The sequence below is a fragment of the Rhinopithecus roxellana genome, chromosome 17 (assembly GCF_007565055.1).
Source record: "Rhinopithecus roxellana isolate Shanxi Qingling chromosome 17, ASM756505v1, whole genome shotgun sequence".
Taxonomy (NCBI): domain Eukaryota; kingdom Metazoa; phylum Chordata; class Mammalia; order Primates; family Cercopithecidae; genus Rhinopithecus; species Rhinopithecus roxellana.
The window spans coordinates 56831585-57408300 of NC_044565.1; the positions used below are offsets into that span (position 1 = coordinate 56831585).

The 576716-nt window shown below is 39.8% G+C and overlaps 2 protein-coding genes, 2 long non-coding RNA genes and 1 pseudogene across 7 annotated transcripts; 2 read left to right on the forward strand and 3 right to left on the reverse strand.

Moving 5' to 3' along the window:
- Nucleotides 1-2339: 2339 nt before the first annotated feature.
- Nucleotides 2340-462269, reverse strand: NBAS (NBAS subunit of NRZ tethering complex). 2 transcript variants are annotated; one of them, XM_030921163.1, is made up of 52 exons: nt 462129-462258; nt 459548-459602; nt 457765-457801; nt 455041-455118; nt 454652-454699; nt 452720-452763; nt 440943-441076; nt 437807-437940; nt 435996-436094; nt 407949-408087; nt 400902-400970; nt 385515-385643; nt 373001-373064; nt 370398-370591; nt 368791-369048; nt 367942-368067; nt 364005-364156; nt 363290-363430; nt 362957-363035; nt 357328-357432; nt 356841-356977; nt 329568-329651; nt 326148-326301; nt 319591-319776; nt 317573-317746; nt 304163-304296; nt 298382-298444; nt 296211-296333; nt 285253-285355; nt 281501-281730; nt 276523-276635; nt 268489-268602; nt 255439-255552; nt 252698-252855; nt 251144-251233; nt 227658-227825; nt 225262-225375; nt 224494-224617; nt 203567-203643; nt 203054-203191; nt 187191-187420; nt 182023-182133; nt 171944-172194; nt 170570-170904; nt 137908-138126; nt 133874-134076; nt 131757-131846; nt 113206-113401; nt 85570-85709; nt 82067-82205; nt 74323-74451; nt 2340-2513 (listed from the first exon to the last, which is right to left on the reverse strand). In XM_030921163.1, exons 1-52 carry the CDS (start codon nt 462243-462245, stop codon nt 2355-2357), a joined length of 7002 nt encoding a protein of 2333 aa, XP_030777023.1. In that variant the 5' UTR covers nt 462246-462258; the 3' UTR covers nt 2340-2354. The 2 variants fall into 2 exon arrangements, with proteins under 2 accessions (XP_030777023.1, XP_010352970.2); XM_010354668.2 differs by lacking the exon at nt 2340-2513 and adding an exon at nt 61786-62196 and having other exon boundaries at nt 462129-462269.
- On the reverse strand, nt 425029-429209 carry LOC115894293 (annotated as a pseudogene). The gene is made up of 3 exons (XR_004054393.1): nt 429173-429209; nt 427653-427744; nt 425029-425766 (listed from the first exon to the last, which is right to left on the reverse strand). The product of XR_004054393.1 is annotated as a ras-related protein Rab-1A pseudogene (transcript).
- A 16583-nt stretch (nt 462270-478852) lies between the features above and the next one.
- LOC115894242 lies at nt 478853-488964 on the reverse strand. 2 transcript variants are annotated; one of them, XR_004054281.1, is made up of 3 exons: nt 488660-488964; nt 483618-483717; nt 478853-479050 (listed from the first exon to the last, which is right to left on the reverse strand). It is a non-coding gene; the product is annotated as an uncharacterized LOC115894242 (long non-coding RNA). The 2 variants fall into 2 exon arrangements; XR_004054280.1 differs by lacking the exon at nt 478853-479050 and adding an exon at nt 479227-479315 and having other exon boundaries at nt 488660-488960.
- Nucleotides 488675-526890, forward strand: DDX1 (DEAD-box helicase 1). The gene is made up of 26 exons (XM_010354669.2): nt 488675-489139; nt 492353-492404; nt 492703-492766; nt 493945-493974; nt 494586-494682; nt 496870-496917; nt 499740-499823; nt 500391-500474; nt 501017-501093; nt 501627-501699; nt 503166-503242; nt 503364-503478; nt 504411-504549; nt 508545-508605; nt 512906-513004; nt 513865-513954; nt 515850-516038; nt 516711-516762; nt 519111-519257; nt 523043-523134; nt 524421-524493; nt 524614-524686; nt 524772-524814; nt 525575-525670; nt 525773-525893; nt 526555-526890. Exons 1-26 carry the CDS (start codon nt 489124-489126, stop codon nt 526683-526685), a joined length of 2223 nt encoding a protein of 740 aa, XP_010352971.1. The 5' UTR covers nt 488675-489123; the 3' UTR covers nt 526686-526890.
- Nucleotides 526891-526903: 13 nt separating this feature from the next.
- Nucleotides 526904-539254, forward strand: LOC115894243. The gene is made up of 4 exons (XR_004054282.1): nt 526904-527030; nt 528314-528404; nt 536812-538252; nt 538943-539254. It is a non-coding gene; the product is annotated as an uncharacterized LOC115894243 (long non-coding RNA).
- Nucleotides 539255-576716: the final 37462 nt, after the last annotated feature.

Below are 576716 nucleotides of genomic sequence, written 5' to 3' on the forward strand. Positions count from 1 at the left end.
TTATAAAAATAGGGAGAGAATTCTCTCTCTCTCTGCAGGCAAGCACCAGGGAAAGGCCATGTGAGGACACAGTGAGAAAGTGGCTGTCTGAAAGCCAAGAAGAAAGTCCTCCTGAGAACCTAACCATGCTGGTTCCTTGATCATGGGCTTCCAGCTTCCAGACATGAGGAAATAAATGGCTGTTGTGTAAGCTGCCCAGTCTGTGGTATTTTTGCTAGGCAGCCCAAGCTGACTAAGACAGGGTAGCAGATATTGAAAGTTGGAAGCTGGCTGGAGTACACTAAAAGGTAAAATGAATATGAGAGAGTCGTTGAGAAAATATGTTACTGTCCCACTCCCAAGACTGTGGGTTCAAGGGTAGGGACTAAGCAAACTGTCCTCCTTGGGCACAAACCAACAGAAGGAAGCAATATTCATTGACCACCTACTGTGTGTCAGGCACCAAGAGAGACTTCTTTTAAAAATTAACTTTATTAAGCTATCATTCATATACAATAAAATGCACACATTTTAAGTACATGATTTTGTGAATGTTGACCAACATGTATTCTCATATAACTATCACCGCAATTCAAGATACAGAAAAAATATTTCTATTACTCAGAGATTCCTTTGTGCCCCTTCACAATCAACCCCATCACCATTCCTGGCCCCAGGTTATTACTGATCTACTTCTGTCACTGTTGAGTAGATTGGTCATTCCTAGCATTTCACATGGAATCATATAGTATCTGGTCTTTTGTGTCTGGCTTCTTTCTCTCAGCATAATGTTTCTGAGGGTCATCCATGTTGATGCATGTATCAATAGTTCATTCCTTTTTATTGCTAATTAGAGTTCCATTGTATAAATATACCAAATCAGTGTGTTCATTCAGCTGTTGATGCACTTTGGGATTCCTTCCAGTTGGGGCTATCAGCAATTAAGGCTGTTATCAACATTTGCATATAAGATTTTGTGTGAACATATGTTTTCATTTCTCTAAGGAGTGGAATTGCGAGATCATATGGTAAGTTCATGTTTAATTTTATATGAAACTGTGTGCTGGGCACTTTTAATTTACCTAATTTAATCATGTTGACCACTCAACAATGGAGAATATTATTATTCTTGCTTTTTTAGTCCATTGCAACTCATAGAGGGTAAATGACTTATCTAAGATCAATAGTCTATAAGGATGGATATGGGATACAAACCCAAGTCTATCTCACCCCAAAACTTTTGCTCTTTCCAGCATACCATCTTGCTTTCCTTTATTGAGTCAAGCAGGAGAACTTGATGTTAAACCCAAGAAAAGAGATAAAGAGTTACTTATATTCTTCAAATCTCTAAATGTATCTGGTCCAGGAAAGATTGTGACCAAGTTGGAGTGAAGCAGCCCCAGAGAGGAAGGAATGGTGGTTTCAGAGGCAAGGCACCTGGCTGGGCTTACCTAGGCCAGATGACAAAGATATCACTACTTACCACAAAAGCTATGGAAAAGAGGAGTTTATATCTGCCCGTGTGAAGTTCACAGTTTTGAAATCCATAATTGATTGTCTATAGTCTCTCAGTCTGAAAAGGCAACCAAGTAATAATGAGCATTAGGGAGATAGTCTTTTTTCTCAATGTCTGAGAAAGGGTTTTTACGTCTTATCATCCAGGCAGCCAAGTAGTGCTAGGGTAGCAGATAAGATCAACGCAGTTGCTGACCGAGGCAATCCAATCAATTAAAACCTGCTAAATATCACTTCACACAGGCTTCAGAAATCACATACGAGAGAATCAATCCACCGGAACAACGAAATAAAGGAACCAGTCAAGGTTAAGGTCAAATCTTTAGTGGAATTCTTAAGGGAGGAATTGGCCTGTATGGCAAATCAGTTACTGCTAAAGATGCAAACTTTGGCTAATGTCCACAAATAGAGGTTGTTAAAAATGCATTAGAAGGGTCATGTTTATATTTCTATATTTGACTAAAAGTCTTTACTCATAAAAAATAGGGTCCCCGCTGTATATTATAGTCTTTGGTGCCTGTCAATAAGAGATAATATGTTTGAATTTCAGAATTACAGTTCTTGGAAAAGTAAAAACTATTTGTTGAGTCCATGGTTAGTGTACTGCATTAAAGCAGCACCAACCCACAGTCATGAATGTTTGCTTCTAACTCAGTTCCACTGCTGTCTCACGCAACTACTCTCAGTCTTGGCTTTACCACAAGTAACTGAGGATAACAATCTCCCTGCTCCCTACCCCACGGGACACTCAAATGAAGAATTATATCCGAAAGTGCTCTGGAACTAGGGGGTGCTATGTGAACATGAGATTTAAAACAACACTTAAATTGTTTAAATGTTGCCTTAGTCAGTTCTGACTGCTATAACAGAATGCCATAGACTGGGAAGTTTAAACAACAGAATTTATTTCTCACAGTTCTGGAGGCTGGAAGGCTCAGATCAGGTGCCAGCACAGTCAGGGGGTGGTGAGCACCCTCTTCCAGGTTGCAGACTGCTGATTCTCCTTGTCTTCTCACAGGCTAGAAAGAAGACAAGAGAGAGCTCTCTGAGGTCTCTTTATAACGTGACTAATCCCATTCATGAGAGCTGCACCCTCATGACCTAGTCATCTCTCAAAGACTCCAGTCCTGAATGCCATCACTTTGGAGGTTAGAATTTCAACACATGAATTGTGAGTGGGGGCACAAGCATTCGGTCCCAATGTAATTTCAATGTTTTTCTGTTAATGTTAATTATTCAATGTTTATTGTCTATTGTCAAAATATATTTCTGGAAAATGGAACATGTGTATTAATCTCTCTTTTTTTTTTTTTTTTTTTTTTTTTTGAGATAGAGTCTCGCTCTGTTGCCCAAGCTGGAGTGCAGTGGCCGGATCTCTGCTCACTGCAAGCTCCGCCTCCCGGGTTCACACCATTCTCCTGCCTCAGCCTCCCGAGTACCTGGGACTACAGGCGCCCGCCACCTCGCCCGGCTAGTTTTTTTTTTTTTTTTGTACTTTTTAGTAGAGACGGGGTTTCACTGTGTTAGCCAGGATGGTCTCGATCTCCTGACCTTGTGATCCGCCCGCCTTGGCCTCCCAAAGTGCTGGGATTACAGGCTTGAGCCACCGCGACCGGCCTTTTAATCTCTTTACTCCCTCAAAAGGTCATTAAAATGACAGTAAAATAATTTAAAATACATGGAGACAAGAGACTAGTAAAAGCTGCCAATGAAAATAATAGAGGTCAATTAATTTCTGAAGCTGGAGGAGTGGCCAAGGGAAGCTGCATTCCAAGGGCTACAAAGATGAATACCTAAAGGAAGTCACCCGAGAGCTCAGGACATGCAGGCACCAGGTCCACTGAAGACAGGTATGAGACAAAGGCTGATGGCAAGGAAGGAAGGTGAATATCTACACAGTAGGTAATTGTGAGATGCCCAGGCAACTGTCTCACTCTAAGTAACCTTCCCTTTCACAGACATATATTTTGTGGACCAGATGTACAAATCCCAGGAAAGTGATGTGCAAGCTAATTTATTGGGGCATGGGAAGAAAATATTTCAACTTCTATTTATAATTGTTCTAGTAACTTTTAATACACTGATTGGGAGTAGCATATGTAGTGTTCATACATAATGTACAAAGATGAACAGTAAGAACAAAGAACATGTTAGTTCTAAAGAAATTAAACCAGAGAGGTTACAGCCTGTTTGCCAGAGTGATGGAGAGAGGCTGAAAAGGGGCATTATGTGAGGATCTGCATACCTAATAGTGGAATCCTCAGTGCCTTTCTCTGTCAGAGGATATCCCTCTCATGCAGGTGATTAGAGGGTATTTCTCTGGGGAATGTGATCAACATACCTAATTATACTAACATTCAAGGTACCCCAAAGGAAAGGCCAGTCAGTGACACATTCCCTTGTTGACAAGTCCTCTCTCCAACACAAATACACAGAGAAAGCCCCATTCCACTTTTAAGTCTACTCTTAAATATAAGCATAAATTCAGAGATAAACAGAAATTGTGAAAACCTCTACCATGAGAAACAGGAACTAAAATAAAGGGCCTGAAGAAACATAATGCTTGGAGCCAGAGAAAAATATAAGAAACAATAACAATTAATAATGCCAGAATTACTTTGCGGGAGATATATCTATAAGAAAAGAAGCAAACATATTTGATTCAGTGGTACCCAATATATTTACAATAATAAATACTGACTTCGTGAAATAACTAAATTGGAAGAATAAAGGGAGAGAAAGCAGGTGAGTGGGTGTCAGCCTGTAATAAAGCTAAATTCTTTTCTACCATAATGAGAGAAGTTGCTAGGTAATGTCTTAAAATGACAAACCAGAGAATGTAGTATAAGATTTTGGGAAGATGGCCGGGCGTGGTGGCTCAAGCCTGTAATCCCAGCACTTTGGGAGGCCGAGACGGGCGGATCACGAGGTCAGGAGGTCGAGAGCATCCTGGCTAATACGGTGAAACCCCGTCTCTACTAAAAAATACAAAAAACTAGCCGGGCGAGGTGGCGGGCACCTGTAGTCCCAGCTACTCGGGAGGCTGAGGCAGGAGAATGGTGTAAACCTGGGAAGCGGAGCTTGCAGTGAGCTGAGATCCAGCCACTGCACTCCAGCCTGGGCAACAGAGTGAGACTCCATCTCAAAAAAAAAAAAAAAAAAAAAAGATTTTGGGAAGATGGTTGTGAGAAAGGTGTGTCTTTTAATCTCTCCAAATCATCTCCCCAAAGCACAAAGAACTAAGAGAGCAAAAACTAGAACTCATGTAAAAACTTCTACAACAAAACTAGGTGACAAGATACCCCATGAATCCCACATTGTGAGTGAGTGAGAACAAAGCAGGGACAGTTCAAGACCTGCATACTATTAGCATCTGTGCAGAGGAAGCAGGTGGAATCAGTGGGCAATTGGTGGATCTAACAACTATCGAATAATCAACAAGTACTCACTCAAAGGTTCAGGGTACCCATTTCTTGCAAATTTGTTGTGACTGAGGGGTTTAAACACTCTAATAGCAAGTGAGTACATATTGCTCTCTATGTGCCCTCTATATAAAGCAGTCTGCACCCTGTGAATTCTCAGAATTAATGAGCCAAAGTTGCTTTTCAAGAAAAAGCCTCCCTCTAAGGAAAAACTGCTGGGAATAGAACCCAGATCGAAAACAATAAGGATAATAAAGAAAAAGAAAAAACTAAGGCCAATAACATTTGGGGAAGGAGCAAGGAACGCTTAAAAGGTAGTAAGTCTACCTCTCATAAAAATAATAGAAGAGGGACTTTCTAGCCATGAAATTAGAAAAATTCCCCTAAACCAGGCCTCCTTTATTATTATATATTTATATTATATATATATAATGTATAATTATATTAATAGGTTTAATATTGCTATTATTATAGTTTAAGAAAACTAATTTCACGTTAAAAAATAATCATTAGAATAGATGAAGACCAAATGCTCTGCAAAGTTATTGAAAAAATAAAGAGTAGCACAGCATCACTAAGGATAATGAAAGTACACCAGAAAGCCAAATCTGCAAAATGGATAAAAATTATAACTTACTATCACAAAATGGGCTAATGTTAAAAATGATATAAGAGATGAAAGAATATAATTCAGAATTAGAAAAAACAGGAAATGAGAAAATAGAACTCAGAAAAAAGAGACATTTAAAAATTGCTTTTAGAAATGAAGGCAAAGTAAGAGGCAACATAAGAGTAAATAAATACAACAGATAATGCTTTGAGAGAAAAATAAGATTAAACATAAGGGATTGTGAAAAAAATTAATGAAAGGAATTATAGATAAAGAAACAAATTTAGAAAACAGCCAGTGAAAATCCAACATACGTATAATGGGAGACATCAACGACCAAAAGTTCAAATAAATGAGGAAACAGAACAAATACTAAAAATTACAATTCAAGATGTGCTTGAAATTAAATATACACACACCCAAAACTGCACATTGAAAGAGCACAGCATTTACTTGAGAAAGCCCAGAATGGCCATAACCAGGCATGCTTTGGTAATCCAAGAAAAACAAACACACATCAAGTTAATTATAAGGGTAAGAAAATAATGTTGTCATCAAAAATTTTGACAAAAATATTGAGTTCCAAAAGTAAGTGGAGTAACATATTTGAAATTCTCCAGGGAAAAAAAAAATATATATATAAAGCAAAGATTTTATATTCAGCAAAATTAAATTTCAAGTATATAGACTGAAGACAAACTTACTTTCACGTACAATAACAAAAAGAATATCATTCTCTTGAGCTCTTCCTTAAATATTTAAAATTTAATCAAATGAAATCTGAGTAACTAAAATGACTGGCTAGATACTGACATAAAGACTCATCATGAGCATTAAATGTGTTTGCATGGAGAATGAGACTAAATGAGGAAATAAAGAAGAGAACATAGCAAATGTAGTGTTTGCTCTGACAACATAGACATAGTACAATGAAAAAAGGAGAGAATGAGAAGAGCATATGAAATTTAAAAAACCCTGCTTTTAGTAATTATGTTGATGGCGATGTTGGCATTGCTACTTTAAGAATGTTTTGTGTGAATGTAGGATAGAAAAATAAGTAATGATGTGATATTCCAATTCTATTCATCCCTGGGTGGGGTAGGGGAGCCTTGAGAACCAGAATTTTCTGTGTGGAAAAAAGGAGATGCATATATAATATAAATATGGTTACATAAGCACCCTGTAGTTCTACATTTGAGTTAGGGGAGGAGGTATTGGTATGAACTCATGTGTGTGTGTGTGTGTGTGCGTGTGTGTGTGTGTGTCCTAGTTCTATATAGTAAAAAGGCCTAGAAACAATGCCAATCTATTGTTTCTCACTAAAAACAAAAAGAAACCAGGACATCTTTGGGAAATGGATGATTCCAGATCTGCATAAGAAAATGTTCACAATGAGTCTGAAAAATTTTGGTACCAGAGAGAATTTTTCTCTACCAGGTGATATCAAAGACACAGGAGCTAAGTAGAAGAGGTTCTCCCTGGCTAAAGATTGGACAATCTGAGCATCAGTAAGAAAAATAAATGTGGTAAAATGAAACATTCTTAAATCCATAACTTTACCCTGATATCCTCATCTCCCTAAAATTATCTTTAGAGGATTCTTTAGAACCAACTCTTTAATTTGAAAATTACTAAATAAACGGAATGGAGTATTTGTTCCACTCTTTTTTTTTTTTAAATAAACTGCACCTCCAGGAAACTAACTATATGAGACAAAAATTCTCTATATATGAGCGTTTCAACAAACAAAAAGAAAGATGAAATCAAAATATCACCACTTTATAATCTCTAATAAATAGGCATTGAGAATTAATGGCTGCTAACAGGACAAAAAGAGAGACAAGAGAACATTATGTGCCTTTTGGTGAAAGAACACACCACTATCTATGAAATAGTTTTGCCTCCTCCCTCCCAAAATAAACCTACTTAAATATGATTAAGTTCTAGATGCAAATATTAATTTACAGGAATCAATCAGTGAAAACCAGACTGTGAGAAATTCAATGTGACAAATAACCTAGACTCTTCTAAAATAAATTACAATAAAATAAAAAAGATGGAAAATGGTGGTACGAGTTTGCTCAGGCTGCCAAGTACCACAGGCTGGGCGTCTTAAACAATGGAAATGTATTTCCTCACAGCTGTGAATGCTAAAAATTCAAGATCAAAATGTTGGCAGGATTGGTTTCCCCAAAGTCCTCTCTCCCTGGCTCATAGATGGACCTCCTCTCCCTGTGTCCTCAGGTGGTCTTCCTTCTGTACATGTCTGTGGCCTAACCTCCTCTTCTTATGATCCCAGTCATACTGGATTTTAGCCCACTATCTAATAAACTCATTTTAACTTAATTAACTTTTTTAGGACCCTGTTCATATGCAGTCATATTCTGAGGTATTCAAGGTTAGGGCTTCAACATATGAATTTAAGGCGACACAGTTCAGCACATAACAGGAGCCTATGGATTATAAGAGACTTGAAAATATACCACCTTCACAAATAAACAGTTGGGTGATAAACTATAAAGAAAAATAAAGGAGGGAGAACCACAACAGGCTCCTGGATAGTTTGGGGGGAAGTATGTGGCTGTGATTGAGAGGTGCATATGGAAAGCATCTGGGGTGACTTCAGCTTCTACCTCCTGATCAGGGAGGTATGTACAAAGGCAATCCTCTTCTAGTTCATTATGCTGCACATTTTTTTTTGTAGTTTTCTGCATTTGTGTGATACTTAACAATAACATAAATACAAACAAATTTGAAGATAAACATATTATGATAAATATGAAGATAAACATATTATGATAAATACCAGAAGATAGAGCTAAAGGGGTTAGAAATGGTTGCCTTTGGGAGGAATGAGCTTGAAACTATTCACATGTGTTTGTAATGCCCGTCATGTAAGCATGGCAGTACCAGTACCCCTTTCCTTTATCCTGTCTACTACTATGACAAGGAGGAATCTTACATTAAAAAATGTACATTCCTATTGAGGCCTGTCTTCATGAACTCTCTATAGTGCCAGTGTCTAGCTCAGTGGCAGAAACATAGCACATGGCTTCTGATGAATGAATGAGTAAATACTTGAATTCACTCCAGAATCAGAGAGACCCTGTGTCTAAATCCAGTTTTGCCACTGCATGCCATCACAAAATTGTTTCAATCCCTGAGGAAAAACAGTGCCTATAACACGGGAACATTTAACTAGGAAGTCAGATGCTGACATACACAATTATTGAGTGCAAAACTTAGATTTGATTATTTAGGTAAATCTACTTCATAAATGGTATTGCCAGAGAAGGCCTAATTACCTTTAATTAAATGAAATAGAATATTTAAAAGTGTCTAGCACTTTATCAGGCATACAGTAGATGTGCAAAAAATAACTATAGTAACTTTTTTTTGGAGACTAAGTCTCACTCTGTGGCCTCAGCTGAGCACAGTGGTGCGATCATAGCTCATTATAACCACAAACTCCCAGGCTCAGGCAATCTTCCCACTTCAGGCTCTTAAGTAGCTAGGACTACAGGTCCTACAGCTCTCCACCATGCTCGGCTAATTTTTTTTTTTTTTAACTTCTTTATATAGATGAAGTTTTGTTACATTGCCCAGCCTGTTCTTGAACTCCTGGAATCACATGATCCTTCTGCTTCAGCCTCCCAAAGTGCTAGGATTACAGGTGTGAGCAACCAGGTCCAATCATAGTAATTGTTAATAGACCTATCATCCTAGGGCCTCAGCAGATGACCTTAACAATAGCCATTGAGAGGACCTTGGTAAAAACTGTTCTTTAGCTGAGTCACTATTCACATGAAGCTACCTTGGGCCTTACATCTACCCCTTCCTCATTTGTGGGGATGAAAAGCAGGTTACATAATGCCTTAGCTCTGATGCAACATCACATATCTGTGGAAAACAAGTCAAGTGCCTGCAACCAGAGGCTAGGAGGATAATAGCCACAAGACAGTTGAAAGAAGGGGCTGGTGTGTAAGCAACTCAATTCTCCTTGGTATTTAAAACAGCAATCAGCTTCCTCTGGGTTTTTCAGAGTCTGCTGGAATGAAGGTTTGCTCTTCGTTGATGTGGATATTGACCCCAGCAAGGATTCAAAAGGAAATTTTATCTTGAAAAGGTATCTTAGCTTAGACTACCATAAAAAATACAAAAGACTGGGCAGTTTAAAAACCACAGAAATTTATTTCCAACAGTTCCCAAGGCTGGGAAGTCCAAGATCAAGGTGGCAGCTGATTCAGTTCCTAGTGAGGGCTCTCTTCCTGGCTTGCAGACAGCCACCTTCTCACTGTATCCCCACATGGCGGAGAGAGAGAGAGTAACAGAGCTCTGGTGTATCTTCCTCTTCTTATAAGGACATCAACCCTATTGGATTAGGGACCCACCTTATGACCTTATTTGACCTTAATTACCTGTTTGAAGGTACTATCTCCAAATATAGTCACACTGGGAGGCAGGGCCTCAACATGTGAAGTGGTGGAGAGGTAGGGACACAAATATTCAATCCATAACAAGGGCATTAGTAGCAAACATAGGATAATGATATCCTACATGTGTGCAGCACTGTGCAGTTTTCAAAGCACTTTCACACTCAAATTTTTATTTGAACATGTCAGCAAAAGGTAAGCAGTAAAAGCATTATTACATCACATTTGCAGATGTAAACGTCTCAGAATCTTTTAAAAGATGCAATTAAAACAGTGAGTTTTCTTCTTCATTTCAGGAACCTCTTAATTTAATACATATATGGTTAGATTTTTTTAATAAGAAAAGAAAAAATCGCATTAAATATATATGCTAAACTCATTCTAGCAAGAGATTTGGAAAAGTGGAGTAATCATTTTCTCTTTCTCTCTCTCATTAATCCTCTCCTACTTCCTTTTTTCTCTTCCCTATCTGATGCTAACAATACCCAATTTTCAATGCAATGCTTCATAAATTTGACACAGTATAGGCAGTTGTGCCATTTGCAGTATGTATCAGATCTTACCTGGCAAACTGTGGGTCTGTCTGACATACCTGGCAGAGGAAAGAAGGGGGTTATGCACGGCCACTTGAAGATTGGAAGTCAGGGTAAATAAACCCGCCATCCCCAGACCCTTACACAGTGGGGGCAACATAGCCTGCTCAAAATACCTCTGCACTCAAAGCCAGGCTGAACACCCTGGCAGATAGGAAGGTAAGCCATAGGAGTTCCTGGTCAGTTTTTGTAATATATCCTGGTTCTTGTCTCCCACTTTCACCACCTATCCATTCAGGCCTTGCTGCTCACCCATGGCTTAGCTCCTGTTCAGGTCCTGTTCAGAGCCCTGCTCTTCGCTTCTGGGTCAGATGACCACACTTGGTGTCCCTGGCTTTTCCTAAGGGAGCCCTTGCAAAGTGTGCTCCTCAGAATGCTTGTCTTTAATCTTGTCCTAGAGAAAAAAAGTAGGGCCTATCCTTAAGTTTAGAAATACTTGCTTGAACAGTTAGACATGTTCCCTAGCTGCAGGCCTTCTCAGAGCCTTTGGTGGCATGCAGATGAGCTGATACACTCTAAGAAAAGCCTGAGGAAATGTGCTTTTCCTAAGTTTATTGTTCATGGACTCCTTTCTCTGGAGGAGCACATCTTCCCATCCTTTGGAGTTGGTGATTCCAGGAACACAGTCTGGGAACGCTGCACTGGGGACACAGGCTATGCCCAATCTCCTCCCAGTCCTGCTTACAGGTCACACCCTCAGCCTGTCCCACATTTTCCCAAGGCCCCTCCTCCTGCCACTCCTCTCAAAAAGATAGATTACACAGGTGACACAGGCCTTTCATTTGCTGAATCTCAACATTCTGCCATGCATGCAGAAATCCTAAGCAGCTGGACTTGGGCCGCAATGAGGAAAAGCAGGACAGCAGAGCTCTGTTATCAGAGCATCCCCTGTGTTTATCAGGAACGGGCTTTATTAACAGGAAAAAAGAAACGATGTGTTATTGACTTGTCCTGGTAATTCACTGCCCTCCTGCTCTCCAGCTATCCGGAAGGCCTATCTCGACTCTGTCAGGCAGACAGAGGAGGCTCTAACAGGGCTTGAATGGAATCAGAGACTATTGATCATCATGTCTTCCACTGCTGCTGGCTCTCAGCCTGTGACAGTCATTAATCAGGGGTTTCAGGGGCAGCTGGGGCTAGCACAAGTTTATCAATGAAGTTCAATGAGGAAACTCTTGAGAAAGTTTTTGTGTAGATTAGCCATAGGCACAGCAGCTTTGTTCTCAGCTATTGTCATCACTGAAGAACACAGGAAGGTGGTGGCTGGTATCCAAAAGTGGCCTCTATGAGCCACCACGCCCATATTCATGCCCTTGTTTAGACCTTTCCCCTTCTACCTTGTGTCTGAGCTGCCCTGTGACTTGACCTCACCAATAGAATGCAACTGAACAGATGCTCCACCAGTTCCAGGCCTCAGTCTCAAGGGGACCTAAGAGCTTCTGCTCCTGTGATTTGGGAGTCATGAGCCTCTATGCATGAAGTCTGGCCACCTTGCTAGAGAGGCTATAAGAAGAGCCCATGTGGAGTGGCCACAGGAGATTACACAAAGAGACACCGTGTCCTGGCTAAGCTCAGCCTGCCAGCCCTCTCAGCCAAGGTGCAGAAAAGTGAAGAAGCTGTCTGACTTGTCCCAGTCCCAGGAGATGTCACATGGGACAGAGATGAGCCAGCTCCATCCACTCTGCCCTGATTCCTGACCCACAGAACCTTGAGAAATAATAAACACAGTTGTCTTCAGTCACTGTGTTCTGGGGTGGTTTGTTAAGCAGCGATAAACAACTAAATAACTAAACATAACACAGTGTGAGTTAAACAACAAAAACAGAGAGGTAGTGGGGTACCCACGGTTTGGAGTCAGGGGTCCAGAAAAACAAAGAGACAAGGGATGAGGTGTGCTGGCCCCAGGGATCGGTGTTGGACCGACAAGGGGAGGAAGGGTGAGAACCATCCCAGAAAGTAGATCTCCTCATGGGGGTGTTCGGTTTCAGCAAGGAGAATTCCTCTGTGTCTGTGGCCAAGCCCACGGCACTGAACAGGGAGAGAGGGAAGGGAAGGGTCTCATATTTGTTTGGGATCTGCTGTATGCCAGAGTGTGGCCACGGTTTGGCTGAGAGTGAGACCTGGTAGCTTAAAAATAAATAAAAACTAACAATTTTTAGAAATCGTTTTTATTTTTATTTTCTGAGACAGAGTCTTGCTCTGTCGCTCAGGCTGGAGTGCAGTGGCAACATCTCAGCTCACTGCAACCTCCACCTCCTGAGTCCCAGAGATTCTCCTGCCTCAGCCTCCTGAGTAGCTGGGACTACAGGCACCTGCCACCATGCCCGGCTAACTTTTGTATTTGTAGTAGAGATGGGGTTTCACCATGTTTGCCAGGATGGTCTCGATCTCCTGACCTCAAGTGATCCACCCGCCCCAGCCTCCCAAAGTGCTGGGATTACAGGTGTGAACCACCACACCCAGCCAGGAATCCATTTCTAATGGTTGGGCAGAGCTGTGGGTCTCTCTGAATATAAGTGCGGTGGGCTGTGGGAAAGGCAGGATGGAAGGAGAGCTTGGTCCCATGTACACAGGGTCCTACAGAGACCCTCTGAGAATTACTGACAGCTGCAGGATTGAGTGCCTGCTGGGTCCCTGCTGCTTCACCACCTTATGCTATTCATCTGCAAAGTTCATCACCTATGCCACACCTCTGCAAAGTAGGAATTGCTGCCCCTTTTACAGATGAGGAAACTCTCACAAGGTCACCAGCAGGAAGTAGGCCCAGCTGCGACAGGAATGAAGGGAGTCCGTGTCCCCCAAGCCCACTGCAGTCTCTGCTTCTACCAGTGAGCCCGGCAGGTGGATGGGCACACCTGTTTCTAGTTCTGATGGCCCAAAATGTTCCAAACCAAATGTGAGGCACCTGGCAGCACAAGCTGAGCCTTAAAATAGGAAGTGTGGGATGGTGGGCTGTCAGCAGGTGGATCTCCAATCCGTACCTCTTAAAACCTGTCTGGACCTAGTTATAGCAAAGCACAGTAGCTTAGCAGGTGCCTAAACAATAAACACATTTATTCTTTCATTTTAATTCCTGAGTGCCTGTTCCACGTTAGGGTGTTTGTTGGTAAATTCTTTATTGAATTTAAACCCCACAACAAATCTGCAAGATGGATATCATTATCCCCATTCTGCAGCCAAAGAAACTGATGTTCAGAGAGATTAGGTGACAAGCCCACACCTGCCACACTTCAAAACTTGCGTCCTTTCCACTTCAGGTATGTCAGAGGGATAAGAATGGAAAGGTTAATCCTCATATGACACTCTGAAGTAAATGGTTGCTTTATTCTCATCTTTACAGGTAAAAAAAAAAAAAAGTGAGATTCAGCAGGGTTTATGGCTCATTTAAAGTCCCCAGATAAGAAGTGAAGGATTTAGGATTTGAACCCCGATTGTTTCCTTTCCATTACCCTCTTCAAGGGCAAGGTCCCAGCTTATTCTCTTTTGGCATTCTGCCCATCAATGTGCCATAAGTGAAAAAGGATAGAGTGTATAAGCCCCAGGAAGCTCTAAGCCCCAGGAAGGGGAGAAAGGAGAATTGGGCAGGAATATACATAAAAAATGAAAAGATGTGTGGGCGAGAACACAGCCAGACCAACTGCTTCATTTCTCTTTACCACACACATGGGGTTGCTATAGGCATCCTTGGAGATTTATTATGTTTCCATAAATGGTATCTCCGGGACTGCAGGGGTTTCTTTCTGCACATGACCTTTTCCCCTAATAAAATGCCTTTGTCACTCTCTGATGACCTATTCACAGCTTTTGTCCACCTTTTATATTCTTTTTTGGCTTCAAGAACATCTATTTTTCACTCAGCCAATAGTTTCGCTCAATATCGAATTCATCTCCTGTCCTGAAATAAAGCCAAATGGGGATGGGATACAATTATTTGTCGATTTCAAGTCAGCCCATATGTCTACCAGTATGAGAGTTGAGTTTTCCTCATGGGCAATCTTCGTTTTTAGTAGAATTACATTCTAAGACGGTGGCCTGCTTTGACATCCTAAAGAACAAGCATACTACATCTTTTCTCTCTCAGTACATTGTAGTCAAATGCTTAACTCACTTTTGTAGCTACAGGCTGAGGCCAGGCACTGTTGCCAGGACCAAGAACACTACTGGTGAGACCTCAGGGAACAACCCTGCAACCTGCTCAGACAAGCCATGGTTCTGTGGTGCAGCCCAAAGGCAGACTGATGATGGCTCTCATGATGGGTAGCAAAGACGGAAAAAGCAGAGGAATGTTCGAGGTACTGTCAAACACTAGGGCAGACATTTTTACCAAGGGCCCAAGGATAGAATTCAGGCCTTCCAAGAACATGAATGGGAAAAAATTTACAACTTTATTTTCACTCATCACTAACTGAAATTTAACTTTTCCTTCAATGATAAAAGGAAGCAAAAAACCAGAGTAGTATTCATAGTACTGGGTCTTTGTCACCATAGACATGTGGATATTTTTATATCACGTTATAGTTGTTGCGGATAAACAAATTTTTTTTTTCCCATTACTACTTCAAACTTTATGGGAGTAACCCTACCCACACTAAATGTTGTTATTAAATTCATTAATAGGAAGTACATGCAGTACTAGTTCACAAATTGGGGTTTTGAAGTTTTTCATATATCAGTATAATAAAACATTACTGAATTATGTTTTACTTCTGTAATCCCATGTATTTTATTTTCTGCATTAAGAAACATTACCCTGAGAAAGGAAACTCTCACAGGTCCATAGGCTTCATCAGACCACCAGTGGGGTCCATGGCATTACAGTGGTTAAGATCTTTTGCTCTAAGGGAAGGCTGAGGCTCCTAAAACCCCCTGCATATAGGAGATGAAGAAAGAAAAGGAGGAAAGAGGAGGTGGAAGAGGATGGGGTATGATGGATGGAGGAGTACATTGGCCTGTTTTGTTTTGTTTTAAAGAAATAACCTGAGGCTGGATAATTTCTAAAGAAAAGAGGTTTAATTGGCTCATGATTCTTCAGGCTTCACAGAAAGGTGCAGGCTTTATGGATTGGCTCATGATTCTACAGGCTTTACAGATAGCATAGTGTGAGCATCTGCTCCTAGTGAGGCCTCAGGAAACTTCCACTCATGGTAGAACGGGGAGCCCATGCATCGCATGTGAACTAATTGAGCAAAAAATCACTCATCAGCAAGGGGATGGTGCTTCATTCATGAGGGATTCATCCCCATGATCCAGTCACCTCCCACCAGGCCCCATCTCCAACATTGGCGGTCATATTTCAACATGAGATTTAGAGAGGACAGACATCCAAACCTTATCAAGGAGGAGGAATATGAGGACTAGAAATGTTACCAAAGGAACCCAGAGGACAAAGAAAGAAAGAAAGAAAGACAGAAAAAGCAGAGTTTTCCAAACTCAACCCAAGAACACATCCAGTAATACTGGGGAAGTGAAGCAGAAGTTTAAAATAAGGACTCTGAAAACAAATCTTGAAACTCTCTACACTCAAATATCTATTGCAAGGTAAACCCTGACATGCCTAAAGAACAGCCTCCCACCAGAGTAGCCCTGCTTCTGACCCAGAGGCTGATTAGAAAAGCTTCTGCCTGAGCCTGCTGAAGCTGAGGCTGAAGGAGGACTATTGTGGGGTTTGCACTACATCCTAATGTGGAGTGGTAGGATCCAAATGCCCTCTTGCTGGGCGAATACAGCAGAGGATGTATTTTGAATGGTTAGATCCTTGACATGGCACTCCAGCTCAGAACATGGCAGAACTGATGACCACCAGTGACTCCCCCCAGGAACAGCTCAGAGCTGGTGCCCGCTCTGAGGCAGCCTGGGAGCAGCAGGCTTTTATCCTGGTTGCCAGGACACTGAGTAATCATGGCTGTTGAAACAATCCATGCACTCTCAGTTCCTCCTTTGGCTTCTTATGTCAGACTAGATCCAATCGGAACTTTCTCTTTTTTTTTTTTTTTTTTTTTTTTTTTGAGACGGAGTCTTGCTCTGTGGCCCGGGTGGGAGTGCAGTGGCCAGATCTCAGCTCACTGCAAGCTCTGCCTCCCGGGTTCACGCCATTCTCCTGCCTCAGTCTCCCGAGTAGCTGGGACTACAGGCGCCCGCCACCTCGCCCGGCTAGTTTTTTGTATTTTTTAGTAGAGACGGGGTTTCACCATGTTAGCCAGGATGGTCTCAATCTCCTGACCTCGTGATCCGCCCACCTCGGCCTCCCAAAGTGCTGGGATTACAGGCTTGAGCCACCGCACCCGGCCAATCCAATCGGAACTTTCTCATGCCCCTTCCAACTCTGATTTTTCTGAGGTCGCTAGTGAGACCAATACCCCCATTTTCTGCTTTCTAGCATCTTGTCCATCCCTTTCACTAAGGAAAGGAGAAGGGATTGGACCTTGTCATAGGTTGGGTTCTCCTAGAAGCAGACCCTGAGACCAGGTCAAGGGAGCTGATATAGTTTGGATGTTTGTTCACTCCAAATCTCATGTGGAGTAACCCCAACAAGAGTATGAGAATGGAAAATGTTACCAAAGGAACATGTGTGGTTCTCAGTGTTGGAGGTGGGGCCTACTGGGAGGTGTTTGGATCATGGGGGCAGATCCCTCATGAATGGTTTGGCACCATCGCCTTGGTGATGAGTGAGTTCTCAGTTAGTTCACAGGAGATGTGACTGGTTTTAAAAGAGTATAGCACCTCCCTCCTCTCTGTCTTGCTCCCACTCTCACCCTGTGACATGCTGGCTCCCTGTTGCCTTCTACTTTAATTGCAAGCTTCCTGAGGCCCTCACCAGAAGAAGATCTCAGCACCCTGTTTCCTGTACACCTGAAGAACTGTGAGCCAATTTAACCTCTTTTATTTATAAATTATCTAGCCTCAAGTATTTATGTATAGCAACACAAAAACAGACTGATGCAGGACATTAATATTGCAGGGTAGGGCATTGCTGTAAAGACACCTGAAAATGTGGAAGCAGCTTTGGAACTGGGTAATGGGCAGAGGCTGGAAGAGTTTAGAAGGCTTAGAGAAGACAGAAAGACAAGAGAAAGCCTGGAACTTCTTCAAGATCAGTTAAATGATTGTGACCAAAATTCTGGTGAATTCAGTGAATTCCAGGCTGACAAGGTCTCAGATAGAAATGTGGAAGTTATTGGGAACTGGAGGGAAGCTCACCCTAGTTATGCCCTAGCAAAGAGCTTGGCTGCATTGTCTCCACATCCTACAGCTTTGTGGAAGTATGAACTTGAGAGTGATGACTTAGTGTATCCAGTGGAAGAAAGTTCTAGACAGCAATCTGTGCACCCACAGGTTTACCACCACATAGAAGCTGGCAAGGCTTACGGCTTGTGTCCTAAGTATTCAATAAGTGGAATGGTTTCTAACAGCCTACAGTCAGAGGAGGGAGCAAAAGAATAACTTAGAGTTGAAACTTATGTTTAAAAGGGAAAGAGAGCATACAAGTTTGGAAAATTTGCAGCCTGGCCCTATGGTAGAGAAAGAATCCAAGCAGGCTGTAGAGCGATCACTTGATCACTTGCTAGAGAGATTAGCATGACTCAAAGGGAGTCAACTCCTCATATTCAAGACAATGGGAAGAAAGATCTCAAAGATATTTCAGAGATTTTTGACACAGCTCCTCCCATCACAGGCCCAGAGGCTTAGGAGGAAAGAATGGTTTCTGGGGACAGGCCCAGGGCCTGTTCTCCTCCTCAATCTCAGGACACTTGCTGCATCCTGGCTACTCCAGCTCCAGCTGCAGCTCAAAGGGCCCCAGGTACAGCTTGGGATGCCACTCTAGAGGGTGCCAGTCATAAGTCTTAGCATCTTCCATGTAGTGGTTAAGCTTACGGGTGCATAGAACGCAAAGCACAAAGGACACTTGGCAGCTTCCACCTAGACTTCAGAGGATGTATCAGAAAGCCTTAGGGCCAAGCCTGATGCAAGGGTTGAGCTCCCACAGGGATACTCTACTATGGCAGTGCTGAGGGGAAATGTGGGGTTGCAGCCCACACACAGAGTTCCCACTGGAGCACTGCCTAGTGGAGCTATGGGAAGGGGGCTGCCACCTCCCAGACCCAAGAATGGTAGATCTCCCAGCAGCTTTCAACCTCAGCTCGAAAAGCTGCAGGCACTGAACTCCAACCTGTTAGAGCAGCTACATGGGCTATATGCTGCAAAGCCACAGGGTGGAGCTGCCCAAGGCCTTGGGAGCCCACCTGTATTAGTCTGTTCTCACACTGCTATAAAGAAATACCTAATACTGGGTACTTTATAAAGAAAAGAAGTTTAATTGGCTTACAGTTCTGCAGGCTATACCAGAAGCACAGTTCTGGTATCAGCTTCTAGGGAGGCCTCAAGAAGCTTACAATCATGGCAGAAGGTGAAGCAGAAGCAAGCACATCACATGGCAAAAGCAAGAGCAAGGAAGAGAGGGGAGAGGTGTCATACAATTTTAAATGACTAGATCTCACAAGAACTCACTCATTATCACGAGAACAGTACCAAGAGGATGGTACTAAAGCATTCATGAGGGATCCACTCCCATGATCTAGTCATCTTCCACCAGGCCTCATCTAAGACTAGGGATTACAACTGAACATGAGATTTGACCAGGGATAGAGAACCAAACCATATCACTAACCCTTGCTCTGGTGTGCCCTGGATGTGAGACATGGAGTCAAAGGAGATTATTTTGGAGCTTTAAGATTTAATGACTGCCCTGATACATTTCAGACTTGCGTTGGGCCTGTTACCTTTTTCTTTGGGCCAATTTCTCCCTTTTGGAATGGGAATGTTTACCCAATGCCTGTACCACCATTGTATCTTGGAAGTAAGTAATTTGGTTTTGATTTCACAGGCTCATAGGTGGAAAGAACTTATCTCCAGATGAGACTTTGATCTTTGGACTTGGAACTTGGAGCTCTTGATCCAGTTGATGCTGGAACAAGATAAGATTTTGGGAGACTACTGAGAAGGGATGATCATATTTTGCCATGTGAGAAGGACATAAGATTTTGGGGACTGGGGCAGAATAATACGGTTTTGATATTTGTCTTCTTCAAATCTCATGTTGAAATGTAATTTCCAGTGTTGGAGGTGGAGCCTGGTGGGAGGTGTTTTGGATTCTCAAGGCAGATTGCTCATGAATGACTTAGCACCATCCTCTTGGTGATGAGTGAGTTCTCACTCTAAGTTCATGTGAGATCTTGTATAAAAGAGCATGGCACCTCCCCTTTCTGTTTCTCGCTCCTGCTCTCTCCATGTGACATGCTGGCTCCCTGTGGCCTTCCTCCATGATTGTAAGCTTCCTGAGGCCCTCACTCAAAGCAGTTGCCAGTGCCATGCTTGTTGTACAGCTTGCAGAACGTGAGCCAATGAAAGTTCTTTTCTTTAGAAATTACCCAACCTCGGGTATTCCTTTATAGCAGTATGAAAACACACTGATACAGGAGCCCTGGTAGAGGAATGCGAAAGACACGGGGAAGGGAAAGTGGCCATTAAGGAATGTGTTGTCATGCCAGTTACCTCTCAGGGGGACATGAGGCTTAGTACCACTGGGAAAACTCTGAGATCCCTGGTAAGACACACAGATCAGAGGTACCTCACCCAAGGGGCAAGGGAGCTGGGGTACTGACACTCCACACTCTCTCAGCCAGTGGTTGAGGGATGACAAAGGAGAGTGGTGGTGATTATTTCTCTGTCAGTAGCAAGATAAAAGCCATCAGCCTAGCAATGCAGGTGCCAACATTTGGAAGTCAGCTGGTAGGTACTAAGGAGGGACAGGTGGCCATGGCAGGGCACCAGCAACACTGCTATGAAACACTAAGACTTATTGGGCTTTTACTAGATATCATATACTCTGCTAAGCATGCTACAAACTTGATTTCATTTCATCTTTACAATACCACCATAGGACTGGTATTTTTAGCTCCATTTCACAAAGGCGGAAATAGAGGTACCTTCCTCACCTGCCCAAGGTCAAACAACCAGTAACACGCAAAACTGAGAATTGACTGAGGTTTGTCTAGCTCAGCAGACAGCTCCTTGATTTTCCCACTACACCTTGGTCCCTCTAAAGCCTCAGGCCAGCCTCACAGCTATGTGGCCCAGGAAGTCACAGAGGGTCCCATGCTGAGGATCCTGCACTTGGTTTAATATTCTGCAATTTCACCATCTTGAAACTGAACTAATTTTTGAAAGAGGGGCCCGTCGTTTTCATTTTGCACTGGACTGCAAATTACGTAGCAGGTCCTGCCTCAGGGCCTTGCTCACCCAAGTTCTAATCTCCCTAGGAAGCACATCTCAAACTCTTAGGTGCTTAAAATCTACTGACTTAGGTTTAATTGAAAAATCTTTTCCATCTGTATAATAATTTTCCACCCCAAAGTTACACCAAGAATTAACAGGTGATAATGATTTAACAGCATACTCCAAGCAACAAAGACCAGCCAGATTCTTTCTCAACAGCCTTGGCTGTTACTTTAATCTTCTCCCTTCTTCCCCGTGTCGCAGCACAGCAGTTAATGACCTGCAATAAATCCAAGAAGCTGTGATTTGAAAGCTACTGAGGCCTGGCAAGGAAACAGATCTATATTTTCATCGAGAGGTGGTATCTAGGTTACCTGGGCCCAGTTAGGATTCCTCGATATTAAGGCTGTTCTTCTTTTAAGACCTAAACCGACATCTCTACTGTCTCACCCAGGGACTTGTATTTTTTCTTTTAATCACTCACACCTACCCTTTTATCTAACCTTTCCAGACTGCTTGCTCTTTAAAGTATAATGGCTGTATTATCAGACAAAGCTGATCATAAATGTGGTGTTGAAGGGGAATGGCCTAAATAGCTTGAAGATGTGGCCCCCAAGACTGGGTTCAAATCACATGCTAGAGCTGCAGCACTGCCCTGTGCACCTGAGCCCCTGACCCCACCCTCGATGGGCACATGAGCAATGTAGGGTGACTCTATGAGGGATTCTTGGGGTCACTAAGATGTTATATACACCATTACAATTCCAATTCGTCATTCAGCTAAACTCTCTCTACTTATAGTTAGATCTATTTGATGTAAGCTAAGTTTGAAGTACTCTGCAGTCTGCAGGGAAAGTGTATAAACAAGCTCTTTGTTCTCTCCAGCAGCATCCCTGGAGGAAACCCAGGGGAATTCCTAAGGGAACACAGGTCCACAATCCCTTATCCTCAATTTCAAAATTAAAAAAAGCACAACAAATTGAGTTTTTCTCAACTTATTTGGTCAAAACCTGGCCTGAACTAAGTACTGCCTTTAATTATCCCTTTTAATGCTAATATCCTTACTTTTGCAGCAGAATTATTAATGTGATTGACAGTGGGGGACTACCCCAGACCTACTGGGGCTGTTACATGATATGGAACAGATGCATCATAATACCTTTCCAAGATCTGGCAAATTCTAAATTCCAAAGCACATTTGTTCTCCAGGGTTTAGGCTAAGGGATCGGGCCTCTTTCTTAAACAGCCATCACAAGACATTCACAGTTCAGGGTGTGAAGCAGGTACAATCTCGCCAAAGCAACTGGAAATCTGAGAAGAGACAAGACACACACATAAACGAATATCCTACAAAGTAGGCCCCAATCATGTCTAGTCAGGGGAGATCAGGGTGTGCCTTATGGAAAGGGGAATATTATCCAGGGTGTGCAATAGCAGGGAGGCAGGAGGCTGCAGGGGAAATGCTGGATCAGGGAGCTCACTTGTACAGGAGCAAAAGGCCTAGGGCGAATGGGAAATAAAGTTGGAAAAGTCACTGGGGACACATTGGAGAGGACTGTGAAGGCCAGACTGAGGCAAAACTTGATGGGGCAACTGGGGCTGTGTTCCAGGAAGTTAAATTCTTGCAAGGCTGAGGGAGTAAAGTGGGTAACTGGCCGGGAGACAGTCACAGGAATCCCACAGAAAGACGACGAAGTCGCGCACCAGGGCGTGGCCTTTGGAGTCAGGAGGACAGATTCAAAAGTGACTGTGGAGACAGAGGAAACGGGCCCAGGAAATGTGTGCTGCCAAGGTTCCCTGGACACAGGAGCCGCTGGTTTGAGCAGGGGGCTGGGCGGGCCCTGAGCGCTCATGGGCGGGCCCTGCCTCCTCTGCCTCCCTTCCCAGCAGGTGCCTGCGCAGCAGCTCTCAGGCTGCCACAGGTCAGGCCTCAGTGCCATCAGCAACACTCTTCTTCATTTGTATTTCTCCTCTAGCCTACCCAGCGAGGCTTAATTATTTAAATCTCAATTAATCCCCGTAAGGGTGCTTGCATGAGAAGTTTGTTTAATTACCTCCTTTAAACTCCCCTGTTGCACATGGCCTTGTTCGGTTTATTGATCACTCAACCACCAAGCTTCTCTCTCCGAGCTGGCAGCTGAAGTAGCTCAGAGGAAATTCTTCGGGAACAAATTCCAAGGCTCACTGTGCTCCTCCTTTTACTATTCAGGCTGGGCTACAGTCGAGAATGGGGGCTCAGGGCAGTCACCGGAAAGAATGGAGGCATCAGAGTCTTCTCCTCGATCCCCCTGCCTTCCTTATCTGCCAGCATCCCTGCCCTGTCCCAAAGCTACAGGCCAGGCATTTCATATCCTCTCCCCTCAGCCAGATATGGGGCTCCCGTGCCTGCATGCACGCAGTTTGACCCACTCTGTGCCCGTTCAAATCCCTCCCTTCTTTCGGGGTCCAATTCAAGCCCTTCCTTTTCTAAAATGCCTTTCCTGCCCAAACTCTTTTTAACCACCTGGACATTCTCAGAGCCTGGCTCAGTTCCTGGACAGCTGTCTGGGTACATTTCACCAGCGAAACTGACCTCTGCCTCCTTTGAGCTCTCATGAATTCTCCTCTCATCTCAGCAGCTCTTTGAATGCAGGTTACTTTCAGCCTGTATTGCTTCACGCATCGAGACCACACATTTCCTAGGAGTGAAGGCAAGCCGTGTCCTCACAGCACCTCATACAGTAAGTGCTCAGACATTGCTTGTTATTTGTGTGGTAAAATACACGTAACGTAAAATTTGCCATTAGCAGCATTTTATACATTCATGTTGTGCAGCCCTCACTACCATCTGGTTTCAGATCATTTCCATCATCCCAAAAGGAAACCCTCTACCCATTAACAGTCACCCTTCAACCCCTGCCAACCACCTAGCGGTCTTTGTCAGTACAGATTTGCCTATTCTGGACACTTCCTATGAATTCAATTATAGAAGATGTGGCCTTTTGTGGCTGGCTTCTTACACATAGCATAATGTCTTCAGGGTTTATCCATGTTGAACTATGTATCATACTTCATTCATTTTATGGCTGGATAATATTCCATTGTAAGGATATCTCATTTTGCTTATTATTCATTCATATTTTGTTGATTCATGGACATTTGGGTCAAACCTTGCTTTTTTATTATTAATATTTTTCTCTAGAGTATTCACCATTGTCAATGAACATTTACCCTCTACACAGCATATGGTACAGATGGCAGGTACCCAGGTACCAAGGGGCAGGTACCAAACATCTGAAAATAAGAAGACGGCCCTGCAGAGCCCTACACAGTCAATGGGGCACTTTGGCCAAGCCTGTCTCATTTTTGCAACAACTCTTGGAGGCAGGTCTTATTACCTCCAATGAACACTGGAGAATATGAGCTTTAGAAAGGACAGTGACGGTGGGGTGCAGTGGCTCAAGCCTGTAATCCCAGCACTTTGGGAGGCCGAGATGGGTGGATCACAAGGTCAGGAGATCGAGACCATCCTGGCTAACACGGTGAAACCCCATCTCTACTAAAAAATACAAAAAACTAGCCAGGCGAGGTGGCGGGCACCTGTAGTCCCAGCTACTCTGGAGGCTGAGGCAGGAGAATGGCGTGAGGCCGGGAGGCGGAGCTTGCAGTGAGCTGAGATCCAGCCACTGCACTCCAGGCTGGGCAACAGAGCGAGACTCCATCTCAAAAAGAGAGAGAAAGAAAGAAAAAAAGAAAGAAAGGAGGGAGGGAGGGAGGGAGGGAAGGAAGGAAGGAAGGGAGGGAGGGAGGGAGGGAGGGAGGGAAAGAAAAGAAAGAAAAGAAAGAAAGGACAGTGACTTGGGCAGGGCCACAGGGCCCCCAAACTGGAGAGCTGACTCTTATCCTCTGCTTCTCAACTCTTTCCACTATGCCATGCTACCTTTCTGACCCTGGAACATAGATGAGAGTCTTGCTATTCTTCAGTGTGGGGATCATCTCTTCTTGAAGTCTCTGCTAAGCCATTCCCTTGACCCCTCCCATCCTCAGGGGGCCACCCTCTCTCTTCCCATACTGTGTCCTGTGCTGACTTCTGTGTCTTCTTAATTTCTAGATCAGTGGGCTCCACAGTGGTACATGTCTCCATAAGACATCAGAGAGCAAGAAGAAAATACTAGAACCTTCATGTATATTTATTGCCTGTCTCATCTTTCTAAACTTGATAGTTTTTATTATGTTTGATAGTGAACACAATATATAATACAATATTCCATGCATATGAATAAATACATATTATACACAAACCCTTTTTATACTAAAGGGCTTTCAAGTAAGGACTCCACTGCACTCCAATATGAAGTTCTTGAATTCTGACTCTAATTAATCTCTGAATTCACAACTCTGTGGCAGTGCCTGACACATAATCTCCGAGCAGGTGTTCAGCATACATAAATTTTTTAAAAATTTTAAATGAGTGACTTTCAAAGACCTTTCCAACCTCCTCATATGCAATTTCCTGATATCAAGCTGAAATCTAACTTCTTCCCTTTGAGTTTCTGCAGGAGGAGAACCAGACTATATTGCTTTTTTTCCTTCTGCGACCTCTATTACTATGAAGCAGCTCTGACGAAATGGTTTTTGGTGCGTTTAGAACTGAATTTGAGTTGCGTCTCTGCTTCATCCTAGCTCTGTGACTCTGAGTTCTTTACTTCACTCTCTGAGCCTTAATTTCTCCATGTTGTATGCTTCTCAATCTACAATGAAGTTCAAATAGGAGGTATATGAATGTTTTTATAAAATCACAAAACATTAGAGATGGTAAGCATGAATTATTTTCTTCTTTAACTCTTTAACTATGAGGGAAATAAGGCTAATAACAGAAAGTCAGCAACTCCTTTGTATTAAGTAATTCTTGCATTGCCATAAAGAAATACCTGAAACTGGTAATTTATAGAGAAAAGCGGTTTAATTGGCTCACAGTTCTGCAGGATGTACAAGCATGGCCCTGACACGTGCTCAGCTTCTGTGAAGGCCTACAGCGAGCTTTTACTTATTAAGAAAAGTGAAGCGGAAGCAGGCACATCACATGGGGAGAGCAGGAGCAAGGGAGGGGGAGGTGCCACACACTTTTAAATTACAAGATCATGCAAGAACTCACTCACTATCAGGAGGACAGCACCAATGAGGGATCCACCCCATGACCCAAACACCTCCCACTAGGCCCACCTTCAACATCGGGGATCATATTTCAACATGATATTTGGCTGAGACATATATTTAAACTATATCATCTTCCTTGGTATTTACCCAAATGAGTTAAAAACTTAGGTCCACACAAAAACCTGCACATGAATGTTTATACCGGCTTTATTCATAACAGCCAAAACTTGGAGGCAACCGAGGTGTCCTTCACTAGGTCAGTGGATAAATAAAATGTGGTACATCCAGACAATGCAATATTATTCAGTGCTAAATAGAAATGAACTATCAAGCCATGAAGACATGGAGGACATTTATGGACATATTACTAAGTGAAAGAGGCCAATCTGAAAAGCTACATATTGTACAGTCCCAACTATATGACATTCTGGAAAAAATCTATTGAGAAAGTAAAAAGATCAGTGGTTGCCAGGAGGTAAGGGGGAGGAAGAAATGAGTAGGTGGAGGATTTTTAAGGGCAGTGGATTTTGTGGGGGCAGTAAAACTACTCGTGTGCTATCATAATAGTGGATACATGCCATACATTTGCACAAATCCATACAATATACATCAACAAGAATGGCCTGCTAATAAAAACTATGGACTTTGGGATATAAGGATGTGTCGATGTAGGTTCTCAATTGTAACAAATGTACCAAATTGTAGCAAATGTTGTGCAGTGTGTTGCTAGTGGAGGAGTCCATGGGGTGGGGGTAAACAGGTACTGTCTGTTCTTTCTTCTCAATTTTTTTGTGAACGTAAAACTGCTCTAAAAAAAAAATTATTTTTAAAAGTCAGCAACTCAACAGAACTTTTAATGATTAGAGCTTCTTTTTGATAATTTTTTTTAAACAGGAAGACAGGAAACTATATACACATATAAACACACTTAAAAAAAAATACTAGGAGAAAATTGCTAGCCATGGTTGTGTCTGGATAGTGAGGTCACAAATTATTTTTATTTATTTTTATTTTTTATTTTTTTTATTTTTATTTTTTGAGACGGAGTCTCGCTCTGTCGCCCAGGCTGGAGTGCAGTGGCCGGATCTCAGCTCACTGCAAGCTCCGCCTCCCGGGTCCACGCCATTCTCCTGCCTCAGCCTCCCGAGTAGCTGGGACTACAGGCGCCCGCCATCTCGCCCGGCTAATTTTTTGTATTTTTTAAGTGGAGACGGGGTTTCACTGTGTTAGCCAGGATGGTCTCGACCTCCTGACCTTGTGATCCGCCCGCCTTGGCCTCCCAAAGTGCTGGGATTATAGGCTTGAGCCACCGTGCCCGGCCCACAAATTATTTTTAAATAACACTTTACAGTTTGTGCTATTTTCTAAATCATGTACAATAAGAAAACACAATTCACAATGAGAAATAAGTTATCAAAAATATTCCACCATCTTTTCTCAAGAAATATAGTGCATCTTGTGTTTTAAATTGCGATCTATTTAAATTCAAGTGTGTCTGCTCCGTCAGTTCAGTGATTAAGGCCTACTGTATGCACCAGTTCTTGTGCTGGTGCTTATGTGTTTAAAGATACAAACAAGAAACATATCCTGCCCTGGGGAAGTTCACAGCCTCATGGAGGAACCAGAAAAGGGAGAAACTTGTTGGTCTGTTGACTCCTGGACGTATACATGAGGTTTTCAAGAAGAGGGAAGAAGATCCATTTGGAAGGACATAGCAGGGTGGGGGCAGGAAAGTGAAATAAGAAAGGCTTCCTGCAGCAAGTGGCAGGTGAGATAGTCTTAGAGATGAAATATATCTGAATATTTGGAGTTGGGAGGAAGCTATTTAGGTAGATACAACAGCATTAGCAAAGGTGACAAGCTGGGAAACTGTCTTGTGTCTAAGAAATTTAGCAATCTAGTCACTTGGCTGGACCACAGCATATAGGTACAGTAGCTTTGGAAGATAAAATGGGAAATTGAGTCTGACCTACCAATGAAGGTAGTTGATGCTACAATGGGCAGTTGTGTTTGACTTCTTAGGCAATGGGGAACTACTGGAGGATTCGAAGGAATAGGAAACTCCAGTTGCATTTAGCAGGTTACAAAACAATGTGGCTAGTAGGTCCCCATTTTTTGGTAGATATAATGTGTGTGTGTGTATTTTTAATTACATATGGACTAAATTTTAAAAAAAGTATATATTACCTTCTCAACTGAGCCATGGTTATTTCTGTTTCAGGAAGGAAAAGATCTTCCTGTTTGATCACTCTTTATGAATGTAGAGGATGAATTGGAAGGGATCAGCCTTTAGACTTTTCAGACAACATCTGTCTGTGATTTCAACAATCCCTTGGGGACTGGGAGACATTCTCACCTCCATGCCCCACCGCCTGCTACTCTCTCCTTACTATGCACATACATGAACATTTCTCTCTCTCTCTCTTTCTCTCTGCAATGAAATGGAAGTTTATGTCCCTCCCCAAGTTCACATGTTGAAATGTAACCTCCAGTGTGACAGAATAAGGAGGTGGGGATTTGGTGGGGGGGGGGGGGTGATAAGATGATGAGGCTGAAGCACTCACTATGGGATTAGGCTCTTACAAAAGACACCCCAAAGAGCTCCCTCACCTCCTTTCTTCCCTGTGAGGAAACAGTGAGAACTCAGCAGTATGCAACCTGGAGAAAGGCTCTCACAGCACACAAACATGCTGGCAGCCTGAGACTTCAGATTTCCAGCTTTCAGAACCACCAGAAACAAAATTCTGACGTTTTTAAGCCACCTAGTCTATGGTACTTTTGTTACAGCAGCCTAAACAAACTAAGACTCTCTCTCTCTCTCTCTCTCTCTCTCTCTCTCTCTCTCTCTCTCTCTCTCTCTGTTACACACACACACCACACACACACACACACCCCCCTCCAAAGTTCAAGAAGAGAACCTCCCAGGAGGCAAGATGATCCAGATGATCTCAGAAATAAAAGTGCCCAGAAAGGAAAGATGTTCACTGTTGATGAAAGCTGACCTCTTTGTACAGCAGACAGTCTGAAATGCAACTTGTCACCTGTTGGATTCTATTTTAACATAGTGCTCAGAATTGAGGGGTGTTCACTCTTTCATTCAAGGTCTCCCTTGATTTAAGCTACTTAAATCATTTGCTTCCTTATGGCTTGTATATCTACCCTTTTCTTAATAGTCTATTTAAAGCTAGAAGATGAACCTCATTTTTTCCAAATGTAATTTGAGATAATTTGCATGATACACACAGTAACAAGTGGCTCCTGCATTATGTATGATACCCTCTAATGGGTCGGAGCTTGTTTGGAAAGTGTGGTCTTATAAACTACCAGGTTTGCTTTTTATGGCAAATGGAATGCTATTCCCCCCTCTTGCTTTACATATTCTCCTAATTAGGGGAGATAAAATAGATTTTAGACCTGAAAAAAGAAATTTCTTTCCAAGAGCCCACATTTGTATGGAGAATTAAGCTCATTCCAGTCAGCTGCACCCTCTAATTTAGAGCTGTTGTCAGCATAAAGTATAATCATAAAAGATTTCTCCATCAGGGGCTCTTACGTAATAGATTTCCTAAGGTGACTTTTTCAAGTTAAGGAGGGGACGGTGACGTTTGCTTCTTCAAGGTGGCCTGGGTGAGGCTGCAATGAGACTTGGGTTTCACCAAGGATGACTTAAAGTTGTTCTGCATTTTGCTTATCTATTCCTGGGAAGCAGAGTGAGTTTGAAATGAATCATTGCTACCACTTACTGAACTCTGACAGTACCCCAGGCAGATGAGCCAGCTGCTTCTGTGATGCAGTCTTGGCATGAGGTGGCTCACTGGTGGCACTCAGTCATCAGGCAGTGAGTGGGCACCCGTGCTTGGGGCACAGTGGAAGCTCAAGGTGCAGTAGCCAACAAAGAGGCCTTTCCCGTCCTGCTGCTCGGTACACAGAGGAGTGAGCAGTGGGGTGGGGTTGGGGTGGGGGCTGTGAAGAGGAGTGAGCTGAGCATGGAGGGAAGGTTGGCGGGTTTCTCACAGTTATCCAGGAACCACTGAAGCTTTGTGATTCCGGGTAGTGGAGTTGCTGCTTTCTGTTCTCACTCTAAGTGGGAAGAGACTCTTCTTTCAAAGAGACCGTAACTCCCCCCTCCCACCACTGCAGGCCATAGAAATACACCATCTGCGTAGAGCAGGGCTGTCCAATCTTTTGGCTTCCCTGGGAAACACTGGGAAAAGAAGAATTGTCTTGGGCCACACATAAAATGTACTAACACTAACGATAGCTGATGAGCTCAAAAAACAATCACACACACACAAATCTCATATTTTAAGACCGTTGACGAATTTGTTTTGGGTCACCTTCAAAGCTGTCCTAGGCTGCATGCAGCCTGTGGGCTGCAGGTTGGAGAAGCTTGCTGTGCAGCAAGGGCACACACAGACGCAAGAGGGAAAGTGCCAACACCAAACACCATTCTCAGGTCAAGGGGCAACACCTCTATCCTCTGTGGGCTCCACAAACCTGAAGGAAGAGCCAGACGGTCCAAAAGCCGTGTATTTTAGGACCAGAGAGAGCAGGAAGATTCCCGTCTCTCCCTAGAGCCTATCTTTCCACCCTCATTTCCAGCTCAGCCAAATCCTCTTATTGGCTCAGCTGTTCATGAGAGTGTATTCTTTTATTAGGGTGACGCCTTTGCCACCCACAGACTATAACTCCCAATGGGACGGTCATATCAAAGCCTATATGGTCCTTACGAAATGGCAAATTTCCCCTGGAAAGGGCCATATAGTAAATACGCTGTAGGCCACACAGTCTCTGTTGCAACTTTTCAAGTGTTCTGTTGTAGCCTGAAAATGGCGATAGACAATAGGTCAATGGATGAATGTGGCTGGGCTCTAATAAAACTTTATTTATAAGAAGTTTGGCAGAGAGCTGGATTTGGTCCAAGCCATAACTTGTCAACCACTGGTGTTTTGGTGTGAATGTTTGTGTCCCCTGCCAAATTAATATGTTGAAGTCCTCACCCCTATCACCACGGGTGATGGTGGGCCCTTTGGCAGCTGATCAGGTCAGGGAGACATGGGTTTAGTGCCTGATATGGCAGCTGATCAGGTCAGGGAGACATGGGTTTAGTGCCTGATATGGTTTGGCTCTGTGTCCCCACCCAAATCTCATCCTGAATTGTAATCCCCACATGTCAAAGGAGGGACCTGGTGGGAGGTGATTGGATCATGGGGTTGGTTTCCCCATGCTGTTCTCTTGATAATGAATGAATTATCACGAAATCTAATGGTTTAAAAGTGTGCGGCAGTTCCTCCTTCACTCCCTCTCTCCTGCTGCCATATAAGACGTGCCTTGCTTCCCCTTCACCTTCTGCCATGATTGTAAGCTTCCTGACTCCTCCCCAGCCATGTGAAACTGTGAGTCAATTAAACTTCTTCTCTTCATAAATTACCTAGTCTCAGGTAGTTCTTGATATGAGTATGAGAACCGATTAATACAGTGCCCTTGCCAAAGAGGCCTGAGAGACACTCCTTGTCCCCTCCACCATGGGAGGACAGAGCAAGGAGGCACGGTCCCTGAGTCAGAAAACAGATCCTCATACAAGTATCAAACCTGCCTTCACCTTGGACTTTCCAAGTCTCAGAATTTGAGAAAGAAATTTGTTTTTTTTTTTTTTTTTTTTTTTTTTTTTTTTTTTTAATAAACTAACCAGTTTCAGCAGCCTGGGTCTAGATATCCTACATGTCAGTGTTAAAATCATATTTAGTATATTAATAATATAGTCAAATTGTTTCCAGCCTCTTCTCTAGCAATAGATGGAGATAATTCCTGCCTGTCTTAGTCTTCATTGTCTGCTGAAAACTGCTGTGAATAAGAACATTCACCTTTCCCAGGTCAAGCAACTGTTGCACTTCAGTCCATTCTATAATCAAACAGAGCCACAAAACATCATGCCAGGTGAGAAAAATGTGTCTTATCAGAACATAGCTCGGACTCAACGGGACCCTGCAATTTACAAGTCCAGGCAGAACAACTTTTCCAAGAAAACATCTGCATTCAAGTTAATGGTACCGTCAGTTTTTCCCCCCAAAAAAATGATGAAAGGAGGATCTTAACTTTATGTTTTTATAACAAAAGAGCCTCTCAAGAGAGGTCTCTTCAAAATACAAGCATTGTCTTTGCCCAGGGAAATTTTACTTCTCTACCCCTAGAGGTAGAAGTATGCTTACAGCTTTGAAAAGGGGGGTTGGAGGTTTTCGTTTTTTGTTTTAAGAAACAGGCTTTCACTGTCACCTAAGCTGGAGTGCAGTGGAGCGATCATAGCTCACTGCAGTCTCAAACTCTTGGACTCAAGCAACTCTCTTGTCTCAGCACACTGAGTAGCTGGGACTACAGGCACAGGCCAACACGTCCAGCTAAAACGGCAGGACTTTTTGCTTCTCCTCATCAAGAGCCCGAAATCAGTCTCAGGGCCCAGTTTCTGCCACCACCACCAACAGCACTCTCCATTTTCCAACACACAATACACGAGACTCACAGAATGGTCCAGCAAGTCCCTGTGGCAGCTCCTGTGTAGACAGACCTAACCTAGATCTGAGATTGGATAAGGTTTTCATGGCAGAGGTCATCAGAGCTAAGAGCAGAGGATGGGAAACACTCGGGTGGAGAGCTAGCAAAAGTAAGAAAAATCCAGGGGAAACAGCATGGCCTGCTTCTCTCCTGGGGCGGGGGCGGGGGGGGGGGGGGGGAAGCCCAGAAACTGCTAGAATCAGAGAGAGGTTTAGTGAGGCTGCAGCAGGGAGCACAAGGATGTCCTGGAAAGGTAAGCAGAGGCCAAGTGGTGCAGAGTCCAGGTGGTGCAGGATGGGTTATGATGTTTGGAAGGGAGCCCATGAAGCATTTTAAGCAGAGAGGTGATGTCCTCAGATCAGCCTCATGGAAAAAAATCACAATGGTTATGACTCACAGAGCATTTTATTCTGCACTAGGACCTGAGCTCTGTGCTGTCCACATACAACCCTTTTATCTGGGGAGCAGCCTGGCACGGCGACAAAGAGCCCAGGACCGTGAGGCTGACTCCTGGGTCACACACCTGCGAATGAACACCACTCTCCTTGTTCTCCTCTAAATTCAGACCTCAGAATGGAGTCCACAGACCTTTGAGTCTTCAAACAAATGATTAAGTAACTGGGCAAAAAAAAAAAAAAAAAAAAAAAGCAATAACCAATATTCAAGAGACGCTCATATCATGGCTAATTTCTTCAGACTCTGAATGTATCACTTTTGTGCAGTGGCTGAACTGGACCCGTTCAAACAATAAAGAGAGCTTAGGCACTGTAAAGAATGAAGAGTGGGATAATTAAGAAACATTCGTGGGCTCCGTGTGAAACGAAGACGTCAGCTCCAAGAAGTCACCTTTTTCTTGGGAGAAAAAGAGAAAGAGAGGGTCGTCTTTTGTTTTCTCTCATTTGCCTTTGGGGTGTCACACACCTTTTATTTTACATCTTAAGTTTTCTGCTGATTTTTTGTTTGTTCTCGGAAGGTAGGAGGTGGGAAGGGTTCTGCTCCAGTGCCCTCGCGTGGATTTTGTAAAAGGGTCCAGTGGAGCTGCAAGATAATGAAGAATATTTTGCCTCTCACAGGGAGGCTCCAACCCCAGACTGACAGTGACCCCAAGTGTGCATCTCCAATTTACTTCTTTCCTTCGAAATGTCACTAACACAGCCCATTATCATCTTTTTTTTATAAAAAGTAAGAAGCCTTTAAAAACTACAAGGAAGAAAGGAATGGTCTGCTGCCTTCAGTGCTTAGAGAAATCACAGGGAATAGAAAAGCGCTTAAGACCCCCTGATTTCACAAATAGTCTTGGCCCTTTTTGCCTTGTCTTCCAGGAAGCTCAGAGTTTAACCTGGTATTCAGTTGCTGTTTAAGTGTGATTTTAGGATAGTAAATATGATTTTAATATGAGTTACTGCTTTTTACTTTCTGCCTCTATCTTCTGTGGTTTTAGTGTATGGTGTGTGTGTGTCTGTGTATGCGTGTGTGTGTGCATGTATGTACACACTATATAAAAACCACCTCAAATCCTTTATGAAATTAACAAGAATAATGTATTTTAGAAGCCAGAAAATCCTGCTTCCTGCTGTAATCACCATTTACTGGTCTCAGTTATGGAGTTAGAACATAAGAGAAACCATGCCCTAGCAATCTGAACAAGGGTCCCTCACCTCCCCTAGTAGTCCTTCATCTGAGAATAGAAGATACGAGAGAGGCACCAAGGACATTGGTTGCATTTTTCCTCCCAGAAAACCTCTCCTAAAGTAGTCCCCTGAAATCAATAAGGCAGGCCTGTTTCCTTCAGTAGAGTGTACAGTAGTTGGTAACAGGTTGTATTCTCAAATACGGCCACAGTAACATCTTTCATCCCATCTGCTCTTCTAATGTGACTTTGACATTCTTCCCACAGAAAGGTGAAATCTATTTCCCTCCCCATAAATGTGGGTAGGCTGGTGACTATGGTGGAAGTCATGCTAGATGCCTTCCAAGGCTAGGTTGTAAAGGTGACACAACTTCTGCCTACGTCAATTTAGGACACTTGCTCTTGGCACCCAACCACCATGTTGTGAGGAAGCCCAAGTAGCCACATCGAGAGGCCACGGGTAAGTGCCCTGACCAACAGTCCTCACGGAAGTTCCAGTGAATAGCCCTCCTCAACCATGAGACAAGTGAGTGACAAGCTTTCAGATAATTCTAGCTTCCAGTTGCCAAGTCACCCCATCCTTTCAGTCTTCCCAGAAGAGGCTCCAGATAACATGGAGCAGACACAGATGGCACCACGACCTTTCCAAATTCCTGACCCACAGGGTCTGTGAGCATAATATACGGGTTGTTGTTTGACAACCCTAAGTTTGGGGTGGTTTGTAGGAAAAGTGGACACCAAATCAGATAACTGTGGTTCAAATTGTAGTGTTACCACTTGGTGACCTTAAACAAGTCATTTAACTCCTACGGTCCTCATGCTTCTCATTTGCAAATGAGATTAATATCCACTTCACAGGGTTTTGTTCGGGGTTATATAAAATTTTGTACAGGAAAGCATTTGATAAACATAAAGCAACACTATTCAAAAAGGAAGGACTATTATTTTTTAATTGCAGAAGAGTCTGCAGTAGGCCGGGCGCGGTGGCTCAAGCCTGTAATCCCAGCACTTTGGGAGGCCGAGACGGGTGGATTACGAGGTCAGGAGATCAAGACCATCCTGGCTAACACGGTGAAACCCCGTCTCTACTAAAAATACAAAAAAATAAACTAGCTGGGCAAGGTGGCGGGCGCCTGTAGTCCCAGCTACTCGGGAGGCTGAGGCAGGAGAATGGCGTAAACCCGGGAGGCGGAGCTTGCAGTGAGCTGAGATCCGGCTACTGCACTCCAGACCTCCAGACCGGGCGACCGAGCAAGACTCCGTCTCAAAAAAAAAAAAAAAAAAAAAAAAAAAGAGTCTGCAGTAATCCAAAGGCAAATTCAGCAGGAATCCTACATGACCCTGGTGGATATGCTAGATGGGGTCCTTGGGGCAGATGCTTCTACCTTAACCTTGATTGTGACCTAAAAAGTAGTCACGAGTAATCCAGAAAGGAACTGAAAAAGTATGTGAAATACATTTAATATTATACTTGTACTAAATAGGATTGCTTTGAGCATTAAATGGTATAATATATTCATAATAAGGTTGAACATACATTTCTCAGAAATTCTTTGAGTCTTACTTGCAAGTTAGGCTTATCACCATGCCATGTAGAGAACTAGGAGATTCTTCTTTAAAGGAAATGTATAGGATACAGTATTTAGTAAGCGTTCAGTAAATGTACACTATTATTCTTGTGTGATCTGAAATGGTCTTATTTCTGTGTAAAGTATTTCTTTTGGAGGAAATATCTTTCTTCGGATTTTTTAGGAAAAATCCGGTGTCTCTCTCTCTCTGTCTCTGTCTCTCTCCTATCCCCTTTTCCCTTCTCTTTTTCCCCCTCTCTCTCCCTCCCTCCTTCACTCTTTTCCTTCCTCTCCTGCTCCCTCTGCAGGGCTCTACAATTTTGAATTGGCCTAGACCGCAATGGTGAGATTTCCTCTGTTTAAACCCAACATGTGTTTATGGAGCAAATCCTATGAGCTCAGTGATTTCACACACACACTAGCTCATTTAGTCCCGGGGACTGCCCAGTGAGCTGGCAATCACAGCACCCATTTTATAGACGACTACAGTGAGGCTCAGGCAGATTCATGGTTTTATCCAGGATGTAGCATCAGCAAATGGCAGAGCTTGGACTGGGGAGAGACCTTTTCTCTTCATCTGTTTCTAACTCCATACTCTAGCGGCCTGAGATGATGTCATTCTGTTTTTAAAAATTACAATTAACCCCTAAACTGAAGCTGAGGAAAGAGTTAGCATGCTGGTTTATAAAGGCTAGACTCATTTCGATACTAAACTAAGATATTTGATGCACAATGTTAACATATTGCTCATTTTCAGGAAAATCACTTTTTTTTTTTTTTTTTTTTTTAACCATAGGAGCCACTCATGTGCTCAGGCAAAGTGGGGAGACTAGAACTCAAAACTTGTGCTTTCTTTAGCAGATCATACCCCTCCCCCCTTTTTTATTGGGGGAATAAATGCTAGAGAAGAGTTCAAATCCAACATCACTGATGTCACGCACCAAATAAACCCAGCAGATGTTATTATGTCTGTATGGGTTTTGTTTTCGCCTTCCTGGAAAGAGAAATAACGAGCTCTTGAAATTCAAATTCCCATTGACTCTGAAGTCATAAACATATTTAAAAACAGTGTGAGTCTGTGACATTTACAATCACAAAATTCATGTCATAGAATAAATCCAGCATTACCTCCAATCACTGAATATGGAATACCCATTCATCTCCACCCATGTGTTGTGGGGCACACACTTCAGAATGGTGATATTCAGAAAATGCCAGGAGGAGTGCATGTCAGAGGTAAGCACCCTCAGCAACCCAGCCTGTCAACATTTGCAAATGCACAAAAAATGAGGGGAACCCGAAGACACAGCAGCAGGAAGGAGATAACAGAGCAACTGAGAGCAGCCAGCCTTGCCGTTTGTCAACCTCTGCCTGAGACAGCGCATGTGGCTTTGCCGAGAGGCACAGGTGTGTGGGCTGAGCTCAGCAGATGAATGTCACATCCGGGAGGAGGCATGTGCATTTCTCAGCTTGAAATGCTTCCCCATCAAAACCAAATAAGGTTCCTGCAGATGACGTCAGAAGGCTTAGCTGCTACTGCTACAAAGGGACAATTTATTGAAGAGCTAAAAATGGTCGCCTTTGCAAGGCTGACAGGCAAATATTTGAGAGAACGCTCCCCTTGTTTTGAAGAGACATCTGCCAGCTCCCTGACTGGCACCTTCCTGCGTTAGTCATCCTGCCGGGCCTTGCTAAAAACTCCAAATACAGGTTTATCCGCGCTGCCGCATCGCTTTCCCCAGAGGGGCTATTTCCACGGTGCCGGCTGTAAAGGCTTCCCGTCGTGTTCCTCTCAAGCGCTCTCTGTCTCTCTCTGCAGAGGATGATGAAGAGGGGAGGTGAGGAACGTTCCATGGATGGAAACACACATCCCCTCAAGAGATATCTTAACAGCACCTTTGCTTTACTTTTGAACCTACATCTAGCATACAGATGAGGGCAAGGAAGATGTTGAAACGTTAAAAGAAACATCTCTCCATTTTGCTAACAGTTTTTATAATTAAAGGTTGAGCAAAAGATGCCCAAATAGTCATCCCGGCCTCCTGCAACAAGTCGTTTTGGAACACTGGCTCTGCAAAAGAAACAAACTGATCTGGCAGTATTCTCTAGACTACTTATTAATCAGCCTGTTGAAATATGTACAAGGTTATTTTCTGCTTTCAGTGTGTCTTGAAATAGATCAGAGGCTCTGGAAGCCTACTGTTATCATTTACCCCTTTTTGCCACCTACAGGGCTTGACCAGGTACTCAGCCCCTTTCTACAGTTCTTTATCTCACTTAAGGCTCACAAACAACCCTGTGAAATCGATTATTATCCTTGTTTACAAACAAGAATTAGAGACACACGGAGCCCGTGGTCCTGCAGCAAGTCTGCGTCTGCAGAGCTGTGATCCACGTGGAGTTTGTCTGACTCTGAAGCCCATACCCTCAGCACTTTCATGTTGCAGGGGCCGCTGCAAATCCAACACTGGTTGACGGAGCAGTTTTGATCCTGAGGCCCTTGTGGTTTCACTGAAGAGTCAGTCGAACATGAAACTCAGAACAAACACAAACAACTTAGAAACAAGGGCAGGTCTGTGAGATGGGTCTCTGAACGGACTGGATGAATTCTCTACCCACGGGCTTCGTCCTGCCCTTGGGGCCAAACAGAGCATATGTGTCCCTCTGCAGCCCTTTGGAGGTTTGCAAGTGGTGGTTACACAATCTCCACACACCCCTTGTGTGATGGTTAATACTGAGTGTCAACTTGATTGGATTGAAAGATACAAAGTATTCATCCTGGGTGTGTCTGTGAGGGTGTTGCCAAAGGGGATTAACATATGAGTCAGTGGGCTGGGAAAAGTAGACCTACCCTTAATCTGAGTGGACAACATCTAATCAGCTGCCAGCATGGCTAGAATATATGCAGGAAGAAAAATGTGAAAAGGGAGACTGGTCTAGCCTCCCAGCCTACATCTTTCTCCTGTGCTGGATGCTTCCTGCCGTCAAACATCCGACTCCAAGTTCTTCAGTTTTGGAACTCGGACTGGCTCTCCTTGCTCCTCAGACCACAGATGGCGAGATATATATATATATCTCTCTCCCATTAGTTCTATCCCTCTAGAGAACCCTGACTAATACACCTTGTCACATTGTTGTGACTTCCACAGCCTGGCCCCCAGGGCCCGCCCACAGTCCCTCCCCAACACATATGCACAGGCAGTGTCAAAACAGAATATGCATTCCACAAATTGTGTAGCATGGCTGTGTCCCAGCTCCTATAGCCCGAGTGTGGCTGACTTGGCAAACCTTCCTGAACTATACGCACCAAGGTGATTTCCAGGCTCAACCTGGGAAAGCCTGACACAGACTAAAGTGTCAAATATGTTCTCCATCCCCATCAACCTCCCAACCTATTAAATAAAATATAACGTTTGTTTCCTAAAAGAATGACTTTTATGTTTGGCTTGTGTTTATTACTATTAATTCAAATACAATTCCATTCATAAAATGTGTATTGAGCAACTTCTCTGTGTGAGGCATTTTTTAGGTCCTTTGGTGAAGACAGGAGTTGCTATACAATCCTGGCCCTCAAGCAGCTCCCATCCAAGGCAGAGGCACTTCTGAGTGGCCACATTGCTGGCCACTTTTTATCGAACACACCACTACAGCACACGTCCACTGGCTTTGTTTTTGCATATCTATCCTCTAAAAAAAGGCAGCAGAATAGAGGAGAAAGTGCATGGGCTTTGCAGTCAGCTCTGGGTTCAAATCTGAGCTTTGCCAACTCAGAAATAGTCCCATCTGTTATGATACAGGAGGTTGCGTTGGTTCATGAGATTTGGGTTTAGCACGTGAATGTTTTGAAGGAATGGCGGGGAGGGCAACTTTCTCACAATTACAGAGACGGCCACAGCAATATATAAAGGCCTTAAGATGAAAGCTGACAATTTGCAGAAGTGCCTTTCTTTACTGCAAAGTGGCTGGCTTAGAGGCTACTAGAACTACTAAGCTTTCCATGAGGTTGAGCTATTTGGTGTAGCTGTGAGTGGAGATAATCCTCCTGTAGTAAAACAGTGGGCTAATGAAGACGGCTACACCCTCAATCCAATTTTTTAATTTAGATAAAAAGCAGTCTCCACAACCTAATCTCAAAAGAGGGCGTACACATTCCATGGCTTAAGGTGGCAAAGAACAGACTGCTTGTGTTGCTGGTACACATACCAGTGACATTCTACATACTCTGCTGGTGTTTTCATTACTCATTTTTTGTCGGTTTTGTCAGCTTTGTGGTTACTAGATTTTGAGTGGCTTGCTTTAACTATTTTCCTCTAAGTCCTGTGTTTTTTTACTTGCAATCTTAAAGAACCCAAGGATGTTTAGGGTCACACATATGCCATTACAGCAAAAATGCATTGAGATGTGTGTGTGTGTGTGTGTGTGTGTGTATGTGTGTCTTCATGCCTAGTATATGGTTGGTGATTTATAAAGGAAAGTTTTTATTAGGGTTTATTCTTCACTCTGTACCTGGAGTTCCAGTTGAGACCTGGTCACTGTGAGACTCAGACCGGCACTGGCTGCTGGTCCTGGAGGCTGCAGGAAGAGGAGCATCTGAGTCCCAGGCTTGTCTCTGCCTGGACTGTACAGACCACTGGTCACTGAGTCACTGGCTCCTGCCCTCTTACTGCAGCTCCCACTCCTGCTGCAAAAATATGATGGAATTTTACCCCAAACAGGAGCTTCTCAAAATGAGGTACACCAACCAGTAGCCTCGGCAGCACCTGGCAACTTTTAGAAATGAGAATTCTCAGACTTGACCTAGTGGATCAGAAATTCTGGGGTTGGGGACCCAGAATATGAGTTATAAAAAGCTGTATGAGGGATTCTCATGCATGCTTGAAGTTGAGAACCACCTATCTAAACATTAGGTGAATGCTTTCTTTGAGACTCCCCGAGTTGGAGAAGACACTCGTTCATTCACTCATTTTTCCATTTCTCATGGGAAAAATACCTACTGAGTATCTAGGATGAACTTGATACTGTTCTAAGTGTTGAGAATGAGTGAAACAGAGAACCATCTCTGCCACCTTGGAACAACAGAAAGTAATGGTTAAGATCTCAAACTCAGGGGCTGGCTGGCCTGGTTTGAATCTCAACTGTGCCACTCACTAGCTGTGTGACTCAAGGCAAGTTATTTAAATGCTTGTGCTTCATTGTCCCCATCTGTGCAATGGGATGACAGTGGTCCCTATTTCATAGAGTTGTGGTAAGGCTTCAGTGGGCTATGGTGTCTAAAGCTCTGTTTAGTACATAGTAAGCACTTAAAATGTCAGTTAAACATGATACATATTTAAGGATAGCAATAGTGGTTATTTTGAGTTAAATCTGATTTCAGAATAAAATGTGATGCATATCTTCTATGAGACCAGAAAAAACCTTTGTGATGACTGATGGCAGAAGGCTGATAAAGGCAATTTTAAAAGAAAACTCAATAACCCCCAGTCAGAAGCGGATGGGTAGGAGCAGTCTGGGAGCTGCTCATCACGAGGGGCTGAGAGGGGCTGTGGCACAAATGAAGAGGAAGGATGAGCAGGACTGCCGTGTCCAGAGAGAATGACCTGCCAGAAGAACATCCCAGGCATTCACTAAGTGAACCAGAACCCAGGATGCAGTGAGTCTGGGACAGGGAGCAACAGGGAGTACCTCTCAGAGAGCAGAACACATGGCAGAGCAGATAGATGGTATAGGTCTGGCCCCTATCCCCGTGGGCCAGGCTCAGCAGGGAGCCCCACATGGCAGGCATCACCGGGGCTGTCAGTGGACAACAGGGCGAGCACTACCCACATGTAATGGGTACAAGTGCAGAGTAGGTTGTGTGCCACCTGCCACGGGCAGGGGACATGACTCTTGGACCTGCATTAGATAAAAAGCCTACATCCTGCTAACCAGTAGTTGAGCCAGTTACCTGCTGTGTCTCTCTGAGGACAGGGTTGGTCTGTGTGTCCCTTCGGAAGGACCCTGCCAGAGGTTCTCAGTAACATCCCTTGTTATTGTGTGCATTTAGGAAATGTGAGCTGTCTTCAAGCATCTAAAAACCAGTTGCATGCTTAAGGAAACCAACTGTTCTGGGTAGCCCTAGAGGGCAGACCTGAGAGGGGTGGGAAAATCTCCCTGGGAGGCAGGATTGTATTCAAGAAAAGGAGAACATTTCTAGGAATGGAGGCTGTGCAGCTAGCACCCTGCACAGCTGCCCCAGGGGTCTGACCAGGCTGTTATCTAGGAAACTTCTATTCCGAGAGGACTGATGAGAAGAGATGTTCTAGTCTGGGCGTGGTGGCTCATACCTGTAATCCCAGAACTTTGGGAGGCTGAAGCAGGCAGATCACCTGAGGTAAGGAGTTCCAGACCAGCCTGACCAACATGCAGAAACCCCGTCTCTACTAAAAATACAAAATTAGCAGGGCATGGTAGCACATGTCTGTAATCCCAGCTACTCCGGAGGCTGAAGCAGGAGAATCGCTTGAATCCAGGAGGCAGAGGTTGCGGTGAGCCGAGATTGCACCATTGCATTGCACTCCAGCCTGGGCAACAAGAGCGAAACTCCATCTCAAAAAAAAAAAAAAAAAAAAAAAAAGAGAGAGACATTCCAGGCCCCTTCAACCCTAATTTGTAGCTAATTGATTCCTTGGACTAAACATATTAAGGCAATTGCCCCCTTTCTACTCAGCAAATGTGGCTCTAAGGACCGCCTTTACTCATCACCTCTCATTTATGTAGCCTGCAAAATGCGTTGCTGGGAATGCTGAGAGGCATAATTATCACATCAGTTCATGACTGAATTAGGAGTAAACAATTCATTTCCTGGGTCTTCTGTCGAGTTTGAGACAGCAGGCTCAGATCAAGAAAACTCGGCAGACTTCACCCCAGGGCCTGAAGATAGGCTAAATGTGTTTTCAGACTGTAAACATTCAACTGGAGAACTGAGAACCTTCTGGTGCCTTGCTCTGTGCTGGGGACAAAAAGGATGCAGAGATCCCCAAACATGCTTCTTGCACCCCTGGGAACCAGGTTGGAAAGAGGGGTACAGAGAACCCCCAAACATGCTCCCTGAGCCCCTGGCAACCAGACTGGGGAGAGTAGATTAACATATGAGACAGTCAGAAAGCAATTAAATATTCACTTGCACACCCCAATCATAGGTTCAACCCAAAATGACTTTGATTTGCTAGTAAACCCTTACTGCACAGTGTCATTCCCTACACAGTGCCATGTGCTGAAGACCCAAAGGTAGTCAGACCCAGGCCCTGCCACCAAAGAGGCCAGATCTAGGAGAGGAGAAAGACAGTTAATCAATGATCACTGTGGTCCTCTGCAACAAAAACTTAAATTGAGGGTAGGCAATGAGCAGGGCCTGAAACTCAGTCTGGGATGTCTAGAAAAGCTTCCAGGAGGAGGCAAGGAATGACCCAAATTTTGGAGAACAAGATAGAGAAACAAAGAGGTAAAGGGAGGGCATTCCAGGTGCAGAGTGGTACCTGTGTGAAGTCTAGGAATGGGAATATGCTCAGGTGAAGGTTGGCCGTCCTAACAAAACAAAAACTGAATGGACAGGAATGTGATCGGAAGTTTACGGAAGATTAAACTTGTGAAAGAAATTTTATGTGTAAATAAGCTGGCTAAGAATAGAAGGAAATTATTTATAAATTTTTCTAAAAATTGAGCATTAATTAATATCACAAAGTACACTGATGCAAAACTAGAATTTGGTGCCCTGTGTTAAAACAATAAGGTTTTCTTGGAGTATTGTTCTGCTCTTAATAGGAAATGATGAAAGGTTTGTCTTTACTTTCTAGGTAATTGGCCTAGGAAACAAAGATTTTGTGTTTGCCAAAATACTTTCCTATGCTTCACGTTGTCTTTATTACCCTTTTAACATTTAAGAAAACTGAGTCCTCTCAGTTTAAGAGTTAAGGTTTTTAATAGAGTGTACTTTAAAAAAACTGTTTGGTATTTGCCTTTGAAGCCTTCTAATTATCACTCCAGTTAAATGGTTAAATGAATGGCTATTGCTATGGTTTGAATGTATCCCCCAAAGTCCATATGTTAGAAACTTGCATCCTCAATGCAACGGTGTTGAGAGGTGGAATGCTTTAAAGGTGACTCGTTCATGAAGGCTTTGCCCTCATGCATGATTAATGCTGTTATCACAGGAGTGGGCTTCTGATAAAAGGATGAGGTTGTCCCGGCTCCCCCCACTCCATATGCGCTCTTGCCCTTCTGCTTTCCAACATAAAATGACACAGCAAGAGGGCTCTTGCCAGATGTGGGCCTCTGACCTTGGATCTCCCGGCCTCCAGAAATACAAGAAATAAATCTCTGTTCTTTATAAATTACCCAATCTCAGGTATTCTGTTACAGCAGCACAAAACAGACTAAGACAACTATAATTTTACAGTAACCTCTGATCCTATTTTGGTTTATGTTTTTGTTGTTTTATTTTTATTTCTTTTTTTGAGACAGGGTCTCACAATGTCGCTCAGGCTGGAGTGCAGTGGCATGATCACAACTCACTGCCACCTCCACTTCCCAGGCTCAGGTGATCCTCCCATCTCAGCCTCTTGAGTAGCTGGGACTATAGGCATGTGCCACCACGCCTGGCTAATTTTTCGTATTTTTGGTAGAAACACAGTTTTGCCCTGTTGCTCAGGCAATCCTCCTACCTCAGCCTTCTAAAGCGCTGGAATTACAGGTGTGAGCCACCACATGCAGCCTTGATCCTGTTTTGATCAAGGGTTTTAAACTCTTGATTTTTGACAAACTTCCCAAAATCAAATTCTAAATTAAATATTTTTCTTGATCTTGAATTAGCTTTGGTATTTTGCACATGGGCTCTTGGAACATCTCAAAAGACTCTCTGTTTATACAAAGGGAATCTCTCTCTAGGTGCAGGGGCTCACATCTGTAGTTCCAGCACTTTGAGAGGCCAAGGTGGGAGCATTGCTTGATCCCAGGAAGTTGAGGCTGCAGTGAGCCATGACAGCGCCACTGTGCTCCAGAGCCTGGGCAACAGAATGAGACCCTGTCTCAGAAAAAAAAAAAAAAAAAAAAAGACATTAAACTAATTGGGCTTATTTAAGATATTAAATTATATGGGAAGCATTGTGAAATAATAAGTAATCCTAAACCTCCTTGAGGTTACATTTGCATGAATGTGTTAGTAATATGTGTTCCAGAAATTGTATGAAATTCCTAGAAACTTGATCATACCATTCGACTATGGAAAAATTCTCAGAACACTAATGAAGAAATTGATTGGCTCATAAAATTGCTAACCTAACATCAAGGGGAACAATAATTAATTGAATACCATAGAAATGCCTTGGTGGATTTTCATGCTAAGTCATCCAGTACTGAAACTGTTAAGATATGCAACTTGAGAACTCCATAAGATTAATCCAAGTCAGATTACCTATGATAGCCTATTTAATAAACAATGTTGTGCATCTGAGTTGGAGAAAAAAACTGATATTTAGGAGCATGTAAATTCAGTGTTAAATTTGGACTCACGGAGAGTCTGGACAGATACCTGGCCCTTCCTGAGTCCTTAAAGCTTCCAGTATTATTATCAAGACTTCTCTGCTGTCATGAAAACTTTGTCCCTTTTGTTGTATTTTCTGTGTTTCTTTTCTATTTATACATTATATGATAATGAGATAATTAAGATTTCATAATCAATAGCTTCCACAGGGAGCTTAAGTGAATATTGGATATGTCATGTTAAACCTTACATGATTTTAGAGATTCTCTAAGGTCACTGTAAAGTTCACTCTGTGACAAATTTCACTGATATTCCAACTGTGACTATTGCTCAAGGTGTACAACTGCTCCTTTAGGTTCTTAAAGTCTTACATTCAGATTTCTTGTTTAAATCTAAGAGTAGGCAAAACCTATAGTGAGGAAGTTTTGCAGTGAAATTAGACTAGAAATTGAATAAGAAAACAAACAAAAAAAATTCAACAGTGTGTAGACAAATTTATAACCCTAATTCTGTACTTGTCAATATCCTCCAATCATGCAATAATTCAATAATGGAACCTTAGACAAATATTACTAGTGCTTCTCTACTGATAACGCCTAACAAATAAGACATTCCACAGGGAACTGTCTGCTGTGCCCTTCCAGGATATATTTTATCTGTGGAGGATTTAATGACCAATCAAAAGTGTGAGCAACTCCGTGTCTCAATAAGTGAAAAATAAGGGGCCAATTTGGATTAAGAATTCTAATCACAGCACCGTCACTCCATAACCAACTGGAAGCCACACCTTGGTCTACACCCCTTAGTTTTTATTATGGAGTAAAGAGGAATTCGCAAGCAGGTACAAACCCTTCTAAATGGGAATCTTTTGGTAGAATGCTCCTTCTGTGGCTTGGCAAAATTCAATAAATGAATTTATGATTAGAAATCTGCCCAAATATTAGCTACAATAGCTAACTCAACTGCAAAGGCTATCACTTCCCAGCAAACTTCTTCCAGTTCTCTTACTAGAGTTGTTTTAGATCACATAATGGCTTTGGACTACCTGTTGGCTGAACCAAGGGGAATGTGTACAATAGTTAACACCTGTGTGTGATAGCTAACTTATAATAGATAAATAGGTCTGGTATTGTAGAAATACAGTTGTAAGAAATTAATAGATAAGGTACTTGGCTAAAATAAGTAGACTCTTCTTCTGGCTCATTTTGGATATATTTGACTTTGATCAGTTTGATTCATGGGGGCTCCTGTTAAAGAGGTTTCTTCAGTCTCCTAGTATTATCCTCCTGACAGCCATCACAATAGTCTCCTTGGTGCGCCGTATCCACTCAAGAGTCTTTTTTATTTTTTATTTTTTTGAGACAGAGTCTCCCTCTGTCACCCAAGCTGGAGTGCAGTGGCGCGATCTTGGCTCACTGCAACCTCCGCCTCCTGGGCTCAAGTGATTCTTGGGCCTTGGCCTCCTGAGTAGCTGGGACTACAGGCAAGTGCGACCATGCCCACCTAATTTTTGCATTTTTTTAGTAGAGGGGGGTTTCACCATGGTGGCCAGGCTGGTTCTGAACTCCTGACCTCAAGTGATCTGCCTGCCTCGGCCTCCCAAAGTGCTGGGATTACAGGCGTGAGCCACCGCGCCCGGCCACTGAAGAGTCTTAAATGCTCTCAGGTAGCTTCGCTATGATTAGAATAACAAAAACATAAAGAGAACATAAGGAAAAGTCAGCTGACTGATGTTGAGAATTGTAAATTCCACACTGAGACTAACCAAGTCCATTATGATGGTGACAGAGAGCGGCATCTGTGCCCAAGATTTTGGTCAATCTCTCAAAACTGAGATCCTGACCAAAATGGGGGAATTGTTAAATTAAATTAAATTTGGCCTAAAGCTGCTGCCTCTACACTTTGAATTCCTAAGTGGTAAACTGCAACCTAACTTAGGATGTAGACAAACTGCAATCTAGCTGAGAGTATATTCTTGTAGCAAGTAGCTGAGTCTCAGCCAATTGCAGCAGCCGAGTTTCATTCAGCCAATCACAGGGTGCTAAGTGATCAGACCATGTCCATATAAGGTAAATGCCAAGCTCTCACCAATCAGCCTGTGTCGGCATCCCACTTCCTTTTTCTGTGGAGCACTGAACCTCTCCTGTTTATGAATCGTTTGTTGCTCAAACAAATTCTGGTAAATTTGTTTATAGTTTTTCTTTTGACATAACCATACACTGCCTGCTTTAGACAATAACAAAGGGGCCTGTTGGTTATATTTGCAGCAAGAGGTGGAGTTCCTTCTAAGCAGGGAGCCAATATGTATACAGTTGATATATAGTCAGTAGACAACTGAGGGTGTCACAAAGAATGGAGCACTGCTCCCTTCACTTTCAACTTCTCCTCCAATAAGAATAGTTTTTACAGAAGTAAAGGCAGACAAGAGAACAGAGATTCAGGATTGAGATCTACAATAAGGCAGGAGAGAAATTAGAGATATAATTGGTGAAAGAACATTTTTCTAGGCTCATAGAGGTTGTCCACCAAGATGCTGAAGGAAATTGCCAAGGTTTTCAGAATCCCTCCAAGTCAGAAAAATCGAGAATAATTTCCAAAAGTGGACACAGACAAAAATTCAGACACTTCATCCCAGTTAGCTTGATGTCAAAGCTTGATGTCAAAAATGTACCCATGGTGATTAGCCACATGGTCCATGAGTATGGTCAGTGATGCGGATGTTACCCAACTCATCTTAGAAATGCACTATAGGCAGATACAATACTTCTTTTAGCAAGATGGGGGAGAATGAACAGCACAACGTGCTTTGAGGTGGACATTTTGAATGTGGTGCCATCCCCTGAGAAAGCTATTTGTGGAAGAGTAGATACACTCTGTGGACTCCTGCAGAGAGAACTATGCCTCATGAGAGGGCATTGCATGGAGGTGGATTTTGTCTCAATTTTCAAACAATCAGAGCTGGTTAACAATGCAATGACATTCTCTGAGAGTGAGCTCCCCATCACTAGAAGTATTCAACGAACATTAGCATTAGCATCTACCAACATGGCTCTAGGAGTGAGCACAATGTTGAGAAGTTGGACCAGTTTCTTCCAGCTTAAAAATTTTAAATCATGTTATTCCCATAAAGAGGTGTAGGCTCTAAAATCAGGCTTCTTACTCTTGGTCATGGGACACATCGTAGAAAGGTCTGGAGTCAGAATCTACTTGACCACTTATCACCTACATGACCTTGAAAAATTCACTTATCTCTCTAAATTTTGGCCTCCTTCTATGTAAAATGAAGGTAATTCTTTATAGGGAGGTTGCGAGTTACAGGAACCTTGTAAGTAATAAATTAAATGAGATAATTTCCATAAAAGCGTTTTATAAACTAAAAAGTGCTGTACTAATGTGTGTTATCATTAAGATTTTAGGAGCTTGGAAACAAAGGGCTCTTGAGGCTAGTAGCATTTTGTACAGATTGCATTATCTGATGCTGGCACTGTGAAGCCTGGATAGAAATAAAGTGCTGTGAAGCATATCATGCCAGCTCTGGCATGTAGGACACAGATTATTACTCAAACTCCTCGTTCAGTCATAATGATTATTTTAATGTATCGAGGCTGGGCTAATGTATCCACTTGGAAGTTGGCTTATTTTTATTTTGGTTTATTCCACGTTTGAAAAATTATATATTGGGTACTCTCTAGGTCCAGAGACAGTCAATGAAATTCCCCACCTAATTAAAGAAGTTGACAGATGGAAATGAGTTTCATTAGATTCTATCCCCAACTCACTGCTGGACTTGGAGCAAGGTTGCTGGGGCTCTTCATCGGGGGCCTCTGTGGGGAGAATGACGCTGTAGCAGGACAGGGTTGTTTTCCTCTTGGTTTCTCTGGGGGGTTACATAGACATCGGTGGTTTGTGGTCTGCTTCTTAGCTGTGACTTCTAGCTCCATTGCCTCATTGTTCTGTAGAGAGCTCTGGCTGGAAAATGTTGATTCTGGGTATCTGGGGGCATGAATTCATTTCATTCGCATTTACTGTGTACCTTCTACTTTCTAGCATGATTCAACTCAGCAAGAATTTGTTGAACAACTACGCTAGGCAGTAAGCCTTTCGTCTCCCTTGCAAACAAGAGGTGGGCCCAGCCCTGCTCTGATATAGGAGCGGTAGATCCTTCCGCCCCAAAAGCCAACAGAACCCTGGTCATTAAGCTGACCCTGCACTGATTACTGTCAGCCCCTCAGGGTCCAGCACCACACCCCTGGACAATGTGAGAGTGGGGGGTTCAAGAGCAGTATCAGACGTGAGGCTATAGGTGAGTGTTCCAGCATCCCAACCTCTCCAGCCATGGAGCAGCACCATCACCACAGCAGAGGCAGCTCCCTCCAGCCTCAGGGCTCCTTACAGGAAGAGGCTGGTGGAAGCCGGTGATTCTTAAGGACTTTTCCAGTCCTCTAAGAGTTTACAAATTTGTTGCTGATAGGTAATTAAACTGATAAAATACTAGAGAACCACCTAGCCAAAAAGCACCAGATTTTGGGCTCTGTCACCTAACTAGCTGAATGTTAAGCTAGTTAGGAATGTTAAGCTGAAAGACAGCATCATTTGGCAATCCTTAGTATCTCTAAAGGACAGAGAAAGTCCTTAGCATCTCTGGGCAAGTCTTTGGTATCTCTGATCCATCTTCTATCTATACATAAGGGTGGAAATCTTTACCTCCTATAATTAAGTTCTGGAGAAAAATATGTATGTCAAGCCCCTAACAGCTTGAGCGGCACATAGTAGGGATTTGATAAATATTTGCTAGCTCGGTTGCCCTACATCTCTGACAAGAGCTTCTTCGTATTTTTTTCAAGAGAGTGGAGACTCATTTATTGGAAGACCCAATAGGCAATGTGTTGGGGAAGGGGAGAGTGCAAAGCACATAAGCAAAGTGAGAATGATTCTGTTTCCCATCTAAGGCAACTTGGTAGAAGTTTCCAAGACCACCACCCTTGCAGCTGAAGACACCTCTCTTCCCCCGCTCTGCTCTGTTTCCCTCCTGGGAGCTTGGGTCATCTCCCCAAGGCTTCCAGGGAATCAGGTCACCCTTCTTTTGAATTCAGGAACAGATGGTGTCCTGCTGGGGCTCCAGAAAGCAGCACCACCCAGTTCCAAGCTGGATTGTGTTCCGGATGCTGCATTTTATAGCACAGTATTCACAGGGCTCTGTACTTCTAGACATAGTAAATATTCCTTCGTTTTCCTGCAGAAGTAATTGCCACACATGCATAAAACTGCCTGTTGAAAGTTTCAGCCTGTTTCCTTGTTCCCTTTCCACTGTGTAAGCATTCCTACAGAGCCCGGCACCGTCGCCCAGATGGTCTATGAGAAGACATCAACAACAACTCATCACCGGGTGTTATTCGGTGCCAAGACTCACAGAAGGTTTATGTTTCACAATGGAAAGGTAAGTATTTCGAACAAGGCAGAACCCAGAGTCATAAAAGCTCCTTTTATTGCATACTCTCTTTCACAATGGTGGGTTTTATTCGGAATCTCACTAGAGACTTGACAGACATAAAAAGCAACCATTTCCTGCCCCAAAAATGTTGCCTTCTGAATTTTTTTTCATTGTTCCTTTGAACTCAGCTAGCCTAGGTAAGAGAAGGGTGTTCTCCACGGGAGGGTAAAGATGCTGAGAAAGATGGCATTGTTTGTGCTGCGACCAGGAATAGTAGCTCTGTACAAGCCATGGGCCCTGGTCTTCCTCAACCAAGGCTTCTTCCTAGAAGCAGGTGGGGAGATGGGAGTGTTCCTACAGGGCAGGGGGATAGGTTGTCAGGCACAGGAGTGTGGGGTTGGCTTCACAAAGTTTGTTTCTCTTCTCCCGTGTCTGTGTGGAAAGCTGTCTTTGTTCAGGCTGCCGTAACAAAATACATGAGGCTAGGTATTTACTGATAACAGTTTCTAGAAGCTGGGAAGTCCCAGATTAAGGTGCCAGCAGATTTGGCATCTGGTGAGGGCCTGTTCCTCATAGATGGTGGCTTCTTGCTGCATCCTCACATGGTGGGAGGGGTGAACACCCTCCTTCAAGCCCCTTCTATATGGGCACTGATCCCATTCATGAAGGCTCCATTCACGTGACCTAACCACCTCCCAAAGGCCCCGCCTCTGAATACCATCATCTTTGGAGTCAGATTTCAACATATGAGTTTTTAGAGGAAGGGGGACAAAATCCTCCAGACCAAAGCAAAAACTAACCTGGACTGTGAAACTGAGTTCAAGTCCATAAACGCTATGGCTGTCTTTCCATGCACAGACTCTGTACCTGGCACAAACTCTATTGGACATAATTTCCGCTGCCTCTATGTATTAAATAGCCACTTATAACACCCTCAAAAAGGTTCTTACTCAGTGTTTCTTAACCTTTTTGGATTTTTGGAAATCCAGAGAAAGCCAGAGAAAGCCATGGGCATTCTCCCTCCCTCTGACCCACCCCCCTCTCACACACACACACTCCATATACACTGAATAATTTTGCATGCAATTTCACAGATTTCTTGGGATTCCCTGAAACCTGTCTATGCAAACCAAGAGGTCAACAGATCCCATAGTTAAGAACGTTGCTCTAATTTGCACCCCACTTAGGAAATCGCTCTGAAGGTGTCTTTCCCGCCCGAGTGTCAACTGTCTGATGGCGAGGTTGCATCATGCTCACCTCCCGTTCCTCACAGCCATCAACCCAGGACTGAGTGATCATGAGGGACGGATTCCAAGTCCAAGTCAGTGTGTTCCCTAGGACCCACAAGGTGATTTGTGTAATTTATTAACTGTAGAAGATTCTACCCATTGAATGAAGAATGTAGAATTATCGTGCATCTTAAGAGGAAGACTCCTTCTCACCCTCCAGACCAGAAGAATTCTCACAAATACAGATCGAGTGCTGGCACCGCTTATCTGGGAAACTTCCGCAGCTCCCAGTGTGTGTTCAGGGCCGTCTTCACAGCATGACCCCCTCACCTGGGCTCTGCTTATTGGACTGCTCCCCACCACCCAGAATTCCCCTCCTCTGGGTCTTAAGATACTAACCAGGCACCAAGTTTAACTGGTTCCTTTTTTTCCATCAGACGCAAAATATTTCCATATTTCATCACAAGCTACGTCAAGCCTATTTTTGCCCCAGAGAGAAGAGGTGGTCTTGAAATGTCACTTGGATAAGACGAAGCCCTGTCATGACAACTGGGAGCAGGGAGAACTGAGGAACATCATGGAAAGAGGACGGGGTCTGCACTGGAAATGTCCGGTTTGCATTCTCAGCATTGTTGTTTATGACAAGGTGACCCTGCACGTGTCACGTAGCCTCCCTTGCCTCTGTGTCCTCCTCTGTAAAATGAACATAAGAGTATCACATTATTGTTTTGAGAATCCAGGGCCAAGCATGCACCTTGTAAACTGTGTTTGCAGGAAGAATATGAATAGTCCTGCTCCTAGTCCCAGGCTCTGGCCACTCTGCACGCTAGGGGAGAGTGGGGACAGTACCCAAGGGAACCGGGGCGACTCTCTGGACCTGGCGGCTCCCCTGCCCTGCAAGGTCATCCTGTGCACTGATTCCAATGACCTTATTCCCTTAGGATGGACCAGCTCAAGGCCTCCTCCAGGACCAGGAGCCCCGAATGAAACAGCAATTGCCCTTTTCTGATAAACTCTTTGGCCTCTACAACTCATAGCTCCATGGTGAACAGACAGCAGGAGAGCTGGCTGTGGGATCCTGTTGCCATGGCAACTCCTGCAGGTGTTCCTGAAAGGAATGACAAGGCCACGGGGTTGGAGTTGCTTTCCTCTCCCTTTCAGCAAGCCTGGAAGTGAGAAAGGTCACAGGGTGAGAGAGGCCTCCTGATGCCAGCAGACACAAAGGCCCCTGCCTGGGGTTACACAGCCAGTAAATGACAGAGCTGAGGCTGCCATGGAATCTGCTCTTCCTCCAGACAGCAGAACTGGGGAAGATGGTGGCTTTGCTGCATAAGCCTTCCGTTCCTCCTTCGCTGGGTTTCCAGTTACCTGTTCTCTAAAGGAAAGTCAATCAGGGCAGCCGCGAAGCCCTAGATCCCCAACTCCTCTCCCGCTCCTTCTGGTAGCAGAGCCTTCCTCCCTCAGGGCTGCAGCCCCAGCCAGAGTCGGGGCCCAGGATTTAGCAGTGAAGGTGGGGCTTGCCTTTCCTCACCTTTCCTCTTTCCTCTTTGGTGGCTGAGTCATGACGATGTGGCCCCAGGGCTCCAGGTGGTCCTGTGCCCTCCACGTGGAAAAGGACCTTCTGAAGGGGGAGACTGAAACCAGCAGGCATAGAAATCGGGGCAGTTGGTCAGAGAGAATCTTGGGTAGATGTCTCAGTCCCCTAATCCAGTGTTCCCAGAGGCCCCCTGCACCCTGCTGTCTGTGGCTGGTTATGAGAGTAAACAGTTGTGCCTTCCAGAGTCCCCCCATTGTTGTCCTCTGTCAACAGGACCCACATTTCTCCACCTCCCACGCCACCTAAGGCTTGGTGTAGGTGGCCGCCACTACCCTTCTCTTGGGGAATCTTCCACCCTTTGCTCTGGGGGCTTGAAAGCCTCTGCCCTTCGGAAGAGAAGAGGCATCAGAAACAAGTAGGGAGGAATCTGGGCATGGCGGTAGGGACAGGGGGCCTTAGGTTTGCACTCCCAGGACCTCCATTGAAGGTGGGAACTCTGGCTACTAAGGCCCTGCGCATTCACCAGCTCAGATATCTTTCCTAAATTTCATCACAGCTCAGGCCTCTGCTGTCCAGAGCCCAGAATATTACCCCTGGGAGAGCTTGTCATAGAACAATCCTACATTTGGGATAGATGAAGATTATGAACGAGGTGTTATGATGCTGACTACTGCTCAAAAACTGCACGCCTAGTATATACATACAATGGAATAGCATTCAACCTTCAAAGGGAGGGACCATCACCTGTTACGACATGGATGAACCTTGAGAGCACCGCTAAGTGAAAGAAGCCACACATAAAAGGAGAAATACTATATGATTCCAGTGGTTCTACTTAGGTGAAATACCTAGAGTAGTCCAATTCATAGACATGGTAGCATGGTGGTTGCTAGGGGCTGGGGGGAGGAAAGAATGGGGGAGATGTTTAATGAGTGTAGAATTTCAGTTTTGCAAGATAAAGTTCTAGAGATTGATTGCACAGCAATGTGAATATTAATACTTAATAGTACTGAACTGTACACTAAGGAAGGGTTAAGCTGGCAAATTGTGTATTATGCATTTTATTTTTTTTTTTTTTACCAGTTATACACACACACACACACACACACACACACACACACACACACACACACTGCTTGGAACAATGGAAACAGTAGGGATTTTAGTCAGAGAAACCGTGGCTTCAAGTCTCAGTTCTGCCACCTACTGGCTATGTGATTTGGGATATTGTTTCATCTCCGTGAGCCTCAACAATGCTCTGTAAGGGGCATTTTCAAAAATCTAGCAATAAGATTATTGTGAAGATTACCTATGTTGCATGTAATGTACAAAGCAGCCACCAATCCAGACAGGATGTAAAAGGCTTTGATTATCATGCTAAGGAGCTTATTCTGTGGATCATGGAGAGCTGCTCAAGGGCTTTAAGTTGGGGATGACAAGGTTAGAGATCTGCTTTAAAAAGATGGCTCTGGTTGCAGGGAGGAGATCCTGGAGTGGAGACACTAGAGGTAAGGAGGCCAGGTAGAAAATGCCAGGTTCTTCACAGCATGACTCCTTCGCCTGGGCTCTGCTTATTGGACTGCTCCCCACCACCCAGAATTGCCCTCCCCTGGATCTTAAGATACTAACCAGGCACCAAGTTTAACTGGTTCCTTTTTTTCCTATCAGATGCAAAACACTGGGGTCTCAGGGACTGTTTCCACAGTACTAGACAGGGTAGCTTAAGAAGGCGTTCACACAGAGAGGACTTGGCCGACATACTGGGGTGGCAGGCAATGAGAGAGAGAGGCTCAAAGGTGCTTGAGCAAGATCCCTACGCATGGACACAACTGTGGACGCAGCAGGGAGGCTTAAGGGACACCCCAGGGCTGGGAGGAGCCACATCTTGGCTCACAGAAGGCAATTTCAGACAACTAAAGCTGCTGCCCCAGGAACAAGCTGCTTTGTGAGACAACCTTCAGGCAGAGAATGCAAGACCTGCCAGGAAACTGAGCAAGGAATCCCATTGTGGGGTGTGCAGAAGGCTGGACCAGGTGATCCCCCAGGGCCCCTTTAATCCACAATCTCTGATTGCCTGCACCCCCACAAGGGAATCCCCCATTGACCAGTCTCTTCCCATTTTCTATCCAGGGAGAGTTTGCAAGGATTAAACTGTGGCACACAGATTGAGCTCAGACAGATGTTTGTTTAAGTATGGGGGAAACTGGAATTTCTACCAACTGTGTGAGGTCAACTGGGATAAGTAAGTCTTTTTCTAAGTAGGAACATCCATTCTCAGAGTGAGGATGATAAAAGTTCTATTTTAGTAAGAAGGTAACATGAAAGGGTTCAGAGAACTCTTTTGCCTAACAGATCTGGATACATGGGGTGGATTATCCATTCTATACAAGGAGATAACGTGATGCTGCCTCTCTGGCTGTGGTCAATGCTTTATCCAAGTGTGTGGTCACGGGGACTATTAGCATAGTCGAAGAAAGCCTGAATTCTCAAGGAGTGTGGAGTTGAGCAAAAGTTGGGCTTTGGAATCAGAATGATGTGAATTCAAATCTTAACAGGAAGACCTTAAGCAAGTTTATTAACCCCTGTCAATTGGTTTTCTCATATATAAGTGGGGGATACTGTCTGATTCCCTTGCTGGAGTGGTTCGTGGCTAACTGCTAAAGTCTATGGGAGACTTTGAACACACATAGGCGCTCGGTATTGTGTACCTTATCTTATTGCTAGTGCTGACGAAGAGCAAAATGTTTTCTGGTTAAAGCAAAGGAGCTGTGAACAATGAGCTACAAATTGACCAAATGTCAGGAGGATGCCTTTTCCTGTCTCCTGGGAGAAAGTAAGTTGTAAGTAACAGGACTAACTTGGGCAAAGAGAGATGAAGGAAGCAAGCATGGCCTGGAGAACGCTAAGTAACCAGTACTGCTGAGGAGAACTTCAAGTGCCCAGAAGAGAAAGTTCATCCCTTTTCGAAGGGAGAAGCAGGCCGAGTTTGTAAGGCACTTCCGTCCTGGCTACAGGTAGCTTCCACGCCTGAGCCTGGGCTGTTTCACCACGGGCCTGCAGCTCTGCGTCCAGATGGGGGAACTTGCAATGGCTTGAGCTCCACTCAGCCAGGGCAGCTTTTCCCAGGCATTGGAAGATTCACCTAAGTCTCCCGATTTGCAAACCAAGTGGCTGCTGTCCTCCCAGAAAGTCAGAACTCTAAGCGTCCTGATCTCTTAAGCAGCTCAGGCGTAGTAAAGAGTCCTTGAAAATTCAAGTGTCAAAAGAGATAAATGGAGCAAAGAGGGAGATTAGGTACGTCGCCCTAGGATTTTAGAGTCTACTTCCTGACCACACCACGTGCACATGGTCAACGCCTGTAGTCTGCCTTCCCCCAGCGTTCCTCTCCTCCAGCCATTCCCCTTATCTTCAAGTTCCCTTTCTCTCCTCCTGACACTGGAGGAAGCGACCCCTACTGTTGTTTGAGCCTAACAACAGTAGAGAGGTGTGGACAGAAAACAGATACAGAGAAAGCCAAATAAAGTTGCTTAAAGTCATACATTGGCCAGGTCAGCTCTCAAACCCAGATCCCTGACTCCAGTCCAGTGTTTTCTTCCAAACAGCCTCCGCAACAGGTACATTGTTTGTCAAAACAACATGAATCCCATCTGCCTGCCTAAGATTTACCCATGGCAGAGTAGAAATTCCAGTCTGGCTCCCTCGCCTTTCACTAGTGAAGCATCAGGATACCTCCAGCTTCAGAACCCCCCACCGCCCCAGGTCATCTGAACCACACATCCTAGCTCCCTCATCACCTGACCATTGCTGAAGGCTGGTTTTGGAAATCTTCGTCTTGTGCCTGGAGGCAGCTTTCCAGAACTCTGACAGCCACCGGGGAGGAGAAACTCACACTCCAATAGTCTAACACCGGCATCAAAGTCAGAGTTATTTTTCATTTTCCTAGCAATAGTTTGATGTGCCTGATTCCTGTCTCACAGCTGTGAGCAGGTTGCAACACCAAAGCTCTCCAGTTTGCAGCGGTAGTCTCAAGTCTAAGAACTCTGGATTCATTAGAACAAAAGGAACCCAAGCGTTCCTTCTCATGTCTACCGCCGCTGGTGGAGAGAAAACCCACAATATGGGTACTCAAACAAGAAGGCTCTTTTTCTGCCTTTCAAGCTCTGGAACACCCATTGGTTCATTTTCGTATTTTCTCATCGTCTGTGCCATCTTCAGTTTATAATGAGTTTGAAGTTATTAAGAAGAAACACTGAATTCCCAGCTGTTGGAGCTAAATTAGACTACTGAGCTGCTGCATTTGTAGCTAACTGGAGAAAAATGCAGGCTCTCTCCAAAGAATAGGGCAAACTTGCATTTGAATAGTCTTCTGCTACATTTATCATAATGAGTTTTCTTTCCAAAAAGATAAGACCCAGTTTTCAAGGTGAGGGAAAACAACAGATCTCATGCCACGGGCCTGCTGCTATTCAGACCCAGGGAGCTGTGCTGACTGGGAAAGCGACCTCCACTCCAGATCTAAATTTAGCTGCGGGTTAAAGAAGCAATGGGACTTCTCATTTCTTGTAAAAATTGGGTCCCTTCTTTTGAAAGCCAGCTCCTGCACACCCTCGCATGTGAGAACAGGGCAAAAAGAAGTGGAGTTGAGAGATCCATCACTTTCCAAGCCAAGTCCAGCATCCCCCCTTCCCAGCAGGCCTTTCCAGAGTGGGACTGGCAGGGAGAAGGGGGTCCGATTTGGATCCTTTCATTTTCCCTGTGTTTCTGAGGGAAAGGCAAGTGGGCGGAGACATGGCCAAGGAGAGATAAGAAGCCAGTGACGTAAACCCTGCTCTCCTGACTGGCTCTGGTTCAGCAGCTCTTGGGGACCACCCCTCAACATTCTGACTTAATTGGTCAGACTGGGAGGGACTCAGGGACTTGGGCTTCAATCTGGGTTTGATTTTCCTTGGGTGATTCTGATATGCAGTCATGACTGGTAACCACTGGGCCAGATGAACTTCAAAGTGAATCCTAACACTTTGGAAGTGTTAGGAAGTCTCTGACGCAATCTTATTTTAGTAACCTCAGTGATGCCATAATAATAATTGTCCACAGAGAACGTTAATGGTGATCAAATCTGCATACACCTTCTGGAAAATCTGGGGTATGAGGGGAGGTTTGGATGAAGGGCCCTACGTCTTATTCTGTGAGAAACGGGGAGTTCAGACACTTCGGTACTACAACTTTTTTGTTTGTTTGTTTTTTTGAGACAGAGTCTCGCTCTGTTGCCCAGGCTGGAGTGCAGTGGTGCAATCAGCTCACTGCAACCTCTGCCTCCCTGGTTCAAGTGATTCTTGTACCTCAGCCTCCCGAGTAGCTGGGATTATAGGTGTGCACCACCACGCCTGGCTAATTTTTGTGTTTTCAGGAGAGATGAGGTTTCGCCATGTTGGCCAGGCTGGTCTTGAACTCCTGACCTCAAGTGATCTGCCCTCCTTGGCCTCCCAAAGTGTTGGGATTAGAGGTGTGAGCCTCTATGCCCAGCCCAGTATTAAAACTCTTGAACAGAACAAAGATAGAGGGTGCCCCAGCTTTGGGAAGGCAGGGACATCAGCTGACAATTAGAAAAAGTCACAGACATTTCATGGCCTCCCTCTGCCATGATATTATCGGTCCCCGAACAGAAGAGAGAAATGGGAAATAGAGCCGAGTGTGTCATTCAAATGACCTCCAGGATGTTCACCAGGTTCCTCAGCAGAGGGACCTAGAAGCGCTCTGGTGACGTAAGTTAACACAGCATTGGGCCAAGGGTTACATACCTGGGTTTGCATTGTGGTTCCATTACTTACTAGCTTTGTGACCTTGAGAAAAATACTTACTAATTAGTAACTTAGGCATTATTAGCCCTAGTTATGGGTGAGAAAACTGAGGCTCAGAGAGAGAGGCCTCCCAGTGCTCAGAGCTTGGTGGTCTGACTCCAGAGGCTCTCACCCTGCACTGGTGCACCCTGGGGGCCACGTCCCAGGAAGCAAAGCTATCGAATCTGAGTGTGAGTGAGGGCCAGGGCAGCCCTTGCTTATTCGGATTTGTTTTCAAACAGAAAGGTTTGGGATAACTGACAGGAACTTTTAACTGTAAGCAAGACAACGTATCACCTTACTCCTTCATCTAACATTTATGGTTAACATTCTAAATACAGCACAAAGAGGAACTCAGCGTTCTGGAGTATTTTTCCAACTGGTGTGATTCTTGAGTGAATTCTTTATTTGTTGTTCCTTCTTTTTCTCTTTTTCTCCCCCCGCAGAAACTGCTCAAACCTTTTAAATTTGGTTTCTAGTAAACGAGGATGTGAGTCAAAGCCATGCGGTTTCCAGGAGGGAATGCCTTCCTTATAAGCATTGGGCTAGGGGACTGGAATGTGGAGCCCCACAAGGGGGACTGGAGCCCCACAATCCTCTGCTGTCCTTTGTACAAATCACTTCAGCCCTCTGGGCCTCAGTCTACTAATCCATAAAGTCAGGGTGTCATACTAAATGACTTCTGAGATCTGTTAATACTGCAATTGGAAGAAAAAGATCTCAGGAGAGATTCGGTTGAAACAGACTGTTTCTCAGAATATTGCTCACTCAATGTTTCCATGTACCTGAAATGATGCAGGCTTGCTGCAAGGTTGGAGAACACCAATTACTGGTAGGCATGCTGCCTGGGAGTGGCTTGACCCGCACCATGGGACACAGGTGATGCCATCAGAGTTCTAGGAGGCTTTTTTGGCTGCGTGAGTCTGTCTGGACAGGCGTTACCTAATTTGGGAGAAATATGGCGTCCTCTTTCCTGTGAAGTATGCTAGAGGCTTGTGCAAGCCATTCCCAAATTCTAGGTGCTACTGAATTGGGAAAGGAATTCAATCTTGGGGTAGACAGTTGGTGGGAGGTCAGGGGAGTGAGCAAATACACAATAAGCCTCCTCCAAAGATGACCAAAACTTTCATCAGAGGACTCTGCAGCTCTGCAGCTACATCTAGAGGAGCAGAAATGAGGTGAAGCCGATGACGATGGTGAGGATAAGCTGTAAGGGGAGGCGATGTTATTCTTAAATAGATGGGGAACCCAATCAGGTGTGTGTAGGGCACCGGTGGGAGTGGGGTGGACAGGGGGAGGTGTGGAGATCAGGCTGTCCAGTACACCATATGTTAAAGACCACCAGGAAGCCCCGTTACATTCAGCCTGCTGGCTTTGACAGAGCAATGCAGAAATTGATCAGAGGTAGCCTTTTCACATGACTTTAACTTGTGCAAATTATTCCCTATAACAATGATGTAATATCATCTAATCTACCTAAACTTTCTTATTAATACACAGCCACTCTCTCTCCCTCCAAATTATTTCTTTGGGGCAGAGGTAAAAGACCAGCATGGCTTAGTGTAGATGGATGCCTCCAACGGTCCCCTGGTCACCGTGTAGGTGTGGATGGTCTCCCCCAGGCTGTGCCTCGGCTGCCGCTGTGTCTTGGATTGGGTGTGAGTCTCAGGGGCGTGAAGTCTAGAGCCTCCACTATCAAGCACATACCTCTGTGGTGGGGGCAGGTGCCAGCAAGCTATGCCCTGGGACCCTTATCCTCCATCACAGGGAACACCCCTTGTGTGGGGGGTTTTCCTAAGGGTGTTGCTTTTCACACCCTTGCTATGATTGATTGGCTGTATGCAAATCATGATGCCAATCCCACCTGTGATAAGTGTGCATGCTAGCTCTGTTCCCCCACCCACCTCCCTGTGTAGGTTTATGGACATGAAATGTGTCAACCTGAACATGTTGATGCCGATAAATTGTGAAGGCCTCTCATCAGACAGCAATCATGTATTGGTCCTGATCATCTGGCTATGCCCTGAAGGTCATAATTCATATACTGTGACACTAGTGAGCGGGACAGAGAGTTACTATTTCTTCAGCTCCAGCTGTGTATCTGATAGAGCCTCACACACACAACCTCACATAATACTCATCAACTTTATGAGGCAGATACTACTACCCTTATTTTTATACATCATAGACTGAGGTTCAAAGAGGTGGAAGAATTAGCCTGAGGTCATTTAACTAATCTGAGACTTGAGTCCAGATCCACTCTCCCTCCACCCATGGCACCTGCCCCAAACACCAGGCATTCTGCACACTCACCCCCTTCCTAACGCCACCCTATCCACCACCACATCCAACTTGCTGAACCACAGTTGTGAGAACATTATTAACTGAATTCTATCCAGAAACGGCAGATTGAAAAAAAAAAAAAAAAAAAGGAGGCTGGGAAGGGAAGAGTCTCTTAGTCAATAAGAAAGTATCTTCATCAGTCGGTACAAGACAGAAAAAAAAGTTTAAAAAAGCGGCAGCTTGCTCATCGTTTCCATACAGTTTTATTTGCAATTTGTTGGAACCACGGAGAACAATCGGCAGGTACACATGTTGATTCTGGGAACAGCATTCAACTCCAGATGCTTTTTCCACTAAGGAGCAGAGCCACAGGCGGCCCTCACACCCAGTGCTGTGCCGCGCGGAGGGCTGTGCTGAAGGTTCTCAAGGCCCGGTGAGTACCCCTCACGGCCAGAAGGAGAGACCCGGCTTCGGCTTTATGGCCGGCTTCTCGCAGGTGTCTGCCCAGCTCCTCTGCATCCCAGCGCCCTTGCTGGAGGCCGGCCAAAAGGTGGTCAACGATATGCGGATAGAAGGGCGTGGAGACACACTTCACCAGCAGCTTAGCATCCAGGAGCAGGGAAAGGAGTTCCTGGTCACAATTGGAATCATTCACCTTCAAGAAATAAGACAGGCACAGCGTGAGGGGGTGTCTGCTTTGTCCGCCTCCCCATTGGATCCCTCGATCTCCACTGGGCTGCCTTCATCATCATTCATGCCCTGGCCTGGGTTTAAAAGCGTGTGTGGGTCATGAGCACCTCTGAGGTAGGTCACAGATTGGGATGACAGACGGGGCTCCTCTTAATATGAGAAGACACAAGAACCCCACCCCAATCATCGCCACAGCTTCCAGATACTGGGCACCAGAAACTGTATTCAACACTGTACCAGCATTTCTCCACCGGGGCCTTCTGACTCAACCCTGTGACTGGCACTTTTACCTCCCAATTGACAGATAAGGAAACTGAGGTGTAGGAATTTAGCTTAACATCGTAGCCAGTGTTGTAGAGCCAGATTGTAAATTTGGGTCAGTCTTGACATCACAGTGCGCTCTGAACAACCACATTTACTGTTTCATTTGTACTTTCACCGTGATCCACATTCTTTAACGCTGTATCTTTCTTGAATATAAATACACATGAAAATAGCTTTTTTTAGAACAAGAAAACATTTTTTGTACTCCATTGAGAAAAGAATATGTCTCTCAAGTCCACTGATACAAGTAAGATAACCAACAGTGGGGTTTTAAGCTGTTCTTGCTTGAGCCTCTAGGAAGCTCAGTACTAACATTACTTTTTAAAAAATGGTTTCATTGGTTCTTTCAGTTTGCATATTCTATTTCTCCCTGGTCTTATCTTCTAAATATATGTATTATTTTCAATATTTTTGTAAAGAATCAAGTCCACACTGATCACATTATCAAAATTCGGAGCTTCTCACTTACATTGGGGTATCATAAAACAGATTCTTGACAGGCTTCTCTTAATGTTACTGTGCATTTTTTATAATTTGGATTGCAAGACTCTCAGAAATAATGTCAAAGCCAATTAACTAACGTTTAGACCAACTATATTATGCAATTATACACAACATACTCTTCCTGAATGTTATGTGACAAGGAAGAAAGGCTACTGAAGATGCGAAGGTCAACTGTGTCTACTGACTGCAAGAATTAACGTGAGAGAAGTACTGAGAATAAAAGCCTGCCTGCTATCGGATAGTGTGAATCTTTCCTACTACCCATAGGGGTCATTCAAAACCCAATGTAAACGTCACATCCAATGCCATCTTCTTGCTGACATTTTCTTTAACTTTCTTGCCAACACTTGGGAGTATGGTCAAGGATTCCTCCTTCTTCCATACTCTCAAGATACCTGAGATTTGCCTCTTCTTGCTGTATGATAAGTAATTTTATTTTATTTTATTTTATTTATTTTTTGAGATGGAGTTTTACTCTTGTTGCCCAGGGTAGAGTACAGTGGTGCAATCTCGACTCACTGCAACCTCTGCCTCCTGGGTTCAAGCAGTTCTCCTGCCTCAGCCTCCCAAGTAACTGGGATTATGGGTGCATGGCACCACGCCTAATTTTTTGTGTTTATTAGAGACGGGGTTTCACCATGTTGGTCAGGCTGGTCTCGAACACATGACCTCAGGTGTCCACCCGCTTCAGCCTCCCAAAGTGCTGGGATTACAGGCGTGAGCCACCATGCCCGGTCTGTATGACAGTAATTTGTATGTCTGTCTCCCTTACCGACTAGGAAATTCTTGAAGGCACAGAAGTTTTATCACTTTTCTATTTCGGCACCCCATTTCATTAACATTTGTTAAATGGTTGAGTGAACCTACATTATTAAACTTTGTCACATTTTTGTAAACTGCACAAGTACACGATAAAGACCCTGTCTCTCAGAGAGACTGATTAGAACTAGACTCCAGAACAGAAGGCCCTCTCGGCAAACCCTCAGTGTCTTTTCTCCGGCCCCTCATTTCATGAACACTTGTACAGCCCACCTTTGACCCAAAACACTTAGGTTGAACTCCATTTACCTTTGTTTTTGTTTTTAGGAGCTAGATGACAGAAAAGGCCACTGGTTCAAAGGCCTCGCTTTTGTGCTGGAAGGGGCACGGAGCTTGGACTTCTCCTTGCTGGGGCTGCCTGTGAGTTCTGAATGCCTTCTTTCCATCCCACTTCTCTTCTCTCCCTGTCTCTTCATGCCTAGCAAACAAGCGTCTCCATGCCACAGGGCTCCTGCCCTCAGCAGCACAGTGCCTGTGTGCCAGAACCCTGAGTCTTCAGACATTCCTTGAAGCCAGTTCTCGCCTCCTCTGACAGAGGCAGGCTCAGTGAGGTCAAGTGTAGTACAGCTGCTCCATGGTGGAGCAGCCTAGAAGCCCAAGTCTCAGATTAGTTGACTTGTTGATTGTTTGTTTCCCTCCAGAACACGAGTTCCTATGGAGCAGAGATCTTGTCTCTTCTGTTCACCCCTGAACCCCAGTGTCCAGAATGGGTGGCCACATGCTAGGAGCTGAGCAAGATTTGTGGAATGAATACCCAAGTGAATGAATCACTCCAGAGCGCACATTCTTTTAGTCTATGTGGCTGCCTCCACCCACGTGCGTGCACATGCTAATGCGTGCACACACACAGGCCATCTGAGTTACTGTATGTGTTATCTTGGTTCATCCTTCAAAACAAAGAATTCCCCTGCCTAACCCTGCAGGAGAGAACAGAGTGTGTGCCAGGATGCTACAGGCACATGTTTGATAAGATGCACAGATAAAAGGCTCAGAATCCGAACACTGCAGGGCAATACTTTCTTTGTTGCCCTGAATACGTTTTCCAGGCTGGGACACCTTGATTATTCTTTCAGTTTACTCACTAACCCTCCCTCTGGAAGCCTGACAGTCTCCTAGAGAAGGAGTGATGGATTCTTCCAGCCTGAGGAAGAGACAGGGGTTCTATTAACGCCTGCAGCCACTGCTGCTCTCATTCTCTTCGCAGTCTGTGTTTCTATCCAGTGCAACCAAATCCTTCCCGTGTTTCTGGCTGGATATACCCAGCTTTTCAGAAGCTGCTCACATCCTGGCATGGAGGGTAAGGGGTGGGGAAGGGCAGGGTAGGCTGTCTTCTCTCCAAAAGCCTGCTGCTTGCTGTCTTGGCTGAGAATGACCAAGGTTAAAGACACGGCAATGAAACACCTGCTCCCCCTTGGCCCGGCCCACTCAGAGGTTCCCTTAAGAGATAAAGGTCTGGGTTTGCTGACCTGCATTGAGCTTGGGCAGTGAGCAGGGAAAGACTGGGAGGAATTTGGGGTTTGGCTTCTTATAAAACCGAGTGCTGGAAACACAGGGTGGGTGACTTTTATCTTATTTTCTTTCTCCGACTCTTTGCAGAGTCAGAGAAAGAAAATTTCTCTACCTGGGCCTGGCTCTTTGCAAGAAATATAGAATGGCCAGAGTATACTTCAAAATTGTCAGCTGCAAGGAAAATACTGCATAGGTAATTTTTCTGTGCGTATCTGGGAACAAAATAGAGAATGAAAGAAGGAAGAGAGAGATGGCCTTTGTAATGACCCATTCCAACAAGTACATTTTAAAGAAGAGTCTGAGGTTCAGAGAAGGAACAGGTCATAGACAGCCAAGATGTTCCTTCCCACATCCCAGGCCCCCTAGCAGGGCGCCAAGGCCAGCACAGCTGAGGGCCGGGTGTCCAGTCCCAAAGCACTCTCCAGCACTGTGACATTAGCACCACACTGCTGACTTGCTAGGTTAATTTGTTAAGCCTCAAGTTGTCTTTGTTTTTTCTTGTTTTTGACTAAAATTCGTCCTAACATACTAAAACTTCAGTACTATCTGCCACAGAAGCTGGTACTCTCTGACCACGCATTATTTATTCTAACCTACTTTTTATTTTTAAGATAAAAATAAAAAAGTGGAAATAGTTGGAGAAAACCATGCCACCTTCTTGCTGACATTTTGTTTAACTCTCTTGGCCAAGCTGATTTCACCTTCCTCCATACTCCCAAGACACCTGAGGTCTGGCTCTTCAGGCTGTATGACAGTAATTTGTATGTCATCCATATTTGGGCCACCACAAGAGAATTATTTCACCCTCCTTTCATCTCCAGTAACTGTCCACGTGCATAGATATTTTTTTTTCCACAATTAATAGTATGATATTTGTATTCTGCTTTTCTCATTATATGCTAAGAATTTTTAAGTTGTTTTTCACATAGTTTTCAGTCTTAAAAATTTTAATGGCTGCAAAATAGTTGTCATAAGTTATTTAACTTTTATAAGTATTTCAGCCATTTTAAATTGTTTGATATTACTGAAACACTACCATGAATGTTTTTATGCACATACTTTCTTCTTCATTGAAATGACCTGCATAGGACAAGTTACCAGGTGAGGTATTACTGGCATGTTACAGGCTGAACTGTGTCCCCGCACAAATTCATATGTCGAAGGCCTTACCCCCAGTATCTCACAATGTGACTTTATTTACAGACAGGGACTTTAATGAGGCAATGAAGGTAAAATGAGATCATTAGGATGGACTCTGATATAACTGGTGTCCTTACAAGAAGAGAAAACAGGACACACACATGAAGCGAGGGTCAGTCACCTGAGGACAGTGAGAAGGCAGCCGTGACACACCAAGGAGAGAGGCCTGGGAAGAAACCAACCTTACACCTTGACATCAGACTTCTGGTCTCCAAAACTGTAGGAAAATAAATTTCTCTTGTTTAAGTCACTTAGTCTGTGGTACTTTGTTAGGTAAATTCATTCATCAGGCAAATTAATACATCAGGCAAAGTATCTGAAACGTTTTTCTGGTTCTAAATATGAATGTAAGCACAACCACATAGTGATGTCAACTGTGCCAGCTTACAGCAGTGACATCAGTGTGGGAATGCATCAGCGTCACATCATGAACTTCTCAGCTTTAGGTGTTAACATTTAGAAAAGAAAAAATCATTTGCTAATATAGGAGATATGTAATGGTACCTCAAGGTTGCTTTCATTCGAATTTGTTTATTTGCAAGAATGGCTTTTTCCATAAATTTCCTATCATTTTTATTTTTTGTTGTGGGAAGAATCAATCATTCACTCATTTACGAGAGTTATAACAGCTTTCCACTCTTTCACATGTGAAGGATTCTCTGTATAACTGATATCTTAACCCTGGTTTTCGTTATCATGAACATTCTAACCTATTGTTTACAATTCTGTTTCAGTTGTTTTTTGTAGTATAGAAGTTTTACACTTTTATATTGTCAGGATCTACTCCTTTATTCTATTGCTTTAAAACTCAGAAGTTACAATTCCTCAAAGGAACTGATATGTTCTTTTTATATTTTCTGACTTTCAACAATATTTGACTTTTAAATTGATCAGAAATTGACTTTGGCATATGGTCTGTGGAAAAATCACACAGCCCGGCCAGTGGGTTGACTGGTGCTTACAGGGCATGAGGAAGAAAACATATTCTGTCATTTTTGGATGAGGTTTGGATGTGAGAAATAAATATGAGACAAGTCCAGAGGATTGGTTGACTTAATTCCGCTGATCAAATAACTCTGAATTACAGCGAGAGAGAGTCTGGTGCTATGAAAAGAAGACAGGCTTTTGGGTTAGAGACAAATTTCCAGTCCTGGTTCTGTCACTAAACAACTGAGTGACCTTGCTAAGGACGATCTCTCTGAGCTCCAGTTTCCACATCAGAAATACAGACTGTCTGTAAGGGTTGAGAATAATAGAAGCTTTTAAGTGCCCAGCACAATGCCAAGTGCAGAGTCCAGGTTCAGTAAACAGCTGATGTTAATATAGCCAAACAAATCATGAAAAAAGGATTTTCTAGAAAGGGAAGGGCTTATATATATCAGAAGATGAGTAAAATGCTTGCTATCTCAGTCAGAGATTATTTTTGTGTGTCAGCAATTAATTTTTCAGAATAAATGATACTTTACAGATCTTGGGAAAGAAATCTATTACAGCACAAAGCACTGATGTCTTCCAAGCCATTAAAATGTTATCTGCTTAATTCCTCTTTCAACAATAGGTAATGAACCTTCTCTGATTTAAAATCTTTGATTTTATGGATCTATATCAAGCTAAGAGTAAATACAATAATGAGGAAAGCTGAAATTCCAGAAGCAAAATGTATGCAGGCCCTCGTTTCATTTACTTTAAAGAAGATTATTTAATATTATTTCACTGTTTACTTTAGGGAACCATGTTTGCCTTGTTCTCATATATACTATTACTAATAAAAGTTATCGAAAATATCAACCACAAGGGTAGACAAATAAAAGGACAACATAAGTATATACTTGGGAAAAATGCCTACAGATAATTTTTGTGTTCTGTATTTACTTGAATATGATGTGCAGTTTCCATTTTCTCAGCATACCGTCAGTTTCACTCCCGGCGTGGCACTCAATGGAATACTGCTTCTGAAACCAAAACTACGACAAATCACCTGCTCACAATCTAACAACGAGATGGAGAAAATCTTTGAAAATCCAAGCTTGATCACCTCTGTGACCAAACTGAAACGCTGGATTTGAGGGCCCTGATCTGGTTAGTTCCACACGTTGCACCTACCTCCTTGCTACCTTGGTTAATTCCTTGTGTTATTATTTCACATGTCAATCTCTCCATGAGATAATTCATTTAAGCACAGGGATAACAATATTTTATCTCATCTTTACAAACATCTTACCTATTCCTCACTTTATACGCAGTGCCAGGCTGTGCACAATGGGTGCTTGATATGTTTGTTCATACCAAGTAAATTAACCAACCACTAGTGCTGTTTAGGAATCTCAGGCTGACCTAGAGGGTGAGCTGTCTATCGCTGGACGCATCCAGCTGAGACCTCTGGGAGATGCTGCTGCAGAGCTTCCTTTATCAAGGAGACCCAGCACAGGCTAAGGATGACTGATAGGAGGTGCAGGTCAGATCTCTGTATGTTCAGGTTAAAATAATAGGAATAAGTAGACATACCCACAATTTTGAGAAAAGAGCCTGGTACTCAAACAGCCCAAAGCAGAGTGATTGTCAAAGAGGCCAGTTTACCACCAACTGGTGTCTGGAAGAGCAAAGGCTAGTTCTTGCTCGATTCCTTGAATCGTTTGGCTCACTTCAGCTTAACTTGGTGTGGATACACTTAGAAGAAAACCAACTGACATTAGTGTTAATTTCAGTTAATCTTCAGTTAATACCGAAGACGGACTCTGCAGACATCAAGCGAGGTTGTTAGGACCCCAACCCAATGTGCCTGCTATCATGTCACGCTGAGGCAAGAGGGAGAGTGTGTAAACCCGGGCTGGGCAAGGAGAAGGCAATATTGAGGGAGCACTCCAGGGTGGAAGAGACTCTTGCCAGGGAGGTCCTGGCTGGAAACCTGGATAGAGTTACAGGGGAACAAAGACAGAAAGGTTTCCTGGTTTTGTATAAATATGTCGATTCACATATGCTTTTCCGAACATCTTTATGGTTCTCCCCCCAGCCTGGACACTGGCCACTGTAAAAAATGCTAGAAGCTTCTGGTGCCTTCATGGCTAGGTTACAGGGGATAGGAATCACATTTATCAAATATGTGAAGGGCTGTCACTGGAAGAAGGACCTTAGTAACCTGAGAAAATCCCCAGGGCAGGACTAAGGTCAATGTGATCAAGATAAAGGGGTGCAGGTTTCTTTTAGGAGGTGCTCTCATGTCATAATCTCACCCAAAATGGCACATAGCCCCCTGCAGTGTTCAGCTGGAGCCAGGGAGAGTGAGTGCGCTTAAAAAGGAAGCATAGCTAGGCAGGTTGTTGGGCTAGGTCTGCTCTAGTCTTTTGCAGAGCTAATATTATATGCCTCAAGGTGCTTTCAACAACTTCATTCCTCTGTAGAAATAACCCTTTTCCAGTGTAATAAAGCCTTCCTACTTACGTTCTTACGTTAAAAGCAGAAGCATGGTAGAGTATAGACTTTGAATGTTAGGTCTGGGGTTTACATTTCAGCTTTGGCTGCTTACTAGCTCTGTGACCCCTGAGCCTCAGTGTTTTCATCTGTGAAACCAAAATAATAATATCTTCTCATACGATCATTAGGATAAAGAGACAATGTGCCTATTATAGCACTTGGCAAAGAGGTGGGATTTGAAAGATGGTAATTATTGGCATCAAGGAGAAGCCCTTAATTAGGTGCTAGAGGTCCTAAACACTTTTATAACCCCATGCATTACTATTTTAATAGACAGCAGAGTCCAGGACAATCCCTGGGATAAGGGGTCGCATAGAGGCATTGAGCAATACCAAAGAGGAGGAAGCAATGAAGAGCAGGAGCTGTTATAAATCGGGAATTACAAAACGGGAATTTTCAGTATACAAAACCCTTATAAATACATATCTGCATATTTTAATGAAATAAGTCAAGACGCTGCCATCCAAAGAGAAAATATTCCAGAGATGCAAGTCAAACACATCAGCAGCACTGCCCTTCTTAGAGAGAATAAGGTTTTGAAAGTGAGCTCTCAATCTCACTGGGAGTGATGGAGAAGGTAATACAGAAGTCTACACCATGCAAGGTTTTAATTGTTCATCATCAATACAATGCCAAGGAAGGACTTCCCATTTCTGGCCCAAGAAAGAGGCTGTTGGCCATTTATAAAAGGTTACATGCACGAGAGGTCTGCAATTTCGGAAAAGCTTAGAGAAAGAAATGAGTACTACTACTAGAGGAAAAGTCAGTACAGTCTCTGGCATCAGCACTTAAGCATCATCCTTTTAACTGTAAACACCTATAAAGCTGTCAGTATCTTATAATGAATAGCAAAATAATACATGCTATCAGCAAACAAGTGGGGGTGTTTTTCCACTTGGATCTGCACACCCTGCAGGAGAGATTGCTATCAGCGGAGTGCCTCTGCCAGATGTTTTTTTTTGTTTGTTTTTTTTTAAGGCGGAGTCTCGCTCTGTCGCCCGGACTGGAGTGCAGTGGCCAGATCTCAGCTCACTGCAAGCTCTGCCTCCCGGGTTTACGCCATTCTCCTGCCTCAGCCTCCCGAGTAGCTGGGACTACAGGCGCCCGCCACTTCGCCCGGCTAGTTTTTGTATTTTTAGTAGAGACGGGGTTTCACCGTGTTAGCCAGGATGGTCTCGATCTCCTGACCTCGTGATCCGCCCGTCTCGGCCTCCCAAAGTGCTGGGATTACAGGCTTGAGCCACCGCGCCCGGCCCAGATGTTTTTCTTTTAATGTCAATAAGAACTACTGTCAACAACAAATAAGGGGAAAACTAAAGTTATTGATGAACTCAAGCACCCTGCTAATGGACATGGTGAATAGCAAAATAAAAGCAACAACAAAAAAAAAGCCAAAGTTTTCTATTTTTCATTGCAATACCAAGGATGACTTAAAAACAGCTAGACATGAGTCCTGCCAAAATGCCCATTGAAACTCTTCCCTTAGAAAAGTGTAACATAACCCTTCAATGGTGTTGGAACAATGATGAATTATAGTGATTTCATATTTTATCTATGTAGCATTTTAAAATGATACAATTATAGAGAACAGATTTGCAGTTGCCAGGGGTTATTCAGGAGGTGGGGAGGAAGAAGGTGGACAGTAAGAGAGATCCTCGTGTCTCGTACCTTGACTGCAGTTAGTGGTCATACGAAGTTACAGGTGACAATGTCACCTGGAAACACACACACACACACACACACACACACACACACACACACACACACACTCGGGAGTGTCTGCAAAACTCATAAAATCTATACAGTGTCGACAGATTGAATCAATGTCAGCAACCGGGTCATAATACTACAGGTGAGAGTATCCCTTCCAAAAAGCTGGAGATCAGAAGTGTCCGTTTTTCCAGATTTTGGAATATTTGCTTTATACTTACTTGTTGAGTATTCCTAATCTGAAAATCTGAAGTCTGGAATCTGAAATGTTTTAATGAGCATTTCCTTTGAACGTCATGTTGGTGTTCAAAAGTGTTGAATTTGGGGCCATTTTGGATTTCTGGATGAGAGGTGTTCAACCTGTATACTCTAGTTATGAAAGATAACTAGTTTCCCATTGGGGGAAACTGGGTGAAGAATGCCAGAGGCCTTGCTATATTATTTCTTACAACTGAGCATGAATTTAAAATTATCTCAAAAAGTTAAAAAATGTTTTTTAAATGGAAACTCTGTAAAACCTTAGCTCTCTGGGGACTGCAAAAGGTCCAAACACACTTAGCATTTTGTGGGACACATTTTTAGGGCACAGATGGGCTAGCCTAATGTGAGCATTCAACTTAGTACAGAGAAGTTACGGTTCAGTCTCATTACTGAATTTCTAAAAGGAAGGATCTGAATGGTAGGCAAGTGACTCATCTTAGCAATTTATACCTGTGGCTTTGATTCCTGGATCTGAAAGGCACAGACGTTTCGTATGCTATCATCACAACCACAGGCAAACTACTCACAGTCTGCAGAGCAGTTTCAAAACCACAGGCTTAGCACCATGCAGCACATCTAATGTGCAGATCAAAGTGTTACGGAAGTAAATCAGTGCCATATTAAAGGGACTGGGGCACTGCAGTGTTACCATTTAGTTTCTTATTTTGATAGTTACTGTGTAGGTATGTGGGAGGAAGTGCTGTTGTGTGGGTAGTAAGATTAGGTAGCAGTTAGGGGCCGCCTGTGCTAGTTGCAGTTCTGACAGAAGCATTTGAGATAAAGAATCTTTAAAATGAAAACCAATACACTCTGCCCATGGAATCCGGGACTACATCAAGAGAGCTCCATGTACGACGAATATGGAATGGCAATGTATAATACATCACTGTTTTATTCTCAAAGAGGCCCATGGCAAATTTTTGTGAGAATGCCTAACACAGTGTATGAGGGTGGGGAGGGAAAAAAATGCACTGAGAATATGCAGAAGTTTTTTCTCTTCTTCCCAATTTCTTGAATTTATAAGAAAAAACTGGCTAAGAAAAAAACCTCATTATAATTCTGTTTCATATAAATTCTCAAAGTTATACAACTTTCATTTTAGCATAGATAGGTGGGAGGGCTACCGAAAGACACGTCCTCTTGATTCCCTGCTTCAGTCAAGGTCCCAAAGAGGCCTCTGTTCTGATTAATTATTGGTGATAAGGTAGGGTATTCACAAAACCCTTGCGGGAGCTTTTACATTATTTTAAAAACACATCTAAATGAATAAAGGCATTTGATTTTCTCATTGTGTTCATAATGATTATTTCCAAATACAATTATATTCTGCTTTCTGTAACTATTTACATAATTTTCTGTATCCTTTGTCATTAAGAAAACTTTGTATCAGTGATGTGTTTTCATCAACCTCTTCACTGTCTTGAGTAGCAAGCATGTATCTCTGCTCTAGATTCGCCTTCCTTCTCTGGTCCCTAGAAGATATCCTGACACATTTTTGTTTGCCACATTTTGTTACATACATATATATGTATATATACAATGTAAAATGACATATGTGTGAACATATGTGTATGTGTATAGTGTAGATACTCAGACACACACACACTTCAAATGAAGAATGATCTCCACACAAAAGGGCTTCAGTAAGGATCATACAGTATGAGTTCATTAAAACACAACCCTAAGCTATCTAATCCTAAAGTGAAAAATTTTAAATAAGAAGAGAAAGTTTCTTTCTAATCATAATAACAAGGCAACAGGCCTTGAGGGAGAAATCTCAACCTGACGCCAGTACATTAGGCTTCAAGACAAGAAGGTTGCCAGAGGAAATCAGAGTTTGAGATTTCAGATGGTGCCAGTATCCACTACTTAAAACCACTGTCTTACCTTTAATTAGTGGATAACCTAACACACACATCCACAGATGGAAAACCTGTACAATGATGGGAGTTCCCTAGACCCAAATTTCAAGTAGCTAGAGGACTGCTAGTTCATGGCTGCTTTGATCTTCTTAAGGAGACTAACATCCTGTTTCTCTAGAAAACTGTCTTATTTGGATTTGTATTCTGGACACCAAAACACTGAATCTGGTTCATGGGAAGAGCTTAGTAAATGTTTGTAAAATAATTATACACTGCTGGGACAAAACTGGAACAGCTATTGTGGTCAGAGAAGACTGTAGATATAGTAGTCTTCAATTAACCATGGTGTTATTTATGGGAATGAAAGTGCTAATTCATTCCTTTGAAACATTAAAAAAAAGAAAAAAGAAAGTAAATTCAACTGGGCATACCGTAGTGACTGCCGTGATTTGCTCCAGTGCCATCTCGCACAGATGCTCATCTCGGCTCTCGAGGAGAAGTTTCAAAGATGGAAGCAGGAGGGACTGGTTGAGCAGCAGCAGACAAAGCTCCTTCACAGCCTGAAAGCACAGAGCAGTGGTGAGCTCCAGGACGCACTTCTCACCAGCGCGGTTCTGGCTGGATCATTCCACCCCTTTTTCTATGGTAGCGTGTGTGTGTGTGTGTTTAAAGCCACACATGGGACCACATTGAATATACTGAATATGGGAGTTGGCACCCACTTGACTTGGTTCACAGTAAACTGTGTACCGATTTCCAAGCTATCAGATATTCACCTACGATACTGCTTTTTAATGGCTTTGTAATACTCCTTGTACAGATATAGTGGTATAATTTATTTTCCTAAACTCTCACAGCCCTAGTTTCCTCGTAAGTAAAATGTATGTATTTATAGCTCCTTTGCAGGTTTTGTGTTGTGTGTGTGTGTGTGTGTGTGTGTGTGTGTGTGACAGAGAGAGAGAGTTTGTGTTGATGAATACAGCATACAATGCTCAGCATATAGTGGAGGCTTAATAATAATAAAAAGAATTATCAATTGTTAATCTTGTTAACAACTTCTAGTTGTCATTCACTGAAACAAAGGAAATGTGCAAATAAAATATTTTAAAATGTGTCTATCATTTTAATGTCAAAAGGAATTGACTCCTTAATATATTTAAGACAGTCTATCTTCATGAAAACTGTGTTGCAGAAAAATGAAAATGTGTTTGGATCTCCACAGGCATATCTGAATTTTATTCTCAGCCCTTTATTTTACTAACTGAACCTGTGGTCACACAGCAGGCTTTCATATAAGATAGCAAATGATAATCCTTTACAACAAAAGCATAAAACAATAAGAATAAGATTTGCAAACTGTTTTGCCCTGCTGAGCTGTGTTGCCATTTGGGTCCTGACTTTAGCTGTAACACAAAGAAGAGAACACTTTGGACCAAAAACCAGACAATGAGTGACTCCACTACACTAAAGCAAGGGTTGCTCTAAAGAACTGACAATCATTGGCATTCACGGGATTGATTTTTCTCTTGTGCCATTCAGACAGCAGATCAGAGAAGAAAAACTCAAATTTACTCTATTTTCAAAGTTGCTTTACATTATTATAGAGCATCGATAAAATAAGAATGGCACAAGTAAGCTCCCATTTAAAGCTCAGGATCAAGTTCTCTTTGGAATTCTGCTCATTTTAGTTTTCGCTTTCACCCAGCACGTCTCTTCTTGACATCGGCAAGGCCCTCACATTTCAGAGTAGAAGGCTGTGCTACACAAACCTGTGTGGCAATGATCAATACCAGCAGGGTGGCAGTTTGTAAAACACATTCTTCACACATTGGGAATTCTAATGCAAAAAAGTATGGTGTGTGCCTTCAAGAACATGTGACACAGAGCAGTCTCACCAAGCATCTGGGGCAAAGAAACAGGCAGACTTTTCATCCGGGATGCCGAAACCTGCAGAAGAGTATCTGGGAGCATGAAACAAGCTCCTGAGCATGGCACTCCGGCCTGGCTGGCCGCATCCTGGGGCCACCTCCTCCTCCTCTCGGTCATGGCAGCACTCCCCACCCGTGCATGCCACACCAAGTGCTGTGCGGGGCCCCTTCTGACACAACCCACATATTCTGTATCTGCACTGTTCAATACCGTAGCCACCAGGCAAAAGCTACATTTGAGGGGGGCTAGTGCAACCGAGGAACTGCATTTTAAATTTTACTTAAAGGTTTTGATAAGCCACATGGGGGCAGTGGCTACCATATTAGGCAGGGTGGCTGCTGGGCGCTGGACTCTCTCACACCTCCAGGTGTTTACACATAGTGTAACCCCTTTGCTCTTTCTCTGATTAACCATCTACTTGCTCTTTAAGTCTCAGTTTTAAAATGCACAGAAAAACTGTACTTCCTCTGCAAAAGCACCCTTGAATGTCCCAGGTTAGCACTCAATGTGCTAAATGTACTGTCTAAATATTTCCCACCTTATCTTTTATCTTGTATTATGATAGTCATTCATTGGTCGACCTGCCTTGCTTGCAGGCAAGAATATTGTTCCTTCTCTGTATTCTAAACTTGCTTGGCACATGCCATGCCTAAAACTTCTTGTATATAATTCCCTCTCTGAACAAACATTTGCTCACTCAATAAGTTATCAGTGATGAGTAAACAAGTATTTCTCAATGACTTACGATATTTAGACATAGCATAACATTTGGCTGACCTTGGCTTTCAGGACAAATTTTATGGAATAACCTGTGTGCCCCTCTGAGCAAGCATAAAGGATAGATGGCACATAGCGAGGCAAGGACATCCAAGAATGGAGGAACCCACTTTAGGTGAGCCACTGACTACTTTTCATCTCTTAGCTACCAGTTATTGGCCAAATACTTACTCTACCTTTAAGTGCTAAATCCTCTACTATGTTTGTTCGCTATTTTCCCCATGTTGCAAAAGAACGTTTATTAAGAGATTTACAAAGGGATTTGGGGAATTGCAAGAAAGGTCAAAGCAGCAGAGAAAAACCACAAAATACCGCATTTGACAGGCCTTTGCAGTTCAAACCTGTCAGACCATGAGGACAGAGAACAAGAGAGTCCTTGGATGGAGAGGATTAGGTGGGCCCAGGCTTAGAGCCAGGCCACAAACCCGGGTGTTTGTTCTCCCTGTGGACTATGGTTTACGAAGATGCGCTGGGGCACTGTTCCCATGGCCTGACAGTCATGAGAGAAGCAGGACCAATTCGCCAATATGCCTTCTGTCCTTACACAACTCTCCCACTGTCCCTGGAGTATCTAGCATTGAAAGGTGCTGCAGGGCCTACAGCAGGAACTAGGGGCACAAGGTGTGCAGGGATTGGTGATGCAGAGACCGAGGGGCTTATCACAAGCCCCGGGCATTGCACGGGTGCTGCAACGCAGCTTGCGGTCCTTGCCCTCCAGCAGGCCTAGAATGGGCTGAGCTCCCACTGCTGTTGCCTGGACATCCAGAAGCCCCTGGCACTGCTGGTTCTGCAGCCCCAGGTTGATCACGATCTTGGCCAGCTGGGCCTCCACACTGGCCACCAGGCACTGTACCTGGGCTTTGGTTTTGCGTTCTCCAGAGCCTCTCAGGTTGTGCTGGGCCTGCTGCTCAACCTCCAGGGCACTAACCGTGCCTCTTGGACTGTGATCTCTACCAGCAAGGCAGCTGCTCTGAGCTGAACATCAAGTGTTTGTTACATACTTTGTTTTAATATGCATCATCTCATTTAATTTCTCCTCAAATCCTTTGACAAAGGTGTGATCTCAGCCCTACTAATCAGATGGGGAAAGCAGAGGTAAAATGGTTAAATAACTTGAATGCTATTGCATAACTTGTCTGATTCTAAAAATCAAGCTCTTGACATTAGCAAAAGTGGCTCAACCCTGATAGAGAACAATCACATTGAGATTTAGAAGCTGGGAATTACTAAGGCTCTCTCACCAGCTGGGTAACTTAATCCCGTGCAACAGACCCAGAGCATTGGTGACTAACTCATGTTGTGTCTCAGCGAAATCATGGACCTTCAGGGTCCGTCACAAATAGCTGGACCTTGGAATTTTAAATCTATAAATGCCAACAAACTGCTTTATGCCAATTTCTTATTCTACCTATCCCTGACTCTTGAGAGTGCTTTATATACTGCCATGGATACAAGCTGATTAGAAGGATACAGAACTTTTGAGACTGTGGGACACAGGACCTGTGAGAAAGTCACTCATCCTGCTGGTAATATTTTTCATCAGGAAAACCATCATGGCCCTAAGTAAGCAAGTCCCAGGAGCAACAGCAAGAGTCACGAAGGCATTCTAAGGAGTCATGAATTTTTTTTTTAAATTCTGTAAGTATAGGAGCTTAGTGAAAAACGGGAAATGGAGATGAAGAAAATGGTGAGTACTCTTAAGTACTCTGATATAAACAATTAGGCACATGCGTTTCCTAAATCATGGAGTAGGACAACCAAAGGTATTGAATTTAGGAAAAAAAGTCATAAGTAACAGATAATTGTACCACCACAGTGATATAAAACATTGTGGAACTCTGAAATTAAACTCTTCAACTTCCAAATGTAGTAAAATAAACTTAACAAGATACTGCCACTTTTTAATAGAAATGTTCCTTCCTCTGTAACACTTTTAATTTACATTTGAGCATATTTAGCCATCAGTAAAAACAGTACATACCATTTGCAAATAGCCTCTAATCACAGCAGCCTCAGGGAAAAAAACCTATAAATGTGTCCAATTGAGAGACAGAAACTGAGTCAGCTTAAGCAAAATGAAGGAAAGTCACTGTGACAACAGAACTCCTTGAACAATTATCTTTTGTTTCATCAAATTAGAGACATGATAATGACCTACTTTGCAATGGAGTTTAACCCAGTACCTCCTCTCTCATCCTGAGAGAGTTACAAATTTATGAAAGGTAGTGAATTCTGTACTATGGATGAAGCAGTACACATACAGCCTCAGCTCATTCTCCTTAGAGAATAGACAGAACTAGCATTTTCTCATCCAGCTTAACCTCTTCTTTCACAGCCCAGAAAACAAAGATCCAGAGAGTTTGGTGCTTTTCTCATGTTCACATAGATGTGGCCCAGTCTGGAAGAGAAACAGTACAGCTTCAAGCATTACTAGAGCTCCTTCTGTTCTATTACATATGATGTTCCCTGCCCTTAAGGTGCTCTCAGTCCTAATAAAGAACAGAGGCAGTAAATCCCTTCCCATGGTGTGTGTGAGGAGTACTCTAATAGATGTGTGCTTTAGGTGCTGCGCTATCTTTTCTGACTTCTTAAAAACACTTATGTTTTTAAGATGATTCTGAGATCAAATGAGACCCCTACAAATAAACTTAATGTATTACTCTCTTTGTCAAAGTACCTCCCTCTGGCTGTAGACACTTATTAGGGAGTTGAATCATCACAGCTAAATCAGAACTTTTCATTTAACCAACAAGTCATTTTCCGATAGGAAACAGAAAGCACAGCTTCTTATACATTCATCATTAAAAATAACACGCTTTTCTTCTATGTATGTAAAATGTAAATGGAGTGCTGACGAGAATATTACTGCTATGGACACAGATATGTCTAGGACCTATTCCCAGGTGGCTAAAAGATAACACACATCAAGTGGTCCCTATAGGCCTTTTGGCTCCAGGGACTGGTTTTGTGGGGGAAAATCATTCCATGGACTTGGGGAGGGGTTGGTTTGGGGATGATTCAAGCACATTACATTTATTGTGCACTTTATTTCTATTAGTATAACACTGTAATATCTAATGAAATAATTATACAACTCACCATAATGTAGAATCAATGGGAGCCCTGAGCTTATTTTCCTGCAACTAGATGGTCCCATTGAGGGCTGATGGGAGACAGTGACGGATCATCATAAGGAATAAGGAGTGCACAACCCAGATCCCTCGCATATGCGGTTCACAATATGGCTTGTGTTCCTGTGAGAATCTTGTGCCACCACTGATATGACCAGAGGTGGAACTGAGACGGTAGTAAGTGATGGGAGCGGCTGTAAATACAGATGAAGCTTCGCTCATCGCCAGCCACTCACCTCCTGCAGTGCGGTCTGGTACCTAAGAGGCCATGGACTGATACTGGTCCTCGGCCTAGGGTTTGGGGAAAGCTGACATACATAACTGTTACTGAGCCTTGATTAGCCAGCTGGTGAGATGATGTCAGGGTCAAGCATGCAGTGGCCATGTCATGGCCAACTTACATTCCTTGCCTTGCAAAAGTTATAGTAAAACCAAACCAATAAGGGTATTTTAAAGAACAAATAAACTTCTTTAGACAATGACAGAGATTCTAACAACCTTATATTTTAAACACTGATCATCTAGATGCTAAATTCTATAGGCCATTCTTGAAGGAAGTATTGAAAAGGGAAAACTGACAGTATCACTTATATGATTGCATAAGAGACATTCAAAATTCATATATCTCCCAAATGTAGTAGGAATGGCTTTTCTGGAAGAATTCCTTTTTCAAGCTTTCAAGCACAGAGACTTGATTTAAAGATCAGACCCACCATTCACTGCCTGAAGAAGCAGGAGCAAGACCCTTGACCTCAAACCCTCCAATCCATCAGCTGTCAAGTGGAGATAAGTGAATCTCCTTACAGAAGGTGCTGAAGGTTAAAGCAGGCAATATAGATGAAAGCCCAAGAGTGTTAGCAAATGTTAGTTATCACCATTACTACCTGCCTGTTAGGCAGTAACATGAGACCTTAAACAATGCTTTCCTAACCTAGATTCGACAGAACTGACAATAGAACACTGCTGGTCTTTGGTCCCGATCTAATAATGCTTGATCTTAGCTTATATTCAAGTGAAGGCGAATCTCATGTTATTTACATGTTGCTTACTTTGGTGGGGATAATGAAGTGCACCGAGTCCCCACACTATGCAATGGGCTGGACCTGGCCCTGGGTGACACAGACATGATATAGCCATGGTTCCCCTCTCCAGGTGCCCACAGTATAGCAGAGCAGGTCACAGGTTCATAAGTGGCTGATACAAGCAGACCTTGGTCCACAGCCCAAATCACACTTCACTAGAGTAAGGGGAGGTAATTTTCGGTGTTGGTACTTTATTTTGTAGAATAATTGTGTCATTCTGTTAGTTGGAAGACTTCTTTAAATGGATAAAATATTTTAAAATTCAATAAAAAAACTCCAAGCCCTCATTCAGAAAACAATTCATTAAATGTGCATTCACGAGAATATTTTTCTTGAGTGATTACAATAAGGATTCAAAGGATCATATTTACAAATTTATTTTCAAGTTTATCTCCTACAGAGTAGGAATGCAAAATCAATTTAATGCCATTATCCAAATGCTTAAATTTAAGACAGGTAAATTATTCAAATAATATACTGCTGAGGTGGGATCCATAGCAGTGAGCAGAAATTAGTATGTGCTTACTTTAGAACATTCTCCCTCTTTCTCTCCATACATACATATATATATATATACACACACACATCTATACATATATGTGTCTCTGTGTGTGTATATATATATACACATATGTGTTTCTCTGTGTGTGTGTGTATATATATATACACATATGTGTTTCTCTGTGTGTGTGTATATATGTGTGTGTATATATATATATATATAAAATGTCTCTGTGACGGTCAAACCATGGGATCAAACAAGAGAACAAAGGTCAAAAAGGAGGTGCCTGAGTTTTGACCACACTTTGCAGAGAAAAAATTGTGGTTATGCAATCTTGTTACAATGATGTTAAAAAGCACGTAAAATTCAAAGTGGTTGGTTACCTACTGAGAAGAGTGCTAAAGTTTACTACTACTATGCCAGCTGGCCTAGTTCAGACAGATAATGCACGAGCTACCATGGCCACTTGGAACAGAAACTTCCGTTTGACAAAAAAGGGTGTCTAGAAGAAACTGAAAACTGGGTTATACTCTGGGACTTGTACAGAAAACGCTGGCTCCCACAAAAAGACAGCAGCCTCAGAGGATCCTTTCAGCATTGCTTTTCTTCATCTGATCCATCAGAAATTATGGCCTTTAGCAGTAATTACTTAAGCGAAATGTTCCTCAAGTCCAGTCACTGGGATTGCTTACAATAAAGAGTTCTGATAAGCAAAGGGCTACTCCTTAGGAAAGCACTCAAAATATCCACTCACCTCTACCGGCAGCATCTGCTTGGTGTTATACAAAGAGCGACACATTTTCAGAACTTCATTCCCCAATTCTTCCTTGTTCTCCATCGTACATCTGGTAAGCATCACTGTAGCTAGTCTCACCCATGGATTATTGGTTATGCTGGTGTTTATGGAGAAAAATACAAGGCATTGGAAATGACTAAAGCTATCATAATTGTGATAAATTTTAAAACAAGTGAAATGCTTATGGTAAATTACAATCAGAATCTAGGTTACACGCTGCTTCAAGTCAACCTTGTAGAAAAGATAACACCTTAAGGAGAAAAAGCAGCTTCCTGTGGTATCACCAAGCAGCCCAGCAACACAGAGGTAGTAAGTGGCATTGAAACAGCACAGGCTTTGTGAAGCCTGACAGACTCGGGCTCAGATTCTGGCTACTTGGATCCTCAGAGAAGTTATTTAATACTTTTGCCTAATTGTATGGTTCTGGGGAAGCCACACCCTTCTGGGCCTCAGTTTTTTCATTGTGAAAAGCTATTTAATGTCTTTTTTCCTTGAAGAGTTGCTTTAATGAATGATCTATGTAGCTGTGAAGAATCAGTGTTAATAGCAAGCACACATTACTATTTACTACATAAATACTGCCTCTTGCTGATATTATTATTATTATCATTGTTATTGTTATTGTAATGGGGTCAGGGCAGGACTAAGTTACAATCAGGGTACTGCATAGCAGAGGTCAGCTGGGGAGCATAGGTTCAGGAAGCCACAGACAAGCAGTAGGAAGACCATCTTTGGGCTTCACATTGTTTCCTTGTATTGGAAACATGAAAGCATACAAAAGTTTGCCTTGTCTTTCCCTTGTCTTGACTGACACTACCCTGTGTTTCATAGAAACATCACAATTTACATTTCCATTGACAAGTGAATGGTAAATTCATTTCATGGCCCCAGGAGCAGGGTACTGATTTAGTTACATTAAGAAAAAATTACTATTTATGAAGAGTCTGTTGGTTTATTAGCACAGCACTACATTCTAGACATTGAACAACCAGGGATGGCCTTGCCCTTGAAAGAATTTTATTCCTCAGGCCCTGAAAAGAATTTCAAGTGCAACAGTAACAAGGGGACGAGCCCTTGGCAAAGCCTTTGTGTCTCAGCTCAAACTGAAAATCTGTGAGAACAAAGAACGCTGCTTACTTCAAGGTACACACAGTTCTGTGAGAGTGTCTGGTGTGCTGAGGAATCTTCCTACACTCAAGGACTTCCCCTCTTTTCTCCTCTTGCAAAGTCTGAACTCAGCTCTCCTGGGTTCTTCTTTACAGTTTTTCTCATTGTAGAAGAGATGCTGCTTGCCCAGCATGGTGAACCAATGGGCAACAAGGCTTTGGTAACAAATTATCAAGATACGTTTTCACCAGCCAGCAGTGATACACTGGATGAAAACAATGAATCTTCCTTAAGTACAAACCTAGTATTTTTCCATGCATTTTCCTACAAGGAACTAAAGCTAAAAAACCAAAGTTGGTACTAGTAAATTACCGTCATGTGGATCAAATGAATTTCTTAAGTTGTAACCTTTCTGTGTTGATGGGCAACATGCCATCATTGTCATACTATCCTCCCTCTCTTCCACCCGACTCCTTTTTTGGTGATTTATTTATTCAATTGGATTGTCTAAAAGAAAAAAAATATTCAAAAGTACTTCTGAGAACCTGTTTGTAAAGCATCCCATCACACATTCTCCAGAATATTTGACTTCTGCCCTTGTTATCTCTTAGGCAGAGGAGACATGAATGATAGGAGGGGAGGGGGTAAGCAGACTGGGAAACGCTTTGTTCTGATTCTAATGATTTAATAAAGCAGTTTTATAAAACTCAGGTTAGCAATTTACAAATTCCATTTCATATGTGGCTACAAAAGAATATAACTTTAAAAGTTAAGACTTTTGGTTTACAAACGCACTAAATGTTTTAAATGCAATAAATGTTTTAAGTCAAGCTGATTTTGATTCTTGTGAATAAATGAATGATTTTAAACGGTCAGTGTTCTAAAAGTAAAAGAAACTGTAAACTAAAGTTAATCTCCCAGAGGTGTCATATTTTGAATTGGGAAATGAGGGTATGACGAAGTCTACAATTCGATTCTAATAATTCATTTCCTTACAAAAGTATGGCGTTAGTGGCAATCTCATCAGTGGGCTCCACACCTGTGTCACATAAGTCTCACCCAGGAGTTTGTTCAGAACAGATTCCCAGGTCCCAGTACGGAGAGCTGGACTCCGCAAGTTGAGCACAGGACCCAGGACCCTGCTCTGAACAAGCACCCCGAGCTCTGAAGGCACGCACACAAAGACCACTGGTGGCTAACACAAGTGCACTGTGAACTAACGGTGTCATGATGTGAGAGCCTGCACTGTGGATTTCAAACAGTGAAGGTAAGAACCTGTTCTTAAAAACAAGTCAGTATGTCATCGCTGCCACAAAGGTAAGAGATCTAAGAAACATTTCTTTTTTTGCTGAAAACACTAGGTTAAAAAAATACCACAAAATGAAAGCACCATTCTCCTTGGTTTGCTTTGGAAATTCCTAACAGTCTCGTGGAACCTTTTCCAGAGATTTGCTGGCAGTCCTAACTGCTCACAGGTTATAGGACTTCATTTTCAGAAAAGCATCCTTCTTTAACCTCAGACACGTGGAGATGTTCACTGGCCTGGGGGAGAGTATGTCAGCTGAGCGTGGGGAGAGCAAGATCAGTCCTGGGCCAAACAGGCGCTTGCGGCAAGGGCATTGGTGCTCATACCATTTGCCAATGAGAAGCCACAGCTCATGAGAGCCAGCCCATGCACTCAGAGGAAATCTGGCCACTTCCTCCAAAGGAAAGGGGTACATTCCGTGGCTAATACCACAAGGACTGAATAAGTACAGGTATGGATGGCAGCTGCAACTCAGCGTGACAGAGGAAACAACACGGGCTGTGAAGGTAGCCAGCAGTTGGTTAGAATTCTGTCTCCTCCACTTATTAGCCATGTGAAGCCTGAAGTTGTTTAACTTCTAAGCCTCAATTTCCTTCATGTATAAAATCAGATAACATCACCTTCCCTTGTAGGTGTGTTGTGTGAGTGACTGATAATATATGTAAATTGCACATAACATTGTGTTCTCAATAAGTAGGAATTATTCATTTATTCCTTTTGGATTCTCAAGCTGGCACTGTAAGCTGTGTGAAGACAGTCAAGAAATTTCCTGGTGAAAATACTGAAACTACATTGTTTTTGTTGACCTCATAAATCAGATATTATCAAGCACTGTCTGCTACTTTTGAATAAAATATTAGGGTTTAGGGGCAAGGAGAAACGGAAAGACATTGTGATATTTCAAAAACAATTTTAAATTCCTCTAAAGGCAAATACTGACTACGCACACACATATAATTATTATTTCATTGGCTCTTTTGAAGGTGCGACATTTTTAGGGCTAAAGTCCAAACAACTCTAATTAGGCTAATTTTATGTTAATACTTACACATATTCACTTTTCATAGGTGGCCAAGCTTGCAAAAGTAAAACCAAGTGCTGAAATTCAGCCTCATGGTGACTAGATTCCAGGAGTTCCACGAATAGACGGTAGCGGTTCTCTTCATTCTCAATGTCAGCTATGTCCACCTGGAAGAAGAAATACACACTTAAAGCTGGTGGCAAAGGCTACTGAATTGGTTTATAGAGGAATTCTACTTTATTTTAATTAAACTTTTTTTTGAAAATTTTTTACAATGTGTTAAGATTCAACAACATCAGAAAAACAACCATCTCAAAAGCTCTAAGCCTTACTCAATTTCAGATAATTATGTTAGAAATTGTTTAGCACTACAATCAGAGGAAGGTTCTAATTAACTTGTTTACAAAATAAATTCAAACAACCAGACTTCCACAGAACTGGCTTGTTGGCATTTAACATATGTTAAGAGACTGAATTGCTTTATTTGAAATTGTAATATTTCACCATCCTCAACATTAGGTGAATTTTTTAAAGTTTAAGTTATCCCAAATGAAATCCTAATTTTCATTAGCAATAAAATCCTAATTTTCATGTTGTCTAGAAAATGTCTCTAATTTGAAATGAAAGATTTTACTAAAGTGTATCTGTCATTGAACTTTTTTGCTATAAATCAAAATAGAATAAAATATCCTTTATTTATACCTCCATTTCTAATGCAAAAGTAGTTTCTGCCAAATACAAAACACCCATTTTTCCTTTCACTGAATAACTAAATGGTTTTTCTTTTACATTGAGGCAGTCCTAAAACAAATCACATCTCCAATATCTCTGTGGTTGAAAATGTACGCTATTTTAGGTTAAAAACAGTTTTAAGCATAAAAATAAGCCAAAGTCTGGTTCTCTCATTTTCTAGCCTCAGCATAGATTATTTATATTTAGGTACACAGACATTCATGATGATGAGTTCATAATGATTTGGGTACACAGGCATTCAGATGATGATACATTGAAAGGACAATGAGAAGGAATGGTTACCTGTATATATATGCTAAATTGTCTGCACTAACGCATATTTCCAAAACATTTACTTTAATGGTCATTCTGGCTCTGATCCCAAGAAGCCATCTGACAAAGTCACGCCATGAATTCTGCATTTTACAAAAGTTGCTGTGTACTATGAAATTATCTCTAATTGCTATGGGAAGCCTTGTTCACACAGTGATCCATCAGATCCTTCAAAACCTGCCTTAAAAGCCCATGTCATTTTTCTATGGAAGAATAGCCCACAGCCATTTTATAGTTTTTTTGAAATAATTTCATAATACAGTCAGTCAGTTTACCCTTACAGCAGTTTTGTGTGGAGGACAGCACAAGTATTAGCAATCTCACTTTACAGATGAGGAAATAGGCCAACTATCCTGGTGGCACGACTAGCAAGTGACAGAGCCCAAATATAACTATAATCAGATCAGGATGTTCTGAAACTAGAGGATTCAATAAGCTAGATAAGCTTTTGATAATAGGGTTGGACCTCGAGTTGGGAGTTTGGCAATGCTGCCTTGCCTATTTATAAAGAAACTTAAAAAACCAAAAACAAAAACCCAAGACATCCATCCATCTGCAACTCTCCAACCTCACCACCTTCAACCTGTCTCCAGCCTCAGGGTCTCTTTGAGGTTCCTTGCATACATAAAATCATGCACACTCCCATCTCAGGCACTCTGATCTGTTTCCTCTGCCAGATACCCTCTTCTGCCAGATATCCTCTTCTGCCAGATATCTGAGTGACTCACTCCCTCTTTTCAAGTTTCTCAAATGTCACCTGTCAGTCAAGGCCTTGTTTAACTGCCTTACCTACAGGAGCATTGCTGCATACCTGTCCATCTCCTTCACTCTGTTTCATTTTTCTTCTTAGCACTCACAACTATGTGACATGCTATATATTTACTTATTGCCTTTCTTCTTCCATAAGAAATGTCAGCTCCTTGAAAGAAGAAGCTTTTTTTGTTGTTTTTCACTGGTCTATCCCAACTCCTTAAATAATACCTGCTATAGAGTATATGCACAGTAAGTACTTATTGAGTGAATTAACTAGTGAATGGACATACATATGAATGGAGTGAATGAAGACAATTTGTCACTTATAAAATAATTTAGTATAAATTATATTAAAAACAAATGGAGTTGCCATAAATTTGTGGCTGGTTTCATTATTAGGGTTAATGTAAGATTTAAAAAGAAAATAATATTGCCAAAAGAAAACTATTAAATTAAAAAACAGGACAAAAGATGGCAGGTTTGTTAACATCACATCTATATAAATGATACTTTGTGACTGTTAAGTGATTTCACTAAAGTCCCTCTGTTTGAGCATCCTATCTGAAGAACGGGTTCCAAAAATGTTGAAATCTCATAAGTTTTGATAGCCTTTTCTTCCTGCAGGATAATCTCAGTGTCTGCATGAGAGGAAAGGTTTGTGCTTAAGAAGTATTTAAAATCCATTGTATGAAATGTTTCCAATGTTCCTAGCAGTGTCAGTATTCCAACTACTATAATTAAATACAGTATAACTAATAACAAGTAGTTTCTCCTTTTTATGAAATACACACTTTATATGGTTTATTTTCTGTATGTGATGCGCTATATGAAAAGGAAGAGATTAACAATAAAAGAATCATGTTTTCAATACTGTCTAAATTTATTCCTTTTCAGAAACTGTAATCTACATTTTGAGGAAATAAACTGTATCATCAGGGAAGAAAAGAGAACAGAAACTATAAGTTAAACCTTAATATTTGTTTTTATAATAGTGTGCAAATAATAGTTTCCATGTTTAAAATGCATTTGATAAATTTTTTTTGTATAGCACCTTTCTCACACGTACATGGTCTTTTTAAGAGTATGTCTTTGTCAGAAAATGTTTTCTTCTAATGTCCATTAATCATTTCAATTTTTAGTAACTTACTTTTCAGAGCCTTAACCCCCACATTTTAACTAAAAATGTGAAAAATACAGTAACTTACATAATTATCCATTGTGTGCGTGCATGCTTACATACTCCATCATATCAAAAAGCATTTCAAGTCAAGCTACTCAGCTCTTAAGAAAGCAATTTTAAATTTGCTACCACTGTAGCTGCAAGTTTTACCTTCTACGAGAGAAGAAAATTGGCCTAAAAATGGACTTCAGCACGTATTTTAAAAACATGATAAAGAATATACTTGGTTTGATAATTGGTATATACCTTAAAATATAACAAGTGCTAATCTAAGATTGTGCCCACATATTAAAATATTTAAAAAACAAATGTTAATATTATCTTCTTTATTACGTCCTTTAAGACTTTTGGAAATAAATTCTGGTGAATTTTGAATTTTTGAGAAGAAAATGGGCCTAAAAATAGACTTGAGCATATATTTTTAAAAACATAATAAAGAATATACTTGGTTGGATAATCATGATATACTTTAATATATAACAAGTGCGAATCTAAGATTTGTGTCCACAAATTCAAAAATTCAAAATGAATTTTGTGTAAAGAAAAATTAAAGGTAAACATATGTCAAGGGCTCCCAGTCTGAACAACATGGCTTATCCATTTCTCTCTGCTCCTCTGCAAAGCACAACTATAAACTGTAGGAGTCATAAGAGACACTGAAGGGAAAATTCTGAGGAGTGGTTAAAAGAAAGTACACTAGCCTGGAGTTGCAAGCCTGAAGAACATGGTATTCGGACGTCTTCTGTCTCCCCAGCCAAAACAAAGAAATGAATAAATAAATAAAAAATAAGAAGCCCACCCAGACCTAGTATTTCGCAATTCTGGAGCTAGAAACAGAACAGAGCTCAAATAGGCTCATTTGCACTTAGAATCCCAGAAGAAAAGGAGAAAGAGGGTGAAGCTAAAAGACATGATAAGACATATCTAAAAACTTCCAAAATTTGATAGAAGACACAAACCTACAGATTCAAGAAGCTAAATTATTCCCAAATAGGACAAACACAAAGAAATTCATGTCAAGTTACACCATAATTTGAAACTTGAAAAGCAGGTAGAAAAGGAAAAATTTTGAAAGCAGATAGAACAACATTACTTGTAGGAGAATATTAATGTGAATAACAATGGATTTATTATCTGAAACCATGGAGGCCAGAAGGAAGTGTCCCATTTTTTTCAAATGTTGAAAGAAAAGAACTGTTAACTACAAATTCTTTATCTGGCAAAGCTATTCTTCAGGAAAAAAAATAAATGAAAACATTCTCAGACAAAGACAAATTAAAAGAACCTGCCACACTAATAGCCCTCATCTTAAATACTGGCTAAAGAAAGTTCTTCAAACAGAAAACGATAAAAGAAGGAGCTATGAAGTATCAGAAGGAAGAACTAAAAGGGCAAAAATAAGGGTAAATACAACAGACTATTCTTTTCCATGTACATGTTCTAAATCATACTTGATGATCAGAACAAAAATTGTACACCATAGGATATTCAAGATGATAATATTTAAAAGTGGGGAAGGTAAAGGGCCTGACCCAAATATGGAGGTGAGATTTCCATATTACATGTCCAGGATAGGATGTCCACTCCTACCATCTTGTTCAGCACCATACTGAACGATCTAGCCACTACAATGATGCAAGAAAAAGAAATAACAGACACATAAATTAGAAAGAAAAAATAAAACTCTATCTGCAGATTAATTGTCTATATAGAAAATTCCAAGAAATCACACACAATAAAACAAACCCTAAAACTAAGAAATGAGTCAGGAATGTCACAGGATACAAGATCAACGTACAAAAATCAATCACATTGTTATATACTAACAATAAATATGTGAAAACCAAAAATAAACATGTATTATTTATAATAGCTCCAAAGAAAATAAATGATTTACATGTATTCAATCTGCTATGGCTTGAATGTCCCTTCCAAAATTCATGTTGAAATTTAATTGCCACTGTGATAGGATTAAGAGGTGAGATATTTAAGAGGTGATTAGGTCACAAGAGTGATGCTCTGAATGAATTAAGGCTCAGCTAGGACCTGCGTTAGTTTTACTGGGAATGGGTCCCTGATAAAAAGGAAGAGTTCCACCCTGACCTCTCTTGCTGGGTAAACAAAGTCATTCACAAAAGGTTACATGCATACTGTCTGATTCCATTTATGTAAAATTTTTGATATGACATTTTAGAAATGAAGGAAAGATTAATGGTTGTCAGGGGTTAGGAATGGGGTGGATGTGATTATAAAAGGGATCCTTGGGCTGTTGGAACTACTCAGTATCTTTGTTAGAGTGGGTAGCTAGGCAGACATGAGCAGAGTAGGAGAGGAAACAGACACCGCTCCCCAGGAACGTTAGGTGACCATCGGGTGATGGTCAAGTGGTTGTTAAACTGTCTCTCTAAAATAATAACTGGTTGCAGCAGAGATCAGGGAAAGGCAGTCTCCCAAAAGAAAACTCCTGAAGCTGGTGATCCCTAGCTTCCTGATTGGATCTCACGAGTTGAGTGAGTGGGCTCAATCAAGCATGCACACTAAGAGGCAAAATGGTGGAGTTTAACTGGTATATGAACATCCTCTAGGAACACTACACTGGTAAGAAAAGAATGGCTCAAGTGAGGATGCGTACAACTCTAGTAAACACGCTGTGCACACAGCCCCTTCTAAAGGCTGGCATGCCATGGAGCATGTGGACAGCTCGTGCCAAAGAAAAATCAAAGGAGGGGAGACACAAAACCCCAGAAGCATGCCAACGTGTAAATCCCCAAGTCAAAGGTCAAACAGGGCACTTGAATCTCTCGAGTTGCCTGCTTGGCCTTCTTCCAAGTGTACTTTACTTCCTTTCATTCTTGCTCTAAAACTTGTTAATAAGCTCTCATGCTCAAAAATTTGCCTCAGGCTCTCTCTGCCGTATGCCCTTTGGATGAGTTCTTTACTTCAAGAAGGCAAGAACTGAGTTGCTGCAAAGCCATATGGATTTGCTACATCTTGACTGTGGTGGTGGATATATGAACCTATACAGGTATAAAACTGTATAGCACTAAATACACACAAACAAACACAAATGAGTATAAGTAAAACTCGAAAATTCTGAATAAAACCAGCAAATTGTATCGATGTCAATATCCTGGTTGGATATTATACTGTAGTTTTGCAAAATGTTACCATTAGGGGAAACTAGGCAAAGTGCACAAGAAATCTCTCTGTATTATTTCTTACAACTGGATATGAATCTATAATTATCTCAATAAAAACCTAAAATTTGAAAAGGAGGATGAAAATGAATGCAATCAGAATAAACTTCACAGAGGAAAATGCTTATACAAACAAAATGCAGAAAACAAACTAAATCATGATGTAAAAATAAAGATGAATAAGGAGGATACAATTTGAGGGGAAAAAACCCCGTACGTGATGTGACATAATTTATATAAAGCATTCAGCAGAAAAATGGCTACATATATATTTAATAAAATGTTTACATTTGGATGACAGATCTGTTGGTGATGATCACTTCTGTCTGCCTTTTGGTACTTTTCTTGGTTTAACATGCATTGTTTTCATAATTGGAGGTTTCTGTTTGTTTATTTAAAGAAAGAAACATACACAAGAACCACAGGAAACTGGCATGTCTGTTCAACAGATGAGTCTGTATTTGGTGACTTATCCTTCCTTTATTAAACCATAAAATTGCTTTATAAATGATCAATTATAGCAAAAACAAAACAAAGATACAACACCAAACAAAATGAAACAAAAAATATGGCTTTTTCAAATCTACTAACCGCTAAGGATACATTCCCTGACCGTAACTTAAAAGATAAAAATAAGAAAGCTTGCTGATATCTTAGGAGTGAGTAGAAAGCAAATTAAGTTTGAATTGCTGTCAACAGTGTTATAAACGGGTCTCAATGCTGTATAAAGAGCCCTCACAATTTAATGGCTATTAAGTAGGACCGTACAGAGGTTTCCTCAGTAACAAAGTAAAGTATAAACATATATTTTGCAGAGCAAAAGTCATACAATCCTAGTTTTTCATTCCAACCCTCATCTGCTCCCTACCCCTTGCCACTTATATAATACCTATGTAACCTGGTGCAAACAGCCTAGCCTAGGTCTGAGTTTCTTTATCTGTAAGATGTGCTGATAACATCTACTTCACAGGGTTATATTCATTCAATTCCACAAATACTAACTGAGAATCTACTTTTTGTAGCAGAGATACAGTGATCGGAAAGATGACCATTCAATTTGTGAGAATTAAGCAAGACAAAGCCTGAGAAATTAGATAGAGAGATGATCCTCAACTAATGATAAGGTTATGTCTTCCAGTCCAGAGAACTCCTACGAGGAGTTCTCTGTCTCATGCCACACACCACGGAAAGGGAAATTCTAGCCCTCTCTTGTTACTCTCAGCTTCAGTTCTAAACATCTTGCCCTAATCTATTCCTTGTAATGGTACTTCCTCCCATGACCATGTTCCTAACCTGTAACTTGTCCATTTGCCTATGTTGGCCTACTCTGATATTAAGGACTTAATGTGTTCCTCTGACTACAACCATTGAATTACCCCTATCTCAAACATCCTTCTCAATTCAACTCAGCTTCTGGAATCAAAAAGTCAAATGCTCTCCATGTTCCCTTTTAGTTTTGCTGAACTGCAAACTGTTTTGCATATGATTATGCAAATGCAGATATGATTCAAAGGGAGGGTCCTTTTCCATGAGAAGTAGATTATGGACATTGGCAGTCTGCGCAAATCAGTTGTCTTCCTATATTGTGAGACATATAAAATTGAACATACAGAAAGTAGACATTTTTATTCTCTTCATTTAGATGGTCACATAAAACCCATAGGAAGAAAATGTTACTTAGTTGCTCTGCAAGCACAGTTAACTTGGATATTTAAGAAAAGGCCTTAGCTTTACAGTAAATATTTGGCAAATGAATGCTCATTTATATATTTAGTTTCACACAAATATTTAAGGTATGCATATATATTTTATGATCTCCACTTGAATATACGAGTACCTGACTCAGGTGGTAGTTAGAAGGCTTTTATTGTAACACATTCAATTTGATAAAGGTCTTAAGAGACATATAGTTTATAGTGCTATAAGAAGAGAGAAGTTAACCTGAGATCAGGAAGGGGACAAGGTGGCACACGAGAAAGGATCTGAGGGAAGAGTAACATTTGGACATGTAGAGGTAAGGGAAAAAAGAGAAGACTGGGTAGAGACGAGGGGAGTCAACAGAGGGATGCTGAGTAGTAGTCTGTGGCTCATGAAGGTGAACTGTGGTTGAAATGGTAGATGAAGTGTATTGGGGCCAGAACATGAGGACAACTACACGCTTGGGAACACTGTGTATGATCCAAACGTTGAAAATATTGACGCCAGTTCCTCTGAGTTTTAGCTATAATTAAATCCTAGTGGTCAGCAGGGAATATGGAGCAAAACAAATGATCAATATACATTTCTTGCAAAATAGTACAATACAAATGATAATGTTATCTACTTATTTTCTCAAAGATATCTTTGGCTGAATGTATGTGCATACTATAGCTAATATTGCTCATTAAGAGTTAGAAAAGTTAACCTTAAGTGGAAGAAACAACTATGTCATAAATCTAACAAATTATCTGAAAAAAATTAGAGAAGGAAGTATTGCCCTAACATCACAGATCACAAAAGGTGAAAGAAATGGGTCTCAGGGGCTTACTGAAGTTGTGAGAACATCTGATGAGTATGAATATTACGGAAATTTGAATTCTCCAAAATACTTGAAAATAAGGTACCTGACTTACCATGGATGTGGACCTAGAAAAGAATCAAATTCTCTTTGCTAGAAAGTAGGATAGTACCTATAAACTATATATGTTCCCAGCATCTAAATACATTTCATAAAAGTATGAAGAGTACAGAGAACTCACGTAAGTCTCCAGATAGTTACAATGGGAAATTACTATAGAATACATTTTAATGTGAAAATTATAGGTAGTTATCAAATGCTTCAACATATCTCACTACAGGAATTATAAACAATAATAGGTAAATTTGATTAATACATGGCTTTCAAAAAGTGATGATAAACTCAAAATAATACAGAAAAATGTTTATTTTGGAGACTTTACTGACCTTTCTGAGGGTTGATTTTTCCTCTTCCGTAGGAGAGAGATAATAAATACTTGTATGATGATTGTGAATATTAAATAAGATAATGGGAATAAAGTAGCTGGCAAAGATTGGTGCATAGTAGGCACACAAGAAAGGATAGGTATTACTTATATTATCGTCCACATAATGTACCAAATAGTAAAAACAGAAAGCTGGATTTTTTTTTGTTTTTCGAGACAGGGTCTCACTCCGTTACTCAAGCTGGAGTGCTGTGGCATGAATCAGGGCTCACTGCAGCCTAAACCTCCTGGGCTCAAGTGACCCTCCCGCCTCAGCCTCCTAAGTAATTGAGACCACAGGCACACGCTACCATGCCCAGCTTATTTATTTATTTATTTTTGAGATGGAATCTTGCTCTGTCGTCCAGGCTGGAGTGCATGTGGGGAGATCTCAGTTCACTGCAAGCTCTGCCTCACGGGTTCAAGCAATCCTCTGACACAGCCTCCCGAGTAGCTGGGATTACAAGCGCCCACCACCATGCCCGGCTAATTTTTGTATTTTTAGTAGTGGTGGGATTTCACCATCTTGGCCAGGCTGGTCTTGAACTCCTGACCTCATGATCTATCTGCCTTGGCCTCCCAAAGTGCTGGGATTACAGGCGTGAGCCGCCACACCCGGCCTTTATGTTTTTATTGTAGAGATGGTGTCTCCTTATACAGGTCAGGCTGGTCTTGAACTCCTGGGCTCAAGTAATCCTCCTGCCTTGGCCTCCCAGAGTTCTGGGATTATAAGCATAAGCCACTGTGCCTGGCCAAAAGCTGGTTATTTGCTGATTCCGTCTACTAAGAATTATGTCTATAGACTAGACAGGACAGGACAGGAAAACAGGGAAATATGTCTGTTTTAGGAAAATAAAATTGTAGGTTGATTTTCATCTCTTTTTAAAATCTCATTTACTTGTGCAATAAATATGGTATTTCAAATGACTCTTAAGCATGCCTTCCACAGATTAGTGAAAATAAACAAAATAAATTGCTATTTTTTTAACTACATTTTCTTTTTCTTTGTCCTTTTCCCCAGTGAAGAAAAAAGTAACATATACCTCTTTTAACATCCCCACCCCTTCCACAGTGAGTGTCAAACAAAATCCTGGAGGTGAAAATGTCCAACAGTTTACACCTATAATAGTGATTATTTTACACCTGTAATAGTTTACGCCTATAATAGTGATTATTTCATATCGACACCACTGACAAAACATTCTAGGATTTTAAAGAACAAAATTCAAATGTGACTCAAACATAAGAATATTTTTTTTTCCCTTTTGTCTCTGAAAGCACTGTTTCTCTCCTCATTGAATCAGGTGACTTTAGCCCTTGCTGTGTAGGTCAATTTGCCAAGTAGCTGCAGCCTTCTTATCAGACAGAGTCACTGTCCTTGAAAAAGTGAACTAAGTCACCTATTATCAGTAGAAGACAGTCTTAACCTCAAATTTCTCTATGGCTCCTGGAAGTGAACACAAATATCTTAAATTAAGGTACTTTTGAAATATGCATCTTCCTATAGGTATTGATAGTTGCTTACTTTATCTTTAGAAATTTACAAATATGATGTAGTTATTAATACACTTAAAAGTACTTTATAAATAGAAAAGATTTACAAACATGAGGATTATTCCTGGCAGTAGTGACAGTAACCACCATATTCTTTTTAAAAATGTTTTTTACTACTATTTTATTACGCTGGGTAACTCACAGAACAGTAACCACCGTACTCTTATCTTCCGTAAGAATTCGTAAGCTGTTAGCCTGCTCCTAAGAGACTCATATAACGACACTTGATTTGAAGTTGCAAAACAACTGTGCAGTACCTTTCATGAACACAATAAAGTCACACTGAGATGTTGTTGTAGGCAGGGCTTCAAAAAACAGAACGAACAAAAATCCTCAGCTTCAACAAATATACAGAAATATCAAAAGGTGACAGAATTAACCAGACCTCTGCCTGTTAAAGCCACTCCTTTGATAAGGTTTCAGGTGGCCAATACTGCCTGTTGTGTCTAATGGATTGAACTAATATCTCTGCGGAAGGGAATTTTGAGAAGACCAAAACCAGTCATAAGCTGTTGACTACCAACATTCCCCACCAATCCAAGCAGTTCTTAGACCAGTGCCTGGCACACAGCAAGTATTTAATAAACAATATTATGACTGTTAGTTATTTTTATTAAATATAGTCTGAATTATTGCTATTAGATAGGAAAATATAAATATAATATATTCTATTTTTGTCCATTTCTGGATATTTATGGATTTTATTAAATAGAAAATATCAAAGTATGGAAAATAACTAAAATTTAAACATTAAAAGTAAGGGTGCTATTTTCTGCTTATTTTCCCTTTTCTATAGAACTAAAAAACAGATGCAGATCTGGCAACAATTTTCTAAATACTTGACCTTGCACAGCTCATATAAGGCAAAATGTGATCATGGTATCTCCCCTGCCAGGTAAGGAGTAGGAAAATGAGTGCCTGTTTATAAACTGCTTAAGAATAAATGGTTTTCAATTGCCACAGAAAGTCTCTCCTAGGGCACTGCAAACGCACCCTTGGGATGGGGAGAAATCCAATTAAAGAACAGGAATGTAGGCTCCCAAGGAGTTTCTACACATCTGTGAGTATGGAAACATACCTAAACACATAGAGGCTAACAACTACAATTCTGAACCATGCTTTACAGCACCCTACTTATTTTACTATACCTGTAAACATAGAAATTACACAATACAACATGCTGTAATCACTCTCCATAAGTGCTGCTGTCACTTCAATATGTAATACATATTTTTACATAAATATATTTTATGAAACACTTAAAAACATATAAGGGGAAATATTTTGTGTTAAAATAAGAAGAAAGATTTTGCCTTATAAATTTTTTCTCTAGGACAAATAATCAATCATATAGTACCATGTGACCCCCTATAAATATATGTGTGTCTGTTTGTTTGTTTGTTTATTTATTTATTTATTTATTTATTTACTTATTTTGAGATGGAGTTTCGCTCTTGTTGCCCAGGCTGGAGTGCAGTGGCACGATCTCAGCTCACTGCAAGCTCTGCCTCCCGGGTTCAAGTGATCCTCCTGCCTCAGCCTCCTGAGTAGCTGGGATTACAGCCACCTGTTACCACGCTGGGCTAATTTTGCATTTTTAGTGGAGATGTGTTTCTCCATGTTGGTCAGGCTGCTCTCACACTCCCAACCTCAGGTGATCCGCTTGCCTCAGCCTCCCAAAGTACTGGGATTATAGGCGTGAGCCACTGCACCCAGCCATATGTTTTCATTTTAAACAGCTGCTATTGAAGCTAAGGCCATACTTTGGTTTGAGTTAAATTTGATGAAGTTTTAATCGAATAATTTACACAGCTGAAAATTTTTTCACTGTAGTGTATTATTCTGACTCAGATCTGAATATTGGCCCTGCCACTTAATAGCTGTGTAATCACATAAAAATACCTCTCTTAGCCTCAGTGCTTTCATATGTAAAAATAAGGTAATAATACCTAACGAGCAATATCAGATTACTTTGAGAATAATATAGCATAACATATGACATAATATACAGACATACACATACAGCTTTCTATGTATCTAAAACTGAGTTAACACTGAGCCTTTATGGTAGCTACTAGTATGGATAGTTCAGAGTTATATATAATTCTGCCATATTTTAGCATTGAGGTATTACACAAATTTCTTAATCACTTTGAGCCTATTTCCTTATGTGATAAATGGAGTGATGAGATTCCCTATATTACAGGGTTATTACAATGTTTAGATGAAATGATACACATATGAAGGCTAATGTGAAGTCCATGGAAGGCCCTCAAAACATGCAGCACGTAGCATCTTCACAGCTTAAGGAAAAGAGATTTCTGTTGTTACTTCTAGAGTTTTAATTTTGACTCTAAGTTTTATTCCAGTTAGAAATTATTCAGAGAGACTTTAGGGTAACAGAAGAAACTGGCAACCAATGAATTATATCTACCTATATATCCTCCAAATATAAAACAGAATGACAAGAACAAATAAAACTACACAAAACCCACACATTCAGCACAATTATAGACCAAGCATGTCCAAATTTCAAAATACCACAAGGAATATGGAAAAAAGCACTAAATCCCAGAGAATGAGCTCACATTCCATGTTAATATTTCACATATTCAAAAAAAAGAATACCTGAAACCTAACTGTACTAATAAGTGAATAAGATAATCATACTAAAGGTGGCATGTCTCTGTGTGTGTGTTTGTGTGTGTGTGTGTGAGCGGGGAGGAGGAAGGAATTAAGTGACTTTGAAAAATATAAACCAGATAAGCCAGGTGCAGTGGCTCATGTCTATAACACATCCAGCACTTTGGGAGGTTGGGGCAGCAGGACTGCTTAAACCCAGGAGTTTGAGTCCAGCCTGGGTAACATAGTGAGACCCCATCTCTACAAAAACCAGACAATTAGCCAGGCATCGTAGTGCATGCCTGTGGTCCCAGTGACTTAGAAGGCTGAGGGAAGAGGATCCTTGAGTCAGGAGGATGAGGCTGCAGTGAGCCACAATTGGTCAACTGCACTCCAGCCTGGGCAACAGGGTGAGGCACTTTCAAAAAAGAAAAAGAAAAAGAAAAGAAAAGAAAAGAATTATTAGTACTCTTACTTGAAGTCTAAAGATAAAAAGAGCTCTACAAAAATATTGTATTCTACCCAGTAATTTCAAAATTTATATGTACTCCAGGATTGAGCAAATATATAAATATATTATGGATAATGACACCCAAGTTTCTTGTTGACAGAGAGAGGAGTTTACAAATAAGAAAAGGGAGAAGGTTAGAATAAACTCTGTGGGACTGGGTTGGCATTAGAAGTAGCAATATGAAATTACAGAATAAGATATAAATAGAATAAAACAATAAGTTAAAAAGCCGGGGAATGAAGTTAAGCTGTAGAGTTTTTATTAATTTTCATTTTGCTTGTTTGTTTATGCACACAATATTGACTTACTATAAGCTTAAAACAATGAGTTATAACACAGTATTTGTAAGACACACAGATAACCTCAAAGCAAAAAACATACAACAGACACACAAAAATAAAATGTAAGAAATTAAATCATACCACAAGAGAAAATCACCTTCACTAAAAGGAAGACAGGAAAGAAGAAAGGAAGGAAGAGAAGACAGCAGCAACAACAAAACAGCAGGAGTAAGTCCTTACTTATCGATAATAACCTTGAATGGAAATGGACTAAATTCTCCAATCAAAAGACAGAGTGGTCGATAAAAAAAACAAGACCCAATGATCTTTTGCCAGAAACATGCTTCACCGATAAAGACAACATACGCTCAGAATAAAGGGGGAAAAAAGAGATATTCCATGCCAATGGAAACCAGAGAAGAGCAAGAGTTGGATTGGCTATGTGTCCCCACTCAAATTGCATCTCAAATTATAATCCCCACATTTTGGGGGAATGGCTTGGTGGGAGGTGACTGAGTCATGGGGGCGGACTTCCCCTTTGCTGTTTTTGTCACAGAGTTCTCACGAGATCTGGTTGTTTGATAAGTGTCTGGCACCTTCCACTCCCTCTCTCTCCTGCTGCCTTCTGAAGATCCTGCTTCTCCCTTACCTTCTGTCATGATTAGAAGTTTCCGCCATGTGGAACTGTGAATCAATTAAACTTCTTTTCTTTATAAATTACCCAGTCTCAGGTAGGTTTTTATAGCGGTGTGAAAAAGGACTAATATAGAAAATCAGTACTGAGATAGTGGGGCACTGATATAAAGACACCTGAAAATGTAGAAGCAACATTGGAACTGGGTAATGGGTAGAGGCTGGAACAGTTTGGGTTCAGAAGAAAACAGGAAGATGTGGGAAGTATGAAACTTCCTAGAGACTTTAATGGTTTTGACCAAAATGCTGATAGTGATATGGACAATGAAATCCAGGCTGAGGTGGTCTCAGATGGAGATGAGGAAGTTATTGGGAACTGGAATAAAGGTCACTCTTGCTATGCTTTAGAGATGTGTGGAACTCTGAACTTGAAAAACATAATTATGGGAATCTGGCAGAAATTTATAAGCAGTAAGTGTCCAAGATGTGACCTTGTTTTTTCTAAAAGTATACACTCATATGCACAAAGACAGAGATGGAACTTACGTTTAAAAGGGAAACAGAGCATAAAAGTTTGGAAAATTTGCAGCCTAACCATGTGGTAGAAAAACAAAAACAGAAACAGAGCAAAATGTTATCTGAGGAGAAATTCAAGCCAGCTGCAGAAACTTGCAGAAGTAAAGAGAAGTCAAATATTAATAGCCAAGACAATGGCAAAATGTCTCCAGGGCATGTCAGAGATCTTCATGGGAGCCCCTCCAATCAAAGGCCCAGAGGCCCTAGGAGGGAAAAATGGTTCCACCGGCCAGGCCCAGGGCCTCCTGCTCCTTGGACATGGTACCCTGCATTCCAGCCACTCCAGCTCCAGCTGTGGCTAAAAGGGGCCAATGCAGAGCTCAGGCCATTGCTTCAGAGAGTGCAAGCCAAGCCTGAAGCCTTGGTGGCTTCTACATGATGCTGGGCCTGCAGGTGTACAGAAGACACAAGTTGAGTTTTGGGAGCCTTTACCTAGATTTCAGAGGATGTACGGAAATGCCTGGAGGTCCAGGCAAAAGTGTGCTACAGGGGTGCAGCCCTCATGGAGAACCTCTACTAGGGTGATGCAGAGGGGAAATGTGGGGTTGGAGCCCCCCCACAGAGTCCCCACTGGGGCACTGCCTCTAGTAGAGCTTTGAGAAGAGGGACACCATCCTCCAGACCTCAGAATGGTAGATTCACCTACAGCTTGCACTGTGCACCTGAAAAAGTCACAGGCAATCAACGCCAGCCCGTGAAAGCAGTCATGGAGACTGTACCCTGCAGAGCCACAGGAGCAGAGCTGCCCATGGCTTGGGAGCCCACATCTTGCATGACTGAGCCCTGGATATAAGACATGGTGTCAAAGAAGATTATTTTGGAGCTTTAAAATTTAATGACTGCCCTGTTGGGTTTCGAACTTGCATGGGGCCTGTAGCTCCTTTGTTTTGGTCAATTTCTCCCATTTGGAATGAGAGCACTTACCCAATGTCTGTACTCCCACTGCATCTTCAAAGTAACTAATTTGTTTTTGATTTTACAGGCTCGTAAGTGAAAAGGACTTGTCTCAGTCTCATTGAGACTCTGAGCTTGTGCTTTTCAGTTAAGGCTGGAATGAGTTAAGACTTTGGGGGACTACTGGGAAGGCATATTGGTTTTGAAAAGTGAAAGATGTAAGAGATTTGGGAGGGGCTGGGATGGAATTACATGGTTTGGCTCTGTGTCCTCACCCAAATTGTAATCCTCATCTGTTGGAGGAGTGGCTTGGTGGGAGGGGATTGAATCATGGGGGTGAACTTCCCCCTTTCTGTTCTTGTGATAGAGTTCTCGTGAGATTTGGTTGTTTGATAAGTGTCTGGTGCTTCCCTCCCTCTCTCTCCCGCCACCTTTTGAAGAAGGTGCTTGCTCTTCATTTGCTGTCATCATTGTAAGTTTCCTGGGGCCTCCCCAGCCATGCAGAACTGTGAGTTAATTAAACCTCTTTTCTTTATAAATTACCCAGTCTCAGGTAGTTCTTTACAGCAGTGTGAAAATGGACTAATATAGTAACTAAGACAAAATTGATTTCAAGACAAAAACTATAAGAAGAAACGAAGATCACTAATGATAAAGAGGTCAATTCAGCAAGAGGATATAACCGTTGTAAATATATATGCACTCAATGCTGGAGCACCCGGATACATAAAGCAAATATTATTAGAGCTAAAGAAAGACATAGGCCCCGTATTAGTTCATGTTCACTCTGCTAATAAAGACATACCCATGACTGAATAATTTATAATGAAAAAGAGGTTTAATGGACTCAGTTCCACGTGACTGGGAAGGCCTCACAATCATAGTGGAAGGTGAAAGGCATGTCTTACATGGCAGCAGGCAAGAAAGAAGGAAAAACTAAGTGGAAGGGGAAACACCTTATAAAAAGACCAGATCTTGTGAGATTTATTCACTACCACGAGAACAGTATGGGGGAAAGTGCCCCCGTGATTCAATTATCTCCCACTGGGTCCCTCCCACAACAAGATCAGATTTGGTTGGGGACACAGCCAAACCATATCAGGCCCCAAAACAATAATAGCTGGAGACTTCAACACCCAACTTTCAGCATCGGACAGATTGCCCAGACAGAAAATCAACAAAGAAACATTGGACCTAATCTGTACTATAGATCAAATGGGTTGAATATAGATATTTACAGAATATTTTCCCCAACAGCTGGAGAATATACTTCTTTTCCTCAGCACATAGATCATTCTCAAGGACAGAGTATATGATAGGTCACAAAACAAGTCTTATAACATTTAAATAATGGAAATATTATCAAGCAGTAGCCCAATGAAGAAATGAAGAAGGAAACTGAAAAATTTCTTGAAACAAATGATAATGGAAACATAACAAAACCTATAGGTCACTGTAAAAGCAGAACTAAGAAGGAAGTTTATAGCTATAAGTGGCTACATCAAAAAGGAAAAAAAAAACTTCAAATAACCTAACAGTGCATCTTAAAGAGCTAGAAAAGCAAGAACAAATCAAATCTATCTAAAATTAATAGGAAAAAAGATACAATAAAGATTAGAGCAGAAATAAATGAATTGGAAATGAAGAAAACAATATAAAAGATCACTAAAACAAATCATTGGTTTTTTTTTTTTTTTTTTTTTTTTAAAGATAAAACTGACAAATATTTGGACAGATTAACTTGAAAACAAAAAGTGAGAGAAAACCCAAATAAAACCAAAGATGAAAAAGGAGACATTTCAATCAATACTGCAGAAACTCAAAGGACCATTAGTGGCTACTATAAGCAACTATATGCCAGTAAGTTGGAAAATCTAGAGGAAACGGATAAATTCCTAGACACATGCAACCTACCAAGAGTGAACCATGAAGAAATCTAAAATCTGAACAGATCAATAACAAGTAATGAGACAGAAGCCATAATAAGTCTCCCAGTAAAGAAAAACCTGGGACCAGATAGGATTGGCATTATAATTCTACCAAACATTTAAAGAAGAATAATACCAATCCTATTCCAACTATTCCAAACAATAGAGGAGGAGGAAATTCTTCCAAACTAGTTCTACAAGGCCAGTATTATCCTGAGACTAAACCCAGACAAAGACACACAAAAAAAGAAAACTAAGGCAAATATTGATAAATAAATACTGTTAAAATATTCCTACTACCCAACTCCTCTCAAAAGGAATTCCTCTGAAAATATCAATGACATTTTTTAAATAAATAGAAAAAACAATCCTAAACTTTATATGAAGGTGCAAAGACCCAGAAAAGCCAAAGCTCTGATGAGCAAAAATAACAAAACTGGAGGAGTCATATTACCTGACTTTATATTATACTACGGAGCTATAGTAACCAAAATAGCAGGGTAGTAGCATCAAAAGAGACACAAACATCAGTGGAACAGAATAGAGAACCCAGAGATAAATCCAGGGATCTACAGTAAACCCATTTTTGACAAAGGTGCCAAGAACATACACTGGGGAAAGGACAGCCTCTTCAATAAATGGTGCTAGGAAAACCAGATATCCATATGCAAAAGAATAAAACTAGACCCCATCTCTCACCATATATAAAAATCAAATCAAAATGGATTAAAGACTTAACTCTAAGACCTCAAACTATGAAATTAGTAAAAGGAAACATTGAGGAAACTCTCCAGGACGCTGGATGACTGGGCAAAGATTTCTTGAGTAAGCACAGGCAACCAAATCAAAAAATGGACAAATGGAATCACATCAAGTTAAAAGCTTCTGCACAGCAAAGCAAACAATCAACAAAGTGAAGAGACAACCCACAGAACGGGAAAAAATATTTGCAAACTACCCATCTGACCAGAATATATAAGGAGTTCAAACAACTATAGAAAACAATTAATTATCTGGTTAAAAAATGGGCAAAAATGTGAATAGATATTTCTCAAAAGAAGACATATAAATGGCAAACGGGTACATGAAAAGGTGCTCAACAACACTGATTAACAAAGAAATGCAAATCAAAGCTACAATGAGATATCATCTCACCCCAGTTAAAATGGCTTATATCCAAAAGACAGGCAAAAACCAATGCGGGCAAGAATATGGAGACAAAGGAACCCTCATGCACTATTGGTTGGAATATAAATTAGTACAAAAACTATGGAGAAGAGTTTAGAAGTTCCTTACAAAACTAAAAATAGAGCTACCATATGATCCAGCAATCTCTTTGTTGGGTTTGTACCCCAAAGAAAAGAAATCAGTATATCAAAGAGATAGCTGCACTCCCATGTCTATTGCAACACTGTTCACAACAGCTAAAATTTGGAAGCTATGTAAGTGTCCATTAACAGATGAACGGATAAAGAAAGTGTGGTATAAAAAGAATGAGATCCTAAGATTTGCAACAACACAGATGGAACTGGAGGTCATAATGGTAAGTGAAATAAGCTAGGCACAGAAAGACAAACTTCACATGTTTTCACTTATTTGTGGGAGCTAAATATTAAAATTATTGAACTCATGCAGATAGAGAATAGAAGGATGGTAATCAGAGGCTGAGGGGGTTGCAGGGGAAGTGGATGATTAATAGGTAAAAAAAAGAGTTACAAAGAATAAATAAGACTTAGTATGTGCTAGCACAACAGGATGACTATAGTAAAAAATAACTTAATTGTACATATAAAAATTACTTAAAGTATAACTTAGATTGTTTATAACTCAAAGGATAAATGCTTGAGGTGATACATGCCCCATTTATCTTGATGTGATTTTTATGCACTGCATGGCTGTATCAAGATATCTCATGTAACCCAAAAATATATACACCTACCATGTACCCACAAAAATAAAAAAAAAAGATTAAAAAATAAAGACATGCAACATGCTACCTATATTAGATGTGGACCAGAAAAAAGACACTAGTGGGACAATGAATAGTATTTGAATTATGTGTAAATTAGATGATAGTATTGAAACAATGTAGCTTTGTTATCTGAGATATTAATATTTAATGAATCTGAGTAAAAAGTATACAGAATACTTTGCATAATTTATGCAACTTTTTTGTAAACCTCAAATTTCCAAATAAAACGTTATCCCCAGTTATTCTATTTCCTCTACCAGTGCCCAACATTCACATACTTTCATTTTTCCTGACAATGTTTTTTCCTTTTCCTTCGATGTTTTTCTCACTTATCCATAGGAGGATTGAAGAGAAGATATTGTTGTGCAACATGTTAACTAAAGATCATCACTGCTGAGATCATTACACCTCTAAGCAGAAGGCACTCGGACATGATTAGCCCATTACAAAGCAAAACTGAGACTTGACCTGAGCCTAGTAAAAGGGTACCCAGAGATAGTGTTAGAGCAGACCTCATCCAGTGACATTTGCTAAACTCAAGTTTACTTCCTAGGAAGTGGTCACTGTTAACTAGGACACACTAAAGCTATGAAGAAAGGATGCTTGTTTGAAGGGGATAAACAGAGCCTCCCTATATCTCCACTTCCATCTGCCAAAAAGCGTTGTTCAGAATTAAAACATACTAATGATTTCCCTGAAATTAGTGTCATTTGCCACAAAACTGGATTCTCCTCCTGCATGTGCTAATAAGTTGAGCAGCACCACTTCTTCCTGGTAACTTAAGCAAAAATCAGAGGCAAAATAAGCTCTTTTCTAAGCCCCCATATCTAAGCAGACACCAAGTCCATGGATACTAACGCTTTAAACTTTCTTTTCTAGCCTCTTGTTTGTTTGCAGCTAGTACCAAGTTCAGGGCCAGACCAGGCAATAAGACCACTGATTTTGTCTTCCAGCTGGCATCCCTCCAGCCAGACCTCTCCAGTCCATTGTTCATGCAGAGGTCAGAGGGTTTCTCCCTAAACATAGATCTGATCATGTTGCTTCCCTGGCCACACCCTTCTGTGTTGCCTGAGCAGCACAGAAGTCAAACCTGAGCATGATACTTGCGCCCCGCCCTGGATCTGGTCTGCTTCCTTCCACTTTCTTTTCTTGGTGGCTGTTGTCTTCACACCATACACCAGCTGGGCTGAACTCAGTTTAAGTATCACCCCTTCAGAGCAGTGAGCCTTTCCTCACTGCTTCCAGACAGTGGCTGCGTGCCCTCCTTTGACGCCTGTGTACTGTGCAGACTTTTACCACAGTGTCTGATATGGTTTGGCTGTGTCCCCACCTAAATCTCATCTTGAATTGTAGTTCCCATAATCCCCATGTGTGGTGGGAGGGACCTGGTGGGAAGTAACTGAAGCATATGGGGAGTTTCCCCTATGCTATTCTCGTGATAGTAAGTTCCCACGAGATTTGATGGTTTCATAGGGACTTCCTCCTTTGCTCAGCTCTCATTCTTCTCTTTCCTACTGCCATGTGAAGAAGGACCTGTTTGCTTCCCCTTCTGCCATGATTGTAAGTTTCCTGAGGCCTCCCCAGCCCTACAGAATTGTGAGTCAATCAAACTCTTTCCTTTATAAACTACCCAGTTGTAGGCAGCTCTTTATAGCAGCATGAGAACAAATCAATACAGTATCTAAACCCTTTAGGGTATCTACTTCTTTGTTGATAGATCTATGTTCTCCACTGGTGTAGAGGTCCTTCACCAATTAGGTCCATTTACTGGGACCAGAATTAGAGCTTTATAGGTATTAGCCTATTTAATTCTTACAACAATTGTATTGTATTGTTATTTCCATTTTTTAGACAAGGAAATTGAGGTTATGAGAGATTTACTAACTTTTCCAAGCTCACAGAGCTAGTGACTGGTGGCCAGAAAGCCCAAACATTTTACTACCAATTGCCTTGTGTATTTTTCTGTCCCTAGAGTTAGCACAGTGCATGTCAAATGACATATGCTTGAAGAATATTTGGTGAATATTCCACATATATTGCCCTGTTCAAACAACAGTTATTAGGCACAGCATTTTTCAATATTTGAATTAAGCAGCAGTTAACATATACAGTACTATGTATTGAGATAGTGACAAATGTAAAAGATAAAGCAATGTTTTGTATTCTCTTTCAAACCCCTGATTTCTCATCTCTAATCAAATTTAATCTATGTAAAGTCACAGTGGGAAGGGAAAAAGGCTATGCTTTGTCTAGTCCAAGGCTATTCATATATTAGTGCTGCATATTTCCCTGGCAAATAGGAAGAAGTGTAGTACACGGCCAAGAATATAGGTTTTAGAATCAGATAGAACTGGGTTTGAGTTCCATGTATCACCTTAAATTTGTCATGTGACCTCATTTAAAACAGAAAGGCTGGTTAACCACTTTGCAAGACAGTTTTAAAGATTAGCATGCACACAGTACACAATCCAGGGTTCCTTCTTTTGCCCCCAATGATGCCAATGGCCAGAGGGCAAATATTGAAAGGAAAGAACCCATTGTTCCTAAGGAGAAACTCTCAACATCTCCAAGTATTTGCAGGACCAATTAAAATGGATGCTCTGTCAACTTTAATTATTTTAGGAAAAAGGACACGGGGAGCTATATCCTAACATTTCAAATCTCTTGCTTATATTGGGACAAACGTGCTGTGACATGAGAAGCAACTGGCTGGTCAGAAATCACTGTCAGCAAATTATGGCAAGCTAATAAAAATCAAACAAAAGTGCTTGGCCACTCTGTAAGGAGATCTTTTCATTATTCCAAGGAAATCATTTTGCTTGCATATCAGGGGGAAGCGGCATGGTCTAATCCTTCATCATTAATGGCAAGAACATCAGACTGAAAGTCAGGAGTCCTGGCCCTGCCATTTTAAGGGTGACCTTGGACAGGTTTCTAAAGATTTGATATTCATTTATTCAACAAATATTTATTGAGTGTTTGTGAGATCCCTGTTCTCATGGAATTTATATTCTAATGGAAGAAGAAAGAGTTCATATAATAAACAGACAAACATAAGGACAGGCAGGAAAGAGTCAGCAGACACTGGTGAGTGATTTGTGGAGAATTAAGACAGCAATAAAACAGACCGTGACTGAGGTGGTTAACTTAGGCTGTATAGTCATTGTAGAACAGGAAATATTTAAGCTAAAATATGCGAAAGGCAGTTCTCCTTTCTGGACTTCTGTATCTTTTTCTGTAAAATATGACTGCTGAACTGGGATGCTTCTGAAAGTCTTTTCTAGTTCTAGGAATCTGTGATTTCATGGCTATTGGGGATATATGATATGGATGTGTGCACATATATTTTTAACTTCAAATATTATCCTATATTTGGTTAAGTAAATCATGACAGTGAGTCTTAGCTTTGAAGACATTTAAGGTAACAGTAAATTATTTGTAAGGATCTAAATGTAGCTTGGCATACTGGACTTTTGTTGCTGTTCTCTGCGCTCTGAGAGGGGAGGGCATATTTTACTAAAAATTTGGAAATATAGTCAAACTGATTTCCGAAAAGAAGGGTTAATATGTCCTTGCACATTTCAAAGTAGGCAAAATACCTGCATTTGTAATGAGGTTAGAAATTGTCTCAAACTAATTCTTTTGGTGATCACTTACAACCACAAATTCAGACATATTGAAATTTTAAAAGGTAAACCTAAGCCACATGTTCTTTTTTACATAAAAATGGGAAAAAAGTTTGAGGTGATAAGGTATGGGATTTTTTAAAAGGAAATAACCGTATTTTGCCCCATATTTTTCACGCGCCAGTTAGCTAGAAAATTACAAAAGCTGAAAAACTCAGATAAGCCATACCACGAGGATTAACACAACACATTCATCCCCTTCCCCCTGCCCCCATGTCCTTCTCTTTTTCCCTCCCACCCCAAGCTGGGGCATATTTCTGGAATGGAAATAAAAGCCTCTCAAACTGTTGAAAAATGAGGGTCTCTGAATTTTTAATTCTGTTAACTAATCATTAGAAAACTAGAAATTACTGTCTCTCCGAGAACCAGTGAGGTAGCAAGATCCAGAGACTGTGTGTAATTTTGCAGAAGCTGGCTGGTTTCCCAGCAACACACTGATTTGTGGGGCCACTACTTTGGGCACCTCAAGGATAATTAAATATCAAGTCTCTCTGAGGTATGCAAAGTCTGCCTAAGAGAGCTAGCAGCCACACTGAAGGTACCAGTCCCACATTTTTTGGCAATTGAACACTGCAATATCATTATCTATTCTTATCCTTATGCTGTAAGAACTCGTCTCTATCCTTAATATCACCCAAAGTATCTCTGAGAATGACAAAGGGGATAGAGAGAAAATGGAAAAAATGAGAGCGTACATAGTCAACCCTTGGGGATCTTCTAGGTGTTTGGGATATGGAGACGAAGAGTGGAGTTTAATGTATGTGAGAGAAATGATGAGGGGAGCACAATATCCTCTGTCTCCTCTAGTTCAAGCTTCCATTTTATATACTGAGCAGCCAAGCACATAGATGAAGAATCTTCTCCCAAATTATAAAACTAGTGGTAGAGGGAGGATGGACACACATACAAGTATCTGTCCACTAGTGCCCTGATCTTTCTACTACTCTAGTGAAAGGTAACACAATTTTTGAAAAACAATCATTGAAGAGACAATTTAAACTATGGGCATAGTTTCGTAACATTCCAGAAGTCGCTGGTGTTTCCATTCTAAACGCAATTTTTCTGCATTCATTCACCCAGTAACGAGAGGTTATTTACAATTATAAGTCATATTCCGCCATCAAAAGCACCTGTCCTTCAAAATAGCTTTCCATCAGTAATGCCAGACAGACACCTTTAATTTCTAAAGGAGGAGAGGGACACTCACTGATTTACTTCTTGGAGAAGACTCTAGATGAGTAGCATCATTAAGCCAGTGTGACTTTCTTATTTGTACTACCAAATATTTAACAAATCCATATCATTACCTACCAAGAACAGGGAAAATGCTCTTACATAAGGGTAAAGCAGAGAGGAGAGAAAATAAAAAGAATGAGGGGGATATGAGATGACTTGTATTAGAGTCATTCAGAGACTCTTGGGAGAGATTTCCTAGAGGGCCTGAAAAAGATTGCACCACCACAGAAGAAATATTGGTGAAGTGCAGTTACACATGGATTTGGCAGACGAGACAAAATAGTTCGCACTCATAACAATAAAGTCAAGTCAGTTTAGAAAAGTGTTTGAGAAAAAAATCTTAATTACAAGCCAAATTGCCTTAAGTTCTGCTTTTGAAAAAAGTTAAGCTATCAAGGAACTAAAATCTCAAAAAAATTCAGAAATCCTTGAACTCATATAAAAGTTACAGCTTGTTTCTTGAGTAATTAGAACATTGAGAAAAGCTTAAAGAAGAAATAGCAATGATACTTATATTATTTATGAAGAGCTCGGGTTCAAATATCAAAGTGTACATTCTAGTGTTTCAACATGTCAGATAATATGGACATTTTCCCCTTTTCCCAACTTCTACACTGTTTCCTAGTATCTTTAGAATATTAGGAATCTGACATAACATAAAGTGAGGCTCTAACCAGAGAAATCAGCCTCATTATCCTGACAGGAAGGTGAAACTGACTGAAGTTGAGAACTTGAAAAGTGAAGGTGTGAGGAAAGTACATAACTGTAGTCACGTTCATTTGCTTCAGGACCAGAATCAGAACCTAAAGTTCCACATAGCAAAACTTATGTGACCTATTTTAGGGTTTACCCCAGGGATGCCACATGAACCTTCATGTTTGCTGAAAACAAGTACATCTCTAACTTCTGTGCCCCGTACCTGGAATAGAGCTCACGGCCTATTGCCTTCATGCTCCTAGCCTGCTCTTTAAAAAAAACTGCAAGTGGCTTCCTCAAGTAATACAAGGCAAAATGTTGAGACTGAACATGTTAAGGTAACAGTGCTTCAGAGAGAGTATGATTCCGACATTCATGACTTTTTAACTACAATCCACTTCAGTGATTTGACAAGAGTAGAGAATCTTTGATAGGTCTATCTTTTTTGAATCTCAGTTTCTCTAACTCTGAAGAGCAAACAATAGTATTGACCTTTTCATCTCACAGAGGGAAATAAGACTATATCTGATAATGATTACAAAGATATTCTGTGATGAGCCCCAAGATATTCTTAAAATCTGATTCATTTTTTCAAAGAAATTTATTGTTCTTTAGATGTAGTAATAACCATATAAATTATAAACCTGCTTTATAATTAGACAGTAGAATGAGTTGGAGTTAGACCTCTAGGAAACTCTTTTGCAATGGGGATTATCTGGGAAGTCCTAGTTGCTAACACTTATTGACATGATGGCCTAACCCTGCTTGCTAAAGCACATGATTAAGGTTACTTACTCCCGGACCCTATGGCCTCAGGGTGCATCAGTTTCGAATTGAAGCCAGACTTCAACAGCCACCATATTTCTTTGATTTAGGAATTAGCATTCTTCTTTATTCAATCAATAAGGATTCAAACTCTGAGTATGTGCATAGGATACCTACAGTCAAAAGATGGTAAATACATCCTCTAGGGCTTCAGTTTTCATGGGTGGGAAAACAAAACTTTTAACAGTAATTAATAATGATAATAATTATAAATAATTAAGGCTCAAATATATGGAATTCAAGGTTCCATTAAGCTTGCAATGGTTAGAGAAGGTTCTAGAGAGATGATGGATTGAGTGAGTCTTGAAGTACAGTATGGAGAAACTAAGATCTTGTGTTGCTGCTACATTATGTCCTTCTAAATATAGGGAGAAGGGATAGCATTTTAGTACCTGGGCAAAGCACGAAGGAAATGAATTAGCTAAACTGTTCACCATATTTCCATTCAGATCTGCATTTTTTCCTGGGCAAGAGTAAGCCACCATAATTAACTGACACTGTGAACCATCCTATTCGCCTATGAAGAGAAAAATAATGAACACGTGTTTCTACATGTAACCTACCATGCATATGCATGTTCAAGCATATGGAAAAATAATAATAAACTTTGTTGCACACATCCAACTACTAAATAGCTGACTGATAAATATATTGGAAAGTCTGCATTACCAAGATGATTATCCAGTTGACAGTTGTTTAAAGAAATGAAGAACTGACCTCCAATTATTGTTTGTTTTTTTCCTTTTGAGATGGAGTCTCGCTCTGTTGCCCAGGCTGGAGTGCAGTGGTGCGATCTTGCCCATTGCAATCTCTGCCTCCCAGGTTTAAGTGATTCTCCTGCCTCAGCCTCCTGAGTAGCTAGGACTACAGGTGTGTGCCACCACGCCTGGCTAATTTTTGTAGTTTTTAGTAGAGATGGGGTTTCGTCATGTGGGCCAGGCTGGTCTTGAACTCCTGGCCTCAGGTGATCCTCCCACCTTGGCCTCCCAAAATGCTGGGATTATAGGCGTGAGCAACCGCGTCCGGCCTAATTATTGTTAGTAAGAAAAATAATCATTCAGACACTCCCTTACCTGTTTCTGGGGCCAGGAGGCTTTGAGAATGGCTTCAGTTCTAAAGAAGACGAGGAGCTTGCTGTCCTCATCAGTCAGGTGAAATGATTGCCCCAAAATCTGCAGCACATGAATGCGGGGCCGCACCGGCCAGGCGTCATCAGCACAGAAAGGCCGCAGCCACTCCAGCAGGTCCTCAGGTGAAACCAGCTCCTCACTGCAGGGCAAAATCCAGAGGTATCTGTAAACTCCTAAGCCTTTTATTATCCCCCTTCCAGTAATCAAATGTGGTCACTGACCTAACACTTGTTTGTTGGATGACTTCGTTTTTTTCCTCTTGAGAGGAAAAATTTTGGTTTTTAAATGGCTTACAGCAGGTATTGAAAACCCATGTAAAATGAATGTAATTTTTAAACAGTATCATATTAAAATGAGTTATATAAAGCAGATAAATATCCTTAGCTAGTTTATTTCAAAATTTAGTAAGTAGTAAGGCTTATTTCTGTTAATGATACCAGTAGTGCAAGGCTGCATTGTAGTAATTTTAGATATCTGATTACTTGTTGACAATAGTTAAGCAAAGTAGGTATCATAAGTTACTCTTTACAGCTGAACCAACGAACTTCAGGGAAGTGATATAACATGCCCACACAAATGTGTAATAGTGCTGTATGACCCCAAAGCTCCAGTTCTTTCTACCATTTTCCCCAGATGATTAGAATTTCAATATGCCAGTAGAGGATCAAATTTTATACTACTCTAAAAGTGAAGTATGAATGCTTGGTTATTATAGGACTGTGAAGTTTAAAATGATTCAGAAAAGGGGACAACAAAGTTTGTATAACATTCCATCTACTACTGGAATCTCTTTTCTTGTAACCCCAAATGAATATCTTATTTGATTATGTCAATGGATTATTTATCCATAACTCTTAAGGGGTTATCCATACAGAAGACTCACTCCCACATGGGCCTGGAGATCCCATGCTAAAGCACTGAATTATACAGGTTTTGTTGTAGCCAGATCCTTGTAAGGCTTTTAGCTATAAATCACCTAGACTGAGTCCCGGTCTAACTTACCTTAAATCAAATTCCATGCCCTAATAAGATTACAAGCCTTTTTTTTTTTTTTTTTTTTAACTTCTGAGAAGAATAAAATTCTGCAGTGCCACTGAGTATGTCTTTCAGTATGTATTATTTCATATACTTGTCAAATACGATCTTATGGCAATTTAAAAGGATTATTTGTATTTAAGAATAAATGAAACTATAAAATTTTGTGGATAATTGGTTTAAGAATTTCGTAAATTTAGCAACTCAGTTATTAATTTTATGTATAAGACTTCTAAATATTTATCAGAAATGGAAACAATTCAGGTGCAAAAATAGAATACTACACCTATTTCTGGTGAACTTTTTGCAAAGTGAACAGACAGTACAGTGTAATGGGTGGAATGGAAAGACCATTTAAAAAAAAAAATCTGATGGACCTAACTGAATCCTGGCTGCAGACTTTCCTAAGAACTCTAGATAAAATCATGAATATTATCCTTCCCAGGTTATAGTGACACAGATAAAGGTCCCAAGAGTGTGTCACCCAGTGTCTGTGAAACCAAGATAACATATACAAAGCACCTAGCAAATTATATGGCACAGAGGAAGTACTTAATAAATAGTAACCATCATTGTCATAATAACATTCATCACCATAATTATCAGCATCATCAAAGCACTATAGTTTGTGGTTAATGATACAGAGATAAAAATTATATGGTCTCTGCCTTCAAAGAACTAATAATACCATGGAACAGCAAGACTTTATAAGTGACTATTATCCAAATTACTAATATAAATGTGAACAACTCTTCTGGATGAAGAGTGAATAGAACCAGGAAAGGCATCATAGAGGACATGGCATCTGAACAGGATCACAAAGGATAATTAGAATGTATATAAATGGAAATGTGGGAAAATATAATCCAGACAGAGAACAGCAAGAAAAAAACAGCAAAAGATTTCAAAGGACAAAGAATGTTCAGGGAGAGATTAAAGCACAGATGTGTGGGTGGTAAATTAGAGGGGAGAGAGCTAAGGAAGGATAGGCTTTCTCACCTAGGTAACCAAGAGACTGAAAACAAAGCTGAAAAGGCGGTGCAGTTTAACTCTTTGACAGCACAGGCTCTGGAGGTGTTAGGCCCAGACTCAGTGCCCACATTTGCCACTTCCTGACAATGTTACTTTGACCAAGAAGTCACTCAACAGATCAGAGCCTCAGTTTCCTTATTTGTATATTGGAGATGGATAACAACACCTTCCTCATGGGGTTGTTGAGAAATTAAACAGAAACATAAAATAATAAATGCAAGGCATGTAATACAATGTCTGGCATATAACTAAGTGCTTCAATTAAAAGCAACCATTATTATTAAGTATATCTGATCTTTTTTGCATGAAATGGGAATGATAGACGATTTGTGAGCAGTGAAAAACATCAAAATCATGTTATTGATTAGAAAAATGTATGGGCTGGGGCAGACTAAGGCACTTGTGATGAAGACTTGAAGCTGTCTAATTCAGGAAGAAAGTAATTTAAAGTCCATTTCTGACTATAAGTCCTAACAGTTTCACATAAAATGAAGTTGATTTTTTTTGCCCTCTCACCCAAGTGCCAAGAAGAGATAAGTAGGAAAAGCTAGAATGTGAGGAAGCTGTTGTCATGAAGACAAGCTGGAAGTTATAATAATAACCAAAGCCCCCAATATGGTTAAGAATGAAAACAGTATTAATAATAACTTCTGGCCGGGCGCGGTGGCTCAAGCCTGTAATCCCAGCACTTTGGGAGGCCGAGATGGGCGGATCACGAGGTCAGGAGATCGAGACCATCCTGGCTAACACGGTGAAACCCCGTCTCTACTAAAAATACAAAAACTAGCCGGGCGAGGTGGCGGACGCCTGTAGTCCCAGCTACTCCGGAGGCTGAGGCAGGAGAATGGCGTAAACCCGGGAGGCGGAGCTTGCAGTGAGCTGAGATCTGGCCACTGCACTCCAGACCGGGCGACAGAGCGAGACTCCGCCTAAAAAAAAAAAAAAAAAAAAATAATAATAATAATAATAATAATAACTTCTGAAGGTTTACCATGTACCATCAATTATATCACTCATCCTAACTATCCTTTTCTTGTATACTGTTATCATCTCCAATTTGTAGATGAGGTAACAATCTCAGATTTAAGAATCTGACTACGGCATTTTGAACTGAATGATATTAAAAATTTTAAAAAGATCAAAATAATTTGTCCAAGGTCACACAGTAAGTAGTGGCACGAATATTTGAACTTGGATTATCTGACTGCCTTGTCAATTACTACACAATGCTACTGCACCAAACGGGCATATTCCAGAACAGTGTGGCAGTGGATTAAAATTACTCAGCTATGACGAGATATAGAAGGATTATTACTCTAATATTTGTCAAGTTATTAAATCAAATTAGTTCCTTTTACATTAGAACTTACTGTGCAGCTAATAACATTTGACAGTTTAGAGGAACATGCTCTCATTTTGTGTTGATAGTTCAAACATATAATAAAATTAGGAGAAGTCCTTCCTAAAATAGAAGCATTGTGTTCTAGAAGAACCATGTCATAGATGTGCTTCACTATTACTGGTGCTCAACAAAACTACACAGAAATGAAAGGCAGCTCTTTAGAAAAAGCTTCCAAGGACATTGACTAGACACTATCTCCTGAAGATGTTAGCTTCAAAATTGCTTACATTTTGATTTCAAATTGAGTTCTTAAAATTCATAGTCACGCTTATGGTTCAGCAAATATAAAAACACATACACACAAACATATACATAGGGAAACAGAGAGGAAGAACCATGATAAAATGTTAACAACTGGCAAATCAAGAGGAAGAGCATGTTGGTATTTTTTTTAATCTGTGCAATTTTTCTGAGGGTTTTAAATTTTTCAAGATAAACAGGTAAAAAATAGCAATTATAACTTTCATAATGTGAAAACTAGAATAGGAAGAAGGAAAGTGATTCTATTTCTCATCTTTTATGAAAGCAAGGAGAGGATTTAATGAGCTTAAAAATTAAAAAAGAACATTATTTCAAAACATATTTACTTTATTATAAAGGTAATACAAATGATTTTAAAAAGTCATAAAATATGGTTTGGGAGGCTGAGGCTGGCAGAACACGAGGTCTGGAGATCGAGACCATCCTGGCCAACATGGTGAAACCCCATCTCTACTAAAAATACAAAAATTAGCTGGGTGTGGTGGCACATGCCCGTAATCCCAGCTACCCGGGAGGCTGAGGCAGGAGAATTGCTTGAACCAGGGAGTCAGAGGTTGCAGTGAGCTGGGATCGCGCCACTGCACTCCAGCCTGGTGACAGAGCAAGACTCCGTCTCAAAAACAAACAAACAAAAAGTCATAAAATAGATAAAAAAGAGAAAATCTCTCATAGTTTCACTACAAACACGTAGGGAATTGTTTCCACCTTTTTCCCTATAATGAGGATTGGGGAGGGGATATTATACTGCAAACAATAATTTAGTACACTATTTTTAAAAATTAGTTGATAAAGGAAACACAGAATCAGTTTTGGTCCAAAGAAGTCATGTGCAATACATACACAGCTCTTTTTTTTTTTTTTTTTTTGAGATGGAGTCTTGCTCTGTCGCCCAAACTGGAGTGCAGTGGCCAGATCTCAGCTCACTGCAAGCTCCGCCTTTCGGGTTCACACCATTCTCCTGCCTCAGCCTCCCGAGTAGCTGGGACTATAGGCACCTGCCACCTCACCCAGCTAGTTTTTTGTATTTTTTAGTAGAGACAGGGTTTCACCAGGTTAGCCAGGATGGTCTCAATCTCCTGATCTTGTGATCCGCCCATCGTCTCAGCCTCCCAAAGTGCTGGGATTACAGGCTTGAGCCACCGCGCCCAGCCCATACACAGCTCTATTAACAGAAAAGAACAACAGCAGCAACAGTGACAACAAAAATATGTTCACTGAATAACTAATTTGAGACTGTGTTACTCTGAGGTGGAATGAGTGTTCACCTGGCATTTCCCTATTACGTAACGCAGCATGGAAGGACATTCACAAATGTATAAAGGAATGGACGGGAAATGTCAAGCAAACAAAGGAAATTATTGAATCAAAGCAAGAAGACAAATTTTTAAGCATATAAATAAGCGAATCCTCAGTAAGAGAGTTTTCAGGTTCTGCACGGCACACACATACAAAGATAACCCAAACTTAAATGCAAATAGTTAAGGTACATTAAAGGAGATGGTAACTATAAAAGCATTTTATAAATCTTGATGCACTAATCAAAATAAAATATTCTTATATGAGAATGCAAGAAAGCAAGACTACATTCAAGCAAGCAAAACACACACATTTGAGATTTCTTTTAAATATAAATGTCATAGAATTTGAATACCTGAAGGAACATTAGGTCTCTTCCATACTGAAAGTAAACTGGCAACCAGATTTTGTGACTGGTTTGCATAGCAGATGCCAATGTTTCAAAATTAAGGAATTTCACAGACACATACACAGAGTCAGGATGTTCCAGCTCCTGTTTAAAAACTGGATGATAGGAAAACAGTAGCAAAAACAGGCTGTGGCCAAGGCAGCAGCTGCCTCCTTTAGACGAGGAGCTCTCTAGTTCATCCCAGGCTCTCCCACTGCCTACCTTGTCTGAAGCCCAGTAGAAGGAGGGAGGGGTATATACAAGTGAGTTAACAGTGAGGGACATAAACATTCATTCCATGTAGGTCCCGTGCCTCCATTAATGAACTGACCCACATACTATGCACACTTTCCTCACTAAATATGGAGTGGGTGGGGCAGACATTTCCCAGGATGATGTCTTCTATTTACCAGCTCCCATGAAACAATCGGGGAACTGGCAAGGAATAAGAAATAACTGCAAATAAATGAATGCATAAATGGTACTGGAGTAATATAAAAAGGATGACTTTAGGAAAATCATAATCATGTTATATTAAAAGAAAAATGCCTGGAGAGGTTAGTATGCACACAATTCCAATCTCAAAGCTTGACTCCTGATAAATACAAATGATCTCCTTGTGGCTGCTCTCAAACATACGCCAACCCAGAATATCTTCCTGGGTTCTTGGAGAACTGTAAGCATAATTAAAAAATAAAACAGAGTATCTTCCTGGGCTTCACTTATCAGTGAAAGGGGGGGCACACCTTGCTGTAACATGGCAGAGTGGATACTCATAAATATGGCCCGAAGTGATCCAGAAATACTGCGGTAACAGAGTGGATCCACCACCCTGGGTTGTGACCACGGCTTTCAGGAGGGCTCAACCTCACAGGACATAAGGCCTCACGAACTGCAGGTGCTCAGAGAACACTGGGTGATTCACTTTGCCCCACAGAGCGGGAAGAGGAAAAAAACATCAGATGCAATTTGCTCTAGGTGGGCCGTTCTTTCTTCTTCTTTTTTTTTTTCTTTGTTTTCACTTTAAAAATAATGTGAAACCTCTAGATAACAGCAAAGAGTTTAATAAAGTCTGAATTATGTGACATTGTTCAATATTTATATGAAACTTTAAGGCAGCTGAAGCCGCGACTGTGAAGTAGCAATTTAAATAATCAACACCCCTCCCCGCCCGCCCCGCCAAACTCAATAGTTTTGAAGCAAATCTTTCTTCTTTTTTTGAATATTGCACAGAGGAATTTTGCATTAATTACCTGTTATCTTAGTGAATTTAATGCTATAAATCCTTTTGAGAATGACAAATATACTGGCTCATGCTTGTGAGACATTCTTGTTAGGAAGTTGTTTAAAGCTAGATGAAGGCGAGAAGTAGAAAGGGAAATAAGGCAAAGGCAGAGAGAAGCATGTCAAAGAGACAAGAAAGGTAAGACCTTGCTACTCAAAGTTCTTCCATGGACTGGGTATCACTTGGGAGTTGGTTACAAATGGAGAATTTCAGGCCCCACCCAGACCTTCTCAATCAAAATCTATATTTTAATAAGATCTCCAGGCAATTCTTATGCAGAATTAAGTGTGAGAAGCACTGCTTTACTTTCCTGTGCTGGCTCTTTAATGTCAAAAGGAGGTGATATGGTGAGAGAAATGCATACCTCTCTGAGCTTCATTTCCTAATCTGTAAAACGCACATGACAATTTCTGTATGATAAGGTTGTTCTGAGGACTAAGTGAATAGCAACTTTCCAAAGTCTTGGCATAGAGGAATTAGATGTTCATTAGTATTTTTTTGTTTCCTTGGTTTTAAAATATTTGACAGCAGTATTTTCTTATTTCCAGGTGTAAGAGATATATGGATATATGCTCTTAGAACACTCTTAGTATTGAAATTTTTTTTTAAAACTTACTTTTCTTAAGCAAACAAATTCTTAACACAAACTAGAAATTGATATTTTATTCCTGAAATACGATGTTACAAATAAACATAAATAACAAGAGACAGCATACATATTTATGAATTTCTTTTATGAAAGAAATTTCATATGCACAAATAATTAATTCCTTTGTCCTATCTTTAACTGTAGATGTTATGAAAGGTCTTTGGCATGATTTAAAATCTTTAAGACACTCAACTCTCATATCTAGAGGCAAGAACGTGGTTAAATTGAAAAGAAAGCCATCTATACAGGTGGCCTGTCTAGGTGTTATAATTTTAAGTTACTTAAAATTAGCACAGATAAAAGAAGAGGAAAAGAGAGCTTTCTGGGTGAGGTAGGAGCTGCAGTGAAAGAGCAAATGATTCTAACACCTCTTGTGGAATCTTCAGGATTTTCTACATAGATGATCATGCTGTGTGCAAACAGGGATAATCTGACTTCCTCCTTTCCCATTTGGATGCCTTTTACTTCTTTCTCTTGTCTTATTGCTCTGAATAGAACTTCTAGTGTGATGTGTTGAATAAAGTGGTGAAAATGGGCATCCATGTCTTGTTCCAAACCTTGGAGGAAAAACTTTCAATTTTTTCTCATTAAGTATGATGTTAGCTATGGGTTTGACGCAGGGAAAACAGAATGGAAGTTCCCCTAAAAATGGAAAATAGGACTACCATTTGATGCAGCAATCCCATTACTGAGTATATATCCAAAGGGATGACATCAGTATGTGGAAGAAACTTCTGCACACCCATGTTTATTGCAGTGCTATTCATAATCACCAAGATATGAAATCAACCTAAATGCCCATCTAAAGATTAACGGATGAAGAAAATGTGGTATATATAAATACCATTCAGCCACAACACAGTGAAATCCTGTCATCTGCAGTAACATGGATGAACCTGGAGGACATTATGTTAAGTGAGATGAGCCAGGCACAGAGACAAATACCACATGATCTCACTCATATGTGGAATCTAAAAAAGTTGATTTCATGGAAGTGAGAGTAGATTGGTGGTTTCTGGGGAGCAGAGTGTGGGATACTAGAAGATGGTCAATAGGCACAAACTTACAGTTGGGCAGGAAGAATAAGTTTTGGTGTCTTATTTATATAGTAGGATGAATCAGAGCAAATACTAATGTATTAAATATTTCAAGATTGCTAGAAGAATTTGAATGTTGTCACCACAAAGAAATGATAAATGTTTAAAGTGATGGATATGGTAATTATACTGATTTTATCATTATGCTATGTACACATTCATTGAAACATTACAAGTCGGGTGTGGTGGCTCACACCTATAACCCCAGCACTTTGTGAGGCCAAGGCGGGCAGAACACCTGAAGTCAGGAGTTCAAGATCAGCCTAGCCAACATGGTGAAACCCTCCCATCTCTACTAAAAATACAAAAATTATCCAGGCATGGTGGTGGGCACCTGTAATCCCAGCTACTCAGGAGGCTGAGGCAGGAGAATCACTTGAACCTGGGGGGCAGAGGTTGCAGTGAGCTGAGATACCACCACTGCATTCCAGCCTGGGCAATACTGCAAGACCCTGTCTCAAAAAAAAAAAAAAAAAAAAAAAAGAACATTACATCGTACCACATAAACGTGTACAATTATTACATGTCAATTATACAATATAAAAATTTAAATTTAAAAGAAGCAAATAATATTTGCGCCAACGTAAAAAGATAAAAGAGGACATGTGGGCCGGGCGTGGTGGCTCACTCCTGTAATCCCAACACTTTCGGAGGCCGAGGCAGGTGGATAACCTGAGGTCAGGAGTTTGAGACCAGCCTTCCCAACATGGCAAAACCCCATCTCTACTAAGAAGACAATAATTAGCTGGACACGGTAGCAGGCACCTGTAATTCCAGCTACTCAGGAGGCTGAGGCAGGAGAATTGTTTGAACCAGGGAGGTGGAGGTTGCAGTGAGCCGAGATTGTGCCACTGCACTCTAGCCTGGGCAACAAGAGCAAAACTCCATGTAAAAAAAAAAAAAAAAAAGAGGACATGTGAATAATGCCATAAATTGCTTAAAAATTAACCACAAAACCAAATATTTGGTGGTAGCCGTCAACACACATACTCAAATTCTTACTTTTTTATGCAGTCTCCCTGCCGGGGATATTGTGGGATAGCGTATACCTAACCCAAGAGCGTGTAATGCGCCTTTGTGTGTGACATCTGAAGATGTGTATGAGTGGGGCTACTGTCAAAACAGACACTATGGAGGGTAGTGGATGTCCAGGTTATGAGTTTGAGACTGAGGGAGGCTTGGTATGTCAACAAGATAAAGGCCTGGCACGGGCTCCTGGAGGTTAGGCTGTCATGTCAGGTCAAGGAATGAATAACTTGAGAGCATCACTTTCAAAACCCAGAATAACCATATCACTGCGAAGACCCTCCTTGGAACTACCTGGAAAACATAAACCGTCTCCCTTACATGATTCTGCCAGGCACATTACTGGGAAGGGAAACCCAAACAAAGGGTGTCAGGTTTAACTGTGCAGATTCAAAATATACTTGCCAAAATAAAAGTTATGGCTTTGTCTTTCTTCTTTTTATTTTTTAGGCCAAAAAAAAAAAAAAAAAATTCCCTGAGGTTTTTTTTTTTAAGAAGGCTTTGTTATTCTGTGTCCCTAGAATAAAAAGTAAGATCTTTTTCTATTCCTCCACTCCCTAATGTCTTCTTCAAACCTTAAAAAATAGTCTATATTAGAGTGAGTCTCAAATTGGATTCTTCTGTATACGTGGCTAGAAATTCACTAAGAAGAAACACTGCCTTTTAATATTCTTGAGATGTCCCAGTGGGACAAGACTAAGAAGCCCCATTGAAAGGGGCCTAAAACAGTACCTGTTGAGACCCTTTCATCTTGGGAGGCCAGGATCCAGAGTCAGCCTAGCCTGAAAGAAGCTGCGCTGCTGACAGCAGCTCCCTGGGAGCTGATGGCTGAAAACTCACTGACAAGCTGGGAATGAGACAGCAGCAGTGAGATGGGCCCTGGAAGGAGGGTAAGTGTTTCCCATGTAGCGTCTCTGCCTGCTCTGCTCCCTGCTACATGTGCAGTTGCTCAGGCAGCTTCCTCAGCCTGGAATACCATCATCTATCTCCTCCAAACAGACTCTTCTTTCACTGACCAGCTCTGTGTCACCCTTTGTGTATCCTGCCCTAACTACTCCCTCCACTCTGCCTTCCGTACAGCACTTCCCATTCTATAGCACAGTGACTATGGCTACAGGCCAGATTGTCTCCCCCGCAGGACTGTGAGTTCCCTGGGGTTAGAGGTTATTTCTTATCCACATGACTCCTTTGTGACTTCACACAGAGCACGGCACACAGTACACCCCATGAATCATTAATTTCTTTTTAAAATGGGGGGCCTAAATTAGCCACTGCTATAGCGACTTTCCTATCTGAAGAACTGTAAGCAAAGGGGTTCAGAAACACTGTGCAAAGTAAAAAGCACAGCAAGTAGAAGCCCCTGCTTGCAGTGTTTTTCCATCTTCACCTACATAGCTCATTCTATATTCTGTCACTCAAACCTTGTGCACAAAGCAATGCAGGGAAATAGACTATGAAGGCTTCGGCATCTGAGTACTTCATTATCATTTAGAGCCAGGGTGGAATCCTGGTTCTACTTCCCAGCTCTATAACTCTGGGCAAGTCAACTCCTCTCTCTGAGCTTTTCTTTTAGGTTCTCCTCTGAAAATGGCAACAACATATCCAGCCATTAGAAATAATAATCACGGCCAGGCGCGGTGGCTCAAGCCTGTAATCCCAGCACTTTGGGAGGCTGAGACGGGTAGATCACGAGGTCAGGAGATCGAGACCATCCCGGCTAACGTGGTGAAACCCCGTCTCTACTAAAAAAAAAAAAATACAGAAAAAACTAGCTGGGCGAGGTGGTGGGCGCCTGTAGTCCCAGCTACTCGGGAGGCTGAGGCAGGAGAATGGCGTAAACCCGGGAGGCGGAGCTTGCAGTGAGCTGAGATCCGGCCACTGCACTCCAGCCCGGGCGACAGAGCGAGACTCCATCTCAAAAAAAAAAAAAAAAAAAAAAAAAAGAAATAATAATCACAATAATCATTAAATCTACAAAGATCAATGGAAAGTCTTACAATAGCAAATAACTAAGAGAATACAAAAGTTTATACATTTAAATTGAAACTATATAGAAAGATATCTGTACCTGAACAATAACTGGTAGGTAACATGCAAATAAAAATGTTACCAAATGAAACTATGGGGAGTTTTCTGAAACCCATCTTCATTATATTCTATCATATTTTCAATTAAAGAAAGAAAAGTGGGGAGAGGTCTTATATGGCTGACATGGATATTAGGCATTGTAAAGACCTTTGTGAATTTCAAGGACATGCATAACCGTTCATTTGTGGCTGCTCTTTTTCTTATCAATATCATTGTATCTGAATGAAAAATTCTTTCTAAAAATAGCATCAGAGATATATACATCTTTCTAGGCTTATAAAGCCTGTATACTCTGAGTCCTAAAACAAGGCAGACTTTAATTTATGCAAAAAAAAATATATATATATATATATATTTTTTTTTTTGTTATACTTTAAGTTCTAGGGTACATGTGCATAACGTGCAGGTTTGTTACATATGTATACTTATGCCATGTTGGTGTGCTGCACCCATCAACTCGTCAGCACCCATCAATTCATCATTTATATCATGTATAACTCCCCAATGCAATCCCTCCCTCCTCCCCCCTCCCCCATCCCCATGATAGGCCCCAGTGCGTGATGTTCCCCTTCCCGAGTCCAAGTGATCTCATTGTTCAGTTCCCACCTATGAGTGAGAACATGCGGTGTTTGGTTTTCTCTTCTTGTGATAGTTTGCTAAGAATGATGGTTTCCAGCTGCATCCATGTCCCTACAAAGGATGCAAACTCATCCTTTTTTATGGCTGCATAGTATTCCATGGTGTATATGTGCCACATTTTCTTAATCCAGTCTGTCACAGATGGACATTTGGGTTGATTCCAAGTCTTTGCTATTGTGAATAGTGCCGCAATAAACATACGTGTGCATGTGTCTTTGTAGTAGAATAATTTATAATCCTTTGGGTATATACCCAGTAGTGGGATGGCTGGGTCATATGGTACATCTAGTTCTAGATCCTTGAGGAATTGCCATCCTGTTTTCCATAATGGTTGAACTAGTTTACAATCCCACCAACAGTGTAAAAGTGTTCCTATTTCTCCACATCCTCTCCAACACCTGTTGTTTCCTGACTTCTTAATGATTGCCATTCTAACTGGTGTGAGATGGTATCTCATTGTGGTTTTGATTTGCATTTCTCTGATGGCGAGTGACGATGAGCATTTTTTCATGTGTCTGTTGGCTGTATGAATATCTTCTTTTGAGAAATGTCTGTTCATATCCTTTCCCCACTTTTTGATGGGGTTGTTTGTTTTTTTCTCGTATATTTGTTTGAGTTCTTTGTAGATTCTGGATATTAGCCCTTTGTCAGATGAGTAGGTTGCAAAAATTTTCTCCCATTCTGTAGGTTGCCTATTCACTCTGATGGTAGTTGCTTTTGCTGTGCAAAAGCTCTTTAGTTTAATTAGATCCCATTTGTCAATTTTTGCTTTTGCTGCCGTTGCTTTTGGTGTTTTAGACATGAAGTCCTTGCCCATGCCTATGTCCTGAATGGTACTACCTAGATTTTCTTCTAGGGTTTTTATGGTATTAGGTCTAACATTTAAGTCTCTAATCCATCTTGAATTAATCTTCGTATAAGGGGTAAGGAAAGGATCCAGTTTCAGCCTTCTACTTATGGCTAGCCAATTTTCCCAGCACCATTTATTAAATAGGGAATCCTTTCCCCATTTCTTGTTTCTCTCAGGTTTGTCAAAGATCAGATGGCTGTAGATGTGCGGTATTATTTCTGAGGACTCTGTTCTGTTCCATTGGTCTATAGCTCTGTTTTGGTACCAGTACCATGCTGTTTTGGTTACTGTAGCCCTGTAGTATAGTTTGAAGTCAGGTAGCGTGACGCCTCCAGCTTTGTCCTTTTGACTTAGGATTGTCTTGGCAATGCGGGCTCTTTTTTGGTTCCATATGAACTTTAAAGCAGTTTTTTCCAATTCTGTGAAGAAACTCATTGGTAGCTTGATGGGGATGGCATTGAATCTATAAATAACCTTGGGGAGTATGGCCATTTTCACGATATTGATTCTTCCTATCCATGAGCATGGTATGTTCTTCCATTTGTTTGTGTCCTCTTTGATTTCACTGAGCAGTGGTTTGTAGTTCTCCTTGAAGAGGTCCTTTACATCCCTTGTAAGCTGGATTCCTAGGTATTTTATTCTCTTTGAAGCAATTGTGAATGGAAGTTCATTCCTGATTTGGCTCTCTGCTTGTCTGTTACTGGTGTATAAGAATGCTTGTGATTTTTGCACATTAATTTTGTATCCTGAGACTTTGCTAAAGTTGCTTATCAGCTTAAGGAGATTTTGGGCTGAGACGATGGGGTTTTCTAAATATACAATCATGTCATCTGCAAACAGGGACAATTTGACTTCTTCTTTTCCTAACTGGATACCCTTGATTTCTTTCTCTTGCCTGATTGCCCTAGCCAGAACTTCCAACACTATGTTGAATAGGAGTGGTGAGAGAGGGCATCCCTGTCTTGTGCCAGTTTTCAAAGGGAATTTTTCCAGTTTTTGCCCATTCAGTATGATATTAGCTGTGGGTTTGTCATAAATGGCTCTTATTATTTTGAGATACGTTCCATCAATACCGAATTTATTGAGCGTTTTTAGCATGAAGGGCTGTTGAATTTTGTCAAAAGCCTTTTCTGCATCTATTGAGACAATCATGTGGTTCTTGTCTTTGGTTCTGTTTATATGCTGGATTATGTTTATTGATTTGCGAATGTTGAACCAGCCTTGCATCCCAGGGATGAAGCCCACTTGATCATGGTGGATAAGCTTTTTGATGTGCTGCTGAATCCGGTTTGCCAGTATTTTATTGAGAATTTTTGCATCAATGTTCATCAGGGATATTGGTCTAAAATTCTCTTTTTTTGTTGTGTCTCTGCCAGGCTTTGGTATCAGGATGATGTTGGCCTCATAAAATGAGTTAGGGAGGATTCCCTCTTTTTCTATTGATTGGAATAGTTTCAGAAGGAATGGTACCAGCTCCTCCTTGTACCTCTGGTAGAATTCAGCTGTGAATCCATCTGGTCCTGGCCTTTTTTTGGTGGGTAGGCTATTAATTGTTGCCTCAATTTCAGAGCCTGCTATTGGTCTATTCAGGGATTCAACTTCTTCCTGGTTTAGCCTTGGGAGAGTGTAAGTGTCCAGGAAATTATCCATTTCTTCTAGATTTTCTAGTTGATTTGCGTAGAGGCGTTTATAGTATTCTCTGATGGTAGTTTGTATTTCTGTGGGGTCAGTGGTGATATCCCCTTTATCATTTTTTATTGCATCTATTTGATTCCTCTCTCTTTTCTTCTTTATTAGCCTTGCTAGCAGTCTGTCAATTTTGTTGATCTTTTCAAAAAACCAACTCCTGGATTCATTGATTTTTTGGAGGGTTTTTTGTGTCTCTATCTCCTTCAGTTCGGCTCTGATCTTAGTTATTTCTTGCCTTCTGCTAGCTTTTGAATGTGTTTGCTCTTGCCTCTCTAGTTCTTTTAATTGTGATGTTAGAGTGTCAATTTTAGATCTTTCCTGCTTTCTCTTGTGGGCATTTAGTGCTATAAATTTCCCTCTACACACTGCTTTAAATGTGTCCCAGAGATTCTGGTATGTTGTATCTTTGTTCTCATTGGTTTCAAAGAACATATTTATTTCCGCTTTCATTTCGTCATGTACCCAGTAGTCATTCAGGAGCAGGTTGTTCAGTTTCCATGTAGTTGAGCGGTTTTGATTGATTTTCTTAGTCCTGAGTTCTAGTTTGATTGCACTGTGGTCTGAGAGACAGTTTGTTATAATTTCTGTTCTTTTACATTTGCTGAGGAGTGCTTTACTTCCAATTATGTGGTCAATTTTGGAATAAGTGCGATGTGGTGCTGAGAAGAATGTATATTCTGTTGATTTGGGGTGGAGAGTTCTATAGATGTCTATTAGGTCCGCTTGGTGCAGAGATGAGTTCAATTCCTGGATATCCTTGTTAACTTTCTGTCTCGTTGATCTGTCTAATGTTGACAGCGGAGTGTTGAAGTCTCCCATTATTATTGTATGGGAGTCTAAGTCTCTTTGTAAGTCCCTAAGAACTTGCTTTATGAATCTGGGTGCTCCTGTATTTGGTGCATATATATTTAGGAGAGTTAGCTCTTCCTGTTGAATTGATCCCTTTACCATTATGTAATGGCCTTCTTTGTCTCTTTTGATCTTTGATGGTTTAAAGTCTGTTTTATCAGAGACAAGGATTGCAACCCCTGCTTTTTTTTGTTCTCCATTTGCTTGGTAGATCTTCCTCCATCCCTTTATTTTGAGCCTATGTATGTCTCTGCATGTGAGATGGGTCTCCTGAATACAGCAGACTGATGGGTCTTGACTCTTTATCCAGTTTGCCAGTCTGTGTCTTTTAATTGGAGCATTTAGTCCATTAACATTTAAGGTTAATATTGTTATGTGTGAACTTGATCCTGCCATTATGATATTAACTGGTTATTTTGCTCGTTAGTTGATGCAGTTTCTTCCTAGCCTCGATGGTCTTTACATTTTGGCATGTTTTTGCAATGGCTGGTACTGGTTGTTCCTTTCCATGTTTAGGGCTTCCTTCAGGGTCTCTTGTAAGGCAGGCCTGGTGGTGACAAAATCTCTAAGCATTTGCTTATCTGTAAAGGATTTTATTTCTCCTTCACTTATGAAACTTAGTTTGGCTGGATATGAAATTCTGGGTTTAAAATTCTTTTCTTTAAGAACGTTGAATATTGGCCCCCACTCTCTTCTGGCTTGTAGAGTTTCTGCCGAGAGATCTGCTGTTAGTCTGATGGGCTTCCCTTTGTGGGTAACCCGACCTTTCTCTCTGGCTGCCCTTAAGATTTTTTCCTTCATTTCAACTTTGGTGAATCTGGCAATTATGTGTCTTGGAGTTGCTCTTCTGGAGGAGTATCTTTGTGGCGTTCTCTGTATTTCCTGAATTTGAATGTTGGCCTGCCCTACTAGGTTGGGGAAGTTCTCCTGGATGATTTCCTGAAGAGTGTTTTCCAACTTGGTTCCATTTTCCCCCTCACTTTCAGGCACCCCAATCAGGCATAGATTTGGTCTTTTTACGTAATCCCATACTTCTTGCAGGCTTTGCTCATTTCTTTTTCTTCTTTTTTCTTTTGGTTTCTCTTCTCGCTTCATTTCATTCATCTGATCCTCAATCGCTGATACTCTTTCTTCCAGTTGATCGAGTCGGTTACTGAAGCTTGTGCATTTGTCACGTATTTCTCGTGTCATGGTTTTCATCTCTGTCATTTCGTTTATGATCTTCTCTGCATTAATTAGTCTAGCTGTCAATTCTTCCACTCTTTTTTCAAGATTTTTAGTTTCTTTGCGCTGGGTACGTAATTCCTCCTTTAGCTCTGATAAGTTTGATGGACTGAAGCCTTCTTCTCTCCTCTCGTCCAAGTCATTCTCTGACCAGCTTTGATCCGTTGCTGGCGATGGGCTGCGCTCCTTTGCAGGGGGAGATGCGCTCTTATTTTTTGAATTTCCAGCTTTTCTGCCCTGCTTCTTCCCCATCTTTGTGGTTTTATCTGTCTCTGGTCTTTGATGGTGGTGACGTACTGATGGGGTTTTGGTATAGGTGTCCTTCCTGTTTGATAGTTTTCCTTCTGACAGTCAGAAGGACTGTCTGTTGGTCTGTTGGAGATTGCTTGAGGTCCACTCCAGACCCTGTTTGCCTGGGTATCAGCAGCAGAGGTTGCCGAAGATAGAATATTGCTGAACAGCGAGTGTACCTGTCTGATTCTTCCTTTGGAAGTTTCCTCTCAGGGGTGTACTCCACCCTGTGAGGTGTGGGGTGTCAGACTGCCCCTAGTGGGGGATTTCTCCCAGCTAGGCTACTCAGGGGTCAGGGACACACCTGAGCAGGCAGTCTGTCCGTTCTCAGATCTCAACCTCCGCGTTGGGAGATCCAGGGCTCTCCCCAAAGCTGTCAGACAGAGTCGTTCGCGTCTGCACTGGCTCCCGCTACTTCCCCTGTTGGTCTTCAGCTGTGCGCTGTCCCCAGATGTGGAGACCACAGAGACAGGCAGGCTTCCTTGAGCTGCTGTGAGCTCCACCCAGTTCGAGCTTCCCAGAGGCTTTGTTTACCTACTTAAGCCTCAGGAATGGCGGGCGCCCCTCCCCCAGCCTCGCTGCTGCCTTGCGGATAGATCGCGGCAGACTGCTGTGTTAGCAGTGAGGGAGGCTTCGTGGGCGTGGGACCCTCCCGGCCAGGTGTGGGATATATTCTGGTGTGCCTGTATGCTTACAGCGCAGTATTGGGGTGGGAGTTACCCGATTTTCCAGGTGTTGTGTGTCTCAGTTCCCCTGGCTAGGAAAACGGATCCCCTTCCCCCTTGCGCTTCCAGGTGAGGCGATGCCTCGCCCTGCTTCAGCTCTCGCTGGTCAGGCTGCAGCAGCTGACCAGCACCGATTGTCCGGCACTCCCTAGTGAGATGACCCCAGTACCTCAGTTGAAAATGCAGAAATCACCGGTCTTCTGTGTCGCTCGCGCTGGGAGTTGGAGACTGGAGCTGTTCCTATTTGGCCATCTTGCTCCAAAATATATATATTTTTTAAAGAACATATATACTCACCCTAGGAATTTCCATACTTAATCAATACAGTTAACGTGTTGGAGATGAGAATCCTCTATCTTGTAGGAAGCTCAGAGCAGTTTCTGCCCTAACAGAATGATTATGATGATTATTATCTCTAATGGCTGTGAAGGAGGCAAGAGAAAACAACGTTCTCCATGGCGAGCAGGACCTGGAGATGGTGGGGTCAGCACAGAGCTAAGAACACCACGTCTCCAGGTGCAGAGCCACTCCTTTCCCAGTTCTTCTTTCAGAAAACACCTAAATATGTGGCTTAGTCTTGGAAGCCTCATACACATGGATACTAAGAGCGATTCTAATACTCTGAGGAAAGCCAGTTAATGAAGATGCACATACTGTTCTAGTCTTACCCCTTGTCCACACTGGCGTGGACGGCTGCAACAACACCTTCCAGGACCTTCAGTGGGTCCCTTGGCCCACCAAGGTCAGCACTGCCACCACTGTGAAAAGAGAGAGAAACTGATTTAGAAAAGGATCACTCCAGTCTCAGAAATAAACTTGGTATTCACACGCTTAAATGAACCTGGTTGAATTTTGGCATGGCATACTGCCTGCCCATAGTCATTGGTGCTATGTGATATCTACAAATGTACCAAGCCGTACACTAGGTGCTAATGAAACATTTTCTGCCCTTAAGGGGCTCAGTCTAATATATGCATGTTTTACTATCAAGAGAGTAACACAATCTACTTGCACTGTGTCATTCAAAAAACATTCATTGAACATCAACTGTATGAGCTACTTTTAGCATTAAATGTAATAATGATTTACATCCTCCAGTTGAAGTTTTTTTTTTAAAGAAAGCACTAATATTTACTTGCTACTAATAAGTACCAGGCCACGCTAAACAGTTCACATATATTCTGCCACTATTAAACGCAACATCCTATGAGACAAGTACTATTATTATGCCCATTTTACAGATGTTATGTGTAGAACTCTAGTGAATCCTGAAAATGCAACAGAGGAAAAATATATTTTCAATGAGTTTTTCTAATAATTTAATGATATAAATCAACTGTTAGATTCGGTTCCTTTCATGTCTTTGTTATTTTGTGCCTACTACATTTTATTAACTTCCTAAAAGGTAAATGTTATGAACATTGTCAATAAAAATTTATTTTCCTTAGAAACAGAGGTAGCTGAATTCCTTAAGTTCTCTTTTCCTTCCATTGCTGGAAGATTTAATTCACATTTATTGAATGTCTTCTGTGTGCCAAGTATACCATTTATTGGATCAGAACCAAATCTGTAGTGGTAGAATTGGATGCAGAAAAAGAGAAGTAAAATTTATGTCAAAAATTTATAAACATAAAACTATTCTATCATATTTTAATTATTCAAGAAAATGGACAATTTTAAGAAATAAACTAAATTCATCAAAACACTCATTTTTCAAAATGCATATTTTTGTGAGCTTCATCTAAAACTTGGTTTAAGAAATAATAAAAAGATAACCATAAACCAAAAGGTACAAAATGTGGCCAACAAATATCTGTCATCATTTGAAAGAGGACACTGGTTCATACAACCAACATCAAGAAATCCTAATAAGCAAACAATAAAACTAAGCTTTATTAATTTGAAATTTGTTCTTCTAAAAAAAAGTTATGAAATTCTATATATCTCCCTATATATAAAATTAATGGATACCTCAGAGCATTAAGGTAAAAACTGTATGAGGCGGGGGTAATTAAACTGATAAAGGCTCATTTGATTTCAGTTCAGCTGCAGAAAACTGACACACATTTAATCAAAAAGTTCCTCAAGAGCAATACAGAATTAAAAAGAATGCTTAAAAGGAGAATAAATTAAACATAACTAAATCTTTTAGCCTAATTGCATTATTCACAGAAAGTACTTGATGCCTCATTATTTTCTTAGCTTCACTTTTGCCTCTTTTCTAATCCTCTTGGATGCATTCCTACAAAGGCACCCGCATGTCGACACAAAGCAAGAATTTCTCAATTGTTGTTTTTGTGCCATTAATTGCAGGTAAATAATGTCTAAAGACACTTTACAGATGTCTAACTTCATCAGTTTATGATTAACCTTGTCTTGTATTTTTCAAAAGAACCTTCTGGGAACCATTTTCCCACTACTACAAAGAATGAGAATTAGAAATGGTAAGATCTGAAAAACCATATTGAAGTCACAGGACAGCCTGAAACTTACTTACCTGTGTCAGATGCCATTTTGGCCTTTCCCTTATTTCAAGAAAACATTGTAAAAGGCGGTCCAACCAGAAATTATGTAGCTTAAGATGTTATACACAGTACCAACAATAAAACATTTTCATGGTCTCCATTCTGAAGACACAAGACTATGAGAACCCTAAAAATAATCTCTCACTTTTGTAAAGTCCTTCAAAACTTATAAAATGCTTTTACATACAGGATGATAGCTTAGCACCATCATTGACAAAGTGTCACCCCAGTTTTTCCACAATGATCACTTTGTAGCTTACCTCAATGCAGAAATTATTTTCATGATTGCACTCTGCACTATATCCTTGGGTGAGAGGTCAAGAGGGCCAACTGCCACCTCTAGCAGCTGCTGAATCATTGCTAGAGGCTGACCATCTAAACAAATAGCCACGGCTTCATCATGAAGTTTCTCTTTTTCTGATCGGGACAGATCATAGAGGTGACTGTATTTTTGCAGTGTTTCCTGTAAAGACATGGTAATCAACACTTAAACAGAAATTAAATGTATCTACATGCACAAAGTGAAACATATTTAGATCCTGGAACCAAATACATGACAAGCAGCAACACCATACCAAAGCGCATATATTAGTTATTAAGAGCTTCGGCTCAAGGATCACCCACATAATGAGTGCAAATTCTGGCTTTACCATTTATTAGTCAGTGGGCCGTTGTGATCTCAAATTTCAACATCTGTAAAATGAGGATGAGGAAAATAGGGTCGTGTGAATAGAGGGTGTTGTGAACATTAACTGAGATAATATAAAAATCAGTTCTTTAGTACTTCGGGAATAAAGTAATGCTCAATAAGTAGGAGCTTTTCTATTATTATTATCACTAATGCACTACAACCACATAATAAAATAACTACTGAGCTACAACTATGTAATCCCAGGTATTATACATATGGTATCTAAATTAATACTTGTAGTAACCCTGCAAGTATTTTTAAATTAGCTCCATGTTATAAAAAAGGAAACTAAAGACCAAGGAGATTGAGTAACATGACCAAAGTCACATGGCTACCAATTAGCAGAGCTAAGATTAGAACCCAAGTCTACTCCCCTGCCCTAGGCCACACTGGCTGCCTGCCTCTCTTTGATAGTATCTGTAAAAACAAAAGTTGTAACAAATAATTTAAGAAATAACAGGCAAGCTATTGTTTTTTGGCATACCAAATACAGTCACTTAATGATAATAAACGCTTCCACATTCTTTATAGTTTCCCTTGTAATCCTGAATATACTGTTTAGTCTTTGAAACCAACCATGAGAAAAATCTGAATATTAACTGAATATTTGATGATATTAAAGAATGTCTATTCATTTCTTTTTTTTTTTTTTTTTTGAGACGGAGTCTCGCTCTGTCGCCCAGGCTGGAGTGCAGTGGCCGGATCTCAGCTCACTGCAAGCTCCGCCTCCCGGGTTCACGCCATTCTCCTGCCTCAGCCTCCCGAGTAGCTGGGACTACAGGCGCCCGCCAGGTCGCCCGGCTAGTTTTTTGTATTTTTAGTAGAGACGGGGTTTCACCATGTTAGCCAGGATGGTCTCGATCTCCTGACCTCGTGATCCGCCCGTCTCGGCCTCCCAAAGTGCTGGGATTACAGGCTTGAGCCACCGCGCCCGGCTATTCATTTCTTTGCTAGTCATCATGTTATAGTGGTTATTTTAAAGTATCTTTTAGAGATAGATAGGGAGGTATTTATGAATAAAATGAAAAGATGACTGAGATTTGCTTCACAATCCACAAGAGCAAGGGAAGGGACGGCAGCAGTATGCATTAAGATAGGGCACGTTTTGATAATTGTTGAAGCTGGAAGTTGGGCACATGAAGTTTCATTTTACTGTTCCACTCATTGTGAAATTCTCTATTTCAGAAAAATCCCTATGAGTTAAGCAGGACAATTCCTAGTATCCTCACCTAAGAGGGAACTGAGACTCTGTAGGATGAAAGCCTTTAACTTTGGTTACATTAACCTTCATGAGAATATAAGATTTTTTTGTACTGGGTATATAATTAAGGATGTTAAATGAAGGTCTGAACTATAAAAGGGATAAATGCATGGGGTTGAAGGTTATTTCCAGCTTTTGCTATACATGGTGCCTTAATAAAATTAACTAATATCTAATTTAGGAACCTCAAGAGTTTCCTATTATGGACCATCCATAGTCTGACTGAATGGCACTCACAAGTAGCTATATGGTACGTTTACATCACATCTTAGATGAAACAAACATTTTTTTTTTTAATCAATAATCCCCTTAAATCCCCCCATAAACTATTCTAGGTATTGGAAGACAATACTTGTGGCTGGGTGAAGAGGCTCAGACCTGGAAGGCCAAGGGGGACAAACAGCTTGAGCCCAGGACTTTGAGACCAGCCTGGGCAACATGGCGAAACTCTGTCCCTACAAAAAATACAAAAAATTAGTTGGGTGTGGTAGCACACACCTGTAGTCCCAGCTACTCAGGAGGCTGAGGTGGGAGGACTGCTTGAGTCCAAGAGGTAGAGGCTGCAGTGAGTGGGCCTGAGCAATAGAGTGAGACCTTGTCAAAAAAAAAAAAAAAAGACAATACTTGTTCCAAAGAGAGTAATGCCAATTCTCTGGGTTTTAATATAGTATATTAAAAAATAATATAAATTTAAAAATAATTTTAAATGTGTTTATTTAAAAATGAGTACTTTAAAAATTTATAGTAAGTATAAACCACTTTCCCCTGAAGATTGTAATTTTACTCTAGTTCTCATAATTATGAACCGTAGTACTGTAAATGTCAGTAGGATAAAATCAAGATTGGTAAAGCCAATTTGTTCCCTGCAAAGGCTTCTATGTTGTTCATACCATTATTTAACATTATTCATTAGACAGAAAAATAGGCACTCCAAAACACAAAATGGAATAAAATTTCTTTCAAACTTTTAAGTTCTTCCCATTATCTTTTCAATGAAGGCTTTGCATTTATGTCTTGTACAAATTTTGAAGTCTCCCATTTGCTCATTATCTGAATTTTCCACTGACTGATCTTTCTAGTCATTCTACAAGGCAAGAATACAATTCAATAAATGTGTAAGGTTTAAGAAAAATGAAAGAGGAGGTTAGTGGCCACTTATAAGGTTCATTTACCATAGTATTAAAGGGCAAATGGAATATTGTTCATATATATAATCACTGTTTTCACTTATATGGAAACCATTTATTTATTGATTTATCAACTTTCCAGTTATAGAAAAAATTATCTCAATTCCCACAAGTGTTAAAATACAGAACAAAATCTCTAAGGCCTCAGAGAGCTTCGGGTTTCATTGTATAGTCCTGACACCTGGGTCTTCAAACCTCATCACAGGTAGAGGACCCCAACTTCATGATGTTGTTTTTGAGACACCAAGAAACTAGAAGCCAACTAGAAACAATTTTAGTAGTCAAAAAATTCCTCTCAATAATGAAATTATATTTTATGTTGGAAACATGCAACATAAAAACAGGATAAGGGTATACATTTAACAAAAAAAAAAAAACAGGGTAAACATAAGAAGCTATTTCTGATTTTTTTCTGAAAATTAGAAGGGAAAAAAATCAAAATTTTTATTTATGTATTTATATATATATATATTTATTTATTTGAGACAGAGTCTCACTCTGTCGCCCAGGCTAGAGTGCAGCGGGGCAATCTCGGCTCACCGCAACCTCCGCCTCCCAGGTTCAAGCGATTCTCCTGCCTCAGCCTCCTGAGCAGCTGAGATTACAGGTGCGTGCCACCACGCCTGGCTAATGTTTGTGTTTTTAGTAGAGATGGGGTTTCACCATGTTGGTCAGGATGGTCTCAAACTCCTGGACCTTGTGATCCGCCTGCCTTGGCCTCCCAAAGTGCTGGGATTACAGGCATGAGCCACTGCGCCCAGCCTATTTTAATCTTTTTTTTTAATTCTAACAGGTAGAAGTAAAGTCTGAGCACCACTGTCTTCTCATTTCTTAATTTTAGAGACCACTCCCCCGACCCCAGGCTGCTATCCAGTGTTCAACTCCTGCTACTGTCTCCACTTCCACCCTTCTCACCCACTTCCTCTATTGCTCCATATCAACTGTGCCAAGTGGCTCAACATCATTTTGAAAGAAGTGGAAACTGAATTGTCAATCAAGTGATAATGAAGAGGTCAACCAATAAAGGCTTGAGGATCATTTTCAAGGATATCTGCAAGTCTGAAAACCCTGTCAAAACAACTAATGTAACTTTAAAGGAAAAAAGAAATAATATACTGATAGAGAGTGAGCATATAGAAGTTCCCATTTCTTTACCTGCTCACTATTCTTCAGAGAAAGGATGAAGCTGTGGCTCAGGGTTTCCAGGTGGGCAAGTGATTTCTCCAGATGATTCAAAGCATCTGCATAGGTAACTTTAGAATCTTTAGCTTCTTGAGTTTCATCTTCTGAGTTTCTTTTCCTTGGCTTCTCAATAAAATGTTTGACTGTCTTAATAGCCTTTCTAGTCATCTCTTTACGGGCTTCCACAGACAGCTTAAAAAAAGAATTAAATAATAGTGAGACAAAAGAACCCTGCATTATTGCATCTTGCATGTTCAGCAAATGTTAATGAGTTAAAACAATAGTGAAATTTTTGTATATATGATTTTAACCAATAAATAGCACTTGTTATACTAGTTTTTATTCTGTGAAGACAACAAAAAGCGAGGTGCCATTTGCATTATCAAATAGTAATTAAGATTTTTTAAAATGTTAATATCCAAAGCAGGTAAAGTGATGAAACTAGTATTCACACTGACTGCTGGTTACAGTGCAAAAATGAGAAGCCATTTCTACAACCACATTCCCAGTTCTGATCACTTATTATAAGAAAAAAATTCAAAAGAAGAAAATAAATACAGGCATAAAGATTTTAACTGGAATATTAACAACCTCAAAAGTAATCTAATTGATAGAAGAAATGATAACTAGCTTATAATAAATAACGGGCTGGAATGTTATGTAGTCATTAAAATTAGAATTATAAAAACATTATCCAAACATTTTGGAATATGTTTGTCATAGAACGTTAAATCTTAGAAATCAGAATATAAAACTTTCTAGATAATGTTTACATTAAACTTCAAACTATATCTGCATATACAATATATATGTATTTTATATATTTTCTATTTTACATATATATACACACACACACACACACACATATACAGGTTGAGTACCCCTTATCCAAAATGTTTGGAACCAGAAGTATTTTAGATTTCAGATTTTTTTCTTTTGATTTTGGAATACTTGCTAATTTAGCATCCCTAATTCAAAAGGCTGAAATCCAAAATGCTCCAGTGAGCATTTCCTTTGAGCATCATGTTGGCACTTAAAAAGTTTCAGATATTGGAGCATTTCAGATTCCTAGATTCAGGAAATTCAACCTGTACATGCATATAAAGTATATGCATGTATAAAAATATATTAAATATGTATTCAGACATATGCATATACATATTATTAAGGTGTTGGGATTATGAGCTATTTTTTTTCTTTCCTTCTTTCCAAAGTTTCTATAGCATTGTTTTCACCTATTTATTCAGTGACATGCATCAGACTCCTGTATACTGTGTTAGATATATGGGAGTTATATGTTTCTAATTAATAAAATACTAAGCTCATTTATCCTCAAGAATGTGCAGGAGTTATATTTTTCTAATATTAAAATATTAAGCTCTGACCCTCAAAAATACAAAACTAAGTCTAAACTTTGTGCTTTGTTGATGGAGGAAGCAGATGCCTCTGAGATATACTGGTGCCTCCTCAGGCCTCAATGATTTGTGCTGCTTTGGATCCTGGACTGTAGTCTTCTGTCAGCTACTCAAGTACATTTTTACTATATCCTCAAAAGGATGTGTTTTTTTTTTTGTTTGTTTTTTTTTTTTTTGTTTTGTTTTTTTTTAATGAAAAGAGATAAAGACTCCTATGACAGAATCTCATTTTTTTTTTTTCTATTTCCTAAAAGCAGTCATTGTAAACGTCTGGTCATTCTAAAAAGTAGGACTAGGCTGAAATACATGGCATGAGTGACCACAACAGGAGGTAAGCTGCCCCCAGACCCTTCCTTTCCTGCTAACTCCCTCCAAGTTACTCCAAGTTACTCAACAGAGTTATTACTTTAAAATGCTGACAGGGGACATTTTCCTAATCCTATACAAATATTGATAAAAGGGATCTTTAGGAAAGTACTATTTCCAATGAAATTGGAAATGCATTGCAAATGCAGCTTTCAAACAAGTTCCGTAGTCTCTACTTCTTACCAAATTTCTGGCTCTAAGCCATTAAAAAAATCAGAGCCCACCATTGACACAAGTATTAATTATGTTACTGTGTTATCCCACAAATAAACTGTGAACTCCTCCCTGTGATTTAGAAATACAAAATACTAGATCTGTGTTTTGTTCAACAAACCATGCCTCCCTTCATATATGTAGATGAAGAGACCGAGCTCCAGGAGGCTCAGTGGTATGTTAGGGGTCCATTGTGTGAATGAGAAGAGTAAAAACTAGAATCCAGATCACTTGTACCAAGTCGGTGCTCCCTGCACCTTGCATCACACAGCGTCCACTCAACGATTTCTGCATCCTCACAGGCTCTGAGTTTATTAGAGAGTGCATATGCTGGTTGAATGCTGAATGACAAAATCAAGGCCGAGTAAGAGTTAAAATTTATAGTAGAGTAAATCTTTTTTATATTCATATTTGTTTCTCCAAGAAATCTACATTTCAGAAATTACTTGACTATATCAGCTAGTCAAATGTATACACTCTTCCTAGCCTACTGTGTGACATAGAAGAGTTTCAGAAACAGACTGGCTATACAACAGGGACAGGCAGCTAATTCACATGTGCAGGAAGTAGGGTCCTGGATGAAACGATGGGTCCCTATCCCCTTAAAGAGGTCCAGATGAGATCACGTTGTCCAAGTCTTGACTCGCCTTTGTCAACCAACCCTGGAATGAACATATGGTAAGCAGGAAGAACAATACATTCAGAAAACGTGTGTTTAATATTTACTACTGGTATGACTTTAGGAAACTTGACAAAGTGCTTGAAGCCTTAGTTTCCTTATCTACAAAATGAAAAAAATGACCCCTGCTGCACAATTTTAAGAACTTAAGACAATATACAAAACAGTCAGCACAGTGCCTTGCCCATAGTAAGTACTCAGTAAACAGATGCTGACATTTAATTTGACCAATGGATGAAATACATACGCCATCCTCCCCACTGTTAGTTTGTCATCTTCCTAATAAATCTGTCATATAATTCCCCGTTAGAAAAACCTTTTTTTAAATAAGTTCCTCAAATTTCTTAGCACGGAATTCAAGAACTTTCACAAACTGGTCCCTAGCTAAGCCTCTGGCTTCATGGTATAATTGTAACCCGAACCCAAAGCTACAGCCACACTGACTCTTTGTCATTACCTGGTGCTCTTACTTGCCGTCTTGTCTCAATAAAATGTTCCTTTCCCTCTTTTTCGCAAGGCAAATTTCTAGTTATGTTTCATTACTGAGACATCCAGGGTCAACCTAGCCTCTACAAGCATTCCACTGGCAAGTCCTCTGCTCCAACATCCAATAACCCACCTACTTTGTATGTATAAATTGTCTCCTCAGCATTACTGAGTCTAGCCCTCACACGGAAGTCTATGCTTTCAGAAAACTTGCCGTAGGCTATCAGAGACAGGTGCAACTTTTTCAAGAGTTTAAATTGTTTGACTTCATCACTACAGTGTCATTAGAAAATTTTCTTTTTCTATTTAAAATAATCCTTCAAGAGAACTAAACATTTCAAAATAACTACATAACCTGACACTGAGCAAGGCAGAGTGCAAATAAACGCAATCCTAAGTTAATTTTCCTGAGCTAGCTAGAACCTCTAAGAAGCAGAATGATATTATGATTAAAAATATGTAAGGTGTTTTATTTGACTAGGCGTTTTACTTAATTCAAGCTTTTTATTACTATACTTTGTAAAAACAGGTTCATTGCTGAAAGACTCCAGGGTATGATTAAAAAATATATGTTTAACGCTGAATTTACATCTAGTAGATTTATTTTCTTTAAACTGTTCTATAATGGAAGGAACAGAAGTAAAAGAAAGAAATGATTGAAAAAAAAAATGTACCAGAGTAAAAAAATGGCAATTTCTTTATTGTATCTAGTGGCCCCACGGTACCATTATTCTTAACTCTCTTTTCTCAAGCCCACAGCATTAACATGTCATTCATGTATATCATTACTATAATATCCAACCAAGATTATACTTTTAACTGTTCCCTGCAGCAATTGTAATTGCTATGAAAAATAATAATGGATTTTGTGAAATAAAGATAAGCGGCTAAACTGTTTTATCTCTTAATAAATAGGTACTAAACATCTACTTTCCAAGACCTATAAAAAATGAGACAAAAACATGAAGCAAGTTTACAAAGAAACCACATATATAATGGAAGATAATATAGTGAGAAGAGGGTGGAGGGACTGAGGAATCATCAATGGCATCAGCAAATCTTACTGGTCAAGCTTCAAAATATATCTGGGCTCTAACCACTTCCTACTACCTTCACTGCCACCACTCAGTTCCCAGGCACCATCATCTCTCATAAAGAGCACTGCAACGGTTCTACCTTGTCTCCCAGTGTGCAAACACAAGCGTTCCATCTCTTCCACTGCATTTGTCAATTCCCTTGTAATTAGGATGAGCTGTGTTCCAGCCAATGAAATCTGAGCAGAAGTGACATATACCATTACTGAGCCAGGCAATTAAAAACCCACATGGATCATTATCCAGTTTCCAGTTTCCCGTGTTTTTTTTTGAGATGGAATCTTGCTTGCCCAGGCTGGAGTGCAGTGGGGCAATCTCGACTCACTGCAAGCTCCACCTCCCAGGTTCACACCATTCTGCTGCCTCAGCCTCCTGAGTAGCTGGCACTACAGGCGCCGCCACCACGCCCGGCTAATTTTTTGTATTTTTAGTAGAGACGGGGTTTCACCAAGTTAGCCAGGATGGTCTCCATCTCCTGACCTCATGATCTGCCCGTCTCGTCTCCCAAAGAGCTGGGATTACAGGCGTGAGCCACCGTGCTCAGCCCAGTTTCCCTTTTTTAGCCATAACAATTGAGAACGTGGGGCCCAGATGGTGCCAATACAAAATGATGGGGCTTCCATCAGCCGGGATCCTTAAGTGACCTTGTGGTAGTGGCCCCTTTGTAGTCTTTTATTGGATTAGGTGCATTAGGGACTATCTACCAAAAGCCACGACACACCTTAGCTTTTTCTGACATACATCAGGTACCAAGAGTGAGGCAATATGTGGCTTTGGTTTTTAGATATCAGGCATTGAAAAAAAAAATAAAAAAGATTAGAAAAACACTATAATCTATGACATGCTATAAAAAATACTTAATAAAACTATTATCTGTGGTAGCTTGGGGAGCAGATCATACCCCTAATGAACTTAGGGATCTAAAGAGGCTGGGAAATGGAACACCAGAAACTTGTTGGATGTTATATGATGCTGTGGGTATTAAAAGAAGTACTGTCCAGATCGGAAGCAGGAGTGAAACAGAATAAACAGCCCAGAAGTTCAGGGCCATGCTGGGTTAAAAAAAAAAAAAACAAAAAAAACAAAAAACAACTTACTAATTCTAGACCCCATGAGTTAGAGATAAGATGGAGAAATCCTTATATAACAAATGCCAAGGAAAACCTTTAGAAGATTAAAATGCTTCAGGGAAGAGATAAACCAAGGGCGTGACACTCCGTACATTCTTTCAATTGGACAAAATGACTCAGGGCAGACATCCAATTAATGATGTTGTTCTTAAACAGAAACCTGATAGCTTTAAGCTAGCCCCCTTCAAGTGGAGAGAGAATATACGGGGGTGATACATCAAAGATATATAGAACAATATTTCAAAATAAACAAAAAGACTCTGTAGATGTGGCTATGGGCACATGACACTAAGAGAAATCAAATAAGTAAGAAGCCTATTAAATTTCTGAGATAGTGATGCTGCCCAAGAAACCACAAACCTGGGCTGAAAATGCCTGTAGTCACAGGCATTTAAAACTTAACACTTGCACCTTCAACCTTGAGGATATAGACCTCCAACATCCACTCCTCCTGTAGCCCAGGAAGGAAGTGGAGAGGTCTTCCCTGGAGGGAAGAAACTGGGTCATGGAGAACAAAGGACAACACGGTTGCTCCTAGAAAGCAGAATTAAGGCCTAATTAAGGCCCCTTACCTACTCCACAATAGGGAAGCCCTCATAACGTCTGTATAGCAGATTTTTTAAGCTGCCTCATAGTAGTGTCTGCCAAGTATCTCTTATTGTCTCCCTTTCCAAGGTGAGTGCTTAATGCAATTATCTTGTCGCTGTTTCACCACGTAAGTTGGTGTCGAGGTGGGTGTGGGGGAAGCAGGGCAGAGGATTTGTCCCATTGGTTCATAGTCTGGATCACAACTGGACCTGATGCGCAGCCTACTGTGAATTATGCCGACTTAGGGCTCCCCGGAGTGACTAGGACCCTGGGTGGTTTCCTCTAGTGGAGAAGCAGAGTGCGTTCTGTGGTGGAAAGAAGGCTTGGTGAATAAAAGGGTGGGCGGTAGCAGACAGTGGTTCCTATCACACATCTCATCTGCTTCTCTATGCTTCTCAACCTCCTTGTAGTAAGACAGGGTTGTAGGGCTAGGTGGGCCCATGAAAAGTGTGGCAAGTGTCATGTATAACTCTGGCTAAGGCAATCACACCCGATTTTCCAGTCCCACTCCTTCTCCTGACAAGGTACTTGAGGAGACCCCAAGTGGGTACGGACTCTGAGGGAGGTGTCTGTTGTGCCAGGCTACTGTGACTCTGGGGTTGCTTTGTGACTCCAGCACTACACAGCAGCATGGTGGTATCTTAAAAATACACATCTGCTCCAGTCACGCCTCTGCTCACATCTGTCTAATGGCTTCCCAACTTACTAAGAATAAAAGCCAGTCTTTCATACCCTATCAGGCCCCATGTGATCGGCTCTTCCCCTCACCCTGCCTCTCTCATCCTGTCCCTTCCCTGCCTTCACACTCTCAGGCCACTTAAAACACCCTGGCACCCTTGCAGCCCCCACAGAGTCTTCACAATCGTCAGTCTCTAGTTGGAATATTCTCCCAGGCACTCTCATGACTCAACCTACTTCTCTTGGGACCTGACAAAAATGTCACCTTATCAGAGAGGCCTTCCCTGACCACTGCATGAAACCTGGCACTCTCTCCACCTCTTTCTCCTGGCCCTGTAGTATTTTTCCTCCTAACCAACACACTGGGCTTCTATTGCTTATTGCTTGTCACTGCTACATTCCCAAAGGCCAGAATTGTGGCTCATATATAACAAATGCCTCTCTGTTGAATGGAAGGATGGAAGGATGGAAGGATGGATGGATGGATGGATGGATGGATGGATGGATGGATGGATGGATGGATGGATGGATGATAGTGTTTAAAAAGAGAATACTAAAAGTGCACTTGAGGAAGCCCGTAAGCAGGAGGGTTCATGATACATCTCTAAGCACCAGAGCACTTTAGTTTAGACATGGTGTGGCATAAACAGCTAGACAGTAAATATGTTAGGCTTTGCAGGCCACATAGAGTCAAAACCACATGATTATCTCAACAGAAGCAGAAAAGGCTTTAGACAAAATTCAACAGTCCTTCAAGCTAAAAACTCTCAATAAACAGGTACTGATGGAACGCATCTCAAAATAATAAGAGCTATTTATGACAAACCCACAGCCAATATCATACTGAATGGGCAAAAACTGGAAGCATTCCCTTTGAAAACTAGCACAAGACAAGGATGCCATCTCTCACCACTCCTATTCGATCTAGTGTTGGAAGTTCTGGCCAGGGCAATTAGACAAGAGAAAGAAATAAAGGGTATTCAATTAGGATAAAAGGAAGTGAAATTGTCTCTGTTTGCAGATGACATGATTGTATATTTAGAAAACCCAATCGTCTCAGCCCAAAATCTCCTTAAGCTGATAAGCAACTTCAGCAAAGTCTCAGGATACAAAATCAATGTGCAAAAATCACAAGCATTCCTATACACCAATACCAAAAAGAGAGCCAAATCATGAGTGAACTCCCATTCACAATTGCTACAAAGAGAATAAAATACCTAGGAATACAACTTACAAGAGATGTGAAGGGCCTCTTCAAGGAGAACTACAAACCACTGCTCAAGGAAATAAGAGACGACACAAACAAATGGAAGAACAATCCACGCTCATGGATAGGAAGAATCAACATTGTGAAAATGGTCATCCTGCAGCCCAAAGTAATTTACAGTTTCAATGCTGTCCCCATCAAGCTACCATTGACTTACTTCACAGAACTGGAAATAAAGTACTTTAAATTTCATATGGAACCAAAAAAGAGCCCACATTGCCAAGTCAATCCTAAGCAAAGCAAACAAAGCTGGACGCATCATGCTACCTGACTTCAAACTAGACTACAAGGCTACAGTAACCAAAACAGCATGGTATTGGTACCAAAACAGAGATATAGACCAATGGAACAAAACAGAGGCCTCAGAAATAACACCACACATCTACAACCATCTGATCTTTGACAAATCTGACAGAAACAAGCAATGGGGGAAGGATTCCCTATTTAATAAATGATGTTGGGAAAACTGGCTAGCCATATGTAGAAAGCTGAAACTGGATCCCTTCCTTATACCTTATACAAAAATGAACTCAAGATGGATTAAAGACTTAAACATAAGACCTAAAACCATAAAAACCCTAGAAGAAAACCTAGGCAATACCATTCAGGACATAGGCACGGGCAAAGATTTAATGGCTAAAACATCAAAAGCAATGGCAACAAAAGCCAAAATAGACAAATGGGATCTAATTAAACTAAAGAGCTCCTGCACAGCAAAAGAAACTATCATCAGAGTGAAGAGGCAAGCTACAGAATGGGAGAAAATTTTTGCTATCTATCCATCTGACAAAGGGCTAATATCCAGAATCTACAAAAAACTTAAACGAATTTACAAGAAAAAAACAACCTCATCAAAAAGTGGACAAAGGATATGAACAGACACATCTCAAAAGAAGACATTTATGCGTCCAACAAGCATATGAAAAAAAGCTCATCATCACTGTTCATTAGAGAAATGCAAATCAAAACCACAACGAGATACCATCTCATGCCAGTTAGAATGGCAGTCATTAAAACGTCAGGAAACAACAGGTACTGGGGAGGATGTGGAGAAATAGGAATGCTTTTACACTGTTGGTGGGAGTGTAAATTAGTTCAATCACTGTGGAAGACAGTGTGGCGATTCCTCAAGGATCTAGAACTAGAAATACCATTTGACCCAGCAATCCCATTATTGAATATATACCCAAAGGATTATAAATCATGCTACTATAAAGACACATGCATACATATGTTTATTGAAGCACTGTTCACAATAGCAGAGACTTGGAACCAACCCAAATGCCCATCAGTGATAAACTGGATAAAGAAAATGTGGCACATATATACCATGGAATACTACGCAGCCATAAAAAAGGATGAGTCATGTCCTTTGCAGGGACATGGATGAAGCTGAAAAACATCATCTCAGCAAAGTAACACAAGAACAGAAAACCAAACACCGCATGTTCTCACTCATAAGTGGGAGTTGAACAATGAGAACACATGGACACACGGAGGGGAACATCACACACCGGGCCTGTTGGGGGGTGGGGAGCTAGCGGAGGGATAGCATTAGGGGAAACAGCTAATGTAGATGACGGGTTGATGAGTGCAGCAAACCACCATGGCACGTGTATACCTATGAAACAAACCTGCACGTTCTGCACATGTACCTGAGAACTTAAAGTATAATAATAAAAAAGAGACAAACAAACAAAAGTCCATAGAGTGGAAGCAAATTTATTAAGAAAGCAAAAGAATAAAGAATTGCTACTCCATAGCCCCTTGGGGCTGCTGATTGCCCATTTTAATGGTTATTTCTTGATGATATGCTAAATTAGGGGTGTATTATTCATGTCTCCCCTTTTTAGACTATATAGGGTAACCTCCTGACATCACCATGGCATTTGTAAACTGTCATGACACTGGTGGGCATGTAGCAGTCAGGATGACCAGAGCTCACTCTCGTCACCATCTTGGTTTTGGTAGCTTTTAGCTGGCTTCTTTACTGCAAGCTGTTTTATTAGCAAGGTCTTTATGATGTGTGTCTTGTGCCGATCTCCTATCTCATCCTGTGACTTAGAATGCCTTAACCCCCTGGGTATGCAGCCCGGTAGGTTTCAGCCTTATTTCACCCAGCTCCTATTCAAGATGGAGTTGCTCTGGTTCAAACGTCTCTGACATAAGTAATGGTCTATCAGAGAATGAGGAAGAATGAAGCAGAAATGACAACATGAGGAAGGCCCCTGCATCCTGAGCTGATGATGGTGTATCATCACATCACGCCTTGGGAGGCATAAAAGGATCTTTAGCAGGAGAGCAACATAATCAGCACCAGAGGTTTTAGCTAATGGCTTGATTCATAATTCACCAAGATGACATACATCATCTGTACATACTTCACGGCTGTGAAATCTTGCTAAGCAGACTTGTTTTCTTTTAAAAATGAACATAGTGCCGGGCACAGTAGCTCATGCCTATAATCCCAACACTTTGGGAGGCCGAGGCAGGTGGATCACCTGGGGTCGGGAGTTCGAGACCAGCCTGACCAACATGGAGAAACCCCTTTTCTACTAAAAATACAAAATTAGTTGGGCCTGGTGGCACATGCCTGTAATCCCAGGTACTCAGGAAGCTGAGGCAGGAGAATCGCTTGAATCTGGGAGGCGGAGGTTGCAGTGAGCCAAGACCGCACCATTGAATTCCATCCTGGGCAACAAGAGCGAAAATCCGTCTCAAAAAAAAAAAAAAAAAAGAAAAAAAAAAAAAAGAACATAGCATGACTTTGAACATAAGGCTGTTATTTAGAAAACGGCAGGTGACTGAAGAAAAACCCAGGTGCTACCTACAGAGTGAGGTGAAAAAAAAAATCAGGGTTTACAAACAGTTTATTATTTAACTAATAAAAAAATACACAGATGTCCTCTCTTTATAGGTTTCCATTTACAAACTCACCCTATTTTTCACCCATCTTCCCCTCCTCCTTCTCATGTTCGGACACTTTCATACTTGCCATGTGCTAGGCCTGGCCTTGGCACAGAGGATACAAAGGTAAATTAAGACAGAATCACTATCCTGGAAAGAACATACATCCTAATGGAAAAGTCAACACAGAAATAAAAATTTATAAAATGTGACAGAAATATGAATTAAGTATGTGGGCACATCAAGAAAAGAATTATTTTAGAAAGGCAAGAAAGTCTTTAAAAAGGAGGTGACACCTGAAGCAGGACTTGAGGCATCAGCAAGAGCTCATGCGGAAAAAGGAGGGAGAGTGGATTGCTGGCAAAGAGGACAGAACAAGGAGTTAATTAAATAAAGGTTTTTATAAAAGAAGAATGTTCTATGGCTGTAACTCTCAACCTTTTACTGCGCTCCAAAAAACCTACAGGATATAATATATTCTCACCAAAAACAGTAGTTCAGGACTTCAAGATGTCTCATGGGGTAGAGGAGCGGGTGCACAGCAGCAGCTGCAGTATATTCGGGAAAGGAGGGGGAATCAATTCTGAAAAAGATTAAACTATCCCAGGAATTCAATCTCCAAGGCTAGACATCGTTCCTCCTCCAGTCTCACTCCCAAGCTGTACTTGGAAAAGCTCTTGGTGGTGCAAATGTGCGTGCTTAGGCAAATGTGCGTGCTTAGGCAAATGTGCGTGCTTAGGTGCTTGGTGTGTGCTTAGGCAAGGGATTGTCCAGCAGGAGAAGAGATGCAAAGGGCACTGGGGCCACTGGGGGTGCCATGCTGGGAAACTTACACATTATCCTTGGGCCAATGGTCTCCACACTGGGGTGTGTGTGCCACTAGCACACAAAGCCTTCCAACAGGGACACAGGCACAGACAGTTTAAAGGGAATCCGTCTCTAAATTAATTTCCACATTCTCTAAGTATTCTTTCCTAAAACCGATTAAGGTGTGAAGTCTATGCGCTTTCCCAACTCCCCACTCACAACATCCTTCAACTAACATAAGCAAGGCATGTCTGACACTCTTCCTGAGTCTGACTGATATATTGTTCTGATTTCTAAAAAGCTCCAGAACACCAAAGGGACAATTCAGAATGCTGGCGTATAACAGACTCCAGTGGAGAGACCACCTTTGCAAAAATTTCCACAGTGGGAAAATTACGGCAGTGGGTGAGATCTAATTTAACCAACCCCCATCTTGCCTTTAGCCTTCAAGCTGTCAGACATTTAGTTTATAGTTTAAATGATAACAGCCCTTGCCCCAAAACTCATCTGCCTTTGTAAAGTGAGTGAGAGACGACCAGGCTAAGAGGAGAGAGAAAGCTGAATTCTGCTAAGAAGCAGACATAAGCAATTGCCAGCCATTATTGCATTCTGGAGATCACAAGATACGCAACTTCTCCAATTACTCCTGCAGATAACGTCACTATTGTAGACTGACCTTCTGAGATAGCTATTCATATGTTTTGCATGTCTGAGATCCATGGCTCCACCTGGACCCACCTAGAAGCAATTCGGCACCCAGGAGGCTCACTTCCCACACCCCTGTGATTGTACCCCAATCAATCAACAGCAAGCACCCAGTTTGTAGCCACCCGCACCCCTTCCCCCAAACTGCCTTTTAAAAAACCTTAACCTAGAAGGCTTCAAGTGAATTAAGTGATAACTCCATTTCCAGCATGGCACGGCCAGCCATGAGTCAATTAAACTCTTTACTGCAAAGCTGGGGTCTCTGTTTGTGCAGTGGCAGACAGAACCCATCAGGTGATTACACAGTGACTGGATACCAAACTTCTTGCATGTCACAAGGTTCCCAGTGCTTTGTTTTTTTTTCTTCTAAGTTACTTTTTAAAAAATATTTCAGTAGTTTTGGGAGAAAAGGTGGTGTTTGCATGGAAAAGTTCTTTAGTGGTGATTTCTGATATTTTGGTGTACCCATCACAGGGTAGTATTTTCTCTCTCATTCCCTTCCAACCCTTTCCCACGAAGTCCCCAAAGTCTAATACATCATTCTCATGTCTCTGAGTCCTCATAGCTTAGCTCCCCCTTATAAAGTGAGAACATAAGATGTTTGGTTTTCCACTCCTGAGTTAATTAGAGCAATGGTCTCCAACTCCATCCAGGTTGCTGTGAATGTCATTATTTCATTTATTTTTATGGCTGAGTAGTGTCCCATGGTGTGTGTGCGCGGGTGCGTGTGTGTGCGCACGTGCGTGTGTGTGTGCCTGCATGTATCTCACACGTTCTTTATCCACTTGTTGGCTGATGGGCATTTTAGGCTGGTTCCATATTTTTGTAATTGTGAATTGTGCTGCTATAAATATGTGTGTGTGAGTGGTTTTTTCATATAATGACTTCTTTTCTTCTGGGTTAAATACCCACCAGTGGGTTGCCAGATCAAATGATGGTTCTACTTTTAGTTCTTTAAGGAATCTCCAATAGTGTTTTGCATAGTGGTTGTACTAATTTACATCCCCACCAGCAGTGTAAAGATGTTCCCTTTTCATCATATCCACACCAACATGTACTTTTTTTTTTTTTTTTAATTATAGCCATTCTTGCAGGAATAAGGTGGTATCTCATTGCAGTTTTGATTTGCATTTCCTTGATAATTAGTGATGTTGAACACTTTTTTCCTGTTTTTTGGCCATTTGTGTATCTCCTTTTGAGAAGTATCTACTCATGTCCCTTGCTTACTTTTTGATGGGATTGTTTGCTTGTTTCTGGCCGATTTGTTTGAGTTCCTTGTAGGTTCTGGATTAGTCCTTTATCAGATACTTAAGTTTGTGAATATTTTCTCCCACTTTTTAGGTTGTCGAGTAGCTGATCATTTCTTTTGCAGTGTAGACACTTTTTCGTTTAATTAGGTACCATCTATTTTTGTTTTTGTTACATTTGCTTTTGGGTTCTTAGTCATAAACCCTTTGCCTAAGCCAATGTCGAGAAGAGTTTTTCCAATGTTATCCTCTAGAATTTTTATGATTCAGGTCTTAGATTTAAGTCCTTGAACCAGCTTGAGTTAATTTTTGTATCAGGTTAGAGATGAGGATTCAGCTTCATTCTTGTACAGGTGGCTTTCCAATTAAGTATCCCAGCACCATTTGCTGAATAGAGTGACCTTTCCCCACTTTGCTTTTGTTTGCTTTGTCAAAGATCAGTTGGCTGCAAGTATTTGGCTTTATTTCGGGGTTCTCTATTCTGCTCCATTGGTCTATATGCATATTTTCATACCAGTACCATGCTGTTTTGGTAACTATTAATACAGCCTTATAGTATAGTTTGAAGTTGGGTAATGTGATGCCTCCAGATTTGTTCTTTTTGTTTAGTCTTGCTTTGGCTACGAAGACTCTTTCTGGGTTTCATATGATTTTTAGGATTGTTTTTTCTAGTTCGGTCAAGAATGATGATGGATTTTGGTGGCAATTACATTAAATTTGTAGACTGCTTTTGGCAATGCAGTCATTTTCACAATATTGATTCTATCCATCCTTGAGCATGGGATGTATTTCCATTTGTTTCTGTCATTTATGATTTCTTTCAGCTGTGTTTTGTAGTTTTCTATGTAGAAATCATTCACCTCCTTGCTTATATTCCTAAGTATTTTATTATTATATTTCTGCATTTGTTGTAAAAAAGGTTGAGTTCTTGATTTGATTCTCAGCTTGGTCATTGTTGTTGCATAGCAATGCCACTGATTTGTGTATACTGAGACTTTACTGAATTAATTTATAAGACCTAGAAGCTTTTTGGATGAGTTGTTAGGGTTTTCTAGGTATACAATCATATCACTTGGCGAACAGTGGCTGTTTGATTCCTCTTTACCAATCTGGACGCTCTTTCTTTTTTTCTCCTATCTGACTGCTCTGGCTAGGACTTCTAGCATGATGCTGAATAGCATCAACATTATAGTGAAAGTGGGCACCCTTGTCTTATTCCAGTTCTTGGAGAAAATGCTTTCAACATTTCCCTGTTCAGTATAACATTGGCTGTGGGTCTGTCAGAGATGGCTTTTATTATCTTGAGGTATGTCCCTTATATGCCAATTTTGCTGAGGGTCTTAATCATAAAGGGATGCTGGATTTTGTCAAATACTTTTTCTGCATCTATTGAAGTGACCATATGATTTTTGTTTTTAATTCTGTTTATGTGATATATCACATTTATTTACTTGCACATGTTAATTCATCCCTGCATCGCTGGTATAAAACCCACTTGATTATGCAATATTGATACACTGTTGGATTTGATCATTCTGTTGAGGATTTTTGCATCTATGATCATCAGGGATATTGGTCCATAGCTTTCCTTTTTTTGTTACATCTTTCCTGGTTTTGGTATTAGGTGATACTGGCTTCCCAGAATAATTTAGGAAGGATTTCCTCTTTATCTTCTGGAATAGTTTCAGTAAGATTGGTACCAATTCTTCTTTGAATGCCTGATAAAATTCAGCTGTGAATCCATTTGGTCTTGGACTTCTTTGGTTGGCAATTTTAAAAATTACTGTTTCAGTCTTGCTACTTGTTGTCTGTTCAGAGTTTCTATTTCTTCCTGATTTAATCTAGGATATTTCCAGGAATTTATCCACCTCCTCGGGGTTTTCTAGTTTGCGTGTGAAAAGGTGTTCATAGTAGCTCTGAATGATCTTTTGTGTTTCTGTGGTATCAGCTGTAATATCCCCTGTTTAATTTCTTTTCTTTTCTTTTTTTTGAGTCTCTCTCTGTCGCTCAGGCTGGAGTGCAGTGGCACAATCCTGGTTCACTGTAACCTCTGCCTCCTGGGTTCAAGAGATTCTCCTGTCTCAGCCTCCCAAGTAGCTGGGATTACAAGAGCCTGCCACCACACCCAGCTAATCTTTGTAGTTTTAGTTGAGACGGGGTTTCACCATGTTGGCCTGGCTGGTCTCAAACTGCTGCCCTCAGGTGATCCACCCACCTCAGCCTCCCAAAGTGCTGGGATTACAGGCCCAATGCTGTGCTTTCAATACAATTTATGAAGGATCTAAATGAGGCGTCTGCTGATAAATTATTAAAAATTAATTTTTAACAAAAGTTTGCTATATGATTTTTGGTCTGTAACTTATAAGAAATTCAAATAATTAAGTGACTCTGCTATGGTAAAACTTCTCCATCCACTTACTTATGTGAACAAGGTATTTAAGTTCTCATATCTATACAAATATAAAATAGAATACTGACACTGAACTCAATCTCAATCTAACAATAGTCATCCAAGAGCACATAAACCAATTAAAAACAGTATTTAAATCTCTGCCTCATTAAGATGTGCATTTTGAATATACTTTTATTTTTATATTTAATAGTTATTTATCAAAAAATACATCAATGCTGCTCTGATCAAATATATGCTGCAATAATTGAAAAAAATAACTGAATATAGAATTTTAAAAAATCTTGAAACCCTAGAGTCACAAGAAATTTTTTAAATGTCACTTTCTATTTAATTATTTCTGATGCAGAGAAACATGACTTTTAAGCACAAAGACATTGAATTGCATTACAATAACATTATATGAAAGTAAGAACTACACAAACTCTCCGCACAAAATGACTCCACCCAAACTCCTGCACTAATACACTTGACCAAACTTTAGCAGGGCTTCTAGCAAGGCCATGCCCCTAGGATGACTCCAGTCCCCCTTAAAATGCCAAGAAAGTTCAAAGCTGTCAGTAGAATGTATTGTTCGTTCCAGCCAACACCTGGTAATAAGCCAATAGGCTCCTCAACCCCTCTTTACAGCAGTTACTTTAGAAAGCTTGCAATTATAATCCTTTCTCTGTCCCTTTGGGATGTAAACCTTCTACTACCTAGTGTGTTTCCTGAAGGACCTGGGATCAATCTCTTTGAAACATAAACACTCAAGGATCCAACTCTCTGTGGGAGGGTAAGGGCCTCACTTCCATGGGCGCCTTGTTCCAACTTGCACAACTACCTGCTGTCATAAAGACATGAGCAGTTGGTTTCTTCTCCAGATAAGTGCCAATTTGCAAACCCAGATGGTTCAGTTAGATGGACCAAACCTCCCTTAACGCCCCTTGTGCCTTTCCTTTCACACACTCCAATGTTGAAAAAGTATTCTGCCCTTTTCGTTTTGGCAAAGTTGAGCTTGGTTTACGCTGGGCTCTCTTCCCTCTGCAGTAGTTAGTACTTAAGAAAATCTGTCTTTACTGCCTTTAAAAAGTATCTGGCTTTATTTCTCTTTGACAAAAGAAGCAGAAATAGTTTGAGGAAAAGGAAAGATGTAACCTTTCTGACAGCTGTAGATGTGTTCTTGTATGTTTTTAAGTGATAGCAGTAGACATCAAATCGCATATGTTGTATACAAACAAAGCTACGTTACAGTTTTACTTTAAATGTGAACATTTAAAATGTGCTGGAAACTATGCCCTCCTTTGTAATCATTTAAAATTATAAAATTTTTAGATATCAAGTGTGTGAGAGGTAATCAGGTTATTTTAAGTTAGCTACATGAGTAAAAGGTTCAAGTTCACGGCTTTGGAGCACTGTTTTCCTAAAGTGTGATTTTCAGACCACCTGTATTGAAATTACCTAAGTGTAACCTCAAAAACGCAAATTCCCTGGCTCTTATCAGGCTTACTGGCTCAATCTATGGGTTTGGGAAAGTCATCAGCATTGATGGAAAGAAACCAGTATCTTGCATGAGCATTTCCTAGTTAATTCTAATAGCAAAGAAAGTTTGTGACCCACCATTGCAGCTCTGGAGCCTTTAAATTTCTGAGTGACCCAACCAACTGACCAATGGTGAGTTTAGGAGGTGGCTGGAGGTGGGTCCTGGGACTTGAAACAAAGGGACAGTGAGGTGGTCACTGCAAGAGTCTGGACAGAGTGGATGGGGTTGAAGGAGACAGGCAGTTTTGGTTGTAAATGACATTATGTTAAAGGACTAAAAAATACTACTATGCTGTCTTATGCCAGCTCCTGGAGCAGGCACTCCTCTGATGTACGTCGTCAGCTGCCAGTCAGTTGACACAGTAGCTTTCAAACTTTTTTGTCCAAGACCAACAATAAGAAATAATATTATGCATCAAAAGTCAATTATGATACATATATACACAGACATATCTGCACATATTGAAAGCAAACAAAAATGTCATGAAACGATATGACCCCCTACTAAGGGGAGATACGTTCTGATGTTTCCAATCCTAATCCACAGTCTGGTGTTCTGTTTTGCTGTGTGTCTTTAATGCTGACCACAATGCCCAAACTAATTACAGGACCCACAAGTGAGTTATAACTCAGCGTTTTTAAAGCACCTGTAAATCTGCCCTGATGATAACAGGATGGCTTGCAGGAGCCAGCAATCATTGGAGCTACAAAAGAGACATCAAATTATCTCAGCTATATTTAACTAACTTCATTAAAACAATAAATCACTTTATGTTTTGCTAATAGCCTAGCAGTCATCTCTCTGTGTGCTGACGCCAAATGCTGTGTGTGCTTTTACGGTGTGCACTCTCCTCACCAGGCCGTGAACACCCCCTTAGTCATTCTTTTCTTCTCAGTGCTTAGTGGAGCATGTTAAGCGCTGTTTATAAATCGTAACTATAGGAATATTATGAAACGGTATTTTAAATATTATGCAAATGAAAGTGAAAGTTAAGTTTAAAAATTTTTGCTTTACTAAAGCTAATAAAATATTCAAAGACAAAAATAACCATACTTGTCTTGTCACATTCATTTATATACTTAACATCATCATTATAATTATTCTTTTTTGCTTAATTATCAATTGCTCATATAATAAAAGTGAGTAATGCAGGGTAGAGGCCACTTTACCTCAAGCTTTACCCTTTGCCTTGTACAACAACCACAGAAATAATATTACTCTTCAGCAAAGTGTAGATGGCCCTCTCTTTTTATAGCTCACTTCCAGCAATGATATAAGCTATTACATTCCTAAGTTTTTCAATAGCTTGAAGGTCACCTTTATCTTCATGGAGAGGGGCATGAAAAATGTTAGAAATGAGATGAAATATTACTGCAATCAGTAATAAATACAACTATCTATTGTTATTGAGCACATACAGGCCTTAACAAAATTTGAAAGCATTCATTCACATTTTCCATTTAGAAATCTTTTATTACATGCATGTATATGGTATATACCACAAATGGTTATTATTAAGATCATTGAAAGTAGGTCCACTGTATTTAGAGCAAAATCAAATGTTGATATGAAAATCTAGGTCTTATCCCAACACTTCAAACTAGTCAGGATCATGTAAAACCAAGAGTCAGATCATCCAGGGCAATCTCATCCCTCTCACCAGAGTGACAGGTAATCCAGGCTGGTGCTAATTAGCACTTGCCATACCAGGGGCCACAGGGTTGATTCAGGAGTGCTCTAACCAGCACAAAACTTAGAACTTTCTGTTTGGTGCTTGTGGGAGGCTCTGTCACTCCATCTGGATGGATGTGAATCAGGAAGCAACATAGCCCCAATTATTGCCAGGTATCGTGCTGCAACTACTACAACAAAGTGCTTTATGGTGAAACTAACATGACAGACAGCAGAGAAAAGAAATAGAAAGAAACTGGCTCTGCGATGATGCCTGCTGCTTGCGCAGCCAGCCCTGAAGTTAGCCCCACCTCTGGATCTTTCACTTATAGGAGCCAGTAAATTTTCTGGTAAGTTAAGCCAATTTTAATTGTCTTTTTACTTGTGTCTAAAAATACTCTAAAACTAATCTATATTTATACAGTAGTGATTATAGTTCCTCATTATACCAAGGCAAAAACTTAACTCCAAATATAGAGTAATTTTCCCAAGGTCAAAACTGGATAAAAACTCAGGAAGGTCTGACTACAAACCTGTCTTTTTCTACATTACTGCGCTACTATTAAAATAGCTTATGATGTGTCTAAGATCTATCAAGATTCAATTCAGTTCAACACATTGAAAACCTACAACATTAAAGAATAAAATTTCCCAGATTTTCTTGTGTCTGTGTTGATTTAAAATTGTTTTCTCTGTTCTACTCATGAGAATTTTTAATACCTGGTGATCAAATGGCGTCAATTTCTCCTAGTCTTTTCACGCATAGGGTGGCACAAAAAAGCCCTCATCAGATGAGATATATCGGACAAAAAAATGATTCTATAATGATTAAGGAACTCTGTGAGGTGATTCAGTGAATAAAATGTTAAATCGCTGGTGGAATTTCCTCAAGGCACATTCAGGAAAATACAATATGAAAACAAATACAGGTAGCACACTTGCCTACACTACAGTAATGAGCCCAAATCCAGGTGTTTGCCACTCATGCCTCAGCTTGGCCAACCATCACCTCTCCTGCACCAGGCTGCAAGAGCCTTCACAATGAAATTTCCAGCCCTACACTTCTGTTCCTTTCTCCAATCATCTACAATCATCACAAAAGTGGTGGGATATATATCTTTTCTTGAGACAGGGTCTCACTCTGTTGCTCAGGCCGGAGTGCAGGGGCATGATTTTGGCTCACTGCAACTTCATCTCCTGAACTCAAGAGATCCTCCCGCCTCAGCCTTTTAAATAGCTGGGACTCCAGTGTTTTTACCACATTGCCCAGGCTGGTCATGAACTCCTGGCTTCAAGCAATCTGCCCGCCTCAGTCTCCCAGAGTGTTGGGATTATGGGTGTGAGCCACTGCACCCATCCTAAAAGTAATCTTTATAAAACAAAAATCTGACAATGTCACGACCTGGTTGAAAACGTATGTCTTACTGATCCATTCCCAAGATAAGGTCTATCCTTTAGCCACATATAGAAGAGTTTTCATTCCCAGCCCCCTTCCTATCTTTCTGGCCTTATCCTATGCTCTCATTTATACCGTATTATTCAAATTAACTAAGGGTACTAGGTTATTTCATGTTTTTATCAAAACTGCTAAATCTGTCTTGAATGTTCCCATCTTTCTTATATTTCCTTCTGTGATGCTCATGACAAATACCCTCATCAGTTAAGACTCAGCTCAAAGACCTTTTATACTACAGGGCCTTTCCTGGCTATATCACTAGCTCCACTGACTCTATTATTAACCATTTCTACCTTTCTGCCTCCACATCTTTCATTGAGTTATTTGTTTACCATCCTCATTTATGAAGAGATCTCCCTGGCTGTCAAGTCAGCATCCTGCGATAGCTACAATTTTACGTCCTATGGGTGCCAATACTTGATGAAGCAGTAGGCACTAGCTGTGAGGAAAGGGCATGGTTGTTTATTATACATTCCTTCACTGCAGAGGCTAGAGAGTGTATTTATGAAATAGCAATTAGGAGATAAATCTGTTTGTAAGTTTGAAAGGTACTTAAATGAGAGGAGGGAGCTTATACGATCAACAAAGAATGGAAGAGCAAAGGGAGTCCAAGTCACTAAAGATTTACGGTTGAGTAATAAACAGCTGCAGAACCATGAAGTTTGCCAGAAAGAGGAGAGTACTGTAGTAGGAAGGTTATTTTCAGATTCCTTTCCCTCACTGCTTTTATCATGTTAAAATATGCTTTGGCATTTGCTGCACATAATTCTGAGATCGTTTATTTATTCCTCTGTCTTTCCCAAGACTTACATCCCCTGTGAATTTAGAATCTACATGCTTTGCAGGAAGGAGAGTGTACTCCTTTCAGCTTATTAATGAAGAGGCCTGGGAGGGCTGCAGAATGCACCAACAGCTCAGCATCCCACCAGAGTCCTCTCCAGGAGCAGAATGCGTTATTATTTATGATGGTACTGTGTACATGGTCCTTCGGCCAATTTTCAATCTCTCCTACTAAATGATTACCTTTGCCAATGTGAAATAATTTCCCAAGCACAGAGAAGGAGTTTTCAGCTTGCCAGTCAGGCGGGTAATCACAATCACCCCGGATGGGCTTCTGTAGTCAAATTTCTCAGGCAAGGGAGGTAAGGGAAAGCAAGACTTGAGGAGCGTGCCCGTTTGTGATTCCTGACTTTGTGAATTCTAGCTCATAAAACACAGGAGCAGTTATCTAACTTCCCTGGGACTTAAATTCTGTGTCTGTTAAAATGGTGACGAATCTACTTCATGGGGCTGGTGTGACAATTCGGTCGTGTTACAACATTCTCTTCCTCCTCTTATATAATAGTATCTGGTGGGAAGGCTGGATGTGACGAGGGAGATGGATGAAAATAGTTTCCCTGCTCCACTATGCGAGTGTAGCCTGAGTGCCTAGGATAGACTTCTGGAGGCATTAGTTCGCCTTGTTATTATTATGTGGTGACACATCTTTAAATCATCTTTTCTCCAATTCATGCCACTATTCACATTCATTGGCTTCGTGTTTCCTTTCCACATCATATGCAAACTTCTTTACTTGTCTTTTGAGGGACTCTTCATAGTATATGGTCCATTTGGGCCAAACTAACTTTCCAGCTTACTAAAGGTAAGACTTTGTATGGGCTGATAGGCATGCAAAATACTTATGTCTTGGCTTTGCCTACATGGGTATATCAGGCTACAATGACTCTTCTCTTTTCAGTTCCTAAAGCAGAAAAGTGTCATGCAATCTTATGCAATCAACATCAAATTCGGAATCAGGAGACCTGTGTTTGAAAAAGGAATTGGATATCTCCTGCTTGTTGAACTTCGGCCAATCACCCTCTAGTAATCTGACCTTCAGACTGGAGATGACAATACTTGCTTAATAATCACCCTCATAAATGTGTGTGAATATCAAATGAGCTAGGGTATGGGAAAACTATAATCCTCAAATTCAGAATTCACTATCATGCTATCTTGTATTCCTTGCTGTGTTTTTATGAATGACTACACTGTTTTCCTAGGTTGCAAGCCCACTAGAATTAGGGACCATATCTCAAACTTCCTTCGGGTTCTCACTACAGGAGCAGCATAGGGTTTAGTAACAACAAAGCAGCAGCAACTACAGTATTAATTTTAAAAAGTAGCAAATATGTATTTTAATACTTACTACGGCCCACGCATGGTTCAAATCACCACTACTACGAAGTTATGTAGGTAAGGAAACCTCATATTTGTACTTTATAGTACAGAACTGTCTGAATTGGAAAGAGAAGATTCTAAATGTTTTAATCAACACGTAAATCTGCATACAGATAAAAGCAGGCACCAGGCAAGAGGAGAGCAAAAAGTAATGAATAAACAGTAGGGTAAGTCCAAGAAAAGCCAAAGAACTGGAGGGTGTGTCCAAACCATGGAAATTCTAAGGACAGCAGATAATATGGTTTGGTTCTATGTTACCACCCAAATCTCACCTTGAATTGTAATAGTCTCCACGTGTCAAGAGCAGGACCAGGTGGAGATAATTGACCCATGGGGGCGGTTTCCCCCATGCTGTTCTTGTGACAGTGAGTGAGTTCTCACAAGAGCTGATGGTTTTAGAAGGGGCTTCCCCCTTGGCTGGGCACTCATTCTCTCTCCTGCCACCCTGTGAAAAGGTGTCTTCCTCTATGATTGTAAGTTTTCTGAGGCCTCCCCAGCCATGCAGAACTATGAGTCAATTAAATCTCTTTTCTTTATAAATTACCCAGTCTCAGATATTTCTTCATAGCAGCATGAGAACTGATGAATACAGCAGACATTGTTAACATTTTGAGAGCTCCTAAGTAGGGCTACAATTAAAAACTGAAAGAGGCACTCATTAGGATGCCCGTAAGGGGCACCAGCAATCTTACTACATTTTTCTTGTCTGTCTGCTTTCCCAGTCTCCTAAAACACTACTCTGTACCTTACCCTCTCTTCAACTCTCCAACTCTACCTCCTTTCTACTCACATTAAGCTGATTCCTTTCATTGCAATCAGAAGAGAATGTCCTCCATCTCTTACCACTACATCTCCCCACCTACGTGCATCTGTGCCCATCAGCTTCCCATCTCTCCTGCTACTGGGGGAAACTGACAGGATCCTATCCAAGGCGAATTGTTCCATCTGGATTTCAGGTCTCATCCACTCTCACCCATTAAGACAGAAACTCTTAATATTTAAAAAATATATTTATTAAAGGAAAATATGTAATAGTGAAAAAAATGGTGATCTATGAAGGAGAGGGTAGAGTTTCTTGATTTCAAGATTGCTTGTCAGTGCTTGTTGGTTTCCCCTCATCCTCAATTCTTAATATTGTAGTGTCCTGGGGCTTCATCCTCTCTCCTCCTTTCTTCTCTACCTACTTACTTTCTTGAGAATTTTACTGAGCCTCCTAGTTGTGACTCCTCTTTATGCACTGAGAATTCCCAAATGTATTTCTAGTCTCTATTTCTCTAATACACTCTAAACTCATATAGACAGCTGTCAACAGGTCAACTTGGATGTTCAAAAGCCATATCAGTCTTTTAAAAAACTATTCTGAAATAATTATAGATGCACAAGAAGTTGCAAAATAGTACAGAGAGGTCCCGTGTAACTATCACCCAGCTTCCCCCACAATGACATCTTATGAAAAGCCATACCAATTTTAATATATCCCAAATCAAACTATCCCCAAAAGCTATTTCTTGACATTCAACAAATATTTACTATCTCTTCTTTGTACACATGGCATTTATTAATACACTTAAATAGTACTTCTTATAGTTCATTCAATATGCACGTATGCATGTACACATACGCTTCAATAAACTATGAGCTTCTCAAAGGTAAGGGTCATGGCAACCTTTTACTTGTCTATAGCACGCAGAATAGTGACTAAACATTTCCTGAAAGTGTTTGGAATAAATAAAGCTTATTCAGGTCAGAATCAAAGGAGTCAAACAACTAGACCAAAGCCAGAGATCAATGGGCAAAATACTTATTTAAAGATCAAAAAAAATTTGAATCAACAATTAGTGTTCTTTAACCCTGAGAAAACATTATATAACACTTTTATAGTTGAGTTCAGTATGATTATAGTTTAGCAACAACAATAACTATACAATTGAGTGGGGGAGAAGGCTAAAAAAATGAGTGTACCGTTTTCTACTTAGGAATAGAAGCTTCACAAATGCAGTGTCTTTAAGACAAATGTGCATTAGATATATATCTTTCCTATTTAAAAAATTACAAAAAAGATCACAAGATCTTCATTTAAAGATGTATATACCAAAAATTATAAAGATCAATATAATTTAATACAAATATATAAACCTCTAGACAGTGGAAAAGGCAAATAATTACACATACATGTATTTTATTTGGCTTTAAAGGTATTATATCTTGAATAAAGTAAAATCCACTTACGTATAAACAAAAATGTGTATGTACATATGACAGTACACTTACTTTGACAAATATTTTTCAATAATTGCTTCCCATTTTTCCACTTTGACTTTAATGACAGTCCTTTCGTAAAGTATTATTAAGCCTATAAAGTCTCTAAAATCTTATGGAGGTTTGGCTCCAGAAGATGTACTATTATAGTGCAGAAAATGTATAGTGATTTCGGCAAAAGACAGATCACCTCGAAGGTTTTCTAATTTATTGTTAGCTGGACATTCGGTTGGATATGTGTAGAAGGAACAATTTTCTCCATCTTTCGAGTTCCTACTTTAACGCATAAAGCAGGAAGCTCCCCCTATGAGTCCCAAGACGTCAAGTACTCTTCACCCCCACTCCCCATTTCTGAGAGGAGGAGTGGCATCTGGTAAGCAAAATGGGGAGAAACAATTGATGATGGGTGGCGAGCTCTTTCCCTACCTTTCTCATATCTGCCAGACTTGAAGAAGCGCATACACTCTTCTGGTGGTGGTGCCCTCCCAGTGGGAAACATGTGCGGGTCAGGCCCAGACTTTTGCTGCAGAGAAGTACATCTGTCCAACACGTTTATGTGGCTACTGAGCCCCTGAGAGTGACCAGCCTGAGTTGATGTGTGCTGAAATACACACTGCATTTCAAAGGCGTTTTTTTAAAAAAACGCAAAACATCTCACTGTCATTTTTATATCGATCACATGATAAAATAGTAATACTTCGGACAATTTCACCTATTTTGTTTGATTTTTTTAAATGTGGCTATTAGAAAATTTCAGCCTCCACATGAGGCACACATGATAGTTCTGCTGGACAGCACTTATTTGGGGGCCAGCTCTCTGGAGCTCACGAATAGGAGGCAGCCCTTCTGACAAAGCATGTATGCTCTGCAGAACTGACTGTCCTCGGCAGGGCTGTCTGAAGATTGAGTGCAGGGTGTAGGATAGGAGGACAAAAATAGCAGAAAACTGACATGGAAAACAAAGCCACAGTCTCCAGGCCAATTCTACCAACAATAAAGCTGCCATTTTCTTGTCTGGGTACCTGATTCCTCTATCTCGTAAGTGATTACAACTTGGTAATGGAAAAATGACAATTATTTATTACTTTTTCCTGATGAAAACCCAAAGATACGATAGAAATATTTCTGCTCTCTTGGAAGTAGCACAAGCACAAAATTCAGGGATGAGCATGCAGCAAAGAAAGTGGTCTTTTCCAGGTCCTTAGGGGTTTACGTTTCAAAAGCTTCTAAGATTTCAGTGGAGAGTTCTGCCCTGGGTGGTTCTCAGCTGAAACAAAAGTGGCACATGAGTGGGAAACCGGCCTGGGAAGCAGGTTTCTAAGTGAGATTCCCCAGCAAAATGACAGTGACAGCCACTGGAACACTTAACTGACAGGAACACGGGGCTTCAGTGGGGAAATGGAAATCAGGAAGGTAGAGTGACCACGGCCAGGGATATGTGAAACAGGTCAGTCTCTGCCAGAGGAGGCAGTATGGATGGACGGAAACATCGTCTTTCCTCCATGGTAGACATATGCCGCAGTTAACATCCTGATTGGAGACTTTAAACAATTTTTATTTTATTTTATTTATTTATTTATTTATTTATTTATTTATTTATTTATTTATTTGTTTATTTATTTTTGAGACAGCGTTGCCTATTTGAATTGTGAACTGAAGTTACTGCTTTTTGCAGGCAAGGCTACTTTTGCTTACATTTTCTTCCAAGTGAGCAAAGTGAGACAGTGACTTCAAGAAAAACAACACAGAATTTGTTGTCATGATGATAAAATTGGAACTTTCAAGCAAAAATTCAAATTTTGGAAAACTTGGATCCATCACTGTAAAGCTGACAGCTTCCCAATACTGACAGACTTACTGGCTGAGATAAGAGCTCATATTAATGAATGCATTTTTTTCATATTCTCTGATGCAATCTATCAACATCTGGATGATCTATATAACTCAGTGAACTCAAACTTCTAAATGTCTTCATGCAATTATATTACAAAATCATACCTGGGAAATGAATCCATTCAAGTGCAACCTAGACCAACAGTTTTAATGCGACAGGGTACAAAAAGTTCAATAATATGGCTTCATATGTCACACTGCAACTAGTCTTTAAGACTTTATCACATGTTGAGTTTCAGTGTAGTATCAAAGAAGAATACTCCAAATTATAGGCTATTAAAATACCTCTCCCTTTTTCAACCTCTTATCTATGTAAGGCTGGGTTTTCTTTCAACCTAAACAACAACAGACTGAATGCAGAAACTAACATGAGAATCCAGCTGTGTTCTATTAAGCCAGACAAGAAAATGTAACACAGTGCTGTTATTTCATTATTTTCTGTCTTGGAGATACCGTTGTTTTTCATTAAATATGCTATTCATGTCAACCTATAATGGCTCTATTATTGGTATTTTTAAATAAATAAGTTTAAAATTTTGTCTTTAACTTCTTCTACTTCTTCTTCTTTCTTCTTTTTTTTTTTTTTTTTTTTTTTTTTTTGAGACAGAGTCTCTCTCTGCCACCAGGATGGAGTGCAGTGGCACGATCTCAACTCAGTGCAACCTCCGACTCCCTGGTTCAAGCGATTTTCCTGCCTTAGCCTCTTGAGTAGCTGGGATTACAGGCATGTGCCACCACGCCCAGCTAATTTTTGTATTTTTAGTAGAGACAGGGTTTCACCATGTTAGCCAGGATGGTCTCGATCTCTTGCCTCGAGATCCACCCACCTTGGCCTCCCAAAGCTGGGATTATAGGCATGAGCCATGGTGCTCAGCCTGTCTTTAACTTCTAATATGATAAATATTATTAGATACAACCTTCATAAACAAAAACTCTTCAGAATCCTCACTAATTCTTAAGAATATTAAAGCATCCTGAGATCAAAGTTTTGAGAATGACCAATCTATGATAATTATTTAATCAACCACTTAAGTATAAAGTACCTATTTTATACTGTGCTAGGACATAGGAAATAAGAGATAAAAGGCACCATCCCTGTCCTCAAAAATTTCCAATTTCATGGGCAAGGTAATTCTCAATTAACATAACCTAAAAATTGTTTTACTGTATAATTTTTAAAAACCTTCATTTCACATTTCTTATAAACATGACTTTTATAGCTTAATGTCTCCCATGGAAACTAATACTGTATATAGCACATAGCAAATGCCTAAATACTTCATGATTCACTCTGAATCTGACATATGGCATCAGAAAGTCACAATATACATTAAATAAACATTTTTCTGTAAGTTTCAGACACTGATTACTCATGGTGAAAGATGTACTGCCAACCTTAGTTAAAAGATAGTATTGGCAATGCAGAGACCCTGAAGTTACAGCTACAATGCAACCTTTTGATCAAGACTTAAACTTTTACAATAGATTTCATATTTAGGTCAAGTTGTACTTTTTAAGATTAATTTATTCTACCAGATGTTCATGCCAACAGGTTGAATAATAGGATAAGGAAGGAAATGGTAGCTTATTTCAAGAATCTGAACAGTAAACAAAGATGCTCTTATGCTATTTCCATAACTCCAGGAGGCAGAACCAAACAGTGGAGATTAAAATTAGGCAAAAGATACCTTTAATTAAATAAATAAAGCAAGTAAGCAGGGATACTGGCTTAATTATCAATAGAAATGAGTTTGAAGGTTAAAAAATAGACTAGATAAGAGGTTCTCAACAATGTTTCTGCTCCAATCCAAAGGAGACAACCTGTTTCCCATTAGAAGCAGAGGTTTACAATGGCAATGAATCACAAACGGTATGAGTTGGAAAGGTAGCACATGCAAGGTGGGGGAAAAGGCAGTGGGTAAATACCTATTCAATTCCAGGTTGAGAAACACCAGTCAAGGTACCAGAAGGACTTTTTAAATTGTATGATTACCTGGGAGTTTTTAAAGAAGGATCCTGGCAAACTTCTTGACAGCATTTCATAAGAGAGAGAAGTATTTTCAACGCATTTATCTATGGATGTAGCAGTACTAGCTATTGAAAGCAAGTGGAAAGTATAAAACACAAAGGCTAACATTACACATATGCTCCCCATTGCTAACCACCTAATACCAAGCAAATCATGTTCTGACCTGCCTTTCAGCCTCTTTTACAACCATTTTCCTGGATTTCTAACCCATTCACTTGTTCCCTGTTCCTTCTATAAAAATGCTTGTAATAGTTGAATTGACAAGCAATAGAGGAGCAACTGTAATCTGATTCAACCAAAAAAAAAAAAAAAAAGTAATTTAGATTTGGTACAAATGCACTTTAAACATTTGCATCCTTTTTCCTTCTGCATATTAATCATCTCAAATGGCACACAAATTCACTCTCTGACTACATGACATAATACTATTTGTGAATATCTTCCCCAGAGATTCTAGGAATTCTGCAAATGTAAATCGCAACGGAATAGCTGTTACCATGAAAGCAAAGAGCCTTCTCTGGTATGTTTTACCAGTGATTGGGCACTCAATTCAGGCCCTGGGAATATTCCTTTCTGAATTCTAATATCTGAACAATTGCTTATTGTTTTTGTTATGCACTTGAGAATTAGCTTACCAGTTCCTTCCAAAAATTTCTTTCTAAATTAAATGTGGGTACACATTTGAAAACTGCACACTATGTATGAATAGTATACACTTATTTTACATTTTTAACATCATGTACAAGCTGTTGGGAACATCTGGTGTTTTGCAAATTTGGGCAAATCCAGCTGCATTTCCTCTTCCAAATGTGTTCTCTGACATCTGCAGGTTGTGTTTCATTTTGATTTTTATACTCTCTCTCTTTCTATCTAAATAGGGCAGCATTATGTACTTTCAGACATGCATTTTTTCCAACTTTATACTTTTCCTCTCTGAACAAAAAATTAAAAACTTGCCAATTAATAAAATGAGAAAAAATGTTGTGGTTAGACTAAAGATGTAAAGTTAATTTTAAATGTATCTGTCTCACCTCTCTATAATTTACTTGAATCAGTAGAAAATTGCCTCCTGAGAACAGTTTACAATAAAGAAATATCTATGCTTGGATTATACCATCTGAGCTAAGAGAAAACAACACAGTAATTAACAGATTGAATCTTTACTGGGTCAGGTGCACCTCTAACCCAACAAAATACACATATGTGCACCAAACAACTGTGCCACACATTTTCAGGGGCTGGCAGACATCTTGAAAGAAGTATAAGGTTAAGAAACTAAAGTGATGACAATATGAATAATCCAAAATCACCTAACTTAAAGCATCGTTAATAACAACTAAAATGCCAGTGGACTTTACATCTTACTCTTACATTTAATCATACATAAAAGATTGCTGTTGCCAAGTCTAAAACTCTGTGTCCCCTCCACCTGCACGCTCACAATTAGCATACAGTTCCAGCTGACCCTACTGGCTTCCCTTCCTGCCCTCACATAAAATATTTAAAACAACCTCCAGCCTGAGGGTGGGGTGGAAAACTGCCTGGGAGCAAAGGCACCTCCACCTTCCTGGATGACCTGCTGGCCTGTTAGCCCCGAAGGCTAGTTCACAAGTCTCAAATCTGAGCTGGTTCCTTGGATCTTAAACTCCCAACTTGGCTCGGTTCCTTCCCATATATAACCAGGTTCCTGCCTGGACTTTCTCATTTATATTCAGCTCTGCTCTGGACACATCCCAGGACATGCTGCTCCTACTGGGCTAAAAATGCTCAGGGCTCTCTGGTTCCACTGCTCTCCCGCAGTTTTTGGAATGGTTCCAGGTCCCCCGACTCTAGTTGCTTGTTCTATGACATCTTAAAGATAGCAGAGTTCAGTGGTTAAGAGAAAAGGCCATGGAATAAATCTCCATGAGTTCAAATTCACTTCTCTATTACCAACTTAACTTTGGTAAGCCTCAGTTTGCTCATTTATAAAATTGGGATAATAACATTATCTCCCTCACAGATTACTGAGCCACAACCTCTGCCTCAAGGAAGCAGAAGTCTAAGAGAGATTCCTGAAGCTAAACCACACAGCTGATAAGTGATGGGTTCAGAGTTCGAAGCCAGGTTTATATGTCTCTAAACATATTCTTTTCAAATACATGATGCTCTTGTCTTTTAAAATCATCCTTATTTTTCTCTTCAAAACCAACAAAAACGATTATCTCCTTTTCATAGCAGTGGTTGTGAAATTTAAAACCAAGATACATTACTAGGGTTGCAATAACAAGAAAATAAAGAAGTACTTGGTTATCCACAACTATTAATCTAGTGATTTGGTTAAAACTAGCATTCTTCACAGAAGTTGGAACCTCTGCCTGTGCCAACCTCCAAATGAATGATTTGCAATTCTTGGCCTTTACAGTCTATTTCCAGGATAACACTAATTAAAATAACAATCTTTGGGATAGGGTACTGGGCAGACTTGGTGACTTGCAGGGAAGGAGAAGGCAACAGCAAAAACGGCAAGAGAGAAAATCAAATAGGAGCTCCAAAGGCAACAGAGTTCAGCAGTTGAGTCCAAAGGCTAAGATTTTCCAGGAGAGAGATATGCCCAGAGTTCAAATAGTGAAAAATGTCCATTTGTTTAGCAGCGGTGTCTGGGTGTGGGGACAGGAAAGGGGAGGAGGAAAATCCACATTATCTATTCTGAGTGAGGCTACACATTGCTGAGGGACTGAGTGCAGGTATTAAGATCCAGTCAAAGCGCACCACACTGAGCATGGGGGAGACATCAGAAAATGCAATACGCACTTTCTTTGATAATTCTATCATCAAGTTACATACTGCGTGATATGAATAATAACTTTTATATTTTTAATTTTTTATGTTTTTATTTTTTTGAGACAGAGTCTTGCTCTGTCGCCCAGGCTGGAGTGTAGTGGCATGATCTCAGCTCACTGCAACCTCCGTTTCCTGGGTTCCAGAGATTCTCCTGCCTCAGCCTCCTGAGTAGCTGGGACTACAGCTGCATGCCACCATGCCCAGGTAATTTTTCTTTTTTTTGGTGTTTTTTTGTTTTTGTTTTTTTCAGTAGAGACGGGGTTTTGCCATGTTGGCCAAGCTGGTCTCAAACTCCTGACCTCAGGTAATCCGCTTGCCTTGGCCTCCCAAAGTGCTGGGATTACAGGCTTGAGCCACTACGTCCAGCCAATAACTTTTTTAAAGACTCAGGTTAACCCAAGCTAAGTTATTAGCCTGGTTTCCAATGCAGGTAATCTGGGCTGGGCACTGGAGCTCCTTTACATTTGTCAACTGGAAAGAACAGAATGGCATATTTACTATAAAGTGACATGAGAACTGTAGCATGTATTAAGTATACATGTAAATGAGAAGAGTCATCTCTATTTTAGCATATTTTTACATCTGTAATAGAGAAAAACAACTTCCCAATTAAAATGCCTCCTTCACAGCAAATAAAAACTTTTTTAAAAGCCAACATGTAATTATTTTCCATTTCAAGAAAGGAAATAAAAATAAAATCTACAGAACATAGGAGCAATTTTCATTTCTTCTAATGTGCTCAAACCACTTTCAAATATCTTTTTGTTTACCTTGGTCACAGCTTTTGGAGAAAACGTAACTGCATCTACCACAGTGATGAGGTCACCTGGGTGGAGACGATCAAAGTACTTCACGCAGACATCATAGGAATGAAGCCACTCTGGTGAAGAGCCTGGGACTTGTTTAATGAGATGAGGATCTCCAGTCCAAAACAACTTCTGTAACCAGATGGTGTACAGAGAGCTTGGGGAAAGCATCTGTCCATCCTTTTCAGGGATTTTGGGAACAAGTTTGGAAATAGATAAAATATTTTGACTTGAAAGAACTGGCTCCAATGCTTCAAGAGGACTCATGTTTTCATCTGTCAGCTTTTTGTAATTAAGACCTAGCAGAAAAAAAAGAAAGTAGGTAAGCGGTTCACTCCAATGTAAATATATAGGCACTTTCAAACACACACACATAGCCCTCTGTATGTCTGAATGCAAAGATTTATCAACTTAGCTATAGTAGCTAGTTGAGGTTTTCTATTAGAAAGATCAGGAGATCTGAGTTCCAGTCACAGCCCGAAACTTATTTGGCTGTGCGATCCCCCAGATTGGCCATTCATCTTCTGTGTGCCTCCATTTCCTTGTTTATACACTAGAGATGACAATATCTCCATGCCTTTGGAATCCCCTGCAGCACCTATGCTTCCTTCTATCAGTGCATTCACCAAACTGCATTACATTCCTTTGTTATTTATCTGGCATTTCACTAGTTATTTGAAGGCAAGGATTGAATCTTATTCCCTTATCCTCTGTGTCTAGGCCAATGTCTCATTTGATTATTCAGAAAACAACTGATAAACTGAAGGGAACTCTTCCGATTATTATGAATATCAAACAAACATAGATTTGAATGTGCCTTGCAAATTAAAGTATAAAAGTTTAAGAGGTTTTAAGGGGTTTAATTTCTTAGTTATGAGCATAAAGACCATTCTAAAGATTTCCACAATTTAACAAAAATTCGAAGGCTCTTATTTTAAGTGTTCCGTGCATATTTTAATCATATAGGCTCCAGTGGAATGAAATTCTGCTGAACTGCCTATTATAAGGTGTCTTGGCCTTGCCTTTTATATACATAAAATATAACCAATGGGAGTAGTGAAAAATCCTGGAGCGGAAGTCCAAAACTTTGGATTTTAGTACCAGGTCTACCATAAGTCACTGTGCAACTTTCAATAGGTTTCTTACTTTTTCTGGTATTTAATTCCCTCAACCATAAGTGAAAGAGTTGGAAAGATAATAACTAAAGTCAATTAGCTTCAAAATTCTGTGGTTTCAGAGCTCTGCCAACCACAATGCATGAACAGGATTGTGTACAGAAAATTAATCCCCAGATTTAATTTAAAAGAATGAATTCAAGCAGGGAAACAATCATCCTACCTGATGCAACAACCTTAAACTTCTTCAGCAGCCGAATGTGGGTTTCTGGTTTAATGGCGTAGTTCCCCAAATCTGCACAACCACAGTTTTCCAGAAGACTGAAATAATACAGCAGCCTTTCGTGATCAAAGCCACCAAGAGTGGGGTAAATATACTTGACCATGTGCTGGTGAAAGGCTTCCGGATCAGTCTTCAAAGTCTCAAAGAGATGAAGGTCTTGGGCTCTATTTTCAATTTCTGGTGTGGACAAACTGAAATTAAGAGCCAAAGGAACTGTGTTAAGATTTTTTTCCTTTATTAAAGTGATTTTTTTTTTAACCAAGGAAGAAACACTACTTCTTATAGCTCCCTTCTTCCTGCCTACTCAAAGACAGTGAACCATCATCAGAACCCAATCAGCCTGAATAAAGGGAAACAAATGTGTTAGATGCCTACTAACATTTAACTGACTACACATTCATCACGTTATCTCATAGGGGTCTACAGCAACCCTGTGAAGTAGGCTTTACACTTCAAGTTCCAGAAGTTGGGAAAGTTGTCTGATGTTTCCCAGCTAGGAAATAAACTAACATCTGTCAGCGTCCACTCTTAATCATGTATTCATGTCATAAAAAGGGTTTAAAATCTATGCTTCTTCACAGAAACAGAAACAGGCTTATTGTTTCAGGAATTTAGGAAATGATACAGAAAAAACCCTAAACTTTCAGGCTTAAGATTTACATGCAAGAGTCTTGAATGAATATTCAATAAACCCAAATTTTATGCTGTGTTCAGATAAAAGAAAAATAGAAAAAAAGGGATAATTAAACTTTCACTTGGGTTATCTGCAGTAATATTACTTAAATAAAACACATATCTTAATATTTTCATCCTAACTTAGATGTCTTTGTAATCTAATTTTAAAAAGTCGTTTAAGGTTAAACTCTTGGGAAAAGAAAACTTAAGGTATTTTTGCTTGGTTGATTGGTTTGTACTTTTATAAGGGGAAAGGAGGGGGTTAATTTTGGTCTTGCGCTTCTCCCTGGACAGAATCTGGAAAGAACCTCTGGGCTAGTATAATCTCAACGCCCCTTACATGATGAGTTTCACACTCCCTAATTTAAGAGTCCTTCAGGCAGTCCTGCACTCACAGAAATGCGCAGGTTCTAGGGTTCTTGGAAGCAGCAATGGAAGCATCTGAGGGCAGTAAGTGAGACCTTGGGCAGCAACAAAGTTAGGCTTCAAAAAGTTCTAAAGCAGCTCCTCTGAAATATGACAATTTGTTTATTGAAAGTGCAAAAGACATGTTTTTGGTTTATGTAGATAAAGTTAGTATAAATCATGCTTTAAAACTTTCAGGAGAATGTGACAACACTTGGGATAAAAAGGGTAATCTATGAAGTCAAAGCATCAAGTAATTTTTAAAAACTGGTCTTTTTACTTTTGCTTCAAGAAAAACCTTATTTTTCCATTCAGACATAGTGCAAACATTTACAAGAATATCTCTATCTATAAATATGTCCCCAGTCTATAAAAATTTCTCTCACTGCCTCCTCTGAGCTACTGCATGTGCTGAATATCCTTCTATTCTATTATTTATAACGTATTTTAACTACTTATTACCTTGTCTATCTCCCTTACTAGACTGTGCTGCTTGATGGCATAGACCTTATTACATCATCTGAATCTCTAGTTTCTCAATACTAAGAACCAGTGTGTGGCACAAGGGAAACATTCAATATATGTCTTGTGAATGCCAAATAGATGAGTGGATGAGCAAAAGCTTTGGTGTCCTCTAAGTAGAAGGCACTGTGCTCAGCACTGGGGAGGACATAGACTTACAGCATAGAGCTCCCATCCAAGTTTGAAAATCCAGTTGAGTTATAAATACTTACAGTTAAATAATGATGCAAAACAACAGTATCACCTGACAAAGGGCACACAATTATAGTCCAATTAAGAGAAGATCACTAAAAGCTGTGACTGCAGAGGATGTAGAAATCAATGATAATGGAAGGCTTAGTGAAAGAAGCACTTGAATTTGGCATTGTAGGAAGAAATTAAGCAGAAATAATGTGAACAAAAGTATCAAGAAAGCAAAAGGGCCTGTACACGGAACAGTGAATATAAATAGCCGGGTGGTCGAAAATATTCTTGATACTATGACTATTCAAAGAATACCATCATCTCTGAAAGGTAGTGTACACACAGTAGTATGGGACAGTGAATCACAGAATTTCTGACGTTCCTTCATAATTTGCAAAATGAAGTCTGAAAACAATGTAGTAAGGAAATAAATAAGAAACTGTGTAGTCACAATAAAAGGAATCTTATTGACAAAGATTTGCAGGCAGAACAACATGCCAAACGGAGGAGAGAAAACAAATTTGTATTTATCATGCTGATTACTTTCTTGCTAAGTTAAAGTTGGGTAATTATCAACTTACAGATGAGAAACTGTCATTTAGAGAGGTTATATGACTTGTCTAAGACAAAGAGTCCAGATTTGTCTGAACTCAAAATACACAACTGCTCAGGACATCACAAAGCAACCATCAAGGTCAAGCACCCGTGTCAACAACTGCTTCAAAACCAGGATTCTTTCTGCAACACAGATATGAGTTCTCTCTCCCAGCAGCAATAACCAAAAAGAGTTCTCCCGTCATACTTCATTCGTAACACCTTGATAAACCAAGTATTCAAGACAGACTCATCTACAAAATGGACAATGACTATATCATAACAGCTTTAGTTCATCTGTGTTTGACTTGATCATGAATATAGTCTCTCTCCATCCACACTACTTTCCCTCTTGCCCACTCACTTATTCTTCTGTGCCTACAATTTAGTTTGCCTGCTGTGCAATTTTACCTAATTATCTTGTCAAGACAGATACTGGAATACCTTTACTGACACATGATAAATACCCAAACGTCCCTTTTCAGTAAATTACAAGGTGCCAAGATCTTTTATAGATGCCAGTAATAAATAACTCATTTTAATCATTTCCATTGAAAGAAGCTGTTATCTTCCCTTTGGAACCAGAAAAGGGAAATCTTTCTTTGAAATCTTTGTTTAGAAAAAAATTCCAAAGAACCCATATTTAAAAGAGTAGAAAGAAACACCATGAAACCACTGTGGTCTTTTCACTAGTCAAATTAATGATTACCCTTCAAACCTGCTTAAGTGATTTTTCCTGAACCAAGTTTTAGTTAAAAAGCAGCTTATATACATAGTGCATATTTAACTTTCAGCGATTAACAGAAGAAGCCAGCATTAGTTGTACTCAATGCACAGAAATAAATTAGTAGTACTAATCTCATGAATAAGGTGTTCTGTAATGGCTTCCAGATGTCAGTCACCCAAAAATGTGATTCAAGAACATCATGTATTGAAAGGACTTTTATTTGTATAAGAAAAACAAATTTATTTAAACACATTTTTCTTTACTCAGCTGAGACTGAGTGATTACAAAAATTCATTAGCTCACTGAAGGGAGTACTTAGAAGGAAAGAGGAAAGAGGAGGCAAGAAGGAAGAAGGTGAATGGGAGAAGGGAGAAGGCTGCTGGGAAAGGAGGAAGAGAGAATAAAGAGGATGAGAAAGGGCTGGAAGTGAAAATGTACAGATAACCTACCAGCACTCTTGTTTCTATTACCTCATTAACACTCATAATAACCCTCTGCAAAAGATCTAAATATTCCTATTCTCTCAAGGAAGCTGAGGCTCAGACAAAAATCACACAACTAGTAAGAGATGGAGACTGATTCCGAGTTGGGTCTTTCAAGTTCGGCTTTCTGCTTCTACTCAATAAAGCAATGAAGCTGATATTTTCACACTGAAATTTTATGTTGGGCACAGTTCAGCTGCAGTGGCTTGTAAGCATTTTCCCCAAAGACTAACCCTAAAAGCATGAAGATCTATGAATCCAGGTGAATAACCATCACTGCTGGTGAACAGTGGCCTCACCACTGACTACTGAGCAACAAGACATTCTGCCCTCCAAATCACAACTGCTCCTGCCTGAGGAAGTCAATCCAATAACTTAGCACACAAATGCCTCAGGATGATCTTGATGTACCAGACTTGATCCATAATGCTGCCTGACAGCTGAATATGTGATTACTCAAAGAAAATGTGGTCAAGACAATCATGGCATTTTTTAGTTTTGCCAACATTTTGGCCAAGTGTCTGCAAACTGAAGAACGGAATTTAACTAACTTTTCAAGAATACCCAGGGAGTCAATGAAAGAATCAATAAAGAGTATCTTAGAGTCTATTTCTCATCATGCTGATATTCAGTAGTTCCTTTATGAAATGTTTTACGACAGCAACAGAGTGAGAATGTTGAAGGTCATACGAATAGGCTTTGTCTCTTCTGTAAGGACAACCTGGTATCCCTAAAGCCTTTTAATTTCTCATAGAATGTCAATTCTAACTTGTCTATATATATACTTCACATTGTGTCTGGAATTGGTGGGTTCTTGGTCTCGCTGACTTCAAGAATGAAGCCACGGACCCTCGCGGTGAGTGTTACAGTTCTTAAAGATGGGGTGTCCGGAGTTTGTTCCTTCAGACGTTCAGATGTGTCTGGAGCTTCTTCCTTCTGGTGGGTTTGGGTCTCGCTAACAGAAGTGAACCTGCAGACCTTCCCAGTAAGTGTTACAGCTCATAAAGGCAGCGTGGACCCAAAGAGTGAGCAGCAGCAAGAGTTATTGCAAAGAGTGAAAATACAAACCATCCACACTACTGAAGGGGACCCCAAAGGACAGTCGCCAGCCGGCTGGGCAAGCCTGCTTTTATTCCCTTATCTGGCCCCACCCACATCCTGCTGATCGGTCCATTTTCCAGAGGGCTGATTGGTCCATTTTACAGAGAACTGATTGGTTCCTTTTGACCGAGTGCTGATTGGTGCATTTACAATCCTCTAGCTAGACATAGAAGTTCTCCAAGTCCCCTCTAGGTTAGCTAGATACAGAATACTGATTGGCGTATTTACAAACCCTGAGCTAGATAGACCCAGAGTGCTGATTGGTGAGTTTACAATCCTTTAGCTAGACACAGAGAGCTAGACATAAAAGTTCTCTAAGTCCCCACTAGGTTAGCTGGATACAGAGTACTGATTGGTGGATTTACAAACCCTGAGCTAGACACAGAGTGCTGATTGGTGCGTTTATGATCCCTTTCCTAGACATAAAAATTCCCCAAGTCCCCACCAGACTCAGGAGCCCAGGTGCCTTCACCTAGTGGATCCTGCACCAGGGCTGCAGGTGGAGCTGCCTGCCAGTCCCGAGCGGCGCCTGCACTCCTCAGCCCTTGGCAGTTGATGGGACCGGGTGCCATGGGACATAAAGGCCAGAATTTAGAATTCTTTACAGGGTAGCAACCTGGACACAAACCCACATGAACAACAGTAACCTTCAGGCAGAAATTCTATCTTCTGTTTCAATTCAGAAAAAGGTAAGGCAGATGCATTATAGTTTACTCATCTCTACTCAGACAGACCTTGTTCTTACCCATTGTTGCATCTGGGACCAATAATCGTACCAGAGAATATGAAATCACCTCTGGTAAGGAGCACAACACATTCAGAGTCCCGATGACCTGGGACCCCTCCCATGTGTCTGAAGGAAACAATAGTAAGCTAACCAACATTGAAGAAGGTGGTATTATGACCTCTGGCAACCAAGATAAATCACTTGTACAACCACTTGAGTGACCAAAAAGTAGATATTAGAGTGAAACCAAAGCATAGGATGTTTGGCCTTGAAATCTGCTGTCTAAATAAGAAGGGAAAAGATGAAAGGTGTTACCAAGTCTGGCAGTATAAAGACATATTCTGTCCTCAATTTAGTTCTCCCTTGCTTACTCTATCCCAGCCACAATGATCTTTCTTTAGTTACTCAAAAACACAAGAACTGTCCAGGCCTTCTTTTCTCATGGTCTGGAATGCCCTTTTCTCCATTCCTCTTCAGTAGTCAGCTCCTTCCTCTTCACATCCAAGAGAGGCCTTCCCCTTGGAAGGCCTACTTCGTGTGCATTTCCTTTGTGGTACTTACTACAACATGTAACTTGCTTTTCAGTAGCTTTTGTGGGGGTCAGGGTGATGGAGGAGGGTTCCCTATTAGAATATAAGCTCCATTAGGGCAAGGATGTGTCTGTCTTGTTCAGCACTTAACATTATGCTTGGAATACAAAGATACTAAGTAATAATAACAACATTTGATGAATAAATGTAGTACTATTACATCAGCCAGAAGCAGCCTCTGCATTTCAAAATGACCCTGCGTCCAAAACTGAAAGGTACTAATCAAATCAGCAGAATTAACAAGAATAACACAAAAAAATCATAATAGCCTTGATAGAGTTTGGTTGCGTCCCCACCCAAATCTCATCTTAAATTATAGTTCCCATAATCCCCACATGTTGTGGGAGGAAACCGTTGGGAGGTAACTGAATCATAAGGATGGTTACCCCCATGCTGTTCTCATGACAGTGAGTTCTCATGAGATCTGATGGTTGTATAAGGGGCTTTTCTCCATTTGCTTGGCACTTCTCCTTCCTGCCTCCCTGCCCCTTCATCTTTCACCATGATTGTAAGTTTTCTGAGGCCTTCCCAGCCATGTGGAACTGAGTCAATGAAACCTCTTTTCTTTATAAATTACCCAATCTCAGGTATTTCTTCATAGCAGCATGAGAATGGACTAATACAAATTTAAAAGAGCTACTCGGTTATACACTTTCCACAGATTTTCTCTAATCTTCACAACCCTCTAAGGGGAGGATAATGATCCTTGTAACCTAGAAAACAGCGACTCAAGAGGATTAAGAAACATGGTCTAGGCTACATGGTTGGTGGCTATGGGCAGTAGACTTGGATCTGGAAACTTGATCTGACTACAAAACCCACGCTGTTATCAATAGGCCACAGGTACTCTGGTAGTTACTATTGTCTATAAAAATCCACCGACATGTCTGGAATAGCCCAGAGATGAAGATGGCTACTAAGTCTGTAATGAGTGACAAAGCAGCCTTGAGTCTGGGGGGCTCAACATGCCCCAGTGGAACCAAGAGGCTGAGAGAGCCAGTGTCTGCTAGTTGGAAGTGATTCTAGGCATTCGTGGCTACCCAAAGCCATCACTGCTATTTAAAACTAGCAGGACATTCAAACAAAACAAAACAAAACGGCAGGAAATGGGGGAAAAAAAAGTCCGGCAACTCAAAAACATATGTGTTTATGAGAATTCTCTCTGACAAGAGTGAAATTCCAGGAAAAACTTCCATTAATGAAGTTGTGATCATGTGTCAGGTACTACAGGTTATTTTACCATAAAATAATTTAATTTGTATTACTCCTTGCTTAAAGTGGAGGAAAATGAGCTTCAGAGAAGCGAATTATCTTGCCCATGGACACACACCTAGAAGTGACACCAATAGGATTTGTTTGATCTAGCTATTTTGATTTTAAGGCTTACCATTCATCTGCTGTATAATGGTATTTCACCCAACCCTCTCTGTGTACACGTATCCGCAAATGTGCTGATGCAGGTGATACCTCCAAAATCAACCAGGATGAAGGGGAACGTACAATTATGAGAAAAAGAACTTTACAGGGGAAAAAAATTACTTTTTAAAGGAACAGTAAAACAAAACCCTAAAACAAACAACATTATTTCTCTTGTAACTTCCCAGTGACATTCACTCAATAAATAAATGTTGGGCGATTTCTATTGTATTAACAAGGCTGATTTCTATGTTACCAAGTTAGATTAAATAGTAAGGCAAACAGCTGCCTTTTAAGTAAAGAACAGGCAGCACCTAACACCAATTACTAAATCAATATTAAGGGCTTTGCCACTCACAAGTGATGATGCCAGGAAGTAATGATTTCCTGCTTTTGTAATTGCTGTGCATCTGCATAATCACAGTGCTATCAGGTATAATGATATGCCAGGAACAGTCTTGCACATCACTCGATTGCCTGATAATGTATAATATATTCAGAGACCAAGGAAGCATCCTGTTTATACAGATACAACACCCTTTTACATAACATTCAATGAAAGAAAAAAGATATTTAATAAAATGCCAGGATATTTTTAAATGTCAATCATAAGAAATATGTATTTGAACATATTACTGTGCCTCAAAAATGATGACATCCATGGAATATTTATCATAGATAACATTATCTCCCATGTAGCAATTTAATACTTAAAAAGGAAATGTTAAAATTTTTAAGTGTTTAATAAAAACTAAAGGTGCTAAAAACAGCATTTCTTGGCCATTCAGCAGGATTTCACCCCACTCAATACTCATTCCCCTTCTTTAAACTCTTTCTTCCCATGGCTTCCCTAAAATAAGATTCCTGTTTTCCCTCTTATCTACCTTTCCTGCTGCTCTCTTTCTGACCCTTTTGTTAGCAGCTCTTCCTCTACCATTTCAAATGTGGAAGAGTTCAAGCACTGCCGCAAGCTTTCTCCTTTCCTCATTCTTTGTTCCTTCCCCAAGCACATCTACAACATCACTTATTTCTCATCTATGTGCTTATGACTCCCCAGTTAGTATTTCTAGCTCCATTTGAACCCCAGGTCTGTAAGATCCAACTGCTGACTTGGCCTTTTCTCTTGACTGTTTCAGTGTGTTTAATTTCCTCATTCCCTTGTCTATTTTTTCTTTCCTTTTTTTTTTTTTTTCCTTGGAGACAGAGTCTTGTGCTCTGTGGCCTAGGTTGGAGTGCAATGGCATGATCTCTGCTCACTGCAACCTCCACCTCCCAGGTTCAAGCTATTCTCTTGCCTCAACCTCCCGAGTAGCTGGGATTAAAGAGCAGCCTGCCACCATGCCCAGCTAATTTTTGTATTTTTAGTAGAGACACGGTTTCTCCATGTTGGCCAGGCTGGTCTCAAACTCCTGACCTTAAGTGATCTACCTGTTATGGCCTCTCAAAGAGTTGGGATTACAGGCGTGAGCCATGGTGCCCGACCTCTCTTGCCTTTTCCTCACACTCCCCTCAAAATACCTTACCTCACTGGGTGCTTCCTATCTCACTGAGTAATGCCACCATCTAGCAGGTGAACAAGAAAGAACCTAGAGGTGCATCGCGACACCTCCCCTTTTACTCACCCTCATATCTAGTTTATCCTTATTAACCAATATATTAAGTATTATCTATTTCACCTTGTAAGTATCTCTAAAACCCATTCCGGCCTCCCTTTCTGTACCTCAAATCCCTACTCCAAGCAATGGTCACTTGTCATGCCGTCTGTTACCATAATAGCTCCCTAACTGGTCTACATATGTCCACCCTAACTTTCCTAAAATCTTTCAACACAGTAGCCAAAGTGATCTTATAGAAATGCAAAATCTGGTCATATTACGTCCTTGTTCACCAGAATCCTTAACTAACCTTCTATTATCCTAGCCTTCTATTTATTATTCTCAGGAAGAAGTCAAAAGCCCTTGCTAGGGCCTCCATAATCTTGCCGTACAGCCTGGCTCCTATGCCTTGCCCCAGTCTCATCTCACACCATGTTCTACACGAATCCTTGCACCTCACCAACACTGTCCGTCTGTTCCTAATCAAAGGGCCTTTGAACTTACTGTATTGTCTACCTAGAAAACGGTTCCCTTCGACTTGTGTAGTTAACTCCAACCCAATATTTAAGTCCTGCTTAAGTGTTACTTCCTGGGAAAAGCCTTTGCTAACTATGCCAAACCCTCTAATTGAGCTCTATTATACAGTACTTTTCAGAGTTTTAATTTCACATTTGCTTATGTCATTATTCAATTACCATCTGTCTCCCACTGTAGGCTCTAAGTTCCAAGACAGCTAGGATGTCTGCTTTTGCTCATCCTTGTAACCCTAGTGACTAATACTTAGTCCAGTACACAAAAAATTTTCAGTAAAAACATTTGAATGAATACATCAATGAATGGTAAAGATGTATCAAAGATGTATAAGGAAAGAACTTACCAAGAGAGTAGTCCACTGTAGATGAAAGGAAAACCAAAATTGTACTTTACAACTTCTTCAAGATTCTTCAAAAATAGACTAAATAAAGACATGGAAATAAACGTATATATGAACTGTGTGCTTACCCACTGTCCGTGAAGAGAAACTCCAAATGGGTCATAAAAACTTCCCAGCGGGAGACATTGTAACGTTGTGCCAGAGACACAGCAATGTTGTAGACGCTTTCCTCTAGGGTTCTGCAGAAATGTCCATCAGGCCCAGGAAGGGAGAGAGGAGAAACACATGACTTCAATCAGCAACGAAAATGCTCATTAGGACTGCTCTCCAGTGAGAGGGGTGCAAGCAGTATGGTCCTTAATAAGACAGTTCACAGTGGTCCAGGAAAAGTACTTCCAAGGAATTGTCATGCTCTTTTTCACTGTGGTACATTACAATTTACTAAGGACTTGTCTAGACCAGTAGTTCTCAACTGTGCATGATGTTGTTCCCCAGGGGACATTTGACAATGTCTGGAAACATTTTGAGCATAAAAAGTGGGGCAAGGGGCAGATGCACTACTGGCATCTCATGGGTGCTGCTGAGCATTCTGCATCGATAGTCCCACACAGGCATCCCCCAGTAGGGATCCCGAGCACCCACGTGGGCATCCCCCTGTAGGCACCCCAAGCACCATGTGTAGGCAGTCCTGTGGAGGCATCCCGAGCACCCCGCAGACACCCACATAGGCATCCCAGGAATCCCCGGGTAGTATCCCTGCATAAACATCCGGAGCACCCCTGTAGGCATCCCCGCACGGGCATTCCGAGCACTCCACGGAGGTAGCCCGAGCACCGCACATGGGCAGCCCCGCATGGCATCCTGGGCACCCAGTGTAGGCATCCCAAGCATTCTGCATAGGCAGCCCCCCGCAGCCAAGACCTGTCCAGTCAGAACGTCACAGTGCTGCAGTTGAACAGATACGAACTAGAATCCAGAGCCCACAATCAAAAGACAGTGCATCCCTGGTCTAGGGGTAGAGATTTGAGAAAGCGCAATGAGTCACTTAACAAACTTCTATGTTTTCTACCCTATGCCAGGTATTGTGCTAGCTCCTTAGGAAATAAAAACAAACAAGCATCTTTCTTGAGGAATTCACAGCCTAGTGGAAGACAGGAGATGTGAACCAGCAATTAAACACAGCGGTGGTAGAGCTAAAAGAGAAGACCATGAAGTTCCACAAGAACGGAAAGTGACCAATGTGAACTGCAACTAGGAGGATAATTGTACACACACCCAGCCGAAGGTGGGAGGGAGAAGAGCCTTCTGAGAGAATGAGGGCTTCTCAGAGACGAGAGATAAAGTGAGGGTCAAAGCGAGGAACGTACTGGGTCCTCAGGCCTGCTAGGGGACCTGCGTCTCATTCTCCAGACAATGAAGAGTCCGTGAAAAGTTTAAACCAGGGAATGACATCACCAGATTTGAGAATCTCTAGGCATATAAAGAATTCAAGAAAGCAGTCCCGAGCACCCACATAAAGGCCCTTTTAGAAAGACTACTGCAAGACTGACTCCTATTTTCCAGCAGAGAAACGTAGGATGGAATTTTTAGTTGGAAGAATGGTGTGGGTGAAAACACAGAGACAGAAAAGAAATCTGTTACTATTAAGTCACTCTGCTAAGACTGTATTTCCCCAAGCTAAGGAAACCATGGCATTTATATGCTTGCATAGCCAGGGGCTGGCAAACGTTTTCTGGGAAAGGTAATATAGTAAATATTTCAGGCTTTACTGCCAGTCTCTCTGGCATAGTCTTCTTTTTATGGCTTTTGTTTTTGTTTTACTATAAAACCTTAAAAAAATGCTAAAATCATTCTTTGTTCATGAGCTATAAAAGAGACGAAGGCTGGGATTAACTTTGTCAACCCATGGATTAGGTCATTGTCAATTAGAAATTCTTTTTTTTCTTTTTCTTTTTTTTTTTCTTTGGTGAAGACAGGGTCTTTCTCTGCCTTCCAGGCTGGAGTGCAGTACTACAATCAAGGCTCATTGTAGTCTTCACCTCCCAGGATCAAGCCACCCACCCACCCACCTCAGCCTCCAGAGTAGCTGGGACTACAGGAACATACTACCACACCTAGTTTTTTGTTTGTTTGTTTCTGTTTCTTTGGTAGAGACAAGACCTTGCTATGTTGCCATGGATAGTCTTGAACTCCTGGTCTCAAGCATTCCTCTCGCCCTGGCCTCCCAAAGTGCTGGGATTACAGGCGTGAGCCACCATACCTGGCCTAGAAATTGTTTCTTGAAGTATTTATTTGACTACCTACCTCCACATCATAGAATGAGAATTCCTTGAGAACAGGGGACGATCACTAATTAATTCTTTCTATTATGGGGTATGGCACATCGCCAGGCATAAGACATTTTCAATAAGGGCTGATATCTTTATCTCTTGGTAAAGGTGGGAAGGACCCAAATTATGTTATACCCTCTTCACAGTTACCCTGCCTGACCCCTGAGAATGTATTCCCTAAGACATACAGATAGTAAAGGACAGGTACAATGCACTTACAGAAAACTAATGGCATGAAAATGGACATGCAGCTGGGTGCAGTGACTCACGCCTGTAACCCCAGCACTTTGAGAGGCCAAGGTGGGTGGATCACGAGGTCAGGAGATTGAGACCATCCTGGCTAACACGGTGAAACCCTGTCTCTATTAAAAATAAAGAAAATTAGCCGGGCATGGTGGCATGCACCTGTAGTCCCAGCTACTCGAGAGGCTGAGGCAGGATAATCACTTCAACCCAGGAGGCAGAGGTTGTGGTGAGCTGAGATCCTGCCATAGCCCTATAGCCTGGCGCCAAAGCGAGACTCCGTCTCAAGAAAAAAGAAAGAAAAAGAAAAAAGAAAAGAGAAGAGAAGAGAAGAGAAAAAAAAAGGGACATGCAGTGAGAAAGACGAGGAAGAATGGTCATACTGTGTACAAGTGAAGGTGATGCTGCAAATGGAAGGATGTGAATCCTTCAAGAATTCTTGTGTGCGAGACATTGACATCCCAACTCCATAGTAGAAGAAGAAAGCAGCAAGCTGGTGGAAACTCTGAGGCATCTTAAAGAAGCCATTCAAACACTGCTGTATATTTTTCTAAGTAACAGATTGTACAGAAGATTCTATTATATATTTATCAAAAGCATATATTTGTTCTCTAGGACATACTTCAAATAGCATATACTAGCTGCATGCTTAACAAAGAAAATAAAGGCCAAAAACTCTAGCAAAATGTAACTGATGATATAAGGCATGCCTTGCCTTGTAAGTTTTTATTCTGCATGATAATCATCTTCTAAGAAACCGTGAACATGGCACCAAGGATTACCAAATGTCCCCAGCAAAAGCATACTGGACTTAAGCAACCCAAGCTCAACTCCTGGCTGTGTGACCTTGAGCAACTCTTTAAAGCTCTCTAGTTCTGATTCCTTTTCTTAAAAGTCAGAAGGTTGGACTCTCAGGTCACTTTCAAATTGGACACTAAATGACGTTATGAAATTATGAACCTCCGGAAGGACAGAGGAGAAGAGAAAAACAATTCCATATTTCTCTTCTTAACTGAGACCAGCTATAGGTTGTTCCTGCTATTTTTCTTTTGATCTCTCTATGCCATGCCTTATTCTAAAGAGAATTTTGGGTGTCTTCTAATAAGAAAGAAGTCCAGGCTAATATAAAAGTATTACAGAGAACCAAGATGAGTTTGCCACCTTCTCAAGGATTTAAATGATAATGATAAAAAATAACATACTCCACTCCCACAATCAAGATTATTTTTGCTATTTTAAAGTAAGTTGTCAGGAGAGAAAAATAACCATCAAATGTAGGTACAATTTAACCTTAGTTTCAAAGGCTGGAAGCCTAGAGACTGAATCACATCCACTGCTTCCTTGAGAATGCAATGGGTAGTAGGGGAGGCATACGGTGCTGTGGTGAAGATGTGAGGCTTTGCGATGGATCCAGGTTAAAATCATAGCTGTGATTCTCATCATCTATGGAAACTCAGGCAGTTACTTGATATCCCTAAGCACCATTTTTCTCAACTATAAACTAGGGATAACAACATTTTATCTCATTGGGTTATCCTTGAGGATTAAAAGACATTTACACAAAGTTTATAGAGCACTTTGCATAGTGCCTTGCCCATGATAAGCACTCAATAAATTATGGTCTTAAAAACAAAACATCGCTACTTAATAACTGTTGTGGGTGAACACAGTTTCCCAACTTCTAACATGTAAGTGCTTCTCATTTGACCTGAACAACTAAAACAAAAAGCAAACACCAGCACTAAAACCAAAGGGAATTCCACATTGAGAAAGCAAGGTCTCCACCTGGACCTTGAACTGAGCGATCATCTCACAACAGGCCTGCTCTTCTCTTGACAGGGGGAAGGGACTAAAGGGAAAACAGCTGGCTTCTCTTTCTCTAGAAGACCAGGACAGATAGTTACCCTGAAGGACAAGTCAATTGTATCTAGTTGACCATACTGAAGAAGAAATCAAAGTGCCATGTGCTTTGAAAAGTGAGATTTCTAGCCAGACACAAAGGACAATCTTATTTTTAAATTTCCATCCTGAGCTTCCCATTTCTTGCCCCGACCACGTTATTACCTCTAACGTGGTCATAATGTTAGAACTGGGCTATCAAAACTACAGGAAATTTTTTTTTAAAAATAGAAACTTAAAAAAATAAGCTTAAAAAAATCATTATTTGGTATTTTTGAGACAGAGTCTTGCTGTGTTGCCCAAGCTGGAGTGGAGTGCAGTGGCATGATCTTGGCTCACTGCAGCCTCCACCTTCTGGGTTCAAGTGATTCTCATGCCTCAGCTTCCCGAGTTGCTGGGATTACAGGCATATGCTACCATGCCTGGCTAATTTTTGTATTTTTAGTAGAGATGGGGTTTTGCCATGTTGGCCAGGCTGGTCTCAAACTCCTGGCCTCAAGGGATCTTGAGATCTTGGGCCACCTCAGCCTCCCAAAGTACTGGGATTACAGGCATGAGCCACCACACCCAGCCAAAAATCACTATTTTAACTAATAATTTAAACATCATGGGAAACTTTTTTAGCTGGGAATGCTGTCTGCATTTACTGATTGGTTTGGAGAAGGCACACAGCCCACGTAAGACTAGAAGAAGTTGGGGAAAGCCCTATTCATAGCAACCATGAATGTAAAACTTCAAAGGACTGAAATTAATAGTCCTGGTAGCTGAACTTCTTCTTTTGCAGTTTAAATCCATCCTCTTATGAGACAAAGGGTATCACTTACTCTGCCAGACCAAGGATAGTCTCCCTTTTATACTGGTCATCTGCAGTAAACCGCTGCACGTCCACACCCTTCCGAAGGCCCTGAAGGATCTGCGCCTGAGTGAAATCCAGGAGACGTTCATTGTAGTAGTGTAACTGCTTGGTCAGTGAAACAAGGTCTTCAGGCCAGGCTTCATGCCCATGTCGAGTCACATGCCTGGTGACCATCTTGATTAGTTCTTTGGGATCAGCCTAGGAAAGACATGGAAAAGAAGACATTTGACAAACATCATACAAACATGAGCAAGTGAGTAACAAAAGGAAGAAGACCATGTCTGCAAGGAACTGTTTGGCTCTGTACACTATCGCCATTTCATAAGGCTCACAACGGCCCTGAAAAGTCAGTTTGCAGAAGTGGCACTTTCCCCATGTAGCAGACCACAAAGATAGGACACAGAACTAGGCCTAAAAACAGCTTATTGAACTCTTGCTCTGTTCTTCTTCAACCTTAAAACCTCCAAACACTTAAAAAACAATACATTCTTGCTCTTTCAACTACTATAAACCTCCATCAGATTTGTCTCCCAACCATCTGATCACTCACAGTAACTCACTCTGGAAGTAATTTTCATCATCATTGCCTCTGGATAAATTTGCTGTAGACTACAATAAGTGTTCTCAATAACAAAGTTGCAGTTCAATAACCTCACTATAAATGGCTAGACCGCTGAGGAGAAAAGTATTTTCTCCAGGGATAAGTTCGGGAAAAAACCTCCACCCTGTTCCTGAAATCATAAATAGTGCAAGTTGCATAAAAAAAGGCTTCCAACCAATTTTTACTCTTCTAATTTGGGGCTCAATGGGATATTATTCTATGATTCCTAGCAGCTTCTCTAATAACAAGAAATTCATTCAATTAGAACACAACCTAGAATCCAACAGCTGACAGGAAAAGAGAGTAAGTGATTAACTGGCCACATTTATTTGTATTAAAGTTGGTCTGGGTGTTAATGAAGTTACAGAGCTGAGCCATGATTTTGGAATTACTTAACAGGGAGCTTAATACTTGAACAGCACTAACTCGATCAATCCCAATTCCTGGGAAGACATGCCACATATTTAATATCAGCAAATTAGAGGAAAAAACCAAGAATCTACTTTTGGTTCTCGGAAACACACAGCTAATTATAGTAAGCTGTCAGCATTTCCAGTGTGTAAGCCATTATTCTGAGCTGCATAGGAGATTTGTCAATGTCTAGATTACCAAACCTAGCCTGAAATTCTTTCTCTTGATCCTATTAAGGAACAATCTGGGAGTGCCGATAAAAAACAATTAAAGAAATCTTCTTAGATTCTGGCACATGGATTTGAGTAAAAGTCAATCTTACTATATTTAATTTTTTCCCCTACCTCTATGCATACACTGAGTCCTACTCTCAAAACCACAAATATGTGCCTCAAGTTAAAAGAACTGGGTTTGAATACAAACTATTCCATAGTAAGCTACAAGGCCATCTTTCATTCATTCAATAAATATTTCTTGTGCACCTGTTAAGTAACAAGTCATTCAGTAAGAGGACATGGCTCTTCCCTACAGGAATACAATCTATGAGGACAGAGAGTCATGCAAACAACTGTAAAATGGTGTGACACAATTAAGCCTAGGGTGCTCTGGGAATACACAGGAATGGGCAGGTGTTATCAAAGTTTTCTTCAAAGAGTTAATGTCTAGGTTAAATACTCAGGTACCATACCAGTAATAACGAGGGCAGCAAAAAACAGGGAGACAAATTCCAGTAAAAGGTAGAAAATGTGCTAACACCTATATGGCTAAGGCTTGAAGGAAAAATGAAGTGTATAAGCCAAATCTAACTGCAATTAGGGAGTGATTTGGGAACCAGCTGCATATAAACAGTATTCCTGGCAACAGATTTAGGCAAAGGGGATGCCGTGACCCAGCTCTTAGTGCATCTATGGCTGACATTTAACTAAATCCCCTTTCCATCTGTTGGCCAAACCCCTCAGGGCACCACCCTGAACCTCCACATGTGCACATCCACCTCTGCAGTTCTCTGACGCAGGGATGCTGCTCATGGGCCAGCTGGCCCATCTTCACCTGCTTGGCACTCTGGTGTGCACTGCCGTGGCCTGCTGCTCTTATGCCTCATCTGATTTGCACTTTCCTTCCCAGTCGTAGAGAGAGCAAGACCAAATATCCAATGATCACGGTTTTAGGGTGGCAGGAGAGCTCTTTTTGGTTGTTCCTTGAAGGAGTTCCTAGTGCCCCAGATTTATACCCCACAACCAAATCTATGTTCAGCAAAACAATGAAGAAGGCTTTTCTTCATGTATATTCTCACCTGGTGCTTTCAGGCTAAAGTTTTCAGCCTGAACTTGCTGAATACACCTTGAAGGAAAGGCTATAACCATCTAACCTATCTCTCCATATAACTCCACACCCCTCTCTCTAAGAGGCTATTGTTTCTATCCCCTACTCTTAGAACCAACTCCCTTAGTTCTCCCAACGGTTTCTCATAGTTTTGTTCCACGTTCATTTTTGACTTTTTATCTTCTGGTATCTCCAAGATTTAATACATGTACTAGGAGAGTGGCCTACACTTCTCATTAGCCTAAATGGCAGAACCCTGCTGGTTTCTATTCTCCTTGTATTCTAATACAGTCCATGAAATAAATCCCAAGGCCAGGTGAAGAGAAAGGCTCCAAAATATTAGTGTATAGGAAGAACGAGCACAGTTATTGCTACAAACATTTCCACAGGCTCTTATGTAACCTGTAGAAAGTTTTGAGTACCAACATACAACCTTCATATGTGACAAAAATACAGTATTGTCTCCTTTTGCCAATGAATAAAATGACATGGCACAGTGAAATAAGCACAGACACACAGAGCTTACTAGCTCAATGACCTTGTACAAATTACTTAACTATGAACTACACTGTCTCATCTATAAAATAGCAGTGATAATATACAGCGTTCATGGTTGTGAGAAGCCTAAGAGACAACATATATAAAATGTACAAACCAAGACCTGGCAGGAAGGAGGTGCTCCAGAAATAAAAGGAATTCTGGAATTGGCTAAAAGGCACACACAAATCATAGTTTAAGTGTACCTCTACTGTATAATTCATTTTGCATTGCCTTCTCTTAAATTAAAACTTCTGGAGGGCAGAGACCATGTGTATATCATAATCTGCAGAACACAGCACAGTCTCCTGTACATATCAGGTACATGGTCAAAGCAGGAGCAGATTGGACTGGCTTTGAAGTCTGTAGTACTGGTTGATATTGCAGCTTCCCCACTCAGTAGAGACGCAGGCTGGAACAAGTTACCTCCTATCTGTTTCCTCACTTATAAAAGAATGTTAATAGCACATCCTCCTCACAGTTTGTTATGGGGTACTTAAAAAAAAACAAAAAAAAAAAAACAAAGGTATTTTAAAGCTCTCCTTTCTCCATTATTCTATGAAAACAAATTGGACACACAGCTTACTCTAAAAGAATTAAAAACTACTGATTGACAAAGATGTACACATAAACAATTCAGAGAAGGCATCCAAATATAAACAGCCTTACACAATCATAAGCCAAGAGTTTTGGAAACTCCACGGAGAGAGCAGTTGATTCCCTTTCTTGATTACACGGGGACTCAGTTTCTTCAGATATAAAGCAAAGGAGCATCACCAGGTGATCAGCTTTCTAAGACTGAAATCCTAAAAATGTATAAGAATTCTGTCATTAAGAGGCTGGGCATGGTGGCTCACACCTGTAATCCCAGCAATTTGGAAGGCAGAGTGGGAGGTGGAGGCAGGTGGATCCCTTGAGGTCAGGAGTGGGAGACCAACCTGGCCAACGTGGAGAAACCCCGTTTCTACTAAAACTACCAAAAAAATTAGCTGGGCATGGTGGCACTCACCTGTAGTCCCAGCTGCTCAGGAGGCTGAGGTGGGAGAGTCACATGAACCCAGGAGGCGGGGTTGCAGTGAGCTGAGATTGCACCACGGCACTCCAGCCTGGGTGACAGTGTGAGACTTCTGTCATTGAAAAAATTAATTTTTGCAAATCCCTGCAGGTGTAGAAAGAAGGATGTTCTATGAGGCTAGAGGTTCAATTGAGGCCAGAGGTTTAAGACCAGCCTGGGCAACATAGTGAGACCATGTCTCCACAAAAAAACATTAAGAAAATGAAACGTAGCCTAGCATAATGGTGCATGCCTATAGTCCTACCTACTAGGGAGGTTGAAGCACGAGGATCACTTGAACTTAGGAGTTTAAAGTTGCAGTGAGTTATGATCACAACACTGTACTCCAGCCTGTGGGACAGACTGAGATCCTGATCTCAGAAAAAAAAAATTATAATTTCAGGCCACACATTATAGCCAACAGATTTCTACACAGTTTATGCAACTTTAATCTCTTCTCACTAAATACAAATTATCTAGTCCTCTGTGAATCATTTTTATTTCATATTCTTTGTCCAAAAAACTTATTCACTTTTCCCAAGAGATATTTAAGGATAAAAATCTAGCATTTCAGTCTTCAGGATGGAACACGTCTAGTGCTAAAACATGTACTGAGTCTCATTTTGCACTAACAACCCTGTAGGACAGGCATCTCTTACTGTTATCTCTGTTTTACAGATGAATAAAGAATGAACTAGGCCGGGCGCGGTGGCTCAAGCCTGTAATCCCAGCACTTTGGGAGGCCGAGACGGGCGGATCACGAGGTCAGGAGATCGAGACCATCCGGGCTAACACTGGTGAAACCCCGTCTCTACTAAAAAATACAAACAAAAAACTAGCCAGGCGAGGTGGCGGGTGCCTGTAGTCCCAGCTCCTCGGGAGGCTGAGGCAGGAGAATGGCATAAACCCAGGAGGCGGAGCTTGCAATGAGCTGAGATCCAGCCACTGCACTCCAGCCTGGGCGACAGAGCAAGACTCCGTCTCAAAAAAAAAAAGAATGAACTTATCTAAGGCCTTTAAGCTGGTAAGTGACAAAGCAGCGCTATAACTCCCATGCATAATGCTCCATAAGAACCATCCTTTTATATTCGGTATGTAGGAAGGGGCATCTCTTAAAAATACAAGGCTCTTGATTGGACCAATGTAGACACAGCTCCCACTACATGTTAGTAAGACTTGTTGTTATAACCTGGCTTTGTGTCCCCACCCAAATCTCATCTCGAATTGTAATCCCCACATGCTGAAGAAGGCCCTGGTGGGAGGTGATTGAATCATGAGGGCAGACTTTCCCCCCTTGCTGTTCTTGTGATGGAGTTCTCATGAGATCTGGTTGTTTAAAAGTGTGTGGCACTTCCCCCTTTGCTCTCTCTCCCCTGCTCCACCATGGTAAGACGTGCTGGCTTCCCCTTCGCTTTCTGCCATGATTGTAAGTTTCCTGAGGGCTTCCAGCCATGCTTCCTGTAAAGCCTGAGCTATGAGTCAATTAAACCGCTTTTCTTCATAAATTACTGAGTCTCAGATAGTTCTTTATAGCAGTGTGAGAATGAACTAATACACTTGCCATTAGAGTCCTTTTACAAATGATAGATTTTCAATGATAGATTTAATGCTGTCATTCTGTATTGTTCCAGGCAGACATTTTTCCACACATACATTCCCCCTCTCATGCCATATATATGTGCTTTGTGTGTGTGTGTGTGTGTGTGTGTGTAAATATAAATGTCCATTAGGTGTTCAAATGGATATTCTATTTGAGCTGCATTTTCAAGCCGCTTGTTTTTTCTTCTCTAATGATAACAGTGTTTTAGAATCATAAGCAACAATAATATTTTCTGTTAAACTCCCTGATATAAATACACCTCCTTTTAAAATTCTGTCTTAATAAGGTGGTGAGGCTGGGCACGGATGCTTGTGCCTGTAATCCCAGCACTTTGGGAGGCCAAGGTGGGAGGACTGCTTGAGCCCAGGGGTTCAGGACCAGCCTGAGTGACATAGTGAGACCCTATCTATACAAAAAATAAAAAGGTGGTGATTAGGGACATTCTATTGATTTTTTGATAACAGGTTGTACGCATACGAGTTTATAGCTCATCAAATATTTGTTGTGTACAAAAAGATTTTCAGTACTTCAATTTATTGTATAAAGCATGATACTGAGAATAACTCATAAAAAATGAGACGAGACAACTTCTCACAAAAGCTTCCAAGAAAAAATTAGTTATGGGGGAAAAACACATGAGTTGGCATCAACGATCTGGATTACCAGTTCTTCCCTCGTGAGCTTTAAGTTTTCCATTTCTAAAATTGAAGCAATTTCTTCTGAATCCCCATAAAGACGAAATGAGACTGGATGAATGAGCATTTGTAAGTTCTAGCTCCCTATGCAAATTATTTTCTGACCATTGCCACTGGTACTTTCTATGCCTTCCTCAAGAAACTTTACTGGTTACTGGTTATGATTATTTCCAATATTCAAATTAAATTTGAGTAAAAATTTTTCCCCTGAGCTTATCACTACTTTTCCCAAAATATTCCAAAGCATCTCCTACTCATTCCAACACTGCATTTCATACATACATTTATTCACTCCACGAGTGATAACATTAAAGTTTCAAAAGCATTTTCACATGACTTTCATTTGACCCTCCTATCTAGCCAGGGATGTGCATGCGGAACACTGTTTCTTGTTTTATAGACACTCCCATTTGTAGTTGAAGCATCCAGAGCTGTAGTCTTGCAGCTGGAAAGTGACTCAAGCCACCTGGCTTCCCACCCACTTCCCCCACACTGCTGAACAAGTCTCCATGAGTTGTTCTACATCCAGCTTCACACCTAAAATCACTTGGAGGTTTCTGGTTAGTAAACTCAAACTTCTCTCCCTCTTTCCAACATCTAACTTCAGTGACATGATGCATGGGTATGAAAGCTTTTAGTCTCTAAGAAGCTTATGAAGAGCTTTCTGGGCACTTCAAAATCTTCCATATTCAGTATTCAAAGTGATATGGCAAAAGATCACAGGCTGCAAAAACTAACAGCATAAAAAGCCATTCATAATTTAAAAAGGAAATTGTGAAGAGTTAAATTACTTGATTTTCCCCTCAAAACTTGGCAATGCAGTTCTTCAGGGAGGTGAATAAAGTATGATTTCTTTAAAGAATATGGTCAAATCCCTGTAACAACAAACTATGCATAAATATTCATGACAACAACATGCTCAATGACTTAATCTACTGCTTACTAGTAGGGGTAATAAATCCATTCTGGTTTAATAGTCTCTACTTTTCTTGGTAATATTATTTGGAAAGTTTTAAACAGGTGATGTGTTTCCCCTTTAGGGTTGTTATTTTGCTTGAGATAATTTTCTACTTAGTATTTTCAATTAGTAGCTTAAAAAAACGCATTTTAGAAATAGTCTACCATAATGTTCTGAATTTCATCCCCTGCTGAGTTTGCTTCCCTAGTCTATAAAACTAAAGGACATGCTTCCATTTTTAACCGATTTTATCTTCTGAACACTTTTTTAAAAGAATGCTGCAAAGATCAGACTTCAAAATACATTTACAATAATTACAAAGGTAAGATATGAGGGAAAAAAATCAAGTACAGAACAATGTGCACAGCCGACTTACATCTGTCTAAAATATAGTTATATAAGTATGTACAGCCATGAACTATCTCTGGATGGATACAAATGAGAAACACTGACTTTTTATTACATACTATTTTCAACATTGAGTTTTTAGGTCACGTGTGTATTATTTTTTAAACATAAAAGTGAGTTAATTAGAACAAACGCTAGAAGAGAAAATTCTCTCGGACTGACCTTTTGCTAACCATCAGTATATAAAATTAAAAGGAAAAATGCAGGTGAGGAAGGCAGCTCCATGGATCATCTGAGAGAGCTGCTGGGCTCCAGGGGGCCTCTGCTGGCTCAGGACGGTGATGCCCTTCAAGATGCAGAGGCTGTGCATGGGAAATAAGCCCACAAATTCTATCAACACTTTTATTCAAGGCTAGTAATCTACCTAAGCCAGCATTCCTGCAGCGCATATCCAGGAGGTGGGAAGAGAAAATGTGAAAAGACTGTGGAATTAGAAACAAGTTGAACTGACAACTGAGTGATAGCTAAGCTTCACTGGGTGTTATTATGTGTAGGCAACAAATTGAAACCACTTTGATTTCAATTTCCAAGATGATTCATCTAGAGTTTGTCATATTTAATTCCAAACTCAGCAGTGCTGTTTTATGCAGAGGAAGATGCTGAAAACACTCAAATAATGAGCCATTAGGCAGTCAATGAAAAACTCCTATATACTTAAAACATCCAACATCCAACTATCATGTCTACCGGTATTTCCTGCAAATCCATAAGGGTCAGAACTCGCAACTGCAAACCTGAAACCTCAAGCTGTTCTGACACACAGCACTTGACATGACTCCTGAACTCATCTACATACCAATCAACAGTCACTGAATAACTACAGTGGGCTAGGACTGGGGATACAGGGAGCTAGGGAATTCCTGTCTTCAAATAAGGTTGCCACACTGAGCGGAGAGAGATGTGTATCGACTGTCATCCTAAAAAGAACTGCTTCCATGGGTGCACACACAAGGAACAGAGAGAGATGGAAGGAGGCCAAGTAAGTTTCAGAGGAGGTGCCTCTGAGCTCAGACTTGCCTGCCCACAGAGGGGAGAAGGAAGAAGTATTTCAGATGGGGAACTCGATCCGCATGCACACAGAGGCACAATAAAGGATGTTAAATTCAGAGAAAGCTAAGTTCTGAGCAGCCAGAACATAAACTTCAAAAGAAGCAGTGTCAGGAAACATGGCTAGAGGGGTAAGGAAGAGCCAGCCAGTTCACTGAGGGTCTTATCTGTTACATGCAGGATGTTACCTGGTAGACATGGAGGGGCACAGGAAAATATCCTGCTGGGAATTACCCGTTAGGTTTGTGTGCCGCCAAGATCACTCACGTCTGAAAAACAGTGACACTGCTTCTTTGGAAACAAAGCTTGAGCGGCCGCTGTCCAAGTAAAAAGCAGGTAAAGCTTGGCATCCGGGGCTTTAAATGACAGGATATCACTTTCTACCAGAGTAACCCTGAGGAAGTAACCACACTTCTGAGTTGTATCTTCTATAAAGAAGATTCCTTTTCTGCAAAATGAGGTTGCTCAAAGGATCAAACAGCAGAATGAACGTGAAAGGTACTTTAGGACGGCTGTTTACAAAACTCCCACACCGGGTTCTCCTCTGCTCTCACACCACAACGATCATCAATGCAGAAGATGTCTGTGACCAGAAGTGGGGAGAGTCTCTCCCCACCAAGTGAGCAATCAGTTTGGGAACAGACAGGAACTGGGTGTCCTCCAATTCAATTCCTGGAGACAGCGCCAGATCTGATGTCCAAGAACAGAACACATCCAGCACAGGAGAAAGATGAAAGCCAGAAGGCTCAGCAAGGCAGCTTATCCCACCTTCTTCCAGTAAGATGAAAAGTATTTACGTTCAAAACAATAGAACGCATGTGCTCTGACAGTGGTAAGTACAGGGGAATACAAAAGCACACAGGGGAGGACCCAACCCAGCTTGGAGGACTAGAGAAAGGTTCCTGAGAGAGGTGACACCCGAACCAAGTAGCTAAGCAAAGAAATGGTGGCAAAAAGCATTAAAGGCAGAGTTTTTGGTATGGCTGCAGCACAGAAGGATGAAGTTGGAAAAACAGAGGCCGATTGTGGGATGTGCAGAACATGCTGGGGCAATGGGAGATCCTGAAGGATTTTGGGTGGAGAGGAGGATGTCTACACCTCCATTTTAGAATGACTACTCGGGCAGTTGTTCAGGGGAAAATATAAAAGTAAAAACATGAAGACAAGGTGATGTTCATGAGGCTGTCGCAGGACGTGTAGGTGAAGAACTATGGAAGACTGAATTAAGGCGAGGACATGAGGTGGAGAGATGGAAACAAATGGAAAGGTGGTAACTCTCACCCACTCACTGGTGACACATCCGTCTGTCTAGAAGACATTCAGAAAGCCTTTGCATCTTGATGGGAAAAACATCCTGGATTCTCTCTAATTCTTCATTTTTCCTTTTAGACCAACAATCGGATGCTTTCCAGAGATTGCCAAGAAGCCCCTGGAGAACTAGCTGACTCATGCCCATGTGCTATCTCAGGCTACCAGAGGGCACCTCTTTCTGTCTGGACCAGCTGAAAGGTTAGAAATCAGGTGTTCAGGCATCATCACTGGGCCCCGTGGACTTTACTGGCTTCTGTTCCCACAGGATTAATGCTGCTTCCTCAAGCAATGACTCTGAACAGCGGCTACCCTATGTTGTTGCACCCAGAAAGGGAATGGTGGTGGGTAGCTGGAACTATGCCACAGGGTGGGTGGGTAGTGTGACAACCAGGAATTAGAGGCCAAGAGCTAGCATGAGGGCAGGACAGCTCCAAGGAACACTTTAAAAGGAAAAGACAATTTGATAGACGTGATGGTTAATATCAAGTGTCAACTTGATTGGATTGAGGAATGCAAAGTATTGTTGCTGATTTTGTCTGTGAGGGTGTTGCCAAAGGAGATTAACATTTGAATCACCGGACTGGGAGAGGCAGACCCACCCTCAGTGTGGGTGAGCACTGTCTAATCAGCTGCCAGTGTGCCTAGAATAAAGCAGGCAGAAGAAGGTGGAAGAAGCCAACTGGCCAAGTATTCCAGCCTTCATCTTTGTCCTGTGCTGGATGCTTCCTGCGCTTGAACATGAGGCTCCAAGGTCTTCAGCTTTTGGACTCTTGGACTTACATCACTGGTTTGCTAGTGGTTCTTGGGCTTTCAGCCGCAGACTGAAGACTGTACTGTCGGATTGCCTTCTTTCAAGGTTTTGGGACTCGGACTGGCTTCCTTGCTCCTCAGCTTGCAGACTGCCTATTGTGGGAATTCATCATTGTGGGTGGTGTGAGTCAATACTGCTTAATAAACTCTCCTTCATACATAGCTATATCCTATTCCTTCTGCCGCTCTAGTCTAGAGAACCCTGACTAATACAATAGAAAAATGGTGATAGAAATAAGAACGAGAGTTAATGGGCAGAGATGGTGGGTTGATAGAAGCTGGATGGAAGAAACAGAAATTGGGGTAAGAGGCAGAAAGGAATAAAAACCCAGACGTATTCTTTATACTACAATGCCAAGCTCTATGTCCTTTAGAGTAGGTACTCTAACGCTGAATTGATAAAAGGTACACAAAATATAAGACCTGGAAATAAAACACTTTCCACCAAGTGGAAAGAACTGTAGGAACACAGAAGCAGAAACCAAGATAAACACACCTTCACTTTGAACCCTTATCCTTCAGTATTTTGCTTTATTTCTTGGCAAGCTTTAGTTGTTTCCTGCAGAGTGACTGCAGTATGTGGATTTGGAAAGAGTAGTGGCCAGATACGAAAGGTGGGATGGAATGAAACGGTGTTCTCCTAACTCATCTGTGTCACAAACAATACATGCATTAGGACCTTTTCTTTTTATTTTGGTATAAAGTAATTTACTATCAGGGAAAACAAGAAAAATATAAGTTGTACTACAACTTTCATCCAAGAAAACTACTTTAATGAAAGAAATGAAACTGAAGATTATAGCCCAAAATGTGGCTGTGCAGCCAGTTTTTCGGCTTTCTTAAAAGCTGTAACTTGTTGTCTATCCCACATCCATCTTCAGTTCTCTAGTTTGCTGCCAATCTAATCCACATTTACTTAACTGTCTCATATGGATTTAGAGCAAGCGGCAAGGTCTTGAGGTCCGGCACCATGCCACAGTCATCTTCCAACCCCAAGGCTCAGCAGCAGGTGTGGCACATGAGGGATGCTTAATGACTGACAGCTGACTGATGGAGTGGCTGATACACTTAGGTTTGTGTCCCTACCCAACTCTCATCTTGAATTATAATCCCCATAATCCCTATGTGTCAAAGGAAAGAGCAGGTGGAGATAATTGAATCATGAGGGCGGTTTCCCCCACGCCGTTCTCGTGGCAATGGGTGAGTTCTCACAAGATCTGATGGTTTTATAAAGGGGATTTTACTGCTTTGTTCAGCACTTCTCCTTCCTGCCGCCTTGTGAAGAAACTGCCTTGCTTCACTTCTGCCTTCTGTCATGACTGAAAGTTTCCTGAGGCCTCCCTAGCCATGCTGAACTGTGAGTCAATTAAAACTCTTTCCAGTCTCAGTTAGTTCTTTACAGCAGTATAGAAACAGACTAAAACAGTAAATTAATACTGCAGAAAGCAGGGTGCTGCTATAAAGATACCCAAAATGTGAAAGCAACTTTGGAACTAGGCAACAGGCAGAGATTGGAACAGTTTGGAGGGCTCAGAAGAAGACAGAAAGATGCGGAAGGGTTTAGAAGTTCCTAGAGACTTGTTGAATGACATTGACCAAAATGCTGACAGCGATATGGACAATGAAGTCCAGGTTGACGTAGTCTCAGATGGAGATTAGGAACTTGCTGGGGACAAAGGTGACTCTTGCTATTCTTTAGCAAAGAGACCGGTGGCATTTTGCCCCTGCCCTAGAGACCTGTAGAACTTTGCTTGAGAGAGATGATTTAGGGTATCTGGTGGAAGAAATTTCTAAGAAGCAAATCATTCAAAAGGTGACTTGGATGCTCTTAAAAGCAATCAGTTTTATGCATTCACAAAAAGAGATGGTTTGGAATTGGAACTCATGTTTAAAAGGGAAGCAGAGCATAGTTACTTCTAGGAAGTAACTAACTTGCTTTTGATTTTACAGGCTCATAGGCAGAAGGGACTTGCCTGGTCTCAGATAAGCCTTTGGACTTGGACTTTTGGGTTAATGCTGGAATGAATTAAGATTCTGGGGAACTGTTGGGAAGGCATGACTGGTCTTGAAATGTGAAAGGGACATGAGATTTGGGAGAGGCCAGAGGCAGAATGATATGGTTAGGCTTTGTGTCTCCACCCAAATTTCATCTTGAATTATAACCCCCATAATCCCCATGTGTCAAGGGAGAGGCCAGGTGGAGGTAACTGGATCATGAGGGTGGTTTACCCCAAGCTGCTCTCATGAGATCTGATGGTTTTATAAGGGGCTCTTCCCCCTTTGCTTGGCATTTCTCTTTCCTGCCATTTTGTGAAGAAGGTGCCTTGATTCCCCCTCACCTTCCTCCATGACTGTAAGTTTCCTGAGGCCTCCCCAGCCACGCTGAACTGTGAGTCAATTAAATCTCTTTCCTTTATAAATTACTCAGCCTCGAGTGAATTTTATTTGTTTATTTTCTTTTTATTTATTTATTTATTTATTTTTGAGATGGAATTCCAGTCTTGTCACCCAGGCTAGAATGCAATGGCGCAACCTTGGCTCACTGCAACCTCTGCCTCCCAGATTCAAGCGATTCTCCTGCCTCAGCCTCCCCCTTAGTTGGGATTACAGGTGCCCACCACCATGCCCAGCTAATTTTTGTATTTTTAGTAGAGACGAGGTTTCACCATGTTGGCCAGGCTGGTCTCGAACTCCTGACCTCAAGTGATCAACCTGCCTCGGCCTCCCGAAGTGCTGTGATTACAGGAATAAGCCACTGTGCCTGGCCTGGGAAGTTCTTTATAGCAGTATGAAAATGGACAAATATAGTGGCCTTCCAATCTTACATAATCAGGAAAGGTACAGCATGGGGTAGGCAAACAGTAGGACCTTAATATAAATGATATAGTTGGAATGGAAGAGTGAGATCTAATTTCAGCACCGGCATCCCAGTTCAATGACATCCACTTAGAGACCTCAGTCAAATATATTTGATAACTCAACTGACTTTTAGGGGGAAAAAATTCAAGTTTACCATATGCATTTGGTCGAAGTAAAGCTTCACTGTGTTTCAACGTACTTAGAGTTTTAGAGGAAATTATTTAGTACTTGTGTACGCACATAGCGCTAATGAAAAGATAAGAATAAAACAAATTTGCCAAATTTCCACTTAATCACTTCAGTCCCTTAATTTATAACACATATTAATGCATGTTTCTTATTTCACATAAAACCATACCTGAGATGTAAAAAAAAAAAAACAAAATTACTAGAGTAAAGTTACATAAAATAAGCATCTGTATAAAGCAGCAGTAGCTACCAAAGAACAACAAAAAAAAAACCACGATTCCCAAAACAAAGTAACACCTTAGGTGAGCTGGTTAAAAGAATAAAGCATTCCTGTTTCTTGTCCAAATGCTGACATGAGAATAAAACTATGCCCATAACCAATACACACCCAATAGTGATGGTGTCCGGGGAGAGTCACCTGTTATGGATGGCCTTTCCACGTGTCTTGTTGTAAATAAACACTGATGGATGAAAGCCTATCTATCACCACAAACAGAAGGTTTTCACATCCTTCTAGTTCTTAGATATGATTTGGAAGGTTGAGGCAGCTAGAACTTTGACAGACACATGAAATTATTTCCTTACATAAAACGTAAGACCTGGAAATAGAGTAAGCTTTCTACAATGTGGAAGAACTATAAGAACACAGAAACCAAGCTAAACACATCTTTACTTTAACCCTTATCTTTTAGTATTCTGCTTTATTTCTTTGCCAGTTTTAACTGTGGAAATCTTAAATAGACTTTTTTTTTTTTTTTTTTTTTTTTTTTTTTTTTTTTTTTGAGGCAGAGTCTCACTCTGTTGCCCAGGCTGGAGTACAGTGGCACAATCTCGGCTCACTGCGAGCTCTGCCTCCTGGGTTCATGCTATTTTCCTGCCTCCCGAGCAGCTGGGACTACAGGCGCCCGCACCACGCCTGGCTAATTTTTTTGTATTTTTAGAAGAAACGGGTTTTCACCGTGTTAGCCAGGATGGTCTTGATTTCCTGACCTCATGATCTGCCTGCTTCAGCCTCCTAAAGTGCCAGGATTACAGGCATGAGCCACCACACCTGGCTAAACAGACTTTCTTATAGAGTGACTGCACTATCTGAGTTTGGAAAGAGTGACGGCGAGATACGAAAGGTGGGATAGAATTGAACGATTTTCTCCTAACTTACCCAGTCAAAAATAGTACATGCTTTGGGACTTTTCATTTTGGTATAAAGTAATTTACTATCAGGCAAAACAGGAAAAATATAAGTTGTATTAGAATTTGTTTGGGGTTGGGAAAGGAGGACTCTTGCCTCGATAAAATCTGAACCTTGGATTTATGCACACAGTGGATTATAAAGTCTAATCAATTTAATTATCTACTCTTAAAATGATCCAATACAAAAATTAGATAATTTCACAATGCTGATAATTAAAACTGGTCTGTCTATACAAGTACTTGGAAGGATTTTCCAGTGGCATCTGCAATACTTTTGTCTCCACAAAAGAAGACACATGTAACGTGAGGCCATGTTTACCTGCTTTCACTTGGAAATTAACAACAAAGTTACATAAAAGCTGTCTGAGGCTTATGGCAAGTAGGAATAATATGTTTCAACATTCTGTCTGTACAACTGACTACTCTCATACCTCTGGCTTAAAAAAATAGAGTGCAGTATTGCTCAAAGAATTATGTTGCCTACTTTCCTAAGTTAGGCACAGCCATCTTCCTTTTAGAAAGTCAATTAAACCAACAGTTGTCCGTTTTGCCTTTCCTACTGCTTTAGCCATTCCTAACTAAGAACTTAGTAAAATTAAGTAAATGAAAGAAGAGTTAGAGGGAGGAATCAATATTCACAATAAATATTAAACTCCACTTCCTGATGCCTGGAAAAGCAACTTGGTTGAATACAGAAAAGCCGAGGGCTGCCTGCCACTTGGAATACATTCTCGATACAAACATGATCAGTTCCTCCAAAAATTAAACACGTGTTTTGAGCATTTTAGAAAAGGCTTAACTCTGCTCATTAATAAGATGGAAATCATGAAGACTCACTCTGTAAAGAGGATGGCACTTGTCCCTGAAACATGGAGCCAATCGGGCATAGATCTGGAGGCTATAGTAATACGCTGCCAGTTGGAGAGATAATGCAGAGGGGGACTGCTTTTCAAAGCACCGGTTAGCATCTAACACCTAGGAGGGAACATGTTAGAATTAACTCAGCTGAAAGGAAATTAAGAAGATCATTATAAACCATTACATTTCTAGTCATTCCTGCAGATTTTTCATCCAAAGTTCCCATTATATCAACTCAAGCTCAAGATCAATAATAACTACATTAAAAATCATAAGGCACTACAAAGCAGATCCTATGCAATAAAAGTGGATGTAAAGATCGACATTTAAGCTAACTGTAGAACTGACTCTCTAGATACTGACCAGGATCCTTTATTACCTAAGAACTAAGAGGAGGAGACGACATGCAATAAATAATTTTACCGATAAAAATTCACAGTATACATTTTTCATTTATCATTTTTAAGTTCTTCATTGGTAAGGCAAACTTACCTGTGGTAAGGCAAGAAGATAAGCAAGAGCCAAGGTCATGTCATTTGGCAAGGCTTCACTTGCCAGTTGCAAGAGAACTGAATGCAGAAAAAGAAACATTATTTTACTGAGGTTGCATATGATAGTCATTAAGTGCCATGGTTTCAGCCCTATAAGATTTCAACAAATAGTTTGTGGCAGAGACCTTTTATGAAAGTCTGTTCAGCATCATCTAAACACAGATCACATGGAACCGTGTTAAATAGTAACCTTGCCTTAATTCAGAAAAAGCATACTGTTGGTTATTTATACATGAGGAAATTCTGTCAGGGCAGCTGCAAAGGCTAAGTGCAAAGACATGAGAGAGGCTGGTTTCCTAGAGCTGGGTCTTTCGGTTTTAAAGATGCAGACCATGCTACAAAATTGTGTATCAACGTTAGCTAATACGGAGGGTGATAATAGGAGTACTAAAGATCAGAGCAATAAAATAGCGTCAGGAGTGCAAATTTAGGGTAAATCTTTTGATTACTACAATGACGATAATATGATTTTGTTCCTTCCAAAATACCCCTCTTCATGATGCTCCACAAAAAGAAAATCAGTCTTTTGTTTTGCTTGTATATCTTAAAATATCCCAGTCATTAAAAACTTTTCTTTTTCACATAATTTTTTACACAAACCACAACTTGCCAATGTCATAGCTTTAACGTAAGAGCATGCATTGCCAGTACGGTCTGTGTTTGTACACAGTTTGTTTCAGTAAGGATGTATCCTATTCATTTAGGATCTCAGTAGCAAATACTAGGTAGTCATATGTAATCACCATATGAATTCTTTATTTTTAAAAAACACTCTCATGATTGGCACTAATGCCAATCATGGTGGGAGGGTGAGGAGGAACCTACAAATGCCTCAAGTGTCGGAGGCTGACCTAGAACTCAAAATTTCCTGTGGGTGATTCACAAAGAAAATCTGCTATGTCTTCCCCACTGTATATCTACAAAGGGAACATCAGTTCTCCAAATATTCATTTCCTACATGTTATCCAAACCTTATGAACCAAATGGACCACCAGTCAGCCTCAGCCCCTGCAAGGAATCATACAGCTTTAGAGATATTTTGTAATCAAAAGCTATTTACTTCAAGGTCTACTTCCAAATGTATTCCTTCACTCAATATCAGCAAGAACCTTCTTTGAACCAGACACTGCCTTATGAATTAGAATCTTTTCAAGAATAAAAAGACTCTAAAGAAATAATTCAAAATACTATTCAAAGGGCCCAAACCAAATTTTGTACAACCTATTATAATATCAAAGAAAACACAGCTGGGCATGGGGGTTCGTGCCTGTAATCCCAACACTTTAGGAGACCAAAGTGGGAAGATCGGTTGAGTCCAGGAGTTTGAAAACAGCCTGGACAACACCGTGAGACCCCATCTCTACAAAAAATAAAAAAAAAATAGCTGGGCAATGGTGGGATATGCCTATAGTCCCAGCTACTCAGGAGGCTGAGGTGGGAGGATCACTTGAGCCCAGGAGGTTGATGCTGCAGCGAGCTATGATTGTGCACCGCACTGCCTGGATGACAGAACAAGACTCTGTCTAAAAAAGAAAGAAAGAAGAAGGAGAAGGAGAAGGAGAAGGAGAAGGAGAAGGAGAAGGAGAAGACAGAAGAGAGAAGAGAGAAGAAGAAAGAAGAAGAAAAAGAAAGAGGAGGAGGAGGAGGAGGGGCGGGGTGGGAGGCAGGAGGATTAAGAGGAGAAGGAGAAAAAAGAAGAAGAAAAAAGAAGAGGGGGAGGGGGAAGGGGAGGGGGAAGGGGAGGGGGAGGGGGAGGGGGAGGAAGAGGAGGAGGAAGAGGAAGAGGAGGAGGAAAATTGGTAAATACACCCCAAAAGACTAACAAATGAAGAATGAAGGTGTTAAGCTATAAATTTTTGATACTAGAAAGAGAAAGCATGTAGAAACTGCTGAAAGTTCTAAACTAATTGAGAAGGATTTACTTAGATCCTAGAAATAACATACTACACAAATACACAACACACACACACACACACATACACACACACACACACATACACACACACGACTGCCTACTTGACTTAATTGCTACCTTATATATTCTATTATTTGATAGCTGCCTAACAGTCCTTCAGGATCCTTATTTTGAGAGAAAAATAATTCTATTTTATAAACTAATAATTCTTCTCTGTTAATTTTATTTCTTATAGTCATTTAAAAGGTGGACTTCAATTGCAACCTCACCTAGTTTTTTTCCCACTCCATTTTAATTTTCTTCAGATACTCCCTTCTTTAGACACAAAAGAGGCCAATTTTCAAACAAGCATATCTGAACCCACTCATGAAGCTTAGCACTGTCTCTTCAAAGGAGCCCTCAGGAGCCCTTATTTCAGGTGTGTGGTTGTTTCTCCAGGTTGGAGACCTTCTTTCTTGGAGTTGTAGTTGGAACCAATCTCAGGCCCACCTAGGAGATGAAGTCCTATTACAGTCTTCCAGTCACATCTAACTTTTTATCATAACATCAACTCAATCTTTCCCTTCATTTAATATCCATTTGCTCATTTCCAAAACACAAAGCACCCTCAAGGGATAAAAATATGTGACCACTGAAGATATTCCAAATAATATGCTACAGGCTCGAGGAAAATCCCAAAACAAAAACAACCCAACAAAAAACAGCAATGATTATATCGTTGCAATAAATGCATAATCCCCAGGAAATGTCTTTGAAGGAGAGAATTTTCATTTAGATAGGTAAGTTCCAGTAGGTTTATTTTTGAAATAGTTATATCATAGACCAGACTCACAAAATGGTCACTAACATTTTTTGAACATACATAATTGAATATAAGGCTTACAGCAGGCAAAAAAGAAAATACACAGTTAATTTTCATGAGCTCAAAGTAACGACAAAAATCACACTCATAAAGTTGTCTAAAGGGTCATCAATGTTAGTTTTAACTAAGTGGTGAAAATCATCACCCTAAAATACAGATGTTTGTTCCAAGTGAATAATATGGACATAGACTTTACTTCATAAATACAACTATTTATGAATCTTGTTGTTGTTGTTGTTGTTGTTGTTGTCGTCTTTTTTACACTGCTTTGACATGGTGGGGGCCTTGTTAATCCTGGAGAGACTTCCCCTCCCAGGTCTAGCTAGTCCCTACAGAGTAAAATAACTTGCCTGTGAGCACACATCTGACATGCAAACAAACCAATCACAGCCCATACTTTGAACCACCTCCCCTATCTTGGCTTTTCTACTCCAAGAGGCAATAATCCTCTGCTTTAATCACTCCACAGCAAGGTAACTAAACAATCAGAGACCACCCCTACATCCCAGAGCCCACCCAAATTATCCATACAATTCAATCTCCAATTTGCCCAAGCTTGCCTACCCTGCCTCGTCTATTACTTCCCATGAAACCCAGGCCCTCACCCATGCTTTCCCCTGGCTCCTTCTGCCTCTAAACCACCAGGATGCTTCCCCACCTGGGTGTGTCCTGCCTTCCATTTTTAGGGATCTGTGTATATAAACTTCTTCCTTCGTGACAATCATTTCCATATCTGTGTGTCTGACCAATATCCAAATAAAACCAAAATCCCAGGCATGTTTTAGAACAACAACTACAACAAAATCTATAAATATATAATGAATCTCTTGCCTACAAAATCAAACAGAATGATACAGCAGGAAGGAAACCACTGTCAGAACCAGAAAGTCCTGGGATCAAAGCTTAGGTCAACTGATTGACTATGTAATATTGAGTTCTAGAATTCAGAATGTTTTGGACTTTAGGAGGTTGTACTATATACATATCATGTATTACATGACACCCTAAGTATGGTGTGGGAACACCCAATAATCAAAGACATTAATATCTCTGCTGCAAAACATTTGAATACTTATATTAAGTGAGATAAGCAGACTATAAAGTAGCCTCATGTCAGTTTAGTTCAGGTTTTGATGCCAAACAAATTATAAAAATCTTTCTGGTTTTCTTTGCATTTGGGGTCTGAAGCATATTTGCTTCCAATGTAAATGAGGATTAAATGAAGTAAAGTATGCAAAGTGCAGAACATCACTCTAGCACACAGAAAGTACCCAGTAGGTTCCCTCCATCCCTCTATAAATCACAGGCTTGAGTAAACAAATTCTTTTCTTCAGTTATAACATGTTTTCATTTCCCTCTAAAAATGATTGATAAAAGGTTCTTCCAATAACAACCACAGTGCAACAAAGAGTTATTTCCATTTTATATAAATCATAATTATTAATGAATTAACGATTGCATTTAGGCATAAACACTAATTTCACCAAGAAGCAAGAGCAGACTTATATAGTCACACCTGATGAGCTGATACACATCTGTTATCTTATTTCTTGTGGCTTAGCTGCTTCTCAATGAGCACTCAGCAATCGTTTGAATTAGTTCCCCCTCACAACCTCTCTATGGAAGAAGTTAGATGTTTTCCTCAACTTACAAGAGAGGATTTAGAGTCACAGTAACTTTTTTATTTGCCTAGTGCCAATACACAAACAAATCACCACAGTGTTAGAAAAGAATTCTCCCCTTGATAACTCTCCACTCTGACAACCTCCACAGTCCCCTTTCTTTTCACTGCTAACCTTACCAATGAGTGGTCTGCCCCACTGCACCCATTACCTTGACACTCACTTTTTCCTCAAGTACCTCCATCCCTGGGTCCCAACTAATATGATCTCCAAAGGTCACCAAACCCAAGGTCTTTTCTCTCTTAAATCTCACTGTAGCACTAGGCACTCCCAGATAGGCCTGCCTTTGACTTCAAAGACACTGAGTTCTCTTGTACCTGTTCCTCAGATGATCTTCCTCTATGTGGGTCACCAGATCTTCATCCTTGATCATTCAATGTGAGTAATCAGTTAGGTCAGTTCAACACTGTCTCTTTTTTTTTTTTTTTTTTTTTTAATTATACTTTAAGTTCTAGGGTACATGTGCATAACGTGCAGGTTTGTTACATATGTATACAACACTGTCTCTTAATCCCACCTTACATCCCCAACTAGAGAATTCCACTACATTCTTTTTTTTTCTTTCCTTTTTAAAAAGATGGGGTCTCAGTCTATTGCCCAGGCTGCAGTGGAATGGGACAATCTTGGCTCATTAAAGCCTCAAAATCTGGGCTCAAGCGAACCTCCTACCTCAGCCTCCCACGTAGCTAGAATGACAGGCATGTGCCACCACACCAGACTATTTCTTTAAAATTTTTTTGTAGAGACAAAAAAAATGTTCATGTTGCCGAAGCTGGTCTTCAACTGATGGCCTCAAGTGATCCTCCTGCCTCAAATTCTCAAAGTGCTGGGATTACGGGCATGAGCTACCATGCCCAGTCTCAATTCTATTCTTAAATTCAACTGGTACCCTGGTCTATTTTCCCACTATTCAGGTTTGAACCATCCCACAAGAACGGCCTTATCAACTCCTTGTTGGACACTGCCATTCAAATGCTACCTCAAATTAATCATTCTTTACCCAGTATCTTTCATATTTCTAAAATAGTACCTTATTTTCCCAATAAACTGAACTTAACACCACAGAGTCATCTTGGACTTCATCCTCTCCTCCGCTGCCAGCACTTGGTTCCTCATCAAATCCAAATGAGTAATTTTGAAAGAACTCTTTAACACATACTTTCTATTTTCACTGCCACAAACTCTAGGCTTTAATTGTTGAAAAATTAGACCCTTTCAACAGCCCCCCAAAGCTGTTCTACCTGATGCCATCAGTCTTTCTCCTTCCAGCACTTTCTTTTTTTTTTTTTTGAGACGGAGTCTTGCTCTGCCGCCCAGGCTGGAGTGCAGTAGCCGGATCTCAGCTCACTGCAAGCTCCGCCTCCCGGGGTCACGCCATTCTCCTGTCTTAGCCTCCCGAGTAGCTGGGACTACAGGCGCCCGCCACCGCGCCCGGCTAGTTCTTTGTATTTTTTAGTAGAGACGGGGTTTCACCGTATTAGCCAGGATGGTCTCGATCTCCTGACCTCGTGATCCGCCCGTCTCGGCCTCCCAAAGTGCTGGGATTACAGGCTTGAGCCACCGCACCCCGCCAGCACTTTCTTAAAATAGCAGTTTCATATTAATTTTACTCAAGCACTGAGTAATTTGTGTCATTCTCTAGCTTAGAGAAAGAATCTTCCTTAGTTTCCCATTCCCTAAAAAACGAAAGTTAACATTTCCTATCGACCATTTAAAGTCTCCATAAATATGGGCCAACCTTAATCTGTGGTTTTAATTTGCCATTAAATCCACCCTGTATGTCAACCAAATCAGTCTGTTATCCAAACTCTCTGCCTGTGCTCATGCCATTGCTTTGTATAACAAAAATAATATAATTGATCTAAAACACAAATACCTATAATTTAAAAAATATATGCTCTGAGTGAGTCAAACATGAAATAGGTGTTTTACATTACTTAGCTCTAAGTGTCTCAAAAATCCTGCAAGGAGATAGTATTGTTTTTACACAGGCTTGGAAGCTTATGTATCTCTGCCAAACTCAGAAAGGCAGTTCATCTGTAAAGACAGGAAACAGAAGATCCAAAATAAGATCAGTATCTTTCTCAATCAGTACCTATCCGGCTATTGACAAGGTTACGCTATGACAAACAATTAACATACGCCATTTTAAGAATGTGAATGAAGATATTCTTAGGATAAATTACTATAAGTAGAGCTACTAGGTCGAACAATACACACAACTGCAATTTTCATTGCTACTGCCATGTGGTTTTCAAATTCTCACTTTGAGCATCTCCTCATTTCAGCATCTCCTCCAGAAATGCTGCTGAGCTTGCACAGCTCACTCACCCAAACATCCATGAGGTCTAACTCCCTAGGGACTTCTTCACATCTATTTCAACCACCACAGCCAGCTGCAGAATGAGCAAAATTCTCTCGACCAGTTAAAGACTTCATTCATGAGTTGACTCCTCAGAATTAATCCTAAGCAAAAGGCTCTCTGGCTTTCTATTACCCTTTCTGGGAAACTATGACTCAGATTTTAACCACACGTCACCTGGTGAACTCCAGTGAAATCCACAATAGTAATTCTATTTAAATTCTTCAGTGATTGGGTTATATTATCCAGACAACCCTCCTACAGATTAAAACTGTAAACTCAAGTATTAAAAGGCCAGGCCTGGTGGCTCATTCTTGGTGGCTCATTCCTGTAATCCCAGCACTTTGGGAGGCCGAGGTGGGTGGATCACTTGAAGCCAGGAGTTCGAGACCAGCCTGGCCAAGCCAAGATGGTGAAACCCCATCACTATTAAAAATACAAAAAAACCCTATCTGGACATGATGGCATGCACCTGTAGTTCCAGCTACTCGGGAGGGTGAGGCATGAGATTTGCTTGAACCTGGGAGGCAGAGACTGCAGTGCGCCAAGATTACACCACTGCACTCCAGCCCGCGCAACAAAGACAGACTCCAACACAAAACAAACAAACAACAACAACAACAACAACAACCAAGTATTAAAAGTCATTGGATAGGTACCTAAAGCAAATAGAAACTGGAAGATGGCTGCCATTTGAAAGAATGAATGGTGAGTTTCCCATCTTTACAGCTTCAATCCTGAGGGCAAGTTACTGCCCGTGACATGTTGGGCAGGCAAAACTCAGATAGAAAACCTGCAGTCTTGAAAAACTACAGCCCAGAAAATCCACAACAGCTGAAAGTAAGAGATTCTGGTGGTCCCTTATAAAACTAAATAAACCCATAATATTTGACACAGCAATTCTACCATTAAAATTTACCCAAGAGAAATGAAGACACATGTCCACAAAAACACTTGTATGAGAGTTCACAGCAGCTTTTTAAAAAACGACACCATAAGCTGAAAGACCTCAGGTATCCTTTAACAGGAGTGTGGATGAACAGTTTTACATGCGTACAATGAACTATTACTCAATACTTTAAAACAAAAACACAAACCTACTGATGGATGCAACATAGATGAATCTCAAAAACTTTCGCTTTAAGTGCTATACAAAATAATACTTTTTTGCATTTGAGTGCATTTAATGAATTCTAGAACAATCAAAACTAATCTACAGTGGGGGAAAAATCAGAGCATGGGGTACCTTGTAGGAAGTGTGGGTTGGGCGTGTGCTGGGAAGAGGATGAGACTTTCTAGGGTGGCAGTAAGGTTCTGCATCTTGACAGGAGTGAGAGTTACACAGGTGCTGCACTTGTCAGAATCTCTACAATCATACAACTAAGATTTTTGTAATTCACTGTAAATTTTAAAACATACAAAGGTAAAAAATACTCTAGTTAAAGATATGCAGTGTAGTGTCAAGAGGTGAAGTTTACTGATGTCTGTGATTTACTTTGAAATGCATCAAAAAAGAAGTTGGGTTTGGTTGATGAATACAGGGGTGGAGAAATATAGGTACAGTAAATGTGGCAATATTAATTGGAGGGTACATGGGAGTGTACGGGAGTGAACGGAGAATGAACAGGAGTGAACGAGAGTTCACTGTAGAATTATTTCAACTTTACTGTGAATTTTAAATTTTGTCAACAAAAATGCTGGGGAAGAAAAGAGAAAAAAATCCTCCCTGAAAACCGTGTCAAATGCTTAAGCTCCCTGTCCGTTACTTATTCCCCAAAGGGGGTTTCCTAGAAGACGCTTCTGGACAAGTTATATATGCCTGGTCTCCAGCACTGCACTCGGTCAGCTGAGTTTCTGGCCACACTAAACCCATGGCCTCCCAGCTGCTTCAAGACTGGAAGAATCCCAAGCATCAAGTATACCGCTCTCCATATGACTTGAGATGGAAAGCAAAGGAATCTCTCTTCTTGAATCCCTAACACAATTGTTGTTGAAGTTATCTCATGAACTTTTTTCTCCCATACAATAATTCCAGGCATTAATCTCTATAACCCAAGTGCCTAGCCCAGGGCTCTCTTAACTAACATTAATTGTAGGGAACTGATGGGGACAGTGGAGAACATGAGTCTCCACTCTACCCCTGGGCATCAAAACTGTCTCAGCAGCCCTCACCCAGACTCAGAGATTCTAACGAAGTGGAAATCAAAACCCATATTGGAAGCTTCTTAGACTTGGACTCCACAAACCATATGAAGCAATATTTGACAAAATATTTAGAGAAGATGGTAAGTAAGTTTTGCTGGGATGCACAACATGCAATATTGGCTAGAGACTGAATTACAGGGACTTTGCCATTAAACATAAATAAATAAATAAATAAATAAATAAATAAATAATAAATAAATAAAACCTGCTCTACATTTAGCAGTGTGCATGAATTTAACTTGTAATGTCAGTTCTCAAACCTTGAATATAACGCATTGTCTGAGCAAGTTATGTGGCCAAAATCAGATGAACTCTATGCTTAACTCTCCATTCCAAGATGGCCGAATAGGAACAGCTCTGCTCTGCAGCTCCCAGTGTGATGGACGCAGAAGACAGGTGATTTCTGCATTTCCAACTGAGGTACCTGCTTCATCTCACTGGGACTGGTTGGACAGTGGGTGCAGCCCACGGAGGGTGGGATGAAGCAGGGCGGGGCGTCGCCTCACCTGGGAAGTGCAGGGGTGATGGGATTTCCCTTTCCTAGCCAAGGGAAGCCATGACAGATTGTACCTGAAAAAAAAAACGGGACACTCCTGCCGAAAATACTGCGCTTTTCCCAAGGTCACAGCGACCGGCAGACAAGGAGATTCTCTTACCTGACTGGCTGTGGCAGGTCCCATGCCCATGGACCCTTGCTCACTGCTAGCACAGCAGTCTGAGATTGAAATGCCAGGTGGCAGCCTGGCTGAGGGAGGGGCGTCCACCATTGTTGAGGCTTGAGTAGGTAAATAAAGTGGCCCAGAAGCTCGAACTGGGAGGAGCCCCCCACAGCTCAGCAAGGATTACTGCCTCTATAGACTCCACCTCTGTGGGCAGAGTATAGCTGAACAAAAGGCAGCAGACAACTTCTACAGACTTTAATATACCTGTCTGACAGCTTTGAAGAAAGCAGTGGTTCTCCCAGCACAGTGTTTGAGCTCTGAGAATGGATAGACTGCCTCCTCAAGTGGGTCCCTGATCCCGTGTAGCCTAACTGGGAGACACCTCCCAGTAGGGGCCAACAGACACTTCATACAGGCAGGTGCCCCTCTGGGATGAAGCTTCCAGAGGAAGGATCAGGCAGTAATATTTGCTGTTCTGCATTATTTGCTGTTCTGTAGCCTCTGTTGGTGACACCCAGGCAAAGAGGGTCTGGAGTGGACCTCCAGAAAACTCCAACATACCTGCAGCTGAGGGACCTGACTCTTAGAAGGAAAATTAACAAACAGAAAGGAATAGCATGAACATCAACAAAAAGGACATCCACACCAAAATCCCATCTGTAGGTCACCAACATCAAAGACCAAAAGTAGATAAAACCACAAAGATGGGGAGAAACCAGAGCAGAAAAGCTGAAAATTCTAAAAACCAGAGCACTGCTGCTACTCCAAAGGAACGCAGCTCCTTGCCAGCAATGGAACAAAGCTGGATGGAGAATGACTCTGACAAGTGGACAGAAGTAGGCTTCAGAAGGTTGGTAATAACAAACTTCTCCGAACTAAAGGAGCATGTTCTAACCCATCGCAAGGAAGCTAAAAACCTTGAAAAAAGGTTAGACGAATGTCTAACTAGAATGAACAGTGTAGAGAAGACCTTAAATGACCTGATGGAGCTGAAAACCATGGCACAAGAACTTCATCATGCATACACAAGCTTCAATAGCCAATTCGAACAAGTGGAAGACTATCAGTGACTGAAGATCAAATTAATGAAATAAAGCAAGAAGACCAGGTTAGAGAAAAGAGTAAAAAGAAACAAATAAAGCCTACAAGAAATATGGGACTATGTGAAAAGACCAAATCTAAGTTTGATTGGTGTACCTGAAAGTGATGGGGAGAATGGAACCAAATGGGAAAACACTCTTCAGGATATTATCCAGGAGAACTTCCCCAACCTAGCAAGGCAGGCCAACATTCAAATTCAGGAAATGCACAGAACACCACAAAGATACTCCTCAAGAAAAGCAACCCCAAGACAAATAACTGTCAGTTTCACCAAGGTTGAAATAGGCTCAAAATAAAGGGATGGAGGAAGAGCTACCAAGCAAATGGAAAGCAAAACAAAAAAGCAGGGGTTGCAATCCTAGTCTCTGACAAAACAGACTTTAAACCAACAAAGATCAAGAGACAGAGAAGGCCATTACATAATGATCAATTCAACAAGAAGAGCTAAGTATCCTAAATATATATGCGCCCAATACAGGAGCACCCAGATTCATAAAACAAGGCCTAAAAGACCTACAAAGAGACTTAGACTCCCACACAATAATAATGGGAGACTTGAACACCCCACTGTCAATACTAGAGCAGTGAGACAAAAGGTTAACAAGGATATCCAGGACTTGAACTCAGCCCTGGACCAAGCAGACCTAATAGACATCTACAGAACTGTCCACCCCAAATCAACAGAACATACATTCTTCTCAGCACCACATCCAACATATTCTAAAATTGACCACATAATTGGAAGTAAAACACTCCTTAGCAAATGTAAAAGAACAGAAATCACAACAAACTGTCTCTCAGACCACAGTGCAATCAAATTAGAACTCAGGATTAAGAAACTCATTCAAAACCACTCAACTACATGCAAACTGAACAACCTGCTCCTGAATGACTACTGGGTACATAACGAATTGAAGGCAGAAATAAGTTCTTTGAAACCAATGAGAACAAAGACACAAGTTACCAGAATCTCTGGGACGCATTTAAAGCAGTGTGTAGAGGGAAATTTATAGCACTAAATGCCCACAAGAGAAAGTAGGAAAGATTTAAAATCGACACCTAACATCACAATTAAAAGAACTAGAGAAGCAAAAGCAAACAAATGCAAAAGCTAGCAGAAGGCAAGAAATAACTAAGATCAGAGCAAAACTGAAGGAGAGACACAAAAAACCCTTCAAAAAATCAATGAATCCAGGAGTTGGTTTTTTGAAAAGATCAACAAAATTGATAGACTGCTAGCAAGACTAATAAAGAAGAAAAGAGAGAAGAATCAAATAGACACAATAAAAAATGATAAAGGGGATATCACCGCTGACCCCACAGAAATAAACAACCATCAGAGAATACAATAAACACCTCTACACAAATAAACTAGAAAATCTAGAAGAAATGGATAAATTCCTAGACACATACACCCTCCCAAGACTAAACCTGGAAGAAGTTGAATTTCTGAATAGACCAAAAACAGGCTCTGAAATTGAGGCAATAATTAACAGCCTACCAACCAAAAAAAATCCAGGACCAGACAGATTCATAGCCGAATTCTACCAGAGGTACAAAGAGGAGCTGGTACTATTTCTTCTGAAACTATTCCAATCAATAGAAAAAGAGGGAATTCTCCCTAACTCATTTTATGAGGCCAGTATCATCCTGGTACCAAAGCCTGGCAGAGACACAACAAAAAAAGAGAATTTTACACCAATATCCCTGATGAACATCGATGTGAAAATCTCAGTAAAATAATAGCAAACCGAATCCAGCAGCATATCAAAAAGCTTATCCATCACGATCAAGTGAGCTTCATCCCTGGGATGCAAGGCTGGTTCAACACACGCAAATCAATAAACATAATTCATCACATAAACGGAACCAATGACAAAAACCACATGATTGTCTCAATAGATGCAGAAAAGAACTTCAACAAAATTCAACAGTCCTTCATGCTAAAAACTCTCAATAAACTAGGTACTGATGGAATGTGTCTCCAAATAATAAGAGCTATTTATGACAAACCCACAGTCAATATCATAATGAGTGTGCAAAAACTGGAAGCATTCCCTTTGAAAACTGGCACAAGACAAGGATGCCATCTCTCACCACTCCTATTCAATATAGCGTTGGAAGTTCTGGCCAGGGCAATCAGGCAAGAGAAAGAAACAAAGGGTATTCAATTAGGAAAAGAGGAAGTGAAACTGTCTCTGTTTTTGGATGACATGATTGTATATTTAGAAAACCCAATCGTCTCAGCCCAAAATCTCCTTAAGCTGATAAGCAACTTCAGCAAAGTCTCAGTATACAAAATTAATGTGCAAAAATCACAAGCATTCCTATACACCAATAACAGACACACAGACAGCCAAATCATGAGTGAACTCCCATTCACAATTGCTACAAAGAGAATAAAATACCTAGGAATCCAGCTTACAAGAGATGTGAAGGACCTCTTCAAAGAGAACTATAAACCACTGCTCAAGGAAATAAGAGAGGACACAATCAAATGGAAAAACATTCCATGCTCATGAATAGGAAGAATCAGTATTGTGAAAATGGTCATACTGCCCAAAGTAATTTATAGATTCAATGCTATCCCCATCAAGCTACCATTGATTTTCTTCACAGAATTGGAAAAAAAACTACTTTAAAGTTCATATGAACCAAAAACAAGCCTGCATAGCCAAGACAATCCTAAGCAAAAAGAACAAAGCTGGAGGCATCATGCTACCTGACTTCAACCTACACGGTTACAGTAACCAAAAGAGCATGGTACTGGTACCAAAACAGATATATAGAACAATGGAACAGAACAGAGCCCTCAGAAATAACACCACACATCTACAACCATCTGATCTTTGACAAACTTGACAAAAACAAGAAATGGGGAAAGGATTCCCTATTTAACAAATGGTGCTTGGAAAACTGGCCAGCCATATGTAGAAAGCTGAAACTGGATCCCTTCCTTACACCTTATACAAAAATTAATTCAAGATGGATTAGAGACTTAAATGTTAGACCTAAAACCATAAAAACCCTAGAAGAAAACCTAGGTAGTACCATTCAGGACATAGGCATGGGCAAGGACTTCATGTCTAAAATACCAAAAGCAATGGCAGCAAAAGCCAAAATAGACAAATGGGATCTAATTAAACTAAAGAGCTTCCACACGGCAAAGAAACTACCATCGGAATGAACAGGCAACCTATAGAATGGGAGAAAATTTTTGCAATCTACCCTTCTGACAAAGGGCTAATATCCAGAATCTACAAAGAACTTAAACAAATATACAAGAAAAAAAGCAAACAACCCCATCAAAAAGTGGGTAAAGGATATGAGTAGACACTTCTCAGAACAAGACATCTATGCAGCCAACAGACACATGGAAAAATGCTCATCATCACTGGCCATCAGAGAAATGCAAATCAAAACCACAATGAGATACCATCTCACACCAATTAGAACGGCGATCATTAAAAAGTCAGGAAAGAACAGATGTTGGAGAGGATGTGGAGAAATACGAACAGTTTTACACTGTTGGTGGGAGTGTGAATTAGTACAACCATTGTGAAAGACAGTGTGGCGATTCCTCAAGAATCTCGAACTAGAAATACCATTTGACCCAGAGATCCCATTACTGGGTATATACCCCAAGGATTATAAATCATGCTACTATAAAGACATATGCACACATATGTTTATTGCAGCACTATTGACAATAGCAAAGACTTGGAACCAACCCAAATGTCCATCAATGACAGACTGGATTAAGAAAATGTGACACAAGGCCGGGTGCGGTGGCTCACACCTGTAATCCTAGCACTTTGGGAGGCCAAGGCGGGCGGATCACAAGGTCAGGAGATCAAGACCATCCTGGCTAACACGGTGAAACCCCGTCTCTACTAAAAAAAATACAAAAATTGGCTGGGCGTGGTGGCAGGCACCTGTAGTCCCCGCTACTCGGGAGGCTGAGGCAGGAGAATGGCGTGATCCCGGGAGGCGGAGCTTGCAGTGAGCCAACTTTGCGCCACTGCACTCCAGCCTGGGTGACGGAGTAAGACTCTGTCTCAAAGAAAATGTGACACATATATACCATGGAATACTATGCAGTCATAAAAAAGGACGAGTTCATGTCCTTTGCAGGGACATGGATGAAGCTGGAAGCCATCATTCTCAGCAAACTATCACAAGGACAGAAAACCAAACCCGTATGTTCTCTCTCATAGGTGGGAACTGAACAATGAGAACACTTGGACACAGGGCGGGGAACATCACACATCAGGACCTGTCAGGGGGTCAGGGGCTGGGGGAGGGATAGCATTAGGAGGAATAACTATTGTAAATGACGAGTTGATGATGGGTGCAGCAAACCAACATGGCACATGTATACCTATGTATCAAATCTGCACATTGTGTACATGTACCCTAGAACTTAAAGTATAATAAAATAAAATAAAAATAAAATAAAACTGCTTAAGCCTTCAAGGGCTAATTATGTGCACAGTAAGTGCCTCTGGAAAGCACTCTGATAAATTTAATTCCAGAATGAAACTCACAGAGGAAAGTTGCCCTTATTATTGATTTTGAAATCATTAGCCATTAAATCATTCATTTAGCTAAATAAATAATGACCAATTTTCTTTAGTCTCCATAAAAATCTTTTCATCAACTTTATTAAAAAGTTCTAAAAAGTCAGATTATGTTAGGAAGTTTAATTTGTATTATGACCTACTTCTAAACTAAAGTCAAGAATTACTTTTTTACCACAATTTTTAATCTGTGTCATTTATAACCTACATCACTCTTCAATTCTGCTGAGTTTCTGACAAATATTTGATACTATAAAATAGCCAAAGGTAACTGTTCCAGATATATTGGCATTATCAAAATATACAAAATGTGATAGGGAATATGAAAACGCTTCATAAATTATAAGCCCAAATGTAAATAAAAGAGATTATTATTATTAAAATCACCTCTATATTTAACATTGATGGTATAGTAATACGTTTTCTTAATATAAAAAGTAAGTGCTCTGAAATGGTTTTATCGTTCAATGATATTTGAAATTTTTAACTCCTTAATAGACTTAGATTCTTTCTCTGGTAAAATATTAAAATCTGATTGTCAGAAAATATAATCTCAAGAAACACTAGGGCAGAGAAAAAATCACTGCAGGCCCTTAAAATCCCATAGACATGACTAGGAACAGTACACACACTAGGATGCAGACACACTAAGAGCATACGCTCAGTTCACTGGCCCAATGACTCCAATAGACATGCTGTACTTTCATCATGGTGAGGAGACATTCATTGTGCACCTACCACATAGAAAATCCTCACAGCTGTGAGGATAAAAGAGTGAGAAGTAGGTGTGCTACTCAGAGTTTGAACCTTAAGTTGAAGAGACCACACATAGCCATAAAAGACATAGGGAGCTTTCTCTGTGCTGCCTGGTGAGAAGCTCAGAGAGTTAAATCTCAGTATGAAGAATGGACACACGAGGCTGGGGAGAATCTAATATCTGACGTGAAACTTTCCAAATAGTCTTGACTATGGTTTCACAACTGAATCCCCTGAGGTTCTCTAGAAAACACTTGATGTATGAGTCAGGTGCGGTCTGGGAGGCTGAGATGGGAGGACTGCCTGAGCCCAGGAGTTTGAGACCAGCCTGAGCAACATGAGGAGACTTGGTCTCTACATTAACAACAACAAACATTAGCTTGGCATGGTGGTGCGCACCTGCAGTTTCAGCTACTCAGGAGGCAGTGGTGGGAGGGTCACTTGTGCACAAGAGGTTGAGACTGCAGTGAGCCACAATCATGCCACTGCACTCCAGCCTGGGCTACAGGGCAAGACCCTGTCTCAAAACAAACAAACAAACAAACCAAACCAAAACAAAACAAAAAACCAAAAAAACCTGGCCCAATTCCAGAGTTTCTGGGGGAAAAAAAAAAAATCACCTAAAATGGATTCTAGGGCCACAGTATTTCTTAAAAATTTCCTGCCAGGTGTAGTGGCTCAAGCCTGTAATCCCAGCACTTTGGGAGGCCGAGGCGGGCGGATCATGAGGTCAGGAGATCGAGACCATCCTGGTTAACACGGTGAAACCCCATCTCTACTAAAAATACAAAAAAATTAGCTGGGCATGGTGGTGGGCGCCTGTAGTCCCAGCTACTCGGGAGGCTGAGGCAGGAGAATGGCGTGAACCCGGGAGGCGGAGCTTGCAGTGAGCGGAGATCGCTGCCACTGCATTCCGGCCTGGGGGACAGAGCAAGACTCCGTCTCAAAAAAAAAAAAAAAAAAAAAATTCCTAAGAGATTCTAAAGTGTAACCAGGAAGGAGAACTACAGAGGTAAGTTTGAAAAAATTGTGAAATCCGAATTGGATCGACTACAGGGCAAGGTGGTAGCGAGGGCAATCATGCAGGTCAGGGGACCAGTCTGAGCGAAGGCACACATGTGGGAGCCCATCAGGGTGCCACTGGAGAGCAACAGCCCAGGACAGAACATTCAGGCTGTTATGCCCATTTTATAGATAAGAAAAGGGAAGCACAGAAGAATGGAATGGTATTCTTCTGCTTGAAATCCCTATAGCTTTTGATAGAGGGTTCCTTCAAAATGTTTAAATTCACTCACAAAGCCTTGCATTTCTTCTCAGCCTACTAAGGCTTCATCTCTCCACTGGCTGGCCACACACACCCTTCCTCTCCAGGTATTGGAATAGCTTACAAATCCCTGAAAAATCGTAAAGTTTTAAATCTTCTTTGCCTCTATGAATTTTATTCCATCTTCCTAAAATATCCCATTTCTTCTTGCCCCAAACCCACCTCTCTATCCATTTCCTCCCTTATTCATCCTTCCAAGTCCAAGTCAAATATCGGCTGCTTCAGAAAGCCTCTTCACAACACCTTCTCCCTCAGCTGCCACCTCTACCATCCCAATGCCTCTGGGTTTGCCTGTCATAGCGCCTATCACACACACATCTGTCTGTCTCCCCAACTCTTTTACAAGCCCGTTGAAGACAGGGACAATGTCTCCAACTTTATATTGTAAGTTCCTAGGACAGGGCCTAGCACACACGTGGCTCGAGGACCTCTCCTCCAGTGAATAATGTCCACACGGTTAGAAAGGAAACTGGAAGAGATCCCTGATCATCTTCAAGTATGTTTCCCCCACTCCATAAAGCTCCACAAGAAAACCTCACTATTTGCTTTACTTCTCAAGATCATTTTGATGACTCATCATTTAGTTATCAACTACCATAAAGACGGCTGAGCACTGAAAGGATTCTATGAAAAGAGGAGGCCGACTAACCCAGAAATATGCACCTCCCAAGGGCCTCATTGCTTACACACTCAACATTTCTCCAAAAACAGCACTCGAAAAGATCAGCAGCCTTAATACACTGAGCAATCAGTTTAAGCGGGTCTACTCCAAGAAAGCAGCCATCTTTAAGACCTTTAACCATGTGCTTCCATTATTTTGCCTTTTTGTAAACCACCTCTTTTACATGAGATGTATTCAAATTCACATACATGTAAAAGCATACCTCAGAGATACTGTGAGTTTTGTTCCAGACTACTGCAATGAAGTGAATATTGCAATAAATTGTATCACACAAATTATTTGGTTTCTCAGTGCATATCAAAGTTGCGTTTACACTATACTGTAGTCTAATCAGCAGGCGATAACATTATGGCTAGAAAATCATGCATACACCTTAATTGAAAAATACTTCATTGCTAAAAAATGCTAATCATCATCTGAGCACTGAGTAAGTCCTAATCTTTTTGCAGTTGAAGAGTCTCAATGTTGATGGCTGCTGACTGATCAGGAGTGTGGTTGCTGAGGGTTGTGGTGACTGTGGCAATTTCTCAAAATGAACCAACCTCTGCTAGCTTCATACTTTTCTTCTGTAGCTTCAGTACCTTTCTCAGGCTTCACAGAATTAAAGGCAGTAAAGGGCACCTGTTCTGGATTACACGTTGGCTTAAGGGAATGTTGTGGCTGGTCTGATCTTCTATCCAGGCCACTAAAACTCTCTCCACATCAGCAATAAGGTTGTTTTGCGTTCTTATAATCTGTGTGTTCACTGGAGCAGCACTTTTAACTTCCTTCAAGAACTTTTCCCCTGCATTCACAACTTGGCTAACTATTTGGTGCAAGATGCCTAGCTTTCAGTCTTTCTCAACTTTCAACACAGCTTCCTCACTAAGCTTCATCATTTTTAGCTTTTAATTTAGAGACGTGCAACTCTTCCTTTCACTTGAACATTTATAGGCCATTATAGGTTATTAACTTGCCTCATTTCAATACTGTTGTGACTCAGAGAACAGAGAGACCCGAGAAGAGGGAGAGAGATGGAAAATGGCTGGTCAGTGGAGCAGTCAAAACACACACATTTATCAATTAAGTTTACATCTTATACTGGTGCAGTTCATGGTGCACTAAAACAATTACAAGAGTAACATCAAAGATCAGTAATCACAAATCACTGTAACAGATACAATAATCATGAAAAAGTTTGAAATACTGTGAGAATTATCAAAATGTGACACAGACATGAAATGAGCATACAGTGTTGAAAAAATGGTTCTGATAGACTTACTTGACATAGCATTCCCATCAACTTTCAACTTTTAAAAAAGTACTGTATCTGCGAAGTGCAATACAGCACAGAACAATAAAATAAGGTATGCTCACACTTAACAGACTAAATAATAAAAATATCGTATAAACCAATGTTTGCGAATGTTCTGGTTATTACTTCAGTCCATTATTATGCCAAATAACAGGTCCGCATCCAACCTAGTACTTTCTTAAGGTCTCGGATTCTATCTGTACAAACTACCTTGATAATCAATCATATTGAATCCATGGGCCAACTGATGTAAGACAATAAAAAGAAAAGAAAAGCAAGAAGTAATAAAGAATAATTAAACAGGGAAAGAGAAACATGACTATACTTTTCATATATACTCAATTTCAACTGTAAGATGTGCCATAAATTTAATAATAGCTTTTCGGAGAAGAAAAGAAACATAAATATATCCATAACTGTGATACATGCCCTGATAACAGAAGGACAGATAGAAAAACATGCATCTCAGAATCGAAGAAATATGGTAAACGTAGTAAAAACCTCTAGTGTTCAAGGGACCTGCACAGTGGATAGGGAAGTGGTATTTGCCTCTCCTCGCCCCAGCAGCATGTGAGTAGTGATAGAAAAAAAATCTAAAAATAAACTATAGTATCAGCTTTTGGGGGGAATTAGCAGTTCTGTTCCCTGTATGCATTTTTCCGAATTTTACTTTATATAGCAAAGTGCTCAGTTAACAGACAGCACTGCCCAGGCTTATTGGCAATAAGAGGTGGCCAGTAATACAATAAAAAGTACTAATAAGTAATAAAATAATAAGTGCAAGTTGTGGATAGGACTTTCTCAAGAAAACTGTTTTTCCGTCACCCTTTTCCTCCTCACTGATATCTGAAATATAGACAAGAGAGCTGAAGTTCCAGCAGCCTTTGAATTATGAGATATTCTCTAAGGATGGCAGAGCAGAGAGCGGGGGAACTGAAAAGACACAGTCAAAGAAACTATCCTAGAACCTTAAAAAGAAGGAGGCTAAAGGGAAAAAAGGTATAAATTGTAAGCTGTCTTTGGTAAACCTGCATGCATTTAATTCTTTTCAAAAATTTCCACATGGACAGATATTCCACCAAGCAGAAAATTCTGAAGATCAAATACGATCTACATTCTATTAAGCATAAAATCAGGAAATACATTTTATTGAGCATTTTTTCCATTCACTATGAGAATCACTTTACATAACTAGCCAGTTAAAGAGGAATAATATTCATCCCTTTAAATCCTCAATATAAGTACAAATCCTGAAAACAGTAGGTTCTCAATAAATGTTTTAAACAAAATGGATGAATGAATGAATGAATGATACTGTCAAGTTATGCAATTCAAAATTACTGAAAAATGTCTTTTCCAAACTCTTGTTCATTCGTACATTCTTGGTTAACAATGTACACCTAGAGTTACACACTGTCAAGGAACTAGAACCTTCTCTCTTACCTTCAGTTGTTGGAAATACTTCTTCTCCTTTATTTTTAGCCTCTGCCAGTTTTCCAGTTCTCAGCAATACTTCCGCAAAACTTTCCACTGGAACAAGCTGATAAGTGTCATAGGTTCCTTCAGACTAGACAAAAGAAGCAGTTTCACTATGTAATAGGGTGCCTTTTGTCCTACAAATATATGCTTAGAAAACACAATTATAGGATGTTATGCTTTCTGGTGACCTGAATAATAACTGCTCAGAAACTAAAGCATATTTTTTATGAAACATTTTTAAACAGATTTTAATCTCATAATGTGTCATAATATATACCAAAAACAAATGTAAAAACCAATGATTAACATGAGTAAGAACCAAGATAAAAAGCCCATTTTCGCCGGGTGCGGTGGCTCAAGCCTGTAATCCCAGCACTTTGGGAGGCTGAGACGGGTGGATCACGAGGTCAGGAGATCGAGACCATCCTGGCTAACACGGTGAAACCCCATCTCTACTAAAAAAAATACAAAAAACTAGCCGGGCGAGGTGGCGGGCGCCTGTAGTCCCAGCTACTCCGGAGGCTGAGGCAGGAGAATGGCGTAAACCCGGGAGGCGGAGCTTACAGTGAGCTGAGATCTGGCCACTGCACTCCAGCCTGGGCGACAGAGCAAGACTCCGTCTCAAAAAAAAAAAAAAAAAAAAGCCCATTTTCAGGAAAATTTTAGTTTTTGTTTCTATTGTCTACAACAGCATGACAGTTGTATCTATGTTCTTAGACACACTGTCCTTACCTCAGTGACAAAAGGATTTGAGATGACAGATTCATAAAAAGGATGACACCCTTGTTTCTCTAGATCTTCATTGGCTGTAGTTCCAATTTGATATGCACCACCACATTTTTGCCCCTAAAAAGAAAAAAGTAAAGAACAACGGATAAAAAGAAAGAGAAGACAAGGAGGTAGAAGAAGTAAAAGCAAGGAAAGAAGGGAGAGAGGGAGGAAGAAAAGGCTGATTTCAGGAGAAACTGATCAATGCCTCCTGCGCTTCCCATGACCTAAAAAGAGAGCCAGAGTCACAGATGCCCAGCAGAGAATAAAGGATAACTACTACATGCTAAGAGCAGCACATCAACCCCACCCTGCAGTGCCTTTTTCTTTTCCCGGTCACTTTGACATCAATGAATTAGAAACACTGAAGTAGTCAATGTTGTTCACATGGTGAGTTTTCTACACTACAGTCAGAATAACCACTCGAAAACATCATCTTGTCCGTGTTGCTGCTCCGCTTAAAAATCCTTTAGTAGCTCTGAACGAGGCAAACAACCAACAGCCTAACAACTAAACTACGTGGGATATCATTTGAGGTTTTTAAATGTTAACTAACATTAAAGGCTAACTTTCCACCTCAACCAAACTGCCCACTTTATGCATCCTATCCGCTTCTATGTCGTCTCCCACTGTGAGGGTCCTGCCATGCCAACTGCCTGGTTAGATCCTAACTTTCCTTCCAGGCCCAGTTCAGACCTTACCTGCTGAATCCTTGCCAGATGGATGTAAGATGATATGACTGTGTCCCTTTCATGATCCCCATCTCCTTCACAACTACCACCCATACATGGCTTTAAGACTTGTTACCAGCACTGCAGATTAGCAAGAACTTTAGTATGCCTAGATTATAGATAATTATCTTTATGTTTTGCTCTCTCCAAATAGATTGTAAAGCTCCTTACTGGGAAAGGCAAGTAAAAGGAATTCACCCATTCCTCCAAGGTTTATTGTGGTTACTTTATGCCAAGCATACATAGTCTAGGGAAATGATGAAGCTGCCGCTGCAAATGATAAAAATTACAGCTGAGATTTAATAGTGTCTCAGAAAATGGCATCTTCACTTATCCAACTGTAGGGACCACTGTCCTTAGGTCTCCTCTTTCTTCCACATCCAGACCACCAGCAGGTCTAAAAAATACATCCCCAAACCAACCTCTTCTCACTGCCTTTGTCACTACCCTGGTTCAAACTACCCACTTCTCTCATCAGGAGGACTGATCTCACTGTCTCTTTTCTTCTCTTTCTACAGCACTTAAATGAGCATAGTAAAAGTAAAGTTGGATCATACAACAGCGTTGCCGAAATTCTCCAAAAGCTTTCCATCTTACTTAAAACAAACTCTGTATTTGTTATCACAGTCTACAGGAGGCTTTCAATGATGGGCCTCCCCACCACCTTCTGATCTCATCTCCTACCATTCTCCCCATTGTTCACTCAGCTCAGACCACACTGGCCCCTTTTATGTTCTATGCAGATGTCAAGTGTGCTGCCCCAGTATGGGGAAGCTAGGGTTTGTATTTGTTCTCCTTGGTTCAATCATATTTCTGCTCAAAGTGACTCCTTTTCTGAAAATCCTAACTTCTCCATCTCAAACAGAACTTCACTCCTCAGGATCTACCTACCTTGCATATGTAATCTTTGTCATGCTTGTTATCACCTGCCATTACATTATTATACAAATATGTATTTTCTGTGTCTCCCTTACTGACATATAAGTTCCACAGGAGAAGGGAATTAGACTGAAGTGTTTCTCCACCATATTCCCAGTAATTAGGACAGTATTTGACAGGAAAATAATGCCTAATAAGTATTTGCTGAATGAATGAATGAGATGCACAAGGAGTGTTTGTTTGAGGCGAACTGCTAATAGTTGTATGTTTTTCCTCTTTGTTTTCCAGTGTAAGATTAAAGGACTGCAGTATGAGAATGCAGAGCAAACTCAGTTGCTCTACTCCCTGCCCTGACTTTGACTTCCAGAATGGAAACAAGAATCTGTTCAACTGTTTTCTTTCCTGAGAGCCCCCAATCTGTCTCCTAGCACTCTTCCTCAACTACCAGCCTGTAGAAGTATAGCAAAAGCAAGTAAGCATTGATAAAATTTTTCTTTTCATCTCACTAAATTCTGATACATAAACCAGGCCTTACCTAAATCTCTATTAGTGTCCTTTGCAAGTACTCCATGGGAGTATATTACATTCTATAAAACAGATTACTCATTCCCTATCTGATGAGAGGCCTACATTTCTTAAGAGATTGTTTTAACAATCTAGACAAGATAAAGATGGAACAGTGAAAACAACTGAAACATGCTAATGAATTTATATAAACCATGCAATTGATTTTAAAAAGAAAGACGTTACCTGAAGGGGTCGAAGGTAAGTTAAAGACTTCTTCCACCATTGCCCATCACTGACGGCCTGCAGCACCGCCTTGGTGGTGGTCGTGGTGTTGGAAAGGACTTTCAGGGTGGTAGCAGTGGTCCAGCGTAATAGGTCAGCTGAATTGCCACCTGGAACACCTACTTCATCCTAGCAAGGGCAAAAATGCATTCTCATAAGAACAGGAAAGATAGTGATAATGTCACTGCTTAAAATGATCAGATATTAAACATCAAGACAGATAAATTTAAAAATCCATTAATCTTGGCTTGTTACAAAATAAATGTTAAAAGAGTACTATCAACATATTGTTCCTCTCTCAATCATTTGCCAAAAAATAAAAATAAAATAGGGAAAAGAGAAAAACAGCATAGTGCATTAGTTAAATAATCCCTCAGAAATATTTATAAAGCAAATAATTGGTATTTTATTTTTTACCAATCTAATATCCCAACCATGAGATACTCATATTTGTTTCCTTGACAACACATTTAAAGTATTTATTATTTAGGTTAATTAAGAAATAAATTATTCATCTGAATAACGCTACTGTGACCCAGAAAGAAGTAGAATATTCAGACAATCAACCTTGAACTATTAAAAGGTGTGTTTTCCATCCAAACAAGTAGGTAATTAATAGTGTTTGACGGGTTTATTATGTGGTACCTCCTGGCAATCCTGAAGCAATCAGCTGAAATTCTCACTCTCCGTTTACTAATCTGAGAGATTCCACAGGGAGAAAATGTCAATTCATTAATTACAGTCTTTGAAACCAAAAGGATGAAGACCATATCTGCATTTAGTCAAAGAAAAATATTATTTGTTCTATAACTTCTTAGTTTAGTGTCTATCCACTTCCACTTAGTTTTTTCTTAAGAATCTCAGTTAAACAGAAGAAAAACTTAAGGCTTAGTTTATCAATACCAATAGCTTGTTGTGACTCATAGAAGGATAATGTAATAGCTTGGTTTGGCTACTTAAGTCTACATCATGTTATTCATTCAGACACAATTTAAATAATAATAAAGTAACAAATCATGTAATCAATAATTACCAGGGCATCATCACACAACAAATACTTAGAACTCACTCTTTTAGATCAACTTGACAGTTGCCATATATGGTAAGTAGAATTATGGGTCCCCAGTAATGGCCATATCCTTATGCCTAGAAGCTGTGACCATGTAACACGGCGTGGCAAAGAAAATGGCAGGTGTGATTAACGGTACAGACCTCGAAGTAAGGAGATTATCCTGAATTACCTGAGTAGGACCAAGCTAATCACAAGTCCCCTTAAAGCAGAGGATATTTCTCAATGAGGATCAGGGAGAGTGAGTGTCAGAGATAAGCCATGGGGGAAGAGGCAGGAGAGATTTTAAGCAGTAGGGAACTCAACCCACCGTTGTTGGCTTTGAAGAGGAAGAAAAGGGAACCACAGGCCAAGGAACGTAGGCAGCCTGTAGACACTGAGAACAGCCCTCAGGTGATATCCAGTAAGATAATGCAGACCTCAGTCCTACAACCACGAGGAATTAAACCTACCAACACCATGAAAGAACACAGAAACAAGACCTTCTCCAGAGCCTCTGGAAAAGAACACAGCCTTGTTGGCACCTTGATTTTGGCCTTGTGTGGCTCTAAGAAGAGATTCAACCAAGTCTGTCAAATTTCTGTCCTACGGGAACTGTAAAATAATCAGTTGCATTGTTTTAAAGCTGCAAAGTTTGTGGTAATATAAGACAGCAGCAACAGAAAACAAATATGTTACATTAGAACACAAATAAATGCATTTATTCTTCCTTCTAAAGGGAAACGTATGTAAGCTATATTAACCAATGCTTACAATTTACCCAGCTGGCTATTGTTTAAGGTTCCCCACAAGTATTGTAAACTGGTTTGGTCATGCACAAAAAAGAAAAAAAAATTGTTTCTTGTTGGTTTCTTGGGCGTTAAAAAGTGCAAAAACCATCAACTCAATGCAATATGATACACTATAATTTAATTATAAAAACAGCAACATATAAAAATGAATGATATGTAAATAAAGAAAAAAAAACAGACAAAAAGCCTGTATACTATCAGGGCAACAATACAAAAAATAATTGAGGTTTCAGTGCCAATAAAATACAGTATCTCCTCCTGGGTTCCAGATTATGGCAGATACTACAGTTTAGTTCACTCGACTCCACTTAGACCCCCTTACAGATTGTCTTACTGTTGCTAGAAGTTGAGAAGCCAAAAACTATATTTCCTCGATTCCCTTATAGCTGGTGTTCCACACATGAACTCGTTTTCTCTCTCAGTTTATATATCTCATACTAGGCAATAGGGTGACAAAAATGAGTAAGACACAGGCTCTGCCCTCAAGGAGCTCAGAAAATAGGAAGGAAAGCAGAGATATAGAGAAATAATTACAGGATAATAACAACTTTTATACGAGAGGTATTAACGCATAGAGAGTACTATGAGAACACGAAGAGAGATCATTACATCCTCTGCCTGGAGGCGCGATCATAGAAGGCTTCGCAGAGAAGGTAATCTTTCTGAGGGAAAAAATTGACGGTTTCCAGAGAAGAACTGGTGAAAATGATTTCAGGAAGAAACTGCAACTTAAGAGGGTGCAACTTCTGAAACATGGCAAAATAGAGGAACCTTAAGTGACTCAGCAAAGACACAGAACACAGCATGGAAAAAGAAATAGCAGGAGGTGAGGATGAAAGAAGGTAGAGTTAAGCCCTGCAAGATAACTATAAACCACACCCAAGAACCTCCATTGTCAACTAGAGGGAAGGGAAAGCCACTGGAAGGCTTTAAAAATAGGGAGTAACATAATTAGATTTGTATTTCAGTAATATTCTTCCAGGATCAAGAATCCAGTTAGGAGACTGGTGCCTCAATCCTAGTTTAAAATAATTAGGGACTGAATTACGGTAGTGACACTGGGAACATAAAGAAGTTATCATAAGGTATTTTCCAATTAAATGTATATATTATGTTTAAATGTTTTTATCCTAATTCATATAAATGTAAAAATGGCCTGAGGCAAGTCAGATAAGTAGAGAAATTCCATCCAATCAGCTAACAAAGAAAGTTCAAAATGGAACTTACTGGAGATCTGGGAGAAAGAAAAAAAAATGGAAGGAAAGTCAATAACAGAAAAACTGGCCGGGCGTGGTGGCTCAAGCCTGTAATCCCAGGACTTTGGGAGGCCGAGACGGGCGGATCACGAGGTCAGGAGATCGAGACCATCCTGGCTAACACGGTGAAACCCCGTCTCTACTAAAAATACAAAAAACTAGCCGGGTGAGGTGGCGGGCGCCTGTAGTCCCAGCTACTCGGGAGGCTGAGGCAGGAGAATGGCGGGAACCCGGGAGGCGGAGCTTGCAGTGAGCTGAGATCCAGTCACTGCACTCCAGCCTGGGCGACAGAGCAAGACTCCGTCTCAACAACAACAACAACAAAATAACAGAAAAACTATAATTGTTTGTGAAGCATGGTCAGATATAGTGGAGGTAAAAAAAAAAAAAAGAGCAGTGCAAGTTGCTGAGGTATACAGAGGACCAGGTTCATACACAGAAGAAACAAAGACCTAGATACATTATTTACCAGCAATAAAGTCCAGCATCTTGTTTATAATATTTAGGAATCATAATGGCTACCATTTATTAAACACCTACTATGTGTCCAGGACTGAGCTAAGTGTTTCATACAAGCATCCCTACAATTTACAATAACACTATGAAAGTGTTAAAAATTATAATGCTACTTGACAGAAAAGTAAACTGAGGACCAAATAAGTTAAATATGCTGCCTACCGACAACTGGCCTAGAGGTGTCTCCTCCTCTCTTCTCCTTAACCCAGTCTGGCATCAAAGTGACAGTGACACGCTGGCAATATTACAAGCACATTTATATTTGTATTTATTTAAGCTCATTTGTTTTTCTACATTATAAAACTAATACAAGTTCACTAAAGATGGTTTGCAAATTCAAAAAAAGTATGCAAAAGAAAAAGAATACTATTTATTCACAGTCCCATGATGCAAAGACAATTATGGCCAGCATATGTTCTCCCTTCCTGTGTTTAATCCATGGTATCCTTTTTAAACAACTTTTCATTGATGTATAAGTCATATCAAATGATCATATGGTTTAACAAAATTTAACAAGCTTATGTAACAAGCCCTTAGGCAGAGAAATATAACACCACCGGAATCCTAGAAGCTCCTCTCGAACTCACTTGCAGCCACTAACCCTGCTAAAACAAATACTACCCTGATTTGCAGCAGCATAAATTAATTTTGTCTATTTTTATACTTCATATGAATGAAATTATGTACTCTTTTGTTCTGATTTCTTTCACTCAACACACATTCATTCAGATTTTGAGAGTAAAGATTGTTCTACTCCACGCCTGTAATCCCCGTACTTAGGGAGGCCAAGGTGGGAGGATGAGTTGAGGCCAGGAGTTTGAGACCAGCCTGGGTAACACAATGGGATCTCATCTCTATAAAAAGTAAAATAAAAAAAAATTGTTCAACTCATTACTATGTCATATCATTTTGTAACAAACATGCCAGAACTTACTTATTTTTTCTTCTATTAATGAGCATTTGGGTAGTCCCCAGATTGAAGATAATACCAATAGTGCTGCCCTGACATGCTGGTAATTCTATTTTGGTGAACATATGCTTTTCTGGTATATACTTAGCAGTGGAATTGCTAAGGCATAGAATATACATTTGTCCAGATTTAGTAAATAGTGCAAATATTTTCTGAAGTGGTTATTACACTAGCCAGCAATTATAAGAGTTCTGGTTGCTCCACATCCATACCAACAAATGGTATTTCATGTCTTTTTCATTTAAGCGACTCTGGTAATTCTGTAACGGTATCTCTTTGTGGTTTTAATTTGCACCTCACCAGAGACTAATGAAGTTGAATACCTTTCTGTATATGTTGGGCCATTTGAATACATTCTTTTGTCAAGTGTCTGTTGGAGTCTTTTGCCATTCTTCTAATGGTTATCCATCTGTTTTATTCACTTACAGAAGCTGTTTATATATTCTGGATACACATTCCTTATTAAATACATGAATTATAAATATTTGCTATTACTCTGTATATTACATTTTCATTCTCTTAATAGTGTCTTGTGATTAACAGATGTTAATCTGTTAATTGGACTAATCTTAAATTAGTCCAATTCGTCAGTTTTTAATTATGATTAGTATTTTTTGTATCATATTTAAGAAATCTCCAGTCCGGCAACAAAGTAAGACTCCCATCTTTACAAAATAAAAAATAAAAAATTACCCAGGCATTGTGGCACGTGGCCCTAGTCCTAGCTCTGTGGGAGGCTGAGGTAATAGGATTGCTTGAGCCCTGGAGGTTAAGGCTGCAGTGAGCTGTGATTGCACCACTGCCTTCCCGCCTGGATGACAGGGATCCTCATTTCCAAGAAAACAAAAAACAAAAAAAAACAAAACAAACGGAAATGGAAATCTTTGCCTGTTCCAAGATCAAAAAGATGTTCTAAGTTTTCCTTGACATGTAATATTTTTGCTGTAAGTAAAATCTTAAGACAGTATCACACTTTTACCCATTCAAATATTACATGCATACTATTAATGCACTTGTCATAATATATTGATATTTATTTTTTTGTTGTTCTTTCCAACTAGACAGTGAGCTATTCAAGATCAGGGACACAATTTACTCATTGCTATAGCCTCATAGTATGAGAAAAATCTCTATTGCTTGGATGTATATATAGGTGTAAGAAGTCTGGTTTTACTGTGATGTTTAAACGTTTGAAGATATGTTTTCAAAGGTCTCATTTGTGGTCAGGCGCAGTGGCTCATGCCTGTAATACCAACACTTTGGGAGGCAGAGGTAGGCAGATAACAAGGTCAGGATTCGAGACCAACCTGCTCAACATGTGAAACCCCATCTCTACTAAAAATACAAAATTAGCTGGGCATGGTGGCACACACCTCTAATCCCAGCTACTCGGGAGGCTGAGGCAGGAGACATGCTTGGACCCGGGAGGCAGAGGCTGCAGTGAGGTGAGGACACACCAATGCACTCCTGCCTGGGCGACAGAACAAGACTCCATATAGGAAAAAAAAAAAAGTCTCATACGTTGTATTCAGAGTGGGTAAATGTTATTCAAAAAAGATTTCATGTCACATTTTCAATTCCTGTTCATCTTTAGAATCTTCTAAATTGAGGCCGGGCGCGGTGGCTCAAGCCTGTAATCCTAGCACTTTGGGAGGCCGAGACGGGCGGATCGCGAGATCAGGAGATCGAGACCATCCTGGCTAACACGGTGAAACCCCGTCTCTACTAAAAACTACAAAAAAACTAGCCGGGCGAGGTGGCGGCGCCTGTAGTCCCAGCTACCCGGGAGGCTGAGGCAGGAGAATGGCGTGAACCCGGGAGGTGGAGCTTGCAGTGAGCTGAGATCCGGCCACAGCACTCCAGCCTGGGTGACAGAGCGAGACTCCGTCTCAAAAAAAAAAAAAAAAAAAAAAAAAAGAATCTTCTAAATTGAGAGGATGTATTGAATGATTTGAAAGTCATCAAATAATCCAAGTATAGAACTGAAAATATAAACATGATAAGAATTATGGCACTTAAGCAGAATACAACTTCATTTAGAGGTAAATGAAACCAATTCAAAAATATCAATAAAAAATGCAGGCTAAGCCAGCACAGTGGCTCATACCTGTAATCCTACTAGTTTGGGAGACTGAGGCAGGAGGATCACTTCAGGCCAGGAGTTTGAGACTGGCCTGGGCAATATGGCAAGATCTCATCTCTACAAAAAAATTAAAAAATTCATTTAATTGTTTAAATGTTATATTTAATATTTTAAAAATTAAATAATTTTTTTGTGGTGGCATGTGCCTACAGTGTTAGCTACTCCAGAGGCTGATGAGGGAGGACTGCTTAAGCACAGGAGTTTGAAGCTGCAGTTAGCTATAATGGTGCAGTCCAGCCTGGGGGACTCAGGGGGAAAGAGTGGGAAGCAGGTGAGGGATAAAAGACCACAAATTGGGTTCAGTATACACTGCTTGGGAGATGGGTGCACCAAAATCTCACAAATCACCATTAAAGAACTTACTCATGTAACCAAATACCACCTGTTCCCCAAAAATCTATGGAAATAAAAAGTTAAAAACAAAAAGAAAAAAAGAAAAATGCAGGCCACAAAACAATTATTCTATTTCATAAAAAGGACCTAAACTGTGCTTCCTATCTAGCTCAAGATAGGAATCTTAAAATGTATGCAAGTTAAAAGTTTGTTTCAGAAGATAAATGAAATTCACATGCTCAGAAACGTATGTGATAAAAGGATTTCCTCTAAGAGCTTCTCCTAATGAGAATCACAAAAAAGAAAATAAAATGAAAGGCTCATTTGGACCACAGAAGCGGTATTTAATTTGGGGGCAGTCTACCAAGATCATAGTTTAACCAGAAACATTAAGGAAGAAAATAGATTTCATTTAACTTCTTATAATGGAGAAAGAAAAATGAGGTTAGGCAAAACTTACCCCTGAAATGATTACTACTGCCACTTTTTATATTCATAGTGGCACACTGCTAATTAATTTAGAGTGTATTACAGCAGAAATAGATTAAACCTCAAAACCAAGTCATCAGTTCCCAGCATAAAAGTTAACATGAAATCTCATTAATGTCAAGTGTGTCACACAGCTCAAAGCTTAGCTTATTAAGCACTAATAATATTTTTCAAATCCTGTAACAACAGACACCATCACCAAACAAGTTCACAAGAACATGGATAGCTCCATGTGTCGAGTGTGACTCACAGAAAAAATTATTGTTGGCCTATTACTACGACAAATAATCTATTTGGGAGTAGCTTTCTCCCATATCTGGCAATAAGGGTTAATTTCTGAGAAATCTATTGGCCTACTTACTGCAAACTGAACTGGTGGTACATATAAACTAGGCAAGGATTACAAACAGTTTAGGTTGAGCTCAACCACTACCACTCTCCTCCAACATAGCCTTAAATAACCCAAAGTACTTCGCTGCACCTAACACTTACTTATAGCAAATTTCATCTGAACTCAAAATACTAAGCATGCAATCCTTATTACCGGTGATAGTACTTTTAGAAATACCTGTCAGAACAAGCAACAGAAAAACACTCTATGGAGTACATCACTCTGAAGTCTGACTCTGCTTCATCTCATCTGCCAATTAGCAGGCAAAGTTACAGCTTAGCTGCTCTCATGTTTAGGGGCCATGGACTCCTATACATGTCTGATGGAAGCTGAGCCCTTTACCCAGAAAACGGAACAAATGTGCACGTGCACTCACATGAATACAAAGTCACAAACACACACACACACACACACACACACATCAAATTAGGCATACTGGCCAGGTGCAGGGGCTCACGCCTGTAATCCCAGCACTTTGGGAGGCTGAAGCAAGAGGGTCGCTTGAGGCCAGGAGTTCGAGACCAGCCTGGGCAAAATATTGAGACCTCCCGTATCTAAAATAAATAAAATAAAAATTAGCCAAGGATAGTGGCATGTGCCTGTAGTCCTAGCTACTTCGTGGGCTGAGGCAGAAGGATCACTTAAGCCCAGGAGTTCAAGGATGCAGTGAGTTGTAACTGCACTACACTGCACTCCAGCCTTGGTGACACAGCCAAACCCTGTGGTCTAAAATTTTTTTAAAAAATTAATATTAGGCATACTACTTCAGGGGTTTTAGAGGCCAAACTCTTCTTGGATCTCCTAGAATTCTTGGATCCAGATTATAAAACCTACATTCTGGAAAAAGAGAGGTATATAAAGCATATTTTTATTTTCTTTTTTCCATGCCCAATTTTTAAAATTACTTTTGATAAATGACTTTGGGTTCTAGTGAACCCACAAAGTAAGTTTACTGACCACATAATTTGTCATGCCTACTATGTTTAAGACCCGGTGCTAGGCAACAGGATTACCATGACGATTAAGATATGGCCCCTGTTTCTAAGAAACTCATGGAACAGTAGGGAACAAAGGAAAATAAGGCAATTTGCCTTATTTCACCAATGAACTGAGAAATTATCAAATAGGATCCCATTCAAATATTCCTCCCCATTTAATAGCAGAACTTATCCCCACTTATCACATCCATATCTTACTTCCCTCATTTACTCATTCATTCTTCCACAAATGTTTATGACATCAACTTGTGACAGGCACTGTTGTAAATTCTGGAAATATAACACTGACCAAACATGCATAGTATCTGCTACAAAGAGCTCACAATCCAGTAAAAGACAAGCAAAAATAAAATATAAAGCATGTCAGAAAAGCATATCAGATAAGTTTTATACATATTTATGAGTTAGAAAGAAAATAAAGCCATGTGGAGGGGTGACAACACTGTAACAACACAGAGAAAGAGTATATTTGAGCAGACACCTGATGGAAGTGAGAGGAGAAGTCATACGGATACAGATATTTGGGAAGAACGTTCCAGGTAAAATACAGCAAGTATAAGGATCCAGAGACAACAGCTTGCTGGGAATGCTTAAAGAATGGCAAAAACAAACAAACAAACAAACAAACAAGCCAAAAAAGCCAGTACGACTAGAGTCAGCTGAGCAAAATGAATGTGTGTATTGGGGGCAGGGAAGGGGTGGAAGGAAAATAAAGTCCAACATTAAAGCCTAACAGTGGGGAAAAGAGACCCTGGGTATCCTTGTAGATGATTGTAAAGCCTTAGTTTCCACTCTGAGTGAAAGGTTTTGAGAAATGTGTCATGATCTGATGTATTTTGAAAGAAACACTGTGGCTATATTGTTGACCATAGACTATAGCAAGAGCAGAAGCAGGGAGACAAACAGGACACTACTTTATGACTCTAGGGGAGATACGATGATAATTTAGACCTGAGTGGTAGCAGTGGTGATGGTAAAATGGAGCCCAATTCTGAGTCAACTGTGAAAGTGGGATCAGCAGGATGTCCCATAAAGGAGGAGAAGAATCAAGGATGACAGCAAAAGATTTATGACGTGAACACCTACAAAGAGCTCTATTTTGTGACATGGGAAAGACTACAGAAAGAAGGTCATTGTTTTGGGGGATGTGGTAGGTGGGGGGAGGAAGAGGGTTGAAATCAGTAGTTCCAGTTTAATATATTGAGATTGGGTTGTCTAAAAGAAATTAACTGGGAGGGGGGAGGGATAGCATTAGGAGATATACCTAATGTAAATGACGAATTAATGGGTGCAGCACACCAGCATGGCACATGTATACATATGTAACAAACCTGCATGTTGTGCACATGTACCCTAGAACTTGAAGTATAATTAGGAAAAAAAAAAAAAGAAATTAGCTATAGATGTTCGGTTGGCAGCTGTACATTCAAGTCCGGAACTCAGAAGAGAGGTCAGGGCTACAGCTATTAAGCAGGGAATCATCAGCACAAAGTCAATTATTTCAAGTCAGGATCATGTATGAACGCACTGAAAGAATAAGCGTAGACAGTGATAATGTTTAAAGGCTATGGCCTGGGGTATCTAACATTTAGCTGTGGAGATGAGGACAAACCAGTAAAGACAATGAGACACAGTGGCCAGTGAGGTCTGGGAAAAACAAGGTGTATGAGATGTCCCTGAAACAAGTATGTCAAATGTTATTTATAGGTCAAATAAAACAAAGACTGAGATTTGACCCAAGAACTTGGCAACAAGAGGTCACTGGTGGTGACCCAGACACGAGCTGTTCTGGTAAAATGGTGAGGAAAGAAGGTCCCATGGAGAGTAGATGAAAGATAATGAGAGAAAACAAAAAGATGTTACCAATACTAAGTATAAACTAAAGAAATGTAGGAAACGTCTATCAGAGTGGTACAATTTAGACCCTACAGGGCTAAATAATATTATGGTATTTCCTTAAAAGTAAAAGGAAACTGGCCAGGCACAGTGGCTCACATATGTAATCCCAGCGCTTTAGGAGGCCGAAGTGGGCAGATCAATTGAGGCCAAGAGTTCGAGAGTAACCTGGCCAACATGGCAAAACCCTGTCTCTACTAAAAATATAAAAATTAACCGGGTGTGGTGGCACACACCTTTAATCGCAGCTAAAGGGGGCTGATGCTTGAGAATTGCTTGAACCCAGGAGGCAGAGGTTGTAGTAAGCCAAGATAGTACCAATGTTCTCCAGCCTGGGCAACAGAGTGAGACACTGTCTCAAAAAAAGAAAAAAAATTAAATAAACAATGAATGAATAAATAAAGTAAAAGAAAACTGTTAACAGCCACAGATTACACTGTAACTAAGAGAGAAAACTTGAATGTATTATTTTTTGGAAAATGTCTTTTGCAAGTGAATTTAAATAGCAATTAATAACTCAATAAACAGCAATAGATGAAAAATAAAAATGTATTGCTTATTACTAACATAGTTTAAAACATAAAAATACATTAGAAATGCATAGGCCTTATGAAGAAACAGCAGGATAGAAGAAAGAATACAATCTGAAATTCTAACAGTGGTGCTAAAAGAGGAAGCTACTAGTATAAACCTTTGTGAAGAATGGAAATCTATGATGTAGATATGTCAATCTAATCAAAATTATGATTCACACTCCTGAGTATCAAGCTATCAAATAAGTAAAGATAGTATCCCAGAAGCATGACAATGAGCCAAGTATTTCCTTCTTTGGTCAGACCTGTATGCTGACTAAAATGCAGAAATGGATGTTCTGAATTGTGTTGGCACTGTGTTACCATCCAGATCACTGTAAACTGAATCTTCCACAAAGAACACTCATCAGGCAATATTGTCCAAAACACAACTGAACAAAAACTAATGAGGACATACCATGCTTCCAGTGATGTGCTGGTATCAACAGTAAACAAAACAAAGTGAGCATTTATACAAAGTTATAAAAATAAAACACAAGAAAATAGGAAATTACCTATCCCAGGAGCCCATTTCTAGCATTTTATTGCAGAGCAACACCAGCATGAATGCATAGTGCAGTTTAGTCTAAACAGAGAAAAGTTGGACACAATCTAAATGTACAAAAGCAAAGGAAACAAGAAATAAGTCACGGTACACGCATCCAGTGAATACCATGATGCCATTATGTAAATGGTCTACATGGAATTACAAGGGCAGATCCAATGACACATATCAGTATTACATGAAACAGTAACCTGCAAAATAATGTATGCAGTATGAATTCATTTTAGTTTATAAAACAAATAAACCTCCAGGAGACAGAGGAGAAGCTATACAGAAAATCTGTTTGTACTTAGGAAAAGTATGGAAGGAAACATATGAAGTTAGAAATGTTTATCTCCGAGCAGTGGGATTCATGGGGCTCAGGAAGATCAGAGAATAGAAACATGAGAGGGAGGAAAAAGAGAGAACGTTGTCTTTCACATATATTAATGTGTTGTTCATTAAATTATTTTTATATTTTAAAAAAGCAGAAAGTACAAAGTTACACATATATCCATGTATCTATTTTATCATACATGTTTCACATCTAATTTCTTTTACTTTCAAGAAATAGAGTGTGCTGGGTAATGTCAATATCCCTTATGCCCCTATAAATGAATTATTAAAATTAAAGCTTACATTATTTCTGTAACTAAAGAAAACATTATAAACTCCAGTCAACATGGGATGGTAAACTCCTGTTTCAGTACACTAACTGTGCTCTAAAATGAGCATAGAAAAAGGAGTCAAAGGACACCCAAGTTCAATAGAGTTCAACATTTTGGGGCTTAGAATTCAGGTATCAGCAGTGGCTGTCAGGTGCTCCTTTCCAGAGAAGAACCGTGAATCAAAAGCATACCCTGCAAAGAAAAAACTTCAGCCAGATTTACTGTCCAGGCTATGCATTTACACAAGCTGTAATTTACACAAGGCCTAAGGAGGAAGAGCACAAAAACAAGGCTGAAAGGAACTAGGACAATCCCTTCACTGGCTCCATGTGTGCATTCTCATATTCTCAACCTTACAAAGGGGAAAAACTTCATGTGAAAAACTACCAACGGACATATTCTTGAGTGAAGTGCCACAGGACTGAGCAGAGAGAAACCACAACACTACAGAATCATTAGGTAAGGAAGGTGGGACAGAATGTTTCATCACTCAAAATTAGCGTGCAAACCAAAATTCCAGAGCACGTGGGGAAAAATCAATAAAGCAATAATTACAACAAAAATCACTACGAATAAAATTATTTCATTTAAAACTTCAAAATAATTCATTTGCATCTTTGTGTGTACTAAATGTGAAATTTAAAATCTATTAAGAAAGAATATCATAAGATAAAGAAACATGATTCTATTGAGTTAATTTTTATGTGTGATATGAGGTAAAGTTCTAATTTCTCTTTTTGCAGATGGATATCCCTCAAGTCTACACTTATTTCATAAAAGGACGACTTCTTACTTAAAAAGGTAAATAAATAAATGTAAGTACTGAAAATTACAAAACTTTCAGAAAAAAAGCACAGGCGTAAATCTTCGCAATCTTGGGTTACACACAGATTTCTTAGATATAACAACAAAAGTACAACCCATAAAAGAAAATATTAATAAACAAGACTTCAGGAACATTAAACATTTTTTGTACCTTAAAAGCCAGCATTAAGAAAATAAAAAGTCAAATATATATTGAGAGAAAAAATACTTTCAAATCATAAATCTGAGAAAAAAAAAAAAAAACACTTGACTACAAGATGTTAAAAAAAACAAAACAAAATAAAAATCTTACAGCTCAATAACAAGACAAATAACCAAATTAAAAAATGGGTAAAATATTTGGATACCATTACATTAAGAAAGTATAAGAATAGCCAGCCAATAAGCACATGAAAAAAAAGAGCTCATCATCATTAGTTACTTGGGATATAAATATCAAACAAATATCATAATGAAATAGTACATATATAGGAATGGCTTTAATAAAACAATTCAATCAAAAACCAGTTTAAAAAAAGACCGCTAGCTGAAATAATAAGAAAAAGAGAGAAGAATCAAATAGACAAAATGAAAAATGATAAAGGGAATATGACCACCGACCCCACAGAAAATCTGTTTGTACTTAGGAAAAGTATGGAAGGAAACATATGAAGTTAGAAATGTTTATCTCCGAGCAGTGGGATTCATGGGGCTCAGGAAGATCAGAGAATAGAAACATGAGAGGGAGGAAAAAGAGAGAACGTTGTCTTTCACATATATTAATGTGTTGTTCATTAAATTATTTTTATATTTTAAAAAAGCAGAAAGTACAAAGTTACACATATATCCATGTATCTATTTTATCATACATGTTTCACATCTAATTTCTTTTACTTTCAAGAAATATAGTGTGCTGGGTAATGTCAATATCCCATCAGAGAATACTATAAACACCTCTACACAAATAAACAAGAAAATCTAGAAGAAATGGAGAAATTCCTGGAGACATATATACACACTCCCAAAACTAAACTAGGAAGAATCTGAATCCCTGAAAAGACCAATAATGAGTTCTGAAATTGAAGCAGTAATTAATAGTCTACCAACCAAAAAAAGCCCAGGACCAGACGGATTCACAGCCAAATTCTACCAGAGGTACAAAAAGGAGCTGGGACCATTATGTCTGAAACTAATCCAAACAATTGAAAAGGAGGGACTCCTCCCTAACTCATTTTATGAAGACAGCAGCATCCCGATACCAAAACTGTACAGAGATGTTGCGGGAAGTCAGGGACCCTGAACAGAGGGACCGGCTGAAGCCACAGCAGAAGATCATAAATTGTGAAGATTTCATGTACATTTATTAGATCCCCAAATTAATAGTTTTATAATGTCTTACGCCTGCCTTTACTGCAGTCTCTGAACATAAATTGTGACGATTTCATGGACACTTATCAATTCCCCAGTCAATACCCTTGCGATTTCCTATGCCTGTCTTTAATCTCTTAATCCCGTCGTCTTCTTCGTAAACTGAGGAGGACATGTGTCGCCTCAGGACCCTGTGATGATTGTGTTAACTGCACAAATTGTTCATAGAGCATGTGTGTTTGAACAGTATGAAATCTGGGCACCTTTAAAAAGGAACAGGATAACAGCAATCTTCAGGGAAGAAGGGAGATAATACTGGGAGCCTGACTGCAAAGGTGAGCCAGGCGGAACACAGCCATATTTCTCTTCTTTCAAATGCAAATAGGAGAAATATCGTTGAATTCTTTTTCTCAGCAAGGAACATCCTTGAGAAAGAGAATGTGCCCTGAGGGTGGGTCTATGAACGGCCCTCTGAGGGTGGCCGCCTTTTATGGTGGAAGCTAAGCCAAAGGGATGAAATAAGCCCTGGTCTCCTGTAGCACTCCCAGGCTTATTAGGAAGAGGAAATTCCCGCCCAATAAATTTTGGTCAGACAGGTTGTCTGCTCTCAACCTTGTCTCCAGATAAGATGTTATCAATGACAATGCGTGCCCGAAACTTCATTAGCAATTTTAATTTCACCCCATCCTGTGGTCCTGTGATCTTGCCCTGCCTCCACTTGCTTTGTGATATTTTATTACCTTGTGAAGTATGTCATCTCTGTGACCCACACTCTATTCGTGCACTCCCTCCCCGTTTGAAAATCGCTAATAAAAACTTGCTGGTTTTATATCTCGGGGAACATCACGGATCCTGCGGACATGTGATGTCTCCCTCGGACCCCTAGCTTTAAATTTCTCTCTCTTGTGCTCTTTCCCTTTATTTCTTAAACCACTTGAGACATCTAGGAAATAGAAAAGAACCCACCTTAACTATCGGGAGCGGGTTCTCAAAAAAAGAAAACTTCTGGCCAATATCGCTGATGAACACTTATGCGAAAATCCTCAGTCAAACACTGGCAAACCAAATCCAGCAGCACATCAAAAACTTATCCACCACAATCAAGTCGGCTTCATCCCTGAGATGCCAGGCTGGTTCAAAATACATAATCAATAAATGTAATCCATCACATAAACAGAACCAATGACAAAAACCACATGATTATCTCAACAGATGCAGAAAGGCCTCAGATAAAATTCAACATCCCTTCATGTTAAAATTTTCAATAAATTAGGTATTAATGGAACATATCTCAAAATCATAAGAGCTATTTATGACAAACCCAAAGCCAATATCACATTAAATGGGCAAAAACTGGAAGCATTCCCTTTGAAAACTGGTACAAGACAAGCATGCCCTCTCTCATCGCTCCTATTCAACATAGTATTGGAAGTTCTGGCCAGGGCAATCAGGCAAGAGAAAGAAATAAAGGGTATTCAAACAGGAAGAGAGGAAGTTAAATTGTCTCTATTTGCAGATGACATGATTTTATATTTAGAAAACCCCATTATCTCAGCCCCAAAACTCCTTAAGCTGGTAAGCAACTTCAGCAAAGTCTCAGGATACAAAATCAATGTGCAAAAATCACAAGCATTCCTTTACGCCTACAATAGATAACCAAATCTCCCATTCATAATTGCTACAAAGAGAATAAAATATCTAGGATACAGGTGACAAGGGATCTGAAGGACCTCTTCAAGGAGAACTACAAATAACTGCTCAAGGAAATAAGAGAGGACACAAACAAATGGAAAAACATTCCATGCTCATGGATAGGAAGAATCAATATATCATGAAAATGGCCATACTGCCCAAAGTAATTCATAGATTTAATGCTATTCCCATCAAACTACCACTGACATTCTTCACAGAATTAGGAAAAACTACTTTAAATTTTATAGGGAATCAAAGGAGATCCCGTCTAGCCAACACAATCCTAAGCAAAAAGAATCAAGCTGGAGGCATCATGCTACCTGAATTCAAACTATACTATAAGACTACAGTGACCAAAACAGCATGGTACTGGTACCAAAACAGACATATAGACCAAAGGAACATAACAGAGACCTCAGAAATAGCACTACACATCTACAACCATCTGATCTTTGACAAACCTGACAGAAACAAGCAATGGGGAAAAGATCTCCTATTCAATAAATGGTGGTGGGAGAAGTGGCTAGCCATGTGAGGAAAACTGAAACCAGACCCCTTCCTTACACTTTATACAAAAATTAACTCAAGATGGATTAAAGACTTAAATGTAAAACCCCAAACCATAAAAACCCTAGAAGAAAACCTAGGCAATACCATTCAGGACAATGGCATGGGCAAAGACTTCATGATAAAAACGTCAAAGCAATTGCAACAAAAGCCACAATTGACAAATGGGGTCTAATTAAACTAAAGAGCTTTGGCACAACACAAGAAACTAGCATTAGAGTGAACAGGCAACCTACAGAATGGGAGAAAATTTTTGTAATCTACCCATCTGACAAAGATCTAATATCCAGAATTTATAAGGAACTTAAACAAATTTACAAGTAAAAAACAAACAACCCCATCAAAAAGTGGGCAAAGGGTATGAACTGACACTTATCAAAAGAAGACATTTACACCGCTAAGAAACATATGAAAAAAAGCTCAACATCACCGGTCATTAGAGAAATGCAAATCAAAACCACAATGAGATACCATTTCACACCAGTTAGTTAGAATGGTGATTATTAAAAAAGGTCAAGAAACAATAGATGCTGGCAAGGCTGTGAAGAAATAGGAATGCTTTTACACTGTTGTTGGGAACGTAAATTAGTTCGACGATTGTGGAAGACAGTATGGCAACTTCTCAAGGATCTAGAACCAGAAATGCCATTTGACCCAGTAATCCCATTACTCAGTATATACTCAAAGGAATGTAAATCATTCTACTATAAGGACACATGCACACATATGCTTATTGCAGCACTATTTACAAAAGCAAAGTCATGGAACCAACCCAAATGTTGATCAATGATAGACTGGATTATAAAGAAAATGTGGTACATATACACCATGGAATATTACACAGCCATAGAAAGGTATGCGATCATGACCTTTGCAGGGACATGGATGAAGCTGGAAGCCATCATCCTCAGCAAACTAACACAGGAACAGAAAACAAAACCCCACACGTTCTCACTCACAAGTGAGACTTGAACAATGAGAACACATGGACCCAGGGAGGGGAACAACACACACCAGGGCCTGTTGAGGGGTTGCGGGAAAGGGGAGGAAACTTAGATGGCAGGTCAATAGGTGCAGCAACTCACCATGTTACCTACGTAACAAACCTGCACATTCTGCACATATATCCCGGAACTTAAAGTAAAATAAATTAAAAAAAAAAAAAAGTCAGTTAATAACACACATTAGCAAGGATGTAGAGAAACTGGAACCTTAACATATTCTTTGTGGAAATGTAAAAAATGTGCAGACACTTTGGAAAACAAAAAGTTTGGCAGTTTCTTCAGATGTTAAACATAATATAACAAACAATGCAGAAATTCTGCATCTAGAAAAATCAAAACATATTTCCATACAAAGGCATTTACATCAATGTTCAGAGCAGCATTATTCAAAATAGCTAAGAAATGGAAACAACCCAAATGTCCATCAACTGGTGAATGGAAAAGTCAATGCTGGCCAATATATTGTAATATAACTGACATTCTGCTCACTTTTATTTAAATATTTCTTTCTTTTTTTTTTTTTTTTTTTTTTTTGAGATGGAGTCTCGCTCTGTCGCCCAGGCTGGAGTGCAGTGGCCGGATCTCAGCTCACGGCAAGCTCCGCCTCCCGGGTTCCCGCCATTCTCCTGCCTCAGCCTCCCGAGTAGCTGGGACTACAGGCACCTGCCACCTCGCCCGGCTAGTTTTTTGTATTTTTTAGTAGAGACGGGGTTTCACCGTGTTAGCCAGGATGGTCTCGATCTCCTGACCTCGTGATCCGCCCGTCTCGGCCTCCCAAAGTGCTGGGATTACAGGCTTGAGCCACCGCGCCCGGCCTATTTAAATATTTCTAAACAGTAATTTTATAAATTCAAACTTAGCTCTGTACTTAGTCCATGCTCAAGTTTTAAACATTAATTAGTCCAGTCATATAAATCTGTAGCCACTTAAAATGCTCATAACAAACTTTCCCACAGTGCAAATTATTTTTTAATGGGAACCTTGTACACGATCCATTTCTAACTCTAATTAGATTCACCTAGGGAAAACACCATTGGTTAACTGATATACCTAATACTAGCTAAACAAAATGGTAATATACTCTAAGGGGTAGAATACTGTTCCATCTAAAAAGCATAATGACCAACATTAATAAGAACTGGAAATCTGTAATTTTGGTAGTTACTCACAAATTATGCATTTTGTTCTATTTATAGACAAACATCCTGTTCACAGGGACAACAGCAATATCTTCAAACTTGTAGGCTCCATTTGTACTAACATAAATGCTACTGCATAACAATTACATCTTTATTTTGCTTGGATATATAAATAAAAATCATTATTTTCACAAGTGAAGTAATGAAAGTCTTAAGTATTAAAGCAGATTACACATCTGCTTTACTTTATGCTCTAATGTGTTTACAGATTACACATCATCTCTCATTTATGAGCGATAATTTAATGTGGTTATTCCCTCCACCATTAATGTGTAACACACGGCATCTTAGAGCTAAGCACTGTATTTTAACCTAATAATAGTAGCTATAACATTCTGAAACGTGCCTCATAAATCAAAGCCGTAATGTGTGTATTGAGGGTTTGGACTAGCACTTCATGAGATCTAGATCTATTACAATTTGCTGAAAGGGGACAAAGGCAGATGGGAAAGATTTTAAGGAGATTAAAAAAAAAAAAAAAAAAAAAAAACAAAGAAAAGCAAAAGACAATCATTTTGGAAGAACTCCTTTTCCTTGCTAAGTGGAACTTGTAGAGGACTACCAGTGGTCTCCTTCATTTACCAATGGGATTTAATAGAATAACATGTGCCCACTTGCAGTAACACAGCATGGCCCACTCCAAAGAAGCGACCAAGAGGTCAGGCTGACACTTTGTAATTCATTGTAGAAGCAGAAAATAGAAGTCCCCAAAGTCACAAAAGGCTTTTCACAGATTTTGGAAAGAACAAGCAGGTTCCAAATAATTCATAAAGCTGAGCTTAGCAAACACATTGCAATTCCATGCTGAACAGAAAAATGATACACTCCTCACACTGGCCAAAACATCACAGCACCTCAGTAGTCACCACATGATGACTGAATATCCACTTCCTAATTCATTTTAGGAAATTAAAAAAAAAAAAATCCACTTCCTAATTGATTTTTCCCACTGACTGATCATTATGCAGTTGGTGTCTCCAACTGAGCTTTATGAAGCATGACGTAGGCATTCACTGATTGAGAAGCACAGTAAGAGCACAGATAGATGGCACACCTCCAGTGACCGGACAACACCAAGTCACACCGCAAAGTGCTAACGCACAACAGAGAACACTTAGGGAATATAGAGAAGGGGGCAATTTGAGGACTCAAGGAAAACTTCACAAAGAACATACTTCAGATGGAAGGGGTAAGAGCACAAGACAAGCACAAGAGCACAAGATCAGAAGTGTCCTCCAGACAGAGAGGAAACTCTACAAAATAACACTAAATGGTGACATGTTCTCTACCACTGGAACATGACAGATGTTTGAAAGGCATGAAAAGGGATGATGCTGGAGGCAAGCAGAGTAGGAGATGTGACTGGACAAGCTGTGGAGGGATGAGAGGTTCAAAAGGAACAAAACTTCGGATAAAGATCTCATGAAAAGTAGGTCTTCAATTGGACCTTGAAAGATAGCTCCTCCTAATACATGGAACATTGAGTGACCACTGGCTAGTATAAGAACCATTCTGAATCCCACAGAGGGAACAGTATAGAAGTTTAATGTGTTTTTACATCCTATGAGGGAAAACAATAGTTGCTAATCAGTACAACTGCAAGTCAAAACATGCCAAAGGACAAAGTGTATCCACGTCACTCTAGGACCCTAGAAAATGCTATGGCTGCCATCTGAAGGGAGGGAGGGCAACAACAAAAGAAGTCCACTGCCTGCAGTGCTGGCGGCTGAATGCCGTCCTCCACTGAATGTTGCACCTTCTAGAGCTCTGATGTCCAATCTGGTAGCCAGTAGCCTCATGTGGCTATTTACATTTAAATTAATTAAAACTAAGTACAATTTAAGGCTGGATGCAGTGATTCATCACACCTGTATACCCGGCACTTTGGGAGGCCGAAGCTGGTGGATGACTTGAGGCCAGGAGTTCAAGACCGGCCCGGCCAACATAGTGAAACCTCATCTCAAAAATAAATTAATTAATTAAATAAATTTAAAATTTGACCCCTTAAAAGTGATATTTCAAGTGCCCAATAGCTCTGTGTGACTAGTGGCTACAATGATGAACAGTGCTGGTATGACATATTTCCTTCACTGAAGAAAGTTCTATTGGCAGTGCTGTCCTAGAGTCACTGCTGCAAGAGGAAGAGGCAAAAATTCCATAGGAGCAAAAATTAACATTACAACCCTCTTTGAGATAATCAGATTACTTAGTATTGAACTGGGAATACACATGCATATTAGATCCATGCTCATTAATTTAAATTTTAATATTAAAAAAAGAGTTGTGAAAATGGGGTAGTTGTATATATTCTACTCTGGGCAAAAGCTAAGTATCTTTGCCCTAATTCCATCAATAGACTCCACAACTGAACCTTTGTACCAGAGTTCTAAAAGTAACTTAGAGTACACAAATACTAATGACTTTATCAAGATCGATACAGCCCCCCCCCAAAAAAAAAAAAGTTAGTGCAGCTCACTTACCACAATAGGTGTCTCCCAAAACAGTTACAAGAAAAATAAAGGACATTTTAAGCTGTGAAAGTGAAGCTTACCATTTGATGGAATCTCATGAAAAACCAATCTATACAGAGAATCATCACATCTTAATTTATCTAGCTGGGATGTCAGAAACTGGGCCACTGCCTTTGATCTAAAAAATGCTAATTCTACGTTTCTAGAAAGAGTCATGAAAAGTTAAATTCCCTTGGGCAAACAGTGACCAAAAGAAGACAGGTGTCAGGGGGCATACTCTTCCTCCTTCCTCTCCCAGAATGGAAGATTCTGAAACACATATAGACTTAATTGGTGCAGACAATTTTATTCGTAAGAATCTCAATGAGGAAAAGGAAAACAACAAAAATCCAACACAAAATAAGCAAGTGAATTGAACAAGTACCTCAAAAAGAGGATCTCTCCTGCACTATCTCCATCTCATTAGTAATCAGAAAAATATAAATCAATTAATTAGATATCACTAAACACTTAGGAGTATAGGCAAAATTTAGGAAACCAACAATAGCAATGTCCTGGATTGGAGTAACCAGCAATCCTGTACATTACTGTTCAAAGTCTAATCAGTAGCACAAAAGAAAAGCATTTGGCATTATCTATTTAGGTTGAATTATATACATAGCTCACAACACATATTTCCAGTGCTAGATACATGCCTGAGAGAACTGTTTGCCCATGTACACTAGAGACACATACAAACGATGACAGTCACATTATTTTTAGTCACCAAAATTGAAAACCAATGTCAATGTTCATATGAATAAACTGTAATATGCACACCGAAATTAATTTCTACATGGCACTAAAAATGAATAAACTACAGCTACATGCAATAGCATGAATGGATCTCACAAATATAACATTAAGTATAACTATTTCTATAAAATACAAAAATAGGTAAAACTAAACTATCATATTGAGGGTATGTATGGTACATATCAAAATTATTTAAAACAAAAACAAAAATCACAAAGATCTGGTTATCAGGATTAGTCAAGACAATGGTGATCTCTGGAAAGGGAGAGAAAAGTTAGGAATGAAATGCAGAAGGCTGGGCATGGTGGCTCACACCTGTAATCCATGCACTTTGGAAGGCTGATGAGGGCGGATCACTTAAGGTCAGGAGTTTGAGACCAACTTGGCCAACATGGTGAGACTCCATCTCAACTGAAAATTTAAAAAATTAGCCGGGTGTGGTGTGTAATCCCAGCTACTCAGGAGGCTGAGGCAGGAGAATCCCTTGAACCCGGGAGGTGGAGGCTGTAGTGAGCAGAGATCACGCCACTGCACTCCAGCCTGGCAAAAGAGTGAGACTCCGTCGGCAAAAAAGAAGTTTAATAAGGAGAGGTCTGGGGGATTTGGAAGGCGGTCAGGTGCTGCTTCTTTACCTGTAGTTTCATGGGTGTTTTCTGGGGGATTTGGAAGGCGGTCAGGTGCTGCTTCTTTACCTGTAGTTTCATGGGTGTTTTCTTTATGATAGTTTATTGAGCTGAACATTTTCTGGTATACTTTTTTATATGAATGTTATATTTCACACACGCACACAAAAGCGAGAAAAGTGTTCTGCACACACATACACAAAACGCCTCTCATCCACAAGGTTAGGTAATCCCATTTTATTCCACTCTCAGCCACCTTTCAAACTCCTCTTCCTCATTTTAACTTACCTCTTGTACTGCTTTACTAGTTAATGGTGAAGCACTGATATTTTCCCCTCCTTCATGATGGATCTGGAAATTCACTCTTTGATAAAGAATCTAAAACAAAAACAGGCTATGCTGTAAAGGAGTTACATTTTTAAATTTGCTTCTCATCACAATGTAGGCTTGAAATTTAAAAAGTACTTTTAAAAAGAAAATTACCTTTTCATAATGATTAGCTTTGGTAACAGGCTTACTTCAGGACTTCACAGTTTCAAAAGGATGCAATGGTTTCGGAAGTGGGGATCAAGTGTGAAAAAAACTGACATACAATGTAATGAATTGTTACAAGTGGTGTCTATGTTCCGGCCTGGAACAACCTCAATTCTTGCCTCCTCAGAAGAATAAATTTGACTGAGGAGCACATGGCAGAAAAAGAGACCCAGGCGAGTTTTAGAGCAAAAGTGGAAGTTTATTAAAAAGCCTTACAGCAGGAATGAAAGGAAGGAAGATACACCTGCAAGAGGCCCAAGTGAGGGATCTGAAGGACAAGTGTGGGGTTTGGCCTTTGGCTCAGAGCTTCACACCCTGGCACACTTCCAGGTTCTTATGTCCCTTCTCTCCTGACTCTTCCCTTGGGGTGGGTTGTGCACACGTGCAATGGCCTGCTGGCGATGGGAGAGGAGCATGCACAGTGTGTTTACAGGAGTTGTATGCAAGCTCAGCGGCAGGGTTCTTCCCTTTCTCCAGTGGAATGCCCTCACAGGTCATATGCCGGTGAAACTCCACCATTTTGCCGCTTAGTGAACATGCTTGAGCTCACTGGCCATCTCCTGAGATCTTATCAGGAAGCGCTGATCACCAGTTTCAGGGTTTTTTTTCTATCTATAGGGAAACTGTCTTTCCCTGGTGCTGGCTGCAACCAATTATTATTTTAGAGAGGCAGTGTGACAACTGCCTGACCCCTCTGATGGTCGCCTGACTTTCCTGGTGGGGTGGGGGGCCCTCTCCTGTCTTGCTCATGTCTGCCTGACTAGCTACCAACTGTAAGAGAATGACTATGGGATGAAAATGTAAATTCTAGACTCTCCTCATACATTTAACAGTGTTTCTCCACAGGGGCACTATCCTCTCCTATGCAGACCTATCCTGTGAATTTTAGGAAATTTAGCATCCCCCCAACCAAAGCCCACCCCAATTCCCAATTTCTAAAGGATCCCTAAGGGAATGGTTGCTCCACTGACTTTAACCCATATGATTTCAGATATATTTTACATAACCATTTAGCATATGTTTAATTCACAACACTAACTTGCCCCATTATTTTCAATAATTTCTTTCCTAATATTACCTTCTATCTTTCTCAAGGCTGTCTTGTATCCTTTCTTCCTTGCTGTTACAAAGCCAGCAACATTATGTTATATCCTAATATTTTCATGTTCCTTTTCCATAAGTGATGATCTAGTTTTCTTCCATAAATTAAAATTCTCATACTATTTTTTTTTTTTAATATCTCAGATATACACACCCAACAACATGCACTTCATACAGGTTAGGATTTCCTTTGTTGAGAGTACTTACTTCTGTCTGCAGAGAGCTGCTAGCTGCCAAAAGAAGTTCAATGCTGCTAGGAGGGCAATGTGTCAAAGCAAAAGCCATGAGCTCTTGACGAGTGCCCAAGTCCTGGTAACCTTCTGATTGTCCTAACTGGCTACAAACATCCCAGCTTTTAGGATAACCTGCAAAATTGGCAAGGAAAAAAAAAAATGATTCCCAAAAGAAGACGAATATTCAATCTAATATGACAAATGCAACGGCTTCCTGCTCAGGTCTTGTTGTACCAAAGCAAAATCATAGTCATTAGTGACACATTCTTTTATAAGCAGAAACAGATAAAAATCTAAGCGAGGAAAGATTAGGGTGGTGTATTATCCAGAAAGTTCAATGCTACTCCAGACAAGTGTTTCTGAAAAACTCTGTTAAATTTTAGATTAACTGACAATAAATGCAAATAATCTACTGAGATTTGATGTTCTGTAAAAAGGCAGTCATCTGAATTCAGAAGACCTGAGAGCCTGGTCCAACCCTGCTACTTAGCACTGGTGTGAGAGCTTTAAGAAAAGAGCCAAAAGTATCACAATTCTTTTCCTACTACAAAAGGACAAGAATAACACCTTCCTCTTGGGTTGTTGAAGGAATTAAGTAACATTTGTATGTAAAAGCACATGTAAACTGCAAAGTGCTAGAAAAAAGAGACATTATGATAGATCCCCATACAGAATCACTCACTTTATAGATCAGACAGACATCTAAGGACAGTGACTGAATCGCCCTCCAACTCTCAGCAGGGATCTTTTTCCTATACATTATACTCTGAATTCTTAAAATACATTTTTATTCTTATTTGAAGGAATTCCAGCCTTAGGCCTATTTGTCTAAGTACAAAACTTGTAGTACAGAATAATTTTTTCTAAATATGTAAAGTAAAAATTAATTCAGATATTACCCTTACCAGAATAAAATTATAATAAAGCTCTCCATATGAACAATTTACATCAGTACATTTTCACAGAGAGCCACAGTTATTCTAAATTTAATGTTGCAAAATCACTTGGTCAATATTATGGAACACAGCTCATTTATGAAAACAATTTGCTAATGCTGAAGTTGTAAAATATTGAATATTTTTCGAGAGTTTTAAATGTTTTCATAGATGTAAAGCCAAAGATCCTCTCTGTGATCAAACTTAAATCAGACAACCCTGAGCCCTCTTCTCAACTAGGCCTTAACCTTGGCCCCCAGCCTTGCTAGGCTGCATACTCCAGTTTTAGCAAAAATCCTACTAAGTCAGTTTAGCCAGAATCCTCAAATTCTCAAGGGCTGATCAAATTACTCATCCCTCAGCAGTGATATCTGATCATCCTGGCTGGCCTTCAGCAAGGTCTTATTAAATCATTTTGGCAAGGATCCCCCTGCCCTTGATGTCTCCTCTTATCCACTGACCCTTCAGTTAGCCTGTTGGCTACAAATGTCCAGCTGTCCTTGTTGTATTCAGAGTTTAGTCCAATCTCTCTCCCCTAATGCAGTGGTCTTCATACTCATCACAATAGTCCTTGCTGTTATAACAAGTGTCAGAATAAGGTTTGCTTCAACAGTACACATGCAAAAGTTACACAAATCATTAGTACAGAACTCTATGAGTCATCATGAAGTGAAGCCCTGCATTTTAACCACTCCCTATTAATGTATTGAGAGTGGATAGAAAGATGTGTTTGGGCCTTCACATATTCAAGCATAGCCATGGAAAGTTGACAATTTAGTACAGAGCTCATGATAAGAAAAAAAAAAAAAAAAAAAAAACTCCCTATCACACTGAAGAATGTGTTCTTTAAATGAGAAATTATTCTACAATAAAATCTCATTATCCTGCAGAGACTTGAATTTGAATTTCAATATGAAGAATTTTGGAGTTGCAAAACCCTTCCCAATTTCTCAATGTCGGCTTGAAAAGCACTACACTATCTGGCATGGTTTGGATCTGCATCCCACCCAAACCTCATGTTGAAATGTAGTCCCCAGTGCTGGGGGTGGGGCCTTGGGGGAGGTGATCAGATCATGGGGTGATTTCTTATGGTTTAACATCATATCCCCTTGGTGCTGTCATTGTGATAGTGAGTCCCTGTAAGCTCTGGTTGTTTAAAAGTGTGTAGTCCCTCCCTCGTCTCTCTCTTCCTTCTGCTCCAGCCAGGTAAGCCTTCTGCTCCCACTCTGCCTTCTGCCATGAGAGAAAGTTCCCTGAGGCCTTCCTGGAGGCAGATGCTGCCATGCTTCCTGTATAGCTTGTGGAACTGTGAGCCAATTAAACCTCTTTCCTTTATAAATTACCCAGTCTCAGGTATTTCTTTATAGCAGTGTGAGAACGAACTAATACACTATCTTTAAAAAAAATTAAAGAAGGGAAATATTGACTATATACACACAAACTAAATAATCTAAAAATTCAAATTTTCTCTTAGATAACAAATATAGGAAATAGCATTAAAATATTTTACATAAAATTATTTTTAAATTACGAGCATGTTTTTAATAGGGACTAGAAAGCAACCAAAATCTCAAATAAAATGTAATGTCTGAATCTGTTAAAATGTTTATATCAACATATAAGTACATAGCCTATATACTTATCAGTGCTCATAAAATGTATCTCAAGCCTCAATGTGGCTGGCTTACCAATCAGGTCAATTGATATCAGAACAGACCTTTTCCATTATTCATCACATAAAGAGGACATGAGCAAAGTGTTAAATAAGCTGTCTACTCACCTGTGGCCATCAGCTCCTGACAATGCATATTGGCTGCTTTGTAGTCATGGAAGCGAAGTGCTTGCTCCACTAAAAGGACTAGAACCTGTCCCCGCCTTTCTTCTGGGTCCTCACCTGTAAGTCCAAGCAAAGGACTTAATGATTATGACAAGCAACATCAACTGATAGAAGAGCTTGTTAACACTGTCTTTCAAATTACTTCAGAAATAAAACAGAGAGATCAGACGGATTTGCAATGATGAGAGGAAAACGTTGCTTGACCTTTCAATCCACTTATGAAGCATGGAATTAGCCGTCAGTCTCCTAAGAGATCAATGATTAATATTAGTTCCTAATTAAAATACCCAAACCAGCAAGTCCAAAATCAGGGTAGTTTGGAGCCCTACAAAAAAGTCTTGGTGTTACCATGGTAAGGGAAGGAGAAGAAAATTTATGTTTCCAAAAGAAAGCAGGTTATAAAAGGGGCTTGAAAAATAATGACCAGCAGATTAAAAGAATTGATGAAGATGATGCAGCAATAAACTTCTCATATTAAAAATTCAACTACTATTTAGAAATTGGAATGCAAACGTTGTCCAGAGCACTGGCAAAGATTGTTCCTTAACAAATTCTCGTTGGGCTCCTCTGAGCCTTACTGGGGCCCTGTCCTTGGACATATCCTTGAGAGCCCAATTTTAGCAAAACTTCTGCTGTCAGCTGTAGCCAGAATCCTCCACTCTGGATATCTGATCAAATCCCTCATCCCTGCCACCAACTCCCAGATGTTATCTGGCCACCCTGGCCAGCCCTCAGGCAAGAATTTGTACCCTGTCAGGTGGTTTAACCAGAATGCCTCCTTACCCCAATGATTCTTTTTTGTAATTTTCCATCTGCCCCAACTTAGGTTCCAACATAAGTAAAACCCAACTCAATGGAAACAGTAAAATCAGAAATAACCAACTGTACTCTAACTGGGGACTACCCACATTAACTAATCAAGTATTTTCTTTGTCCACAAACACCTTATAAAATTTTCCCATCACATCCACTCAGAAGAGCCCTGAACTACTTTGAGTTTGGTGCTGCCCAATTCATGAATTGCTATCTGTTGAAAATAAACCCTTTAAAATTTTTATGTGCATAAGTTTATTTTAACAAGCCCAATTTCTCTCTCTTACTGCAAAATTCCATTGCAGTAGTCCCTATACCTATAGTGCAGAGTCTCTCTTACAATTTTTTGTTTGTTTGTTTGTTTGTTTGTTTGAAGAGACAGGTCTCCCTACGTTGCACAGGCTGGTCTTAAATTCCTGGGCTCAAGTGATCCTCAAGCCTCAGCCTCTCATTTAAACATGCATCAGGGATAATTTTTTCATTACCAGCACCCATGGATCTCAATCACACAGATGAAAAATACAACTTATAATATCTTAAAACAAGTTTTATATTAACTTTACCCTGTGTAAACAGAATCACTGGGAGATAAATAGGAATGGGATACGGCTCCCCCTTCATATATTTTTTCTTTTTTCTTCTCTTGTCCAACTGATCACAAAACCCACACCACGACCTTGCTGGCAATATACCCACTAACCCTGGGGCTTTAGTCATACCAAGAGAACGGCCATTCTTCAGTGCTCTCATAATGTTTGACCATGCCTTTTACTTAAAGAATTCTGGGAAATGGACTTAAGAAAATCTAAATATCAAACCAAGGTTGTGGAGTGTCTCTCCTGGGGAACAAAGGCTGGAAATGGATTTGCAGCCTGTTGCTACCAGTCAGACCACCAAGTGACCCATTACCTTAGGTAACTATGGCAACCAAATTAACACCGACCTGCATATCCTACCACTCACACGCACTGCCCAGCCCAGCCCAGCTGGCGTACTTTACCACAGATATCAATTCCTGCTCTTTGCCTAAAAACAAAAACAACAACAAAAAATCCCTACCGTTTTTTTTCAGGGAGTCTACAGAGAGTCCTTGTGCCTCTGCTGTCTCCCATGTTCTTGAGCCCAAGCCCTAAAATAAAAGCCTTGTCTAGGAAAGCTGCTTGGCCGTGTGCGTGTGTGCATGTATTTATTTAGAGATGCAGTTTCTCTCTGTTGCCCGGGCTGAAGTGCAGTGGCACTACCACTGCTCACTGCAACCTCGACCTCCCAGATTCAAGAAATCCTCCCACCTCAGCCTACAGAGTCACTGGGCCTACAGGGACATACCACTAAACCTGGCTAACTTTTTTATTTTTTGTACAGACAGGGTCTTGCTATGTTACTCAGGTCAGTCTCGAACTCCTGAACTGAAGCAATCCTCCTGCCTTAGCCTCCCAAAGTGTTGGGATTAAAGGTGTGAACCACCACACCTGGCTTGTGTTCATTTTTATTACGCAAAAAAGGAGGAGCCAAACGGCCTGTGATCTGCAGCAACCACAACATTACTATGCTAGCCAATACACTGTCTACATTAAATTAAACAATGATTTTTGATGTTTTTTCCTTCTAAAGGCTAACCGAATGAAAATAATTTGGGGCTCAAGGGATCACAGTTCTGGCATACGGGTTATTTCAAAGTGAAAATATTTGAGCTACGGAAGATGCAGAAAGAAATTCTAACTGAATTTATCTTATCTGAATAAAGCAGAGTCTCCCTAAAATACAACTGCAGTTAAACCCCCTCCACAGGAGTTTCCTGAGAACTCAGTTGGCATACAGACTGTCAGTTAGCATCAAAAAACCCAACAGGCCCTTCCATACTTTCCCACTGAAGCCCTAGCCCCTCCCACTCCATCCCCCTTTTCATTAAGTTGGTATATAAACCTTACTTCTTGCTATTCAAGAGTTATTAATAACTAAGTGACTTCTGCATGCATGTGTAAAAAAAAATCTTGTTTTTCTCCTGTCTACTGTCAATTAACTCACAGGCCCCCCGACCAACCATTTGAAACAAAGTAGATGAAGAAAAAAGTTTCCTCCCAACAGGGACTTTAAACATTTTTGCTAGGTCTTTTAAAAGCATTTTCCCCTTTGAACGATCTTAATTGACAAATATAAAGGGGGAAAACCCTTAAACACAAAGTAAGTTTATAGTTTCACTGACAGTGCTCATCTTTTATTACAAGACTCAGTTTCCAGAGTCTAAAAAATACACAAGAAAAATTCAGCTCCTGTTAAAAGATCTAAAATTATTTTCCCAAAAGTATTTTTAGAAAATATTTTTTAAAATATTTTACATAAAATATAGGTTTTCGTTGCCCTTGCAACATATTCCTTTATTTTTCACTTGCTTAAAAACAATTTATTTCAATGGTAGGCCATCAGGACAAAAAAAAAAATTGTGATTATCTTTTTAATAATCTTTATTATCTATTAAAATGGAAGCTTTTGGTGGACAGGGGTTGGTTCATAGTTGGATGTTCAATACCCAGCATCAAGTAATGCACATAACAGAGAGGCTCAAAAAAATACAGTCAGGAGTTGCTTAGCAAGAGGTATACATTCTATGACATGTGTCATTAGGCAATTCCATCTTGAGCAAACATCACAGAGTGCCCTCACACAAACCTAGATAGTATAGCCTACTACACACCTAGGCTATATGGTACAACTCCTAGACTACAAACCTGTACAGTATGTTTCTGTACTGAATACTATGGGCAACTGGAATGCAATGGTAAGAATTATGTGTATCTAACCACAGAAAAGGTACAGTTCAAATATTGTACAAAAGATAAAAAATGGTAACTCTGTATAGGACATTTACCATGGATGGAGTTTACAGGACTGGAAATTGATCTGGGTGAGTCAGTTTGTTGGGTGGTGAGTGAATGTGAAAGCCGGGGATATGACTGCACACTACTGCAGACTTTATAAACACTCTACACTGAGGCTACATGAAATTTAGTTAAAAAAAAAAAAATTTCTTTCTCAGTAATAAGTTAACTATAGGTTACCATAACTTAAAAAAACTGAACAAAACAAAAAACAGAATCTCACTGTGTCGCCTAGGCTGGAGTATAACGGCATGATCAACAGTTACATAACTCACTGTAACCTCATGAACTCCTTGGTTCAAGGCAGCCTGCTGTCTCAGCATCCTAAGTAGTTAGGCCTACAAGCATGCATCATCACACCCAGGAAATTTTTTATTTTTATATTTTATAGAGACAGGATTTCACTGTTTCACAGGATGGTGTGGAAGTCCTGGCCTCAAGTGATTCACTTGCCTCAACCTTCCAAAGTGTTGGGATTAGAGGCCTGAGCTGAAACGTTGAGCCTTTTTTTTTTAACGTTTTAAAACTTTTCTTGTTAAATGCTAAGACACAAACACACACATTAGTCTAGCCCAAAAACAGGTTCAAGACATCAATATCACTTTCTTCCACCTCCACATATTGTCCCATTTGGAAGGACTTCGGGGCCATAACACATGGAGCTATCATCTCCTATGATATCATTGCCTTCTGGAATCCCTCCTGAAGGAACTACCTGAGGCTATTTTACAGTTAACTTTTTTCTTTTATGAACAGGAGGCACACCTTTGAAAATAACATAGTATAGTAAATATATAAACCAGTAACACAGTCATTTAGTATCTTTACCAAGAATTATGTACCAACATAATTATATGTGAGAAACTTACATAACTGGCTGTATAGGAAGTTTACATCTCCATCACCGCAGAAAGGTGAATAATGCATTATAACATCTGATGTCACTAGGCGATAGGAATTTTCAGCTCTATTTTAATTTTATGGAACCACCACTGCATATGAGATCGTTGTTGACCAAAATGTCATGTACCACTGCTGTGCAGTACGACTGTAAATTCTCAATGAAACAGGCACAGAGGCCAGGCACCGTGGCTCACACCTATAATCCTAGCATTTTGGGAGGCTGAGGTGGGTGGATCACTTGAGGTCAGGAATTCAAGACCAGCCTGGCCAACATGGTGAAATCCCGTCTCCACTAAAAATACAAAAATTAGATTACAATCATGTCATCTGCAAACAGGGACAATTTGACTTCCTCTTTTCCTAATTTAATACCCTTTACTTCTTTCTCCTGCCTGATTGCCCTGGTCAGAACTTCCAAAACTATGTTGAATAGGAATAGTGAGAGAGGGCATCCCTGTCTTGTGCCAGTTTTCAAAGGGAATGCTTCCAGTTTTTGCCTATTCAGTATGATATCAGCTGTGGGTTGATCATAAATAGCTCTTATTATTTTGAGATACGTCCCAACAATACCTAATATATTGAGAGTTTTTAAGCATGAAGGGCTGTTGAATTTTGTCAAAGGCCTTTTCTGCATCTATTAAGATAATTATGTCATTTTTCTCTTTGGTTCTGTTTATGATGGATTACATTTATTGATGTGCGTATGTTGAACCAGCCTTGCATCCCAGGGATGAGGCCCACTTGAACATGGTGGATAGGCTTTTTAATGTGCTGCTGGATTCGGTTTGCCAGTATTTTATTGAGGATTTTTGCATCGATGTTCATCAGGGATATTGGTCTAAAATTCTCTTTTTATGTTGTGTCTCTGCCAGGCTTGGCCTCATAAAATGAGTTAGGGAGGATTCCCTCTTTTTCTATTGATTGGAATAGTTTCAGAAGGAATAGTACCAGCTACTCTTTGTACCTCTGGTAGAATTCGGCTGTGAATCCGTCTGGTCCTGGACTTTTTTGGTTGGTAGGATGCTAATTATTGCCTCAATTTCAGAGCCTGTTATTGTCACCTTCTTCCAGATTTAGTCGTGGGAGGGTGTATGTGTCCAGGAATTTCTCCATTTCTTCTAGATTTTCTAGTTTATTTGCATAGAGGTGTTTATAGTATTCTCTGATTGTAGTTTGTATTTCTGTGGGGTCGGTGGTGATATTCCCGTTATCATTTTTTATTGCGTCTATCTGATTCTTCTCTCTTTTCTTCTGTATTAGTCTTGCTAGTGGTCTATCAATTTTGTTGATCGTTTCAAAAAACCAGCTCCTGGATTCACGGATTTTTTGAAGGGTTTTTTGTGTCTCTATCTCCTTTAGTTCTGCTCCGATCTTAGTTATTTCTTGCCTTCTGGTAGCTTTTGAATGTGTTTGCTCTTGCTTCTCTATGTTAGGGTGTCAGTTTTAGATCTTTCCTGCTTTCTCGTGGGCATTTAGTGCTATAAATTTCCCTCTATACACTGCTTTAAATGTGTCCCAGAGACTCTGGTACGCTGTGTCTTTGTTCTCATCGGTTTCAAAGAACACCTTTATTTCTGCCTTCATTTCATTACGTACCCAGTAGTCATTCAGGAGCAGGCTGTTCAGTTTCCATGTAGTTGAGCGGTTTTGAGCTAGGTTCTTAATCCTGAGTTCTAGTTTCATTGCACTGTGGTTGGAGAGACAGTTTATTATAATGTTCTGTTCTTATACATTTGCTGAGGAGTGCTTTACTTCCAACTATGTGGTCCATTTTGGAATAAGTGCAATGTGGTGCTGAGAAGAATGTATATTCTGTTGACTTGGCATGGAAAGTTCTGTAGATGTCTATTAGGTCCGCTTGGTGCAGAGCTCAGTTCAATTCCTGGATATCCTTGTTAACTTTCTGTCTCGTTGATCTGTCTAATGTTGACAGTGGGGTGCTAAAGTCTCCCATTATTATTGTGTGAGAGTCTAAGTCTCTTTGTAGGTTTCTAAGGACTTGCTTTATGACTCTGGGTGCTCCTGTATTGGGTGCATATACATTTAGGATAGTTAGCTCTTCTTGTTGAATTGATCCCTTTACCAGTGTGTAATGGCCTTCTTTGTCTCTTTTGATCTTTGTGGGTTTAAAGTCTGTTTTATCAGAAACTAGGATTGCAAACCCTGCCTTTTTCGGTTTTCCATTTGCTTAGTAGATCTTCCTCCATTCCTTTATTTTGAGCCTATGTGTGTCTCTGCACGTGAGATGGGCCTCCTGAATATAGCACACTGATGGGTCTTGACTCTTTATCCAATTTGCTCAACGAAATAAAACAGGACACAAACAAATGGAAGAACGTTCCATGCTCATGGATAGCAAGAATCAACATAGTGAAAATGGCCATATTGCCCAAGGTAATTTATAGATTCAATGCCATCCTCATCAAGCTGCCAGTGACTTTCTTCACAGAATTGGAAAAAACTACTTTAAAGTTCATATGGAACCAAAAAAGAGCCTGCATTGCCAAGACAATCCTAAGCCAAAAGAAAAAAGCTGGAGGCGTCACACTACCTGACTTTAAACTATACTAAAAGGCTGCAGTAACCAAAACAGCATGGTACTGGTACCAAAACAGAGATATAGACCAATGGAACAGAACACAGTCTTCAGAAAGAATACCACACATCTACAACCATCTGATCTTTGACAAACTTGACAAAAACAAGAAATGGGGAAAGGATTCCCTATTTAATAAATGGTGATGGGAAAACTGGCTAGCCATATGTAGAAAGCTGAAACTGGATCCCTTCCTTACACCTTATACAAAGATTAATTCAAGATGTATTAGAGACTTAAATGTTAGGCCTAAAACCATAAAAACCCTAGAAGAAAATCTAGGCAACACCATTCAGGACATAGGCATGGGTAAGGACTTCATGACTAAAATGCCAAAAGCAATGGCAACGAAAACCAAAATTGACAAATGGGATCTAATTAAACTAAAGAGCTTCTGCGTGGCAAAAGAAACTACCATCGGAGTGAACAGGCAACCTACAGAATGGGAGAAAAATTTTGCAATCTACTCATCTGACAAAGGGCTAATATCCAGAATCTACAAAGAACTTAAACAAATTTACAAGAAAAAAATCAAATAACCCCATCAAAAAGTGGGCAAATGATATGAACAGACACTTCTCAAAAGAAGACATTTATGCAGCCAACGGACACATGAAAAAATGCTCATCATCACTGGACATCAGAGAAATGCAAATCAAAACTACAAAGAGATACCATCTCACACCAGTTAGAATGGCAATCATTAAAAAGTCAGGAAACAACAGGTGCTGGAGAGGATGTGGAGAAATAGGAACACTTTTACACTGTTGGTGGGAGTGTAAATTAGTTCAACCATTGTGGAAGACAGTATGGCAATTCCTTAAGGATCTAGAACTAGAAATACCAGCTGACCCAGCCATCTCATTACTGGGTATATATCCAAAGGATTATAAATTATGCTGCTATAAAGACATATACACACATATGTTTACTGTAGCACTATTCACAATAGCAAAGACTTGGAACCAACCCAAATGTCCTACAATGATTGGCTGGATTAAGAAAATGTGGCACATATACACCATGGAATACTATGCAGCCATAAAAAAGGATGAGTTCATGTCCTTTGTAGGGGCATGGATGAAGCTAGAAACCATCATTCTCAGCAAACTATCACAAGGACAGAAAACCAAACACCGCATGTTCTCACTCATAGGTGGGAACTGAACAATGAGAACACTTGGACACAGGAAGGGGAACATCACACACTGGGGCCTGTTGTGGGGTGGGGGGAATGGGGAGGGATAGCATTAGGAGATACAGCTAATGTAAATGACAAGTTAATGAGTGCAGCACACCAACATGGCACATGTACACATATGTAACAAACCTGCATGTTGTGAACATGTACCTTAGAACTTAAAATATAATATAAATAAATAAATAAAATTTGAAAAATAAAAATACAAAAATTAGCTAGGATGGTGGCGGATGCCTGTAATTCCAGCTACTCGGGAGGCTGAGGCATGAGAATTATTTGAACCCAGGAGGCAGAGGTGGCAGTGAGCCAAGATCGTGCCACCACACTCCAGCCTGGGTGATAGAGTGAGACTCTGGCTCAAAAAAAGAAAAACACAAAAATGGCATAGATTAAATTCGGAATGTCATTTTCAATTATAAGACAAATAATTCAGCTACAAAACAAATACAATGTAATTTGGATATGTAGGCTAAAAAGGACAAAAATCTAAAATATTTCATATTTCAAAGAACCTGAAAATTATGTTTATTATTTCCAGGAAATGTCCGGGCACAGTGGCTCATGCCTATAATCCCAGCACTTTGGGAGGCCAAGGCAGGCGGATCACCTGAGGTCAGGAGTTCAAAACCAGCCTGACTAACATGGAGAAACCCCATCTCTACTAAAAATACAAAAAATTAGCCAGGTTTGGTGGCACATGACTGTAATCCCAGCTACTTGGGAGGCTGAGGAAGGAGAATCACTTGAACCCAGGAGGCGGAGGCTGCGATGAGCTGAGATCATGCCATTGTACTCTACCCTGAGAAACAGGAGTGAAACTCTGTCTCAAAATATATATATATATATATTTCCAGGAAAAAATAGAAAATATGTATAGGACCCTTGATTTTCCAAGCTATAATATGGTTTGGAGGAAAAAGCAAACATATTACAGAAAGGGTTGAATAAAACTTTAAAAATGTGTCCCTATCCATCTTCTTTATGTGCTTCATAAGTTTAAATAAAATCCAAGGCAAGTATTGGCCCAGTCTATTCTAAAAAGATTCTAGGGCCAGGTATGGAGGCTCATTGCTTGGTGGTGAACTGCTTGAGCCCAGGAGTCCAAAACCAGCCTGGGCAAAATAGTGAGACCTCGTCTCTGTAAACAAAAACCTAAAAAAAAAAGTAATAAAATAAAGAAAGGACTGGTGGTTGGGGAGAGATTCCCACCTGTGAATGACAGCTTCAGGGCCATAGAGTTTCCTCCTGCTCTGATCTTCTCTTCCTGACTGACTACCTATGGATTTCAGACTTGCTTAGCCAATCCCCACAGTAGTAAAAGCCCAGTCCTGGTAATGAAGTCTCTAACATGTGTCTCTCCTACAGTTTCTGCTCCTCTGGTTGAGTCGCGACTAACAGACCAGGTATCTAAACTACTCAGTCTCTTTCATAGCCTCATTTGGATGCATTCCTTTCTCTCATGTTATCAGATCAATTAATTTTTGTTTTGAGATGTGGTAAAATCTGCTGAATGTCTATGAAAACAGCCAGATGCAAAGGTCTTGTGAATGAAATGAAGGACAATAAAGTCCACTCAAAAAAGGTGGAAACATAGAATACTAGTAAAGGGTTTAACTTAAAACCTCTTAACTATGAAATCCTCAATAATTATTTAACTTTTCTCTATTCCTATCTCCTTACTTTCAAAATGAGATTCCTATTTCTGTCTATAAAGGACAAAGAAGGAACTGAGATAAGTATTAAAGCATAAAATGAGTATTATTATTGTTGTTAATAGAAAATTTTTATAAAGATATGCCAAACAGTTATCTTTCAAAGTTATTTAACTGTTTTTAATTCAAGAAAATTCCAATCTGAGCAGGTGGATTAAATGAAAAATATAAGCAAAGGGCTAATCTGAGTGATTTAATCCTACAAATAAAGTGGAAGTGATAGTGTGTGACTTCCAAGAGCACATTACAAAAGGTATTACATCTTCCTCTTTGCTTTCTTGTGAATCAAATCGCTCTAGGAGAAACCAGCTGCCAAGTTGAGAGAACACACTCAAGCAGCCCGAAGGAAAGTTCTATGTAGCAGGAAACTGAGGCTTCTTACCAACAGCCATAAAGGACTGAGGCCCCCTGCCAAGAGCCATGTGAATGAGCCCTCTTAGAAGCAGAACCTTCAGCCCCATTAGTGCCTTCGGGCTGGGTCTGTAAATATTCCCCGTGAAGTTGGTAAGGTCTGTGTAACTGCGTCCAAGAATAAAATACACTGGAAATGAAGCAGCCCAAATATCAAGGCTAGATTTGAAAATGCAGGTGGTGGTCACACCTGTAATCCCAGCACTTTGGGAGGCCGAGGCAGGTGGATCACCTGAAGTTAGGAGTTTGAGACCAGCCTGACCAGCATGGGGAAACCCCGTTTCTACTAAAAATACAAAATTAGCCGGGTGTGGTGGCGCATGCCTGTAATCCAAGCTACTCGGGAGGCTGAGGCAGGAGACTCGCTTGAACCCGGGAGGCACAGGTAGCAGTGAGCGAGATAGCGCCATTGCACTCCAGCCTGGGCAACAACAGCGAAACTGCATCTCAAGAAAAAAAAGAAAATGCCTTGAAGATTTTGCTGGTTTCTCCTGGAGCACTGACTCCAGAAGCCTTCAGCCAACAAGAAGGAAGTCTGGGTACTCTGAGACCATCAAATGGAAAAAGTACAAGGAGAAATCACAGAGAGAAGAGCTGCCTGTAAAGCCCTATAGCAGCCCCTAGCTATTTAAGTCTTCCCAGCCCAAGTACCCAGACATATCAGTAATGTAGCCTTTGACATGAGTCCATCCCTACCCACGATCTGATGCAATTTCATAAAAGACCATGACCTGCTTAGCTGAGCCCAATCTCCAGAGGAGATTGACAAAATCTCTTTTCTCTTTTTCTGGAGAGAGAAAAATAAATGGTTGTTTTTTAAGCCACCAGGTTTTGGGTGGTTCGTAAAGCAGTAACAGATAACCAAAACTCTCTATAAGGTAAAGGCCACCTGCTTTATGATAACTTTCTTAATTCCCCAGGCAAAACTTAGCATGGCCTTTCTTCAAGTCTTCTAATATTTGTTTACATAAGCCATGCACTAGGATCACATCCTGTGTTGGCAGCATAATTACTTGTTTCCCTGGCTCTCTAAGAGTCTAAATTCTCAGAGGGCAGCAGCTATGTGTAACAGAACTTTGTATCCACAGTACCTAGCAGAAAAATATTACTTTCTCTCTTCCCATTAAAAATTCATATAGATTACCAAGACCACAGGTATTCCTGTTACTATGTTAACACATCAAGAGGAAACAAATCCTAGTAGGAGCATAAAAATGCAGATGGCACCTCTGAGCTGCTTTGTTAGCTTCTGTGGCCTGGACCCTTATGGAATTCTTCCCTGATGATCAGAGTTTACAGAGCACTTTCACATGCATTAACTCATTTGGGTCTCTCATAACTTCATGGGTGAAGAAAGGGGGTATCATTCCTATTTTCCAGATGCAGAAAATGGAACTAAAGTAATTTAGCAAATGTGTGGCACAGAGTTAGAACCTGAACCAGTGTTCTGACTCCACACGCACTGTTCTCCCCATTCGTTCCAGATGTCTCACAATGACTGGCCCTAATCACACTACCATCACATTGCCATGTGCAAATCCAAAGATAAAGATGCTGATGCTATATCTTCACACAGACTAGAAAAGGATAAGTGACACACACGATTACTAAAACTAGAGACCTTAAGAGTCCTACATATTACAATTGTAAAATATTTAGTCCATTAAATATGTTAAATATATATGTGACTTAGAGGAATCCAATTTGAAACCAGTGCTTATACAACCAAATGACCAACAACTGTTCGTGCAGAGATCAGCATAAGACAAAATCACCAAAAAAAAAAAAAAAAAAAAAAAGTATTAAAAAGACTGGTGAGCAGAACAATGTAGTTAAGGAAATATGAAATGTAGAGTCAAAAAGACTTTCCTTAAAAGCCAAAGCCTACTATTTAACCTTGCTGGGCAAGATATTTAACTTCTCTGATCTCCAACTTCCCTTGCAAAATGAGAATAATACCAAAATCAACATCATTTATGAGATGATTAAATGAGATACAATACATGAAAACGCCACCAAATAGTAAATGCATAAAGTTTTCCAACAAATTGTTCAGGTTCAAACACAAAACCAAATTTAGACACTGAAGGTAAACTGGTAAGGTTGTTTTGTTTTACATGTAAGTTTTCTGATTATAAATGACTTCTGCTCCTGATCACACAACCACTTTGAGGCACTCTGAATAAGCTTGTCTTCATTTAAATAACAGATGGTTCCAGAAGCTCAATATTGGCACATTTTTATAACATGCCAATTTTTCTAGAAAATACTAATCCTTGCCCAAAGATGCTCTTCTTAGCTAGTTGAGAGGCTGAGGCAGGAGGATTTCACTGCACTCCAGCCTGAGCAACAGAGCGAGACCCCATCTAATAAAAAAGATGTTCTTCTGACACCTTAAGCATATATTCTGCTATTCTCCTGCAATGATGTCAAGAATAATACAGAAAGCTTATTCTGCAGTTTAGTACTCAAAAGACTTACCTGCCACCCTCAGCAGCTCAGCAAGGCCCAGAAGCTTGGTAGATTGTTTATAGCACGTCGGGGACTGGGAAATACACTCCTTGATGAGACTGATCCGATCAGGGCACAATCGCACTACAAAAGAAAGACATATTAAAGACTTGGACCAGGGACATCATAAAAGGGTGTTAATGGCCTTCCTAATACAAGGCATCCAAAGAAAATGAAAATTGTGTAAGGCTTCAGATGAAGGAGAATTAAGTAAAAGTAAAAGGCATGTTTAACAAACGGCAAAATTATTATTGCTTCTGAGTAAATAATGTACAACCTTGATCTTTTCTTTATAACCAAACTTCTGAAGCATAGGAAATGAAGTGTTAATCTGAAACTAGAAAAAGCTGTGTCACTATTTTATGTATCATGTTGGGACTTAGGGAAAAATTTAAACAAGACAGTATTTGTATATAATACTTAGTATTATACCAGCCCCCTCACACCTCACCCCCTAAGCCCCATTCCTTGCTCTAAATATCCATTTGCTATCTCCACTCATCACCCCAGTTTGGAAGGCAGGAGTCTTCAAAGTGCTTACTGTTGCAATTTATTAACCTTCCTCCAAACATAAGCCCAATTTTCTCACATAAACTGGATATTAGGAAAATAAAACACATCTGATCAAACCAAGTCAAACTATGAAGAAATGAAAATCACATTTAAAAAACCTTAGACAAAAGGTACTACGAATATTCTAGGAACAAATGGTACTTATTTACAGTAGAGATGGCAACCTGTAAGAAACACGGCACTGTCAGGGAGACTGGCCCCCAATAATTGTAATAATAACTACGATAATAACAGCTATTGTGAAAGGAATACGACGAGCTACATCTCAGGCCCTGTTGGGGGTGCTTTACGTATATTAACCCTCACAGCAAACTCTTATTAATAGAAGGCAGGTACTATTATCCTCAAGAGAAGAAATTGAGGTGCAAAAGGGTTAAGTACTTTGGCAAAGGTCACTGAAAAAGTGATGGAACCAAAATTCAACCCGGCTCGCTAAATGTTTTCACACCTTGAATCTATCCTTTCCTAAATCAGTGGCTGTTCTCCATACATCTTGTGTTCTCTGAAAACTTCTATATAGGTGAGAGGGGCCAGGGACGGGGGAGATAAAGAACAGAGGTGGTGTTTTTTCTCTGGAATGGGCTTTTTGGGGGAAGGTAAGGATTTATTACAATTTAATGTTAAACTCATAAAAGGTTGCAAGGAAAGTACAAAGAAATCCTCTATACTCTTTGCTGAGGTTAACAGATGATTAATAATTTGTGCCTTCACACATGCCCATGTGCAATCATGCACACACACCCTCCCTGCTTCCTTCCTCTGTATATTTACACATAAATATGTATATGTACACACAAATACTTACACATGTACAAATACATATACATATTTATAATACACATGTATACATGTGCATATATACACAGTTACACATATATACACACAAATATATATACACATTTATTTTTTTCTGAACCATTTGAGAATAAGTTGCAAATAACATTTCTCTTTATTGCTAAATACTTCAGTATGTGTTTCCTAATGTTTTGACTCTCTCTTTTTTTTTTTTTTTTGAGATGGAATCTCCCTCTGTTGCCCAGGCTGGAGTGCAGTGGCACAATCTCAGCTTACTGCAACGTCTGCCTCCCAGGTTCAAGCGATTCTTCTGTCTCAGTCTCCCCAGAAGCTGGGACTACAGGCACGTGCCACCACGCCTGGCTAATTTTTGTATTCTTAGTAGCGACAGGGTTTCACCATATTGGCCAGGCTGGTCTAGAACTCCTGACCTTGTGATCTTCCCTCCTCTGCCTCCCAAAGTGCTAGGATTACAGGCATGGGCCAACACACCTGACCTAGACTCTCTTAAAATGAATCTTTATGTATCTACAATAATAATTCTGTTGTGTGTGGCCTTCACTATAAAATATATAAAGTAAATGTACTCTTCAGTTACTTCCTTCAAAATCACCATTGCTAATACCTACATCTGAGTGTAGCTTCTACAGACTGTATTACTCTTCCCAATTATCCACTGCAACTATTCATATCCCAAATTCCTGCTTCAGTAACAGAAGGCTTGGCCCTGTGACATCTACAGGCAATTAATGTGAGTGGAAATGATACATGCCACTTCTGAGTGAATACTGTTAAGAGTCATCGTGGAATTCCACTACAGATCTTTCCCCTCTACTGTGACAAGGCCGTGTCTCATGGGGTGGTGCTGCGGCCAACCAAAGTGGACACGATTGTGAGCAAGGAATAAGTCTGTTATCACATATTATGGAGATCCTGAGTTTTTCACTACAGCACAATCGTAAAAACTCACCGATACAGTATACTTCAAGCCTTTCCATGCCTTATCACAATAAAAATATTGTGAATTTTTTCCTCAATATCTGCTACTATTTTGTGGGGCTTTTTCCAGATTCAGTAACATATGATAATTATGAGATAGGTACTTTTAACATATTTCTAATTTGATTTTCAAAACAAAACTTGTCGCAGATATTATCTGCATTCTGCTATGTAAAAATCTGGAGTTTTCATAGCTGCTTTTATGGCTTTGTTGATGAATTACTGTATTCTTCTTAGAGAAGCTCTAGCTTTAGTAATTCTACTAAACTGACTTCCTTACTTTTACCACTCTTTTTCTAGCTCAATAAAATCAAGGTAGAGAACTGAAACCACACACAGCAATGGATCATCACTTTCTCTAAACTTCCATTTAATGGAACACTCATCTTTAATCATTTGTCTCCTATTGCCCTAAGCAACACACACTACTAATATTTGAAGTATCTTAAACAAATTTGGAGAGCAGGATTCTAATAGATTGCAATTACCCTGTTCAGATGACTTTTTACTTTATTTACTTACGTATTTTCTGATCCTCTGGACAATCACTATTCCAGTTCCCTTTTTCTGCTGATTTAGGGCCTGTTTAATTATATTTCAAAATGTGAATTCTCAGTTAAATAAATTCAAGCCCTATATATTACTATCTTTCTAAGAAGGAAGAAGTGCTCAACTCCTAAAATTCCTTTCCAAACTGAATGAATGAGCATGAAAAAGACATGCATGTATGTACCTTTTAATAATTAAAGATAAACTAATTTTCCTGTAGAAATCATGAAAATATCTGAAGTGATTTTTTAAAAACCTTTTATAAAATACACGTATACATACACACACACAGACATATGTGTGCCTGTGTGTCTCAAATGTAAAAAGCATTTTCTAACTGGCTACCTATATTCCAAATGCCCCTCAAACAATAGTTATGCAATATCAATTTCAATCACTCGGGAATGGCAACAAAGGTCCACAACATATGAAGTTACTAGTGATGTTGTGGAAGCATTATACAAATTTGAAGTGTGTAGGCCAGGAAGGTGTAATACGCAGGAGTCAGACACTTAGCTGACCAGTAAGAGGATAAGAGTTTCCTTCTTAAAGAACCTTTTACTCTCACACCTTTTCCTCAGTAGAGTATTGTCTGCTGTTACAAATGTAGGTTTTTGAGCCAGACTACCTAGGTTTGAATTCTGGCTCCACCTCTAACTAATTGGATGACCCTAGGCAACCTAGTCAAGTTACTTAACTTCCCTGTGCCTTGATTTCATCATCTGAACACCGGAAACAATACCACCACCCTACATGGCATGGTTTTATTTTGAGATAGGGTCTCGCTCTGTTGCCCAGGCTTGGGTGCAGTGACATGATCTCAACTTACTGCAGCCTCGACCTACTAGGACAAGCGATCCTCCTGCCTCAGCACCCCAAGTGGGACTACAGCCATGCACCACCAAACCTGGCTAATTTTTTAATTTTTAAAAAAATAGAGATGGGTTTTGCCATGTTGCCCAGGCTGGTCTCAAACCCCTGAGCTCAAGCAATCAACTCACCTCAGGCTCCCAAAGTCCTGGGATTAGAAGCATGAGCTACCATGCTGCTCAAGGCCATGGGAGCCCACCCTTTGCATCAGTGTGCCCTGGAGGTGAGACATGGAGTCAAAGGATATTATTTTGGAGCTTTAAGATTTAATGACTGCCCTGCTGGGTTTCGGACTTGCAGGGGCCTGTGGCCCCTTTGCTTTGGCCAATTTCTCCCATTTGGAATGGAGGTATTTATCCAATGCCTGTAACCCATTGGATCTTGGAAGTAACTAGCTTGCTTTTGATTTTACAGGTTCCTAGGTAGAAGGGACTTGTCCTGTCACAGATGAGATTTTGGACTTGAACTTTTGAGTTAATCCTGAAATGAGTTAAGACTTTGGGGGACTGAAGGGAAGGCATGATTGGTTTTGAAATGTGAGGACATGAGATTTGGGAGGGGCCTGGATGAAATGATATGGTTAGGCTTTGTGTCCCCACCCAAATCTCATCTTGAATTGTAATCCCCAGGTGTTGAGGGAATGACTTGGTGGAAGGTGACTGGATCATGGGGGTGGTTTCCCCCATGCTTTTCTCATGAGAGTGAGTTCTCACTACCACTGGTGGTTTAAAAGCGTGGCACTTCCTTGTTCTCAAATAGACTCTTCTCTTTCCCACCAACAGATGAAGAAGATCCTTGCTTCCCCTTTGCCTTCTGCCATGACTGTAAGTTTCCTGACGCCTCCCCCGTCATGTGGAACTGTGAGTCAATTAAACTGTGAGTTTATATAAACCTTTATAAATTACCCAGTCTTGGGTATTTCTTTATAGCAGTGTAAGAACAGGTTAATACAATGCCCAAAAGGCATTTTGTGAATTAGTGAATACATATAAAGTATATTTGGAACATAAAAATCACTCAATAAATATTAGCTATATTATTATCTACTGACATATTCACAGAAATACTTATAAAGAATGGAATCTTCTAATACTAGGTTTCTCCAGATATAACTTACAGGACTGTGTAAGGAATATTTTATTAGTATCCCAATCTGAGAACTGTGAAGCTCAAAGACACTGTTGCCACAGTTGTCAAAGTGGCTGCACCATAATGTAAGCTCACACATGACACTCTGGGGTAATCCTGTCTCATTATCAGTGTGACAGCCCTGTAAAGTCATAGGATGTGCCTTGTCCCCGTCATTATTTCAGTTCCCAGAGTAGGGTAAGTGCCTAAATTTATGTTTATTAAAGAAAGCAAAGGCGGGGAGGTGGAGAGAGGGCAATGAACAGATGCTGAGGAGGGAGGGGAAGCATGTGAGGAAGAAAGGAAACAGGAATGAAGAGAAAGGAAGCGGGGAATGAGAAGACAGGTGAGACCACACTAATTCTATGATTATTTAAAAAATACCTTTAAGTATCAAAAATAATCATTGATATTATACAGTCCTTACTGTATCTTAGGCACTATAAATGTATACATATTCCTTATAAGCAATTCTGTAAGATTCTTATTAGTACCCCCACTTGGTAAATGAGAAAACCTAAAGAAAGGTTAAAACTTGCCCCCAGTTACCCAGTAATAAGTGGCAGAAGTAGCTCCAGGCTGAGTGTAACTAAAATGCTATAAGTCAGAAAAGCTACCTACCCTATTATAGAAAGAACATGTGGACGAAATGAAATATTCAAAGGCTACTCATTTAAATATTAAGAAAAATGTACATAAACACCCAAAATAAAGAGAAAAGCATACACATATACACACACACAAATATTTCACAGAAGACTCACACATAGGGAGTCATTTTTACATGCAACTTCCGTTCCTGTTTTCAATTAGCTCATGGATTACAATTTAGTTAGAAATGCTTGCCTTTACTTGACAAGAAACAGCAACTCCTGGAGTGTAGGCAAAGAAGGCTTCAAAACAAAGCAAAATGACAAAATGAACTATGTACACTGACTACAATAAAAATACCTAAACCATAAATTTCTAAATATCAAGTTGTTTTCTTTCTCTAATATTACTGATGAATACAAAAGAAGCTAAAACCTAAATGGCATCTGTGAGATAAACACAACAAAAAGTATACAAAGGCAATATTCCATCTTCACGTCCGGAAGGTTTTCTGAGTCATTCTAATGGGAAACTCCAAATCAATATATCAAGGTGGAAAGCTGTCAAGACATGAAAGCAAATGTCTTTCTTAAAATACTCCTCAGTCAGAAAATTCTCAGAAGCTACAGCAGGGCAGCGGTTTTGGTTGCGGGTATTCAAATCCAGCAGCTGATATACATATCACCAGCCAAAAATACTGCTAATTGATCAGCACAGAAAATCAGGGCTCAATGTAATATTTCAAAATCCAGTAGCACTTGGGTGGACTGTAAGAAAAATTTGTTGTATTATACCTATCTGCTTGAATTATATAAGGAGATAAAACACAGACACACAGATACACACACACACACACACACACACACACACACACACACACACACACAGTTAAATCTGTAACAGCACGGCCTAACAAGAGATAAAAACAGAGCAAAAGCTTCCTTGTGCTCTGGATTCTTCCTTGACTAAAACTGCAATTAAATAAATATTTGAGGGGGAAGTAGTTAATGACTTCAGACATTTAAGAATAAAAATCTTCACAATTTTAAGAAGTTTTGAGCTCAAAAATTACATGAATTGTACAAATGAATAAAATTTTCTAGTAATTTAGCAATCACATTAGATAAAATTGCTTAAGATACCACAAGATAGTTATAATCACATACAAATTGTTTCCAAACAATGATATTCAAAGTAACAATATTACCTCTTTTGAGTCTAATAATTTTTTTTGGGACAGGGTCTAGGTCTGTCGCCCAGGCTGGAATGCAATGGCATGATCATGGCTTACTGCAGCCTCAACTTCCTGGGCTCAAAGCAGTCCTCCCATCTCAGCCTCCTGAGTAGCTGGGACTACATATGCATGCCATTACATTCGGCTAACTTTTTTAATTTTTGTAGAGACAGGGTCTCACTATGTTGCCCAGGCTGGTCTCAAGCTTTTGGACTTAAGTGAACCTCCTATATCAGCGTCCCAAAGTGCTGGGATTACAGGTGTGAGCCACTGTGCCCAGCCTAATGAGTTTGTCTGAGATGCAAAACTTTAACTTTTAGTCAAGTCACATTGGAAACCCACTGAAAACATGAGAATGTCTCTACTGGCCCATATCCTCTAAAATCCATCCAACTCTAATCATTACACAGGACAAAGACACCAAGGAACTCGTAAGAAATCTAAACCTCTGCCACCATCAGTCTCAAATATTTCCAGAGTTGAACAGAGGTAACAGATTACAAGGAAGCCAGCCAAGCACACTGCTAATAATACCAAGCCACTCTGTTCATTTAGGGCGCAGAGGTCCAGGATTTAACGCAACAGAAAATCTACCTTCCTCAACAGGGAAGGTCAGGTTTCAGGTCCAGTACACCATGAGATGCAAACAGTCCTCACGGCATAAATAGATGAGACAAGTGACTCTTTAACATATTGCTTGTTTGGGATGATACCTAGGTGACTTTTAAATTTAAATGAAAGAAGTTGAATAATATTAAGATATCTCTAGTAATTAAATTCTAAACAAAAATTTCCTATCATTCCCTCTTTTAAAAAAATAGATGGACTTAAAGAATATACTGACACAAGCATAAAAAGAAAAAACTATTTTTATTTACAGCTAGTTATAAATCTATGCAACTGAAACAAAATCCAGAAATAAATTGTATATCAAAACTGATATAAATCTGATACATTCTCATGCGTAATCCCCAATATCCTTTTTTGTTTTTACCCTATAGCCTCACTGCTCTGTTACTGATGTTATTTCTTTAAATGTTACACATGTGAACTTTAAAAAATAAATTTATAGTAAAATGTTGGCTTTATTTTTTCTTTTGGGTTTCCACTTGAGATTTCATTTAAAATAATGGGTCAAGGGCAGGATCTATCACTAATGGATTACATGACCAAAGCTACTCTTTAGTTTTAAAAACTGAAAAAGAATACTAGTAAATTACTGCAATGTAAGTTAGTAACAGTGCAACAGTAAGTAGAAAACTCACCTTGCAAAGGCAGGATCTTTACCCCAAATTCTTCAAGACATCCAACGGCTTGGATAAGATCTAGCTCCTCTTGAATGGCAGGGGGTCTGTCTGTTATCAGTTGCAAGCAGCACCTAGAAGAAATTAGATACATTTTTAAAAAGAAGCAACGTATGTTCGCCCCTCTATGTTCAACAACATGAGATCCAACACATATTTACCAAAAATCTACTACATCCCAGGAATTCATTCCACTGGATGCCTTCTGTTATCTTAATCCTCATGGTAAGCCTGTGAGGTAGGCAAACATCATCATCTATCTGACTTTTCAGCGAGCTAAAACTGAAGCTCATGGAAGTGAAGTAATTGCCTACAGCTACTTTCACAGTACAAAATGGCATCATGGTAGGAAGCATCATAACTCTGTATTTAGTGCCGTTTTTACTGTTGAATGCAAATGTAATGATTATATTACAAAAATTCTTTTAAAGGATAAAGTTCAGATAATTTCCAGTTTCCCTTCTAAGAAAAACAGAAATGTCTTGATTTGGTCATAATTTGGTCTCTCAAAAGAAACAAGAAATGACTTAGGAAACTGCACAGAGAACATGCTTCTGATCAAAAAGGAGGAATCTGTTGGTAATATATAGTTCTGAGATGAACTACAGAAGAAAGTGATTTGCTAAGCTAAGAATGTGGGATTCCCATGGAGTATTTTAAGTAAGTTTTTGTTTAAATTCAAAGAAACTACATTTAATAAAAGTTTCATTTAATGAATAAACTCATTCTCTAAAGGTGTTTAGAGGAACATTGGAATGTAAGACTAGAAAGATAGATCAGACGGTAAAGGGCTCATGAATGCTAGAATCACAGATCATGAGATGCAGGCATCTAAGCCCCAGCATGGCATTCACAAGACTGAGTGACAGATACAGGCCTAGCCTGCTCTTGTAAAACTGGAGGATTTAAATCAATTGCACACTCACATCTACTGTTGATTCAAGTGTGAAAGGTCTATAATCTCTTTGTGGTTTCTATCAAAACTGTAAATGCACTTTTTTACATTTTCTTTTCCTCTAGACCCAGGAATTACAAACAAATTCTAAATTACAAATAAATTCTCAAAATTTATATTACAGATAGGCTCACATGTGCTCAAAGACATATAATGATTGATGCTCACTACCAGATTGTTTTTAAAAATGAAATAAAGCATATCAAATCAGGAACAAATTAAATAAATCATATAATGGAATATTCTACAACCATCAAAAAGGAATAAAATACATCTGTCTGTACTCAATGAATAACCTTCAATACAGAATATGAGTGAAAAATAAAACAGTGCACAGAAACGTATGCATAATAGTAAGAATTTATTCATGACTTAAGAAAGAAGAGGTAACATCCGATAAAAAGTTTTGGAAGGATACATAAGAAATCAATATTTAAAAATGACTGAAGGATAAAGTTAGGAGAACTAGAATGAGGAGGGAGACTTATTGTCAATACATACATCCTTTTTGTATTGTTTGGATATCTATTGCTTCCTCAACAATTTATTTACAAAGAGTTTATAAATAACTGTTTAATCAGTAAGAATGTCTGGGCTATTTCCTGTATTCAATATAGCTGTGAACACTGAAATACATCCAGGCTCACAGGTCACAATCAGTTTGGTGCCACATTATACACACAGGGCATGTTTGTGAAATGAAGGTGTGTCCTTGTGGGAGAAAAAGAGATGCAATGAAGGGGAAACATAGAAGGACCAGCTTTTTAAATGATCTCTGGGAAACACCTGCCAAAAAGATTGAGGTGAAATACAATTCCCAGTTTCAAAAGCGATTCTATTTGGTATTTTCATCATTCGAAATAAAAATAGAATCACTTAGGAGAAAAGAAAGAGCTAACTGCTTTAAACAACTTTGTCAAGTTCAATAACATGGTTAGTGAAAACATAATTCCTTCTGAGATAAGATATCACTGGTGGGGGGGTGAAAATGGGGGGGACACGGTGGAGGAGTTACTTTTAAGCTTTGCTGGGTCTGAAATAACTATTAGTCATGTGGGGGGAAAATCAATCTCTCCAATATATCCTTTTTGTATTGTTTAAATATTTATTGCTTCCTCAATAAAATGTTAATTAATAAATAATGCTTTAATCAGTAAGAATGTACGGGTTATTTTCTACATTCAACATAACTATAAACACTGAAATACACTCAGGCTCACAGGTTGCAATCAGTGCAGTGCCACGTTACACACATACAGCATGTTTGTAAAATGAAGGTGTTCCAATTGCTACCATAATCAAAATATCAAAATAAATTCCAAATAAAGATAAAACTGAAATGTAAAAAATAAAGCTATCAAAGCACTAAAAAATATGAAAAACTGTCTTAATAGTCTTGGGAATTCAAGCCTTTCAAAGGATGACAGTAAAGACAGAAATTGTAAAAGAACCACAATTTTAAAAGAATTCTGAATAGCAATTGGAAAGATAAATCACATAAAATACAAAGTTGGCAATGTAGTAAAATATTTGAGATAGGCATAGGGCAAACATTCCTTATGCTCCAAAATAAGCTCATAAGAATCAATAGTAAAAAGATGAACACCCCAAAAGAAAAATAATTAAAGCTAGAAATCAGTTTCAAATGTAAAAGTGCAAATGAAGCTGTTCAACAGGCAAACACTGGAAAGACTGAAAATTAATTTAGAGAAGGGGCCCTTTAGTGCCTTAGGTAACGGAAAAGAAAGTGGTGCCATTTGATAACAAACATCAAAATTTTGCATGTGCTTATCCTTTGATCCAGCAATTCCTCTTGCATTATCCATCTACAACAGGCATAGTTCTAACCACTTTACATACTCAGTTAATATTACAATAGCCCTATGATATAATCCTACTATTATCCACATGTTGCGGGTGAAGAACCTGAAGTCCTGATGACTGGCCCAACGTCACAGCGCTGTTAGCTGAAAAAAAGTGGATTTGCACATAGACATCTGGCTGGAGAAACTGCTGTGTTCTTAACCTCTATACTCTGCTGCTTCTCGGACAATGAAAAGGTGTATTAAATGCAGTCAGAAAAGAACTAAACAAATCTAGCACAACCACTCGACACAATGCCGTAAAGCATATGGAAATGCTGCAGATCTGTATATACTAGCTTCATAAACAACTGAAAAAAGTGTGTAATAACAAGAAATGTATAGTATTATCTCATTTTTGTAAAACTATACACAGGTATAATGTGCAAAATAGTGGGAAAATGATTGGGCTCAAAAATCTCACTACTTTGTTTAAATAGTGAGTGGATAATTCCTATCAAATAAAATGTATAATCTCTTACAGACTGTTAACCAGAAAATCTGAGAAAACAGGATAAACTTAGGATGTACAGTGTTGCAAAAGCAGACACAGTAAGAATAACAAATAAGTAAGTAATTTGCTAGAGACCATAGCCACCTTATTACTGAAGAGATTCTACCTTTCTTCAGTTTATTTGATCAAGAAACAAAAACCGAGAGATTACATGACAAACTCAGGGGTTCAGCAAAATTGTCAGTTGCCTTGAGGAGGAAAAAATAAATTAAAAAGTATGTCTCTAGAAATGAATGAGGATCAACACAGCTCTGAGTAAGAAAAGTAGAGCAGAGTCTAGAAAGGGGATCTCAGACAAAGAGAAAAAAACAGACTCAGATGTCCAGGGTACCAATGGAAGGAGAAATACGTATTAGAGGAACTAGACACTGCAAACAAGAGTTGGAAAATGACCAGGAGTGGCAAGAACAGCAGCGTATCACTCAGAAGGCAGGGGACAGCGGACCTAATACAATTGAAGATGTGCCTCAACTTACAATGCGGTTATGTCCCAATAAACCCATTGCAAGTTGAAAATATCATAAATTCAAAATGCATATTTAATACACCTAACCTAACAAACATCATAGCTTAGTTAAGCCTACCTTAAAAGTGCTAAGAACACTTCCATTAGCCTACAGCTTGGCTAGGCTTTTAATCATCGAACACAAAGACTATTTTATAGGAAAATGTTGAATTTCTCATGTAATTTACTGAATACTGAACTGAAAGTGAAAAACACAATGGTTGTATGAGCACTCAAAGTACTGTTTCTACTGCATGCATATCACGTTTACACTCTCATAAAGTTGAAAAACTGAAAGTTGAACCGTCTCAAGTTGGGGACCGTCTGTAAACTGCTTTTCTGAAATGTTGAACAAGGAAGATTATCTTTTTTAAGCTTTTAAGATTCATTAACACAGAGGTGATACATATTTTATTCCTTGATCTGTATTTATTAGGCTCTTTTAACTTTATTTAAAAAACTTTATAAAAAGCAACCCTAAATCTTGAATCAAGTCTTCTAAAAAAATCACCGCAATTGTGTATACCTAATTATGAGAACTCAGATTATGAACACACCTTACTAGTGTTAAATAAGAGGAGTGGGCTAAAATCGGAGTACAATGGGGACAAGAGAGGAATTGAATTTATAGTCAAGAAATTTCAGCCAGGAAGTGACTTCTAAGCTTTATCATCTAATCAGGTCCCTTGTCTCTTTTTTTTTCCCCCAAAGATTTATGCCCTGGCATTTAGGTCCCTTAGGTCCCTTATCTCTAAACAAAGTGAAAGCTACATGAACGAGACAGACATCACCTATGCATGCTGAAAATTTTCAGAACTTGAATTTATAGGCTATCACATGAATCTCTTACAACAGAAGAGAAATACACAGCCTTATAGATAATCAGCCAAAATGACCATGAGAAAGCGTGCTGGAGAAAAAGGTTTAAGCTGATGGACATTCATAACATTGTTTTCTTTTTATTTTCAAGCAAAAAAATAACTGTGCCCCATATAGTCAATCTGTACCTGTGATATTATATTTTGTAAAGGAAAAATAACAACACAGTTTGTACATTCTGACTTTCCCCCTCCATCTTAGAGAAGACTATGGAGTGACTCTACCTGGCGAGATCCATGCAGCTATCAGTGAGGTTGGTAGAAGAATTGAAGTACTCCCTGCTGGCAGCCAAAACCAAGTCAATACTCTTTTCATAACTGACCCTGTAGTGGGGTTTCCCTTTATGGGCTATACCAGCTGGGGGATTTTCTGAACAAGCACTGCAGTGCATCATCTGTCCAGCCAGGTGGATGTTTTCAAGGCGACTAGAGCACAGAAGGCTTTCTGTAAATATCTGGAAAAAAGGAGAAACTGGAATTAGCTATAAAAAGGGAAGATTCAATTCTCAATGAAATGAAGGCTCTGAAATCCAAATGAAATAAATTAAAAAACACATCCATCCTACAGGTGGTGGCCACACAGCATTGTAAATGACAATGAACTGTATACTTTGAAATGGTTAATTTTACATTCTGTGAATTTCCCCTCAATTAAAAAAAGTCGATCTTTTAGAAAGAATAATTTCATTGATTAAACCAAAATTAAGCATAATAATGTATTACAATAAATACTTAGGTCAACTATCTGAAATTGATATTCATTAAAAACAGGATTAGACATACTATCCCACTCTCAACAGGGCCCATTTTGCTTAAAACTATTTTTAACCATTTCTATTTTTTCTCTTTTTCCTAATTTTAATTTTCATTTTTGATATGGGTTCTGCGCCCGGCCCCATTTTAATTTCTTAAAAGAAAAATCTTTGGGCCGGGCGCGGTGGCTCAAGCCTGTAATCCCAGCACTTTGGGAGGCCGAGACGGGCGGATCACGAGGTCAGGAGATCGAGACCATCCTGGCTAACACGGTGAAACCCTGTCTCTACTAAAAAATACAGAAAACTAGCCGGGCGAGGTGGCGGGCGCCTGTAGTCCCAGCTACTCGGGAGGCTGAGGCAGGAGAATGGCGTGAACCCGGGAGGCGGAGCTTGCAGTGAGCTGAGATCCGGCCACTGCACTCCAGCCTGGGCGACAGAGCGAGACTCCGTCTCAAACAAAAAAAAAAAAAAAAAAAAAAGAAAGAAAAATCTTTGAATATAATACAGCTTGAAGCATCTGAATTAAGTCTTATGAACCAGTCATGCCACAAATGCTATACTTACAAGCAGTCATTAAAATTAAAATATATTATAATGCTGAGTTTTTAAATAATGTACATATTAAAAATTATTTAAGTAAAACAAGAGATACTGAAGATATTCATACAAATATCACTGTACTCTACTAGGCAACTAACATCGATTAACACAAAATTCCTTCTATAATTGAGATTGTTTACATAAACAAAGCAATCTTTTTAAACGTACACTAACAACGTTACATATAATTAGTCTAAGAACTTCCCCCAAAATGTACTCCCGTCACTCTATAGTTGGATGAGGATAGCACAGAAATAAGAGATTTTTAAAAAGTAACATTTAATGGAGAAGCAAGAGTTTCAATATAATTAAGAAGACCATCCAATCTTCACAGGATGCCCTTATTTTCACTTCTTTATGTCTAGGCTTCCTGCAGAAGGCATTTTTAGAGAAGCCTTTGCTAAGATGTCTGATAAGGATAAAAACACTGTATCTAAGAGGGATCCGCTATAAAGCAGATACTGTGACAGAAAGCGAACTATTAAAGAGCAACCCTAATCACTTATATCTGACAGATGAAAATGGCTTACAATATGTCTAATCCAGATGACTTATATGTCATAGTTTCTCCATATATCTCTGGTCTACTCAAGTAAGCCATAAAGAGTCAATGTCCAATACTGAAAAATATTTGCCCTAAAACTTGGAACAGTTGCTAAAATGAACAACATAGATTTCTGTTCTACAGGCTATATATAAATCTTTATCTAACATTTTCAAAATTATGCCACTAGAACTTTCAAATTATTTTCCAAGGACAGCAAAATCTAACAACCAAGTCACTAAGACAACATAGCATATTTTAAATTATATTTAAATTTTTAAGTCTGTCAAATCTTTATTACTGTCTCCTACAGCCTTTTCAAAACTGTTATAACATGCTTTCAAATGTTTTCTCCACAAGGGAGACCCATGGACAGAAGTTATTAAAATATCAAAGCCTAATAAAAAGGTGTTAAAATATTTTTAAAATGTAATATAATGAGTTGTTTTGATGGATTACTCCACACAGAAAATAATTCAAATGTAATATACTTACTGCCAATTTTGCAATCAGAATCAGAAACAGGAATGAATCAAAATAATGCCACTCCAATGTAAAAACACTACCTCAAACATACTAGTGACAGTTGGGTTTTAAATCTCATGTGCATACAAATTATGTTCTAATGAAGTTGGTTTCAGGTTTTGCTTTAGATGCAAAAGGGGAAGACACTGGCAGTTGTATGTGGTCAGAGACTGTAATCATCAATAGAAACATTAGTTATTCATGCATTTAAAAACTTGAAATTCAAATATAAAACCATTCATTTCTCAACAGTCTACATTAGCATTCTTTGTTAAAATCGCCCTGAATTTAAAAACTAAACAATTTCACAAAGCAGAGACCTATTTTTACAATTCTAATTTCATCAATGGGTTATGCTTTGCAGTATAAGAGCAAAGCGACACAAGAAATACTCTTTATGATTTTGTGCCTGGCTTATTTAACAAGAAAATTCAAATTAAAAAAACTTGTTTTAGATTGCATCTTATTAAAAATGAGTTAGGTCATTTTTTCCACACAAACGGAAATATATATATTGGTAAACTGCCTCTGACTTGGAGATTTTACACATATAAAATGGAAATATAAATACTGGTAATCTGCCTCTGACTTGGCGACTGGACACACACACACACACACACACACACACACACACACACACGTGTATATATCTCTTCCAAATCAATGAGTAAATCCCCCTGGATTATACTCCCAGTCAACTGATAACCATTTCTTACGTATCCTTTATAATCCATATGTTATAAAACGCATTAGGGGATATGAGAGTGCACATGATACAATAATGTCTGTCTAGGAGCTGACGACCAAATGGAAGAAATGCACAAATAAACAACTACATTTTAAAGAAAGACTATAGGCAACTTATGAGGAAGGACAAAGGAAGGTATCCTAGAAAACATAATTAGTGAGCTGAGTTCTGAACTTTTAGTTGGAGTTTTCTAAGTAAAGGAAAGAGGAATATATTCCAGGCCAAGGGAACAATGTGTGCAAAGTGACGGAAACATGAAACAGCAGGGTGGACGGAGGAACTGATGACAGGCTTGATGGTGCTACTGCAACATAGGGTACATGATGGACAGTGACAAAAGTGGAAGGGGTAAGGGAGCTGGCATCTTCTGTAGCTTTCTATGTCATGCTAAGGAGTAGAGCTACTTTTTGATTATTGATATGGAACAACACCACATTTTTAGAAGGGGTGTGTCATGAAAAGATTTGTTTTAGAAAAATACTTTTTTACCGTGTAAACTAGAGTTGGAGGTAGGGAAACAAGTATGGGGATTGCTGCAGTTCAGCAGAGATGAAGACAGGACAGATTTCAAGGTCTTTCTCAGATGCATTAGACAAGTTTTAGTGACCACTAAAACTATGGAAGTGAGAAAAGTCAAGTACAATTCACATTTTCTAAAAATGTGAATAAAGCACTAGTTAGTTATTGGCTATTATTAAATAATATTACTTCCAGGGTAGCCTATGGTCATCATTCTTGCATTCAATAAACCATAACAATCAAAACTGTTGAATTAAAAAAAAATTGTGTATGGTTCTAGAGTTACCTCATAGCAGGCATCAGAATCTAGACATGTGTATACATTCTGCTGCATAGTTAACATGTCTTGCAGCAACATTCTCCAATGAGACTCACTGACAGGAGGCTGCCTGGAACAACACATAAAAAAGAGAAGGAAGAGGAAAAGAAAACAATTAATAAAACTCTTTCTTCAAATGGTCAAAAGTTAAAAAAAAAAAAAAAAAAAACCACTCTATATACCACATCAGCTCCCAAATGATCAAAAGGAATATATCTCCTTTAAATTGACAGGAGAACACTTGGATTAAAGATAGAGGGGAAAGCTGGGCAGCTATGCTTCAATGCTAGAGACGGTGACAAAGCGGCCTGTCATAGCCTGCGCAGACACACGCTGAAATGGAATTGAATGGTAATTATGGTAAAGGTAAAGAAGCTGTGTTTCTAAGGTAAAATGAACCATTGCAAGATAAAGCAGCTATGATACAGCAGAAAAAGCACTTGATGACAGAGGTTGGCTTCAAATTCCATCTTCATCACTCAGCAATCCCTGTCAAGAGGTCTTCTGGACCTCAACTGAACATTCACATCCATAGGACAACCGCAGGCCGCATCTGCCATCAGCCTGGGGGACAAGAACCATGGCTCACCAGCAGGGCAGCATCAGTTGCTTCTTACAGTGAGAGTACTGGCAGCAGTCCACAAAGCAACTCACAGAGCACTCCAGGAGTTCTCTTCTGAGGTGACTGCCCCAGTAGAAGGAGCCAGACCCTCAGAGAGTAGTTCTTGGCGTTGCTGTGTTTAGGAACAAGCTACATGTCATGAAAGAGCCAACATCTCTTGCAATGCACTCAGGAAAGCCCAAAGCATAAAGCCCCCGTCAGGTATTTCTACTTCATTTACAGGTCCTCCAGGCCAGAGGCAATTTACCAATCAGGGATCTGTTTTAGCTAAGTAGTGAGGCCTCTATAATCTAGATTAAAAACCACTTTATATTGATTTCCAGAGTTACAGAGCTAGAGAATTATGGTCAGATTCTCCTACAGCAGGGGAAAGGGTTTTGTTCCCAAATTCAAACAAAGTCACAACTTAGTTGTGTGATTGTGAGCAAGTCATTTAATATTCCTGACTTTCACTTTCCTCACTGAAAGCCCACATCAGTGATAAGCAATAAATGAGATTAATTTTGACAAAACACAGGCATTGAAGCAACGTGCTCCTAAATATAAGAATAAGCTAAATTACCCATGAATTTGAATAAATTTTCTAATTTCCCTGAACTTTAGATTCCCTTTTTGTATAGCATAAACATTAACTTTTACCAAAATATATGAAAAGACCCCCTCTATTTTTCTGGTATGTAATAAACATTCAACAAATGTGAATGAATGAATCTGAAGTTACAAATACATCTCGGTTTTTTATTTTTTAAGTCATGTGTATGATTCTAATATTGATTCAAGTAGGAGAGACAATATGCTGTAATTCTCTCTGCCTCTCTCCAAAGTTCATCTTAGTTAAATATACATGAGTTTGAAATCATCATTTATGTTTACTTTCTAGTCTTGACATTCTACATAATCATGAATATCATTATTCAGGGAGAGCAGGTTTTTGTTTTAAGTTGGTCAAATACCAACTAGATGATGTTTCTTTTTCATGCACCTTTTTATTTTTGATCTTTTACAATGCCTTTAAAAATCGTCACTATGCATTAAAAACAGGGCAGATAGATTGTATGTGTTTAATAATTATTGCTATAGAAAAAGTATATATTTGGGATAATTACAGCAAAAAATAGTCTTTATAATTTTTTCTCCTAAAATTTTTAATAAGCACATGCTTCATTTGCTGATGCATTTTATATTTATTATAAGAAAGGAAGAATTACTCTTGTTCCATATGCAATTAGGCATAAGAGAACACTTTTTTTCTTCCAGCAGACAAATACACAAAACAAAATGATATATTTCAAGTATTTCAGGACAATCCATGAAATGTTTCCATTTGTCTGACCTGGGTATGTGAAGTCTTTAGGCTTCAAAAAAACTGGAGGGTTCTTTCAGATTTCTTACAGGCAGAGAAGTAGCAGAATGATGGATGAAGTGAGTGTCCATCTTGCACACACTTGATAAAATCAGACCTAGGCATTATCTAGCTAAATTCAATTTCTTATAGCCCAGCTGTTCTTCTGGAAGCCATAAACACTGGGGCAGATGGTACTAATGTTTTCTCGCACATGGCTAGCCGTAAGTAAAGGTTCTAATAAAAATAAACTCATTATGCATTATTTACAATGGCCTTTTAAAGAATATATTCAGTAAATAAGAATCAAGAGAAGAACTTGAAGAAACTAACCAAGAGTTTTGCAAATTAACAGACAGATCCCTGAACACAAACGCATTAGTTGCAGCTTTGGAATAGATGTGGATTTCCCAGGGAGAAATAGTGTACCTCAAGTTAGTAAAACGTGCATTTGTGACAGATTTGCTGATATCTGCCACCCTTTAGAATATGTGTAAGAATATTCTGTGGGTATTGAAGCCCAAGCCATGGAAGTATGCATAAAATAATTAAGATTCATTTCAAGTCAACTACTATGAAAACAGGCATCATATTCTCTTATATATTCACAGTAAACAGATTACCATGAGTAGAAATTAACTTCAGGGACTCTGTAAGTATTTAGGGAACTAATTCGGGGCTAGGGGAGGTGGGTTGGTAGGTAATCTAGCAGCAATTACAATGCTTTCCTGCTGAAAAGTAGATTTTAGAGTAAAATCAGCATGATCTTGGAAATATTGGCCATCCATTTGTAGCTATAAAGAAATCTTAAGGCATTTAAATAGTCAAAGTTATCTAAATTACCAGAGAGGGCCACTGACATGTAAGTTCCTAACTGAGGTGTATGGTGGCTATAACACTTGCACTAGAGAGATTACGATCTAGAAGGGAACTTAAGGCACATGTGTTAATGACTGTAGTATAGTTGCAGTGTAACACCATATAGCTGCAACAGACAGTAAGAGAGGTAGATACGGCCAGGCGCAGTGGCTCAAGCCTGTAATCCCAGCACTTTGGGAGGCCGAGACGGGCGGATCACGAGGTCAGGAGATCGAGACCATCCTGGCTAATATGGTGAAACCCCGTCTCTACTAAAAAATACAAAAAACTAGCCGGGCGAGGTGGCGGGCGCCTGTAGTCCCAGCTACTCGGGAGGCTGAGGCGGGAGAATGGCGTAAACCCGGGAGGCAGAGCTTGCAGTGAGCTGAGATCCGGCCACTGCACTCCAGCCTGGGTGACAAAGCGAGACTCCATCTCAAAAAAAAAAAAAACAAAAACAAAAACAAAAAGGTAGGTAGATACAAAATGCTAGGCAATTTCTAGGAAGGAGAATTCAATTAAGCTTGGAGGAGTCAAACAAGGTCTCCTGGAAGATGTGTTGGAGTCAGCTCTTAAAAGATAGAAAGGAATATACAATAGTGTGTTTTTACTGCTGGGTTTTATTTTTACTTTGATAGTTGGGTTAAACTGAATTTCTAAATCCTAAAATTTAGGTAAACAACATATGTTTAAAAAGTTCTTGAAAAGTTACCTTTGCTTAATTCTACTCCTTCAGGATTAGTGCTTGAGGTGCCTTTTTTCCCCAGTCTTCTTTACATTTTTATGTAGTCTCCCTACAGATCTGGAATTTAACCTTCCCATACACACATGGGGATCATTCTCAAATCCGTAACTCCAGTTCGGACTTCTCTGCTGATCTTCATGTCCATCCTCACAGCAGCATCTCCACCTACTGTCCGGCAAGCACCTCCAAGTCATACTTACCCTCTATTCTATGCATAAACTAAATGACTAATAGGTCAAAAAGTTATCGGTTTCTTTATGGACCATTTGGATATCATCTAATTGAAATGTCTTTCAACTCTGTTGCCAATTTTTCTTTTCTTTTTTTAAATATACATTTGACATATTATGTTGCCAATTTTTCTACAGAGTAATCTGTTAGTTCTCTCATGGCCTTCATAGCCTTTATAAATATTCTCTTCATATTCATTAAGTGTATCCCCCTCTGGACCAGGGAGGTACTATATCTTTTTCTTTGTAAGCCAGACATCAAGCATAATACGGACACAAATTATGTTAAAATCCATAATAAAGTATTCATTAAATAATGTAAATAAACAATTCCATAAATAAGTGCACAATTATAAAGTATGAATATTAATTGTTCAGTTTTCCTGTCTCTGTTGTAACTGGCTCTAAATGAACTTCCAAAGAACTTAGCAAAATTTCTAATTTCATTAGATGTGCTACTTTAAATGATGACAATATAGAAAGAGACAAAATGAAACAAAATTTTTCCAGATTTTTAAAATCTGTCATTATCTTTTCACTCACTTATTCTCACTTACTCCTTTGAAATGAGTAGCTAAAAATTATCAGTGCTTTAAGCAACACATACTAAAAAATAAGTAAGTCATTCATTCACAGTTTTTTTTCTTTTAGGACAGTGTCTCACTCTGTTGCCCAGGCTGGAGTCCAGTGGCAAGATCTCGGCCCAATGCAACCTCCACCTCCTGGGCTCAAGCAATTCTCTAGCCTCAGCCTCCCAAGTAGCTGGGACTACAGGCATAAGCAACCATGTGCAGCTAATATTTGTTTGTTTTTTATAAAAACAGGGTTTTGCCATGTTGCCTGGGCTGGTCTTGAACTCCTAAACTCAAAGTGATCTGCCCGCCTCTACCTCCCAAAGTGCTGGGATTATAGGCATGAGCCACTCTGCTTGGCCCATTCACCAAATTTTTATTAAGCAACACATTAAATATTTTCTGAGCATCACCTATGTACCTGTCATAATGTTTGTATCAAAGATTCTATACTTGTGCAACTCTCAAATGAATATATACATTAGCTGGAATTTTTATTAGGAATGCAGGAAAAAAACAGAGGAGTGAGAAGAATTGACATCTTTCCACTACTGACTCTTCCAATCTATAAACATGATGTATTCCTCCATTTCTTTAGATCTTTAACAGATCTCAACAATGTTTCATAATTTTCATATAGATACTTTTGCATATCTCATGTTAGATTTATTCTTAGGTATTTAATGTTTTGATACTATCATAAAGTTTTCCACTTCATTAGTCCTGCACATCTCATGTTAGATTTACTTAAATATTTAATGTTTTGATACCCTTATAACATTTTCCACTTCAACAGTCATGTAAGAAATGCGTATTTTAAAAAGACAATGAAATGCCACTATATACCCATCTAAATGGCTAAAATGAGAGAAAAAAAATCAGTATCCGGTATTTGTGACGTAGTGGAGTGACTGTAACTCTTACATATTGCTGAGAGAAATATACACAGTACAATTTTGAAAAACTGTTTGGCAGACTCTCCTAAAATTGAACTCAGGTATATCCTATGACTCACCAGTTCCACTCCCAGGTAGATATTCAAGTGAAGGACAGAAATATGTACACCAGAAGACAGATAAGTACAAATTTATTCATAGCAGTAGCATTAATTACAGGAGAAAATGAGAAACAATTCAAATGTCCATCAACAGAGAATGTATAAATAATGTGTTATATTCACAAAATGGAATACTTTACAACACTGAGAATGAACAAACTAAGGTTATACCAACAATACAAAGGAATCTCACAAACAATGTCGAGAGAAAGAAGCTACATGCAAATGTATATACTATATAATTCCATTTATATAAAGTAAAAAAAAAATGAGGCAAAGTTAATCTATAGTGTTTTAGTGTTTTGAAGGGGGGTAACTTATAGCACAAACAATCCATATACATACACTCAGTTCTCATTGCTGTGAACTTTTCATACACATGGATAGCATCCTACTTTAGCAACCAGACTCCTGTCTGAGGACTTCCACTGCCAAAAGGCATGCTTAGTTATGCTGGAAGTATAAGGGAGTTAACACTCATCAGACCAGTCTGCAAACAATGATAGCCACGAGAGGGTAGCTGAGTAATCCTCCAACTCCCAGATGACCCCAGCAATACTGAGCCCTAGTCCACAGTGGAAAACCCCCTTATGTAATATAACCAGTATTGGCTCCTTTTTCTTCCCTGTATCAGTTCCCCATTCTCCTACTGATGCTAGGCTAGAATTACCTTCCAAACAACTTACACTCTAATCTTAGCCTCAGGGAAGCCCACATTGACAGAAGAATAATGCACTATTTCTTCACTTAATTGCTGTCTACATGGGTTTGGTATGATCATTTTATAAAAATGTACGAAGCAGTAAACATCTTTTTTATAAAAAAGAGTTGATGGTATACTGTGGAGTTAGAACCAGAATCCAAGTCATCTGACTCCCGAGTCAAGATAATTTCCTAATATGACTTCCTTACAGGAATTTAGAAGACATGAAAGACATAGATCAAGGGGGACTTCCAAAGGGATGTTCACATTCAGAAAAGATTAAGCAAAAGGAAATGAATTAAATCTCCAGCCTAAAACAAGTAAAAGTACGCAAAAATAGTGGACATCAGGCAATAAAAGACAATGATCCCTGAGAGATAAAACGAAGTCTTTTTTGTTGTTGCTGTTTGAGACAAGGATCTCACTCTGTCACCCAGACTGGAGTGCAGTGGCACGGTCATGGCTCACTGCTGAGATGACTCTTAAGACTACCCCAGTTTACTGCCTTGAGAAAGATTCCAGACCACAGCACAAGAAAGGAAAAATCTAAGCAGACTTGTGGACTCCCTGCATTGAGAAGATAGAACTAAAATTCCAGAGAAACCAAAGCACACAGAGCACATGCAGGACGAAGTGCCAGGGAGGACACAGCAGAACTGGAAGAAATTCCCAAGATGTGCAAAGGATCCCTGCAAATATTCAGCCAAGTAGAAGCTATAAATGCCTGCAGTTAAACTGCCCGAGGCTAGGCAAAGAGAACATAATGTCAAGCTCATACCCGCTGGAAAACCTCAGGACACACGGGCATTAAGCAGAGTCTTAGCTCAGTTATAGGGAATAATTAGCCCTAGAAGGAGCTCTTCCTCCACCTCAAATGCAAGAAGCAAAAGGATTAAACTGTTGGCAAGTAAATTAACCATGTCCCAGAAAAAAGTACAAGATTTACAATAAGTGCAATAAATGAGACATAGAAAACTATTGCATGTTTTCACTTATATGTGAAATAAAAAAAATCAAGTATAAAGAAATAGACACCAAAACAGTGGTTACCATGAAGGGTTGGATGGGACAAATAAGGAGATGCAGATTAAAGGATACAAAGTAGCAGACAGGTAGATGAACAAGCCTAGAGGTCTAGTATACATGAGAACTATAGGTAATAAAATTGTCCTGTACATGGGATCATGCTAAAAGAGTAGATTTTAGCTACTCCTGCCACAAAAACAAAATAAAATAGATAACTATGTGAGATGATGAATGTTAATTTGTTTCACCATAGTAACCTTTTTACTATTTATATGTATCCCATCACATCACGCTGTATATTTTAAATATATAAAATAAAACAATTTTTTAAAAAGTTATAAAAATACAAAAATATGATAGCATACAAGAAGGAAAAATTCATAATGTCTAGTATTTAATAAAATTATTTTGCGACCAGGAACGGTGGCTCATGCCTGTCTGAGCCCAGCACTTTGGGAGGCCAAGGCAGGTGAATCACGAGATCAGGAGTTTGAGACCAGGCTTACCAACATGGTGAAACCCCATCTCTACTAAAAATACAAAAATTAGCTGGGCATGGAGCACACCTGTAATCCCAGCTACTTGGGAGGCTGAAGCAGGAGAATCCCTTGAAGCCGGGAGGTGGAGGATGCAGTGAGCCAAGATCACACCACTGCACTCTAGCCTGGGCGACAGAGAGAGACTCCATCTCAAAAAAAAAAAAAATTATTTTACATTGAAATACATGAAAAATATGACAGATAATGAGGAAAAAATTGTTGAAAACCTACCCAGATATTAGATGGGTATCACAGATGTTAGAAAGATGTTTTTAAAAAGAAGAGACATGTCAGAAAAAGCTGGTGTTAGAAAAACAGACAAGAATATTTTAAAATGTATTATAACTGTTTAACATATGTTCAAAAAGTTAATGAGGCATGAAAGTTTAATAAAAACCAAAATTGAACTCTTAGAGATTTAAAAAAAAAAACTCTTAATGAAAAATACAATGAATGTACAAATTGAGACATTAGAGAAAAAAATATGTAGTGGACTTTGGAGAACAGTGATAGAAATTCACCAAAATGAAACCCAAATACCTAAGAATATTAAAACCAACAAGTAACACAGTACTGATGAGCTGTGAGACAACATGAAAGGTCCTAATGAATGTATAATTGGAGTCCTGAAAGGAGAGGAGCAGAAGAAAAAGGAGAAGAAATACGCAAAAATTTTCCAAGTTGGATGGAAACTATAAACCCAAAGATCCAAGATCCAAGATGTTTTATGAAGAAAACTATACCATGAAATTAAATTTGAAACTGAAGTCAAAAAGAGAAATTCACAACAGCAATTTAAAAAATATGAGAAACACATCAGAAACAGATTAAGTCTGACAGCAGATTTCTCATTGGAAAAAAAATGCATGCTAGGAGATAGTGGAGCAATTTCTGTACCGTAGCATACTTAAAAAAAAAAACTGTCAAATTTGAAGTGTATACCAAGTGACTATATCCTTCAGAGAAAAATGTGAAATAAAAGACTTTTTTAAACAAACAAAGATGAACAAATGAATCACTGGCATCCTAGCACTACAAAAAAAACAAAAACAAAAATTAAAAGAAGTCTTCTAGACAAAAAGAAAATAAAACCAGATGGAAACACAGGTCTACATAAAGAATAAAAACTGCCAGAAATGGTAACTACATGGATAAATACACAACACATTTTTTACATTATTTACATCACTTTAAAAAATAGTTTACTGCTTGCAAATAATAATTACAATGCAAAGTGGGGTTCTTAACATACATAAAAATTATATGATGACAAAAAAGAAAAGCTTGGAGAAGAGAAAGTATCTTGCTACAAACTCATATTGTAGAGGTAAAGAAACAATATCACAGGAAGATCTACCTTCCTGTGATAGCGCAATCTTTTACATAGGAAATCCCATGAAGTCTGCAAAGAAAAACTATTAGAGCTAATAAGTAAGCCCAGAAAAGTTAGAGGACATAAGATCAATATATCAAAGAATCAACTATATTTCTACACAGTAGGAAGGAACAATCTGAAAATGAAATTAAGAAAGCAATTCCCTTTACAATAGGACCAAAAAAGAATAAAATACTTAAGAATAATTTAACAAAATAAACGCAAGAATAGTACACTAAAAACTAAGAGATCATTTAAAGAAATCAAAGAAGAACTAAGTAAAGGGAAAGACATCCTATGTTCATGGATTGGAAGACTTAATATTGATTTAGGATAGCAACGTTCTCCAAACTGACCTACAGATTTGATGCAATCCTTATCAAAATTCCAAATGAAGAAATTGGTAAGCTTATTCCAAAATGCATATGGAACTGCAAAGGCCCTATAATAAACAAAACAACTTTGGTGAAAAAAACAAAGCCGGGAGACTGTTATCTAATTTCAATATTTAATAGAAATCTGCAATAATTAACACAGTATGGTATGGGAAGAAAGAAATAAATGGATCAATGGAACAAAATAATCAAAAATTAAGTCCCCATTTACACAGACAACAGATTTCAAAAAAACTGCAAAGGTAGTTCAGTAGAGAAAGGGTGGCTTTTTAAACAAATGGTGAGGAATAATTAGACCTAAAAAGTTTTTTGATCCATACTTTGAACAATAAGCAAAAATGAACTCTCAGAATGGTTCATGGATCTAAACGTAACATGTAAAACCAAAAATTTTGCTAACAACGGTAGGAAAAAAACATTGTGGCAAAGCATTAAAAAAGTACAAATTGATTAAAAGGCAATTTTTTAGAAAGTATACTCTTCAAAACACAAAGATAACGAAAAGACAGGGTACAAATGGGAGAAAATCTTCACAAAACATATATCTAATAAAAAGACTTACATCTAGAATATATAAGAAAAGTCCCAAAATTCAATAAAAAGAAAAATAACTCAGTTTTAAAGACAGGCAGAGAAAACATGCAGATAGCAAATAAGCACTGACCACACCAAGTGTTGATGAGGATAAAGAAGAGCAATGTAGGACGTAGCAACCGTAACTCTCCCACGAGCCTGGGAGGAAAGCAAAATGGCACAAATCCTTTAAAAAACTGTTTGGCAGTTTTTGAAAGTTAACTATTCATCTACCAAATGATCCTGCCATTTCATCCTTAGGTATTTGTCCAAGAGAAGTGAAAGCATATGTCCACAAAAACACTTGCAAATGAAGTCATAGCAACTTTATTTGTAAAAGTCAAAACTCAAAATAACCCAAATGTCCATGGACAGAGAAGTAGTAAACAGGGTGTGAAAATTCCATACAATGAAATATCATTCAGCAAATAAAAAGAAACAAACTACTGATCCATGACACGATATGGATGAATCACAAAATAATTATACTGAGTGAAAGCCAAACAAACACACAAACAAAAAAATTACACTGTGTGATTTATTTATATAAAATTCTAGGAAATGCAAAGTAATACACAGAAGTAAAGAAAATAGATTAGTGGTAGCCCTGATGAGGAGAAGGGAGCATGATAACGAAACGCGAGAGAGAAAGGATTCTAAAGGAGTAATCAAAAAACTTTCAGGGGTATTGGATATGTTTATTATCTTAATCATAATGATGGCTTTCCCATGGGTATATACATATATCAAAACTTATCCAAATTATACTTACACTTTATGTGCAGTTTATTACTAGTTATAACACAATGAGGTTGTCAGAAAAAGAGAAATACTTTTGAAAATATTTAAAATTAATTGACCCAAGTATCAATTAATTTTATTACTCACTTCCGGCCGGTGTGCCTAGTCAATCTAACCATCAGCTTGCGTGCCTCTTCTGAGCTAGACTGAGTGTTTTTAACAAATGAAATTGGTTTCTCGAGTCCATGTTTTTCCAAAAGTTCTGACACACTGTAAGTGAAAAAAGGATTATTTAATGTCTTGCTACCAAACAAAAAGAGTCTAAGAATCTTAGGCATATAGGTTGCACTTCAGTGTTTATTACTAAAAAAAATTATCCCATAGTGTAATCCAATTTTACATATAACATTGATTCTCAACAAAAAAGAAAAAAAAATCTAATAATTATATAACAAATCTTACCTTTCTCATTGACTTTTATTAGAATGTAGTTGGGCTAAGTAGCATACTAAAAGAAAGCATGACCTATCTTTATCTCAAAAATCTTTTTTACCACAGCACCTGTCAGTAAAATAAGCCAAATCTATACTTTCAGTACAGTTTTAATTCTTATTAATCCTATTGAGTATTCTGTTATAAGCAAGACTACTAGAAAAGCAATAAACTAAGAATGTTAGAGTTAGAAGACTCTGGAAATCATCAGGCTCATTTTCTATCAATAATCCATTTTATAAATATACAAGATATGTCAAAAATTTTCTCTGTGTCATGAATCTTCTTGAGATATCCCATTCCATAATAATCAACATCATATAAACACTTGATCTGACTCACAAAATCTCACATTTATGAACTGACTACTACAGGACTGAATAGAGTGACTGGATAGAATCCAGTAACTCTTCAGAAAATAGGTTTCATCGGTAAAGTCGCCTGGCATTATGTATACTAAAACATTTATCAAGTATCTGGGGCTATGAGGTGGAACAGGAATACAAAGCTCTTATCTTGAAAGCACAGTAAATTAAGCTAAATAGTGAAACCTAAACATCATCCAGAAACCTATAGGGTGTTAACTGTTTCCTTGAGGTACTGGTGGCATAATAAAACTACCAGGACCACCCATGGTTACAATCACAGACATGTGATGAAATAAATGACGTTTATTTCACTGTATCTCTTTGAGCTATCTCTTCTCAATTTTACTAGAGAAATAAAGGTAACTATGCAGATTTGTAGAGAATGAATTTACATTGACTCAACCCACCAAGCTTGAGTCAAACTAAACTGAATGTGTTAGGAAGTAGCGGGGAGGACAGGCACAAGCCAACCTACAATGGGAAAAGCTGATTTAGTAAACATTTTTCAAGAAATACAACTGTATAACTTTCAGAACACAACATAACAGGAATCAAGCTAGGTAATAATAAACACAGGTCTTCAGGAAACTGAACAGTTAATTCTCTATTAAACTCACATATTATGGTACACAAAACCACTCTGTTCCCTCAAAGGCAACTTGAAATATTTTTACACTAAAGTCCATTAATTTGAATAAGATTTCTAATCAGTGGACTCCAAATTATCATACATACTACTATTAGTAACGTTATTAGCTATAATTTCTACAATTATATATTGGAAGACCAGAGTTTATTATTCTTAAATTTTTACTTTTAATACAATACTTAAAAGTTAAATGTACATATATATAAAGATAAAAATAAATATTAGTAAACAATATCAGACTTTCTACATGGGAAATTAAGATTATTTCAATCTCCAAAAGAGATAGTTTAACATTTTACTACAACAGTAAAGAATATTCCTCCAGTGTTGCATGAGGGTTCTAATGCAGTCTGACATAATACAAATAGTCAACTCAATGTATTATGCCCTAAAAAGGGAAGTTAGTGTAATAAACATTGCTTGCTGATAAAGATGCAATAACTGCTGCATGAATGAACATTCCTTATGTGCCTACGATGTAGGAGGCACTTTAAATGTTTAATCTAATATTGATTCCACAGTTTCATGAGTTAAGATATTATAGATAAGAAAACCCTAGGCCCAAAGATCACACAACTAGTAAGTGGTAAGGTCTAAATTTGAATGTAGGTTTTCAAAGATCATGTTATTATTCTATCACTTCACTACAACAGGGGTATAGCATATTTGCTGTTGAGAAAATTCACTCCCAAGACAAACAAAAATGAAGTCAAAATAGAAACAATGACTCACAGGCAGACTTAACGTGACATTTCTTGGACAAATTCCCTTAATAAGCATGGAGCCAAAAAAACTGTCATTTTTCTCACCTGAGAATTTGTTCCAGTTGGTCTACCATGTCATGAAGCCTTGTGGTTGCCTCTGTCTTATCACTAATAAATTAAAAGAAGAAGAAAAAAGCCCTTAAGCTTAGTATTAGATTTTTAAATAAAATACAAAACTTAATGAAGTGAAAAAAAGGAAAGATGTTTCTTTTACGTGTACTGTATAACAATATTGCCTAAATTCATTCAGCATTACTCAAGATTCAAGAGAATAAGAAATGCTAGAGTAGAACAATATTCTCCGTTACAGATTAGTCAGATATGAGCAACTATTTTCTAGGGTACTTTTGGTTCAGTTGTACTTAAAGGTAAAAAAAAAAAAAATTACAAATCGATTGTTTAAGATGAGGTAAAGGGTAAAATCACTATTTACTACTGTTCTTTTAAACTAATGAAACAGATTAAGAAGAAGCATAGTCGTGTTGGCTTTCTCCTAGGCCTATCTACACATCTTAGGATCCCCTCCTCTCCAGGAAGTTTCCATTAGGATTCTATATCCTCAGGAAAGTTCTTACACATAATCATCCCCTGTGCGTTAAGGGAAGGGAACCCATTCACTTCAATGTTAAGGAATCAGTGGGAAGTATATCCATCACATAGATAATCCCTGGTAGGGAGTGAAGATGAAAAGGCAATGCTTTCTGAGGCAGCCAGTAAGCAGAAACTAGGAGAAACACTATCATGAAAAAGATCACAAACTAATAAAAATGTGGCTGGTAGGGAAGATTAAGTATGGCACAACATACGTGCAAGTGAATAGAGGGATATGGTGAAAAAGATTATTACTGCTATAAAAGCCCTCTTTCACCCTAGACAACTCTGTGTACCAAACACTCAACTGACAAACACTGCCCCTGCCACTCTCAGGTGTCTTCTGTGCAATGCTCCACCTGAATTCCCACAAGATCTTATGGTTTCATTTATTTTTTATTATTTATTTTTTAAGTACAATTTTCATTGTATTTTTCTCCAGAGAATAGTCTGTCTTCATTATTTAAGGACTCAGCTCCTTACATAGGCTTTAGTGGGGATTGTGGGGCAGCACCCACAGGTCAAAATCAGCGTGGGGGTGTTCGGTGCTTCACGAGATCAATTCCTGACTATTTTGCTGTGAATTGCACAACCCACACAGTAATGTAGCTTCACACACAGCTTGGGAAGCACATAGGCATTGAAGACGCTCACTTCAGAAATGTCCCTGACTGCTGCGGCCTACACTGTGTTTCGAATGACAAATTTCTTAATGCCCTTGTACTTGGGCATGCATCAGGCACAGTTCATGCAGTGAACAGGCTGCATGTGGCCGCGGCCCTTTTTGGCACGACCATTGTTCCTTCTTTTCTTTGTCACCTTGGAGGAACACACCAGAGAAAGCAATGGTTTTATTAACAAAAAGTCCAAACAAAAAATCTTTGGACTTGGAAAATTAAAAATGTCCTGCTTTGGACAAAAAACTCTCATTATTTTTAAAACTACCTGCCTGGTCTAAATGTATCTAACAATTAATCAATGCAACTTACAAATATTACACTATCTGTTTACACTAAGTTTTAGGCTTTGGACAAGAATGATGAGTGGGATATATTCTAACCGAAAGTCCTTTAGAAGATTATTCATCAGAGTTAACTTCCCTTAACACACTCAGTCAGCAGTGTGTGTGTGTGTCTATGGTTTTTTTGTTTGTTTGTTTTGTTTGAGACAGGGTTTTGCTCTGTCACCTAGGCTGGAATGCAGTGGCAGGATCATGGCTCACTGCAACCTCTGCGTCCTGGGCTCAAGCGATCCTCCTGGCTCAGCCTTCCGAGTAGCTAGAACTAAAGGTGTACGCTACCACACCCAGCTAATTTTTAAATTTTTTTGTAGAGATGGGGTTTTCCTATGTTCCCCAGACTGGTCTCAACTGATTCTCCCACCTTGGCCTTCCAAAGTGCTAGGATTTCAGGCATGAGTAACTGCACCTGGCCTTATTCAGCAATATTTTGGAAATTATCATTTTTCAGCTCTATTATAATCATTTATCACAGATATTTGAGGTACAATGTTCTTCCTTTGTGAACTGACATTCCTGAACATAATGAGTAAAGAATTTTTTAGCCAGACTAATCTGCCTAGGTAAGATGCAAAAAAATTTAATTAGATTAAGTGATTGCTCATTTCTCAAATAGCAAATGGATGTATTTATAGCTTACCATTTGATAAATAACAACTATTTTAACCACTAAAAATAAACAAATAATCACCAAGAGAATATAAATTGAAAAACTTGGCATGAAGAACAAAGAGAACCACAGAAAATATTTTGAGCCCTATGTTTTAATACAAGGCTAATTTGTAATTACAAGTTACTTAGAAAATTAAAAACATGAAATGCAATCATTAAGAAATTAATGGAGTAACAAGAAAATATCAAGCCATTCTTTGTGTTTACATAAAAAAATGTTAGATCAGAAACCAATAATCTGAAGCCAAGAAACGCTTTTGGCCATGTATACACGAGAGGCATTTCTTAGCCTACACACTCTTCAAAAACAAACATGTTAATCCCCTAACTACAACATCTACGTAGAAAATGTTTTTAATATCATAATCCTACTGATACCATGATAATCTCCTCAAAGCAGGCAAATTACTATTTAATAATTAATAGATAAGCTCTAATTGATATTTATGCTATTTGAATTTAGTGGAAAACAAAGCCTAATATATTTACTTTTAAGAGTTATGCACATGAGTTGGAAGTCAGTGATTGTGCCTGGTTGACTTAGGAACAAGAAATGAGATATGAAGCTGACAGAGGAATCATAAGGTTCCCACCGAGCCCAGTAAGGAAGAAACTCCCTGCCACTCCAGCTTTCGGAGGAAAGAGGGGCTTCTGCATCTCTTGTCACACTCCAGGGAGGAGCAATTTGACTACTGACACACTGACAGCCTTTGGGTTGAGATTTTTAAACAATGGGAACATTTTGCTACAAAAATCTATGAATACTATCCAGTTTACCTGCCTTTGGCTGCCTATGGAAGGCCTACAGTTCTCAGAGACACACTTGTACACTCTGCTGCTCTCTACTAGGGATGTGAGGTAGCCTGTATTCACACCAGTACAGGTCTGAATAATACACAGATGCTGAGTCCACTCTGATTTACCTTTCCCTATATGAAGAAGGAAGGAAGAAAAGAGAGGAGTACGAATAAACTTCTCAAGGGAAAAAATATAAGAACATTCCTCAAAGGTCTGAAGGTTATGAATTTCCAGAATGGATGAGACCATTCAGTGAACACCACAATGAATTTACATATGAAACAGAAACACATCCTTATGCTATTTCCGAACACCAAAAAAACCTTCTTTTAAAAAAAATCTATATTTAAATAGGTATTATTCAGGATGCCATTGAACTTCTCAATAATACTAGAAAGAAAAGACAAGAGTAGTACCTTCAAATTCACAAGATAAGGATTATAAGTCTATTCCATGTACAATTAAACCTTCTACCAAGTAAAAGTGTGCAATGATGGTACTTTCCTAATATGTGACAGTCTTTTAAAAAATACCTCTCAGGCAATCTTTGACAGGAAGCTATTGGACAGTATACTCCATCAAAATGAGGAAAAAGTGAAGAAAGGAGAAAGGAAAATCAAGAAATGCAATATGCAACACAAGAGAGAGGCAAACGACGTCCCAGGATAATAGATGGACAGCAGACACAGAGAACAATTCATTCATACCAATTCCAAGAAGGATGTTTCAAAAGAAAGAGAGTGAGAGAAGAAGAGACAGACAGAAAAAAAAAAAAAAAAAAAAACAACCAAAAAAAAAAAAAAAAAACAGGAAAGGAACAGAGAAATTATTAAATCGTTTTCACGACTGAAAGTGGTTTAACAGTTCTGTCAAAGCATGAGGGTGATGGAAAAAAAGAAAACAACAGAAAAGGAAATTATTCAATCCAGGAAAATCAGATAGTTGTATTAAAAGGAAAATAAACCACATCTAGTTCTGCAGTATAAACAATATTTACATAATCATAATGATTAAAACACTGGAAAATGGTAGGAGAAGTGGATATGGGAGAAGGGAAAGGACTTCCACAAAAGGAAGTCAAAATGATATAAAACTGCAAAATCAAAAAAATAACAACACGAGCATAACATTTTAAAGGAGGTAGGCAAAGACAAGGAAAAATCTACCAGTGAAAGTATTTGCTTTTTGAAGATAGGAATCCAAGAATGGGAAAAGTGGGCAGCAAACAGTTGTTTATCAGCGGATATTACTAATACCAGTCTTCTTATTCCGACTTTAACTATGTTCATACATTATTTATATTTAAAAATTAGAGGAAGATCATGTCCCTTTAAGCTCCTTTATTTTAGAAAAGCGCCTCCCCACGGCCCCACATTTTGTCTTCCTAAATGACACTAACTATTCAAAGTACAAAGACCAGTTAATGCACAGAACAGCCCACATTCAGTATTTGTCTTACTCTTCATGGTGTTATTTAACTTGTCTCTCTATTTCCCCTATTAGCTGCAAACTAGAAGTTCAGCCTAAAAGACTAATCTGATTAGACTCACGGTAAACAACTTTAGCAAAAATATTTCTTAAGGGCTGCTGTAAGACCAGGTGCTTCATACTGCATCACATCAGGAGGCATATAAGGTCAGGTAGTCTGACTATAAGTGATGCCACCTTTCACGACTTGGTTAAGATGATGGCAGTTAGAGCTCAACTTTGAAATTAAAACAAAAAAAAAGTCACTGGGGTAATACTTTGGTATCATGCAAATAACCTTTTCTCATTAATCTTTCACCTGATTTCACTTCCACTAATGACTGCATGAATAACTATTTCACAGTAGATTGCAAAATTGGTGACTGCTATCATTTGCTACCTAAGAAATAAAAATTTCCTTTGGTCAGATATGAGCCCCCCTCCCAAAATAAAAAGAAGAAATAAAAATATTCTCAAAAGTAAAAGGAAAAGAGAGAAAAGAGGGAGAAGATGAAAAGAGAGCAAAGAGAAAGAGAAAACAGAGAATGAGGCTTTCTTGTCTAAATATCTGATTTTGTAAATCGGGAAATTAATGACCAAAGAAGTAAAATGACTTGGCTAAAAGTCACAAAAGCTTAAAACAGGTCTGCTGGTATTTACCACTCTTTCATGTGTTGTTATTTATGTCCCCAGATGTGAAATTTATCATACATACTCAATTTAATAGACGGATCAGAAGAATAATTGTTACCTGACTTCCAAAGAAAAAATACAAATTTGACTTGCATACAACTAAATAATCCAAAAGCATATTAGATACATTTCCATTTAAACATAAAAACAGTTAAGAATTAGGTACATTCACTACTTAAAAGAATTCCTGTAGGCAAAGGCAAAAAACAAACAATTCATAGAATAAATATAATTAGTCCATAAATGTGAAAAAAAAAGCTTCATTAAAAACACAATTACTACCTACTGACTTATAAAAAGTAGTTTTTGTGGAGATGGTAGTGGTATTTTTGTTTTTTAATAGAAAATTACCATGTTTGACAAAATTCAGAATTTATAATTACAGTTGAACAAAACATAGAACTTCGCATATATTGGTAAGACAAGAAATGTTTATCCTAGGCAATAGGACTGAGGACGATTTTGTTTTCCTCTTTATGTTTTTTTCACATTCCCAAAATTCTCTAAGGTCAACATTTGGGGAAGCAACGTTTTTAACTGTTAGAATAAAACAACACAATTAAGACTGGCACACTGTGGATTCTTACCCATATCCTCTTTCTGGCAGACATTCTAGTATGTCATAGCAAAGAGAGAGTTGGTCATTTCGTTCACAGGTATAGATGCACTCTAGTGCTATTGCCATCAGTTGGTCCTGATCAGGAATAATTTTTTGCTGCAGCTACAGAAAATAAAGTATGTTGTATTAAATGTCAACAGATTTATAGTCAACTTTTCCATATCTCAATACTACTGTCAATAGAATATTAAATAGCACAATTAATCAACTACAGAAACAAGTCTTGATTTTTCTTTATAGATTTCTGGGGTCTTTAATAATTCTACCTGAAATCACATTTTAATTACAGAATCAACCATAAAAGATAATTTGTAACCCCATAAGCTGTGTATCAGTTGAAAACAGATTCTTCAATTTATGACCCAGTCAATATAGAAAAAAAAACACTGTGAATTAAAAAGGCAATTCATTAAGAACATTTCCAACCCTGGAGCCAAATTCTATGTGTTTCAGTTACAAAGTTACAAAAAATTCTTTAACTGATATTCAAAGATGTTACAACCCATTACTTTTCAGTAGGCACTACATATTACTCATTTAACTACAGAGTGCTGACATTCTATTCAAAAGAAGTCCAATTGTAATAGAGTACTGTGCAAATCACAAAACACATTCCATATTTCTGATGAAGAAAGATGGCTACTTAGGGTCACTTTCTATACAGAACAAAGCATTTCCCATTGCAAACCACAGATTCCCATTCTTGGAGTATTTTCCAGGATACAAAAATAACTAATTGATTTTTGTTTTTCTCATCTATAAAGTGTGAATATTAACAATACCTTTCTAAGAGGACTATTGCAAGGATTAAATTAATAAATATAGAAGGAAAAAGACAGATAAAAGTAAGAATTTGCATGCTTATATTATTAGTACCACAGCAACCAAATGAAAGTAATTTTCTTAGACCTCTTTTCAACAACGAAATAAATCTAAGATAATTTCCATGATAATAGTCTACTGGTTTTCAATGTTTTAGTAGAAATTCATCAGTAAACACAAAAGAGATAGGAAAGTGATGGAGAGAAGCTACCAAACAAGGGCATTTTCTCAGTAGAAAAGCCACATCAATGGACGTAAAAAAGAAACTTTCAAGGTTACCGGGAAAACAAAGTTTTCCAAAGCTGCCGAATTAAAGGATTTACATACATTTCTTCAAGGTACCCTTGGCCCTCCATATCTGTGGGCTCTGCTTCCCTAGATTCAACCAACCATGGATCCAAAATATCTGGGGGAAAAAGTATCTGTCTGCACCGAACATGTACAAACCATTTTTTCTTGTCATTATTCCCTAAACAATATAGTATAAAAACTATTTACTTAACATTTATATTGTATTAGGTATTTTATGTAATCCATAGAAGATTTAAAGTACACAGGAGGATATGCAAAGGTTATTGCAAATACTACATCATTTTGTATCAGGGACTTGAGCATCCATGGATTTTGGTAGCCTGGTGGTAGGAGGGCTTAAGAGGGGTCCTAAGGCAATCCCCCACAGATACTGAGGGATGAATGTATTCATTTGAGAAATGTCATCTTTAACCAAGGTTGCCAAGTGACTAACTGGCAAAATAGGAACAAGCTGAGAGTAATAAAATAAGTACTGTTGAAAATTAATAAAAACAGCTGCCTTTTCCTGATTTATTTTTCCTTCTTTCCTGTGTGTGTATATATATACAGTTTTGTTTTGTTTTTGTTTTTTTGCAGATACAAGGTTTCACTGTGTTGCTCAGGCTGGTCTCAAACCCCTGGCCTCACGTGATCCTCCTGCCTCAACTTCCCGAAATGCTGGGATTACAGGCATGAGCCACCACACACAGTCCTCTGATTTCTTATTGTGTGCCAGGTACCATTTCTAAGTGCCTTGTGTGCACTAATTTGTAAGTCTTCATAACAATCCTATAAAATTAGTACTAGTACTATTCTCATTATACATAAATGAAAAACAAACACCCTAACAGGTCAAATAATTTGCCTGAACTCAAAGAGCTAATAAGTGGTAAAGCAAGGATTCAAATCAGGCAATTGGCTCCAGACCCTAAACTAAGCAACACAGGCTCTCACAATCCTGCATTCAGGAAGAATGAAAGAAAATGAGAGAAGATATGGCAATAAAACACTCATATATGGTAAGAAAACATCCCCGGAAGATAAAAACACTGAAACCAATTTCAGTCAAGGAACAATTTGGGAAACCATTTGAAATAAAAGCCAAAGTCCTGATGTCTTACTTGTTCTCCCCACTTCCTGTCTTTCCCTCTGTGAGACGTTAAAGAACAACTTTTATTTATTTTTTTATTTTCTGAGACAGAGTCTCGCTGTGTTACCCCTCAAGTGCAGTGGTGCAATCTCGGCTCACTGCAACCTCCACCTCCCAGGTTCAAGCGATTCTCCTGCCTCAGCCTCCTGAGTAGCTGGAATTACAGGCACCCACAACCACATCTAGCTAATTTTTGTATTTTTAGTAGAGACGGGCTTTTGCCATGTTGGCCAGGCTGGTCTTGAACTCCTGACCTGAAGTGATTCACCCACCTTGGGCTCCCAAAATGCTAGGATTACAGGTTTGAGCCACTGTGCCTGGCCCTAAGGAACCACTTTTAAGTTCAATGTCCTTGAGTCCATATTTGATCACATATGCTCAAACCTTATGTTGAGAATCCTTTAACAGTCTTTCGATACGAAAGGTAAACAATAAACCTTTTGCCTTCCCGTTAAACGCCTCTATGGCCTGCTCCCATGAACCACTTACCCTTCTACATAAAGTTTTATTCCACTCAAATTAAATTACTTGCGCTTACCTAAACATGATATTAACCTGATTATGTCTCCTTGTTTTAGTCTACTCCTACCTGGAATGTCTTCTTAAGAAGACATGTCTTGCCATGTCTAAAACCTATCCAATAATCCAGTTTTATCTTCATTTGACTTTGACTTAAATTCAGCTTTCCCAGATGTCTACAGTCCTGGAGTATGCTCAATAGTTGCTAGTCCAGTGAGTAAGTCCTTACACTACTCTCATACATAGATACCCTTTTCTCTCTGTATTCCTATGGCATATTTCTTTTCTCTTCTTATGCCATTCAGCATATCTTTTAAAATATAATCTGTTGTGTCCATAAACCATACTGTTCAAATTTGTAAGACATTTTTCAATCTTTCCCTGTTAGAATCCCTATAAGATACCTAACTTCATATAGTCTAAGACACACTTCTTTTTCATCATTCCTTCCCTATGATCTCCGTTGTCACTTTTATACTGTCATTTGCCTTTTCTCAAGCAAAAAGAGGACAGCCCATCTGGGACTTTCTAAGAAGTCAATAAAATGAGTCTTCCACACCACAGGCTGCAGAGTATCACCCATACTGGATAGCAAGGTAAAATACAAAAGAATAATAATTTCTAAAAAATCTTAAAATTATGCACTATATACACTAGGAAAGAACACAGATGATAAGACAGGATACCTGGAAAATCCCAAAGAATCAAGCAATCAAAGAAATCAGTGAAGTAGCAGAATACAAAATTAACATACAAATAGCTTTTATATACACAAACATTAAACAGAGGAAATGAGGGCAGATAGTACCAACAGAGAAAACTTAAAACTTAGGAATAAATTTAACAAAAAATGTGCAAAACATCTAAAAGGAAAATTTTTAAGCAATCCTAAAAGAGATTTAAAAAGACATAAACTAATAGAACAACATCCTCTATTATTGGATACGATAGCTGAACATCAGACAAATACTGGTCTCCCTAAGTTAACGTACAAATTCAGTGCAATCACAACAAAATACCAATAAGCGATTTTATGAAAGTAGACAAACTGGTACTAAAGTTCAGATAGAAAAACAAATACACAATAACACACACACACACACACACACACACACACACACAAAACAAAAACAAAAAACGGGGAAAAAAATCCACAGAGGAATACTACCTCCTCAGACATTAAAACACACTAAACTCTCTATAATTAAAATCATGCAGTACTAGTGCATGGACAGACAGAGCAGTAGAATACAGAAACTCTAGAATTAAACCCATGTACAGATGGAAATTTCGGCATATGACAAAGGTGGCATTTCAAATCACTAGGGTATAGAGAAACGTTTTAATAAATGATGCTGGAACAATTACATAGTCATTTGGGAAAATAAAATCAGATCCATGTCTCACAATACAAAAGAATAAACTCCAAATAAATTGGGAAGAGAAAAATAAAACCATGCAAGTACTAGAAGAAAACGTGAGAGAATTCTTCCTTAACTCTGAGTATGAAAAGGCTTTCCAACCATTACTCAAAATACAGAGGCAGTAAAAGATCGAACAATTTGACTACACAAAAATAAAAAAATGAAAACATTGTATGACACAATAAACAAAGTCAAAAGACAACTGACCAATTGGGAGAAGTAGTCACAATATATGCCATAGACAAAGGGTTAGTTACACGAATATGTAAGAATTTCTAAAAATTAAGGTACAAAAGAACAAAAACCCTAGGCAAGAATGGAGTACGGACAGGAATAAGTTCAGAAAAGAGAGATAATGTCTATCTAACATATCGGAATATGTTAAAACTCATTCGTAATTAGAAAAGTGTAAATTGAAACAACACTGAAATACCATTTCTCATCTATCCCATTGGCACAAATTTTAAAATATGACAAATTCTGTTGGCAAAATTGTGGAGAAATGGGCATGCTCCTACTTGGTTGGTGGGAACGTAAATTAGAACAATCCTACTAAAGAAAAATTTGGCAATATCCAGACAACTCTTGCCTTTTTAAACCCAGCAATCTCCTTCCAGGAATATACACTGAAAATACACCAATAATTTAAAAATACATATGGACAAGGTTATTCATTGAAGCACTGCTTGTAATTGCAAAAATATTTGGAATGACATGCATCCCAATACATGGAAAGCTAGTGAGACTAAATAAGTAAGTTCTTAAAATTTTATCAGATTTAGATTTATATCCATATGTGGCTAGTGGCTACCATTTTGAATAGCATAGCTCTAGAGATACTTTTCAATTCCCGAGGACTGTACACCAAATTGCAGCCAAAAGTTTAAGGGGTTAAGTATGCCCTCCGCAAACATATCTTGCTGGGACAGGAGTCCAGGACCTGCCAAGGAGAGGGGCCTAGTAAGCACCCGACACTTCCAATACTTTCTGGAGGATTACACCCTAGGAATAAGGGAGAACAAGAAATAGGAGAGTCTTTTCAAAACTTGAAACAGCTCAATCCCTGATCAGATTACAGGGACTTCACTACTCAGAGAATAAAATGACAAAGAGAGTGGAGATTACTTGCCACATGGGTAACTGGCGAAGGATAATTTCCATATCACAGTACTGCAAATTAAAACCACAAGGAGATGCTGCTATGTACACAGCAGAATGAGTCAAATTTTTCAAAAGACCCTCAACGGCAATTACACAGGTGTTCTCTTTAGAAAAATGTCTAGCCTTACACATTATTTGTAGTTTTCTGTTATGTATGCCGTATTTGTTTTCTATTGCTGCCATAACAAATTATCACAAACTTGATTACTTAACACAAATTTATCCTCTTACAGTTCTGTAAGTCAGAAACCAAAATGGGCCTGACTGAGCTAAAATTCAGTTGTCAGCAACTGAATGTGTTCCTTCAGATGCTCTAGGAGAGAACCCACTTCCTTGCCTTTTCCAGCTTCTAGAGGGTGCCCACACTACTTGTCTCATGGCCCCTTTCTCTATCTTCAAAGACAGCATCACTCTGACAATTCTATAGCATCCTGACCACAGACAGAAAGATCTGCTACCTTTAAGGACTCATGTGGTTAGACTGGGCCCACCTGGATAATGCAGGACAGCTTTGCCATCTAAAAGTCCTTGGTTTAATCAAACCTGCAAAGCCCCTTTTGCCAGGTAAGGTAACATCTTCATAGGTTCAGGAATTAGGACATGGACATTTTGGGAGGCCATTATTCTACCTACCACACGTGCTATACGTCAGAATAAAAATATAATAAAGTAATATGCATATTTGACTATTCAAAGTCTGGTTAAGATTATCCTCATCCAAAACCTGAACAATTCAGATCCTTTGATCATTTTAACTCTGATACTAAAACTTCCTTCTTACTATTGTTCGTCTTGCTTTTAATACTTTCCATACTTTTTCATTATTATTAATTTATACACTGAATGCTTATTTATATTTTTCTCATATTTACTGTTTCCTAAGTAAGATTCTTTTCCCCCCACTCTTTATCATCCCTCTTATATCTCACTACTTTCTTTTTGGATATAATTTCCTTCTTCATGAAGTACATCCTTGAATAATTCTTTCAGGATGGGTCTGTAAATGATAAACTCTCTCAGTTTTCAGTTATCTGTAAAAAGTCTTTATTACACTCACATTTGAATGATAGTGTCTCTATGTAAAACATCCTGGGTTAGAAATGCAGTATACTATGTAGCTTAAAGGTTTTGAAGTCACACTACTTAGGCTTAAATCCCTAATGCATCAGTAAATAAGAAACATATAATGTGAGCAAGCTAACTAACTACTCTGCTTTTCTGAATCTATAAAACGCAAACAATGATAGCTATATAGTCATAAAAAATTTTAAATGAGTTAATACATGTGAAATGTTTAAAACATAACTACCAAAGAAAAAGCATTAAGTAGCCAGGCACGGTGGTTCGTGCCTAGAATCCAAGTGCTTTGGGAGGCTGAGCCGGGAGGACTGCTTGAGGCCAGGAGTTCGAGACCAGCCTGGGCAACGTAGCAAGACACCATCCCTACAAAAAGGTTTTTTAAAAGCATCAAGTAAATGCTGGCTATCATGAACTATTAGGTTGACTTAAATATCAAGGTTAATTTTCCTCAACATTTAACACATGTATATTATTTCATTGTCTTCTGGTATCCATTGTTCTTAAGAAGTCTGCTTTCAGATTTACGGTTTTCCTTTGACTGTACTTTTGTTTACACTAGGCCACTTTTAAGATTCTCTCTGTGTCCGTGGTATCCTTAAGTTCCATTACAGTGCATCTAAATATAGGCTGAACTGTATTTCACTTATCTTCCTCAAGATCTGAATGCACCTCGTATCTTTCATTGATTTTAGGAAAGTCCCACGTTGAATACTGCCTGCTTATTGTCATCTCTAGTCTCTTTCTGGAATGCTTATTCTCTTCCTGAAACTCTTATGTCAGACCTGCTCTCGCTATCCTCAATGTCTTTTAACCCTGTATATTTTTCATTTCTTCACCTTCATGTGTAACAATCCAGAAAATTTCTTAGATTATCTTCAATATTTCAATTCTTTCTTAAATTGTAGCCAAAATTCTTTTGAATCCATCCATTTAATGTTTTGCTTTTATTACTACAGTTTCAACTCTAGAAGTTCTATTTGCTTCTTTTTCAAATCTTTTCTTTTTTCACAATTTCTCCTTCCTATCTCATGGTCTTTATTTATTTCCTCACATCCTAAATATTTAAAATATTCATTTTATAGCCTGCATCGGATCATCTATTACCAGAAGGGAAGGGGAGCAAGGCCTGCCACTGAGTTTTGCTCAAAGTTTACTTTCCTTTTGTGTTTTATAAAGTTGGATTGTAAACTCATCTTTATCAAAGCTTTATCTATAAGAATCTTGTACAGTCTAGATTAAAGTGAGTCCTTCAGAGAGGTTTTGTTTTTGCTACTACCAAGCAAACTAAGTATCACCAGCCCATGTCCAGTTTTATCACAGGTCACAGAGGAGTATTAATTGAAAGCACATATCCATGTTAGGCAAGCTTGTTGTTTGACTGCTCAGAAAGCAACTCCCTGCCCCCACATTCCCCGCTCCCCTCGAATCCAGAATACATGCCCAGGGAGCCACGCTCCTCTGCTGATTTCATGTGCCAACGGATGAGCAGTTTCCTACTCTACACTTTTATTGACAATGCATCCTTTAAAGAGCCCTGGCATTATACAGAAGTCTTATTTCTTCTTTTTCTTTCATTTTCTGCATGATAAAGAGTCTTTAATTTTAAATGAGTATCAGTTTACCAAGTAATAACATGTAGAAAGTTTGTGAATTCTATTATCTGGTTTGGATTAAGAGAAACTAAATGTAGCCCAAACAATTCACAAGTATTCATTATTCTAACCGTTAGCAAGAATAAACTACTTTAAGGCTTGCTGCGACTTCTCACAGGTTCAAGTAACTATTTAATATTTTTTCATAAAGCCCACGACCTTCAAGAAAGTGTTAGAACAAAAAAAAAAAATTATTTCATCCTTTTTTTCTTCAAAGAAGTGCATTTCTTTTTGCTAGATCTAAGAAAGAAAAAGTCAACATTGATTTATGTGTACTTGAGCTAAAAGGCATAGGAAAACAGACAACATGTGCTCATTAAATTTCTAAGAAATATGAGAAAAAATAAAATCTTTGGATAAGTTCTAAGTCTGTACAAAGAAGCTAGACTTGTTACTCTCAAAAAATTAAAAGACCAACTGTATAATATACAGAAATAATTTAATGCCTTTTCACAAGAACATAACTTGAGCTTTGCTAAAGCTTCATATTCCACGAGGGCATCTAAAATGCCAGTCCATGAAACAGGTGCTCCTTTCTTCTGGAAGTTTCCAGGGATTTCTAGCCAATATGGCAAAGGTTGTCGAAGACTTCATCCCAGTTCTGCTAGAAGTAGGTCTGGAAGACAGGCATCTTCCTGTGGGTCTCCTGCAGTTCCGTGGGATCCTAGTGCTGTAGCTTCCTTGGCCTTGAACACTTTCTCCCTCTGTAGGCTGTTCAATTTCAGCCTGAGTTATGGCATTGGCCTGTTTCCTCCTCCTGTTCTTTTGCGTGGTACCCCTCCTCAGTGGATGGCTTCTCAGCCTACAGCATCTGCTGGCCAAGTGATTGGCCACGGCTGTGGTGACTCTGAAGTCAAGGCAAGCGCCCTAAATCGGCTCCAGGGTCAGCTGACCAGGTCACTCACGATCTACCAGAAGTCTGACTTCTGACTCATCATTTTAAAGACTTCACCTTCTATCTCAAGACAGGTATTAAAATTCACTCCTCTACAGGTTTTCAAGACCACAATCCCTATCCCTAGCCACTCCCTCCTTCTCATGAGTATTTCTCTAACTTCTACCTCTCTCTTCACTTTTGCCTGGTAGAAATTTCCCTTGTTTTCCTAAAAGTTCAACTATGCAGATAAACAGATTTTTTAAAATTAACATTTTAATGAATACTTCTAAATATTTTAGTGGTAACATTTTTAGAATTTCTAGTCAATGATATTGCCAGCTACAAAAATTTATATTCATCTTTATGTTTTTTGAGTTTTCTAAATATTCTACAGTAAGCATTAAATAAGAAAAGGTCATTTTCAAACCAAAATTGCTCACTGATATATGTAATAAAAATGAACCAAAAAGATGGCACCTAACAAAGCTATGATACCTAGTGAAGTCCTATTTGTTAAAAGAAGAGTGGACATTTAAAGCAGTTGTTCCTGGTTTTCCATCAAAATCACGAATAAATTGTCAAACGCATACTCAGGATGCTTCTGCTAATTTCCAATCCATTATATCTGGATTGAGCACAGAAAATGCTAAGAAAAATGCACATGGTTCTGAGGCACAGATACACTCAAAAATTACTAGTTTAGAAGTCAGAGAACAATATGAGAAGGCGGAAGCTTTTGGCCCCCAGTTATCCCTACCTAGGACTAGCCCTAATTTCTTCCCAAGTTTCACTTTCCAAGGAGGAATCCAAGCAAAGAACAATGGCTTAAAATCAGAAAGGAGTACTTTAAGATACTATTTTTAAAAAGAGGAAGGTTTGAGGCGTATGTGATGGTTTCAAAGACAAATGTGGCAGCCAAGTGTAGTGGTAGCACTGGGATATGTCTCAAGATCCATTTCTTTATCATTATGACTCTGGTCAATTTCATTATCATTCCCAAGTATTCACTCCTCTCTTCCTTTGAGAGGATTATTCTTCCCTGCCCCATTAACATCAAGCTTGCCCATGAGACGTTCTTTGACCTGTGAAATGTAAAGAAGTAACCTAAGCTACCTTTGGACTGAAGTTTTGTGAGCCACTGTGTGTATCTACTTTGTTCTTTTTCCTGTGCCACAAGAGAGAAAAGGGGAATGTTCTTTCTTCCTGAGTCCCCAAATGAATAAGACATGGGACATAGCAGAGGCCAACCACAGCTGACATGACACTTGTGAGAAACAAATGTTCACAGTCCTAAGCTACTAAGATATAGATGTCACTTGTTAATGTAGCATAACTTAGTCTATCCTGTCTGATACAGAAATAACTGCACCTATTACATTACTAAAAATACTTTGTGCATGATTCATGGAAGCTCTGAGGTGCACTGTTTTTGCAAGTAATCAAGTAAAATACAAACAAGGCTCCCTGCACAATTTTAGTAAAGCAAACAAATGTAATCAAGTTATATAAAGCAACATAATAAAATACAGTGTGAAATTTATAACATTCAAAATAGAAGTCACCTGTGTCAAACCCTGGCAAATGGAGCTGGGGAGAGCCATGAAGTTGGGGTGGGAGGGGGGGGCTCTTAGATATCATTTGCCTAATAACAGGAACTATCACAAAAATTTTTCCCAAACCACAGTTGACTACATGAATCACACAAGGACAGCTAATTACTTCTACATAAACACTTGCCTATTTCAAAAACTCTCTCAAGTCCAACCCAAAACTACAAGAGCCTAACCATAACTCCAAGATTACAAAGCCCTATCTTACTACAACTGATGCTTGCAAATCAGAATTCACCAGCTCTTGTAAGACACTGCCAGCACCAAAAAAATTTCTTTTCAAAACAACTTGCACAACCTCCTCTTTCCCCAGTAAACCCTAATCTATTCCTTTAATCTCCACACACACTGGAAGCCACTTTGGTCTGTATGCGTGTCCTGAATTGCAGTTCTACTTCTCAAATATTGTTCCCAAATAAAATCTTGAGATTTGTCTTGTTGTATTTTTTATATTGATACCAGTTTCAATCATTCATTCATTTATTCACTTGCCCTGCCAAAATTTGCTGACATTTGCTCTCTACTAGCCACCATGCAATTCCCTGGTAATAAGGAGATAAGTAAGACCTAGAGGATATACACAGAAAGCAAAGGGAGAGAGACAAACATGTAAACAAATAAATACAGCACAGTATGACAAGAGCTATAATAGAGACAGAGTATGAAGACAGAGAAGTCACAGAAGGTTTCATAACAGAGAGAATCTTAGCAGGACCTTGAAGGATAGGCAGGTATTTGTTAAGTGAAGTAAAGGGGATCACTACTCCAAACAAAGGAAGCAGTTCGCAGCACACGGAGGGCCAAGAGTGAACCAGACAGGGGAGGAGTTAAGAAGTTCCATGTGGGTATCCTAGTGCATACACGGAGAGAAATAAAGCTAAAGGGCAGACAGGAAGCAGACAGCAAAGAACCTTACAAGCCACTCTAGAGATCCCAACATTTACCGGTAAGCAATGGTCAGTCACTGAAAACCTTCCACAGATTATGACATGATCACATGTATGTTGTAGAAAGACAGCACTGAGAGAAATACAGAAGTTGGGTTGGAAAGGAAAAGCCCAAGAACATCGCTGTTTTCTGCTTTGAGATTCACATATTTCAACAAGGCGAATGGCTGTATGTTTTATTCAAAAGCCACATGCTAAATTGCCAAGTAAAAACAACAAAAAGCTGACTATATACAAAGGATTTATGGAAGTATAACACACAAGATTACTGGAAAGAATTTAAAGTCACTTCTTTCTTCCTCATAAAACATTCATATTTAATCCATCTTGCTTCTCACAAAGTATTCTGCTGCCATAAGCAATCCACCCTGATTTCACCATCCCAAACTTAAAATCAGATTACTAAGAGCAAACTGCTTAAGAGAAGATAGAAAATTTTAAATACCCAATTAACAGATATATTTCTGACAGACCAACCTTTTAGAAACCAAAACATATCTAATATTAACTAAGCAATGTTTTCCTCTCTATCTTGATTATACTGGTCCATGACCATGTATCTACCAGACACTGCTAATGAAGGCTGGTGCAAAGAAACAGTCCCAGCCAGAATTTAGAATTGGAAGGAGCCCCAAATGGCTTCTGCTTGAACCCCAATATAATGTTTTGAACCTTACTACAAAGTCAGCGCCTTCCGTGGCTCTGCCAACTTGCTTGCATACCCACCAATGGAAAGGGAGACATTATCTCTTGAAATGGTATATTTGATCTATGGCTAAATTTTTAGGTTTGTGATATTGCCAAAGTATACTGCACTTAACAAAATGACTACACTACCAGGAAACACGAACAATCATTTGTACCCTTTAGAAATACAAAGCTATACATATATAGTAGTCGTAAGCAAATATAAGAATTACAAAGAATAATTACAAAATGTCAGCCAGGTGCAGTGGTTCACACCTGTAATCCCAGCACTTTGGGAAACCGAGGTGGGAGGATTACCTGAGGTCAAGAGTTTGGGACCAGCCTGGTCAACACGGTGAAACCCCGTCTCTACTAAAAATACAAAAATTAGCTGGGCATGGTGGCACACGCCTGTAGTCTCAGTTACTTGGGAGGCTGAGGCAGGAGAATTGCTCGAGCCCGGGAGACGAAAGTTGCAGTGAGCCAAGATTGTGCCACTGCACTCCAGCCTGGCAGACAGAGTGAGACTCTTTCTCAAAAAAAAGAAAGAAAGAAAAAAGGAATAATTTCAAGATGACTTATGATAACTTAAGGATTTGCATAAATACTGTGAAGGTCCTCAAGGGCAGAAACATTCCCTTTTCCTGTTTGTGGTAGGAAAAAGTGTAGTGGTTAAGGACACAATTGTGGAATTAGAATACTATGTTTAAATCCTGGTTTCTCTACTTACTGTGTAACCCTGGGCAATTACCCTATTCACTTTATATCACAATTTTCATTTCTTGTAATATTAAGATAATAAAAGTATCTATGCCATAGGATTATTATAAGGATTAAATGAGGTAACACTGGGAAAGTCATGTATAGAAGAATTCAATACTTGCCAACTATTAGTCTTCTTGGTATTGCCAGTTTCTTAAATATAGTAGATGGCAAACAAACTTTGGAATGAAATCAATCAAAACAAACACAATTTTACAAACTTTCAAAAAATTTGGACTATGCTGTTAAAACTTTTTAAACAATAAAATGACAACCACTTGTTTTTCTGTTTAAATAGAAATTACCTGCAAAGCCTACTATAAAAATTGTATAAATAAAACCTAATACTCTAGAGGAAAAAGTGTACAGAATTTTAAGAAGTTAGTTTCTACTTACATCTGGTTTGGAATGCTGAAATATCTTCAGGGGAAATTTTAAGTCCCCTTTAGCTAAAGCTACTAAATATTCTTTCAATAGCTCATTAGCCACACCAGGCGACTGTTTCTCACAACGATGAAGAAAGGGAACCATCCACTGGTAGGCACTTGTCACATATTTGTTCTCGGAACACTAAAAGTACAATCAAGCAAAACAGACAAACAAGAATGAAGTTTAACTAAATGTCTTATATCAGACAGCAAGTTCTAAAGCTTACAGGTCCTCAGACTGATGTTAAACAGTGCAAACCCAACACTCTAAAACACACAGTCCAGTTCACCACTCACGTGTGGATTGACAGGTAGCAGGAAAATGAATCACCTGCTACTGGGGCTAGTAGAGCTGACAGCAGCAATATCACTATGGCTCATCAATATCACTACGGCTCATCAATATCACTATGGCTCATCTCTTTACATCATAAGCAATGTGGGGTCCCAAGGAGCCTAAGCTCAGCTCTAGAAAACCAACATGCTGCTACTCCAGCTCAGTCAGGAGGTTGTCCAGAGCAAAGAGAAGGCATACCCAAAAAGAGAGCGAGTATAAAAAGAGGCAGAGACAGACAGAGGAGACCTTAGATCAACAAAGGGTGAACAAAGCGTGAACGAAAAAAGTAGAAAGAGAGATAGACAAATAAGCACAGGTTCTAAAATAGGGGACACTAGAAAATAGGGTTTCATCTATAAAAGTCAGGAATCTCTCCCTTCTTTTTCCTCTTCCTCTTTGTTTTGTTTTGCCCCTTTATAACCACCTTTACAAAATTTCAGATGACAGAGATAGTTTCACTCATTATGGTTTCTCTTAATTATCCCTTAAAAGATACACCTAAAGCTCTTAAGAGGCGTCAACATACAACACAAATTAATTTTAATTAGGTAGATTATCAGGAAAAGAAACTAATAAGATAACAGGAAGGTAAAGACAGAGGGAGAAACAAAAGGAAGATAAGCCGGGCGAGGTGGCTCATGCCTATAATCCCAGCACTTTGGGAGACCAAGGCAGGTGGATCACCTGAGGTCAGGAGTTCAAGACCAATACCTAGCCAACAAAGTGAAACCCTGTCTCTACTAACAATGCAAAAAAAAAAATTTTTTTTTTTTTTGCCTTTTTGTTGGCGGGCGTCTGTAATCCCAGCTACTCGGGGGGCTGAGGCAGGAGAATCACTTATTGAACCCAGGAGACAGAGATTACAGTGAGCCAAGATCGCACCACTGCACTCCAGCCTGGGTCACAGAGTGAGACTCCGTCTCAAGAAAGAAAAAAAAGAAACAGAAAAAGGAAGATAAATATAAGATGGGGGAAAATGTGGAAGGGAAGGAGAGAGAAAGAGTCCAGGGAGGAAAAAGAACCCATCATGCAGTTGTGACTCTGCCCCTTCTTCTGGCCCATTCAACCTAAGCTTCCAACGAGCAAAAGACTAGAAAGAGCATTGGCAGCTACCACCTCCACAGCACCATCCTTCTTGCCTGTTGACTCTGTGGCCAGAGTAGAAATAAGGTCCTAATTTTGGGGAAAAATCATGGAATGATCTAAAAACCAGTGGGAAAATTCTCTTAAACACACTAACCCTGAAGCCAAGATGTTTTCTTCACACAACCACCTAGTCCTCTTAACCCTGATACTTTTTCCAGTCCTTGAAATTGTAAGTAATTGGGAATTTTAACAAAGTGATAGGTTAGAAACAGGATTACTAGAATCACTAGCTACTTTAGAAATACACCTAACTAGAAGGGAAACAAAAAAAAAGTTATATGGATGGGTCTGAGTAAAGGGCAAGCAAGGTATAAACACAACCAAAATAGTTTTATATGTGTTTCGTAAGTTCTCCATAATATTTTATTGTGAAAAAAGTCAATCTTTATTTACCGACTTCTCGGGTGTGGAGAACATTTCATCTTTGGTTTGAGAAATATATTTATCAAAGTTCATAGAAAATGCTTTAAAGTGTTTCAAAAGGAAGTTAAAATAAAACCTACGCTATTCATCAGTAATCTTAGTTTTTCAATGTCTTTCATCTGCTGGAGTTCTTTCAGGGTTAGAGTTACGTCACACCCGGCTTCATAAACCAATGTTTCCAGAGTAACCAAATTATCACAGAGAACCAGCAAACCAGGAATATTACGCTCCATCCCAAGTCGAATAAGTGACAATGCACAGTCCACCTAAAATTGAAAAGCAACAATAAGTCTCTGAGGATTATATATTTCTCATCTATTCTAAAGTAAAAGTCTCCGGTACAGAATCTAATTCTTATAATCATTTATAAAATTACATTACCAGTAACATATGTTTTTTATTTACTGCAAAAACAACAGAGTCCTTTATCAAATATATCTGCATCAAACTGTTGCAAATGAATTAAACAATCAGCAAGAAATACGGAAGATAAGAGAAGGACAATGAACCTATCATAAATTTGTAGAGTGTTACAGTTCACAATGCAGCTTTATATATTTCTCTTTTTAATTCTTACAACATTATATTTACATAACAAGTAGAGAAAAAACACATATCTATTAATGATAATGCCAAAATAACCTTATTTTTACTATTACCACTCTGCTTCCAAAAAGAACGTTTGTTTCGAAGGTTTTACTTTTATATTCCTGTTTAGTATCTATCCTTTCACACTCCCTCCCATAGAAAAGTCATTCAATAAATATTTGCTGAATAACGATGGTACAAACACTTTCTTAGTCTCAATTCAAATATTTAGCCTTCAAAAGACAAAAACACAGAATGATATTCCTGAAGATGCTCAGGAAACAGCCATTTGACCCCTATTGCCTGGTCAAGTTTATGAACTGATACACCCTCTGAGTGATGGAGAAATGATCTAGTGTAGTCTAAAGCCATTATCTCTCAAATTACTTCTTACTCTCCTATTCCCAATTATTTATGAGGACCTACTATGAGATAAGCACCATTCGCCATTTGTGTTAGGAATACAAAACTGAGTAAGAGGAGGTCTCTTCCTTCAAAGATCTCTCAGCCTTGTAGGAAAAGACAACCACAATGGCTGAAGCAGAGTGCGGTGAGTGCTGTGTGTGATGCGGATCCCACAGAAGACAGCACTTAGCTAGCCTGAGAGGGTCCCAGAGGAGGGAACCCTTAGCATGGACTTTAAAGAATCAAGTGGTATTCGTTAGGTGAGGAAGGAAGATTATGGGAAGGAGAGCAGCATGGAATGCAGAGATGCATGGTGAGTTGTGAAAGTACAATTCCATGTGACTGAAAAGCAGCTATGAAGGGAAGCGATGAGAAAGATGGCTAGAGTAGCAGGGACAGGCAGGATCATGACCGCTGTGTGTCAAGCGAAGGAACACGCAGCTGATCAGGAAAGCAAAGGATTTCTGTGTGAGACATGTCACAAATAGACCTACACTTTGGAAAGAATATTAAGCATTTACTGACTGATGAACGAAATGTGCCTGATGAACTGGAAACGGACTAGAGTGAAAATAGGCAGGCTGGTCAGAAGAATTATGGTTACCAGTATTAGAGAAATTCTGACAGAAATAACACTGATTTCCCATTTATTGACTGATTAGTTCACACATTTATTCACAGAGAGTAAATACTTGTAGCATATTTCCAATGTACTGGGCAAAAACAGTAAGGGGCTAAACTATGACAGTGCTCCTGAAGACATACAAGAGAAAGAACATAACAGATAATTAAGCATATCGAATTTGTGAAATTTGGTCAGAGCAGATGAGAAATTTGAGTAAAAAGGAGTCTAGAACGATTTCTCATCTAATCCACATGAGAAATTCATATATACACATGTGTGTGTGTGTGTGTGTAGAAGAGTACATTTATCAAAAGTAAAAATTGTGTATGTGTGACTGTGTGTGTCTGTGTGTGTGTGTCTATGGGAGTGTGTGTGTGGTAGTGTGTGTGTGTGAGCGTGTGTGTGTGAGTGCATGTGTGAGAGAGTGTATGAGTGTGTGTGTTAGAGGCAAGGTCTTGCTATACTGCCCAGGTTGGAGTGCAGTGGGCTATTCACATTACAGCCTTGAGCTCTTGGGCTCTAGTGATCTTCCCACCTCAGCAACAGAGAAAGACATGTGCCACCATGCCATGCCTGGCTTTTAATCCTATATTGACCATGTTGCTTCTGAGGTGCCCATGAGACATCTTGATACAGATGTCCAATAGTAGGTCCAAGAAGAAGAAAAAACTTGTGCCAAAGTACATATACTTGGTTGATGATGATATTTGAGAACTGTCAGCACACATATCGTAGAACAATATTTGGGGAGAGGGACCTAAATGGGTCACAACTGCAGACTCTCCTCTAGTAATAACAGCAGCACGCTGGGCAATAGCAATAATTAAGGGACAAGGCCAAACAACATGAGCCCCAGGACGAGACTACAATGAATGGCTAAGAAAACACAACAAACACCTTAAATAATATCACAGAAGCCGAAAAAGAACTACAAGAAAGAAACAGTGAATAGTGTCAAAAAACAAGGATGTTAAACCACAAATGAAGGGAACATGACATTAAGAGGCAGACTGAGGTGGGCTATCAGACTTACTGAGTGTGGTCTCAGTGGGGCAGTGGGAGTCACCAGGCTGTGGGGAAATGAGGAGTAAACAAAAAGCAGAGTGGCTATTTCTGAGCTGAACTGTGACAGAAATAAAAAGCAAAAAAAAAAAAAAAGCAGCAGCAGCCAAGGAGAATGTGGCTCTATATTTTTATTTATAAAATGCGAGGGATGTGAATTTTATGCCTACAAAAAGGGGAGGGGCAGAGAGAGTAGACTCAGTATAGAAGGGGAGGTAAAAGAAACAAGCCAGAGAAAACAGATGGCTGAGAAAGCCAATCTAAGCAGGCGGGACTGTGGAATCTAGAGCAAGGTAAGGAAAGAAAGTGGTTCTGACCAAAAGAGGAGAGCCCTCTTCCTCAGGAAAAGCTGGAAGGAACAAGTGCAAATGGAATGGAGTTCTCAAATTTTCAAATAAAATTCAAAGCCAAATCATGTTCTGAGACTGATGAGGGAAGTGGTGGGGTAAAAGGAGTAGAGGAGAAGGGGAATACGGGGCAGCAATGTAATGCCAAGAAAAAATGCCAGGCAATAATAAAGGCACACTCACAGCCCTTCAAAGACCTAGGGAAGAACAACTGAAGATAAAGTGAAGGAAGAAGAAATGCATTTCAGTTGGAAAGAGTGGTGCAAATAAATATAAGGGGGGAACAGTAGAGGGAGGTACAGTATGAGGCAAAACATGGGGGCTCTCGCAGTACTTCAACAGATACATGTTTTTTTTAACTTAATGCCTACTAATAAAAACAAAGTTCAAGTCTGAAAGAATACATCTACCTTTATAACAAGTTAAAAAAAAAAACTCTATCTCAAATGAATTCTCAGAAAGCATTAAGAAAACTTGATGCATACAGCACAGTCTTGTGCAAGTGATAGTCTGAACATACAGTACATCAGCAATTTGGAATATACTCACCAATTTTGTGATCCAAACTAGTATTTTTAATATCAGCTTTATATCTGTTGCCTTCCCAAATACTTACTGAAGTATAAATGTTTTAAAACGAAATTACTGACACTTTAACTGAAAGTAGGCTCTAATGCAACTTACAGAACAATATCATATACCCTAAGCCCTTGCCAGATAAAATTCACCACAATAAACATTTTCCTAAACCAACAAACAAGTTTTGCTAAAGGCACTAAGGAAAAAGAAGTCCCACATCAATTAAATCTCTAAAAATGAAAAAGATAAAACTATGTCAGATATCACTTTGATCACAGCATAACCCACATGAAACATCAATACCTAACATGAAGCAAAAAAAAAAAAAAAAAGCCTCTAAGTGTTTTAAAATAAATGAAAGAATGAGAGAAAGAATACAAGCCAAGTGAAGTCCTCCAAAATCATCTTACTTTCTTTATAATTATCCCTTATTACTCAAAAAGAGAATTCAAGATGTCCAGGCATTATTGCTAGGTGATTTACAAATTTAAGTTTCAGAAAGCTCTGTAGGTTTTCCCTTTAATACACTTTATGGTTTAGAGCAGTTTCAGGTTTGCCACAAAATTGAGCGAAAAGTACAATTTCCATATACCTCCTGCCCCAACCTCCAACCACACAACCTCTCCCACTATCAATACCCCCACCAGAGCCCATGAACCTGCACTGACACATCATCATCACCCAAAGTCCACGGTTTATATTCGGGTTCACTCTTAGTGCTGTACATTCCAAGTGTTTTGACGACTGCACAGTGACACATATGCACCATTCTAGTATCCAGTGAAGAAGAGTTTCACTGCCCTAAAACTCCTCTGTGCCCTGTCCGTTCATTCCTCCATCTCCCTTAGCCCCTTGTAAGCCCTGATCTTTTCACTGACTCCATAGTGTTGGCTTTCCCAAAAGTCATGTGGTTGGAATCATACAGTATGCAGCCTTTTCAGATTAGCTTCCTTCACTATGTAATAGGCATTTCAGGTTCCTCCACGTCTTCCATGGTTTGATAGTTCATTTTTCAGAGCTAAGTAAATGTTCCATTGTGGGTACACCACAATTTATCGGTTCACCTACTAAAGGGCATCTTGAATCTTCAGTGCTAACAAATGTATTGCTCAAATGCAGGACGTTACTAATAACTTGTGGGTGGGGGGAGCAATGTGGGGAAAGGGGACTCATGGGAACTCTCTGTATTTCCTATTCAATTTTTCTGCAAACCTGAAATTCCTCTAAAAAATAAAGTCTATAAATAAATAACAAAATAGTTAATTGTAAAAAAAACCCACAGCTTATTTTGCATTCCATTGTGGCATTTTTTTCTGTTACTAATTTTTTGAAACTGAATAATGTTTGAAATTTGGGTTACAAAATATTTAAACACCAAAAATTGAGGACTCATTAATGATCTTTCAAAATTCATGATACTGGTTGCCCAGCACTTTTTACTGACAGGAGAAATTTTTAAATTCACATTCCTAGCTCAACTGACAAAACTACCTAGAAATAAGTTTTTTCAATATATAAATACTCACACAAACCAAACACACTTTTCTCCTTATTCTCAAAGAGCTTTATCTAGAAGTTCAACTAGGAAACTACAAAACGTTCAAACAAAACATGTCCATCTAACAAAATCATTTTTCTTGTTAGCCAGAGATAACAGTAGAACACATATATTTACCAAACTCTTATAAGTCATACGGTACCACTGAAGTCTTTAAAAATGTCTAGGTTCATGTTACAACAACCTACGTGTAGTTGATCATTTTTTTTTTTTTTTTACAGTTTTTTAAATACAGATTCTATTTTAAAAGATTATACAGGGACCCAGATTTTGTCTGGCTCTGCCACTGTGTGTCCCTGTGCAAGACGTTCATTCTCCTTTCTGTGAACTTTATTTATAAAATACAGAATTAAAGTAATTGAATTAGCTTATTTCCAGAGATTCACTTCATTGTGTTATCTCTTCAGATTCTACACATTTTCAAAAGTGCATCTTCACACACTTAGGATGTCAATCACAAATGTTCTTGGCCATCACCCAAAGAGTTTAGTCTAGAATATTCCCAACAGTTCAGTAAATAATTCATCTTCAATGCTGTGAATATTATAAATAGGAATTAGGTTAAGCAGAAATTCAAGAAGTCTATCATATGGAAACACATGGGCCATGCTAGATATACTAAGTAGAAATTCATTTTATTTATTTATTTTTAAGATTTTAAAAAAACTTGTCATTGACTTGAAGCTCAACTAAGTAGAAATTTAAACAAGGGAGTATATATTACCTCCCATGGTACTGCTGCTCACCAGACCTGCCGGATTCACCTTTCCTGTCAAATCAAAGGCTGATGGTAGGACAGGCAGTAAAAAGTCAAGACTGAACATGGAAGAAAGAAACTGTTGTCTGCTGGCTAGAACCAACCTCAAGGGAAAACCAACGTACAGAAAAGGCAGGCAATAGGTCTGAGTCATAAAGTCTATTAGCTGAGGAGTCAAGATTAGTATTCAGTACCCTAAGGTTCAGTATAATCCTCATCTCTCTCTTCCAGATCCTTCTCTAATGCAGCTGTTTGGCATCTCTGTAAGTGTCTAAGAACTGAGAGAAATTAGGCATGAACTTCAGGAAAACATTAGGAACGACTTCAAACAGGGTTCCTGAAAGCCAAAATTACAATCAACTGCATTACTGCAATAAAACAGCGGATTAACCAAGCATTTGTAAGTAGACATGATCTTTTAAATTATATGGTGTTAAGTCTATGAAAAATATATAGAAAACAAGGGACAATATGTACCACATTTTGCAACTTAGGTTTTAACGTTACTTGTATGCACCTGCTCTGTAAGAATCCAAAATAAAAGCCACACAACATTCTAATGCACAGGATAACTAAGAAATAAATATTCAATTCATCTCTTGCAATTATATACATGACTCCTGCACTGCTGTCAGCCCCCACTCCATGTACTGAATCCTAAGGATCCCAGGCAGTTCCACTAGCATTACTGAGCAGCAGCTGCCATTTCCCCTCACCTGCAGGGCATAATACTCTATTTCCTCTGCTCTGGTCTGATACCAGTCCATAACCTTCTCCACCGTAAGCTGGGTTGTCCTGAACCTTAGTAACTCAGGCTGTGCAGCATACAAGAATTCACTTTCATCTTGGAGATTCGGCTCAACAACCATTCTGTGAAGCACAAAAGGACCAATTAATAACTGACTAGAATGTTGGAAAAACATATAATTTTGTGAAAGACAGGGACAGAGATGGGGAGAGAGTAGGTTACAGAGACAGGGAGCACACATGTATGTGGTTTGTGCATCTTATCACATGCACACGCACCCTGACAAGATAAATGAGACTTTTTTGGATGCTTAATTTATTTTCCCCCAGTTTTCCCGATTTAAAAAATCAGAAGGCATAATACATCAAAACAGCTATGCCACAAATCAATCAAATAAGTATTAACAAAATCGAAAATCACCGAGGGAGGCTTTTACAAAATATACACAGCTGGGTGCTTACCACAGGCCCGCTCAATCAAAATCACCTGTGCTGGCCAGCCAGGCCTAGTTTAGGAAAATATCCCCCCAGTGATTCCAATTTGAATTTGAATTAAGAAATTTTGTTTTCGATGTTCATAAAAATAAGAAGAAATACACTTTATTTATGTTGATCATATACCTCTACTAGATGCCAGCAACTTAGTATTGTACTGACATTTGCACAGCGCAGGACTACTCTATACCATTCCCTATCAAATGTGAAAAAAAGAAACCACATCTTGGAGGCACCTACACAGGGCTAACCTCGTGGGGATCGCAGACTATGAGGAGTTTTTAATGAGAATGATCATGGCCAATTGCCTTCCATGGTTAAGGACAAAAAAAAAAATAATAGAAAGTAACTAACTAAGAGATATCACATGGGCATATGTAAAAATACTATGTTCCATTAGGGATAGTCATTCATTTAAAGCAAGCTGGTAGTACATGACTGGTGCTACAATGGTTCTTATTGTAAGGCAATGAGCTTTGGAGGCAGAATAGAATCAGACGTACAATTCCATCATTGAAAGCTGTGAAACCTGCAAATTCCTTAACTAAAACTAGTCTAAGATCTCCTTTATTCCTATTTATTCCTTTTATTCCTTTTATTAAATGGGGAAAAACACTATACAAGAAAGTTGTGAAAATTCAAAATAACAGAGCACTGCCTGACACAAAGGAAGTGCTTAATTTTATTTACTGTTATTTTTGTTAAAATTATTAGCAGAAACACAGCCTGTAAACTTTGGGACATTTTATCCACATGCCTTAGACAACCTACTTTGCTTATACCTGCACTACAATAAAACCTCCCTATATACGGAATGGTCCTTCACTTACTAGTCTCACAGTGTTGTTAACATTCTTCCAGGGATTTCCCCCCAGCTCTGCCACACGAAGCACATCACTCACTCCTCCTGGCATCTCTTACATCTGCTCTATTTTTGCAGGGAAAAGGGGCCAACAGTAACGTTGAGTTCATCTGATACCTCTTTCAGTTCTGTGTATTTATTTCCTCTTCAGCACCCTTTGATAGAACTGATCGCTCCCCCTTCTGGAAATGCCCTTTGCCCCTTGCCAGTCTGCCATCACGCTGTGAAACATTCCTCCCTCTGGCTGCCCCTTTTCAGTCACCTTTGCTACAGCATCCTCCTCTCCCCCAGCATGAGCACCAGCAAGGACACAGGCTTTTAGCCCAGCTCTCTTCTTGCTTTCCACTCTCCCCAGTCTCCCCTTCAACTCTACACTATCAATTACTACAGACATTACAACGGCAACAGTACATTTTATAAACCTTTAGGTGTTTAACTTCATATCTGACTGTGATTTTAACTGATACAGAAATCTATAGCAAAAAAAAAAATTCTCCTCCCAAAGTTTCAAAGGATTGCTCTATTGTTTTCTAGTTTCTAGTGTTTTTCCTGAGGTGCCTGAGGTCATTCTGATCCTTAACTCCTTTTATGTAACATGCCTTTCTCTTCACAAGACTGTATCCCTAATATTCTGGAAAGTCATGGTGTTATGCTGTAATGTAACAGGCATTTCTGAGGATGCATAATCTTCAATTCAAAGCAATAGGCTTGAATTATTTCTTATAATTTCCTCCCCTCTATTACCCATGACATCTCTTTCATCTATAACTTGAATATTAGACTTGTTTTTTTAAATATCTGCTCTCTTATTTTCTAGTTATGTATTTTTAACCTAATTTCTAGGAAAGTTTCTTGCTTTTATCTTCCAACTCTTCTAATTTTTATGTACCAACTATCACATTTTTAATGTCCTAAATTTCTCTTAATTCTGTTTCTATTTTATACAATGACACTGATATTTCACAAATACAGTATCTTCTCTTATCTCCAGGTAATATTAATGATAATTTTTGAAGTTTTCTTTGTGTATGTGGTATCACTTTCTTTCAGTTTCAGTTTCTGTATGTTTTACCCTTCTTGTTCATTTGTTCTTCCTGCTGGAGTCTAACCTCGGATATCCAGGAAGCTCTGCAGGGGTAGCAGAACCTGTTCATTTGTTGGCTTCATTATGACCTTGTGGTACACTAACCTTTGAGGACCATATCTCAGTATCTAGAAACTTCTTTTCAGAGGTTAGTCATTCCTCCAGAAAAGAACTCTCTAAACTTCTACTTGGGGAATATGCCTGCATCTAGGAGCAGGGAGTGGGAAGGAAACCAGAGTTTGGACATGCAGGTCATACATTTTCTAAATGCCCATATTTTCAAACCAAAAACTCAACTCCTCCTATGCTGTGCCTAATATCCAGTAATTTAAAGGTTTTCTAGCTCAATTTAGAGGCCCTCTGCCTCAATGCATGAGTCAAAAAAAATAAAATAAAATAAACCTCTTGTCTCACATGAAAAACAAAAAACAAAAAGGAAGGAGAGAGAGTGAAGGAGTATTTACCCAACTTTGAGGAGTAGGGCATAAAGAGATTCCAACATCCCTCATGTGAATTGCCAGCCCCACGCCGACTCCCACCCTCTTCTGCAGTACTGGATGTCTACACATTCTGAGGCTTCCCAAAGTTAAATCTGACTAGAATAAAAATTAAAACTAATCAACAACAAAACTGCATACATACCATAATTACAACTATAAAAAAATTAATATCACTATATGTGAAAGACTGAAAGGAAATAACACAAAATGAAAACAGTTGTTGTAATAAGCATCATTTTGTAACATAATTCTTTTGTAGCATTTAATTTTTCCATTAAAAAATTTTAACATAACTGAGTCAAAGGAGGTTTTTAACACTTCACTCAAACTTTCTAAATTAGGGAGTGTCATCAAGTAAGGTTTCATTGGTCAGACACCACTTTGCTAGGGCCATCAGTTTACCCATCCCACAGAGAAACCAAGATGCCTCCTGCAGGCTCATACTGACCTGCAAGCCAGCTCCTCGCACCAATCCTTAGCTCGGTGTTTATGTTCATGCCAAGGAACGATCATCAGGGAGTCACCGTTAAAACTTAAATTAAAAAAAATAAGCGTTTAAAATGCACATTAGCCAATGACTTAGCCACACAAGGAGTATAATGCAAATAGCATCTCTATAACGTTAATCTCTAAGATTCGTGCTCATAGTATTTTAAGTGGTACAGGACACATATTATATATACTATGTAAATGGGAAATACCATATTGCTGAATCATAAAATGGCTCAAAAAGAAAAATTGCAAATAAAAAATTTGGCAAGTAATTAAAGGATGGTATGGGTAAGTTTTCATTCACATATTCTAAAAAACTCATCAAGAGCCTGCAGTGCATGTTGTTAAAACCAACATAAATGTTCGTCTGCCCCAACAGCTTACAATCCAGGGCAGTGCTGTTCCACACAACTTCCCGTGATCACAGAAATGCTTTGCATCTGTGCTATCCAACACAGTAACCACCAGCTATGTAAATGCTTACTGGTTATAAGCAATTAAAACATGGTTACTGACATTAGGAAAGTGATTTTTAGTTTAATTTTAATTAAGTTAAATGTAAATAGCCACATGTGGCCAGTGGCTACCATATTAGATAGCACAGACCTAGAAGACAGGTACTAGCAAGAGTAAAGAAATGATTCTGCAGGTTGAAAAGTGTCACTGAAAACAGAAAGAAAATCTAGGCCTGGTAAGGTGGCTCACGCCTGTAATTCCAACACTTTAGGAAGCCAAGAAGAGAGGACTGTTTGAGTCCAGGAGTTCAAGACTAGCCTAGGCAACATAGTGAGACCTCATTTCTACAAAAAATTTAAAAATTATCCAGGTGTGGTGGTGGCACGCCTGTCGTCCCAGTGTCCCAATCACTCAGAAAGCTGACATAGAAGGATGGCTTGAGCCCTACTGAAAGGTCGAGACTGCAGTAAGCCATGATCAAGAAAGAAAATCTACAGGAGGCAACTATAAGGCCTGATTGAATATAATTAAGAATAAATTTAGGCCGGACGTGGTGGCTCACGCCTGTAATCCCAGCACTTTGGGAGGCTGAGGCGGGTGGATCACGAGGTCAGGAAATCGAGACCATCCTGGCTAACATAGTGAAACCCCGTTTCTACTAAAAATACAAAAATTAGCCGGGCGTGGAGGTGGATGCCTCCCAGCTACTCGGAAGGCTGAGGGAGGAGAACGGCGTGAACCCGGGAGGCAGAGCTTGCAGTGAGCCAAGATCGCGCCACTGCACTCCAGCCTGGGCGACAGAGCGAGACTCCATCTCAAAAAAAAAAAAAAAGAATAAATTTAAACGGAAAAGCAAGGTAAACATAGTATGGTAATAGAGCAGAACAACATTCCACAAGTCAGGACACCTGAGAAACAGTAACAAATCTGTCTCTCCATGAGCTAGGCACTCTCTGGCATGTGACTCGCTAAAATGAAAGGCTTCAAACATTCTCTCTAAAGTTCCTTTTAGCTTTAACATCCATGAGTCTATGAAAACAACTAAATCATTCTGAATTAAGAATAAAGACAAAAATTGTTAAAACAAACTTCAATTGCCTTGCTTTATAGTTCAATAAAACATTTTCTCTAATATTTCTGAATATCAACAGTAGCATTTTCCTAAAATTTATCATAACCCCAGAAAAAGGATTCTACTTTCTTATATTATTCTACTTTCTTATATACAACATGCTTTGCACAAGAAACACTTCATAAACGTTTGAAAATTATGTTGGTGAAGAGATTGATCTTCAAGTAAAAAGTAATAAGAAACCACTGGAGGGTTTTAAAGCAGAAGAGGGAAGCTAATAAGGTCTGGGAAGGGGCAGTGATGATTCATCAATCAATAGCATCACCCTTGCAGTTATTATTATTGGAGCAAATTATCCAAAGTCAAGGTTCCCCGTTAGATATACAAAATAAGATATTTGTTATATCGTATATCTAAAATACAGATTTCCAGTTAGCATGTAATATCCTAGCAAACTATGTACCAGAGATAGGTTTTTGAAGGTGTGTGAGTCCATAATTTTAAATCATACAAATGATGATTTAGAATGGATGCCACAACCATACTATTCCATTTGTCACCAAATAAAAAACCATTTTATTTGCTTCCATGTCAATAACTAATATTTTATCACAGATCACTGAAAAGTAAAAAAGATAACATCTGGATACAAGGATGATGATGATGACAGTCTTCTCATATAAGAATAAATTATAGCAATGAATTGAAGAATGAGGAGAAAATACATAAACCTAGCAAGCTATTATGACCTTTCTAATTAAAGCAGACATGGTTCCTTACGCTACATAAAATGTTTTCTAAAATAATTTTAGAAAAATCTATCACAAGTTGAGATTTGTATTTTCTATTCAAAGTATATATTAGATGCAAGAGTTATTAGGATCCCTCAGCAAAATAATACTTATTTGGTATGTAGACACTAGTAAGTTGTAAAACGGTTTATTCACTGAACAGAAATAAGAAAACAGATATATATATATATATATTTTTTTTTTTTTAACCAAAACACATTTTCACATTTGCTGTATTTTCAAGGTACAGCACAATCAGTCTGTTTCTAAATTTGCTGATCACCACTGATATGATTATGATGATGACGATGATTATAATAATAGCATTACTATTACTATTACTACTACTGCTGCTGCTATATCAGCAATGATCAGTGACAACAATAATCTCTAGCACTGATTGATCTCCTACTATGGACTAGACACGACACAATGTTGTTAACATAAAATGTCTCAGCCGGGTGCGGTGGCTCAAGCCTGCAATCCCAGCACTTTGGGAGGCCGAGACGGGTGGATCACGAGGTCAGGAGATCGAGACCATCCTGGCTAACATGGTGAAACCCCGTCTCTACTAAAAATACAAAAAACTAGCCGGGCGAGGTGGCGGGCGCCTGTAGTCCCAGCTACTCCGGAGGCTGAGGCAGGAGAATGGTGTAAACCCGGGAGGCGGAGCTTGCAGTGAGCTGAGATCCAGCCACTGCACTCCAGCCTGGGCGACAGAGCAAGACTCCGTCTCAAAAAAAAAAAAAAAAAAAAAAAAAGATAAACTTAAACTAAGATATATAAACTAATACATTACTAGTCCAATATCTACAGAATATGGTTTAACCTTAGGTTTGATCACTCATGTTTATGTAAAAACAAAAGAACCCTTCTTCTTGCTCTTTTTCTTCCGGGATGTTTCTACAAAATAATATATTTTAAACCAAATTTTAGGCATACAAAGTACTAATAAAATCACCATAAGTTCTTTATTTTGCTTCAAATGATAACATTTGAGAAATAAACAGGATCTTCTCTCCAGCCAACATAAAAACTCCTTAAAGTCAGGATTCTTGTTTATTTTGTCTAGTGCTATATCCTCAGCACCCAAAATAGTACCTGGCATTTAGCAGACTCAAAAAACCATATGTAGGTTTAATTAATTGACAACACAACAAAATAATTTTAAGGTGATCTCAGGGATATCACAAAAATTTAAGATTGTAATATAGCAATGGAAGGGGATAGTTTGTTCATAAAAAAATGGATATGTCAAGGAGGTATGTTTATACAGAATCTACAGGTCTAAGAGTGAGAACAACAATGCTTTCCTAATACATATTATTAAACTGATGGAAGGGGGGCAAGCTACACTAGTAGTAATGGTATACATCTACTAACTGGATAGTTGGAGATCTCATTATATCTCAGTTAATAAAAAAAAAGACAAGAATACATGTTACCCTAAATGTCATCATTCTTTACATTTCAAATTAATTATTGGTTCTGTTCTTACCTTTTGAAAACTCCCCAAATTTTAGCTACTTATTCTTTCATTAGGTAAGCAGAATGACAGAATGTTTAATAGAATTCAGAGAAAACCCTTTTCATAGATTCTATTCACAATTCAAATATTAGACATTAAGTCAATTACTAAATGGGTTAGGCAAAATTGTAGCTTGAAAAAAACCTAGAAATCATACTGTTCCTCCTATAGAACTATAGAAACTTTGGGTAAGTATAAAACTTACACTTGAATCTCAAGTTCTATAAACATGAAACTGCATTTACATGTACTTTATTTCATCTTAGTTTTCTATTTTTCCCCTGCTTGGGAAGTCTTAAGATTTAAATACATCGTATCCACTAAAAAAAAAAATTAAAAAAATTAAAAAAATTAAAAAAAGGATTATATGGTAAACTCAAATCATCTCTTTACAAAATAATGGCTGCTTTTGCTTAATTTTAGGATTCTTTATATTAGAACCCTATTCATTGTTTTATTTCAAACAATAAACTATGCTGGCTTTCATCTGACAGTAACATTTATCTGTCAGCAGGAAGGGAATGAATATAACAAGTTCTATTATATCCAACAATTCTCCCACCAATTATTTCTCCAACTAAGTATAAATGTTTTATTTCAAAGAAACTTCTGGAAGAATAAACTTTCAAAAAGTTCTTTTATTCATGTTCTATGCCTTGGAAACAAAAGGTTAAATAGACAGTGTATTACTTGTAATTGCCACCTTTTATGCATTGGCTTTAAAATGTGGAGTTACATTTATTTCTATTATTTAGCAGAGAATAGAACGTTCTGGCAAATAAAGAATAAAAATAATAATAACTGGGACCTACATGTATAACTACACTGTGGTTACCATCACTGAACAAGTCAAATTGATCTGAAACTCAATGGGAAACCAATTTAAAAGTTAGTAATCACTCATAACACCAAGCTGGAAAAAAAAAGGCTGTCTAAAGGCATTATTCAGAGTTCTCTTCTGGACCAATGGGATTCAAATTCATTTATAAGTAACTTAGAAAACAGAGCAGAAACTGAGAAGATATTTTGAAACTTACTAGTATTCTCAGAGGCTAGCAATGTGTAAAAGAGAGACAAGAGTGAAAACAACAGCACTCTAGGATTTGGATTTGCCTCTTCCCACCACCAGCTTAATCTCTGGGACCCAGCTGCCTCATCTACTTAGTAAATACCACAATACTGCCTGCTCAAATGAAAATGAGACTAAAGCAAAGATTTTCTTGAATTCGAATCCATACTACTTAAGAGTATGCTCTTAGAGAAGTCTAACCTCTGGGTTAGAATTGCGAGTCAACCTTTCATAGCTATAGAACCTTGATGGAGTTACTCAAACTGCCTGTCCCTCACCTTCCTCACTAGTGAAAACGGGATAATAACAGTATTTAGCTCATTTGGATTAGGAGAAAATCAGATTCGTTAGTACATAAAAGGCCCCTAGAAGAGTACCTGGCATACAGTAAATGTTATAAAAACATTAATACCAGCAAGAAGATTTTTCACAGTAATGAATACAATATATATATATGACTCTGGTTGACATTTCAAGATCTACTTTATGATAAATAATAGCATCATATTAATAATTGTATCAATGATTACATTTCCAAATACCTAACAACTGTGATAACCTCCAATTATACCATTCTGAGTAAAATGGCAATTAACAGTAATATGAAAATGTGATGAGTTGATTTTATGAAGTAGAAACAAGCATCCATTTCCAAAAGGCATTGTCTCTGTCCCAAATGCTTCAAACCAAGTTTTAAAATTAGTTTTTAACCATGAGCAAAGGACAATTTGATTATTATAAATGAGAACTAGTTTGGAAAATCATTAAAGTACAAGAGAAAGCCACAAACTTCAATGAGAAGTATTAAAGAATTCCCAGGGCCAGGCCTGGTGGCTCACACCTATAATCCCAGCATTTTGGGAGGCACAGAGAAGGGAAGATTACTTGAGTCCAGGAGTTTGAGACCAGACTGGGCAACAGAGCAAGACCTCATCTCTTCAAGAAAAAGCATAAGAAAAAAAAAAAAAAAAAGACCAGCAAGGATGTAGGGGAAGGTGTCACAGGCCTGTAGTCCCAGTTACTTGGGAGGCTGAGGTGGGAGGGTCACTTGAGCCCAGGAGGTGAAGGCTGCAATGAGCTGTGATTGTAACACTGCATTCCAGCCTGGGTGACAGAGAGAGACTGTCTCAAAAAAATAAATTAGTTAAGTAATTTCCCAAAAAGTCAGTTATATAACTGAGAAAGGCTGTTCGATACAAGGTGATTAATGTCAACAAAACTAGAGAGACAAACAAAACAGATAACTAGAGAAAACAGATGACAAGAGAGACAACTAAACAGATTACTAGAGAAGTCACTGGTATGAAAACTGACCTTCACCAGTATCACTTGCCTCGGGCAGATTACCCTAATTTTGAACAAGAGACACTGAAGGTCCTCAGAACAATGACAGATGCCTATGCTCATTACAAAGAAAGTCACCAGGAAAGAAATCCTCAAGCATAATTTCAATGGCCTTGTACTTTATCAAGAATAAGCTAAAATGACCTGCATCAAAAAGTCTCCCAAATAAAACACTTAGGTAATAAGTTTTACATTCTGAATTTGGTGTTATATACATAAAATATTTATAAATATATTGGTTTTATTGTTCATTTATTTTTGGTATGATGTTCATATTTGCAGTATTACACTGATGAAAAATAGGGACTTGACTTAAAATTGATTACAACTTTCATTTATAGTAATTAACTAACCTATAGGCTAGAGGTTGCTAGTATTCCATTCAGTGAGGGAGAATATATATTAAAAGTAGTAACACGGAAAGATCTGAGATCTGAGTCAACCAAGGATTGATGAGAATAATCCTCATACAGGGGAGGCCCAAAAGTACATATCTACAACTACCAAATGGGAAGAAATATGAGAGCAATCTAATAAATTCCACTCCCTATTCTGTTACTTAGACTGACACAGAACCAGTGGAGAGAAAAATAGAGACCCTTATTTCACATTACATGAAGACAAGCAGACCCTGGCAAATAGCCTTTAGACTATTAATGACACCAGAAAAACCACTTTCAGAACAAAGATAAAAATATAAGACATTTAAATTTATCAACTACAAAGCTACTGAAAAGTACCAAAATATTCAAGAACTGTATCAGCGTTCATTATAAAACCTAACCCTATGTGAGTATGTAGTGCTAATGGATTTTGAACAAAAGGATTAGAGAGGAAAGAATACTTTTAAATGTCCTTTTCATTCATCTTACTAAAAAAAGCACAGATTATGCCTATGCAGACCCCAAGCCAAAGGAAGACTGATTTCTTCATAGCCACCCTTTAGAATCCCCGTATGTTCTTGCCTCTGAACTGTGCTGAATGGACATTTCGCACACTATTTATAAAACCATTCAACTCTGCCCAGCCTATGTATAATACTTATACAGTACTTAACTATCTGCAAACACAAATATAAATTCTAAGCAATCACATATGTAAACTCGGCAGCCCTGAGAGATACACAATATTATCTTCCCCATTTTACAGGAGAGGAGACACAGGCACAGAAACACTAAGCAACTTGTCCACGGTCAAATAGCTAAGCTGCAACTTGAATTTGAACCCAGGCAGTCTGGTTCCAGAGTCTATGCTCTCAGCTACTATGATATTTTACTTATTTGAATCCCGCCTTTTCCAGCTCAAATTCCAGCTTCCCAAAGATGTTACGGCAGCCATTCCAGTCCAGATTGGTTTCTTTTTGTTCTAAATCCTCACTATTTATCTGGACAACCATATGGCATTTAATCTTTCGATAGTGTATAAGTGGTATACTTCTCAAGTTCCCTGGAGTTCTTATTTATTGTTAATTTCCTAGATTGTCTCCCCACTAAAAGTAAATATTCTCTGATAAATACCCCTTTGTGTCCATCACAACTCCCAGTGCTGTTACATGCATAATAATAACATATAAGCAATAATTTTAATTAAATTTATATAAATGCATTATTTCACTTAATCTTTAATCATAAACACCCTAAAAGGTACATATCACAATTATAAATTTCCAGATAAGTAACCCACATGAGCTCAAAAATAGTGACTAATGAATGATCAGTAGGAACAGATCATTGATACTCTCTTCATTCTAAAATCAGAGCTCTCAAAGGAAAAAACTCTTAAGAACTAGAAAGATAAGATTAAATCAAGTTGTGAAAACTTACTTCACATTAAATAAAAGCTATAAAAGTCAACTTAAGAGGAGGACTACATAGCTAAGACTATTTGCCTGTAGATAACCCTTTCTGCATTTATCTCAGTGCTATTTTAAGTATTTGTATACATATATTTCAGAGGAGGGTACTTTATACTCCCAGCACCTAACTCACAGTAGTATCTCACTGAAATGATTCAATCAAGTAACTAATTAGCAAGCTTCCTGAAATGAATCACTGTGCTTCTCTAGCTCGTGAAAAATCCTCCAATGACAGAAAAAAATTATACTTTGGAAACCAAGTTATACAAAGGCAGTAGGAAGGAAAAAAATGTTGCTATAAAATATTCAAAAAGAAAAATTAAAAATCATAAATATAGCACGTTAACCTCATCTAAATGGATAGAAAGGTGGTATGATTCACAACATGCATATTTATAATGTTGTCTTTAACTGTGTCAATCAATGCAGTGTTCATTAGAGGAAAAAAATTGAAACCTTCTGATGTGCCCAGACCAAGCTTATCAGACTTTCTTCCACGTTATTAAACATCTCATGTATTTCCGTTACTGCTGTCATTGCACTGAATTATAATTATTTATTTATGTGCCTTGCTCCTTCACTAAACTACGAGCTCCTTCAAAGCTTTCATCATTTTTGATTCCTTAGTGGAATACCTGGCATTTATTTAAACCTTACTACATATTTAATAGATGGATAAATGGATGGAAGGAAGGACAGGAGGAAGGACAGACTGAAGGATGAATGGATGATTATGTATAAATAAATGAAAAAACAAAAACGATCCCCAAATCATAAGAGTATATGCAATGCTTTCCTGTGGCAAAAGATTTGAAAAATGCACATGAGATTTTTTTTCAAATGTTCATAATTCTAAATTCCCAAAATGGTCTATACAACTCCCTATTTTCCACCCATGCCATCAGCAACAATGCAATGTTCTATAGGACAGGTGACTCTTCGCCTGTGTATGAGCACTTATGAGTACAAAGAAATGTGGAATTTAGCTGGGCGTGGTGGAGGATACCCGGAGTTCCAGCTACTGGGGAGGCTGAGCAGGAGGATCACTCGCACCCAGGAGTTTGAGACCAGCCTGGGCGACAGAGAGTCTCCATCTCTTAAAAGAGAGCGAGAGGTGGAAAGTCCTAAGCTATTAATGAAGAAGCACAAAGTTTGTTTGCCCTGAGATACTGCTGCACAGGTCTATTTCAGCCTTCTACAATCACGAGTTCTTTGAGTCTAGGCAAAATTACACTGCAGACAGGCACACAATCAGAGCTGAAGAAATGAAGACCCTGGAAATGAAGAGGGAGAGGTTCTGATGTCAGTTCGACAGAATGTGACTAGGAAGACAATGGTGTAGCTACCTGCAGGGCAAGCAAGTCTAACACACTTCTAGTGTTGATGAGGTTCAAAATTAAACTAGAGTTAGGTAGAGAAGGGAAAGAAAATACTGAAGAATTTGAAGAAAACAGTTCTTATGATTACTAATATAGATTTTTAACTATATAACATTCATTCATTCCACAAACCTTTATTGAGCAACTAAAATTTTAAAAAATAAATACAAAGGTATTGCTCCTGCCCTCAAGAAACAGAAAAATAGACCAGAAAATAGATGCTATAATAGTAAGTTGACAATTGAGACACAAAGTGCCGCTGGTATTCAAAGAGAAAATGACTCTGAGAGGCAGAATGAGATCCAAGGGTCCAAGAATGAAGTGGGATACATGTGAGTGTTTCTTCAAAAAATTGTCCATAAACGTCCTTGAGAGAGAACACATGGCACCAACTCTCCCAAATGCTTGTGCTGACAGTGAACCTCTGGGACAGCAATTTGGAAAAAGAACATCTCTGGCTCTCAATACATTGCAGCTTTGTATATCTGTTGTTAGCAGTAAAGAAAAGTCCATGTGTTAAAATATACTGTATTTCAACTACATTTCTAGATCACTTTCTGTAATTTTCAGATTAAGGAAAGCCTTTCACCTGTTCCTAATTCTGAAATCCATTTAATCAACTGCATAGAGAAGCTAACCTTATAGTACACACCATGAGGTGGCTGGTGGAACTTGTATTTTGATTAAATAAATCATATGTTATGGGAAAGGACAAAAAAGGGCTCCATGACAACAGGGATAAGAACTCAACTAACGAGATGAACAAAACTACACAAAACAGATTAATAAAAGATCAGCTCAGGAAAATTACTTTAAAACACTAAAAGAGAACTTCTGCTTTGAATAACAATAAAGTATGGAGTAACAGGAACAGTACTGAATCTCTTCAATTAATCTAAAAAACTACCACCACAACCACCAACAAAAATAGACAGCAGGACACCAGGCACTGCAGGATAATGACACTAAGGGAAGGGAAAAAAGCAAAGTGGGCCCAGCAGCGCCCTCACTCACTGCCTGAAGAGAAGTGACAGGCTGCAGCATCAAACAGGGAACTCGAAACAAGGCCTGGCAGGCCTTCTGGGCCGCAGAAACAGAGCTTGAGTCACAGAGCCAAGGCAGCTAGAATTGACAGACAATGTATCAGAGAAGAAAGAATGTGCACTGAGAAAGAAAGCTCCAAAAATCCTGGGAGGGTTCCCTCTAGTCACTGACTAACCACTGCTCAGTGCGTACCTGTGATGACATCACACAAGGACGGGGAAAGAACCAAACAAAGGAGCAGAAGGAACATCCCTGGACCCCCCACGGGGCCAGGAATACTTCACGTTCCCAGCAGCCAGAATAGAAAAAATTCGTCATTTGTAGGGTATCAGGTTTTATTACTTTTATTATATATTATACATTTTATTTTATTATTTATAAGAATATTACCTCAGCAGGAGAGCAAAATTAGCCTTAGACTAAAGGCTGCACTGTTCCCACTAGCAAAGCTAAAAGGTAAGCCTCAAAAGCATCAAAGTTTTAGAGTAACTGTAGCCCAGAAAAAAGCTTCCGAATACTTTCAGGAATTAAAAAAAAAAAAAAACTACATCCAAATTATGTAAAATTCTCAATGTCTATTATTCAACAAAAATTACCAGGTATGCAAAGAAGAAGGAAATTATGGCTCATAACCAGAACAAAAATCAATTTCTTGAAACAGATCAAGAAACACCACCAATGACATGAGAACAAGAGGTACAGAATATTAAAGACCCAAATCAAACTTCTAGAAATGAAAAACACAGTCTTGGAGATTAAAAAAAAAAAAAAAATACACTGAAGGCATCAATTATAGACAAGTCAGAAGAAAAGAACAGTAAATTTAAGGACACAGTAATAAAAAAATCCAAAATAAAATCAGTATAAAAAAGAACTTTTTTAATGGGTTGTAAGATATGATCACATGGTCAACATACATATAATTGGAGTCACAGGAAAAAAAAAGTGTGCATATTGGGAAGGAGAAACAGGGAAGGGAAAAAAATATTTGAAGAAATAATGACCATAAATTTCCTAAATTTGGTGAAACTCTTAAGTCCATAAATCCAAGGAGCTTGATAACCAACAACAAGAATAAACACAAAGAAGAACACACCAAGGCATATAATAATAAAATGGCTCAAAACTAGTTATAAATAAAATCTTAAAAGCTCCAAAGAAAACAAGACACATTACGCAAAGAGAAACAAAGATAAGAATGACAGCAGACTTCTGCTTAAAGCAATACAAGCCAGAAGACAGAAGAGTAGCTCCAATGAGGTACTAAACAAGTACAACTGTTAGCCTAGAATTCTATAGTCAAAAAAAAAAATCTTCCAAAACTAAGCAAAGACTTCTCCAGAGACATAAAAGCAAAGAGAATTCAACAACAGCACTGCAAGGCATGCCAAAGAAAGTCTTTCAGGCTGAAGGACACTGACGCCAGATATAAATTGTATCTACACAAAGCAATGAAGAGGACTGGAAATGGCAAATAGGTGTGTAAAAACAAAATACATTTTCAATTTTTAAAAATTACTGATTAGAGCAAAAATAACAAAAATGTATTATGGAGTTCATAACACACGCATCTAAAAGTTAAATGTGGCTGGGCGCGGTGGCTCAAGCCTGTAATCCCAGCACTTTGGGAGGCCGAGACGGGCGGATCATGAGGTCAGGAGATCGAGACCATCCTGGCTAATACGCTGAAACCCCGTCTCTACTAAAAAATACAAAAAACTAGCCGGGCGACGAGGCGGGCGCCTGTAGTCCCAGCTACTCGGGAGGCTGAGACAGGAGAATGGCGTGAACCCGGGAGGCGGAGCTTGCAGTGAGCTGAGAGCCGGCCACTGCACTCCAGCCTGGGCAGCAGAGCAAGACTCCGTCTCAAAAACAAAAAAAAAAAAAAAAGTTAAATGTATGGCAACAATAGTACAAAAGCCAGAAAGAGGAAAATGGAAAAATATTATTATAAGTTCTTACATTATACATGAGGTACTACTAAACTATTTGAAGGCAGATTATTGTAAGTTAAAGAAGTCTACTATAAACCCTAGAGCAACCACTAAAAAAAAAAAAAAAAAAAAAAAATCAAAAGAAAGTGTAACTAACAATTCAACGGAGATTGAACGTAATCATAAAAATATTCAAATCAAAAGAAAACAGAAAAAGAAAAAAGGGGAAACAATGAAAAATTGAAACAAGTAGCAAACAGATATTGAAACAAACACCAAAAACGGGACAAGTAGTAAACGAACACCAAATACCAACACACGGGACATGTAGTGAACAAATGAAAATATCAATGGAACAGTAGTAAACAAATACCAGTTTAAAACACCAGCTTTATACTGAACCACACTGAACCATGCCTTAAATACAAACGTTAAGTCTCAGCATGCCAATTAAAAGCTACAGATTGCCAGACTGGATAACACAGAAAGATCCCATTGTATGTTGTTCATAAATAACACACTTTAAATTGTTTTTAAAAGTCAATGTACATCCGACATTAGAAAAGCAAGAAAGGCATCCGACTTGAAGGACATGAGAATTTCATCACTGTTGAGAGGGAAAAACAGTTCTTTTTTTTTTTTTTTTTTTTTTTTGAGACGGAGTCTCGCTCTGTCGCCCGGGCTGGAGTGCAGTGGCCAGATCTCAGCTCACTGCAAGCTCCGCCTCCCGGGTTTACGCCATTCTCCTGCCTCAGCCTCCCAAGTAGCTGGGACTACAGGCGCCGGCCACCTCGCCCGGCTAGTTTTTTGTATTTTTTAGTAGAGACGGGGTTTCACAGTGTTAGCCAGGATGGTCTCGATCTCCTGACCTCGTGATCCACCCGTCTCGGCCTCCCAAAGTGCTGGGATTACAGGCTTGAGCCACCGCGCCCGGCGGAAAAACAGTTCTTTATGTTTTCCCAGAGTTAAGGTAAAATAATTCTCTTGAACCACTCCCTGTGATTAAGAGAAAAGGCTAATCTGCTGTGTTAGAAACCAGAATAGTGGCTCTCTTGGCTCTCTGGAGTGAGATGGCTAGAAGACGGTAAAAGGAGAGAGCACAAGGGATGCTGGTAATATTCTGTTTCTTAATCTTGTTCACTTTGTGAAAATTCATCAAGTTGCACATTTATGATTTGTTCATTTTCCTGTATCCATAATTCAATTAAAAGTGAAATTTAAAACCTTAACTTCATTTGATGCAATGCTCACTAAGCACTTTTTTTATTAGTAATTTGGAAGCTCAGGTACCTCACACCAGGAAAGGGGCACTGTCTCAGATAATAAATCAAAGCATCAGTGTTATCAACAAGAAATATTCCTGTCTTAGTCCATTTATGCCACTAGAACAAAATACCTGAGACTGGGTAATTTATAAAGAACGGAAATTTATGTCTCACAGTTTCAGAAGCTAGGAAACCCAAACTCAAGGGTTTGGTGTCCGGTGAGGGCCTAGTCTCTATTTCCAAGATAGTATCATGTCGCTGTGACCCCCAGAGGGGATGAAGGCTATGTCCTCACATGGTGAAAGGATCAAAACAGCAAGAGAGCACTTCCTTCTCTCAAGCCTTTATAAGGGTGCTGATCCCACCATGCGGACTTGGCCTCCCAAAGGTCACACCATGTAATACTGTTGCATTAAGAAGAAAGTTTCAACATGAATTTTGGAGAGGGCATCATCAATCGAACTATAGCAATTTCCTATTATAATTTTCTAGTTTGTTCATTCATCTTCAGCCTTTTGCAAGCCTTTTTAGTGCACCTAAAATTAAAAGATACCTATAATATAATCTATATTCCTATCAACATCTACAGAAAAAATTGCTGCTGCCACTCCTACAACCATATCCCCTATTATCACCACCATTACTGTCTAATGAACACCACTTATATGCTAGCAACTGTGCTAGATGATGTATCTCTTATGTTACTTAATCATAAATACCTCTACAATTTCCCATTTCACACTTGAAGAAACCGAAGCCAAGTGACTTTCCAAAAATAACACAGCTAGCATGTACTCACACAAGATGTACGTCCCTGTTTCTGATGGAATGCACCCCTCTTTCCAGTATACTATACTACTACTTCTCCACATTAAGTATGTCAACACCACATGCCATGTGATCCCAACATGCATATATGTCATGGATTTTTTTTCACAGTTCCTATTACATGGCATCTAAACTTTTAGGATTAAATGCAATAGGCACACACTGAGGACAAAACTTTTCTTAAAATAATGCATGTCTTGTCGACAAAACATGATTTGGATTCTTAGCAGAAGTTTCTTCTTATAAACGCAATGCTTAAACAGGCTTGCCTATATCAGAAATTAGAAAAAGGGTTTATTTATATGTTAATTAAATATAGTGTGATAAACACACATGGCTGTTACAGACAAGCTTTACATACTAATGAAATGTGGGACCAAAAAGAATTATAGGGACTATTTATCTCAGGCAATAAAACCATTCAGAAGATGTTACAATCTATGTAAGAATCATACATTCTGAAATTATTGGTCAAGGTTTTTAGAGTTTGCAAGAAAATGAATAATGAAAGAAAACTCCATGAAAAGGGTATCATTTGGTATCTGACTCTAGTAATAGCATCCTTCTTTTTAAGAGAACACATAAGTTTTAAAAAAAAAAAAAGACTCTCTCAAAGATTTCTTAATTTCAACTAAAAATGGAAACTGCAAATTACATTGTTACGTTAAAAACACTGGAAAATAGTTACATTAGCACTAAAACAGTAATAAAATTAAAATTATTTATTAAAATAATTCCCTATTTCAGAACCTCTTTCACTAATGCCTCTCAAGTTTTTTGCCCGAAGAGCAAAATAATCCCTTTCTGCTTATCTCATGAACACGCTGTGTGAACTATATGTGAAACATAAAGTTGGTAGGTACACTTAAAAACAAATGTTCCATACTCAATCATGAGATGTTTGTTGAATAAAAGAAGAAATGGGTTAATTAATTAGTATACCTTCATTTCCTTAGGACTCCCCAGAGTACCAGATGCATAACAAATATCAATGTCAACATACTTCCAAGACCCCAAAAAACTACTCTGAAATAATACTGACTTACACCTTCTTAATCAGAGAGCTCGCCTTAAAGCCATTTTTTTTTTCTTTAAATGGGAAGATAAGAACTCATTCTATCAAGATCTAAAGTGCCCACAGTGCCAGGAGACATGCAAACCAATTACCCCTACCACAGATCCTAACCCTGTTTCCAGCCAATAGAGGCTGTTAGGCCTTTCTTAGCTGATACAACCATAAGGTTATTCTTGGATTCACAAACTGCCAGCATATCCCACCCTGTTAAGTACTCTGTGGACTCCTCTCTGCGGACAGTCACCTCAGAAGGCCAAATACTTTTTCCAAGCCCTAAATATAAAGCCATTTTATTGTTCTTTCCTCATAGCAGCTCAGAAATAAACTGCACATAGGGGAATTGAATTTTGATTAGGTAACTAATCAAGTTTCCAATGTTAAAGGGAAAAGAAACACTTTTATGTCTCCCTGGAGAATCAAAAAAGTAAATGCAATGCCCTAATCTTTCCATAAATATTTCATCATCCAGTCTACAGTTTAGGTGATATTTTATTACCACAACAAAATTAGGGTAGAACTAGAATACCAAATGAAAATTACTTCTTTTTAAATTTCAGGGAATACAAAAAGAAGTAACAGGACTAGGCTATATAAAAGCATAAATAAGGAGAGGTTCATCTTTGTTTACTGGAAATATGCTACACTAATTCATTTTCACCTAACAAGTTAATTGGGAATATGTTTTGTACTCTGTGAATAAGCAATATGATACAGACAAAGCCTCAGTATGAGAAATACTTTGGATTAAATATACATTCAGACACTTCTTTCCTATTCAAATTTCCCAACATCAAAAACATACTCAATTTTCAAGGCCTAGATCCAGATCTTATCTTTTCCAGTAAGGCTTTCCTGATTCACTTCCTTTGCAACAGAAAGTTGCATCTCTCCCATCTCTAAGCCTATCTACACTCCTCACATAACGCATTTTAAGATAGTTGTATCTATCTTAAAGTTGTATCTAACCTGTCTGATCTTCCCCACTAGATGACAAATTTATCTGTGGACAGGTACCACATCTGATTCACACTTCTATTTATTTACTGAATCAAATATAGTTCCTTTATATGGAACACAAGTATTCCCTAAATATTTCTGAAATAATATAAAATTTATATGACTCACACATTTTCGTTAAACTGTTCTTTCAATGAAAGTGAAACAATATAAAGCAATTTAGAAATGTTTCAAGTTATTTTTCTTTTTTTCAGCATCAAGTTCATTGTTGATGCTTTCATTTTTAAATGATTTTACATGTATTCATGATTAATTATAAATTTCACTCAAAAGAAGGTTAAAATTCAAAAGCCAATAGCTGCTTTGCAAGAAACATTAACATTCTTCTTATGGAAGACAGCTCCCTGGAATATCCATAAAACTGTGAAACGATACCAACAGTAATTGATTCTGGGACTGTCTGGGAGAAAAAGATAATTTACCTTCTTTTATTTATTTATTCATTTTAGAGACAGAGTCTTGCTCTGTTGCCCAGACTGGAGTGCAGTGGTGTGGTTACAGCTGACTATAACCTCGAACCCCAGAGCTCAAATGATCCTCAAACCTCAGCCTCCCTAGTAGCTGGAACTACAGAAGCGTGCCACCATGCTCAACTAATTATTTTTATTAGCTAATAGAGACAGGGTCTTACGACATTGCCCAGCTAGTCTCAAATACCTACCCCCAAGCTATCCTCTTGCCTTGGCCTCCCAAAGTGCTGGGATTACAGGCATGAGCCACCACATCCAGCCAATTTACATTCTAAATTGAAAGCTGCCTAGAGTCCATTTTGATGTCAAAAAAAAAAAGATAGTTCAAATTATTTCATTTCTGAAAAATCATAAACTAATGTAATTATCAAAATATCATCAACTTAAGCCTTAAAATATAGTTAAAAGTAGATTCCTATCAACCTTTCATTTGTGAAGAACTGGAATAATATCCTCTGATCTTTTTAAAGGTGAGTTTCTTATTAATGATTTAAATTATAAAGTGAATCAATTTGACCTATATCAAATTTGTTCTACTGGAAATTTTAGTAATATGAATATTGATGTTTTGTTTTCACATCATAAGTTTTATGCTGCTGTAATAACATAAAAATTCTCCACGTTTGCCTATTCAAATCCACAAGTTGTAAAATAAAGTATCAGAAGACATACTAGAAGTTCCCTTCAGGTTGGATACTCTCTTTATCACAAAAAGATGAAGAAGAGGTTCTTCAAAGGGGTTCAGGCAAAAATAGTGACATAATCTCCCATGTCAAACTAGAATTTATCTCCATCCTTTACAGTTTTGCAGCATAAACAGAAACATGACCCACAGGTAGAAACCATTCTAAATCTTATTTAATCTTAATACTAATTTCACCAGAAGTATATCATACCTTGAGAACATTACACTAAAAAAAAAAAGTCAATAAATGACAAGTACTGTATTTCCACTTATATGACATACCTAGAGAAGTAAGATTCATTAAGATACAAAGCTGAAATGTGGTTGCCAAGGGCTAGGTGGGAGGATGGGGAGATGTTTAATAGGTATAGAGTTTCAGTTTTGCGAGATAAAAAGAGTTCTAGAGATTGGTTGCATAGCAATGTGAATGTACTTAATGTTGAACTGTACACTTAAAAATAGTTAATATGGTAAATTTTATGTTAGGTGTATTTTATAATTCAATATTTTTTAAGATAAAATTAAAAGTGTATTATGGCCAAATGGTCCTAATGGTCCCTATGCTCAACTGAGTCAACAAGATATAAAGATACAAAGTGTGATTTATGAATGCAAAAAAGATGTATTCGCTCTGAATAGGATTGTGGAAGAAGATAACTACAATTATGTCCATGCTTACAGTCTGAGAAAGTCAGTAACACGTTTTCTTTACCGATTTAGTTTCAACAAAATCTTATTTAGTTTGTCACACTACCTTGCATTTTCTAAATCTGCTCACATAATCATTTATTCATTCAACAGTCATTAACCATCATTTCATGTATGTACTATATTCACAGCACTTTATTAGGAGATATGTGTTAGTGTTGTTATTTAAAAAAAAAAAATTGTCACAGGATACTATGACCTCTGCAAACAGAGTAATACCCTCCAAATTGGTCACCAGAAGGCCCTCCAGTATGGGCAAGCGACAATGACTCATCAGTAGGGAGAAAAGAATGCCAGACTTCTTTACCCAATGACACTCCCCAGTCAAAAATGGGAATTGGAAAACTTCTGGAGACCCTGAATTTCCTGTTGCACCATCAAGTGGGGCAGAGAGCACAAAAGGAATAGGGCCCAAGAAAAGCAGGAACGACCCAGGGTTAGCAAGAGAATAAAGTACCAAAGGCATTAGTTAAAGCATGTAGAGCACAAAGAGGTCCTAGGGAAGAACGCTTCTGCCAACAGGATTGTCATACAATTTGTCACACTGTTTTGCAACATTGTTCTAAATGAAGGCAGGTGACTGTGCTTTCTGTGCTCTAGGAAAACAGCAGTTTCTGAAAATGGGGATTAGGTACATATTGAAGATTAAGTTAGCATCCTATGTGATCTAAACCACTGCTGACCTAAAATTGTTCACTCAGTCACTTTTTATTTTTAGCCTTACTGATAAGCCATAAAATTACTGTGAAACCAAAGGTCGAGAATAATTAGAAGACAACAGATAATCCATTCATGCAATCAAATTCAGAAACACCAAAAACATATTTTCATACTTTACTCAATTACAGTCAAACTTTTCACAGTCAAACTTTCAATCATCAAATAATCTAACTAAACTTAGATACAAGCAAGCAAATTGTAACAGCTTTTCTTTTCTTTCTTATTTATTTATTTTTTTGAGACACAGTCTCACTCTGTCGCCAGGCTGGAGCGCAGTGGTGCAATCTTGGCTCACTGCAGCCTCTGCCTCCCAGGTTCAAGTGATTCTCCTGCCTCAGTCTCTCGAGTACCTGGGACTATAGGTGTGTGCCACCACGCCCAGCTAACTTTTGTATTTTTTTTTTTTTTTTTTTTTGAGATGGAGTCTCACTCTGTCACCCAGGCTGGAGTGCAGTGGCTGGATCTCAGCTCACTGCAAGCTCCGCCTCCCGGGTTCACGCCATTCTCCTGTCTCAGCCTCCCAAGTAGCTCGGACTACAGGCGCCCGCCACCACGCCCGGTTAGTTTTTTTGTATTTTTTTAGTAGAGACGGGGTTTCACTGTGTTAGCCAGGATGGTCTCGATCTCCTGACCTCGTGATCCGCCCATCTTGGACTCCTAAAGTGCTGGGATTACAGGCTTGAGCCACCACGCCCGGCCAATATTTGTATTTTTAGTAGAGACAGGGTTTCACCATGTTGGCTAGGACGGTCTCGATCTCTTGACCTTATGATCCACTCGCCTCAGCCTCCCAAAGTGCTGGGATTACAGGCGTGAGCCACCGCACGCAGCCTAGTAACAGCTTTTCTAAGAGGGCAAGAAGAATCAACAGAGATTCCATCAACAGAGTTTTTCCACTTACACTATAAAATATTTTAAATACTGCAATATTTCAAATATACTAACTATAATTCAATATTTTCTTATTGATTCTGGAGATAATCTAGGAATATAAATGAGTATCAATTCTCATTGTTCAGAAAACATAAAATTGTCAAAGGATTTCTTAATGAACAGATATGGTAAAACAAGAGTTTATTTCCAGATATTGAAAGTAAATGAAGTCTGTATGCAATGTGGTATCCTGGACTGTATCCTCAAACAGAAAAAGGATATTAGTTTAAAAAAAAAAAAAACTGTTAAATCCAAATAAATCTGTAGTTAGCTCACAGTACTGTACAGTCAGTTCTGCTATAATGTTTTAAAATGCAAATTTGTTCCAATGAATGGATATATTAGGAAACAACTTAAGTGTAACACAAATTTCCTATTTACTGATGCACAATTTCATCTTTCAGAAGCATCAGGTGAACATGGAAAACTGCCCCCTGCTGAACCAAGGCACGCTGGATTCCGTGTGCATGTACATTCCTCAAACATCTACCAGCTATTTCAGTTCACCAAGTGTGTGAGAAGCAACTCCCATCCACAGCTAGTGTTACAACTCTCCATCAGATTTCTGATCACCCTCCTTTCTCCACTTCCCAGTAGCTCACAAACTGCAACTCTTCTGATACCCAGCTTCCATAAACAAGGTCTTATCCAGGTATTTTTCAAGGTAAAGGGCCATATTTTAGTATGTAAGTATTTCTTAACCATTCAACACACGTAAAACTATGCCGCAATTTTTTTTTTTTTTTTTTTTTTTGAGACAGAGTCTCACTCTGTCATCAGGTTGGAGTGCAGTGCATGATCTAGACTCACTGCAACCTCTGCCTCATGGGTTCAAGCGATTCTGTCTCAGCCTCCTGAGTAGCTGGGATTACAGGTGTGTGCCACCACACCCGGCTAATTTTTGCATTTTTAGTAGAGATGGGGTTTCATCATGTTGGCCAGGCTGGTCTCAAACTCCTGACCTCAGGTGATCTGCCCACCTTGGCCTCGCAAAGTGCTGGGATTACAGGCATGAGCCACCGCACCCAGCCTATGCTACAATTTTCGTTAGGTTACTAAAAATTTTCCAGTGAGCAAACTTCTTGAGTACTATACCATTAATCCCCTTCTTCTCGTATGCCCTGTGGTTTTCACTAAATAATTCTGTATCATGCAGTGACTTTTAGGAATTCATGTGTCACATTACAGCAGAACGGACTATTCCAGTGCTAATTTCTAATTCTGACAAATATGCTGTGGTCATATAAGAAGAAAAAAAAAAAAAAAAAAAACTAGGTGAATAGTATTTAAGAATTATCTGTGTTACCTTTGCAACTGTTCTGTATACATATTCCAGTAAGAAGCTTAAAGCAATAAGTATATGAAGTATATAAGCACATAAGGCCAAGGCTTCAGCATGGGATTCCGTAGTAGTAATAATTGCTAACACTAAAGTAACACTTAGTTGGTGCCAAGCACTTTCCTCAGTAGTTGACATACATTAACTCATTAATCATTCTCACAACACTATGAAGTAAGTGCTATGAGCATATCCATTTTACAAGTGAGAAGACTGCAATGCAGTTAAGAAACCCAAGATCACAAACCTAGGCAGCTAGATAGTCAATGCTCTTACTCCTACGCTACACTATTTCAACAGACAACTGCTCACAATACAATCTTTTAACCAAATTGTATTGGTCACTCAGGAAATATTTTTAAATAGAAAAAGAGCAAAAATGAAAAATCTAAATAATCTTTCTGAAATATGCTATAGGCACCAAAACATACCCCACTGACAAAATGTTTCTTCTAACAGAAAATCTCTATTATCTCAAGTTGTGGAAGCTAACAAAGACTGTAAGAAATGTCACCTTTGTACTTTAAAACAGCCAACTAGAATATCAAATGAAAACATTTTATAACAGTTACAAACTCAGAATAGGTGGCTATAAAAAGATGCATCACCTGTCACAGCAAATGTAATTTCAAAGCTTTATAAAACTTGCTCACATTTCATCAATGTCAAATACACATGATGATTTAAGACTGACAATATAAAATACAAAAATAGCACATAATTTAGAAGTTTCCCAGCTTTCATAATCATAAAATGTGTTTGAATCGAAAGTGGTTAATCAAATGTTGGTTAAATGTCAAGGCAAAAGTTCTGCCAGTGGGATCTCAAAACAGAGCAGGCAATAAGTCAACTTGGCATAACCTACTATTGTTTTGCAAAATTTAATATAGCTTGAACTCTAAAATCTAAAATTCTATCTACCCTTCTATGTACTTAATTCATGGTCCCTAAGTCACTCATTCATTCAAAAAAATACTTCCTGAGCTACTGGTTTGTACTAGGCACTGTTCTTAGTACTGCAGCTACATTCATGAGCAAGAGGCAAAGTCCTTCTTTATGGATCTTACATTTACCCATTCATTTATGCATTCATTCAACAAGTATTTAATGAGTACCTACAACATTCCAGGCAATATTCTAATTGCAGGAGATAAGGATGGAAACAAAACACACAAAATCGCTGTCCACTGGAGCTGCTACTTCAGAAGGGGAAACAGACAATAAATAAGATAAATAAGTAAAACACAAATTAATTAGATTACTATATAATAAATGCTAGGAAGAAAATAAAGCAGAGAAGGAAGATTTAAAATGAGAGTAGAATTTTAAATAAATTTTTAAATAGGAAGGCCAAGGAAGATCAGATAGAGTAGAGCAGACAAATAACCATGTAACATATTAGGAGTAAGTACTATGAAAAGAAACAGAGTATAGGCAGAAAGCGAGGGCAAAGTGAAGCTTATAATGAAAAATGTGGTCAGGGAAGACCTTTATGAAGAGATTAAGTTGAGTACAGATTCAGAATAAAGTAAGAGACCCAGTCACAGGATGACACAGGAGAAGGGCACACTAAATTAAAAAGACCCAGGGCAGGAGCGGGCTTGGCAAGGTCAAGGAACAGTCAGAGGCCTGTGTGGCAGGAGTGGAGAGCGCAGGGGGCTCTAAGCAATCCTCCTAACAGCTGGCTGAAGACTGCACAGCGAGACAGGCATTTGGGGAGCCACACACGTAGAGTCTAGTGACTTGTTTCAATTCAAGTCACTAATTGACTTGAAATCAATTCAACAGATTATTAAAAAGTCATTATTACTTGCAAAATATAAGTGGAGGAGTTAAAGAAAAGAGCAGAATGAAACAGGCTGAGCCACTGAGCAATGCACACTCTCATAGAAGAATAAGGCACACACATGGAAAGCTAACAGCCATCCAAGACAGTCAGGGAATGTCAAGGTCATTTTATTAGTTTTCAGCATTGCTACTGAGGAGAAAAAAGAAAAGAGCAGAATGAACTGCAATTACTTATTTAGGGTATGTTTAACTTTTCTTTCTTCCTCGTTTGACAGCATGATGCTGTAACAGGAAGTGCTACTGCTTTGTAAAGCATCCCTGATCACTCCTGCTGAAGAGGAGCTATGCTCTACTCATCCTCAGTCCCTACCACAGCTCCAGGCACGTTTGAGGTGCCCAGCCAATGGCGCGTGGAAAATGGAGGAAAGCACTCACGCACCAACAAACAGGACACTGCTCATCTGAACTAATGCTTCCAAGTCATTTGAAAATGAATATCAAGTATTCAAAGAACCCTCACGATGGAAATAATTTCTATATCTTACTGCTCTACTTGTCATTTAGGGTAAAGCTTCAATTAGAATAAGAGAGTTCCGTCCTTAACGATGGGTTGAAACAGCAGTTGAACCCTTCAGGACTTCGGTAAACACAGACCTCGGCTTCTTCCAGGTTAGCAAGTGAAAGTCCATCTGCACTCCCTGCAGGATACTTCAAAACCTCTTTTTTAAATGACACAAGAGGACCTAATTTATGCAGTCAGCAAACATTTTCAGTATACTCACTATACAAGCGCCACCCTAACCAGGATCTGAACATAAGGAAGAGATGGTCTCTGTCTTTAAGAGTTAGTCTGGTATTTATTAGAGAAGGAAATGAGGGACAAAGGCAGAAATAAGTATGACTAAAACACAATGTAAAAGGTGTCACACTACGAAAATAAAGAATTACGAGAGTATAGGGAAAGGAGTAACTTACAGAAATCCTCATAGAAGAGGTTCTGCCTGAAGCACAACTGTGCTTTTACTTTGCAGTAACTATGGTATGGTTTAGATGTTTGTTCCCTCCAAATCTCACACTCAAATGTGATTCCCAATGCTGGAGATGGGGTTTGGGTGGGGGGCAACTGGATATGAGGGCAGATTTCTCATTAGTGGTTCAGCACCATCCCCTTGGTGATGAGTGAGTTCTCACTCAGTTAGTTCTGGTTAAGAGTCTGGGACCTCCCCCTTCTCTCTCTTGCTTCCCTCTTACCAGGTGAGGGCGCCTGCTGCCCCTTCACCTTCTGCCATGACTGGAAATTTCCTGAGGCTCTCACCAGAAGCAGATGCCAGCGCTATGCTTCTTGTAGTCTGCGCAACTGTGAGCCAATTAAACCTTCTCTCTCTATAAATTACCCAGCCTCAGGTATTTCTCTGTGGCAACAAAAACAGACTAATATAAACGTAAATTATGAAAGGACAGAGATATTATTGTAATCTATTGTTCATTCTATTTACTACTATAGAAATAAAATAGTGTGAAAGACTTTCTTGAGAATAAAGGTTAATTTTAAAAAACTATTTTTCCAAATGTGTTTAAAAATGAGCATAACTTAAGAACTCATAAGAAATCAGTCTCTTCAAAGTTTGTCTAAACAACATATCCCCAAACAATGACTCAAAATAACATTATATTCTTTTCATCATACCCTGCTGCAATAGGGTATGACTAAACTATTGATAACAATTTAAACTGGTTCTTGTGGCAGGCCCCATAAAGGAACCACAGGGTATTCAAAGATAGTGTGGCACTGGCTACTGTGCAACTCTTTTGCAAACCAACTTTCAAATTTCAGTTTAAAATCAAATGCTTATCTAAGCAATCATCAGAAAACACTGACAATAAATGCATCCAAATCTGAGGAGATGGGGGAGCCCCTTCAGGGTGGTATGGCCTAGACGAATGTATCCAAATCTAAGGAGAAACTGCCTTTAAAAAAACCGTTAAGAGACAGTAGCCCTTTTCTCTATACTAACAATTTACAGTAGGAAAGGTAATTTCCATTCAGATTAGATTCATTCTGCAAGGAGGCAGAGAACAACAGATATAATTATATACTGAAAACATGCATAAAATATATTTATAAAATATCATTTACATTATCCCTCACTATACAGATCTAAAATTATTTGAAAATGAAAAAAGCATCCTGAGCTTTTTCTTTTTCTTCTTCTTTTTTTTTTTAGATGGAATCTCGCTCTGCTGCCCAGGCTGGAGTACAGTGGCATGATCTCGGCTAACTGCAACCTCTGCCTCCTGGGTTCACACCATTCTCCTGCCTCAGTCTCCTGAGTAGCTGGGACTACAGGCACCCGCCACCACGCCTGGCTAATTTTTAATATTTTTAGTAGAGACAGGGTTTCACCATGTTAGCCAGAATGGTCTTGATCTCCTGACCTCGTGGTCCACCAGACTTGGCCTCCCAAAGTGCTGGGATTACAAGGAGTGAGCCACCATGCTCAGTCCTTTTTCTTGATTTTTATCAAAACAAAGAGTTACTTTTCAAGGACTAACACTAATGTAAACTAAGGAGTTTATAATATATTCTCAGTGCTTACTGATCTACAACTTTAAATACAGGTTCAAATTCTGGCTGCACATATATAGATTTCAGCATGCTACTAAACTTCTGTAAATCTCAGCTTTCTGTAATAACAGGATAATACCAAATTACTTGAAGACCAGAAATAAATAAGTGCCAAATACATAGTAATTACTCTATACATGTCGACCATCATCATTAATACCCATGCCTAGAAATAGGATATTGAGTGGAGGCAGCAAGGGAGGAATGAGGAAGCCAAATGATCCCCGTAATTTGAATACCATCTCTTAGCACTGTAAGTTTCCAGTAGCTGAAATTAGTAAAAATGATTTCAGTCAGAATTATCTTAACAGTGCACTACAGGGTACTTTACAGTATACTATAGTTAGCACCCAGATATAATAATTATCAATTCTGGTGTTACTAAAAATATGCAAAGTGAGTAAGTAAGACAGGGACTGTCAACCCATTTTAAAAATGAGTAACTCAAATGCAGAAAAGATAAATCATGTAGTTAACCATTGAGCCACACTTACCAGTGGGCTAGCTCACCGCAGGTAAAAGTTCACACAAATGGATGTGTCATCTTTCTCTTTTGTCTTCTGCCTCTGTTCAGTAACTGACCTAAGCAAAGTATGCTCAGCCCTCCTGTTTTCTCCCAGGGGCCATTCAGGTCTGGGGCAAATGGCCTACCTGTTTTTGAGTTATCAGTGAGACAAATGTACTCCCTCTCCTTTATTCTCAAGAACAGATGTTCTGGCCTCTGGAAGACTACCAGGTGGTAATATAGGGACTCAATGGTTCCAACACAGGCTTTGACACTATATCACATGCTGCAACCCAATTATCAAATTGCCGTGAACTGAGAGGAGGAGCATTAGTCTAGTGGTTAAAGCAATATTTCAGTTTCCCATTTGTCTTTGTGCCTGTGGTATTTCCTATGAAGAAAGGGTTGCTAAGAAAAGGTAGATGCAGTATCCCTGGGTTTCTGGGTCTTCCCATCTAATACTGTCAAAAACACACTTCAATTTCTAAAAGATACAACTACCTCAGACATGTATTATCCTAAAACCTGTTCTTAACCAGAAAACAGTACGTACTAAATACAAAGAAGTAAAATCAGGAGGCTTTCAAAAAAAAGGAAAAAGTTGTGCTTGTTAAGGTAATCCTGTTATGCTAGAAACACTTTGGCTTCAGGACCATTTATAATAACTTAATTTTTTATCAGGAAAAAAGTTTAAATATATTACATTAAAATTTTTTTTTTAATTTTAAGGTGTTCAGCATGACAAAAAATTATCAATATATAGAAAGAAGGTAAAATTCTGTTAACATAGTCACATACCAAGCTTCGGGCAGCAAAACAGAATATTTATGTGGAGAAGTCGTCTCTGGAAAGTTGGAAAGAATCGCAAGGCGATGAGGAAGCAGGTCGGAGCCATGATAAGTAAACAGAATTTCTAGAGCTTGTACATTACTTTCCTGTACAAAAGGCAAGGGGTAAATTTCTAATGCAAATCTAAGAAATAAAGGAGTGATTTTATATGACAACATTCAAAAACTAACTTTGTCATGCAGCTCTGATATGAAGCACTTTGAAATGACCCTGGTTTTTCCTAGCCTATATCCTGTTTCTCAATCTAAGGCTATGAAAATTATTTATTTTTAAAACTCAGAATGATGGATATTAAATTAAAAATTTTCCCTACACTTATTAATATTAAAACAAAAAAGAAAATGTAATATATGCACACAATAACATTAACTGCACAGCTCAAAGATTTAGAGAGTGTTAATAACCATAATTATTTTATTTACCAAAAGCAAATTACCTGAGCATAAGTTCTAGCTGAGAGAACAATATTCTGATTCCTGAATTTCTTAAAGAATTCAGCATCATATCTCTGTTCAGATGCATGAGGCGCTCCTAGGATTTCCTGAGAGGAAACAGTGATTTAATGAAAAGGCTTTTAAATATGGGTGACAAGAAAATATGAAAAACCTTTACAACTCTGCCTGCCTAAATAAATAAGGCCGGAATTAATTAATTCCAACCATCAATTGTCAACTAAAGTATCACATTTGCATTCTTGCCTTTATTTTGAAAAGTGCTATATTAATAAATGTTATTTTTTTTAATCCCGAAGTAAATGAAATAGGCAGTAAAAATTGAGTTAATTACATCAGGACAACTAAAATCAACCACTGGGTAAAAATAAGCAACAGTTATGCATGATAATGTATTATGAGCACCTGAACCTCTGTAGGTGAACTTTAATTTTACCACTGCTAGGGTGACCTATGTCAAATGCAGATTGAACCATTCATTCATTCAACAAATATTTACTGAGTGCCACTACCATGTGCTAAGGGAACTGTGACAGGCACTGTGATACAATGAATAATACACTTTTCCCACCCTCTAAGTAGCTTAAAATCTAGTAGGAAAGACCAGGAACAGGTGAGGGGAAATACTCAGTAAGGTGCCACAACTAGTTCTGGGCGGACAGAGAAGTGGCCCACAAGCTGAAACATAAAAGACAACGAGAAATTAGCCTTGGAATTGCAAGCGTAGGTGTCCCCACTACAAAGTACGACTTAGGGCTCATGTCCGCTATGTTTAATATTGAATCCCAGATTCCTAGCACACTGCCTGTCAGTATTCTTCTGACCACATTTATAAATAGTCAATAAATATTTGTTGACTGAATTAATTTACAGAGACAGGAAAGAGAAGAATGAGGAGATGTGGAGGAGGTGAAGGAGGGAGGAGGAAGGAAGGAGAGCTGAGAAGTTCACTTGCAGATGGGTTAAGTTGGCAACTACGGCATGTCTAAAAGGAGCTACACAGTGAGCAGGTGAATACACAGGTCAGGAGTTCTGGACTAAAATGTGGGTTAGAGATATATGGCACAGGGTTATTAATACGGAAGTATTATTCCAAGGGAGATTAAACAGAATGAGTTTGAAAGAGCCTGAGGAACAACATTATTTAAAGAATGAACAAGGAAAAGGGAACCTGCATCTGAAAAGTAGATGGAGGAACAGTCAGAGAAGTAAAGAGAAAAAGAATTTAATGCATACTCATGGAAACCAAAAGAAGAAAAGTATTTCACAAATGTTCTAGCCAGGCGCGGTGGCTCACGCCTGTAATCCCAACACTTTGGCAGGCTGAAGTGGGAGGATCGCTTGAGCCCAAGAGTTTGAGAACAGCCTGGGCAAGATGGCAAGACCTCACCTCTACAAAAAAAAAAAAAAAATTAGCTGGGCATGGTGCCATGTATCTGTAGTCCCAGCTACCTGGGAGACTGAGATGGGAGAACAGCTTGAGCCCAGGAAGTCAAGAGTGCAGTGACCTATCATTGTGCCACTACACTCCAGCCTGGGCAACAGAGCAAGACCCTGTTTCACAAAAAAAGCTCTCAGTTCCTTGACTCCTCATGCATGACAATTATTTCTCTATTTCATATCAGTTACACATCCTGTCACAAAACCCTGGATGTCTATCATCATCAAAAGACACTGTGTGAAACACTTCAATGTCTAGCCCCGACTCTGATTACCATGCCTAATCTTCCTACTCACACACTAAGTAGCATTTCAACTACTCCTCAACCTCACAGAGGCTTCCACTCACTCTACTTCTTTGTTCACTTTCCATTTCCCCTCAAAGTCCCTCATTCCTTCTAATCAGCTTAAAGTGCCTGGTCCACAGCTATAAAAGGGCTTCTTAATCCCTGGCCTCTTTCCCTTTATTGCACTCATCCAGCAAATCATCCCCTAACCAGTCAAACCCAGCTATGATCCCTGAACACAAGCTATGAAGTCACTGAAGATAAGTCACGAAACCAAGCTGACAGTTCCCATTTTAATTTCAAAACCTCAACCTTGCTTGGATCCTCATTCAAATGAACCAATGCAAAAAAAAAAAAAAAAAAAAAAAAAGCACCAGGAAAATCTGAAGACAAAGTGAGTATCAGATGTTATTAGGGAATTACTACTACTTTTGTTAGAAATAATCATATCATTGTGGTTCCAGTTTTTTAAGTCCTTCTTAGACATACATACCTAAATATTTAAGAGTGAAATAAGATATATGGGCTTTGCTTTAAAATATTCAGTGAAAAGGGGAAGGCAAGAGTAGAAAAATGAAGAATAAAAGACACATACAACTGGTGCATGCTGAAAATGGTTGGTGCTGAGCAATGGGCACATCGGGCTCATCACACCACTCTTCTCTATACTACTTTGAGTGACTGAAGTTTTTTATAATAAAAAGCTAAAAAATTGATAAATTCAAGGCAACACGATTCAAACAGATAATTAGTGCTGCTCATCAACGCTACTACATTTCCCGAAGAAGTTTTATTTCCTAGTCTCTGTTAGGAACTTTTCCACAACTGTCATTCTTTCCAGACTTCCAACACCCTATTCCTCAGCCCCTGTTCTCAGCTGAAAACCTCGCCTTTTGTGGACACTATTAGATGAGAAATTCCTCATTTTTCCAACTCACCAAAACTACAAAGCTACTTGTATCTGTAATAAGATTTTCCTTCCTTCCAGTTACAGCAGAAAAAAACATATCTCTGCTCCTAAAAAGCCTCAAAATCCCACCGATGCCCTGGATCCCATTTCTACTCCACTTCTATAACCAAGCAAGTATCCTCTCTTTCTTTTGTTCCATAAAGTCCTCCTCACCCTCTACTATTCATTCCCAGTAATATAAAAACAATACTTCTTCCTTCTATTCTAAACACCTGCTATAGATACCACCATCTTCTCTGCCCCTCTTCACGGTAAAACTTCTTCAAAGGGTGGCCCACAGCCACAGTCTCCTCTCCTCTCCTTTTTGTTCTTTCCTAAACACGCCCAGCCTCTGACAAAAATTCAATTCAACTACTTACATGGCAGGAGGCCCTTCCAAACATGACCACAAACTATTCTAACCATACTTCCCACCTTTGTTCTGTGCCACCCCTCACATTCCCCATCCTGTACCCTGACTAGCTTACTTACTCAACAGCATGACACTTGCTTTCATGCCACTGGGCCATTACACGGCACACTGATTATCAGCATGGGCTACCCACCAGAGAGACCTGATTACAAATCCTTGCTTCTTATTTATTTGGACAAATTACTTACCTTCTCTAAGCCTCAGTTTTCATATCCATAAAACTGAGAAGCTGATAGTACCCATCTCATAAGACAACGGCTGACAAATAGTTAAGTGCTCAAAAGAATGTGTTGGTATTTCTTAAGGGTATTCTCCTACCTACTGGTTCTTGCAACAAATATTTACTGAACCCTTCAATGAGCCAGGAACCATTCAGAGCTCAGAGACACAGCAGCAAACAAGACAAATCTCTAACTGTAAGGAGACTCCATTCTAACGTCCCCCTCATGGTCCTCCCTAGCCCCTGAAATCTGCCTTCCTTTTGTGAAAGGCTAGCTATTACTTCCTATGTGGAGTCGTCTCAGACATCCCCAGGAAGAATTTGACATTTTTCTTCATTATGTTCCCTCATCAATTCTCCATACCTTTCTTATCAGCATTTAATGCCTATACAATGTGAACTCCATGAAGACCATTCCTTGTTCCTTTCTCTACCTCTCGCAATGGCACAGTATCTTGCATTGAGGAGGCACTCGTGTCAAATTTAAATGAATTCATTTTTATCTCATTTATCACAGTATTAATAAAAGAAGCCATGTCCTGTGATTAAAATGCAATGCCTATCTCTACTACTATCTAATAGTTAGCTATTATATCTGAATATTTTCATTACTAAATTTTAACAGTGAAATTCATCAAATTCACCTACTTTTCAAGAATTTTGCTGAATTCTCTAAAAACAGTAAGCTCAACAAATACTTTAAATGTTACTGTTACAGTATAATAATAAATATACTTACTACTGTCATATAGGGAATAGCAATTAAAAAATAAAAAATAGTGAAAAAAAGTAACTGGATAGTCAAACTGAACATTTTAGGCACTTTTTAAAAAAGATATCATTAGAGAAACTAGGGCTAAGTATGAAAATAATTGTATCTGTACAGACTTCTGCAATTCACAACTGGCTTTAATATATTACCTCAAAACATCACAGAACTCAGGCATATCAACATGATGTGTTTTAAAGTAATGTGATCATCCAACAGCCAAACTAACTGTATCTATAAATGAAACTACTAAGAATGTTTCGTAACTTGTTTGCAATGATAAATGGTAATGATATAGTCATTACCAATTTTTTTTAATAACCACAGCCCTCTTTCAGTATTTTGTTTAAAAACATTTCAATTATATTAGCAGGATGAGGGAATCGAAGACTTCTGCATTTGCCTGCATGGTCAGATGTTCTTGGGACAAGCATCACATTATCAGATGTAACATACAGTGCCTACTGTGTGCCAGTGCCAAGAGCCGAGGGGCACACACACAAAAGGGAGGCAGAACACAGACTAAGAAAGTAACCTCCAAGTGAAGTCAAACTTTAAAATGAAAATCCTTAAAATATGGAGAACTTCTGCTACAAGAGTCATGTAAGAAAGCAATCTAACCTACGTATATTTACTGAAATGTGGCTGACTTACACTTACACTTTTAACAATATGTAAGTTGGTCTTAAACTACAGAGTGCTACTGAAATGCCCAAGATGGGGACATCTATGTTTGTGTCCCTGAAGACCCAAATGTGAAGTATTTAAGCTCAAATATCTAACTTCAGCCCTAATTAGGATCAAAGGTCAATCACGTAAATTCAACCCACTAACAAATAATTAAAATAGGCCAGGCGTAGTGGCTCACACCTATAATCCTAGCACTTTGCGAGGCCGAGGCAGGCGGATTGCTCGAGTCCGGGAGTTTAAAACCAGACTGGGCAACGTGGCAAAACCCCGTCTCTAAAAAAACACAAAAGTTAGACGTGTTTGGTGGCATGCGCCTGTAATTTCAGCTACTCAGGAGGCTAAGGGATGAGAATCGCTTGAACCCAAAAGGCGGAGGTTGCAGTGAGCTGAGATCATGCCACTGTACTCCAGCCTGGGCAACAGAGTGAGACCCCATCTCAAAAAAAAAAAATCATTAAAATAAAATGAGTCAGAAATATTCACATTAAAACCTAGTATATACTGAAATCTGGTATGGAAAAGTTATATGCCATTATCTTAAAATCAAAATATAAAAGTAAATGAAAAAGATTATAAATCTAGAAACACAAACGCACTAAAATGGCTAAGGCACTTCTATTCCCTTGTCTAACAAAACAACTTCTGGCTTTCGCAATCTCTAATTTTTACCAAAACTAGTATATAAGAGAACATGCTTCTATAAGAAATCAATTTTTCCCAGAGAAATAGTTCTAAAGACCAAGAATATCCGATATTAGGGCAGCCATAGCATTTATAATGACAGATAAAATGAACATAATTGGTTCGATAAAAATTATTCCTTACCTCATATGTTGCAAGTCGATCTAAGTAGGTTAATAATTTCCTTCTACAACGGCAAAGTTCCTTTTGTTCCAGTGTCAACCTGTTTTGAATAACTATATTAGGCCACTTATATTTACACAGAATTATTTCTCTAGGAGTTACAATGAAAATGATTAATACTCCACTGAGCCCAAAACTCATGAAACAGTTCAGAAAAGCACAAGGGTAAGATAATAGTAAGTATATTTGATTTAAGTTGCTGAAATAATTTGGACTAATTACTACACTAGTAAGGAACACACTGCAATGACTATTTTAAAGAAAGTATCAAATGAACAGTAACAAATCATTTACTTGGAAAAGTTCACTAATTTCAGTAGTTCTTGTCTCTTCTTGAGCTCCTTCTCCTTTTTATTCTTGGCAGGCTCTTCATCAGGTGGTGAAAGTTCTTCGTAGGAGATATTGTCAATGTCTACTTCACCAGGTAATGTAAATCTGCAAGTATAAAAGAACAAATATATTTTCATCATTTTTAAAAACTTCATGCTGTGAAAAGCTTTCTCCTATTTTGACTGATTTAATTACTGATCTCCACAAAAACAGAAGGAAGTATTTGAAAAAAACTTTTGCCATTGTAAACAAAGTGATCATTCATTATATCCACAGATGGGCAAAAAGTCATCAGTCATTATCACAAATAGACATCTAAAAATCATGAAAATGAAAACTATTTAGGAAGAGATGTGGGGTTACATTCATTCAAGGTAAAGCAGCCTATGCAGAAAATGTCCAGAGTTTGCTATTTGAATCACTTCTTCTTAAGATCTTCAAATGGTAATAATGTCAGTCTCATTTTAATTATTTACTTCTCAGATATATTCTCATATTTATATTTTTTAAAAAGTTCCAAATGCCTGATGAGCAATGACTTCAGATAAGAAAGTATTGATCAAAAGCAACTGCTTCAGTACAGAATAACTTAAAGAAAAGTTTACCCAGTCCAATGTCTCAGTACAAAAGTTCTCACAAAGTCACCTTTACTTTGAATCCAATTCCTTCCATAACCAACCTGCCATCATCTGCTCCTTTCCCTATTGCTAAAAGAGCCTCCAGGTCTGTGCCTTTTAATCCATACTGAAGCAGTTCTTTCGCAGCATCCACATTTTCAGGAACTCTTTCCAAACACTCATGGAGAACCCAGGATCGCTTCTTTATTTTACTCTGGATATAAAAGAAGAAACAGAGGAATTAAAGAATCCATGACATCTCACAACACAATACAACTGCCTTCAGAATTGTAAAGCTATATCTAATGTATTACAGCTATTTAGGACCTTGGCCACAGGGAGCTGCTAGAGGAACTCAAAAGAAAGGCAGCCAATTCCCTAATGGTGATTACAACTGGATGCAGGGAGTGTGAGTTTACCTGCTTGCTTTCTTCCTCTAATGAGCTACATTAGAGTGTGAGCATACAGAAACAGAAAGCTCAGGACTCATTTTTGGTAATATAAAATGTTTTCTCCTAACTTTTATAATTGCCTTTGGTTTGCACTGTGGCTGTATAATAGAGTAGGTAATAAGGCAGAAAGAGAAGATACATTCTGCCATAATTAATAAGCATGTTTAACTTTTAACAAATGAGCCCATCAAAGTTTTGTATTTATTTGACCGTGAAATATATCCCAGGGTGTGAATAACTTAATCATAAAAAGTCATGATACGCTGTTTTTTGGAAAGATCAAGGTCCTATTCCTCCCTCCCAACTGCTTCCTCCAACTCCATTCAAAATCCCCGACTTGCCCTCTTCCTAGAAAGAGCTATTATGGTTACAAATTTCAATTAATATTTGACTCATTCCCTAGGATCCTTTATATATCGCCTCCCATCAGTTCTTTCTTCAAATGTCTCTTATTAATTCACTTTCCCTTTGCCACAGCTGCAGCCTCCATACCAGTCTAAACCATCAACACAAAATATCCAGGACACTGCAGGAGTCCCCTGCTCTGAGCAAGGTTTCCTACCTTCCTTCCACTCCGATCCTCTCTACACCATCTTCCTCTGTGCTTCCACAGTCAGAAATCCACAACAGTAGATAAATGCCTAAGTCATCACAAGCTTTCCACATCCTCCTGAACCCAAATCAATATATATTTTTAATCATATTTCCCAACGTTCACTATTGTCAAATATCAGTGCCAGCAAACTGGTTGATATACAGAGCTCATTTATCCACAAAATGTTTACTGGGCACCTACTGCATACCAGGCACTGAAGTAGACATGGAAAGACAGCAGTGAATAAAACAGATTTAGTCACGGGCCTCATAAATCATGCTCAATGTCTTTTCATTCGTTCATACCATCTGTCCTGTTAAGAATGTCTTCCTTCCTTCTCACTCAAGAAGGTCTACTTTAAATCCTTCCAAATCCCTGCTCCAAACATCTTCACTATATAAAGCCTTCCATCACTACCAGATCTATAATAATAATCACTACCTTCACTGGGTTTCTGGAGTTTTATCTGAAATCTATTTATATGGTCAGTTATATTCAATATGGTGAACTTCTATCTCTACTAAAAATACAAAAATTAGCCAGGTGTGGTATCGTGTGCCTGCAGTCCCAAGCTACTCGGGAGGCTGAAGTAGGAGAATCACTTGAACCAGGGAGGCGGAAGTTGCAGTGAGCGGAGATAGCACCGTTGCACTCCAGCCTGGGCAAAAAGAGTGAAACTCCATCTCAAAAAAAAAAAAAAAAAAATACGCTCCCTATGAGCAGAAGTCACATTTATGCCTGTCCTGTACTCCTTCGCAGTCCCCAGCGTAGTGCTCTTGCTCTTAACTGGCTATCTGGCTATTTATTTAACTAAACAAAATATTCCCCTCCCCAGAAAAGTACTTGTTTTGTCTCTCTTAACATCCCTCAACTCCTTCAGAGATAAAAACTGTCCTTTACTGCATCCCAGAAAAAGATATACATGAACTCATGAGCTCATTGTCTTAGATTACAAAACAAGAAAGAAAAATAATACAGAATTAGTGTTTTGATTTTCTAAAGAAAATACACGTAACTTTGTCTTCTTCCATTTCATTACCTCTCATGCTCTTTCACCTCTGATATCTTGCTTGTATTAATGTTAAGTTTATCATCCTGTTTGGCTGATGCATCATCTTCTTCCATACAACTTTTTCATGTTATATTTTTACTTTTAATTACTAATGTACAAAACTTTTAGGGAAATAATCATCATGAAATTTTCCCAGTGTTTCCCACAATCTTCCACAGTGTAAAGGTATTTTCCTTTCTACATGTTAGGATCAGCAGTCCCAACATTTTTAAAGTATGCCATGAGTCTAACTATAAGTCTTTCTTACAAAGATGCCAAAGGTTAAAACATACAGGCTTGCTATGAAATCAATGTGTCCTCCAAAATTCACATGTTGAAAAACTAATTTCCAGAGTGATGATGTTTGGAAATGAGACCTTCAGAAAGCAATCAGGTCATGAGAGTGGAGGCCCCATGACAGGACTGGTGTCCTCACAAGAGGAGGCAGGAGATAGCTTGCTGCCTCTCTCTCTGCTCTCTGCCATATAAGGACACAGCAAGAAAGAAATCCACCTGCAACCCAGGAGAGTGCTCTCACCAGGAATGAAATTGGTCAACACCTTGATTTTGCACTTCCCAGCTTCTAGAACTGTGAGAAATAAATTTCTGCTGTTGAAATCACATAGTCTGATATTTTTGTTGCAGCGGCTAAAACTAATTGAGACAAGACTGCATATTAATCTTAACTACGGGAGGCAGGTAACAGGAAGTATCCCATTTTGAGACTTAAGTTTTAAACAGGCGTATTTGGCAGTTTTCATATATGTTACCTATTTATTGCCTCTCAGCTCCAAATTTCCCCTCAAAGCCAGCTCTGTGATAGCATATCTCATTTGCAGTTGACACAATATTAAGCTCTGGGTGCTGGAGGGCCACTGCAAAAGAAGAGGCTCTGCTTTCTAGTCCTGATGTGCTTTGGTTCTTTTCTTCTTGCTCCTATGGCTTGGCCACCAACAAGGCATGTGTGGGACATCAAGTGGCACTTACTTCCCCGCTTCCTCCCTCTGTTAACACCCTCCCACTGAGTTTCAGTGGCACTCTCGTGGGCAGATTGTTTTCTAGTGAATCTCCCACGCACCAAAGAGAGAAGCTTCCCAGACTGGAAGCCACAATAAGGCTGCCTAAGGAGTAGACAGTTTTTTCTTGCCAGTCTTGGCCATGATTCCTTAATTATCTACCAGCCTTGAGCCACATGCATGCTGGTAGGGGTTTCCTGCTGGATAGTCCCTGGGGTCTTCTGGCCCCCATCCTCAGCTCACTGGCCCCCCAGAAGCAGGCGTCCAGCTTTCCTATCCATCCCGTATCTCCCCGACTGCCAACCCTGGCAACTGTGGACCAGCCCTGGCTCAAGGCAACCCAGAGAACTTCTCTTCCATCCTACATGCTGCAACCACTCCTGGTCCAATGGGTCTGAATCCCAGCCTAGGGGAGGGGCTTCCCTTCCAAGTTCATTCCCTCCATGGATACGTCCCTTCAGCCCTAGGGTATTCCTTAGCGTTCTCTTCACATCCTTTATAGTTCACTTCTGGTTACTAGAAAATAATTCTGCATATTGTAAATTTCCCGGTTTAAATTACTGTGTGGTTTCTGGCACCTGACTAGCTCTTGACTAATGCAGGTAAAGAGAAGTGATTGTGGTACAGGAAAGAAAACGTTAGGCCAAAACCACGTAGTCAGCTGGTTTATCGGTGAATATTTGTTCACATGTATTCAGCATCAAAGTCCAGTTGCAGGGGCAATAAAATCTAACAAAAAAACCATTTTTCCAGATGAGAAAATTGTACTTCATTGACTGTATTACAGAAAAGTCAGCAATGTAAAGTTCTCTAAAATGAAGCCCTATAAACAAAAGACACTATATGAATATACATTTTACCACATTCCAAAATATTTACACATACCAAATAATTCTGAATTGAAGCAACGTTGACCACTGACTTCCTCCACTGCCTCTGATATACGAGGTCAGTATCCAGGCCATAGGTATGAGCCAAGGACAAGGCTTCCTCATACTCTTCACTTTCAATCTTCAGATAAAAACACGAAGACAGGAATGTTACATGACTGAATTATCCACAGGGTCCCGATGATGATACAATGAATGATGATAATCCCTTGGACCTATCCAGCATGTCATTAATTCCTGTGCACTGTGGCACGAGAAGCTCACAGACATATTGAGGAGCAGAAGGATCTCGTGTTTCTTTCAGGACTTTAACAGAAAGATGAAAGATAAAAGGTGCAAAGCTCTCATTTTAGAGTAAAACAATGGCAAAACCAAGACAACCATGGAACAACCCGACTTCTAGTCCAGAGCTCCTACCATGACATTGCAAGAACAGCACAAATCATGTAAACACACAGTGCTGGTCACCTCGGCTTCCCAAGCAAGTCCTGGACTAGAAAGCAAGTCTGCATTTCTTCCTTCACCCTCTGTAGATAGCTGATTTAAACACAGATAAAGGGAGAGCTGAAGGCCACATGAAGGGCAGCAAAGAAATGAGTTAAGCCACCAAGTGGATAATCAGTCTAAGTGAATTCAACTTTTATCCATGGTTTTGATTTTGATTACTTAGGTACAAAGATTAGCATTATTTTAAAAAGCTTTATAGAACTGCTATTTTTAACATGTCAATGATCCAACATCCCTCTTGAAATTTTCTCTTTTATTAAAAAAATTAACTTTTTCCCAATAAAAGAAAAGCTTGATGACGACTTCAAACTTGGGTAGTAGTATGCTACTGTCTCACCTTCCTCTGATAAAGTTCCTCCGGTGTCGTGGAGCGCAAACTCACAAGGCGGTAGTTTTTAGTAATGGTTCGTGGGCGTTTCCGTGCTGGTGCAAATCGCTCCATTTCAGTCACCAAGTAAAGGCCCTGTTTTATATAACCAAAGTAGCGAGCCTTGGCAGATATTTCATGATCAGAATCAGAATCTTCTTCTCCTTCATCTTCTTCTCCAGCCCTAGTCTCCAAACGAGATCGTTTGGGGGCAAGTTTAATCTCACACTAAATAGAAAAAGGAGATTTGAAATTAATGGTAAGGAATGAAGAATAACTTTTTAGAATTAATGAAAAAAAATTTCTAAATCTAAGCTGGTTTGATTCATTAAATCAGTTATGTGATCAAGATTAACAATGGAACTCAAAGGAACCTTACAGCAAGCATTATATACATCAGCTCCAGAAATATGCACATACATTATCAGCTCCAAATCTTCTAAACTAAAGCCTGTTTTTTTTTTTTTTTCTTTGAGATGGAGTCTTGCTTTGTCACCCAGGCTGGAATGCAGTGGCGCGATCTCAGCCAACTGCAACCTCCGCCTCCCAGGTTCAAATGATTCTCCTGCCTCAGCCTCCCGAGTAGCTGGGATTACAGACACCCACCACCACACCCAGCCAATTTTTGTATTTGTACTAGAGATAGGGTTTCACCATGTTGGCCAGGCTGGTCACGAATTCCTGACCTTAAGTGATCCACCCGCCTTGGCCTCCCAAAGTGCTGGGACTAGAGGTGTGAGCCACTGTGCCCAGTCTAAAGCCTGTTTTAATAACAGGTCATTAATATGCTCTTGTACTTATAATTATCAGGTCTTGTACCTGATAATTTGATGATCTGTTTTCATCTCCTCGGAGAATGAACATAAAGGTACTTACATTTGCTTTACCAAGAATAGCTCTCCCTCACCCCTTTATAAAAATGTCTAACAGCTCCTCTAAGTTCTGAGTCTGAAAGCCTGGCTGTTCAAGGTAACTTTCATTCAGACTTAACAGAGCTGGCTTAGATTTTAAGTCATAGTTTTCTTTAAGGAACATCTTTAGACTCCAAAACAAACTTCAGAGCAAAAAATATGTCAATCTGCATTGCTAAAGTGAAAGCTATTAAAGGTTGTTACCCTTGAAAGACTTAAAATACAATTTTGAAATGACCAAAAGATAACTTTAAAGAACTAGCCTCTATTTTCAAGTCTTTTGTCATGATAAACAAGTTTCCTTACTAAAAGAATCAAAAACTTTAAGTTGCCATGCTTTTTAGAAATAGGTTAGAGTATTTTTCTTCGGTAGTGATACCATTCTACATTTTAAAATGACTAATCCAGGGGAGAAAAAATCTATCATTTCAGTGAAAAAGAAATACTTTATACAAAGCAAAATGACAACAAATTTTCTTCATTATCTTAAATTACGATTTTTTATTCACTAAAAAACGAATTTTTTATACTGCAACCATTACCTGATTCCAATCACAGATTTTTGTTTTTAAAGACAAGATAATAAGACAACTCAAATAAAAACCAGATATTTAAATTTTTGGGTAAATATATAACTATTCTCAAATAAAGGGGAAAAAGCCTTACCTCCAAACTTAAAAATCCCCCATCATGGGCAGCAGTGACTTGAGGTGATGGTTCAAACCACTCACAGGATTTTCCCAGTAAATTCTTCAAAGTTTTCACTGACGAAACACTTAAAGCACCAGAGCATCGAGCTAAAGTCACTGCACTGTCTGCCCACCAATTGACATCTATCAGTGGGTAAAAGGACTCTTTATCTAACAAGGGAAAAACAAATCAATACAAATGCATCTGCTAATGTGGTTTAAATTCAAAATATTTAGTATAAGAATCAATTTGAAAACCAAATTTACCTATGTTATTTGGGCCCTTAATGGTATGGTAAATAATAAGAAAAAAATAAGAAAATTAAAATGTAAGTCATCCTCAAAATTTTACTCTATGAGGTATAAAATGGTAATTCACTTGACAAATTGGGTGCCAACGATTTGTCAGTCTAGGTCTAAAGCTCTAAGGATACAAAGGCAAATAAACTAGGGTCTTTCATCTCAAGAATATACTCAGGAGAGAGATGTGTCACCACTTTCAACCTAAGTTGAAAGGCAGGTGTGTACCAGGTGTGCACACATGAAAGTAATATAATGTTTTGAAAAATGTACATATACCACTTTCAGACAAACACTGAGAGAAATATACCCTTTAGAAAAATATAAGACAGATATGTAATAGTTTCCAGTGCTGATTTCCTCTGAAACTTATAACTAATCAGAGAGGGAAAAAAAAAATGTATGGCTAGCAAAGAATCTTTAGAAATGAAAATGAATTATGGGCCAGACGCAGTGGTTCATGCCTGTAATCCCAGCACTTTGGGAGGCTGAGGTGGGCAGATTACAAGGTCAGGAGTTTGAGACAAGCCTGGCCAATATGGTGAAACCCCATCTGTATTAAAAATACAAAAATTACCCAGGCATGGTGGCGCATGCCTGTAGTTCCAACTACTGGGGAGGCTGAGGCAGGAGAATCACTTGAACCCGGGAAGTGGAGGTTGCAGTGAGCCGAGATGGTGCCACTGCACTCCAGCCTGGGTGACAGAGCGAGACTCTGCCAAAAAAAAAAAAAAAAAAAGAAAGAAAAAGAAAAGAAAAGGAATTATGGTTCACCAAACTAAGGTATTCAAAAGGCAATGCCATATTTATTATAATTTTACTGTACATTTTTGAACATCATCGGTTATACAAAACATATGATATGGTTTAAAGGTAAAAATAAACCATAAATTTAACAACATATTTAAACATTACACTAGAAGAGATTTTAAATATGGAATTCAGAACCATGAGACTCATTATTTTAAGGAAAATAAAGAGCTCTAACAACACTTTTTTCCCAAGTAAGCCTAAGACAATCCATGTACATAAGGAATTTCAAGAAAATGTGAAAGGCAGAGTTCCTGGGGCTTATCACTAAGTGTGAAGTAGAAAGAAAGAGGAGCAAATCACTAAAATAAAATTCTAATTTCTGCTTTGACTTGATTACTTTTCCTCAAAAATATGTCTGGATGAATATTTTGGATGATTATTTAACTAAAGCAGATAATTCAAAGCATGGAACCTGATGCATAATATTAATCAATATTTTTAATCTTCTTTAAATGTGAACTAAAAGCATTTTTTTTTTTTTTTTTTTTGAGATGAACTTTTGCTCTGTCGCCCAGGCTGGAGTGCAGTGGAGTGATCTCAGCTCACTGCAACCTCCGCTTCCCAGGTTAAAGCGATTATCCTGCCTCAGCCTCCCGAGTATCTGGGATTACAGGTGTGCACCACCATGCCTGGCTAATTTTTGTATTTCCAGTAGAGACAGGGTTTCACCATGTTGGCCCGACTGGTCTTGAACTCTTGACCGTGGGTGATCCACCTGCCTTGGCCTCCCAAAATGCAGGCATGAGCCACCATGCCGGCCTAAAAATATATCGTAATACAGACCCTGAACCTTGTAACTATCACTGATTTTACAGAAGATACTTAAAAATTCATCACAGATTTAACTTAGAAAGTTTCACCTAAAGAAAAATAACACATAGTCAAGAACTAAAAGTAAAAAAAACCCTCAAAAGTAACCCCTACAGGATTTTAAAATATCTCTGCTTTAATCTAGCAATTAAATGACAATTATTACTATTATTTAAATGTAAATCTTGATTTTTATTTATAAAAGCAATATACGCTCACTGTAAAAATGAAATTTTTTCTTTAAAACATGGAAATGTATGCAAAAACAAAGAAAGCCTCACCAACCTAACCCTAATTACCCCCAACTGGCAGAGATAAGTTTACTCAGTGTTTCTTCTTTGATGAATCTTTCTCTGTGATCTTACCCAAGAGCATCTGAAAAGGAGCAGGCTTCTAAGCGTTGAGCTCAGTGTACCATCTCAATGCTGGCTCCTCGCAGGAGAGCCATGCTGCATAACCTAGGCCCTGACCTACCTTTTAGGAAAGCCTGACCATCAGAAAACTGGATCTGTTGCCTTGACCCAACTCTACGAAATCTTGATGTTTCTTCCAAAGTGTAGCAAAAGTATCTAGAGATTTTTTATATCATCCAAAGAGCATCTTGTATAATAACAGGAGTATCTTAAGGTTTCAATTATCATATTTCATACAACTCACCTTTGACTTTTTTTCTCTTCTCAGTAGAGAGCCTCCAATCAGGATTAAGGTCATCATAGCCTGGCTAAATATGAAAATAATGACTTCCTGAGTCAACTATGTAAGAAAATTATATGAAAATCATCAAGAACTGTGGACTTTTTCAAATAAAGAGATGATGCTTTCCCTTCATCTCTCAATTACAACTAACTGAAATCTATTTCTTGCCATGATAGTCTGGAAAAGCAATTGTTCTTACACTTAAAATGTGCACATGTACATATTATGACTCAATTTATGAAGAATACAGCATATGCATATGAACAATAGGATACCAAGTATACCACCAATACATATGAAAGCAAAATACACTAAGAATTCATTCTATACACATGCACACATGTGATGAATAAACACTGGCCTGGATACAGGTCTTATCCCAGCTACTTATAAACTGAGCAACCTCTCCAGGCTTTGATTTTCAAAGCTTTGAGACTTGACTAGGCAACCTTCATGTTATCTCCTAGTCCTTTTTATGACTAAGAATTTACCAGGTTAAAAAAAATATAACCATGCAGTCCTAAAAATGAATGCATTCATACTGTAATCTTAGGGCAATATGATGACATGCTCATCTTTGAGAATATAACAGCACATCAATATCTCTCAAATATCAATTTGAGAATAAGCCATTACCTGACACCCTCTTGGCTTAGTGTTCCCTTCTTAGTCTCCGGAATTATAACAGTATGGGCAAAAGCAAAAAAAATAGTTGGGGTACTTATTTGAAATCTGAAATCTAAAAAAAGTGTTGTTATACGTAAGTCAAAAAACTGTGCTTTTTCATCTAATACAACAAAATACACATACATGTTTACTATCAATGTTTCAATGGCTCACACCTCAGAGCTATTTCTTTCCACAGCCTGGAAGAACTTCCTGTTCTCCACTACTATGGTAAATCACTCAGAGCAGACTTTGAGAACAGAAGACACAGTCTTTAAACTTAATCAGAAAAAAACATTACCATAAAAGGCTATTTATATACTGAGGGAAGAAATGGAGTGTCCTGGCTTACTTAATCATAGGAAAAGATGACTAAGTTTCAAAGAATCATTTAAAAAAAATAAGGTACATATTATTGAAAACAGTCAACTAAACTGAAACTTTATTTGGTCATTTTAAGGCACTTGATAATTTTTCAATGCCTCAAAATCACCAGTACTATATACTCCAATCACACGCATGCCACCACGTATTTACGTGGCACATGTACCTTCCTACTTACATTTTGGAGTACACAAGTGAAATACAAAATAAAAAACCTTAGGCCCCTCAAAGAACAACAATTATGATTCAGCCTTGGGCACATTTAAGGACATACAGATCAAAATGAAATTTGACAAGAAATCATGGGCAAGGACTTCATGTCTAAAACACCAAAAGCAACGGCAACAAAAGCCAAAATTGACAAATGGGATCTAATTAAACTAAAGAGCTTCTGCACAGCAAAAGAAACTACCACCAGAGTGAACAGGCAACCTACAGAATGGGAGAAAATTTTTGCAAACTACTCATCTGACAGAGGACTAATATCCAGAACCTACAAAGAACTCAAACAAATTTACAAGAAAAAAACAAACAACCCCATCAAAAAGTGGGCAAGGGATACAAACAGACAGTTCTCAAAAGACATGCATACAGCCAACAGACACATGAAAAAATGCTCATCATCACTCGCCATCAGAGAAATGCAAATCAAAACCACAATGAGATACCATCTCGCACCAGTTAGAATGGCAATCATTAAAAAGTCAAGAAACAACAGCTGTTGGAGAGGATGTGGAGAAATAGGAACACTTTTACACTATTGGTGGGATTGTAAACTAGTTCAACCATTATGGAAAACAGTATGACGATTCCTCAAGGATCTAGAACTAGATGTACCATATGACCCAGCCATCCCATTACTGGGTATATACCCAAAGGATTATAAATCATGCTGCTATAAAGACACATGCACATGTATGTTCATTGCAGCACTATTCACAATAGCAAAGACTTGGAATCAACCCAAACGTCCATCGGTGACAGACTGGATTAAGAAAATATGGCACATATACACCATGGAATACTATGCAGCCATAAAAAAGGATGAGTTTGTGTCCTCTGTAGGGACATGGATGCAGCTGGAAACCATCATTCTCAGCAAACTATCACAAGAACAGAAAACCAAACACCGCGTGTTCTCACTCACAGGTGGGAACTGAACAATGAGATCACTTGGACTCAGGAAGGGGAACATCACACACCGGGGCCTATTATGGGGAGGGGGAGGGGAGAGGGATTGCATTGGGAGTTATATCTTATGTAAAGGACGAGCTGATGGGTGCAGTACACCAACAGAGCACAAGTATACATATGTAACAAATCTGCACGTTATGCACATGTACCCTAGAACTTAAAGTATAATAATTAAAAAAAAAAAAATACAGGAAGTCTTAAGGAAATTTTAAAAATAAACAACTCTCACTTGAGAATTCAAAGTGTGCATGTCTTCGTCAAATCTAATGATAAGAAGGAGCACCATGAACAAGCAGTACTCGTCCACTAGAACTGGAGTCTGCAGTCACCTTGGGACTAGACTCTTCCCTGAACATTGCTTAAATAATGGGCATCTCCTGTCAATTCGATGTTAAACACAAGGTGAAGATGTGTTCTTCTGCATCCAGAACTCTGTCATACTCATCCTTGTATTCCCAGATCCATCACAGTGCCCACCTGTCATAACAGCTAAATGTCAAATGAGTAAACAAATCAACCAAATTTTAAGTCTCTGAATTCTAATTAGAATTCAATTCTAATGACTAAGCTACAAGAAAATTATCTGATATAGTACTAAGCTTCCTATACCCTCCCAAAAGTGTGATTTGTTCTGTTTAGTCAAAACATACCGGGGCCGGGCATGGCGGCTCACGCCTGTAATCCCAGCACTTTGGAAGGCCAAGGCAGGAGAGCTGCTTGAGGCTAGCAGTTTGAGACTAGCTGGGTGACATAGCAAGACCCTATCTCCCCAAAAAGTAAAAATAATTAGCCAGGCATGGTGGCACACTTCTGTAGCCTCAGCTACGCTGAGGTAGGAGGATCAACTGAGCTCAGGAGTTCAAGGCTGCAGTAAGCTATGATCACACCACTGCACTCCAGCCTGGGCAACAAAGCAACACCCTATCTCTAAAAAAAAAAAAAAAAAAAAAATGAAAATAAATAGACGCTGAGACAAAAGGAAAAAAAAAAAAAGATATTGCAGGCCCAAAACTCAAGCACACAGAGAGCTAATAAATGAATATAAATTAATATAATCCAAGATCATCACATTTGTTAACTACCCAAAGAGACGTATAGATAAAAATGCCAGGGGCCTTCAAAGGATGAACAGAGAATTTGGGGCATGGGTTTAAGAAAAATGAAGGGAATTCAAGAGGTACAAAGAAAGTCTTATGGTGGTGTACTTTTAAGACTGGATAAGACTTGGATGCAGAAAATGAATAAAGGAAAACATTCCAGTCTGAAAGCATAACGTGAACAAAAATACTGAGTTAGGAAAATACAAAGTTTATTCAGGGCAAAAAAGTAGAACAGTTTAATAAGTCCAAGACAGCAGATTTTAATTATCTTGATTTTTGTTTGTTTTGGGGTTTTTAGAGGGGACGTTAATGATATCCTTTTTTATTGAGGTGATCTTCACATAATGTAAAATTAACTATTTTTAAATGAACAATTCAGGGTCACTTAGTACATTTACCATGTTGTGAAACCATCACATCCATCCACTTCCAAAACATTTCTATCGCTCCAAAGCAAAACCACCAACCCATTATGCAGTTACTCCCCTTACCTCTTCCCCTGGACCCCAGGAACCATCAGTCTGCTTTCTATCTCTATGTATTTACCTATTCTGGATATTTCATATAAATCCAACCATAAAATATGTGACCTTTTGTGTCTAGCGTCTTTCGCTTAGTATGATACTCTCAAGGTCCTTCTACCATTGTAGCGCATATCAGCACTTCGTTCCTTTTTGTGGCTGAGTCATATTCTATTGTATGGATGTACCACAGTTTGTTTCTCCCTATATCCACTAATGGACATCTGCATTGCTTCCACCTTTTAGCTGTTGTAAACACTGCTGCTATGAATATGTAGGTGCCTGTATTTTAGTACCTGAAGTGTGAGCCATTGAAAATTTGATAGTAAGCATGTATGTGCACTGAAGTTAGCATCAACTTACCATCCTTCCACCCCAGGGGTCTATGTGTGAGGAGAATCAGGATAAGGCCATGCGTCACCACATCTGATACACATTCTAAACTGGTGCTCCGTGGACAGGATCACCAAACTCCCCATGAACCACAAGAAAGCTCCTGGCACCACGTGAATACATGTCGAGAAGCAACCTCAATGCCACTTCTCTGTATTTACTAGGGTTCAGAACACAATACCCCAAAGTATAACAGCATGGCATGTTGAGTACTTTCAACTGAGGCAACTGAAAGGGCCTCAGAAACACCATCTCTCTGACCTTCTCTTGCCTTCCTATGTCAAGACGCTCTTTGTCTACCAAAGCAAGTCACGGAAACCAGAATTCTTCTTCCCTGAGGAAGAAACTAGAACTAGAAACTAGAACAGAAACTAGAACTCCTCCCCCAAAGGAAGCTCTAAAACCTAAAAAGGTCGCTCTCTCCCTTCTCCCTTGAAGACCCTTATTCCAGAGGGCTCCTGCCTCATAGTAGGGGGGGAACGTTATACAGAGAAGCCAAAAGGAATCGGACAGACAGGCCTTGCTGGGTTTCCCCTTCAGTCTACCACCATTAGGCCACACCCTTTTGTCCCATCATATTTTTACAAGGTTGTCCATTCTTCATCAAAACTAAGCATAAAAACAGTTTTCCCTGGGTCTTTATTTCTTTAATTTAATTTTGACAAGGTTTCTCTCTGTCACCCAGGTTGGAGTACAGTGGCGTGGTCACGGCTCACTACAACCTGGACCTCCTGGGCTCAGGTGATCTTCCTGACTCAGCCTCCCGAGCAGCAGGGAACACAGGTGCGTGCCACTTTTTATTTTTTGTAGAGATGAAGTCTCACCATGTTGCCCAGGCTGGTCCCAAACTCCTAGGCTCAAGCAATTCCACCCACCTAGGTCTCCCAAAGTGCTGGGATTACTGGAATGAGCCACACTTAACCAGAGTCTTCATTTCTGAAGGTGCCTGTGTCATGTAAAAAGTTGATTAAATAAATTTGTCATGCTTCTCGTTAACCTGTCTTTTGTTACAGGAGTGATGGCTGTGTTGTCTTATGATGGGTTAGGAGAGGTATCACACCTTTCCACCCCAACAGTTTCTGGCACCCAACGTGGGGCAGCTGAGACACCTGACTTGCTCTGGAACCTGCAGACAAAATCCTGGTACAACTGACAAAAGGCGAGCAAAGAAAGGTAAGACATTTTTTGATTTTTTTTTTTTTTTTTTTTTTTTTAACAAAGTGAGCTTTCCTGGATCTCTACCTATAGTGCCTGGTCAAGAAAAGAAGGTAAAAATTTCTCTTTATATCTTCCATTCCAATTTCAAGTTAGCAAGGAAAATCATTTGTTTTTAAATAAATGTGTTATGCTTTTCTCTTGTTAACCTGTCTTTCGTTATAGGAGTGTCAGCTGTGATCCTTATGATGAGTTCAGTAAGGTATCATGCCTCCCCACCTGACATATTCATGCTACCACATCACTGAAAACAGCCTAAAATGCCATCATTTTATACCACAGCCATAACCCAAAGGAAGATGTTCTAAGAATAGTTATAGGTTTTGTACAGAAAACCTATTATGGCTAAAGTAATGCTTTTCTTTAGACTTGAGAATTTTATTTGCTAATTTTGTTACCACTAAAATCTAAATATAATGAAATCCCTGCCTCCCACTCCCGATATTTATCATGGGTTCTTTTCTATTTCCCTAAGCATCTCAGCTGGTTTGAGAAATAAAGGGGAAAAGTACGAGAGAGAAATTTTAAAGCTGGGTGTCCGGGGAAGACATCACACGTCGGCAGGTTCCGTGATGCTCCCCGAGCCGTAAAACCAGCAAGTTTCTATTAGCGATTTTCAAAAGGGGAGGGAGTGCATGCACAGGGTGTGGGTCACAGAGACCAACCTGTCTGACCAAAATTTATTAGGCGGGAATTTCCTCATCCTAATAAGCCTGGGAGTGTTACAGGAGACCAGGGCTTATTTCATCCCTTCAGCTTTGACCGTAAAAGGTGGCCGCCTCAATGCGGCCATCTATCGACCTATCCTCAGGGCGCATTTTCTCAGGGATGTTCCTTGCTGAGAAAAAGAATTCAGCGATATTTCTCCTATTTGCTTTTGAAAGAAGAGAAATATGGCTCTGTTCCGCCTGGCTCACCAGCAGTCAGAGTCTAAGGTCATCTCCCCTGTTCCCTGAACATTGCTGTTATCCTGTTCCTTTTTTCAAGGCGCCCAGATTTCATATTGTTCAAGCACACATGCTCTACAAACAATTTGTGCAGTTAACACAATCGTCACAGCGTCCTGAGGTGACATTCATCCTCCCCAGCTTATGAAGATGATGGGATTAAGAGATTAAAGTAAAGACAGGCATAGGAAATCACAAGGGTATTGATTGGGAAAGTGATAAGTGTCCATGAAATCTTCACAATGTATATTCAGAGACTGAAGTAAAGACAGGCGTAAGAAATTATAAAAGTATTAATTTGGGGAACTAATAAATGTCCATGAAATCTGCTGCGGTTTCAGCCGGTCCCTCCGTTCAGGGTCCCTGACTTTCCACAACAACCTTTCAAAGGCTTATTCATTCCACAAATATTTATTATTATTTATTATGTTAAGCCTAAGTTCTGAAAGAACTCACAGTCTGGTAAAATTGTGAAAACAGCTGTGGATTATACCAAGATTCATCACATCAACTGCCATCTTCCCACTTACTCTTCATTGATCTACTTAAGGTTAGTCCAACACCTACTATGTGTGAAAATGAAAATGAAGACGTAAGTTTGTATTCCATTTCTAGGCCTGAAGAAGTACAAATAGGCAAATAATAAAACCTCTTGAGAGAAAAATTAAGGCCGAAAATGAGATGTAAAGATATAAACATAACATATGGGAAACGTTTGAAATGAAAATCACTTAAGCAATTTTACTATATTCCAGACATGAACAAAATTTAATACTCACAGAGTTCTAGCCAGATGGATTTTCATATTGACAATGAAAGCCAAAATATTTAATCAACTCAAAACTGGATATTAGTAAATCAGAATAGGCACTTCTACAACTATCTTTAATCATTAGGTTTTACAGAGAAAATACTCAATCACACAAAGCATATTATAAAAACTAATAAAGCAGCAAATTACATGAAGAAAGCCCCAGATGAGTTGAATTCACAACTTTGGTAAAGAGGGTTAAGGCTGTGCAGGGTAGCAGCAACATTAGTTCCTTCTCAGGCAACATTTAAACTAAAATTATAAGCTGACTATTTTACATATTACCATATCATCTATTTGAAACTAATTGATTTGTCTACTTACTTACTAGAGCAGCCATAAAGAGAGGCAAAACTCTGCCCTACCTGGCTGATCCAACCTCACTTGATCATTACTAGAGAAATGAAAAAAAGAGTAGCTGTCTCAGTATTTTTCAAAGCTTGATATTTCTCTTTAAAGGATTCCAGTGATGAGTACATGCAGACACTTACATATGTGGTAAACAACTATATTATACCTCTCAGTTATTACTACTTGCAAAATTCTAGGGTCTCTACATAATCTACTGCATGACTCCAGGGGCTGTTATTCATATAAACTTCAAGCTGATATATCTCCCTTGCTTACCATTAATATCATATGCTAGTCTCTTATTTACCCAGATAAAAGTCAATACTTCTAAATGTAAGCACTGTAAGTAGATACTCTGAAAAAAAAGGCTTAACCTGTGAAGTCAGGAGACTTGAATCAAAACGGAATCTTGACTCTAACATTTAGTGATCTCAAGTTAACCTCTTTTAGCACCATTCCCATCTATAAAAAATGGTATTAAAAACATTTCACTTAACCCATTTATGCCTAGTGTTCCATTATTGGAATGCTAAACTTGTGGGAGTTATTTATATCCTACTGCTCAAGTTCATGGCCAAGGTCTGATTTTTCACACACAAAAAAATTGCAACCTCCAGCATACATGGGTTAATAGGGTTGTTGTGAGACAAATGAAAACTATGCTCTGTAAATAGTCAAGCCTTCCTACACAAATACTATTTATTTTCAATAATTCTTCTCTCCAGCACTATCAGCTGACCTACATGCCTTTCCTGAGCTTATCTTCTCAAAATATTAACATGTCATTTTAATCATTTGTTCATAATTTCCCTTGGAAGCCTGTGAATATCTTAAGAGCAGGGACTATGACATTGTATTCCCTACTCTAATTCTCAGTAGAATCAATAAATACTTGAACTTTATTATTTCACCATTATGTTACTATGTAAATAGGAACAACCTACTCTACTGTACAGTCCTGTTACACATAGGTTTTATTATACTAATACACTAGATTTTAGTAATTCATATGCTAAAATTCAAATCTAAAACATCTAAGTGATTAATTCCCAGGATACAGGAGAAAGACTCAAAGAAACTATGGTTGTTCAGACTCTTCTTGCTTGACAAACAGTTACCACCATCTTTACCCCAGACCTCACTACATCATGAATACTCTAGATATCTATTAGAAAGCTAAGGGTTTACCAATGAGAAGCTTGCTCAATTATTTATTCTGGTATCTGGTACACACTAACTAGCTCAAGAGCTAAGCATATCTGAGAGAGCTGAAGGAATCTGTATCACATCCACTGAGAAAAAGGATTTGTCTCTGTGTTTTTAAAGATCATCAAATAAAAAGAATCAATGTAAAAAATTAATAATTATAAAGAGTGATTATAGTCCTCCTAACCTTTTACATACAAATCTGATCTCTCAAATAATAGGATGCTACTAAATAACTAATAACGCAAATATTGTGGGAAAAATGTGTGTAGTACACTCTGGCATTCACTAGCGTAATAAATAAGTATTCTTCCACTTATCTTTTTGGGTTTTTTTATGTATTTCTTTCCCACACGGTCATGGAAAGAACATATGCATCAGCGTCAGAGAGGTATAAAATCAAATCTCAGCTCTACTGTTTACCTGTTGCACAACCATAGGACAAAGTGTTCAGTAAATAATAAATGTAGTTAGAGTAAATTTTGTAAAAGCTGAAAGATGATCGTACTTCCGTACCTTCTTCCTGTTAAGCTATACAAGTCTACAATTAGCATACAGAAAAAACCAGAGCTTGTGTGAAGAGGCTGAAGCCTCACCGGCGTGTTTACAATGCAATGAAGTTTTACAAAGTACGGCAGAAATGGTTACACGAAAGGAGAGAGCAGGGACAGGAGGATCTAGGAAGCAGAGCAAAGCAGCATGCTGATCAGACTGGAGAAGACGACAGGTTCACAGAGGAGTTTTCATTCTCATCACAGCCTCAGGATTTTAAAGGAAAAAAAAAGAAATAAAATTAAGTGCCTTCCATGTTCCCTACTTTGGACCAAAATTTCCCTTGAGGCTAAAACTGGCTAGGGTCTCAGAGGGCAGAGCTTGCCCTGTCCAGCTAGTCTCCCATATGCTGAACAGCAGCAGGAAAGGGAGGGGTGGCTGACCCCGGCCTGTGCTGTGATGAACTCTGAACCAGGAAAGGGACAGAGCCACAATGGGAATGGTAGTCTGTAGGATCAGGGTCAGTAACTATAGCTAAGCCACTGCTCCCTCAGCAAAGGACACCATGATCTGTACAATGTCCTCGGTAATGCCAATCATGTTCACAGTTTTCAGTTTTGTGAGCCTCAAAATCTATTTTTTCCAGTTTACTCAGGCATTCAAGGGAAATAATTCATACCACCCACATCAGAAGAAACTGACATATAATCCTAAAAATGTGTACATTTATAAAAAGATAAAAAACTACCTTGAGAATCAAGTTGTATAGCTCCTCTGATTGACAGATCAATTTAAAAGTCAAAAGCTCTATCTGAGGACTGTTTCAGGAACATGGAATCAAAGTCACATCCACAAAATGGATGCTCAACAACCAAGCTACAAAATTCCTCACAAATTATTCTTCCAGACTCAGGGTATTTATTCAAAACACTTTCGCTAAGGCATGACAACTTCCAGCCTGAATGCCTCTCTTCCCACTATGAACACATTTTTTCAATTTCTGAGGTCCCTCCCTTTCCCGTCCCATTACTTTTCTGATTGCATATTTCAAACTACTGAAATATCTACACTTATTCATTCTCTGGTTTTAAGGTTTTCAAACAACTTTTACTTTTTTTAATAGAACCACTCTAAAAATCTAATCAATGAATAATATTAATGAGTAAAGAGTAATGCATTATTATAGCATTGACTGGCAACTAATGACCAAAAAAAATGCTAACCAGTCAAAAAGTTGAGCATATTCCAATAAGGGCCACAAAAAAAGATGTAATTTATCTTTGCAGGACCAAAAAAAAAAAAGGTCTCTAGATATTCAGTAAACAAAAACAGAAAGCCAGGGGGGAAAAATGCCTTTATTATTCAGAGTTTCACCATTTAGAAAAATGTTGCCCAAATCTAAAATTTCCCAAATACAGTGAGAACATCAGGCTCCTCTCAAACGAAAACAGCTGAATACTTTATCACCGTGCATTGATAACCATGAAAAATATGAAGTATCTTTTGGATCAATGATATGAATAATGCTTTATTTTGAATAAAGATATGAAACATGGACTCGTGTACTGTGCATCAAGTACAGTCATCCCTCAGTATATGCAGGGTTCCAGGTATATCAAAATCTACACGCACTCAAGCTCCCCAGAAGACCCTGCTGGACCCACCGATACATAAAGTCACCTACCCTATCCACAGATGTGACATTCTGCAAAGACTATTTTTGATCAGTGTTTGGTTGAACAAAATCTATGTACAAGTGGACCCACGTAGTTCAAATCCATGTTGCTCTAGGATCAGCTGTGTAAGTGATATGAAATATATGCCCTATAGATTAGCCTACACTCCCATCTTCAGTCAGTTCTTGAACAGCCAATAGGATCAGCTGTGTAAGTGATATGAAATATATGCCCTATAAATTAGCCTACACTCCCATCTTCAGTCAGTTCTTGAACAGCCAAGTGGAAGTTCTGCTGCCTGACATCCCCAGCTAAATACGTTCCACAGTTTTGAGAGTTCATCACTTCACCTCTAGAAAGAAGAAATGAGTCAATTTAGCATAATTTCAGAGCAGAGAGAAAGACTGTCCCTTTTATTTAGCCCCCAAGGTTGCAAGCTGAGGAGTACTTCGGCCACTGAGGACAAATCTAGATCCAATAAGGGAGAAAGAATGGTAAACATGTGGAGACAATATGAACTTGAAGTTGAATGGAAACTAGGGAGAAAATATCTTCCTAAAGCTGCGTATAAGACAAAAAAAATAAGAATAGCTAAAACAAATTTAAATCTGTGAATCGAGTAAGAAAATAGAGAGCCACTTTCTCTTTTCCTCTGTCATTCTGAAAAAAATTCCTTATTAATAATCCTCTTAATTATGACATTGATCCATTCAGGTCATTCAGGAAATAGGCTCTAACATGAAAATCTCAAAACCACCCACCAAAAGCTGGATATGCCTAGAGGAAAACAGAGTGAGGGGGTGAGAGAAGGAAAATTAATCCTTAAAATGGTAAAATATAAATGAATCAGAGAGTAAAAGATTTATAATACAAGCTATTTCCAGTTGAGGAATTTCTTTAAACCTTTACTCTATCACAATACATGGCTTTATATAAGCAGACCTTTCTTTCCCCTTGTGAATTTAAATTATAATAGATGCCACTAACTAGTGTCATTCTACCTGTCACTATATAACAAAATCATCTAATCCTTAAAACCTATCATTCCATGACACTAACAAAGAGTTCCATCCTTCTCTATATCTTAGCTACCCAGTGAAGAGAAGGTAACTCCCTTCAAGCAGGCCCCAAATAATTAGTGTTGCAAGATTTGAAAAGAACTGTAACCCTTTTAGGATTTGACCCTCCAAATCCGTGATATTAACTTTTGCTGAAATGTTAACATCTCAATTCTGTACTTTTGGAATGACAAAGTGGGAAAAAATGAAGAGTTTAACAAACTCTTTTACACATTACACTCTGTATACACAGTGTGCTGCACTACAATTTAAAATCAGTCCACAGTATTAATCTATTTTTAATTTATCACACTGTAATGATATCATAATTTAAAGGATAGAATAGCCTTGGAATGATGAAAATAAATAGCTGTGTGCTATCAATAAAATAAAATTAGCATTGTCAACACTCACCCTTAAGAGAGTCTCATTCTAATAATAATCATAACCAAGAGACATACCTGCTCATTTTGACTCCACTCTCCCTGTTGCTTCAGAGATGGAATCGCCCAGATGCTCAGTTTCCCTGAGAAGTGAATGGCTGCCAGGAGCATCCCATCTGGAGAAAGGCTCATCTTAAAAATTCCATCCTAAACAAGAATCATAAGGTCAGGGCAAATAAATTATGGTCAAATAGAAATAACTCAGAATTAAATGACACTCTTTAGAGGTGCCAAGTTATAAACGATCTTTAGTAACTAAGAGTTCCACCAGCTTCGTATCATTATAAATGTACTTCAGCATAGAGAAAAAGAACTCCTGACTTTAAGGAGTTTGTTATCTACTTCAGTTATAATTTATACATAACCCAAAACGCAAATATGTAAGCATTATAAATATATTTCTTCACACATCAATCACCATGAGTTCTCAACACCTTCTAAGGTTGGTCTTGACTAGACTGTCAATTCCTTAAATTTTGGGCCCAGATCTTTACAAGATTCTATATCTACACAGTGCCGAAGTATGCTATATATCACAAATAGGCCAAAAATTCATGCTGTGGAAAAGAAGGAAAGGAGTAGAAGAGAGCTAGAGAAAGAGTGCAAGAATGACGGAAACAGAAGAAGATAAAGAGGAAGAAAATGGTCCTTCACTTAAGAAATGCTATGAATGTTTACAATTTTCCAAATTTGCTGCCAAATTATCCAGTTTAAGGAATCTAATTGTTACTACAGGACAGAAAAAATTTGTAATAACTGATTTCACATAGTCAACCAAAAGGTATACAGAGAAAGAGTTATCCTTCCAATCCTTCTTGTCCAAATAACCTGTCTTTTCCTTTCTCAGATGCCACGAACCATATGAACAGAAGTTTATGAGCAGAGACATCACCTGCCACCCACCTACAATATACTCAGAAGACCTGAACAAACACTAATTGGACAGCTATTTCCTGTTCAGGCATTTATTAAGAACAGGGTCCAAGGTAGCCTGCCCACAAAGAATAAAACAGAGACCAGAAAACAGCAACCCACAACCACATCTCTTCCGAACATTTAGAAAATCTGGCAACACACAGCCCACATCCCCAGATGACAACAGAATTTGGTAGCAGATGACCCCTGAGAAGAGTCACAAACTTTCCCGTTAGTCAATGCCTGCACAGTTCACTATTACTGCTCCAGTACTGGGGTCAAATACTAGCTATATAACTGAAAATGAAACATGATTATACTGCAAATCAAAATTATTACACTTGATCCAATTCACTAAATTATATTATCAGCCTGCCCTCTGTAGACATTTAAGTCCTCAAGTCTCAAATGACTAAGGTGCTTTAGACATCAAAAACAGAACAATTTCAAGAGGTCAGGAACATTGTTGAATGAGTACATAGATGAAAAGATCAGCATCCTCTAATCACTTTAGTAAAGACTAAAATTACTTTAACTAGATATAATAGGTTAATCCCAGAATCCCACAATTAAATGTAAGATTGAAATACAAATGCTTGAAAAAGAAGAAGTAATAAAAGCAAAACTACTTCAAAGCAAAATTTTAAATCTACCACATCCCTTCTTCTGGGATCAGGGAAAGAAGTGCAAGACAAAGGGCCTGACGTCCTCCCTCCTCCAAATTAAAGTCAATAAGCTCCGTGGTTTTGTATAAGGAGGCCTCAGAAGCACAGATTTTTACCAGCCAAAAGAACTCTGCCCATTTTTCAGATTTCACAAAGGAAGAGATTAAAGTCCTGAAGGCAAAGACACTTGCCCACGATCACTCAAGGGTGCAGGGCAAACTCCAAACTAGAATGCAGATGTTTTCAATCCCAATCAGGGCACTTCCATGAGCCAGGACTGTGGTCCTCACCTGGACCCTGGCCTAGTTTCTAGTAGTCACAAGCAGGCCCCTCAGCAGAAATTATGGTCAAGTATAATTTGTTGTTTTGATCACTTGAATAATCAGTCATGTGTGATCTGTATGGTAATTCCCAGATATTATAAATGTTCCATTATACGACTCCACTGAAAGTGCTCTGAAAGCAAGAAAAAAGTTTATGAATCTCTTTAACAACAACAAAACTATACTGAATAACTTCACAATAGCAATATGACCAGGAAAGCACTGAATAAATATGTAGTTTTTTTAATTTTTAAAAAAATTCTTCCCTCTTGATGGGGTTCAGGATATGCTACTCCAAAATACAGAATATGTCATGTTGGCATCTGAGAAAACATCAGGGGCAGGAAGGTCATTCTCACCTTCCTCCCACCCTTCCTCCATGAAGCAGGTCATAAAATCCAGGAAGAATTTTCTGACCTTTTGCTAAAAGCAAGTCATGATCCTCATTCCGGAGGTGCCCTCCCCAAACCTGGCAGAAAAGAACATCCTTCTCTCTGAAGAGAGTCACAGTGAGAATGTGAACAAACAGGCCTTGCTAAGTTCCTCCCAATTTACTGCTATTAAATCATACTTATCCAACCATACGTCCACAACTATCCATTTTTCTTCTTCAAAGCTAGCATTAAAAAATGCACAGGTCGGCCAGGCACCGTGGCTCACACCTGTAATCCCAGCACTTTGGGAGGCCAAGGCGGGCGGATCACAAGGTCAGGAGATCGAGACCATCCTGGCTAACATGGTGAAACGCCATCTCTACTTAAAACACAAAAAATTAGCCAGGTGAGGTGGCGGGCGCCTGTTGTCCCACCAACTCAGGAGGCTGAGGCAGGAGAATGGCATGAACCTGGGAGGCGGAGCTTACAGTGAGCTGAGATCGCTCCACTGCACTCCAGCTTGGGCGACAGAGCAAGACTCCATCTCAAAAAAAGAAAAAGAAAAATACACAGGTTTATCCATTTCTTTGAATCTTCATTTCCTTATGAAAGCTCCCATGTCACATTACATCTATCAGTATGTTTCTCTTGCTAATCTGTGTTTTGTGATAGGAGCTTCATCTATGAATCTAAGAAAGGAAACAGAAAAGCTACTGCTCCTCCTCTACACTCGCTTCTTTCTTTCCACAAATTTAAACAATAAATTGTATTAACTAGAATGTTCCCATTTGCTTTCATATGGTGGATACTTGATCCCCTTATTTTCATTAGATGCCATGATATCCACACTGAAAATGTAGTATTTCTTTCTTGAACTATCTTATTGTAGAAATTTTCACTTACACACAAAAGTAGAAATTACAGTATAATAAATATCCACATACCCAACCTGCTTCAACAAATATTGACATTTTTCAGGCATGTTTCCTTTATCTTTCCCCAATCACCACCATGCCAGAGGATTTTAAAGCAAATCTCCGTCATTATTTTGCTTATAAATACATATCAAGTATACATTTCTTTGAAGTCCCAAGTTATCTATTGAACGTTCATGTGTATGCATAGTAAGATGATAGAGTTACTAGTAGTAATTGGATTGTAGCCACTCAAGATGCTCAAGACGCTTAGGTTATGTTGGAAATATAGTGTTTTCCTTCTGAAATAAAACTCTGCTCTTTATCTGTAGAAACGTTTATTTATTGATTTCTGAGACAGGGTCTGGCTCTGTCACCCAAGCTGTAGTGCACTGGCATGATCTTGGCTCACTGCAACCTCCCCCTCCCAGGCTCAAGTGATCCTCCCACTTCGGCCTTCTGAGTAGCCAGGACTACAGGCATGCACCACCACGCCTGGCTAACTTTTGTACTTTTTGTAGAGAGGGGGTTTTGTCATGTTGCCCATGCTGGTCTCAAACTCCTGACCTCAAGTGATCTGCCTCCCTCTGCCTCCCAAAGTGCTGAGATTACAGGTATAAGCCACTGCACCCAGTCCGTAGAAACATTTCTGAATTCCTATATAACATGCAGGGGGGTTCTGGCCCAGGGAATAATTCATCATCCCAACATTAACTGTGGACCAAAATCTCAAGCCACAGTTAGAAAATCCACGCTAAATTCTATGAACAGAGTCTGTGGTATTTGGGAGTCTGAGTGTCTGTTGATAAGTAATATGGTTTGGCTCTGTATCTGCAGCCAAATCTCATTTTGAATTATTATAATCCCCATATGTCAGGGGAGGGGCCTAGTAGGAGGTGACTGGGTCATGGGGACAGATTTTCCCCATGCTGTTCTCATGCTAGTGAGTTCCCATGAGATCTGATGGTTTAAAAGTGTGCAGCAGTTCCGCCCTCATTCTGTCTCTTTCCTACTGTTATTAAGACGTGCTTTGTTTCCCCTTCATCTTCCACCATGATTGTAAATTCCCTGAGGTCTCCCCAGCCATGTGGAACTGTGAGTCAATTAAACTTCTTTTCTTTATAAATTACCCAGTCTCAGGTAGTTCTTTATAGCAGTGTGAAAATAGACTAATACAGAGGGCAAGGGAGAGAATACCAGAGTTTGTGCCTTGGAAATGCGAGGATATGACTTTTCAAGTAACTATATATCACAATAAAAGTAAACCTCGGCCAGGCGCAGTGGCTCATGCCTGTAATCCCAGAACTTTGGGAGGCCAAAGCAGGTGGATTACCTGAGGTCAGGAGTTCAAGACCAGCCTGGTCAACATGGTGAAACTCCATCTCTACAAAAATACAAAAATTAGCCAGGCATGATGGCAAGTGTCTGTAATCTCAGCTACTTGGAAGGCTGAGGTGGGAGAATGGCTTGAACTTGGGAGGCAGAGGTTGACATGAACCGAGATTGCACCATTGCACTTCAGCCTGGGCAACACAGCAAGACTCTGGCTAAAAAAAAAAAAAAGCAAACCTCAAACATTTAAACCATGATTCCTCATACTTTATTAAAATTTCTCAGCACAAGTAATAATCTTGTTCTCTTCTTTATTTGAATTAAGAAGTTGTAAAAGCAATAAAATTCATATGTGGCTGCAATTTTCTCTTCTTTTTCTTTTTTTGCAGATGGAGTCACTCTGTCGCCCACACTGGAGTACAGTGGTGCAATCTCGGCTCACTGCAACCTCTGCCTTGAGGGTTCAAGGATTCTCCTGCCTCAGCCTCCCAAGTAGCTGGGATTACAGGCACCTGCCACCACACCAGGCTAATTTTTGTATTTTTAGCAGAGATGGGGTTTTACTATGGGGTTTGGCCAAGCTGGTTCAACTCCTGACCTCAGGTGAACCACCCACCTTGGCCTCCCAAAATGCTGGGATTACAGGCATGAGCCACCATACCCAGCCACAATTTTCACTTTAAAGTAAGTCTTAAATTTCTTTCACATTCCTCAGCTATGAATGTCATTTTTATTTTAATCATCATTTCAACAGCTGAAATGTTGGTCAACAACATTCAACTTGGCTCTGCCACTAGTAGTTATGTGACCTTAGGCACATTAGTTAACTATCATAAGTAAGAGAAACTTTCTCTTTTTGAAATAAAAATAACAACACCTATACATTATAAGATTACCCCAACGATAAAATTAGGGTGTATGTCGGTCATTTAATATACTTATCATATAACTCAGCTTTCTAAATACAGAAGTTAGTATGAAGATTGGATTCTACCTGAATCCATAACACATCTTAATCGTAAATTCCAACAACATGTCTCATTCATTTGGCACTCTTCACTTGCACTTTAGTAAGACCTTTCATATTAGGGGCATACATTGATACTTAATTCTTCTAACTTCTAAGTAGCACTTTATCTAGCCTCACTAACCACTTTATGTGCTCCGTGAGTATAGAAACTCCATTCACATTATATAAGTGCTGGACTACAGGAGCTGAAATAAGACAATAAATAGTGATGTTCCCCCAAAAAGGAGGGTATCAGGATCAAATGGACACCTGCTCCACTCCCAGTACTTAGGATAAATAGAAATCTAGGCTGGAAAAACACAGACATACGTTCCTTGAGAAAACTCCCAGGTATCTCTGATGTGTACCTCCACTTGTAATCTTCCACTTTAATTCTGCATTTTTACCGCTCTTTTTTCATTTTGCTGAGGAGGCAGCCAAAGCCCAGACACTCATGTGGGATGCCCCAGATGACCTGACAAGACTGTGGCAGCAATACAATAACTTTCCTAACACACAGGGAACATCTCTTGGCATTCACAATAAGCAATTTCCTCAATGCATTGCACAGAAAATGGTGAGTAGTCTCTTGCCAAAATGCTGACCAGGCACTTGATAAGTACTGTTCACATAAATGGAAACTGGGGGAAGTTATGCACACTTCAATAGTGGGAGACAAGAGATTCTGGAGCAATTGGCGCTCTATAAGCTCTCAGAACTAACTGGCCTGCACCCACTTGTACAGGGTAAGTCCCATACTAATATCATCAAAAACAGGTACGATCCCCTTGATAAAAGAAGACACTACCGCCTATACAGTTTTCTGCCTAAAAAAGCAAACAAAAAATCTGCATGATCTTTAAATCCAACTACTAATTTATAAGAACACATGGACACAAAAGGACAAAAGAATAAAGAAAACACCACTATGAAGATGCAATGAGTAAAATGAAAAAATAGTTTCTTCAACAAATAATTTTTAAGAGAAAAAAAGACGATATGGAGGAGGGACCAGCAGATAGAGAAAAAGAGACTTAAAACACACAGTTTTTTTTAAAAAAGCCATATTATTAGAAATGAATAATTGCATGATAAAAGTATTATTAAACAAATAAACCTAAGCCAGAATAATGGCTGCTTGTGGAGGCAGGGTGGGAACTGTGTTTGTGACAGGGTCCATGGAAGGTAGCTGGCAGAGTCCTGTTTCCGCCCTGGATAATGGTTATAAGGTTATGTACTTTTTCAGTGTCAAACAAGAAGCACTTCACACCTACTAGGATTACTAGAATAAAAGACAGATAATAACAAGTGTTGGCAAGGATGTGGAGACAATGGAAATGCCATACTCTGATATTAGGAACAGAAAGTTCCCAATATCAGAAGGTGCCGCCACCTTGGAAAACTGCCTGACAACTCCTCAAATGGCTAAACAAAGTTATCATAAGATCCAGCAATTCCACTCCAAGAAAAATTCAATGATATTTCCACAAAAGAACTTGTACACAAATGTTCACAGCAGCATTATTTATAACAGCCAAAAAGTAGAAACAACCCAAATGTCCAACTGATGAATGGATAAAGAAAACACTCTGTATGTGTGTGTGTGTATATATATATATACACACACACACACACATACACAAACACAATGGGCTATTACTCAGCAATAAAAAGAAATAAACTACTGATACATGCAACAACATGGGTGAACTTTGAAAGCATCATGCTAAGCGAAAAAAGCCAGTCACAGTGGACCACATGTTTGATAATTCTATTCATAGAGAATATCCAGAATAGGCAAATTTATTCAAACTAAAAGATTAGGAGTTGCTTACAACTTGGGGAGACAGAGTGTTGCAGGTGATAGTTAAGGGATGCAGGGGTTTTTTTTCCAGAGCAATAAGATGTTTAAAATTGATTCTTGAAATCATTGCACAGTTCTGTGAATATACTAAAAAACTCTGAATTGTATATTTTAAATGAGTAAATTGTACCACATATGAATATTTCAATAAAGCTGTCCCCAAACTGCTTATTAAACCACACATCTGTTTGATGCAATTTCCTATATCTGTATTATATTTCACAGTAAAAGCTTAGGAAGGAAGAAAGCATGGGAGAGAGGAAGGGAGAAGGGGAAACAAGAAAAGAGGAAGGGAGGAAAGGAAGAAAAGAATGAGGGAGAGAGGCAGGGAGGAAGAAGGTGCAAAAAGAAGCTAGCGGGACTCTGATTTAATTTCTCTCTGCAAAGGAGTGAGAAATTCCAGGCACTTTTCTAGGTAAAACAGATGTGACCCTAACTTCATGGAGCCATGAAATCACAGATTAGGTAAATAAACAAACTAACAAATAAATCTACATTACAAACTGTGATTACTACTATGGAAGAAAAGCACAGAGTGCTCTAAGAGAGAATAACAATAGGAACTGCATTTCAATTGAAGGACTGTAAGAGGAATCTGAGGATATGAAAATAGAGCTGATGTCCAAAGATGAGAAGAAATTAAATTAATGAGGACAAATAAGATAAAACCATTCCCAATAGAAAAAAATGGAATCCACAAAGAAACGAACGTGGCACCCTTGATGAGCTGAGATAAGGCCAACATAACTAAAAGAGAATGAGCCACTGGTATGAGATCAGTCTGCAGAGACAGTCATGGGCCAGCTTATGAAATGTCTTTTTGGATAATGTTAAGCATTTTATTCTGTCATCATTCTTAGTTCAACAGAAAGTCACTGAAGGCTTTCTTCAAGCAAGAAAGTGAGCTTATCTGATTTACATTTTTTAAGTCACTAAGGTTGCTAGGGGAACTGATTAAGTATCTGCTAACCTAGGAGAGATGAAAAATTATACGATGGTGATAGCCACGGAAGAAAAAAGAAGTAGAAAGATTCCAAGTACACTCTGAAGATGATACTGGTAGCAAAGGTGTTAGATTAGATTAGATCGGGGGATGAAGGACTGGGTGGTATCAGCAATAATTTTCAGGTATCTCCCTTTGCCAAAAGGATGGATTACTGAGGCAATCAAGTCTAAGGCAGAAATGGTTAGGGAAAGAAAAATGAGAAGCTCTCAGAGTATTGTTTTGGAAATGTTTGATTTAAAATGCCTGAAGGCTATCCTACTGAGGCTGTCAAGTGAGCAGCAGGGTATACAAATCTGACATGCAGAGAACTGGGTTACAGATGCCAGCTTAGGACTTCTTGGGATCTGAAAGGTATTGAAAATCCGAAAATACTCATATTTTATACATTAAGAAGTAAGGAATATATTGATGGTTATAGCATCCCAAAGCCACAGAACACACATTTAATTTGCTCCTACTAACACCTATGAGTAGGTATTAAAATTACTTTTAATGACAAAAAATTAGTAAAACATTTCCTTGTATTTTACTATAGTGTACTTCTATGTCATCTATAGTAACTAAGAACCAGCTCTATCAGAAGATATGTTTTTAAAAGCTTTTGTAACAAATTATTAAAGGAACTAAAATTTTACAACTTTTTCCCCTAAATATAGTATACCTTTCCTCCACTGATTTGCTGTAACTAATCTGCCTGCAAAATCGGTGATCGGTAAAAACATTTACTGAGTGTATAAAGTACATGTAGGAGTGTACAGAAATGGGAAGTAGCTCACCCATTCTCCACTAAGTTATTCCAACTTTCCCCTCTGGAGGGCCCATAAAAGAACATGGCAGCAATATAGTATCAAACTACTACAGATGCTAGAGTTCCACTTGCTATAAAACCTCACTTAATTTTTCTAATCTGATTCTAATCTATAAAATTTGGATAATACTATACCTTTTGGGTTGTGAGATTTAAAAGATAATTAAAATATATATGTTTATCTCAATAAAAATATGTATACATATACACAGTGTCTGCATATAAACATTTAAAATGGGACTATTCAAAAAATAACAGATGCTGGCAAGGTTGTAGAGAAAAAGAAATGCTTACACACTGCTAGTAGGAGCGTACATTAGTTCAACCATTGTGGAACACAGTGTGGCAATTCCTCAAAGACCTAAAAACAGAAATACCATTCCAACCAGTAATCCCATTACTGGGTGATATGGTTTGGATCTGTGTCCCCACCCAAATCTCATGTCAAATTGGAGGAGCAGCCTGATGGGAGGTGACTGAATCATGGGGGTAGATTTCCCCTTGGTGTTCTCATGATAGTGAGTTCTCACAAGATCTGATGGTTTAAAAGTGTGTGGCACTTCTCCATTTGCACGCTGTCTCTCTCCTGCTCCACCATGGTCAAGATATGTTGTTTCCTTCCTCTTCCCCGTCCACCATGACTGTAAGTTTCCAGAGGCCTCCCGGGCATGCTTCTTGTTAAGTCTGCAGAACTGTGAGTCAATTAAATCTCTTTTCTTCATAAATTACCCAGTCTCAGGTAGTTACTTTTTATTTATTTATTTATTTATTTTGAGATAGTCTTGCTCCATCACCCAGGCTGGAATGCAGTGGCGCGATTCTTGGCTCACTGTAACCTCTACCTCCTGGGTTCAAACAATCCTCCCACCTCAGCTTCCCAAGTAGGTGAAATGACAAGTGTGTACCACCACACTCGGGTATTTTTTTGTATTTTTAGTAAAAAAGGGGTTTCACCATGTTGGCCAGGCTGGTCTCAAACTCCTGACCTCAAGTGATCTGCCTGCCTCAGCCTCCCAAGTGCTAGGATTACAGGCGTGAGTCACTGCGTCCAGCCTCAGGTAGTTCTTAATAGCAGTGTGAGAATGGACTAATACCCTGGGGAATATAAATTGTTCTGTCATAAAGCCATATGCACACATATGTTCACTGCAGCACTACTCACAATAGCAAAGACATGGAATAAACCTAAATGCCCATCAGTGATAGACTGCATAAAGAAAATGTGGTACATACATGGAATACTATGCAGCCACAAAAAAGAACAACATTATGTCCTATACAGCAACATGGAGCTGGAGGCCATTATCCTCAGAAAACTAATGCAGGAACTAATGCAGGAACAACCAAATACCACATGTTCTTACTTGTAAGTAGGAGCTAAATGACAAGAACACAAGGACACACAGAGGGGAACAACACATACTGAGGCTTATGAGCAGGTGGAGGGTGGGAGGAGGGAGAGGATGAAGAAAAACAACTAATGGGACTAGGCCTAATATCTGGGTGATGAAATAATCTGTACAACAAACTCTCATGACACAAGGTTACCTATATAATAAACCGCACGTGTACCCCTGAACTTACAATAAGTTAAATTTTTTTAAAAAAGTAAAATTTTAAAAAGTAAAATGAGACTATTTTAAAACATTTTGATTGAGAAGGCACAGTCATCTTTTATTAAGGAAAACTGCACGAATTGTTAAAATATGAACACAAAGAAATTGTCATGAAATACAGCTTGATAGCAAAGACTGAATATCACTTGTATCTGCTGCAATCCACTCTATTCCACCAGCTCCAATATCCATTTGTTCTTTCTTCATTAAAAATACTATTAAAGGCTGGGCATGGTGGCTCACGCCTGTAATCCCAGCACTTTGGGAGGCTGAGGCGGGTGGATCACAAGATCAGGGGATTGAGACCACCTTGGCTAACACGGTGAAACCCAGTCTCTACAAAAAAACACAAAAAATTAGCCGGGCGTGGTTGTGGGCGCCTGTGGTCCCAGATACTTGGGAGGCTGAGGCAGGAGAATGGCATGAAGCTCGAGGCAGAGCTTGCAGTGAGCCAAGATGGCCTGGGCGACAGAGCGAGACTCCATCTCAAACAAACAAAAATAAACTATTAACACTTTTCTACTACTGGTAGCAATAATTGGAGAATGAGTTGTACTTTCTCTCAAACATTGCAATAAAACTTCCTAACTAACTGCCCTTTCCAAGACAGGGTTTTTAAGAATGTTAAACATCAGACCTTTGTACTGAAATTAATCACCTGTCATCTAATTTAATAGTCAATTAAAAATGAGTTATTTACCATTTCCTGTAACTTTCAAATACATAAACTGTATTAAAAAGAAAGTAGTTTTCTAGTGCATACGTTCAAAACATTCTGAAGTACTACATATTCTTAAAGAAAAAATACTCAGATCAATAAAAGGCAAATTTATAAGTGCTGCTCTTCCAACATTCCACAAGTATTTATTGAATATTATATATTCAATATTAAATATTAGGTGCTAGGCATTGTTTTACACTGTAGGAAGTCAGCAATGAACAAAACAAACATAAATCCCCACCCTCAAGAAGTTTACTAGATATTCTAGCCCATTATATTTTAGAAGTCCGACACAAACACACACACACACAAAATTAGAAACCTATCCTTCAAATCAAAACAAAGTCAGCCTCAAAAGCCCGATTAATAACCTGTGACAAAAACACTGTAAATGCATGAAGGAAAGAAAAAAGCTTTTTGGAAAAGTAAAAATAAAAAATTCCGAGCCAATATCCTTTATAAAATAATATAAATAATTCTTATTTTTAATATACTCTTCTAAAAAATAATACTGGCCAGACGTGGTGGCTCACGCCTGTAATGCCAGCACTTTGGGAGACCAAGTCCGGCAGATCATGAGGTCAGGAGAACCAGATCACCCTGGCTAACATGGTGAAACCCCGTCTCTACTAAAAATACAAAAAAATTAGCCAGGTGTGGTGGCAGGCGCCTGTAGTCTCAGCTACTCAGGAGGCTGAGGCAGGAGAATGGTGTGAACCCGGGAGGTGGAGTTTGCAGTGAGCCGAGATCGCACCACTGCACTCCAGCCTGGGCAACAGAGCGAGACTCTGTCTCAAAAAAAAAAAAAAAAAAAAAAAAAAGATAATATTATATGCCAGACAATGAGAAGCTATTTTTTAAAGCCACGTAAGTTTTGGGTATAACAAACCACAATTCAAAAAGAACCTGTGGACTACTAATTATTAATTCTATAATTCAGGATATAAAGAAATTAACAGAGATAACAGCAGTCACCATTATTATTTGCTGAGTATCTGCAATATGACAATCACTGTCTTAGCTATTTTATGTATATTACCTCTAATACTATACAATCTCAGTGTTGTTACTTTAGAGTCTCATAAGTAAATTTTTTAAATGAACTAAATATTCATAATATGGTTATACAGGAAAGCAGGCCCATTTTGTAAAGATATTAGTAGTTAAGACAAACTTTTGGCCGGGCGCGGTGGCTCAAGCCTGTAATCCCAGCACTTTGGGAGGCCGAGACGGGCGGATCACGAGGTCAGGAGATCGAGACCATCCTGGCTAACACGGTGAAACCCCGTCTCTACTAAAAATACAAAAACTAGCCGGGCGAAGTGGCGGGCGCCTGTAGTCCCAGCTACTCGGGAGGCTGAGGCAGGAGAATGGCGTAAACCCGGGAGGCGGAGCTTGCAGTGAGCTGAGATCCGGCCACTGCACTCCAGCCCCGGCGACAGAGTGAGACTCTGCCTCAAAAAAAAAAAAAAAAAAAGACGAACTTTTTTTTTTTGAGACAGGGTCTCACTCTGTCCCCCAAGTTGGAGTGCAGTGGCACAATCATGACTCACTGCAGCCTCGACCTCCTGGGCTTAAGTGATCCTCCCACCTCAGTCTCCCGAAGAACTGGGATAACAGGTGTAAGCCACCACCCCAGGCTAAGAGGAACAGATTTTAAGAGAAAAATAATTGCTGCCAAACTTGAGTGGTAAAATAGATGATTCTTTCTAAGATATTAAGTAATTTATCATCTCAGCTACTTTGAAACACATCTTGGTTTCTGTTTCTTCCAAATTACCAACTAAAGGTTTAAGACAATAACCAACTAGAAGTGGTGAAAACAAGCACTGGATGACAAACCAACAGAAGACCAAACACATCTCTGACACTATCTGGATAGGTGAGTTTAGGCACACATTTCTCCTGAGGCCTTAATCTCTTCATCAATAAACAGTAGGCATCATAATGCCAGCGTAGGTGATGCAAACTTCCTGTGAGATCCTGTGAAAATACTTGTCAAAGTGTTCACAATAATAAGGAATTATTAGATAAGCCCTATGAGCTCTTTCAGCTCTAAAATTATAGTACAGTCATGTATCACTTAAGAACAGGGAGAGGTTCTGCAAAATGCGTCATTGGGTGATTTCGTCGTTGTGAAAACATCATACACAGAGTGCAGTTACACAAATCTAGATGGGATAGCCTACTACGCACCTAGGCTGGGTGGTATAGCCTGTTGCTCCTAGGCCACAAATCTGCTCAGCATGCTACTCTACTGAATACTCTGGGCAACTGGAGCACAATGGTATTTGTGTATCTAAAAACAGAAAAGGTACAGTAAATGGTATAAAAGGTAACAAATGCCTGTACAGGGCATTTACCATGAATGGAGCTTGCAGAACTAGAAGTTGCTTTGGGTGAGTGAGTGAGTGAGTGAGTGAGTGAGTGAGTGAGTGAGTGGCAAGTGAAGGGGAAGGCCTAGGATAGGACATTACTGCACACTACTGTAGACTTTAGAAACACTGTACACTTAGGCTCTACTACATTCATTTTATAAACTTTCTTTCTTCAATAATAAACTAGCCTCTTACTGTAACTTTTTTACTTTATAAACTTCGTATTTTTTTACCTTTTTGACTTCCGTGATAACATTAGCTTAAAACACAAACACGTTGTACATACATCTGTATTAAAAAATTTTTCTTTCTTTACATTTTTGTACTATAAACTTTTGCATTTTATTTTATACTTTTACTTTTTTAAACACTTTTGTTAAAAGCTAAAACACAAATACACACATCAGCCTAAGCCAACCCAGGGTCAGGATCATCAATATTACTGTCTTCTACCTCCACATCTTGTCCCACTGGAAGGTCTTCAGGGATGGTAATACTCACGGAGTTGTAATCTCCCATGATAAGAATGCCTTCCCCTGCAATGCCTGAAGAACCTGCCTAAGGATGTTTTATAGTTAACTTTTTTTTTAAATAAGTAGAAGAAGTACTCTCTAAAATAATGATTAAAAAGTACAGTACAGTCAAGCCCTCCATATCCGCAGGTTCCACATCCTCTGATTCAACCAACCGTGGATTGAAACTACAGCATTTGAGGGATATAGCATCTGCAGATATGGAGGCCTGACTTTTCACGTCAGCAGGTTCTACCGGGAAAGAAATTGATTAGATTATTTGATTTTCCCCCAAGACAGGAGTATGATTTGATTCGCCTACAAGACAAGAGTATGATTTGATTCCCCAGTGTAGATCCAGACACTTGTGAAAGTCAAACAGAGAAACAAATGTAACCACCTCGCAGAGGCAGTTCCTGAGTATCACTGATATTCATCTGGATGTAACTGTCTAACATCCTTGCCATGGATCCATGCTTTTCCAGCTAAGTAACAAGACAGTAAAACAATGGTACTTAAAACCCAGGGTCAAGAGGCGCATTTCTTCTTGGAGCATCAGTAATCTCAGATTTGGGGAAGAATTTTTTTTTAATATTAAGCCAGAGAAGGATATATTATGAACAATAATGCAAAATTCACAAGATTTGTAAAGATAAAATACGAAATTCAAAGATATATATATAATGCTTCTAGGAGAATTCCTTGAGCTATATTCCCAGACCCCCAAGAGGGCTGAGTATATCCTCTATAATTATTTTTCTTTTAAGATAAGGTTGATACACAGTAAAATATACAAATCTTCAGCAACAGCTCTATGAATTCTTACTAATGCATACAGCCACATAGTGTACATGAACACACTCAGATGAAGATACAAAAAATTCGAGGTTCATTCAGCTTTGACCTTAAAGGTACTTCCAGGTAAAAATATTTGAGAAGCCCACCATAGTTAAGCCAATTTGCGTTACCTGTTCTTGTCCCTGGCGACTGTAAAACTTGATGCTTAACATCCTTAATAATCCCAGTGTCTTCGGTGCCTGCGAAATAAATGCATCATACGAAGAAAGATTATTGAAATGACTTATCATTGTAAAATGTCCTTTTATAATGAAATGGAAACCATAGCAAATTTAGTATTTTTTTAAATGATTAAAGAAAATCACCAATAAGGTGTCAAGGATCTTGGTGAGATTGTTTTTGTTTAGAAAAAAAAAATCCACCAAGTGGTACAATCTTACAAAATACCTCCATGATCAAATGCTTTTTTAACTATATAATCAGTAAAATTTATGCAAATCAGAATCCACTGAACGCTCTTCTCAAGTAAGGCTGCCCAAGGTTGCCATTTTATCCTAACATCAGTATGGAAAAAGCAAAAACTTCCCAAAGAAATTTAATCTATTAACAATTGATTCTACGCTTGAAAAACACCAAAAAAGAAAAAAAACACTTCATCTTTAGAAATCAGTGAATAAAATAACTTAACATAACACATGACAATTTTTGTCTTTAGACTTAGAAAGCATATTTTTTTAATGGAAAATAACATTGTAGAGGATGTGGGGAATCTGGAACCCTCATACACTACTGATGGGAACATAAAACCGTACAGTCACCATGGAAGATTTTTGGTGGTTCCTCAAAAACTTAAACACAAAACTAACATGTGACCCAGGAATTCCACCCAAGATTTATACACAAAAGAATTGAAAACAAGCATTCAAACAAATATTTGTACATGAATGTTCACAGCAACAATATTCACAATAGCCAGAACTTCTGAGTTGAAAACATTAGGGACGGCCTTGATACACATCTCCAAATACTTCCTCCAAAAAAATTAAGAACACGAAAGTGAGATAAATCTACACAAAAACCATGCTCTCAGCTTAGCCTGAAGATAGAGAATAACCCAAATTTTACAGTAATTGTAAGCAAAAAGAAATAAATTACCAAATCCCAGTGTGTCATCTCCATTGCTCCTGCTAAAACCTATGTCCCCACTCACCCCCACTGTGACCTGCCACAAGGTGTGGGGGTGAGCAAAAGCAAACTGAAAAACACCCAGGGAGGACAGAGGGGAGCTAGCAAAATGGCTAAGGTCCATTTAAAACCAAAACCACCACCAAAAAGACCAAGTCCACTCTGAAAATACTATAACAGCATCCAGGTTGATCAGACATGGCCTACAGGGAAGGGACCTAAGTGTGGGCATGATGTGAAGAGGCAGGCTTCCAAACACAGAGCTTCTGAGGGAGAAAAATGGCAAATAGGAAGAAGTGCCTTTTGCCAAAGGGGTGGCAAAGGGGAAAGGAAGCAAAGGGGCAAATGTAGTGTGCAGCAAGACAATAGACAACCACCACATCAGAGGATCCACGCCCCCTCCTGCCACCAAAACAAAACCAAAAAAATCTAGTAAGGTATTTGAACTTTGCTATACTGACAAAAGAAGGCACCATTAACTTACGAATCTTGTAAAGTATTCCAATATCATAAAAATGAACAAGAAAGAGATTCACAAACACTTTGCAGACATGAGAAGACAAAAGTCAACACGTATCAACAAAGGGAAATTATGGCTGAAAAAACAATCATGAAGCAAAAGAAAACTTGAACATAGCACTCCAAATGGAATTAAATATAGTCAGACAAGCATTTGAGAATGTGGACAACTTGAAAAACCATCAAAAAAAGTCAGTAACTGAGAATAGAACTGGACAAAAAAAAGTGAAAAAGAATTAATAATAAAAAGCTCAATAAATTCAGGAAAGAAATATAAGAAAAAGACAAAATTATCTAAAAAATAAAGCATACAAGGTACTCAAAGGATAATTTAACAAGGGGCTTTAAAGGAAGACATGAAAACAATGAAAAAATGAAAATGAGTTAAGAAGTGAAAAGGAAATGAGATAAAAGGAAGAGGTAAAAAGAGTAAAGAAAAACTACTGGAAACAGAATATAGTAAAAAGCAGTAACATTTGGATTGCCATAGAATCTGAGGAAGATAAACAAAACCAAAGCATAGAATATTTAAACTATAATCCACGAAAACTCTACAGAAACAGAAAATGGAAAAAATAGAAATAGAAAAAACTGAATCTACACACTAAAAGAACCAATGCATACCTAGGAAATTTAAACTCAGAGTGATCAATTACAATATCCTAGGAAGCTATTAGATTTCAAAGATAAAGAAAATAAAGACCTGCAAGAAAAACTGACTAATAACATACGAAGGGTAAATAATTTGATTGCATCAGACTTTTTAAACCCCACATACAAAGCAAAACAAGAGTAGCATTTTTTAAAAGTTTAATGAAAGAAAAGGCGAACCAAGGATTTTATATCCAGACAAGTCTTCCCTCAAATATCAAGGCTATGGCAAAACAGTTTTGAACATAAAATACAAAAACTTAAGAAACTCATCACCTATGATCCCTTCTCAAAACACACTAGGAAATAACTTCATCCAACCACAAGACGACTGGGAAAACTTCAGCAAAAGAACTGAGTAAGCATTTTAAAGTACATAAATAAATGACTAAGACTAAAGAAAGCTGGGAAGAAAAGTAGACACCAATGTATAAATATTATGTATGTGACAATGCAGAAATAAAACAACAAAAAAGAGAAAGAGGAAAGCAGAATAAGCTGGGTTTTGTATAAGCAATTAGTAGAAATGAAAGAATACCAAGAAAACAAACTCGTAAAATGCTGGAAGACACTGATAATATCAATAAGGATAGTTTCCATGAAATGATGGAGGCAAATCTCCATTCAAGTGAATTCAAGAGAGAATGGAAGAAGAGGAATTGGAAACAAGTACAGACAACTCTTGAACATTGTAAGGAAAGGAAAAGAAATGGGATGGTAGCTAGAGGGCAAAGTGGAGTTTGAAGAGTTTTTGTGACAGGAAAAATAAAAGCATGCTATATGCTGATTAACCTAAGAGATAACAAAATTCCTGATGTAAGAGGAATATCCTTCAATAAACAAGAGTGGGAGATCTAGTGGACAAACACAGGGGTTGGCTTTAGCCGGAGCAAGGACAGTTCTCTGTCTGGACAAGAGAAAAGTTACAGTACACAGGCACACCTGCCGGCAGGCTGTGGGATCCTACAGAAGTATTCCTCCTGATTACTTCTATTTTTTCAGGGAAATAGGATTTCTCATGGAAATAGGATTTCAAAAAGTCTATGTTCTTTCCACAACAACCTTCTATATTGAAAAAGCAGCAGCAGCAGCAGCAATAATAAAAATTCAGTCAACTTTGTTAATTCTTACAGTTTTCCAAGATTTTGATCTTAGAAACACAGACAACAATAACACTGTAGATCATCTTACAGTTTATCAAATGCCTTCACAGTGGCAAGGGATAAGGTGGAATTCAAACACCAGCCTTCTGACTCCACAGCCTGAGTCCTTCCTTTGTCCCAGCTACTGAATTCTAATCCGGTACCTGTTTTAGCTTATTGCATTTATTTGAGACATAGCTGTTCTTTCAACATGCAATGAATCCCTTGAGGGCTGCTACCAGTAATTTTATATTCCTATACCTGGAGCAGTGATTAAATGTTGAACAAATGAATAAATAAAACTATCTCACATAGATGACACTAACATTAATTTGGAAACTTGGGTCAATGTACATAGTGAATTTTGCATAGTCTGCTTTACAACCTAGCAGCTTTGTGAGAGGCTACGATGTATGTGTCAGCAGCATTTTTCAGTCAATACCTACACCAAGACAACCGAAACCTTAAACAAACAGTAAGAGGAGGTTCGATGAGAACAATGTCTGCTGCCTGACAAAAAGAGCTAATCCCATAACCTCAAATTATTTTGAGGTAAGGGAAGGCTATGCAGAATGATTGTAAGTTTAGCTGCAAGACACAGCCACTAACATAATTAAAATACACTTGCAGCATTTAAAGAGGTTAATCATACAGCAGAGCATTCAATTTGCAATTCAATATTTTTCCCACTTATTTTGTCAGTGCACAAGCAATTTTCTTTTAAAAGACTTCAATATCGAAGCCTCAGGCCACAAGGAGAAGGACCATACACAGCAGAGCAGATTCCAATACTCCAGTAAGGTGCAAAGGGAAAGCACAGGAGAATTCAAAGAAACCAAGGTGAAAAAACGTTTCTTGGTATGTGACTTCCCATTTGCTCGCCCAAATAAACACTTGATTACACCAAACCAAAAGGGACTTTCACCACTTACCTACGTTACCTCTCCTTATATCCTCTACACACACCAACTTTCCTTTGCTCCTCAACCCTATTTTGACAAATTTCACAGCTACGGAAAAGTTGAAATGATTGTACAATGAAATACAAGTATACCTCTCACCTGGCTAGACCAGTTATTAACACTTTGTCACATTTGCTTTATCTCTATGTGTGTGTGTATATATGTATACAGACACACACTTTAAATTTTTTTTTTTTTTTTTTTTTTTTACTGAATCATTTGAAAATAAGGTGCAGACTTGGCCGGGCATGTTGGCTCAGGCCTATAATCCTAACACTTTGGGAGGCCAAGGCAGGCGGATCACCTGAGGTCAGGAGTTCAAGACCAGCCTAGCCAACATGGTGAAATCCCATCTCTACTAAAATACAAAAATTAGCCAGGCATGATGGGGGGTGCCTGTAATCCCAGGTAATTGGGAGGCTGAGATGGGAGAATCGCTTGAACCCGGGAGACAGTGGTTGCAGTGAGCCAAGAAAGCTGCAGACATCATGCTTACTTTAGACAGAGCTGAGAGAAACTTCTTCAAACTCTTTCTAAGATCTGCCCTGAAATATCCTGCATATAAAACTACAAGCTGGATATGACCTAAATCAGAGAGATAATCATAGCTAAATTCCTACAGATATGAACTAATGTGTCCAATATGTACGCGTAACTTCTACCTCACTTTACTTTTTATAGATTATGGGATAATCATCACAGCATATATTAGTGCCACTGATACGAACATAATTTCATGCAGTGGGGGGTGCAGAACAGAAACTAGAAGATCTGGCCCATCTCATGCCTCAATTTTCAGTTATTATGTTCTACTGTGCCTTGGGCTCCTTATTTGTGAAATGTGGCTAATAATACACCAACTCTCCTCCTTACTAGGTTCTGCAGAGAGAATAAAGGGCCGGTAGACTAGGTAAATGGATAATAAATACAAGGAAAGGCATATGCACAGTACTGCATAAGCTGTTCTACACGTACAAACTGGTTTAATGTCTGGTGTCATATAACCAGTAAGTTGACTTCATTTAAAGAAAAAGAAACTACTACTTTGTTGGGTTAAACCACAATCACACACTGCAGTATATATTAAATGCTAAAAATAAAATTCACAGAGGATAACTATAATTGCTAAAGATTTATTTTCAAAAGTACATCTTCATTAGTTTATTTTCAATACTAAAATCTTTAAGTTTGTTGTTTTAGAACATAATTTGAAATCAATATATTTTTAGGCAAATTAATTATAAAAATGAATGCATAACATGTTTGATTATGCTGTATTTCAATTTAATTTCTAGATTTCTTCCCTCACTGAAAAAATATCTGAGGGCCCACTAGGTAACATGGTAAGCCCAAGCTGCATAATTTTGACCAAGTGCTCACTTTTCTTTTCTGTTTTTTTTTTTTTTGTTTGTTTGTTTTTTTGAGACAGAGTCTCACTCTGTCACCCAGGTTGGAGTGCAGTGGCAAGATCTCAGCTCACTAAAATCTCTGCCTCCCAGGTTCAAGTGATTCTCCTGCCTCAGCCTCCTGAGTAGCTGGGATTACAGGTGCACACTACCACGCCCAGCTGATTTTTATATTTTAAGTAGAGATGGGGTTTCACCATGTTGGTCAGGCTGGTCTCGAACTCCTGACCTTGTGATCTGCCCGCCTCGGCCTCCCAAAGTGATGGGATTACAGGCGTGAGCCACTGCACCCGGCCCAAGTGTTCACTTTCATACAATTTACACAAATAACTAAGATATGTAAGACTGCAGTGTGGCCAGGATGGTAAACATAATTACTATTTACCAATACCTAGCTTTTCATAACTTTCTGGACACACAGAAAACTATATTTCTAGGAGGGGCCATAATACAATAAATGAACTGTAAGCAGAACCAATGTCACTTCTGGTCTAAGACAGTAAAAATTCCAACTTTTATCTCTCCCTTCCCTTCCTAAAACCATAAACTGAGACAGTGGGAGCTCAAAAGGTCACCACTCTCCACGGATCTTTTCATCATCACTTGAAACAAGCTGCCCAGGAAAGTCATGATCTCAACAGCAGGCTTTGCCACAAAATAAGGAAAAAATCTGAACATGATAGGCCACAGAAATGTCAGGACTTTGCATTTGCTCATTTGACTGTCTGAATTATCAAAATAGAGCCTAGCCTATGCTGACTACTACAGCCTCAAGGACCGCCTGACACAAAACAGAAGCTCAATAAATAAGTATAGAATGAATGGATGGATAGATGAATAGTTCATATAAATATGGAACAATATGGAAATCTGGACTCTAATTCCACCATTTGCTAGCTGGATGACCAGGGCAACTTACTTAACTACAGCTCACTCACCACCTCATCAACAGACTTGGGCCAGTAACAATATTTACCTCAAAGGGTTACTTAGAATTAAACGAGTTAGAGCATATAAAAAGCACTCAGAATAGTTGCCAACACATTAAAAAGCGCTTAATACATGTTTACATCTAAACAAGCAAATACAAGGAATGGGATTACTGTCAGGTTGGTTTTCTAATATCTGAAAATGTCACCACTAAAAATTATTTCCAGTTAAATACAACATGCCTCAGTTGAATTTGCTATTTGAAAGAAAGAAAATTATACCAGCATTAATTCACTGTCCTCATTTAAGACGAAATTATTTCTTCCTCTACACCTTACATAGGACTTACTTATCTAAGACAAATAGCAGAGTGAAATGACACACAGCAAAGTGAAGTGCCATAACTCAACACTCACACTTACCGCAGTAACCCTGTCTCCACCATTAGTAACCTGCTTGTAATACGGTGATCCTGAAAGAACTCTCCAGGCAGAAAGGCCACAGCTAGAAGCTTTTGACATGCCTACTTCAGCAGTTTCACATCCGCCGACCAGCAAAAGTCTAAAAAAGAGAAAAATTTTAAAAATCGATAAATTGCAAATGTAAATAAGAGCAAAACAAAGAGCAGAAACAGTCACCTTGATAAAGAAAATTTACAAAGTACTCTTAATATATGTTAAACCTAGAAGGTAAATATTTCAGAGCAAACAATCAAAAGAAAACCAAACTGTTTTTCAATTCGAATTTCACCGTATACTAAGGCTTATATATTCAGGCACCTGAAACCCAGGTGGGAAAATAGAAATGAAGAAAAAATTTAAGGCTGGCAATTGAATATCAAAAAAACTGTATCAACACCAATAAACGTTAATAGATGTGTAGCCTCACCCAGATACATTATGTATTAATTATGGCAATATATCTGATGCAATGAGGGAGCCATTACAGAATGCTAGAAAGAAATGACACCCAGGAGAGACCGAATGCGAAAGAACCACAGAGCAATAATTATACAAAAGTAAGACTGGTCGGTAGTTTAGCTGCACACTATGATTGGTTCACTTTGCTGCTTGTTACACTCCATTCACAACTGGAGGCCAGTTACCAACATGGCAAACAGCCTAACATATACTAAAAGTTAAAAGACATTACTGTGCAACCACCCTATAAACAAAGCTATTTAATAATGGAACCCCAACAGTCACAATTTTTAAAGTTACGTTCAGTACTTCTGGCAGGAACCTGTATAACAGACATCATAATCATCTGTCTAAAGAAAGAAAAAAGGTCTGAAAGTTCTGTTTACCTCCTTCTTGGCCATACCCATAGAAAAACCAAATCTTGAAAAATGTATGTTTCTACATAGAAATTGAAAGGTCAAAGAAAACACTTCATAAAGTTATTTAGAGTTGGCATATCAGACTAACTCAGTTACAAGTGACGTCAACTAAAGCTAACTTTAAAAGTTATAAAATTATAAATATCAGTACCTCGTGACATAACACCATGAGCTCTCAATACTGAGCCTTCAAGACCAGTGACGGTGTATGCCCAAGGTAGTCAAAAGCACTATATTATTATAGAAAGCAACACCTGGCTTCTGTTAACTTTGTTCACCTTGTGTGGTAGGCCACACAATGGCCCCCAAAAGATGCCCGTGTCCTAATCGTTGCAGCCTGTGAATATGTTCTATTACATGGATGTAAGGTTGTAGATGGAATTAGGGTTGCTAACCAAATGACTTTAGAGTATCCTGAATTATTCAGGTGGCCCCAAAGTAATCACAAGGATCCTTAAAGGTAGAAAGGGGCAGCAGAAGAGTCAATGTCAGAGTAATGTAATGTGACACTCAACTGGCCACCACTGGCTTTGAAGGTAGAAGGGGCCACAAGCCAAGGAATCTGGGCAGCTTCCAGAAGCCGGAAAAGGCAACAACAAAATAGATTCTCCCCAGCCTCCAGAAAAGAACACAGCCCTGCGGATATGTTTGATTTTAGCCCAGTGAGACCCATTTCAGACTTCTGATCTCCAGGACTGCAGGGTAAGTTTGTGTTATATCACCAAGTTTGTTATTCATAGAAAATGAATATATACCTTTTTTCCTTCCTAGTCCCAAACTCAGATGACCTGTCACACTCTAATGCCACCAAAAGCCCTTTTCTCATCTGACTACTCACTTTCTAAAGTGTTTCTGAACTAAGCTAATGATAACAATTAAAGAACTCATCTGTACCATATACTCTTAGATCTAAATTTTTCAAAACCGTACAAAATCCTTCTCAATTTAATTATGAAGTGTAGCCGAACTCAAAATCTCAAAATCCATAAAGTAACTTAAACGCACTTTCTTCACAGAAACACAACTTGAGCCTTCACACAAAGCCTTTTCCCTACTGCCTTTATATGTGGCTCTAACAAATTTTCATCTCAGCAAATTGAAAGCAAAAAACTTTGCGAAGATGCCTTGTAGCAACCTATTTGGGCTGTTCCTACCCTAAGCAAATCCTTAGAGCTAACATGTAATTAACCCTGCTCACCAGCGCAAAAGAGATTGTGGTCCAAAGTCTTAGACTAGCAGTATAAGTATTACTTGCCCAGAGCATTCATTCTTCTCAAATGATTCTATTACAGTAAACTATTTCCCAAAAAAAGGGGGGATATATCTAGTGCAGATAAAATCATATTATCCCTCAGAATCTAACTCTCAATTTGGAGAAAATATTGATGAAAACAGAAAAATAAACAACACTACAAAGATGCAATCAACAAAAACTAGACAGTGAGAAACTAAAAAATAAATAGCCTGGGTTTTCTTTCAGAACCCACATACACAAAATCAAAGCAAAAGAGCAACAGATAGAAGGAGGAAATGGAGAGCAGATCAATGAATTAAAAGTAAACACAGGCTGGGTGCAGTGGCTCATGTCTGTCATCCCAAAACTTTATTAGTGACCAAGGGTTCAAGATCAGCCTAGGCAACATAGTGAGATCTCATCTCTACAAAAAAAATTAGCCAGGTGTAGTCATAGGAACCTACAGTCTCAGCTACTCGGGAGGCTGAGGTGGGAGAACTGCCTGAGGCCAGGAGTTCCGAAGTTGTAGTGGGCCATAATTGTGCCACTGAACTCCAGCCTGGGTGACAGAGTGAGTGAGACCCTGTCTAAAAAAGAGACGGGGGAAAGGGAGAACATAGTCTGGATATTTGAAGATATTGACAGATTATTGTTAATTATTTTGGATGTGCTAATGGTATCATGTTTATGTTTTAGAGTCCTTATTTTGTAGAATACACACTGAAATATTTATAGATGAAATAATACGCTGTCCAGGATTTGCTTCAATATAATCCAGGGAAGGGTGGATAGGGAAATGGCTGGGTATACAGGTGAAATGAGACTGGCCATGAGCTGACTGTTGAAACTGAGTAACAGACACTAAGGAGTCAGTATACTATTCTACTTTTATACATGCTTCAAATTTTACATAAATTTCTTTCTCAAAAGTCCATTTGATAGGAAAAAATCCTCTGAATAGATAGAAACAAAAGGGGTAATTTGGAAAATCCAAAGTTCAGAATTTAATCACAATGTTTTTTCAATCCGAAAACATGTGATTCCTAAAATATACCTTTAAAAACTAGTAACCTCTATTTGAAAAAATAATCACTATTTGAGAATTCAATAAATTCCCAAAAGGCCACTGTAAAACAGTTCCTTGATAACTGAAATAATGTCACTTTGATCAATGTTCAATGTATATATTTGTGTTAAAAACATATAATAAACGTTTATTTATAACATATAATTTCTACTAATTAAATTTATGTTAACATATGTATGAAACTTTAAGTTGGCTGACTACTGAAGGAGTTACAGACCTAAGTGATAATCCAGATTTTTTATGTCCTGGGTATTGGAAGACACTTCCTCAGTATGAATTCTGACAAAGAGCATAGCCATGCATAGATTAAATTGGCTACAAAACATTAAGATCCCCTGAGAACAAAAGGGATTCAGTATCTGTTCCCAGCCTTTCCTCCATTCATGCCAGACTGAAGAATAAGTAGGAAAGCAGCAGAATGATGAAACGAATCATGTGCTGTTCCAATCAGACAGACAGCAGCTTTAGGACACTGATGCTCCAGCTCTAAGAATGCATATGTGTTCACACATCCAAGTAGGCACGGGTGCTTGAGTATGTTTAAAGGGGAAAAAATGGAGATAACTGAATCAACATCTTCACAAAACAGGCAACTGGCAGCTGCTGAGTGCAGGGCAATGTGCAGAGCACTGAGTGTACAAAGATGAACAAGGCATGCTCTCTGCATTTAAAAGCTCACTCTCTAAAACGCACACACACAAAAAAGGAAGAACACATGCGAGCATGAAATTATTGGCACAAAAGATGGCAGACCAATCTGAAGATGATAAGCCAATCTAAATCTACGAAACAGTTTTTCTTTAGTTATACATGCCAAGGGGCCAGCCTGGGAAACATGTCTCCACAACAAATATAAAAATTAGCTGGGCATGGTGGTGCATGCCTGTAGTCCCAGCTACCTGGAAGGCAGAGGCTGCAGTAAGCCAAGATCCAGGCACCACTTCAGCTTGAGTGATAGAGCAAGACTTTCTCAAAACAAACAAACAAAATCCCCAAGGGGTATCAACCCCAATTCAGACTCCATTACTTTATTATTTAATAAGACGCACAATGTTGACTAGAACTAATCTACAAGTGATCAAGAAAGTAAAAGTAAAAGCAGGCTTATGGTGATGACTGGCCAAATAAACATGCTCCATCATGATCACAGTGTTCAGAACAGCTTCCACAGCAACACTGGCCAGAAGTGAGGAGAAATAAAGTTCCACTGGTAAAACCATGTAACTTTAAAAAAAGTCAGTCAATGGGAAAGAGAAGAGTCTGAAAGTCAGCATAATATACCCAATACATGTTTGCTAAGGGGCTGTGAACTGAATGTCCACATTTCTCATTAGGAAGCACAGAGTGAAGAGGGTACAAAGACACCCATCTTCTCACTGCTTGTCCTCCCTGTATGTTTCAGCAGTAAGATACGACGAGAAAGGTGGGGAGAAGGGAAGGGTCATGGCAATGGAGGCAGGGAAAGTTGGAGTCACACTGATTAAAATGGGTAAGACAATGCTAAGCCAAGAATTTGGTATGCAGCCATAAAAAAGGATGAGTTTGCATCCTTTGTAGGGACATGGATGCAGCTGGAAACCATCATTCTTAGCAAACTATCACAAGAACAGAAAACCAAACACCGCATAGGTGGGAACTGAACTCACTCATAGGTGGGAACTGAACAATGAGAGCACTTGGACTCGGGAAGGGGAACATCACACACTGGGGCCTATCATGGGGAGGGGGGAGGAGGGAGGGATTGCATTGGGGAGTTATACATGATATAAATGATGAATTGATGGGTGCTGACGAGTTGATGGGTGCAGCACACCAACATGGCACAAGTATACATATGTGACAAACCTGCACGTTATGCACATGTACCCTAGAACTTAAAGTATAATTTAAAAAAAAAAAAAAAAGAAACATCGAGAAGAAAATTTCATGCTTGTGACAGTTATAAGAGGTGAATAAAGAGGGAGAGATACTATCTCCTTTGGTGGATATTTTAAAAATGCCAATTCCTCTTAATTTACAAATTGAATGCAATTTCACATAAAATCCTGTAAGAATTTTTCATGGAATTGAACACACTGATTTAATGAAACTAGAAAAACACAGAATTCCCATGGGAAAACAAAAGTTCTAAGAAGAGCCAACTCAGTTCATGCTGATCAATCTTTCACTTATGAGCTGGGCTTTGTGCATTTTGACCTGTAAACATTTTCCTACCCTGCCATCATTAAGACAATCTCGCTCAAATTAGACCATATTAAAATTTAAAACTTCCATCCATAAAATGAAGACTGGGCCTGTAATCCCAGCACTTTGGGAAGCCGAAGTGGGCGGATCACCTGAGCTCAAGAGTTTGAGACCACCCTGGGCAACATGGTGAAATCCCGTCTCTACTAAAATACAAAACATTATTCGGGCGTGGTGGTGTGCACCTGTAGTCCCAGCTACTCGGGAGACTGAGGCACCAGAATCGCTTGAGCCTGGGAGGCAGAGGTTGCAGTGAGCTGAGATCACTCCACTGCACTCCAGCTTGGGCTACAGAGTAAGACTCCATATCAAAAAAAAAAAAAAAAAAAAAAAATGAAGACTGGGAGAAGTTATTTACAACACATAGAACTAACAAAGTATTAATAGTATCAGTAGGCAGAATTTATAAAGATGTCCAAAAGAAAAGTAGAAAAAGGATAAGCAACAGCAAATCGCAAAAAAAGAAATCCAAAAGCCAATAATGCAAATTAAAACAACACAGATTTACACCAATCACCCTCTAGAATGTTCAGGGACCTAGCAACCCTTATAAACTACTGGAGAGATTGCAAATTGAAGCAATCATTTTGGAGCAACTTGACAATATCAAATAAATGCACACAACCAACTACCCCACAAACTCTGCTCTAAGGAAACTATAAAGAAATCCTCGCATGGGTATATTCATCTTTTGGCAAAAAAAAAAAAAAAAAAAAAAAGTTTAGTGCGAAGCTTGTCTTGTTTTTTACTTTTATTTTAGGTTTAGGGGTATATGTGCAGGGTTTTTATATGGGTAAATTGCGTGTCGCGGGGGTTTGCTGTACAGATTATTTTTTCACCCAGGTAACAAGCATAGTACTCGATAGGTAGTTTTTTGATCCTCACAGCACTATTTATAATGCTGAAAAATTAGAAATATTTCAAATGCTTAAAAGCGATGGACAAATAACCAAACAAAGTGTTCAGGAAAACATATACAAGGTGAAGGGAACAAATACAAAAATATATATTGGAAGGTCACACACCAAAATTATGACAGCTGCTTCTAGAGGGGAGAAAGTTAGACAAAAGAATGGAAGTAGGGAATGTTGTTTGTATTACTGTCTCTGATATTTATATGTTTGTGTAGTATACACACACACGTACATGTACATCTTAGGTCAAAGAAAGACACATTTAATATCTGTTAATTGAACGTAGTAGGTACGTAGGTTTACAGATGCTCCTTGACTTATGATCAGGCAACCAATAAACCTATTGTAAATGGAAAATACTATAAGTGAAAAATGGGTGTTTTATACATGTGATGGGATGTCAAAACACACAACACAATATCCAAAAAATGCTGGCAACACAGTATATAGAGTATTGTTTGCTTGCCTCATGATCTGATCACATTACCCTCGTGGTTGCACGGCAGACTGGGAGCTTCAGTTCACTGTGATACCCAGCATCATGAGAGTATCCTACACACACTGCTAACCCAGGAAAAGATCAAAATGCTAAGTACAGATTCTACTGAATGTGTATTGCTTCTGCACCACCACAAAGTGGAAAAGTCTTAAGTTAAAAAAATTGCAAGTTGGGGACCATCTGTGTATTATATTATTCTCTGTACTTCTCCTTCTCTCTCCCTTTGTTTTTAACTTGAAAAAAAAAAACATCAAGATACAATATCCCAAATTATGCACATAAATTTCTCTAGTTAATGAAGTCTAGGGGAAAAAAAAAACAGTGAATTGGCTTTAACACATTGCATCAACCCACAAGTCTAGAGAAATCCTGAAAAGGAAATTATCATATAATGTACCTTGTGATACTTTGAGGTTGTGTATACATTAATGATTATATCTTAAGTATTCTGGGACTGGGACTTACTACTAAAATAGTTATTAGATTTTTTAAGAAATTTAGTCTATAGAAGCTAACACTGTAGCAAATAATTTATATCATTAATGTTACTTGCTTTCGCATTAAATTCCTCCACCTAGAATATTTACATGCAATGGTAACCATTAGATCCTTAAATATACAGAATATTTATTTGACGTTTAAGTGCTTAATTTCAAAATAACATTTTGAAGCAAATATTTTCAAATTACCCTATGAAGATACAGTAAAATGGAATTTTTATAATACAAATTAAATCCTCTACACTAAAGCACATGGCATGGGAATTAGCAAAACTTTACTTCCCCTCAACAAAAACAAGAGAGAAAGAGAAAGAAAAAGATTATGTTTCCCAATAATCTTTGTCTTAGTCCATTTTCACGCTGCTGATAAAGATATACCCGAGACTGGGCAATTTACAAAAGAAAGAGTTTTATTGGACTTACAGTTCCACATGGCTGGGGAGGCCTCATGATCATGGTGGAAGGCAAGGAGGAGCAAGTCACATCTTATGTGGACAGCAGCAGGCAAAGAGAGCTTGTGCAGAGAAACTCCCATTTTTTTAAAACCATCAGATCTCATGAGCCCCATTCACTATCATGAGAAGAGCATAGGAAAGACCCGCCCCCATGATTCAATCATCTCCCACCAGGTCCCTCCCACAACACGTGGAAATTATGGGAGCTACAAGGTGAGATTTGGGTGCGGACACAGAGCCAAGTCATATTAATCTTCAACCTCAAATTTTATGGAAAATAGCAGGCAAATGATGGGTCTAGAATCAGGAGTATCAAGTTTAACTAACCTTTGCTTAAAAGAAACTATATAATCTTGAGACATTCCTTTCACGCCATTAATGTTTACTAAACTGCGTATAACCAATGAGGAATATGCTAAGCCACTGACGAAACCTCTTAGTAAACTATTTCTAATTTTTTGGAAATCAATGTTGAGCATAACTCTTAACTCTCACTTTTGTCCAGTATCACATATGGTGTGCTGGTTAGGGGGCCTGCATTTCTTCTGTACCTTCCTTTTCTCAAACAGCCAGGGATATGCATTCATATAGAGGAATAAATATGAGCAGAGTCCACCACAAGTAAAATAACCAGTAAGCACTGACCACTACTGCACAAGACCTCTTCAGAAACCTTTCAGTTAGGTACAAAAACAGCCTAAAAGACACATTAACTGCATGAAGGAAGAGGTCAAAGAAGGCTGCACAGCGGAGCACCAGTAAAAGGTTCATCCATTAAACAATTTCCCAGACAGATAAAGGGGTTAGGTAAAGAGCCTTCTAAGCCAAGGGCATTCTAAACCAACATGATGTACAAGAACACAGAGACGAGTTTGTAAATGCTGTGTTCAAAGAACTATAAGAACTGCAATGAGTGCTTCCAGCCTCTAAAGGACAAGAGGGAAAAAACAGGGCAGAAGGTTCCAATAGGTCCTTAACAGTACAAATATTCAGTCTAGCTAACTTCCTGGGCAAGAAGTTAATCATGCTCTACCTTCTATCACATAACAGTCATTTAAATCATACCTCCATTACTACGCTTGGAGCCATTTGGGTGCAGACACTGTGTCTAATTCATTGTTGTATCCTTTAGAGCATTTACTATGGTTGTTTCAAAAGACACATCTCTCTGGGCACTAAGTGCCAAGAACTACGGTGCCACAAAGATAAATAAGACATAGTCCTTGTCCTTGTCTTAACTTCTCTAGGCTTCAGTTCTCCCACCTGAGAAATGAAGAGGTTGAACCAAATGATGGATGAACTCTTTTCCAGCCCTAAAATTCTAAGAGTCAAAAACTCAAAGCAGGAACACAGGTATGGGACAACAAAAATGAACTGTGACTGATGGAGTGAAAAAACCTAAGGAGGAGTGAATTAAAGGAGCAAGATTAAAGGTAGAGGCCAGAGAAGAACAGGGGGTGGTATCACAGACGTGACCAGGGCAATACGAGAAAAGGCCAGTACGGGCAGAATGCAAGCCCCTAAGCAGCCGACTATACGTGATACTGACGAACTGTGAAAGTTAGTGGATACAGACATACAGTTAGACAAAGGAATAAGTTCTGGTGTTTGATAGCATAGTAGGATGACTACAGTTAATAATAATTTATCATATATTTCAAAATAGCTAGAAGAGATTTGAAATGTTCCCAACACAAAGAAATGGCAAATGTTTAGGTGATGGAGATCCTAAATACCCTGATCTGATCATTACACATTGTATACATATATTAAGATACCATGGTATCTTATGTAGCAATTTAAATTTTTTAATTAACAAAAAAAGTTACACTAAAAATTGGTTCAAGAAGAATCATAAATGGCTTATTAAGAAGGCTCTTCAATCTAATAAATGTTGGAAAAATCTGCCATCTAGTGGCTTAAAACTCCTTAAAACCAAGGAAGGAATCTGTCCAATGACCAGTGACCAATAAAGAAAAAGAAAGAAAGAAAATACTCCCCATATCCCAAAATTTAAAACTGCCTTAACCACACTTGGCAAAGTAAGGGCTCAAAAAACGTCACCTATCAATTCACAGCTAGAAGACATAACTCTTGGGAAAACTGAAATGTTCTCAATATTAATTCATTGTAGTAGATCCTAAACATTCTTTACTACAAAAATCCTGCTAGCTCAATATTTTAAACTCGCTTATCCTTATTTATTAAGGTATTTATAAGAAGAAAGCATATATAATCATGACACTTTATATTAGCAGTTCTCAGACATAACATAAGCCTCAGAATCACCTAAAAGGCTTGTTAAAATAGATTACTGGGCCACCACTCTGCAGCATTTGAATCAGGAAGTCTAGCATCGACTCCAATAATTTACATTTCTCTATATTTTTTTTTTTTTTTTTAATTTTTGAGACTGAGTCTCACTCTGTCACCCAAGCTGGAGTGCAGTGGTAGCACAATCACAGCTCACTACAGTGTACCTCCCAGGTTCAAGTGATCTTCACACCCTCAGCCTCCCAAGTAGTTGGGAATACAGGCACGTGTGTGCCTGGCTAATTTTTTTCTTTTTTTAATCTTTTGTAGAAACAGGGATCTCCCTTTATAGCCCAGGCTGGTCTCAAACTCCTAGGTACAAGTGACCTTCCTGCCTTGGCCTCCCAAAGTGCTGGGATTACAGGCATGAGCCACTGTAACCAGCCAAGAATTTGCATTTCTAACCATTTCCCCAGTTATTCTGATGATGCTGGTCAGGGACCACACTTTGAGAACCACTGCTTTACTTTATGTTTGAATCTGTTATCTGATCTCTAGAAGATACACTTTACTATAGGTCATATTATGATGCATCAGACTATTTAGTCAACATGTGCTTAAGAATAATCACAGAAAACTGATTATATTGAATGATTAATTATTAAAGATAAAATTTGGGAACTTTTCCTGGACTTCTTAGTTCATTAATGAAATCATTACTTGGCAATTTGATGACTGGGCATCATATTTAAAACTGAGTGGTACTCAGTTATAAATTTCTTAAAATACAATTTAGAGTTTGGAATCAAGAAGTATGGAAAGGCCAGGCACAGTGACTTACATATGTAATTCCAGCAGTTTGGGAGGCCCAGGCAGGAAGTTCTCTTAAAGTCAGGAGTTAGAGACCAGCTTGAGCAACATGGCAAGACCCCATTGCCTCAAAAATTTAAAAATTAGCTGGGTGTTGTGACACATACCTGTAGTCCCAGTTACTCAGAAGGCTGAGGAGGGAGGATCGTCCAGGAGGTAGAAGCTGCAGCAAGCCAAGATCACATATATCACTGCACTCATATATGAAGGACAGAGCGAGACCCTGTCTCAAAAAAAGAACTAGAAAAAAATCTACGAAGTTCAACACTCCTTACTTTCTACCTCCCAAACAGAACTAGACCCACACTCAGACAGATTGTCGGATGACATAAAACAGGGGCCAGAAAACATTTTGTGTAAAAGGCTAGATTATAAATATTTTAGGCTCTGTGGGCCATATGGTCTCTCACAACTACTAGTTTATGTCAGAGCATGAAAAAAAAACCAGACAATATGTAAAACAAAAAAAAAGTGTGGCTATGTTCCTATAAATCTTTCTTTAGAAACACTGAAATTTGAATTTCATATAATTCTCATGTATGATAAAATATTCTTTTGAGGTTTTTTTCAACAATTTAAAAAATATAAAATCTATGCTTAGAAACAGGCCACATTTGGCCCACAGGCCAAAGTTTGCCAGAGAAAAGCTTACTGGGCATGGGAATCAAAGACATGAATTTACCACTGAACAGTCATGCCATCTTAGGAAAGTTTCTTAAGCTCTAGGAGCTTAGGTTTCTCTACACACACAAGAGCAGTTATGAAACCATCTCATATTGTGATGAGTAGGATTCAGCATATATAAGTATCTGGTCATCAGTAAAGGCTCTATCAAGTTAATTTCATCTATTATAATCTTTAATTGAAGTCAATTCAATGTCAGTTCAGAAAGTGTCTAAAACTTGCAAGGTGCTAAGCTAGCAGTGTAGGAAATACTGTGTGATGAAATGAAGTATTCCCTGCCCTCATGGAGTTTACAGTCTTATGGCATTACTATATCATTAACTGGCCGCAATCTGAATACTACCTTCTTCGACCCAGCAGGCGGAGGTGATCCCATCTTACAGAAACATCTATTCTGATTCTTCGGTCACCCTGAAGAGGCGTGACCAAAGAATCACTTGTGAAATTACAGTAAGACTGTAATTTCACCAAAGAGAAGTTTGGAAAAACCCTTCCATTCATACAGTTGCTCCACCTAGCTCTTACATTTTAATTCTTCCAAAGTCAGGCTTTCATTTATTTACTGAGAAATATATATTGAGCACCAAGTATGTGCCAAGCCCTAGTCTAAAAGCTGAAAATAGAGCCATAAATAACACAGATGAAGTTTCTGCTTTCATGGAAATTACATTCCAGTGTATTAGCATTGCTTTCTCTCTTTATATGCTTTGACAAAGTCAAGTATATTTTACAATTTAACCAAAATCTACTGACAAGTACTCCATGCGAAGCACCGTGCTGCTGAGACTAATGATACAGTTCTAAGACAGGGTTTTTGGCTTTAAAAACAACAATGATATTTTGAGAAATACAGAAATTTACACAAGCCTAGAGTTATCTAGACCAGGGGCCAGCAAACTCCAGTCCCTCAAATCAAATTCAGCCCACCGCCAATTTCTGTAAATAAAGCTTTACGGAACACAGCCACACTGCGAATTTTAGATGTTGTCATGTCTGCTTTCACACTACAAGAGGAAAGTTAAGCAGTCATAACAGAGACCATATGGCCCACACAGTCTAAAATATTTACAATCTGCCCCTTTACAGGAAGTGTGCTGACCGCTGGCACGGAGCAAAGAAAACATGAGAGGGTGTAATAGGAAGCTAGACAGATGAAAGGCCAAGCTACAAAAGCCTTTAATACTAATCTAAGAAGCGATATCTCTATCCCAAGGGCTAAAGGAAATCAGAGAAGGATTTCTAAGTAGAGAAGTAAATGATCAGAGTTGTATTTAAGACCTGTAATTCATTCTAGCAACAGAAATGAAAAGAAATTAGAGGAAGAGAAAACAACTTGATAAGTAAATTGGGTCAGAAGTAATGAAGGTCTGAAGTATAAGGATGGCACTAGAAATGGGGAGGAGGAGGCATACTAAAGAAGCAGAAGCAACAAGGCTTGAAGATCATAAGAATGAGTTGAGAATTATCTAACATAAATCTCAAATTCAGGCCTGGTGGAAATATTATACATCAAGATATGGGAATACATGAGAAGAAGCAGGTTTGAAGGAGGAAAATTATGAACACAGAATATAATAAGTACAAGGTACTTGTGAGCTATCCAGGAAAAGATGTTCAGTAAGTGAGTGAATAAGCAGCTTTGTGGCCTAGGAGTACCTTCTGGGATATAGACTTAGAAGGTATTACATATGCATTTAAGTGGTTAAAAACCACTAGGTCTGAATAAGGCTGCCTATAAAAATACATAGAATAGGTAAGGGAAAAAATATGGCCAAAAGATTCCATTAAAATACGATGAGAATTGATAACCAAGTTTAATGTAGGAACAATACAGAGCTGACCCCTGAATACCACAGGGGTTATGGGTGCCAGCCCCCAAGCAGGCAAAATCCATGTATAACTTTTGACTGCCCCAAAATTTAACTACTAATAGGCTAATGTTGACCCAAGCCTTACTGATAACAAAAACAGTCTATTAACACATATTTTATAGGTATTACATACTGTATTCTTATAGGAAAGTAAGCTAAAGAAATGAAAATGTTATTAAGAAAAAAATCCTAAGATTAAATACATTTACAGTACTGTACTGTATTTATCAATGCTGTATGTTTACATAGTCTGTTTACAAGATCAATCATCTGTCTGAAAGGGTGCGCACCACAGCTGCAGATTCAACCTGTGGCACATATCGAGCGATTCATCTTTTTCTTGTCATGTCGTGACTTCTCCCTGCTTCCTGGGAGCACTTCCAGCATCACTAGTGGGACTTCGTATGGGTCCCATGGCATTATTCAAGGTTTACAGTACCGCACTAAACACTATGAAAAATACATGAGAACCTCGAGAGATTACTTTTTACTGTGATACGCAATTTCCTGGAGACTAACTGCTCACTTGGAGATGATTAGCATCATGCAACATTTTAAGTGGGTACTTGCAACACAAGCTCACTGCAACAGCAACAGGTGGCTACAAAATTATTACCATAGTACAGTATTACCACAGCTACTTTATGCAGTTACTATTTAACACTACATCTTTATGATTGTTTACATTTCTCTTGACTGTGAATGTCACCATACACCATATGTAAGTTTTGATAAATGTTATTTTTTTATAATAGATTTGTGTATATTACATGGTAATAAAATAGAATTATATCTGCATATATTTTATGCATTCATGACATATCTAACTTTTTCTCAATATTTTTGATACTTCCAAGGTATGTGGTTCATCTGCAAGTTTCTTCATATTGTTGCCAATCTTCAAAAAAACATTTCTAATATATTTATTGAAAAAAATCTGTGTATAAGTGGACCCAGGCAGTAGAACCCTGTGTCGTTCAAGGATCAGCTGTACAAGCAGCATTCCGCATCCATGGGTTCTGCATACGGGGATTCAACCAACCACAGATAAAAAATATTCAGAAAAAAAAGGGATGGTTGTACTGTACTGAACATGTATAGACTTTTTTTCTTGTCATTCTCTAAACAATACAGTATGACAACTATTTATAGAGCATTTACATTGGAGTCTAGAGATGACGTGAAATACACAGGAGGATGTGCATAGATTATATGCAAATACTACGCCATTTCACATCAGGGACTTGAGCATTTGTGGATTTTGGTATCCAGGAGGGGTCCTAGAACCCAGCCTCCACAGATACCAAGGAATGACTGTGCAAAAATAAACTGTATTTCTATAGGCCAGGTGCAGTGGCTCATGCCTGTAATCCCAACACTTTGGGAGGCCAAGATGGGCGAATCACTGGAGGTTAGGAGTTCGAGACCACCTTGGGCAACATGGTGAAACCCTGTCTCTACTAAACATACAAAAATTAGCTGGGTGTGGTGGTAGACGCCTGTAATCCCAGCGACTCAAGAAGCTGAGGCAGGAGAATCACTTGAACCCAGGAGACAGAGGTTGCAGTGAGCGGAGATCACGCCACTGCACTCCAGCCTAGGGAACAGAGTGAGATTCTGTCTCCAAATAAATAAATAAATAAACTATATTTCTATATAATAGCAGTGAACAGTGAAAAAAGCTAACTAAGGTAGGAAATATATCTCAAACTTCAGACACTAGCGTACCTCTTTCAAATGATTTTTGGTATTTTAAAGGTATCATTTACATACCTCTTCATTTGTTCATTTATTTAAAGTTAGCACATAAAAGCTAAACAACTGTGCTTTATTATAACCACTACTCTCTGTGACACCACAGATTTTTTACACAAATTAAAAACATTTGTGCATGTAAAATGTAAAGCCATCATGTTGCCGTATTTGGGAGATACACAGTGAATGGAAAAAGATAAAATAATACCTAAAACGGAGTGACTTCCTGACTGCCAAGATGATGGCAGTGGTTCCTAACTGTGATATGGGGTGCAAGATGCCCCACACAGGTTTTACAAAGGCAGATATTCTTGAGTAAATGTGATGATATAGATTGTGTGCACTTATTACATGTCCCGGTTGAAACTGGAGTAGGAGTAGGGGGAGAGCTGGCAGCATCATATCAGCATCATATATGTGGTTTTGTAAAATATATGTATGCAAATATTATCTAGCTATGAATACATATAAAGAACAAACACATGTGTCAATTAGAAGATTCTTGGCAAAAGGAATTTAAGTATAAAGTTCTACTGGTAAGGGTCTCCTTACGGTAGACATGGAAAATCTAGGTACTTCAGCTAAATGTCAATACTATAACACTACTTTTGCTGTCTGTGCTTACTAAACAAACTTCTGATTACAATTGGGATTCCCACATAGGTCTATCAAGACAAGTGTCCTGGTCCATTTTATAGTTTTCAAAATAAAATATGATATTGGCTCATTGATGCTTTTTTCTTTACATAGATCTTTTAAGCTACGTTAGCCCCTAAGTGTGATATCCTCTCTGCACATTGACAAATTCAGTTTTCTGGGTCTTTGAAGTTTTCTGGATTAGAGTAACCTCGCTAAAGAGAAAACTGTTTCTCTCTGAGCATGAAATCTTGATAACATGAACCTGTGTTTTACTCATGTTTGTCACCCCTACCTGCAACAAGTGCCTAGTGGTCTGACTGGCATGTTATAGGCTTCCAAGGAAGTCAAAATAAACACACATGCATACACATGCTCACCCCATGCAGACAGACAAGAGAAGATGGATATCCAGTTCTGCTACTTCTACACCTGTGTCAACCATCAATCTTAGCTCCTTATGGGCCCAGGCCTGGCCTCACAGTACTTATTCGCCCAGTTTTTTTAGGCAGCTACAACCAATGGAAGGGAGATAGCAACTAAAATGAAATTTATTGCTATCCCTCATTAGGGCAACTTCAAAGCACGGAACATATCCTAGTCATTATCCCATTCATCCCATTAAATCTCCCAGAGCTTATAGCACAAGGATTTTTTTTTTTTTTACTTCCAATAAGTACAATATTTATTAAACATATCTTCAGTTGTTTTGTTACAAAGTGTGCAACAAATTACAATATTCTGCAGCCACAAATTATATGCAGAGCATGAAGAAACTATTAATCAGATAGTGTAATCTTTCCATTTATAACTCTACAAGGAAGAACTAGCAAATCAGATCTTACATATAACATCTCACTAAACTTTATGCATGGAAAGTGACAGACACTGCTTGTGCTGTTTGATACAAAATGGCTGAACTTCATCTTCAGAAGACTAAACCTGACATCTAAACATGCCAATATAAACATCAAAACAAAATATATTCTAACCAACCACGGGAAACAGTCTGGTATGAGGAAAGCAACAAGGATTACACACATTATTTTATAAACCAGCACACAAAGGTTTAAAACAGTTCTGAAAATGAAGTTAGCTGTCTTGAGTCAAGGGAATAAAAAAAAAGTCAGTATTGACCATTTACAATCTCTGACCTTTGTGGAGACGGTAAGAATCTGTTGTAGTGCAGCTACATACAGTACAATTCAGGCAATTTTGTTTTTTCACTTGGGTTCAGATTGCAAATTCATTGCTGTGAGAAAAGGACGGAGGCAAATTTTAGCAGCAACCTCCACCTGACTGCTTGACCGGAGTGCTCTGAATTTTAACATTGGACTTCTCAGCACCACCAGCTGTTGCTCCGGGACCCATTCACTTTTTAATCTCAGCTGCCATCGTCATGAAAGACTGTTCTACATTCGTTGCATTCTTAGCACTGGTTTCCAAAAACGGAATTCCAAGGGAATCAGCAAATTCCTTTGCTGTTGTGTAGTCTACTACTTTCTTTGTGGTCAGATCACATTTGTTCCCTACCAACAATTTGTTGACATTTTCACTGGCATAACGATCTATTTCCTGCAGCCACTGTTTATTATTGAAGGACTCCTGATCTGTCACATCATACACAACTATGATGCCATGGGCTCCTCTGTAATAACTGGAGGTGATTGTTCGAAATCTTTCCTGGCCTGCTGTGTCCCATATTTGAAGCTTGATTGTTTTCCCATCTAACTCTATAGTTCTTATTTTGAAATCCACACCAATTGTGCTGATGTAGCTTTCTGTATATGTATCATCTGCAAACCTAAGAAGAAGGCAAGACTTTCCAACCCTAGAGTCGCCAATCAGAAGTAACTTGAATAAATAATCACCATGAAATATTAGTCTCTCCTTCAAATTCTAAGATCAGGCCAGGTGCAGTGGCTCACACCTGTAATCCCAACACTTTGGGAGGCCAAGGCAGGCAGTTCACTTGAGGTCAGGAGTTCAAGACCAGTCTGACCAACACGGTGAAACCCCGTCTCTCATGATCTGCCCGCCTCAGTCTCCCAAAGTCCTGAGATTACAGGTGTGAGCCACCGCGCCCGGCAATAAAAATCAGCACAAGGATTTTTAACTGGAGGGGAGGACACCTGATCAAGTCTTTGAGGGCAGGACCTAGGTATGCAATTTTTAAAATTTTCAATAGGTAATTCTGCTATCCACACCTTGTTAAGAGTCATTGGCCTGGCACAGAATGTCAATAAAAGTACTAATGAATAAATTAACTTAGATTTCTTGGCGTTCTTGCCTGTTTCCTTCCCTCAACCCATAGCTGATGCTAAAGAACATAAGCTGAAGATTTAATTCCCTCTCGAGCCTTAGGGTGGATTTAAGCAACTCCACTGCAAAAACACAATATATTCAGCATCTACCTATATGGTTTATTCCACATCTACTTTTTATCCAGATTTAAATAACTATCCAGGTTCTGAAACCAAATTCCCAATTTCCATCCCAATACCAGCAATTTAATTTTTGAAGTCTTACTCAAACTTGTTCTCCCAGGAAAAGTAAGTCTTGTCTCTGAAGCCTGCTGTTGCCTGCCAGGTATCCCTGACAATGAATCTTTCCACAGTGCCTGCAAACTCTCCACCACAATTTTCCTCTGTTAAATGCTACATAGTAGTCTACAATGACCCTCCTTGGTGCTTGAAGAACTGTGGTCTGTGCCCAGTACAGTGCCAGAAAAGTGTGGTAAAGAAAGAGTTAATGACTTGCTTTGGGATTACACAGTTAGAAAGTAGAACAACCAAGAACAGAATTCAGGGCTCCTGTCTCCTATTCTAGTACACATTCTATTACATTAAAAAATGTTTTTAAAATTTTCTGTAGATATAAAACCAACTGTAGTAGTGGTTGCACAACTCTCTACATTTAGTAAAAATCAATAAATTATATACTGAAAATCAGTGTCAAACGGTCATCAAGGAAAGTGAACATGAGTGGCTTTTCAAAAAGCACAGCTTCTCCCAAGAAAGTAGGTATGTTCTCTGCCTTTTGACTTTGTTGAGATGTAAATTAGAGTCTAGAAGTAGCTACCTTCAAATACTAATTACCTTTTTGTAGCTATCAAGGAAATGTTGGAAATACAAAGCCACGTCAGATGTTGCTTATAAAAATTTTCAACAAAATTGAAAACAAAAATAGGAACAAAATCACAAAATTAAAAAAGTTATATACTACTGAAAGCAATAAGTGCCAATTAAAAATCTATACATAAAGTGTTCTATTTGAATCTAATTCATTAAGTGTTATTTGGGACTGTATGATTCCCAGATAGGGTGTAAACTCCTACAGGGCAGGTACTACATTTGAATCTCCACCAGCAAGCATAGTACCCACCGTGAACAAAAAGCTTAATGCCATCTCGTCTAACAGTGCAGAGATCAGAGAATCTTCTCAGCCAGAATTAGGCTGTAATCTCTGCTAAAACCAATGGAGCAAAGAGAACATTAAGAATACAAAAAAGATGGCAGCAAGGTGTTGGGGTAGGTTGAAGAAAGGAAGCAAGACTGGAATGAGACAGTCTGAGTGTTTAAGGATAAAATACATTAGGCTGTGAGTTAGGATATGTAAGAAAGAAAATAGTCAAAATCAGCATATTCATAGAGCTTATCCCAAAGCTTCTCAACTAATTTTTGTTTCATATTACCAAATTTACCATCTCAGTTTCACTTCTTCAACAATGCTCACAACATTAGACAAAACGATGAATTTCATACAACCCTGAGTTTGTATATTACCAATTTATCGAAATTCAACTCTGGCTGATTTTCTTCACATTTATAAAATCTTTGTGGATGATAAACATCACAGGCCCACATTACTGAAATAACTGAAAATAAACAAAAATGTGATAAATATTTCAGCTTCTTTCATTTAAAAAAAAAAGACCACATAATGGAAAATACAAACAAGCTAGCAAAATTTTCGTCATGTACAACAGGCCACTTACACATGCTCCTTGCTTTACAACAATCTTCATTCAGAAACAATAATGCAGTCATCCATCTCCAAACTGACTGCCACCAAGAGATGTATATGATTGTACAACCAACAAAAGGCCCTCTTTCTTTGGTTTGATAATATATCAAACTTTTCAGACATTCTTATTTAAATGGAGACTGTCCCTCAGAAATACCCTATTTTTGCTTAGATCCTGAGTCAAAAAGTAAACATCTTAAAAGTAATAAATATAATCTGACTTTAAGGAAATTTATCCCATAATAACTATTCAGTATGATCATTTCAATCCTACAGTCCCACTTACCTTCCTGAAATAATGCCAGGAAAAAAGAAATCAAATATTGACTCTTATAACAACTGAAGAGAGTGCAGTAGTCAGTATGAAACAAACAATCAAACAAAAACAGTCCAGCATTAAGATATAAAATACTCTTCTTTTAAAAGGGATGAGAGAAGAAAAAAAAAAAAAAACACAGAAATGTGGGGTATGAAGAAGAATACAAAATGGAAAAGGAGAAAAAAGGAAAAGTCAAAAGAAAGAAACATAAATTTTCTTCTCTACTCAAAAAATAAGAGTTATTTATTCAAGGTGCCCTCAGAGCCAGAGCTCATATACTATTTACTGCGGCTTTTACAAAGGTGTATACTACATATTCCTTGCTTTCAAGTATCTGATAGTCTAACTGGAGATATGAGATATGTGTCCATCTATTTGAACTACCATAACAAAATACCTGAGAGACTGAGTAATTTATGAAGAACAGAAACCTATTTTCTCACAGTTCTGAAGACTGGGAAGTTCACAAGGTGCGGTGAGGTTGGTTGTCTGGTGGGAGCTGCTCTCCACTTCCAAAATGGCACCTTGTTGCTGCATCTGCCAGGTGGGAAGACAACGCGTGGAGCCTCTTCTATGAGGGCCTTAAACGCACTCATGAGGGAGGAGTCCTAACGGCCTCATCATGTCTTAAAGGCCTCACCTCTTAATGCCATCGCATTGGCCATTAAGTTTCAACACACGGACTTTGGAGGGCAGATGTTCAAACTATAGAAGGATATATTCATGAAAACAGAAAACAATTAACAATAAAATATGGTATATTTAAATACTGCCCAATAGCAGTTACATATAAGATAATGAGTAGGTCCTTGTTACGTGTGGCGTGAACTAGTACCTGATCATCTACGAGTCACCCAGCCTCTAGTACCTCCCTATGGAATCAACATTCCTCAAAGCACAAATGATCGTATTTCATCAGCTCAAAAATTTGAGTCCCCTAAAGAATAAGCTGCCTCTTACCACTCCCAATTAATGGGCCTCGACCTGCCATTCCCATGTCCTATCTCCCACCACCACTATCACCTCCCTTGTCCTCAGACACACACTCTACAGTGTCAGCCAAGCTACACCACTTACAATTTCCCAAAACTATACCATGACTTCTTTTCCCTTGCCACTATTAACATTGTCACTTTCTCGAGAATGTCCATCATATCTAGATTGTATCCATTCACCAAAGCAAGTCCAAGCGCTACCTGCGATGCTTCTCTGCTCCTTCAAGCAAGTAGTAGCTCCCTATTTGGACCCCCATATCACTGTATCTGCATCCCTTTAAGGCGCTTGTTTTCTAGCTTGCATTCTAGTTCACATATATAGATTTTTAATATATTTTATATATGAAATATGTACATTTACATATATAATATGAATATATTTATATTATTTATATTTATATAATAAACATATAATATATATTTTAATACATGTGAAATACATTTTTATATATTATATATGTTTAGATACATAAATTATATATATATACACACACACACACACATAGAGCATTCAGAGAAAGAAATGTATTTTAGACATTAGTAAAATATATACGCATACACTGGATGGGCGTGGTGGCTCATGCCTGTAATCTCAACACTTTGGGAGTCCGAGGCGGGAGGATGACCTGAGGTCAGGAGTTCGAGACCAGCCTGGCCAACATTGTGAAACCCAGTCTCTACAAAAATACAAAAATTAGCCAGACCTGATGTCAAGTGCCTGTAATCCCAGCTACTCAGGAGGCTAAGGCAGAAGAATCACTTGAACCACGGAGGCAGAGGTTGCAGTGAGCTGAGATCACACCATTGCACTTTAGCCTGGGCAACAGAGTGAGACTCCATCTCAAAATAAATAAATAAATAAAATTTTAAAAATATATATATATATGAATACACACATATATTATTTCCTAAGAATATGAGATCTTAGGTCAGAATTGCTCTCCATCTTCACATCTCCCCCAACCCCTAACATGGTGCATTCCACAAGGCAAGCCACAATAAAGACGGTCACGGAAAGCAGGCCAGATAAAGATAGAATGGACTTTCCACCTCATCAATCATCCTAATACCAACAACTTCTGTAACTGAACACACACACTTTGTAAGAAACATATTCAAAAAGTATATGTATGTGCTGAGAAAGTGAGGTATTAATAACTACACTTTAAAACAACAAAATTAGCAGGGTGTGGTGGCTCATGCCCGTAATCTCAGCACTTTGGGAGACTGAGGTGGGTAGATTGCTTGAGCTCAGGAGTGCAAGATCAGCCTGAGCAACATGGCAAAACCCTATCTCTCCAAAATCAACAGCCAGGTGTGGTGGCGTTTGCCTGTGGTCGCACCTACTCGAGAGGCTGAAGTGGGAGGATCGTTTGAGCCCAGGAGGTTGAGGCTGCAGTAAGCCAAAATCATGCACTGGACTCCAGCATAGATGACAGGGTGAGACCCTCTCTCAAATAAATAAATAAAATAAAACCAAAAATTCAACTTGAACTAAACCCAAAAAGACTTTCAAGGAGGAAACCCTGCTTAAACAATAAAATGTGATCCCAAAGGAAACGTTAACATAAACAAGAGGTCACCCTCAACAGAAATCAAACTAGCAATCAGAGTGCCATGGGTACTGTATATGCACTGTCAAGGCTTGGCAAAATTCACAATAAAGAACTGAGCATGTCACAGCAAAACAAATTCTATCCCATTTCTAATAGCAAGATTTAAATTCAAGACTTAATGTGAAGCTAGGCACAGAAAATACAAGATCTAACATATTAAACATTGAAAGGCCAGTCTTCGTACAAGAATTCGACAAAAATAAAATCAAAATGGCATGATTTTATTATTGTAATATGTTTATTTTATAATCAAAAATGTTTTGTTGTAATAAATTGTGCAATTATTTGCAGCATATAGGATTACATTCAATACTATAAAATGTAAAGAACTCTAACTTCACATATAAACATTCAACTATATCCAAAATAAAACAGATGTCTATTATCATTTCAGATTACCTACTGTTAATATTTTTAAATTATTTTTAAATTTTTAATTTAATATTAAATATTTAATTTTTAAATTAAATTAATATTTTTAAATTTTTAAATTTTTAAATTTTTTTAGTTAGCCAGATTTTTGAAACTGATCATCAAATTTCTTAAGGATAAACAACTAACTCTTAAACAGAGCCACACAAATCAAAAGGAGTAAGTTAAAAGTATTATATTTATTCAATACTAAATAATAACTTTACCTATCATTTCCTGAATACCTACCATGTGCTGAATATTTAACCCTCAGAACACCTTGGGGCTCACTAAATATTCATTTCAACTCCCTTTTGTCTTTTTTTAAGAAAGATTTTTTAAAAAACTAAAGAGAACTTCTATAAGTGAAAAATATAACAATAAAATCTAAAATCACGATAACTAATTTAAACAGGAGGTGCAGCACAAAAGAATTTGTAATATAGGAAACATATCGGCAAAAATTAACCAGAATACAGATTTTTTCAAAATAAAATCATATGTATCAGTAATTTACTATATTTATAAAAGATCTCAAAAAGTGTTTCAAACTACTTTCTTCAGTAAGTACATGTATTTATACAGAAAAAATTAAAATAATATTTTACTTCTCTCTTTTCCACAAAAACAAAGTAGGGGGGGAAAGGAGAGAGGGAAAAAATTAAAGGTCATTCTAGGAGACCCTACATCTAGATAACAGAAATCCCAGAGAATTAAAAAGGAAAAAAAATGAAGAGGAAATAATCAAAGAAATAATTCAAAGAATTTTCTCAAAAGTGAGATTTTTTTTTTTTTTTTTTTTGAGACGGAGACTCGCTCTGTCACCCAAGCACTGGCCAGATCTCAGCTCACTGCAAGCTCCGCCTCCCGGGTTCACGCCATTCTCCTGCCTCAGCCTCCCGAGTAGCTGGGACTACAGGCGCCCGCCACCTCGCCCAGCTAGATTTTTGTATTTTTTAGTAGAGACGGGGTTTCACCGTGTTAGCCAGGATGGTCTCGATCTCCTGACCTCGTGATCCGCCCGCCTCGGCCTCCCAAAGTGCTGGGATTACAGGCTTGAGCCACCGCGCCCGGCCAAAAGTGAGATTTTTGACTATCCAAAGTGAAGGGCCAGCATTGTGGATATTAGTAAACCTACGCCAAGTCATAACATTGTCAAATTTCAGAACACTGGGGAAAAAAAGAAAATCTTACATTCCAGAGAGAAAGAAGACAAAAAGCAGAGAAAGAAAGAAACATGGTTTTATACTACAATGACATTCTCAAGAGCAACACTACTAGAAGCTAGAAGAAAATAGAACAATACCTTCAAAATTTCATAGAAAAAGTATTTCCATCCTACAATTCTATTCAGTCAAACGATCAATTAAGTGCATGAGGATAAAATGAAGCCATTTTCAGATATGCAGGGCTTCAAAAAAATGTATTTCCCATGTACCATTTCTCAGGAAGTTACAGGAGGTTGTGACCCACCAAAACAGTTAAATAAACCAAGAAAGAAAAAAAAAAAATCTAAGGAACAGGTCATGCAAACAAAGAGAAATAGGGAAGCAATCTTCTGCATAACGGTGAAGTGAAATTCCAAGACAATAGCTATGTGGCAGGTGTTAAATCCAAACTGGAGCAGTTCAGAAAGTTCTGAGATCTCCATCCATGGCCGTACTACACTGAATGTACCTGATCTTGCATGATCTCAGAAGAAAGTTCTGAGACCTCTTCAAGATGATCAAACAGCACACCTAAAAGGAGGTTTACACTATGGAGGTGGGTTTAGGGGAAAATCTGTGATAAGTACATTTCAAAACGTGGCAAATTAAAAAGAATTATTAACTACAAGGAGAATAAACAAGTAAGAAGTTACCAGGTGGGTCTTCCTATAGCATACAAAGCCCTGCATGATTCAGCACTCACCACGCTCTCTTTGACCTCACCTTATTACTCTGCATCACAATCTGCTTCAGCCTAACTAGCTTCACTGCTGTTCCTAAAAATGCCAAACACACTTCCATCTCAGGGCTTTTGCTCTGGCTATTCCTGCTGCATAGAATACTCTTCTCCCAGATACCTAAAAACTACTAATACCCTTACCTACTGCAGGTCTTTGCACAAATGTCACTTCCTCAATGAGGGTAATGTGGCCACCGTATTTCAAACTAGAATTTGCACCCTACTCTCCCAGCCTTCCACTCTCCATCTCTGATTATTTTTTCCCATAATACTTAGCTCCTCCATACTTTATATTCATTGTTTGTTGTCTGTCATTCCCTCAAAAAGTTCCAGGAGGAAGATACACCCTAAGCACCTGGAACAGTATGTGGCACAGAGTAGGAAATCAATACATGCTTGTCGAATGAAAAAATGAATAAATAAAAATGGAAAATCATTGAAATCATGAAATACTATACAAGCTTCTTGTCTTACCTATAAGTATCATCTACATAACCATAATAATCATACTATAGGCTGGGCACAGTGGCTCATGCCTGTAATCCCAGCACTTTGGGAGGCCAAGGCGGGCGGATCACGAGGTCAGGAGATCGAGACCATCCTGGCTAACACGGTGAAACTCTGTCTCTACTAAAAACACAAAAAATTAGCCGGGCGTGGTGCTGGGCGCCTGTAGTCCCAGCTACCCGGGAGGCTGAGGCAGGAGAATGGTGTGAACCCAAGATGCGGAGTTTGCAGTGAGCCAAGATTGTGCCACTGCACTCCAGCTTGGGTGGCAGAGTGAGACTCCATCTCAAAAAAAAACTATAAAATTATGATATAACAGGATTTAACATATGATATAACATAACAGGAGAACAAAGTGAAAGTTCTTTGTGTATACGTGTGGTAGAGTAAGAAAACTAAATATCCTTCTTCCACAAAGGGAAGTAAATAAACATTGTGTAAAATTGGAATCAAGAAGTACAATGTAAGCTTTTGATTTAAATGTATGAAAACAATCAAAACAATCAATTAAAATAGCTAAAAGTGGTTACCTTTGGAAAGCAAGAGGTTGGGTGGAGGAGTCAGTTTTTAAAATTAAACACTTAAAATTATGTGCAAATACAACTCATAAAAATAAAACGTAAATATAAGAAAAAAATTTTTTTAAAGTCACGTCTTGATAAAAAAATACTCATTATGCATATAATAGACTAAGAATTAATGTCAACAACAAACCCCCTATCAAAAGACAAGAAACAAAACCAGCATTTCATAGATGAGAAAACATGAATGACCAATAACATATGAAAAGCTACTCAGTTTCATCAGTAACCAGGAAAGTACAAATTAAAACCAGAATGACATATCCTTTTGCACCTACCAAATCAGCAAATATTTAAAAGTCTCACGCCATCAAGAGTACTACTGAGAATGTGAAACGAGAGACATTTTCATAAGCTGCTGATGGGACTGTACACTGGTTCAAATACTCTGGAAAACATTTGACATTATCTAGTAAAGTTGAAGATGTACTAACCTGACAATCCAGCACTGCCACTCCCAATTATACATCCTACGGAAACTTTTGGACATATATATCAGAGGAATGCATAATTATTTTTACCACAGTACTATCTTTACAACAAAAAAATTAGAAACAAACCAAATTTTAATCTACAGGAGAATGAATAAATATGTTGCAAATTATTTGCAAAATGAAATGTCCTAAAGAGTAGTTAAAAATGAATAAACTAAAGCAAAACACGCACCAAAAAGCAAGTCACGAAGTGAGAGCTGTGATGTCTTCCGTGTGATTGATTCCATTTACATGAAGTTAAAACAGCAAAACCAAATATGAACAAGTGATAAAACTATAAAGAAAGCAAGAAAATCATATACACAAAATTCAGGACAGTAGTCATCTCGAGAACGGAGACGACGGGATCAGGGAAGAACACAAGAAGGACTTCAGTGTATATGTGTGTGTGTGTGTGTGTGTGTTCTTTTGTAGTATAAAAATTTCATAATAATAAAGTCCTGAACTAAACACAGACATACGACTGTATAGAATACCAACTTGCATACATTTCCAATCAAAAAGACTTAAGTATACTGAGAGTCCAAGTTAAGGACTTGTCAACAAACACAGAGTAAGTCTCAAAATTCAAAAACTCAAGTTAGGTTTGTCTTACTCAAACTTTGATACTCTTCCCATTTATGAAACCAAACATTTAGCTTGGGTATCCTATAAAAAGTATGTGACTTCTGTTCTCAAGTAACGAAATTAAAGGGGAGAAATCACTGGAAGTAGAAAATGCCATAAGGTTTCTAGTAACCCTCAACGTAGATGAAATACATAGGGAAGTGGCATATGTGAATGACGGGACACAGATGTTGGAAGGAACTGTGCAATATCAGTGCAGCCATTACTACCAAGGAGAGAAAGAAGGGAAGTAGCATCTACTGAGGCCACTCTGTGTGAGGGCACTTTATATATAGTACTAGTTCTCTCACTAATTCTCTGAGTTAGGTATCATACTCATTTTACAGATGAGAAAAATAAGGTCCAGGGGGTTAAAAGAGGAGAAGAAATTCCTCAGTGAATATTCCCAGTGCCCCATCTAGCTCAGAAGAGCTCAGTGAGCCAGATGGATAAGCATGAATAATCAGATGACAACAACAGTATAGATATTAAAGATAACTATGCACAAGAGGAGAAAATTAAGAAGTCAACATAAGAATCAGAATAGTTTATTCTATCTGAATCTATGCCAACATTTCTATGTCCACCTAATATTCCACTAAATATGAGAACAAATAGTTACTTACCTGTGACCAGGGTGGTAAATAGCTGTGTTGATTCCATGAGGATAATGACTACTGAAGCTGAAACAGTGACTTTCTTGGTAGCTCTGATTTGTTCCAACACTAAATTTAAGAAGGTAAGTAAGAAGTAAATACCATTAAACCACAATGAATATCACTAAATACCCAATAAAGTGTTTAGAATTTAAAAGACAGACAATACCAAATATTGCTGAGGATATAAAACAACCAGAACTCTGATACGTTATGAGAAGGTAATTGATAAAACCATGTGGTAAAAAGTGTAGTTTTTTATAAAAATAAACTACATCTCCCCTATGACCCAGCAATCCCACGTGAAGATAATGACCCAAGAGAAATGAAAATGTATATCCATAAAGACTTGTACAAGAATGGTTGTAACAGCATTATTTGCAGTGGCCCAGAACTGGAAACAAGGTTCTATCAATAGAAGAATGGATTTTTAAAATCATGAGCTATTCATACAATAAAATACTAATCATCAATAAAAAGGAATAAACTAGTGATATATGTAAAAATATGAATGAATCTCAAAATATGATGAATGAAGGAAGACTTAGACAAAAGAGTACATACTACAGTCATTCCTAGGCATCCTTGGGGGACTGGATCCAGGATGCTCAGAGGATAACAAAACCTGCAAATGTTCAAGCCCTTGACATAAAATGGCATAGTAGGCCAGGCGGGGTGGTTCAGGCCTGTAATCCCAGCACTTTGGGAGGCCGAGGTAGGCGGATAATAAGGTCAGGAGATTGAGACCATTCTGGCTAACACGACGAAACCCTGTCTCTACTAAAACTACAAAAAATTAGCCAGGCGTGTTGGAGGGCACCTGTAGTCCCAGCTACCTGGGAGGCTGAGGCAGGAGAATGGTGTGAACCCAGGAGGCGGAGCTTGCAGTGAGCCAAGATCACTCCACTGCACTGCAGCCTGGGTGACAGAGCAAGACTCCATCTCAAAAATAAATAAATAAATAAAAATAAAATAATAAAATAAAATGGCATAGTATTTTCATATAACCCGCACATATCCTCCTGTATACTTTGAACAATCTCTAGATTCCTTATAATACCCAAGACAATGTAAATGCTATGTAAATAGTTGTTATGCTATATTGTTCAGAGAATGACAAGAAAAAGTCTTGTCATTCCACAGTTGATCAAATCTACAAATGCAGAACCCACACATACAGAGGGATGACTGTGTATTATTCCATTAACAAATTTTTAGAATGGGCAAAATTAATCTGTGATTTGAAAAAAATTTAAACACTAGTTGTTCTGGGAGTGGGTATGGAAAGAGACTTATTGGGAAGGGGCATGAGAGAACTTTCTAGTATGATGGTAATGTTTTGTATCTTGACAGAAGTTTGAATTGCACAAATGTACACATTTGTCATAACACACTAGCTGGTACAATTAAGATGTATCCATTTCACTTTATGCAAATTTTACCTCAAAATGAAGAAAACTATAAGCAAATATTAAACTCTAATTAATAATATGCATGCTAAAGCATTTGAGTACTGATATCTCCAAGTCACTATGAAATGATTAATAGCTGGATTGAGGGGTAGATATATGAATAGAAATATGATATAGCAAGCACAGTAAAATCCTAATTGTAGAATCCTAGTGGAAGTAATAGGTGTTCACCACACCACTCTTTCAACTTCCCTATTATATTTGCAATTTTTCATAATAGACAGAAAGGAAAAAAAAGAAATACCAAAATCTGACATTAAACCAGAGAAATAAATATTTCAAGTATGGCTTCCCAAAGTACATTTTTACCTTACAAGGTAACTTCTAAGTTCTCCTCGGTAATTGATGACCAGGAGTTCTGCAGACCACTGTGCACTTGCTTTATATTCTAAAAAGATCAACCCAGCAATGGCATAGCTTAAGTCACCTATAAAATTAGATGCCTACAGAAGAGGAGGAAATTAAGTTACTAAAAAAGAACTAGATAAAAGTTGACACATTCATAATTAGAGAATATCTGATATACTGGTTTCAGGTACACTTTATGTAAGATAACTTCAGAATTGCTCTGTATACTCAAGAATCATGCAAGTCAGAATGCCTAGATCTAGACACCCAAATCTAGACCATCCCTCTCAGACACAGGCTGAAACCACAGCAGTCCCTTTGAAGAAGATGTTCACCTACATAGTAAATTTCTATTCAGATTTTATGTCAATTACAGAAAAAAATAAAGATAATGCCACCATTCAGCCTCTAAAAACTCTAAGAACTTGTTTAAAGATAGAAGTTTCCAAATGTTAACTTCCGCTGCCAGCAATAGCATGTGGTAAAAAAAAAAAAAAAAAAAAAAAGTCTCCAGTTTCCATTTGCCTAATCAGCAACCTAAAGGAAACGACACATAAAATACTCACTCAACGTTAACCTTTCTCCATTAACTAAATACCAGGCTAAACTGCTAAAGATTTGAAGGCCTGGCCAGGCGCGGTGGCTCAAGCCTGTAATCCCAGCACTTTGGGAGGCCGAGACGGGCGGATCACAAGGTCAGAGATCGAGACCATCCTGGCTAACAGGGTGAAACCCCGTCTCTACTAAAAAATACAAAAAACTAGCCGGGCGAGGTGGCGGGCGACTGTAGTCCCAGCTACTCGGGAGGCTGAGGCAGGAGAATGGCATGAACCCGAAAGGCGGAGCTTGCAGTGAGCTGAGATCCGGCCACTGCACTCCAGTTTGGGCAACAGAGCGAGACTCCGTCTCAAAAAAAAAAAAAAAAAAAAAAGATTTGAAGGCCTGTACACCTTGGGAAGCACACAAAATAAAGCTTATAAAGCTTATCACCCATGAAGGGGATTCGAATACGCCAACCCAAAATATGCCACTTTGGCATAAGGATTATTTTGAGTTGAAAGCAACTGAGAATCAACAGATGCAGGAAAAATTCTTTGCCCTCCCCTTAAATGCCTAAAAACAAGGCATAAATTTGTCTTTGTGAAAGTGCTCCTCAGTACCAGAAGGAGGAGATGGATTCATCCCTGGAGACCGGAAGTCATACCAAGATGAGTCTGTGCAAACAGACTTTATTAAAATCCCTTTCTTCCATGAATTTGTCCCATGCATTTCTTAGTCACTTTCCCACAACTTACCCCCTGAAAAAGCCAAAATTCCCTTTCCTTTGTCTAGTCACGTCTCAACAATTTATATTCCTTTATTAAAAAGGTATGTAAGACTGGACGGGGTGGCTCACATCTGTAATCCCAACACACTGAAAGGCCAAGGTAGAAGGACCACTTGAAGCCAGGAGTCCAAGACCAGCCTGGACAGCAAAGCAAGATCCTGTCTCTACAAAAAGTTTAAAAGATTAGCCAGGTGTGGCTTCACTGTGATCACTATCATTACACCACTGTGCTCCAGCCTGGGCAACAGCAAGACTCTATCTTTAAATAAAAGAAAAAATGGTATATAAGCCTGAGTCTAACCACTTCTTTGAGCTTTCACGTCTTTTCTGAGAAGCTCCCTGTACATGTAAAAACATTAACATCAATAAAAACTCTACAACTTTTCTCCTGTTAATCTGTCTTTTGTCAATTTAATTTGCAGGCTCCTACTGCTAAATTTAAGCAGGCAGAGAAAAAGTTTTTCCTCCCAAACCCCCCTGAATGGTTCCTCATTGTCTAGAACCACACAGTAAACACTTAATGCATGGCTAGTCCAAACTGAGATATGTCATAAACATAAAAATACACACCAAATTTCAAAGATTTAAAATCAAAGAAAGAGCATAAAATATCACATTAATAATGTTTTATATTGATTACATGTTGAAATAATATTTTGGATATACTAGATGATATAAAATATAGCATTAAATAAATTTCACCTGTTTCTTATTTTAGTTTCTCATTGTTAAATAAACTTCACCTGTAGTTATCATATTTGTGACCAAATATAAAATTACATTTGAGCACACATACAGCTCGCATTGTATTTCTTTTAGCCAGAAACAGTCTAGAAAATAAGAACCCAGATTCCTTAGTTTGGCTAAGATTCCCAGAATGTGAGCACAACACACATTTTTAGTTTCTCCACTCATTATTTCTGAAAAAAATCATTCTCTATATCATTGGTTTTCAACCCTAGCTTCTCACCAGAATCAGCTGAAAAGCTTATGAACAATATTAATACCCAGGCCCCACACAGATCACATGAATCACAATCTCTGTGAGTAGCGCCTGGGCAATCTGGTAATTCGTTTTTTTCTTTTCCTTATAAAGCTCCCCAGGTGATTCTAAGATACAGCCAGAGTGAGAACCACTGTTCTAGCTGACCCTGTATCTTGTTCAGTTGATGAAGAAGGATACAAACTAAAAAGCATGAGATTCCTAGAAGAAACACTATTAACAGAATTGTCATACAAAAGTCATTTTGTTCCCACTCAATCTTAGTTTTCTAGACAAAATGAGAACAACATCTGCCCAACCTACTCAAAGGGCTGCTGTGAATATAAAATCATAATATATATCAAAGGCATTAATAAAGAATAAACTAGTACACAAATACAAATTACTACTACCATTTGTTTTTCTCTACTCTCCTTTTCAATTTCTATTTCCTGTAAGGTAACAAATTCCAACTCCTCTTGAAGTTGTTCCTGTTGCGACAGACCGCTGACTTCTTTCCATCACTAGAGCTTTATAACAACTTTCTGTACCTATATTTAGTGTTTACTTACTACCACGTGGTTTACATCTGGATAGTGTATCACAAAATACAAGGAATAAATATTGCATGTATATAGATTTCTAACTAGGTTCTGGGCATCTTAAGTCCACAGCTTATTATTCTGATTTATATTTGTATTATCCTCCCCTTCACCCTCTTTTATTCAAGTACCTATACATACATGACATTGAAAAAACTATGTTTTCAATTTAAGCTATGTACATACCGGGGAAATGACAAAGAGTTCACTTCCCATGAGATCAAACACCCTCACAGTTCCTGTGCTTTCAGCATAGGCCAGTAGGGTACAATCATAACTCCATGCTACCCGTCTCCACTGGGGTTTCGGGTCTTTCGGAACTAGAACGAAAGAGACAAGAGGTGCTTTTAACAATATATTACAAAGACAGTTAACGCTTTTAGTAACTGCAACTAAAGTAAGTATTCAAGTATAATAATTACATCATCTCCTAAGGATCTCTAATAATGCTTCCCTCAATAAAAAAGAGCAGTTTCCAGAAACACACTTCAAGTAAGAGTGGGAAATACAAACCACTGCCAACTATGCCCTATTTATTTTAGAAGCAAAGTCTACTGATGCATGGTCTGATGAATGCTGAGCAGCTCCTGGTCTGGTAAAGGCCGAGTAATAATACACCACAAAATACCTGTAATATTGAGAGAGATCTAAAGCATACAAAATGGGCAGACAATATTAACAATTCTAATCCAATGAGTTTCGCTCCTCTAAAAGCAAAAAATAAAAATTGCAATTTGATCTTTTAAATACATCAAATACAGATGCCAAGATACAAATTGGGACTACACTAACATTGTATTAGAAAGGGGAGGAATATATACACATATACATACACACATATACATACACACATATACAGAAAGAGGCAAATCAAGGATTCATGAGTCAATCACACAATTTCAAGATTTTGATAACACCTTAATAATTCTAATAACTCAACAACTGAACTTTTTTCTGTTCTGAATTTTCAGTAAAATAGAGAGAAAGGCTACCAGCTGCAAAAGAAGAAAAAGAGGATAGGAAACTCTAAGTTAGATTTGTTTGAGGTTTTTTATTGTTTTGTTTTGTTTGCTTCGGTTTCCTCTTATTGAAATTTCAGAACTGAAGAGTCAGGTAGACAGATAAGTGTTCTTCCTTTCCCAACAAGAATTCAAAATGATCAGGAGATTCAAGGTGACACCTGGAGTCAAGAGTAGAACAAAACCCAGAACATCAGCATCCTGTCTTCCCACGCAGTGCAGGTGGCATTACAACATGCCGCCTCTCCACCAGGGCCTTACAACTGCCTCAAAAATGCTCCAGACATGTATGGCCTTCTCTTGATGCCTCTGCTACTATCCCAGCTCAGGTCTCATCATCTCCTGCTTGGCCTACTAACAGGTCTTCCGCCATCTGTCTCCTCCCTTCTATTCCTTCCTCCATACTGTCAAAATGATATCTTTCTAAAATAACAAGATAAGCAGATCACATTCTTCTGCCACTTTAACATCCCTGAAGGTTCTCCATTTCCAACAGAATCAAGTCCAAACTCCTCAATATATATGAAAGGCCCTTCACAAAAGGCCCCATTGTAGCTTTCCAGTTTTGCCTTCTACCACTTCCTCTGTCATATACCTAATAACCCACTCATACCACGCCAACCTGGCAAATGAGCAAACATGTGCCTTTTTTTTTGAGACAGAGTCTCACTCTGTCGCCCAGGCTGGAGTGCAGCGGCACAATCTCAGCTCACTGCAACCTCCATCTCCTGGGCTCAAGCAATTCTCCTACCTCAGCCTCCTGAGTAGCTTGGATTACAGGCATGTGCCATTACGCCTGGTTAATTTGTTTGTATTTTTAGCAGAGATGGGGTTTCACCATGTTGGCCAGGTTGGTCTCGAACTCCTGACCTCAGGTAATCTGCCTGCCTCAGCTTCCCAAAGTGCTGGAATTACAGGTGTGAGCCACCGTGTTCCGCCCATATGTGCATTTTATACATATTGCTGCTCTACCCAGGCTGTTCATCTCCACTCTTACTCATCCTTCCAGGTCTAGTTTGTTACCCCCTCCTTCCTTGACACTCTTGAAACTGGCTGCTCTGTGACCCCAAATATTCTGTACATACTTCTTGCATAGCATTTATCACATCATATTATTGTTTACATAATTATTTGCCCCACAAGTCTCTGAGCTCATTGAAATCAGAAACAATGTCTTATTCAACATTCTATTCCCAGGATCTGGAACACAAAGTGATTAACGTTTCACTAATGAGTGACACCTATGTCTCTCAGAAAAAAATTGTCTATTAACACGGCAAGGTAATGGTAAGGACCATCCCTCCAGGACTACCAATGAAATGTGAATTCTATAACGGAAGTCATCTATCTACCTAAAAGAAATAATGTGTAGAGTTCAGACTTCCCTTTACTTCTGTAATATACATTCTGGGAATACATGGGGAAAGTATACCAGACATCACGAGTTTCTTCATTTTGATTATTGATCAACAGGTTAAAAGCACACAAAAAAATCCCAGAGAGGTCATTCATCATGGATAAGTCTAATTAATTTTATTAAAGCCTAACAAGATACTGCATATACTCTGGAACAGCCATTTTTGTAAGTGGGAATAATTTTTTTTAAAAAATCAGTTCCCTGTCTTTAGACTGCTAAAATAAAAAACCAAACTTCAAAGCAGACATAGGTGCAAAATAACAAAAGAATAAAAAACTGGCAAATGCACAGATGCTACATAAAAACCAGCAAGATGACAATTTTGCCCTGAAAAATATTTATGTGCTAAGGAAACCCTGCCATGTGATAAGAGATTTTTCCTCTTATTTCATTTTGATAAGATAAATAGATTCTATGCACTACACTGCATCTGCAAGGGATTTGCTTTTACTATTACTTCTCGTTACAACCAGTAACTCCAGAAAACTCAGCATGTGTTTTGACCCAGATAAAAATATATTTTCATTACAAGATAAGGTCTCACATAACAATGTGGAAATAAAGACGTTATCACTGGATTTTTCCAGTTGCTCGTGTGGCTTGGGAAAGAAATGAACAGTACAGATTTTTACAAAGCAGGTGTCAATGAAGTTGTCTGAAAAGTATGCAAAAAACACTGATGGTAAAAGTTAACTAGCAAATTGACAACTGACATGTGCACGGTGAAAAAGTTTACACCCCACTGATAATGTCATCAGCTGTAGCTCCTCAAATCCGCCCAGTTGCCAAGCTCTTTCCCACCTCAGCGCTTTTGTGGATGCTATTTTCTCTGCCTGGAATGCTCTTTCTCTAAGACTCCACTGGCTTTTTTTCATCTTTCAAGCTTCACTTTAAATAGCGCTTCCTTAGAAGGCATTCTGTCACCACCCTAAGTAGCCTCTAAGCCCCATTATTTTTCACCAGTCCAATGATTTCATGTCCTTCACAGCTCTTACACCAAATAATTATACATTTGTTTGTTATATCAGTCCGTTTTCATGCTGCTGATAAAGACATACCTGAGACTGGGCAATTTACAAAAGAAAGAGGTTTAATTGAACTTAGAGTTCCACATGGCTGGGGAAGTCTCACAATCATGGCAGTAGGCAAGGAGGAGCAAGTCACATCTTACATAGATGGCAGAAGACAAAGACAGAATGAGGAAGATGCAAAAGCAGAAACCCCTGATAAAACCATTAGATCTCGTGAGACTTATTCACCATCACGAGAACAACATGGGTGAAACTGCCACCCATGATTCAATTATCTCCTACTGGGTCCCTCCTGCGACAGCGGGAGTTATGGGAGTACAAATCAAGATGAGATTTGGGTGGGGACACAGAGCCAAATGATATGATTTGTCAGACTTTTTATTGTCTGCCTTATTTGTTAATCTATAAATTCCAAAATATCAGGAGCTGTGTCCATTTTGTTCATAATGTTTATGACCAGTGCCTAGTACTCTGGTGGGACATAACAAACACCCAAATTCTCAAGGAGCAGACTTCAGTCCAGTGCCCATTTACCCAAACTAGAAATGGAAATGAGCAAGGATTTAAAAATAATAAACACTGGGTTCTCGTCTCAGTGCTACCACAAGACACCTGGGTATGACCCTGGGTATGGCCTCAGTTTCCTCATTTTCATAGTGAATTCAATGAACAATCTCTCATATATGTACATTCTTTACTTCCAAGTTAAGAACCAGTGAGCAAGGGCAAACTAGAGGGAATGGAAAGACATCAGAGAAGCCAAATATGTAAATGTTTAATAGTGTCACCAGAAGAACACAAGAGAAAAACCTTAACAATTATACAATAAGAAAGACCTAAATATAAGAAATTCTGACTTTATAAAGAAAAAAGTGACAAATAGTGGATGAAGGGAGGGAGGGAGGAAGGAAGGAAGGTGGGAAAGAGGGAAGGAGGGAAGGAGGAAAAGAGGAAAAGGAGGAAGGGAGGAAGGGAGGAAGGGAATTCTCTATGGAAAAAGATGCCACAACAAATTTAAAATAAATCAATTGTGTAAAAACAATAGCCATAAACTTTGCAAATTTGAAGAAATCTACAAAACTGCTTATCTAGAAGCTTAATGAACTCAAAGCAGGATAAACTCGAAAGCCATCAAGGCACATGATAATCAATGTCTGACAAACAATAATAAAGAGAAAATTTTAAAGCAGACAGAGGAAAGACAGACACCTTATATCTAACAAAACAATAGCAATGACTCCCAATTTCTTGTCAAAAACAAAACAATGACATCTTTAAAGAGCTGAAAGAGCCAGGCTCAATGGCTCATGCCTGTTATCCCAGCACTTTGGGAGGCCAAGGCGGGCAGATAACAAGGTCAGGAGTTCGAGACCAGCCTGTCCAAAATGGTGAAATCCCATGTCTACTAAAAAATACAAAACTTAGCCAGGTATCGTGGTGCACGCCTGTGATCCCAGTTACTTAGGAGGCTGAGGCATGAGAACTGCTTGAACCTAGGAGGTGGAGGTTGCAGTGAGCCAAGATCATGCCACTATACTCCAGCCTGGGTGACAGAGCAAGACTCTGGTTGGCCAAAAAAAAAAAAAAAAAAAAAACTATATCCAATACCTGCACTATATCCAAGAACCAAATTCTTTTAAATGTGAAACATTCATGAACACAGAATATATGCTAGGCCATAAATCAAGCCTCAATAAATGAAAACGGTTAAATGTTCTTGTTTATGTTCTCTGGCAACAACAGAATTAAATTAGATGTAATTAACAAAAAGATGCTTATATTAGAATAGGCTTAAATGTTTATATATGAAAAAAGGTTTAAATTCAGTAATCTAAATTTCCACCTTCCATCTACAACAATGAGAGCAAATTAAATCCTGCATGGGGAAGAAAGGAACTAATAAGGGCAAAAATCAAGGTAAGGAAAAAAAGAAATCCACACAATCCAAAATTTGTTTCTTGAAGAATATTAATAAATGGACAAAACTCTGGCCTGACTGATTTAAGAGAGAAATACCAAGTACAAATCTCAAAACCAATAGAGGGGACGTCAGTACAGATCCTACAGACAGAAGGGTACTAGCGAATATTATAAACATTAAGCAAATAATTTCTACAATTTAGGGAAAAATTCCACAAAAACTAAAATAAAAGTAAACTAAAATTTTAAAAAGCCTTATTAATTTATTTTAATTAAACTCAAAATTTTAAATTGATTAATTTAATTAAAAGACTACTTACAAGAAAACTCCAAGTTTCACTGGTGAATTCCATCAAACATTTAAGGAAGAAATAATTCAATTCCACACAAACTGTTTCAGAAAATAAAAAAGGAGGGAACACTTGCCAGCCCTTTTCAAACCAGCACTACTCCAATACTAAACCAGAGTGACATTACAAAAGAGCAATCTAGATACCAATATCCTTCATGAACGCAGATGCAATAATCTGCTATGTTTTATACAATTATCCGCATAAATGCCTGATGATGATTTTCCCTTGCTGGTGGAATCAAATACAATATCTAGTTGCTTGCTGCTCAGAGATCAAGTTTATAAGCATTTCCTGGATTATCTGGATAGCTGGAAGACCATGTCCTAACACCTAAGTTGCTATCCAGTAGAAACGATCAAAAAAGACACTCTGGAAAGTGCTTGTTAAACTTCAACCTAAAAATAACTCTTTTTTAACAACCTATCTTTAAGTGAAGAAATCAAATTACAAAACACTTATTTTCATAGAACATATCTTCAGTAACAGGTACAAAAAATCTATGAAACAACAGATAATAAAGTGTTGATAGTATTTACCTCTTGGTGCTGAGCTTATTTTTCTTTTCTACTTTTTGCTTATTTTAAGTTTCTAAAGTTTCTACAAAGAATGTGTATTATTTTTTCAATAGGAAAAAATGACTTTATCGAAACTTACAAAAAAGGGAAAACAGTTATCATATAATCTGAGGATCCTGAATCACAATTCTGGAACAACATGCTTCATTTCAAAGTCTGGGTGTTTCAGTCAGGCCCAGTGGCTCACAACTGTAAGTCCAGCACTCTGGGAGGCCGAGGCAGGTGGATCACTTGATGTTAGGAGTTCGAGACCAGCCTGATCAACATGATGAACCCCAGCTCTACTAAAAATACAAAAATTAGCTAGGCGTGGTAGCAGGCGCCTGTAATTCCAGCTACTCGGGAGGCTAAGGCAGGAGAATCACTTGAACCCGGGAAGTAGAGGTTGCAGTGAGCCTAGATCACACCACTGCACTCCATCCTGGGTAACAGAGTCAGACTCTGTCTCAAAAAAAAAAACAAAAAAACCAAGTCTGGGTGTTTCAAATAGTCTATCCTTCCCAACCTTTTTCCTGTCAACACACACAGAGAAAATCATATTTGTATGGCATCTAACAGTAAACTGATGAGGCTGCTGGAAGCCAGAGGCAACCAGTAGAGGCTCATGCTGTCAGAGTGCCCACCCAGCCACTGGAGGGCTGATGGGACCTCACCATACCTATAGCAGACAAGTTGCTGCGTACAATTAGGAAACTCCCATTTATGGTATCTCAAAATCAAAAATACGAAAAAAACTGTTGATAAACAGAGTACAACTCTTTTTAAAAACTCTAATTTCATGTGCTATTTTCAGGTCATTATTCAGGTAGAAAGAGAAAACTGAATTACTATTTATGGCCTAACAGAGCCAAAACAAGTTACAATCCACATTTAAAACATTCTCAAATGGCACATATTTTATAAAACAATAATCGAAAAATATCAAAGTAGAACCAAATAGCTCCTATTTCAGTTTGTAGACTCTGCAATATGTAGTTTCAAAAATGCATTAACAACAATCTGGCTCCTTTTCTCCAGGCACACACATGAGATATCATTTGGCATATGGGAGTTATTCCCATAAAGATGAGTCAGATAACAAGCAAATGATCATTACCTCACATTATGTGAAATGGAAAGAAGCCATTAATGCAGTATTAAGGTCATAAATTCACACACTCAGAAGCCAACAAAATAAAACATTAGCTCTCAAAGCATTATCTTCTTATCCTTGCTGCCACATTAACTGTACACACTAAAAACTCTGACAAATATTATAATTTGTATAAAATACAGAAGGGTAAAGCTTCCCATTTTCATGTTACTTTGTAGATTTCTTGGTTTACTTACTGGCTAGGATCAGGTGTCTAATGCCAAAGCTCAAAATAACCCTGTATATCTGAATCACTCCAACACTCTAAGCATGCTCCTCAGAAACCTATCCAGGCCCCCCCAAGCCCAGTGAAAGGCTGCACCAGAAAAAAGGCAGTCGAACACCCACCAAATTATTCTTCTGGGAACTTCTTGACCTTTACACATTATTTAAGCAAGGCCTGGTCTACTCTAATAAGCACTGGTGAGGAAACTACAGAAGGTATATTCAAAAAGGGCTAGAGCCCCAAGCTTTAGATATTCACACTTAAATACTACCTCCCCTTCTCTTACTCCCAAAAGGGTTAGGCAAACAGGTCTTCTTATCCACCCTTATTGTTCTATTCATGCTATGTATACACATGTATACATAAGGAATAAAAAATACCACTGCCATGATAAGTATCCACAAATTTATATATGGATCATTATAATATGTATAATATAGACAGTGTTATATATAGTAAATATATATACACTCTTGTGAATTTCTAAAGTTAAACAAGAAACAAGCAAACAAACTTCGTTGGTATATTTGTTCATCCATAAAAACCATTTGAATAGTTCCCAAGTGCTATTACCCACTTGATAGGGTCAAAAATTGTGTGCCTACAGTATGTCAGGCGCCGTGCTAAACACAAAAAAAAAAAATGTACGTTGAGTAAGATACGAACCCTGCTGTCAAATAATTTACAAACCAACTGGGAATCCAACAAGTAAATCAACAATTACGAAAGGAAATTAGGCAAGACGCAGTGACTCAAAGCCTGTAATCCCAGCACTTTGGGAGGCCGAGGAGGGTGGATCACCTGAGGTCAGGGGTTCGAGACCACCCTGGCCAACACAGTAAAACCCCATCTCTACTAAAAATACAAAAAATTGCCAGGTGTGATGGCAGGCACCTGTAATCCCAGCAACTTCAGGAGGCTGAGGCAGAAGAATCACATGAACCGGGGAGGCAGAGGTTGCAGTGAGCCGAGATCATACCACTGCACCCCAGCCTGCACGACAGAGCAAGACTTCGTCTCAAAAAATATATAAAAATCAAATAAATAAAAAAGGAAAGCAGACTAAGTAAGTGTTGTGATATAGGCACAAGCAACTAGTTGGGAAACATGAAGATGTACAAATGGTGGGAACAAATACAGGGAGAAGAGCTGATGCTTGATCTAAAACATACGAGACTAATTAATTCAATATAAAGGTAGGAGCTTCCGAGAAAAGGAACCATCTGTACATGATGGCATGAAGACATGAAGAACACAATGGAGTTAGAAAATCACACACTGTTTAGTGCTAGAACGTAAGACATATGGCAGGGAATTCCCACAGGATAGACAGGCTGATTGTGAAAAGTCTTTTATCGTAAATTAGAAAAAATGAACTGTATTCCAGTCAATAGCAAACAACTAACAGATTTCAGGCAGAATCATAGTAACAGTAATTATAACAACAGCTTAACATCTCCTAAGTACTCATGGTGTGTCAGACACTGTGGCGAGAGTTTTACACTCATTAATTCATCTAATTTTCCCACAACTCAATTTCATAATTATGCCCATTTTACAGACAACGAAACTGGGGCTCAGAGAGGTAAAGTAACTTGCCCAAGGTTTCTAGAAATCTAGAAAGCAGTTAAGTCAGATGTGAATGGTTACTTGCTAGAATAGTGTTTTTTTCATGATCAATTTGTCAAGGAGTATGAAGTGTGGATTACTAAAGGGCATACAGAAGAAAACTTTGTCAGCAGACTGTTGTAAGACACCAAGCAAAAAATGTGAAGAGCCTGAACTAAGGCTGTGATGGTGGAAGTACACAAGTGGAATAAAAGAGCTATTTAAAAAGGCTGAGCACAGTGGCTCACACCTGTAGTGTCAGCACTTCGGGAGGCCAAGGTGGGAGGATCACTTGAGCCCATGAGTGCACCAGGCTGGGCAACATGGCAAACCCCTGTATCTATCAAAAATACAAAAAGTAGCTGGGCATGGTGACATGCACCTGTAGCCCCAGCCACCTGGGAAACTTAGATGGGAGGATCACCTGAGCCCAGGAGGTTGAGGCTGCAGTGAGCCATGATCATGCCACTGAACTCCAGCCTGAGCAAAAGACTGAGACCCTGTCTCAAAACAAATTAATTAATTAATTAAATTACTATACAAATAAATAAACAGGCTCCCAGGGCTTGGGAAAGTTAAGCTGAAAGTGATTCTTCTCCATCACGGCACTTAGTACAATTACAATGATTATCCATTCTCTCTCTCTTAAAGGCCGGGCACAGTGGCTCACACGTATAGTCCCGGCACTTTGGGAGGCTGAGGCAGGAGAACTGCTTGAGCCCAGGAGTTTGAGGCTAGCCTGGGCAACAAGGCAAGAACCTCTACAAAAACATTTAAAAATAATAAAAAGTTAGCCAGGCGTGCTGGTGCGTGCCTGCAGTCTCAGCTACTCAGGAGGCTGAGGCAGGAAGATCGCTTCAGCCCACGAGGTCAGGCTGCAGTGAACCATGATCACACCACTGCGCTCCAGCCTGGCAACAGAGTGAGGCCCTGTTGCCAGGCCCTATCTCAAAAAATAAAAATAAATAAAAAATAAAAAATAACAGTATTTCCATGAGGGAGTGGAGGAATCTTCTGTATTACCACATTATAGTTCAGAAAACTACCAGTGCCTCCCACCTCCTTGCTCTCTATTGATGTCAAATATATATTTTATCCTAATACTGTTTTAAGATAAAATATTTATACTGCTTTATTTCTATTACACAAGAAAATCATATAAAGACCTAAATACAGTGCCAGGCACACAGTAAGAACACTATAAATGTTTGTATATGAATGAACACAATGACCATGATTACCATCATTATACTTCCTACAACAATTACACTGTTAAACTAACACAAGATCAGACAGATGGAACTGCAGGTCCTGTAAATAAAGCAAAGGTAATAGATGCATTTACCTAATACCACCCTCTTTCTCTGCCATAAGGCTCCTTCTGCCTTTTTTCTTTCTTTTTTTTTTTTTTTTTTTTTTGAGATGGAGTCTCACTCTGTCGCCGCCCAGGCTGGAGTGCAGTGGTGTGATCTTGGCTCACTACAACCTCCTCCTCCCAAGTTCAAGCGATTCTCCTGCCTCAGCCTCCTGAGTAGCTGGGATTACAGGCACACACCACTATGCCTGGCTAATTTTTTTATTTTTAGTAGAGACGGGGTTTCACCATGTTGGTCAGGCTGGTCTCGAACTCCTGACCCTGTGATCCACCCACCTTGGCCTCCCAAAGTGCTGGTATTATAGGCATGAGCCACCACGCCCAGCTCCTTCTGCCTTTTCATACACTGCTCCTACAGACTGAAATCCTCCCTGTCTTCTTCTACCTTCTAGTCATTCTTTTTTTTTTTTTTGAAACAGAGTCTGACTCTGTTGCCCATGCTGGAATCCAGTGGCTCAATCGCGGCTCACTGTCACCTCCATCTCCCAGGTTCAAGTGATTCTCTTGTCTTGGCCTCCCAGGTAGTTGAAATTACAGGCATATGTCACCATGTCTGGCTAATTTTTGTATTTTTAATAGAGACGGGGTTTCACCATGTCAGCCAAGCAGGTCTCAAACTCCTGACCGCAAGTGATCTGCCCACCTCAGCCTCCCAAAGTGCTGGGATTACAGGCATGAGCCACTGCACCCAGACTACTCATTCTTAAAGCTGCTTTCCAAAAGTCATTTTTCTTTCTTAGCCATCTCATCTAACACCCCTGGTTAAGAAATCTCATGGGATTTAATTTTTCCTTAATTAGATTTGTCAAAGTTTGTAATTATATATTTTAGCATCTATATGCTTCATGAGATAAAGGACCAGGTCTTTTTGCTCACAATCATACCTCAAGCACCCAGCAAAATAGCACATACACATAAATTACAGTCAGTAAATTTTTGCTGAATATATTTTTAAAATGACCAAATCCTAGACTTTTTACTAGTCTGTTTCTCACTCTTGGCTTACACCTATTTATTTCTGCATTTAATTCAAAATCAAAGGCTACAGACAGTTAAAAATACTTCATCCCAAAACTGGCTTAGACATTTTTTAGAACCCAGTTTCTAAATCTCACCAAAATGAACCATTTTAAAGTAAAATATTTAAGACAGTAAAAAAAAAAAAAAAAGCAGTTATGTTTTTAAAGTATTTTAATAGTCATGATAATCCTTAATAAATATTTAATATCTATCCTAACTTTTAAGAAACATTGTAAACCATTGCACATTTGAAATTTTCATTCTTTAAATATTTTGGAAACTCTTACCTTGACATTTCCCAATAATGGATGTAAAATCATCTTTTGCAGACCTGTAAAACATGCAAAATCAAGGCAAAAGTTTTATCATAACATCGCATAGAACCATAAAATACCAGATACTGTGGACTAGATAGTTTCTATATACAACGCTCAATCATTTCTCCTCTCAGACATGGTTTTGTGCCTCAATTATGACCCTTTTGTCAGTGACAATATTTTCTTCCAACCTTCTTATTGCATCAGATACAGAGCTACTTTGTATGGAGATATATACATGGAATATAGTGACACAGCCTAAGTGAATTTACCATGGTCTTTTCATACAATAAAGATGTCTGGTCCCCATCCCTAAAGGTTCTGAATCAAGAAATCTGGGATGGGGCCCAAGCAAAAATATTTTTTTTGCTGGATACATCAATCCTAATTAAGAACTACTGGTCTGTATCATATTACAAAGTTTGATCACTTAGGGAAAAAAAGTCATATTTTAAGAAATCAAAGAGCATTAATAGGTCACCATATTTAAATCAATAACCTGTTTTAAATCTGTGATCCTGAAATATATACCAAGTAGTATAATTATTATAAAATGTTTAAAAATGAAAACTGGTAAACCTTCTAGAAAATAATTTAATAACAATTATCCAAAATCTTCATGTCTGTAGCGTTTGACCTAACAATTCTGTTTCTATAAAGTTATCCCCAGGAAATAATTACAGACACATATGAATATCAAAAAAACTGGTATGGTCTCATTTAAAGGAGGAAAATAATATCCAGTATAAAGATTTTAAACTTCGCTATGTGCACTCAAGGAAATATTATGGAATTACTACAGTTGATCCTTGAACAACACAGGTTTCAACTGTGCAGGTCCATGTCTATGTGGATTTTCTTCTACCTCTACCACTCTGAGACAGCAAGACCACCTTCCCTTCTTCTTCCTTCTCCTCAGCCCACTCCATGTGAAGATGATAATAATGAAGACCTTCATAATGGTCCACTTCCACTTAATGAATAGTCAATATATTCCTCTTTCATATGATTTTCCTAATAACATTTCCCAAAGAATGAACTCATTTTTGTTAGTTGCTATGGTTGATATTTCCTTCATAACTGATACATTGTTTAAAAATAAAACAACTGAAAAGTCCAGTTTAGAGATGTCTTTAGATGTGTATATAATACCACTGAATGTCTCAAGAGGACAGACAGCATAATTGGTCTCAAGTAATATGTAACCTTGGTCTTTTGAACACCCATATTCAATCTACAGTTTTGTACCAGCAGAGCAAAACCATCCTTTTTTTTTTTTTTTTTTTTTTTTTGAGATGGAGTCTCGCTCTGTCGCCAGGATGGAGTGCAGTGGCACAATCTCTGCTCACTGCAACCAGTTCTCGGCTCACTGCCTCCCAGGTTCAAGCAATTCTCCTGCCTCAGCCTCCCAAATAGCTGGGACTACAGGCGCACGCCACCATGCCCAGCGAATTTTTGTATTTTTAGGAGAGACAGGGTTTCACCATGTTGGCCAGGATGATCTCAATCTCTTGACCTTGTGATCCGCCCGCTGCAGCCTCCCAAAGTGCTGAACCATCCCTACTCTTTTACACCTTCCTGAGTGTCTGTTTAGCTGACGTAGCAGTAAATGGTCAAACAGAGTGATTTCCACAGTTCTGAGGATAGGCCTCGTTTACCGAGAAAGTACAATTTCTTAAGAGGCAACAGAATGATCTGGGGAAGGAGAAAGATAAGCATATAACTCTGAGAAAGCATCCTTAATTTTTCAACTGGCATAAGTTGGTGTTTGACACTCACAAAATTAAGTGAGTTAAAAATAAAATCCTTTTAAATATACCCCCAGAAAAATCTTAGTTTCCATTTACAGAGTAACAAATGTTTCTCAAGGAAATCTTGAATATGAATAATATTAACAATTACCTGATTTCCACACACTGATCTTGAACAGCAGCCAAAAGCTTTCCATTGCTTTTATGGAGAAGAAAGAAGGGGAAGAAAATCTATTATGAATATCTGTAGCAGTTTTCAACACAGATGGAATTATTTATTAAGTTAAAAATCATTTCTAAATTTGTTCGCATGCTTTAATTATCCATCTTTTGACCTTACAATTAAATGAGGATATAGGTACAAAAGCATACGAAATGATTTAATACAGCATGATGTTTAAACAATACTAAATATTTGCAACAAAGAGATTTACATACAATAAAAAGACTGAAAGTCATGAGGATTCCAAAATTAACATCCATAATGAAATGTAAAAGCAAATCCAGATAGAAACACATATGAATTTTATACTTCCTTACCTTGCTAGTACCAAATGCCAGTTTATCTGTTTATTAACCAAGCGAACCAGTCCATCAGGGAGCAAAAAAGGTGCAGGGCTGAAATTACAACACATTAGTTAGGTTAAAATCTAATCATGAAAACCACATATAAGCAGACAAATAGCACATATACTTACAGAGAGAGAGAGAGAGATTTTTTTTCCATTAGAATATAAAATTTGAATATTAGCAAATTGGTAGCTGAAATTTGACCATCTATATTTCTCTATTTCCAAAAAACACAGTTGTGTGTTCAAAGGTATAAATGTTATGTACTTCCCAGGAAACAGACATCTAGCATACCAATGACAGAGCAGAGTACACTTACACCAACCCTTTCTGCTCTAACTACCTAGGAACTCTGGCTCAACTGTAACAAAAACAAATTTTAGCATCAAGTTAAACTCACAAGAAAGAAAGATAAATTTCCAAGTACTGGAAATGAAAAAGTCACTGAAAGCTAGAATTGGGCACAGGGTAAAGGGAGAGACAAGGACTTAAAACAGGACTTAGCACGCAGGATAGGAAATGAGCTACTGAACCAAAGAGAGGACAGGAGTTGGAAGTGAGAATCCTGCAAAAGCAATGACTGCACCAGGTCACTGAAGGAACCAGAAACACCTCACCATAGGCCCAGGGACACTAAAGACTCTCTTCTCTCCCTGGAACTATGGTTCTGTGGAGGACAGGAATAAAATCTCCTATGAAAAAGTGAAAGTCCAAGTCTGTACTATATGCAAGATCAGATTACAATTTCACTTTACTCACGTGATGGAAGAATCTGCAAGCGTAAGTTCAAAATAAAACCATTCACAAAAGACACGAAACTACCAACCGTAAGTGAGTAAGTAGACACAGCAAATTAGAGGACTAATACCTGAAGAAATCAAGAAAACAGATGGAAAAGAAGAATAAAGAACATAATTCCATGAAAGAAAAATAGAAAAAAAAGAATACATTATGGAAATCAGAAAAGACAAAATAGGATTTCAAAATGTTAGTGGCCAGGCACGATGGTATGTGCCTATAGTCTCAGCTACATGGGAGGCTGAGGCAGGAGGATTGCTTGAGCCCAGGAGTTTAAAGCTACAGTGTACCATGATCTTGCCTGTGAAGAGCCACTGTACTACAGCCTGACCAACACAATAAGACCCTCTCTTCAAAAAAAAAAAAAAATATATATATATACATGTAGTATATTTATGCTCATTTTTTAAAACACAAAATAATATCAAAAGGCAGTTACAAAAATATAATGAAGATATGAAACATGTATGTGAATACTATCTATATGAGGATAATTTCCTCTGGAAGGGAAGGGAAAGGAAAAAGGGAAAGGACTTGAGATGTAACATTTTGCATAAAAAGAGAAAGAGCTAGCTGACACAGGTTTATTATATTGTCAATAATTTTCAGTATGTTTATATTTCATAATTAAAAGAAAAGAACTTTTTTAAAAAAATAAGAAAAAGCCACTTGAAACAAATATTGACCCCAAAACCTTTGGGTTTAATTACCATAAACTCAAGAGCACAAATGGAACAAAATCTTTTTGAAAGTAGCACATCATGAGACAGATTAATCACTTCATGGTGCATTTGTAACCTGTACAATGATCAACACAGCCAATTCAAGGACAAAGGCTTCTCAGGAGGAAGGGAGACAAAAAGAGACCTACTTATGACGCCTGATCATAAGGTTCTCACACAGAGGATAGGGCTTGTATCAGAGTTAACTTTCTGAGTCTTCCTTCTCAATAAATAACAAAAAGAATTATCAAACAGTAACCTGAACAAGACAAGCTTAACACCTTATCCAAGGGTGTTTGGGACTAACAAGTTGTCGCCTGGAGAGGTCAGAAAACACAGCCCACCTCCCATACTCCTATCCTCTCCTTCCACTCTCTCTTCCTACTCATTGCTCTATCCTATCATAGCCCACACCCACAAAAAAGTGATACAATTAAGTATAGAAATTGTAAATATGCATACATATATACATATATATACATATTTATGCACATATACACATACATAGAGTAAAAGCAGAAAGACATTGGAGCAAGTCCTAGAGAAGTGCCAAAGGTCTCTCCTACGGAACTATATTATCTCTGGAACTTTATGACAAGATATTCCCAGGGAAAAAGCAATCTATCTAAATAATTCTATAAAACAATTCCTATGCATGTATCTAAAAGCAGAATTATAACTTTTTTGTCATAATAATTATTTCTTTGTTCTTTCTAAAGCTGGAAATTAGCATCATGCCTGAAAATATACTTAGCACTCAAGGAATTAAAAAGTACACAAGAACTGAAACCTAAAGAACCTTCTCTGATACACAGCAGTTGAATATTAACCACAAGTGAGATGATGTGACAAGAACAAAAATGTTTTTTAAAAGGTATGCAAGCTACAGATGCTTCATATGGACATTCAATACAAGCCTGAGAACAGTCATCAGAGGAAGCAGAAATTGTCATGAAACATTCTTAATAGCAACTAAGGGAACAAAAACTACCCTAAGTCTACTGAGATATCTTGTCAGATTATACTTAAATGTTTGAAATGTCTCATGCTGAGTTTGCCTGAATGTCAGCAACTTTCTCATGATCTAGAATTCATTTATGAAAACAAATCATATATAGAATAATATTGTTTATATTTGATGTTCACACTGTTTATCTGAAGAACCAAAACTCACCTGTACCAGATGTATTGGCGTAAAAATAATAAACGATCTGTAATTAAAAGAAATGGCAAAGCCAATTATAAATCAGTTTTCTTCAAGAATCATTTTCAAATTAGATTTATAGATGAGAAATCTAAAATATACTACGGAGTGAGTCATTAAAAAAAATAACACAACTCTTAAAATGAGAGACTAAATATAACCTAATATACATCATAACACTTACAGGGTCATATGTTTATTAAATTCCAAGTTTCTGTGTTATTCAAAAGTTTCAGGTATTTCCTAACTGTTCAAGAAATAAAAGTGGTTTGAGATGTTAAATTTAATCTAAGAAGCTTTCATGAAACCATGGACTAGAAGTTATAATAATCACCCCTTAAAAAACAAAATATTCGTATAAAAATTAAAACAAGATACTATTTTATACTTCATGGCAAATATTTTTAAAATAATAATACCTAAAATGGGAAAGCCCATGGAAAACAAAACCTCTAACACGCTATGAAAAAACAATGCTTTCTATCATCCTATTTTAAATGTACATGTATGTGTGTACCTGTGTATGCAGTTAGGTATACATCAATGGAAAAAGGTCTAAAGAATAACAGATTCTCTCTAGGTGGTAAGACGAGGACAAATTTTTTTCTAATTTGTAGTTATCTATAGTGTCTGTATTTTCTACAATGAATTTTTATTATTTGTACGCATTTGCTAAATTCTCAAAATTTAAAGCATTTGTCATTATGAAAACTGAATATGCTAGTGTTTCTTGTATCAGAAGATAAAATTAACTATAATTAACTATAATTTTATCAGAAGATAAAAGTATAATCAGAAGATTATAGTTAATTTCAAGTACTTCTGTGAAAATGAATTTTCTCTTTATAACGAACTTAAATTCACTGGTATAAGAGGATGGACTTTGGAGCCAGAAAGACGTGCAGTCAAATTCCAAATGAATGACCTTGGGCAAGTTTTCTTATCTAAAAATGTAAAGGAGTAACGGCACCTACCCTTTCTGGTCTGATAAAAGGACTCTATCAATTAATACGGTAAACCTGTCACGGCACCAGCTCAGTAAACCTAGTGCTCAATCCTTTCTCAGACTCTTGTTAGTTCATACGTAAAATTTGTCAGGAGTTAAATGAATACCCTGGCTTACCAAATGTGTAATTTGAGTATCTCTGACCAGATGTATCTGAAACATCACATAAACCCCTTAAAATAGTCTCTCAGTGTATTTCACCTTCAACATCCACAGACTTTCTGAGACTCATACTGGCTTTGACCTTCATTCCTTCTAGAACAGCGGTCCCCAACCTTTTTGGCACCAGGGACTGGTTTTGTGCAAGACAATTTTTCCATGCACCCTAGATCCCTCACATGTGCAGTTCACAATAGGGGTCGCACTTCCGTGATAATCTAATGCTGCCACTTATCTGACAGGAAGTGGAGTTCAGGTCCTCACTCACCCATTGCTCACCTCCTGCTGTGCAGCCTGGTTCCTAACAGACCACAGACTGGTACCAGTCCATGGCCCAGGAACTGGGGACACCTGTTCTAGAATACACCCATAATGGTTAAACCAAGGCTATATACTTTAAGCTGCATTAAAAACGTTCATGTGTAAATATACAAATGTATACATATACATACATATGTGTGTATATATAAATTTATATAATTAAACTCAGATAACACGTCACTTTTATTAGTCTCCACACCAGAAGTCTAAAGAACACATTTTAACTGTTAACCATATCATTACTGTAGAGAAATAAACTATATTTACCTCGAATTGCTTTCGTGATGATAAAGGATGCACCATGTTTTCGGATGCCTCTAGGCTGGAATTTAAAACAAAGCCCTTACATTTGAATCCTCTAGTATTAGACTAGTATTACTTATACAATGTAAACTTATTTTTATTTACTAATATTCAGAGTTTTGGGCACAGGGAAGCAGTGGCTTAAAACTACTTAAAGACTGAATGTGCAGATGCAGTGGCTCACGCTTGTAATCCCAGCACTTTGGGACGCCAATGTGGGCCAACTGCTTGCGCCCAGCAACTCCAGACCAGCCTGAGCAACATGGCAAAACCTCATCTCTACAAAAAATACAAAAATTAGCCAGGCATGGCGGTGCGTGCCTATCGTCCCAGCTACTTGGGAAGCTGAGGTGACCCGGGAGGTTGAAGCTACAGTGAGCCCTGATCATGCCACTGCACTCCAGCCTGGGTGATAGAGTGAGATCCTGTCTCAAAAAAAAAAAAAAAGGTAGACTCAGGATGGGTGACAATAGGAGTAAAGGGAGCATAGCAGAGCTACAGGCACATGTCAGGACTAACCTTGCAGGTAAGAACAAAGATTGAAGCTGGAAACTGTTTCCAAATCAAATACCAATCCAAAGACAAGAGAAGTCAAGGCCAAAGACCATACTGGCTGCCAGTTCAGCACACTCTATTGAAGCTGTAAGTTTTGCTCACAGGAAAGGTGGTCATATCTCCAAGGCAAATTCATTGACTATCTGTTGTATATCCATCCAGACAATGCTACTAACAAAACATACACCGATACATAATTGCTATATTAAATAATTCCATTCCATAAGTGTAGACTGAACACACTGTGGGTAGGTTCATGACACTAGGCACTGCATAAGGTGCACTAAAGTGCTATCAAGAAAAGCACAATGGACACACAGTAAGTGTAGACAGATTTTTTTTTTAAAAAAACAGAAAAGTTATTTCACTCAACAAACAAGAATTGATGGTGAGATTCATGCAAGACACAATTTGGTCCTGGGGAGAGACATAAAGATGAATCAGATGTAGCTGCCCTCCAAGAGCTTATAGTTCAACAGCTGAAATCAATAGAATGCAGAAATCAATAGAATGCAGAAATCAATAGAATGCAGAAATCAATAGAATGCAGAAATCAATAGAACTCCCCCACCCTCAACACACAAACACAAAACAAAGTGCTAAAGGTTTCAAAGTAAGTAATTCTGTGGTTACTTTTTTGGAATCAATTTATGCTAAGCATTCTGAAACATTACTGCAATTAACCAATGAGTGTTAAGGAGTGGAAACTTATCTAACCAGCTGCCGCAGCAACAGCTTCCTAGCTGCATGACCCAAAAAATATTCACATTAAGACAAACTAAGCACTTGAAATTAAACAGCAAAACATGCAGATCTCTACCCGTTCTACAAAATACATTATTCAAAATAAGCACAAACTGCAGTGGGAAGGAGGCTACAGGGGAAAAAAATACAAACTTTAGGCCGAAAAATGAGTCGTTTCTTCAGCAAAGAAACACTCATAAAAAAATGTAAGATAACTCATATGGGCTGGACTACACAATCTTTAATAAAGATTCTTTTCGATCTGGCTGCTTCCTCTGGGTCCAAAACAGTAACTGGCATGTGTTAAGCACTCAATAAATATCTATTAAATAAACATGGATCTGTGGTTCCTACTCTTCACCACAGACCCGGGAGGCCCTCACTACCAAATAACTGATAATTCCAAGATCCAGTCTATAAATTATCAACCTATTCTATAACCCTTCTCTAGCGGAGATCCCAATCTCAGTCAGCAGTTCTTTACCCTTCACTTCCGTGGCATTTTGCTCACATCGCTAACTATAGCGCATAAAACGCTAGATTATGAATAACGTTTACAGGATTGTCTCCCCTCTAGAGGAGAAGCTCCACGAAAGCATATTTATCTCTGTATCCTCAGCACCTAGCACAGCATCTGGGACACCGAGACGGACGAACGGACACGCACACCCTTATTAAATGCTCTTTTATTGTTACACACAAGAACTGACGCGATCCAGCCCCAGGTAGCTGTAAAGGCTCAGATTCCGCACTCTGCAGCAGCCTGCCAGATGCTGAAGACTGTAAGGTCCTGGAAAATTCTCACACTGTTAAGCGTCCGCCCGTAGTAGCCCTAGCCAGACTGCGAGAAAGGACCACCGAGAGTCCAGCTAGGAGAAATGACCCTTGAGTCCAGCGCTGCGCCTTCCCCTCCGAATAGAGTGAAACTAACAATCCCCACCCCTCCGAAAACAGAGAGAAACTAACAACCAGAGTGGGATCCTACGCTCCGCAGAGCACGAAGTTCCAGCCCCCAACAACCGAATTCTGAGCCCAGGAGGAATCTCAAGGACCACGACCCCACCCCGCCTTAGGAGCCCCAGACCCCCGGTAGCCCAAGGTGCCGTTGCCAGGGCGACCACACAAGCCATCAGGCCCTAGTCCCCCGCCCACCCGGCTCCACTCCCCTACGTGGCTCCTGCTACGTGGCTCTGCCCACGAAGCGCCTGCACCAAGTTGGCTGCTGCTGTAGACGGGCCTGGTTCACCTGTACTTCAGTCTCCGGTGGCCACTCGGTGTTGACCAACAAGTCATAGAGAATCGTCTCCTCCTCACCCTCTGCAGCGCCTGGACTCAAAGGCGGCCCTGACTCGGGGGCCGCCATGTTCGCCCGGGACTCACGCAGTGGAGGAGTGCCTCTACGGAATCCCTCAGAGGACAAGCTTCCCTAGCCGCGGCCGCTTTTGATTCACGGGGAAGGGAGTGGAGTGAATTGACCCTAACCGCGGCAAGGAAATGCTAGGTTAACCCTTTTATGAATAGGAAGGACAGGGACTATTGCTTGTCTTGGGAACGACTTGTGTCCCGGTCCTGGTGCGTTCCTTGTTAATTAATCTACATGAGATCAGCCAAGTCACTGAGCCTCTCTTATCAAGTCAGTTTCTATAAAACAGAAACGGTAAAGGTACCCCACTGAAATGCTAATGTTCATTTGTGTATTCTTTGCCTAGCACGTAGAGAGAGTTCAAACAGTGGTTTTAAAATAAACAACCAAAGTTATCCAATGCAGTGGATCAAGCCAATGAAAGGTAGCAGAGGAAGGATGCTACAGGCGCTCAGAAAAGGCAAGGAATGCCACAGACATTCTATCTTAGAATTAGACAAAAATTACTTAACATCATCTCACATGAAGGAATCATTTTTTGGCCGGGCACGGTGGCTCACGCCTGTAATCCCAGCACTTTGGCAGCCCGAGGCAAGGCAGATTACCTGAGGTCAGGAGTTCGAGATCAGCCTGGCCAACATGGTGAAACCCCATCTCTACTAAAAAAAAAAAAAAAAAAAAAAAAAAAAAAAAAAAAAATTAGCCAGATGTGGTAGCACATGTCTGCAATCCCAGCTATTCGGGAGATTGAGGCAGGAGAATTGCTTGAGCCTGGGAGACGGAGGTTGCAGTGAGCCGAGATCATGCCACTGCACTCCAGCCTGGCTGATAGAGCAAGACTGTCTCAAAGGAAAAAAAAAAAAAAGGAATCATTTTTCTTCTCTTAACTTGTCAATGTATAGCTGTCATTAGCTCAGAGATTCATTTAGTAGGAGCTCAGCCTTTTAGCTCCTATCAGTTAAAAAGTCCATTAAGCTAAAAGCTATACTCTAAACTTTTGAAATTACTCCTTATAAGAAAAGGGGAGGTTGGAAGAGAGAAGTGTGTGTATGGGAGGTGTACACATGGATGAATATGTGAGTGTTATATTAGCTTAATGATTATTGCATCGCCTTATTCCAATGGGAGAAATTTCTCTTTATCATGGTTTATATTTGTTTATTTATTCTGTCCTTCCCTGTCTCAAATTGACAGTTTTCTTAATGTCCTTTATTCTATTTTATGTTTTGGAAGATATATGTTGTAATTCTTTGTATCCCTTGTTTGTGCTTTTTAAAATTGTAAATTTACCTTTTTCCCCCAATATGTTATTATGAAAGTTTTCACATATAGCATAGTTGAAAGAATTTTACCATGAACACCCATGTACCCACCAAAGAGATATCATTAGTATTTTACTATACTTGCTTTATCACATATCTTTCCATTTATTTATTTATCTTCCACCTATCCATTAATCCATCTTATTTTCTGATGCACTTCTGATGTACTTCAAAGTATATTACAGATAGTTTACCTTTGCTTTTAAACCAAATAAAACTAAAAAGCTATTTTTACTTTTAAGGCAATAATTGATCAATTTACCAATATATTTTTTTCTTTTTATGAGATAGAGTTTCGCTCTTGTCACCCAGGCTGGAGTGCAGTGGTGCAATCTCAGATCACTGCAACCTCCGCCTCCTGGGTTCAAGCAATTCTCCTGCCTCAGCTTCCGAAGTAGCTGGGATTACATGCACCCGCCAACACACCTGGCTAATTTTCTGTATTTTTAGTAGGGATGGGGTTTCGCCATGTTGGGCAAGCTGGTCTCGAACTCCGGACTTCAGGTGATCTGCCCGCCTTGGCCTCCCAAAGTGCTGGGATTATAACTGGGATTACATGAGCCACCATGCCCAGCCTACCAATGTATTTTTACCGATGTATTAGCCAACTTCTTGCACTTACTTGCTGCTGATTTTTGCATTTGTTACTGTATGTGCCTCTGGTAGGGCCTATTTCCCAGTTTGATATTCTGTATAATTTGTGAGTGAGAAAAATAGGGGGAGAAAATGGTCTGTTTGAATTGCATTGCTAATGAGTGTAAATGAGATTTCAGTAAGGGGCTGGAGATTCTTTCTTTGCTAAAACCATGCATGAGCTTTATATCTATTTTGGCTGCCAAGATGTATTATAAAAGTCTTAGAATATTTGTGGAAGGATTGATTGGGATTCTGCAGGCTTTCTAAAGGAAATAAAATTTCTTGAATTGCTCTCAGTGTTACTTTATATTATGATTAAAATTTATATTCTTCATAAAGAGCTAGTGCACCATCCAATCAAATACAAATGTATGACACCTATAACAGGTATTGTTTAAATGCCCAAATTCAATTTTACTATGCAATTTCAACTTTAAAATAGAAGCAACTTCATATGATGATCTAATTTCTTTTGTCTCTAATATTGAAAAACATAAAAGGGTTAAATGCTGTATCATTAATGGACTACCCCCGGTAGTCCATTTAGTTTTATTTGGTTTAAAAGCAAAGGTAAACTATCTGTAATATACTTTGAAGTACATCAGAAGTGCATCAGAAAATAAGATGGATTAATGGATAGGTGGAAGATAAATAAATAAATGGAAAGATATGTGATAAAGCAAGTATAGTAAAATACTAATGATATCTCTTTGGTGGGTACATGGGTGTTCATGGTAAAATTCTTTCAACTATGCTATATGTGAAAACTTTCATAATAACATATTGGGGGAAAAAGGTAAATTTACAATTTTAAAAAGCACAAACAAGGGATACAAAGAATTACAACATATATCTTCCAAAACATAAAATAGAATAAAGGACATTAAGAAAACTGTCAATTTGAGACAGGGAAGGACAGAATAAATAAACAAATATAAACCATGATAAAGAGAAATTTCTCCCATTGGAATAAGGCGATGCAATAATCATTAAGCTAATATAACACTCACATATCCATCCATGTGTACACCTCCCATACACACACTTCTCTCTTCCAACCTCCCCTTTTCTTATAAGGAGCAATTTCAAAAGTTTAGAGTATAGCTTTCCCCCACTCCCTTCATTTGTTTGAATCACTTATGGAAAGTTCTGTCCTAACCTGGGCAACATAGCTAGACTATGTCTCTTAAAAAATTGTTTTAATTAGCCAGAAATTTGCCAGATGTGGTGGCTCACACTGGTAGTCCCAGCTACTTGGGAGGCTGACATGACAGGATCGCTTGAGCCCAGGAGGTTGAGGCTGCTATGAGCTATGATCATGTCACTACACTCCAGCCTGGCTGACAAAGACCACAGCTCTAAAAAAAAAAAAAAGAAAGAAAGAAAGAAAGAAAGAAAGAAAGAAAAGAAAAGAAAAGAAAAGAAAAGAGAAAATTCTCAGTTTTTACCTATTCACATGTCACCTGTACACCATTCACTTTAGACAGATAATGGGACATTGTATCCTCTGTACATCTCAGCCTCCGTCACACTTTATACCTCATTGTCTTTCTGTTTTGTATCCAGTGTAATTTCCTCTGATCTCGATTCCAATGCACACATTCACTTTTAAGCTTTCTCTGCTTAATCTTTCCATTAAGTTTTTTAATATCAATTATTATATTTTTTATTTCTAGAAGTTATTTCTTGAAAACTCAAGGCTGCCGGTCATTTTGTTACTTTCTTTTTCTCTCTGTTAAGTCCTACTTTTAGGAACACATCAAACATAATTTATATTCTCTACCTGATATTTCTAATACCTGAAGCCTTCGAGTATCTATTTTTTCGGCTGACTCTTGCTCATGGTGGCTTCTTTCTTTATGGGGTGTGTGTGTGTGTGTGTGTGTGTGTGTGTGTGTGTGTGTCTTATTGTTTGCTCAGATGCTCTGGAATTTGAGTTCTGAGGATTCTTGAGGCCTCAGATGGAGGGTGCCTTCACCCTGAAAAGACTTGCCTTCATTTCTGCAAAGCACCCGGAAGACTTGGGTCCACTTTAAATTAAAGTTTGTTTGTTTCACATGATACAAATAGTGTAAATTCAGGCTTCAAACTTACAAGAGTGTCAGGCTGTGGCAACAAATTTTTAAAGGAGACTTTTGTATCCACTCAGATTCCAGGATGAACAGACAAATTTATTTGCTTTCTGCCTCATTTTTATGGGATTAAAAAAAATTGTAGCTCTTCATGGGTGCTAACTTTATTTAGAATGACTAGAGATCTCACTCCCATTACATGAGCCCAAGCATCCCCATCCCACTTCCACTATTTTCAGCCCTGCAATCAGAGCTCTGGACATCCAGATCCATAAAGATCCCTAAAGCGTCAGTTCTCCCTTCTTCCATGGATTCCCACACCTGTTGCTAGGACTCAGATATCTTTTACTTTCTTACAAACTCATTCATTCATTTTAAAAATTATATTTTTATTTCTATATTAGCTAGCACTCTTGTTTGTGGGAGGCTTTTAGGATGTCTTCTCTGACAAACTGACTAAATGAAACCCTCTGAACTTAGCAGAGGGAAACACAAAGGGGGAAGGCATTCCCCACCGCTTTGATACAAACAGCCATGCAGCTCACAGACAGCACAGACCCCAGGCAGCAGATCAGCAACGGCTCCCAAGGGAAATGATCCGCAGAGTAATGGACCTTTTTGCCAACACATACCAGATAGCTCTGGGACTCCCCAGAAATATTTGGTAGAGGATTTTACAAATGACTGAGGGTCTTCTGTCATCAACTAGGAGCAAGACTAGTGAAATTATGAAATTTGCTATTACGATAATTACCATTCGTGTCCGCAGATGGCAAGGCTAGGGAGTCTCAAATAACACCAATAATACAAAAATTCAAAAGGCAACTACAAAACCAAAACACTGTAATTCTTTAAGGACAGGGCCAATGGCTTTTTAATCTCTGTAAACCCAGCCTGAAAGCAGGCCCTGAGAAAATATTTATTGACTACATGAATTATACGTGGTTATGTTGATGCTATTATAGATTAACCTTTTTTTGCTTAAAAGGGAGATTGTAACTTTTAAAAATGACATATTTTTTCCAGCAAAGTAATATAGGCTCAGAAAATATTTCTCTCAATAAACGGACCATTCATGAGCCATAATTTTTTTTCTACCATTGTAGTGGATTTTGGTTAAGTTCTTCAGTTTATCTTTTAGTTTCCTCTAATTAAAAACTACAATGGAAATATTAACCAAAAGAGCAAAACTTCAATGAAGCTAACAAGTAATTAATATGTATTTTGATAGAGCAAAGTACCAACTCAAAATGTAGAAGTTATTAAAGCATCAGGGTCAGACACCTTCAGCTATGTGGAAAAACTAAATTAAGCACCAAGGATTAAAAACCATTTGAGGAAGAATTATTAAATGTCTCTCAATGTTAATGGTTTTAGCTCTTCCATGGAATTTCATGCAAACTGTTTCCTATTGAAGTCCTTATCATTTTAGGTTTCTCTTTAGATAAAAAATGTATACCTAATGTTAAACTTTTAAAGTTTTTAAGTTTAAATTGTTATAGTCTGATACAGACATGAGATAAATGATTTTTAAAAGAAACTCTGCAACCTAATTAAGTCCTGAAAGGATTAACTAAAATAAAGATTGAAAGCATTTAAAAGAAAGATTGTAGGCAAAAATCTTTACCAAAGTGAAGTCACCAAGTAAGAAAATAGCATGTTAAAGTCAAATGTATCCCTATGCTAAAGATCGCTCTAGAATTTACCCTGAACCTAACAGATAAACAAGTTTTGCAGTCAGGGCACATTAATAGAATGTCATTTCTTCCACTTTTCACAGATCTTGACTTCTACAGTCTTCCACCTCCTTCTCTTACCTCTGGGATAGACTCTAATGTTAGAGAGAACTTGTTTTGAATAATAGTTCTGTTACTGACTGGTTCTATAGCCTTGCAGGAGTTATTTAATCTATTAGTATCTTGGTTTCCCAATGGGAAACCATTAGGAATGGTTTGGGGGACATAAACTAAAGCATGGTTCTCAACCAAAATCTAGCCAGGCTCCTCTGAGCCCTCTTATCTGCCAGGCCTCAACCTTGGCCTATGAAAACCACAAACTCTCAGTATAAACAATTTTGTCCACTCTCTTCCCCTCCCCATTTAAAGGCTTAAGCAAACACTAACAGTTACCAACAGCTCAGAGCCACAGCCACCTCAAGTGACTCTAGCTATCCTTAAAGGGCCTGACTGAGAAAGTGCAAGGCTGCTAAAAGAATTTACTGTTTGTTCAAGCCAACACCTGACCATAGGCCCCTGACCACCTTTTCTTAGAGCATTTACTAAATTTTACTCAATGCACAATTTACAATTGTGAATCCTTCCTCTGTCCCTTTGAGATGTACATCTTTCTCCAACAACTCAGGAGTGAAAGCCATTCCTTTGAAATGTAATCATCAGAAATGACAGGACCTCTGTCTCTAGTCTCTGGGAGAATACAACCCTAACTTTGATTAATTGCCATCTAACATACGCAGTTGACTTAATGGGCATTTATACTGACCAACCTTTCTAATTTTTCACTTCCCTGACTCTGCTCAAGCTCCAGCAGCCGCCGCAGCCACCTCCCAAGTTGAGTTTAGTTCATGCTGGACACTCTTCCCTATTGCAATAGTATATTACTGATTAAAATCTGTTCTTACCACTTTAACATTCATCTCTTTAACAGTTCAAGAAGTAGGAAATAAAATGACATCTAAGAATAAAGCCATGAAATCGAAATGATCATGTTGGTGAACTTAAAACAATAATATTCTAAAATAAGCTTTCTATGTGCATCATCCAAGTAGACCCACCTGCATTAGAATCACCCACCTAGGGAATTTGTTTAAATGCCCACTCCTGGGCTCCACCTCAGACTGGGGAGACCAAAATTCCTGAGTGCTAGAACCTTGAAATATGCACTAGGGAAAGAACTTCCTGGAGTAATTCTTTTTTATTTTATTATTATTTTTTTTTTTAGAGAGAGTCTCGCTTGTTGCCCATGCTGGAGCGCAGTGGCGCAATCTTGGCTTACTGCAACCTCCACCTCCCAGGTCAAAGCAGTCCTCCCTCGTCAGCCTTCTGAGTAGCTGGAACTACAGGCATACACCACCAGACCCGGCTAATTTTTTTCATATTTTTTAGCAGAAACGGTGTTTTGCCATGTTGGCCAGGCTGGTCTCGAACTCCTGGCCTCCAGTGATCCACCTGGTGTGAACCACCATGCCCAGCCTCCCTGGAGTAATTCTAAGCTTCTCACATTTGAGAATCACTGGTATAAACAATTAAATATAAATGTGCTGCTGAAAATGCATTCCAAACAAGGGGTTAAGACATAGCTCATATTCTGTCTACTTTAGCATGTATTAAGCAAGACGGGAAACTGAGGGCTAACCTGATTAAGCCTGCCTAATTTAACCTGCCTTGCTTGCTTTTAATTGCTTACGTCTAGTTAATCTTAAAATTCCCACTAGCAAGTCATAGTAGTCAAACAATAGATAACTAAACTTCCACTAGCCTCCTTATAGATAATGGCTCTGACAGTGGGTCACCATAGTAATGAGTGCTTAATGTTGTTTTGCAGCTAGCAGGCAGTTCTTGTTGAGTTCAAGCAAGTTGAGACCATCAACCCTTCAACTGAGCCTGTCTGGGTGCGTAAAGCGTGACCTTTTGATGTCAAAGGGCCAAAACCTACACCCTCCTTTCATGCTAATTCAACCATTTTCTGAACATGCATCCTATGAAGAACCATGTAGCTCAATTACGCTTGCGCAGAAACCTTGATTACCTCCCTTTCCCACCTGCCAATCACCTTTACCCATACTTCACACCATCCTGCTTTCTATCCCCATAATTACCCTAAGCCCTGTTTTCAGGGAGGTGGATTTACGATTTGTTCTCCTTCTCCTTGCTCAGCAGGCTTGTGAGCAATCTCACTAAATAAAATCTTTTCTCTTTTGCAAAACCCACAGTCACAATGATTGGTTTGCTTTCCATGAGCCAAATGAACCTGGTTTGATATCAGATGTCATATGTAAAAATTGGGGGTGGAGTGGGGTGTAGAGGGAGCAGGTATAGAATTTCATCAATTTGCAGTCAGTAAAAAGAAAGGGAGTCTAGGCTGAGGACAAGTATTCCAGTCTTTCTATGGGGGCGGGGATGTATTAGTCAGGGTTCTCTAGAGGGACAGAATAGTATAGACAGATAAAAGAGTTTATTAAGTGTTAACTCACACGATCACAAGGTCCCACAATAGGCTGTCTGCAAGCTTGAGGAGCAAGGAAGCCAGTCCGAGTCTCAAAACTGAGGAAGTTGGAGTCTGATGTTCGAGAACAGGAAGCATCCAGTACAGGAGAAAGATGTAAGCTAGGAGGCTAGGCCAGTCTCTTCTTTTCACATTTTCCTGCCTGCTTTATATTCATTGGCAGCGGGTTAGATGGTGCACACCAGATTAAGGGTGGGTCTGCCTTCCCCAGCCCACTGACTCAAATGTTAATCTCCTTTGGCAACGCCCTCAGAGACACACCCAGGACCAATACTTTGCATCCTTCAATCCAATCAAGTTGACCCTCAGTATCAACCACCACAGGGAGATAGTCACTTTTGGTGGATAAACACGTAGAGCTTATGTCTCCTCCCCTTGAATCCGAACTGGGCCTGTGAGCAAAAGCTTTTACTTTTTAGCCCAGGCTTCAAGAAGGCCTGGCAGTTTCAGTTTCCTCCATTTTGGATTCCTGAGCTACTGTGAAGGAAGGAAGGCCAGGCCACTGTATGTGAGAGGTAGGCCAGATGGAGAGGCCTTGGAGGAGGAGGTAGCATGGGGTACTCCCCACATCCCCCCAGCAGCAGCCCCAGCCACCTTAAAGCCCTCACAGAGGACAGTCCGGGAAGCTGCACTGAAAACATGTCATCCTCCTCCTAAAAATGTGTTTCCCTTTGGACGTTAGTACCATTGTTTATGCCTCACTATTAACATGCTTGAACGTATAGCAAATGTGCTTTGCCCAGATCACTTTTTTGGAGGAAACTTTTCAGCAGCACATTTATGATTTTTAAGTTAAACTAGTGTTCCTCAAACTTTACTGTAGATGAGAATCGTGGAATAAAAATAAATTCCCAAGCCCCCACTTCCTCAGTGGACTGAACAAATCTATCTCCCTTGGCCAAGGAGACCCCAGAAAAACTTTAAAAACTTTCCTGGCCGGGCGTGGTCACTCACGCCTGTAACCCCAGCACTTTGGGAGGCCGAGGCAGGTGGATCACCTGAGGTCAGGAGTTTGAGACCAGCCTGGCCAACATGGCGAAACCCCTTCTCTACTAAATATACAAAAATTAGCTGGGTGTGGTGGCAGATGCCTGTAATCCCAGCTACTAGGGAGTCTGAGGCAGAGAGAATTGCTTGAACCCAGGAGGTGGAGGTTGCAGTGAGCTGAGAGCACGACACTACACTCCAGCCTGGGTGACAGAGTGAGACTCCATCTCAAAAAATAATAATAATAATAATGTTTCCTGGTCAAGACAAGGTAGGAGGTTGGTCATGCCTCAGTACAGCCCCTTCCTCACTAACCACTACTAGACTTAAGAGTTAAACAGAAACCAGCCCTGGAAAGCAAAGAACAGAAAACTTCTCCACTGACATCAACTTCAACCAGTTGCTTGGTGTCTCAGCCAGACCCCCCTCCCTTTTCAAGATTTTGACATGACAGCTGACCAAAGCACCCCTTCCATTGAAGAAATGACTGTCCACCATGGAATGGTTCTGGCCAGTTTACACAGACTGTGCACAAAGCACCTTCATGTCCTACATTTCCTTTTGACATATGGAGTCTAATATTACTGCATTTCAATGATACATCTCCACAGCAAAGTCAAACATGGGATGTATGTAACATACATGTTTGCTTATCACACTCATGTGTGACCCCCTTTCATTTATTTCTAACTCCTATAACCTGTTAAATATGTATGTTCAGCCCACCCATTTAGCATAAAACTCCTGTCTACCCTTCCTCCCTCAAAGTTCCAGCTTTTTTTTTTTTTTTTTCTGAGATGAGGTCTCACTCTGTCACCCAGACTGGCATGCAGTGGCACCATCATGGTTCACTGCAGCCTCGACCTCCTGAGCTCAACTGATTCTCCTGAGTAGCTGGGACTACAGGCACACACCATCACGCCCAGCTAATTTTTGTGGGTTCTTTTTGGTAGAGACAAGGTCTCACCATGTTGCCCGTGCTGCGCAAATTCGTGGGCTTGTGCAATCCACGTGCATTGGCCTCCCAAAGTGCTGGGACTACAGGCATGAGCCACCATACCTAGCCTAAAGGGCAGGCTTTGATCTCAGTCAGAGGCTCCACTTCCCGGCCTGGAGGTTGCAACCCATCATAAGAAATAAAGTTTTCCTTTCCAAATTTATAGATCTTAAGACTTTAAGTGAACATGATTAATTTAAGCCAGTTCCAAGGGCCTGATTGCCCTTGCACACTGACTGAAAGGGAAGTCCCTGTCTCTCTAGGGCTGAATTTCGGACTGGGAGACACAAACTGAGATGTCCCTGTGGACACCACTGTCACTGCAGTCTTCCAGTTCTATTGTGCTAGTACCCACAGCTAAGAGAGAAAGTTTCTCTCTTTCTCTTGATCAAAACCATTCCCTTCACCCATCTTAATTCCTTCTTTCTTCTCTGAAGCTGGGCTTAATCTCGGGCATCCTTGTGCAGGTTCCTTCTGTACTGGCAATATCCCTTCAGCCTGTGACCACACTCAAGTTTCTCTCATGGTTAAAAAAACTGGCCAGGCATGATGCCTCCTGTCTGTAATCCCAGCACTTTGGGAGGCCAAGGCTGGTGGATCGTTGAGCCCGGGAGTTCAAGACCAGCCTAGGCAACATAGCAAAACCCCGTCTCTACAAAAAAAAACACAAAAACATTAGCTGGGTGTGGTGGCACATAACTGTGATTCCAGATACATGGGAGGCTGAGGTAGGAGGATCACTTGAACCCAGGAGGTAAAGACTGCAGGCATCTAAGATCGTGCCACTGTACTCCAGCCTGGGCAACAGAGCAAGACTGTCTTAAAAATAAAAAATAAAAAAATGAAGCCATCCCTTGACCCCCACATCCATCCTGTATTTCCATCTAGTTTATTTTCACCTCATCCGAACTTCTTACAACAGGAGTCTATGCTCACTAGAAGTAGTCACTTCCTGTTTAGCCCTTAACCTACTATAACCTGGGTTCTAATTACTCCACTAACGTGTCCAGCATATAATGTTAATCATCCCATTTTTCCAGAATATCTATTCTCTTGGTTTCTGTAATAACAGACTCTTCGAATTGCCCTTATAGTTCCGACTTTATTTGCATCCTCTAGCGCCTTCTCACTGTTCTCTACACCACACTGCCCCCTAGTGCTGGGGTTCTCTACACCTTGTTACCACAACAGTGCTGCTCAGACCAGTGGCTCTGGCATCACGAGGAGCTTGTTAGGGATGTGGTATCTCAGGCCCATCCCAGACCTGCTGAGTCCATATCTGCATTTTAACAGAATCCCCAGGTAATGTTCATGCACAGCAAAGGGTGGGAAGCAGCTCCACCACTCAGTCCTCACTCCCTGCTCTTCTCTCTTCTGGGTGAACTCATCAATTCCCCGGGTCACTACCTATTTGTTAAGATTTCTCAAATCTCTACCTTGACCCAAAGTACCTCCTCCAGGGTTCAGTCTCACATAGCAGACTACTTGCTGGCCATCATATTCACACTGAACTCAACAGACCCATGCCTACCAACCAGCTGCCCCTCCTGTAATCTATTTTTCCCAACTGATGCTAATGTCATTCACCCAGTTTTCCATACTGAAACGTGGGCATTGCACTAATGCCTTTCTTCCTCTCATTACTCTCCCTTCACTCTCCCCCTCTACCCCTATGAAATTCAACAAGTCATCAAATCCTGGCATGTTAATGATATTTCTCTTACCTGTCCTCTCCTGCCTGACACACTTTCTTTGTCCTCATTCAAGTTTCAATTACATCTTACATATACTACTGCAATAATAGCCTCATAATGGTGCCTACACAGATCTATTCTTCACACAATTGCCAGGAAGAGTTTTATAAAATGGAAATATGATCATCTCACTGTCTTGCTTAATATCTTTCCCACCCACCATAGTGGTTCTCAAATCGTGGTCCCTGGACCAGAGTATTGTGAGTATGGTACTCACAAGTTGCCTGGGAACCTGTGAGAAATGCAAATGATTTTTGCCCCAGACCTACTGAATCAGAAAGTCTGAAGAGGAGGTTTCTACATCCTGTTTTAACAAGCTCCAGGTGATTCTGACGCACACTGAAGGCTGAGGCCCACTGACCTCCCAGAGTAAACCAATCTTGATCAGCAAACAAAGTTCCCTCTGATACAGCTCAGGTCCAAACTCTTTAGCATTATTTCTGTCTACTTTGCAATTTTGAACTTGACATGGGAGGAATGGAGGAATATTTTTTATTTCTATGTATAGTAGCCAATCTTCCAAATGACGCCCCTTCCCCATTCCCCAGCCTCCTAGTGTCCATGCACTTATCCAGTGCCTTCCACATGGAACAGGGCTGGCCTGTGTAGCCAGCAGGATACTGTGGAAATGACGGTGTGAGACTTCAGGGGTTACAGCAACCTGTCTCTTCAATCAGTTGCTGGGGGTAGACACCTGCCATGAGCGACGACACTCAAGAACCTATGGAGAGGTCCAGGTGGTGAAAAACTTCTGTGAGCCAGCACTAACTCACCAGGCGCATGAGGGAGCCTACTCCCAAGTGGATCCTTCAGCCCTGGTTGACAGCTTGACTGCAGTCTCATGAAAGATTCCAAGCCAGAACCATCCTGATAAGTCATTCCTGGATTTCTGACCCACAGAAACAATGTAAGATAATCAATATTTTTGTTTTAAGCCACTAAGTTCTAGTGTGGTTTGTAATGCAGCATTAGATGATTAATACATCAGGGTACACCATCCTGTTTCTTGCCACTGTGTAAGTCTCCATGCTGTCCCCTCTACCTGAAAAGCTTCCCCTCCTTTTTTCCCCCATAAGCCCCTCTTCATCTAATTAAATTAAATTCAGTCCACCTTTTAAGATTCATCTAAGATATTATCTTCCCCAAAATCCCTTTTCTGACACTTCCAGACTGGCTTAGCTGTCTACTCTGAGTTCCCATGATACTCTGAATATATCTCTACCACTGCATTTCTGCCTTGTGTAAATTATGTGTTTACATTTATCTCAGTTGAAAAACTTAGATGATCTTGAAAGCAAAAAATTGTGTCTTATTCATATTTGTCTTACTCATATCCCCAGCACTATCATGTAGGAGGCACTTCATTGCTTTTGTTAGGTGAATAGCAAATGAAGGAACTTTGTGAAGCTCTTAGAGATGCTTCATGGAAAGAATATAGTTCCTTGTTCACTCTCAGGCCTCAGTATGTTTCCATTTCTTCCCAAGGCAGAAGTAGCTTCCAAATCAGGAGATTCAATATATCCACTTGTGGCAGATTGCATTTTCCAAAGATGGCCATATGCTCTGAACCAGTATCCAATATATGGTACCATTTCTCCCATAGCCAAGATTCCCAGGCCCAGGAATCAAGGGGCAGAGATGTGAATGGTGCCACTCACTATTACCTCTAATGAGCCACTAGCAAAATGTTTACTTCCAGTTCCTGTGACTTTACACTCTTCTGACCTAGATAGAGGTCTTAGCTCCAAAGGCAGGAATGTCTCCACCAGGAGACACAACAATGATTCCATTGAACTGGAAGTTAGATTGCCACCTGGTCACTTTGGCATTTGCATGCCTCTGAGTCAACAGGAAAAGAAAAGAATGACTGTGCTGGCTGGGGTGATTGATCCTGATCACCAAGGGGAAACTGAACTGCTTTTCCACAAGAGAGGTAAGGAAGAGTGTGTCTGGAATACAGGAAATTCCTTAGGGCATTCCTGCTATTACCATGCCTCCTGATTAAAGTCAATGGAAAACTACAACAACCCATTCCAGGCAAGACTAATGGTCCAGACCCTTCGGAATAAAAGTTTTCATGAAACTTTTCATGAACCTTCAGAAAAAAAGGTTTCATGACCAGCTGTGGTGCTTGCTTAGGGCAAATGGAATACAGAACAGATAGTGGAAAATGGTACAGTAGTTATAAATACCGGATATGACCACATAACTAGTTATAGAAACAAGGACTGTAATTGCCATGAGTATTTCTTCCTTATTTTGTTATGAATATATTTGTGTGTTTATAATGTATATATGTATGTGTATATATGTATATGTGTGTTTATATGTGTATATGTGTGTATATATATATGTTTGTATATATGTATTTGTGTGTATATACATCTGTTTTGCTATATGTATGTATATACATATATGGCAAATATCTTTATTTATTTATTTGGTAGAGACAGGGTCTCACTATGTTACCCAACCTGGTTTTGAACTCCTGGGCTCAAGGGATCCATCTGCCTCGGCCTCCCAAGATGCTGGGATTACAGACATGAGCCACTGTGCCTGGCTGCAAATATCTTTGTTTTCTTCCCTCTTATCCCCTCATGTAACATAAGATACACTCATTTTATATTATAGTATCTAAGTATTGTTAATTTTATATCTAAATATTGATATAAAAATAGAATGTCAAGGAGAATAAACATCATCCAAGAGTTTTTACATCCTCTCCTGGGGAAGGAGCTAGTGTATTTTCCAGTGTACACAGGACAGTTGTATCATCTTAGGTGGAATTATGACCTTGTAATTGTGTTTATTTGGAGATTAAGTATGGTTTAAGGAGATGCGTACGGGTGCCAAGTTGACAAGGCATGCATGTGTGATGTTTAATATTATGTATCAATGTATGTGGGCTACGGTGCCCAGATATTTGGTCAAACATATTCTGGGGCCAGGCACGGAGGCTCGTACCTGTAATCCCAGCACTTTAGGAGGCCAAGGCAGGCAAATCACTTGAGGTCAGGAGTTGGAGACCAGCCTGGCCAACATGGTAAAAGCCTGTCTCTACTAAAAATACAAGAATTAGCCAGACATGGTGGCAGGCACCTGTAATCCTAGTTACTCAGGAGGCTGAGGTGGGAGAATCGCTTGAACCCTGGAGGCGGAGGTTGCAGTGAGCTGAGATCACACCACTGCACTCCGCCTGAGCAATGGAGAAAACTCCATCTCAAAAAAAAAAAAAAAAAAACAGAAAAACCAAACATATTCTGGATATTTCTGTGAGGATGTTTTTGGATGAGATTTACATTTAAATTGGTGGCTCACACCTGTACTCCCAGCACTTTGGGAGACCAAGGTGAGGTAGGAGGATGGCTTGAGCCCAGGCATTTGAGACCAGTCTGGGCAATATGGTAAGATCCCCATCTCTACAAAAAAATACAAACATTAGCTGGGTGTAGTCACATGTGTCTGTAGTCCCAGATACTTGGGAGGCTGAGGTGAGATCACTTGAGTTCAGGAGGTCGAGGCTGCAGTGAGCCATGATCAGGCCACTGCACTCCAGCCTGGGTGACAGAATAAGATGCTGTCTCAATAAATAAATAAGTAACCAAATGAATAAATAGGTGGCCTTTGAGTAAAGTGGATTGCCCTCCATAATGTGGGTAGGCCTCGTTCGGTTAAAGGCCTTAATAGAATAAAAGGCTGACCTCCCCCAACAAGAGGGAATTCTCTAGTAGATGGTCTTCGGGCTTCAACAGCAACATCAACTCTTCCTGGGTCTCCAGCCTGCCAGCCCACCCTATAGATTTTGGACTTGCTAGCCTTTTATAATCATGCGAGGCAATTTCTTAAAAAAATAAAATAAAATCTCTTTCTATATACACACACATCCTATTGCTTCTGTTTCTCTGGAGAACTCTAACACACTACCATACCAATTTATACCTTGTCTCATGTTTTCTAAAAATGTAATGTTGAGTCTGAGCACTATGGCTCACACCTATAATCCCAGCACTTTCCAAGGCCAAGGCGGAAGAATTGCTTAACTCAGGAGTTCAAAACCAGCCTGGGCAACATAGTGAGACCTTGCCTCTAAAAAAAAAAATCAAAAAATTAGCCAGGTACGGTGGTGCACACCTGTAGTCCCAGCTACTTGGGAGGCTGAGGCTGGGAGGACGGCTTGAGCCTGGGAGATCGTGACTGCCATGCATCATGATTGCACCACTGCACTCCAGCCTGGGAGACAGAGCAAGACCCTGTCTCAGAAAGAAAAAGAAAATGTAAGGCTGGGCGCGGTGGCTCAAGCCTGTAATCCCAGCACTTTGGGAGGCCGAGACGGGCGGATCACGAGGTCAGGAGATCGAGACCATCCTGGCTAAAACGGTGAAACCCCGTCTCTACTAAAAAAAAAAAAAAAAAAATACGAAAAAGAAAATGTAATGTTGACGCTCCTCCTTCAAGTGGTGGCATCTATGATCCCTCCCTTTGAATCTGAGCAACCTTGTACTTATCTTAATGGATAAAATGAGAAGGAAATGACACCACTTGACTTCTGAAGCTTGGTCATTGAAGGCCACACGGCCCTGGGGATGCTCACCTTTGGAATAAAGCCATGGCATTGTGGAAAAGCCGAGGCTGCAGCTGGCCAACAGTCCCAGCTGGGTCTCATCCCAGCTAGGATGAGCATTAACTGAGTCATGTGAGTGATGACCTTGTCATGATTCCAGCCCCTGGACAAGGTGAGTATTGTGGAACAGAGATAAGCCATCCCTGCTGCACCCAGGTTCCTCATCCTTAAAATCTGTAAGTAAAGCAAACATATGTTTTAGGTCAAAAACATATTGGGGTAATTGGTTATGCAGCCATAGTAACTGGACCACCACCATTCAGATCTACAGTGGAAGCAGCCTTCACAAATTCCCATTTTTATTATTGTGTCATAGGAAACAGGCAGTATAAATTCTTACATTCAGAATTGCTTTCTCCAGGCATTTTGAAGATTCTTGACCATCTTTTTTATTACCTGCCCCTCTTTTTCATATGGCAAGTGGTTTTGTTTCAGTCTACTAAAAAAAAAAAAAAAAAAAAAAAAATCACAGATCTTGTTAACAAGAAAACCTGAGATCAATTTCACAGACAGGAAGGAGGTGCAGCGAAGCAAGGAACCTGGGCGGGAGGCTGAGAAAGCGAGTCTGAGCTCTGTGTGCAGGTGCAAAATGGCTCTGCTGCAGGTGATGGAATTTGGGGATCCTGGCAGATTCTGAGCTGCTGGATTTGGAACACGTGTCTGATGTACATTCTGTTCTTAAACACCCATAAGTTCAGTCTCCAAATGTGGCACCATCTCCCCTAGGGCTGACAGCGTCACTCACAGGGGCCGACGAACACTCAAGATGGCTGGCATGGGAGACAGGGCCATTCATGCCTGCCGGCCAGTCGGCACCCTACCATGAATTGTGTCCCTGCCTGGCTTGCGTATGCAGAGAGTGAGGCAGTTAGTGAGATCGCTTTTTCTGTTTTACAGGCCCTCTGAAACTCATCCGGGTTGCCCTTTGTCCCCTTCTCCCCATATATCTGGAGTGATGGACTTTATGGCCACTTCTTCAGGGGATACAGAATTATAGATCTCTGAATTTATGTCTGTTTGCCAGGCCCCCTCTGGTCTCTGCACCATAAGGTGAATGCCGGGGCAGTGAGAATAATGTTACATTCTAATAGATCTGGACCAGTTTCTGACAGCTTATTTTGACAAAAGCATAAAATTCAATGATTGTTTCTCAACTCAGAAGTTACAGGAAATATGACGGGGGGAAGGATGTTTAACTGTGAACCTCCCTATCTTCAAATTGCTCTGTGAGTCTGGTAAATTGTGAAAAACACAGAAAGCTAAGCCAACACATTTTTTTTTTTTTTTTTGGAATAGGACAACGTTTATTTACCCATTGTGAGGGTAGAGAGGCGAGTCAGGAGGATCAGGGATTGGGAGAAGGGGTGGAAAAATACGATTCTTTTTTTTTTTTTTTTGAGACGGAGTCTCGCTCTGTCGCCCAGGCTGGAGTGCAGAGGCGCGATCTCGGCTCACTGCAACCTCCGCCTCCCAGGTTCACTCCATTCTCCTGCCTTAGCCTCCCGAGTAGCTGGGACTACAGGCGCCCGCCACCGTGCCCGGCTAATGTTTTTGTATTTTTAGTAGAGACGGGGTTTCACCGTGTTAGCCAGGATGGTCTCGATCTCCTGACCTTGTGATCCGCCCGCCTCAGCCTCCCAAAGTGCTGGGATTACAGGCGTGAGCCACTGCGCCCGGCCAAAAATACGATTCTTAAAAACACCTTGTAACCTGAAGTCCTTAAATTGTAGAAGAAAGGAACACTACTTTCCATTGTAGTCTAGAGTTAAGATTTCAAGTCCATAAATTAGAGGACCTAAAATTAGAGGGCAATTAACTGCTCATTCATTGTGTCCCCAGTCAGCACGGGGGTGCTGAGGAGATCGGGAATAATAGCTCAGACCAATGAGCCTATGGAGACGCTTTAATCGTCTCTTTAGGCCAACAAATTTAATGACAATGGTGAGTCTAGAAGCAACATAATTTACCCCAGAGAATGTGATATGAACATACTTTTTCCTGAGACTGAGGGATCACCACCTGCCACATGAACAAATAAGGGGGTCTGTTAGGGAGCAGGGATACGGTAGCCAGCCTCTAGGTTGCTCGCTCCGCAAAAGATCCTTGTCTACTGGAATTCACACCATTGTGTGTATTAGTCCTCTTCCATGCTAAATAGGCCTGTGTGACCACTAAGATATCACAGAAGTGATAGTGTGACTTTGATGGCTATGCCATAAAAGATAATATTCATTCTGCTTTGTTCTCTAGGATGGGTTGCTTTGGTGGGGAAGGGTGAGGGGGCCCTAGCTGCAATATCATGAGAACACTGAAGTGGCCCAGGGAGAGATCTACATGGAAGAAAGCAGAGGCCTCCCCCTCACTGCCAGCACAGACAAGGGAGTGACCAAGCTTTAAAAACTGATCTTTCAGCCCTAGCGAAGACTTGGGATGACTGCAGTCCCAGCTTGCAGCTTGGCTACTACTGTTAAGAGTGATGCCAAATGGAACCTGCCTAGCCAAGCTACTCCTGAATTCCAGTTCCACAAAAGCTGGGAGTAGTAATAAATGTTTATTGTTTTAAGTTACTAGATTTTGGGGCAACTTGTTTTGTAGCAGTAGATAACTAATGAGAGCATACAAATTAAGATTAGGTTTGGCTGCATGAGACAGACTGCCCCCATCTCCCCTTCCTGCAAAGAAAGAAGATAGATGTTTATTTCTCTCTCATTTAAGAAATCTAGAGTCACAATTTTTGACTGGTATGGTGCTCCAAAGGTGTCAGAGATGCAAGCTATTTCTCTCTTATTGTTCTCAATATATGGCTCTCATTTCATGGTCCAAAATGGCTGCTCAAACCCCAGCCATCACATCCTAATTCCATCCAATAGGAAGGAAGAAATGAGGAAGAACACAACACCTCCATTATGGGAATTTCCCAGAAGTCACATTTGACACCTCTGTTTATGTACCACTGGTCAGAACATGGGCATATGGGCAAATCTAGCTACCAGGAAGGCTGGCAAATAGAGTCTTTATTCTGAGCAGCCATATGTCCAGCTAAGTCAGAAATTTAAGGAAAAAGAGAAATAAACATTGGGGAAGCAGGATTTGCTGCAAGTTGCTAGCTTAGTTGAATCTGAATGATAATTAGGAGTTTGCCAAGAAGATGGGTGTTACTATAGGTAGTTATATTATAAATGCACATACTATGTTACAGAAGATGGTGTATTATAAATGGCTGCAAACTCTTTGCTATTTACTGCATTGAATTGTAGAGTCTATTTCTCCTCCCCATGAAACTGGGCTGGTCATATGACTTGTGTTGGCTGACAGAATGTAATAGAAGTGACACTGTATTACTTCCAAGGCTGGCTTAAGAGATATACAGCTTTTGCTTTCTACTTTTGAGACACATCTTTGTGGTACTATGTAGGAAGTCTGTCTTCCCTAATACTAATCCTGCTGTGAGAAGGTCCAAGCTGGCCACGTGGACAGAGCAAGATCATGTAGAGGAGTAATGGGTGACCACACATGGGAGTGAAGTCTTCTTTGACCTCCCAGCCCAGCCAAGACACCAGCTGAATGTGACCTAGTGAGTGACCACAGGGAATGCCACATGGAGAAGAAGAACCAGCCAGCTAAACCCTGCCCAAATTCCTGACCACCCAAATTATGAGTGAATATATTGGCTGTTGTAGTATGCCTCTAAGTTTTGGTGTAGTTGTTCACAGCAACAGATAGCCAGAACTAAAAAGGGAAAGCTATTCTAGGGAGAGGGAACAGCACTTTAAAAACTATAGTGGTGAGAGGCAATGTGGTGTATGCAAGGAATTCTACACAGTTTGATCTGCTGGAAAGTAAAATTTGTGGAGGAAAGTGGCAGGTAATAAGTCTGGAAGTAAGCAGGAAGCTGGACATGGAGGACCATCCTACAGAGGGTGGATTCAGGAGCCTTACCAACTAAGACCTGTGTCGAAGGGGAGAGGGTTTATTAATGGAAAGACTGACCATAGCAAGATTCAAGATCCAGTGCAAGTACTCCTGAGTCGTTTTTTTTCTCCTAATGGGTAGATCTGGGGCAACCTACACAGACAGCATTTATGGAGGGAGAGGGTTACTGTTACTTGTGTGAAATGATGGGTGAGTTTGAATCTTATATTGTGAGGAGGACTTTGTGAGGGAGGGAGTTTATGTATGATGATATTACGTTTTCTACTCAACTTCTTTTAGATTAAAACAAATTCTCTCTCTAGCTGCTTCCTCCTTCTTGGTGGCAAGATCCTCAGAAACTAAGCAGCTGGCTTTATCTTGTCCCAGAAGGAGCTGGGAATAGGAACTGAGGAGTAGGATGGATGTCAATGAAAGGACAAACTAAACAACCTAATTTGACATATGTTCCCTAGGCTGGGTTCAGAGTCACATACTCCCCTGTATATGTCACATTTCACCTTCATTTTCATTGTGAGGAAATGGCCATATATTCAGGGATAATTTTGGATGTTTCCCTCGCAACTCAGGCCAAATGTCTCCTCCTCCTTGTAGCCAGAATAGATTGATTATTGCTGTATTATGAAACATTCAGAAAATTTTCCTGAAAGATACATTACACGATGTCCATAACGACATGTGTTTTATTTCCTTTCTTTTCTGTACCTCTTAGCAATGTGTTGGGCGGCAGAAAAAAGAAATTTTAAAGGGGCTTAACTGGGACATTCTCAAGCTGCAAGAGAGGTCTAGAGGTAGACAGACCTGGGCTTACCATCATTAAGGAGCCAGCCTTTTATTTCTGCTTCAGTTCTTAGTGTGCAGTTTTTATCTTCAGGACTCATTGCTGACTTTCCAGGCATCATATTAATGTTCTAAAAGGAAAAAGGGGGCAGGCCAGTCAGATCCTTCCCTTTTGAAAAGCATCCCTGGAAGTCCCAACCTGGCACTGCCAGTTACATCTCTCCAGGCAGAGCTGAGTCTCTGAGCTGTCTCTCTACAGAAGAATCTGGAAAGGTGAATGTTTTCTTCTTCTTCCAAGTCGCTTTTTTTGTTTTTCTTTTTGAGAAGGGTCTGGCTGTGTCACCCAGGCTAGAGTGCAGTGGTGTGATCACAGCTAACTGCATCCTCGACCTCCTGGGCTCAAAAATGATCCTTCATCACGAGGTCAGGAGATCGAGACCATCCTGGCTAACACGGTGAAACCTCATCTCTGCTAAAAATACAAAAAAATTAGCCAGGCATGGTGGCGGCGCCTGTAGTCCCAGCTACTCAGGAGGCTGAGGCAGGAGAATGGCATGAACCTGGGAGGTAGAGCTTGCAATGAGCCGAGATCACGCCACTGCACTTCAGCCTGGGTGACAGAGTGAGACTCCATCTCAAAAAAAAAAAAAAAAAAAAAGATCCACCCCCGGCCAGCTGCCCAAATAGGTGGGACGACCACAGGTGCGTGCCACCATGCTTGGTTAATTTTTTAAAACTTTTGTTAGATAAAGGGGCTCTCTATGTTGCCCAGGATGGTCTCAGACTCTTGGGCTTAAGTGATACTCCCACCTTGTCCTCCAAAAGTGCTGGAACTAAAGGCCTAAGCCACTATGTCTAGCCTTTTTCAGATTTATATAATAAAGAAAGGCAATGGGAAAGGGGACTACTATGGTTTGTACTTTCCCTCCAAACTTCACATGTTGCCAATGTAATGTTAAGAGGGGGGCCTTTAAGAGGTGATTGGCCCATGAAGGTTCTGCTCTCATGAATGAGATTAAAGCCCTTGTAAAAACAGCTTCATGGAGCATTTGGTCTCTTGACCTTTTACCTTCTGCCACGTAAGGACATAGAGCTCCTCCCTGCTGGAGGACACGGTGTTCAAGGCACCATCTTAAAAGCAGAAACCAAACCCTCACCAGACTACGAACCTACCGTGCCTTAATCTTGGACTTCCCAACCTCCAGAACTGGGGAAAATACTTTTTGTTCCTTATAAATTATCCAGTCTCGGGTATTTTGTTATAGCAGCACAAATGAGCTAACCTAGGAGCTGTGTGTGGCTTTTGGGTGGTCCATCTACAGAGGCCCTCACAGGGCCCATCCTCTCTACACTTTCCCAGGTATCTGAAGGCATTTTTTTTAGGTCTGCCTTAGTAGTTGCAAAACCATTTGCTCTACAGTGGGATGTAATTATAATATAGCTTACTTGAAAATACATAGCATAATATCTTGGGCCCAGGATAATATAGTAAAACTTCCCTATTACTTGATTAGCGGGGACCAAACAACCCAATTACAGAAAATGTGGGGTTATTCTGAGGGTAAAAACATAAATATTGGGGGCAAGTCCAGGCTGGGAGGTGTGTGTGTGTGTTTGAGACAGAGTCGTGCTCTGTCACCTAGACTGGAGTGCAGTGGCACGATCTCAGGTTCAAGTGATTCTCCTGCCTCAGTCTCCGGAGTAGCTGGGATTACAGGTGCCAACCACCAGGCATGGCCATTTTTTTTTTTTTTTTTTTTTTTTGTATTTTTAGTAGAGACAGGGTTTCAGCATGTTGGTCAGGCTGGTCTCGAACTCCTGACCTCTCAAACTCCTAATCCACTCACCTCAGCCTCCCAAAGTTCTGGGATTATAGGCATGAGACACTGCGCCCAGCCATATGTGTCTTCTAATTATAATTTCTTAAACAGCTTTATTAAGGTATAATTTAAATACCATAAAATTCACTAAGTGTACAATTCAATGATTTACAGAGCTGTGCAACCAGCACCACAATCCAATTGTTGAAGACTTCCATCAACCCCCTTAAATGTCTCACGTCCATTTGTATAAATGGAGACAAATGAACAAAAGTCCAGACTGGGAGTTTTTAGGGTCCAGCCCAATCACTTCTCGGTTTGGCTACAGTTTGGTGCCACCTGGTGGTGTCTGTCTGGCTTTCTGGGATGAGGCCAGGGTTCCCAGGAATCTCCCAGTTAGTAGGCAACCATTTAATCAACCTATTCTTGGGGAGACTAGACCAGCAATATACCGGACTGAAAGACACCCATCCTCTACCTTTTGGTTTAGTGAAGGACCTGGGTACTGTTTCTCTGCCTGGTGTTATTCTACCTGCTAAGGAGAGGAGTCAATCACATACCCCAATTCACATATCCCAGTTTGCATTACTGAGGGCATTGCAACACACACAGACACATATCTATAATTATTAAAGCAGTATATTAAGTGAGCACAAACAGAAAACATTATCCGTTCTCTTGAAATCATCTCTATGGGTTATTTCTTCCCCTGACCTCGATGAAGTCTCTGGCATCTCCCAGAGCTTTTCTGAGACAATGAAAAGTTGTCTGGTTACTTTCATCTAATTATACCTTCGTTTCTGTAAACTATTATGTCCAGTATCATGATCAAAATTCACAACTTCAACCAACATGATGGCTTGCTCCTCTCCTGCTTGTCCTATTCCATGCCAGAAGCCTGCAGTGGGATGGGAGGGTGGGGTCAGTCTCTTTTCTGCACTCGCCTCTCCCATTAGCTGTTGTTTCTGACTCCTGGGAAGGATAAAGTCTAGGGGATGGGGTAGGGGGTGGGTACACAGCTTTATCTGGCTGGGGTTATGGTGATCTGATTCTGGTGCTCTCTGGTTTAGACATGCTCAAGACTGTATCTCTCAGAGGGAACGTTTTGTGGTATCTTGGAGATTCTTCCTGCTGGCATCCTCCACATGCCACTCCCATAAGACAAGGAAAATCTCTTCTCCAGTTTGGAAGGTAAGGATACCACTGTGTTCTTTGGGGGTCTATGTGCTGAATCATTTAGCTCCTCCAGGCAGTCTCTTGGGCACATTCCCTTTGAAGAAAACTTTCAGTCCGCTCTCCACAGATCTATTTATCCCTTGGGAAAAAAATATCACAGAATTCTCCCACAGTCGCTGGAAACACAGTTAGCTCCTGCAGCAGGCTTCTCTCTTCTGTCTCTTTTTCTGCACTGCCACCTCGGGTCCTCCTAGGGACAGTTTCTCAGAGCGGTCCTTATGCTTCCCAAACTCTCAGATCAAAAGTTCTCAGAGTAGTTTCCTGGAAACGTGTTCTTTTCACAGAAATCTTTTCTCTTAATTTGCATCTTTAATTTTTTCATACTTTATTTCTTCCTTGAGATAGGGTCTTGCTCTGCCACCCAGGCTGCAGTGCAGTGGCACCATCATGGCTCACTGCAGCCTCCACCTCCTAGGCTCAAGAGATCCTCCCACCTTAGCCTCCCAAGTAGCTGAGACTACAGGTGTACACCATGCCCAGCTAATTTTTAATTTTTTTTTTTTGGTAGAGATGGGGGTCTCATTATGTTGCCCAGGCTGGTCTTGAACTCCTGGGCTCAAGTGATCCCCTTGCCTCGGCGTCCCAAGGTGTTGGATTATAGACATGAACCATCATGCCTAGCCAATTTTTCATACTTTAAAGGTGGGTATTGACTAAAGGCACAAAAATTAGATTTCAGATTTCCCTTTGGCAAGTCCTACATAATATGGGTCTTGTATCTCTCCTTGGAATGTGGGGGTACTTGGTATCCACTCAAAATTGCTACATTGCATAACTCTCAGGGTATTATTTAGATAAAATATAACAAGAATGGAGAATATAATGTGAATAGTGCCCCCTGGAAGTGTGAAGCTGCAGGGCTGAGTGTGTTGTCCTGGACCTTTGGAACCTCAGATGAATCCTGTTACATGAGTAAACTGAAGCCCAAAGAAGCTTCATGACTTGTTCAAGGTTACACAGCAAGCAAGTGTCGAGCTAGAATCCAAACTCAGAATATGGCTCCCAATTCTGTACTTCTAACCCCATTCTTTTTTTTTTTTTTTTTTTTTTTTTGAGACGGAGTCTCGCTCTGTCGCCCAGGCTGGAGTGCAGTGGCTCCATCTCGGCTCACTGCACGCTCCGCCTCCGGGGTTCACGCCATTCTCAGACTCCCCAGTAGCTGGGACTGCAGGCGCCCGCCACCACGCCCTGCTAATTCTTTTGTATTTTTAGTAGAGAGGGGGTTTCACCATGTTAGCCAGGATGGTCTCGATCTCCTGACCTCGTGATCCACCCGCCTCGGCCTCCCAAAGTGCTGGGATTACAGGAGTGAGACATCGCGCCCAACCATCTTTTTTTTTTTTTTAATTTTAGACAGACTCTCCCTCTGTCGCCCAGACTGGAGTGCAGTGGCGCGATCTCGGCTCACTGCAGCTTTCGCCTCCCAGGTTCAAATGATTCTCATGCCTCAGCCTCCCGAGTAGTTGCAACCCTGTTTTATTATTTTTATTTTTAATTTTTTTAAATTTTCAGTAGAGAAGGGGTTTCACCATGTTAGCTAGGATGGTCTCGACTTCCTGACTTCGTGATCCGCCCGCCTCGGCCTCCCAAAGTGCTGGGATTACAGGTGTGAGCCACCGCGCCCAGCCGCTGCAACCCTATTCTATCTTGCCTGAGGGTTCCACTTTTCTCTAAGACATTCTGGGGCAGGCTACAGATAGTACAGCACTCGCCCTCGCGTTGAGCAGATGTGGCTCAGATCCCACACTGCCATTCGGTAGATGTGTGTCTTTAGATAAGTGACTTAACTTTCCTGAATCTTAGAGTCCTCATCTAAAGATTCTAATACCTTCCTGACAGAGTGTCTGGTTGGGAGGATTCCTCATTTACTTTCCCCATCTCTTTGCAAAGAGAAAGGAGTGAAAATTGCATGGAAGTCAAACCCGAAATTATAACAGCGACGTCAAACATGGGTGAAGGGAGACCTAAATCATTACTTATTTCAGTAAAAAAAACAAAAAACAAAACAAATACCTACTGGTTGCCAGGCACCCACTAGTGTTCGGAGCAATGAATCCAGTCCATCTCTCCAGGTCATTCACACACCAAGGCCCTGCTCATCTTTGTAAAGTTGGGGGACTGAGTGGGGACGACACGGTGTGGTGTCAGCCTGAGCCCACTGGATGACCCTAATTACCAAACGTCTGCTTCCTTCTCTGTGACAGTGACCCTGATACCGCATGGTGTGCTCCAAACACATGGTGCCCAGGACGAAGGCGGCGTCCCGAGGCCCTGGGTCCCAGCGGTCCGCTCAGCGACAGGTGCATAAGGCGGGGCCGGTGAGGGCCTTTCCTTCCATCGGAACCGTTCTCCCGGGGCTGAGGCCCTGCCCGGACTCCGAACACCAAAGGCCGGGGGCCGGAAGCGCGCGGCGCCACTGCCGCGCTGTGTCAGTCGGGAGGGAGGGATCGAGCGGGCGAAGCCGCGGAGGACGGGGTGAAGATGGCGGCCTTCTCCGGTGCGTTTGTGGAAGCTCTAGGGGTGGTGGGGCGGCTTGTTGCATGCCTCGGCCCTGGGGCGGCCCGCGGGGAGCTAAAGGGATCAGGGAGACCGAAGGGCGCTGTCCGCTGTAGCCCCTGATGGACCCGCGTTGCGGGATCGGGGGCGGCCGTGGCTCGGGTTCGGAGGACAGTTCTTTTCAGGAGCGGGCCAGGACGTCCCTCCCCGTGCCCTTTCCCTTCTACCAATCTCCACTTGGCTTTCCTGCCAGTGCACCTTCAGCTGCAAAATCCAGGCGGCGGCGTTGCTCTGGCGGTTCCCAGACTGTCTGCACCTCCTGCCTCTTAACGTGGCAGTGACCCTTTGGGAACCCTTTTACTGCCCGCGGCTCATCTGGGCTTGGCCAGGCAGAGAAGCGAGACCGCTTGGGGTGGAGTGATTGGGGAAAATGACGATCCTGCCTCTGTCCAGTTTTTTCAGGCCCTTCCAAAACGTCCCAGGCATAAACCTGATCTTTATTTGTTAAACGCTATTATATCAACATTAATGTTCAGTGTTGAAGCCAAAGGGAAAGCATTTTGATTAACGTACGCAGCAGCCCAACGTAAGTTTGGAAAATTTACATTTATTTGCCGCCTGATACTGTCCTTTATTCCAAACATGATTTGATGTGGCTTATCGAAACCTACAGTTGATATTTTCCCCCCTTAATCATCCTCCTATTAGGGATCCAGTTTTAGGAAGCTGTAATCAGCCTTAAATGTGCTAAACGTGATGCATTTCTGTAGCACTTACGTAACGTTTATTGCTCTGTAAATGTATCACGTTAGGCCTGATGTCCTTTAACGGTCTTAACTTTTTAAGATGACTTCAGGTGTTGTAGTATTTTATATTTTTTAGTTTTCTTCTGTAACAATATTAGGAATTCCGAATCTCCAGTCATGTAAGATTTTTTTTTCTTTTTCTTTTTCTTTTTTTTTTTGGCGGGGGGCAGGGGGTGGGAGGTGGGGGACATAGGCTCACTCTGTCGCCCCAGCTGGAGTGCAATGTTGTGATCTTGGCTCACTGCCGTCTCCATCTCCCAGGTTCAAGCAATTCTCCTGCCTCCCGCGTAGCTGGGATTACAGGCACCTACCACCATCCCCTGCTCATTTTTGTATTATTAGTAGAGACAGGGTTTCACCATGTTGGCCAGGCTGTTCTCAAACTCCTGACCTCAGGTGATCCGCCCACCTTGGCCTCCCAAAGTGCAACAGTCATGGAAGATTTCTGACTGTTTCAGTTACATTTTCTAATAGGATTCGGTTGGAAATCTGCTCAGAGTTGTTGCTATTTTTTGTTTCCCAACATTTTCCTAAAACAAGATGTTAGAGCCAAGGTCTGTAGGATAGTTCGAGGTAGTCATTTTATAGGTACACATCTTTGGGAGTCATACACAAATTTCATGAAAGTTAGAGGTAAAGGACTGGAAAAAGAGTCTGTGATATGAAATAAAGACAAAACTGGAATTTCATAAATGTTTCTAATTTTTCCTTAACTGTTAAAAGTGTTATACTTAAGGTCTGGTTTCAAAAAAAACATATAGGGAACATGATCAGAATGGTACAACAGGTTGTCTGGAATTTACTGAAAGTGATATGTTGTTTCTTGTTGTAAAACAATTTTGCAAACAGCTTCAGCTTGCAGTATTCCGTATGCAGTAAGAACACACCACTCCTTTGTTTCAAGCAGTTTGCATTTTAGGAGAGAGAACATAGACTGTAATACAGGTTAATTCTTAGGAAGGTCTGCCTGGATATTCAACTTTAGATCTTCATTAGTTTATCTGTGGATTTTTTTTTTTTTCCTGAGGAGATTAAGTTAGGAGAGTTGCCAGGCACAGTGGCTCATGCCTGTAATCCCAGCACTTTGGGAGGCCCAAGTGGGCAGATCATGAGGTCAGGAGATTGAGACCATCCTGGCTAACATGGTAAAACCCTGTCTCTACTAAAAATACGAAAAAAAGTTAGCCGGGTGTGGTGACATGTGCCTGTAGCCCCAGTTACTCAGGAGGCTGAGGCAGGAGAATTGCTTGAATCTGGAAGACGGAGTTTGCAGTGAGCCGAGATCGTGCCACTGCACTCGAGCCTGGGTGACAGAACGAGACTCTGTCTCAAAAAAAAAAAAGAGTTAGGAGAGCCTTCTTTTTTGAAAATTGTGATCCTTCTCATCTGATGCAACGAAAAAGCTACATAATTTTATGAATAATATTTTCAGTCTGTACGTTTGCTTTATGCCTTTTCATAATGGCAAGAAACACAGAATTTCAAAATTGGTATTTCTGGGGCTTGTGAATATTTGGCTATTTTTTTATAGGAATACGTATTTTTATAATAAAAGCTATATTTTATAAATACATACTTAAAAATCACTTCTCATTTGGAAGGAAAGTTTAAGTAATCCAACTACTCCATACGTTAATTACCCTCTAGAGTTCATATGAGAAATGATGAAATGGCAAAATCCAGTTAGGAACAACTCATCTCTATTCATTTAGGATGGGTCTTGAAGTAGAATTATTGAAATATGTATACAGTTAAGAACAGAGCAGTTCTTCAGCTGACATTTCCAGATGCCCATGTTTTCACCACTGGCCCCTCCCTCTTCAGTTAATCGGAGTTTTGATTGTGGCTGCCAGTAAATGTGGGTGCTCTCCACTTGTCTATTCATTTTTCTCTAATTGCTGAAGGTATTCACAAGGTGCTGGAGTAGCCAAGGTACATAATATCTAATGTAAAGAGATTATCTCTAAATGCACACATTATCTCTAAATTATCTCTAAATGCAACAACCCTGTCTATGCTTGGCAGACTTTTCAAGAGTCATAAGAGGTAAACAAGCACTATAGTGGCTACAGTTTATTAGGTGACAACCATGCTCCAGTTGCATTACATTATTATCTCTGGTCTTCATATAGCCCTCCAAGGTAGGCAATATCAGCCCAGTTTTGTGTGGAGAAAACAGGTTTATAGCCTTGCCTAAGGTCACTTGCTTATAAGTGAGAACTTAGATTTGAACTCAAGTCTTTCTCCGGAACTTGTGCTCTTTCAACAGTGCCGCGCTCAGTAGATTTGATGTAACTGAGCTATCCTTCAAAATCTTTACCCTGTTTTTGAATAGTAATTTTGAGAGCACTGCAATTTATGATTTCACTTCAGTATATGTGATTTTTAAAATCAATGTTTACTTTCAGAGATGGGTGTTATGCCTGAGATTGCACAAGCTGTGGAAGAGATGGATTGGCTGTAAGTACATAAAGTTTAAATGTACCTGGGAGAGGATGTTTTATAATTTAAACAGTTGTTAGTGATTTTATCCAATATTTTTGTGTCTAGTTGGATAAGTGAAAATCAGTTTTTGTGTGTGATTTTCTAAATTATAGAAAGTTTCCTTTTTTCAACCTTGACGTATTTCTAGTGGAATAGGATGGATCATATTTACCATGTAAAATTTTCTTTTAGGCTTAAAGTTTAACATAACTTAATTTGCTTAGGTGATTTTTTTTTCCCAATAACTAAAATTCTTCAAATATGATTCTTTTAGCCTCCCAACTGATATCCAAGCTGAATCTATCCCATTGATACTAGGAGGAGGTGATGTACTTATGGTAAGTTTAAATTTGGTGATTGGGAGCTGGGGACACACTCTAAGAATTGCATAGGCTTAAAAATGATACTTTAACTTTATTCACAAACATTTATGATACATATACTGTATTCATAGCATTAGGTAAAAGCTTCAGACAGATAAATATTTACCCTTGAGAAGCTTAAACCAACTAGGGCAATAAGACATGTGTAAGAGTGAATCTCGTATCAGAGAGAATGTGGCTCCTTCACAAGAGATGCAGAGTAGTGCGGAATTTGAGTGGGACTCCAGTTATCCTTTTGCTTTAGGGATCATAGGGACTGCTTAGAGGAATTAGATTTCTTTTATTTATTTATTTTTTTAAAAAAGGCCAAGCTCTGTTGCCCAAGCTGGAGTGCAATGGTGTGTTTATAGTTCACTGCAGCCTCAAACTCCTGGGTTCAAGCAATCTTCCTATTTTGGCCTCCCAGTTAGGTGGGACTACAGGTACACACCACCACATCCAGCTAATTTATTGTATTTTTTGTAGAGACAGGGTCTCACCATGTTGCCCAGTCTGTTCTCCAACTCCCAGCCTCAAGCGATCCTCCTGTCTTGGCCTTCCAAAGTGCTGGAGTTATAAGCACGGGCCAGATTTTTGACAAGGCAAGATAAAAGGGAAATGCTTTTTAGGTAGAAAGAATATCAACAAAACAGTGAATGGTAGAATGTACGATATGACCCTGGAATACTTCAGTTGGATGGTAGCATAAAATATGTATCTGAGTGGGGATAAACTTGAAATAAAATGGTAGAGAGATAATGGGTCAGATTATTTGGGCTCTTTCTCAAGTGTCCTGTTAAAGAATTTGAGTATTAGTCTTCCATGAAGACTAATTTGAGTAGCAGATTGTAGTATAGTTCTGGGATTAGATGTTGTTTGGATACGTTTATAATAATCTAGATTAGAATGGTGAGAGCTTCCATTTGAATGATAGCAATGGGAAAGGAAAGGGAAGAGAAGATTCTTAAAGGTATGGGAAAGGTAACAAAATGGGCTGTAGTTGGAGTTGACAGAGGAAGCCTGGATAATCTGGAGGCACTGTGAAAATAAAGGTAGCTGGTCAAATGTTAAAGATTTCTACATATTATGGTGTTAATTTGATCTCTTTAATAGACAACTTAATCTGTAAAATCAACTTTTTTCCCCTCATTCAGGCTGCAGAAACAGGAAGTGGCAAAACTGGTGTAAGTAATAAATTGTATTTACTTACCCTCTAAAAGTTGAATGTTAAAGTAGCTTTGAATAGTAGTTTTTACTTTGAAGTATTTAATAAAATAGCAACCTCCAAAAGGTAAGGAATTAATTACTGGCCACTGAAAATGATATTTTTGTTGCCAGCTAATTATGAAGAGCTACAAAAAAGTATGACCTTAAGAACATAGTTTTAAATGGGTGTTAGGGAGTTACAGTAGCTTTAGTGTTTATACTCACTTCTGAATTTTAATATGATGACTCCTAAAATATAAAGGTTACATACAGAAGTTGATCTCCTATTGGCCTAGACTAGAGAAATAATTTGTTGGACTGGATGATGTTTTTCCTCTTTAGTGTAGGTTCATTCTACTGTTCTCCATTGCTTTATCATTTTGTGCTGTTAGCTGCGTCCTATTTCCTTCATTCAGTCCACTCTGTTGTCTGACTGGTATTTTTTTGGGGGGGCAAATGAAATTGTAGTACCAATCTGGAATATGTATAATTATTTGATGTGTGTGCATAACTTTTGTCATTTATGTTGGTTATTAAACTGTTGTTAGTATCTGAATACTAATATAGAGACCTTTTGTTTCTTTGATAGGCTTTTAGTATTCCAGTTATCCAGATCGTTTATGAAACTCTGAAAGACCAACAGGAAGGGAAAAAAGGAAAAACAACAATTAAAACTGGTGCTTCAGGTAATTTTTACAAATTGATATTTCCTTTTATATAAATCATCGCTTCTCATCACTGGCAGTTAGGAATGTGAGATTTGGGTATGCAGTTTTAAAATATTGTCAATATCTGAGGGGTGGCATTGGGATCTGGAACCCTGGAAACCAGAGATGCTAAATGTCATGGAGAGCCTAAACACTGCAAAGTTGTCTCTCCTAAAATACTAATAGTGTTCCCTTTGAGAAAACACTGGCATTTTGGAGATTGCATTTCGATATTTTAGTTTTTTTTTTAACCTTATAACTTTCTATGCTTAATAGTAAAGGAAAATAGGTACATATTACAAAAATATTAAGGAAGGATTTTACAAATAATTTTTGGAGTAAAATCCCATGCTGGTGGGAAGTATTGCCTTAGAGGGAATAGAGGCATTTTTTTCCTCTAAGATAAGAAGGGAATCACCTAGGAAGGTAAAATATAAATTTAAAGGTGTTTCTTATGTGCAATCCTATCTACGTGGAAATTGGTCTTTTTATTAGGTTTCTGATACTGTCTCTACCATAAACAATCTTACCGCAGTTTCTCTATCTTTAAATGGTGTTGCTTCTGTTGAATGGTTTCTAAATTTCATTCCATCTTAATTGATCTTTTGTTTTGTTATATTTTAATCATATTTATTCCATATTTTAAGTCACTCTTGTTTCATTATACAAAACAGGATTGTTAAAAAATAGCAAGTTGAAGACCAGTGAAACTGGCATAGTAACATATTCTTTTCAGTTGTTTGAGAGTAATGTTATACATAAGATGTATAACGGAGAATCTATGAACTCCTGTAAATTAATTATGAGATAGATAATTGATGTAACTGTTTACACTATTGGCCTATTCTAAAATAGTTTCAGAACTTGTAACAACTGTGCCGTCCTTTATGAGAAATGGTGGTAAAACAAAACACTCCTAAAGAAGAATAACCATAGTGATAATGGTTCTAAAAGTCACGTCCTGTGAGGAATAAAGAAAGTAGAAAGTTAAACATGGAGAAGAAGTAAAAATGGAGATGGAATAATTGTTACATTATTGAAGAGAACTAGAGAGAAAATAATTATTCTAGAAAGTAGGACCAGGTTCAATTAGAAATAGTTTAGATGAAGATGTCTGTTTAACTTAAAGTACTTCCTAATAGCTACATTGAGCCACAATGTAAGGGAGAACCTCAAAGTTATTTCTCCAGTGTTCAAAGTGTTTAAGCTGATGATGGATATCTTTTGACCAGAAATAATTTAGGAAGGATTTCTACCCCGAATGGAAAGTTGGGTTAGAAAGCACGTAGGGCTCTCTTTATTACAATTCTTAGTTTGTATATATACATACATCTTAACAGACTATTAAGATGTGTCAGAAAAGGAAAATGCCAATCCTATAAAAGGGAGGATAAAAAAATATGTTTCTTTTGAATGTGGTATTGAATTAAGATAAACGACTTGCTTTTCTTTTGATAGTTACAAGATAATTAGATTCTGAAATGTTGATCAGTTATTTCCTTTGTAATTGAAGTCAACTTGTTTAGTTACCTAAACTTATTTTAGTAGTGACCTAGGAGTAAGGACAGAGATCAGTATCATCTGATACGGAGCACACTGAAGCAAGCAAGTGAGGAGAGAAGGTTTCAGGTCCGAATAGACCAGTGATGATTATCTTCAACGTGTCTGATTTTTCAATTGCGTTTTTGCTTTTAATAAAAACAGGTTTTACTTGTGTGTTCTAAATATATAAAACCATATTGAATCTAGAGGAATTAAGGTATATAAAATACTTGCTTTTTTTGATGAGCATTTTATTTATTTTATTATTATTATTATTATTTTTTTGAGATAAAGTCTCCCTCTGTCACCCAGGCTGGAGTGCGGTGGCACAGTCTTGGCTCACTGCAACCTCTGCCTCCTGGGTTAAGCGATTCTCGTGCCTCAGACCCCTGAGTAGCTGGGATTACAGTCACATGCCACCATGCCTGGCTAATTTTTGTATTTTTTTAGTAGAGACGAGGTTTCACCCATGTTGGCCAGGCTGGTCTTGAACTCCTGACCTCATGTGAACACCCACCTCAGCTTCCCAAAGTGCTGAGATTGCAGGCGTGAGTCACCACACCCGGCCAAGCATTTTAAATTTTATATATCTGGGGGTAACTTTTCTTATTTTAATTTGTTTAGTGCTCAACAAATGGCAGATGAACCCATATGACAGAGGATCTGCTTTCGGTAAGTGGATAGGCTTTCCACCAGCTCATTTGTAATTCAGAAACTTAAAAAAAATAATACATGAGAACACCAAGTAAATAAAATTAAGATTTAATTTACCAGATATTAGAATCTAGTCACTATCATTAAACAGTATAGAACTGACATAGGAATAGACAGTGGAATATAATGGAAATAAATCCCAGTATATATGAGAAGTTATATGCAGGAAAAATAATTATATTTCATTTCAATGAGAAAAAAGGATGATTTATTAGGTAAAGGGTGCTGGCACAATTGATGATCCATCTGGAGCAATATAAAATTGACTTCTATCTCATATCATAATTAGAAATAAATTCCCTATGTATTTAGGACTTAAATATATATGTATGAATTTGAATACAGAAAACTACATGTATAATTTAGCAGTGGCAAAACTTCCCTAACCCAAATAGAAAATGCAGAAATTATAAAAGAAAGTATTAATAGGGTGGAGTTGGACAGTCCTCCTTCTTGGGGTTAACAGACCTTAGAGTGGCTTTTATCCAATCCACCAGGCTGGCTGTTTGCTTGGGAATAACCTCCATCATGCATAGAGCCGTCTGTGATTGTTCCATAGTGAGCAATGAGACCTGCATCAACCCACACATGCCCTTCTATTCTGCTGCATTTAAAACCAAAGATACTTTCCTAAAGGAGTTACTCTCAGAATGCATTTTAGTAAAGGCTCCTCAGGAAGCTTATGATACTGATCTACAAAATGAAACAGTTCCTTCACATTATCCCCTCCAATTTCAGAGTTTTTTGGTTTTGCTCTTCCCCACATTGACTGCCTTCTTGGAGACCACAGGTCTTAGAAGAACTTTTTGTTGGCCCTGTATAATTGTTCCCTTGGGGTTCAGCTTTGAAGCTGGTGACCAAAGCTCAGATGGACTGAAATCTGAATGTGGTCTCACATCAAGGGCTGACCCAGCACTCTTTTACTTCATTTTAGCTATTACAGATAATAGTAACCAAAAGACTGTATCCTTTTTTTTTCTAATTGCATTTTCTTTTCTTTTCTTTTTTTTTTTTTTTTGAGATGGATTCTCGCTCTGTCGCCCAGGCTAGAGTGCAGTGGCGCAATCTCAGCTCATTGCAAGCTCCACCTCACGGGTTCTTATTTGTGTTTTCTTATGCATCCAGTGAACCAGCTCCTCGGAGTTGGATCCAACTCTAAATTCCACTGATAACTTTTACCATTAGTAACTGAGTGTAGCACAGCTGTGGCTCCATGCCATAGGTGATCTTCTGGCCACCAAGAAACCAAAAGTTCCTCATCCCCTACCCTTTTATCCTTTTTCTTTTCAAACCACATTTCTGTGAGCCAAGGCAGTTCTAGCAAACCCCAATTCTGACACCAGTTCTGAGAATATAGAGAAATAAATAAACTCCATTTTCCCCTGTATATTCTCACATCATGCTTCTGACAGCAGATGTGTGGGGTTTTTTCCCACAAGTCAAGCAAGCAGTCAGTGAGAACTGATGGAGTAAGTAACAGACACGTGTTTGTTTATTCATGGTTTCCTCTACTTTCCCATTGTGGTTGCTTACAGCTGAGAACTGTAATTCAATTCAATTCTGACACCATCTCCATGAAGATAGCATCATATCCCACAGGTTGAGGGCTCAGTCACACAAGACTGTCCCCCATATCTGATGTCCGGGTTGTGGCTTATGCTTCTAACCGATTGGCTATAAATCAGGATTCCTACAACTCCTTCCTCAGGTTCAATTAATTTGCTAGAGTGGCTCACAGAACTTGGGGAAATATGTTTACTGGTTTATTTTTAAAGCTATGACAAAGGATACTGATGAAGAGATGCATAGGTTGAAGTACCGGAGGGGGCTTGGAGTTTCTCCCCTCCCTGGGCGTGCCACCCTTCATGAACCCTCGTGTGTTCAGCTATCCTGGAAGCTCCTAGATAACTTTTTAAAAGTTCAGCTTTACATAATTCAGTACCTATATGGGTAAGAATTCATACTTCGAAGAATTTAATTTCTGAAAAGTGTAGGAAGATGTGTGTTGAGGTGCTTAACAGTTTGTTCTACTTTCAAGTACAGAATATGAGTTGGAAAAATGAACCAGGACGGAAGTTGTAGTTTTTTTCCAGTACAGACAAAAGCTGAATCTTTACTTAAAACCATTTAGCACCTACTATGTGGACTTCACTGAGACTGATCGTGATGTGTAATATAGAATATACCTCATCTTTTAGAGCCCTTATAATATTAGCAAGTAACAAATATATGCTTATTTACTCATGCTTTCCCCTACTTTCCCATTTTGGTTTCTTCCATGGATTGAGGAACAAGCTAGAGATAGTTCTGTTATCTTTTAGTTACATAGTCACTCAAGCTCTAAGTATAAAATCAGGACAACAAATATTGGTGAAGGGTGGTGCATCATCCTTGAGTACGTTTCTTTAAAGGACTCTAGAGAATAGTTATCTAAACACATTTGTATTGATGTTGCAACTACTACTAGTGCACGTCAGGTTAAGAGCTGTGTTGAATCCTTTCTAGACTTGCTGTAAAATCTTACCTTGGTTAACAGATGGCAGCATAGAAAATAGCCCCCAACATAGCCAAGGACACCCATGGAATGAAAAGGTTAATTACACTTGGTAAATACTATCACTCAAGAATCAGTCAGTCTCAGTCTCTGGAACATTGCAACAAGGAAGGAATTATCTTGTTAGGCAGACTGAATGATTTTTTTTTTAGTGGTGGAAGGTGGGAATGTGTGATTTATAAAACCTTTACTGACGTGTTTTTCTGTATTTTCTTCTCAAATCCAGCAATTGGGTCAGATGGTCTTTGTTGTCAAAGCAGAGAAGTAAAGGAATGGCATGGGTGTAGAGCTACTAAAGGATTAATGAAAGGTATTTGAACAGCATCTGCACTTGTGTAAACTTTTGAGGCAATGTATTAATACATGAGGGTTTGTTGTTTGTTTGTTTTTTTGTTTGTTTGTTTGTTTGTTTTTGAGACAGAGTCTCGCACTGTCGCCTGGACTGGAGGGCAATGGCACCATCTTGCCTCACTGCAACCTTCACCTCCTGGGTTCGAGCGATTCTCCTCCCGCAGCTTCCTGAGTAGCTGAGATTACAGGCGCCCACCACTATGCCTGGCTAATTTTTGTACTTTTAGTAGAGATGGGGTTTCACCCTGTTGGCCAGGCTAGTTTTAAACTCCTAACCTCAGGTGATCTGCTTGCCTTGGCCTCCCACAGTGCTGGCCTCAGGCATGAGCCACTGCACCTGGCCCATGAGTTTTTAAAAATAGCTTTAAGTCAAGGATCTGGGAAGGTGTTTGATGGTACAAATATACCTATAATTCTTCATTTGGTACATAACAGTGTAATTCAGAAACAATGGGAAGGTGGCTTCATGGTAAATGAATTTTGTGTGTGTGATTTATATAAATCTCAATGTATCTTACCCTTGTAGGGAAACACTACTATGAAGTATCCTGTCATGACCAAGGGTTATGCAGGGTCGGGTGGTCTACCATGCAGGCCTCTTTGGACCTAGGTAAGTGTTTCTAAAATAACTGAATTGATTGAGTTACATTTGGGGGTTAACATTTTATTATTTGAGGAAGCAAAATAATGAATTTAACCATAAAAAGTTTTTATTTTAAAGATACGGAAATAATATTTGTCTGTACCCCACCCTGTCCCCAAAAAGATTTGAAGGAACTTACAAAAAGTACAGATATTATAGCAGTATGAAATGAGGGTTAAGACTCTGAATGGAGTCAGGGTAAAGTTAGTGTGTGTGAATCCCTGCCACACAGTCCCATATAGACGCTTCACGTTATTGTAAACTTGCATCTGAATTTCTTACTGGCCAAAGCAGAAAGGGATGCAGTATCACTGGTGTCCCTAGTCTCACACAAGCTGTGCGACCTAAGCACTGTTTAGTTTTTTGTAGGATTCAGAACCTTAAGGAACAGTTTTCCTGTGGGTTCATGAAATAAATGGACATACTGTGTGAATAAAATTGCTTCTTTTACAGGTCTTTTAATTTTATATTTTCTCTTATCAGAAAAGTAAAATATTTTTAAAATTTAGGTACTGACAAGTTTGGATTTGGCTTTGGTGGAACGGGAAAGAAATCCCATAATAAACAGTTTGATAATTATGGAGAGGTAAGCAATTATGTTATCAACTCCAACATAGCTTAAGTAAGTTTTCTTGCAAACTTAATCACTCATGACAGAATGAGGGTGTAATCAGCAGATTTTCTGTATATTTTCCACAGAAAGTTTGGATTTGGACTTTAGTGAAGAAATATTGTCAAGCTAGATAAATATGTAGTAGTTATAATTTTTCTTTTATGCCATTTGTTATCCTCTCCAAAATACATTACATTGTCTTCTCTTTTCACCTCATTTTGATTTTGGTTTTGATACCTGTTATTCTCATTTCTTATTTTTGATCATGATGAATCTAAATATAGTTCATCTGGTGAGCTGAAATCTACAGTAATGTGAATCAGCCTACATATGTTGATTCTCACAAGCCTGTCAAATGCTTGTACTATTGCATTGTCATATGCTCTAATAGGCATTTTTGATTTAAATAATTATTTTGAAACACACATACTTTTGATGCAGCTATATTTTAACTTTATTTAAGAATTTGCTTTCTATTAATAGCATTTGACTTTCTGGTATTCTAGGAATTCACTATGCATGATACCATTGGATGTTACCTAGATATAGATAAAGGACATGTCAAGTTCTCCAAAAATGGTAAGCTCTATAGGGATCTTAGTAGTGAAAAGATATATGATACCCAATAATTGTAATTTTTTAAAATCCTCCCACCCTCTTTTTCAAATCCCTGTCCCTCCCTCCCTGCCTTCATTTGAACAAATACTTATTGAACATTGACTATGTTTGAGGTACCATGGTAAGTACTGGAGGCACAGAAGAAAATGGAATAGACATTTGGGGCTTACACACTAGTGGTGAAAGGCAGACATATAATACCATGTTAGGTGGTAATAAGTGCTGTGAAGGAGGGTATAAAGCAGGGGAAGGAAGTGGAGAGTCATAGCGGTTTGGGGGTTTGTACTTTTGTGTTGGGCAGTCAGAAGGCTTGATAAGGTGACATTTAAGTAGAGATCCAAATGAGTTGGGTGGTGGGCCGGGCAGATATCTGCAAAGAGCATTTCAGACCAAGGGAATAGTAAATGTGGATGCCCTGAGATGGAAGCGTGCTTGAGGTGTCTGAGTCACAGTGAGGAAGCCACTGGATCTGGAGTGCTCTGGGGATAAAGGACGGTGGTAGAATGTTAGATCAGTGAGGTGGTGAGGCCAGGCCATGGAGAGCCATATGGGCCGTGATCTAAACTTTGGTTTTATTTTGAGTAAAATGCAAAGCCATGAGGGTTTTGAGCAGAGAAGTGGCATCATCTGTCTTTAGTTTAACAGTACTATTCTGGCTGCTTTGTTGAAAACACATTGGAGGATGGGGTGAGATTGCCTAGAGAATGAGGGTAGATAAAGAGAAGAAGAGATCTGAGGCCTGGGTTCCTGTGGTTAGGGGTCAGCAAATTGAGGAGAATGCAGCAGAGGGGAATGCAGAGGAAGGCCAGGAGGAGAACCAAGAAAGCATGGGTCCTGCAGTCCCGGTGAAGGAAGTGTTTGAAGGATCAGGGAGCAATCACTGTGTCCAGTGCTGTGGATGGGTCTAGTCTAGCAAGATGAAGAATGTGCATTAACTGCTGCATTTGACAAGTGGAAAGCATTAGAAAGCTGTTTTGGTGGAGCGAAGGGGTGAGGGTGGGGAGCCTCCTAATAAGGAGCCAGTTCAATCGAGAATGAGGTAAAAGGAAGTGGATGAAGTGTAAATGGAAATTGGAGTTTCACTACAAAAGGGAGAAGAAAAATGGAAAGTAAGTGGAGGGAGAGGTGAGTTCAAGGGAGATTTTCTTGTGTATTTTACTGTGAGAGTGTGTGTATATGCTTTGGAATGTCTAATGGAAATGATCTAGTAGACAGAGAATCATGAAAAATGTAGAGGGGTAGAGGTGACAGTTTCAGGAGTAAAGTGAAAACATGAAGAAGCCGGCCTTAGGCAGCACAGTTGGTCCATGGTGACAGGAGAGAGGCATGAATGCAGGTAAGCTGGTAGACTTGACAGTGTCAGCATGAGGAAGGTCTTGTCTGATGGTTTCAATCTCTGTCTCTCTCTTTCTTTTTTTTTTTTTAAGGAAAAGATCTTGGTCTGGCGTTTGAAATCCCACCACATATGAAAAACCAAGCCCTCTTTCCTGCCTGTGTTTTGAAGGTAATTAGGAATCTAGTTAGAAAAAATTTGCTGTGGTTATGAGCTGCTTGCTCTTCGTTGTTTTGTACGCAATGGTTTCAGTTAGGGGAGGAGTTTAATTTCCTCTTTTGTTCAATGCTAGAACGCTGAGCTGAAATTTAACTTCGGCGAGGAGGAGTTTCAGTTTCCACCAAAAGACGGCTATGTTGCTCTTTCCAGGGCACCGGACGGCTACATGGTCAAATCGCAGCACTCAGGTATTGCACCTGCAAGGGTAAGGGTTTCTGGAGTAGTGGAAATAATTGGCGAGAACTCCAGTGAGCGAGGCTTCTCATAGTGAGTTACATACACTTTCCTTGCTGGTTTGGTCACATATCTTTTTTTAACACACCAGTAAAATTCATTTTTAAAACCTAATTCATAAACTCTTAAGTGTTTGGTTTCAGTGTAGGCATTTTGGGATCCTAATCATAATAGTAACGATATCTAGTATTTATAGAATGTGTGCTTATTCAGTGCCAGGGCACCGCGCTAAGTGCTTTACATGGTTAGTCTTCACAATAACCGCATAAGGTAGTCGTTTTCCCATTTCACAGGCAAAGAACCTAAAGAATAGGGACTTTAAGTGACTTGCCCAAGGTCACAGAGCAAATAAGTGGTAGAACTGAATTCAAATCTAAGCAGTCTGACTTCAAAATTTATACTCTTATCCATTGTATATTTAATATATTTCAGTTATTTAAAGTGCATTTCATAACCTGTTTACATTGTCACAAGTGAGTCATGTTTTTTTTAGACATATCAATCAATTAGAATTATTTCAAGTAGATTTTTCTTGTTTTAGGAGAGGGAGTCTCACTGTGTCACCCAGGCTAGAGTGTAGAGTGCAGTGGCACCATCATAGCTCGCTGCAGCCTTGAATACCTGGGCTTAAGTGATTGTCTCACCTTGGGCCGCCCAAAGTGCTAGGATTACAGGTGTCAGTCACCCCAGTGGCCCAAATAGTTTTAATTTAAAGTAGCCTTCGTTTGTTTTAGAAATCTAAGCTTTATTTTGTTTGACTGTCTTCTCTACTTTTTGACAATTATTATTTAAAATGTTGATATTAGAATAGTTGTCCTAATGTTTTGTAAGTAACAGTGTTATAAAGCATGATTTGAATGTGTTCTCATCTTTTTTATTCCCTAAGGTAATGCACAGGTGACACAAACAAAGTTTCTCCCCAATGCTCCGAAAGCTCTCATTGTTGAACCTTCCCGGGAGTTAGCTGAACAAACTTTGAATAACATCAAGCAGTTTAAGAAATATATTGATAATCCTAAATTAAGGTAAATCTTCCTTTTGTGCTGAAATGCTTATTGTCTTTTGGTTTGAAGTTTTTTGGAAGAAGAATAAGGTAGAGAAAAATGAAGTAGAAATTCAGTGTGTATACATAATACACATGTGTGAGTATGTAAATATACTTTAATAATTTCTGTATAAAACTCCTGTTTATTTGCTAAATGATAAATATGTTTTTTCCCCCGTGTTTCTTACATGAAATGTCAGAAAAGTCATGGTTTAGTCAAACAGCATTGGAGTAAAAATCTAATTTTTTTTTTTTTTTTCTGAGATGGGGGTCTTAGTCTGTCGCCCAGGCTGGAGTGTAGTGATATGATTGTGGCTCACTGCAACCTTGACCTCCTGGGTTCAAGCACTCCTCCCACCTGAGTAGTTGGGACTGCAGGCACATGCCACCTTTGTAGAGACAGGGTTTCACTATGTTGCTTAGGCTAGTCTCAAACTCCTGGGTGCAAGTGATCCTCCTGCTTCAGCCTCCCAGAGTGCTGGGATTACAGGCATGAGCCACTGCACCCGGCCCTAACAGTTTTTTGAAGAGAGGATTTCATTCAATGTTAAATTTATTTTTGCCCTAAATCTGTATAGAAAGTGTGCCACTCTATTTCTAGCATGTTAGTAAACTTGGCGAGGTTTATTCTGGACTGCATCACGGTGGTGGCTTTCTTCCATTTGGGCATTCAGATTGGGCACTGTCTAGTTATAGGACTCTTTCTACCATTGGAAGGATTAAGTGACAAATTCAGGACCTTGCTCAGTAGCAATCCCTTTGACTTTGAAGAAGGCTATACCATATAAGTAAAACACTCTGTTAGTCAATTTGACACTTGATTTTTGTTAATTTTGCCTGTAATTCCTTTTTAAACTTGAAACATTCACACACCATAAAACTCATTATTTGAAGTGTACAATTCAGCCAGGCGCAGTGACTCATGCCTGTATTCCCAATACTTTGTGGGGGCCGAGGCAGGCGGATCACCTGAGGTCAGGAGTTCAAGACCAGCCCAGCCAACACAGTGAAACCCTGTCTCCACTAAAAATACAAAAAGTAGCTTGGCTTGGTGGCAGAGGCCTGTAATCCCAGCTACTCAGGAGGCTGAGGCTTGAGAATTGCTTGAACCCGGGAGGCAGAGGTTGCAGTGAGCCAAGATTGCGTCATTGCACTCTAGCCTGGGCAACAGAGCAAGACTCTGCCTCAAAAAAAAAAAAAGAAGAAGGTTTACAATTCACTGGTTTTTAGTATATTCACAAGGTTGTGTAACTGTCACCACTATCAAATTTCAGAAGCTTTGAATATTTTGAGATCACAAAAGCCTGTCATTTTTTTTTTTTTATGTTTTTTTTTTTTTTTGAGATGAAGTCTTGCTATGTTGCCCAGGCTGAAGTGAATGGCTGTTCATGGTGCGATCTTCCTACACTGTAGCCTTGAACTCCTAGACTCAAGGAATTCTGTCTCTCACCTCAGCCTCCCAAGTAGCTGAGACTACAGGCATGTGCCACTGTGCCAGGCGGGCCTGTCTTTTTAATATTGATCTTATTTACAGGTTGAACAAACTTACTTAGGGATAAATTATACTAGGTAAAATAATTTCTGATTTTGTTTTGAGGATTGATGCATGTTCCTCATTCAGCAAATGTTCATCTACCTTCTATGTGTGACGTTTTAGGCTGGGGGGGCTTCAACAATGAGAATTAATCTTCCTTTCACAGAATGAAGTGTGAAAGTGTGGGGATAGTGTGAAAGGGAGAGAAGCAAAACAAATACAATAAATGCCTTGAGCATACCATGTAACCAGGGCATCTGCTTAGTGTTAGACACTCAGGGACCTCTTTATAAAAAGATTTGGGAAGAATGTAAAATGCTAGTGTGAATTGATTTTTGTGCTGTGATTATGTATAAAAATGAACATGATTATAGACAAAAGTTAGAGGGGAAGATAAATAATAAAATCAATTTATTGGTTAAGATGGTAAAGTCATGGGCTACTCGTTTGGTATTTGGTACAAATGCACATTTTCCTTCTTAAAACCCAGCTGAAGTCGTGATCTTTGAATGAAGCTAAGCTGACTGTTCCAGCCCAGCCCTCTGCCCCTCCTCTGATACACTGACTGTACATGCCTTTCCCTGATCCTTACATACTGTCATGTGTTAGTTTTTCTTACGTTTTAATTTTCTTAATTTTTATTACCTTTTTAAAGCTATATTTGCTTTAAGTTTCTTGCTTTGAATATGCAAAACTTTTTCTAACTCAGTTTTACATTCCTTAGAGCAGGAATGGTTCTTTTATATTCCTTGACCCTATAGTGCTTGGCATACGAGCGTAAATTATCGTGTGTATGTGTGTTTACTTCTGCCAACTTTATAGGGATAAATATATTTGATTATAAATGTGGATGAAAGTAGAAGTATTAGTACAATAGTCCAAACCTAGGAACTTGAGGACCTTATTTAAAAATATAAAATGTATTGGTTCCCTCCCCTGGATATACTGAATCAGAGTTTCCAGAGAATAGGAGTTAGAATCTTTTTTTAATTTGTTTGTTTTTTTAAGAAAAGCAGCTCCTCCAGGTGATTCTTTTGGTTTTGGTTTTATTTTTAAGATGAGGTCTCACTGTGTCATTTAGGCTGGAGTATGGTGGTGCCTCATAGCTCACTGCAGCCTCAAACTCTCGGGCTCAAGCAGTCCTCCCACCTCAGCCTCCAGAGTAGCTGGGACTGCAAGCAAGTGCTACAGTGCTTGGCTAATTTTAGTTTTTGTGGAGACATGGTCTTGCTATGTTGTGCAGGCTGGTCTTGAACTCCTGGCCTCAAGCAATCCTTGTGTCTCAGCCTCCCAAAGTGCTGGATTATAGGTGTGAGCTACTGCATCTGGCCTTTACTCTCCTGATACTATCCTTTGGAAGTCTTAATTTTGATGAAATCCAATTTATCTATTTTTCTCTTTTGTCATGGTGTTTTGATGTTATAGTTAAGGTAGACTATGCCTAACCCAAGGTCATGAAAATTTTATTTTGTGCTGTCTTCTGAGTTTTATGATTTTAGGTTCTACATTTAGGTCTGTGATACATTTAGAGTTAATTTCTGTGTGTGGCATGAGGAAGGGTTTTAACTTCAGTCTTTTGCATGTGCATTTCCATGTGTCCCAGTGCCAGTGGGCCAGTTGTTGAAATGAGAAACATTCAAACACAAAAGGATACTGTGAAAAGTGAGTTTTCTTTCACTCCATTCCCCAATTTCTAGTTATCCTTTCTGGAGGCAACGTTTTAAATTGATTTTTGTATTACGTTTTAAATTGATTTTCCTTCAGGGCATTTTATATACATACAAGTATATATGTCTGAAAACGCAGATTGAAACTAGGTTTTAAAAGACCTTGAATTCGGTGGCTCAAGCCTGTAATCCCAGCACTTTGGGAGGCCGAGACGGGTGGATCACGAGGTCAGGAGATCGAGACCATCCTGGCTAACACGGTGAAACCCCGTCTCTACTAAAAACTACAAAAAACTAGCCGGGCGACGTGGCGGCGCCTGTAGTCCCAGCTACCCGGGAGGCTGAGACAGGAGAATGGCGTAAACCCGGGAGGCGGAGCTTGCAGTGAGCTGAGATCTGGCCACTGCACTCCAGCCCAGGCGACAGACCGAGACTCCATCTCAAAAAATAAAAAATAAAATAAAAAAAAAATAAAAAATAAAAGACCTTGAATTATCCTAATATAGAAGAATATGTAGATGAGGATTAATTTTTTCCATGTTACAAGCTCACACACTGTCTTTCGTGACTTTACCACACTTCAGCAATGGATACCGCTATGGGGATTTAACTGCTTTGTTTCCCACCTTCTCCAGACTTGTTTTATTGTAGGCTTTTTTCCTCAGTTACTTTCTCAGCCTCAATTTCCACCTAAAATAAATGGATGCAGATCAAACAATGTAAAGCAGACTTTAATTTTTTTTTCTTACATTATCATCTTAATGTTTATTTCAGGGAGCTTCTGATAATTGGAGGTGTTGCGGCCCGGGATCAGCTCTCTGTTTTGGAAAATGGAGTAAGTTGTAGTTTTAATTTTTAAAACATAATGTCATGGGCTGTTGTTTTGGCAATACAGCTCTATTTTGTTTCAAGAAAATTTAAGTGAGGCTGAAATTAGTGCAAGATCAGAAGAGTATATTTGTTCAAAGACATCTTGCAAGTGTGCCTTTTCTTCTCCCGAAAGTATACAAAGCAGTAGTCTCTCCCAAACCTCTCAGGCAAAATTCCTGCATACGTGATTTTTTGTTGTTTACCCTCTGAACATTTGAGAATTTCTTTCTGGCCTTCATGGGTAAAGAGTCATTGTTTTGGGGGAGGTAAGTGAAAAAGAAGAAACTGGAGTTAAGAACAAAAGAAGAGGTAAAATAGATTGCAGATAAGGATAGAAGTTCCTGCAGTGGCCCTTGGGAAGGATAAATAATGAGAAGACAGTGGGTAGTAGTTCTAGTGAGGAGAGAGATGAGTTCAGTTATGTGTAAGGGGAAGTCGCAGAGGCTGTGCTCAGGCACGCCATTATGAAGGACAAAGCTAAGAGCATGTAATCTCCAGTGATCTCCACTATTGGAGAAGAAGTTTAGGTTTTTTTTTTTTTTTTTTTTTTTTGAGAAGGAGTTTCACTCTTGTTACCCAGGCTGGAGTGCCATGGCACGTTCTTGGCTCACTGCAATCTCTGCCTCTTGGGTTCAAGCAATTCTCCTGCCTCAGCCTCCTGTGTAGCTGGGATTACAGGCATCCACCACCACACTGGCTAATTTTTTTGTATTTTTAGTAGAGACAGGGTTTCACCATGTTGGTCAGGCTGGTCTTGAACTCCTGACCTCAGGTGATCCACCTGCCCTGGCCTCCCAAAGTGCTGGGATTACAGGAGTGAACCACCGTGCCCGACTGAAGTTTGGGAAATTTTTAACCGTTTATCAATTCTGTGAAGGTAAGACTTCATGAAATATTTTTCGTATGTGAAATAACTTACAGCTTATAAATTTCTCTTTTATTTCCTTTCCTAAATATTTAATCATTTAGCTAAACCATCCAATATTGAGTCATGACAAGCAATTATGTCCTTTCTCCAATTCCATTGGTGCTCTTGTCAATCTAAATTTTGTGCCACATGGACTTATACATTTGACCTGGTATGCCATATTAAGAGCAAGGAATCATATTACCATACTTGTTAATACTATTCTGAGTCATATTGCTTTGATACATTTTTATTTAGTGCTATGGTTTTAATGTACCCACCAAAACTCATGTTGAAATTTAATTGCCAATGTAATAGTATTGAAAGGCGGGGGCCTTTAAGAGATGATTAGACCGTGCAGGCTTTGTCCTTATGAATGGGTTAATGCCTTTGCTGTAGGAGTGGGTTAGTTATTGCAGAAGTTTGGGGCTGTTTCCTCTTTCTTGCTGCCTTCTGCCATGGGATGACCCTCACTAGTTGCTGCTGACTGACACTATGCTCTTGAACTTGCCAAGCCTCCAGAAATGTGAGAAATATTCTTTTCTTTATAAGTTATCTACTTTGTGATATTCTTTTAAAGCAACAGAAGATACGCTGAAACATTTAGTGTGTTTTATTTTATTTTAGTGGTTGTAAGAGAGATTTAATAAGTTTATTCCCAATCTTGCTTCCTCAAACCCATTTTTCCCATAAGATAATATGTTTCTCAATTCCTATTTTCCTAAAGCTTATAGAGTTTTTAGGGAATTAAATCTGCTTTCATCAGGATGTCTTAAAATTTGGTACTAACTTGAAGCAATTGGAAAGGTAGTGTTATTCCAGAGCATTCTTTGCAGAATTCAATTCTACTCTACTTCTTAGCGGATCTAATATGATCTTTTTCTGTTCTTCTCTCTGTCTTACATTCTCTGCTTCTATTATCTTCCACCACGCTCTGGTTCAGCCTTAGTCCTGTGTTGGGTATTATGCTGGGGCAGAAGTCAGCTTGGCAGTGAGAGAGTGGAAGCATTTTAGTTTTCTAATCTTTTAGACTTGCAATATTATGCAAGATGTGCCATTGAGGCCTGATAAAGGTAGGTAGTGCTATCATAAAAATCATATAAATGAAGATGTCTCACAGGCTTTTCTGATCTAACTGACTTAAAACAAAACAAAACCCTGAGAGGCCTCGTCTGTGTTCATGCCCACTTTACCTGCTGAAATTAGGAAGGAGGAAACTCACATGGTTGGAATACTGTACTAAACTGATGTCATAGAACCAGATGGTATTTTGTTCACTGTTGTGTACAGCAGCTGTCTCAGTGCTTGGCACATAGTAGATTCTTAATACATTGGACAGATTTTATCTTCACATTTTCAGACAGTATATTCTAGGTTGAACTTGCTTGTAATTATCAGTGCAGATGAAACAATAGCTTCAGAAATATCTGCTTTATTTTTCATGGGATAGTAAGTGTCTCCTACTGGATCAAGTTAAAAGTTCATTCAGCACAATGTTATGTTTATTTGAGGAGTGAGATATTGAAGTAATGGAACTAGAGGAATAACTTTGCTGATAGAAACCAATATTTTTAGTACAGGGTGGAGAAAACAGGTAAAAAAGAATGGAAGTGTTGTTTTTTAATGCCTGTCAATTAAAGAGTAGAGGTTTTGAATTGCCTAATTTACTGAATGATCTTATGTAATACCTTATTTGTGCTCACATGAATACATCATATACACACTTTGTTTATTTTTATTTATTTATTTATTTTTGGAGATGGAGTCTTGTTCTGTCACCCAGGCTGGAGAGCAGTGGTGTGATCTCGGCTCACTGCAACGTCTGCCTCCTGGGTTCAAGCAATTCTCCTACCTCAGCCTCCTGAGTAGCTGGGACTACAGGCACAGGCCGCCATGCCTGGCTAGTTTTTGTGTGTGTGTGTGTTTTAGTAGAGACGGGGTTTCACCATTTTGCCCAGCCTGGTCTCAAACTCCTGAGCTCAGGCAATCTGCCTGCCTCGGCCTCCCAAAGTGCTAGGATTACAGGCATGAACCACCACGCTGGCCCGTATACACACTTTAAAAATACCTTATCTTGCCAGGCGCAGTGGCTCACGCCTGTAATCCCAGCACTCTGGGAGGCCGGGGCGGGCGGATCACGAGCTCAGGAGATCGAGACCATCCTGGCTAACATGGTGAAACCCCGTCTCTACTATAAATACAAGAAAGTTAGCCGGGCATGGTGGCGGGCGCCTGTAGGCCCAGCTACTTGGGAGGCTGAGGCAGGGGAATGGCGTGAACCCAGGAGTTGGAGATCACACCACTGCACTCCAACCTGGGCATCAGAGCGACACTCCATCTCAAAAAACAAAAAACAAAAAACACTTCATCTTTATTGACTGCTTTCTAGAAAGGGGTCAGGCACTGTACCAAAACCATAACATGTTCTTACTCAGTACTTACAATAATCCTCTGAGATGGTACTCTTCCCCACTTTTAAAGGGGGCTTGTATCAAATATTAAGTAACTTGCCTAAGATCGTATAACTCAGAACTTTACTCTGAAACCTATGTGTCTAATCACCATACCTATGGACTTGACTACAAGATATGTGTGGGAGAATGCAAAATGTTAATTGTTTGTGTACTAGCACCGAGGCTCACTGTTCTCTTCTATGTATGTTTGAAAATTTTTATTTAGTATTCTAAACTTCCGTTTTCTCATTGAATAGGAATAATTATAGTAGTATTTACCTTAGTGGTAACATGAAATAAAACGTGTACTTGTAAAACATTTCGCAGAGTGCCGGTTCATTATAAGCACTTGACAAATAGTAACTATTACTGTTTTCCTGGACAGTCTGATCACCATTACTATTAACTATAACCAAATTTATTGAGCACCTGGGACACTCTGCATCTGGTGCCTTACGCATCTTACCTCTTAATTATCACAACCATGTTGAAAAGGAGAAGGTATTTCCCCATTCAAAAATGGGAAAATTGGTACTAGAGGAGATTAAGTAAATTAAGGTCACAGAGCAGAGTAATGGTGGAACTGGGACTTGAGTTCTAGGTTCCATTGAGTTCCAGTAAATTCATCTGATTTTTGCTTGGAAAATGTAAATTTTATACATTAGAATGTATATCAGTTAAGGATGTCAAAATCAATTTTGGTCAAAATACCAAAATCTTCACATTAATTTCAAACCAAATATCAGTTTAACATATGCCATTATCTGTAACTCCTTTTTTTAAAATAAATTTAGAGTTGACATATGCGTGTTTTTATTTAAAAGTAGACAGTTATTGGTTGCTATTTTAAGGTAATCATACTGTTTCTTTAGTTTTCATTAAGTAGTTGTTTTGCTATTTTTCAGGTAGATATAGTTGTAGGTACTCCGGGAAGACTAGATGACTTGGTGTCAACTGGAAAGCTGAACTTATCTCAAGTTAGATTCCTGGTCCTGGATGAAGCTGTATGTTGAAATATAAGCATGCTTTTTTAAAAGTTGACTTATATTTTTTGAGATAAAATATATACAATGAAGAAGAAAGATAATTCAGTCATGATCCTACCGCCTAATCATTGTTATCAGTTTGGTATATTTTCATATACTCTTTTTATTTATATATTATTTTGTGTAGTTGAAATCAGGATATGAGGAATCTGGGAAAATTTTTAAAAATTTTACGTAATATCATAAGTATTTCCTGTAATTGTTTGTAAATAGAAATGCTGTCTAGTGGCCTACCATATGGCTACTTCAGGCCCATTATATAGCTACTTCATGGTATGTGTGATTACTCCTATTACTAGGTATGTAGGTAGGTATGATTTTTACCCCAAATAACCAGCTTTGTTTGTACATACATTGTCTACATACTATAAATTTGTTCCTTGTGTCAGAGATACAAAATGTAGACCATCTGGAAGGACATAAATGTGTTTGAGGCTCTTAGACATACTTCCAAATCATTTTCAAGTTGGGTTTAGCTAGTTCCTCAGCACTGAGGGTTTTTAATTTTTTATATGGAAAGTCTGTTGAAGGATATATGTTAGAAGCTGTTGACTGGCGTTTTCATTCTAGATTATTAGATTATGGTTTTGGATTATTTGTTGTCATTTCTTCATATTTTAGTCACAAGGAACTTAAAATTGAATTTATAATTTATCTTTAAATATCCAACAAACAGTTTTGAAAATATAAGACTATGTATATATATGAATTAGTTTCCTTATATTTTGTTTGATTTAGAAAAAAAGATTTTTGATACTGATTAAAACTTATTTTCTATACTGATTAAAAGTTTAATTTATTCTTTGCTTCTCATGCAGGATGGGCTTCTTACTCAAGGTTATTCTGATTTTATAAATAGGATGCACAATCAGATTCCTCAGGTTACCTCTGATGGAAAAAGACTTCAGGTATAAAATTATCAATGCATCTTAAAATACATGTAAACAATTGTTACGTATTAACGTTACGGGATCCTAGGAGGTGTTGATTTTCTGGCTGGAAACCTCTGCGGCCAGTGGTGCCTTAGGCTGAGTTTTGCTCAGTTCCGCCCACTTGGCCTGGCAGGCTGTGCTCAGCTCTCACTACCAGCCTGGACCCCATGCCTCCCAAGGGTGAGCCAGGCACAGAGTGGCGAGGGGTGTATGAGCAAACGTGGGGTCTGGCCACTGCGCACAGCCAGGTACACTGGCTGTGGCAGGGTGGGTAGCTCCAGGCATTGGCATGGGGACCGGCTCTCTGTGGGACTGGTGGCCTGGCCCCCAGGCTTCAGGACTTCCCCAGTTTGAAGGTGGGGCTTCACCGGGGACTAGCCCCCTTCCGCCCAGGAGCCTGTCTGCCTCCTGCCACTGTTCATGGTGCCCAGGCTGTTCATGCCAAGGGGCATCTGTAGGCCAGCCCTGGGCCATCCTCAGCCTGCCTTGGCCATGCTCCCAGGGTGGCAGTGGGTTGGTGTATCAGTGCTGCCTCAAGTGTGCACACCCAGCTGGGTTGTGACAGCGCCCAAGCTCGGCCTTAACTTTGTTCTGTGATCATAGTGGGTGTTGACAGCAGGGAGAGGCCAGGCAGTGGGAGCAGACATCTCTGAACCTATTGGGGCAACGGAGGGCCTTTTAGGGGCCCCCGAGTGCAGAGATGCCTGGGTCTGCAGCCACAACTTGGGCAGCTGCAGCCATGCCTGGGATGGTGGGGCTCCTGCATGCTCCTGGCTCCCACCACCACCCTGGGCCCAGCTCCATCTCAGGGCTCCTCTCTGTCTGCCCCTCTGTGCCCAACCTCGCTGCTCCCTCTCTGGCAGGCGACTCGGCCCAGCCCCATTGAAGTGACTCCCAGGACAGCGGGCTCCAGGGCCCTCCCATGGGTGGACTCTGGGGACTGTCCTCCTCCTCTCTTTGCCCTCCCCGTAGCGGTGGCAGGCAAGAGCGGCAACACGGGGCCCGCGTCCAGAGTGGTGGAGACTCTGTGTCTGGGAGTGAGTCCTGCCCAGCTTCGCAAAGGTTGGGGTGGCCCAGTCAGCTGCCTTGGGGATGCGGGGCACAGGGGACCTACCACCACCACTGCAGCTTCCGCAGCTGCTCTTGCTGCCACTGCTCGTGGCGCCCCACTGCAGCCAACATGATGGCAGCAGCCACTCCTGACGACCTGCCACTGCCATCATTAATGCTTATGAGCAGGGTCAAAGCGTTTTTGTTTGGTGCCCTCTCATGAAGTTTATTACTATGTAAAATGTTTTCTTTTTGTTACTGGACGAAATAGTATACTCAAAGGTAACATTCTTAAAAGCTGCTTTTAGAAATAGAAGGAAATCTGAGGAAGTTAGTTGGGTGTTGCAGAAAACTGTAAGTACAAATTCTTAGTTATTTTGTACTATAGAACATTTAGGGTTTGTTTTCCAGATCATTAGTACTGCTTCCTGTTCGAAGGAAAAATAACTTCAGCTATTGAAAAGTTGTTGTCTTCTCTTAGTTATATCCTTCTTTCTTAGGAAGCGTTTAAGAAGGACAAGCTTTTGAGAGAAGGGGGCAGATAGTAATATAGGATTTTTGGTTTAAAAAACTTCTCATTTTACTTAGTTTTTATAGGAACTTGAGGAAGAGATGGCATGATTTCTATGTGACAGTGAGGGGACTGAACCTCAGAGAGATCAACCTGCCCAAAGTCATACCTCTAGTTGTCGCTGCATAGAGTAAAGTGTTGAACTTATCTTTGGAGTCCAGGCTAGCACACTTTGTGTTTCATATCAGTGTTTGTGTGATTTAATAATTATTATAAAAGTTCAGCTCAATTTGGGATTTCCTCTTCTTAGGTGATTGTTTGCTCTGCCACTTTGCATTCTTTCGATGTAAAGAAACTTTCAGAGAAGATAATGCATTTTCCTACCTGGGTTGACTTAAAAGGAGAAGACTCTGTTCCAGATACTGTACACCATGTTGTTGTCCCAGTAAATCCCAAAACTGACAGGCTCTGGGAAAGGCTTGGAAAAAACCACATTAGAGTAAGTGATTTATAATATTAACATTTATGAACATTTATGTAGAATAAAGCAATTTATAAACTAGCTTAGGCTCTTAGTGATGCTTAAGGCAGTCAGTTATTGTATCAAAGAAAAGTCCAATACATTGTAGACCCTTAGACATTTAAAAAGCACTGAATAAGTGATGGACTCCATCTTTTATTTTTCTCTCTTCATAATATTACTTTTGTGATCAGCTTCCTTGATATAATTTTTATAAGTAAATAACATATATATACCTAATTTCAGACACAGTGATTTCCATTTTTAGTAGTATTTTAGTAGGAGCCCTCATAGGTGTCCTCTTGATGTACTTTTTTCTAAAAACCAATTTCATGTGGTCATCTTGTCACTTTCTTCACTGTGATTAGATTTGCCTTTATATAGTAAGGTTATGTTTATTATAAATATGCGATATTTTAGAAACCACGTTATCATTATTATTATTACCTTTAAAAGTGGCCTTAGACCTATAGTTAATGAAGGGTTTTTCCAAATCTGAAGGATGATTTTGCCTACAGATTATGTTATAAAGACATGTATTTGAAATGCAGTCTAAAGACAAATATAATTCTCCCTTTTAAAAAATGGCATCTATTCTGAATCATTGTTTAACCACTCCTCTATCCTGTTTTTATTCCTTGTTTTTGATAGACTGACGATGTACATGCAAAAGATAACACAAGACCTGGTGCTAATAGTCCAGGTGAGTTAAAAGAGTCAAACGTGTTGAAAGATTTTGAAAATGAAATTTATACCTTACCTATTCTCATGAAGGATGTGAGGTGACCTGCAAAATTAGAACAGGAAATTTGGAAATAAAGACAATAAAAATAATAAAAAATAAATGGAGAAAAAGCTGATACTCGTCAACTTAGAGGAATATGAATCATTGAATTTATTTATTTTTTGTTTTTTAATTTTTTGAGACAGAGTCTCGCTCTTGTCACCCAGGCTGGAGTGTAATGGCACGACCTCAGCTCAAGGCAACCTCCGCCACCTGGGTTCAAGCAGTTCTCGTGCCTGAGTCTCCCAAGTAGCTGGGATCTCCTGCCACCACACCTGGCTAATTTTTTTGTATTTTTAGTAGAGCTGGGGTTTCACCATGTTGGCCAGGGTGGTCTTGAACTCCTGACCTCAGGTGATCCTCCCACCTCGATCTCCCAAAGTGCTGGGATTACAGGTATGAGCCACTGTCCCTGGCCTTAATCATTGAATTTAGATGTTAGTCTTCTGGCATCTAAATCACAATTTTTTTTTTTTTTGAGAGAGGGTCTCACTCTGTCGCCCAGACTAGAGTGCAGTGGTGCGATCTCGGCTCACCGCAACCTCTGCCTGCCAGGCTTAAGCAGTTCTCCTGCCTCAGCTTTCCTGAGTAGCTGGGATTACAGGCACGCGCCACTACCACCCAGCTAATTGTATTTTTAGTAGAGACGAGGTTTCACCATGTTGGCCAGGCTGGTCTTGAACTCCTGACCTCAAATGATCCACCCACGTTGACCTCACAAAGTGCTGCGATTACAGGCATGAGCCACTGCATCCAGCCACAAATATTTTTGATTATCTAAATCTCATTGATCATAGGAAACCAGCAAATTTTTCTAGAGAGATTATTTTATACTGACCCTGAATTCAAGAAGAAATAATCGTGTAAGTTTCTCATATCAGGGATATTGCATAACAAAGAAAAATTTCTTTAGCTACAGCTTTGCAAAAGATACTGAAATGATTTTGAAATAGTTGTTTGTTGACTTTTTTGTGTGTGGTAGAATATACATAACATAAAACTTTGCATTTTAACTATTAGTGTACAGTTCATTGGCATTAAGTACATTTGTATTGTTGTACAATCATCACCACTATCCATCTCCAGAACTTTTTCATCTTCTTAAACTGCAAATCTGTACCATTAAATATTTATCAATTTTTAAAAAACCTAACATTAAATTCTGCCTCAATGAAGATTCTTCTGTGCAGAGCTGAGACACGTTGTTTCAGGTTAAATAGTGTTTTGAAAGTATAGGAAGGTACATCCTGATACAAGGATGGTGCTTAGAAAACCTGGAAGAATGAATCTTAAACGCATTAGGCTGCGTGTCTGACATCAGATGTTTCAGGTGGATCATTCATTGGTGAGGGTCAGACTCCGTTTGCTTCATGGTTGAATTCACAGGCAGGTTTTCAATTATATCAAAAAGGTGCATTATCTGAAATCTTGATTAAAGATTTGAACTCAGGTTTATGTGTAGTTCTAAATTAACTAAACACGTACTTAGTTATCCTTATTGTTGGAGAAGAGCAGAGACAGTATTTGAAAATCTGTCATCCCACTGTTTGAGAATGCATTCTATAAAATTCCAGTTTTTATTCCTCCTTATATTTTTCTTGCAAAAATTTTGCTTAGTTTAGACTACAATTAGAGATGATCAGAGAGACCTTAGAAATACTTTGGGTCACAGAATTAACGTCTTACGTTCAGTGGTTGAGGAATAACAATTGTAGCACAGCTTCACACTGAAAAATAGAGTTGGAGGATGGTGACGAAGAAATTACTAGATTTTTGTGTTGAGGTTTTTACTGCTTAGAGTGAAGTATGAACTTTCTGGTATTTAGATTGATTTAGAAAGTACATTATTTTTAAAAGGAGTTAAAATAATTGTATAAAGCATTTATTGAGCATTTAGGGAAGTTCATGCAAGGCAGAATATGATTTGTTCTTCATGAGGGATGAGAACAGTTTTGCTGTGAGTATGTATTTCTGTTAGTTTGTACGTATGTATGAGTATGTTCCCTCATAAGAGGTATGGTTATAGATGTTTGTATACTACATAAAGTAGCACAAAAAATATTAACAGAAACAAAAATAAATGAATGAATGGATTAACTCACTGTTTTACTCTATCTTCTTGTCCTTGTCTATGTATAATACTTTTATTAAAACAGGTATTCTTTTTTGGGAAAATTAAGCAGTCAGTCTATGACTATAATTATGTGTATTCATGACAAATTCAGATTGAAATTCTGTTGGTTTTTGTTGTTGTTATGGTATTCAAGAGATGTGGTCTGAAGCTATTAAAATCCTGAAGGGGGAGTATGCTGTCCGGGCAATCAAGGAACATAAGATGGATCAAGCAATTATCTTCTGTAGAACCAAAATTGACTGTGATAACTTGGAGCAGTACTTTATGCAACAAGGAGGAGGTAATTTTTTCTTACTTGAAATAAATTATGTTTATTTCCTCTTGTGATAGATTATTAATCTCATGTTGATGCAATCTAGAATACATGCACAGAATTTAAAGCAGTGATGGCATATTTTAAGTATCTATGCTTATTCAGTACTTTTCCATATGATAAGCCCTAGAAAAAACGAGAGAATTTTCCACATAGGTACATTTTCATTACAGTGAACTTGAATCACAGCATTCTAAGGGTTTTATATCATTTGGAAGAAGGATAAAGTTATTTATTAGTCTTAAAATTTAAAATGTGATCACTGAAATAATAGAATGTATGTCTTTTAAACCAGTAGATGGGGAAAAGCGAACGAGGAAAAAATCCTGATCTAAGCAAGAGCAAAAAAGGAAGGGGAATAAAATGAGAAAAATTATGGTTAGAAATTATAGAATAAGATCAATGTTGGAAAAATCTGAATGTATGAGTAAATACTGTAAGTATCAGTGGACAAAGTCTTCTGTTATAAGGCATGGATTGTTGGACTGGATGAAATCTAGCAATATGCTGTTTACATGGAGCATACCCAAAATCTGAGGACACGGAAAGATGGAAAGGAAAAGGAATGAAAAAATATTGTGCATGTGTCAGCTAAAATATTAACCAAAAGAAAGCCAGTTTAGCTATATTATTAAGAGATGCAGTAGACTTTAAGACAAATATTATTAGAAATAAAGAGTTACTATGTAATAAAATATCCAAGCTACAATGAAACTATAAGGGTTCAGATTTTATGCTTCTTATAACTTCGAGTGTGTAAACTGTATTAGTGTGTTCTTATGCTGCTGTGAAGAACTGCCTGAGACTGGGTAATATGTAAAGGAAAGAGGTTTAATTGACTCACAGTTCTGCAGAGTGGGGACAGCAAACATGCCCTTCTTCACATGGCCGCAGGAAGGAAAAGTGCTGAGCAAAGTAGGAAAAGCCCCTTATAAAACCATCAGATCTCATGAGAACTCAGTCACTATCATGAGAACAGCATGAGGGTAACCACTCTCATGATTCCATTATCTCCCACCATTCCATTACCTCCCACATGTGGGGGTTATGGGAACTACAATTCAAGATGAGATTGGGGTGGAGACCCAGCCAAATTATATCATAAACCAACATGGAAAAATTCTCAATCAGTTGTTATGGAAATGCAAAATAAAATGACAGTATAATACCATTGTACATGCTAAACTAAAAATACAACACCGAATTTTGGCTATGGAGCAACTGCATACAGTTGGTGAGAATAGATTGTTGATGAGAATATAAAATGGTATGAGCACTTTAGCAAAGGGTCTTGCAGTCTTTTATAAAACTAAAAATGTTGTCTTATGGCCTAACAATTAAACTCCTAGATGTTTACCCAGGATCAATGAAAACACATATTGACAAAAAGGTGCTAGAATGGCCATAGCAGCTTGATTTATAATATTCTAAAACTGAAAACACACTAAGTGTCCATCAGTAGGAGAATGGATAAACAAAGTGTGAAATACAATGGAATACTACTCAGCAGTGAAAAGGAACAGACTTTTCCTTGCTGAGTAGACACAGCAACCATGGATGAATCTCAGAAACCTTATGCCAAATTGAAGAATTCTTACACAAGAATATATACTGTATGAATCTATTTATATGACATTTTTTAAAAGTCAAAACTAATCTATGATGGAAAAAATATCAGAACAGTAGTAGTCCCCACAAGGGTGGCAGCAGGGATAGGTTGGGAAAGGATATGAGGGTATTCTTTGGTGTGATAATGATGTTCTGTATCCTAATGGGACTTCCTCAGCAAATCTACTTAAGATTTGTAGGTTTTCTTGAATACAACTTCTACCTCAAAAGAAAAAACTAAACAAATATTGAATTCTAGTTAATTATATGCATGCTGAACTGTGTACTGATGTCTGCAATTTACATTGAAATGTACAAAAATATAAAGATGAGTTGATGGATGGACACAGGTATAGGTAGATACGTGGTTAAAGCAAGTATAGTAAAATGTTAATTGTTTAATCTAGGTGGTGGGTATACAACTGTTCATCATTAAAATTATTTCAATGTCACTACATGTTTGAAAATATAAATGTTGGAAAAATGTAAAAAGTAAAAATTGGCAGCTATACAAGGTAACATACAAATCCCATTGTACTGAGGAAAGATTAACACATCTTGTTATAACTGATGTACTTCAAGGAGAGAAAACTCAAGAAGGATATAGAATATTTGAACTAATAGTCATATAAAGAACACATTACACTGTTCATTATAGTGAGCACTTAAGTAACACTTTTTTTTTTTTTCCAAGTCCTGGGAAACAGACTTGCTTGGTTGTTGTAGTGACTGTTTTGTAGTACTTATTTTCTTCCTATCAATGTTTTGAATGGAGGAGTTGATTATGTAGTAAGGAGTACTGTTGATTAAGTAGTAATATCCCTTAGTTACTTTGATCCTCCTTCCCTAAATATTCTGGATGTGGATGTTACTTCTGCCTAGAAAACAAGTTTACCACACCATTACTAACACTCAAACACAATATATACCAGATTATAGGGGTTTAAAAGAAGGGATTAGGCCGGGCGCGGTGGCTAAAGCCTGTAATCCCAGCACTTTGGGAGGCCGATACAGGCGGATCACGAGGTCAGGAGATCGAGACCATCCTGGCTAACACGGTGAAACCCCATCTCTACTAAAAAATACAAAAAACTAGACAGGCGAGGTGGCGGGCGCCTGTAGTCCCAGCTACTCGGGAGGCTGAGGCAGGAGAATGGCGTAAACCCGGGAGGCGGAGCTTGCAGTGAGCTGAGATCTGGCCACTGCACTCCAGCCCGGGCCACAGAGCAAGACTCTGTCTCAAAAAAAAAAAAAAGAAGGGATTAAAGCATCCCTGTCCCCTTCACACATACCCTAACCAGAGAGTTCCAGTGTGTATTTGATACTTCCCTAAACCACTTGAATTCAGGATGCAATGAAATCTCAGCTGTATGCCTCTAGAAGTTCTGGTTAGCTGTTATTTCACTCTGCATAATTGATTTTTGTGTTATTCATTTTGAATAGATATCTTTCAAAATGTATTGTTTCCTTGAATTTTCAAGTATACTTACTGAACTTAATTTACTTTGGAGAACAGTTAAGTGGCATAATTGTTATTTTGTTACCTCCCAGTGGTTACTCTTTTTGTTACTGTGTCTATTTGAAGAGTTTTCTTTTGGGGGCTTGGCTTACCACTGCACCTGCCTCTAAAATAGCACCTCTCCATCTTTACAGTTTGCTGCTTTGAATCTTCTGTGGCCATAAATAACTAGATAACTATGTTGCTTAAAATAACTTGAGAAGAGAGCAGGCTTATGGGCATGGCCTTTTAGGAAGCACATTAACTTGATGAAGCTTAATTTTGATTCCTCCAAGAATGATCTCTTTTCCCTACTTTTTAAATCTTAGCTTTATGGAGGATAGTGATGTTCCTGGTATACACATAGGCATGTTGGTTGGCACACTGCTTGATCCACTCCTCCTGCAGATTGCAAAGGGTAACTTAAGATGCCTTAAAAGCAGGACGACTTTAACGCTCCATAGAGTTCATTTTAATGGTACTTCATTTGTGACAGAAATTGTGTTAACCATGGTTTATAGCAAGTTGGGGCACAGATTTTTATGGAATTGTGTGACACTATTGTAGTCTGATTTTTATTGGCTTTTTTACATGATCTTAGGCGGAAGATTTTCCAAGGTTAAATGCTTAATGTGCTTTTCACTAGGACCTGATAAAAAAGGACACCAGTTCTCATGTGTTTGTCTTCATGGTGACAGAAAACCTCATGAGAGAAAGCAAAACTTGGAAAGATTTAAGGTACTGATATATGTGGTTGATTGTTTCCTTAATACTTAAGAGGGGCATTATATCTCGTTTTAAGTAGTTCCAGTTAATATTATTAAAGCAGTTATTGTCCTAGAAATTTCAAAATGTTTCTACCCTAACTAATGTGTCATCATCATGACAGGGATTAGTGATTGTTGACACTCAAATGGTAAATGACACATTCTCTATCAGCACACTACTATAACAAGAATTTTCAATTTTAGAAATTTTAGTTAAATTATTTCAGGTAGCTATTTTTAGGAGAAGTATCATTGGATAGCTAAGCCATGTCTATAAGCCTTAAAAATAGTCTCCAGCAATAGCCATAAGGAACTTAATTTGTAGATTAATTAAGACAGGTATCAGAATATGGTTATGTAGAATTAAAGTTATTTTGATACTGTTTGGGGCAGACCTTTCCGGTTATGTTCTTGCAGCACGTGAACGGATCATACAGCTCTTGGTGTAGTTGGGTAGGGCTTGAGCCATTTAGAGCTAAATGTCAGTAACCTCTCTACATCCAAGCAGTCTCATTAATTTAATAGACCCCAGTGTATAGTATAAGTATCATTTTCTAAGAAAAAAGATTGCAAGTATTGGGTTGAAGAACTTTGACTTCTGTTTCCATGCTGGGCGTAATCGATGCAGATGTGAAAACACGTCGCATGGCCTCGTTCTAATGTGTGCTACCCTTCTCGACCTTAGGCATTTTTCCGGACCATAAGTCAGTATACCCTTTTTCCCTCCTCCAGATCTCTAATTTTGCTGTGCCTTGAGGCACAAATGACATCGAAAGGCTAATTTGTATTTATTGGTGAGCACCAGGGGCCTACCCTCATTTTCCTCCCCTTGAGAATTTTGTCTGTTACAAAAAGTGTGCCTCCAGGTAAAATATCTAGTATTCTGGGTTTATTTGAATGTAAGAGTAAAGATAATGCTTATGTCTGTACATTGTATTCTGTTTTATCCTTCTCTTCAATTTCTGAAGATATTTCTGAAGATTAAGCCAAGTTTTAACAATAGTTTAATATCTTTGAGTAGAAAAAGAAAAGCAAAAATGAACCAATCTCTGATTTAATCACCTTAAATGTCATGTTTCAGCAGATCATGACATACAACTTCAAGACTTGGTCCAGTAAATTAGGAGTATGTGGACCTCTAATCCGATAGTAACAATTGAGTTTTTAGAGGTCTCATTTAGTGGAAGGATAGCATTTGTTTTTATTGTTTAGTATATGTGCTAACAAACTCCTTTCTCTCTTCTCTGTTCTCTTTAGAAAGGAGATGTAAGATTCTTGATTTGCACAGATGTAGCTGCTAGAGGAATTGATATCCATGGTGTTCCTTATGGTAAAAAGCAACTTTTTATGCCTGCAGTGTGATTGTTATGGAATCTAAAGTAAAGCCTTCTAATATGTTTGAAAAATTTAGAAACTAATGGCAATTGTTAATAATTGTTTTTGTTTACAGTTATAAATGTCACTCTGCCCGATGAAAAGCAAAACTACGTACATCGAATTGGCAGAGTAGGAAGAGCTGAAAGGTACTTCTGTAATTTTTTCTCCCCCATTTTTAAGCTTGTACGCTTTAGGAATAAAGTCTAATAGAACGCTTTTAACATCTTTCAGGATGGGTCTGGCAATTTCCCTGGTGGCAACAGAAAAAGAAAAGGTAATCTTTGTAGGGCTCTATTATATTCATTATGTGTGTTGTGATTTCAGATGCTGGAAATAAAAACAGTTTGATTTTCCTGTTTAAATTTAATTCAGCTGCATATGGAATACAAATGAACTTTTTAATGGCATTCTTTTCTGTATTCGTTGAATGGACAAATAATAGGGTGAAATTTAGAAAGGAAAAATGCAAAATATAATTTTTCCTACTAGCTTTATTGTAGTCATTTCCGCCAAAAACTATTTAAACATCTTCTGACATGGTGCCATGGAAGACTTTTCATGGTGAGGGCAGATTTATTTTGATATAATTACAAATTTATAGAAAAGTTGTATTGATAAGGAGCTCCCATATACTCACTGCAAAAATTCACTAGTTGTACATTTTGCATTATTTGCTTTATTAGTCTCTTATATAAAACATTTGAACTTATTTTTCTTTTGAACTTTATTTTTTATGTTAATCCTGACATAGTATGCTTCAATATTTACTTTTTCATCCTACTTTGAGAATTCCTTTTGATATCTGACACCCGTTTTAGGAAAACTTTTGTATTATTCTCAAAAAGAACTTTTTCAGAAGACCTATTTATTTAATGAGCTACTGAATAGTAGTAGTAATTGGATGATATATCATACCTATAATCTATTTTTCTAGTGCCTTGAGGACAGAAAATACTTAAAAACAAATTTAGAATAGGATATTTAGTGTGTCTCTATCTCCATGCATGTTAATATTTTTTCCTTTTTAAATTTAGGTTTGGTACCATGTATGTAGCAGCCGTGGAAAAGGGTGTTATAACACAAGACTCAAGGAAGATGGAGGCTGTACCATATGGTACAACGAGATGCAAGTAAGACTTGGAGTCAGGCTCACAAATAATGTATTAAAATGGTAAAATAGACAGCATTTATCTTCAAAAATTATATCTGGAAATTTTCTCTCCCTTACTTAGTTACTGTCTGAGATAGAAGAACACCTGAACTGTACCATTTCTCAGGTTGAGCCGGATATAAAGGTACCAGTGGATGAATTTGATGGGAAAGTTACCTACGGTCAAAAAAGGGCTGCTGGTGGTAAGCTTTGAATTATTTTAAATACTATTTTAAATGTAAATGTACCTGTTTTGAACTTCAGTTTGGGAAGGCAGTAATTTCATTTCATTAGGTTAAGAGTTATTTTTAACATGTTAATTGTTCCCCTGTTACCCTCATAGTACTTTGTCCATACCTGCCTTGTAGCATTTTTTAATTGTGTCATCTTTATGTGAATGAAAGACTTCAGCTTAGCTCTTTCTCTTGAAGTGTTAATATCATAAGAGTAGTTGAACATTTTGTGGAATTATTAGGAAACAAGAGCATAACAGGTGATTTTGAACAAGGAATTAGAAGCCTTTGACTTAATTCAGGTGGTAATTCAGCATATTATTTCCTCTGCCTGGGATGCCGTTTTGTTAGCTTGTTCCTGAAAAATTTTAAGACTCAGGCCTAACTAGTTGTTTCCAAGCCAAGGGTGGGTAGGGGTATTGGGACAGCTGTTAGTGAGGCCTAATTATTTATTTATATTGAAATAATTGATTTAACATTTTTTAAAGTCAAAGTTCTGGAGATAACTTGCCCAGTAGTACATTTTATTGCTACAAGTAATGTTTAAAGTGATATAATTGAGCCAAAGTATTGCTGACAAGTTATTTCAAGCATGTCATTTACATTACTTTGTTATTTGTGTGTGATGCAGGTGGAAGCTATAAAGGCCATGTGGATATTTTGGCACCTACCGTTCAAGAGTTGGCTGCCCTTGAAAAGGAGGCGCAGACATCTTTCCTGCATCTTGGCTACCTTCCTAACCAGCTGTTCAGAACCTTCTGATTTTTACATTTACTGAATAAGATTTGAGTAATGAAAGTCTGTAGTCTTAAAACTCTAAAACAGTTGTACTGCTTCCAGGCAGCAGTATTTATAGTAACGTAAGCTATTAATGCTAACTCTTGCATGTCAGGAAACATTAGTCTTAGGAATTCTTCAAAAAATGGCATCCCAATGAAAATAAATTTGATGACTATATTTTCATGAAGGTTTGTGTCTTATTTTAAAGTTATATTGATACTTTTTTTCTGTTTCTTTTTTCAGAACAGTGTGGGCTTATGAAGTAGAATTTATGGGTATGTGAATCTGGCAGAGACTTACATGGAACCACTAGGGAATATTCTAAAAGTAGGTTTTCAGATGGTTAAGGTTGTCTATGTGTATACTGAAGCTAGAGGAGAGTTGGAACATGAAGGAAAATTGGATGATCCCAACGTAGAAGAACTGCTTGTTAGTTTGGAAGCTTGGAAGTTTTGAGGGAGTCAGTAAAGGTTCTGTGTCTAAGGATTGATGACTGATGTGATGGTGACAATGAAGATGTATCTTCTTTTTATGAACCTTTCTTTTCAGATGATGCATACCCATTGAAGTAGAACTAATCTGCTGTCCCTCCAGGTCTTAAAATCAAACTCAAGCTCAGGTTTTTTGTTTGTTTGTTTTATTTTATTTTATTTTATTATTTTAATTTTTATTTTATTTTTTATTTTTTTTGAGACGGGGTCTTGCTTTGTCACCTAGGCTGGAGCCCAGTGGTGTGAACACAGCTCACTGCAACCTCAACCTCCCAGGCTCAAGCAATCCTCTCGCCTCAGCCCCCCAGGTAGCTGGAATTACAGGCGCACACCACCATGCCCGGCTAATTTTTTTGTATTTCTTTTGTAGAGACAGGGTTTCACCATGTTGCCTGGGGTGGTCTGGAACTCCTGAGCTCAAGTGATCTACTCACCTTGGCCTCTGAAAGTGCGGGGATTATAGACATTGGCCACCATGCCTGGCCCTGGAATATATTTTCTTAAACACTGGCTCTTGCCTAAAATATCAGAAGGAAAGGGGAAAATGTAAATACGTATAATTGAATTGTTCCTTTGTGCCTTTTGACTCTTAGTCTATAAGGTAGTTTTTTGGGGGAAATTATTCTTGTCCAAGAGTTTCCTTAACAGCACAGGGTGTTATAATTTCTTATACAATGGTTTTCAAACCTTTTAGCATTGAAAAACCTTGAGTGAAACAATATATAAACATGGAAGCCGTAGTGAGAAAATCATTATCTCATGTATTTGAGTTTATAGTTTGTGTGAAATGATTATGAGGATACCATGCTTTCACTTATCTCTAGACCACTTGCTTTGGAGATATCCTAGAACTACTATAACCAATCTCAGAGCTATGTGATGACTGCTCTGTGCAGTCTTCACACATTAATCACTGGTTTAGAAATTAACTTTTAATTGATGTGATAGCAAAGACAAGACTGAATTTCAGACATTTAAATGTTAGAATGGAGGGGATCTTTCTAATCACCTTGTTCATGCCCTTGTTTTATGAGAGAGAAAGCTGAGTTTAGAGGAACGCACATTCGCATGGCCTGGTAGGTAGAACTGGAAATAGAACTTGCGTTTCTTCACTTTCAGCTTTTACTCTTTGGGCTGGCTACCTTTGGAGGATGACTCTCAGGTCCAAATTGCGAGGCCAGACAGGAATGCTGGATAGAGCTTAGCAATGGTAAGGATGTTGTTTTTTCTCTTTAATTACTTACTGTTCAACTGGAATTACCCAGGGAACAAGAGTTTTCAAAGAAGAAGCCACATGTAACCAGACCAGCAGAAGAGTTGCTTGGAGATCTGACTTGCTCTTTTTTCCTACTCATATCACCATTAATTCTTCCCTTTACTCTTAGTCTTTCTTCCAGATGCTAATTCCTTCAGGTCATCGTATTAATGCCAAGAATGCAAGTAACTGTTAAAAGTCGAGTTAAGATGTGGTCATTGGGCCTGAGAGATGCTAATTGCCTGCCTCCTTCAGTACTGCCTTTCCCAGGTTCTGGTTACAACGGGGTGCGATTCAAAATGATGTGTACAACTTCTGGGCCTTGTCCTGCCCACCCTGTCCCTCTTCTCTCAGACTGGAACTTGAATGTGGTATTAGTGAGCCTATTGCCACCATTAGAAAAGTGTAATACTTGGGGAGTGGCAGAACAAGACAGAGGAACCTGGTGGCCTTGGGAAAGACAGAGCCCACCCTCTCCAAACTGCCCGTTATAATAACTTGATGTTATCTGAGCTGCTCATGTTTAGCCCTCTTTGTTACAGAACTTTAGCCTCTACTCCAACTAATATATAAAACAGTAGAGGCCCTTCAAAGTCCAGAAAATGCTAAATATTAACCTTCATGTGATAGTATTTGTGATTCAGAGCTTCCACTTGTCCATTCTTTAGTGCAGGAATTTTTAAGTGTACTCACAGATCTGGTGTCTATAGTTGTATGTCCGTCTTAGAACCTCTGTAAACAGAAATGTCAAGACTTGCCCCAGCTTCAACACATGATAGACATGGCTTGAGATCTTAGGAGCCTCGGCGCATTCCTTCTTACTCACCATCTAGTCTTCCCTGCTCATTCTCTTTAAAGCTACCTTCAAGCTTTGATTGCTAGAACTTGACTTTCATAGTGACTGAAGTGGTTTAGGGGAGAGGCTGTTTCAAATCTTAATAAACTGAAGTGTTCTGCTCTAACTCAGGTTTCTGTCTTTACTGTATTACTAATTTAAGTCCCTTACTAGGACAGACTCATTTAAGCGCAACAAGTTATATTTCATTTAAGAGAGCACAGAAAACCAAATAAAGGGACCAGATGCTTTCATTGCCTTGGGATGTTTGCCTTAAGATAATTGATTCTAAAGGATTCTAACTAGTGGTCTTAGTTATGAGATTGCTAAAACCTTTCTGTACCTCGTTCTTCTATTTTTTTCTTTTGTTTTGTTTTTTGAGACAGGGTCTCACTCTGTTGCCCAGACTGGAATGCAGTGGCATGATCTCAGCTCACTGCGATTTCTGCCTCCTGGCCTCAAGCTATCCTCCCACCTCAGCCTCCTGAGTAGCTGGGACTACAGGCATGCACCACCACGCGTGGCTAATTTATACCTCATTCTTAACATATCTTTTCCTGTTAGATATGTGGAAATTTCAGACTAGAGTAATCCCCACTCCTCCTTACTTTTTATTTATCGTCCGACTTCCAGAGAAAGTCATTGCTAACATTTTGGTTCATTTCTTTTTTCTGTAAATGTTTTGGTCCATGTATGATTCTGTATTTTTATTTAACATAAGCATTTTTCTTATAAATACTTTAGTGGCTACATAATGCATTGAATGTACTATTATTTGTGGAACCATTGCACTCTTACTGCTCATGAGCATTGAGGGGAGTTGGAAAGGATGTGAACTTTATAATATTAGTCTTGGATTTGAATCTGGCTCTAACTCATACTAGAAATACGACAGAAGGCAAGGTCCGTTAAGCTTTGACTTCTTTATGAAAACGGTGAAGATAATTCACATCATTCAGGATCATGTTCAGTATTCAGCAAAATATCTAGTAGATGCGGGGGGCACGTGTACTGTATAGTTACATTTTTTGTGTTAACACAGAATACTGCAGTGAACATCTTCTGTCTTTTGAAATTTCTTAAACTAGATTCCTAGAAATTGGATTATTGAATTAAAGAGTCTGAATGTTATGAACATTTTTCAGAGTCATCAGATTGCTTTCTGAAAGGGTTGAGCTGGTTGACGTTAACACTAGCAATATAGGAAGAAGGCTGTACAATTTATTTTACAAACTGAAATAAGCTTGTTGCACTCAGAGTTTACTTTCCTGATGTCTCTTCGTATGGTATGTGAATTAGTGTGGTGAGTAGAGGTAGTCTCACATCTTACATGCAACTTCTTGCCTCCCATGGGCTCCCACTCCTGGTCCCACCATCATCAGATAAACAGGGACCTAGACTAGACTTGTTTTAAATAAGGTTGCAGGCTTTTTTTTTTTTTTTTTCATTTCCTAATTTTTGTCTTTAAAGGTAGAAGTGCATGTGGCAATGACTGCGAACTGCCCAGATTAAAAAAAAAAAAAAAAAAAAAAAAAAATCTGGTTCCTGGCCAATTCCAAATGGGCAAAGCTATTTAATCACATTCCTCTCCTTGTTCTGACTTAAAAGGGAACTACACACTTTATTTCAATTTGAATGAGATGTGTAAAATATCAAGAAAGTATAGATAAATATAAAATGAGATCCCTGGTAGGTAATTTTATCATTTCTCTGTAGATGTTGACAGTTTCTAAAGTACTACCAGGAATTTTTTCTAAGTGACCTTATTTGGGAGGAAAAAGGAATATGTGTCAGAAGGGAAAAAATGTAGTGGAACAGGAAGGAAAGGGAGGGATGCTATTTTGCTACTCCAAAGTAATTGATAGAGGATTCCTTTGGAGGGAGGAGTGGAGGGGGAATTTTTGCAGTTGTTTTCCATTCTACTGCTTTAAATCATTACCTTTCATTTAAACTCATTTAAATGTCTACTGTTTTCTGATAGATTCCACTCTTTCTGGTCAAAAGTATTGAGGGAAATTTGAAAGACAAGTCATCAGGTAGGCCTGGATTTGATCCCAACAATAGTTACTGACTTCTAGAGCTAAATCGCATGCAGAGATCATTAGGTATAAGATGGGAACCAGGAATCTGCATTTTAACACATTCCTCAAATAATTGTGCTCATGCAGATGGACCTTGAACCACAATTCAAGACACACTGTTATAGAGAAATGACTCTTAGAGCTTTTATTCTCACTGCAATCTTTTACTTGAGGATTTGGATAAGATCGAAAATGACATCTGAAAGACAGAGGCTTGCTGTGTTAGAATCATGTCTCCTAGTCCACTGCCTTTGGACCCAAGATGTCCACCTCGAGTTCTGCTTCCTTAGCTTAGTGGTTCTCAACCCCAGCTGCACATTAAGGTCACCTAGGGTACTGTCAGAGAAAATACCGGTGTCTGCACTTCACCTCCAGAAATTCTGACTTAATTGTTCTGGAGTGGGGCCTGCATGGCCTCAGTGATGTTAATGTGCTTCCAGGCTTGGGAGCAGCTGCCTTAAACTGAGTCTGACTCTAGATGTTTCTTGGTCCTGTTGCAAATCCTTGTGTCCTCTGCACCCGCCCAAGCTAATGTGTCTTAAGGTCACATATAGTTAGACTCAAGCTGGAGCCCTTGCTGAAATATTATGGAGTGAGGATTATTGTAGAGAAATGATAGAAATTGTAACGTATGTCATTTTTCAACAAACTGGTAAGATTACTCACCACCTGTAGCCTACTCAGAGGCTACTCACCTGTAGCCAAGTGAGTTTAATTCCCTTCAAAATAGTCGCTTTGGGGATTGAGGCAAGTCTTTTTAAGGATGTTTCAATTTTTCAAAATCCATTTGGTCTTTTCTCTCTTTTTGTTTTAGACGTTGCTACTTTGTTTTTATTTAAAGCATTGCCACTGCTTTAGACAGGACCAGTTTATACTCTAAAAATCACTGGTTTAACCTAGTATTTTACCTCACATCTTGTTCTCCAGCTGGGTAACTCATTCTGTTCACCAGAAAAGACTCTGGTTGGTTGCTAGTTTTGTGTTTCCTTGAATTGAATCCCATTCTAAGGATAAATATTTGCTGCTGCCAAAGTAGGACTTTGAAGAGGCAGCCAGAGGATGTTTCTCTGCAGGGCAATAATTGGGTGTGAAGGGCTTCCAGTTTTTTGTGGTGGATTAGAGTCTCGGGGAAGACACTCGGAGATAGAAAATCCTGATCAGAACAGGGGGTTGGAGTCAAGAGAGAGAGGCCAGTAGGGACAGGGTCAGTTGAATGTTGGAGCAATGATGTTTGATAATGAATTTCCATTTTCCTTCTCTACATCGTGATTCTCTTAATACCTTCAGATGTTTGCTACCGAGGTCAGCAAGCAGGTCTGTCAGTATGACTTGGGTATGAAAAGGAAAGCTCTTTCTGTGTTTAGACAAAGTAATGCTAGGAACAGAGTGTGGGAACTGGTTAGGATCCTGTTCTGTGGGAAATTGGTCCCTAATGGTAAAGGGACCAGCAACTTCTCTGGAGTAGTAGTCTAAAGCTCGGAAGAGTGACAGTCAGGCTTCCTGGCAATCAGGCTTTGTAAGCATTCTTAAGAATCCTTAGATGTGTTGGGGAGAGAACTGGCTAACTTACAGACACACAGGCTGATAGCTTGAGGTATTTTGTTTGGCTCTTAAAGGCTAGCAATTTGGAGACATTGGCTTATACCCATATAATGAAATTCTGTTCACTTAAAATATTAATGTTAATTCTATTGGTTGTAATAAAGTCTACCATATACTTCTGTCCATAAATTATTAATCATTTTCCCACAGTTGTTGGCTTACAACCCAGCACCAAGAGAATACTTCCTTACAAAAGAACGCAAATGCTTGGGGCCCTCAACGCCAGCCTTCATGGGGTGGTGATTCATTATTTCCCAGTTGAGTGCACCAGGTGGCGCCGGTGTCACAGGAATACCCACAAAGAACACGGTGCTGGTGTATTTTTACCACTTGGGGTCACTTAAGGATTACCTGACTTCCTTTTTTTTTCATCTGAGCAAATCACAAATTCAAAGGAATTATTTCCCATTACATTTGACAGAGGCTGTGGTCTTTTCTTTCTGGATCCCGAAGGCCAAGAAATGAGCATGAGGGTTTTGTTTTTCTGTGAGTTGGCCCCATGCAGTTTGTGCTGCAGTGTGTTCTCCTGTCACAAAGCACTTGCACATCCACCACACCAGCTTGCTCCTGGGCTCAACACTGGGGACTTCTCTGTACAAAGAACTTCCACACTTGTCAAAATTGCCTTTATGCTAATTGCTGTGCTCATTAACATCTCCAGAACTTGGAATGCTTTTTCTCAGTCATTTCCTTTGATTCTGCCTGTCTCTGAAAGCCCAGATTGAATGAAATCAGGTGGAGTATCATGTCAACAAATCACTGCTGCCTGCTAGTCTTTCTGCCACTTACACAGTGGATCAGGCATTACGGCATTGCCCTTCAAGAGCATGTTGGAGATTTGTGGAATGGTCTTCAACTGACTTTGCCTGCTTGGGGGTGGGTTTGGGTGGGAGGTGAGGGCAGGATGTGTGGGCTTAGACCAAATAATGAACCTCATCACTTCAAGTAGTAGCTCATGGCTGCTTATTTGAAAAGCATAAGTGATGATTGGACATCCCAAGTGATAGTCTTACACAATCTCCCCGCTAGCCAAACAGGGAGATTTGGGATTTTGGATTAAGAGATACTAAGTAGAAAAACAGCCAGACGTGATCTGTCCTTCTGCCTTCTGCTTTTCTCCAAAAAATAGCTTCTTGGGTGGGAGCAGGAGAAGACTTGAGTCACTGTTCAAGAGCAGCCTCTTCTGGTATAATTTATCCCTATGACAGGAGCCCATTTGGCCTCTACCATTTAAGATTTGTTATTAATCCATGTCAACCCCCATTCAAGAGCCTGTGATGGGCCTTGACTGTGTTTAAATCCAGACTAATCTGGGCACTTAGGGCCCTCTAAAATCTAGTCCCAGCCTTCCTGTTCCTATTTCCCATATTCCTCAGTTCATATCAAATCTGGACTCCTTATTCCCCTCCATATATAACAATGGATAAAATTTATTACCCTTTGCTATATCAGGTACTGTTCTAAGTGTTTACCCATCCTAACTCAATCCTCACACCAACCCCAGAAGACAAATTTTATTGGTGTTCCCATTTTCATAGATAAGGAAACTGATGCACCAAGAAATTAGTGATTTGCTGAAGATCACGTGACTAGGAAGCAGTGGAGCCTGAATTAGAATCCCGGCACTTGTCCACTACTCCCTGCTCAGTCCTGCTGCTGCTGCTCAAAGACCTCCCTGCCTTCTCCTGCCTGTCGAAATTTCATCCATCCTTAGGGACCTGAGTCACTGCCACCTCCCTTGTGGGGGCATGAGAACATCATGCTTTTGAGTACCAGCCACAAGCCAGATATTTTGTATTTTGTTTCATGTAAGAGCCAATGCTATCATTTTTTGCAGACAAGGAATCCAGGCCCAGAGTAGTTAAGTCTAAGAACCCCAGGTTGAGGGTTTTTGTTTTGTTTTGTTTTGTTTTTGAGATAGAGTTTTGCTCTTGTTGCCCAGGCTAAAGTACAATGGCATGATCTTGGCTCACTGCAACCTCTGCCTCCCGGGTTCAAACTGTTCTCCTGCCTCAGCCTCCTGAGTAGCTGGGATTACAGTCATGTGCCACCATGCCCAGCTAATTTTTTGTATTTTTAGTAGAGATGGGGTTTCACTATGTTGGCCAGGCTGGTCTCGAATTCCTGACCTCAGGTGATCCATCCTCCTCGGCTTCCCAAAGTATTGGGATTACAGGTGTGAGCTACCATGCCTAGCCCTAGGTTGAGTTTTTTAGGCCCCAGAGCCTGTGTGTTTCTGCTCTGTTGCTCTCTCTCTAGGAAAGCCTTCTAGTACATCAGCCTTTGTCTCGTCATTATACTTTATAATGCAGCTTTTAATTTTTTTCATTTTTCTTTTTCTTTTTCTTTTTTTTTTTTTTGAGATGGCATCTCACTCTGTTGCTCAGACTGGAGTGCAGTGGTGAGATCATGGCTCATTGCAGCCTGGACTTCCTGGGCTCAAGTGACCCTCCCACCACAGCCTCCCAAGTAGCTAGGACTACAGGTGCATGCCACCGCACCCAGACTAATTTTTTAAAGTTTTGGTAGAGACAGGGTCTCTCTATGTTGCCCAAGCTGGTCTCAAACTCCTGGGGGCTCAAGCGATTCTCCTGCCTTGGCCTCTCAAAGTGTTGGGATTACAGGTGTGAGCCGCTGTGCCCAGCCTGCAGCTCTTAATTTTTAAAAACCACTGTATGACTTTTTTCCCCCTCTGTGTTTCCAGGTGGGTTAAATTCTGCTTTGGTGAAGGGTTTCTGGGTGGGCTTATTTTTCTCTCCCTACAGTGTGCACAGTGGGTGTACAACAAATATTATGATTAGCTTTTCATAAAATGGAGAGGGTCTATCAACCTAACCTGGAAGAAATGAAAGTTCCTATGTGGATGCTGAGACCCAAAACAGAAAAACACCTAGTGACTTTTAACCCTGAGCAGGAATCACTATTCCATGGTCCTATCCAGGACAGGATGGAAGACCAGGATGACTTTCAATGGGAAAATACAGGTTTTGGCTTCTTCAAGAAAACCTTGACCAAAGCCTGAGCCTGATTTTGAGCATATGGGCCCAAAGCTCCAGTTTGCTATGACTGAGTATTCAGTGTTATGGTGGACCGACACTTGTACAGAAATATGTGAATTCATCATGGTTATTTTTGCAGCATTGGAATTGGCAAACTTCCAAGTCAAGAACTTTCTGCCTTTGCAGCTCTTGGTTATTTGAGGCTGGATGACTCACTTTGTGTAACATCCTCTTGTTTTCCTCCTTTTCCTCCCCGGGGCCCCCTCCCACCTGAGGAGATCGGCAGGGGCAGGGAGGGTTGTGGAACTCAAGCCACTGTTGGCGGCTTCTTTTCAGTTAACATTTTTCGGGGAAGCCATCTTTACCCCCCTCTTGCTCCTATCAGGCAGGTCACTTCCCTCTTCTGTATCCTCAGAACCTTTTGTTCCTTCCTTTGTTAGAGTGTTTATCTTCCGATATTTTATTTAACTGCTTCAATAATAAATAACAAATACATAATAAAATTTCCCTCAGTGTCTCTTTCTGGATAGAGTAGGGTGTTTAGGATAGGTCTGGTTTCAGTATCCTCAGTACCTGGGGCAGATCTGGCTGAGAAAAGGTGATTTGGTAAATGTTTGTTGAGTTGGAAGGAAGTTTAGATGAGTGGACAGGTAAATTACCACAAGAAACTTTTGTGAAGGGATTTTAGACACCAGCCAGCATAATTAGGGTGAGAAGTTTTGATGTGTTAGCTAGTTAATTTTTCTTTTTTGGGCAGGAGATCTGCACATGCTGAAAATTAGGCCACAGAAGTAGACAGGTTCTAAGCCTTGTCTTTCTCTTTAAGCAGCGTTTGTGTTTTTCAGGCTGAAGTGATGCTGGCTTAAGCCAGGACAACCTGGTTACTTTAGAAGGAAATCTCACCACCACTGTCCTGCACTCTCGTCAATTCATTCTGAGACACAGTAGCAACACCCACAGGTGGAAGGCTGTGCCTCGGGGCTTTGCGCTCTTCATCTCCTCTGCAAGTCAGGAATATTTATTTTACTGGATGGAAACAGATTCAAAGAGATGAGGTAACAATTGAATAGTAATACTTGGAGACTTCAATACACTGCTTTCAATAATGGATAGAACAACCAGATGGAAGATCAGTAAGAAAAGAGAAGACGTGACCAAGTCTATGGACTGACTAGACCTAACAGACATCTATAGAACACACCACCCAAGAGCGGCAGAACACACATCCTTCCCAAGTGTACATGGAACATTCTCCAGATAGACCCTATGTATAGAAGTCAATAACAGAAAGAACTTTGGGAAATTTACAAATATGTGAAAACTAACAGCATACTACTAAACAACCAGTGAGTCAAAGAAGAAATCACAAGGGAAATTAGGAAATACTTTGAGATAAATGAAAAGGGAAACACAACATAGGAAATCTTATGGGAAGTAGGTAAAGCAGTGCTTAGAGGGAAATGTATAGCTATGAATGACTATATTACAAAGGAAGAGAGATCCCAAATCAATAACCTAACCTTCCGCCTTAAAGCACTGGGGGAAAGAAAAAAGAACAAACTAAACCCAAAGCAAGCAGAAGGAAGGAAATAATAAAGATTAGAGCAAACATTAATGCAATAGAGAATAGAGAAACAGTTGAGAAAATCAACAGAACCAAAGGTTGGTATGTTGAGAAGATCAACAAAGCTGACAAACCTTTAGCTAGAAAGAGGTGAGGTGATTTTCCCAAGGTGACTCCAATAGCAAATGGCAGAGCCAAGATTCCAAAGTAGGACTGTCTGATGTCAAATCTGGGGTTTGTAGCTTTGTCTCCCACCTGGACTAGGAGTGTCTCGAGGATCAGGAGCTTGTCTTACTCATCTGTACATCCCCAGTGCTTTGCTCTGTGCCTGGCACACGTAGGGGCTCAGGAAATATTTGCTGAAGTAAAATGAAAAGTAAACCTCCTCCCCACCCTTAGCAACCATCTGTGTGAGATGATAAATTATGCTTCCAATGCAGATCGAGCTGAATTGCACTATTTCTGATGAGAAAAGCTGAAAACAGCAAACTGCTTGTCCTTAAAAATAAACCCTTCAGCTTCAGAGATTTGGCCCAGAAATGAACCGTGTTATAGCTCAAGCCCTGAGATTGAGTTTATTACCCTGGAGCCAGGGGTGATGGAGTTTGTGACTGGAGAGAGAAACTCGATCACCGTGACCTGGCCCCTGGATGCACAGTGCAGGCTGGTCTGCCCTTGTTCCCCGTCCTGGGCCCCGGAGGCTGAACACCACTCACGGGAGGGTAAGTGGTGTTTCATATCATAACCACTCACCCTCTGACTCCGCTCAGAGGGACAGCTGATCCCACAGAGCGCAAGACACTGAATCTTGTCCACAGACCGATAGAACAAGGGTTCAGCGATGGCTTCCCAGCTGAGTCAGACCAAGCCAGACCACATGGAGCCTAGCTTCCTGATATTTCGTAAGGGGTGAAATGTAAAGAATGTTGACTTTCATTAACCCAAGTATGTATCGATATGTCCTGAAAGGCTGGGAGGAGAAGGTGATCCCAGGTAGATTCTAGAGCAGGATGCTACCACATGTTCAGGCTGGAGTGACATGGTCAGCTGTCCTGGGGGGCAGGGGAGGACACAGACCCTTCACCAAATGCCATCTCTTCTTGACCTCACAATGGCTCTGTGAGGAAGGCAGGGTGCAGGCTGCTTGCCCATTTTTCAGAAGGACAAGATGAGGCCCTTAAAAGTTGCCCTACTCACAGCTGGTAGAAAAATGAATCCAGTTTTTTGGACTCCAGCATCTTTCTGCCCCCTCCCCACCCGCCTCCCACCTCTTTGGAGGCTTACGGGGCTTTGTATACGTTTCCCACAAAAAACATGCACTGCTAGGTGGGACGCGGGTGCTGTTCACATTCGTGTGTGGTTTTCCCTGTCTTATATGCAACAGCTTCTTTTTCTCTTTTCTTAATTTAAAGGTGACTCTTCTGGAAGCCCCCAAAGTGGAATTGACCCTAAATTGAAAAGAAGATCTTTCTAGGGCAAGAGCTTTGTTCTTGTGAATTTTCTGCCTCACCAACCATGGGGAATGTGAGCTGGGGGGGAAAAGTCTGTTAAAGCTGGTCATTCATTTCAGGGGGCCGAGGAGCTGTTCTGAAGGAGCAAAGTCTCCTCATGCTCTTGGCCTTTTGATCTACTCAGGTTCTGTGGCAGGAAGACAGGGAGGGATCCCTGATCACCCACAGCCCTCCCTGCTGCTGTGGAGGCAGCATGATGATGCGGGGTGGAGCTGGAATTAAAAATAAAAAAAAAATAAGCTTGAATTCTACTTTAACATGAACAACCTCTAATATCATAAAATGAGTAAAATATTTTTTCCCATAGAAAGTGATGAACTGCCACATGTACTTTAACCAGTTGTAAAATGTCTTCTTCCCTGTATATGTGTCTCTAGCTGTATGCTGCCACAATATCTGGCACACATGCACTGTTCCAAATGTTGGGTTTAAAAATTTCATTTTATGATTAGAATAAAATAGAGAAATATTATCAGTGAATATTAATATAGCATTTAGTGACACAGCAGTTAGGATTAAGTTCAATTACATACAGCAGTGCACTCAAAATATGGTGGCTCAAATACAAAGGATTTATTTTCTTCTTGATATATAAAAGGTGTATTTGGGAGTTTTCAGATAGGGTATAAACAAAAAGAAAAAGAAGGTGTAGAGGCAGGCAGTCTGGAGCTGGGAGCTAGTAATGTCAGCCCTTCATCATCAGAGATCCCAGCTCCTGGCTTTCCACTTTTCCATGCTTAGCTCATGAGGTCCATCCTCAGAGATGCCGCATGATCTCGCTTGCTGCTGGAGCACAAGCCATCACATCTGCATTAAGGACAGCAGAAAAGAGGAAAAAAGAGAAAGCCAAAAAGGAGCTCCCTTTCTGGTTGTCTTCCTTTTAAAAAGTCTTCCCAGAAGTCTGATGCAACAGCTTCTACATACAGCTCATTAGCCAGAACTTGGGGCCACATCTCCTCAAGAGAGGCTAGAATATGTAGGGGGTTTTGTTTTGTTTTTTTAAGTCTGGGAAGATTGGGGTTCTGTGTCTAAGCCAGAATGGAAAGTCGGATGTTGAGGAGGCAACTAAAGGTCTCTGCAGCATACACATTACGTAAATATGTGATGATGCGTTCATGTGAGTCTCATGTCCAGGCATGTGCGTTTTTCTCACCAAATTTATTCATTCATTAGTCATTTACTCTTCATGGAATCTGCTTGCAAAGCACTGGACTGGGTGCCATGCACACATAAATGAAGAAATGAACACCAGGCCCCTTTCTCTCTAGTGCATGGGAGCAGATGGGAGAGAAGGTGCAAGTAAGAGTCACAAGTGCAGTGACAGAACGAACACAGAGGACCCAGAGCTCCTGGCCCAGCCTGGGGGTTCAGGGAAGGCTTCTAGGTAGAGGTGACAATGGTGAACCTTGAACGATGAGTAGGAGTTAGTATCTAGAGATAGGAATGCTGGCATAATTAAGCAGGTGTGTGTCAACTAATCCGCTTGCTAGCATGCACCATGACAAAAAAAAAATTCTCAGACAGACCCTCTGAGCAATTTCTGCTTCACTAAGTTGGTATGAAGAGTAAATGAGAGACTTTGATTTGCATCAATCTAGGGACCTTCTGATTACAAATGACAGAAACTTCAACTCTGTCTTAGGCAAAAAAGGGAATGTATTTGCTCACATAGTGGAGAAGCCCAGACTCAGGCCTCAGATGGCATTTAATCCAGGGTGTCACATGGTGACAATGTAGCTTGGTTTCGCTGCCTTCTGGATTCCCTAGTCCACTGCTCTCTGTGTTGGCTTCATTCTAAGTCTCAGGCTCAGAACTTTTGAGTCCAGCAAAAACTGAGAGCTGCTCTCGTAGAAGACCCAGGATATACTATGACAGTTTGAAGAGTTGGATCATATGCCCAGTCATGATCAATCACTCTGGCTGGTGAAATTTGGTGTGCAACTGGCCAGACCTAGGTCAGATGCTCATTCCGTCTGTAGAGCTGGGAGCCCCACTGGAAACTAAAAGAATGAGGCTGGAAGATGGTCCCTGAAAGGGATTTGGAGAGCTGTGGTTAGAGGAAAGGGGTGTGGAGACTGGGTGGCCAAACAACACATATCCACTGCTACTAGATATTGGTCGGTATGGAAGGTGTTGGTGTGGACATTTACAGATGAAGATGATAAGGTTCAAAGAGGTTAGGTAACCAGCATCCACAGCACTGAGTGGCAAGTGATGACTGGATCCCTGGTTTCTTTGGCTGCAAATCTTATGCTCTTGCTACCCACTGCTACCTCCCAGCATCACACTGTCGGATTCCATGCAGTCCCATGACTTGGTGGTAGGGGCTGACCTGCCTGGATTCAACTGAGTTATTTGCCAGGGCAGCCATGGTCAGCCAACTCCTGGCGTGAAATAGACACTTGAGGGCCAGGTGCGGTGGTTCATGCCTATAATCCTAGCACTTTGGGAGGCCAAGGAAGGCGGACAATCAGCCTGGGCAACATGGCAAAACCCACCTCTACAAAGAATTAGCTGGGGGTGTGAGTGTGGTTGCCCACGCCTGTAGTCCCAGCAGGGCTGAGGTGGGAGAATCACCTGAGCCTGGGAAGTCAAGGCTGAAGTGAGCTGTGATCATGCCACTGCCCCTCAGCCTGGGTGATGGAGTGAGACCCTGTCTCAAAAGAGAAAAAGGAAAAAAAGACACTTGATACATCATTTCGGAATGAATAAATGACTCTGTCCTCAGTCTGTGCTGGAAACCGTAGTACAGAGTGTGGGGCTGAAAATCACGAACTTGTTTGAATTCCATAACGTCACAAGAGAAACAGGAAAAGTGAAATTTGCCCTTCTTTTCAAGAACAATGGCCATTGCTTGACATTCTTTGAACTGTCAGCAATGCCACTTCACCTCCTTTCTGGGGTGCATTTTGCATGTGCTGCTCAGCAGGGCCACGGTGGCTGCCGATGAGGAGTTGTCGACAAGGGGACTAGCACAACTGGAAACTCCTTTGCATATTTCCATGTCCTGGGCTCTGGCCTTCATGTGGTTGCCACTGGACTTTATAAGACAGCATGAGACAAGCGGCCCTCCCATGCTCACACAGCTGCTAGAGTCCCAGCTCAAATGTGGCATTCGAGACTCTGATCTGGCCCCCGCTCAACTGTCAACTGCCATTCACTAGGTCATTCCGATTTTTTTTTTTTTTTTTTTTTTTTTTTTTTTTTTGAGACGGAGTTTCGCTCTGTCACTCAGGCTGGAGTGTAGTGGCATGATCTCCGCTCACTACAAGCTCCACCTCCCGGGTTCACGCCATTCTCCTGCCTCAGCCTCCCGAGTAGCTGGGTCTGCAGGCACCCACCACCACGCCTGGCTAAGTTTTTTTTTTTTTTTTTTGTATTTTTAGTAGAGACAGGGTTTCACTGTGTTAGCCAGGATGGTCTTGATCTCCTGACCTTGTGATCCACCCACTTCAGCCTCCCAAAGTGCTGAGATTACAGGCGTGAGCCACTGCACCCGGTCATCTTTTTTTTTTTTTTTTGAGACAGAGTCTTACTGTGTCACCCAGGCTGGAGTGCAGTGGCGCCATCTCGGCTCACTGCAACCTCTGCCTCCCGGGTTCAAGCGATTCTCCTGCCTCAGCCTCCTGAATAGCTGGGACTACAGGTCCGTGCCACCACTCCAGGGTAACATTTGTATTTTTAGTAGAGAAGGGGTTTCACCATATTGGCCAGGCTGGTCTTGAACTCCTGAGCCCAAGTGATCTGCTTGCCTTGGCCTCCCAAAGTACTGGGATTACAGGTGTGAGCCACTGTGCCCCACCAGTAAATATTTTTTAAAACTCTAGTGTGTATTCAGCAATTCCATTTCTGGATCTCTAACCAAATGAATTGAAAGCAGAGACTCAAACAGATACATGTCCACTGATGTTCACGCCTTTATTCACAATAGCCAAAATATGGAAACAACCCAAATGTCCATTAATGGGTGAATGGATAAACAAAATGTGGTATATTTATACAGTGGAATAATATTCAGCCTCAAACAGGAATTAAATTCTGATGCAGGCTACAACACAGGCGAACCTTGAGGACATTGTGCTATGTGAAGTAAGACAGACACAAAAGGACACATATTGCAGATTCTGATTACAGGAGGTACTGTGGTCAAACTTAAAATAGAAGTTTTGATGCTTAATGAGTACAGAATTTCTGCATGGGAAGACAAAAATGTTCTGGAGATGGACATTGGTGATGCTTGCGCAACACTGTGAATGTATTTAATGCCACGGAATTGTACTTAAAAATGGCTACGATGGTTTTGTTTTATTTTATTTTATTTTGTTTTATATTTATTTATTTATTTATTTTGAGATGGAGTCTCACTCTGTCACCCAGGCTGGAGTGCAGTGATGTGATCTCGGCTCACTGCAACCTCTCCCTCCCAGGTTCAGGTGATTCTCCTGCCTCTGTCTCCTGAGTAGCTGGGACTACAGGCGTGCGCCACGACACCCAGATAATTTTTTGTATCTTTAGTAGGGAAGGGGTTTCACCACGTTGGCCAAGCTGGTCTCGAACTCCTGACCTCAGGTGATCCACCTGCCTCAGCCTCCCAAAGTGCTGGGATTACAGGAGTGAGCCACCATGCCCGGCTGACTACAATGGTTTTTAAAAAGAAGTTCTAAGAATGAAATGAAAGTTTAAAACAAACCAAAAAACAAAGAACCATTGTGATGAAAATGTTCCAGTATTGATGGTGGTGACAGTGGCTCTGGGTCTCCATGGTGTCAAAGTCATTCCCAGCCGATCCTAGACATAGAGTCGCCTTCCCCGCAGCAGCAGCATCCAGCTTGTCCCGGATGGGCAGGGCTCGTCTTTCTTCACTTCCCACCAGCACTAGCCCTGGGACGGCTCTCAGGCTGAGGGTGCGATAGCTCCTGGGTGTCGTATGTGCCACCTAGTGGGCATTTTCAGGTCAGATACAGTATCTGTGAATTCACTAAAAACTGTTGAGCTGTACACTTGAAATGGTGAACTGTATGGTGTATAAATTGTATCTCATTAAAACTGTTGCTGAAAAACTCCTGTGTGCTAGGCCCCTTGCCAGGTGGTGGTTAGCTAGACCAGCAAGCACCCTGGCTTCTTCTGGGACTTGGAATTTTTAGGCAGTCCTTCTGACCTGAAAATACCCACTAGGTGGCAAATAGAACACCCAGGAGCAACTGCACGCTCGGTGCCGGGAGCCATCCTGGGGGCTAGTGCTGGTGGGAAGTGAAGAAAGACGAGCCCTGCGCCATCTGGGACAAGCTGGATGCTGCTGCGGGGAAGGTGACAGGGAAGGCAACTCCATCTCTGGGAACAGACAGGAATGACTTTGACGTCATGGAGACCTGGAACCATTGAAATGGGCTCTAATGTCAAATGCAGTGGTTCCCACCTGTAATCTCAGCACTTTAGGAGGCTGAGACGGAAGGATCGCTTGAGTTCAGGAGCTTGAGACCAGCATGAGCAACATGACAAGACTCTATCTCTACAAAAAATACAAAAATTATCCAGGCGTGGTGGTGTATGCCTGTGGTCCTGGCTACTTGGGAGGCTGAGGCAGGAGGATCACTTGAATCTGGGAGGCAGAGGTTGCAGTGAGCTGAGATCACGCCACTGCACTCTAGCCTGGGCAACAGAAAAGAAAGAAAGAGAGAAAGAGACAGAGAGAGAGAGAGGGAGGAAGGGAAAAGGAAAGGGAAAGGGAAAGGGAAAGGGAAGGAAGGAAGGAAGAAAAAGAAATGGGCTTTCGAGCCTAGAGAATGTAGAGAATGGAAAAGCTACCTTGACCAGTGCTTCACTTTCCCCACTGAACAAAATGATCTGAACACTGTTACCCACTTTTAAGGCATTTGTGTGTGTGTGTGTGTGTGTGTGTGTGTGTGTGTGTGTGTGTGTGTGTGTTTTATAATTTTGGTCAGTTCAAGGCCTGTGGCCAGTCAGACCACACATCATGTCCTCAGGTGCTAAACTCCCTGAACTCAGCGCTAACAGAACACCAGTTCTTCCTTCAGAAAGGGACTCCAGTGTTGACAAGGCCAACCCGGTGCAGTCCATTTGGCTTCCCGCTGCTGCTTGCAGACACCTGTCTGTTTCTCCATCTGGGGAGAGACACCCTTCCCTGGCCCAGGAACTGAGCCACCTCCACAGACTCCACAGTGCTTCTGAGAGAGCCTGTGTCACCAGCTGCCCTGTAGGGACCTCCACAGGATTGTGTGGCCTGGCACAGAGGAGTGCTGGGGGAAGTTTCCCGGGCAGCATTGAACACACCAGGAAAGGTTTTTTTAGCCGGGCACGGTGGTGTGCACCTGTAGTCCCAGCTACCCGGGAGGCTGAGGTAGGAGGATCACTCAAACCCCAGTGGCAGAGGTTGCCGTGAGCTGAGATGGCACCATTGCGCTCCAGCCTGGGCAATAGAGCGAGACCCTGTCTCAAAAAAGGGGTTGGGGGCTTTTATAAAAGAAGTAGCTGAGGAGGAAAGAGGGTGGTGACAAGAGGGCAGGTGACCTTCTCTGGAATCCCACACCACACCCTGTGCCCTGCTCATCTTTGGAGTATGGGCTGTACCTCCTACTGTTTCCAGAAGCGCAGTATCCCAGGTTGTCTTCCGTGCTGTGCTCCCACTTCCCTGGCTCCCCAGCTTTTCCAAGCACCACTGTTTCTGTGGCCAGCACCAGGGTTTAGAAGCTGAGCAGCCCCCTGCTAGGCTCCAGCAGCCCCGGGGACCACCACAGGATGCCCTGGCAGAGCAGAAACAGGATACCCGGCCAGGGACCCCTGAGAGGAGACCAGGGCCAGGAAATGCTTCTTCCTGCTGCAGGGACAGCTCAGTGACCTGGAAAGGTGTGGGCCGGAATGCTCGTGTTTCCACAGTGACATCACCGCTGGTGGAAATCGAAGGATCAGCACCCTGGATTTACCCGACATGCACAGTCCATGTTGTCCCCAGGGAGACCCCGGCAGCCGATGTTTCCCTAATCTGGAGAGGCTCGTCTTGTATTGCTGCCGTGTATGGTTGCGCCACTGGCTGAGTTCACATAAACTTGGAATCTCACAGACCCAGAAGAAAAACGAGGACGTGAACCCTAGACGCCATGCAACACACCCTTTCCAGCCTCCAAGCAGTGCAGGCTCCTCCTGAGCGCACACTTCCAGGGATGAGAGGCTCACTTTGTGTGAGGCCACGATTCCACAGCTGGGCTGACTCTAACACCAGGGACTCCTGTCTTCCTCCACGGTGCCTCATTCCCCGCCCCCCAGATCAGATAAGTCTCTCAGTGCTCCATGAAGTCCTTCAGAAATATGTCCATCTGGGCTTCTCTTCTCCAGACCAAAAAGCCAGCACCCCTTCAACTCTGCCCCTTTAACATGACTTAAAGACTCTCATCCTCTTGGTCTCTATTCTTTGATTATATTCAAATGGATAAAAGGTGGAAGCCAGGACCGACCCAATGCTTTAAGTAGTCAGTAGGGTCTGGCTGGTGTGGGATGGAGCAGGGTCCTCACCTTCCCACACTTGGACCTTCTCCTTCAATTAATGCAGCCTTCAGTGGCTTTAAGTATGGGTAGCTGCCAAGGCTTAACAGAAGCTCAGCTGTCCCACTTCCAAGTACCCACCTTCCCAGCTATTAGGCTATCCTGTTCTTGAACAAGAATTACCTTCTTCATCTGAAATCTGTGCTTACCCTGTGAAAGTTTACCTTGCTAGTTCCAGTGCATCAGGGTCTCTGTGGCTCTGATTCTGGCCTTCTTCTCAATGTTTTGTTTTCAGCTCATGAAGAACAGTGGTTCTCCTAACCCCTATCCCAGTTTCTGACCACCTGATGTTTAGGCAAACACCTCATCTTTCCTGGGAGATGCCGGCACTTGTGGGCCCTGAGCAGTGGCTGCAGAGCCATACCTGGCAGCTTCCCGCAGGTCACCGCAGCCTCTCTCTTTCCATCCTGCCCCTCGGAGCATGGTGTCACCTTCTTGTGCCCAGGTAGGAGGTGAATTCACCTCTCTCATGCTATTCTCTCTCTCTTCTTTATATTTTAGCTCTGTCTCTCCAGGCTCGGTTCCCCATTCACTTCTGTCCTCACCAAGCACTGTCCTTGTGCAGGCCACTCTGCTAGTCCTTGATGGCAGGCCTGGATCCCTGCTTCACTCTGTCATCTCCAAGGACTCGCCACATAGAAGGAGACACAGAGACATCAGCAACTCAGGGGAAAGCACAGAGAGCTGGACCGTCCCTCCTGGAAGGGCCAGGAGGGATGCTCCAGCCCTGTCTCACCTCTGTTGAGAGGGAGTTGAGGGCCAGCTCAGGTTTTGACACATGCCCGGCTGTGAACGAGTGGAACAGGGACTCAACTCAGGGCCGATGTGCTGTCTTGTGCTGTGTGCCCTGTCCCAGTGCCTGGCCAGGGAGGTGCAGGTGGGAGCAGGTTCCTCCTGCAGAGATGAGTGTCTTCTAATGTTCGCCAAAAGGGTAGAAGGGCCGCATTCTCTACTTTGCCAGAGGTGTTAATGCTTTTGCTTTTTCCCTTTTTTTTGAGATGAAGTCTCACTCTGTCACCCAGGCTGGAGTGCAGTAGCACGATCTCAGCTCACTGCAACCTCCACCTCCCAAGTTCAAGTGATTCACCTGCCTCAGCCTCCTCAGTAGCTGGGACGACAGGTGTGTGCCACCACACATGGCTGATTTTGTTGTACTTTTAGTAGAGATGGGGTTTCACTATGTTGTCCAGGCAGGTCTCGAATTCCTGACCTCAGGTGATCCGCTTGCCTCAACCTCCCAAAGTGTTGGGATTACAGGAATGAACCACTGTACTCAGCCTTTTTTTTCTTTTTTTTTTGAGATGGAGTCGCGCTCTGTTGCCCAGCCTGGAGTGCAGTGATGCGATCTCGGCTCACTAAGCTCCGCCTCCCGGGTTCTTGCCATTCTCCTGCCTCAGCCCCCGAGTAGCTGGGACTACAGGCGCCCACCACCATGCCCGGCTAATTTTTTGTATTTTTAGTAGAGATGGGGTTTCACCGTGTTAGCCAGGATGGTCTCGATCTCCTGACCTCATGATCCACATGCCTCAGCCTCCCAAAGTGCTGGGATTACAGGTGTGAGTCACCATGCTTGGCCCTTTTTTCCCTTTTTTTTTTTTAATAAAATAAAAAAAGTACTAACTTCCCAGGCAGTTTCCCTGCTAGTTTTCCAGCTTTCCTTGAAGTTGTGCTCCTGTAAATGACTCACATGGATATTAAATAAATGCTGATTGTTGAGAACGCTCACATGGGGAGACCAGTGCTCAGACCAGAAGAGTCTCCCTCCAGCCTGAGGTTTGAGGGGCTCCATCTGATTCCCCTTCTTTCCTTCCTTGTCCACCTTCCTGCCCCCGTGCCTCGGCTCAGATGGTTACGTTGTACAGCAGCTGGGAGACAGACTTGGAACCAGGAGTTCTCCAGACCCCGACGTGGGTTCTCCCTGCAGCCCCTCCTCCCATCCTGGCTGGCTGGTGCAGTTCTAAGCACTGGGACTGGCAGGTCGCCACCTGGAAGAAAAGCCCCTGAAGCCCCATTTCATTTAAACAGCGCAAACCTGAAGCACAGGCTGATGTTTAGGGATTGGGCTTTGTCAGAGGCCAGTTTTCCCGACTAAATAACAAAAATTCTAGGCACATTTTATCGAGTGCCCTTTCTACCCGAGGTAGCTCTGGACTCATGATCTGCTTTTATCCTCCCCAAATCTCTTTGAGGTAGGCTATACCACTTCCACTTTACCAATCAGGAAATGGAGGCTCAGAGAAGTTACATAAAATGTCCCAGAGTCTCACAGCTGGTCCATATCACGGGCCTGGGATGCGAACTTTGACACCTGTGACTCAGAGCTCATGTTCTTTCTGCTCCACTGCTCTGCCTCCTTGGAAATAATACTGATGAGCATCCTTCCTCCTCCCAGCTCGGGCCCTCTGCCTGCCCAATACAGCCATAAGTCAGGCCCCGTCCCAAGGTCCAGCCCGGTCAGGCCACACTAGCCACGGGCTGGTAATGGGACCCCTGTGGGTGGGGGAGGGATGGACGCACTAATGCACTCAGCCCTCAGGCTGGAGATCAAATGGCCCAGCAGAGAGAGATGTAAATCACCCCTCAAAGAGCAGCAGTTCCAAGTGACCAGTGAACTCAAAGATTCCCACAGACACCCAATACCCCCCTCCAAGCCTCCCTGCTGCCCCGTGGGTGGGGGCTTAGCACACCCTGGGAACCCAGGTCCACCGAGGCCTCACAGGCCTCACCTCTCCACTTAGGATTCTTCTGTGGCCAACCCCAGGACTGGGGTCCCTGTAGTAATTAACATGCTCACCTTTGTGAAATGGTGTAGAGTAAGCCGATCCCAGATTCAAAATCTCCAGCCACTTCCTGCCTGGGTGATGTGAGGCAAGTCATTTAACCCTGAGTGGTTCTTCATTGATAGTATAGGGAATGAGAAAAACAACCTCATGCTGTTGGGAGACAAACAGCGTGTGAAACCACTGGTGTCTGGTTGACACTAGAAGGTGCTAGCTCCCTTCCTCACTGTAGCCTTCTGCAAAATGTTTTACAACTTGTACCTCATTTAAACATCATAACCTTCAGCAAAATGGGCATTATCATCTCTGCCCTTTGAGGAATTAGAGAGGTTCCATCTTAAGCCAAGAGCACTTGGCCAGTATCAGGACATGAACTCAGCTCTACCTGACGCCTGTTTCCTCTTCTCTTCCCTACTTGTTTTGAGACACTGGAGACCACATAGTTTTGTAAAAATGTGGTGCCGAGGTGAAGCGTGTCCTTGAAAGGAGACGGTGGCCCTGACAGCTGACAGCCTCAGTGCCCGTGCTGGGCCCCTCTGATAGCGTGGGCAGAAGGTGGTGCTGGCCCTGCACCTTCTCCAGCCCTTTGGTGAAGCACCTGTGGTTGCAGATTGGGTGGCCAGGAGTTGCAGCCTTCTCTGGGCTCCCACGTGGAGGAGACTGAGCAGATAAACCCAAAGCCTGGGGAGCCCCGGCCCCTTCTGTGGCCTTCACACCTCCCGGCACTGCCCCAGTAGCCTGAGCCCCTGAGCTTGGTGGGAACTGAAGCCCTGGGCCCTGCCCCCAGGGAAGCCTGTGTCTCCAGCAGACCCCTCCTCACCCCAGGGCCTGCTTCTCATCTTCCAGCGCCATGGGCAGGATCCCGCTATCCTGTGAAAGCCGAGGAGGGAGGAATGTACCATGAAAGGTGCCTGAGCAGGCCTGGCCAACATCAGGCCACCAAATGGCAGGTGCCAGGTGGTTAGCATTAATGGAGTTGTCGCAAGGGAAGAGGTTTTATGGGAGGAGCGGTTGCTGACTCTGACTTCCCTCTTGGCTGCCATCAGCAAGGGAGGCCCCGGGGGTTCATCTTCAAAACCCTCCACCACCCAGGCCTTCTCTGCCTGCCCTCGGTCACTCGACTGGCATGAGTGACATCACTTCTCACATGCACTGTCCTCAAGCCCCCTGGCTGGTCTCCCTCCACCCAGGCCCTCCCTACCTCCCCTCAGCCACAAAGCTAGTGTGAGTAACATCACTTCTCACGTGCACTGTTCTCAAGCCCCCTGGCTAGTCTCCCTCCACTCAGCTGCAGGGTGCCCCTGTTGCTCACTCCTATGTGCAAGCCCTTTAGTGGCTGCCCATGCCTTCAAGCCCTGGGGCAAGCACTTGAGGGCTTCAACTCCCAGTGTGCCTCCTCTCTCCAGCGCATTCGGGCCTCCGACTCCACTGAAATGCCCAGTTTTTGTGCTCTCTGCACATAACTCTGCTAGAACTTAACACTCTAAATGATGGGATGGAAGGAACGGGTGCCCATGTGGGGCTTGCCAATCTGGCCAGGAGCCTCCTGTGGAGTCAGGAGCCCCACACTAGGGCGAAGCATGTTCCTCCCCTTTCTCCTTGGGCAGCGATTCCTGAACCAAGCAGAATCCCCAGGAAGAAAGTGTGAGCCAGGCGTGGTTAGACCCAAGGGAAGGGCCAGAGTCACCCGGGCATCATCAGTGCCAAGACAGGTCATCGGGAGCCCCTGTGTCCTCATGAGGGAACAGAATGTTTCAGATCCAGCTAATTCCTCATAAAGCAGTATTTGTGAGGTTTCATTATCTTATTTTGTCTACCCTGGGATATTCCTTACATTTTCCAAAATATGAAGTCAAAACCAAATAAGCAGACAGTAACACCAAGATGCCACTTGGACTGTCTACTCCTCTCCCTTGAGATGAAGCTCCTCTTATTCAGATTTCATCCTCATTTCCACAAAATGAAACCCAATCTCTTCAACCTGACTTTCACGCTCTTACGCCTCAGATTTTCTTTACTTCCCTTATTATGTCCCACTGTGACCATCCCCATCCCTACAGTCTGGCCACCCTGGAACATTTGCTTGTCTTTACTCTCAAGTCATACTTCTCCTTCTCTGGGCTTTTGCTCTGGCATAATCTGGCAGGATTTGGGAAGACTTCATGGAAACTGCATTGACGGGTGAGTCTTGAAGGTGAAGCAGTAAGACCCACACTCAAGACATGAGACGTGGAGGTGAGTTAGGCAGGAGGGTAGGGGCTGGGCCACCAAAGTCTGTGGATGCCTCGCTTCTCAGGCAGTGGAAGCTGCAAAGTGGTTTTAGGCATGAATGAGACACGTCAACCTTATGGTTTGTGAAGTGCACACTGACAACCCTACAGAGAATGAACTCAGAGAGGGAAGAATAGGCTCCGGGGAGAGAAATTAGGGACTGTTGCAATAGCCCAGGTATAAGGTCATGAGGGAGGAATTCAAGGAATATTTAGGAGAGGAGATATAATCAGCTGGCTTTAGTGATGTGAATAAAGGGAGGGAGAGAGACTAGGGTGTCTCCTCAGTCTTAGTGGAGTGATTGGGGTGAGGAGGAGGACCTATGGATGGAAAGATGATACGTTCACTATGGTTACTTTCTCTAAATTGCCTTTTTAATAAAAATCTTCTAAGGGTACTGTATAAAAATACCTATTCTCAGGACCTCCCACAGACCTGTGAAATCAGAATATTTTGGGGAAAGGGCCTGGAAATCTGCATTTCAAAATGCACCTCAGATGATTCTTAGCATCAGCAGAATTTCAGAAGCAATGCCCGCTGCGGGATGGCATGCCTCTGGTTTACCCTGGGACCTCCCCTGGAACTGTGAGCCCCCTGAGGCCCGCAGCTGCCTCTTCGTCTTTACTTCCCTAGATCCCAGCTCAGGGTAGGAGAGCCCATGGTCAGTGTTTGTTGAATGGATGAGCTGATCTCCAAACCATGACGGACGGTTTCCTCTTGTAAACTGTGATGAATATCAGCTATGCCTCTGACTGTGGGGTTGGTTGGTCAGTACTATTGTACCATTTATCCAAACTGGAATCAAACCCTCTTATTGCATCCCATCTGCCTATCAAGTTTGAAGGTTTCCTTCCAGGGTGACAGTCTTGTGTACTCTATAATTTCAAATGTGAACTACTAGAGGCTTCTGCTTTTTGGTTTTTAAGTTGAACAATAATGAAAAATAATTGCGCTTTTTTTGTATTAAGAGAGGAAATGTTACAAATAGCAAGGTCTTCAAAAGGCCACCTCACAAACTAAAAGTTTACTTGAAGGCACACACTCTTTTGCTGGAGGCCAGGCTTGGTATGTTTCTGATTATACTGGTGACCCTCACCCTGAAAATCCTTTGTAGAAGGGCCTTTTTTCTAGACAACCTACTGATGAGCAAATGATCTAACAGATTTCACACCACATAAATTTGAGCCTAGTAAATGGCTTCAAATTCAGAGCTCCTAATTCTGGTTTCAGAGAGGTAGTTCCCTTTACAAAGGCAATCATGTAGACAATTAATAAACACACACAGGCACTGGGAAAGGGTGAGTTCTGCCTCAACCCCCACCCCGAAAGTAAGCTCCGAATGATTGACTTTGTGAAATGTAGATTTACCTTGGGCTTCTTGTTCTGACAGAAGACACGGCCGTGGTAAGTAAGGCCCACCTGGCCATGGATGTCTTCTGCCCTGTCCTGTATGGTAGTCACTAGACATATGTGGCTATTTAAATTTCAATGTATATTAAAAATTAACATGTCTGTCCTTTCGTGATACTGCCACATTTGAAATGCGTGGTCGCCACATACTGTTAGGAGCTACTAAATTCTAGTTCAGGATGGGACCTTGCTATTGTCTCAGGGAGCTCTATCAGACGGTGCTTCTCTATTATTTGGGCAAAACCTCTCAGGACCCAGATTGCTCCTGTTTTGTCCTAGCTGTTGGCAACTGTACCTCCCCACCCCGGGACTGTTTTATTACTTTATTCTATATAAACAAAATGAAGCAAAGTTCATACTGAAGAAAAATAGGGATTAAAAAGAAATCCTGGCCGGGTGTGGTGGCTTATGCCTGTAATCCCGCCCAGCACTTTGGGAGGCCGAGGCAGGCAGATCATGAGGTCCAGAGATCGTCACCATCCTGGTTAACATGATGAAACCCCGTCTCTACTGAAAATAGAAAAAATTAGCTGGGAGTGGTGGCGGGCACCTATAATCCCTGCTACTCAGGAGGCTGAGGCAGGAGAATCGCTTGAACCCGGGAGACAGAGATTGCAGTGAGCCGAGATCGCACCACTGCACTTCAGCCTGGACGACAGAGCCAGACTCTGTCTCAAAAAAAAAAAAAAAAATCCTATTGTTAATGAGAAAAAAAAGGGAACCTTGTTGTAAATCTGCTGAGGAGCTTGTTTTCTTTCAGCTGTTCACTATTTTGAGTAGCATATTTACAGCTCTAGGGGGATGAACCCAATTATTTGGGGCCAGAAAGTAAGATCTGTGTTCTCATCGCAGTAAGATAACTTCTCTGCCTGAATTCACCAGGTAATTGCTCTGGCTGCTAAGGGCTGGCATGTGTCAGAGACTGTTAGGGGCAGCGAGGGCCCTGGACATCCCAAGGTCCACAACCTCGTGGAAGGGTGGCAAGAGCAGCAATGCGAGACTGCGCCAGAGCCACGAGGTCAGTGTGTAAGAGAACCAGTCCTCCTGCTTCCTCCTCACGGCTTGTTCTTAGCAGACAACATGCAGCCTCTTCCACCTCTTGAGCTTTGGTTGATTTCGTTGTAAGATGGAGGGAAGACTTGCCCCTGAACTGTGGAGCGAGCTAATTCAATGCCAAGCCAAACCTCATGCTTATGGGATTGCAGAGGTTCTGGGAGATGTGGCCCTAGATCTAAACTGTTGTAGCTCATCCCTAAAGATGGTCTTTTTAGCTTCTACAGTGGGAGATGGGCTTTGCCTCGTAAGATGAAGGATTCTCCAATCCTCCTTCGATGAGGAGGAAGTTCAAATTTGGGACAGCCAAAAGAATGACAAATGTCCATTGATCTTCATACACAGACGAGACACACTGACATAATTTCATCCCAGGCATCATTTGTACAGACCTCTGTATCTTACTGTTTAACATCTTTTTTTGTGGGGTGGTGGAGGTGCTATCTTAAAGACATCTTAAACCTAATATGTCCCAAAACTGAACTGGTGATCACCCTTCTTAAATCTGATGCTCCCCAATATTCATCATGTTAATGAATAGCACCACCACTATCTGAGTTAAATTAGTCAAAAAAGTCCTGGAGTCATTCTCGGCACCTCACAACCCCCGCCTTCCCATAACCAACTCATCACCAAGCTCTGTAGATTTTACCTCGTCAAGCTCCCCTGAGTCTGTTCATTTCTCTTCATATTCACCAATATCTTGGTCCAAGCCACCATTATTGCTAACCTAGGTTATTGCTATAGTCCCCTGATTGGTGAACTGGTGCCTACTTTTCCTCCCAACTCATTCCAATGTATTCTCCCCATTGAAACCAGAGTGACCCCTGAAATGAAATCTAACCTTGTTATCTCCCTTTTTTCAATTTTTCTATGACTTCCACTGACCTTAGGAGAAAGTCAAAGGTCCTTAATTGACTGCAAAGCTTTACATGGCCTGCTCCTTTAGTCTTACCGCTCAGCACATCTTCCCCCAGCTCTCATTTCAGATATGTCCCACGGCACTGGACAGTCTCTCATAATCTTGCATTTCTTTCTCTGTAGAGTCTTTGCTTTTTCTTACTCACAAAAGATACTATTGAGGAAGCAATGCTTGAGTTAAGATGGGGAGGGTGAATGGAGTTAACAGGCCAAGAACTGAAAGGTGGAGAGGAATGATTTGGGAGTAAGAAAAAGCAAAGAACCCCTGGCCTGGTTCAGAATGAGCACGCTGCAGTATGAAATGATTGAAAGAGCGGCATGACTGAGTACTCTACCTGGGTTTGATTCTTGGTTCCACTACTTCCTTAGCTGTATGAATTTGGGTAAATCATTTAATCTCTCTGAAACCCAGTTTCCTAATGTATACAAGAAGGAGAACCTAGTATCTACTTCCCAGGGACTCATGAGGACATATAAACTATTGCGATTGAGTGCCTGAAGCAGCTACAGTATCTGGTACACAGTTGGTATTCAGGAAATGATGATTGTCATCATCCAAATGTCTCTCCTATTTGAGAATCTTCCCCAAGGGAATCTAGGTATCCTACTCAATATCTTTGTTAAGTTTGTGTTTGTCTTTTTGCAACCAAAAATTCTATATGGAATGTAGCTCAAGTCCAGACTCACAAAATGAAAACATCAAGATTCAAACTTAAACCACTCCTGCTTCTAACATTTTCTGAGTGCTTACTATGTATCAAGAGCCATTCTAAAAACTTTACAAACATTAACTCCTTCAATTCTATGAGCACATCAGCCGTAGGAGGTGTGTACCATTATCCCTTTCTTACCCAGAGGAAACTGAGACACAGTAAGGTTAACTAACTTGTCCAAGGTCACACAGCTAACAAGTGCCAGAGCCAGGACTCAAACCTAAATGGTCCTGAAAGGTCCTTGCTTTTAATCATTGCATTCTGCTATTTTATTTGGCTTTTGTAGAATTTGCTCCCAAAGCAATGAAAAGGTGAACAAACAAAATGCTTGTAACATGTCATAGAAACCATCCCCCAATCATAAGATCCAAATTATATAAAAGAGAAAAATGTACATAAGCTTGTCACTTGCATAGAATAAAGACAGGAAAAGAAAAAGCCATCACAACAATTATCTCTGAATGATAGCATTTTGGATAGTTAAAAAAGTTTTCTTATTTTGTTTTTCACCTGTTTCCTACATTTTCAACACTTTAAAATGTCTTCCTATTATAATCTAAAGAAACATAAACATTATTTTTTTAAAAAGAAAAGTAAGTGCATTTCTAATGAGAAAAAAGGAAAAAGGAAGAAATCAAAAGTATTGCTGTCATCAGAATCCAAACAGGGAAATAAGAAGAGGGAGCACGGATGATGCTTGTCTACCTGAAGCATTGCTCCAGGAGACCCGTCTTTGGGGCCCTGTGCTCCAGGCCCATGAGACAGTTGCAATTCCCATTCTTAGGCAAAGCTCTCTTGGAATTTTCAATAATAACCTTGGGCCACAATTAGCCCACTCGGTATTGAGCAATAATGGGTAGTAGCTGAGTGTGAGCTCTCTGTCTTTACTACAGTGGAAAAACCCTGGACTGGACTGGGATAGAGAAGACATCTTGGCCTCTAGCCTGAGGTTGGCTGCCCCCTCACAGTGTGTGCCTTGGAGAACCTCTAGCCCCTTCATCTGCCAAAAAGCAGCAGCTATGTCTGCTTGATCACCTTTCAATCTGCTGTGAGCTGCAAGCATACCACAAATCCTCACTCTGCTACGTGCTTTACATAGCTTGACTCATTTAAGCCTCAGGACAACACCATAAGTTAGGTATTATTATCATCCCAATTGTACAGATAAAGAAACTGAGGCACAGAGCAGTTAAATAACCTGCCCAGGGCCATAGAATTAAGTGTAGAACTAGGATTCTAGTTTAAGGCATCTGACCATCTAGTAAATTGTATGTGGCAATAACCAGTATGCCAAGGAACATCTCTCAGTTTTGAATGAGATATGGTATGGAAAAGAGTTTGGAACAATTCAAAACACGGGATAAATGTAAGTTGTTAGTTTGGGGCATTTTAAAGGAAGTGGCTTCTCGGGCAGTGTTTCAGAATGGCTAGTTATTAGGAAATAGGTATAAATCTAGAAAGTGCTGAACATAAATAAAACATGTCCATCTCTCATTGAAAAAAAGTTTCCGCCAAGGACACAGGAGAGTCCCCAAACAGGAAAGACATACTCCTTACTCAGTAATGTGGTGGTTTTGCGTTTATATGTTTGGCTCCAGTAATCTGCCTTTCGGACAGTAGATACGTCATGTAATTAGGTTTATGAAAATTGCTTGGGCAAAGCAACTTTGAAGCTCCTTTCCTCCCTCCATCCATGCATCTATCTTTTCATCCATGCATTGAGCAGAAATTTGGTGCAAGTCCTATACTTGACCCATACTCTGAAGTTGGATTACTTGGTCTGATGTGGTATTGTTTCCAAGACTCCTGGGTGGAAGAAACCTAAATAGTTCACCTGGTTCACTCCTTTGCCTGCTTACCCTCTTCCACCTAAACTATCACCAACGGATAGGATGTGGTTCTGTTTGCAGGGACCTCCAGGCACGATGAGTCTCTGGCCTCTCCCTGGGAAGCCCTCATCAGCCCTTAATCAAAATGTTTAGGGCCCGTGGGAGAGCTAGCAGAGTCCCGCTTATCAAGGTGGGATTTATTTACTTACTGTCCAAATCATTCCACATCAGATTGGCTTGTTGCTCCCTCCGCTCACCGGCTGGAGAGCAGAGGTGACAGATCACACCACTGCTTATTTAACCAACCATAAACAGGACTTGAAAGAAGGGAGTTTGCTGCACATAGCTCATCTTTGGAGAATCTGACATGCATCAAGTTGATGGCAAACTTCTGTTCATTATCTGAAAACACTTTTTCTACTTTTTTTCTTGTTCTGTTCCCCAAGGAAGATGTTTACTTCAGAAAACTCACTCGTTTTACCCTACTGAGAAGAGAGGAGGGTGGATCTAAGCCAGAAAGTTGCTTCCAGCCCAAATGGCCTGGGCTGTTGAAGGTTTTCTTTCCCACCGACATGGGCCTAAGGATAGGAGGCAGTTTACCAAGTTTTATGTCTCCCTAAGTCTATCCAGTTTGCCAAAACCTCCTAAACTAACTGTTTTAATGGCAACGTTGATTATCTACAACTTGGACCGCAATATGGCTAGATTACAGTGGAGCTGTAATAGCTTAATAAAGGTTGTGATCTCTATGACATTCAGGGGAAATATGTCCCATATTTTATGGAATAACTTCAATTTAAAGTGTTTTGTTCTTTTTTTCATTGCTCAAATGGAAGGAGGGGGTGAAGTGGTGGACATCCAAGAAGCTAAATAAAGAGAAAAAAATTAGGATAAAGATGCTGAGGAAAATTACCTGGATTACGACAATAAAACTAGATGGGAAGGTAAAATAATAACAGAAGAAGAAAATGGAAGGATAACCCAATGCTTTGCTTAGTGACCATTCTCAAGAGGAACTCCCACCTTTGAAAGGGACTGAAAATGAGGTCATAGACACACGAGCAGCACGGCAGCGTGCACACATGCATGCTTACCCTTTTCTAGAACCAGTGAACGGGATTTTAATGTTGTAATCTCCCCTTTTGGAGGAAAAGAGGCCATTTTGGTTAAGGACAAATGTTCAACACCATGTCCATGCTCCCACCAATGTCCATGGGGTTGCATGTGTGATATGAGAAGCCATGGGTTCCCTGAATGACCCAGGCTGGTGGAGACATCTGTGGTCCCTTTTCCTACAGACCCCTGGGATGCAAAGCTAATCAGGCCCTCAATTCACCTGCTGTGTGGCTTTTTTTTTTTTTTTTTTTTTTTTTTATTTTTTAGACAGTGTCTCTCTCTATCACCCAGGCTGGAGTGTGGTAGCGCGATCTCGGCTCGCTGCAACCTCCACCTCCCAGGTTCAAGCTATTCTCCTGCTTCAGCCTCCCGAGTAGCTGGAACTACAAGCGCCTGCCACCACACCCAGCTAATTTTTTGTATTTTTAGTGGAGATGGGGTTTCTCCGTGTTAGCCAGGATGGTCTCGATCTCCTGGCCTCATGATCCACCTGCCTCGGCCTCCCAAAGTGCTGGGATTACAGGCGTGAGCTGTGTGGCATTATTTAGGGAAAATTCTTTAGCACTTGTTGAGACCTTCTTGGGGCCCTGGAAATGTGAGACTTTCTTGGGGCTCTGGGAACTCTCACCATTGCTTGTGCATTGTCAAATGATTGGGGTGATGAAAAGAGTCCAAATTATCCATCCCATGGTCTGAAGGGTCTGACTGCAAATGTCTGATTCATGTATTCTGTGTGACCATAAATCCCTTGGTTTTCTCCTTTGTCCATAGGATGAGAATAATAGTCCCTACACTGGGTGACTATGAGGATTAGGTGCCTGGGACATCCTCATCAAATGTGAGCTCTCTACCACCTTTAGAAGATTGTTAGTCAGGGTCTTATCAGAATTTGACGCTTTGAATGAAAAAATGTTTCTGTGTTTCCCTACTGTCTACCAAATATGAAAAGACATAGCAAACAGCTTGGTGAGTCCTTAATAAGCCAAACATAGAATTACTATATGACCCAGCAATTCCACTCCCAGGTATCGACCCAAAAGAATTAAACACAAAACCTTGTCTAGAAATGTTCACAACAGGCTTAGTCACAATAACTAAAAAGGTGGAAACAACTCAAATGTCCAACTAACGAATAAACAAACAACATGTGGTATATCTGTGCAATGGAGTAGTATTCAGCCATAACAAAGAGGGAAGTGTGATACACGCTGCAGCATGGAGGGGCCTTGAAAACTATGCTGGGTGAAAGTGAAAGACACAAAAGGTCTATTTTGGAATGGCCAAACCCATAGAGACAGAAAGCAGATTAGTAGCTGCCGAGGGCTGGGCAGAGAGAGAAAGAGAGGGTGACCACCTTGTGTGTACAGGGTTTCCTTTTGGGAGGATGATGTTTTGAAACTAGAATGTATGACGATTGTACAATGTTATGAATGTACCAAATGCCACTGACTCGGACACTTTAAAATGGTAAATTGGATGTTGTGTGTATTTTACGATGATATTTTAAAAGGTTATAGCAATGAATGCTCTATAATACTGCAGTGTCATCGTGGAGAATGCGTTTGAAAACTCTGCAGTGAGCCTTCTTGGATGACACATGGCTGGGTAAAGATGTATTTTTCCCCCTGGCTCCACTTCGTACCAGCTCCTGAGGCCCCCAGCACACAGTCTGTGTGTAGCCTCCTGCCCACCCGTCGGGTCTCCACGCTGCTAGACAAAGCCCCTTTCTTACTCCGTGGTCAGGAGGAGCTGAGGGCACCGTGGATGCGTAAACATGGGCAGGAAGGCAGGCCGCCTGAAAGCTTCCAAAAGCCCCTTTCTGACAAGTGAAAAATGTTGGTGACTTGAAGTCACAGGGCCAGGCTTTTAACAACCCTCAGCATATTTATTTAACCCAGTAAATACGTTTATTAGCAAGGCCGTCTCCTTTGTAGAGCAGGTAATGGATTCCCCATATGTTTCTGCTTTGCAGGCCAGGCCACGACGGCTCACACCTCGCTCTCCTCCTGCCTCCGAGGTTAAGACCTTGGTGTGTTGCCACTTTCGGCCTCAGCCCCTCGTGTGTGTAATTACAGCCGTTCCCAGAGAGAAGGAAATCCCCGGGCTTCGGCCTTAACTAGCCCCGGCGTTACACTACCAAAGGGCATGTCTCGGAGGGGGAAGAGAGAGGTAATAAAGCTTTCACGTTATTAACTTTTTCCTTCTGAAAAGAAGCCTGAAAAATACCATCGCACCACATTAAAGGCCGTATGTGAGAGCCGCCACCGCCTAATGAGGGGCTCGGACCCCGGGCCACATGCAAGGGCTTTGGGGGCCCCTTTTAACTGAACCTTGATGTCGTGCCAGCTCTGGGGGTGCAGCCATGAGGCAGGGAGGGGGTCAGGCTGTGCCCACCCCTGCTCAGTGCTGAGGTTTGCACCTGACTCAGGGGATGCAGGCCCAGACAAGCAGGATGCCACCCAGGGCCAGCAGAGGTGAGTGGGGCCCGGGTCTCAGATGAATGAGCAGGGTTCCTCTCCTGGGCTTTACCGCCCTGTGTGGAAGTGACAAGCATCAGGAACAGTCAGAGTGACCAGGGGGAGGACAGGTGTGTCTAGCACTGGGCTGCCCACCTGAAGGTGTGATGAGCCACATCTGGGCCAATGAGCCACATCTGGGCTGAGGACCCCCCAGAGCACCATGCAGGAGCTGGGACCATCAGAGTGAACTGCAGTGTCACCGAAGACGCGGCTTCCAGGTCTTTCCCCCAGATCTCAGGCATCCTACCCCATAGGCCAATAGAATGATTTTGAACCGGTTTAACATGTTTCCGATGTTTTGAGACTGGGTAAGATTTCTTGCCTGGGCATTCCAGGGAAATCCAGCAGTCATGCTTATGCATCGTGAGGCCATGGAAAGACATGGGACTGTAGGAGAGGACGCCCAGGTGTGTGCTGAGAGCTTGGATGGGCCGCTCTTGCTCTCACTCTCCTGAGGCCACAGTCTGGGCTCCCTCGTCCACACTGCAAGGCTGTGTGTGCTGAGAAGGGCTAGGGGGCAGGCAGGAGTCAGGAACCAGGGTGAGCAGCTCTCCTTGCTTCTCAGCCCCTCCCCACCCCTCCCCAGCACTGGGCTAGGAGAAAAGTGGGCAAAGTCCTGTGGAGGGTGGAGAAAACTAGCCTAGCCCCTAGAGTTTGCTTCCTGGTGCAGGGGATGTTTGCCTTCTGGTCCTCTGGTCTGCTGGACCATTTTGCAGGCACCCTGCCTGGTCCAGGGAGACTTCACCAGCCCCACTCTTGGAAATCTGCATCTCCTGTCTGAGAGTTTCTGGGGATAGGGGCCGCTTTCCTATTTACTTGCCCCACTGTAGTACTGAGTTTATGGCCTCATCAAAACAAGCCCTGATCTGGAACCGCTGCGTGTAATTGTGCAGGCCGGGTATGGGCAAGTTCCTGGGCTCGTGAGACGATCACGTTGACTGTGATGTGAATGGAGCCCCGCCACGCCCCACAGCCATGCAATGTGAAAGCCCTGCTGGTCTGTCCAAAGTCTGGCAGGGGAGAGCTGGCAGTGCCGACTGCACAATCAATGCACAGATATGGAGACCAAGACCCAGGGAGAACGGGGTTCAATTGGTATTGAATTTGCCCTTGCAACGACCAAAGCACTTTTGCACACCTTATCTCATTTAACTCGCTTTGTGAGAGCACACAGGTGTTAATAATCCTATTTCACATACAGGTAAAGTGAGAACCACCTGGGCAAGGGACTTGCCTAACTGCATGTGGCTGGGCATGGCAGTGCCAGGACCAGGGCCTGGGTCTCCAGATATCTCCTCTAATGGTCTTGCTATAAGACAGTGGGCCACCTGCGAGGCTGCTAGACTCATCCCCAGCCTTTGTAGGTGAAGGATCCTTAGGCATCTCTGCATCATCTGTATCTGTGTGCCCCTTGGAGGCAGCAACTCTCCTCAACCTCAACAGATAACTCTGGTTTAAATGTCGACTCTGCTAGCTGACTCCTCATGGGTAAAGCACTGATCTCATTGTCCATTTATTCATTCAACAGGTACTTATTAGTGGTTGCTGTGTGCCAGCCATGGCACTGGGGGTGTCATAGTAAACGAAGCACACACAACTCCCTGCTCATGAAAACACTTTGTACGGGTCTGGGCACACAACAAGTGCTCAATAGTGGTTGGTTAGGGCCTGTAGCTTTGACCTTCATCTGCCCATTATCCTGGTGCTCTGTAGAGACAGCCATGCTGTGAGCTCTCCCCAGAGAGAAGGAGAGGCCCTCAAAGCCCAGCTCTGGAGAGCCTCAGCCCTGGGAGCTGGCAAGGGAGGCGTGGGAAAACCACCCGTTCGTCCCGTGCTTACATTTCCTGGGCTGGATTGGCTGAACATTGCATGCTTGAGCTGGTGATAACGTATTCCACCACCAAGTGCTCTGAACATCAGTGCTTGTCTAGGTGAATGATTTTCCCTGTTACACCAAGCATTTCGTGTACCAGGCACTGTGCATTGTTTATGTATGGGGTCAAAGGAAGAAGGGGGATGCCAGTTTCCTCCTAGGTGAGATGGGAGTGAGGTGGACTTAGGGACAATCCACAGAGAGATGGCAATCATTCGATGTAAGTGTGTGAATCACCTCAAGGTGCTTGGCACATCACAGGCAATAAGAAAAAAATGTTTTTTATGATTGGAGACATCAAATTCCAATCATGGAGGATTGCAAAGCAATCATGTCTTTGCTTGTAACAGACTCAAATGTCTGCCAAACTGCTCCGTTATGTTTTCCGGGTGGGACTTCGCAGGTAAGATCTGGGATATAAAGGCTTGGTGGTCTTGGGGTAAGCTTCCCGCCAGCTCTGCCCCACACATGCAAGTACTCATGGCAAAACTCTAGTCTTCATTAATCAAGAACAGCCTCTGACTTTTCCAGGAAGCTTTTTTTGACATTTGAAAGGAAGAAATCAGAACAGGCACGCTGAGGCTTCTAGGCCAGAATTCTCCAAGGCAGCAGCTGTTTGCATGTTTGTGTATCAAAGGCTGCATGTTGGCACAGTTGAGGTTTGGAAGATGAAAAGAATTTGTGGGTAGCAGGGAATAGGTAAATGCACAGAACAGCCTCTTAGAAGCATGCTCAAGAAGAAAAATATTAAACTCAAGTAAAAAAAATGACTTTCTCTTCCAGTGGTCTTCTCATGCTTGGACTGGATCTGAATTACTTTAGAGGTAAGAGAAGGTGAGGTTGTGACGCTTCTGGAAATTTTAAAGGGGCTTTGTTTGAACTCTCGGGAGCACTCAGGGAATGATGCAGCTTCATGGCATGGAACAGAATCAGACATTAACACAAATAATTTCAACCTGCTAAGCGGTGGGTCAGATAGTGGTAGGTGTTTGAGCAGAAAATCCTGGCTGGGATATGTGAGTTGCTTTGAAAGCAGGTGTGAATTTGTTGTTAGAAAAATAGGAAAAGACACTTTAGGCAAAAGGGAACAATCAGGGCAAGTGCATTTTGGCCTAGAGGAGCCTAATAGGATTGGGGGATGATGAGTAGCAGGATGTGGTTGGAGAAGGAAATGGCAGGGAAGAGCCAGGTAAGGAAGACCTCAAAGGAGTGGATCTAACAACTCTAGTTGCTGGGCAAGTATTGAGGATTTTTTTAGGTAGGGTATGTAATAAGATGTGTGTTTTAAAAACGTATGCAAGACGCTCCTTCCACTGTTAATCCGGTTTGATAAGTGAGAAAGCCTCTGCTGACAACAAAGATCTGAATGTTAGTGAGCAGCAGGCTGACAAAATATTCCCCATGCCATGACAAAAGCACATACAAAGGTGGCCGAAACATGGCTGGGTTTGGAATGCCTCTCTCTGTCCTGTCTGGTAGTGAGGCTGCTGAATCCCTCCCCTCCTCTGGGGAGGCTGTCTTGTCCTCATGGGAGCCGCAGGTCCAATATTTTTGTGCTTGAAAACCCTGCCCTCGTCCACCCCAGGCGGCTCACAGCTTTCAGCAGAGGATTACTTAGAATAACAAGTTAATGACTGTCCTTGGATTAGCTGAGGTCTGCTGGTAGAAGCAGGCATGCTCAGAGTTCATTTCACTCAAGTCTGACGGGGGCGAGTTGAGAAAACACATTGCAAATTCCATCCTAGGAAAACAAGAAAAGAATTCTTCACGATGTCAAAGCAGCATCACTGGAAGTGCGTGTGAAAATGGAGCTTCCTTTAAACATATAAAAGCATTTGTAACCATCTTCTGAGTGTGGCAGAGTGTCTGGGTGGCAGACCTACCTGGGAAATGACGAGTGGGCCATGGGCTGTGTTGTTCTTAGGGTCAAATGATCTGAGGCCCCACAGGAAACAGCTGGGGGTTTAAGTGTGAACCTGGAGTGGGGAGACGTGGATCAGGGGTGGAATAGGGGGCAGAGGGAGACAGAGGAGAGGCACCGCTGACTCTACTCAGTCAACACCAGAGACCACCAACAGCCCAAGCTTCTTGCAGCTCCCTGCTCCCAGCCCTCCAGCCAAGACCATCTGATTCTCTTCTAGGTTCTGAAGGTGTCTATGCTCACTCATTCATTCACCCAATAAACATTTGATGTCCTGAGCTGACTAGGGGTCTGTTGAGAGGATCAAATGGCACAAAACCTCTCTGCCAAATGCTAAATCTGGAGACTGAAAAGCTCCTCAAGGGTACCATTTACTATGAAAAAAAAAAAAAACATATAGAAAGAAATACCACAAATTGGGGAGCTGTGCATAGACTTACAGCCTGTCTTTGTCTTAGAAAAGCTCCAGGGCATTGAGGAGACTGAGTCAGCTGGTGTTCTAGGAGCTAGGGGCAACTAGACCTAGACCCCGCAGGACAAGCAGAATGTGGAAAGTGGAAAGAAGCAGGGCAGAGGAAATAGCCACACCTTGCTTGCCGGGCGCCAGCCCCATCACCTGCTGTTTCGATCTGAACCAACTGAGGCAATTCCTACTCTAGGTGGGAGGTGAAGCAAGAAATCCAATTCCTTCCTCCTTGTAGACACCACGATTGCAAAGGTAAGGACTTTTTTTTTTTTTTTACTCTTAAAAGATCAGTTTTTAGTAAAAACTTTATTAATTACATTTGATACACAAAGAACTACACATATTTAATGTGTACAATTGAATTAGTTTGTACAATGCAAATCCCCATGATGCTATCACCACAATCACCATAATGGAAATATCCAAAACCTGCCAAACTTTCCTTGTGTTCCCCCCACCAAACTTTTTTTTTTTTTTTTTTTTGGTAAGAACACAACAGGAGATCTACCCTCTAAACAAATTTTACAGTGCACAATATAGTACTGGTTAGTATAGGCACTATGTGGTATAGCAAATCTCTAGAACTTACTCATCTAATAACTGAAACTTTGTGCCCACTAAACAACTCCCCATTTTCCCCACCCATCAGCTGCTGGCAACCACTATCACATTCTCTGGTTCTGTGAATTTGACTATTTGAGATACCTCATGTAAGTGGAATCGTACAGCATTTGTCCTTCTGTGAGCGGTTTATTTCACGGAGCATAATGCTCTTTAGCTTCATTCATATTGTTGCATATGGCAGGACTTCTTTTTTTTTTTAATTTTTTGAGATGGAGTCTCGCTCTATCACTCAGACTGGAGTGCAGTGGCAAGATCTCGACTCACTGCAAGCCCCGCCTCCTGGATTCACACCATTCTCCTGCCTCAGCCTCCTGAGTAGCTGGGACTACAGGCACCTGCCACCACACCCAGCTAATTTTTTTAAAATATATTTTTTAGTAGAGATGGGGTTTCACCATGTTAGCCAGGATGGTCTTGAACTCCTGACCTTGTGATCCACCCGCCTCAACCTCCCAAAGTGCTGGGATTACAGGCATGAGACACTGCGCCCAGCCAACCTATTTCTTAAGACTGAATAATATTCCACTGTGTGTCCAGACCACATTTTCTTTATCCATTCATTGGTCAATGGACATTTAAGTTGTTTCCACATCTCAGCTATCATGAATAATTCTGCAATGACCCAAGAGTGCAGATATCTCTTTGAGTTCCTGATTTTATACCAAGAAGTGGGATTGCTGGATAATACGGTAATTCTATTTTTAATTTTTTGAGAACCCTTCATCCTGTTTTCTAGAGCTGCTGTCCCATTCTACCTTCCCATCAAAAGTGCTTAAGCGTTCCAATCTCTCCACATTTTTGCCAACCCCTATCTTTTGCCTTTTTGATAATAGTCATCCTAATAGGTGTGAGGTGGTATCTCACTGTGGTTTTGATTTGCATTTCCCTGATATTTAATGATGTTGAGCATCTTTTATCTGTTGACCGTTTGTATGTCTTCTTTGGAGTGGCTCAGAGAGGTTAGGTGGCTTGTGAAAGTTATAGCTCAGTGGCCAAGTGGAGAACGGAACCCAGTTGATGGGACGCTTGTCCATGTTCCTCTTTACTTATCCATGAAGAAGGGGTCTTCTGGTTTGAGCCAGGAGGTGAGCTTAGGGAGGCAGTGGGAGATAAGCCTGGGGGGCCCCTCTGGCACAGCCAGAGGTCTGGTCTGGAAGGCCGTGCAGAAGAATTGCCAGGGATGCAGTAGGAAATGGGGATTTCCAGTCCCCACTAGGAAGGAAGAGCTTAACTAAAGCGTGGGCTCAGGCTGCTCCTGAGCCCTGTCCTTCCTCCCTTGCCTTGTTGGAGACTCTGGCTCTGAATCCGGAAGTTCCTGAGGGATGAGAGTCAAGAATAGTCTGCTGAGAGTTGTATACAGGAAGTGAAAAACACAGGTAGAGCTGGAAATAGTGTAAACAGATGACCCAATGCTTTTCCCTGGCCTCCTCAGGGTCAGGTTGGCCTGGCTGCCTGGCAGGCAACTTTAGCCTTCAGGGGCCTCAGCTCTTGAAAAGAGCCACTGAGATGCTCTCTGCTGATGGCCTTCTAGCTCTGAGTCCTCCCAGGCTGGGAGGCTGTCGACATCCACTTTGTAATGAAGTGTGTCTATTAAGGTAGCCCAGAGAGGCAGCAAGCACTTGGGTTTTGAAGCCAGAGATAACCTGGGCTTGAATCTCACCCCATTCCCTTATTGGTTATGTGACCTCAGGCAAGCAGCTAGATAGAGCTGGGGCTCAGCTATTCATTCATTACCAAGAGGGCTGGAAGGTGGAGGGGTTGGAGTTATAAGATCTGTATCTCAGGACTGTTCATTGAGTTCACATTTTTAAATTGAGCTACTACTCTGCAAAGGCACTGTGCAAGATGCTAGAGATTTTGAAGGGATCACGAGATAGCAGATAACATAGGTTCTTAACCGATGATGGTCACCCTTCCTAGCACATAGGAGGGCTTCATAAATGCATTTATAGTAGCTGGCCTCTAAGATGGCCCCCAGTTACATTCCTTCTACTTTTTTTTTTTTTTTTTTTTTTTTTTTGAGACAGAGTTTCACTCTTGTTGCCCAAGCTGGAGTGCAGTGGCACAATCTCAGCTCACCGCAACCTCTGCCTCCTGGGTTCAAGCAATTCTCCTGCCTCAGCCTCCCAAGTAGCTGGGATTACAGTCATGTGCCACCACGCCTGGCTAATTTTGTGTTTTTAGTAGAGACGGGGTTTCTCCATGTTGGGCAGGCTGGTCTCAAACTCCCAACCTCAGGTGATCCACCCACCTCCACCTCCCAACGTGCTGGGATTACAGGTGTGAGCCACCGCCCCCAGCCCTCCCAATTACATTACTTCTTAGTATTTATGTTCCTGGGTAATCCCCTCTCACACTGAATCAGGACTGGTCCTATATGATCCAAAGAATAAGCAGAAGTGATGATATGTGACCTCTGAGCCAAGGTCATAAAAGCACTGTAGGTTCTGCCTTTGTATCTTGGACCACACAGTCTAGGGAAGGCCAGCCACCATGCTATGGGGATACTCAAGCCATCCTGTAGAGCGACTTATGTGGAAACTCACTGAAGTCTCTTGCCAACTTGCCAGCTATGTGAGTGGCCACTGTGGAAGGGGGGTCCTCCATGCCTCACTCAAGCCTTCAGATGACTGCAGTTCAGCCATCGCCTGACCATAACCTCAGGAGAGAACTGCTGCACTGCTCCCAAATTCCTTACCCCCAGAAACTGTGAAAGGTGATATACACGGCTATGGCTGCCACAGAGTTCTGAGAAGACTTGTAATGCAGCAATAGATACTTATATTCAATACCTAGAAATGACCCCCACCCCAATCCTGAGACTCCCCCAGGCCCCTTTGACCATTCTACTTGCCAGCCCCAGTTCTGGGGCCACACTTCCCTATCCCTCTTTGTCTCTGTTGGCTTCCTGGGCTGTTGAGAGCTACACTCAAGGCAAATCCCACTGCTCACCCCACTACTCCCTGCTCTCCAATATCTTGGCTCCCTGGAATTTCAGCATGTCCACTATGGCTTCTTCTCTTTCTCCATCTCTACATTCTCTACTGGCTTCATACCTTCCATCCGTCCAGCAGCTCTCTCACCTGCCACTTCACAGGTAAAGTGGAGGTCACCCGCAGGGCTCGTTAGCCTCCATGGCACCTTTCCTCTTCTTCTTCTTTTTTAATTTAATGCTCAGAAATAACTTACTGGCTGTCAAGTCGTCCCTGCCATTTTTTATTTATTATTATTATACTTTATGTTTTAGGGTACACGTGCACAATGTGTGGGTTTGTTACGTATGTGTACGTATGCCATGTTGGTGTGCTGCACCCATTAACTCGTCATTTATATTAGGTATATCTCCTAATGCTATCCCTCCCCCCTCCCCCCACCCACAACAGGCCCCAGTGTGTGATGTTCCCTTTCCTGTGCGCAGGTGAGCTCATTGTTCAATTCCCACCTATGAGTGAGAACATGCAGTGTTTGGTTTTCTGTTCTTGCGATAGTTTGCTGAGAATGATGGTTTCCAGCTGCATCCATGTCCCTACAAAGGACATGAGCTCATCCTTTTTTATGGCTGCATAGTATTCCATGGTGTATATGTGCCACATTTTCTTAATCCAGTCTGTCATTGATGGACATTTGGGTTAGTTCCAAGTCTTTGCTATTGTGAATAGTGCCACAATAAACATATGTATGCATGTGTCTTTAAGCAGCATGATTTATAATCCTTTGGGTATATACCCACTAATGGGATGGCTGGGTCAAATGGTATTTCTAGTTCTAGATCCTTGAGGAATCACCACACTGTCTTCCACAATGGTTGAACTAGTTTATAGGAAATACAGAAAATGCCACAAAGATACTCCTCGAGAAGAGCAACTCCAAGACACATAATTGTCAGATTCACCAAAGTTGAAATGAAGGAAAAAATGTTAAGGGCACCCAGAGAGAAAGGTCAGGTTACTCACAAAGGGAAGCCCATCAGGCTAACAGTGGATCTCTTGGCAGAAACTCTACAAGCCAGAAGAGAGTGGGGGCCAATATTCAACATTCTTAAAGAAAAGAATTTTCAACCCACAATTTCATATCCAGCCAAACTAAGTTTCGTAAGTGAAGGAGACATACAATCCTTTACAGACAAGCAAATGCTGAGAGATTTTGTCACCACTAGGACTGCCCTACAAGACATCCTAAAGGAAGCACTAAAAATGGAAAGGAACAACCAGTACCAGCTACTGCAAAAATATGCCAAAATGTAAAGACCATCGATACTAGGAAGAAACTGCATCAACTAATGAGCAAAATAATCAGCTAACATCATAATGACAGGATCAAGTTTACACATAACAATATTAACCTTAAATGTAAATAGGCTAAATGGTCCAATTAAAAGACACAGACTGGCAAATTGGATAGAGTCAAGACCCATCAGTTTCCTCTTCTTTGTTTATAAATCTGTGCTTTCAGATCTGACAAGTGGATCTGACCGCCACACTGATCGACCTGGAATCCCTACTGTGCTCTCCAATGCACTAGGATACAACTGTAGCTCCTTGTGTGGCAGTTAAGGAGCCACAACACCCTTCCCCCACCTTGTACTCCAGTGATTCCAGTGTGCTTAACCTCGATTGATAACTATTTTTACTTGATCTTACTGTTTTGAAAGATTTTGAGAAGTGGAAAATGAGGACTGGGGAGGCATAGCAGGGACCCTATATCAGAGAAGGTGGCTCCCCTAATCATGAAGGGCCTTTTGTGTCACATGGAGGAAACTTGAAAGTGCTTCTGCAGGTAATGGGGAGCCATCAAAGGCTTTAGAGCCAGGGCAAGAGTGTGGGGAGATAAATAATGAGCACATCAATGGTTTACTTCATTAATGATGATTAGCAAAGTGCTAGGAAGCAGGTCTTTGGCACCTTCCTCTGGTCATATTTATACCAGCACATCTACTCCTGTGCTCTATTTCTTTGTAGAGGTCAGGGAGAACTTCGGGAGGCCCTTTCCTAAAAAACCGTGAATGTGCACAGGAGTCTGCAGCAGGCTCAGTTATGTCTAAGGCATTGGAGGAAATTGTCATGGATTTGACTTTCCCTGGGGAGGCAGAAGAAGGCAAAGAGACTGGGTCCAATCCTAACTCTGCTGATTACTGAGGAACGACCCTCAGTAAATTCAAGACTCTTCCTGAGCCTCTAGGTCCTCATTTGCAAAATGGGGTAACACTGCCTACCCCATGGAGAGGAGATACTGCACACCCAGCAACTGGAACACAGTGGGAGTCAGTGAGTGCTACTTAACACCAATCCCCATACCACAGTGACAGCTGGAGGCAGGGAAAAATCCTGTACACACAACAGCTCAAAAACATCCCTTTAGAAAAAAAAAAGAGAGAGAGAGAAGAGACAGGAGCATTGGAGAGGAAGAAGGGAATTAGTGCTGTCAACGGCAGGTCAGTTTGTCTTACAACCTTTCAAATTGTGGAGAGGACTAGGAAATGTATCTCCCAGGGCAGGAGGCAGTGGTTGAGGGGACTCTGCACCCCCGCAACTGCCTGTACAGGCAGCAGAGTGTGCAACTGCTCAACTGAGTTGAGCATTCCAGAGGAGGGTGCACCTGGGGCTTGGGAAGCCTCCACAAAGAGGTGAGCCAGTGGCCACAGGCTGCAGCCTCGCTGGGAGCAGGAAGGGTGAGGTTGGGAAAGAGGGGACACGGAAAGAGGTGGGAGACCATAGTGAACCCTGAATACATTATGCTAAATGAAAGAAGCCAGGCACGAAGACCACATAGGGAATGATTCCATTGATAGGAAATGTCCAGAACAGGCCAAACCATAGAGACAGAACATAGATAAGTGTTTGCCTAGGGCTTAGGGAGAGTGAGAAGCGACAGCAAATCGGGCCAGGGTTTCTTTCCAGGATGGTGAAAATGGTTTAAAATTGATTGCAGCAGTGGTTGTGCAACTCTGTGACTATAGTAACCATGAAATTGCATGCTCTAAGTGCGTGAACTGTATGGTATGTGAATAATATCTCAATAAAGCTATTATTTTAAAAAAATGCCCAAGATCCAAGGGGAAGACATATATACCTTGATGTATTTGCCACAGAAACACAGCAGGTTCAAGAAAAAAAAGAAAACTCCAGGAAATTCTCCTAGTGCGACCTGCTTATTGTCCCAGGGGGATGACTGAGACCCAGAGAGGCAGAGAGACTCATTTCTAGTCCCACTGTTACTTGCAGCTGTGGGAAAAGCAGTACCATGCACTGAGCTCTCCTGAGTGCCAAGTACTTTATGGGAGTCGCCTGAGTTACCTGAGCATTCCAGCCACACCACCCCGTGTGCTGTAAGCCACACTTTCTGTGTGTGTAACGCACGTGGGATCACAGGACTATTAACTGGGAGAAATGAATGTCAAATTCCTGTTTGATTCCATTGTTTTAAATCACTGAATCTCTGAAGAGTCAGGGTTTTTACCATAGTGCAGTAGAAAATCCGAAAACCCAGGTGTAGGCTTTTTCCTTCTAAACTGTCTTGTGTGGATAGTCCCTAGGGCTGAGGTCGGATGGCGACGACGCGAGAATGATAGCCCTGGCTAGGGTATTTTGAGCACAAAAGCTAGGCAGGCCTTATGAGATACATGGGCTGAATGAGCTTTTATATATGTGGTGTGTGAAACCCAGAGAGGGCAGGAGGCTTCCCCAGGGTCACACAGTAAGGCAGTAGTGGTGGAGCTGAGATACAAATTGGGTCTTTGGACTCTCTGTCCAGTGCTCCTTCCATGCACCTTGGGGCCCCCTTCAGTGAGGATGGGTGTAGAGAAGAAGAAGGCAGGGGCTGCTGGATGTGCTGGCAAGGTGGACAGCTCCACGGGAAAGTGGAGGGGCAGGCAGCCATGTTCGTGGGAAGTGCAACTCATGTGAGGCGGGAGGGACAGCGCTGTAGAAAACAGGTGGAGGGAGGGGAGATGAGGAGGGGCCCAAGAGTGCTGTGGTTCCTCTGAGCTCCCTGGATCCTAACCGTGGCCCACCCTTTGGGACCAGGGGAGGGAGGTTGCTGATAACATCCCCAGTGGCAGGTGGTCTTCGACCTGCCAGTGCCAATGAGTGCTCTGCTCAGCTTTCTCAAAGCCTCAGGGAAGGAAGGGGAGTCTTGTCTCCCCACAGCACTTGGTTGTGGGGTTTGGTTGGCTCTGACTGAGGTTCTAGCCTTAGTTCTGTCTCTGACTCACTGTGAAGTCTCAGGCAAGTTCTTTCTGTTTCATCATGTGTAAGACGGGAATAACGATCATAGCCATCTTGGTGAGCGGTGAGGATTTGAGGAGCCTGTCTGTGAAATCTGGGCACTACTGTTCTGTGACTGTGACATGGGTTTTGCTGCGTGTGGGCTGCTCCCAGCTGCAGAAACACGTTTCCTACCACAGTTTTAATGCCTTCTGGAGCCGACGCCCCTCTGATTGAAGCCAAGGCCCCCGTAGGGAGGGGATGCCATCACCCAGGATGGAGAATGAAACTGCAACCTCCCAGTAGAAGGGCCTGGCTCTCATTCATCCTGTGGCCTGCCTTTTCAGAGTGGGGGACTCATCAGGCCCCAGGAGGGAAAAGGGAAGGCAACTAACATTAGGTAGCATTTTTCTTTTTTTTTTTTTTTGAGACAGAGTCTCACTTTTTTGCCCAGTGTTGAGTGTGGTGGCCTGATCTCCACTCACTGCAACCTCTGTCTGTTGGGTTCAAGTGATTTTCATGCCTCAGCCTCCCAAGTAGCTGGAATTATAGGCACCCACCACCACACTCCGCTAATTTTTGTATTTTTAGTAAAGATGGGGTTTCACTGTGTTGGTCAGGCTTATCTTGAACTCTGACCTCAGGTGATCTGCCCACCTCGGCCTCCCAAAGTGCCAGGATTGCAGGCATGAGCCACCACGTCCAGCCACATTATATAGCATTTATCCTTATAATCTCCAGAGGCATTATTCCCAGTCTGAGTTCTTTTTTCCCAATATGATTAAGTGATTTTATTTAGTCTGAATTTCCAAAGTCAGTGAAAATGTACAGTCATTGTAATGGTATGATCAGTGATAGAATCACTCAATAACCTTTATCAAAACAAAAACTAAAAAAAAGCAGGATTGGGAGAATATTAAAACATCAAAATATTTTTAAAACAGAAGAAAACCCAGGAAATTAAAAGTATTTACGCAAAGTCTAAGGACATACTTTAGAAATTTCACTTGACACAATGTTCAATGATAAATGACAAACATTTTATAAGCCAGTATGATTGAGATTGACCTACAGGTATCATGAGCTATTCCTTTATAAAAAAAATCTATTTAAATGATCTTTCCCAGAACTTCCTGTGATGGCTAGAAAAAGAAACTGAGGCTGGGTGTGGTGGCTCACACCTATAATCCCAGCAGTTTGGGAGGCCAAGGCAGGTGGATCACTTGAGGTCAGAAGTTCGAGACCAGCCTGGCTGATATGGTGAAATCTCATCTCTATTAAAAATACAAAAGTTAGCTAGGCGTGGTGGCATGTGCCTGTAATCCCACCTACTTGGGAGTTGAGGCAGGAGAATTGCTTGAACCTGGGAGGCAGAGGTTGTAGTAAGCTGAGATCATGCCACTGTACTCCAGCCTGGGCAACAGAGACTCCATCTCAAAAAAAAAAAAAGGAAAGGAAAAAAAAACCAGGAATACAAACCAAAAGGCAGAATTTTCACTTGACACTAACTAAATGACAACTTTCCCAGGTCAAGGATAAAGACTTAGACATCTTCATTTATTTTATCATGGTTAGATTGGTGCTTTCCCTGTAATCTCTCAAGTTTTTGAAAGGACTAACATTTGAATATCATTCTGTTTTTATAATCTCCATAGGCATTATGGCTACCATTTTAAGTAAATCTGTATTCTAAAAATTAGGGTGCCAAAGCTTAAAGAGGTGAAGTATGTGCTCAAGGTCATTTGGCCAGTGGAGAGAGGGGCCTGGAAGGAAACCCAGTTCTGTACAAGCCCGAATCTCATCCTCTTTCCAAAGCTGCCCAGAGCAGGGGATGCTGGAGGTATTTGCCTGCAGTCTGATTTTGTTCAGGGCTGGCTGTGGTCCAGGCCTCCGCTTTTACTAAAATGTTCTGAGAGTTATTGGGGGAAATGGAGCTTTGAACTTACCTAGTATAACACAGGCTGGTTCTCAGGATCATAAACATGTTTCTGAACCTAATTAAAGAGCCTTGTGAAAAGGGCGAGAGCAGGACTGAGACATGACGGTCAGTCTCAAAACTCCCTGTGGGCCTGAACGGGAGCTTGGCTTTTCCCAGACTCAGGGAGAACCAGCCCTCTCTGGGGGCGGAGAGTTAAGAGGCTTTCGAAAGAAGAAAAGGCTCTTTTACAGTCCTGGCTGGGGACCTGGGCTGTACCGGGGAGGGAATGTAGGAGGCATAATTGGGGCTTGTAAAACATTTCCAGACAAAATCACTTAATGTGTTTTGGAGAGTAAAAAGCAACAGTCCACATAATCTATAAATTTAGGCGGTTTTCTTCAGAGTCAACAGAGCCGGGTCGGGGGATCAGAAGCGGTGGCCGGGTAGTGCTAAATGTGCTATGGATGGCTGCAGGTGAACTTGTCTCTGGGCACGGAACCCAGGAGCAGCCAGACCCTTGGATTTGAATTCTTGCTCTACCTCTCACTTGAGCCGTGACCTTGGACAAGTTATTGATCCTGCTAGATTTCAGTTTCCTCCTGTGGGAAATGGAGATAAAATAGTCGCCACCTTATGGGTTTGTTTGGGGAATTGATGTGCTACCATATCCAAAATGCGTGGAACAGTGCCTGGCATGCAAGGCGTGCTTGTATAAATGTTGCTGTTTTTATTCTGCTCCCTTGGGAAGGGGCTACTACCTGGTTGAGGCCATGCTGCATTTCCTACGAAGCAGTCCATACCTTTGAAAGTTCTGGAGCCCTCATCACGTCTTTCTTAATTCTTTCTCCCAAGCTTTCACTGACTTCCTTTCTGCCAGCAATGGTTACTCCCATCCATTTCCAACAGCCTCCAAAACAATATACTTCTTCCATCCATCCCTTTCCTTATCAAAAAGCTTTGTTATCGTGTCTCTATCTCATTCTCAGCAAACTAACCCCAAGAACCGAAAATCAAACACCACACGTTCCCACTCATAAGTGGGAGTTGAACAATGAGAACACATGGACATGGGGAGTGGTGAGCATTATACACTGGGGCCTGCCGGGGGCTGGGGAGCTGGGAGTCTAGGGGAGGGATAGCATCAGGATAAATACCTAATGTAGATGACAGGTGGATGGGTGCGGCAAACCACCATGGCTCATTTATACCTATGTAACAAACCTGCACTTTCTGTACATGTACCCCAGAACTTCAAAGTACAATAATAATAATAAAGTTTTGTTAATGCCCTATCTGACTCACTATAAAGCTCAAACTTCTGGGCCTTTTCAACCCAGTTTAACTCTCTGGGCTGCGTCCAACCACGTCCCCTTGTAGCTGCTGGTGTGCCTAATGTTTCCATTTTCCCCTCCTTCCAGGCAAATGGTAAATTTTGCACTTTGTGACTCCCTGATGGTTGACTGGGGGCCAAAAACTAGTTTTGGCCAATGAATTGTGAGCAG

Bases quoted from the DNA above. Each gene is read 5' to 3' on its own strand.
- DDX1 (XM_010354669.2), top strand. The intron at 501,094-501,626 runs GTAAGCAATTAT...CTGGTATTCTAG, and splicing joins AGTTTGATAATTATGGAGAG to GAATTCACTATGCATGATAC. The intron at 501,700-503,165 runs GTAAGCTCTATA...TTTTTTTTTAAG, and splicing joins TGTCAAGTTCTCCAAAAATG to GAAAAGATCTTGGTCTGGCG.
- NBAS (XM_010354668.2), bottom strand. From the start codon at position 462,245: ATGGCGGCCCCCGAGTCAGGGCCGCCTTTGAGTCCAGGCGCTGCAGAG. The intron at 329,652-356,840 runs GTATGTGACTAT...TTTTAATTTAAG, and splicing joins GTTTTGCTGCCCGAAGCTTG to TTTTAACGGTGACTCCCTGA. The intron at 326,302-329,567 runs GTCAGTATGAGC...TGTGCTTCACAG, and splicing joins TGCGAGGAGCTGGCTTGCAG to AATGGTTGTTGAGCCGAATC.